This window comes from Apis laboriosa, unplaced genomic scaffold (genome assembly GCF_014066325.1).
Source record: "Apis laboriosa isolate Shangri-la unplaced genomic scaffold, ASM1406632v1 scaffold64_cov150, whole genome shotgun sequence".
NCBI lineage: Eukaryota > Metazoa > Arthropoda > Insecta > Hymenoptera > Apidae > Apis > Apis laboriosa.
The window spans coordinates 2,932,086-3,339,770 of NW_025224011.1; the positions used below are offsets into that span (position 1 = coordinate 2,932,086).

At 38.6% G+C, this 407,685-nt stretch overlaps 10 protein-coding genes and 5 non-coding genes across 29 annotated transcripts in view; 9 read left to right on the top strand and 6 right to left on the bottom strand.

Moving 5' to 3' along the window:
• LOC122718550 (chaoptin-like) overlaps positions 1–45,870 on the top strand; it is a 534,511-nt gene extending 488,641 nt beyond the window's left edge. For 3 of the 5 annotated variants that reach the window (XM_043943661.1, XM_043943663.1, XM_043943662.1), the window contains 4 exons: positions 37,958–38,281; positions 39,057–42,149; positions 42,913–43,256; positions 43,843–45,870. In XM_043943661.1, coding sequence (XP_043799596.1) covers positions 37,958–38,281; positions 39,057–42,149; positions 42,913–43,256; positions 43,843–44,385 — 4,304 coding nt within the window. In that variant the 3' untranslated portion in view covers positions 44,386–45,870. Of the gene's footprint in view, positions 1–35,134; positions 35,220–37,957; positions 38,282–39,056; positions 42,150–42,912; positions 43,257–43,842 lie in introns of all 5 variants that reach the window. The other 2 variants (XM_043943665.1, XM_043943664.1) reach the window with 2 other exon arrangements.
• A 76,158-nt stretch (positions 45,871–122,028) lies between these two features.
• Positions 122,029–127,468, bottom strand: LOC122718597 (ras-related protein Rab-27A). The gene is made up of 5 exons (XM_043943765.1): positions 126,961–127,468; positions 126,684–126,754; positions 126,332–126,446; positions 125,458–125,570; positions 122,029–125,075 (listed from the first exon to the last, which is right to left on the bottom strand). The coding sequence occupies exons 1-5, from the start codon at positions 127,102–127,104 to the stop codon at positions 124,892–124,894; spliced, it is 627 nt and encodes a 208-aa protein (XP_043799700.1). The 5' UTR covers positions 127,105–127,468; the 3' UTR covers positions 122,029–124,891.
• Positions 127,469–128,079: 611 nt separating this feature from the next.
• On the bottom strand, positions 128,080–131,207 carry LOC122718518 (molybdenum cofactor sulfurase 1). 2 transcript variants are annotated; one of them, XM_043943610.1, is made up of 7 exons: positions 131,023–131,207; positions 130,708–130,861; positions 129,964–130,632; positions 128,910–129,901; positions 128,666–128,851; positions 128,365–128,579; positions 128,080–128,290 (listed from the first exon to the last, which is right to left on the bottom strand). In XM_043943610.1, exons 1-7 carry the CDS (start codon positions 131,114–131,116, stop codon positions 128,105–128,107), a joined length of 2,496 nt encoding a protein of 831 aa, XP_043799545.1. In that variant the 5' UTR covers positions 131,117–131,207; the 3' UTR covers positions 128,080–128,104. The 2 variants fall into 2 exon arrangements, with proteins under 2 accessions (XP_043799545.1, XP_043799544.1); XM_043943609.1 differs by having other exon boundaries at positions 130,708–130,864.
• Positions 131,208–131,851: 644 nt separating this feature from the next.
• Trnas-gcu lies at positions 131,852–131,933 on the top strand. Its single transcript has one exon. It is a non-coding gene; the product is annotated as a tRNA-Ser (tRNA).
• A 484-nt stretch (positions 131,934–132,417) lies between these two features.
• LOC122718521 (cuticle protein-like) lies at positions 132,418–135,748 on the top strand. Its single transcript, XM_043943615.1, has 2 exons — positions 132,418–133,192; positions 134,750–135,748. The coding sequence occupies exons 1-2, from the start codon at positions 132,689–132,691 to the stop codon at positions 135,551–135,553; spliced, it is 1,308 nt and encodes a 435-aa protein (XP_043799550.1). The 5' UTR covers positions 132,418–132,688; the 3' UTR covers positions 135,554–135,748.
• A 1,452-nt stretch (positions 135,749–137,200) lies between these two features.
• On the top strand, positions 137,201–138,141 carry LOC122718527 (nucleolar protein 16). Its single transcript, XM_043943631.1, has 3 exons — positions 137,201–137,353; positions 137,446–137,773; positions 137,863–138,141. Exons 1-3 carry the CDS (start codon positions 137,253–137,255, stop codon positions 137,983–137,985), a joined length of 552 nt encoding a protein of 183 aa, XP_043799566.1. The 5' UTR covers positions 137,201–137,252; the 3' UTR covers positions 137,986–138,141.
• Positions 138,142–138,374: 233 nt separating this feature from the next.
• Positions 138,375–139,884, bottom strand: LOC122718526 (ADP-ribosylation factor-like protein 1). The gene is made up of 4 exons (XM_043943630.1): positions 139,515–139,884; positions 139,201–139,387; positions 138,924–139,105; positions 138,375–138,850 (listed from the first exon to the last, which is right to left on the bottom strand). Exons 1-4 carry the CDS (start codon positions 139,650–139,652, stop codon positions 138,626–138,628), a joined length of 732 nt encoding a protein of 243 aa, XP_043799565.1. The 5' UTR covers positions 139,653–139,884; the 3' UTR covers positions 138,375–138,625.
• A 660-nt stretch (positions 139,885–140,544) lies between these two features.
• On the top strand, positions 140,545–149,672 carry LOC122718591 (leucine-zipper-like transcriptional regulator 1). Its single transcript, XM_043943738.1, has 10 exons — positions 140,545–140,995; positions 141,428–141,736; positions 141,832–141,946; positions 142,007–142,173; positions 142,234–142,795; positions 142,863–143,316; positions 143,403–143,581; positions 143,658–143,942; positions 144,029–144,211; positions 149,411–149,672. The coding sequence occupies exons 1-9, from the start codon at positions 140,889–140,891 to the stop codon at positions 144,146–144,148; spliced, it is 2,298 nt and encodes a 765-aa protein (XP_043799673.1). The 5' UTR covers positions 140,545–140,888; the 3' UTR covers positions 144,149–144,211; positions 149,411–149,672.
• LOC122718589 (pleckstrin homology domain-containing family G member 5-like) lies at positions 144,665–234,980 on the bottom strand. 10 transcript variants are annotated; one of them, XM_043943729.1, is made up of 26 exons: positions 234,958–234,980; positions 234,586–234,676; positions 234,217–234,390; positions 234,061–234,130; positions 233,853–233,963; positions 227,839–228,619; positions 227,191–227,621; positions 225,139–225,229; positions 224,845–224,926; positions 222,323–222,425; positions 164,089–164,328; positions 156,539–156,642; positions 155,642–155,778; positions 151,732–151,811; positions 149,872–150,142; positions 149,178–149,320; positions 148,756–149,067; positions 148,491–148,640; positions 148,163–148,423; positions 147,819–148,067; positions 147,520–147,731; positions 147,250–147,438; positions 146,926–147,152; positions 146,281–146,507; positions 145,590–145,851; positions 144,665–145,484 (listed from the first exon to the last, which is right to left on the bottom strand). In XM_043943729.1, the coding sequence occupies exons 6-25, from the start codon at positions 227,969–227,971 to the stop codon at positions 145,846–145,848; spliced, it is 3,648 nt and encodes a 1,215-aa protein (XP_043799664.1). In that variant the 5' UTR covers positions 227,972–228,619; positions 233,853–233,963; positions 234,061–234,130; positions 234,217–234,390; positions 234,586–234,676; positions 234,958–234,980; the 3' UTR covers positions 144,665–145,484; positions 145,590–145,845. The 10 variants fall into 10 exon arrangements, with proteins under 10 accessions (XP_043799664.1, XP_043799666.1, XP_043799669.1 ...); XM_043943731.1 differs by lacking the exons at positions 233,853–233,963; positions 234,061–234,130; positions 234,217–234,390; positions 234,586–234,676; positions 234,958–234,980 and adding an exon at positions 230,789–231,314 and having other exon boundaries at positions 144,665–144,975; positions 145,164–145,484; XM_043943734.1 differs by lacking the exons at positions 233,853–233,963; positions 234,061–234,130; positions 234,217–234,390; positions 234,586–234,676; positions 234,958–234,980 and adding an exon at positions 230,789–231,314 and having other exon boundaries at positions 146,926–147,131.
• Positions 234,981–235,102: 122 nt separating this feature from the next.
• Positions 235,103–240,815, top strand: LOC122718548 (arginine/serine-rich protein PNISR-like). The gene is made up of 11 exons (XM_043943658.1): positions 235,103–235,631; positions 235,728–235,916; positions 236,254–236,510; positions 236,847–237,018; positions 237,319–237,500; positions 237,612–237,845; positions 237,917–238,019; positions 239,120–239,191; positions 239,516–239,610; positions 239,703–239,859; positions 239,934–240,815. Exons 1-11 carry the CDS (start codon positions 235,544–235,546, stop codon positions 240,713–240,715), a joined length of 2,331 nt encoding a protein of 776 aa, XP_043799593.1. The 5' UTR covers positions 235,103–235,543; the 3' UTR covers positions 240,716–240,815.
• Positions 240,816–245,278: 4,463 nt separating this feature from the next.
• LOC122718508 (aryl hydrocarbon receptor protein 1) lies at positions 245,279–388,491 on the bottom strand. Its single transcript, XM_043943596.1, has 11 exons — positions 388,273–388,491; positions 336,393–336,583; positions 278,250–278,368; positions 263,535–263,624; positions 251,268–251,477; positions 249,590–249,884; positions 249,361–249,502; positions 248,809–249,276; positions 247,397–248,327; positions 246,403–246,695; positions 245,279–246,139 (listed from the first exon to the last, which is right to left on the bottom strand). The coding sequence occupies exons 1-10, from the start codon at positions 388,392–388,394 to the stop codon at positions 246,444–246,446; spliced, it is 2,820 nt and encodes a 939-aa protein (XP_043799531.1). The 5' UTR covers positions 388,395–388,491; the 3' UTR covers positions 245,279–246,139; positions 246,403–246,443.
• Trnam-cau lies at positions 251,700–251,771 on the top strand. The gene has a single exon. It is a non-coding gene; the product is annotated as a tRNA-Met (tRNA).
• Trnam-cau lies at positions 251,982–252,053 on the bottom strand. Its single transcript has one exon. It is a non-coding gene; the product is annotated as a tRNA-Met (tRNA).
• On the top strand, positions 252,479–252,550 carry Trnam-cau. Its single transcript has one exon. It is a non-coding gene; the product is annotated as a tRNA-Met (tRNA).
• On the top strand, positions 366,333–366,404 carry Trnad-guc. Its single transcript has one exon. It is a non-coding gene; the product is annotated as a tRNA-Asp (tRNA).
• Positions 388,492–407,685: the final 19,194 nt, after the last annotated feature.

The window sequence follows — 407,685 nt, forward strand, 5'->3', positions numbered from 1 at the left end:
AAAAAAAAAAAAAAAAAAAAAAAAAAAAAAAAACACGTATTCATTCACGAATAATCAATGTTAACATCGAACACGATTGGTAAATTATTCTCATCCGTTAAATTCGTTCCTCAAGAAATTAAAAATTTTCCTCGCGATAAATAAATAAAAACCCGTCTATCTCATTGCCCCGTATAACTTTTCCATCACAATATCCACGTATAAAATTATATCTCTACCGATCAATATATCATATGCTCTAACTGCGAAAACTTTCATCGTTACCCATATTGCAAAAAAAAAAAAAAAAAAAAANAAAAAAAAAAAAAAAAAAAAACAAAAATACAAAAATTTTACGACGAGAGAAAATAATACAGCATATATAGTTTATACACGGTCACACTGTTGAAATAAACTATTAACGATGATGATTCGCAGAATGGCCAACAATAAAAACACAAGATCGATACGCCATACCAATTTCCCTCCCCAATTCTTACCACGCCGCAGAGGTATGATTTTTGTCCCGTTGATTCTCTTTCATCGGGCGCTCGTTAACGAAATCGAATCGTTTCGGCCCATCGTCGTTTAAATTTTCCATCCCATCCCCGCCATTACGAATTGTCGAATCGAACGAACAAAAACCGCAAGAATTTCGAGTGGCGCGAATGGCCGAGAAATGGTGGGATGTTTCTCGATCGTATCGAAAAAAAAAAAAGAAAAAAAAAAAAAAGAAAAAAATACAAAACGAGAGTTTTCGTCGCGTGAATTCGATACCGCCGCCGACAATATTAACTTACCGCTCCCCGGGGGAGGGAAAGGGGGTGGAAGCACCGGTCATCCGCGCGGAAATCTATGCGGTCGCACTTCAACATTCGGCCAAAACATCGGGGAGGGGGATAAAGCGATTCCAGGGAATTCTGGCGTATTATTGGCCCGCCACGGCTCGTTGTATTATTCCAAGTATCATCAATTCGACTGATATCGCCGGCTACTTCACCACTATCGCTATTCACCTCGGTTTCCCTTCACTCGCTGCGAGTCAATTTCGCTGCCCCTCGATATCCCCTCAAGTTCCAGAAACTTACCAATCGTTCCAGTTTTAATTATATCGCGGAGAGGATCGCGATGAATCGTGCTCGGCGACTCGAGCAATTCTTCTTCGTATTCGTTTTCCGAAGCAAGATGAGCACGACGAAGAGATAGATTCGAAAGAAACGAAGCTCGAATCTTTTTCTTGCATTTCGTTACAGCTTTCTTCTTGCTTATACGCAAATCGTAAATGCATTTAAGGAATTGTTGAATGAAAATTAAATATATATATATATATTCGTATTTTTGCCTCTCTATAATTATAGAGAGAACGTTGTCGAATAAGAGAGAGTTTCCGAGAACGAAGAGATTTGCGAGAAAAATTTCTAAAAATTTCTCGGTAGTTGGCTTCAAAGTCAAATTATAAATTGAGGGAAGGTGGGGGACGAGCGAGCCATCGTCGAAGTTAACTCCTCAGCGCAAGGGGTGGTGTACGTAGAGGCCAGCGTATGTAGGACAAACACGTTGAAAATAACGTTTCGTATCCCTTTTCGTTCGTAAAACGTTTTTAAATTCCGTGTATATATACTTGGGAAAAACGGCGCACGGTGCAAGTTTTCACGAGTCGTCGAAGAGCTGTCGTGCATCCACCACGCTTTCGTAACGCGAAATCAGATTTCTATATGCGGCCGACCGTTATATACAATGGCGGCCGCCGCCGGTTATCGTTCATACAAAGTAGGTCACGTCGATTCGAGAGAAACTTTGTATCGATACGGCCGCGAACCGATGAAGCGAAACTTTCCAAAACACTTTCGTCGCGTATCCTCTCTCTTCTTCTTCTCTTTCCTCCTTCATGTCCTGTCGTGTGTCCCCTCCCCCTCTCTCTTCCCAACCATGACAATTTTTCCCTCGAAACGATGAAAATCTCGGCTTTCCTTCAATCGTTCAACAGTTTCGAAAAGTTTAAGGGATTTCCCCTTGTACAAGGATAGGAAATTTAATCAAGAGAAAGAAAGAGAGAGAGAAAGGGGTGGATAATAATTCTTTCTCTATCTAAGGTATACGACGACAGTCGGCAGAAGTCAGGTGCGCCAAAGTTCCACCACGATTATTAGAGCACGTAGAACGTTAAATTTTCGAGCGATCCTCGCTTTACGGTTCGAGGCTTATCCTCCTCCGTGATTCGGGCGTCATGCCAGTGGAAACTACACGTGCCCGTGAACAAGGAAACGAGGGGAAGGGGGGAGTACCTCGTATGCAAAGCTGCAGCCTCGTAAGAGATACCTGCCGGGTGTAATGAATTGTATGGATCGGCCGTAAAGGTCCTTATTATCCCGTGCAGGATCACGGGATAACCGAATTTCGCCTTGTTTCCTCCGCCGAAAGGAGAGGGGGAGACGAAGAGAGAGAGAGAGAGAGAGCGAGGTCAGCTTGATTTTCAGCTTCAAAAGATAAATTAATATTCGTCGAAGCATAGGAAATCAGCAGTGGCACGTTTGAAATATCGAAAAGCCGGGGACCCGCTTCGAAATTCGTCGAAATTCTCTCTCCCTCTCCCCAAACGAATTCGAATCACGATCCAATTATTACCAATAAAAATCCCCCTCCCCTGTTGCTAAATTTGCACGCAGGATTATACTTATTTTTCTTTTTTTTTTTTCTCCTCCAAAATTGCAACGAGACGTTCCAATCGAATTATTCCTCGCTCATCCGTGCAGCTTTATTAACTATTAACCTCTAGAGCAGCAGAAATGATTCTTTTTCCTTCTTTTTTTTTTTTTTTAAAACTTTCACCAACTGGAAATCTCCATCCAATGGAAAAACAAAAAGAAGAAGAAAAAAAAGAAACTACTTTCCCCGAGGAGTTTGTCAACAGGGGGACCTTTTTCCATTCACCACGTCCATTTTCACGTGCGCCGGCGTATGTATAATACATGGCACGGAAGCCGTGCACATCGACGCGGATTGCGGGTCATTCCATTCTTACCAAAGTCCAAACTCCCCTCTTGCGCTTCCTTCCGCGCCCTCCTCCTCCCGAGAATCGAACGAGAAACTCTCTCTCTCTCTCTCTCTCTTTCCGCGGTATTATCAGCGACTTTTCTCATAAAGCGGCCTCTTCCCACGGTTCCCTCCACTCTCCAACCCCCCCGCGAGAAATATCAAAATTCCGGGTCGCCGGTCACGAGCTGGTTCGATGGAGCAACGAGTTCTCGTCGAAATCGTCGCGGCCAACTTGCGACACGGAGAGCTCGTTGTAGCGGTTACAGCGATTGCGCGAAGCGTTTCGAAACTTTCCAGATACTTCGCCCTGATACACCCTCCAACCGCTCATCCTCGTGTTTCGCGTATCGAAACACGAACATCGCTCCCCGCGATCACTTAATGGGGTGTTGTTCCTTTAACTTAAGCGAGGAAATCCGATGGGATGGCCTGGAGAGGAAACGGAATGTAGAACGTCCTTCGACAGATCTTGCGAGGCGAGTCGGACGAGTTGAGACATCATATCGACAGTTTGAAATCAGTTTGTTCGTTGTAGTACTTTTGGTTGTTGATTTTTTAAACTTTTCTTCTCCCTCTTCTCTCGTTCGTTCGATTATTTTCGTCATCGACAACTTTTGTCGTTTACAATTCGTAAAAATTCACCCCCAGGTGAACAGGACAGACTTAAACTTCGCTCGAACTTCAAAAATACTTCCAAGTAAATCGATTAAACTTTACCCGTTGATCGCTAATTTTTAATAAATCTTTCCCTAGAATTTCAAAAATTCATACAAATTGACGAAGTATAAAAAACCCATCCAAAAACGTATACATATCGGTGTATCCACAACAAGACACGATTTTCCATTCATTACTCGATCCAATTTCGAGTCGATCGATACCTATTATTCAAAGTAAATTCAAAGCATCGCGACACAAATAATCTGAGGGAGAATCCTGGCCTGCGTTTAAAGGGGTGAAAGAGCGAGGCCGTTTCCAAAATTCTCTCCGGTTAATACAGATCTGGGCGCTGTGTAAAGCTGCGTAACACGGGCGCCTGCATCTGCATAACGCGCGAAACACAATGCGCAATAGGCGAGGTTGGCGAGGTTGGGTGACGGTAATGAAATCGCGCGTTACTCGCCCGTAATGACGACCCCGGGGGGTGTCGCGACGCTTACCGTTTTCACGATAACGATGCAGAGGAACGCTGGGCCTCGCTTAAAATGCACGAAAACCGACCCCGTAATCGGGATTCTCGCCGACCACGTATTCGCGACTGCGACTTCCTGTGATCGTGGTCGGGACTTGTATTGCGTCTTCGAATTCCAGAAAGGAAGTTCTGTATCCTCCAGTGTCGTTCGTAGACACTTGGGGTATCGATGTTCTTGCAATTCATTTAAAAGTTTTCTTTTTTTTCGGTAGTTGCAACATTTGCAGCGAACGATACTCGTTCCAAGTTTTAATGAGACGAAGCTTCGAGTCGATGATAGTAGTGAACTGTTTTTGGAATGGAGAATATTCCAAAGTGTGTATGTATATGTATACTTTTTAGAAATTTGAAAAATCACAGTGCCATTCCAGATGAATCCAAATTGCAGGATTAATGTATAACGATCATACTTTTAGTCTCACGATATTAATCCGTTAAAAAGAAAAGGAAGCTTTTAGATATCTCCAATAATTTCCACGATTATGCATTAATACACTGGACGTATCGCTTACGATGATTACCCGAGGGCTGGATGTACAAATGTAGCGTACGCACGATTAATCAGAACGCTAATTAATTATCCATGATTAATTAGCCCGACAATTCCAATTGTATCAAAACTATTCAGCTTTCGATTAATCATCAAAATTATCTTACATCCGTTCATATATATATATATATATATATATTTTCTTCTTCGCTCAGACAGACTTCACTCGCGCCATTTCACTCCTCCTCCTCCTCCTTCAGAAACAGCTCAGCAACAGCTCCCTCAGATCCCTCCAAAGAAGCGCAGCTATCCCACAGCTGGTACAAAGGATTTCTTGTGATCGTCGTGAAATGGAATAGACCTCTCTCTCTCTCTCTCTCTCTCTCTCTCTCTCTCTCTTTTTCTCTCTCTCTCTCTCCGCGAAACATCGAACCCATTGAAAATTCGACGAAATTTCCCCTGTCTCTTTCACCACAGCCGTCAAAGCTGGCTGGCGAAATCGTTGCTCGAGATGTGTCCGTAAATTCTTTAGCCCCTCCCCCTCCTCAGCCGCGACCCAGCCACGTTTCCCAACGTGGAGAAATCATTATCCAACCCGATCACGCCCGATCTTCCTTATTACGATTCCACCGGGGATCGGCAATTGCGCCAAGTCGGAACGGATGTATATCGCGATACTTTATCGTCGTTTCACCGGGGTCACGATGAAATTTTTACAATTTTTCTCTCGATCGATGTTTCAATCTCTATTAGCTCGGGAATTGGGAGCGCACGTGGCGGTTTTTAAAAACCGGCGAAATGTCAAATGTCGAATGCAAATCGTCGAAGAGGGATCGAGAGAAATTGAAGGAAAGCGAAGGATAAATTTCTTCATCTCGTCTCAATGAACTATCTATAAATTCATACTTTTACGATACGTTTTATATAAACGTAACATGTATGATTTCGTAGAACAGTTTATGGACGTTTTTACACGCGATGTATATATAACTTTCTCTCTCTCTCTCTCTCTCTCTCTCTCTCTCTCTCTCTCTCTCTCTCTCTCTCTCTCTCCCTCCTTGATCGATTGATGAAACAGATTTAAACGAGCCACTCCTTCGCAACTTAAGAATTCCTCCGTCGAATTTCCTTTCAAGTTCCCCGCTGCTTAAGGATCCTAAGTATCTTTAAATCGAGTTTTACCTGCTTAAAAACTCTTTTGATTCGCTTTCAATAATGAATAGCTACTATATACACACACACACACACATACTATATATATAGAAAGATGGAGAGTATTTTTAAATCTTAAATTCGTTCCAGAAAAGTATCTATCGAGGAACAAACCAAGTAAAACGAATGTCTTCCTTCATTAAATATATCTCTGCCCGAAACCCGATAAAAGAAGAATTTAAAGCAAAAAAGAAAAAGAGAGAGAGAGAGAGAGAGAGAATCGAATTATAAAATATTTCCAACAAAACGTGACGAACATTCTTTGTTAACAAGGGAGGGAACAAAGATTCCGAAGAGGGGAGAGGGGGGGAGGACGAATTCCGCCGAAACATCAGGTTGAAAACGGGTAATGGACCGACTCGTTACATAAAGCGGAGCGGTATTCCAAACGCTCGATATCGCTCTTTTAATAACACACCCCGCCCCCTCCATGTCGGAGACGCTGTTTTACGATCCACCTCTGGCAGACTGCATTCTCGAAAATCTTAAGTGTCCTCTTGTTGTTCGTCTATATAACGTGCTAGAGCTCTCTCTGTCTCTCTCTTATTACGCCCGGGATTCGCGGCGTTGGAAACGCTGGAAATGGCCATTGTTGGCGGAAAACGTCGAGGCACAATGGAATACCAGCGCGATAGCGGCCCGTTATCAGCGCCCGGGGTATCAGTTTATCCATGGATCGAGCGAAAATGGCGCGTCTTACGTTTATCCACGGCTCCCTTCCGTATGAATCAAACGGCCGAGTTGAACCAACCTCCAAGAGACAATTGGACTCGTCGGAATGGCAATTGGCGGATAATAGATAGATAGAGCGTCTCAAATCTCGCGTACAAAAAATTTCCTCTCCCTCCCTTTCGAGACGAGATTATTAAATATTTTGATGATCACGATCCATCGTCTCAATTTTCACAATTTCGTATATTTTCGTTTATTTCTATAAAAAAAAAATGAACAAACAAAGGAGGATTCGAACGTTGTCCGATTCTCATCCGGGCCAAGGCGCGAACTCTATTTTTAAAGAAACGCTCTCTGATCGAACTATGAATATTCGTCGAATGGAAAAGAAAAAACTTTGAACAGCAGCCAACCATTATTAAACGATAATGGAAGTAGAATTTTGATTCTGAATCGAGTCGGCCTTGGCACCGATTCCGTTAACGTTACGGGCTACGGATCGCCACGGAAGAGATCGATTCGGCTCTGGTCGAAACAATTTGTCGGCAGGCGAACAGATTGACTTCCTGATCAGTGGACGGGCTCCTCTGATCGCAGACAGGCGTGGCAATGATTCGTCAAGCGGCGACGTATCGCCGCGTGCATTTCGTATCGGTGGGCGTAATTGCGTTTGTTCCTTCGCTAACTGCTTGGGAGAATTGGTCGGAGTGGGTGGATGGAATTGGAGCGACGTAATATACGGCTTAATCGCTTATATTGTTTCTTATTCGTCCTCGAGAGGATGACGACGCGTGTCGATTCTCTTTTTCTTTCTTTTTTTTTACCATGGATCGATGATGAAACACTTGGCAAGTGAACACATGGCTCGGTAGATAACAATCTTGCTCTCGCTTCTATCCGCGTTTATTCGATGAAGAAGAATGGAAAAAAATGGAAATTTTCCCTTGTTGGTTTATTAAACTGTATCAACAGCCATTCGTGAATATTCAGAAAAATATTCAATTCTAAAGATGATATGATATCGTCTTTAAATATCTAAAGTTATCCGTACGCCATTGCTGACCAAATTGATCTATATCTTAAATTCTCTGTTCAAACGATACTTGATATTTATGGATAATAAAAACTTCTACGATGTTTCTTGATCTTTTCTAAACACATTACGTAACAACAAACATTCACCTTATATTCCTTCGACTTTCTTTCGTAACGCTGCTCCCCAACGAGTGAAAATGGAACATCCTGTCGTAAATTTATCTGGGAGACGCGCAATTGAGAAACCGTGAGAGACGACGCGCTTAGACGTGATTTCACATCGAATAGGCCAGGATTATTAAGATATCGAGAGGCTTGTCTTCTCGAGAAGGATGCGCGACAGAAACGGCAGGGGAGAGGAGAGGAGGGAGCGGTGGTTCCGGTCCAATAAATTTTCAATGCTCCAAGCATCGGGGTGGTCCCTTGGCCGGAGCTGGTAAACCGAAGAATCGAAGGAGTCTTGGCCCTGATTACCATCGTATTAGATTTTCGATGAGAAGAGAGAATCCTCCCCCTTTCCCCAACCGCTGAAAAATTCGACTACCGCGTAATGAAACTTTCTCCGAGACGAAACCCCCTTCCCTCCCTCTCTCTCTCTCTCTCTCTCTCTCTGGGACATATTTCGTTCGATGGCAAGCCTCTGCACTTTCCATCCCCCTGATTCCGTTAAAGATAAATTCACCGGAACAAGCGGTATCGACCGATGACACCGAGGTAATCGGATTTGACTTCGACTCCATTCCTTTCTTTATATATCTTCGATATACGTGTATATATATATATAGAGTTGGACAGAGGAATGGGGTACGAGCAAAAGTGTAATTTCACGCGAAATAAAAATATGTCGAAAGAGAAAGAGTAATATTGTTTTCTCGTATTTCTTTAAGTAATCAGACTTAATTCGTTGTGAATTTTCGATCGTTTTTCCATCTTGATCTCAATATTTAAAGTGTTTCTTCGATTGAATTTGAATTTTTTTTTCAATGTTGATAATATAAGATCTTAACGTAGTCTCTAAATTTAAAAAAGAAAAACTGGGTAAAACTAATCATCTATGTATAGATCTCGAGATCCGATTGCTTGAAAATATCAGGAGCCAATATAAATATGATAAAATTTTTGGAATGATTCGCAGACGATTGTTGTCATACAACAGAGGATCGAAGGATCGGAGAAACACTGTGAACGTGTCGTCGATTCTTGTCGATCGTATCCATACAACTATTAAAAACATTTGTCGGCATAGTTTCCCAAGCTGCAACAGGAAAATCCGTGAACGACACGGGGTGCGAATGTCCGTTTGTTCGATCCGTTACATTCAAATTTTTCTCAAATATCCTCGAAAATTCCTGTATCCTCTGAAAAAACAGCGAACGCGTGCCGCATTTCGTCGTCCTCTTCTCTCTCTTTTTCTCTTTCCTTTTTTTTTTTTTTTTTTTTTTTTTCTTTTTTTTGTTACATTGTTGTTTCGTCGCGAGTGTCATGGTACAAACTCAATAAAATAGCACGCAGGAGCGCGCAAACAATTCTTAACGTTCAAAAAATGACGGGGGACACGAAAGCTGCGACGCGAAAGCATCGTTCCCAGTTGAATTTCGTCAAATTTGACAGCGTTCTCTGTCCATTTCCGTGCACGAGCTGCAACAATTCCGACACGAAGGTAAATACGTGCCGTGCATTACAACGCGTCGTTATAAAATTTCATCGATTTTCCTTCTCTCGTGAACCGCGTGGATATTCCTCCCCCTCCCCTCCCCTTCCCCAAAAATATAAATCATCGAAAATACGCGTTCCTCTCTCTCTCTCTCTCTCTCTCTCTCTCTCTCTCTCTCTCTCTCTCTTTCTCTTTCTCTTCTCTGGATTCTTTAATTCTTTAAAAACGACGTCATGATACATTCGTGAGATAAATTCGTACAGATAAAGATAAATGAATTCGTTAGAGGAAGCTCTGGCTCTGTTTCAACGTATATATTAAAAAAAGGAATTCTGCATTATCTATTTTACTTGTTCTTTTTCTTCTTCCAATCGAAGAAGAATCTAGAACAAATGTTTTGCCTTTTGACGATACATGAAAAGAAAATAATATCCTTCCCGTGTTTCTTAATACCATTATCGCCATATACTCTTCTTAATCTCGGCTTCAATCGTGTCATTTTCATATATTCCATAGAAAATTAGAGATTACTATAGGACGATGAGAAATTCGATCGTAACAATTTCTTGCCACTTGAAACAGTTCCCTTGGAAAAAGTTTGCCTTGTCACGGGATCCTACGAATCCGAGTGAGGACGTAATTATCGACGTCGTGGCGCGTTATTAATTTCCCTTCGTTATTCTAAACTAGATTGTTGGAGTGCAACAAGAGCAAGTCGAGTTTCGCGAGAATAAGTTTCCTCGGGGTAATGATAATGAATAAGGAAAAGGGAAAGGAAGGAAGGAAGGAAGGAAGGAAGGGAGGGAGGGAGAGAGGCAGGGAGAGCTACAAATGCGCCACCGGGCGACCTGAAACTTGCGCAATAATTCGTTTCCACATCGTCGGAAACGTAAGAAATTATTAACAAGAACGGGCGCCGTGGAAGAATCCACGCCGTCGTCAGTGTCTCTCTCTCTCTCTTTCTCTCTCTCCCCTCTCCGAATACGAGAGAAAAACAATTGGAAGAAGAGGGAGAAGAAACGAATCCAGGTGTGACTTACCCCTCTCGCAAACCTAACCTCGCAACGCCACGTTTTCCAACGAGTTCTTCGTTCCAACCCCCAATGTTTTTTCAATAACTCGCGTTATTCCACGCAACACGGAAACTTTCCTTCGCAAAATTCCCTCCGCGGACATTTCTCGTCTGGGAAAACGAGAGGGCGAAACCGAACCAACCGAGACCGGTCGAGGAGACGCGAAGATTCGAAGAGCGCACGTGTCCCTCTCGATTTCTGATGCGCTCTATACGACGGCGCGGAAGGGAGATACGTGACCCGGCATCCCGAGCGAGCGTCCGCCACTCGAGAGGCGTCGCGTCGTCGTGTCGACGACAAAGATGGCCACACAGCTTCTTCCGTCCGTCTTTTCGACCGAAAACACCGAGCCGGAAACACGCTTTCAATTTCGAATCCGTTGCGCGAGCACACGCCTCGGAGAATTCCAGCAGAGCGTCGGTTTCTCGCCTTCTCTTCGAGGATCGTTCACCGCCACCTCCGGAAGTGGATCACAGTTTAATCCGGGTTCAGTTCTTCGAGAAAGAGAGAGAGAGAGAGAGAGAGAGAGAGAGAGAGAGAGAGAGAGAGAGAGAGAGAAGAAGGTACCTGGAAATGGAATTCTGTAACGGAAATGAATGTTTTCGTATCGCGGGTAATAATTGAGAAGCCTGGATGGTATCCCGTTCGATTGGCCCCCTCCCTTCTGCTTCCCTCCCTCGGATTCGCAGAGGGTACACTAATCTTGGAACCGCGGAGAATTTAAGCGACGATCGAATCTGGAAATCTTCATTTCCAGATAAGCTCATCCGATGGTCGACCGCTCTCTACCGTTCTCTGGAATTTGTCGATCGGAGAGGGGGGGGACGGGACATCGTGAGGGGTTCGTAAATTTCCAATGCCTTTTGTGATGCTGCTGGAACGACTGGTGGTCGGGCGGAATGCGGCTATTCGGGGATCCGATTTAATACGGTCGATTTCCGACTCGGGAGAGAGGGAGAGTTTGCCGTTCTAGATAAGATTATAATTAATGGAGAAGATCGTTCAAAGGTGGAGAAAAAATTTGAAAAGATTAGCAAAGTTGCGAAGCAACCAACGATATAGAGTAATCTTCCACGAAAAACTCGACAACTGTATCAACGAATCGTGTATCTAATTAATCCAATACATCTTAATATATCGCCAATACTATCGATCAGTGATATCACCTTCAATTTTTACACGATCGTGTCGAGACAAAACCTTCCCTCTCCTTCCAAACATTTCCTCTCCCCTCCTGAAAAACCTCCCCTCGAATAGTCGTTGCGGCGTTTCCTTTCGCAGGAAGGAAACATCCCAACAATCCCGGCTTTCCCCCCTCCCCCGATTTCTCGAGAATTGGAGCGACAACAGAAGAAGCAATTATCCGGAACAATTTACCACCCACCGAGAGATCCGCTCGACATCCGCGCGGGCTCCGTCGGAACGCGTCGAAAAAGTGTCAACCCTCCCCCTCTCTCCCTCCCTCTCTCCTTGGTTACCAGGTGTACCGCCCAGCTCAAACGCACGAGAGTTTTGCGACGCGACGCATCACTTGCAGCGCGCGTGCACCCCCTCCGATTTCCCGATTGTATTTCACCGCGCAGACCGTTTTGGCCCGGGAACCACTGTGTCTGAGTGGCGGCGGCGGCGGCGGCGGCGTTAACGTCGTTTCGCCCTCCCCCCGGCAAGAAACTTGGAAATGTAATTTATAGGGGCGCGTGTCGCGATCCAAATCCTCTCTCCCCCCCCCCGCGACAAGAGGGGAAGGAGACGCGGTTAACAGGGTTAACCACCCCTGTCTATCTTAAGCGGTGTTTCGAACATCTCGTATTTTGTATTGAAAAAAAAGTTGTTTCATTTCTATTCTGGAAATGGACGAATTTGAACGAGCGAAAAATCGAGTTTATCGTATATAAATATAAATATATATATAAAAATAAAGAGAGTATTCTTGTATATCTCGATTCTCTGTTTCGTCTGTTCCTCTTTTCGAGACGCGATATAGCGAGTTGAGCGTAGTTAGAACAAAGGCTCCTTTATTAAGTATATCCTTTCTTGCTGTTACTTCAATGATTGCTGATCGAATAATAATCAAGCGGTAGTACAACCATTTATAAATAATTCTGAATACGAATTATCGGCGGGATTCAGATCCCTTTAAAAGGGTAGCCTTGGGCGAGGATGGGTGAATTAGAGAAGGATCGAAGGATCGCGCAAATATCTGGCTAGATATCTCGTGACCCACTTGTTGTCCGAGCTTCTCTGCGTAAATTGAGCCTGGCCGCGCATTAATTGATCGCTGGAAGGCTGATTGCTTTGGGAGATTCGAGCTGAAAATCGGCTGTTTCCACCGTGTCGATTATGGGCCGATTGCTCGAGTATCGATTGATAAAGGGATCGCCCTCCTTCCCTCCTCTTTTTTAACCGCGACACGCTTTTGATCGTTGACGCTTTCCTCTCCAACGAATTTCTCCCGAGTGGGGCCATTCACGTGTTTCGACGATGAAAAGTGATATTAATCGGGCAGACTTTTCACGAGTAAAAGGATTCCCCGTTCGGACGGGATTGAGTTATAGCGGCCTCGACTCGAAAGCTTGTAAATTCGAGATAGGTCGAAAATTTGTATATCTGTCAGATTGGATTGCGATCACTGAAAATATTGTATCTCGATCGAGCTATTTAAATTAAATCGTGAAAAATGAGATTTCTAGATCCCTTGCTCCAATTCTCACCGACTTGTAAATATTGAAAATGATGACAACTTTTTAGGTTACATCTTTCAACATTTTCATATATAATTCTAAACGATTATGGATTTTATTAACCAACGTTCAAAATTTTCAATCAAAACACCGATCTTTGATCTATTCGTTTCGAAAGAAATCCCTTGGAAATGATGAATTATTTCGTTCGCTCGTTGAATTTGTTTTCATCCTGAAAAAAATCATTGTTTTAGGATATAAACTCGATAGATAATTAATAATAATTATAATATTTCACCGGTTAATGCTCGAGAAAGAGAGAGAGAGAGAGAGAGTCGAAAACTTAAAATAAACAAACAAAATTTATTTATTAAAAGATGATGCGTTATAGAAAGGTTGAATTCTTTCGTTTATTATCTTCAACTTTAATCTTAATTTAAACGTTATAAGTTGCATCCAATTTACCGATATCCAAACCATGCTCAAGTTATAGTCCATGAACTGTTTTACCCAGTTTCCAACTTTTGCTGTGTATCGGTAACCCGTGACTCCACAAACTGAATATAATTAATGGAAAAATTACCGAGGATGATTTGTAGATCAAAAGTTACGCCACAACTTTTGCTTTTAGATAACAACGGTATCACATTTTAAAATTTGAAAACAATTTATCATCCAAAGCTGCGTACAGATTAGAATTTTTGATCGGTGGAAAAATTTAAAAAAATTAAATCTCGATATACGATCGATCCTCCATGGATGAAAATGACATTTATTCAATTCACACAACTCGAATTCGTCAGAGAATTCCAAAAGTTGATATTCCACTCAATACGCAGCTTGAATATTCACAGTGGAGAGATTATGGATCATGGATCGATAAAAATGAAATGATTTCTATGAATTAGTTGTACGATGTACATATGAAACGAATGATTGATTTTCAAGGAAGATTGGATTTACATACCAATTGACTTCTAAATTATAAGACAACGATATTCTTTTCTCCCTTCCAGATCAAAAATACCATTGAATGAAAATTTTAAAACGAAACGTGAAACGTTAAATAGCCAAGAAGAAGAAGAAGAAGAAGAAGAAAAAGAATAAGAGATAAATAGAGAGAACGTGAAAAGGATTAAAATGGAAAAGCGTGTTTGGAGAATTCTTCGTCATCTTGTTCCATCGATCGAACTGTTTATCCTGCGACAATATAGCTTCTATTCTTGAAAGAGGGCACCACGAAATGTTAAATATTCAGATCTCATATGCAGTATCTCTTTCGTAGTTGGATGTTTCGCGATACCGGATTCGTGAATCGATATCTCCCTCTGTTTACGACCCTCCTGCGCCCCCTCAACTTGGGCCCTTTTAAGCCCGAATCGCTTTCGATAGAACGGTCTTTCTCTGTTCGAAATGTACGCCACCATCGCGAGAAAATGTCTCGAACCACGTGGAAGCACGCGAGTCAGCATCTCTGATCAGCGATTCACGAGTCGAACGACCCCAAAGTTGTCGAGTTTAATCGACACGGTGGGGAATTTTCGCGAAATCATCGAACATCGGAATTATTCCTGCGGTAAATTGGATTTCTATAAAGTTGGAAACGTAGAAAAAAAAAAAAAGAAAAAGAAAAAGAAAAAATTTAAAAAGATGGAATTTATTAAACCGGTTTATTATCCGGGAGAAAATTTATACATATCGGACATCGAAACTCGGTATGAAAATTTTACTTCTTCTCGAAATATACATTTAATCAAAGTCATTTCAACATCATTTTCTATTATTTGATTTTTATTAATCCCCCACCTTCCTCCTCGAGCGTTACGATTAATTAAAAGTTCGTTCATTCTCCTACGGCACGGAATTTTTCACCTTTTATTATTATATTATCCGTACATTTAAATCTTGTATTTTATTATATCAATTTTATATTTTTATTATTACATTATACCATTCTGACGTATATTATTACACGAATCGAATAAAATAACACGACCGGTTTTAATCAGAGCGATGAATGGAATTTAATCCACCTTGCGGCAAGCGGTAAGTGACCTTATATAATCTCTGACAAAAAATACTCGATCACCCTTTGCGATCCCTACATTTTTCTTTTTTTCATTTTACTTTCTTCAATCGCAACTTTTTCCACAAATTTTTTCTTCTATCCAATAAACTGATCCTTCTAACTTCCAAAAAAAAAAAAAAAAAAAATACAATTTGAATTGTAAAAAAGTTATTCTACTTCAAAGGATGATTGGACGTATCCCTCTCGAAAATTAATGGATGCAGAGAGTAACTAATTTATTCGCCTCAATTGGCGAATAAGACAAAATTTAGAAGATATATCGAATTTCAAAGTGCATTTCAATCAACCTTAATGCTTCCACATCCGATGATCCCTTGTGATCTATTCGAACGCTCAATTCGTTGAAAACTCGTATTACGTATGCTCGAATTAAACGTATGCTCGAATTAAACGTACGCTCAATGACCTAAGCCTCGATTCATCGAGTTTTCGAATCGCGTTGCTACTTTTCTCTCTTTCTCTCTCTCTCTCTCTTTATTTCATTTCATATTATTTTTCTCCCGCGTAATTCGCAGACTTTGACCATTGAACGGCGATAATGGGGGAACCGATCCCTGCCCGAAGCGACGATACAGCGCGGCGTAATCGATAGCGTGCCGCCCCATTCTTTCCATTCGTTCATTACCGAGAAATCCACAAAGGATCCTCGCCTCGTCATTAACATCGAAACAAGACGAGCCCCGTGAATAAATTCCCCGACCCTCGCCGTCTCCTCCCCTCCCCTCCCTCCTCTCCCTTCCTCCCATGGCCGCGACGCGCGCTTGTTAAACGCTTTTGTCAAGGGGCTGTCACTTTTCGCACAGCTTTGAATGCCCGGCGCCTCGTGGCCTCCCCCGTGGCAACCGAAAAACTTTACTTCCCCGTAAAATTCCAAACGTCAATCCTTTATTGCGAGTAATGAGATGTGGAAAATAAACGTTGAATACGTAAAAACAAAGTTCGATTGCGAAAAGAAAAATTGTGCGTCTAATTTCTAACAATTTTTTTGTTTCTAGAAATATTTTCTCGTTATCTCGACGATACGATTATCTCTACGAATTGTTTTTACGGTAAATGTTTCGTCAAGAGAGTGTCTGTAGAATAATATTACCTGTTGAATCGTAGAGATCGTTGTAAAAAATGTTTTTAACCAAATCACTTGGATAAAAATCTTCTGCCAAGTATTCCATCTTTTACACGATGGAGGCACGGATCGTAAAAATTTTTCTTTCATAAAAGTAGTGTCCCCAATCGATACCAATATTGTCGAACATTCGAAAATAATCTGAAAATAAGAAACGTTTTATCTATGAGAAAAACGATAGAAAAGCGCCTGGCCGAGTGTGAGAAATGGCGTGAAAACATTTAACTCGGATTATTTTATTACCAGAAATAATTTCTGGTTCGGCTAGCTCGATAAGAGGGATTCTCAAGATTTTCGAATGAATATCGTTGCGCGAGAGAAACGGCGATTTCTCGGGAACAATACGAGGCGGCATCGCGAGCAACGCTCGCTGTAATTGCATCCGTTATTCGTTGAGGGGCGAGGCGAGAAACAGAGGGCGAAGACTTAACGAGAAACGGAGGAGGAGGAGGAGGAGGAGGAGGGAGAGGTTAGAGAAAATCTCGCGGAACGTTCTCTCGAAAAAGGTGTGTCGCCGCCGCCCCTTTCGCCTTTCCACGTCCGCGTTTCCCCCCCCTCCCTTCGCCGTTATGAATTTTTGAGCCGAGCCCCGTCGTTTCCCACGTGCGTTTTCCGCACGATCGTGCATTCAACGGAGATTAAACCCCTCTCCCCTTTGAAACGTTCCTTGTTCGAAACTCCGATAAAGCCTTTCGAGCCTCCCCTCCCCCTCTCTCTCTCCTTCTCTTAACATTTTCCTCCTTGAGGTTCGAGGAATCGTCCATGTTGAAACGTGATCTCGAGAGTAGTCAAGATGTGCTTGCATACACGAAACGTATCGTGGTGAATTGATCGAGATGTGATAAGCGAAATATTGTGATATTTTATATATTTATATAGTCGTGCGAACGGTCGAGGCAAGATATCGAGATGATTAGCACAAGTGTAAGCTCGTCGAGCGAAGCACGTTGATAAAATCGAACGATCTGAGGAATTTAAGTGCAAAGTTTTCGTGGTATTCGAACATATTTGTTACGACCATAATCTTTTCTTAATCATTGATAGTAACGGGAATGAATATTCGTGAAAGCCTTAAATTATATTAATTATATAAGAATACAGAGATTGTTGGAAAATTTTTTGAAAATAATACAATTATTATATTACGCGAATATTAAGATTATAATTCGGGATATCGAAGAATGAAACGAATCCTTGAAGTTTTAATGCATTTTCGTCTTTTTTTACTATAATTTCGTTTATATTAATGTTCAGATACAAAAGAGGAAATGCAAGTATGTTCGAAGTATCTCTCATAAGATAGTACTGTACGTTGGTTATTCCATTGGTGAATTTCTTCGAAGGGTAGAAAAGGGGTAGAATTTTTATTTGGGGAGCTGTTTGCATCACTCGAAGCCGCGGAAGCCTGTTTATGACAGGAGGAAATTTTTCAAAAGTAAAAACGCTCTTCTAAAAATTGAGATTGGACACTATGATTGGTGACTCTGTTGTCACGGGTTTGCCGTATTATAACTGTTCTTCTCGCGGAAATTATTCGCAATTTCCCATGAAATATAACGTAAAATAAAGAAGAAAAAAAAAAAAAGAAGAAGAAAAATCCACGTACAATCCACGGAAATATTTTGACCCCGAAAATCGAACGCAGGATCAGGTAAGCCATAAAGAAACGCGTTGTATTTTCACGAACCCGTTTCCGTATTTTTTCACGAAGCTGCAGAGATCTATATTCTTTTTTATTCTTTTTTTTTCTTCTTTTTCGTCGAGGAAAACGGATCCGCCCAAGCTTTGAAACGAAGAAATTGTTTCGCGAACGACGGATCGGGGGAAAATCGTAATCGTTCCCGGAAATCGAGTTGGATATAACGCACTCTTGCCGGAGAAATGATCTGACCCCTCCCCCGTATACGTATTCATTTCGCTACCACGCTTATTCGAGATTCTCTCTTCTTTGAAATCCAATGTTTCTTCGTTATTTCTTCCCTGGAAAAAAAAAAAAAAAAAAAGAAAAAGATATCGAAACGAGAGAGAATCCAGAAAGAGGAGGAGGAGGAGGATTAAATAATGCCCGATCGGCGAAATTTATATGATTGAAATAAATCCGCGAAATAAATTATTAAAACGATAAAAATGAATTACGCGCGATTTTACGCAAATGAACGTGGCGGATGATGGAAGGAGGGGAAGCACTCGCACAGTTTCGTGACGAGTTTCAAACGGCGAATATATATTTGCTTGGTCGGAAAAACAATTTACCGATTAACATCGATTCCGCCATTTTCCACGGCGATTATTCGGATACGATTTATCGGATGGGATGCGAAATGTGTCCAATTCATTTATTAAATTCTCGGTGAGTGGCGTTCGACGACGCGACGCGACGCCAAGCGACGTAAATTTCATCAACCCTTATAAAATTAATGCCAACTCGGGCCGACCTTTTTTCCACAGCCGAGGAATTTCAATTTCGTATAAATTTTTTCTCTGCCACGAGCGTTCCAGCTCGAAAAATCGGTGGACGCACGAACGAGGGGGCGAGAAACGAACGACAATTATCCCCCGATTTTCGAGACTCGTTTACGAACTTCCCTCCAGAAACCTTACGAAGGACGACCGTGGGTTAACGGGGACCCGAATCCTTCGAACGTCTTAATACTTTTTTAGACGTAGGGGACGGTTTCGTGACGTTTGGGGAATTCAGGGAGAATTTCTACTTTTCGAGAGAAACGCTCGAAATAATCCCTTCTACCCACGAATCAATCGAAAATATCTCGGACTCGTCTCTATAGGTTTCCTCGAGAGACTCTCCCTCGTTCTCTTGTCGCTTCTACTGATAATAATGTACTCATACTTCTCTTGATGGAATAAGACAGGGGGAGAGTCACAATTTAGCAGTCTCTTAGGACGTGGTTAATAATAAAACGGCTCGAGAATAGGATAGAAGATGGTGATTAGAAGAATCAATCATCAGAAACATTTTTAATATCTAATAAAGAAAATTTAAATCGCGAGAAATAAACACGAAACATTCTTCTAGTTCTTGGTACCAATTTTTGGCCAACATTTTGAGAAAAATTGTAAGCAGTTTCTTTCCTCGAAAGAAAAATCGATTTGAAACGATAATTTTAATAAATAAAAAAACAAGATAAACGAAACTGTTCAACTAAACATCCCCCTCCACTTGTTTAACAAACGACTTTCAACATTTTTTCCCCACCCAAGGTACAACATTATCCCGTGCTTCTTAATTCTCCTAGAATTATTTGCGCAAACATTCTAAAACGAGTGGGCGGCGGCTTTGCACGCGCCTTAATTTGCCTCACGAAGCAACGAAAGGGGAGAAAGGAAGGCGGAGGGCTTGTCGTGGGAGCGAAGGTAAAAAAGGCGAGAGAAATTAAAGGCTTGGCCCTCGAGAAACTCGAGAATATCGATCAAGATTTATATTATACTCGGGAACGGTGAATAGCGTCTGAGTCCCCCCAAAAAACCGTTTGAATTCCAATTACAAAAGCATTCGTAATAACATTATTGGCTGGCGGATTTCCGATAGTGTCGCGCGTGGATTAAACGATTCCGTGGAAACGATGTGGCGAGGCGAACGGCCACGCAATAGACTACTAGTTAATTAAAAATAATATTCTAGCGCGTGCGTGTTCGTCATCCACCGCGTAAACGGCACCAGCTGCCGCTGCATCCCCTATTCTCGTGTCACGACCTCGTCTCCTCGAACCGGCTGAAAACGGACTGAAGATCGCGTGCGAAGGTTCGATCGATTCGACCGAAGAATAGAATGGAAAGGAAAAAGAAAGGAAGGGAAAGAAGGGTGGGTGGGGTACTTCTTTAAAGTTGCACGACAAGTCTGATTAAACGGTGTTGAACAAAATCACCGGCTATAAGATGTATCTTTGTTTTCCAAGGTTTTCCAGTTTAACGAGTCTCGTTTAGCAGTCTCTCCCCGTGATTTACAGCCACTTCTGATTCCGTACAACTTGCGAAATCTTCAGACACCGCCTAATAGAACTCGGTGGTGCGCTGCACCAAGTTCGGAACGGCACGGTTTTAAGGAATTCCGGGGACTCGAGAGTTTCGTACAATTAGACGAGCACGCGGGCAGATAAATTTGCAAACCTTTTCGCCTGTGTTTCGCACATCCTCCCCCATTGGTAATTCGTTTACCACTCGACGTGGCAACGAAATGGCTCGTTAATTCGTTGCAACAGCTCCAACGGCTCGCTCGCGTTCTTTCGTTAACGTTTGCGAGAATCTCGCCAGCAACGTGTTTTTTTTTTCTTTTTTTTTTTTTTTCTTTTTTTCATCCAACGTTGTAAAATTGAATCGAACGAGGCTCGAACTCGCGGAAACGAGAAAAGAATTAGCTTACACGCATCGTATCCGATACCGATTCGCTAATGAAAAATTGAAACTCGACTTGCTCGTTTTTCATCGATATCGAATATTGTGAGTTCACTATGGAAAGTGCGAGGCAAAATTAGTCGTCAATATTTCGACTTTGCTTCACTTTGCTGTAAAGTTCTCTGTTTCTTTCTTTTTCTCTTTTTCTTCTCCTCCTCTCCTTCTTTTTCGGTTTCTCCTTATCTTTAATTGGTTTCCAGTTCTGTTTGTATTCCCCACGCAATAGAGCGCGTCGTATCTCGAACGAGGTTTGGATTAACGAGCGGCGCGAAATTAACGATGCGGTTCCCGAACGACGATCCCCTCGTCGATCTAACTACCGTCTGAGTCATTTTGAATCTCGGGATACGGGTGAATAATTAATTCGCCTGTCTGTGAGTAAAATTCGGTCCACGGAAACGTAATCTGGGTATTTTCTGGATAATGCGTCTGGACCGGGTAGTTTATTACACAGGCGCTGTTATTTGAGAAGATTAAATATGTAGCTCGCGCGATATCGAAGACACGGAGGTTAATGTTAATCTCCCTACGTCGCTCAATTTCATCTTGTCCGGGACAAAACATCTCTCACGTTTGAAAGTTTAACTTTTTTTTCGTTACCATTCACTTATGAAAGAGGCGAACAATCCTTTCCAATCTTCTTTATACCATCTTCGTCGTTTAAACAGTCGAGTTCGTCCATTGAAAGAGACGTCCACACGAATCTTTATTAGTTATATTATTCTATTACTTTATTAATTATATTATTAGTTATATTATTTTATTAGTTATATTATTTTTTTTACAGCTGTATAATATACCGCAAAGTTTCATTCGTAACAATTCGTGTTCATCGCGAACGGGTTAAAAATCTATAATCCGTGATGAATTCCTTCTTAAATTGTTCTTCGCCGCGATCAACGATCCTGGCGACGGCGAGGAAATTTCGGTTGAAAAATCGGACACGATCGTTGGGCGGGAAATGGAACGGAATAGAAGGATCGGGGGGAACAAAGTATAGACGCGACTGTTTGATCAGCGATACGTAAGTCCCGAGGCCGAGACGCTTCGTATAAAACTTGGTCGGTGAACGCTATTTGGCGTGTTACCGCCGTCCGAATATAAATATTTCTCGATTGTTCCGGAGGAGCGTGGAAAAGGCCGGCGGCGTGCATCTTGTTTACGGCGAACCTTGTCCAATTTATTATCTTGGCAAACTTGGGCCGCGCCACTTTTAGAAAGCCGTCCATTATGAACGGCCGGCCAACTTTCACGGACCTGTTACTAATTTATGCGACCAGCTTACACGTGCCTAACGCGCGGGCGTATCGCTTCCAATTCGACCACGTACACGCCGTTTAGTTTAATCCACTCGCATTTGTACACGATGATGCAAATGTAATGGAGGGAGGGAGGCTATTTTCCAATTCGATCGAACAACAAGATACGTAATGGAAAAATATATATCCTGTATCTGGTTATATCCGGTTGTATTAATTTAATTAGGGTTAATTTCTTGATCCAACACCATCGAGTAACTTATGGGAATTCGTACCGTTGTAATTTAATTCAATAAATATATTTTTTTTAATCTTGTATCTTGTAATTAAAATTACAATCCGTAGTTTAACCCTTTGCACTCGTATATATATTCGATAAGGATACCAATCAACTCGGAATTTTTTCGAACGGCTACTTCCCATCAACTCGGAATTTTTTTTCATAATCAATCAAAAGGAAAATATTTTTATGCGAACATAACATAAATTAAAATTTCCGGTTTAGTAGAAAAAATTAGCAAATAAACATATTTAATCTGCATCTCACACTCTTTTGAAATATGAAAATGTATATAATATATTAAGGACATCATATTTCTTGAAAACATGATTTCAATTAATTGTAAATAAATTTGATTAAATGAATATTATGTAATATTATCTGGCTATAATTTGACCCCAAATAATATAAGATGTCGCCTATATGGGGACAGACGAGTGCAACGGTAGAATATATAATGTCGCCTATATGGCGACATACGAGTGCAAAGGGTTAATAATTTCTCACTTTGTATGGATTTTCCTCTAAATCCTTATCGAAAGTCCAAGAGATCACTTTCAACGCGAGGTAAAAAATTCCATCCCCCAGAAAAGAAAGAAAAGACTTGTCCCCCATACCATATACCTCTATCCTCCATAAACTTCAGGAAACGTATGCAGATCGGGGCCGTGTCAATCCATCTGCCCTTCCGCCGCATTACGATTCAACAATCGCCACGGTGAATTTTAATAAAATCCCACCGTTCCCGCGCTTCCCTTTGATTTAATAAAAAAAAAAAACCTTCCTTCCCTCCTTTCTTCCCCTTCTTCCCACCCGCGAAAAATCCCTCCAACTCGTCGTACAAAATTCGTCGCGAGAATTCCATCGCCGCCGTATCAACGATCCATCCCATTAACCGGAAATAAGGCGACGCTCCAACAACTCCGCTCAACTATATAACCTCACCACACCGTTCCACGCTTAGAGACCGAAATCGAAGGATTAAACTCCTAATACTCCGAGTTGTAGCGACGAGCCGACTCCAAAGATCCATCAGAGAAGGGATTCCTTCGGTATTGGGAGGGAAGAGAAGGGAGGGAGGTGGGGGGAGTAGACAGGGTTGTCTCGTAATTTGGAAACGGCCGACCAGCCGGAATAAACAACGAGGTGGCACCGATTAAAACCATGGGGAATCGATTAAACTGTCCACGGGAGGATAAACGATCGTCGGAATTGCATCGGGGGCGCGCAACCCCCCTATTGAAAAGTTAAAGCGGGATACACACGGGGATGATACACGCGAGAGGGTCGACGATTCGCGCGACGACTCGATGACGCGTTCACGCGCGATGCGTGCGACCCACCGATGCCGTTGTGTCTTCGTCGCAAGGATGACGAAGATCTGTCGGATAAACGGAGGAGGAAATTTTCGCGAACATCGTGTGCATCGAGCTTAAAACGTTAGGCGTCGGATAGCCCAATCGATATTCAGTCATTCTTTCATCCGTATCCGCTACTACACGCGTCTCCTTTCGTCGATGCTTCTCCTTCCTCTTCTTCCCTCTCTCTCTCTCCCAGAGCTTCTTCGAGAAGGAAGAACCTCCCCTTCCTATCTCCCGACCGATATTTCTTTTCAAAGTGCTGAGCTGCTCCTGACTCTTTGTACCGGTCCCCATACTTTAACCCGTCCATGGGGGATCCTTTGTCCCTGCGCCCTCCCTCCTGCTCCACGGACAGTGCCCCTTCCATCCCTAACGGAGCCGACCGTTCCATCTCTCCATTGCGTCGACGAGGGGAAGGAAGGGAGGCGAATGAAACGAATTCGACCGACCGCCACCTCCTTCTTCCCGCGCCCCCGCCGTCGAATGAAGTCGAATTCCGTTTCTAATAAACGCGAATGGGTCTCGTGCCGCCCAGAACACGGACAACCTCGTTTCATTCGAGCTAATCGGCCCTGCTCTTTCTCTTTGCCTCGGTCGGATCGATCGAAACGGGGATTGCGCGTCTCTTTTTTTTTTTTTTTTTTTTTTTTACTATCCTTAAACTATTCGAGGCTGATAACAGGACAAGTTTTCGAAAATCTCGTCATCGATCGTAAAGGGAAAAAGAAAATTTTCAATTTCACCCGTCTTATAATAAAAATTTCCAATTACGAGTTAAAAATTACGCACGTGGAGGATAAGAAAAAGTAGGGAAGAAATTAAATTTGTGCGGCATAGCCAATATATATATATATATCTGGATGGATTAATTAATTCTCCAAGATTAATTCTCCACACGGGAAACTTGTATAAATTGGATGTAATTCCTTGTCTCTATGTAATATTCCGGAATATTAATCCTTCGCTTCTAACGTTGTGTAATTACACGAAACAGAGAGGGTATCAATGGAAAATCGATGACAAGAATTAATAGAACTGGTTGACGAGCAGTTCGAATTTCCTTTACGCTTTCGTAGAAGAGAAACGGGATTCGGATATTTCACAAAAGATATCTCTCTATCCGTCATTTTGATCGGCTTCATTATAGGCAAACGCATTAGATCTCGAGAGCTGTCAGCTTGTTATAGACTTCGAATTTCAAGCAACCTGGTAAATTCGCGGATAGTCCACGGCTACAATAGAATTCCTACCTATATTCCGAGCGATATCGATCTCTTCGGCCTTATCACAAGGGAATTAACAATAAGCGGAAACCTAGTAGAGTTGCATTACCGCGCGTCCGCCGAAAGAACCTTCTATCCAAAGAACTCTTCCATCTTCTGTACAATCTAAACAAAGAAACTCGATCTATAAGAAATAAGAATATATCATAATATATCATAATATCGTCGGAATACTAATGATAAAATATAAAATATTTTAAGACAATCGAAATTACAGATGTGAAACAGATACGCAACTTTGAAACTCTTCCTTTCTTCGACACGTTTTCAAAAATCATCAAATCCATAATGATCGATGGATAGTTTCATCTCCGGCGTGAATAATCCCTCCGTTTTTGCTTCGCCGTAAAAAATAATAACAACAGCGACGCTCTCTTCATTGTGCCAACAATGATACATTGTACTCCCCTTAATCGAGTCGGGGAACACATCATCGCGCGTTGATCGAAATAAAACGTCACACCAATAATCCATCTCCCCCGTTTCAAGAATAACAACAGCAATTTTCCACGTATTAATAATAACACGCCACGCTGTTCCCCCCACGCTCTTCTCTTTTAATCGAGTCATCGTCCAACTCTCTACGCGCGTTAATCGAAATAAAACGTCTCTCGAGAGAAAAAAAGAAAGAAAAAAACCGGTAAATACGCCAAAAACTACCCCTTTCACCCCCGTATCCTCGTATCTTCCATCGACCATTCGGTGTTTTACAACCGTACACCGGTTTTATATACGCGCATCCAGGCCAATTTCCCTCAGACCCAGGCTCGAGACGAAAGAGAACGTCTTCCATCGTAGATCGAGAGGATAGGCGGTGGTTAGAGCGAGATAATCCCGATGGCCGGTCGCAAAAATTGTCGATCGTTGGGGGAGGAAATCGAGGCGAATCGGCGGCACGTCTCGTCCACCAGATATATATAGCCACGAATCCATTACCGGCATCCTTTAAACTTCTCTGGATTTATCGCGATATATATATATATATAGTGAAGTCCGATCGTTCTCCATTACGGGCGAGTAATCGGTGCTCGGATACCTGGCAATCGGCTGGGATCCTCGCGTTCCCCGGGTGACGTTGATTTTTCGGCCGGGCTTTGCACTCGATTCGACGTGCACAGCTGCGTGCACAAACGTGTATCGGCGTTTGATCGATTGCGGTTGTCGCGTCGTTGGCCGCGAATCAATCAGGGTCCTCCAACAACTGTGGAGGATTCGTGTGGGGGGGAAGAATTTACGCGGAGGGTATTATACTTAATGTGTGATTAATGATAAGTTTCTAAGAAAAAATGTATTGTCGTAGCGTCGAGTATCGCACAGGACATCGATAATATTAATAAACAAGCTGTATAATTTATTTAAAAAATTACATTGTAGTCTACTTCTATTCGTGTTGCAAAACAAAAAAAAAGTTGTAATTATTCTCATCGTTATATCGTTATTTCGATAGCTACAAGATACCCGAATATCAAATCCAAATTCCAAATGTTACGAAGAATTAAAATATCTGTCCCTCTGATATTTCCAACAATATCGGGCGCGCCACCGTCACCGGTTCTCATCTCGTTCCAAGAGGGATGGACGCGATCCTATCGTCCCTCGAAGAGAGAGAAAAAGTGAAAGAGAGAAAGAGAGAGAGAGAGAGAGAGAGAAAGGGAGAGAAACGAACCCGTGGAGGAAAAAGGAGAAAAAGGGTACGAAATAACTCTCGAATCGGGCGAACTTTAAATCGTCCCTCGTTCTTCCTCTTCTTCCTCCTCTCTCTCTTTCTCTCTCTCTCTTCATCCCACCCTTCTTCCACCCTCTAAGTTACTGCACGTACGACGAGGAGCAGTAAATTCTCGAGCGCTATCGCGGCCGAAACTATTCCACGTAAGGAGACAGCGGGTTAGACGAAGGGACATTGGATGGAAAACGCTTCCTTGTTCGAAGATCAGCGATTTCCGGGAAGGGGGAGGGGGGACGGAGGCCGGGAAAGGAGGTTACATATGTAGGCAATAGCCACGGAATCCGGAGGGGGATCGGTCGTTTCCATCCTGGCCGTCCACCACCACCAGGAAGAAGAGGCTTTTCGTCGTCGATCGACCGTCCCCTCCCTCCCCCCGCTCGAATATCTGCCATTTGTTTCCCTCCACGTCCCCGGCTTGACGAACGTATTCAATATTCAACCCTGGGGGATCGTTTGAAGAGGGCCCACTTTTCAGACCGCGGTATGGACAGGGTTGCTCGTCTCGGAGGAAACGATCGAATCCAGAATCCTGATGAATCGCTTCTTCCAAGTTTGCGCCCGAAGGGAACCAATCCTCGTGGAAATGATAATCGAGGAAAAGTTGTTTGTGATAGAATGTAATTAAGAAAAAAAAGAAACGAAAAGCGACATACTTTACACGTATATTCTATCAAAAATGTTATAGAATCCTGATGAATCGCTTCTTTCAAGTTTGCGCCCGAAGGGAACCAATCCTCGTGGAAATGATAATCGAGGAAAAGTTGTTTGTGATAGAATGTAATTAAGAAAAAAAAGAAATGAAAAGCGATATACTTTACACGTAATTATCCTACCGTAAAAATGTTATAATATCGTTTGTTCAGAGAAGAAAAAATCTTTTAAACTAGTTAGAACTATAATTTTCAATTCTCGAAAGGTTTTTCCATTCTCAAACGTGCGATATTATATTTCACATATCAAATATGAATCGGATAACTTTAATATATTCAGAGAATATATTATTCGAACGAGTTCCGCCCCAAAACGAATGTCTTAGAAAGTAAAAATTTTTTAGAAAAATAAAGATCGAAACGAAAGATTTCGACGCGTTCCTTGCCGCTATTCGCCTACGAGTAATGAAAGGATACGCGAAATATCGGGGAAACAGAGCTCCATTGGCGACACGTTCCGAGCACATTCGAATCACGTTCCCACTCGTCCCCCCGGTTTCGTTGGTCGGAGGGGTAGGGTATAGGTATTTCCAAGCCCCGGCTTGTCGCGTGGCTTGACGGAGGAAACAAGGGCGGACCGAGAGGAGCCGGCTAATTCGAGAAAGGGGACGGACGGTTGTTCATCTCGTTCGACAGCTGCCTGTCGGAATCAAAAAGACGCTTTAATCCAAATACCGCGACATTAATAGAAAGCCTGGGATTCCCGATTTTTCGCGAGAAAATCGATTATACCGCTCGGATTAAAACTCGCGTTTCTCTTAATCTGAATCATGTTGAAAAAACAATTCCATCTCGTATTCGTGATGAATTATTCATCGAAAAGGGAAGAAGAAAAATTGGACGGATATTTTAATATCCTTTGTGGCGTCTCCTTAACGTCCGTGTCACGACTTTCGTAACTAATCTTGTCGATCCAATGGTTGGAAAGTCCAACGATTCCTTTACAGCCAGACGGAGTTTCCATTAATCGTAAACATACGAGAGTAAGTTTGGGAGAAGAATCTCGCGTGCGTCAATGCTTCAGACTTCAAAGAGACAGAGAGAGAGAGAGAGAGAATTTCGCAGTTATAAACATATCTCGTCCAATTCCGTGCAAAACTTTCCTTCGACGGACAAATGATCCCCCTCCTCCTTCTCGGACATTCCAACGAAAGGGATCCGAAGGGAACCTTGAAGGGAACTTGAACTTATCGAAAATAACCCGAAGGCTTGTGGATCTTTCGATCGTAACTCAAACCAGAGACGGGGGAATCAAAGGAGGATGACATGACGGCGTCGTTAAACCGAATGATCGAGGATACAGCTACGTCGTTAATCCCTGTTTGCTCAAGAATCGTTCTATATACAGGCATCGTGAGATCTTCCAAGATCTCCCCTACCCCTTGCCAATCGCATCGAAATCTTGATGCAATTTGGGTCAAGCCCTCCTCGCCTATCCCACGTTCTATTCCAATCGAGCCTACTATTCCACGCGAGTGGCTCGAATCCTCGCCTCGAGCCAGAGAGAGAGAGAGAGAGAGGAGGCGAGAGGTCGGAGTAGATGCTAGATACGAAAAGTTTCAGAAGGCTGATTCTGAAAAAAGAGTGGGGGGGGGGGATGGAAAAGGATCCGGGATCCGCGTCGGAATTCGAAGCGAGTCGAATCGCGAGAAAGGCGAAATTGGTAGGTGGTAATCTTAGCCGGGTTCGAATTCACTTAAACCCCTCCCTCCCTCCGCTTCCCGAGATTCCTCTTTCGTGTCACTTGCCGAGAAAGATCTCGTCTGGCCGTCGGTGAAAAACGTTTGAAAGGGGATAGGAGAGAGCGCGAGGAGAAGCGCGGAAATTGGAAGCTTCTACTATGCCGGGCTGGCCCCCGCCGACTTGAACCCTCTCCCGCCACGGTTCAACAAGGTAAACCGGTTAAAAGCGGCGAGCAATATCCGTGAGAAGTCGATCCACCTTTCTTTCGATCGCGAGTGGCTGGACGATGGCTTCGAAATCTTCCAACACGGGGCGAAAAGAAGAAGAATGAAGCGAGTGGAAATGGAATAGCGGTGGATCGAGCATCGACGCGATGCTTATCCGATAAAGGTTATCGCGTATCTGGCGTGCTTTCGGTTCCCCCCTCCTTTCGTTCTCCTATAATTTCGATGATTTCGGAAACAAACAAAGGATTAAATCAAATGTGGATATTGGATTGTATACAAATTCGGTCGCGACGATCGAATACGAGACACGAAAACAATAACAATTAAATACTCTCTATTCCTTAATTTCGTTCAATGTGTTAAGTGTTATTTTCACCATCATTGTTGTTATCGATCGTTATTTGACGATGATACTTTCTCTTTTTTTAATTTTACCGATAAAAACAACCTTATCGAGACGAATCAGGAATAATAAAGAATATTCGTGTAATTTTCTTTGAATTCAAATTTGGAAAGAGCAAGAGTTTTATTTACGAGTACGATACTTTTTTGTCGTTTGCAATAATTTCTTTTAACGTTAATAATTAAAATTTAGGCAAACTGAAGTTTTTACCAATTTTAAGAATATGCGTACAAACGCATTTATCGTTGCGATACGATCGAGCAAATGGCCGAGCTTCTTCGTTGGTCGATTGTTTACGCAACTTTATTTATTTATACGATATATTTTTTAAAAAATATGATCCGGTAATTTAATCCAGTGCCAGGAATTCGCGAAAGAGACACATCGTATAATTCATTCCCGAATGGAACGTTTAATAATACGTAAATTGGTATATTTAATTATCAATCGCTCGCTTTTAATCGAAATCTTGAGTTTAAATCGATGAAGAAACGATATGACAGAGTTAACAACATTTTCCAAATCCGAAAAGAAAATGAGAAAATAATTTCACCGAGTTTTAGATTTCTACATCATATTCGTTTAAATCCTTTAAATCTTCTTCATAATTTCCCCTCTCTTCCTATCCTTTTATTATCATTTTCAGATTAAAAAAGTATTTTCTTTTCATTGTTATCCAATATACAGGCTCTTTCACTTAACTTTATCACCTGAAATATCTTTGCCTTTATTAAAAATTCATAAAGATATTCTTTGCAAAAGTTGCGTTTGCAAAAGCATCGCGACGGTGGAAATATTCTATTATGAAAGATTTTACAATAGAATCGTATTGGATTTATTCTAACTTCTTAGACTTTAAACAATAGAATTTCATAATACAATAATTTTAATCGACCGTTTAAAAAAAAAAAAAAAAATTAAAGGGAAATTCGATTACTCGTAATCACGTTCGTGAAATTTCAAATTATTACCCCCGTGTCGATACCAAAAATTTTCAATTTAAAATGTAAACCAAATAATAATCAAAAAATCAGCGCCCGAATTTATAAAAAATATGCCCAAGGATAAACACGAAAAAATTTTAAATTTCGCGTTCAATAAAAATAAAAATATAAACAGGGAGCAAAATATACGAAGCTGCGCACGTTTCACAAGTGATAAAGTTACGTAAAATTATTCCCCCTCCCTCCCCCCACCGATTTTTAACCCGAGATGCATCTCGATCGACTCAACCGCGACGAAACCCTAACAACGTTCCCCTTTAAAGACCCTTGCTGGAATCGAGCCCCATAGAAAATCTCCATGGGGAATCCCGACCAATGCCCAATACACGAGCTGTTACGCGTCGATTCGAACGCACGAATGAAAGAGGAGGCGAGGAGCTTGCTGGTGAATCCAGCCGGATGATTTTCTGTTTACCATAGGTCCGCTGTGTAACTCTCGGAATATTTCGGCGAGGGATTCGTTCTCAATTTAAACATTAATCTTCGTACGATTGGTTGACGAATGACGATTCCCCGAACTTGCTCGAGCATCCTACACCTCGATCGACTTCGAAACCTTTGCGAGTGAGTACGTACTCTTCGTCGCATTGTGAATTCTTTTCTTCGATTCGACGTCGTTTTACGATACTATTATTCGATGAAAATAGTAAAAGTAAAAGTAAAGGTAATTTCTAAAAAGAAGTTTCATCTTTTTTTTTTTTATATTCGTCATGGGTTATTTTTGTTTCGCGTGTTAATATACTCACGATACGATTGATTCATAGAAAAATGCCAATTAAGATAATTAAATCGTAAGCAATGCGTATGCCTATAATCTTTATAAAGAGAATCTTCATATTCTTTCGTTTCATTTCGTCTGGTGAATGAAATGAAATTACTTATATCCATATAAATTTTTATTTTCTAATTTTCTAATTATTTTTAGAATCATCTAAAAACTACGTTTCTTAAATCTTTTATTTATTTCATCCGAATATATCCGTATATAAATCGCGTATATAATCCAAATAGCTATCCCACAAAATAAAAATGTGAACAGAATAATATCGAATCTAAATTCATTTTCTTCCTTTCTTATCATATCACATCCCTCCATCCCTTCGTAATTCTATTTCTGATCAAAAACCATAAACCGAATAAGGAATAAAAAGGAAAGACGAATTCGTTTTCTGCTTTCAATTAAAAGACGAGTAAAATTGAATTCCCCAATTAATATCAATAATCGATAAACCTAAAATCTAAATGTTCATTTTCGAAAGTGTTTTTGGAACATTTTGAAAATTATCACGCGACGACGCATCGTCACTAGCTCCCCCCTTTCTCCCTCCCCACCTTTCGAAATCGTACATTTGAAATTTCGAAACAATTCGGTTCGTTCCGCTTTCATTCGTCGCGTCGGAACAATACCGCGTCATAAAACAATACTTTTATCTCATATTTGTTTTATATCCACCGCAATCAACGTCGCGAATGAGACTCGACGAAAACGAGGCTCGATGAAAAAAAAAAGAAAAAGAGGAAAGAAAACGTGAAACGAACTGAAAAGAAAAAAGAAAAAAAAAGGGATAAAGAGAGAGAAGACAAAAGAAAGACGCGGGAACGTGGACGAGGCGGTGTTGAATCGAACGCAACGAAGATGCCACGATGAAAAACGAGCGGTTTTATTTAGAATGGTCGCCGCCGCCGCCGCCATCAAGTTGCCCCGTTTGCGCGAGCTGCTCGGCCAAACGCGTTTTTCAACTTCCGCGTTTTTACGGATTCATGACCCTGCCGAACGTTTCTCCCGTTTCATCACGGCTTCCACGTGGCAAAAATCCGAATTCCAGAGGACCGCTCACGAATCATTTTTACCCGGCAGATGGCCACAGCCATCGAAACGGCCGATTCTCCTCCGCTTTGAAACAACTGCTTTGAAACAGTTGCCGCTCTCCGAATACCGATGTCTTTGTCTCGTGCTCGACTTCGGCGTGAGCACGGAACTAGAGCTTTTAATGAGTGTAATTTATAAAAAAAAAAAAAAGAAAAAGGAAAACAAAAAGGGGGAGGAAGGTTTAATAAGCGATGTTTTATCTTTTTTTTTTTTTTACAGGAGAGCAGCGTTGAAGTTGGATTATAGCGAGTTATTTGATTACAACGGTTATATTGTCTTGGGACCAGAATGGGCAAAATTTTAATGGTTGAAGTTAAGAATAAAGTTACTTTAATTAGTAATTTATTATTCAAAGCATGGAATAACCGCAGTTAACTGTGGCATCGAACAATGGAAGAACAAGTCAGCTACGAATAAATGTTATTCGAGCATTTTAAATCGAATTACCTGTATTTTTTATTCGAAACTTTTATTCGAAACTTTAACCGATTAGTTTCTCATCTCGTTATCAGTGCCGATTCAGGATCATTATCAAGATTTTTTAATCTGCCGCAGATGTTTCATTAGAAAGTATGTCGCTATCACTTACTAGATTCTATCAGAAAATCTATGAATAAAAAAAATCTAATAATTTTTAAGAAACTTTCTGCGACAGAATTAACAATTTCTTCGATTTGATCCGAATCAAAGACAAAAACTGTTCACCAACGAAGACGCAAAAAGACAAGTCCAACAAACTAGAATAAATTTCTCGACAATCCTCTAAAATTACACGCGACCCCAAAAAAATTGTCCTTTATTCCGATTTTTTGTTACAATCGCGATCTATGGAGGACAACAAAACTGAATCATCGAGAATTATCATCGAGAATAAATTTCTCAACGATCCTCTAATCCTTACTTCTCCGATGTTGCAACTCCCTCTTTCTTATCAAGTTACAATCTCGAGGGAGGGTGCCCGCCCAGCGGCTCGAAAAAACGGGACAAGTCGTAAAAAAAATTGCACGGCGCCCTTTGTGCCGAGGTTACGCCGTTACATATGCGGCCGACGATCGCGAGAATCGTTACCGGTATAAGAAAGCACAGAGAGGAGCCCCATTCGCAGGGGGCGCGTGTAAAAACACGAGGCCTTTACACTGTCGAGGGAGCAACAGCAACAGCAGCAACACCGTCGTCGTCGTCGTCGTCGTCGTCGCGAGGCTTTTATGGGATTACAAGCGCGGCGTTGTGTTTGCCCCTCCACCCGGGCAAAATAATGTCCCAAGGCAGACAGGAATTCGCGATGTTATTACCGGGTACCGGAAATGGAGGTAACGTGTCCGCGCTAATAGGCATCCGCTGACATGAACGATCACCGAGCGTGGCTCGGCTGTCTTCCATCAGACCCTCGCAAGTAGAGGACCGAGTTTTGATCCGCCTCGTTCCGCTGCATCGATCATCGTTTTCCTGCCGCTTGCAGCTCCGCTTTGATAAGAGCGGAAATTCGTTGGGGTGGCGCGGTGGTGTGAAGACCGGTCGGATTGAAAAATTTCTGTACGAGTTGTTCAAGTTGGATATTAATAGCTGTGCGAGAGAGAGGACGATCTCTTATTCGATTTGATTTCTTTCACGACGTGGCGGAAAATTGACCCTTTTACCGCGAAAAAGTATCTCAATTTAATTCAACAATTCGCGAAAATTTCTTCTCCTCGTTTAATTTAATTCACGCGAATAATAATTTTATAATTTCGATAATTTTGTTGGCGTGAAACGAGTTTAATGCCAATTATTTTCTTCTTTCTTTTCCTTTTCTCCGTCAAAGTGTTTTACAACGTAAAATCGTATCCTTCGTGCGAAAATTAATTAGACGAAAGTGAAAAAAATAGGAAAGATCTCGAGAAATGAATCGGTAATGCTTCGTTGATAATACGAGTACACGCAACGTATGCCAACGTATGCCGAAAATTAGCACACGATTGAACCGTCTGCTACATCTACTTTTAACGTGAATCCAGCACACGTATCCAGAATTGAATCTATTACACGCAACGTACACTCCAACGTACCCTGTTTCCAATACCCGTTTCTACAGTGTTGGGCAAAGCAATTATATATAGATCGAGCGTAAGGTATACAACACACACACAGGTAGAATCTATATATCGAAAATGCAATCGCGTAATCGTTGCAATTAGTATCGGTGCAATCGGTGCGATTACAATCGCGTTCATTCACTCGACATCTATTTAACAAACTAAATAGAAGCGCGTACAAGCAAAAGAAATATGGATAATCTCTCTTCCCCATTGCGATTATTGTTTATTCTCTGCAGTGGTTTCGAACCGCGCGAAAGAAATTGCCCGACGTAAACCCGGTTGGCGAACCGCGAAATAAGCGGTTTTTACGCGGCTGCAACTGCGAATGGTTTCCCGCGCTTTTTGTGTTTCGACCGCACGAACCCCCGCGGAACACCGGGGATAGGCCATTTAACGAGGCTGGGTTGGTCAGGTTAGATTAGCACCGTGTCGAAAACTTGGTATCGTTGGAAAAAAAAAAAAAAAAAAGAAAACAGATCCCTCTGCTCCAAAATTTATCCGCTTTTCGCGTAATTATATATATATATGATTCGACTCTCTTCACTTCGTGAAAGGAAAAGGAAACTCGATCTTAATTTATTTTTTTTTCCTCTTTTCTCTTTCAAAGAGACTGATAAGGCAAGGCTAGAAGAAGAAGAAGAAGAAGAAGAAGAAGGCTTTTTCGCTTTTCAAGAGTTTTCGTTAATACGAAGGTAAGTTTAAACTCAGTGGCAACAGCCCCGATGGCTTAAACCAAATGGCCGCCACTTTAAGACGTAAACTTGTAGCCACCGCATGAACATTTTAAGTTATCGCCACTTTAAACTTTAAACTTGCCCAGCCGCCTACGGAAAACTTATCAATTAGTAAGTTTGTATGTACTCAGATTGTTCTAAACCTGCAATTAGAAGTTGGTGGAAAGTAGGGAGTCTAAACGTTATAACTGGAACTTGGTAAATTCCCGTTTTATTATCGAAAGTATCGAGCGTTTTAACGCGTGTACCGTTCATAAACCAAACACCAATTCAACGAGTGGCAAAGTTTTCTTTTCTTTTCTTTTCTTTTTTTTTTTCTAATAAGAAGAATTAACCAAGAGAAAATTTTATAAAACGTTCGAAACCTCGAGCGAAACGAATTTTAATCAAAGACGAATCGCAGCCTCGATAAAATTTATTCAAAGTACAAACTGAAAGAACAGATACAAGAACACGGTTTAACGACCAACGTATGAAGAAAATTTCATCAACCAAAAACGATTCCTCGAAGTTAATCGTAGCTAATCATAGCTCCCCCGAGACACGATTTTCAAAAATTCAATTATCGTGTCATCGATTCAGATTATCTTAGAATCCTCCTATTCCCTTTTGCATATTTTGCAAAAAACTTCCCGATATCTTCCAGGTTCACAGTGCATCTGTCGTGCGGCCACGATCCACCAGGTGCAGCAGATGCGACGGAATCCTACACGACTGGCATACATAATACGATTGTTGTTGTTACAAATACTTGTATTCCAAATGTACTCTCTCGTGTGACGCGTTAAAAAGGAGAGGCGATGTGTAACAGGAAGGACTGAGAAAACGAGAAATTATTTAGTCCAAGGAGAGAGAGAGAGATCCAAGTAAAGGGAAAACTTTGTTGCTCGCCACCTGATCGATGGGGTGAAATGATGGACGATGAACGATGATCGAGAAATACGAAGAATCGCGTGGGATAATCTCGTGGGAGAGAGGGGGAGATTCGGAGAAGTGATTAGGAAAACATTAATTAATTAGTTCGTATAAAGAGAATGGATTGTTGTCGTCCGTTTATGCGATGTATGAAACGGTAGAACGGTAGAAATATTTTAAGCAAAAGATGATACGAGATATCTCTCTTTTTCTTCTTTATTTTCAATTCTATTCTAAACGTTGCGTGAAGTCTCGTATCCGAAGTAGCAAGTTGCTGAAAATAACGAGGAAAAAATATTCTTACACCGTTCGTGATGTGTGTGTATATTGTTTCTTGAATCGAAATTATTAAATGGTATATCAATGCCACGAACGAAGAAAGAGACACTAGTTGAAATCGTCCAACAATTAATATTTCAATTACTCGTATAATTGAACATAAAGGATCCTATTAAAAATTAAACGAAATTTTCTTTTCCACTTTTTCCATCTATTTTAATCTGCGCATATGAATGTATTAAAAAAAGAAGCAGAAGAAGAAGAAGAAGAATCTCATAATCCATGGAACGAAGAAAGGAGGGAAACGAACTAGGAAACGCGCGAGCGAATCGTGCGTTTCCGGTATACATCCGAAAGGCCGGACGTCACACAGACGGGTGCTCATTAGGAATCATCGACAATGCCGCCGCGGGTGACCATTTAAACGATCCACTTGATAGGATGTTTCCTTGCAAAATTATTAACATCGGATCGAGCCGTTCGTTCGCCCACCGGAAACCCGTGTTAAGACACCGCACGTCGGCTCTCTTTCCCTCCCCCTCTCCTCCGTCCCCTCTTCCGCCCACTCTATCCGCTCTGCATTAACTAATTAGCGTTTAATTAGTTAGAGCGTCGCGACGCCAAAGAAAGAGAAACTCGCCTCCCTATAATTACCCGGTTTTTGATTCATTCCTCCGTATCATCCCTATCTTTGCCTCGCCTACCTTTCCTTCGTTCAAAGTATTAGAGACATCGATCCTTCGAAAAGCGTTTTTGAACTGTCGAAACTGCGCGATGCGATTAAAAAAATGGATTGTTGTCGTCGTTCTTTTTTTCTTTTTTTTTTTTTTTAACGAATAACAAGAAGTGGCACGGTTCGCGGACGGGGAGAGGCGTCTCTCTCTCTCTCTCTGCGAGGGTGTGCAATTTCTGAAAACGTCAACGAGCAGATAAGGAGTGACGTTATCATTAAGCTAACAAGAAGATTATTAAATCGCAGCCTCGTTGCGCGGGCATCCAGCCTCGTTATAATTAAAAGAGGGGGGGGTGGAGGGAGAACACGAGGGCATCGTAATGGCAGTTCCTTTCTCCCGACTCCCTTCTTAATATTTTCCAACCCGATGACGACGTCGAAGGCGGATGATAAGAGGAAGGGAAGAAAATATCGTGAAAGAGGTATATATATATATATATATATATAGGCGCGGTACACTCTTATTATCGGCTCGGTTCATTATCGTCCGGAACGAGGGATCGATCGCGATAATTCACCATACATAGCTCGTTTCAAACGTCTCTCTTCCCTTTTCTCCAAAGAAGAAGAATTTCCCTTCCCCTTTCTTCCTTTCTTCCTTTTTTCCTTCTCTTCGAGATATATCAACCCTCTTCTTTCCTATATCTTCCTTCTTTATATATCTCTCCATTCAACTACCACTTCAAACACTTCATAAGGGAAATGGAAAATAGACACGATAGATAAATAAAAATCTGCGATTATTCCCCATAAATTCTTTTCGTTTCAGAAGGATCGAAGCACGAGGAGGATCGCGTTGACGAACGGAGGAGGTCGGCGATGACGAGGAGGAGGAGAAGGTGTTCGAGGGAACGGGGGAGAAAATTTTTCAACCGGGCGACACGACGCGCCCTCGAGCTGATCCTCCACCTTCTGCTGATCCACAATTTCGCCGGGACGGGGGGGGCCGCGGGCCAGATAGCCGAGTGCCCTCCCCCTGAAACCATCCCCGGCTGCCCCTGTTACAACTTCGACGACGGCCTTTTCCTGGAATGCGCTGGCGCCACCGAGGACACCCTGAGGAGCACCCTGCTAAGCGTTCTGAGCGTGTCCGGTGAGCGAACCGCCCTCTCGAGAACCAATTCCATTCTCCCGAAAAACTTTCTCGATACCGGTTCAATTTCCATACGTCGACGAAACGACGGAGACGCGTTGGAACACGAGAGAGTTCGTTATCATAATCCGGATAACAACGCTCACCTCACCCTTTTTTGTTCGTCGGATCAATTAACGTTTAACGGGCCGCTACGACACCGCGTTTCGAGTTTTCTCGACGAGGCCACCGTATCCCTCTGGTAATTCGATAAAAAACGACGCGCGTTTCTTTGTTCTTGTAAGCGTAACGTTCGTTTCGTACGAATGAAAACTCGATTTGCATGGATTGGGGGACAAACTGATTCGCGTATAACTGGATTTCGTTTCCCGTGTAACAGAAGTTTGTTACGTTGCGACGACGGTTTCAACGCTAATAATTTTCCCAGCCCGGATATTTTTTAACTCGAATTAATCATCGTCTCGTTTTCCTCGTGTTACGTTGCAAAGTCGTATACATATACATATAAATGTTCGATAATTGTTTGGACAACGGAAACTCGTCCAGAAAGTTTAGATAATAATAATTTGGATAAGTAGTGATAAAATTTAGCTCGGTTTCCTTTGTCCATCATCTTGCAAATTCCATAATAAATGTAAAATTTTACGATCATCGAGGGGAAAGAGAGAGGGAGGGAGAGAGAGAAAGATAAGAATCCGGCAAAGAATACTGCCAGAAATTGTTATCCCGATTCTAAGAATGAAATTAATGGGCGCGTTACGACGATTATTTTCAGGAGCAGGTACGATGGTGCAGTCGTTGAGCGTTTACGAGTTGGACAAAAGCGTGGAGGAGTTGAAGGAGGGCAGTTTCCCGGCTGGTTCCCAGATCAGGCATCTACAGATATCCCACTCCTCCCTTCGAGAAATTAGCGAGGGCGCGTTCGCGAATCTCAAGGACAGCCTGGAATCGTTGGCCCTGCTCTCCAGCCGTTTGCTCCACGTGCCGCAAAAATCGTTGGCCGATCTGCGTAAATTGGCCGCCCTCGACCTCGAGGCCAATTTGATACAAGATTTGTCTTCCTATTGCTTTTACGGGTTGAAACTGATGAAACTTACTCTCAAGGGTAATCAGATATCAAAGATCTCCGAGTACGCGTTCGCGGGATTGGAGGACAGCCTGAGCGATCTCGACTTAACCGAGAACAAGCTGAAGCTGTTCCCCATGGCGCCGTTGAGAAGATTAGAGAGCCTCGCCTCGCTGAGGCTCGCGTGGAACGAGATATCGGAGCTGCCTGACGATAGCTACAGCCTTCTCGGCTCCCTATTGATCCTCGACTTGAGCAGCAACAATTTTGAGAAATTGTCCGAGGACTGTTTACGATCGTGCCCTATCCTCCACACTCTCTCGTTCTATTACAATTCTATAGAGACGATCCACAAGGACGCGTTCGTCTCGTTGAAGGAGCTCGAGTCGATCGATCTCAGTTACAACAAGATCGTGTTCCTGGACGTGGCCACGTTCAAAGGGAACGAGAGATTGAGAAACATCGAGTTGAGCAACAATCACATTCATTACATAGGCGGTGTGTTCGCCAGGTTGCCCGAGCTTCGAGAGCTTTATTTGGCGGAGAACAACATTCTGGAAATCCCGGGGGACGCGTTCATCGGGAGCGTGAGCCTGGCCGTTGTCTATCTTCAACAGAACGCCATCAGAAGGATCGACGGGAGAGGTTTGACCGACCTCAACCAATTGGCCCAATTACACCTGAGCAACAATTACATCGAGAAGGTGCCGCGAGAATTCCTCGAGCACTGCGAGAATCTTTCCTCCTTGTCCCTGGACGGGAACAAGATCCACGAGCTTCAACCGGGCACGTTCTTAAAATTGCACCAACTCAGGGAGCTGCGGTTGCAGGACAATAACATAACCGAGGTGAAATGGGGCGTCTTCTCGCCCCTGCCCTCGTTGCTCGAGCTCCACTTGCAGAACAACGCCATCACGGATATGGAGACAGGGGCGTTGAGTACGTTGAACAGTCTTCAACACGTCAATCTCCAAGGAAATCAGCTCACCGTTCTGGGGGACGTGTTCCAACTGTCCGCCTCGGAATCCTCCTCCGGTGGTAGCTCGTTGGTCTCCATTCAATTGGACAGCAACGGTCTGGCCGTGTTGCACAACGACTCTCTCCGTGGCCAGGCATCGGTCAGAATCATGTGGCTCGGCCATAACAAACTGACGCATCTCCAGGCGCCGTTGTTCAGGGATTTGCTGCTCGTCGAGAGACTCTACTTGACCAACAACTCGATATCCAGAATAGAGGACGGCGCCTTTCAGCCTATGCAGGCGCTCAAATTTCTCGAGCTTAGTATGAACAAGCTCAGCCACGTCACGGCGAGGACGTTCTCCGAGTTGCACGAATTGGAAGAATTGTATTTGCAGGACAACGGTCTAAAACGGTTGGATCCGTACGCCTTGACCGCTTTGAAGAAGTTGAAGGTACTGGATCTCGCCAACAATCATCTCACCGTCCTTCACGACGCCATATTTCAAGAGGGTTTGCCGATCAAGACACTGAATTTAAAGAATTGTTCCATCGTGAGCATAGAGGACGGAGCTTTCAAAGGGCTCGACAATTTATCCGATCTGAATCTGGACGGCAATCACTTGACGGTTTCCGCGTTGTTGAATCTTCGCGTGTCGGGTCTTCGAACGTTGGCCGCATCCGGGAACAACTTCAGTCAAATATCGGAGCGCAGCTTGAACGGGTTACCGTCTCTCCAGGAACTGTATCTGGACAAAGCGCATATCTCACAATTACCCGAGGTTGTATTCGTGTTGAATCGGAACTTGGCACGGTTGCATCTGAACGAAAACGATCTACGCAATTTGCCGCCGGGCATCTTCGACAAGCTGGCTTCCCTCAGAGAGATCCGTCTCGATTACAATCGGTTCCAGGATATACCGTATTCGGCCCTTGCCAATGCCCTTAACCTCGAGATCCTCACGTTGTCCAATAATCAAATCGTGAACGTGGACGTGGCCAGTTTCGCCAGTCTTAAACACCTGAGAGAATTGGACCTCAGCCACAATCGGATCGAGACCATGTCCGGCTTCGCAACGGCCAACCTCTCGTGCCTCGTCTCCGTCGATCTCAGCCACAACCATCTGAACGCGCTCCCGGCCAACTTCTTCGCCCATTCTTCCATGCTTCGCAAAGTGGACCTGTCCGAGAACAAATTCAGGCAAATCCCGTCCGTTGCGTTGTCCGGCCAGAATCTTCCCGGGCTGACTTGGTTAAATTTGACTAGAAATCCGTTGAACAGGATTCACGTCCTCCCCTCGGAGGCGAAATACCCCGTCCTCCAAGAAGTGCACATATCGGGCACGAATCTGAGTATAGTAACGTCTCAGGATTTCGAGGCGTTCCCCGCCCTATTGCATTTGTATCTGAGCCAGAACAGCGTATCGAGGGTGTCCCCGGGTGCGTTCAGAAGCTTGCCCAACCTCTTAACCCTGCATCTGGGAATGAACAGCTTGGACATCTTGCCCAAAGAGAGGCTACAAGGGATGGAGCATTTGCGGATCCTGAATCTGACGCACAATCTGCTGAAAGAGCTGGACGAGTTTCCGGAGGACTTGAAGTCCTTGCAGATATTGGACCTCTCGTACAATCAGATCGGGATTGTGGGCAAGGTGACGTTCAAGAACTTGGTCAGCCTGGTCGAGCTTCATCTTTATGGTAATTGGATCAACGCCATCTCCAGCGAGGCGTTCAGACCGCTCAAGAAGCTGAGATTGTTGGATCTGAGTAGAAATTACTTGGAGAACCTACCCTTGAACGCGTTCAGACCCCTCGAGACCCAGATTCGGAGTTTACGCGCCGAAGGTAACTTGTTTTCGCTCAAAAATTATCTTCTTTCGTATCTTCTTTTATTCATTGAAACGACGAGATCGTTAAAAAGAAAAGAAAAGAAAGAGATGGCGCGTAAAAAATATCGACGCTCCGTTCTATTATATTTTATTATAATTTATTATTATAATTTATTATTATAATTTATCAGCCCCCGACCAAACGTCAGAGAGAGAGAGAGAGAGGGTATATAATTCTACACGTGTCCAAGCTATCGATCCAAATAGAGTTTACCGGTGTTGGAAATCCAATCATATCGCTGGTCACGTACAATCGTCTCGAATCGATACTCAACATCTGAACAATCAAACACGCTCAACCATTCCCTCTCATCCTCTCTCTTCTCAAGTCTGCAAACTAGTCCTTTACCCTGTATAATGTCCATCGCCCCTGATTCCTCTCTGCCCGAAAGATTTCCAAATTTAATGGCGCCAACACCGTGTGCCAACGTGCACAGGGATCGATCTCGCCTCGGATCGATCGATCCATTCTCTCCACCACTTATTCTCGATTCCTCTCTATTATTCCTCCGATTATTCTCGGTTTCTCTTCTCGAGGATTCTGCGACACGTGCCTCCACCCATATAAATTCCATATTCACGCACAATTAATACTCCTCTCAACGTTTGCTCGGGAATAAGGAGAAATATAAAAAAATCTTATAATCGTATATAAATAAATTTCTGATTCTCGATTATTCTTTTAATCCACATGATTCTCGTTTCTCGTTTATTCGCAGAAAATCCGTTGATCTGTGGCTGCGAGTCGCAAGAGCTGTGGGAATGGCTGAGGGATCACCAAAAGCTGGTGAGCGGGGTAGGTGGCGGTCGCGGGCGCGGGAGGAACGGCGTCGGGGTCGGTGACGTGGAGGACGGTCTTTTAAAGTGTCAGCAACCGCCGGAATTGCAGGGCCTGGTCTTCCTCGATCTCGATCCTCACGAGTTCTGTTCCGCCCCGTTGATCCTCAAACTCGCGATCCAAGACATCCAACCGTTCTCGGTCCTCGTTTCCTGGCAAAGCAGGAACCATTCGGGTCTCCACGGCTACCAAGTGGCCTATCACGCGCTGGACAACGTGGACGAGGTACGTTTCTTCTCCACGAATCGAATTCCATAAATGAATTTGTCAGTTAAATAAAGAGCCTCCAAGCTGCTCTCTAACGTGAAACTCTCGATAGATGCATGGATATTTGAATTCCTACTCCCTCCTTATAATATATATATATATATTCACAAGCTATGTTATCTCCTCCTGTTGCGCTCCTATATTTCAATTTTCATTGATCTAACACGAGACGTACATTCGTACGTACACTCGTCCGTTTCCTTGAAGAATTATTATAGAGAAAGTTATTGTATAGAGAGATTCTTTGAGATATTGTTTGAGACAGATCTTTGGAAGGAAAACAAACGCGAAAAGTTGGTACAAAAATATCGGTTAACTTATCAAGTTTGCCGATAAGTCAGCCACGCTTCGTCAAACACAAAAGTTAAATTGCCCGTAGCTAAAAACAAATAAACGGAGATACTTGAGTTTTACGTTTATCTTCGAATCGATGTCACTGCAAAAAAATGTTCGCGCGAAACTCAATACACCTCCTCTTCCTCCTTCCTCCACTCCACTCCACTTCAAGAATCTTTTAAATAATTCGAGCGGATGAAATTTTCAGGTGCGAGGGAAGCTGCTCGATCCAAAGGCACGTTCGGTAAGATTGACGAAGTTGGCCTCGGACACCAGGTACCTGATCTGCGTGCTCGGGCTGGGCAGTTGGGGCACGTCGATCCCGGAGGACATTGGCTCTTGGCAATGGAACGCCTCTCACGACGACGTGATCGAGGGCTCGGCCCGCCCCGCCATGGTCAATTCGCTCACCAGTCAATGCACGGAGGTGAGAACGTTGGACGCGCCCGACTCGATCGTAGGCGACGGGACGATGAGCGACAGAGGTGGCCTGGCCAACATCCTTACGAGGAGGCTTGGCCTGATAGTGGGCAGTTGCATGGGTTTCGTGGTGTTCGTCGTGCTCATCTCGGTGTTGGGCTACATGAAGATGAAGAAGCAAAGGTCGACCGAGAAGAGGGATCAACCGCTTTCCTCCAATCCCCAAGCGTACATGTCCTACAGGCATTTCTCGTTGCAAAGCGGAGACAGGGCTGACAACGCGTGTCCCAGTTTCATCAGTAATATCGGGACCACCCCGTTGAACTCGTAGCACAAGCCGATCGAGTCTCGAAAAGAGGCCGACCGCCGTTGCATCGAGATGAACAACTCGCCCAGGTGCGCGGGTATCTTTGGCTAGCGACTATAAGGAAGACTATAAGGGAGTATAGTGGACTACTGGCTGGCGCGGAAGGATGAACAGTTTCGATACGATGGATGTCGCCAGTTTCTCGTCCCGGTGCGCGGCTACAATTTCGCGGGGAATTTAGATTGCTCAGTTTTCCAGATGGAATTTTTGGTTCTGTTCGGGGGGGCGAAGGCGTCCATCCGCCGTGGACGCGAGCGAGCAAGGGAGAAGCAATTAAGAGAAGTGCCAAAAACTGATGCGAGAGTAGGTTTTTTTAACGAAATCCAATCGGTTATATAGTCGTTCATATCGTGACGCGCGTCTGTTAATCAGGAATGAATCGGGTGTGACAATGAGAAACGAAACGAAATAGTGAACACGTGCCAAATGTTCGAAGAGAGTTCGAGCAAAGGAATTTGTTCGAGTGGCGAGACGCGAAAATGATTGTTGTCCTGTTTTTCTAAATAAGCGTAAGGGGAGGAAAGAAAGAAAAAGAAAAAGAAAAAAAGAAAAAAATACCGACTCTTATCGACCATTTACGCAAACCGAACAACGATGTAAACGACCCCCTTTTTAAAACATTCGAATCTCTCCTACGAAGACTGATTTTTTAAACGTCGTTTCTCCCCCTCCCCAACGATCCTTGAAGAAAATCATCTTACGAAAAAAAAAGAAAAAAAAGAAAAGAAAAGAAAAGAAAAGAAAAAAAAATTAATCCCATCATTTCGATGCTCGAATAATTATATATTGTGTGTACGATACGTGAGGATTTTTTTGTAAATAATTAACGATAACTTGAAAGAACTTGATGCAACGTAAGACGATACCGTATCGTGCGTGTCGCGAGAAAAGAGTCCCTCTACAGCGCTGCGCAAGCAATATTACACTTAATCTAATCGATAGTCCCCCGACGATCAACGTTGGGAAGAAAAAAAGGTTAATTGAAAAAAGGTTAATTGAAAAAAGGCGATCTCACAGAGGACGACGAGTTCGTTCGTTTCTTCTTTTTTCTTTCTTTCTTTTTTTTTTTTTTTTCTTTTTATTCTACAAGTGTGACCACCGTCGTGAAAGGATCCTTGCCTCGCACGGTGTGGTTCGATCACTTTTTCCTCTCTCTCTCTCTCTCTCTCTTTTTCTCCCTCTTTCCTCTTTATACCTCTCATATAATCCTCCGCGTGTCGTCGATCGTCCGGCATACGGTATTTTCACGAATAAACGCGACCAAGTGCCGCGACACTCCTGCCAAGAAACGAGAGAACGGAGAAAAGCGCGATCTCGAGTTGCCAAATGTGTTATACGGTGACGTTGTGGATGATGAATTTACTGTATATAGATAGAGGATATGTATACACATAGCATTCTTTATTATAGGCATAGGCTTTCGGTTAATAAAAATACACCAAAGCTCCATCGATCGATCGATCATTTCCCATCCCGTTCCTCGCCTCCACGTATCCTTCGCATCATATCAGAGAGCGATATCGGACTCCCTTATCCACCACCCCCACGTTTCGATTATTGAACTTGCCTTGACAAGCTCGAAGACACGCTACACGAGGGTTAAATTTACACCAGCTGGTTCAATCGGCTTGCAGACATGGCACAATCAAGATTCAATCGGACGATAATCTAGCTACCCCGTACGTGAAATTCCATTACATGCTAATAGATTTATGGAACGATGCGCCGATTCGGATGGATTCTATATTCTATATTCTATTGGGTAAGTATGAATCTGTGAGGATTATTCGAAATTATTCCTTCCTTTCTTTCAAACATTTCCACGAGAATCGAAGGAAGAAGACTCTTTCCGTGAATAATCTTTTCGGAGGTGAAAGATAAAGCGCGAATGATATTTCCGTCGCACCGCGTATCGATGGACGACCCATTAAGTCACGTCTCATACGGATAATTAATTAATTATAATGGGGCTAGATCGGAGCGGCTCAGGGCGAGCTTGTGGCTCGCTTAGGATCCCTAATTAACTCCAGGTCAACCGTAGTATATCCCAGAGCGTCGATCAGTTCCGATCCGGCACGTCGAAACCAAAACAACTCGCTTCGGGGATACGTCGAATCGCTAGCTTCGATTATGCTTAAAACGAAACGAAACCTGTAACGATGTATCCTTTCGATCTGTGATCAAAAATATTCGAACGAAAAAAAAAAGGAATATATTTTTTTCCTGTATGTAGTAGTACCATCTTTATCTTTATCTCATCCATTTAGTTAATTCTTTCGAGTTCTTTCTCGTTTTCAATTATTAATGATTGACAGAAGAGAATTTTTTTCACAGCTTATAAAAGATTTTGCGGTGGAAATTTTAACGCGTAATAAAAAATGGATTTGCAGACATGGATTTTCAAAATGAATCATTATTTAACAATTTTTAATTACGCGTAATATATATATATATATATATATATTTCAAAACAGTAATTTTCCACGTGGTAATTTTTTTCCAAATAAATTGGCGCGTTTGAACAACAAACAAACATGGAAAAATGTAATTTCTATCGTTAATAAAAATCGTTAACGATTTATAATGAATAAAAAAACAGATTTAACCATTGAAATCGAAAATAAAGGGATTATTAATTATAAACGCGCCGTCACATTTATTCTTTCACAAATATTTCATTTTTTTTTTCTTTCTCGTTAATAATAATACTCGACTAATTCAGCTCCGAAAACGATCGCCCTCGAATTTTATTCTCGATCCGAACGAAACTTGAGAACGTGGAGCAGAACGGATTCGGATAATTCGAGTCGTAATAACTTTTCAAACGAATTTTTCGAAGGGGGTCGAGAAAACACTTTCGAATTAAATTTACTCCTCGGAATCGGACGGCGAAGAACCGACGCCGGCGTATACGCTCCGTGCGATGTATAGGATTAGCGTGGAAGCGGGGTAATTCAAAGCCGCGTGAAAGAAAATCCCGACAAAACCTGTACATTAACAGTGCCTCGGGCCCCGAGTTGTAATTACCAAGAGTAATTAACTTCGAGAGTTCGCTTAACCGACGCATGCCAGTCATCTATGCTATCCCTTTGGTGTCGCAACAAGGACATGTATATATATATATATATATAAAACATCATTCGGAGTGTAAATAATTAAAAAAAGAAAATCACGTACATAAAACGTATTGCTCGTTATTCTTCTATTGATAAATAAAATGGATTAGGAAGGGAAGGGGAGGAAAAAAAGGAGAAGTAAACAGTAAATATTTTGTAAATTCACACTTTCGATTCTGGTGAGACACCTCTCGTGAGTATCTCTCGGGATATACAGGATGTTAATATATTCATGGGATATATCTTTGAAAGGTTGAGCTCTCAAACGCAAAATTTGATCATGAAATTAAATCGTAACTTGATGAAGAAGCCTCGATCGATATTTTTATCTACGATTTTTGTGTTTATTTTAGCTATATCTTGGAATACTCCAAAAATATCGTCCTATGAATAAAACGTTAAATATTTCGAATTTTTTGTGGAATAATATATTTCGAAAAGAAGTATAATACATTCGAAGGAGAAACATATTCGATGTTTAACAAGAATATGATAATGAAACGGAGGATGCTTTTAAAAAAACACCGAATTTCATCGTAACGTGTCAAATGATTCTCAAAATACAAAGATTCGAAGCACGAGTTACGAATTTCCTGCTGAAAATGTGACGAACGAAAGAATACTAAACCACTAAAATACTAAACCAATCAAAAATTACATTTGATATCTCTCAAAAAATTGAAATTAACAGTTGTATAAATTAGACGAATATTTCAAAGAGAAATGATATCAATTAGATTAATTAGAGCGCAGTAGTAAGCGCTTCGAGTTAACGAGCTTTGATTTTTGATTTTTGGAACAATGGTATTTGCGTAATGAAAAGGTGCTGATTGGATAAATTATCGAAATTGGCGAGCAATGGGATTAAATATACCTCGTTATGCCCGACACTCGTATAATACGTTCGAGCAAATTGATAAATGGCGGAACAATAAAGACACCGTTTCTTTCCTCGACCCATTATTTCATCATGGACACATTCCAGCGAAATTCTGTCGGAACATCGAATTTATCTCTATCTCCCTCCCTCTCTTCCTCTCCCTCCCTCTCCCTCTCCGTGTTACGCAAGTCCTTCACTAACATCGCCATTGGCGCGGATGGCCTCTCATTATACCATTCCATCCGGTACCTATTGTTAACCCCAGCAAAGTACAAGGTGCTACCAGGGACCTTCGGTTCCTAAGCACGGCTATTAATAAGAAGCTTCCCGCTGCGGGGGACGGCCTGGACAGTAAGTACGGGCTACGGGGTGGTTTGTACGTCTGTTAAAATAAATTGGACCACTGTCAGGGTAAACCGTATTACGGCACCCCGAACGAAAGAGATTGCTCGACGAAAAGGATTAATGAATATCTGAAGGCAATATCCCTCGGGCTCGTTTCCCCTTAATCCTCTCTCTCTCTCTCTCTCTCTCTCTCTCCATGCACGCCTTCAAGATCAAGTATCGAGAAGGATTTTATTATATCCCATGCAAATATATCCGAACGCGAGATTTAAATAGACGGAAAAAAAAAAAAAAAAAAAAAAAAAAAAGAAAGGAAAGAAACGATAAATCAACCATCCCCCTCGTTTCCATCTTGATCGTACTTTCTGACCAACACGTATTGGGCGTATTCCCATCCCAACGACCGTGGAGGGAGTGAGAAATCACGAGATAAACGTAATTCTGAAACGGAGCGAGGGAATAATAATTTCACGAATACGGGTGAAACAGCGACGCGTGTTCACGCAAATTCATCAAACGCCGGGGGCGCGGTACCCAATTCATGGATACCGTTAATAAACGACAGAACGATTTACTCGCGAGCCCCGGCCATTCCTTCGTCCAAACGACGCGTTATAAATAACGGAGGAGGGAGGGAATCTCCCTCTTCCCCATACAGAGAAAATCCATTGTGTTGCCACCTTTCGCTCTGGGTTGGTCCGGTCGATGGTGGCGTGAGCTCTTCTCCAAGCGCACCTATTAATAAGGAGTGCAGCCATGCCGTTAGGGAGTGCGGTGTAACTGCACCTCCTCCTGGCAAGATAGGCAACTCGCATTCGCGAGGAGAAAAGGCCAGCTCTACCGATCCAACCCATTCTCCGTAGAGCACCCGAAGAACTTGGTGCAGAAGTGTGCAATTGTATTAGAGAGGGAGAGAAAGCCAAGTGTATCTCGCCAACCCAACAATATCATTTTTTTCTCCCTTTTTTTTTTCCCCTTATCCGTTGCCTCCACTGTTCCGCGTTTTTGCCCCTCGACTTTTCGTCCCTCCCATTGTTTCTCGGATCCCCTTCCCCGTTTCCCTTTCTCCTTCCCCCTTCTTTTTTTCCACTTTTTTCGTTCGTTCGTTCGTTAAGAACAAACACACATCGACCTCTCTCTCTCTCTCTCTCTCTCTCTCTCTCTCTCTCTCGATCGATCGATCGATCGATCGATCGATCGATCGATCGAGAAGAATTCGTTCCCGACGCAAGGAAGAAATTTCGTTCAACGATGATACGATGCAATGGAATCGGATCTCTTGGATGGGAAGGGGATCGAGAAATCGTCGCGCTCGTGAAAAAATATTCGGCCGCCGAAAGACGAGCGCAGGATGGATGCCATCCGCATCGACGTTTTTTCGCCACGATGGCGGCGACGCATGCCGTGATCCGATTTCGAGCGATCCCATTTTCTTGACCCCGAAGGAAGGGGATGTAGCCGGCGAAATAGCCCGGAACTTGGGAGAAAATATATATATATATATACACACACATAGCGGAAAGGAAGGAAGATGCTCGTGGGAAAGGCTGGTTCGCTCGTTCGAGCCAAGCAATCCATTCGGAATACGTCTCAATTTCGTCGTTATATAGCTGGTTGTAACGGCCTCCCGGGCCATGCTCGTCACGCGAACCTCGGCCGTTTACTAAATTACACCCTATTGTCTCGTTTCTGCGAGTATTCATTATGCGGGGGAAACGCGCGAATGGTAAAATACCAACGACAATAGATCTTCTGGATTTAACGTTAATGGAACTTCAGAATTACTTATACGCCCGCTCCGCGTTAAGCGACGATCTATTTTCCGCTCTTGGAATTATCGGGACTCGACTCGTCTCCTTCCTCGTTCTCTCGAGCGAGGAGGCCCGCGTCTTGCCTGCTCGCAACTTCCATAAACGATACCCGGGATACCTTCTTCTCTACACGCGGTGTATCGTGTTGCGGTATATACATACATACATATATATCGTGTTGAATTCCGCGTATTATGCATTCAGTAACAATCGTTACTACATTTTCCATAGCCAAGCTTCTCGTCGTAAAATCGAGGCGAAAAGGAAATTCTCTTCGAGTATCGAGTATTGCAATTTTAACGACAGCCTATTCTTCTCCGATAATTCTCAAAGGAAAGTCGAAAATTTTCAGTCCTATTTTCTTACTACGACATACTTTTCAAATATTTTACAAATCTCGCGAAAAATGCGCACCAAGAATAAATTAACGAGCGATCGAATGAGAAATTGGACCGATATAACCCGATACGGCATACGAGGGGGGGAAGAAGGGAGGTATATACAAGATCCAGGGAAAATTAATACGGCGCGCATTATTTTCAGAAAAGCGTGCGAGCGCGCCCCGATTACACGTCGGCCAATAGCAGGTAATTAATATTTATTCGCTATCTGCTGGGAAATAAACCCCCATGTTCTCGCAACATGTTAGCATTTACAAAATCAAACACGCATTTCGAGACTCGATTTACATCTCGTCGATACTCGTCGTCCCGTTCTTTTTTTTCTTTTACGCTTCCAATAATACGCGTTTATATAACGAAACAAAAGTTTAAAGTAAAAAAACGTATCTCGCGGCCAACGCGAATGGAAAAAAAAAAAAACGCGAAAGACGCGAAAACCGGGAAATTCTCGCGTTTCGAGGATCGAAGGGGGTGGTGAAAATTATTCCTCGAAACTCTCTCTCGAAAAAATCGAACTTCGAAACTCCATTTATTTTTTCCCTTTTTTTTTTTTTATTTTTTATTTTTTTTTCCTATCGTATGTCCTCGCGATCAAATATCAAAACGGGGGGTTTTGAAATTGAACAAAGGGAATATTGTAGAGAGGGGCGAGGAACGCGTGGTAATGTAATGTTCGTTGACTACGGGGATAATCCCCTTTCCTACAATACGTCAAACATCGATAACGTTAATCGCGCTCTTTGGAACGTAATCGCGCTACAACCGTTAACTGCCGCCAACGTTTCGGATCTAGTCTAATTTTACGGTCGACCCGATCTCATTCGGAATAACGGCCGGCGGCAACACGATAAATTCACCTGCGCGTATTATAATGGATTAATATAATTCAATAAAATGGGACTTGGGCGCGGCTCGTCCCCCCATCGCCGCGCGATTAATGCGCCCTCCTCCCCTCCCTCCGTTGACATTCCCCCGCGTTGCGATCGCGAACCACCCCTACGGCCATCCCACGAATAACACCGCGGCCACTCGTTACAATAACTCCATTATGGCGAGGCCGATACACGCGGCCGCCGTTGTTCCACCTCGTTTCGAGCCGGTGGAGAAGGGGCTCGTTTCAGGGACACCCGGCCAATAGAGGGTACACCGCCTGATAATCGTGTTAATCCACTTCGCCTCGTCGGTCCATGGTTTTTCTCTCTCCCTCTCTCTCTCTCTCTTGGAACTCGATTCGTCACGTTTCGATCGAGTGTCACGTTGTCAGGTCGATTCGTACGCACGTGTTTTCTTGAATAACAATTTTAACCAGCGTAGAAGGGTAGTGGTACGTTTTAAAATTATCGCGTGGAAAGTAAGGGACGATACGGGAACGGGCCTTTATTGGCCGTTGATCGAAATGTTGGAGAACGTATCATCGACGAGGAGAAATTTTAAAGAGATTTCTCGCGGGATATTCTGCTTTTATATTTATAATACACGCACAAAATCAATAGAAAATTTTGACACGCGTACGTTTTTCCTAACAAACGTTCTTTCGCGATGCGAAAATTATATCGACTTTCGTCAAAGCCCCGCGTTGTTAATCCCACGCGGATCGTTGCATTGGTTTGTCGCGTTTAATCCATTTTCCATAAACGAGCGCGCGAAAACACGTTCGCCGTTCGCGCAATAACAATATCGATGATTTTCATTGAGATGGAAATCCGTGACAACAGTGGGCGTGATTGCGAAAATCGTCGACATCGCGGTTCTAGTGCATAATCGCGCGTAATCGGGTAGAAAATTTGCGGCGCAGGGAGCCGAGAACAATAATTGCGGCACGGTTAAAAAGCGAAAGAGCCACCGCGAAAATTATGCGGGGCCGTTTGTCGTTCCCAGTGCGCCAAGTTAACTGGAAATTACCTGTCGTCTTTTACCCAGCAAGAGCGCAAGAAAATTGCTCCGACCGACCGTGCGCGTATCTCGTATACCCGAGAAACATGTATTTCGAATTCCATGTATTTTCCTTCCCGCATTGCGGTTTTTCCTTCCCCCCTTCGTGTTCGCGATACCACGCACTTTTTTTCTATTTTTTTTTTTTTTTCTAAATAACGTCCATCGATTCGTTCCTTTTTTTTTTCTTTTTTTTTTGTTTTTTTTTCGCTAGTAAGAAGAAAAAAAAAAGGGGGAAAAAGAAGGAAGGAAATCAGCGGATATGAATATTCATAAGTTTAAATTCACTCCACGTGTCACAACTCAAAGCGACGTTATTTACATTGCACTGCATGGTCCCCCCTCCCCTCCATTCCCTCTTTCCCTCCCCCCGCCTAAACTATTTAATCGCTAATTTAATTCCATAAATAATAACAAACGACGCAGCAACGTCAACGGAGGAAACAAAATTGAGCACGTTGGCGGCACGAATTGCATTTGCATACGAGCAGAGTAGCCGCTATGATGGAAGGGTGGAAGGGAGAAATACACTCGTCCCATTTCCATCTCTTTTTTTAAGGCCACCGTGTCATGAAAAAGAAGAACAACAAACCGTACCGCAAAAATTTACTTCATCCACGCTTGCGTATACTTCCTCCCCTGTCCGTGAAGATTATTAGGAAATGCATAATAAATAAGTTTAAACTGATTAAAAAAATTACGAAAAAATTATCCTTTTTTAGAAATGAATTATAGCACAAAGAATATAGCACGAAGCGTTCAGTTATAATTTAAAATATCGTCAATATTGAAATAACGATTCTTCTTTCGATTGAAAATAAAAATGAATCGACAAATCTTCCCGATACAATACAAATGTAAAACAATCTCAAACGACGAGCTTCTTCGACTTTTAATCGTCAATCGATTAAAAAATGAAACCGACGACAAACAATTTTCTCCTCTACGAGTAAAAATCTATCGATCTATAATTACACGATTCTTTTCATAATTCTCGCTTATCTCTCCATACCTTTTTTTTTATCCGGCCATCGATGAACAATTTATTCCAAACGGATTATAAAGATCGGTAAACGTTTCCCGTGTAGATAATGAGAGATTCGTGGCGAAATCCGAGAGAGAAATTCAAAAGATTAGCCGACAACGATAACCACGCGCGATGCAACGCAACGATAACAATCGAAGAAGAGCCGGTCGAGTCCCTCTCGAAACATTGTCGGGGAACGATGCCACCGCTACGATTCTCGGGTATCCCATTCATCACGGTGCCTATTCTTAATGTATGCACGGCCAATATCTTGAACAACAGGGCTTTAACGAGACCAGCCGGATTTTATGCACGAGGACTCTCCAGACGTCGCGTTCCCCGTGGCCCTGCCATTGTTGTTGCGCTTTCCAACAGGGGATGAGGGGAGGGGAGGTATATTCGCTCGCGTCCCCTCCCTTCCCCCCTCGGTGCAAACCTCGCGACAAAACGCCGCGCAAGTATTTGGGATTTGGGTCACGCGCCTTGTCTCCAACATGGTATGAAAGAGAGAGTAGTAGTATGATGCCACGTACAATGGCCCCGTGATCCATTGACGAATCTTTCCCCATCCCCCTGTTCGAAGATAACCGAGACCCAACCTCGGTCATGCACCAACAATTCATCCAGAGTTCTCTGTTTTATTTAACCCTCCCCCCTCCTCTCCACTTCCTTTCCTCGAGAATTAGCTCGAGAATGGAAGGAGCACGGGATAGAGAGATTCAAAGTTATCGATGGTAAAATTTGTTCGATAGGTTTAATTATCCGTGGCAAGTAAATGGGCAATATATGGGCGAGGAATTTTCGAATATTCTAGGAGACTGTACGATACCGAGCCACACCACTTTTCATCAATTACTGTTCACATCGAAAGGGTTAATAGTCACTCACAGCGACTAAAAGGATTAACATGGCATTCGGATCCCGATATTACACTGCTAACACTGCTATAATTTCATTAGCCACCGGGATAATGGGATTCTAATTAATTGCTTTGCAATTCCGGCAAATACACGGTTACTTGATTAGATCATGCGTTTCAAATCCGATAAATAATTAAAGGGGGAGGGAGAGGGATCTTCGCCCCCTCTTTAAGACATGATTCTATCGTGTTGCGTTATCTACGTTATTTATCGTCGGACGTTAAAAGTTGTCGAGGTATGAGAAATTTCAGGTATTTCTTTGCGTGAATTTAATCTCGAGGGATTCTCGATATATGATCGCAAGATTTCCAATTGAATCTCTATGATTTTCTAAACTGTTCTATTAGAATCGTGCCAAAAGACGGAGCGACAACTATCGGATCTTTTCGCTTTTTCCTTTTGTGTCGAGATTTTTTCCACGACTTTTTCCAAATTCCGAAAATTTTCCAACGAATATAACGTTTGAAACGATTCCAAATTCTTTTTTTCGCATATGCACGCGTGCATATATATTTTCTCAAGCATAATTTCATAACGATTAGCATCGCAATTTTTTTATTTCCCGCTTTCTCTACGAACATCAATACGAGAGAGAATATTTTCAGTTTTTTTTTATCGCGCGCGCATACATAACAAGATAGGACAGAAGAAAAAGAAATAAAATTACACGAGTATGATTATTTTCCAATAATGAAAAAAGCTTGCTAGACGCGTTGAAAGTAATTCTTATTTTAATTATTTTCCAATTCAAACTGTGAAATAAAAACTTTCTTTAAAATTATCTCCACCCAAAAAAAAAAAAAGAAAAACACGTATTATTTTCTCGAGAACGAAGGAAAATTACGCTTCTAAAAATTACAAATTCAATGAAAATAACAATTATCAAATATTCGCAGAATTTCGACTTCAACTCGTAACATATCTCTTATTCAAGATTTGATGAGTAAATAAGAATATCCCCCCTCTTCGTGCGTTTCGTTATACACGGTTACAACGTTTCATCAAACGCGTAACGTGAAATTTATTTTCATTTGAATGGTTAAACCGGCAACGGTTAAACCGCGTTTACATTTTAAAGACCGTCCCACCCAACAATTCGCCTATGCAAAACGACAGTCTCCCCTTCCGTTTCATCTCTCGCCACTCCAACTTTACGATTGAATAAAGAATTCCACCGGGATACGCCGTTCACGTTATTGAACGTAAACACACGGAATAACGAGGGACCGGTGCCACTCCCACGGGATAACGTTATCCGCGAGTTATTCCGATATTACAAATTTCCTCGAGAAAGCAAGACGCGTTCCCCCGTTCTTGGACGCGTCCAAGATTTTCGAGTTCCGCGATAGAGGCGGAAATGGACAAAACGAAGCGGTGTGTAATTCGATATCGTTGCATCGTCGGCCGGTCGGCGCAACGTTTGAAAACGAAACGAGAAACATTCTGCCCGGGTATAAATTAACAACGTGGTATTTGCCGGTCGTGGTATTGTTTGAAATGGAAACTAGTTCGGTTTTTGTCCGTATTGCGCCGCGCGTTATCGCTGGTAGTTTCAGAGCTGTGTTTATTGTCGATATTTATCGGAAAAATGAGTTGCAGATCTGGCGTGGCAAGGGAAAAGGAAAGAAAAATGGAAGGGAAGGAGCGTTTGTTAATCTGAAAGAGATGGGCATTATCTTTGGGATAAAATATCGAGTATGGATGGAATTTCATTCGATATAAATGTAATTTTCCCCTGATTGCGAGTAAGTTAATTTTTCGAAATTGAACGGACAGATCAACGGACTGTATAAGATAAGATAGAACATAAAAGTTTATCTCCCGTCGAAGATCGTTTTTGGGAAACGAGAAATTTCGAGGAGGATTCGTAGGAAATTTGAAACAGAGAGATGAAGGAAATTTGATAAACGTTGGGAGAATGCTGTTGCAAATTTTGTCTCGGTACTTGACACGGGTGATTCCATTAGGAAAGGGATGGATAAAAGATAAACGTGCTTGCATACGTCGCAGAGATTAGATGAGAGAGAAGATGAAGAGAGGATAAATTCAGGATCCGAGGAGGAAATAAATGGCAAATAAGAGGCGCACGGCAAACAGCCTCGCCTTTTGAGGCCTTACAGCAAAGACAATTTAAGCTTCTTCTGGTCTGCGTCAAAGGCAACCCCTGACTGCACTTTTCGTCGCTTCTACTCGGCTAAATTAGAAGAAACACACTCGTACACCGAAAAGGGATGGTGTATTACGTGTAAACATTCCAAAATTCTAATAAATTCGCTGTTTTAGGACAATGAACTTTCCAGCTTCATGGATTAAGATAGTATTGCGCATTCGTGTGAATATTAATTTCATTCAAAAATCCGAAATGCGAGAAAAAAAAAAAAAGAAAATGGACGATGATAAAGGAGAATTTGATGACAGTCGAATAAATTGGAAATTGATGAAAAATTAATTCTATTCTACGAATAGAATAATCTATATTTATGTTTTCATACGATCATGAGAAATAACAGAATAGAGGATATCCAATACGTTCATCGTCCTATGTGTCCCAGAATTTTTAAAGATACATTATTATTTTAATGTTATTTTCCATGTTGCAAATTCAACGTAGAATAAAAGATGAAATAATATAACATGTTTGAATTAATTCGACAAGTTATTTATTTACTTTTTTTATATGTAACTTGTTTCTGAACCGATGTCGAAAAAAATTAGTAAAATCTAGCTTCACGAAATAATTCAAACGGGAAATAACAATTCTGATGGAATAAATTTTGTGAGATATACAAGAAATACGATTGACAAGGTACTTTTATTTTTTATGAATTCATTTAAATAAATCTTTAAAAAAGATTTACTATATAACAGAATTTATCATTATACCATTCTATGTTTAGATTTCAATTGAAAAATTTGTATCTAACTATAAAATTAACTTTATTTGAAATCTAATTATAAATTTAATATCGTTGATAATATAGTTATAATAATAGTAATATGCGTTATAGCATTATTACTGTAATATTATTATTACTATATTATATTACTATCACTTTTACGCCTATCTATATCATAAAAGTGAAAACTTATATAAATCTTGCCTATATAGAAATCTACAAAGTAATGTATATCTCACATATAATATCCCATTTCTTTTCTTTTATATTTCCATTTTTATTGTGACTTACTTATAATATTAATATATATTAGTATATAGTACTTACTTATAATATTACTCTCGTCACTTACCGATATTAATAAATTTTAATACTTTAGAAACTTTAACAATTTATACTAAAAAAAAACACGATATTTTATCATTCGCAACACTAATAAAGAAACGCGGAAATTACAACGCAACTCTAATTCAATCCGTTACTTTATAATTCGCAACACTAATAGATTATAATTTTTTTTAAAAAAGAAAAAATTTTTCAAATCAATCGCGATTTTTATGAATGCAATACTAATTAATTTATAATTGATTAAAAAAAAAATATGAAAAAAAAGCTAGAAAATTCCCGGAAATAATTATTTATGCAATACTACTCTATACACTCGAATTTAAATAACGTGACATTAGTGACGAGAGATCCAGTGTGGTATCCTTAATGACTTCTGTCGTACATCACCCTTGTAGCTTTTTTTTAGCTACTTAAGGTGATTCAGGAACAGGAACGTGAATACTTCCACATTCACAGTGGAAGAAATTTGGGCATTCAATATTCCTAACGCCATTCAAACAAACGCGATTATTTGTCAACGCAACACTACTTTTACCAAATGAATTTAATCATTATCTTTATTAATTAAAAAGTTATTATTAATTAAATAAAAAGAATCTAATAACAAATTATATAAATTTTAATATTACTTGATAAGAAACTATAAAAGTTTATAAAAAAAACCACGATATATAATTATTCGCAACACTAATCCAAACGCGATTCTCATTTCAACGCAACACTAATCCAAACGCGAGTCTCATTTCAACGCAACACTAATCCAAACGCGAGTCTCATTTTAACGCAACACTAATAAAAAATCGCGATGCCCATGATGACTGGATGAACGATGGGCCAGCATGCAAATTGGCCAGACGATACAACAACATATACTATGTATTACTAAAACGAGCACAATGACAAAGTAGTAACAATGACTTCCCATCCTTTGGACCCAAAACAGATCCAAAAGACGAGAAGCCATTCGTTGCAGCCCCTCTTCGCGACAGTTTGTCGAGGCCTCTTCGGTCTTCCTCCTTCGGGCGCGATGCCCGCTGAAACTTAAATCTAGGCTCGAGACTCGTTGATCGCAAATCAAAGAAGAAGAAAAAAGAAAAAAGGTCTAAAAATGCACGTGGACGACCAACGATCGTAACGATCCTTGATCGTACACGCGCAGAATCTCGAGCGCAACGTTCGTTTCGAAAGAAAATCGCGACCGCGACCACGAAATTCGAAAAATCGATGAGCAGAGACGCAGTAGCATCGTCGTCTCAGCTTGGCCCTCGATTTCTCAAATTTTATTCCCTGAAACAGATTGTCACGCGAGAAAACGCGCCTACCCGACCAGAGACTGTGACAACCTGCCCGGCCCTACCTACTTATGATTAAACAAACACACCAGAAGTATACTACCTATCCTACCTAGCTCTATATTTAAAAAAATGGCAAAACAGGCACACCAACACATTCATCCTACGATTCTCACGCATAATACCCGGGCGCAAATGCCTACACTAGGGAAAGCGTCCCGGGACGCCTCCGACACCCGAGCTTGGCATACTTCTTTCACACTCTAAGTTTACGTACCATTTTCCTGAAATCGACTGACGATGGCTAGCGATCATTGCGTAATTCGCGTTAAAATGTGTATATCTTATTATCAATGAAATATCGATACGTCCTTTAAGGGAATTAAATTAATAGAATGATATAGATGTTTGATGTCATTGTCATAATTGGAAAATAATATATAAATTATAATATATAAATTGTTGTTGGAAATTGTAATAATGAGATTAATCATTGGATATTTGAAATATTTCAAATTATGAAATAATAGATGAAACGACGCAATTCCACAACCTAACCATACACACATAATGTGGAAAATACGTCGTGCACGATACACTAACGCATCGTCAATCGCTGAAAAATTGTTATAAGCTTATAAACTATAATCATCATGCCTATCGCCTCTCTCTCACTCAAGTAGCACCTGAGCACGTGAGCGAGATCCTGGCAATGGACATGGAAAGGGTTAAATCTGAAAATCCTGAGCTAAAAAGATAGATTAATATAAATATTTTGTATCTAACGGGCTAATATTATTTAATTTAAAATTTATTTATTTTATACAAATTTTAATTAATTAGAATTTACTTTATTAAAAATTTAATGGACTATTTTATTAATTTTAGAAAAAAAATGTATATATAAAAATAAATATGAAAACTTATGATAATTAATAAGAAATTTTTGTATAATAATTAATAATAGAAAATAATTGACTCTAAATGAAATATTAATAAAATAACCTCAGGCGATCTCTTCATCAAAGTATATTTTTGGAAATGCAAAATCAATATTCAAAACTTTTTACCTTGATTCAGAAATCTACCTGTCGCGAAATATTTTCTTGCACATAATATTTCATATATTTTTTACGAAAGAAATATTTTTATATTTTGAATCATACTTAAATTTATAATAAAATATCAAATAATTAAATATTTAAATATTGCGATGAAATAAAAATTAAAATTAAAAATTGTTAATTTGTTTACTAATAATAATATGTATTATCTTTATTGTTGTAACAAAGTCGAAGGACATTCGACTTCTTTACTAAAAATAAAATTTAATTGAATTCATTTCAATATTCATTATTCATTTGAACATTCATTCTTTTATATACAATAAAAATGTATATTGATGATTGTGGTTATTTAACTTCATTTTAAAAATGATAGTAAAAACATTTTCAATCATAAATAATCAAATCAATTATCTATATTATTCATATTATCTAAACTATCTAATATCTAAATATATTATATTAAAATATTATTTAATATTATAATATTACTATCAATATCATTCTCTTAAAAACACGACGTGCAAGAAAATCTATCCTAATCTAAATAAATAAAACACAAGGAAAAAAATGTTACTACTCACGGGTATAATAAATACCCGCGGTCACTGTGCTCGTGTAAAAATCTACGTATACAACCAGTCACCCGTGTCGATTTAGATCTTTCATCCTACGACATGATTGAGTGACCAGAGGAACATAAATGCATGCGACTCACCAATAGATGCGAAGAATCTATGTGATATCCTGAAGTACGTCAAGTACAAGGAAACTGTAACAAAATATAAAATATTATAATTTAAAAATAATTTGAAAAAATTGAAATAAGTGGAAAATATATAAAAATAATTACCTCTTCGTGTGATGGATGACCGCTTTATTCCTTGAGAGCACTGACTCTATCTTGTACCGAAAAAGAATATTTAGAAAAAAAAATAAACAAAAAAAACTACTAAAGTATACATTTAATTTATAATTGGCGAATAAACACTGACTCGAATTTCGCGAAAAATTATTATAATAAAATATATCCAGAACTATTCTACTTTAAAAAATATAAAGATACTATTACGAAGCAAACACTGACTCTATCAACCGCATTGCACGCGATCACAAATATTTCCTAAAATTAAAATTGGATTAGTGAGAAAGGATAGGAAATGAGGGGAAAAAAACAATGTTTCTTATATATTTTTTGTCTTCTTGTATTAATTTAAAAGATATTGATACTTTTTAAAGATAATCAATTGAATATTGATCACAAATAAAGCTACGTTATATTGAAAAATTTATTTTTCTTTTATAAATTCATCTATATTCTCTACTATTTTTCATCTTAATATTCTCAATAATTATTATTGAATATATTATTGAATATATTATTATAGTAAATATAGTAGAGATAAATTATTATTTATTATTTTATAATGATATATATCATTATAATATAATAAAAAAAATAGGAATTTATGTATATATGAAATATCAAGCTTTACCACTTATACATGAAGAAGCAAAATGGCGTCCATATTGAAATCTTTCCCGCCTTTATGCTAACAATCAATCCAACCATTCCAACCAGCTATAATCTGCACAAAAGAAAATCGAAATTTTAAACTAAAAATATAAAATATACAAAATTAAAATCAAATATATTAAAACAAAACAATAATCAAACTTAAATTTACATCTTAAAAAGTCGTAATACGAAGCTCTTTGCAACTCTAACCTTTAATGTATAATAATCTTTATTGTAATAAATCCTTAAGAATAATTTAGTTTTCACTCGATTATGATAATAAATGAATAATTATAAAACAAATATTAATTGCACAATGATATATGAACGATAAACTATCACTATAGAAATAAATATTACGCAGCAAAAAGATCACACACCTCAAGGAAAAATGACACGTCGTCACACTACGATTATCGATAATATCGATACCCCGCATCGCAATTTCGATTATCGAATCGCGAATTAGGGAGGGGATATGCTCGACAACAAGTCGAAACATGTCGAAACATGTCGAAATATGTCGTAGTATGACAAAAACCCAAGCGAACTCAATTTCTTGGAAAGGCTCTATTATGAAAATACCTCGAGCGATAACATTGAACGAAAGAAAAAGAAAAATATAAACAGTACGAACAAACGCAATTAAAAAGGACGTCGTCGAAGTAATATAATTTGACGAAATAAAATTTTATAATAAACTAACATTTGTTGTAATATGAATAAAAAAACAATAAAAATCTATTCTAAATACATTTATTTCTAGGAAAAAAAATTTAAAATATTACCTGAAATATAATACAGGAAAATTATCAGATATAAATCGTGACGTATACTATTATTCATCCGAAATCATGAATTGAGGCATTCAAACAATAATCTAAACAAATAAAGAACAAAACCATGAAACAAATGCAAAAAATATTATAATTATATTAAAATAAAGCAATAAATAAACTAAAATTCTGATTGAAAAGCTTGTAATACAAGACAAGCTATCGATAACCTCAATAGACAAATACACAATCGAAGACAAAGTACAAAAAAACTCAAAAAGTTAACTAATTTCGTTATTACAATGTTTAATAGATAATTAAATGAACGAATCTAATAGCAATATAACAATAAATTCGATAGAAGAATTAAAAATAGTATCACTTACTGCGTAATTGAAGTCACCCGTCTCAAGCTGTAACACGTCCTGTCTCGATGATCTTCGATAGAAGAATAACAACGCCTCACGCTATAGGTTCGCCTAAGGCGTTTCTAATTGGTTGAAATAATAGTTCCTAAATTCGCTTAAATTGCGCGAAAATTTAAATGTTATTATTTTGAAATAGATTGATGATTAACAACTATTGTATGTTTCGCGGTAAAAATAAGCGTCTATTTTAATTTTAATTATATATATTATTGATTAATGGAATATATATATATTATATAATACAAAATTTAATATCATTATTATAATTTAATAATAAGATTAATAAAATTATCATTAATTCGCAGAATTTAATGGTAAATGTAAAATTGTAAATGGTAATGGAATTAATAATTATAATTAAATTAATGCTCAAAACGAAAATGTGGAAAATACATCATACTCTAATATTATCGTTAATCACTGACAAATAATTGTAAGATTATAAATTGTAGTCATCATGCCCATCAATTCTTTTTCTCCCAAATAATAGCTAAAGCAGGTAAACGACAATATGAAAAGGATTAAATATGTATTTAATTTAATAATTTAATAATTTAATTTTTTTGATTTTGCATTTTCTTATCTTTAAAATTATAATTTATTAAGCTTATTGAAATTCTGATATAAGGGGAAATTATTAAATACATCTGGGTTGCGATATTTATGATCGAATATATCCAGGAGAAAAATACTGAGACTTGGTAAAGTTAAATAATACAAGTTTAAATGAAAGTTAAATATTAATTGAAATATTTCAAGCATTCCTTCGTCAAAGCATTTATTTTAAAAAATTAAAAAACAAGCAATCGATTGGAAATTTATTGCTTTGATTCCAAAATCTGTCTGCGCGAAAAGCCTTCATAATAATATTTAATACATTCTTGCACGATATTTGATTATATTATTTATTAAATTATGTTCAATTAAAATAATGTTAAAATTTATAATATGAGAATCAAATAATGAAACCGTTTAATATTACCATATAATAAAAATAAAATTAAAAATTATTCATTATTACGACAGTGATACGTATCGCCATTATCATTGTATGTATAATGACTGCAATTTTCATAGCAATGAAATCAGAGGATATCCGACTTCTCCACTACGAGATACTTAAATGAATTCATTTCAAAATTCATTATTTATTCGAATATTCATATTTTATTTATTCCTACCTTTACTCTTTGAATAATCGTATAAAATAACCTTTAATTTTAAAAAATAATAATTTTAAAAATAGTATATTTTCAATTATAAATCCTTACATTAATTATTAATACGTGTTACATTAAAAAATTCAATATCAAAATATTCAATGGAATTAATAAATAAAATTCAAAGCTAATAAATAAATAAAATATAGAAGAGACGATATTTATAATAAAAATTCATTATATTCATAAAAAATTCCATATCATGGGAGAACATTCTTGTTATAGAATTACAATATTTTTGCAAATTCTGAAATATTACCATTTGTTGTTACATTATTACATGAAATATTACAATTTTTTATTATAAATACAGTGTATTTTGGTACATTTAAAATGGAATATTATAATGAAAAATGTAAATTATATTAAATTTGAATGGAAATTATGATTCCAAAAATTAATTCCAACGGAGCAAGCTCACGTGGTTCAAAATTTAATCGAATCGAAAGGATATTTACGCAAGATCGAACGATGCGAACTGGTACATTCCGTGTCACACGGAGCGCCAGACTTTTGCCGGTGCAGGAAATTCAATGAGCCTCGAACAAACATTTCCGGTTCCGTAACGACGCATTGGAGGAAGCAGACGGCGCATGCAAAGTCATGCATTCCACGGGATGGAGGTGGCTGCTTTGTGCCCCGGATACAAAGAGAGCCCCGCCGCTCGTGAGATTACGTAAAACGACACGTGTCTGTCTCCCGTTCTTCTCGATCCCAACTGCCCGCCCTTCGACTCTTTCTCGCCAAATATTTCGCCCTTTATCCTCCCTACTTTACCCGCACAAGTCGAACGAACAGGAGGAAAGTCGAGTTCGAATATTTTTCCACGTCGTGCACGACGTCCAATCGCCAATTTCGACCGTTTCGCCAACAACCAACGGAATATCCTTCTTCTTCCGAAATAGCCCCGTGTGAATTCCTGGAACGCGGTTAAGACACGATTCAAAGAGCCAAGATCGTCGATTCCTAGCCGGCCAACGGGACTCTCGAATCTCGGGAACAATTAAATTCGTTCCTTTGAGAAGCGGGAGAACTTATCCGTCGAAGGGATGCGCGAATAAGGAGCTTTCGATATTCCCCCGAATCGATGAAATTTCATTCATGGCGAGCATTCATTGGGCGACCAAAGCGGAAGCGGAAGCTACGATTATTTGCGCGGGTTTAAATTGAGAAACGATTCGCTCGATAACGGATGGACAGCGGGGCCGGCAGACGCAGATACAATATACGCAGATATGGATATTTTTCCAATAACGATCGAGTTTTTACTCGAGGAGAGGGGGAACCTCTGGCCCCCTGGCTGATGACCGGGAAAATGATTTCCCATGGAACCGTACCGAAAATTTTCCATTTCATAAATCGTACTCGGGGAAATAATCGTGGTTTGGAAACGTTCGCGTTAGCGGCGTCGCTCGTTGTAATTTGCATACGCGTTCATCAAAATTATACGCCGCGGCGGTATACACTTTTGCGATCGAGCCGAGGGAAGATCGGGGCGAATTTATGCGCCCCGCGTTCATCCACCGCGCTATCAAACGGGCCACGCCTGCCACTGTAATTCCCTTCGTTTAACCTTATTTTCCCGCGAATCGATCCCGTTAATTCTCGATTCTTATCCCCTTTCGAGAAGAGGGGAGGGCGCGATTTATCCCGCCATTTTACGAATTCTCGAAGCCTTGCAAAGATATCATTACGGGGCGATTACGATTAAAAAATTATTCTCTCGTTATTTCGTTAAGTTGACGTTATTGGAGGAACGTGAGGGAAAATTTTAAAATTTTCGGGGAGTGAAATAATTTTTCGTAGAAAAACATTACGCTTGCGTAATGGGGAAGCAATATTTCCTCTCCTTCCGATAAATAAATTTTTTTGAGAAACCGTTTTATCTAGAGATTTATCTTATCGGGATCGTTTCTTTTTTTTTCTTTTTTTCTACGCGTTGCTTTCATTAATTATTACCAGACCGCGGATGTTCGTCCAAAATGAAATTTTTTGTGAACACGAATAAAGAGACACGTACTTTGAATATTTCTGCATATCATTCTGCAGATTTTTAGATGGATAAATTTTTCCAATTATTATAATGAATTTTTCTTTCTTTTTAATTTATACATCATAAGGTCGAATAATGCATTTAAATGTGCATTTCACAAAAATTGAAAATATATCGATACGCGCAATTGTACCTTGATCGATAAAAGAGACAAAGATATGAAAAATCGGATGAACACGACAATCGGTTTGCCAATCAACGCATCGCTTTCCATGGTAGCAAGTTTCCATGGATGGAAGAGGCTCATAAACCCCCTTGATCAAATAAGAGCAAGTTTCGAAATCGAAAAATCGCGCTTCGCAAATCCCGGGGAAGGGAGGAAAGAGCTCCCGTTAAGAGCGAAACACAATCCGCGTTACCAAGAAAGTCGTCGAAAGTTCGGCTTTTTTATCGTTTCGCAGGCAAGTTGCATCGCGCGGAGATTAAAGCCAGGAATTGAAATAGGCGGAAACCGTGGCGCGGAAACTTTCTAATTGATATTCACCTGCCCCCCCCCCCTCTCCTCGTTCGTTCGTGAAAGAGAGAAGAACGAAGCGCAGAAAAGGGAAGGGAAAGCATCGAAGACGAAAAAATATAAATACGGGGAGAAGAGGGAAGAGGAGGAGGAGGACGATACGCAAAAGGAGATAACGCTATGGAGATTTTTTCCATTGGCCAATTTCGCGGCTCGAATCATTGGCCCGCGATGGAAAATTACATTTTAATTCGGTGGGCTCCGGTAAAGCGGAAGCGCGAGCAGCTACGAGAACTCTCATTACCTTAATACCGAGCCGAGATACTCTCGGCGAAATTGCCACGAAGGCTTAACGATAACGCTGCTCTGTGAAACCGTGAAACGGTGGAAAAGAGAGGAGAAGTTATCCGCCTAATAATTGAGTCAAATCGTGGTGGATTCTTCTACGATTCTTCTATCGATGGGACGTTTCTTCTTCCATCCCCAGAACACCGTTCTACCAGTACACCGATATTTTCCACCCTCACCAGTGACAGATTAACTCCATGGATCCGCGAATTCTTCCTCGTTAGAAAGTCGAAACTCGAGGAGCTGTAGATCCTTGAGACGAGGAGATGCGAGTAAATTGGCCGAACAACGAGAAAATTCGAAATTAAGTATTCGATCCGCTCTTGGAAACAAGAAAAAAAAAAAGAAACGAAAGAAAGAAGAAAGAAGAAAGGCAAATAAAATTACACCAAGTTCCTCGAATTACACAGTGTAACAGAAGCGAGTAGGTGGCGGTTTATCGTCGCCGAGTTTATCGTCGGAGTATCCGGTCCGCGGGAAACGAGGGGACAGGATGAAAGACGGCGTTATTTCGAGGAAAATTCCTCGAATAAATATTTTCGAACGCGCGGCAAGCAATTTCCTGCGGGGTCCAAGGTATTCGACAGCCTCCCGGTTCTGGACAACGGTGGCGGCCGAAACAGGAAGTTGCCGAAGGAATTCAGGAGGGGGGAAGGAGGGAATCCAGGTCGATCCCGGCACCCCATTGTGTTGGTCACTTGGCCGGCGATAACCGACTTTTCCGCGAGAATTCTGCGAATCGAATCGCGGGTCGAGCGGTGGTTGCGCGTGGCCGACCGAGCGGAAATGTGACGGGATCGAATCTCCCCCGGGGTGGACGGGAATTGGGGCCGGGTGCCCTGGAACGGAACGTTCCGCTTCTTAACCCCCCTTTTCCCTTCTGATTTCGCCCATTGGCCCGTAATGGATACAGAGATAGATGGTCGCGTTACACACACAACGGGGATCGTTGACCGTGCAAGTTTTAAGCGGCCGCGGAATCCTTGGGCCGAGACCGAAACCGCTGTACCCGAACTGTTTCCCTCTAGAAACTCTTTCCTTTGAATCTATCCGATGAAAGATTCTGGTCAGAATGGAAGAAAAAAAGGGAAGGATTCTATGGAAATGGAACAGGTGTATCGTCGATAGGGTTGAGAAACGATTGCTATTTTTTCGCCACTCCCTCATCTCTTCCTTATGTATTCGAAATCCGATAAATTCGAAACAATTTGCGATATTGAAGGCAATTCGACCGCGTGGACAACCCGAGTTTCTCGATGTCTGATCGGGTTTATGGTATATCGGCCAACTAAGTTATCTATGGGCGTTAATTGGTTAAAGTTTATCAGGCGGAAAAAGGTGGTCGACTCGAGGCTGCTGGTCTCTTACCGCATCCGCGTCCCATAATCGTTGATTCCTCGTTTCTCTCTTTCCCTTTATACTTTGCTTTTTTCTTTTACTCTTTTCCTTTCCCTTTTTGTTATTTCTATTTCTTCTTCTCTATCCCTCTTTCTTCGCTCGTTTCTCTTCGGCAAAAGCATTGGAAAAAGGGCAATTTCATTGTAGCGGGTAGCTCTTCCCCGAGCCAATAGAGCTCGCCGGCCGGGAAAGGCTTTTTTATTTTATTTTTACGCCGGCTGGCGTGGACACACCTCGTAGAAAGCGGAAAAACGAGGAAACGAAGCGTCGAGTAAATAGCGGCTGCTTTTCGTTACAGAATTCAACGAGCAAGAGGCCGGTTGATCAAGCGGACTGAATACAAAACAGTTTGCCCATCGAACGCCACCGCGTTCTTTCAAAGGACGCGAATACAGGAAGGAATACGTTTCACTTGTCTGAAATGATTCGAGAATTACAGGGATCGAGAGTGACCTCCTCTCTCCCTTCCCCCCCCCCAAAAAAAAATAAAAAAATAAAAAATATGGCAAAACTTGTAACCTCGAAAATTTCCCCTTCGAAAAGAATTTTCGAAAGGTGATCGATGATGGTGGAATTTATTCCATTATGTAAAATTCTCCTCTCTCGATATCTTCTCCGATGTTCAATTTCTTCTGCCAATTTATCGATACGGTTCTATCGGGGAGGAGGGGGATTACTTTGGCGGTAATCTTTCGACGGGAGAAAACTAAGGGGAGGAAGCTCTTTAAAAGAGGCGGCATTCGGTGCAAGTATCGACTATCGTGGTATCGCATCGTGCCTCGATGCGAGCCTCGACCGAAACGAAGGGAATGGTGCGAAGCGAGCCAGTTCTCATCAGCTGCGGCTGATAGGGTTTGTCGACGATAAAAGGAGGGCGGGCGGAATGGGATGGGCGGGAAAAAGAAACGAAACAACCAAAGAGACCAAACACTGGCGGACGAGAAAATCAATTTCAGAAATGGACGGGGTATGATCCCGCTTTTCCGCTCTTCTTTTCTTCCAACTAGTGGCCTTTCTTCTTCTTTTTTCTTCACGAAGACCGACCTAATAACCGACCCCCTTTGTATCAACCAACTGCCAAGCAAGATGAATCGATGTTTCCTAATTGGCCGAACCCCTTTTTCCACACGCTTTGTACACGAAAAATTTTTCCCTCCGTACGAATGGCGTCAAGTGTGCCAGAATAGATAAGCGACGCGTCAACGTTCTTTGATACCGTTTTCCGCGTGGAATCTTCTTCTGGCCGGGACCTACATTTGTATCCCTGATGGCTGACGCTTCGAGAGAGAGAGAGAGAGAGAGAGAGAGAGAGTTTTCCTGACAAAGAAATCTCGATTCCACCACGAAAACGCGTGGGAAAAAGAGTTTCCTCTTAGACGAGATTGTTCACACGTCGCGCGGGATCTTGCACCCAAACCACAAAATTCTTAACAATAGCTCGCCTTTTGCCTTTGACTACGTGTATATATCCGTATATGTATATATATATATATATATATATATATATAAAACTCGAATACAAAAGTGGTGAATGTGGTGGAGGACGATAAGAGCAACTTCTATTTTTATCGCTGTTGCAATTCAATGCCGCTTCGAAACCGTGTATAAAAGACTTACATTTACCGTTGATTGCGGCGCAACCTGTTCTCAAAGTAAATACCAAGAAAGCGCCCTCTTCTTTACCGTGTAATGAAAAAGTTTCCCCTTCGCATCTCTTCAAAATTGACTTAAAAACATCTTCGACTCGTTCTAACCTTTTCTAACCATCGATCCTGAAGTTGTTGTGAAATTTTTTGATGTACGAAGAGGACGAGAGATGGATTGGGATAAAGTACGTATATTTGTCGAAAGGAAGATACGTTTTGAAATCATTTAATAAAAATGTTTCCACCTACGTCTCGAAAATTAATTAAAGAAATTTTCTCGCTTTTTAAAAATCTTCTCGTGGGACAAGTCTTAATTATATCTTCTCCTCGTCAGCGACGAGTCGAAGTAATTTACTTTGGAGCATACTTGAAGAAGGTACTGAAACAACAATCGTCTAAAAGTTTGATCGTTCGAGGAATGAATCTCATACGAATTATTCCCTGATTAATTAATCGCAGTCATAATCGATTCAACTTCTGACTATCGTCATTGTTTCCTGGAACTCTCTCTCTCTCTCTCTCTCTCTGGAGATATGAAGTATTCTTTAATGATTGTTCGCGAATTAAAATTACCTCTTCCTTCGGAAGAAAGGAGATCCACGGAATAAAAGGAACGATGAAAGTTGGATCCGCAATTAATCTGAAGCATTGCGCGAGCAGGATAAAGGGATTCGTTGAAACGTAATGGAATACACCTTCGTTAATTAATGAATTTTTCATTACATTTCTTCAAGGACAGTAACCTCTTCTTTCAGTAATTCATTGTGATTCATAACGTTGCTTTATAAATTTTAATTTGTATTAATGCCTCCGTATTATATAATTCCGCGGGAATCAAATCATTCAAATGGAATATAATTCGAGAAACTCGGTTTTCCGGTTGAATTGATAACTCAGTTAGAGTCCATCTTTCCTTGTAGCTGCGCTACGTTCGACCTAGTTCAAAGTTCATATTATTGACTTTGCAAATTAACAGGAGGACACTTCATTGTCCTTTCGTTGCTCATATTTTATATAATTAACTACCGTGTTTATCGCCGCGTACGGAAATCAAAAACAGAAACTCAGACAGATTTTGCTTAAATCAATTTGTGAAAGTACGAGCAATTTTACACGTGTGCTGTACGCATATGAGAACGAAGCGGTAACAGATTTTGAATATCTCGTTTTCAATTCAAGAATTAGGGAAATATAATAAAAAATATAATTTCGATTATATTAACTTCTTCGTAATGTTTCAGAAAATAACGAAAACCTCTTTTATATTAGTCACAATTTATCATTTTTGTTGATTTTGTCATCATATGTATAAATTATTTTAAAAAATCCCATCACATTATAATAAAAATTAAAAAATCAAGTTTCAGTTGGAAAAAAATGAAGAAACGCAAGAAAATTTTATCATTAAAAAAAATTAAAATTACAATTAAATTATACTTTTAAAAATTTACAATACATGCATAAACGTTATACACAACGTGATATAATTGATATACATATATTGTCATTATTAAAAATGTAAAATAGTTTTGACAGCTTCCAAGAGAGTACTCCACTTACACTCGTCACGTGACAAATTTGATATTTGTCTGAAAGAATAAAGAAAGATAAAAGTGCAATATACTACAAAATATTAATATATTTACGATACAAATATTTTAGAATCTAGAAATCAAAAGTTTCCATCCATCGCGCTCGCGTAATAACAAATAATAACAATAACTTTTTTCTATTTTTTTGAACGGAAAAATACTGGTTTCCGTCGCGAAACGGAGCAACCTTCCCCTGATTCACTTGTGAATCCGCAAGAAGAGCATTCGACAGATCGATCGAGTCTCTCTAACGAGTACAATAATGTCGACCGTTTACGTAATGACATTGCGTGGAACGAAGCCGCGAAACTCTAATTAAACTGACACGGGAACACGACACTTTAGTGGAAATGTCGACGGCTGTTCCATCGGATGAAAACAAACCGCCTCCGTGATAATCTTGACGTCGAGGTGTTCGCCTCGACGAGCGAATCTTTCCACCCTCTTTCCTCCCCTCCCCCATCTCTCCCGATTCCCCGCCAGAGAATTTTAATACAAACCTGGCGAAACCTGGTCCTCTCTCGAATTAAGGGCGAGAATTAACGACGCCGAATTAAACGAATCAACTTAACGAGCACGTTACCGTTATGGTGTTCCTTCCTTAACGGGGAGGAAGATCGCTCGTTTCGCCGAGTCATCTTACTTAGCTCCAAGTACCGAGGTTGAAACACTCGTGATTCCAGCTAGGTTGAAGGTAATATAAATTTAATTAACTGTCTGGGCCCGCCGATAAAGTGTCCATCCAGTGTTGTTTTAAATCCTACCCCTTCCCCCTTCTTCCTTCCTCCCTTCCCCTCCTGGCGGATAAACGAGAGAGACGGGTTTTCGAAAGTTGAACATTTCTGAATATGAGCTACGAGCTTGTCAATTTTTTGGTTGGGAGGGGAGCGCGGGAAAGAAGGGAAAATAAATTTTTCGTTTTAACGGGTGACAAGTGACGCGCGCTCCGATTGGGTATAAATCAATTTACGTTGCTTCGAAACCTCGCGTTCAATTAAATATGAGATGGAGAAATTAAATCGCATGATCTGGAAAATAAAAAAAATTAAGAGTGAAGAGTTACGTGATGATAAAATATAAATATGAAATAATAAGAAGAAGTTTCTTTTGTTAATAAATGAAATTCGCGCCGATTCATAGATATGATTGTTGCAAACGATTGTTGCAAATAATCATAAATAATATCTCGGTAAAATAATATCAATTATTTCGATATTTTGAAATCCTTTTCATTATTGTCCATCATTTTTATCATCCTCTTGGAAATAAACGCTGATCGGTTGACATGATGATGATACATGATCCTGTCAATCTTCTTTTTTTTTTATTGTTATGCATTTTCGAATCTCGTTCGATTATTATAATTGGTAAGAAAACACGATACGTTTTCAAATTAAAAAAAAAAAAAAAGGAAATGGAAAGAGACTCGAAAGTTTGAGATGGAAAGACGTATATTAACCCTGTGGAAAAATCGTTGATCGCGATTCCTCGATGGAACGACGGGGTGAAATTATTTCAATGTCCAATAATCGCCGATTAATCGCACGAGAACTATTCTGTTTCTGTTGCTGGTCGATCGATTTTCGTGTCGGCGCTAACACATGTAAATCGTGGCCAGTGTCGATACATCGATAATGAGGACAATGGTGTGGTGGCGAGCGCGTCCAAACTAATCGATAGGGGTTTCTCTCGAAAAACATTTTCGCCCGATGAATACGTGGCTTCCTTTGATCCCGGATTGATGCAACCTGGCGCACGCGTGCATTTGTTTATTTTGTATTTTCCGCGTAACCGTCAGCAAAAAGAGAGATGCCGTGGATGAACGGCCGGGAAATCCTGGCACGTCGACCCTCTGCTGCCAATGATGCGAAACCTTTTATCGAAACTTTGAATGAGCCGTGAACGAGGTAAACGTTTTGCGTTTTAACTTTTAACCCAGTTATCCGACGTATTTGTACGAAATATATTCGAAGATTGAGAGAAATTTTGTAAATTTGTAACACGTAGATCAAAGATTTAACTGCGTTCGTGTCGTGACATTTATAACTCATATTGTGTATAAAAAAAAAAGGTAGATTTTAATTGAAATCGTTTCAAATGCTTTTCTTATAACGAGAGAAAATTAGGTTTATCACTTTAAGAAAAACTCATTTATCTATTTTTAAATTTTCTCTATTTTTAGAATTTTAAATTGCGAATCCATCAAACGAATAATTGTAAAATATAATTTCACGCAACATTTACGTAACGAAAATTGAATTTAATGTGAAAATATTGTTGCTCGATTTCAAAAATATTAATAATATGTACCATTTATTTTTTATATAATAACGATGAGCGCGCAACCGTTACAAACTCAACATCGAATATTTGCGCAATTATCCACGTTGAAATATGCTATTTACTTTTTAAAATCAAGCAAAACAAATGATATTTTCCGAATTGTTCATTTAAGAATTTTATACCAATGATTGGTTAAATCAAATCCAGTGCGTCGATACGCTCATAGTCCCGCCTTTGGCAATGTTTATGCATTAATTAGAGAAGCGAATTGCAGCCTCCGCGTGATGGAAAATCCTTCGTTAACTGCTTTTATTTGCGTTCATCGTACGTATCTACCGTTTCTACGATTCGCTTTCTAGAGTTCAATTTAATTTTTAATCGATTCGTCGAATCATCGAGATTATTCATACGCTGCGCGTTTAAATTTAAATTCGGCACAGCATTTGGATAAAATTTAATTTTTTAGCTTTGCGTAGCAAATAAGCGTTAAATGCGCGATATCTTATATTGTCTCAATTATACAGTTTGTCGTTCCAAATTAAAAATCCTGATTGAAAACGAAGAGAAAAGCACGATGAAATATTTTATAATGTTATAATAACTTTTACGTAAAAAAAAGAAACCAATTTATATACCCGTAACATTTCGAATATCTTCTCAACTTGATCATTTTCCTCCATTTAATTTCCAAAATATTTGCTTTTTAACAATCTAAAACAAAAAGCCAAAAGATGAATTTAAAAGAGATACTGATCAATTAACCGTAACATTTCGAATATCTTCTCAACTTGATCATTTTCCTCAACTTAATATCCAAAGATTTGCTTCTTAACAATCTAAAAAAAAAAAGAAAAAAACAAAAAGCCAGACAAAAAATAAATTTAAAAGAGGTATTCGACCAGAAGATATTCGTAACATTTCGAATATCTTCTCAACTTGATCATTTTTCTCAACTTAATATCCAAAAAATTTGCTTGTTAACAATCTAAAACAAAAAGCCAAAAGATGAATTTAAAAGAGATACTGATCAAGTAACCGTAACATTTCGAATATCTTCTCAACTTGATCATTTTTCTCAACTTAATATCCAAAGATTTGCTTCTTAACAATCTAAAAAAAAAAAGGAAAAAACAAAAAGCCAAACAAAAGATAAATTTAAAAGAGGTATTCGACCAAATATTCGTAACATTTCGAATATCTTCTCAACTTGATCATTTTTCTCAACTTAATATCCAAAAAATTTGCTTGTTAACAATCTAAAAACAAAAAGTCAAAAGATGAATTTAAAAGAGATACTGATCAAGTAATCATAACATTTCGAATATCTTCTCAACTTGATCATTTTCCTCAACTTAATATCCAAAGATTTGCTTCTTAACAATCTAAAAAAAAAAAGAAAAAAACAAAAAGCCAAATAAAAGATAAATTTAAAAGAGGTATTCGATCATATAGCCGTAACATTTCGAATATCTTCTCAACTTGATCATTTTCCTCAATTTAATTTCCAAAATATTTGCTTTTTAACAATCTAAAACAAAAAGCCAAAAGATGAATTTAAAAGAGATACTGATCAAGTATTCGTAACATTTCGAATATCTTCTCAACTTGATCATTTTTCTCAACTTAATATCCAAGAAAATTGCTTGTTAACGATCTAAAACAAAAAAAACAAAAAACCAAACAAAAGATAGATTTAAAAGAGGTAGTAATAAAGAAAACGATATAATTTCCATCGCATTATCGACAAAGACCGAAAGAAGAAACAAATCGAATTATCAAATACCGAAAGAATAAGAGACACTCTCTCGGGTCGCTCTCTTAAAAAATACATCGATTCCGTTAAGTTCTTTCCTTCCCGCTCGACCGGATCCAGCCGCGTATCGCGAGACGCGGATCCGTCGGGAGCTCACGCTTTTTCTTCTCCCCTGCTCCCCTGGTTTTATCCGCTATTTCTTCTCCCTCGAAGTAATACAAATTTCACCGATACGGCGGCGTCGTATCGAGGGAAAAATCTAGTCGCAAGATATTGCATCAAGGCGGGCAGAGAGAGTGCCGCCTCCCCTAATACAACGACCACCGTCGCTGTTACAGCTGATCTGGGATTTCGCAGGGATGAAAAAGTGAACCCGGAGACGACGATGGAAAATCTTCCACGGTTTTCCACCGTTTATTGTCGGTGGTAATACGGTGATAACTTGGCGCGAGATTTGAACGCGGACCCGGAACTTATTACGGAATAGAAAATGACGATCTGCTTTCCCCCCTCGAGTGAATATTTACGACCCACTTTATAGAACGTTTCGACGTTTGTTACGCGGCGCTGCCTGTCGTTTTCGGCCTCGAAATAATAATGTCGGCCATTGTCCGAGCTGATGGCAAGCATTCGGTATTTCGTGGTAATCTGGCAGTAGTGGTATTTTTCAATAAATTGACAGGGATTTGAAATACCAAATCTTCGTTATCCCGTTATAATACTATACTGATAAATACGTATTTGTAATATGGTTGGCGGGATATGCAAGATTTATTCTCGCATTTATCTGTAAGAAAAATTGAAAGAGTAAGAGATTTTTTAAACCTTAAATTCTTAATTCGTTGGTTCAACGAGATTTCTAGTTACCTTTAGAAAGATTAAATTGTTAAAAAAGGGAGCGAATTTTCGGGAGATAATATTTGACGATAGAAAATTCGTGTTTGCACGATTTCTCACAAAGGAGGTCGGCCTCCATTTCTTTGAAGGTATCTGTATAAACGTTTACGAAGCGCAGAGTTTCGTACGAGAGAATGTTCGTCACCAGCCCTGTATGCAAATCCCTTTAAAAGGAATGGAGAAGAAAAAAAGAAATATCGGTGAGCTTACAGACAGGTTGGGAACAGTAAATATGCGCTTTTGGTTCGGGCTTGTGGAACGATTTAAAACGGGTCGCAAAGTCCTTTCATCCGCGTGGTGCTCGCAATATTTTTCTACTGCGACCAAACACGCGCATTAAAGTGGAGAAACGTAGAACTATATCGATAAGGAGTTTCCACGTTTTCCCTAAAAACGAGTCGGATAAGTATCAATTAATCATGAACGTATAATAAACGTTACTTGTCCCTCGATTTCCCTTTCCCTTCCTTGAATGTTCCTCCCATTTATTCTTCAAACGTTCCCTCCTCCTCCTCCTCCCGAAATTTCAATTTCGTGAAAATTCCTCTCCGATATAAGATTTTTACAATTTCTCCTCCCTTTTCCTCTCATTTTCTTTGCCGACACTGTCGAAAACACGGCCTCGTATACCGGATATTTATCCGTCATTGCTCGAAATATCAAGAAGAACCACCCCAATCTTTCTTCCTTCCTTCCTTCCTTTCTTTCGGCCCGTTTTTCTTTCGGACGGAAAAAGAAGAAGAGGAGGAAGAAGGAAAAAACGCATGGTAAACGCCGATTTTACGAGCGGGATTTCGACGAGATAAATCCAGAAAATGATGAGTCGCCGGGTCAAGACCTCTTTTCATCAATTTCTTTATGGGGAAAGGGTGGTGGATTTTTATGGTGGCCTCGCGATGGAACGACGATAGGAAAGCTGGAATCCAAGAATTCTTCGATTTCTGTTCTTCTGTTGGAAAGCTTAGGTCATCGGAAATATCAGGATTTTCGATCGTCAAACTTGTCAAAATTGTCCGTTGAAATTTATCGCGGTTACACTCGGGGGATTTGGATGGAAAACTACACTTTGGGGAATCGGGTGAAATTTATTTATTTATTTATAATTTGCAATTCGAGTCTCGGAAAAATTCTACCCTATCTTCGAGATCGTCGAATTATCCGCTCTATAATTTTGTCCTCTCTCGCTACTTTTTGACTGACCAATTCTCTCATGATATTCAGAGATTTTTTGATCAACTTAGGATAGAAAGTTAGTACCGTTCGTGCGCCGCCAAATCAAATTGGAGTCCCGTGCTCTGGTAAATATTTTTTTTCCTTTTCTTTTTGGAAAAAGTTTACCAGGTCCTCTCTAATTGACGAACTCTCTAGAAAAGTGGTACATGTGTTTTCCCTTCGTCCAATACGTATAAAAATATTTTACGTTGAAATATATAAATTCGTATTATACTTTCTCGCAGTCTGCCAATGATATTATATTTTTTTAAATTTTACAGTTTAAAAAAAAAAAAAAAACCATACTTTTCACGCGCAAAATCATACGCACGAAAATTGGGAATACGAGAGTATTTTCACCCTTAGAATTAACTAGTTTATGCATTTTATATCATATGATTATCTTTAAAAAAAAAAATACCACCCTGGTAAAAAGGTAGTTTCAGCCAAACGTAATACAAAATTCATTCAAAATACTGTGATATTTTGAAACGTAAAAATGTTACGATATAAATATAAAAACATAGGAACATTCGAAATCGTGCTGGAAATAAATATAGAAAATTTAAACTTTTGTACTTTTTTATAAAAGAGTACATAGTTAAAAAAAAAAGGGGAGGGGAGGCATTCGATCAAAAAATTATTACGAATTTACAAAGAAATAAATATTTCCTGTATTCAACATGCATATATTTATTTTCCCCTTAACAAAAAAAAAATATATTCAAATTTACCATTACCAAAAAGTTTCAATCAAATCAAATCAATTCAACATTTCCACGACATTTATTCAACGATTTTCAAAATCATACTTCAAACAATGTCGCGCCCTATTATTACGTACGATAAAAAATCTTTTTCTTCAAAATTATTTCCACACGCGTTTTATTCATCTCCTTCGAAATGAAATAACTCGGGAATTAAACGGTGGACCAAAAAGGTTTGACAGATATTCGAAAACCTTTCGCCGAAATGAAATATCACGGCATCGGGATGACTCTGAGAGAAGCGAGAGACGAGACACGGGGTGACGGCGGAAACTCCATTTTTTTACGACACCTTAAAGCGCGCAAGGCGAGAGCGTGACTGCGGTAAAGCATATCTGAAAGTCATTCCGAAAGGGTCACGTTGTAAATTACGTGGGACGTGTGGCCGCCACGTAGAGAGGTGGAACACCGGACGCTCTCCTCAACTTCCCCCACAGGCTGAAACTTTATCGTTCTCGCGCCACAAAGCTGGCACGCTGGTCGGTTCTCTCTCTGGGAGTTGGGATCGAAGGAAGGAGGGCCAATCGGGTAAAGAATCGTGGAAACTTTGCTCCATTCGACCCGATCGAACTAAATGGAACTTCAACAGGGAGGAAATATTAACACGCTGAGAAACTTGTACAATAATGGAGAGAAGTCTGATTGACGCACGATCCGAATGATACGGCTTCAGCTTTGGCTCGGAAATTTATAGTGAAAATATATATATATATATATAACGTTTCCTTCCTTGAAAGATTTAAAATTTTCTGCCATCCTTTCTGTCTTGATATATAATTCAATTTTATTCTTCCATTTCTGTAATAAGAAAAAAAGATGGATGTAACGAAATCGGTGCAATTCTGTGTTTGAAAATATACGTATATAAGAAATTGAAAGGATTTGAAAGAAAAAAAACACATTAAAATTAAAAGTATATAAGAATAAGATTATAAAAAACCTATCCCAATACTTTTTCGTCTCTCTTCTACAACTATTCTTCTATACATCGTGCGAAATAAATAAAAAGTAGCGTAGTAAATCCATAAAGCCAAGATATATTGCAGCAAATCAAGTTTCAAGCGACCACCATATATTGAAACACCGAGATCTTCTAATCCTCTGTCGTTAATAAATTTCATTGCTATCCAATATTGTTCAGACTCTCTAAGGAAAATCGCCAAACATGTTATATTTAAAATTCGTCGTTTCGAATAATTATAGACATACAACGACTATCCAAAAACTATTACCACCATTTCATTTATATCAAATATATCCTCCCTTCAAATAAATACGAATTTTCATTTTGAAACGAAATCCTAATATAACACATCCCTCGTAATTAATAAATAAAACCAGGGAAATATCTCTATCGAGTTGAGTCCTCTTCCTCAAACGAACAGTTGGTCGATTTGCTCGCATACCACACAACATCGTTGTTGTATAATTGATTGAATCGTTTCGGTCGCGCGTTTCCAAGTTTAAAAACTTTTTAGGCGGAGAAGCGTTATTCGGTGGTTCGAATTAACAAGTGAATCCCGGGTTAGCTGGAAACACAGAGAGAGAGAGAGAGAGAGAATATGGCGGGGGGATACGGTATCCTTTCTCATCGGATTACAGAACGAAATGGAGTCACGGGTTTCGCTTCTAAAATTCCGTTAAATCATATCCGTGGTTGGCGAAATCGGTCGCCATGGTTTCGTTTGTACCGTTATTTCGAATCGACATAGTCAGGCCGCTTTTAAACGTGATTAAGCAAATCGCGCTATCGCATTAAATAGCGTTGGCCAAACACCACTTTTATTAATTCTTAACTTCTTTTTCTCTTCTATTTTGAAACGCTACGCTTCTCAATCCTATCTATCTATCTTACCGTCCGATACGTCGGCATAAGTCGATACTCGTGCAGCTATACGAGAGGAAGTACTGTTTCTTTTTATCCTTCAAAAGAATGGGATTGTGAATTTTTTTCGCCAGATCTTTTCCTTCCTAACAATTCGTTCTTGAAAGTAATATATTATTTATACAGTATTATTTATTTTATTATTTTATTATTTTATTTATAAAGTAATATATTATTTATTCGAGAAACGATAATCGTATCCTTCGAGAAGAATGAGAAAAAGAAGATATATATATAATGTATGTGCATGTAATAAATATTTATTGTTTTAAAGATGCATCATTTTCGCATCATTTCGATCGCACGAGGTAAACGGCAAATTTCACGCGGTATCTAATATTTTCTCGGGCTTCTTCAAAGGGTGCAAGATCAATGGCCAGAGAAAGGGAAAACGAGTTACTTGTTTCGGCTTGGAGGGAAGAGAGAGAGAGAGAGAGAGAGAGAGAGAAGGAAAGTCAGAAACGGAAAGTTTTCCACCATTGTATTTCTCTACTTCCTCGAGAAAAAATAAGAGTCTTCGTTTCTCGTTAAGAAATGAGGGAGGAGAGGGGGAGGGAATGAAAAAGAGAAAGAAAAAGATTGCTCTTGGCTGATCCAGTTTAAAAAAGAGAATCGGTACTTTCTCCGTTTTAGGAATGAGGCGGGGTTTGCTCAGTCAGTCCTCGAGCCTTGGAGAAAAATAGTCGTCTCTTTGTTCCCCGCGGAACGGTAAGATAAATTTCTTTGTTTCCGGTGTAGGAACGGAAAATAGTGTCTCTTGCACTCCTCTAGTCAGATTCCTTCTCCCCCATCGAAGATGAAGTGAAAAGAGTCCTACTTCTATTCCCCCGGCAAGCGGAGAAGCGAACCGACAATTTACCTTGCTTCTTCGTAGATAACCTCGAAAACTATTCCGTTCCGTTCGAATTGTAAGGGAAAATGGGTTATTTTGTTCCCTACAGGAGCAAATGGGTTTATTCTGTTACTTCATACCGCCGAGCGAAAGTTTGTTATTTCGTACTTTGTGCGACTCGAGAAGTTTATCTTGCTCTTTGTAAAATTGAAGGGAATTATATTGTTCTCTATTTCTCTCTCTCTCTCTCTCTTTCTCTAGCGTATGGGGATAACGGGTTGACTGGTTAATGTGTTTTTTGCGGGACGGAGAGAGAGAGAGAGGGAGGGAGATGGAGATTCGGTGATAATTTTAAAATAAATCCAATCCTCTTTCTTGCTCTATTTTTCGAAACGGAGAGGGAAAGAGGGATGTGATTCACCCACAATTTATTATTCGTACTTAATTCGTACTTATTATTATTAAACGTTAATATTATATGTTACTTGATATTTTTATATTATATTTATAATGTTGTAATTTATGATATACGTAATATTTTTAAATAATTTGTGGATATTTAATTTTAAGTCAAATAAATATCAGTCGTTGAAAAAATAATTTGGAAAATACTAAATACTATATGAAATATATCTTCTGAAATTCAAATTATGATCGAATCGAAATTTCGAGTATTTGAAATAAAATTCATAATAGTGGCACAAACGAGGTATTAAAATAAGTTTCGAGATTTAAAATATACCATCGACTCCTTTACGAATCTGATCTATATCTACATATGCAAAAATTTTATTTTCGTAATTAAATAAAACGTTAAAATTACAACGAGACATTTAATTTTCTGAAATTCTGAGAATCGCGAAATAGGATCTTTCGAATTATCCCTCTGCCCTCTGTCGCATCGTAGCGCATAAAATATCGAAGTGCGAAACCCAATTTTTATGGAGAAAAAAAAAAAAAAAAAAAAAAAGAAAAATCGAACGAATCACGATTCATCAGAGTGAAAATTCGAGCGCGAAACTCGGTCGAATGGGTTGCAGATTGAATTAAAACAGCAACGCACTATGACGAAAAAAGTCGGCCGCGTTGCGTTGGAGGAGTAGGAGAGAAAAAAAAAAAAAAAAAAAAGAAAAAAAAAAGAAACTTTTAATAGAATGAAACTGAACGATATTACGTTACTTCATTAAATCCTCCCATAAATTGGCAGGGGAATATTATTTGTACGTCTGTGCGTCGAAAATACGTTTATTCCCGTGTATAATATAAACTAAATTGAAAGGGAAGTAAAAGAGTGGGGAAGGACAACGAGAGGAGGGAAAAGTCGAGGGACAGAATAAATTCGGTTCCCTTTCGATTATTTAGAGGCGCGTTATTTAACTCGTCTCGATAGCGAGAATCAAACACGAGAACAATGCAAAATACACTTCACCGGTGAAAGTNAAAGAGTGGGGAAGGACAACGAGAGGAGAAGAGGAAAAGTCGAGGGACAGAATAAATTCGGTTCCCTTTCGATTATTTAGACGCGCGTTATTTAACTCGTCTCGATAGCGAGAATCAAACACGAGAACAATGCAAAATACACTTCACCGGTGAAAGTAAAGATTTACCATTGCTCGCCATTTCGGTTTGTTATGAATGCTAATAAACCCGGCTCGATTCTCTGTCGGCCAATTATCCGTAAAACTCGATACGGTGGATGGCAACGCGAAAATGTTCAACACTGGTTGAAAATGAACGGTTATATCCGACTTCTTTCGTTGTTCTGGATTGACGATGGCAATAATTGTGAAGGGAGGGGGAGAAAATAAAAATAAAATCGAAGTCAATTAAACGAAAAGGGGGAAATTCTATAGGGTGGAAAGAAAATTGTTAATATAACGCGGGTGGAAGTTGCGATAAACGATACCGATATTTTTTTTTTTTTTTTGCACCCCGGCAAATTTTAATTATCCCCGGAAAATGAAAAGTGACAAAGGAAAAAAAGAACAATAAAATAAAAATAATAATTTGCGAAAAGAGTAAAATTTCGATTAGAAAAACAGACATCGTCGAAATAAACTTGGCCGTTTTAATCGTTGAATGAAAAAATGGAGAGAGAGAGAGAGAGAGAGACAAAGAGAGGAAGAGGGAAAAAAGAGAAAGGAAACCACGGCACCTGTGGAACAATCAAATAAACCGAATCGAATCGATTGAAACGTTTAAAATGAACTACATATTTTTAATTAACGAAAAACTGGCAAACAGCGCCGCGCAACAAATCACTCCTACCGCTCTCCATTTTCAATTTTTTCCCGACTATTACGTCAGACCTGCCGCTATTTCGGATCCCTCCCCTCCCTATTTTTTCGAATCTTCGGGGGAAAAAAAACGGTGCCTCTCGATGCTTCAAAGTCGAGAAGAAAAAAAAAAAAAAAAAAGAAGAGGGAAAAAAAAAGCGGCGAAATCTGGAAAAATCTGGGAATAACGCGAAATTTCCCGAAATTTCCCCGAGTAAAGGGTGCCGGCCAGTAAATCTCGTCTCGAGTCGCAAGGCAAGGATAGAGTGTTCCGTTTTAACCGGCTACCAGATTTATCACCTTGGCCACGGAATATTCGGCAAAAGTAATGGTGGCAGTTCGATGTTGGCCGCCGGAAATGGATGCCGGCCGTGTAAACAAGAAACACCATTATCCGCCATCCAAGAAAAGGAACGCCGCGCGAGGAGGCGTTAAACGGCTGAGTTTCTCCCCCCCTCCCCCCCCTCCTCTCCCATTTCCCTGCGGATCTTCAATTTCTCTCCCTCCCCCTCCCCCTGAGCTGGCACCGAACTGGAAGAAAACACCTTAATGACACCGGAAGTGTTTTCTTCTTCGCGGCGAAGAGAAGAACGCGCAAAAGGGGGGGGGGGGGGGGCGATCGTTAGGCGGCGATTGTTGCCGCATAAGAATTTCTTCGAGCCGAAAAAACATCCTCCCGATTGGGGAAGGGGAGGGAAATCGCGCGATCTATTTCGAAATTTCGGGAATAATTGAAATCCATTGGAAGGGAAGTTACGAAGAGGAAGTGAGGTTATGAATTGATGATTAGACTTAGGTAAGGTTTTATCAAATGGTTTGTTTCTTCGTTCCGTGAGCTTGTTCGACGAGAGAAATGTATGTATATATATATATATAGTTGAAGTAATTTGAAACGGATATCGATAATATACGATATATAAATCCGGGGAAAATCTGGCCGGTTAAAGAGTAGATTCCTATGGTGCTATGTTAATTACGCGCAATTAGCGGTAATTACATTTAAGTATAATATTCAAATCTGCGCGTTGACCGAAATTTACAACAAGCGGGAGCCAATTTAATGGGATAAAAGGTACGTATGGGCCGCGTTTATTAAGAACGCGGGAAAAGCGGGTAATCAGACCCTCGTGACAAAAGCCTCGAAAATTGCGTCGAATAATTTACAGCCCGGTTTTGCATATTTCATGAACTCCTTCATCATTCTGGAGGGGGGGAAGGGAGGGGTAGCATCAACTGTAAATACAATCGATTCGGCTCGCAAACGCTCGCGATCTACACGTTTAACGCGAGTCGACCCGTTGCATCGGATGATATAACAGCCATTTGAAATTAGATTTTCATTTAAATCCTGTATCTCTGAACGCATCCCCGTTCTTTTCTACGCGTACGAACTTAGACTTAGGTAATTCGTAAGGTTTTATCAAATGGTTTGTTTCTTCGTTCCGTGAGCTTGTTCGACGAGAGAAATGTATGTATATATATATATATATATAGTTGAAATAATTTGAAACGGATATAAGAACTTCGTACGACTCTTCGAAATTCGTTCGAAAGAAATTCACGAAGCGACTGATAGCGCAGAATCGATCACAACTAATTCGTTTCGATTGTCACGTTTCCAAAAAAGAAAAAAAAACTGGTCGAATTTATTATTCGCGTTTCCAAAAATATGAAAAAAATAAATTGAACAACACCGCGCAAAATTAACAAGAAGATTAACTACGCTTTTGGAAATTTTCTGAAAGGAAATAGGGAAATCGAAACCGGGATTGTAATCGTGTCTCGCGGCGATAACCAATCTCGGCGAGTAGGGAAGTAAATCTGCGGCTTGCCGTTCCACGAAACCGCGGAAGGGTTAGCTTCGAGGGAAGTAACTTGCGTTAATCTTAAAATACAGGGACCGGAGTTTCGAGCAACCCTTTCGCGCGAGCTTCGATCGAGCTTCCCCCCCTCTGCTCGATCCACAGCCGTAAAAAAAACTGTTCCGCTCGTAAAGTGAAATTAATATCCCCGGATATCGAGAGAGAGAGAGTATTTTATAACTTTGACAAATACGGGGATTAAAAAATCTCTGGCCCTTTTGAAATATTTTGAAAATTCGTGGATGAAAGATAAATGGAAATATATTTTATTTATTCTCTAATTCAATAGGAATAATGGGATAGAGGAATAAATTTATCGATTCGATCAAGAATCTTGGAATAAATAATAAACATATTTATAGAATAAATATTTCCCTGTTATCGATGAATCCTTTTGTAATGTGTTTTCGTAATTTTATTTATATATAGAAAAAGACGAGCATGTAATAAGAGCCCACACTGATTTGCCTCATTATCTATTTCTTTCTTTCTTCAATACAAACGTTCGTACGATCCGAATTACTCTCAACAATTCCTCTAATACAAAATTTCAATACGATAGAAAAATCTTATTAAAAAAATAAACGATAGAGGCGTCATAATAATTTCGTGCGAATTCCGTAATATTAATGGGCCTCGAAAGGAAATATTCGTCGACCATCTCCATTTACATCGAGGAGCGTCGAGCTTAAAATATCTAATCCCCTTACGTGTCTGTCAAGCAAACACGATACCGCCTATTATATTTCCAGGTCATTGTTGGCAAAGTTACGCGATGCTCGAGATTAAATTCGTAATTTAAAATTGAGCTCGATGATCGAGAATCGGTAGGGAGCGAAAGAGAAGAAGAGAGACAGAGAGAGAGAGAGAGAGAGAGAGAGAGAGAGAGAGAGAGAAAGGCTCGTCGCGTCTAATTTCGCAACGACACCACGTTGTTAAACCACGTCGAAACGGCCTTAACGCTTTGCCCCCTATTTTACGAGAGGCGAGGCAACCGCCATATTTCTTCGATATCCTCGAACCGACTTGTATCCCGCCCCTGTCCACTCCGATTCACCGAGATTCTTCCCCCGTTTAAACGGGGTCCGATATGCGAGGATATCCTCGATACGGTGATTTATCCGATACGTGTCGAGAAGCGACAATGGAAATCCCGTGGGGAGTGATATACGTTTATTATTTCACGATTTAGAAAGCTGAACGATCGTATCCGTCCGGCTTCACGGTCAGCTGTCGCTCGCAACCCTCGTCACGAGAGATTTAAGAACTTCTCCATCCTCCAAGAAAGAAGTCTCTACGGAAATTCGGAGTGTTCCTTCGATTTATCCCTCGTCTTTCTTCCACCTATATATTTTTCATAGAAATACTCACTACTTGATGATTTATCAGTCGTGTTATTGCATTGATCGTGTTAAGAAAATAATTGATTTTCGATCTACGATATTCTTACACGCGATTTGGTTACTCCAACCCGACACAAAATTCTTCCACCTATATATTTTTGATAGAAATACTCACTACTTGATGATTTATCAGTCGTGTTATTGCATTAATAGTGTTAAGAAAATAATTGATTTTCGATATTCTGCACGCGATTTGGTTACTCCAACCCGACACAAAATTCTTCCATCTATATATTTTTGATAGAAATATTCACTACTTGATGATTTATCAGTCGTGTTATTGCATTGATCGTGTTAAGAAAATAATTGATTTTCGATCTACGATATTCTTACACGCGATTTGGTTACTCCAACCCGACACAAAATTCTTCCATCTATATATTTTTCATAGAAATACTCACTACTTGATGATTTATCAATCGTGTTATTGCATTAATAGTGTTAAGAAAATAATGATTAATGATAATAATTGATTTTCGATATTCTGCACGCGATTTGGTTACTCCGGCCCGGCACAAAATGCGCCATGTGACACGTGTACGCGATGATGATTCTTGGAAACATGAACGAGTAACTTGGAAACGTTCCAAGAGAGAAGAAGAGTCTTGAGTGGCAATTTGCAAGCTCGGTTGATCGTTTCGAATTCGTGGATAGGCTTAAATAGTCGTTTAAGCGAGAAGGATTCGAGGAGATGTTCGTTTCTCTCTCTCTCTCTCTCTCTCTCTTGTTCAAGGTGAAGAACGTGGGGTCTAGTGGCGCCGTTTCATCCCTTAGCGGGCGATACGGTTGAAAAGTTGGACGCCGATCGCCGGGGCAACCGGCCTCGTCACAATCGATTCCATTTACTTAACTGCCACTCGAGGCGACGTTCTTCGAGGAAATCATTCGCAGCCGCGCTAGGGAGGGAAGGCTCGCAAAGGGAAACGAGCAAATAGCATCGCCACTCAAAGACACTCAATCTGAGAAGTTTCGGTTTGTGTTTGGAGAGGCTTTTGTGCCGCCCTTTGACGCGGCTCAACTTTGTAAAGACACGTTGGCCGACAATTTGACGCGCGTGGCTTTTTAATTTAATGGGAATTTGGGGGGAGGAATACGAGGGTTTTATACGTTTTTTTAATCTTATCTTTTTGTGCGTGTGCGTGTGTGTAAACGAGAATTATTTTATACGTACAATAGAGAAAGGATGAAATGAATTTTTAATCTCGATGCTTTGACCAAGGTTCCCTCGGGAGGGGGAGGAGGAACGCTTCTTCGTTCGTAATGTTTTTAGGATGTAATCAATTTTCAATAAGAGTTCAATTTTTGCCGGTGACTGGGCGAAAATATGGTGGAATTTTTCCGAACGCTTGAATTTTTTAATTTCATTCGGGAATTTGTGATATTAAAATTTCCCAAGATGGAGAAAATATACGATAAATATATAATATGTAAATACATTTTAGATTTTTCTGCGTGAATTAATTTGTAAAAATTGATTAAATTTACTAGGAAATGTTACTAGGATTATCTGATAAAATCACTGTCACTATTATTTATTTGTTCGTCGGTCTTTTTTATACTACTCAAAATGTTATTGAATTAAAAAATATACCACAAAAGGATTGGCAAATAGTCCTTCTTCCATGGAAAAACTACTTGTTAATCTCAAATTATAAATTAAATTATCGAGCATAGAATATCTGGTCTGAATATTTTCTTATTCTACTTATTAAAGATATTAATGTAGATATTAATTTCCAATTTATATTCTATCGTTCAATTTCCATTCTCAATTCAATCGAAAGACTCGATTGATAGTTGTTTTGAAAAGAATAAATAATTATTTTACAATGACATTTGCTTAGAATAATAAGAAAAAACGTTAATTCGTTTGTTCAATCACGAGCGAGTTAAGTTTGAAGACAGATCTCGGTTGCTGGTCGGTGGCTGCAATTAACCCTGTGTCCTCCTAGACATTTCACAGGGGACGTGGGATGGAGCAGGGGGGGAGAGGGAGAATGGGTTTAATACAACGATGTTTGATCCAGAACGCGCCATTAATATATCACGTTGAGGGATAATAGTTTTCGTTGTTCTAGAATTCTGTTTGACTGTCTCTCGCATGGGGGAACCCATGCTAATTTCCCGAGAACCAAGTACAATTTACGCGATACACAATTAAAGAATAGAATCACGCTTTGAGTAAGTAAAATTTTCGAGAGGTTCGAACAAAGGAGTATGCATACGTAGTTTCGTGTCCCATAATTGGTGAATTGCATATAAGATGTATCTGTGCGATAATTATATGCATAATCAACCTATTAAAATTCAAGATTTAAAATAAACTTGTTTGTAATTTATTTTCCAATCAACACGTACGCGTAATTACAATATTTCATATTGTAAAAGAAAATTTCAAAATACTTGTTTAATATTTCTTCCATTATTTCTTTTTTTCAGCTAAAATTAACAATAATCAAAATAATCTCTTATTATGTTACTATAAAACTATAAAATTTTATTATATCCATGCATAATTACATGTTGATCATCTCTAATATTTTGCAACAGAAATTTCGTCTCCATACGAAAAGTATATAAAAAAGAAATAAAAAAAATTGGAAATTTCACATTTCATCCGTAGCAAAACACAAAATCGTACCGTTCCTCGGAATGATTCCCTAGAATTTTACGGAAAATAGGAAATGGAACGTAATCTCTCGAAATTCCTCGGCCATTATCCGAGGTGGATGCACGTCCAAAATGGGACAAAAATAAAAGAAAAATAAAAAAAAGGCGATTCCTTGGCGTGGATTCTTCGCCCCCTGTTATCCTTTAAAACATCAGAGAATTTGGTGACAAACTGTCTGTCGAATAACCGTGACTACGATAAGGAGTTCTCTTTCTCTCTCTCTCTCTCTTCCCCTTCCCTCGAACTCTCGTTTCGCTAATCCGAGTTTCGCGCAAATTTTCCACCGTCAAACTTCCCCAACGGGCAAAGTCAATGACGATTGAAACTCTCGCTTAGGATAGGAAAGCTTCTTATCGGGGGATTTGTCTGATTTCAACGCAAAAAGCCGAAAGCAGTATTCTCTCGCGATATTTCCACCCTCTTTGATTCGACGACAGAAACGGCTCCATCAACTTTTCCCATTTTTCATCCGTTCCCCTTGAAACTTTTTTTCTCTCTTTCTTTCTTTCTTTCCTTTTTCCTTTCTTTTTTTATTTTTTTTTTTTTTCAAATTTCACTCGAAAAAAGAGGGAAACAACCCGCCGTTTGCGGGACCGTTGCTCAAAGCCGATTGGTTCGTGGAAAAAAAATTTTTTTCTTCTTCTTCTTTTTTAAAAACAGATTCCATTTTCCAGAGATTCCAGAAGAGGGAGGGAGATATAACAACCCCGTAAGGAAAGTTGCCAGCTTTTGATTCGAGGATCTTCGAAGCTTTTCAAACCGGTGGCCCGATGTTCCCTTCCACGCGAACGACATTCGCGCGAAAACCGGGATATGCAAAAATCCGTAGTTCGTCGCTTTTACGCTTCCCTCCTCCACCCTTCCCACCCTGTTATAACTGATTACGAAAGGACGAAGGAAGAATTTTTCGCGATCGTTCGGGCGGAAAACTAACCACGTGGATCCCGCGCGGCGTGTGTCAACGTTATCCGTATTTTTCCGTGGGAAAAATTCTAGGTCACACCTCCGGGAAGGGGCGAGGGGGACGGTGTACCTTGTGTTGGATCGTCGAGATTCACGCGTTGGCGAACGGTGACGTGCCGGCGAAGGCGAGGTTAGGCGGCCGACGATCGAAATCATCGTTGTCGACGAAACGAAATGCAAATACGAGGAAGAGGAGGAGGAAGAGGTGGAGGAAGAGGAAGAGGTGGAGGTGGAGGAGGAGGAGAGGATACGAGCGAGCTGCATTTCAAAATGCTACGCGTTTGAAAATCAACCGTTTCGTCGACTCTTGCTACTATTTCTCTCTCTCTCTCTCTATCTCTCTTTCTCTTCTTTTTCTGTCTCACTTTTTTCAACATCTATCTATCTACTACGTGCGCGCACGTTTTTTTCACGATTCTATAATATTAACATCGACGATGAAACCGACTATTTCGCCGTGTCGTGAAAAAATATTTGAAAAAAATCTTCCGATATTGATTTCTTTTTTTTTTTTTTTTTTTTTGATCCGTCCGAAAAATGAGAGGGAAATATACCTGATTTGTATATATTTTTACGAATAATCGTACGAAAATGTTCGTTTTTATCATTTCTCTCAAGTACAACGAAACTTTTTATTATTCGGAATAATATTCGAAAAAAGAGAGCTGTTATTGGTCTTTCTATTTTTTTTTTTTTTTTTTTATAACCGTTCTATAGCAGTATCTAAATTTACGATAACATCTCTCTTTTGCATCGAGATATCGTAAATATCGTAACATTGTATCCCTGTAGAAGAAAATATAAGGATTAAACGCGGACCGTCCCTTCGTTACGTAATATATACGGGGAATAAGCGGTGTGAACAATTTGTTAAAAAGTTTAAGAGGAAAGAACTCGACATCGATCCCGAACCGATAAGATACTTTATTGTCGTAAAATCGACGAACGATGTGCGCGGCAGTCTGCTTTCGCTGCTTCGTCCAAGTGATCGTAAAAGTCACGCTATCCCCCTCATCTTTATAACGATAAAGCCCATCAACTGGTATTTTCGGACGACCATCCTCCATCTTTAACGTATAATCGTGAAGTTTCGAGACATGGTCGATAAAACTCGATATTGTAATAGTCAGCAAGAAGGCGTTAAAGCACGTTGAGCGTGAATCTACAAAGTTTTTCTCCATTCTCCTCATAACATTCTTTCCTTCGCCTGTCATTTTTTCAATGCAGTAAATATGATCAATTTATTCATTCCTTTTTTTATATATATATATATATTTACATATATACTTCGTTTAAAACTTTAATCTTTAACTTTAAGCAACTTTAACATCATTTTTATAATATCACAATATATAAAATACATTAAACCTGCGAAAATAACGATTTGAACAATTTTCTTTTCTTTTCTTTTTTCCTTTTTTCGTTTTTTATTAAATAAAAAAATATATATATATATAATACAATTTATTTCGACGGAACAAATTAATACCGCTCGAACCGAGCGCGGCGCATAAAAAGTGGTCCGCCATTCAACGTGTTAAATTACGGCGGTCAAATTTTTGAAAGAAACATTTCCATTTATCCAGTGACCTGAACGCACGGCCGTTTAAATAATTCCCGATGTTTACCGGAATAACAATAAGTGTGAGCCCAATGCGATCGTAAATACGAGCATTGGTTAAACAAAGTTTGAATCAGGGGACAATCGAGCCGATCGTAAAATTGAATCGATTCGGAAATGTCCCTCCCTTCCCCTCCGTCCTTTTACAACTCGAACGATCGATAACCGGCCCGATGACGCCGATTCGATCGACATTATTGCGAGTGGCGAGTAAATAGCGTGTCAATAATCACCTCGCCACAAGTATCGTTTTCTTTTTTTTTTTTTTTTTTTTCTTCTTCGACTTGGATCGCGAGTTATCACGTTGTTTCACGTTGTTCAGAAGAGGAAAAAAAAAAAAAAAAAGAGGAAAGAAGGGAAGAAGAAAAGAAAAAGGGGAATCGAGTGTAATGGCCGGCCGGTGCAAAACTACCCCTCGGTTCGTTAGTCGCCGGTCGTTCCGCTGAAAATCTGCTCGTTTATTGCACCCTCTTAGACGCAACGAACCCGAACCGGCGGCTGCAATGTCCCGGCTAAACTTCTTTTCCTTTTTTTCTCTCTTTTTTATTTAGCCGTCGAAACTTCTGCGGTTCCAATCTCCTTCTGATAGAGGCTGCTCGAATCGTTCACACCCTTTCTCTTTCTCGATACGAACAGCTTCGAATAATAATCTGTTACCGGTATCCATGATCGTGTAAAAAATAACGATTGAAATTGTTGTACGTTAAAAGTATCTTAACAGAGACACGCGAACGAATCGAAGATGCAAATTGGAGGAGGTTGGATTGCTCGAGGACGAGGGATGATTAATCTTGAATTTTAAACATCGTTTAAAATTAAATGTTTTTAAGTTGTTTATAAGTGGAAAAATGAAGTTCAATCGATATGTTTTTTTTCACTTCTTAAATTTTCTATCTATCCTCTTTCTTATACTCACTCAAAGTTCTACCAAATCTCTGAGATTTTTTAAAGAGCTTGAAGTTTCCTCGAGTTCCCTCTTTTTATTGTAAAAAAACTCTCCCTCTCTCTCTCACTCTCTGTCTCGTGTTGTCCGTCAAACTCTCTCACGGAATTAAAAATTTTCCTCTCCCTTTTCACGTTGACCAGATTCCTGAAACATCCAATCCAATGATATTAGTGAAGTATTAGCCACGGGATATAATAATTTAAATCCAATTCAAACTTCTAGGAAGTTGGAGGTAACCCCGGAACAAGCGGATGGAATAGTTTGAAAAAGCGGTGATTAAAAACTTATCGACCTCTTTCTTTCCTCCCCTCGACTCTTTCATCGTCGCGTTATCGATCGGAATACGTTCACATCGGTGGAAACGTTGGTCAAATCAGCTATTCACGCGATTACGTTATTTCTCCACTCTACGCCTCGATCATAATGTTTCGATCTCCCTTTGTACTCGTCGTCAAAGACTCGTCGTACGAAGAAAGGAATTGGATGGAAATGAATTTATATGCGATATATATAGGACTCTTTCCTTCGCTCCTTTTCAACTCTTTCTCATTTCTCTTTCCATTTCTTCCTCCTGCGTCCGCCGCTCGAGGGCCGAGTTTCTTCGATATTCCTTGCAAATGACAGCCGGCAATCGAGCGCAAAAACGGTCATCGCCGTTCTTTCGGACGACAATTAATTCTGGCTGCAGTTGCCTTGGAAATTTCATTTCTTCTTTCGCAGGCTGTATTTAACCGGGGAGAAAGATTAATCGTTCGATAATCGGAAATAATAGCCAACCGGCTAAATTATTTGTTAATAAATGTTTCTAAGAATACAAATAACGTTTCGAAAAATTACTCACGAATGGGAGAAAAATTTTACGAGAAATGATAGGAAATAAGCGATGATGAAATTGTTTGTTCTTGATATCTTGAATGGTGGCGTGTTTTCTAGAGAGAGAAAAGAAAAAAAAAAGAAAAAGTCTTTTCCTCTTCGTCGAAAAGTTGATTACAGTTGAAAAACACGAGACCTAAGTCGATCCTGTCACCGAATGGGACAATAGGATCACCTCGGTTCAGATCCACTCTGCGAGTTGTACAAAGCCTTTTATCTCGACTCGGTTTAAATGACACCGCCATTGTCCTTGCGATCAGACTTTTTTTTCCTTTTTTTCTTTTTTTTTTTTTTCGCTTTTTTTCCTTTCACGATTGGTCTTAAAAGGAAGATAGCATCGAACTGTGACAAATCTCGCCCCCATCCCCCGGATGCATTTATACCGATCTGCTAAAAATCGATTTGTAATCGCACTTTTTCGCAAGGATTTTATTTCCTTCCGCCTTTAATCCTCAACCAACCCCGACAAATTCATTAACGACTCCCTCCAGAGATCTGAATCACTTATTAAAAGTAGCGAGAGCCCTCCAATCTTTCTTCTCTCTCCCTTATCGAGCTTAGGTCCCTTGACCTTTTCCATACCCTCTGCTCAACTGCCACTTCAATTTACGATTCCAAGATGGGACGTTCAGGTGCGAAGCGTTCGTTTGTCAACTTTTTGCACGGCTTCACTACTGAACTTTCCACTTTTCCGATTCCGAACACGACTGAAAATTGTGTTGAATCGTTATCGAGTTGTTTCTTTCCTCGACAACACTTGTATAAATAGAACGATGTAGATCGATTCGAAAAGTACGTAAAAAAAAAAAAAAAAAAAAAAAGAAAATATTATTTATGCATAACTTTTACATTTATATGCTCGTATTTGTTCGCGTATCATATTGCTTAAATTATTTCTTTTTACACCAGATTTGCATACGCGAAAAATAAATAATAAATTTCAACGGGTTTGAATTTTGTACGCAAGTAGTTTTGTAGGCAAGTAGTAACGTGGATGATTAGTCGGGCCGACTGGAAAAACAGGGCGATAGGTGTCGCTTTGCGGCGAACCGCGTTATAGCGCGCCGATTCCGACATCGTTGAGCGCCACAATTAGGTGATACAGCTCATTGAACCCCTATATATACCGACGAAACTTCCAAAACTTCGAAACCAGTAACAACAGTACGTTTCCACCGAAGTTGCACCCGCCCAGTAACCATTAAGCGCCATATCGAAAAGCTTCTTGTCGTCTCCCCCTCCCCCCGTCGTATCGATATTCCAGCATGTTTGCCCCGAATCGATCGTATCGCCTCCTATTCCCTATTATTCGCCCACTATGATGAAAAAAATATATATATATATATCTCTTCATATTTTCAATTCCCTTTCACGGAACATCGGAAATCTTCGTGAAAAATTCGAACATCGAACGTTGTCTTTTTTTTTTTTTTCCGATCTTTCAATGGATACTGTTTGTTTGTTTGTTTTGCTTGTTTGCTCTTTTTTTTTTCATCCTTTCTCTCATTTCTCTTTTTATATATATATATATATATATTTTTTTTCGGTTCAAAATGCACAAACGCGGACAGGTATGAAAAATATTATTTATTATTTCGCGACATTACTACTGAAATATGGGAACTTGGCATTTCCCGTCTGATATTTTTTATTACTTCCACAAATTCGGGTATTAAAGTCGGTGCAGAGCGCGCACGTTTCTCGAATATATACGTGTGTGTGTGTGTGTGTGTGTGTGTGTGTGTGTGTAGTATGTATATATAGTGTGTATATATATATACAGTTTTTGCGTATGTGCGTTCAAAAGCGCTGCGAGGTCAAATTTGAAATGTATATTCACGGGTGTGAGGGTGTAATGTTACGTCGCGATGGATTATGATTCCTGGCCAAGCGCTTTGAAGAGGCGAAATTCTTGAATAATTAATAAGTGCCGCTTTTGTATCAAAATCCTAGTCAAACTTTCGGAATCTACGAAACTTCCGCGTAGCCTCGAAACTCTTATCTCGAGATCTTCCACGGGAATAATAACTTTTCTCTTTAAGTACTCGCGGATAAATGATTCCGTGACTGACTTCATTCCAAAGACGAGTTCAACGAGTTAACATATCCGCGAAGGAACTTCGAAACGAGATCATTCTTCGTTTAAACGTGATTTGATTCAAAAGTGAAGCAGAAAAATCTCGTCATGATGAAGGTTCTTTTAGAGCGCGCTACCAGACAAGCTGAATGAAATACAGCAGAGACAAACGAAAGGGCGAAGGAAAAGAAAAATAAACGATTTTTCATTTTGTTCATTTAAAGAGACACGAGTATACTAAATTAAAATTTTTTTAAATTGATCGAATGAACGTATCGTACTGTTGAAAAGAAAGATCTGATTGGTTAATTTGGAAGGAAACCTCTATTTTTCTTTCTATCATGGTACTTGTCACATATGCTAAAACAACGATCTTTATCTAAATCTCGATCAACATTAAGCGTAAGCATAGAACATATAATTATGATTTGTAACAATAGTTTAATTTATAAATGTAATTTTGTATTCGAACAGTTGGGATAATAATCGTATATATAATATCAGTTAGATATACTATCAAAATAATTAATAGTTTCAGCTTCCAACCTTGAATGATTAATAACGTAATCCTTCATAAATGAAAATAATTTTTACTATTCTGAATATTCAAATTATAATCCTTCTACTATTACGTAACACGTGGCGTCAGGATTGCCAACAAAAGTGATAATCCTAAATATTTTCCCGGCAGTGAACAGTACAAATCGCCAATCGTTACGATCGATTACACTAGAACTATTTATAAAATATAAAAGTACAGAATGATTAAACAAAAGAAGAAAAAAAAGAAATTCGAATAACACTATATAAATATAAAATATGCTCGTCTTCAATCACTGCTGAGCTTCAATCACGTGCCACGTTTCGATTAATAACCCGCGAATGGACGGATCGATCGAATTTCGATTTATCCGACTGTGTTTATTTTAAAAAAAAAAGAAAAAAGTATCGCAATTTCTCTCTCTCTCTCTCTCTCTCTCATTCGATATCGAAGTTGTTCGAACACAGTGGAAAGGAAAAGCTCGAGACTTAATCCCCCCATTAATTACTCGACATAGTGATTCGATCCAGAAGAGAAAAAAAAAAAAAAAATACAGACACGATCCATCCATCCCTCCCTCTCTCCCTCCCTCCCTCCCTCCCCTTCGAAAAAAGTACATCGTCGTCGTTGATTACGATCGAAAGTTTCGCTTGCGATTGGAACACGCGTTTTCAGCTTCCGGCGCGTCGATCATCCTCAACATTCGTTAACCATCGCGGCTATTGGGACAAACGTTTCCTATCAGCGGGAATGAATCGCGCACACATCGCGGAGCTCGTACCGTTTGCTCGTAAACCGTGCCGGCCGACGCGTTTCCTGCGGCATCGCAGGAAACGAGGGCCGCCAACATTTTATTGCGTCGACGAGTTTTTTCTTTTTTTTTTTTTTTTCCCCCTTTTTTTTCGACATGGAACGACCGCCTTCCCCCCTCCCGTGTCAATAATTCATCGGCCACTTTATCAAAATCTCCGCTCTTCCCGCCCCATCCGGATCGAAATCGGCGATATAACCAACCCAACGGTGGTTCACGGCCGTGGTACGCGCTTCTCACGGCCGTGATGATCGAGGCCCGCGCCTCGGATACGGCGGTTGCCGAACTTTCAATCGTTCCCACCTATTGCCGCCCGTATCGATTTAATTCATTAACCCGTTCGTGGGGTTGCGCGACCCGGTGGAAAACGCGCCGCCACCCTCCCTCCGGGAATAGTGGAAAAATACGAATCTCGTTTCGTGGTTTATTATCATCCCTTTGGAGGAAAACTTGCCGATTCGATACACGGGAACAATATTTTTTTAAATAAAAAGAGTGTTTTTCTGAACGTGTTTTTTTTAATTTACATCTCAATTGAAATTAACATTCTTAGTTCGTTTATATTAAACAGGAGGATTAGGAGAGATCGTTTAAGAAGCTTTTCAACGATTAAACACGTACTCAAAAGATTCTTCGTATCTGAATAAATGTATTTTCCACGATGATTCCATCCCACCGTAATATCTAAACATAAATACTTCTCTCGAACCAGAGGTAGAAAGAAACTATATCAAAAAATCTGGGTCGAAAGATCGGTCAAAAATTTATTCCTAGAAAGGAGATAAATTATTCGACATTATTCCTAACTTGGACCGTTAAAATTTTGCCCACCGCTGGACCAAATCCAGATCCCCTTCCCTCATCGACAACACGTAAATTGCGAGAAGAAAGAAGGGAAGAAAGGCGGACATAAGCGGGACCCCAGGGCGGCTGGAAAACGCGCAACCCTGGCAAAACAGGCCAACCTTTGGACACACCCCCGATTATATCTTCTCTCCCTCCTCCTCCCCTCCATGTGGAAATGAACATTCCCTCGGCTGATCTGTGCCGCGAGTAAATCGCAGATGACGCGGCCTGTATATGAGATGTACATACGAGGGTCGAGGCGTAGGCACGGACAAGGGGACAGGGACGAGCAATAACCGAACGGGGGCGAATGTCCGCACAATAGACTCGATATATACATATATACATATATATATATATATATATATATATATATATATATGGCCGGCTGTGAGGATATATTTCGAGAATATATATTTGACCCAGTGGTATCGACGCGCCGGTAACTGATAGCCGCCCCTCCTCCGCGGCCCTTTGTCCACCGGCGCCGTGAATTAAGCCGCCATTAAAATAATAATCGCGGCCGCGTTTCCACGTTGTCACGATTTCCACGACGTCCGCACCGCCGAAAACGCTCGATGGAAACGCCCTGGCCAAAACCGGGCAAGATTTATCGCGGCCCACTTCCGCCGGCTATCGAGACACCAGACTATCGTGCCGGTGGAAACCTCTGGGTACTGGATCGGACGTCTCTCTGGTGTAGGCGAGCCGATGGTCACGGGTCGTGGACCACCACTGGGCGTACGTACGTAAAAGGATTTAAGAGGGATCGATTTTTGATGGCGGTTTTCGCGGCGGTTCTTCGCGAAGGTTTGCCTTTCGTCCCGAAGAATCGATGCATCGGAGAGTCATCGATCGCAACCGGTTCCGATTTAGATCGGTTCGCGTGACAAAGAAATTGTCGATCCTCTTCCTATTCTTTTTTCTTTTTTTTCGATAAGTTTAACGAACCGGGTAGAGTACACGTGTTTTCGAATGAGACGTGGGGGGGGGGGGGTGTCGGATCGAGGAAGAGGGGGAGAAGGGAAAAGAGTGGTGAATTTATATCTGGCGATTATCTGGGACGATTCTGAGAATGGATGGAGGAGTTTCATCCCCTCAGGCCGAGAAATTTTACCCCTTTTCTTTTTTCAAGAGGAGAGAAACGGGGGCAAGTAAAGGGTGTAAAGATTCGATTCGACCGAACGAAGTTCCACGTGTCTATTACGTGGACGCATAGATCTCGTAAATGGATCTCGAACGGGAATTTTCGAGCCCTGGCTCGCGCAAATTTCAAAATTGAACCGGCAAACGACCTCTTAGGCTTTAGGTTTACGCTTCCGGCTCAGTTACAGACACACGGTGCACGGTTCAAATGTTATTCAACGCCGCGAACCGTGGCCGAAACGCAAACGTTACGGTATGCGAGGGCGCAGCGACTGGACCATCGTTACAGTGAATCGTGTTTAAATCAAGTCCAACCCGTGCCACGGTTAAATATTGTGGTAATGCCCGTCTAAATAAATTCTCCCGCGATCGCCCTCCTTTTTTTTTCTCTCTCTCTTTCTTTTTTCACGGTGACGCGATCGAACCAGTGACGCGAGTCGAGCATAAATACGACAGCTCGCAGTGTCTCTCCGCGTTGGATTTCATCCGCTTCGTACATATCACTTCGTGATATCTAGAGTTATTATTAAATTTGCCTTGTTTTCGCCTTTTCCTCTTTCCCTTTTAAAGACGAGGGAGGCGAATTCGAAGGCGATAATAAACGAGCTTCGGGACGAAGTTGAAAATCGAACGTTTATCTATGAGTCCGGAATGAGACAGCGATCGACGAACGATACGGTATAAACTTGATCCGTTGTAAAAGCGATCTCGAACGAGATACAACGCGGAAGATGATAAAAGTGGAGGAGGAAAGAAAGATCGAAAAATCTCGTCTGATGAGTAAATTCTTTAGGGCGAGGGGCCAGAGTTAACAGGGGGCAGAGGAGGGGAAATATTCTAGGAATTGAAGGTATTCCGGTGGAAAATGAAATGTGGAATGAACGAAACGAACGCCACTGTGAAAATTTCACCCCCTTTCAATTAAACAATTTCGCCACGCGAGAACGATCCCAATTCTCTCGAGTATATACTTCCGCACCTATATATATATATATATACATATACTTTATGCATATTTCCATCGCGTATCTTTAGCGTTCGTGCAAGCCTCTCCCATTTTCCCCGTCCTTCCTTCGATCCATGGAAATCCTTGAAATTTGCAATATTCATGTGTCGGAGAGAGAGACAACAGCAAGAGCATTGCTTCCCCCGTATCGATCTTGCCCCATTTCGTATTTCTCTTTCCTTTCGGCTCCACCCCCTCTCCCTATGTACGTACATACGTACGAGCAAAAAAGAAGAAAAAAGAAGGAAAAAGAAGAAAAAAGAAGAAAAAAAAGTTGCATCGAGTAAACTCGGAACCGGGTGTAATACGGTCGCTTAATTAAAGTTGAATTTACAAGAAAGATATCGCCCCCTCTTTCTCCCTCCCTCCCCCCCCCCCTCCTATCCACGCGAACGCCCCGCTTTTTTAGAACCAACCGCTTCTATTTTTCCTTCCAACGGCGATTTATGCCCGCCGCTTTTCACCGGCCACGATCTCCCGTGTCCTCTCCCCCCTCCACCTCCTCCCCCTCCTGTGTTGCGCTCATAAGTGTCAGATAAAAGTTGCGAGCAATGAGCGGCCCGCATAATCCAGGCTCAACATTTTTAACGCCCCTATTCGCAGCTAACTGGAACTGACCAATTCGCAGCTCCATGAAAACGCGGCACGCCGCAAATCTTGCCACCCCCTCCTCCCTCTCCCCCTTAATAGCGACAACGCATTTGTGGAAATTTTATCTTCTTTTTTTCCTGTTTTTTAAACTCGATAAAAATGGAGAAGGAATTGAAGATTTTCCATTTCCACGTGTGACCAAGTAAATATTAGTAAATATCCGTAATCGCTTGAGAGTTCTCTGCCCTTCGTTGCAAATCTTCGAGCGAACATTACTTTCCCCTAATAAGTGTTTGTTTTTTTTAAACTCGAGAAGAGAAGGTGGAGGAAAAATTGGATAAGGATGGATAATAACATGGAATTGAAAATTTTCCATGCACGCGCGACTAAAAGATTAAGTAAATATTTGTAAATACCTATATATATATTCGCTTGGGAGTCTTTTTCCCTTCGCTGCAAATCTTCGAACGAACATCACTTCCCTTTAATAGCGACAATCCGCGATGGAATAGAAATTTTATCATGTTCCCTGTTTTTAAATCCGATAAAAACGGATAAGCAATTGAAAATTTCCCTCGTACACGTGCGACTAAAAGATTAAAAGAGATTCCATTTTTTCCTTTTTTTAATTCGATGCAACGTTTGTAAATACCTATAACCTATATTCGTCATCGTTTGAGAGTGCTCTCCCCTTATAGCAGCTAACTTTTCAACAGAGGCAATTGGATAACGAGAAAAAAAAAAGAAAGAAAGAAAGAAAGAAAACTGGATCATCGATCGAATTTCGATTTACATTACGGGGGGGGGGGGGGGGAATTTCGACGAGAGGCTCGCGATGACTTTTGAATAGTTATATAGGGGTATATGGTAATATTTAACGACAAATCGATTCTTTCTTTAAAGTCGGGAGAAGAGCGCTCGACTCGATATAATAACCGATTGAAAATCGATACTTTTGATACGAAACGAGAAGAATCTGCCGCTTCGTCTCTCATTTCCGGCCCCGTAATTAATGCTTGCATATTATGAATGGCCACGGTTAATGTTTCTGTTCCGTCTCGTTCCATCATCCTCCCCCCACCCCCCCCCCCAACCCACTTCTCCGCGTTTGTGTCGTGTCGCGGCCAAATTTACATATTGTTTACAAGCAAATATGATTTTGATTGTTAGAATCATTAGCGTGATTGGTATTCGATACTGGTTAAACGGACGTGCTCGGTGATTTGCATCGAGAATACTATCGAGTATTGGAAATTCGAAAAATAAATGTATTCGGGCGTATACGTGTGAATGGATGGAGAATATTTTGGAAAGATCGAGGCACGAGATCCCCTTTGAGACAGACTCGTAAATGTTTGCCAACGGAGAAGAGAAACAGAAGTTTCTTGGTATCCTTGTATCGAGTAAAAATGTTTTCAAAAATATGGAAGAGAAGAAATACGTTTTTTTTCTTTTTTATTCTTTATTTTACGAAAAATAGAATTTAACATTCCTATTGTCCGAACATCTATCTTCGTACTTGTATTTATATTTGTTCGTGTTTCAATTACAAATATCATTTGTTTTTTCGAACGAATAAATTCTTTTTTTTTTTTCGTATGCTTCATCAAACGTATATTATTTATCCCCGTAAAAGAAAAATAAGGGAAGTAATTTAACCTTTCTCCTCGTAACAATTTGAAAATAATATTTAATGTAATTCCATTCAGGGGAAAGTAAAGAAAAATAACGTTGTTTTACGTGTCATCTGTGAACAATGTACGATCGAGTGCAAAAATTATTTTCAAAGATAAGAAAATTGATTTTTTTTTTCTAACGTATCGATTTTCGAAACTATCGATGTTCGATTTTTTCTCTTAAAAATATATACCTCCTTCACTTTTGCATAAAGTTTTTCGTTAACGTTGTCACTTTCTGCTTAAAAGTATTAATACGAAATGAATGAACAAAACTCGAAGTTGAGAATAAACTTACCACGTTAATAATTTATTTATTCGAAACATAACCTCAAATAACCTGTAACATCTGGAAAAAGCGGATCAACTAACCAAGCCAATAAATATCATTTTGATAAATATAATCAAACCAGCTTCGTTCGAAATTGCTAACCAATTACTCTGTTCGATACTCAACAATTTTTACAAAAATTTCTGGTCGATCGATCTATACGCTTGGCTCATCAGAGAAGGGAGAAAGACGGACTAAGGGAGGACTAATTGCGGCCCGGGCCGCCTGGCAGGAAAAGGATATCCCCTCTCGATCCTCTCCACTCGCCGTCAGCACGAGAACTGCACATTTGTCGGGAAAGGATTTTCCTGCGTCCCCCTCCCTCTCCCTCGATCGTGGTGGAAGTACGCTCATGAATCGTGCCACGGTGAAAACTCCCTGGCCCCGTCTGTGGATGTGCTGTGCAGTCGAGACGGCCAGGAAGAATTACGAGCCGGGTCTGTAAGTAGTCGCGAATGATATATTCGAAGTTGAGCACGTGGGACAGGGGTGATATTTCAAGGTGGAGGGAGGAGGCGGACCTTTGACATTATCGAGATGAACTTGTAATTTTCGTGTCGTAATCCTCAATTTCGATCTGTAGAACTCTCGCAGACCGTAAACGTATTTCGCGAGCTCGCGTTTCGTTAATCATTATGCGTGAATGTAAACGAGATTTACATTTCCGGTCTTCGTGAACGAAACGGAACGTTCACCTTTGCCGCAGGTGAAGATTTTGATCATGGACGGGCAGATAAATTTGATGAAATCTTGCGATTAATCGCGTCAAAAGGAATTTTGTTAATATCCTCGAGCTATTAGGAATAATTAAATGGGATGGATATTTCCGATTACTCGAAACGGTAAGTAAGGGAAGAGGAGAGAAAAGAATATTAGATACCACATGGAATTACCGTTTTTGTTGGTCGGTAGGAAAACGATATATTTTCGAAATTCTTTATTCGATCAAGACACGAGCCATTGGCTTTAATGACGAGATTAAATATGTACCATTTTTATAAAACTTTCTGGTTTTAATACTGCGATTACAGTTTCTCGAATTTTTTATTCGGATATTTTATTCTTTAAAAACAATTGTAAACGAAACAGGTGATAATTAATTGATGAAATATCCGATGAGTGTGCAATGCAGAAGAATAGATCCATGTCTATCGATTAATTGTTTCTTAATTATTATTGGTTATCTCCTTGTTTCAGAAAACAACAATGAATTATTCCATTTACAGGCCACTTCATTATAACTTTTTTCGGTCGTAGTAATTTCGATATTTGTTTAGGATTTTCATTAGGATTCAACCATTGTCCAGATCGTGTACGATTATTCTATTCAAAAATGGAACTTTCAAGCTGTGCGCGATGAGCACACTTTCAAACTTTTGATTCTTCTTTTTCCAATTTTTTCATTTTACCCATTACATGTGAGAAAATGTCTGAAAATTGAAGATACGTCTAACTCTTCTTCCAATTTGACTTTCAATTTATCTTTGTTTAATATGGATTTCGATCTACCTCATTTTCAAGATTCTCATTTCCCGAGACTTGAATTTTCGAAACCACCGAACGATCCTCTCATCGATAGAATCTCCTCTCCTTCAACATTTCGATATGCTTCAGCTTCAACTCGTACAAGAATAATATTCTAAATTCGTTCGATAACGCTTCTCAAAAAATAATTAAACCAATGCAAAAAGAAAGAACACTCGAAGGAAGAAAAGGAAAGGATATTCCAACGTATATAATAATAATAAAATATATGTCAATATAGATAGTTTACAAGTTATGATTACCGTTTATTGACAATCTCTGTGTAGTGTACAACCTGATATTAAGCGCAAAATCCAAAAAAAAAAAATGAAGTTGGAACGGAATACAACAATATTTCCATTTTTTTTTCCTTCGTGTATATTATCAAAAAAAAAACTTCTTCTTATCATTCTCCTACGTTTTTCGCACACCACGTTACGTTATTTTTCGCAATATACGTCACCCCCGTATATTAAATTCTCTCTGCGAAGCCATCTCCCCCCGCAAAGATGACGCGAAAATGCAAGGATTGGCCGAGCCAACTACCACCAACAACTATCCCCATCCCCAGTCTTCTTCGACCCGTTATTCCGCGATGAGGGAACGGGGGACTCGTTCCCCCTGCCCTAGTCGGATAATTTAACAGCGGCCAGATGAGATAAGCGGTATCTTAGCGGTCGTCGAGGCGGCGGTTTTGCGGTTGTTCGCGGCCCCCCCTTTGACGCGCTCCCTCCCCCTCCATTTTCCCGTGTAAACACTGGTGTTCGCGACGCGAACGCAATTTGTTCACCCCCTATGTGATGATCCCCGAAGGAAATTTCCAAGGGGAGGCGAGACTTCCAATATCCGGCCGCGACGATACCAACCAACGGACAATGCGACGAGTTGGTTAGTTGGTCGAGTCGATCCCCCCCCTCTCCCCCTTCGATAGATATTTTATTCGCGAGGGGTATATCCCTTCTCTGCCCTCCTCCTCCAAATGGAGGAATTATCGCGCTCGGATAATAACTATACTTTCGTGAAAATTGTTGAAACAGAGAGTTGGGATCTTAAATCTTTGATGCGAGCAAGTTTCGAGGAGTCGTGCGAAAAGCGGAGCGGAAAGAAAATTATGCGACTTGGGTGGTTCCAGTTAGTGGAGGTTCCTCCCGGGAGGGGAGGGGAGGGGAGGGGAGAGCTGTGTAATTTTAAACCGGAGTCGGAGGAGGGGGTCTTCCTTGGTTGGGAGAAGTTGGAGGAACCGTCTACGTAGGAGGAATTCCTACGTTACGGGGGGATTACTAAGTTAAAGTTGATGCTTGCTCGGACCGCGAATTACGTTCATTCTACACGCTCCAGTTACACTGGCCGCCGCCACGAATCTCAACCCTTGCTCGGGTTGTTGAGTACGGGGGAGGGAGGGAGGGGGAGTACTCTCTCTATGTATGAACTCTTCAATCTTACGGCGATTACCGGACGATTGTACGGATAGAAATTAAGGATAAAGGGTAAACGTAAAGCGAGGAAGGGGGGAGAGGGTATAATAAATCTTTCGCACCGGGGAGGAATACGGAATTACCGCTCATACATTTTCAGCGTTCGTTGGCAACTTTCTTCCCGGATCCCGGCTCGCTGCCCCTTATCAAACTCGATTTGGAAGTTTCTCAACAAACACAGACTGTTGGCATCTTAACGACCGCCTCGTAGATCGTGCATCATAGAGCGCGATTGGTGGAAGTGACCGGTTCCCAGATCGTGGTAAACGAAACGCAAACGATTAACATCGTTCCCCGAAATCGTGAACGAGAGAGACAATTTTTTCACGCGAATATTTTTATCACATTCTCAATCGTCTCTGACTTTAAACGTCTCTGACTTAAACGTTAAATCTGCTCTTTATATGGTTTCGTATCTAGTAGGTGTGCAAATAAGTTCCTTCTTCTATTTTTCTACGATCATTCAACTTCTGACCGAATTCGAATTACTTCCTGTTCGTGATGCCATCCGAAAGAGCGTTCTTTTTAATCAAATCTAACTGAATCTAAATCTCTTTCAATTTACGAATTGCTCGTGTTACGCGAAGAATGCATTTTCTTTCATTGGACGAAGCGAGGAATCCTTCTTCTGTGATTGCTCTCGGAATCTCGAAATGAGCGTCTGCAAAATTTTGAGAATCTTCTTGAAAAATAATTATATGTGTACGATATTATTAGTTATTATAAATATTATACTCTTCGATGTTACGAGAAAAATAACGCAGTATCGGTATTCAAGACACGTATTAATTCAGAAAAATATTCCTTTAATATTACTTTAAATATTAGGCGTGCAAATAAGTTCCTTCCCCTATTTTTCTACGATTATTCTGAATTCGAATTACTTTACCGTTTCTGGTGCCATTTGAAAGAGCGTTCTTTCGTTTTTAAGATGAGCTCTGAGAGTTTTCAATCCCGTGCAACAATTTCATGTAATATGGCGCCCGAGAAGCATTTGTATTCCAGCTTAAGAAATCAGTTGTTGAAGCTGCTGAAATGGTTTGCGCGCCACTGGGAGAGAACGCTGTATCATACGAAACGTGTAAAAAGTCGTGCCAAAGATTTACAACCGGAAATTTTAATTCGGAAGACGACGATCGTTCGAGCGCACCGAGAAAATTCGATGACGGTGAGTTAGATAGAAATGGCTCGACGAAAATCCGACGTAAGAAGAATTGGCAGAAAAAAAGTCACCAGACAAGCACTATCTATCCGACTGAAACAATTGGGTAATCTTGTACCTGATTTACGTAATAAAATCTTGGAAAAAATTTGGAAAAGAAAAGGGGAAAAAACTTATTTGCACACTTAATAAATATAGCGAAAATGATATATGGATATATTATACTCGGTTCATGGAAATTTTTATATTATATCATACACCGAAATGAATACAACGTGATAAGAATAATACGTTACTACGAATATGATACATTTTTATCGTTAAACGTCGTCGACAAACGAATGAATAATATATGTATCAAAAGTGGGAGAAAAAAGAAAATCTCCAAATCTAAAGAGTTATCCCATAATAAGATTTCGAATCCGGTGAGAAGAGTAAAGAGGTTACAAATAAATGGATGGGGGGAGGAGGGGAGAGCTGTCGGATGTAGCGAATTTCGAGGCATCTCGAAAACGTAGCGTGGTATAAAGGAAAATACCGGTGGAGGAAAAATGAAATGCAAAACGGGCCGTTTCCTTAATATAACTGAATAAACAATCGTCGAGAAATGGCAGAGGTGACGCGTTCGTTCAAGAATGCATGGATTCACGAAGCGAAAGCGACGAGCAGGAATTTTACATGACATCCCACCTCGAGCCAGACTTCTTTCACACGACCGAGACAGTGACAAATCGAAACGAAATTTAACATGGAAGGAAGATACTCGTTCGATCCGGAAATTCCTTCTCGCGCGGCGTCCACATTGTTATGTAGATAACAATTTCCATTTTCGTTTTCAAATTTCTAAGAAAGAGAGAATCAAAATGAGAGAGAGAGAGAGAACGTTTTTGATGCTGATTAATCGAACAAAAGATCTCGAAATAAAAATCTCGTGAAATCTCGTTATCAGTTAGACAAACCGACACACGGATCTAGTTTTTTTTCTTTTTTTTTTTTTTTTTTTCGAACGAATTAAAAATCGAAATAGAAGAGCGTTTACGCGAGAGTTTATTTCGAGAGGCAGGACAGAGAGTGACGTGGAAAAAATTGCGTGCAACCGCGCGAATCAACGCTGCATAAAGCGTGATACGCAGTGCAACCAGGTCCAAATCTGATGTCGGGCCAAAATAGCAAATTTACAGTCGTCAACCGGTGAAAAAGTTTACAAGTTTTCGATCCTGTCGTTCATTTCGGCCGTGGCAACATTTTATTGACGTAAAAATGAACAGCCGAAACGAAATGTGCAGCATTTTGCGGATCGCTAGGAAATGAAATTTCTAAAAATTCTTTCTTAGGGAGGAAATGACATCAAAACAGTAAAGAACAGAACACGTTTTGTTGACTATATATATAAAATTCGCAACTTTGGATCATGCCCGAATTCAATAGCTTGAATATTTTTATTTGACATGATAGTGTTATTATACTACTCTTTACTACTAGTTAAAATGTTTTTAATTTAGAATTTATTCGCGTTTCATATCATTCTTTCGCGTAATATATAAATAGAAGCGAGTAAAATTAAAGAAATTTAACTGGCAATAAATGATTATCATTGCATAAAGTTGTGGATGAAACATCGAATTTTTATTGCAAAAATATGAAAACCCGTTCGTGAGATAGAGAAAAACATACCATTGAATTCCTTTTTTTTTTTATCCCGATATCTCAAACGGTTCTCGAGATATAACGAGTCAAAGTGTCCATATACTTAAGACAGTAAGGAGATTATGAATGGGCCTAGTGACCTATATTTTTTTCCTAGAAATGCGTACTACGTTTTTCTAGGAATCGCGTCTGCCACTTGTCTGGAATTAGGATGCGTCAGCGAGACAAAGTACGAGCGAGAGGTAATAATAAGTGACGAGGATGGAAATGGTAAACGATCGAAAAATTACCTTTCTCTTTACACGACGATATCTCGAGAACCGGAAGTCGTATCGGGATAAATCAAAAAGCGTTTGAAAGGGTAAGGTCTCGCGCTTCTAATGATCGTTCGTTGGTTGACCGGAAGTCATTATCTTCGGAGTTATAACGATTCAAAGTTTCTCAAATTTTAATAAGATTTTGAAGAATTTTAAAGCGACTTAAGTGATGGAATACGTTTATTCGTGGAAAATTTCGCTTATAAAGACATGTTGAGGACTCTAAATCGATTTAAAAATTTTATATACAGTTTTATTTTAATGTTATTAACCAAAGGATTTTACAACTTTTTCTTTGAACAAGAATAAATCCGAATTAATCAACTTAATCAGTTTCTATAGTTTCGTAAATGGAACCTGGATGGCGAACAAAGTATTTAAGAGATATCATTCGATGCTTTCGAATCGTTAATCGTGTCTGCAAAGGGACAGAAAACGTATACAGTTAAACTTTTAAACTCGGCCGAGGTAAGCGAATTATCGCCGGTGTCCAGATATCGAAACGTGTTTCCAACAACACGAATTTGTACGAATAACAAACAATCAAATGGAAAAATATATCTTTGTGACAAAAAATTCTTTCGATATGAAATTCTGCCAAACTTTTATTCATAAAAAATACCTTTTAGGCAATAAAAATTAATACGTAACAAATAACAAAACGTAAATTTTGTTATTGTTTTTAACAAAACGAGCACAATTTGAAAAAAAAGTATCTCGACAAACTGTTTCAAAAATTTATTCTTCAACAAATTTCCACGAATAATATTATTCCTACGAAATAATCCAAAAAAGACCCCAAAAAAAGCTGCGTTTCAAAACATAAATAAATCAATCCGTCAATTTTTCCCAATTTCACGCAATTTTTTTCAAGAATTGCGGTTTCCCAAAAAACTCGGAATTACCGTCCTTCCTTCCTTCCTTCCTTCCTTCCTTTCAAAAAAAAAACAAAAAAATATATATATATATATTATATATAATACCCCTATAAAAGAAGGAAAAATAAAAAGTAAAAAAAAAAAAAAAAAAAAAAAAACGAGGGAACAGTGCAAAAACCGCAATCCGCAATCCGCAATCGTTTCGAAGCAATCAAAACTGGCAAAATTCCCTCCCTCCCCTCGGAAAAATCCTCGAATTTCCCGCACGGTGTGGGAACAGCTTTTCCATTCCCCTAGTTGGACCCTAGTGATCGCTATCCTGCGACGCAAAAATGACCGGATGGGAACGGAATTTGGCATTAATTCGCGGCGGAAACGCGTATTCGATGGCCAAGGAGGATCCACGTGCTGGCGTGAATCCCGCATATAATTTGCCCGCGCGCGGCGAGCCCGAAGGGGAAGAACGATGGTACGCGAGCCGCGGAATAAGTAGTATCGGTGAAATATGGTCCCGACGGAGGGTGTTTTTTTGCGGGCACACTTTATGCGCGCCGGAGACTGCCAAAATTCCTCCGTTTCTCCACATGGGTAAGCATCGAGACCCAGCCTCGCGAGGTCGTATCCATGTCGAAGCGAAATCATCGTATCACGCGTGGAAAGGAAAAAAGATTATGAACGTTCGCGTTCGAACGATTTTCTTTCCAAAAAAGAAAATCTTCCTCCAAAGCTTTCTTATTTCACCTTTTGCCTCCGTATATCGGCGGTTGGTTGGTTTCTCTCATTTTCGATATTTTAGTTTCGTCACTTTAAAGTCATTTTTCGTATTTTTGCTTCTCGCTTTTACCTATTCGCTGGACGGAAAACTTTCAATCGGATTAATTATAATTCCAATTCGTTATATATCCGAATGATTATGACAAAAAGTGGATATAATTTAATTTGTATATGGTATAATTTAATTTCTAAGATGCACAATTTTAATAATCGTGGAGAGTCGAATTGGAAATGGAATTGAGCGTGGTCTCGTAAATCTTGAAATCCCGGGAATATATCTTCTCAAAGTACATGATTTCTTTCAAGCTCAATCCCCCGTTTCTAAACGGCTTAGACGTAGCAAACGAAAATTTAACAAACTCATAAACATTTAATATCCTTCCTTCCCATGATCCGCATCCACGCGGATATTATACTTCTCCGCCGCTTCTAAATACCTCGCCAACATGTTTCGATCGTTATTAAAAATCGCTCATTACCAAACTCGAACTTCTGATCTAAATGTAACGAGACTCGCAACTCTCGTTTCGAGAGTCGCAATATGCCGCCACGCTCGAGTCTCCCTCGAAACCGATCGGTTTAATCGATGTTTAACCGATTTCGACAAAGTTCCTGCCGTAGAATTTTTGTCGTTAGTTAAGATTTCGCGCGCGCAACGGCGATTCGTTTTCCTGAAAATATATCGAGAATTCAACGTTCATGAATACGATTGAATATACGATTAATAATATAGGAGGAGTTGATTTATCACACCATCTGGATACGTGTTCTTTAATATTGTTCTCTTGACTCACGTGCCAACCATCGTACGATCTGTTGGTCGCTGGAAGATATTTTGGTAGCTACAGGTCGTTTTGTGATCCTCGAACTCGAAGATTTATTTATTTATAATCATTTTTTTGGAAAATTGATATCAAATATCGTCGCGGAAGGAAAAAATCTCGATGAATGAACGAACAATGTAGAAAACTTAAGCTGTTCCACGTAAAGTAGTTATTTAACGCAACATTCGTTTAATACTCGTTTTTCGTGTCCGTTGTTACATTCACGTGATCGAATTTGAGTGAAGATATCAATTAGCACACGTGGAAATTTTTCCAAGAAAGATAGATCGTAACACCAAACACAGTGATCTTTTCTCGAAGCAAATTTATCCCAACGAAAAATAAAGCGTATTACGTGAGTATATCAGATGCAGAGTTGGCGTCGATGCCGGTTTATTTTCAACCGTGGACGAGATCGGGAAAAAGGCGAAGATAAGAAACCTCTTCCCTCCTCGTGCATGCAAACAATCGATAAGTAATCAATGTTCATCGTTTTGTTGTTCCTCCCTTCCGGCTATGCACCCTTTTCTCCGCGATACGGTTTTAAGAAAGGAAATATACCGGCTCGATAACCACTTATCGATATATACTCTCGATATACTTTTCGACTTTGTCCGAGGATTTCGAAGAAATGAAGAAAGGAAAGGAAAAACGCGAGAAATCGTTAATCAAATATTTATAACCCTCTCGAAACCTTAAACTTCGTGAATCAGGCAGAACGGTAAGGTTTTTTATTCTTCCTTCTTTTTTTTATTTTTTTCTCTCTTTTTTCAAATACGAGCCATTAATTAGAGCCATCAACTCTTGGTAATTTCCTCGCTTTCATATTCGAAACTTGGACTGCTCGACACATCGCCGTCTTCGAGCGGCGAACGGATGGAAAGACGGGAGACTCGAGATTTGCAATTGAAATGTGCTAATCAAGTTACTGGGACGGAGGTCATTCGTTCGAAAGGTTTCTTGCTTAATTAAGTCGTAATTTTGCATCCTTGGAATCGAAGCGCGAAACGATGGGGGATGAATAAAAAAAAAGAAAATAAAGAAAGAAAGAAAGAAAGGAAGGAAGGAAGGAAGGAAGGGGAGAGGACAAGGATCGAGGAAAGCTGTCGACTCTGGTGAAACTTCTTCTCGATCTCGTTTGCCTTTTCCTCCCCCAACGTCGATGACGTTAGGAAGGATAAAAAACGAATCCACTTAATGGGCGGAGTAATTAGACGGTATTCAACGAGAGGAAATTTAAAGAATTTCTCTAAAGAATTAAAAAAAAAAAAGGAGGGTACAGCGTGTATCTGTACGTACGATTTCTTTAGGATGAAAAAAGAAAAATATTAAGTTAGAAATGTTAATAATGCGTGCAACGTTTGAAACGGGATTGTGGTTGACCCGAGCACGAAACCCCTTTCCTGCGTGCTTCGCACGTTTTCCTGAAGTTTTCATATACTTGGAATAGATAGGAACAGTTGAATTTGCACTTTGCCCACCGGTGGACACGAGACGTTTCGTTGTTTTAACGGAGGGAGAAGTGGAACGGAAGTCGGAATTAGAATTAAGGATAACCGCAACACGTTTACCTCGCGATGAATTATGACGTTCTCGCGAGCTATTCCGTTTAATTTATTATTAATGGAAAAGGAAATCCGCTCTTTTAAGTAACGAAAAACAAAAATATTATTTTTCGTTAAATAAGTTTCGTAATTGACAACAGTGTAACAAAGAAAAGAAAAACACTCGACGAACTTATTTTCAACAGGCGTGTAATTTAATATCAAATTAAAATTCGTTTTCTTTTTTCTTTTTCTTTAAACCTATCTTTCCATCAAGATCGTAGATGGATCGTGGATGGATCGTAGATCAATTCCAAAGAGAAAATATATATATATATACAAAAATTGAGTATGAGAAAATTTCATCAAAATTATATCGAAAGGAAAAATTCCTCGACACGTTATAATTCTCATCACGTTGAGAAGTTTACAGGACTTAAGGGATAGCAAATTACATGCAAAATCGAATGCCGCGTATCGCGTCATAACGCACAACGAACCGTTCCTTTTTTGGAAAAACAGACGGAAAAGGGACTTTGTCGGCACGTCTCAAGTTTACCCGGACGAAGTTCCGGTAAATCGAACATTCCGCGAAACTTTGACGGCGCCCGTGACTCGCTCGAGGAATTTAAAAGTTTCCCCCCCTGGGGACCCTAGCAATCTTGGCCGGACCGGTTACCTAATACACATCGTCAAAACTATTTTCACGCCGCGTTCTTAAATCTCAAATTCCAAACGACGCGAGTACAATAATCCTCCTTATGCAAATTTAATTCGAATGTATTTTTATTTAAAGTCGCTCCACCTTTCGAAGAGTTTTGATTTATCAAGTTTTAAGGCTCAAGAAATAACGTTCTCGAGGATTAACGAAATTAGAGATTTTTAACCGATCTTTCTAACAATCAAACTTATCGTCAATCGTATCAACGTCAATTATTTCTACATGCTCGCCACACCCAAAGAAAACTTATATACGTATATATATATTTCCTCAAAGTGGAAACGTTTGGAAGGCAAATAAAGGAGGAGAGGGATCGAGAAGGAGAGAGCCCAAGAGGAGAATAAATATCAGGATCGATCTGATCTGAACGGGGTGAGGGGAGGGGGCGACGCGAGCGAAGAAATGTCGAACGAAGAAGGTTCCGTCCACGGAAGTTTCTTAAGGGCGGTGAAGAAAAGCGAGCGCGTAAGATTTGAACGGAGAGGAGGAGGGGGTGTAACGGAGAAACATTTTAATTTCGCGGGAATATCGCGGAGTTGGATCGGATGGACGAGTTCTGGCAAAGGTTCCGTCCACGGTGCGGGTGTATCTCGGTGGACGGCGGGAGGCGGGCGCTGGAATCGCCACGGCAATTTCATTTGTCCCATTTCGAAGCGAAATAGCTTATAATGTCGAAATAAAACGTCCCCGGGAACCGCCTAGTCGCCACGTTTCGCCACGATCGTCGAGAGATCGCGAAGATGGCCGGGGGAAATATGGAAATCTAGCAACCCTCTGGCACCGTAATTCGATTTCGGTATCCTCCGCTATCCTTAACGACACACGACCTCGTTAGCCCCATCTCGCGCGATTTAACCCCGCGGCGAAATTGTTGGACTCGTTTCCCGGTGAATGATGGCTCTTTTAATTGGCGGCCTCTTGGACCGAATAAAAGAGACTCTTTGGAGATTCGTATTTTTTCTTTCCTTCTTTCTTTTTTTAGAATAATAAGGGACGACTCCTCCTTCCAAGGATCCTCTCCATCCAGCTTCTAAAATCCACGAATCAATGAACAATATTGCCAGCCTCGGATTCACCGTCTTGTCCCAGAGACAATCGAGAAAGGAGGATGGATCGATGTATAGGCAGACGTCGCGAAAGAACCGCTTCTACGTCGCTCTCTCCCGCACGCTTCTATTCGGTTGATGTTCATTCCTCCGCGTCTCCGCCGGGACAATACGATGCGCCCGATTGTTCCACAGGAGGATTGTGAAACACGAGAAACTAGCTGCCACTCCGGGCAACTCTGGGGGAGATATATATATCCGGTATAATTCTTAAAAATTTAATTTTTCCGTTCGTTTGTTTCTTACTTTTGGCCGCGAGAAATTCACAGAGAGGAAAAGGGAAAAGAGGAAAGTGTAACGAGATGTTTCGATATTTTTTTCTTTTTTTTTTTTTTTTTTTGACCTTTTAACAAGTTAAAACATCGACGAAATTGGGAATTAATTTATCTCGAACGGCTTTGAACGTTCGCGCGATTTCACGGAGGAGGGGATAATTTATTTATAAAACGCGTTGTCGAACGGGTTTTGATTCGGTGTCACGTTCACAGGCGCAACGATAACGCGTTCCAATTTCCGAGAAATCGGGATATAACGATCGGGGTGAGTATACGGAACGATAATGCGCCGTTTGTTCGATAGATCTCTAAATCAAAATCGAATCGTTAAAGCTTGATCACCGCTTCGCATCGCGTTAATCGAACCTTTGCAGTTGAGAAATTGTTACGTGGCTGCCGAAACCGGTTCCTCGGCGTCCCGATCCCGAAAAACGCACTATCGGCAAAGTTCACATTACGAACGAGCGAGAGCAGATTTATACCAGGTTTATACCAACAGGTTTAATTAAAAATCCATTGTTAATACATCCTTTCATCCTCTCATATAACTCGATAAACGTTTATCATTGATAATAACAATTGATAATAACGCTATTGACTCGGGTGAAAATCCAATTTTTGGATCAAAAAAAAAAAAAAGAAAAGAAAAGAAAAAAAAGAAACGCTTAAATTTATCTCTTTACCTCTTACAACTTGATCGATCTGTTTTTTTTTTTTTTCTCTCTCTCGTTCGAAACTCGACGAACAAATTTTTTTTTCTTTTTTTTTTATTATTATCTCGTCTCTCGAGCAACGAGACACGTGTAAAGTTTGGGAATTTTTTTACGAATATCGTATGAAAATATTGATCCACGGATTCTAAAAAGTTCGAGAATCCGTGTATAATATTCCTGCCCGAACAATTTTCTCAACTACGGTGAACGGCGAGTTTCTGCCAGTTCCCCCAGATTTATTTTCCTTTTTTTTTTTTTTTCTTTTCCCCATCACGTTGAAAAAAATATGTTTTCCCATCGATGCTAAACGATTTCCTATCGACGGCGATATGCAAATAGTGGAATTTTTATACGCGCGCGCCGGTCATTTTTCATTCACGCGGACAAAAGCATCCCCGTCTCCTTCCCCGAAAACGGCGAAACTTCCCGCTACCTGTCGAACCTGGCGAAGATTTAAATATATATCGTCGGACGATCGAATTATTTCTCGATCGGAAAATTTCGAGATGGGAGAATGTCGAGAACTCGGACGCGGCACTTGCATTGTTCGCTAATGCAAATTCGATCTGAACGACAGGACGGAATTATCATTTCGGCCGATCGTAACTTTCGTATCGTGCAACAGCGAAAAAGGAACACCTCGAAAAAGGTTCGATCGGTTCCCTTGCCACTCTTTTCGAAACCGTTCCCACTCCTTCCTTTTCAATAATTCTTTAGAACAACACTGGAATCCAACACTTAATACCCTTTGATTGACCAAGAGTGCTTCGCTCTCTCTCTCTCTCGATATTCTCGCTCTTTAACCTTTCGTATTCATTGAGATGCTTCTCAATCTGGTATCTGTAAGTCTTTACAGAAAATCTCGCTTCCGAAACTCGCTTCCGGGGAAACGAGATCCGCGACGATCGCAATCAGTTTTAATCTCCGCATTGCAGAGAGAGAGAGAGAGAGAGAGGCAATGAGGGTAAATGGGGAAAGGTGTAGAGGGAAAGGGGTAGTGAGGGGGATCAATTTCTCGATTTCTATTTATATAAATTGAAATCAAATCTAACGTTTCAATTTACGAATTTCTCGTGTTATGCGAAGAATGCGTTTTTTTTTCATTCGGGGAGGAGCGAGGAATCCTTCTCCTCTTTGGTCTCAGAATCACTATTATTAGTTATTATAAATATTATACTCTTCGATGTAACGAGAAAAATAATGTATTCAAGATACATAATTCAGAAAAATTACAAAAATATTCCATTAATAATACTTTAAATATTAGCCGTAAATAAATTCCTTTCCTTTTTTTTCTACGATCATTCAACTTCTAACCGAATTCGAATTACTTCCTGTTCGTGGTGCCATCCGAAAGAGCGTTCTTTTTAATCAAATCTAACTGAATCTAAATCTCTTTCAATTTACGAATTGCTCGTGTTACGCGAAGAATGCATTTTCTTTCATTGGACGAAGCGAGGAATCCTTCTTCTGTGATTGCTCTCGGAATCTCGAAATGAGCGTCTGCAAAATTTTGAGAATCTTCTTGAAAAATAATTATATGTGTACGATATTATTAGTTATTATAAATATTATACTCTTCGATGTTACGAGAAAAATAACGCAGTATCGGTATTCAAGACACGTATTAATTCAAAAAAATATTCCTTTAATATTACTTTAAATATTAGGCGTGCAAATAAGTTCCTTCCCCTATTTTTCTACGATTATTCTGAATTCGAATTACTTTACCGTTTCTGGTGCCATCCGAAAGAGCGTTCTTTCGTTTTTAAGATGAGCTCTGAGAGTTTTCAATCCCGTGCAATTTCAAGTAATATAGCGCGCGAGAAGCATTTGTATTCCAGCTTAAGAAATCAGTTGTTGAAGCTGCTGAAATGGTTTGCGCGCCACTGGGAGAGAACGCTGTATCTTACGGAACGTGCAAAAAGTCGTGCCAAAGATTTAAAGCCGGAAATTTTAATTCGGAAGACGACGATCGTTCGAGCGCACCGAGAAAATTCGATGACGGTGAGTCAGAAAGAAATCGCTCGACATAAGAAAAATTGACAGAAAGAAAGTCACCAATAGACAAGTATCTATCCAACTGAAACAATTGAATAATCTTGTCCCTGATTTACGTAATAAAATTTGGGGGAAAAAAAAAGCAAAGAACTTACTACCTAATGTAATACATTCAACTTTCCCCACGAGTTGGAATATTCAAGGTTACACCCTTCTCAAATATTTAAGCTTGACATTAATCCCAATCTAACCTCGAACCCATTTCGAATCTGCTTGATCCCATTACTAGGAAACCGGGATTTATTCCGACACCGCGTGGGAAACAATTAAAGATTCCTGGTCATTACCAGGCAAGCTGGTAAGAGGAAATCGAGAGGGTTCATCCAGGTGGTGGTGGGAAGGGTGGTGATCCTCTTCCAATTAACGTCACGTTCTCCGTCGGGATCGTTATCCTTATCGTCGGCCACTTTCCTCGAGGCCAGCGTGGAAACGATCCACAACGTTTCCACGAAAAGAAAAGTTGAACCGCCTGCTGCTACTTCTTATTCCACTTCCGCTTTGTTTTAGGACAGCCCAGGGAATCGTAAGCGGCGCGACTGCGGATGCTCCCGGATGCGGCTCCCTTCCGCGCTCTTTCTTCCGGTAAATCCGCCTCCCCTTTACAATCTGCGGCGAGGGGAAGGGGGGAAGAAAGGAGGGGGATAGGAAAGTTCTTTCGAGGGAGCAGGAACCCCGGCGGTGGCAAAATGACACCGGCCATCGCCGATCACGGCTATTCAAGAGTGTAAAAAGAACGATAAAAAGGAGGCGGTGTGGATGTCTCGCGCGTCCGATGGGAATTTGAACTGCATACTTTCCAAGAGCTTTTTCTTTTCTTCCTTTTTTTTTTTTTTTTTTTTTTTTAATATAGGAAAGAGATAAAATGAACGAAACGACGTGTAAAGAGATTTAGAGGGAGAGATAAAGGTAGGTATAGATAGGTATTAGTAGTTTATAGAAAAGTATTTCAAACAAAGTTTAGGTAACTGTAATATGTTAGAGAATATGTTAGAGCTTTATGATTATGATCTTCAGAACGGATTATAGAATATCGTTGATTGTAGAATATAGATGTTATCGTGGAATTTTTGAAAAGTTGAAGCAAACAAGAATTTAAAGTAGAAAGTTAACGATAATGTTATGTATATTAATATTAATCAGACGTGATGTAAAATATCTCGTATTTTGAATGTTTTTTAAGAGTAAGATTTTTATTGAATAATTGAAAGTTCGTTAAAGGATGGAAGAGAGGAATTTCCCGTGAAATTTGGAAAACGTGTTTTAGCATCGTCAAGGCAATGTCAATTTTCACCCTTAACGTCCCCAAGTTCGATCGAAAAGAAGCGGGAACATCGGATGTAAGTAGCGACGATTGGCTGTCGAGCAACAACTTCCGGCGAGAGCAATGTCTAATTTTTCAAGCTTTTCTCGTGCACGCAGCAATTTCCGGGCCACCTCGATACGAGCTATATTTGTCAATTGGTCCATTTCGAACGAGAAATTTAGTTAGTTTTTCCGCAGGCAGGAAATAAAAAGGCGATTTCCTCGATTGCATTGCTATTATTTCAAGAATTGGGACGGTTTTTTATATTGTCTCTTTTTTCTGTGGAATGTAAAAAATATTTGTGATTCACCAATTCAATTGTCTTATCATATAAAATAATTATCTGTATATCTCATCGAGGGTAGAGATACAATCGACTCGAGATTAATAAGAAATTAATTAAACAAAAAATATTAGAAGAACAATTAAATTTAATTTATATAACGTGCAACAAATAACTTATCTTATTGATTAATATGTAACGTCAAATATTTATTGCATAATTATGTTATTATTACGTACTCGTTTAAATCAATCCTTTCAATTAAGAATTAATTGTTCAACATTTTCTCTAGTCGAGTATGAAATATTCTTAAAGAAAAACGACTTTCTGTAACAGGAGTCTAGAATGCTGATAGAGGAACTAAATAGAGACGCGAGGAGAAGATTCAAGATTCACTATATCTATACTTATACACTTCCATTACTTTTGTCTCTACATTAATAAGAAGATAGAACAATATCGAACAGAGTTTATTTTTTAATATAACATCTTAGCACTTCGTATGATATTAATAGGGATACAGAAGGAAAATAGAAGTGTTAGACAAGAGGAGCAATGAAAGGGTATAATTTTATTATTAATTTATCATAACATATTGATGCTTTCGATCCAATGTTACTAGGATTGTAGAACGACAGAAGAGCAAACAGTTTTCCGACGTCACCGATACTCTTCCTTCCAAGCGATGTATCTTCCAAGTAACAGAACAGCAGAATGTGGCAAGAAAAATATCGATCTCAACAAATTGGACAAGTTAAACAACAGGAAAGAAAAATACATCGTTGAATTTATTTTCATATAGAAATCAAATATTAATCTTTTCGAAAATGTCGTAAAAAAAGTTCAAAAAGGAATTAACAATTCCGTAAAATCCATTTTATTCGTTCCTCCCCTTTCTCGTAGAAGTTCTTCTTCCTTAATACATTATCGTTCAAGAAAGTTATATATCAGCCAACATCGATCCAGAAACGACTTTCAACCTCCGGTTGAACGATCCTGGTGCAATTTCATTTTATCTATCAGATCAATATCTTGCTAAAAGTATTCCTAGATCCCTTCTTAGGAGCTCCATGTAGAGATCTGCCACGTGAGCAGGATCCTACGTAACCGGAAGCTCTGTTTCGCGAGGGTAAGATGAAATACACGTGAAAGTTGCAGCTTACCAAGATTCGATCGTTAATTCGAGTGATCAGTGTCCGAAATCGATAACCGAAACTTCATCCCCAAGTTCCAAGTAATTTAATTTTCAGACAGTTCCGCGATCGAAAACCTGGCACCACACATCTTCGACTCGCTTACACGCCCGTAAGTTTCCCCGACGTAATGTCTACGCCCATACATAAACTGGGAAGCAGACTGCAACTTCTGCTTTCTTGGCTGGTCTTGCTTTTGATAGCACCCATCGGCTTCCTGGTTTATTTGCAACTGACGGAGGTGGGAAACTTGGTTCCGTTTATGGAGCAGCCATCCTGAAACTGGAATACTACTGATTAATATCCACGAATTTATGAAGCATTAACGATGTAGAAGAAAAAAAAATATAGAAGGAACGTGGTCGATAATAATTATGTAATTCTCGCTTAAAGTTCAAAACTTCGTTTTATTTAAAAACGAATTAAATTATAGATCGATCCTTAGCAACGATAAAATTTTGGATTAAAAAGTTTCTGGCAATTCCATATGGTGGAAATTTGGCACCTTAAAATTAGAGAGAGAAATTTCGAGAGTATTGCGAATGAAGGAATAAAAGGGGAGAAAGAGAGATTTCAGAGAGGCTGATGGAAGGAGACATTTATGTCTGCTGATCGGAGAACAAGCACGGTTCGATAAATAGCGTCCTTTTGGTAGTCCTGCGCGCTTTGAACAGGTTCCATTGCTTTGTCCATCCGCCATCAAATGAACTCGAGAGTCTACGTAATAATTAGGTATAGACAAGGCCTAAATGGCAGTCTCAAAGTGGTCGTTATCGACATCAACGGCACGTTGTCGACACAGGCACCGCTGCTACAGATACCTAATCATTCGAACGATCGATGAAAATTTCAAAGGGAAGCTTGAATAAATGTATTTCTTTCTATTCGGCAAAACGAAGAGATCATAATTCTTTTGTTTAATACATACTGTGTGGAATCGAATAGGATTAAAAGGATAGATAAATTATTCGATAGGAATAATTAAGAAATTGAAAATATATCTATGGGAGAGATGTGATTCTTAAGGATATATTTTTATGAATGTATAGATACGCACAGGTACAGTTGGAGTTAAAATTCGAAGACAAAAAATTTATTTAATATATTTATAACGTATACATACAATTGGAAATTGATTGGAAAAAGTATCACGTATGAATACAAATTAATGTGTTGGTGTATATAATGTATCATATTTAACACTGATTTTATTTTTGTAACGTATATTACTATATGTACATACAGCTTTTGATATGGAATATTTTGATTTAACGGGTTTAATTGGGATTCCAATTATGCGAAACTGTGAACAAGATCGAAAAATGGATTATAAATAAATTCGAGTAATCTGGTATATCATTGCACAGATTTATCGTGTTTTTTAAATCGGTTCAGTGGTTAGTTGTTAAAAAAAAAAAAAAAAAAAAAAAAAAAAAAGGAAAATTCGAAGCAATAAAATCAAAACGATATACACGTGCGATAAAATAAAATAAAATAATACAACCATGAAAAATCGTTTATCCAGGGGAAGAAAACTCGATGTACCATTTACGTTTGTTTTTACAACTTGTGCATTTTTATTGATTCCGATAAGTTTATCCCGAACAAGTACGTAGAAATGTATAATATCTCATTGGAAACGTTCTCTCGATGAGGAGTCGAAAGTTCGTTCAATCGTGAAATAATTGCGCGGATCCTCGTAAAAGCGCGGCGTGTACGAACTTGCGCTCATAAAAATGCATTTCGCTCGATGGACGAGCTTAAAAACCATCCGCACCCGTAAACAATAACAGCGTTGTGTATAAATAGTCAGCTAATGATCTGGCCAACTCGGTCAGAAACTTCGATCGAACTTCCATGAAGGAAGTTTCCACGGGAAAGTTTTCAAAGTGAAAGGTTGCGCGCATTTTCTTCCTATTATTGATGAAACGAAGTTTCACCGGCTGATACTCGAAATAATTTTCTAACCGATCTCCCTTCTCGATCTGTTGCATTTGATATCAAGTCCCGAAAGGAGTACTACTGCGGAGAACACCTGTCGGTGATCCCTTCATGGAGGTAAAATTTTTTTTTCTTTCTCTCTCTTTTTTTTTTTTTCCTGTTTCCAACTTCGCCGCAAAGAAGTTTCTCATACCTTTCAACTGGTAAGATAAAGTTCGAAGAACGACCTATATTACAGGTCTCAGAGCGTCACCTTTGATTGATTGTATCGGAAATCTGCTTGAGAGAACTTCGTGTTCTCCTAGAGTTTAAACTGTTGTCGAGTTTTTGGCGAGGCAGTTGCTTTTAGCTTCGGCTTATCCATAAATGCGCTACTTTATGGTCTTACCAGTTGAGGATTTGCAGATAAACGGAGAGAAACTTCGTTTAAGCAGAATTACAGATGGCTTATTTACCCTGCGAGAATATTCTTGGAAATTTCCATTCTATTTTCTCAAGAGAGAATTTTTATGAAATAGATAGATAAGCATAAGTATACACGATAGAGCACGCTCTTTGCGTTGCCTGATTTAGATTTGAATTGTTCAACAGATAAAAACGAGTCGAACAATTTTACAATAAACAATGTCGAAAACACACAATCGCAAACTCCAATATCATTATGCAATTTTACATTTTCATCGGCTTAATAGTATTTAGTCAGAATTTGAACACATCAAGATCCACACGAATTCATTCGAAATTCAATAAATACGTCAAAATTCGAGATTCAAGATTCTCTTCGTACGCGAGAAAAAGTTAGATCAAAAATTTATTAGAGTAATTCATCATCGTGCATTTTCATTTTCCGTTGCTATCAAGATTCGTAGCAAACTGAAAATAAATAACAGAATTTTTTCGAAACAGAGATATGTAATTCGTGCTATCTTCTTTTATTATATCGATGTGATACAACATATAGGATAGAGCAACAATTTACAATATCTCTATTTTAAACAATCCGTTATATTAAGAGAAATATTACAAATACATCTTTTCCCAAAAACGCATTTTTAAAGTTTCAAAAGATCAATTTTCTTTTAATATTCCTATAATATTTTAATCTTGCATCATTTCTTTTATGATGATTCATATAATTCAAAAAAATCAGAAAATCATCATCCCACTTTATATTTTTATATAAATATTCAATAAATATTTATATATTTAAACACTTCTTGATCAATCGTAATTCATAGTCATAAAAATTGAAAGAAACAACATATAATTTTCTCGATTTGCATAGATAATGATTAACATTTTTTAATATTTTCTCTTAATAGCTAAGAACAAACATTTAATCTTCGTAAAATACATTTTGTTTAAAAACTTGATAAGATCAGAGACATTCATCAGCATTCCACGATAGTACAAACAGTATATCAGATAACACTTTGATTGTATTTTCAGCATAATTTCTTAACGACTAGATGTACAACTTTGGTATGGGCACAATAACAGCATCAAAAATACATATACATATATATATATATAGATCGAAAATTGATCGTTTCACCTTACATAAATCGCAACATTATCATATCACAATTTTTGGCGAATAAACAGAGAAAACAAACAGGATATATTGAACACGTTGTGCGTACGAGAGTAACAGATAGATCACGTTATCGGGAAGAAGATACGTTCAACGATTTGCAACGAGACATAATTTTGTACTAGTGGAAGCTATTAATGGAAGACAACAGTGTGCGCGTGAATGCAGGAAACAACATGTATAAAGGTATACAATTTTAAATCATTATTAGTGCTTTGAAATTTTGTACATCTTCGATATTTTCATATACATGCATATGCATATGCAAATAATATATTTCGAAATATTTAAAGATAAGATATATTCAAGTACAAGTCAGTCAGTCCACAATGTTAGTTAAATAAAAAGTATAAATTTTACGAAGCAAATTATTCAGTTACGCTATGCGTAAGAACAGTGTCAGCAGTAGCAGGAAGTACTTGGAGGCGGTGTGTCACGCTCGTTGCATCGTAACACTTTCTGGTGAGGTAGCAGTGATTTATCCACAGTCGTCTCCATCCTGCGCATCACCCGGTCCAGAAGTATCTGCACGGCACGTGCTACATTCTGACCCGTGGCTGCACTTGTTTCCAGGTAGACCAAGCTGAAAAGCATAATTCATTAAAATTTTTAATCTTCTTGATCTTTATAATTTATACTTTTGGCAGTATTTTCTTCAAAAAAAAAAAAAAAAAAAATACTTAAATAGAATGTTTCTATAAACTTATATCTTTCAAAGATTTGAAGTGTAAATAGTGCAAATTGATTTAATTTATTTTACAATTATATTGACAATAGAAACAAAATATAATATATGAAACAAAATAATTGATAAATAATATAATAAATAAGTTTGCTTGAGAAATTGTTATAAAAATATAGACATTTATAATTTGAAATAAAAACATGATTACAGTAATGCTGGATGTAATTATTAATCGCATAATTGATGAGGAAGAAAATAAGTAATGTACTATGTTATTTACCCATGTTTCTCTGCTAATTCCCGTGCCTTATGTTCACTAACAACTCGTTTATCTTCGAGATCGGACTTGTTTCCACAGAGAATTATGTCTGGATCTTCGCAATATGCGTGAGTCTACACGTATACAGATATGAATCAACGATCAAACAAAAGAATATTTAATAAGAAACGGAAATAATACCATAATGAAGTAGTAGACAGTAAACAGCTTAAGAACTAAAACTGATACAATTCTAATTCATTTTTTCTTATAATAAAATATATGAAAAGAAAACTTTGTTTAAAATTTTTTTTTTAAATTATTTTAATTAAAAAAATATATTAATATACTACGTATAATGCTTTATTTCTAAAATGTTTTTAATACTAATAAAAACATATGTATTTTTTATATTATTCATCAGAATAATCAATCAATTGAAAAATCATCATGTATTAACGATTATTTCAATAAAAATATGATGCAAATCTTTTTTAATTTTCATTCAATAATTTTGTACATATTTGTATATTAATAAATTTTACGATCTTTCGATCGAACGATAGTTTGAGTTTTTTTTTATGTAAGTATGCATAAAATAAAAAGTATTTAATATCTACTATTAAATTAATACTAATTTATCTACAATTATTTTTAGCATGCAAACAAAATAAAGCACATTTTATGCTTCAAATTTTCAGGCACAATTGATTAAATTTTTTTTATTTCAAGATCCAAGATTTCTAAACAATTTTTTTCTAAACAATTTATATCATGCAATATATAAAAATCAAAATATTAGTATTTTTAATAGAATTACAATAAATAGATTAACTCAAATCATCATTCATTGTACAATGTTTATGATAATAATGTTAATAAATAATGTATATACCCTAAGCTGCTCCAGCCAATTTCTTACTTCAAGAAAGGACAATTCATTGGTCAGATCAAAAATTAGAAGGAAACCCATAGAATCCCGGTAAAAGGCTGTAGTTAGACTTCTGAACCTGAACATTAGTAGCATTGTAGCACTTGCTATGAAATAATCTAACATTGCTCTATTATGCTCTATTATAAAATATTAATTGCTTGCAATGAAATCTTTTTTTTTTAATTTATATTAATAAATATAATTTTTTTACTAAAATATTGTTAAAAAAACACTAAAAGCCTTTTGATATGCATTATTATAAAATACATAGTCTCTAATATATTATATAATATATTATTATAACAAATGTTACCGCTCTTGACCAGCTGTATCCCACAATTGCAAATGCACACGTTGAGTTCTACCATTTGCCGTCTGGTATATCTGTAATAATTAATGAATTTAATTTATAAGTGATAACATATGTGTGTAAAAAACAATTATTATATTATATATTTATATTTTATTTATATAAATGTTTTCAATATATTTTAAATAAATAAAATTTATATAAAATAAAACAATTTATATTTGTAATAATAAATAAAATAACATAAGCAATAACATATTTAATGAGAGTAATTTCTTACCACACGTTTTTCTTTAAAATCAATACCAACGGTGGATATAAAACGAGATTCGAACGTGCCATCAGTATATTGATATAAAAAACTAGTCTTGCCGACTCCAGAGTTTCCAAGAGCCAAAAATTTAATAAGATAATCATATTCCATTTTGATATATTAATAACTAATTATGCACACTTCTATCGTAAAACTTTGTTAAAATGGCTACTTTGATATAAAATTCTATGAACTGTTTTTAGCATGACTAAAAATCCAAAAAATATAACTTGTATGCGATTACGCTTAATCTTCCAATTTTAAAATGAGAAATGATCGCTACAGTCAAAAAGAAACATGTGCGGCATTAGACACCTGTTGCCTACGTGTACAATTTTCAAAACATTCGCGCGTTTCACGATATAATATTCGACGTGTAACGTCATTTATTCTAATAAATTTAAATATTTTATGATCAAAGATAAACAGAAGAAACACGTAGAAACAACACCTTACTCAAAATTCATGAACTATACTGAACCTTGTTCACAATGACGTAAGGTAGTATGTGTATAGAATAACGCCACGGAAATTGCTGATAATTACAGTACTACCAAATTAACAAAGGAAATTCGAAAAAATATAATCTAATTTTAGATTATATTTATAGATATAGATTATTTAGAGAAATGAGAAATTAAATAATTGTAATATTTGACATTTGCAATTGATTTACATTTTTACAACTTATTAAATAATATAAATATAAAAAAGTACATTGATTTTTTTATTTTTATATTTAAATTTTTTATATTGAAATTTATAAGACTACAATTTTTTACATATTATGTGCATATATAGTATAAAAAGATTTTTTTTAAATATAAAAAGTAAATTATAAAATGAATATTTTCATAGAAATAGTTGGTAACTATGGTGCATATATCTATATCTTAAGAATAATAATAGTTTATATTTTATATAAAAATCCAATATAATAATTAATAATTAACATTAAATCTTTTTTAATAAATTATAATTCGAATTAGAATTTATTATACTTATTTTTTTTTTAATAAGTATAATTGCAGTTATATTATTCATAACCTTAAAAAATAATCTAAAAGATATTTTCATTTATATTTCAATAACAATGATATTAATTATTCAATTATGAAATATAAACGGTATCTCCAACAGTAATAATTCCATTTTCTTTATTTTCTTTACTTAAATAAATACCAAATTTCATTTTTCCGTGAAATTGTTCTGTAAGTGTACGTAGTGGTTCTACTGTTTTTACACCAGTGGTTTGATCAATACAAATCATTTGACATCTAGTGCATGGTCCTATTATCTGAAAAAAAATCATTAATAATCAAAAAGCTAATTACAGATTATTTTTATTTTTATTCTTCTTTCAAAATATACCATAAAACTATTTTTTCCAATATAAATATGTTTCCATTGTGTTTCCTCAAAAGCTTCACAACCACTTATTATTATATTTCCTCTAAATCTATGTATAATTGTGTCTTTTTGCACTTCTTTATCACGTACTTTATCACTAAGCCATAATACACTTGCTTTGTTTATTAATAAAAATTGAGCTTGACTAGAAAATGATAATTCAGATTTAATATTAGCTGTAAAAGAAAAATATATTTATATGATGAAATAAAATTTTAATTTTATTTTTAATTAGTAATTAATAGTATAATATAAAGCATACCCTTTTTTTTATTATTATTATTATTTTGTTTTATAAGTCTCAAATTTGGAAGTCCTAATGCTAAACTTATCCAATTAGAAACATCTGAACCACAATCAGTACCTTGTACTTTATGTCCACATACTCTACTTTGGCATATAGTTTCATTTATGGAATTATCTAAAGGAATATCCATAATAGGCATTCCTAAAATATTTTTGAAATATTAAATTTAAAATATATATATAATAAATGGAATTTTTACCTGGATAATGTAATTGCATAATCCCTTTTTCTTTAAATATAATTGGTTTTAACAAACAAAGATTAATATGTTGTTTTTGTGTTAAACAAGTACCAGAAGATGTAATAATCATCCATTCTCTATCATATTCTAAACCTTTTGAATTTAAATTCCAAGAATTTGTTATCTTATAAGCAGCACATGATTTTATTGGATATATATATAATTGTTCTAAAGTACATTCTTTTTTAATTATACTAGTGTTTGTTATTAGTTTAAAAATTGGATTATCATTAATAATATGTGTTAATGTTTCTTTTTTTCTATCTTGTAAGTTATTACTAATTTCAGTTGCATTATTATGTATCACATATTTTCTTGTATCTTTTATTGTATCTTTTATTTTTTCATCATGTGGATTATATTTTCTATATAAAAATGTTTTATAATCTAACCACCAATCTGGAATTTTATTTATTGGTGATCCATCAACAAAACATTCTTTAATCATAACTAATAATGTTTGAACATCTTTAATTGTTGACATATATCCAAATGATACTCTTATAGCACCTGTTGGTTTACCATCTATTAAATCTGTAGAACCTCCACAAACATAACCAGCTTCATAATTCTGAAGAATTTCTTTATTTGATAGTGCTAAATGTCTTTGACATGCACCAGGATTACAAAAGCAACCAGTTCTTAAATGTATTTTAAATAATGCTGCCATATTTAAAACTTCCATATATCCTATATATTCACCATTAGATCGTATAAGATTAAAAGCAACAATACCTCCTTGCATATCATGATTATCATAAACTGTATCAGAATATAATTTTGCAACTGGTCTTCCATTGCTATGGTGAAGCATTAGCAAGGATGTATATAAAAATTTTGCAAGAGAAAATACATGTTTGGAAATCTTTTCCATTGTGATGAATGATAATATGTCAAAACCATATTTTAAAGATATTATAGAAAGAAATGGTATAGTACCATCTTCAAATCTGTAAGAGAGTAAATATTAATAAGGAATTTAATTTAATTTAAAATAGTTTTTAATTTCTACCTTTGATGAAGATTTTGTCGTTTTATATGAAATAATTCAGAGCTTAAAGATACATTTACAGTACCACCTCCATAATAAATTTTTTGAAGTGCATTTGCACTAACATTTCTTACTAATAATGCACCAATTCCAGTAGGATATCCAAACATTTTATAAAAAGATAAACAAACAAAATCTGGTTTAAAAATAGATAAATTTAACTCATTTGTTGATGCAAAAGCAGCAGCATCAAGTAAGACATACCACTTTGTAGATGTATTAGAAATTACATTAGATAAAACTCCATTATGTACATCTTTAATCCATGTTAAAGGATATTTTAATCCAGAAAAATTACATTGGGCAGAATAAACAAAAAGTGAATTAGTTTTGAATAAATTGTTCTGTTGTGAATGGGAACTAATTGATTTTGAAGAAGAATTGAAGATTTCAAAAACATTATTATGATTTAAACATGTTATTTTTGCTCCTTTTTTACAAACAATTTCTCTCATACCAAGAACTGAAGTATGATTATCTTGTGTGTAAACAAAATGGCCAGGATTGGAAACATTTTTTTCATCTTTATTAAATAAGAATGTATCAGCTATTATCTTTAAGGATGCAGTTGCACCTGATGTGAAAATAATACTATATTCATCGGCAGATGTGTGAAAATGATCTAGAATTCTATAAAAAAAAAAAGATAATTCTGATTTTGTTTAATTAATGATATTATTAATTTTTTATTTATTCATGTCTTACTGATATCTCATATGCTCTATAATATCTTGGGTCACATTACTTGCAGTTCCAATAGAATGTGGATTAGCATAAAGTGAATTATATAAATCAGAAGCAACATTTTTTATTTGTGTATCAGAATATAATGTTGTCCCTGCATGATCTAAATAACATTCTTCTAAAACATAAGTGTTAATTAAAAATATTTTTATTTTCGTATACTTTCTTTTTATAATTCTTTAAATTAATAACATATTTCGTATTATTTTATTACTACGAATATTTATTACGAAACGCTAAATATAATGATTATATAGTTTATAATTTATTATTTACCTTTAATTCTTGAAAAATTATTTTCAAAACTTTTCATGATCTCTTCATCGTATATTGATGTATACAGTAATGACGAATTTATCGCATTTTCCATATTTTATGATATACGAATTAAATAAAATTAAAACTAATAAGATTAGTAATAGATCGCGTTCATCACTTTAGAATAATACCAAACAAGGCAATGACAAGACAGTACAGAAATGATTACCTAATAAAGATTATAAATATATGTTTCATGTTTCTTTGAATTCAAAATGTTGTAAAAATGTCTTATTTAATTGTTTGTCGAGGCTTAAATATTATCATATATATGACTTTTAATTTTAAAAAAAATGCATAATTTACAAAATTGATATATTTTTTGCTTATACATTCAAATTAATATTTTTGCAGATAAGATAACGAAAATTAGAAATGAAAATAACTCAACGACATACATTATTTCAAATTACATTTATTTTATATATTGTTATTATATACATTATATATATATATATATNTATATATTGATTTTTACATCATTTATTTTATTAAACATTAAATGATGATGTTTTTATAATAATATTTGTAATTTTTTTAACATTATATTACAAAATTCAAAAAATTGGAGAATTTTGAATTGATTGCAACATTTTTAATTGCGTAACATCTTTATTTATTAAATGTATAAATAAAACACATGAAATAGAGATAATTTTTTAGAATGAATTAAAGTATTCAATAAAAAATAAAAATATATTTAATATATTTAAAAATAAAAGAAATTTATATGTTAAATTAAATAATTGCATAGTATGATAGATGATGAAAGAAAGATTCTTCATATGACGAGGTGGCCGAGTGGTTAAGGCGTTGGACTGCTAATCCAATGTGCTCTGCACGCGTGGGTTCGAATCCCATCCTCGTCGATTTTATTTTTGTTTTTTTTTTTAATATTATTCTAATACAATTTCTTTTTGCAATATATTGTAGAAAAGTAAGTTTTGAACAATTTATATATAATTGCTGTTCAACTATTTTTAAAATATTTGTAAAATAATGATTATTATTAGCATAATGCTAATAAATCTGTGCATTATCTTATCTTCTGTTTATATATATACGTAAATATATCGCAGCAGGAGGGAATTAAAATACGTATAACGGGTGAAATAAGTCAAAAAGCTATTTCTTTATATTGATAACTTGAAATATAAATAACGTCATATTATTAATTATCAAAATTTTAATAAGAAATATAAACTTTTAATCACAAATGAAAATGAATTCCTTAAATTGAAATTTAAAATTTCTTACATGAAGTAAAAAAATTGAAATGACAAACGCTATAAATAAACATTATGTAACCTAATATTGGATTAATTGTTCTATAATTATTTCTTAAGTTATTTATTAAAAGTCAATAAAAAATTTGATAAAACGATGCAAAATAATTCTGAAATAGAGAGACCACCTAAACCAATTTGGGGAACTGAAATTACAATGCCTTCAGAATTAAATGAATTAAATGAATATGATTTTTCTATTGTAGAAAGTCAAGACGTATCTGGTATATTATCATGTTATAAAAATAAGTCACATTTTTTGACACAATTTCAATTAAAGAATATATATCACAGATCCCACAACAAGTCTTCTGACTCCAACAGAAGAATATCTTCATATGACCAAACGTCTCATTGAAAAAGGTACATTATCACCTCGTACTTCTATGATACTTAAAGAACTTTATACAATATACGAATTGAATGATGGATATGGTTTAGCAACTTTTGATTCGAAATATGTGTACGTTAAACCAGATAAACTAGATATTCGAAAAGATTCTATAGAAATTATTAAACCTCCAATAAAAAAAAAAAAACGAAAAGAAATAGTTAAAGAGGAAGAATATGTATCAAGAGAATCATCAGTATCTCGAAGAAGCACAATAATAACTCTGGAAGAAGAACCTTTGTTCGGTTTACATGTTGTCAAAGACACCACATTTGAACGGCCTTGTGATCCAGAGGCGATTAAAATCAACAATATTTTTTCTGATTTTTCTTTGATCGATACAGGTCACGATAAATGTATAAAAAGGCGCATCACTCAGTGGATAAAAGAAAATTTCAATAAGAAGGAAGAACAAGGAACTAGTGAACAAAAGAAAAGTTTATGGAAAATCGTGAGATTAAATGAAGAACATTATTTTATAGAAATACTTGATGATTCTCATTTTTGCTTTTTATTTTTAGATATTAAGAAGAAAATAATAAAATAACTTGAAATAGCAAATCATCTAGAAAATCACTTTTTTTTGCGATTTTTATTAAATTAATTTAACATCGATCATGCGCGTGATCTGGATTAAAATTTGAAATTGCGTCATGACGGCTTATTATATAAGATTAGTAGTGTTATACTTATTTCTCTATGCAAATTTTATCCGCCTTCAGGATCATGTTGGAATAATCGATTTTATCTAACATTAAATATAATAAAATCACTGACACATGAGCAAAAATTATCAGTAGAAACATGTATTACTTTATATGTCAGTGCCACAATTTGGAGAAAGTGCGTCCTTGACAGGTTCCACAATATCATGACCCGGCATTGGTATATGTATCACATTACATAAACGAAAGGAAGGCCAGGATATAAGGGAAAAAAAATTTAATCGTCTTATGTGACGTTGCAGCATTTTTTTATGCAATACAAATTAAAGTGAGTAACCTGAAAAAAGATCATTCACATATGATGGAACAGCTTTTTTATTTAATTCATCGAAACTTATTATGTGAACATATAATTAGTGATATAACTCAATTTTCCTAGATTCTTAATGAAGTTTAAATAAAGTAATAAATAAGGTATTAAATATAATTTTCATAAATTCTTTTCTGGAATGTTTTATTTGTAAGAATAACGTATGTTAATTGCACCTTTGTAAAATTACAAAATACTATTAAATTTAATATATTTAATATATTAATATATATTTGCATAATTAAAAACTTCATCAAATAAATATATGTTATAATAAATTTTATAAAAATTTGATTTTATTATATAATAAAAATATTTGTATCTGATAGGGAGATATTTTCTTAAGATTATTAAAATATAAATTAGATTATTTAAAATTGCAAATACTTACTAATTCGAAGATTCTAATTATATCAGAACCACGCCCAATGTATTTGTTCGTGTCCCCTCTTAACCTGGCTATCCTATACTTTCTATCCTTCAATCTTAATTCCTTACGAAAAAAGTATAGCGATACAGTTTCCCCACTCTTTATCGACTATATCCAATCCCATTGGAAACAGTGGCACCCAAAATTCGATTGATCCCCCTGCAACCTTAGCTGCATATAAATACTGGGCCAAGTTTAAAACTTCGTCAGAGCACGATTTCTTCACGTAAAAGTAAAATGGTATTCAAGGTAAGCTTCTTCCGTGTACGCCCTTCAGATTATAATAAAACTTACAGAAAGATATTTTATATATTGTAACGAAACATAATATTTCGTAGGAAAAGATTTTGTTTCAATTTTAGATTTTAATTAATTTGATCTTTTTCTATGATCTTTAAAATAAAACTTCCAAAAATAATCTTCAACTTGTTAGTTCTTTGTTAGTTCTTGAAAGATTCTTGCTGTTATTCATCAAATAGTATAGTAACATAATCAAATAGTATAACTTCAATTAAAAACAAAAAAACAATTATTTTTTTTCAGTTTGTAGTATTCGCAGCCTTCTTGGCAATAGCCAACGCAGGTGGCCCAGCTTCTTACGACATCGCAGCATCATCAGGAGATCATAGCAGCATTGGTTTCAGCCAGGAGTCTACGCAAAAAGGATTCGCTGGCCAGAATGTGATCTCCTCTTATACAAAATCTGACGATTCCGCTCATTCCTTTGTTCGTGTTAGCAGTCAGAGTATCAGCAACGATGCTCTTTTGAACTACGACATTGCCCATGCTCCTCTCGTGAAGGCTGCCTATTCTACCCCAGCCTATCTCGCCCCAACCGCTGCTCCTCTTATTGCCAAGACTTATGCTGCACCGTATAGCTACAGTGCTCCTTTGTTGACCAAGACCTACACCGCCTCTGCTCCTTTGATTACCAAGACTGCTGTAGCTGCACCAGCTCCTCTTTTGCACGCTGCACCAGCTTCTCTTCTGACCAGATATACCGCTCCAATCGGTACTGTAGCTCCAGCTCCTCTTTTGCATGCTACATCAGCTGAACCTTTGTTACACGCCGCTCCAGCTTCCTTCTTGCACGCTGCACCGGCTGCTCCTCTTCTTGCCAAGAGCTACGGATACGCTGCCCAGGCTCCAATCATCGCTAAAAGTGCTCTGATCGCCCCAGCCGCCGGATATGCTGCCTCCATTACACCAGCTGCTCCTCTTTTGGCCAAGACTTACGCTGCTGTTCCTCATCAAGCTCAACTGGTCACCAAGGCTTACGGATACGAAACTGCCGCCCCCGTTGTACACACAGTTTTCAATGGTTTCGGTACCAGCTATGCCTGGTAAATTTTTAATTCCATGTGATAACCCTTTTGATTTTCTTTGAAAGAATGTTAGATCTTGGTCTTCTCAAGTCTTGGGAATATTAGATCTCTCGAACAAAATTTCGAAGGCTCGATGATTCTAAAAAAAAATATCATCTCTTAGATAAAGTTCTATTGAGATATAATTAAAACGATGAATTTTATTTGAAGAAAGCTTTGTTTTTTAAAAATAATATTCATTAGAAACGAAAGGGTTAATATGACGAACTGATCCAGATTTGTAGATAAATATTTTGATTATTTTACGTTATTAGAACTATCAAATTTCATTGTACACGTATAAATAATACAAATAGATGTAGATATACGTGTATTGTGTATAAATAAATATAGGTGATATTATTTTATTTATATTACAAACACCGATTACCTTTTTTAGTCGCATTACGAAATAGATTTTCAAATTTAAGGAATTTACTTTTTGTATACCTAAATGATTGACAAATAAATTTTAATTTTTTTGTATTCAATGATATTTATCTTATTTTGTTTGTTTTTCCTAAAAAAATATTTATATAATGATATATTAATAATATAACTTAACATTATTACAATTTATTTACAAATAATATTAAAAGCACTTTTATTTTCCAATATTCCAATTAAAATAATAAATTTATTACATCAGTTTAAATTTATATTACAAACAAAAATACTTTAATTTAATATTTAATTTAATATTTACACGTAATATTTCGATTTATTCAAACAATAAATAATAATTTATTATATTCTTTAAAAAATTTAAAATCACATGAATAAATAATAAAATTTTTCTTTTTTTCATCATACGAGGAACGATTAAATTATTTGATAATAAATTGTAATTACTTATTTAATGGCTATTTTGAGATAATATATTTCAATAGAAAATAATAACAAAATACTATAAAAAAAGACATCCTTGAAATTATGCTTTTTATGAAAAAATTTCCTATCAAAATTGTAAAATAATTCATTGTAAAATAATTCATTTTAAAGTCAATATAATGTATAATAAACAATCGAATTCAATTATCGATTCCGTTATGTTTATTTTTAAAAATTCGAAATATTCTTTCAACTTTCAGTATAATATATATTTAATTAAACATTAATATTAAAATTATACATAATTTATCATTTATATCAATTCATAAATATAAATTTTATGATTACTTAAATAACTATTAATAAATATATTAATATGATATGATTTTTATAATATGGTTAAAATGTGTTGTATATTAAATAATGTATATTAAATAAGGTTGTAGTACGTATTAGTAGTTATGAATTGATAAATTCGAAATTATTTAGAAGTGAATTATAATAAATTGAAATATAATATCTATTAATTTAAGAAATAAGATTAATGATTTATACGTTACTTCCTATTACTTCATGTATTCTCTATTCTACGTACAAAATATGTTAATTTCAACAGAAAATTTTTTCCTAGGATTACGTTTCTCTTAAACTTAAATTAAAAATAATTTGAAGTTCGTAAATATATCAATCATGCCATTATATTCTATTTTTTACACTAGAAATTTAACTAGGGACAATTTTTAAGTGTATAACATGCAAGATATATGTTCACATTATTAAATAGTATAAGTAAATTTGAATGAACAATTGTTTCGTTAATTTGAAGCACGTGTTAGTTTGAAATTATAAAAATGACAAAAATTAGAAAGGTGAAACGTAGAAAGAAATATCGTATGAATGTAAATCGTAAGCGATTACGAAATAAATTATACAAATTACCTACAATAACATGGTAAGTATAACCAAGTCATCGTATTATTTTAATTAATGAATATAATGTATTTAATTATGTATAAAGATTAAAATGAGGTTTATTATTTATAGTGCTCAAATAAAACAATCGTGGGATATAACTAAATCCACACGAACTAATTTAAATCAAATGGGTTTAGCATATGATCCAAATGAAACTTTAAAGATACCCAATACAAAAAAAGAGCTTATTGACAAAGTTTCAAAATGGAAAGTCGAGGAAAATGATGAAAATAAATTGCAGAATGAAGAAGATATTGAAATGACATCAGTAAAAATACATGTAGTACAAGAACTTGAAACAGAAGCAAAAGCGCCAAGAAAAAGGATGTTTAGGTTACCAAATAGTCAAGTTCATTTTCTTACTTATTTGATGGATAAGTATGGAGAAAATTATAAGGTAATATTTTAATTATAGTAATTTATTTGATAAATATTTTTCTGGTTATGAATTATTATATAAATTATTTCTAAATGAATCATATATAGGCTATGGCATTAGATAGAAAGAATTATAATCAATTAACTTGGAAACAAATACGTGCTAAAATTAAGATATTCAAAGGTATCCCTGAGCAATACAATGAGTATCTTCAGAATAAAAATACATAACATAATTCATAATATAATTCATTAATTTCTTAGTATATTTAACACAAATATATTTCAATTTTCATACAAATTGGTATATAAAGTATCAAAGTATAAAATTAATAAATTAATTAATATTCTTATTTAGGTAAGTACAAAAACAATAGACAAGAAAAATTAATACTTATTACAACAGATTTATATAAATATGTGTAATACTATTCACTGTAAATGAATAAAATAGATTTATGTTTCTAAATGCAATCTCTAAATCTTTATTTTATGTATCAATTACAAAAACTAATGTAGTTTGATTTATGCATAATTCACATAAAAAAAAATGAAAGACTTTTACTGTGATTTGATAAAGTAAATAAATAATTTATTAAATAAATATACGTGTATGTGCTGAAAAGAGACTTCATAAAAAATTAAATGATTGCAAATATATTATACTGAAAAAACCTTAAAAATTGTATATTTTTATTTATATTTCTTTTTTTAAAGCTTGAATTATTTGTTTTAAAAAGGTTCATTTTGTGCACAAACTGTAATCACTTTAATCCATTGAAAAATTGTATACAATATGCTAAATTAGGCATATTGTCATTTTCTTATTTACTTCTTATTCTTCTATTCCTTTCTTTCTTTTATAAAGTACTTAACAAAAAAGAGGAGCAGATACACTATCTTTTGCCATATAAAACATTTTTTTTCTAACAGAATCAACGGATGCATGATACCAAGTATATTCAGTTGTTTCTGGAATTTCAGGAAAAGGTCTTGTTTGGCATCCAATTATTTCTACTTTATGCTTATGAGGTGAAATACTTAATAAATCTAAAGCTTTCTTAACTTCTTCTGGCTTTAGAGCACTGGGACAATCCTAATTTTATACATTAATATACATTAGAAAACTTTTAATGAATTCTTAAATAAGTATTATTAAAAATATTTACCTGTTTATTAGCAACTACTAAAATTGGTACATCATCCATTCTTGCATCACTTAATAACTGTTTCAAAATAGAAGCAGCGGAAGATAATTTGTTTATGTCAGATGCATCTACTACAAATAGTAACAAATCTGTATCTTGCAAGAAAGCAGTCCAATATTTTCTAGTGGCATCTGAACCTCCAACTAATATAAAATAATATTAAATAATAAAATAATATTCAACAATTATATTATAAATAATCTTTGATAAAATAAAAAATAAAATAAAATTTACATACTATCCCAAACATTATAAAATAGAACCCCATTTTTTATTCTATATACAGAAGAACCTTCTGTGGGTTTTGGAGGGACAATATATGAAGTTTCATCACCGTTTGCCACACATATTTGGTTTATAATCGACGTTTTTCCAGCTCCGGATAAACCTAATAGAAGCACTCGTTTTTCATGACTGTCATCAATCTATAAAAATAAAGCAATGAGAATTGTTATTGAGATTTCTTTCAACAAATAAATATAAACAATAAAATTGACATCACTAAATCAACTCTAAGAACGATCAAAAATGGTTTCAAATCAGAACTCTAACCTTAGACACTTCTTCAAAACCTTCGTCTATTGCCAAAAGTTCTCGTTTTTTCCAATATCGATATGCAATGTATGTACCAATGCATGTACATCCGATCCAAAAGATCTTTTGACCGTTTTGAAATACATTTCGTATCATTATTCGTGAATATTGTTATTTAATGAAAGACTGAAAAGTAGTGCCGACTTTCTCGGCTTAAATTTCGCGTGTTGGCACGTTATCTTATGAATTGTCACTTCACCGCATGACATCTACCTCTCATCGTTTAAATGAGTTGGGCGATAATTATAAGACTTATGAAACGCATTTATAAGATTATTTGCATTTGTGTGAATTTCTAACGGTACAAAATAAATCCTTTTTCAAAAGCGCCAACTTTCTCCGTTTGTCAACTTGATACTACCATAGATGATGTATAGAATAGATTAACATTTTATGAGATTTTTGCGTCTCATATTTTGAAATGCCGATTACGCAAAAAATCAAAGTTTTATAAGAAATAGTAAATGAATAATGATATGATGCATACATATATTAAAAGAATGTAAAATATTAATAAAATTATTCCAACAAGTTTCACATCGTTGTTAAATTTTTATTAGAATATGATTACCCATTATAATATATATATATATATAATATAGATAATTTCGTTTAAATTTTTGAATGGGTTAGGCAAAAAAAAAAAAAAAAAAAAGTAAATTAAATATTAAAATTATTTCTTGAATGCGGAAGAAGTAAGAAGAATAAATATTAGCAGAAATATAAAGATAAAAATAGAACATTAGTGCTATTTTTTTAGTGTTTTTAAAAATAAATTTTTGGCATTCAATGATAAAAAGTTTCTAGTGTTCTTGAAATATAGGAGAAAAAAATGTATTAAATGTTAGATCTATATTGTGTTTCGTCTGTGGTACTATTGATAAGAAGAGTTGAGAACAGAATTAATTTTCTTGTGATAATTTTTGAATATTTTATACATATGTAAATACAATAATTACATATATTAAAAAATATAATTATAAAAAATACTATTATTGATAATTTACGTTAATTGCTCGTAAAATAAATAATATATAAATTTAACTTTGTTCTATTATATTCGACCGTAATCTATTCAATCAATTGAACACACGTTTTTGACAGTTCTTTTCAGTTAGCGGGTAGTTTATTTAACTTTTACATAGAATAAAAAGTAAAAATAAAAATAAAATTATTTATATTTCGATACAATATTATTAAATCTCGTTTTTGAAAGTGTATGTAAATTTCTATTTCAAAATTGAATAAAGAATGAAGAATGGTTAAGTCAATAATGTATAGGTTAAACATGAATCTTTTAAAGTGATTATATTATTAAAAGTAATAAAAAAAATGGATAACGTTTCGACTGCAGAGTGTTTAACTCTTGATTTTGGTCCCTTTGAAACTGTTCATCGTTGGCAACGTATGCCAGAATGCGACGAATTCGTTGGTGCTAGGTAATAAATTAAATTAATTTAATCTTAACTATACGAATTATTATTTTCAATTTTTGTAAATTATTTTGGACCTTCCTTAATCTTTTACAATGTTCAAACAATAATTTTGTTACAGCATTTCAATTCCATTAACTGTGCATCAGTGTTTCAATTAAATCCAGCATTTTTGAATCTATTTATTTACTTTCTAACTTTGTTTTAAAGATATTTGTAATTGCTAATTGTAAATAAATAATAATAAGTAATTTATAGAGTTTTTAATTATTACCAATATAATTCTTATTTAAGTTAAGTTATAATAGAAATTATAACTATGATTGATTAAATTCATTCTTTTTTTATTGCATTTTATTTCCTTAAATTATATGTCATGTTAGAAAGAATAATGTAAATACATTATTTCAAAAGTTCACTATATTGTATTATACACAGGCGTAGCAAACATACTGTTGTAGCCTATAAAGATGCAATCTATGTGTTTGGTGGTGATAATGGTAAAAGAATGTTAAATGATTTGTTGAGATTTGATGTGAAAGAAAAATCTTGGGGACGTGCATTTGCAACAGGAGCACCTCCTGCCCCAAGATATCATCATTCTGCAGTTGTGCATGATTCTTCTATGTTTGTATTTGGTGGTTATACTGGTGATATACATTCCAATTCAAATCTCACCAATAAAAATGATTTATTTGAGTACCGATTCCAAACTGGTCAATGGACAGAATGGAAATTTATTGGGAAGTATGTCTTATTTATCTCATTTAACTTATTTTTGTTTTTTATTATCACTTCAAATTATTAATTGTATAGTTATAAAACTATATATTCCTTTATAGAACACCCGTAGCTAGATCTGCACATGGAGCTGCTGTGTATGATAATAAATTATGGATATTTGCTGGCTATGATGGTAATGCAAGATTGAATGATATGTGGACTATATCATTATTAGTAAGTTAATATATTATATTTAATATGAATGATAAATTATTATTTTGTCATCGTTTTTAGCCTGGAGAATTAAGAGTATGGGAAGAAGTTGATCAATCTGGTGATTGTCCACCAACATGTTGCAATTTTCCTGTTGCTGTAGCACGTGAATCTATGTTTGTATTCAGTGGTCAAAGTGGAGCTAAAATTACAAATAGTCTCTTTCAATTTCACTTTCGAGAAAAACGGTAAGTTTATAATTTCATATCTTAAAATTATATTATATTCAATGAAATATGAATCATCAGATGGACGCGAATTTCAACGGAACATATACTTCGTGGTGCACCACCTCCGCCAGCACGACGATATGGTCATACTATGGTTAGCTTTGATAGATATCTTTATGTATTTGGTGGAGCAGCTGATTCTACGCTACCAAATGATCTTCATTGTTATGATCTTGATACACAAACGTGGAATATTATTTTGCCATCTGCTGATAGTCAGGTTCCATCTGGTCGTCTGTTTCATGCGGCAGCAGTAATTGGAGAAGCGATGTTTATTTTTGGTGGAACAGTTGACAATAATGTACGATCTGGAGAGACATATCGATTTCAATTTTCGTCATATCCAAAATGTACTTTGCATGACGATTTTGGAAGATTGTTAAGCGGACGTCTTTTCTGTGATGTAGAATTTATAGTAGGAGATACAGAAACAAAAATACCTGCTCACATAGCTATGGTAGCAGCTCGTTCGCAATTTCTTAGGACTCGTATTAGACACGCTCGAGAAAAACGAGATAAACATATGGAAGAAGTATTTGGAACTGTCGATATACCGATTAAAGATATGCCATTGTTAGAGGTAAATATATTTATTTGATACCCGATATTGGGTATCAATACTTTGATATATTGTTACTATATCATAGGTAAGACTGAAAGATGCTGTGCCAGAAGCATTTGAAATGGTCCTAAACTATATTTACACTGATCGTATTGATCCAACGAAAAGAAACGAAGACGGATCGAGCAGTCGTGTTGCTGAAGATCCATTAAGCAATCGAATTGTACTTCTTATGATGGATGTCTATCGTTTAGCTTTACAGTTCAATATGAAAAGATTAGAACAATTGTGTGTCCAGTATCTAAAAGCAACTATAAGTCGTGCTAATGTTTTGGAAGCATTGCGTAATGCTGCTCATTTAAAACTTTATTTCATAAAAGAGTTTTGTTTGAGTTTTATCGTGAAAGAAAATAATTATAATCAAATTGTAATGAGTAAAGAATTTGAGACTTTAGATCAACCTTTAATGGTGGAAATTATTAGGAAAAGACAAATGCCTCAAAAAGGTGCATTTCCTAGACAATTTGATCTTAATGCAGGTACGATCTTTCAAAATTGTTTGTAAAATAATAATTTTATTTGTAGTTTTATTGAAAAATTTTTTCAATATTTTGTTTTGTTTTAGGAACAACTTTGGAACAGGATATGGAAGCATTTCTTAAAAGTGTTGGCAGAGAATTTTGTGATATAACGCTCATGTTAGATGGTGTGCCAATTCCAGCTCATAAAGCTGTTCTTGCGGCACGATGTAGCTATTTCGAGGGAATGTTCCGTTCTTTTATGCCAGAAAATAATACTGTGAATGTAAGTTATTGATTTTTTACGTTTTTATCACGTATTTGACAATTAAATCATAACAAAACGTGTGCTTTTATTACAGATACAAATCGGTGAAATGATCCCATCTTCTGAATCATTCGATTCTTTATTAAGGTACATTTATTATGCAGATGTTTCGATGCCACCCGAAGATTCTTTATATTTATTTACCGCACCAGTTTTTTATGGTTTTACAAATAATCGATTGCAAGCATTTTGCAAACAAAATCTTGAAATGAACGTTACTTTTGAAAATGTTATACAAATTTTGGAAGCTGCGGATAGAATGCAAGCTGTTGATATGAAAAAATATGCATTAAATCTTATCGTGCATCACTTTACAAAGGTTCATATATTTCATTAATTTCTTTTTTTATTTCACGAAATAAACAATTTTTTTCTTATCATAAATATTATTTTATTTCATCATAGGTTGCAAGGTTACCGAAGTTAAAGCAATTAAGTCGCGAACTTTTACTGGATATTCTGGAAGCATTGGCCGATGAACGTAGTGAAGCTCGAACATGTCAAGACATGGCGAATGATTGCTGACGGATCTCGGGCTCACATCGTCGTCCCCGTAGTTGGGATTTGCCTTCGCCCTCGAGCTTTCAAGTAAGTGTGCAATACAGTATTCTAACAACATTCAACATCTTTTATCTTTTGGGTTATGGGTATATAGTAGATGAGTGTCTGAAAAACCTAAAATATCGTGCGCGTATGTAAATAGGTAAATAAAATATGAAAGCTGAATATAAAATTAAAGATGAATAATGTGAATATCTTTAGAATATTTAATTTATTTGTACATAAAATATGATTTATTGAAAATCTCTTGTAAAAAAGAATAAATAAAAAATATTTATTGGATCGCTTAATATTACTCGTGTAATATTTGCCTTGTTCGAATACAAAATAAAAAAAGAAAATTAGTAAAAAAAAAAAGCTAAAAAAAAAAAAAAATTATATTTTAATTTCCAATTGTTGGCATTATCATCCATTAAAAAGATTTTGATATTAGGTTTAGAAATAAGTGGTATTCAATTGGGTATTAAACGAGACACGTAATTAATAAATTATGTACTATATTTTGATCTTGATTATGAATGATCGTACATACACGCACAATCGATAATTTTTTTTTTTTTTATGATAATTTTAACACTTGAAGCTTAATACAAGCGCAAATTTTGGAAGGGGGGGGAGAGAGAGAGGGGGGGGGGGGATTGAAAGAAACCTTACGCAAAGGAGCTCGTATAAAATCATTGCTCTTCTTTTCTCTTTACATATTGTTGTCTCTAGTTAGGTGACGTTCGTCGACATCCCGACAATCGTTAGTTCAGTCTCTTGAACAAAATATCGTGAAATTTAATTTGTACCTAAAGAAAATTTATCTTTCACTCTCTTTTCACGCTTTTCGCAACTTTCCACATTTAGTAATCGTGTGTTTATCAAAGCTTATACGAGGGATTTTTCATTTTCTTTTAATTTTTTTTTTTTTTTTCTTCTACATGAAATGTAATACTTTTCTACGTGTGTGTGTGTTCTCATTTCTAAATGTCCGTACCTGCTTTTATATCGTTAAATCACGAAACTCGAACTCGTTTATTTTAAAATTGTTGCTCTAAAGGCGTCTTATTCCAACTATTATAATCATCTAAACTTAAATCACGATAAATAGTCGTAATATTAATTACACTAGGTAGGCCTTTTTCTTTTTTCTGTTCGTCGCTTAGGATTCTGAATGAATTAGAGTAATATTGAAACGTGATCGTCACAACCCGACGAATTAATTACAAAATGAGATCTAAAAGTTACACCGCTAGAATCAAATTACAATGATACGATCGTAATAACAAACTTCACGTTGATTTCGAATGGCCCCAATCTGAAACAGATTCTTGTACAGTAATAGAATCATACGATCTGCTTTACATTTTTTTTTTTTTTTTTCTTTTCAAAACTTATCAGATAAAATAAAATTTTTACTCACCGATTGTAAAATTGCTCGATTCATATTGTAGGCATAAGGAGTACGTAAACGTTTTTTTTAATTCAATTTGAATCCCTTCTCAATCGTTTCAATCATTTTTCTGCTCCTGCATGAAAGTGTGTGCAGCACTTGCATACAGACAACAGAAAGCAACATTTTATTTCTAAACATGATCCAACGTACTCCCTCATCAAATGATAAGATGGTCCATAGCAATCTATCTTCTTAGTAGGTTACTCTTGTATCCCAATTCTAGTCATTTCTAAAAAAAAAAAAAAAAATAGATACATCTTCAAACTCTCTATTTTATATATACACATTCAAAATATCCATGTATAGAAAACACAAGGTGTTTTATGATGTTCTCTTTAAATTAAAAATTTGGACATTTCTTTGCTCTATGTAAAATTAAAGAAAAAAAGGAAAATGCACGATTGATGAATATTATATTGATTTTTAACAAATTATATTTTATTATTAACGAGGCTAGTATATCTTGTTTGAATATTCAAGAAATATATAGCGTGTCTCAAAAAAAATATCATCATTAAGAACAATTTTATTTAACCTTTTCTTTGATGCTTATTTGAATAATCTTTCATAAGACACCTTGTAAAGGAATAATATCGACTAGATTAATTTTCAATTTTCAATTTTTATATCATTATTAAATCATAATTTTAAATAAAACCTTTTCCTCCGCGATGCTGCTGGTCGATGGCATCCTGTGCGAAGGTTCCAGCCTTCTTCGCCTCTCTTCAATGGCTTCCGCGTCTAGATTCATCGTAGGCTGAACCGTTTGTGTCACAGACGTGCTTATGTGTCTCGTTTTAACGAGAGGTGGATTTCGTGATTGAGGAATCGCGAACGCTCTTCTAAGCGCCCCTCTCGGGGGTGACGGTGGTGGATAGGAGATACCTAATGGTATTTTTTCGATTAGCACCCTAACGTAATTAGATTATTTCGATCGTTTTCTTTTTTTTTTTTTTTTTCTTGGTGCTAATATCAAGCAGAGTGAGTATTTTATTATTACTAATTTTTTTGTATTATTACTAATTCCATGGTATAATAACAGGATCGGGAGAAGCACAAAAGAAGGAATAGGATCGACTATTATCTAAATGTTGGAGTTCAGTGCAGCGGGAAAATAAATAAATTATTACACCGATATTTTGTTTGATCCCTTGAATTTTAAACTTTCTATATATTCTCCTATTGTCTAAATTTTAAGCATGCACAGTGCTACCGGTGTTTCGCCGGTGCTTCTTAGTCGCAGCAGACCTCTAAGGGATAAAAAGGGTGGAAAGAGATATAGTCCCGCGTGGGTAATTGCTACCTCGGTGCCCTGGTGAAAGCAAAGTGTCCTTGCTTTTTGTTATTTGGGGTACGATTAGAAGCGAGTTTGGCGGTGTCGGAGACACGGTTGAAGTTTGTGGCGAAGTGGCTAGGGTCAAGTTTGGCAGCGATTGGCCCAAGCTAGAGTACGCCGGCACTTGGACACTCAACGTGTTAGGCGTCGGTGACTTACTCAGCGGGTATCGTCTATTATCAAATTTGTTAGGACTAAAATAACGGTTAAACGTTGGTCAGATTGCATATAATAAACACTTATTCGTGTTAAACTCGTTAAACATTCGTTGTTGGTATCCCGTACGTTTACCTTATTTGCAACGGTCTATGATTGTGGCCAGAACTGTCGCCACCTTCCTCGGATGATACGCTCGAGGCTCGCGGTGGCTCGCTCGTTTCCACGCTGATATTTCTGCTTGGATTATAACTAGGGAGAAAAGTGCTGCTTCCCGGTGAAACGCCTTCCATCTCTATACTTCCACTGGAAGCGGTTTCATGGCTATTAGTGCTTGCAAACCTTTGATATCCCGAGCTACCTCTCCCTTTTCAATCCGTTTTCGATCAGGCTTGAGCCTATTACCTGTGACTGTGGGCGAGGCTGCTCACCCTTGACGCCCGGCTGCTCCCTCGAGGCGTTTTTGGGATCCCCTCGCATTCCTCTGCTTCGTACTCATCACTGAGAAAACTGCTATGTTGTCTAGTGACCGTGGTCAAGTTCATCGTGTTGCCAAGCGGTGGCACTTTCATTAACGCGAATTGTTGTTGAGCTTTCCTGATCGATTCCATCCAAGACTGTAAAAAGTTGGGTGTATATTTATACATGGATATGAAAGAAAAAAGTTTATAAGTATAAGTTTCACGGACGAGGAGTATGTATACCTTGGCCAATTTCGATTCTCCGGCGCTGAGAACCAGAGCAGCTGATGCCGCCCCATACTCGTTCAGATAAACCAAGCCTAAACTGGTCGGCTCCTTCAGCTCGTGTATTCGGATACGATCGATTACGTACGGTTGTCTTATAATCTTCAAACCGCCCCCCACGGTGCCAGTCAGCCCGCTGGAAGTTTTCTTGGTCGACGGTTTGCAGATCAATAGCATGTCTGTCAGCAACAGTATGTGTACTTCCATCTGCGATGTATAAAAAGAAGAAGGTTCAAAGTTTGCTTTTTTGATTTAAAATTTTATCAAATTTTTACTTTAAAACGGTATTATTATTCGATTACCTTGCTGCTAACGGCGTCTCTTAATTTTAAATCTCCCTCGCGAAGAAGTACTCTAAGGGTGTCTTTCGAACAACCCGGTATTGGAACCGTGGTAATATCAAACGTGCTGTGAATTTTAATCAGTTTCTCCAATTCTTCGTCTCTCGACTCGACCACATCGTAGCTTTCTATTCGAGATGCAGCGCTGGCCAACCGCGCTGTCTCCTCGTTCCTCTTCAATGCTGCATTCACAGACGCCACGAAGTCGTCTACAGATTTGATCTGTAACAGTTTCTAAAGTAAAATAACAATCATATAATACTAATGTATTTGTGATGATTTCCTTTACCATATGAGTCAATTCTGCTCGTTGCTCCTCGTTCTCCGTGTTCTTGTGAACAGCCTTCAAGAGCAGAGAATACTTCGTCAACCTCTGCATAGGTTTCACCAGTATGTCGAGCAGTTTCAATCGATTGCAATCCTTCTGAGTCTCACACCACTGATAAAAAAAAAAAAAAGAAACGAAGAATGAAGAAAAAAAAGAAAAAAAGAAAACGTTTTAAGAAACTTAACTTAATGGAAACTTTAATTTTTCCTTTTAAAAAAATTCTCACCACCAGATAGACCGTAAATAATTGATTATCGTTGAGACGGTCTCTGCAGTATTGCTGACATTTGCTTTGCTCCGCGCAATATCTGGTGTAGGGTGCGAAGGTTTGCTCGAACGTCTCGAAACCTTGCAGAAGGTGGCCTGGTTCGAGCGGTTGTCCAGTGGTCCTCGACGTATTTACCATGGCTAGGACGTACTCGGTCCAGAAGTAGCGATTCGCGGCGTAGATCTCGGGGATGTTACTGAATAGCTTCGTCCTGTCGACCTCGTTCAGGATATTCGAGGCCTGCAGGCTGCAGAGGCACGCCATAAACAGCTAAAGTGTTAATAAACGTTGTAGAATAATGGAAATTCGATATCGTAAAATATATATGAAAAATATTTTTACAAAAAAAAAAAAAAAAAGAAACATAAAAAGATACTTACGTCTGTCACAACCTTTAAAGTCTTGATATAAGCCACTTCCGTTTGAGCCAATTCCCATAAAGCAGTCTGTTGTTGCTGTTGTTTCTCCGATAATTGATCCGAGTTTTGAACGATGTCGCGCCAATCTTGTTCTAAGTACAAGGCTAAAATTGAAAAAAAAAAAAAAAAAAAAAAAAAAAAGAATTAATACACAAAAATATAATCGATTAATTTTCTTTGTATTTTCTTTTCAGCCTGGAACTTTCCGAGAATACGAGCAAGAAACATCGTCCGTTCAAAATCACAATTGTACGTTCACAAACGACACGTGAAATGTTACTCACAGGGGAGATTGTATAATATTTTTCTCATGTGTATATTTTGTCGACAATGTATAAAAAAGAAACACCCATCGATCCCCAGCGTTATAAATATGTACATTAAACGTCTCGCAATGTAAGATAATTTATTGGATAAAAGTATAAGTTTGTACAGAATATATATATATATATATATCTATCACTTTTCATTTTTTAAATTAAATCTTAAAGATGCTGCAGACGAGATCTCACGAATCATTGATTGCTAACTAACCATTACTGACCGCTAATTAAGATATAATCTCGAACACTGTACTTCAAGAACATCGAAATCGACGAGATTCCCTAAACTAATTATCTTCAACACTTTTACGATGATTCGAAAGTTTGCTTACCATCTTCGTTAAAGGCGAGCTCGTATGACAATTGTGTATCCTTGGGTACCCCATGCTTGTTATAATCGTCCAGCAGAGAGGTGAGTAGATCAAGTTTTGTGCCCTTCGTGTTGGTGAAGAAGCCGCTCCATCGCTGTTTACTAGGTTTGAGCCCCGCAGCCCCAACGGAGCTCCGACCAGATGTGAGCGTGGTGCTGCTTCCGACCTCGGAGTCAACGCTCGAGTCTTCCGTCGAGACGCTGAAGAAACGACCGCTGCGGCTCCGATAATTCTGCGAATATTTTCGGTACGTTTCTCTGATAATAAATGAAAAACTATAAATAGCGAAGTTATTCTCGTCAAGACTCGTTAATGGACTTGTGAACCGAGTGAGAAGACCGTTTGTCGCCCGCATTGGTTCGATTAGTTCCTAACTTAATGATGAACGGTTTAATTTCCGACATCGACCAGAACTGCGTTTGTTATGGAACAATGTTAAAGGAATGATCTTTCTTCAAGTTGTAACAATTTATGATACGAAGCTGGCTGATCACATTTTATATAAAATTATATTACGAGGTGAAACAACTATTATTGAAACTATTATTATGGATGGAAAACATTTTATAAATATAGAGGGATATTTTTAAATATTCAAAGGAAATTAGATATTAAGGGAAATCTAATAGGAAATGCATATACGTGTCGATAATTCCTGCTTCTCCCCCTACCATGATTAAATATTTGATCGAGAAGTTCCAATACATGATTGAAGTAATTGGAAGATCGACATATATGTATCATCTGGGAGTTAATTAATGACCAGTGAGGGTTATAACACACGGGTTCAAAGATACTTATAAATCAAATGTTACGTATATATTATTATCATCTATCGTCAGCCAAGGATAATTTCTCATCTATGCCAATGAGAGATAGTAAAAGACAAACTCAATTCAGATTATTAACCATTAATTAAACATAAAAATAAATTCATAGAGCTCTTGTAAATCGCATATTAATTATCTCATCCCTATAACGTTGTAACACAAAATCATACGCAAGGTATAAGATACAAAAGTAAAATCCACACTATCGCAGTAAAACGATTCCATCACTAAATCAACGAGAAGACCTCATTATTCGAATTCAGTATCGCTGTCAAACGTTCATTTCGAATATATATATATCCCTAACACAGGATATAGACAAACAAAGCTCGATATTACCCGCGTCGAAAATTGATGAGGCAATCGGCCGACCTTCTCACCTCGTTACAACCCCGCTTCGTGATAGAAGGATTAGCGTCGACTATCGACCGTCGACCTTCTTTATAGACATCGGTCGATCGAGGATCGTTCCCCGAGGAGCGGGTCAAGGTTCAAAAAAAAAAAAGAAGAAAAAATCCCACGATGTCGCCGAGATTACCATTGCATTGTCCGAGATTATTAAAAAACCACGTACTTACGTTCGATCGAAGAAGATCGAAAGAAAGGAGCTTATATATATAGATAGCAGCACAATGAGCAATCTCGCTTCGATATTCGAACATCCTCGGGATACAGAGATTACAGGGACAAGCAAACGATTCGTTTGAATCATTTTTAGAAACGTCATCCGCGCTAATTAAAAAATCCGTGGCAATTGAAACGGAACGAGCAACGACGGTTGGATGAGGATAGAGAAGGAGGAGGACAGAGGAGGGTTGGATTCGTCTCGAGGGACGCAAGAAGAGGGGACAAGAGAAGAGGTTCTTCGAGTTATCGACTGTGTCCTCGGTGTTGCCTCTGGGACGGGGAAAGTGTTCAAGGTTCCATTACAGGGATTAAACGGCGCCCAGTTTTCCTTTCGGTTACGAAGATGGATATAGAAAATTCTTACCCCGCTTGGCTTTCTCAAGGAGACGCTCTGGTTGCTTCTCTGGCTCGACGATCTCGAGTTCGATTTTTCGTTGTCCTTAACTGGAACAGAAAACGGGCTGTCAGTTGTTTCCAATCTATTTTGGAATACGTAAAGTTTCCCTAAAGCGATCCAGGGGAAGTTGTAGTTTCCTTTTGCACGGCCGTTTGTCATGCGTTTCCGGCGATCGATTCATACTCGGGAAAGAGAGTGGTGAATCGTTCTTTAAACTTTGTCCGCGGTGGAAAAAGTTGCTTGAAAAAGATTTCTGGTAAGTTCGATCGTAGGAAAGAAAAATAATCGAACGGCAAAAATATTAGATTAGATTTTTCTTTGAATCGTTTATTGAGTCGATGAATCAACGATAAGAATTTTATCAATCTTCGAAATGCAAATCTCCGATTTTCTTTCAAAACGATTTAAAAAAAAAATTATTTAGATAAGATAGATTATTTTTCCAAACGTTTATATTTTTTTCTATTGAAAATCCTGTTGGGTAAATGTGATATTAACTGTGTTCAATGATCCGTAGAAAATTTTTTTTTCCCTCGATCGATATCGATTCAAACTGAAGTAAAAGATTTAACAAGTGGCAATCGATCGAATTCAATCAAATTGAAAAAAAAATATTTCATCTGCAAAAGCGATTAATGCGACTGATTATTTCTGATCGATATATATATATATATATATATATATAAACTTGGAATTTTTCAGCTTATGACAACGAAAAAGCTCATTTCACAGACATCGCGTTATCGCGATGTTCGTGACAATTCTCGCATGGGGTGAGGTCGAACAATGATGGATGTTTTCCACTCGCGTACTAAGCTCCATCCTGTATCTGATCGCACGTTTTACCCACTCTTTAGACTCTTTCTTGCGTGGATGAAACGAGAGCGATATTTCGGCGCAACGTGCGAAAAAAGAATAACTATCAAGCGTGATACCCATCTAAACCTCTGGCAAATAATTGCGTGAGCCTTTGTTCACGCATTAAAATCGTGTTTACGTCACAGTGCCGATAATTTCTTTCTGGGTAGGGGGCTTTAAGGTTCAAGGTCACATCCTGTTCGACACACACAATTCTAAAAATAATTAGTATAATTTTTTTTTTTTTTTTAGAAGTAGCCTTGATAAGAAAATTTTAATTTTTTTTTCTCTAGATAGTCATAAATCGGGCAATGCTCTAAGGAATATCTTTGTTTTAATCTCAAATATGCATATAAAAGAGAGATATTTTTCAAGATTATAGAGTTATAAAGTTGTAATTAAAAAAATCTCAGGAGCTCTATTCTTTTAAAGAATTTTATGTTTCGCAGGATGATCTTTTGCACTCACATTTTCTTAAATATTAAAAAAGATAAAGAAAAAAGATCGTCTTGATGTTACAATAACCTTGTTGAAACTTGTCACATTTAAACTTTTAAATATTGCAGAATTATATATACGTTTCTATCGTTTGATTTTATCATTACACGAAATTTATTCGAAATATTTTTCTGCATTTTTCACATTTAAATAATAATTATATATATTTAAACAAAGATACTTAAATGCGGAAAGAATTTCGAATATACGAATAATAAAATTTATTAGTAAAGCGTAACATTATCTAAAACTTAAGTAATCGCAGTGAAATGTGAACTATGATCGAACATTGCTCGAGCAAGGAATTCGAATTTAAACAAGATATTTGATTGGTGGTTTTCAACGAGTGTTATAACGTTATAGCTATCCGAATCGCTTATCGAAGTTGCTTCGATAAACGACGAGGAATTTGAGGTTTTCTTGTTCCGAGACAACAACCCCCGAGATAAAATTATTTGAACCATGTTTCGACCAACGTGTTCCACCTAGATTATGAAGTTTACTTTATACGTTTCCTCCTTTTTCCATTTCATTTCATCATCCCTTATTGTTACTTAGATCATGGAATAAAAACGTATTTTGTACTTTTTTTTATTTCTCGATCGAATTAAACGACTCGAAAAAAAAAAAAAGAAACCCACTCAACTCGAATTATTAAACGAAAATTTTCCTCGAATTTCCCTTCGATAATTGTATCGTTGGAAAATCGCATTACGTGCACTATCTATTATTGTATCTCGGTTACGATTAATCGAGTTAAACGCGCCTTACTGTATCACAACGGAGCATCCGTTTATTTTTTCGATATTCGATATCGCTTCGGAGAGTAGGTAAGTAGGTTTGCTCGGAAAGGTATACGAGAACAGGGTCTATTAAGTGGCTTCCTTTGTCCTTGTGAATTCCTTTTTAGCGCTCTCAAGGATAGGGGTGGTAAATTAAGGAATTATAGCACCTATGCGTCCTTCCCTCCTTCACGATCCTCCACGATTCGTCGCGTGATACGCGCCCATACGCGTCCCGTTTCACCCTTTTTATTTAATCGTTAGACTAGATACGACGTCTAGATGGAATACCGTGTTTCACGCGATAAAAATCGCGGGATTTTTCGAAATCGATTTCTGTCCGCGTCAAATCGGTGGGAAAGCTCGATACGAAATAATTCTTGTCATCGGATCACCTTTCTATCTTTCTACCACCATTTTGTAATTGCGCGAATAAAGAACGTCGATTAAAATGGCGGAATGTCGATAAAACAGTTTTACACACTTTTTCATTCATCGTTCATTTTCCTTTAAATCGTCATCGTATTTTTTTAATTTAAAAAAAAAATACTACCGCGTTGAGGATCATATTCATTTCGATAATCCTTCATAATTAACGTTAATGAAGACTATTCGGATGAATATCGAAACGAATAATTTCACGAATATATATATATATATATATATATATATATATATATATATATAATAAAATTCTACAAATTTCATCAGAAAAGTTAAGTAGAATTCATCTATATATGGCCAGATACAAAGTCAAACACGCCTGTTCTACACCGCGCAGCGGTAGTAGTAGTTCAAACTCGATTTTATCTCGAGCTTTAAGTAGTATGACCCGATTATGCTCGGACAGAGCGACTTTACGCCTCGATCAAAGTTTCGCCTTCGACGCGAATCCATTTATCGTCGCTTGTGTATACATTTATCACTCGTGACCGTCGTCGTACGTGTACCTATGCCATTTTTTTTCTTCTTTCTCCCTCCCTCTTTCGCATCGATCAAAAGATGTCGCCCCTCACGGACACACGTCCACTTTACATCCGTTTCGCATCGAATTCAATTTCCTTTTTTTTTATCCGTCCCTTCGATCATCGATTCATGCGCCATTCAATGCCAGTAACATTGATAACGTTGCTATTAACATCGCAATTACGATCGCGTGTTTACATCGATTCTTATGGCCCGTTTAACTTTATCAATTCGTTCGGGGGAGAAGGGGGAAGATTCGTCGCGTGCACGCGGTCGAATGTCAATTAGTTTCGTCCATCGAAATCACGATCCTATCTGTTATCAGTCACCACTCAGTGAATTACACTCAGCCCCGTTTCGATTTTACCTTTAACTTCCGAATCTTGCAACCGAGAATGCAAATGGCTCTTGGTTTGGCTAACGAGTGAACTTTCGCGATAACTTTAGCATTGGTGGACTCTCTAGCCAATGACGTTCCACGTTTCGTTTCCCCAAATCTCTTATATCTCTGTCTACAACTATAAATAGATATATATCGGCCGTAGTTTTGGTAATATCTCCGTCCTTTGCGTGTTTCGTTGAATGATTTCTGGGATAATAATAACTAGACAGATAAGGAATCTAACCACTATCTCTACTAAAACTAAAAAAAATTTGCGAAGTGCAATTCACGAATTCCCCTGAAAGTCCTTTTCCTTTTCTAATCGTGTCAATATCCAAATGTTTCAGGGAATATCAGAAATGAATGTAAAACGTGAATTCGTGAATTTTACCTGTTATTCGCAAATGCTTGCCGCCAAGGCTGGAGGTGTCCGTGGTGAGGATCGGCAATGGCGGCGAGAAACCGTCGAAGACCTCGATCCGCGAGATGTCGATCCCGCGCCTCTCGCAAGCGGCGTTGATCGCCTCGCTGCAACAAAGCGGCGGTTCTTTCGTAATTTTCCATTTAACGACGGAATCATAATAGTGGTAGTAGGGTTATCGTAAGAGTAAACGGAAGAACAAGAATGGAGGCCACGCCTAGGCGTAATGGCCTCTCGACAAATCCCCACAGCGAGGATACAAGTAAGTAGCCGCGTTACAATGCGGCCGTAAACAGCGAACGCAAGAATTTTCGTTGTGAGATCACGTTGTGCAAGCACGTCGCAGGAATATCGCTACGCGATATTTCCTCGTTATTTAAAGGTGATTATTAAACGATGTCACGAGGCGAACTCGTCAAAGGGTTCGTCGAGGCGTAACTTTGTTTCAAGATCATTATCCGCCTTTCGAATCCTTCTCGTACTCCTCGAGACGAAATTCGATACACAAATTGTACACATTATTTCTTAACAATTATATGTTGTAATCATATATTAAGAATTATATATACGCGAATTAAAAGAAAGATCTTCAATTTTTAATGTGTATATTTTAATACGTATATTTGCAATGTTCTAGAGGAAATAATAATATTTGTTTTTTTATTTACTTTTACAATTGCTAAATTTATTTTGAAACTTTAAAAATCGTGATATATGAATGTATAAATTTTTTAATTTAAAAAGTTTGCAAATACGTTTCTTTCACCGAGTTGATATATCTAAGTGAATTTTGGTAAAATTTAGATAGCAATATTTTTTGCACAAAATAATTTATTTATATTAAACTTTAATAGAATGAAAACTTACGCCAAGTAAGTGCCCTTCGCAGCGGGCAGAAACTCGTCCCGATCCAGGCCACTCGAATCGTCCGAGAGATCGAAGCTGACGCTGAAAAACTCGCTGCTGGATACCTGAAAAATTGATTCCAACGTTTCGATACGTTGATTATTTCGAAGAGATTTATTTGCGACAATAGCATTGACATTGGCTATCGAATCAAGAGTTGAGGAATAATCGGGTTCGCAACTTCGGATTACGTTACACGAATTCGAAACGAGAATACTCGAGAACACTAGAAAGTTTGATGGAAAATTTGATAGCGACGCTTCAAAGAATCGAAGAAACTCTTCGACTTTATATAATGATTGTAATCGGGACGTGCCCTGCAAATTTGAATTTCTAATGAAAAGGAAGGAATTTTTTCTTCGTAGAATTTTTCGTAGAAAAATTCATAGAAAATTTTTCCACGAATTCTCGAAAATTTACTCGATAAAATTTCATGCATTAAATCGTCCAATAACTTTTCGTTCTTTTTAGATTAGAAGAATATTTACGTGTGACATTCAAACAGATTAATTCATACGAAAATCAATAAAGTAAAAAGTTGATTGAAGAAATACAAAATATGTATAAATACAATCACTTTTTATCTTTACATATATATATAGAGAGAGTGATTTTTCCTGTATAATATTTGATAAAGAACCAGGCTTGTTGGCAAAAAATAAAAGAATGTTCTGATATGTTATGCAACGTAAGCCTAGCGAAAATGCTGAGTTCTTATCCGAATAGAGGTTCATGCCTTCATGCTGACGATGACAGGTAATAAAATGAGAAGGAGTTTTCTCATTTATGGAAGCACATGGAAAATGGGTCGTGTTCATTTGCCATAATCTTTTTGCCATCACATTGTTCCACGATCTTTTGCGCGTCTTTCTTTTTCTTTTTCTTTTTCTTTTTTTTTTTTTTTTCTTTTTCGACAAGTTTCCAATTACGTTACTGAAAGTTTGGCACGATAAAGTCTTCAACGAGTTTTAGAGAACGTGACACGATACATTTACAATTTGTATATATACATTTCATAAAAAACTTTAAATAATGCGTATCTTTTATTTACACATATGAATATAAATCAAATGTGAAAAATTGAGAAAAATTGAGAAAAAAAATAAGGTACGATTAAGTTTATTTCCTTAAAGAAAAAAAAAAAAAAATTAAGTATAACTGCATTAGAGAATGCTGGATTATTTAAACTTTTAAGATTTTAAATAAAATTAAATGAAATTAATAATCGAATAAAAAAAGTACAAAAAAATTATTCTCGTGCTACATTCCATTAAAATTCTTCTATTTTCTTTCTCTCTAATTCTCAACTTTTATTTGGAGATTCTTAACTATCCACATGTTCGTGTTTCCACATACCAATTGTTAAAATAAACTCAACCACATTAACCCAAAACGTTGGCGATTATGCTTTTATACACGCAATAATCCCACGCTTAAAAGCATTCGGACGCATTACGATTTCTTTATACCTTTAATAGAAACCAAGAATCCTCCATTTGCACATTTATCGGTCCATCGCGAGCAATCTCAACTTGTTCGAAATTTTTATCATTGCCATGATGTTCTGTCGAAATGGTTTATACCATCGAGTTAAGTTCGCCAATTCGTCGAGTAGTTGCATTATTATTCCATGTTCAAATTATGCAAAACGATCTTCATATTCCTATCCCAATTAATTCATTGGCGAGAATAACGCCGGTGGAATCCAGTGGAATGTGATACGAATGATCAGACAAATCGAACAGAGTCGCAAATAGTTGACTAAGTGGAATAGCGCGAAAATGGTCGGACAAGTCGAGCGAGACCGCGAAGTCAATTTATTTAACGAAACTACCATTTACTACTACCTTGTATATATCACTTTTACTAAACTCTCGTTCCAACGAGAAAATAGCTTGAAAGCGTATGTAACGAAAAATAGGATAAAAAAAAAAAACTCTCGTTCAAGGTTTCGCCTTGTCCAACGATAAAAACTTTTTTTCTTTATTTCACTTTTAACCGAATTTCTAATTATACGAGTTTTCAAGAATTCTCGTAACAAGAAATTCCATTGAAAAGGAAGTTATACACGCATTTCGTGTAACGAAAAAAGATTACTTTTGTTCGACTTCATAGATTAACACTAAGATCATTAAAGGACAAGTTATAAACTGGTTTTTTAATGATAAATTAATATTAATTTTTACTAACATTGAGGCTCTTTCATCGTTTTAATCTTGAATACTGTTGAATTTTGCACGTGTTGATGAGTCTCGTCATAGTAATAAATAAATAAACTCGGTTAATACTCTATATGTAATTTTAATGTTAATATTTCGGGTCAGGATTTTAATCGTTGTTCGTCGAATTTTCTTGGCAAATAGGTTCATCAATATATCGTTAGAAAATTCGGCCTCCACCACGTCCTTGGACACGTTTGTAACTTACATTCGGCGAATCGATAATGGCGAACAGGCTTGCGGTCCGTTTGCATGTTATCGATTCGAGCTTGGCCAAGAAACCCATGAGGCTGGATTCTGCAATTCCATCGGTGTCCACGAAAATAAATACCTTATATACGTTCGTGATAATGCTACATAATTGTTATATCTGATTTTTTTGATTTTTCCTTTCAAAAAAATTTATTATTGTCCAACTTCGACGAGATAAAAACAGGACGATGATCTCTCTAATAATCGTAGGAAATCGTCCATCGATAAGTCGAACTGATTGTTTCGTTGCTTGAAATCGATCATCCCTCCCTCCTCCTTTCCTCTCCCCCTTTTTTTTGCCACTCCCTTTTCATTCCACTTTCAATCGGACATCTTTCTTTCCCTCGATATCTATTCGCCGTTCAACCGTTTATCGGTTTACCATTTTTTATCATTTAGCTAACCATTACAATGGCCAATTTCATCGATACAAACATCGATATACACATTGCATATTGATATATTTTCCATTACGGTGCACGGTGTTTTTCCTCATCCCGGAGAGAGACTGGGGCGGCAAAAAACAAAGGCAAATTAATCGTTCGTTGCTCGTTCCGTTGTTGTTAACGAAAACGGGGGAAAGAAAGAGAGAAAGAAATATTTTGTTGTTGGAATTTTGCGATCGTTAGAGCGAGCGACGTGTACGCTCTTTTATATCTCGGGTTAAAACGCAATTTCCTTTTTCTACAAACAATTCAGACTGTTTTACATAATTGGAAACAAGAATGGAGTTGTTCAACATGCGACTGTCTGTAATATCGATCCCTTTTTTCCCGAGTATATTAGCGAGAACGGAAACGACGACGTCGACCCGACGGGACCCAAGTGCTCCAATTCCCTATGAGTTTCCCCGATACTTCTCCCCTAGACTTAGTTATCATAAACGGACAGCGGCGGCGCTAGTGTTTGCATAATATCTCGCCACCCTTTTATTCGCTACTAAGGCCACTTTCTTTGATGAGATCTCGCGATACTTAATAACAAAGGAAGGGAAAGATCATCCGTGCTCTCGATAAACTGAATTTTCGTTGAATCAATTCCGCCGCGTGCTTTCAATTTCTTGATAAAACGTGAAAGGAAAAAAAAGAAAAAAGGAAAGATTGGATAAACAGATTGAAACGATTTTTAAAACAAACTTTAAAATCTTTTCTCGCTTCTTCCGTTATATTGGACTCGTTTAATATAATTATTCTTCGCTTCCAAGGATATTAATTAGATTATTATTATCATCATGATATTATGGATGTTTCGTTTAGATAATTAACGATATAAGCGGAAAAAATTTATGACAAGGACAAGTTTTGATATCAGATTGTTTCGTTTCTGTTCTTTCGCAAGGATATTACAAAAATTGCAACAAATTTGAAATCTTTTTTGAAATATAAATGTCTGTTTTCCATTTATTCCTTTCCTTTGACGGACGGAGTCAATTTCAAACGAATATTTCGATATTAATCCGATTTCTTGATTAAAGTTCTTGAAAATTAGACAGATATTTCATCCTCGTCGCAATTCACGTTTCATTTTTTCACATTCGACAATTAATTATTTACATCAAATCAAATATTTCTCCCCAGACAAAGAATCTCTTCACGAACGAAAATCCAAAATTTAATCAATCAAATATCCCTTCTCTCCCTCCCAAAATTCGAAGAAATGAAGTATCAAGTTTCGCAGAACATCGGTCAACTTTTAAGTCGAACGATGTTCAAACTAAACTCCCTCCAAGTCGAGTCGGGGGAGGGGGGAGGGGTCTAGTTTGTCGCCAATATCCTCAACCTTGGTCGGTTCAGAAAGGATTACAGGGAAAGAAGCTTCTGGGGACACGCCGGCCGAGTGGCAGGTGTTTGACGAGGATAGGCCGCTTAGCAATTCAAATGACAGGAGGGTGGCAGCTAGAGTCTGGCCTGCGTCGCGTTCGTTAACCGGCGATGGAAATGAGACGATAAAATGTCTGGGAAGGCGTTTCGTGCGTCGCGTAATGCCGACGATTACGAGCCATTTACGCTCCCGACGATTCTCGTTTCGGTGCTGGGTTGGAATTAATTTTCAACCGCCACCCTCTTATTCCTTAATTTTTCTCCCCCTCGCGTTACTCGAAGGGCAACCACCGCGTAATTTCATTCACCTCCGCCTGAGAACCGTCTTCTCCCGGCTTTCCATTTTCTCCCCATTCGTCCTTTGTGCTCGCAGCGAGACTCCTTCTTTTTTTTTCCTTTTTTTCTTTTTTTCGTCTCGTCCGTCCTTCGATTTTCGGGGCTCGTTTTCAATTTATCCCACCCTGATCTGAATTCTTTGGGCGTTATTGGGTGTACGGTTAATCGCGTGACTGGATGATAGTGAGAGTGGATTATTGTCAGATCGAATTTTTGGAAAATTACAATAGAATATTAGAATATATTATTATTAGTATCGTTATTAGTAGATTACTATATAGATTTTTTTTCTCTGGGCCTTTATGATTTCATTTTTCTAAAATAATGAACGAAGATTGTATGTATATTGATATTTTGTTATTTGTATCTTTTTGGAAATTCCATTCTATTTTTAACTTTCTATAATTTTCGAAATATTCAAGATGGTTTTTAAGAAACCTGAAAAATCGAATTTTTAATATTATTAATTAAAAAGTGAAATTAAAAAAAAAATCCGTGGATTTCTCAAATTTTAAGCATTATAATTGCACATGCAAAAAAGAACTTTTATAATTTAGTAAATAATATTTAATATTTAATATTGAATTAAAATAATAATATTGTTAGAATAATATTTGATAAAAAAATATTTGTAAATAGATTCTCCCGTGGTTTCATATTTTTGACGAATAAGAACAAATATTTGTGGAATTAAATAATTGTTATTAAATCGTAATTAAATATTTATGTTTTATGATCGATATTATTTCAATATTATATATTATTTGGACCAATGTAAATATAACGAAATGCAAATTCATTCATGAATATATATTGAATGTGTAAAATATAATATATATTTCAATAGAAATGAATACATTTTTCATTCGTAAAATTTAGTTTATCAATTTTGAACACCGTCATCGAAAAATTCTTAAAATTAATGTAATTTTATAATACATATTAAACGTATTAAATTAAACCTTTTTCTTTTGCCTCAATTTATCAAATGTAAATTGTCCAATGATTTAAATATTTATATATATTTAAATTATTTATTTATATTATAATATATTTAATTCCAACTTGTAATATCAAACATATCAAATTACTTCAAAATTATTTACTCGTTTTGTTTCAATTGTTTTATCAGGCATAATCAGTTTATTCGCAATTTAATTAAAATTTTTTTTAATCAAAGTTGTTTATAATACAAATTAGAATCTTATTGAGAAGGAATATAAATGTAGACTGAATTAATCATACTCATCATGCATGATACTTCATTTACAAATTCAATTCGTTCTCTCGCAAAGAGAACACATCCATCGTGTTTTCCTTATATTTCACAATTTTATGTTATCCTTTTATTACAATTATTGTATCCCATTAATAAAGTTCTCGATTTAAATAAAATAAAATATACTTACAGAAGTCGATAATGATCTCTGATATTTCGCTCTGGATAACAAGATCTTTCGTAATTGCATCTTATAAAGATGAAGTCGAAATCCAGCGGAAATATTGGCAAGAAATCGAAATCTTTGAGAGATCAAGGTGCTTTCGTTCTTCTCCTTTCACGCTCTACATTTCATCACCGATAAATCCTCAACAATAAAATATTCGAACTGTTTCTATTTAACGATTTGTTTCGCGGTTTTCATCGAACGATGAGATTTCTCTTATCGTCGTGAAAAAGAAAAAAAGAAAAAAAAGAAGAAGAAAAATTTTAAGCGATGCTATGTTCTTAAGCAGATAGATAAAAAAAGCGGCGTAACTATATCGGTTTCAAAACTCTTTAACAAGATCCTCTGATCTTCCCCGAACTTTCATTTGGCGAACTACTTTGGCTTGGTAAGTAGTAAATGTATTCTTACAGTCAGCCACCAAGATTAATTTCTTGATGTCTGGCATGTACAGAATTGTTTGCTGTTATTGATCGGCCCGAAAAACAACATCGTAAAGGTTACGTAAGCTTGGTAAAATTAGGCCACGTTTTAATTGTTACTTCACTTGCATCGAAACACATGCATTTCACGTTTTTTCCTGTTTATCCTATGTGCGTGATACAAATTTACGTTCGTATAAATCTTTGATTAATAAAAATATTCATTTGATGCAATATACGAACGTTATGTATTTTAATAACATAAATTCGTAGCATACTTTGTTTTTAATCCAAGGTTAATAGCTTTTTGTGTTTAAGGGGTAAATCCACGTCATTAAATATTTGTAACTTTCTATTGTGCAGATGTGGTATCTCCATATAATGTATTATGTATTGGATATATTATGTATAAGAGGTGTGCATGTTTTATGATCGTTAAGGGTAGATTGTTTGGTTCCTCGAATTCAAAACTTCAAATAAATATCAACGATACCTTAATTAAAAATCGATAAATATATATATATATATGTATATATAATATAGATTTTACAATGAAAGTGCAATTATGTATTTTTGATGATTACAAAATTTGATTTAAAATTTATACGCATTAAATAATAAATAACCGGTATAAATTGATTTTCCATAATCTCATTTTCTATTCTCTATGTTTCTTTTAAGTCGATAAAAATTTAAAAATTGAAATCAACTTTTATTTTATTAATTTATTCATCATTAAAATATTTTAAACTCGCCCAACTTGTGCAAAATAAAAGAGACATTAAAACTACGAAAATATTCGTGCATTTGGGATATAGAAAATTTGAATAAAAATTTACAAAGATGCAAATGAAATGTAGAAAGACAAGAGTATTTAAAACGGAGTATGTACGATAGTATTCAAAATTCTTTCTCTTTTATTTCAATTGCGCAGTTGAATTTGCATAAATATCCTCGTCGTACGGCATAACGAATACACATACATACATATATATTTAATCTGAAAGATGTACCAACCTGTGACCGAGACAGTTTGTGCCTGCGATTCTGACGCGACCCCTCGACAGAAGGCGCAGTGGGCGCAAGGAAACGAGGATTACTCTCCACATTTTGGGGGTGTTGCAACTGTTGAGGTTGATAATGGTGGTGAAGGTGATGGGATTGCTGTTGCGAGGGACCACCCCCCAGATGGTGCTCCCCCGTATCCAGCATCTTGCTGCCCAGAGCGTCCAGCTGGGTCAACGACCTCGAACGCACCTGAAACCCATTAATTCTTTCGGTTATTATTGGAAAAAACTTTCCGTTTTTATCCTACCCTCTTTCGACCATCCATTCTTATAAGCAACAATATATAATTGATTCGGTGCACCGAATACGAGAAAACGAGGATCACTTTTACTTTACTTTTGGGAGTAGCGTTTCTCATAATTCTCCTTTATTCCAAATGATTGAAATATCCCCAGTACTAATAATTAATCTCTCGTCAAGCAAAACATTAATCAATCTAAATCATTCGAAAAGATGGTTAAGTCTCAATCTCCTCGACGACTCTTAAAAATAATCATCTACAATATTCACGTTTTTTATCTTCCAATCTCTTAATATCTTAATATCTTTCACGGACAAATTGGATCACGGATGTTTCGTATCTCACATTGCGATTGCACAGTTTTCCCCTAGAGACTCTTCTACACTCGAGTCCATCGATTTATACAACTTTGCATTGTTAATCGCCCGCCATGTCACTTTCTAATTCCTCCTATCTCTCGTATGGAAAAAAAATCAACCGCTGTTGACCCGTTCAAGAATAACGAGGCAAAAGTGGAACGCGTAGGGAGCGTTCGAGTCGAGTTTGAAGTGGTATAGAGTTTGAGTATGGGTCGTGTGTGACCCTTGCGAACGGAAACAGGAAGAACGATATTCTTGTATATACATATATATACATATATATATGAGAAAACGAAAATTGGGTCGCGATCACGACGTGATGGAATGTCGTCGAGTGTTGTCGTACGAGTTAACAAGAGGCACGGCCAAGAGGAGATTGCATACAAATTGTTTTAAGTAATTAAAGGGTTTCGGCGAGAGATCCGGCGGCTTCGAAAAATAAATTCGAAACGCGGGGGAATTTTTCTGGTAACTGGGTCGCAATCGACCGGTTTTACGAGGTTATCGATCGTCCCTCTCGAGGGCCTTCGTTATCTCGATCCGGCCGAAAGCATTCTTCCTCTGGCCTTTATCTAACCCTTTCCTTTTTCTCTCTCTTTTTTTTTTTATTCGCTTATCCACTCGGCCCGCCTCGACTACACAGTCTTGACACCGATTTCTCCCGTTCCGATCGATCTGTTTCGCGAAAATTGGCTCACGGTTGGCTCCCTCCACCTGCACGAATCTTGAGCATCGTCCAAGAATAGTGTTCGAAAGGTGTAATCATCGAGATGGGTGTGCAATTTGAATTTGTGTCTTGTTTATGAGATGCAAGGAATTCTTTCCAACTTTCGAAAACGAAGGTTTTTCCCGATTTTAAGTTTTAGATAATAGATTTCTGACGGTGGAGCACAAGTGAGGACTGAAGTTGTTAATGATTTTGCTGCATAACAATCCGATATTGACCTCGTCTGGAACTGGAACCTATTAAGTGGCCTGTGCAGATATTTCGAAGCATCGAAACAAACGATAACGTTCATGCGTATGATCAATATTCGTGGAAACCAGTGATGATCATTTTGAAACGATACCCAAATACCCAATGGATCCAAGTAACAAAAATTCACTAATTAAAATTACATCTAAAAATATTAATCCATAATCGATATGTATTTCAACGCAATTAAATATATTAATTCGAACCTGAGTATCGATTTATGAAATCTCGCAATAAATATATCCGTACAAAGGAATCGATTTATTTTTAACAATAAAATTCGAATTATATTTATCCTTAAAATCGAATTCGAATCTATTGATAGGAATCGAGCGACGTAATACGAAGTCCATCGAGAGAGAAGAATTCGACGATACGATAGATTATGTCGAGGGGGTTAAAAGGAGAATGAAAAATGTCAAATAACAAAGGAGAGGAGGGAGAAATAAGGAAGGGAAATAGGGAAGGTTTCTCTATTAGGGAAAAACGAGTGGTGAAACGAGTTGCGGTTACTCACGAGGTGTTCACCCCTTGGAAACTGGAGTACATAAAACTTTGTTAAAATCGGTTGCGCCGATTTTTCAGAAGGGAGAAAAACGATCGCGTCAGATTTGCCGATAAATTAATCGAAGATAAAGGAGGCGGCACCGTTTTACTTACCATGCTTGCGCGCTTTCGTCATAAATCAAGCCGCGCATTTTTCAGCGGAGAAAAATTTTACGCTGTTCACTTTTTGCCATTTTCCATTCACACGTGTATTCGGAAAGAGTGGTACGCGCTGCGTAGCAAAATATATATGAATATTTTCGAGTAGAAAAATAATAAAAAAGAAAGAAAGAAAACGAGGAGATACTCCCTTTAATACTCTCCTGGATAACAACTTGATTTCGTCGTGTGCGATTCCAATAATTCTGTCTCCTATTTTTCAATTTTCAGGAAGAGAGGGGCGATGAATCCGAATCACCGTTGCACTTTGCCAATATATAACACGAATTGGGCCAAGATAATTTGAAAAGATGGGGGAGAAAACATCAGCTTCCAAACCTGTGTTCTCGATATCTATCTATTATTTCATCTTACGCGTGCAAATTAACGATATTCTGGGCTATTAATCGATCCTCGTTGAATGAATCGAAAGCTTTGCACGAAAAATTGTCTCTGATAAAGTTGTCGAAAGCGCGAAGCCTCTGAATTTTTCATACTGTATTAAAAAAAAAAGATAAAAGGAGTGGGGAAGAATACGTTTTGGCGGTAATAATCAGAATGCCTTGGGGATAGAGATATTTTTCAGAATAAAAAGAATAGAAAGAAACAAAGAATACTGTAACTACTGGTTCAGGAGACAGGCTAAATCTTTCATCTTTCATTTTATCCCGAAATGAAATATACAAAAACTTATCTAAACAGATAAACGTTTTGTTATGTGTCACTTCCTTTCAGATTATATTCCCCTAATACGAGGATGAAAAATTTTTCTTGCTAGGAATTGCTAATTTTAAATATCAAAAAAATAAAAAAAACTATGTAATTCGAGGAGAGAAATGTCTTTACAATTTATAAAGTTTTTTTTGTACAAAGAGGATATAAAACAAAACTGCAGTTAAGTTTCTTAATTTCAAAGGATTCGAGAATATCCAGAAGGGACTGTTTAATTATATCGCCTAGAATAATAAAAAACTTCGTTATCCGGAATATCACTTTTCTTTCTCCAATATTAAAAAAAAAGTGCCTCGGATAAAAGTTGAACGGTCTCGAGGGGGGAATATTTTGATATCATCTTCTTTTTTTTTTTTTAGTCCTTTTCAATTCACTACATTACTTTTTTAAAAATTCTATTTAAATTTAACGAATATGATATTGATATGGATAATCCTTAGATCGTAAAAATCTTCTTTACGATATTTATAGATACGATTATATATTTAAAGTTTTATCCTATATAGGATAAGTTATTATATAGGATCAATATATTTAATAAAATAATCCCGTGTATGGATTGGCGCGCACATATTCGCAAAGCGTTTTATAAAAGCACCAGTGGTAATTCAATATCGAACGAGTCCCTGAGTGAAAAATAAGGTACGCAGTTCTCGATGTCACCTATATATATATACATATACGATATTTGTGCACGATGGAATACACATCGAGAACTATTTTACACGAGCAGAAATATTGAAATAAGTCAATTTTTTTTACGGTTTTGTTTTAAATTTGTTTGTTTATTCTTTTTTTTTTTTTTTACATTTCTTTTAGTTTATTCCCATTTTTTACTTGTTTACAATATGGCTTCATCGATTCATATCTGTGGTCTCTTTTTGATTTCGTTTCATGTCTTTCATGCATACGAATTTGTATAAATAAATGGATTTACTTCAAATTATTGAAAAATGGACAGTGGATTCAAACTAAAAGTTTTGCATCAATAAATAATTCTATATATGAATATTTAATGAATATTTAACGACTGCGAACGAATAAATTGGATTTAAATTGGGCGAATTTTTTTTTTTTTTCTTGCAATTGACATTTCCACGCGAAATATTTTTCTCCAGAGTTTATTCGAGGCTAAAATAATATCCTGAAGCGTATATGTACGAAGCTTTTGTAAGCTTTTTTTTAATGAGTTCACATATGTTTCAAAGACAATATCATATTTATATATTTATTAATTCTTGGATCGATGTGTCACATATTTTTTTCACATACTTTTCTCTAACAAAAACCAAAATATTTTATTATTATAAATAAAAAACAAACTTCGAATGGAAAATATTTTAAATTTTCTAAAGAATGAAATCTTAAAGTTGATTCAATCGATAACAGAATAAACAAATGACACAAATTTTTCCCTCGTTACATTTCTTATGAAAAGAAAAGAGAGAGAGAAACAAAATTAGAAAAATCAAGTAGAAAAATTCATTAACGATAATTGCACGATGAAAAATTTAAAATAAAATAAAATTCTCACGGTGAAAGACTTCAAATATCGATAAAGCAAGTTCTAACATGAAGTCCGTCCGTTTACAAGATATATTTTTCACGTGTATCATTTTTTTTCGGATTGATATTCATCGAAACCGAATAAAAAAAAAAAAAAAAGAAAAAAAGGAAAACAGGAAACGAAATACGTGAGCGACTATTTTTTTTTTTTATAATAGATTACGCACCCATGTACATGAATTCCAACCTAGTTTCAACATACCGAGGTTTCATAGAGGAGGAGGAGAAAAAGGGCTCATTTTTCAAAAATATCATGAAACATTTTTGTTTTTTTACAAGAATTTCTCTATCGATTTCGTATCGTGCGTGTTGTTCGTCAATTTTTTCTTTTTTTTTTTTTATCACTGTCGTTACTCCTCTTTGTACTCGACACAATTTAGTTTTAGAAATCTATTATGATCTATTGTACGATGTGTAACGCATTGTCACAGACATTCGAAACATCGCTTGCGAAAATTTAATATCTGGAGAGACACCTATCGGAAAATAAAACGCATAAATCTTGTTTATATATCGGGAGAAACGGATAAAAAGAGAATGAATAAAGTAACTTCTGCTTTTCGAAGGAACATGCTCCCTTACCCCACTGTTTGAAATGCAACCAACGTTGAGTAAATTGAAAAGAGAGATCTATCCATGCATCCAACGTAACCCATACAAATTGCAGTCGAATGCAGACCAATGTTGTTGAGTCATCGTCTTTTTCCCTCGGAGAGAAATTGTTCGAGAAAAATTGTCTATTTCATAATTCATTAAATTTATGAATTTACAACTATTGATATTTCGTATTAGATCATCGATAATATCGTTTTTTGGAAACACGATTCCAAAAGAATTATTGTAAATTTTAAAGTTGTGAAGTGAAAAACGATTTATAGTTTTAAAAAAAAATCAATTTACTTTTTTTTCAACTCTTTAAATTGTATTGTGGAATTGCAATAAATAATATTCAACAAATGATCGATATTAAAAATTGCAAAAAAATTTTTATTTACTATAACAATCCCAAATTATATATAACAAAAGGATTGCTACAAAAATAAAATTAATTGGTATTAATATATCCAACATATTTTTTATCAAGCACTTGTTTGATCAAAGAAAAAAAAAAAATTGAAAAATATCCCAGTTTTTGAAAATACAGATCACAATAAAATTAATTAATATTAATATATTATTTTAATTATTTAAAAAAAGCGAAACATTTATTAAAAATCTTTGAATTCGAAAACAAATATAACAATGGAAGAATCGTTCCTTTTGGATAACCTAAAAATTTTCTCTATCGAATGACGTATAAATAGACGTATATCAACGAGATAAACTTGAATAGTAAGATATCCACAAACGCTTAAACTATTAATCAAAATGACGTGATGCGACGATGCACCATTCTCTCGAATGGTACCTTTCACAGATACGTATACATTCGGTATATCGCTCATCGTGCCATTTCCCATCCGCTCCGTGAACCGTTATACAATTACCACTGCCCTCATCCGCTCAAACAAATGAAATGGCCAGTCATTAGCGAGTAATAAATGGCAGGGAGGCGAAGAGAAGCGGGGAATTTCATTACACGGATTCTTGCCCCCACTGTTTCCATTTAGATCGTCGCGTGAGAATTCACCCTCTTGGACCAAGTGGTGGAAACGTGAAAATATGGACAGTCGACTTTCTACTAGCAGACGACTGGAGAAGTACAAGCGAAAATATTATCGCTTGAAATCTAAATCCATGGATTTTTTTCATTCTAACAAAAAACGAAATTTCCCAAATTTAAATTGATCGAAACTGGAACGCTCGTTCATCCGAAGCAAATTATTTCAATCGAACAAGTAATAACATTAATCGCATCGTTTCATTTTGTTAAATTGCATATTGCATATTTTTATTATTATGCTTTGTAGGAGGAAAGATATGAATTTATATATTTCCTCACAAGAAACCTCAAAATGGGACAATGCAGGATACTGTTCGTCAATAAGCGATATAATTTTATTCGTAACCTTTCAGCCAATAGCGTTTACTCGCGCTATTCGAAATGACCAATCAAACCGTGAACCCGCATTTCTCTCACGGCATTTCTCGCGAGGCGCGCATAATACTTGGGAATCCTCTATCAGCGATCCTGAATTCTAACGCCCACTATCGAAACCTATCCCCTTTACCTATTCCACTTTGCTTCACGCACAATTTTTCCACTTTTATATTATATTTTAAAATTATTATCGATTATAAAGAAATATTTTTCTTATTAGGCTTTCTAACGGAGAAATAACGAAATCCAAGAACAAAATGGAAGAATAGAATAATGATATAGTGGGGAAAAATCTATCAATTAAAAAAATAGAAGTTTCATCATCGATTTAAATTTCACTTTCACTTGGATACTAGGAAATGGATAAATATTAGAAAAGACATTGCGAGTGATACGATACAGTGATCTTAACTAGAGTAAAGTTCAAGATGAGATCGGATAGTAAAACGATCGCGAGAATGAAATTCAATCGCGAGAGTCGGAATAACCGTGGTTGTCGATTCATTTTTTCCTCTCCCCTCCCCCCCCCTTTTTTTTCGTTCGGTTATTTATTTATTTCATTCGATGTCGCCCGAGGTGCCTCGTCCATTTATCACGAACACGAATTCCAATAGCGATTCGGTATTGCTGCGAAGGCCCGAACGTCGAATATATATTCTTGGATAAAATATGATGTATTAGGGTACGTGTCCTTTTTCGTCGGCGAATCGCTCGTTTTTCACGCGGCACGTGGATGATTTCCAACGACGAGATTCGTTCGACGGAATATTTTTTTTTTTTCCCACTCTTTGGTTAAATTTATGCCAATTTCCTTTGAACATATTATACGCCGGTTACAAATACACGCGTATAAATATAATGCACATAATATATTGAAAGCAATTATAGAAAGAACGGACGGTAAAATCTTGGTTTGGTTTTGGAAATTTGTTCTTCGCTCCGCGATTGATTTCACGCGTTGATGAAATTGAAATCGGTCGTACGAGTAATTTCATCGGCGCGTTTATAAAGCGTGTATAAATAGTTGCGAAATTCATTCAAATGATTCGTATATTCGTGGGTGTTGAGATATGTATATATATATATATATATGGAACGTGGAACGCATTATTTGCAATTACCCGATAATATGGAAAAGTGAAAATTTCGAAATTTGCAATTTGAAATAAGATTAATAATTAAAAGCTTAACGTTTCGAAAAACATCCCCTAATTAACATACATCTATCGGTTCGAAAATAAAAATTCGCTTCAAAAAATATTTCTATCCTAGCTCGAAAAATCCATTCAATCTCCCTTCACACTATCGAATTTCAACTCCTCATTTCACTTTAATTATGATCCTTAATGCGCACTCCCTAATTGGAAAAATAATTATCCACGAATGCCAGGAATCCCGGATCAGGCTCCCGACTTTCTGCGACGTTCGCGCCGTTTCCTCGAGGACGACGCGAAGGGAAATCGACGAACAATTCGATCCTGTTTGCCTTGGACAAATAAAATTTCCTCGAAGTGAGGGAAGCTCGCCTGGATAAATCTGTAAATCTGACCGCGACAGGCGGCAAAGCTCGCCGCCGATTTCCACGAAAATTCCAGAGAAACTTTCCTTCGATGCTTGCAACCAACATCCCCCAATGAAATAGTTCCCGGTCCTATATATAATAGTAAACGGTCCTAAGATATTAAGAACTGGTCTAAATTTTCGGAGAAGTTTCTCTATAATTTTTTTGCGAAAAAGGGGGAAAAATGTATCTCGAAGGAAAATCGTCGTTGAAGAGGAAAAAGTTTTCACCGCGGTGAATTGGCTTTTACTAAGGCAATAATATTTTTTATGATAACGGTAAATAGTTGAAGAGAAAATAAAGATGTAGTATAACTGTTGGCCAGTAATAAATTCAACTTACCTCGAAATGAAAGTTTTTTCTGAGTTTGTCTGAGAAACGAGTAGTTTTTGTAAATTAAAAAAAGAAAAAAAAAAGTTAGAGCGTTAGAGGATATATATTCGAAATAGGATCGAGTATCTATTCATTTATCAAGTAATATTACTTGATCTTTTATATTTTAAAAGATAAGACAAACATCTTCGAAACTTTAAAATATCCCTTTTGCGATAGAGGATAATACGGTCCTCGAACGCTATATAAAAGAGGGTAGTTAAAAGTGTTATTAAACGATGTCGCAACAGCTCTGAACGATAGGGAATAAACGAGATATAATAAGAAGATTACGAGGCTCAAAACTCATCTTCTGATATTCGAGTCGTCAAAGTTGTTCCTGGAACTTCTAATAACGCGATGCTATTACGTTGCGGATTTTTATTTTTATTGTAAAGGAAAACTATAAAACCGTATCTTTCCTGTATGTCATGTCATGTAGGATTTTCATCATGTGGAAAACAACCAATTTATTATAGCAGTAAATTCGTTAATTACACAGTAGAAGTGTGGCTCCTCTATTTTGTTCGAAACGAGATTGCCATTTTTTTTTTTTTTTGTAGTAGAAAACGATTGTACGAAGTTTCAACTTCATTCTGCGAAAAGTTTGTTAAACGTTTAATTAAATTTTAAAAGCGGATATAATTAAAATTTTCCGGATTTATTATAATATATAATTAAAAAAAAAAAAAAAGAAAGAAAATACAAATTTCTTTATCTTTAAACTTCGAAATTCGAACACAAATTCGTAAAAAAAACTATGCTCTCCGTTCATCGTGGATTCAATTTAATCGAACGAATCGATGCCAACACGATAAAATACTAATGAGCGATTGTCACGAGTAAATCTCGAAATTCGAATCGATCGTTACACCGGCCGGCTCGATGCAAAACTTCTCACTGCATAAATACGAATATGGGTTTAATTGGTCGATTGTGCGTGTGAACGATTGCGGGGCAACGAGGTCCGATGTTAAATTAACATTTCCACTGGTGTCGATCAATGAAAATTATTGCTCGCGGAATCGTTCCTCGATAACAACCGTACCACGCACGGTACTTTTATCAGCATCGCTAATTAAATTGCGAAAACTAAGCGAAAACTTCATCGTTCCAAAGCGCGCCCACGTCCCTCCAATTTTCCTCCCCGAGAATCCACGATTACTCGTCCAATGATAGCTTTTTCGATCGATTTCAAACGAAAACCGATCAAATTCCAACTACCATTGTTTGTACATGACACGACAACTCTTTTCCCAGATTTACGATTAATCTCGAACGACATCCCTCTCCTTCCCTCCCTCCCCCTCCCTGAAAGTTTCACGAGTACGTTTACTACTTCGCGGATCGAATACCGGCGCCCGATTGCACGATACTTTCACGGTTGGTTTACGTGCCTCGTGCACGTACACCTAAGTGGCGTGTAAATTTACAATGGTATTAAGCCGATACCATTTTTCTCTCCCTCCCGAGGTGCCTCCAAAAGTGCTCGCGATGCTCAGATTAAAGTCTTGAAATGTATTAAATGTACCGTAAAACACGGGGCACGCGACATTATTCATCGCACGCGCATCGAGAATTAATTATACGTACGGTTACGGGAACAAAGGGGTTTCCGTCCCACGTACGGAAGCTATCCGTAATTGCGTGTACCAATGCTAACCTCGTTTACGCCCTCAAAGATGCTCACCGATACGCTGCTACTACAACGCCGATACGCTTGCGGTTTAACAAAACTGATACGAATAACTTTTCGCATTAACGATAGTTAAGCGCGAAGCAGGGGTAATCGATCGATATCGCGATGTAGCAAATAGGTATGTAGGTAGAAACTTGCATCTAGCGTGAGTGGCAACACTAAGCTTTCGTTGGTCGAATCACCGTACTAAGTCATCGCTGATCACTGTAGATTACCGTGCTATCATACGTACATACGTAATCACGACTCGCAATGGGATCGATACGTAGAAATCACGATACATATTTAGATCTGTGTTAATTGTGGAATAATAGTTTTCTCGTGGATCACGAATTTTTTATTTTAATCATTGTTTCATTATCGCGAGAGAAGAGTCGGTTCAAACTGTCACAAAACGAGGTTATGTTTCGAGGTTAGGATATAGATACAATAACGAATAAGATTATCGAGCAGTGTGTATAATAATATAATTACTCGACAAAAAAGCAGGCTACTTGATAGAATTTTCACAATCGAATCTAGGTCATAGAGTATATAGTATATAGTATATGGTCGTTGGGTGACGTGGGCCATTCGAGTGGAACTGTCACAGGCTAATATGGATTAGGGGTCTGCTAAACTTCCGCAGAGGGACGTGGGTCACGAGATTGGATACGCGCGCAAATAGAATAAGCACGTACGTTGTCACGACGCGGCATAAATGAGGCGTTGATCCCGGTCGCCGAGAATATTAAAAAAAATATTCCTGGGAATATTTTGACGCCCAGCGCGAACAACAAAACAGTCGCACAATGCGTCGAGGCCATCAACACTGGAAAATGGTACCGATAAACGGACAATGGGGCGAATTTTACGACGACAAGAATTTGGCGAGGCGACGAGTCGCGAAACGAGTCCCCAGCTAATGACCCGGCAATGAAATAAACTTGCTCGCCCCACTCCAAAAACCCATTAACGCTTTTGTCGTTTCGCCTGGGAGAAGTTTGCTCTAGAAATCGCTCTATTCGCCCTCTAACGACCGAGAAAACGATAACGAAGTGTGCCTAACGATTCCCCACCGAACTCGTAAAGGGGGCGCACCTAACCTTTCTTTCCTATTCATCCCGTTGTTAACATTCTCGGTTTAATGCCAACTCGATGGGAGAGAGGTTAGTTAAACTAATAAATCTCTCTTTTAATATTTTCCGTCCGTTTTATAATATTACGATAATATTATTGTTGCATTCGGTTTAATCGATATCTATTGATAATTGTACGTGTATAAATAATTCTCTTTTCTCTTCAAGTAAAACTTTGTGCAAACTTAACCTCTCTTTCCTGTTGCATTATCGGTTTAATGTCAATTCGATGAGAGATTGTTGGCTAAATTGTACATAGACCAGGAAAATGGTAGAAGAAAGAGTAAACCTTTATTTTCTGTTCGTTATACACGTTGATATTGCGCATTGTCGTTATTTATCGACACTTAACGAAAGATTACCGACTGAATTATGCAAAGTGTAAGAAAATAATAAATGAAGTGTATCTAACGATTCTCATCGAACTTCGTGAAATAAGTACCTAACCTCTCTTTCTCTCTCTTTCTCCCTGTTCATTACGCCGCTTATACCATTGATATCGATTGACGACTATCGATATATCGACAATTTGATAGGATAGATATTATTGACTGAAATGTATATAGACTTAGTGGAAACAGCAACGGTATAACACAACCACATCCTTTAATTATGGATAAGTTTGCGGTGTGGTAAAGTACTTGGAAGCTTAAAGTCTTGCAAGCCCTTACCCCTATTGTCGCAACGACTAAACCCCTAATAGTCTCCCTTTAATCACACGTTGATTTATACCACTTACGGAGCAAATGTGATAACTAACAGATAGCAATGTTACGCTATACCAACAGAGCTTAATGAGTGCATAAATCTACTACAATTATTTTCCTTGTTTTTGTTGAATAGTCAATTAAATTTCATCGCCAGTCTCGAGCATTAGATTACTTTTCCTCCGTGACATTTATTATCCGTCTTTTACGATTCTTTAATTGCTCTTCCAAACTATTTATTATTCGTTGAAAAAAATTTTCTCGCCAATTTGCATTTTTATTTTATATACAAAAAATTCTAATAGATTTTTTGAAGTTGGAAGAAAAGCTTTTTAAAAACTTCTTTCTTCCTTTGCTAATTCGATACTTTAGCATTGAGAAACATCGTTTAAATGTTTAAACGATGTTTCCAATGTTCAAATGTATACTTCGAAACCATTAAGTTTTTATTTTAAAAACCTTCTTACGTCTACTACGTTGTTTAACAATCGCAAAAAAAAAAAGGGGAAAAAGAACAATCTTCTGTTCGGGTTGCAAGCTTAAGATAAATTAAAATTTTAACGAAATAGATAGAGTTTCCATTCGACCAGAAATATAGGATGAAAAAGAAACAATGTAGAATCGACTAAAAAAGGTCGGGTGGGTCATTAAGGTTCTACTGTTTTAACGATAACATCTGACATTAAGTAGTCGCCGTGGCATTTCACCGCGCCCTCCTCCTTTCTTCTTCTTTGTCACGAATCTCTACCGCTCGTTGACCCGTAAAAACCCATCCTCCTTTGACGTTGCACGCACAAACAATGGCGAAAAGGCACAATGCGAATTCTCGTGGCGCCCGGAAAAACACCGATGAGTAAAAAAAAAAAAAAAAAGAAAAAAAAAGAGGAGCGGGCCGGAATTTCGTTCCCTTCTCTGTCTATCTCGCAATGTTGGGTCAGAATTTTCATTAAGTTTCACGAGAAACACGACACGGGAAACTTTCTTCTTTCGAAATTCTTCTATGTTCCCTCCCATCATACGAGAAAGTACATACATTTAAGTTACTATATCTTACTGTCAGTTCTCAGAAATGGAAATGTTTCGTGAAATTCTTCTCTTCCTCGAACAACTGTGGAAATATTCTCCTTCTCTTTGGACGAGGAGAACAAGAAAATATAATTTTATCGCAAATAATTAAATTGTAATATTGTTAAACGTAGATAATAAATTATACGATTAGTTAGTTTTTAATTCGAATTTCGTATTGCACTCGAAAACTTTTTAAAGAATTTGATAAATAATATATTGTATATTGCAGAACTTAAGTAAATGGATTGGACCAACGATACGATTAATTCGGAATTTCTTAACAGTTTTAAGTGGCGCAGCGGTTGATAGTGAACAGTTCTGCTAATTAAACCAAAACAATCTGCCGGAGAATGAGTTTCCTTAATCCGTTCTCGAGCATCTCTGATAATTCCAAGAAACAGAGATTATAATCTAATTAATAATTTACCCTACATTTACCAGACATCTGAACGAGTAACGTTTCTCAAATTTTCAAGATGAAAGCAGTATAATCCTATTTCCAAAAGAAAGAAGAGGACGTTATCATACACATCTCGATAATTTGGAGGGTTGTTAATCGTCGCACTTTTCGTTTTGATCATCCTGGAAATTATCAAGTTTAAAAACTGGAGTTTCGTTTTTAAGGACACGAACTTACCTTTTAAAAAAGTATTATTTGTCGTAAAACAAAACACGATGATCACTTTTCTGTTTCGTACAACAAATAGTTCTCTCTCTCTCTCTCTCTCTCTTCTTTTCTTCCTTCATTCACAAACTAATGAAATCCACGACAAAAAAGCGGAATTACCAAGTGTCCTTAGTCGGAAATACTCGGGCCAAGGATCAACGTCGCCAGACTCGAGGAGGGTCCCGCATCGAGAAAATGGATAATCCTCCTCTACAAAAAATTCCAGACTCTTCATGCGCTACGAAAATTATTACTCGAGAGAAATTGTTCTCGAATGTGTTTTTTTAACCAGCATAGGCGAACTTCGCAAATTCACAAGTTCAGCTTTTTTAGAAAAGGATTCAGTCGAAATTAAACTCGAAACTCGTTGTTGATCTATGCTCTAGCGAGTTGAGCAAATAGTCAGCAAATTCGTAACGAATTTTCGAAAAGTAGGCGAGGAATCGACAAATTTCTCAAAAAAAAAAAAAAAAAGAAAAAATTCACCAATCCGAATAATCGATCCTGCAACAGTTAACAAGGAGACCACAAGGAAAGGAAGAAAAGAAGAACCGAAGAAAAGAAAATTAGAAGGAAAACAGAGGGAGAATATTTTTCATTCAGCTTTCCATAAGAGTCCCTCGTTTATCTTCCACGCCCTCGAATCCAAGATTGGCGTCCAAGGATACCGTCAATATACCGTGATCTGGTTAAACATCCTGAGCCCCGAAGAAAAGAAAATGACGCCTCGTCCCCCCTCCTTTATCGCAGATATTGGGCCACGATCGAATCTGTCGCATAGATCGCGAAATAAATCTTCCAAATGACGAAATCGATTTCGATCGTAAATAGTTGTCTCGTTTGGATAATCGACTCGAGGAAGAAGATCTGAAAGTCTATCCTCTTCCGTTTCTACGATAAAAACGCGGCTGTAAAAGGAATCGAGGACAGTTGGGGATTATTTGCAGTTCGTTTCCGATCATCGTATTGTATCGTTGCACGATTTTATTTGTTCTTGGACGAAGAAATTTGAAAAAAATGTTTCTTCGAGACGAGTAATACTCGTTCGAATATCGATATCAATTTATCGAGAGAAGATTTTGAAGAAATTTCATATAAGCGATAGACAGAAGAAAAAATATATATATATATTTAACGATTTAAAAAAGTCTCGTTAATCTAGGAAAAAGAATTTCCTGGGTTACAGGAAGAGGATAAGAACGTACGATTCGTTACGGCATTTACAACTCCTTTTTCTATATCGTTTTTTCCCGCGAGATAAGATATAGTATTTTAGAAATTATGCGAGAAAACAAACAAGTTACAAATTCTTTAAGCGTACTACGAAAAAATGCGTGGAATACGATAAGGCGAGCATTAAATTTGAGGGCAGTTAAATCATTTCCATCGCGTTTTAAACATTCAATAATCACGAACGCTGAATAAAATTGATAGGGCGGGACTGAGAGGATGCAGCCATTGGAAAAGTTTCGAATTTATCGGATCGGCGTCGTTCCAACGCAACGGAAGCGCGACTGGAAAGTTTCACAGCCGGACAATTTCCGCGGGCCCTTTCGAATCGATGGGAAAATCTAATTCGAAATATGGCTTAATTATTCATCCAAATGGCCCTTCATTGTACGGGGGATGGATCCTCTCGCACAATCGATAACGAACACCGTGAATACATTGCATAAATTCGAAACTATGAAGAAGTGTCTGCCGCATTTGAGAAATAAATATTCATACACGAATATCGACAAATTTATTCCGAAAGATAGTTTTTTTTGTAAAAAAAAAGTTTTGATATTTGAAATTGAAATTTAGTGTTAATTTTTTTTTTTTTTTTTTTCAGTAAAAAGTTTGTCGAGAAAGATTGTTTTAAAATTGTTACTCACTCTTTCTCTGTGAGAAAGTTAGAGAAATTTAAGAAACTAAGGAAACTAAAAATCCAAGAATCCAAGGATTCGGTTTATTAAGTAATAAGAATACTAATCTCGTGCAAAATTTGAGTATCTAATCAGATTATTAGGGGAATGATTAATTGACAAGTGTTTTATATTCGTTCTTCGTTTTTCGATAACACAATAACGTTTTGAAGATCGATCATTTCTGATCATTCTCGCCATTAAAAATTTCCAATGAAAGCTTCGCGTCAAACCCTTCAAGTCTTTCCCATTCGGAAAAGACATAGTCGATACTTCGGGCTTTTCCTCTCAAGCGGGCCGATTGTTTCGCAAAAGCGATTCATATCGATGTTTCCGCAGAGAAACCACCCCCTTCCCCCGCTTGTCCTCCTCCATAGGCGTAGCCACCCTTGACCGAATTTATTACCTCTCCCTCCCTGCTCGTATATCATAATAAATCGACCAGAAAGTTAAATAAAACGAAACATAAAGTTTATCCCGACGACCGGATTAATTGCGCGGCCGGATGATATTTTTTTTTCTGTGATTGCGCATCGCTCGATCGATAATCGAGCTCGATCGGTAACCAGGTTGGAACCAGGTCAACGAATAACGAAGTGTACGACGCCTCTGATTAATGGCTCTTGGAAACTTCGATCACGGTTCGTCTTGCAACACCTCGTTGCAAACGTGTCGTTTTGAGAATCATTCATGATTTTAGCCAAGGATCCGAAACTTTCCTGTTCTAAAAATATTTCTCTACGGACAGCGATGGATCGGTAATGGAAATAAGAAATAGATCGAGATTCCGATATGGAAGTAAGAGCAGCAGCGGGAGTGATAAATATTCATAGAGGCTACACTGTTATCGTTTGTAATTTTTTTTTTTACAGAGAAAATTGTTTAATGCTGAGATTATCGACGTATATATACTTTAGCGATTTCAATCGCAATTTTGCATATAAAAATATATATTAAATTCACAGATCAATCGCGATTGAATCTGGAAAAATACATTAGTGATATTTATAGTAGTCGATTTATAAAAAAACCGATATCGATCGAACGTTACAACAATAAAATATGTGATATATTATTATTGATTCGATTACTCGTCATTCGGTCAATTTGTCTTGGTTGATTGCCTATACACAGGCGTTTCGAGCGTTATTGATTTGTTTACAACTTGAAAAAACAAAAGTCTCGCAAACATGCACTTTGAACTTTTTTTTTTATCCTGATGGAATTCGCAATTTCGTCTAAAAATATCGTTCATTATATATATATATTTTTTTTATCATTCTGCGAAAAAAAAATAATAGAAGGCGAAATATAATAATAGAAAATTCCATTTAAATTCCGTATTTTGTATTAAGAAAAGAAGAAAAGAAAGAAAAGAGGAGAGGAACGAGTAGATGTACGTTTTTATGGAAAATCAGGCGAGATATTGGAAAAGTTTTGTGGATCTCGCATTAATTGATTTGCCGCGGGCGAATAATATCGATCAAAAGTTTTTCACCAATATAATGTTCCAGGCGACTTTTCTTTCGAATACAAGAAATTTCTTTTTATTCTCGAGTAACTCAATGGCTACTTCCATTCGAAAGCGCGGCCAGCCAGAATAAGAAAAATTTTTTTCCAGTTTCAATGGCAATGGCGGAACAACAGAGTCTCGATTACGATTTTAAACAATGATTCGATCGTGAAACTTATCGAACGAGTCTCATCGAAAATTTCCAATAAGAGAATGGCGTTAAAGAGAACATTAACGACTGTTGGTTTAACAATGGAATAAAGATTCCAATTCAGGAAAGAAAAGAGTCGAAAATTATACCAACTTTTTTGCTGAGTTTCGTTTAAAAACTAACTTCTGGTAAAAAAGTTTTCAGATTAAGGAAATTAAAATCATTAAAAATACTGTAATTAACTTGAGTAGTATAAATATAAGACTCACAAGAATGTTAAATCGATGTGATAGTAATTAAATATAAAAATTAATTTAAATTCCTGTTAATAAGTATTATGAAAGAAAATACAATGAAGGAACAAAACAGTGATTACAAAAAAAAGGAAAGTACTTAACGAGAAGTTTTTGGAAAAAATATTCATATATCATCGTGAATTCACAAAGAAATAAATATGAAAGGAATATTTTTGAAATATTTCCTATTCTATAAAATATTCAATGAACTTTCAGCGTCAATGTCCAATGTAATAATTACTTTCACTATATTTATCGGCATTTAAGTTATTAAACCATTTTGCTTTTTCCTTCGAAAAAAAAAAAAGAAGTTTAAACTTCTTTTATCTCGTATCATCCACGCGTTTGATATTTCCACTGCAATATTTTTCATTTTCGAAAAACCATAGCCGCTCTTAACGAATTTCGTTTGATTCGAAAAACTAACCATTTTTTGCCAAGCTTGGTGCCCACAAAGAAACAACGTTAGTCGTTCAAATTGCTTTTTCCATACCACGAATCCACCCTTGAAACGATTGTTCTTCTATATTATCAATGGCCACGAAATCGGGTTGATTCTCGATCCCGAAAGGAATCGAAATCCATAATTTGAAACGGAATTGCCGTTTTCCTTCCAACGAATTCGTTCCAACGATTTCTTCAATGACCGTGAAAATTCGATTCGCTAAAAATAAGGGAGAAGAGGGATGGAATAACGTAACGCTTAAAAAATCCTTAAAAAAAATTCTACATCCACGAGTTAACAAATACGAGATCGTTACATTTCTATTCTTGGTCGGTGGTGTTACAAGCGGATCAAAGTTGGCGACATCTGGCGGCAAAAACATCGAGCACAACGTTAATTAAAGCTCCATCCCGTAGAACGCTCGCCATTTAATTAATAAACCGTAATTACGCACAATTGTCTGCGAGCGAGTTCCATCTATCCTTTCTCTCTCGATGGGCGCAGCACAGGAGGAAAGGAAAATGGAAGGTGTGAACTTGATGAAAAAAAAAAAGCGATAATTTATTCCATTTGTCGCTTCGTGATAATCACGAAGCTAAGTAAATAAAAGTGTAACGTTTGAGTGCACTGTTGAAAGTGCATAACCCAGTCGTGGAAGGTTTGCTAAATGTTTGAACAAATCTATTATTCCCAATCAATTGGATTCAATTGTGTTCGAGTGATGGATATAAGGTTTAAATTATCGCAAGATTCGAAGCGCTATTTTTTTTAATAAGCGATCGTAGATCGATTCGTTTGAATTTGTTCTAATTTAATGTCCAATTTAATTGGTCGAGCATTTTTTTTTTTTTGAGAGAGAGAAAAAGAAAGAGAAAGAGAAAGAGAAAGAGAAAGAGAAAGAGAAAGAGAAAGAGAGAGAGAGAGAGAAGTAGGAGGAAAATTTTTGTATTAAAATTCTTTGAATTCGATTTAATCAGTTTTATTTAATTTAATTGAATTTAATTTAATCAGTTTACTGTTAAATTAACTCGGTGTTAACTGTTAACTCGGTGTCGGAATATTTTTTTTTTTTTTTGCTTCTACATTTTATTATTGTAAAAGAAAAGAAATTTATGTACGAATACGAGGGAGTCGTTACGAATCAGGATCGAGAAAATAAAAATTTTCAATTATTTATGGGAGAAGGGGGAGGGCAGTAATTTTTAATTACATTACATTTCCCGTTTCGAGAAAACGGGGAAAAAGAGAAGAAAGAAGTTTATAATCCCATACATTTATAATAGCTAGAAGTTTTATTTCCTCGAAAGTATAATAAAATTTCGGTTGAATGTAGGAAACATACTGTTTCGTGGGTGGGCTATCGTAAGCAGGGATTAAAAATAAAAATTTCAATTAGTTATGAAAGAACAACATAATTTTTGACGATTATCTTGTTGTTCCAGGAGAAAAACAGTTAAAAGAAGAAAAGAAGTTTACGATCTCTTTAAACGTAATTTATTATTTTATCTCCTTTAATATAATAGAAAAAAAGAACAGAATAAAATTTTCACTCATTTATTTCCGTTTTACAAAAGTTGTAAAATTGTAAGTAGTTTGTGAGTAGTTTTAAGCAGATTTCTCCCTTTTTATAATGTATTTTATGAAATTGAAACTTGTTTAGATCCATCGTTGAAATTGTTCGATAAAATTCTATTTGTATAGAAACATATTATTACTCGTGAAATTAAACTATAAACACCGGGCGTGTATTGTATTGACTTATTAAATTTATCGTGACCACAATAAAACGAGATCACGAATATTGTTTTTTAGCTACTTACATTTCCTGTATATTCGAATTCTAAAATAATGTTAATCAACTATTTGTATTATTTAAATCAAACGATTTTTGCGAAAATGTCACGTGTAAAAAATTGACTTGAAGCGGAAAAGAAACAGAAATTAATAAATTCGAAACATTCGTTTTACAGTATTATTATTCTGACTTCTGAATAAATAATGCTGACGATATATTCATATCGAATACGTAAGATGCTGACACTAAAATTCTAATTGCAACGGCGTTATAGTCCATAATACAAGCAATAAAGTTAGGATGTGAATATAATTTGAGAACGAAAAGTCTCAAGAGTACTGTTCACGAGTGGACGAACATCGAAAGCGACTGTTTGATAATAAATTTCACCCTCGAAAAGTCGTTTCCAAATTGCAATTTCCACTTATGAAAATTACTTTCGAGTTCGAAACTTTCGAAAGTTTTAAATGCATTCGCTTTTTAATTCAATTAATCACGTATTAATCTTATCTTATGACACGCCAACCATTGATCTCCACAAAATATCTTTTAAGAACCATTATCATATTTAATCGATGATTCTTACCACTCGTTATATATAATTTTTCAAATTTCATGTTTCGAGAAAATGGGATAAGAATCGACATCAAACGATAAACTGCAGAGAAAATTTAAGCGAAGAAACGAAAGAAAAAAATCTTTAACAACATATTCTCAAGTGTCGACACGAACGAAAATTGCATCAATCAATAAATGTACGTCATTTGCATGATCGATAAGCGCACGTCATTTCACTTAAAAGGTAAAATAGTTACTCGTACACCATCTGATTACTTCGACTTCGATTAAAAGAAGTCGGTGCCTTTATTTAGATCTACTACGAAGGTTTCAGAGTAATTAATCGATTAATTCTAACGTAATCCCTACACGTTCACTCATTGTCTTTCGCAGAATGGCTACAATTACGCTTCCTTGGAGCTGACACAGAACGCACAGTTTCGATGACCGAGGCTCGAAATGGCAAATTATTTCACTGTGAGTTAATTAATGGCTAGCATCGAAATTTCGTGCCTATAGACCTATAACCAGCATAAAATTGAAACGTTACACACAATCGTAATAGATTCCTTAAATTAAAAATTGAATCATTGTTGATCATTTATCATACCATCAGAAAAATAAGTTTTCGTGGGATCAAACAACTGTCCATTAAAAAGAATCCATTAAAAAGAAAAATTAATTCTAATATTTATGTATTAGAAAGTTATATATGATAATTTGTTTGAGTTGAAATCAAAAACTATTCCCATGATGTAACATTTCAGAATTAAAGAGATATATGCACTGCAACTAGACTCGAAAGAGGGAAAATTATTTTTGATAAAAAGTACCAATGACCGTTAAAAGTGGCCAATTTGTTATTAAACAGTCTGTACATATGCTTCGACTCATCCATTCCATCGCATTTTTTGATCAGTTCTCGCTAGGATGAGAGTACTCTATAATGCCAGGAAAGTGAATCATCGAGTAAAGCGTGCCAAAATTCCTGTAATAATAAGAAAAGACGCTCCGCGAAGAAAAAAATATGGTCACGCGCGTCGCACATATTTTGGTTCGCTCTACTTATAGTAGTACAGTAGAACAAGTATGCGACAAATCTGCCAAACCGTGTTAAAACCGAAAAGGGAAAAGATCCTTTTTTTTTCCTTTATTTTAACCTTTCTTTTCGATAGATCATTTGCAACGCTTTTATATGAAGATTTATGAGATCATTTTTATTTATTATATTTTATATTAAACAATAATATTGGATGCATTTAAAACGAGATACTGTTTTGTGAAACAGTTTCGTTCGATTCTTGTCGCTACTCTTCGATTAGAAGAAGAGTCTTTTCGGTGTTCAATCAATAATTATCGACTTCTTTAAATTCTGTTGTTCTTTGTACCTCGAATCCTCGATTTTATACCCAACTGTATATTTTTCTATTTTCGTCGTGAACGTAAACACGCTCTTTGAGCAACTTTCTTGTTTTTCTTTGCGAGTTAAATTTGTAAAATTAAATTGATCATTTTCTCAAACAAGTACTTTTAACGCGATTCGAAAATCTATTTTATAATTACAGTTTTTATTAGTTTTAATATAAATAGTTTCTTTCAACTTTCATTAATTGAATTAGAGAAAATATATTAAGTTTTAAGTCACTAAAGAGTTTTAAATGAGCAAGTCTTGAAAATGAATGCCAAGTTGTAACAAGAAATATTAGAGAAATATGAAGAAAGATATTATAAGAAAATAGGATACGATATTGAATTTTTTATACAATAATACATTTATTTGTATGTAACCGTGTAACAATAAGATATGCAAAAATTTGAATTTGATTCCGCGGATACGAAACAAAAATGACAAGTGATATATTTTTTTTTTTTTACGTACATGAACTCTGCATTTACGGCAATTCTGTTTCATCTTTGATAGGTTAGCTATATTTCATTCCTTCTTTTTATCGAACCTTTTCTTTCGTAAGAAGAGCGATCGTTGATATCAAACGTGGATAGCCTTCTTTTTATTATGCATAGTGTTCCTATGTACGAGATGAAGATTTATGAATATCAAAATCATCAATATCAAAATGGTGCACGCAATGATGAGTTTTTAAAAATTGTTTACACGAAGTAAATATAAGTCATAATTTTTAAAAAGCTCTTGTAGACTACATATCATCATTACAAATTTTTCTGAGAGCTCGATATCACATGTTTGAGTAATATCGATTGTTCGCTGCATAAATATTGCACGTTCCCTTTGAGAAAATATATTATTTCTTTATACTGTCGTAAATGTCGTCTTTACTTCATGAATTTATTAAATTTATTTTTATTCTCTCTTCCAACCCATCTATCATTCTGTTTGCATAAAAATTGTATATCCGTTCTATATATTCTATACAGTTATGAATAAAAATTTTAACAAAACTTTCTACATCTATCTGGACGAAAAAAATATCTCTTAATATCACAAAGTGTTTATCAAACACATACCATTTTGCAATCCCAAAGATGTTCGAAGGAAGCGAGGAAAATTCAAACGAATAATTAATTTCATATTCATTAATAATTTTTTTCTAATTTTTTAAATATATTTAAAATTATAATTTCATTTCTTTCATAAAAATATTAAAATATTCAAATTATTATTATTATTATACATGATGTTCGTTGTAAATATTTTTTCAATTAGATTAAAATTTTTCTCAAATAATAAAACGATTCTTACTTGTTTATTTCTTCAAATTTTTTTCTTTTTTTTAAAGTAGAAAGATTTACTAAACGTCTTGAAGTTTATTATTTATTTGTTTTTTCCGTGTAATAGATATCTTCAGAATGACATGTCCTCCTTTTTTTAGTTGGCTATATATACATCAGGTAATCAAAAAAGTTTTTTATGGCGGAAGGAAAGGAAGATATAAGAAAAACTTTTTCCATTCCATTTAAGAAAACGTGCATCCCTTTACGTACGAATCATTCAATTTTTCTCCAAATCATATTCCTTATACAGATAATATTTATACTATCGTCATTTCAATTTTACAGATTCCAACTAACATCGAATATTTTCAACACTTTTACTTATTAATCAAATAATTTTAAGATTGTTATTCGTGTCACGCGAGACTCAACGTAAAAATTTATAATAAAAATAAAAGTGTTGAACGATTTTTAACGATAAAACATAAAACACAAGAATAAGTCGTCGTACGAATGAATGCTCAAAGTTTCAACTCAAAGTTTTCCCCCTTTCGAACATAACAAGAAAACAGAACAAAATTCCAAACTGCGAAATTTATCCAAAATTTAATATTCCATCGATTCGATATACAATAAATAAATTCACGAATGTATCACATACCTGACCACATACCTATCAGAATTCTCAGATTAGACTGAGAATTCCCCTTAAAATATATATAATAATATTCTCACCATCGTCCCTATTAATTTCCCCGCGCTCGTATTTCTATCCCGTATCTAACGTCTTTCGACAGCGTTCATTTCCCGCGGAGCGTAAAAAGAGGTATGGCACGGCCGATAAGATTTCGATGGAGAGAGATGGGCCGTGTGCCACCCACGAGAGACAAGCTGGCAGCGCTTTGCCCGATGCTCAAGACGGTTGGAACAGGGCCAAAGATTATCCCTGGCATCGTTCCTCCCTCGAGGAGGAACTTCATAACCGAAATGAGAGGAGCGGCGATCCCTTCCTCCCATTCAAATCTTTTTTCAATCCTTCCCCAAAAAGCCAACCAACGATTTTGGCTCTCAATGGATCGATTTCCCGGGGATAAATAATCGAACGCCTACTTCCATGGAATGAATGATTCATAACCGCGTCTCCGTTGGAATTTCAATCTGTTCTCTGCGGTCAGAAATCCCACGCTCCCTTTCCGCCCCCTCCTCCCTGGAGGAATCGAGGCGGTTTACGAGACCGGACCACCGGTTGGTTGGATCACCATTGGGAGAGATTTCGAAGATTCTCGAGAAAGGTGTCTTATCGTGTAATTGTTTTCGATGCAAGTTATATAAAGAAGAGTTGAGAATCGGTAAATCTAACAGGAAATGTTGCAACGAAGAAATCTAAAAATTGTTGTTCTTCTTTTAAAATATAAAAGTTTTGGACTTGACTTTTTGTACATATTATCTTTCCAACAGCGATAACAATAAAGTTTATTAAGATTAATTTACAAATTTCTATATTTTTGTATCGAAATGACAAATATAATATGTTATTTGAGCGAATGTTTTAATCAGAATCGACAATAATTAGAATTAGTTTAGTCGTTCTATTCTTAAAGATCAGAAAGGGAAGAAGAAAAAGAATAATTATCTGGACGGAATGAATTTTGCTCAACTTTGTAAAGTTAGTTTGACGTCTGCGTTATAACCTCGTTTCCCTTAAATACAAAATACCGTATATATGTATATATATATAACTCGACTCATAGCTCATTGCACGATATTCCGTTTCCAGACGCATCCAACCAAAAATTATTCATACCTATATATCACGACATCATCCGTGTTTCCTGCCCCATATTGCAGAATCGTTGCCGCGCGAATTTTCGCTAGTTCCCTTATAGGGTTGTACACGTTATAACACGGTATGTTCCAACTAGATCTTCTTAAACGTCAAGCTTATCGTTAACGAGACAGAAAGATAGAGAGAGAGAGAGAGAGAGAGAGAGAGAGAGAGAGAGAGAGAGAGAGAGAGAAGAAAAAGCAAAACATTTCTCTGAACGTTGTATTCTTCGAGATTTCGAGACCATCAAGTCATCGCGTTTTCGCGTTGAAAAGAATGTAACCCCTCCCTCCCCCTCCTGTTCTGAAAAAGAAACTCCAATACAATAGATTGAAAAAAATCTCGAAGAATGAGATATCTTGTAATAATATTTGCCTCTTCGAATCAAATAAACCTGACATCTTTTCTTTCTTTTCTTTTTCCTCCAATTATAGAGATATTCTGTAAGATGAAGTTGCATAGGGATACACTTATACAAAGGACGCGAATAGGACGCGAAAAGTGAAATTATCGAATTATTGTGGAGCGAAAGATCGGTACGCAAAGGTGGTTTAATTGAAAAACGATGTTTGGAAAACATGTTTGGAAGCATCGTTTGGAAAACAAAGGTTCACGAATCGAAATAAAAAGGGAGCCACGAGGAATCGATACAGGCGGGAAACGACGCGTGTTCGTACATTGAGCAAACTATGGACGGATTTATGGAGCGGGAAATGGAAGCCGCGAGAGCCAAATGATAATAGGAATCGAGCGAATTTAACGTGCATCCGGTTGTAGCAGCAGCTGCTGCTAAAGTGGCACGAGTGGTCGGTTAGTTAGGAGGTCGAAGGTCGAAGCGAGGGGGTTGGAGTTGGAGCTTCTTGCCCCCAACGTTGGATGGGTGACGCGTGAAGTGGTGGCTATATAATCGCGGAGATGACTCGATAAATTTTCTTTATGCCGCGGAGAGAAGCTCCATCGGTTATGTAATTTGGAATTTCATTGGCGTATTAAAACGAGGGAGGGAGAAGGAGGAGGAGGAGGAGGAGGAGGGGGAGAGGAAAGGCTGAGTGCCTGGCCGGCCACCGCTATTAATTCTTCTCCAAAGCGTTTGGGGGCCGTTTTATTGCTAGTCCAGGGGAGGAGAAGGAGGGGGTGGAAGTATTATTCACGTTTCAGAATTTCATGGCTGACGCAACTGTATTTCCTGGAAACTGGAAAACCACGAAGGTTGTTAAGAGCGTATCGTTAAGAGGTTCGATCATTCCGACAATATTCAAAAATGATATTCAAGCGGAACGGTTATACTGTACGACGATAAATAACGCGATAAGGGGTGGGCAATTTAGCTCACGTTCAATGCTGCCGCTTATTCCTATGCTTAAACACGCGCATCGATGCGTTTTCGGAGATACATAATATCTGCGTGTATTTGTTCGCCTAATGGAGCGATATAATGATAACAGTTATTTGCGGTTCGGTTATTTGTATCTCGAATCGTTGTATATGTAGCTCCCTCCCGAAAGTAAAATGTTTCGCGAAAAGATATAAAGGGGATGAATCAAGGATCTGGTGGGAATATTAAAAAAATAAAGAAATAAAAAAATAAAATGAAGTTGGGAGAAAAAAATATGCTAGGTTGCAGAAAGTTTAATAAAAATAATTTTTAATAAAAATTTGTATTCATTTATTATTACTTTTTTTTCGTAAATTTTTAATAACTTTTTAATATTCGCCGCGATAAGATCAGTTTTATTTGTTATATCCTTCCATATATAGCTGTGCTAAAAAATGAATAAACGTCGAAAAATTTTGATAAAAATAATCCGATTAATCCGAGGCATAGAAATCAATTTGCTCTCTCGCAGATTATATTGCATCGCATATTGAGCCCAACGTTTCAATAAATTCGTACTAATCTTCTCGTGTTTGTAATTTGTTTACTAATAATAATAAATCGAGATATTACGAATAATAAAATCGATAACACGTTCATATCGATAACATCGAAACGTTTTCATTGTAATAAACGGAGGAGAAGGGCTTGATAATATCCCGAAGAGGATAAAGTCGAACGATGAAATTGAATACACTCGAACTTTTTCCCGTATACGTGCTTAATAAAAAATTTAACCGCCTATGGAAAGAAGTCGATAATGTTGACAGTGATTTATCGACCGGTACGTCTTTACGTGTACATCGCGCTCGGTTCGCGTCGCGGCGGGAAACTCGATAAATCTTGGTTTAAAAATTTTATTTCACGCCTTCGCTTCGCAACTCACGATATAAATTCGATAAGCGATTATCGGTGTGTTCAAACGGACGATCGATCGCCATTCGCATCATTTGTTTTTCCGCGGTGTGATCGATAACGCCGTTGCACGCCAATGTAGACTCACACCGCTGTAGTATCTCTATAATATTACACATTAAACACCCGTTTTACGTTTAAATAAACCCGCCCACTTATTCTTATACCCGTAACGGAGGAGAACACTCTCGCGAAAATGGGAAATCCGAATCGAATCGAAAACGAAAAGAGGAGGGAGAGAGAAAAGAGGGAAAAGAGAGTAAATCCCCAAGAGGGATACGACACACGTGAATGAATACCGTCGATTTTCCAAGGCGTTCGAGTGATCATTCCTCGAGGTGAATTCAGACGTGGAATGATTAATGGCGCGGGTATATTCCCCAAACAGGGCGCGATGATGTATTCGAAGACAAATATCGTCCATTTGCGGAAGTTTTGTTCCGCATCCACTCTCGACACGGACGGGATAGATCTCTCGAAACGGTGAAAATAACAAACGGCGGGAATAACGGCGATAATCTTTTGTTGTTCTGCCAGCTCTGACCGACAACTCGATCGATTCGACTAATGGATAATCGGTTTTCAGGTCGACGTCAGCTCGGTGGATATTCCATCGGTGGAAACCGGCCGTGTTTGCTCTCCTCGTGCACACGCCTCGGAACGAAACACCCCCGATAACCGTTTTAATCGGTCGCTCGATAAACGATCCCGTCCTCGGCCAGAAACTTTTGCAAATCGTTTCGATAACGATCGAGGAAGTTTAACGGTGGCGAAGCGAAAGGGTAAGAGGAACGATTCTGATAATTGTGGAAGCGGAGTTAAGTTTTTTATTTCTTTTCTTTTTTTAAAGGAGGAAAAAGTTTTCGAAGTTACGAATTCGAAGAAGAGATAATAAATTACACAGAGGAGATGATGGCGAAAGTTTTTTTTTTTTTGAAAAAGTTTCGAACGCGTGAGATATTGCCGAAACGTTCGAGATTGATGCGGGGGTTGTGGAAATTATGCGACATAGTTGCGAACGTTTAAAATTGCTTCGCGACATTACGAACAGGATGCGGGATTCGTTACGCTCGAAATTACGGGACGATGCAAAAATCGACAATATCGAAAATATAACAAGACATTAACGCTTAATTTCCACGAAGTATCGATCTGGATTCTACACTCCATCGATTCGATATTTATCGTTCCGATAAGTTGACGTTGAAAATAACGATATTGCAATTATTTATTTCTCGATAGCTTTTAAAAAAATATGATAAAACGTGTGATATTTATCGAATGATTATTCCTTTATCTCGTGGCACACGAGCTATCTGCAACAATCAAATTCCTGATTCCTATTTATCGTGATTCCCAAAAATATTGTAATTATTTTAAAATAAATTTTGCAAATTTTAATCGCGTTGAACCATAAATGAAATACGAAGCAAGAACACCGATACTTATTACTCGACATCGCCGCCAATTTTCATGCAAATTTGAAGATAGATCTCAATTGTTTGCCTATCGTTATGAATGATTTCGAAAAAAAAAAAAAGAAATCAGAGAAACAGTTACTCTCCAGTACACAGAGGGAAACAAAAGGAGCTTGATTACGAAGAAATTTGATCAACGATTCAGATAACGGGTACGAACGATCAACGAGGCGATCGATGAGGAACGATCCCATTTCGATCGCGATTATCCAGACCAATTATCCGTCCCACCGATCGGGTGGTCGACTTCCGGGTGCAAGAAGAACTAGGTCGGCCAGATTGGATGATTGGACGGAAAGTTTCGAGAGAATCCTCGGCTTTCGTATCCTCTATTTCGGGATAAGCGCGTGCCAGTTGCTAACACTTTATCTACTAATAACCGACAACGAATTAATTTCCACGGCAATTATTAAATTCCGCGTTTTCGCTCTATCTCGATGCGCCTCGGGCTTCAAAATTAGGCGGACCGTGTCTCCAACAAGCGTCTACAATTCGCGGAATGAAATATTCCAATCTTCGAATTTACTATTAGCGGGTCTCAAGGAAGAATAGATCCCCCCTTTCGAGAATAAACGTTCCGCGCGCCAATCCGATATATATCCAGCTTTAAACGAACTCTCGTCTCACCGCGAATCTCTATGCATCTCTATGCAATAGATACCGATTCGTGAATTGAAATTTTGCAGAAATGTATCCAAAAATGGATCGACAATCGGGACAAGATTTACAACGAGATCACACGTAAGCTCAAAGATACGAAAGCTAATAATTTATAATACATACGAAACTCCTACGATATACGATACGATACCTGGACTCGGCCCATCGGTGGCGACACCACCAGGAATATTCTCATGGTGGCCTTGAGAAAGTCATCTTGGTTGCGGTTGGTCTCGTGCAGCGCGGAGATGCTCGCGCTGCTCTGGCCTGTCTTCCGCCTCACCTTGCGCCTTATGCTCCCCACTAACCTTCGCCAATCCTGTCCGGGACCGGTTGCGCCAGTACCGGATGCGCCCCCGGTACCGCCACCACCCCCGCCCCCGTGGGTGGGCGCATCCTGCCCCTCCGACGACCTCGACGGGCTTTGGTCCCGACTCGACCGCCGGCTCAGCACACCACCGACACGACCGCCCGCAGCGGCGGCCGACGCGGACACCGTCCCCCTTGCGCAACCACCTCCACCTCCGCCTCCACCTCCACCACCACCACCAGGCCCCGCCACCTGCTGCGAGTCGCCCGGGCAACCGTTCACGGCCAACCCCTCCACCGGCCCCGCTCCGCTGGGCCCGCTTCCCCCACCCTCACCGAACGAACCAATCGCGTACCGTCCGATTCCGCTGCTCACGCTCAACCTGCGCACCAGCTCGCGGAGGCTACTGCCGCCGCCGCCGCCGCCGCCGCCGCCGCTGTTGCTGCTCCTCTGCCCCCTCCCGCTCCCCCCTCCTCCCACCTCCTCCTCCTCCTCCTCCTTCTCCTCCTCGGGCCCCCTCTCCTGCGGCGGCTCCGCGCCCTGGCCCAACTGGCCAGAGATGAAGTAGAGGGCCTCCTTGATGCTCCAGTTTATCGTGATGATTACGTATCGGTGTGCGCTACGGTGTACAGGATCTGTGCTCGCGGAATCGTTCTGGGCTCGAGGATCGTTCCTCCGCTCGAGGAAGAGCGGAGAGGGTCGAATTTCGGATTTTCGATTCTGATCGAGATCGATTCGAGATTATTCCTTTCGCAGGTTATTCTTCCTTTCCCCCGCTCGAATCGGGGGATTATTGTCTCGTCTTGCGGGAGAGATAAATTTGTTTGGCAAATTTGTGGGATAGGGATAGTTCTTGAGAGAGAGAGAGAGAGAGAGAGAGAGAGAGTGGTAATTTCGTTGGAAGTTTTTATAGGGGGAGGGGAGGGTTTTTCGATTTTCGGCGTTGATATTCACGGTGTGGAGTCAGAGATCTCGAGTGGATTTCGATCGAGAGACTCGAAAGAGTGCCAATGATATTGACCGTTGCCACGATGAATCGAAGAATCGTCGACGCGAAAACCGTTGGTCGGTTCGTATCGTTCCGGGAGTTCGATTGTTCGAAGCTATTGCCTATTGGATCACAATGAACCTTCTCAACTTCCTCCACGAAAACTTTAGATGGCCCGACTCCCTTCGAATCGGTTGGGTTAAATGGTTAAAGAGGTTCCTCTCTATTTTTCTTCGAAACGATTTCGGTTTCTTTCTTTCTTTCTTTCTTTCTTTTTTTCCCGAATCTCTGGAAGAATCAAAGATCTAACGAGTTTCCTTCAATCTCTCCTGAGCATCTCTCATTATCCTTATCTTCCTTTTTTAATTATCGTGGGTGAATTAATCGTTTGTTCCTTTTTAACGAATAAGCGGAACGTCCGTTTTCCTTTATCTTCATGCTGTCCGTCTTTTAGTTATTTTATTTTATCTTAAAGAAAATAAGTCGATTTCGGTGGGAACACGATGAACTCTCCCTTCCTTTTTGTCAATCCCTCCCGACGTTTGTTAACTGTCGCGTTGGTCCAACGACGTAACATCGTCGTTCTCGCAGGTGTTGTTCGTCGCCGAGTCGCGATCAACTTTCGCCCGTTGCCACTTCTCGTTGCCTGGCATCTGCGTAACCAACGAACCTATGGAGGTGAAAATTGTCCAATTTTTTTCTAGGGACGCCTAGAAATTTGTATGGAAAAATCGAGTCTCAAAACGATATCGTCCAAAGCGTTTGGAAAAAAGTTGTTGACCTGAAAGCGAGAGCCACCTTGAAGCGCATTCGAGAAGAAAATCCCCTTTTTCGTTTTAATTATTCAGAGTCGAGTTAAGCGGCAGACAGTGTCTTCTCTCGAGAAACTGCGGTTTCGCGGCATCGAGTTAAAAGAAAAAGGAAAAAAAGAAAAAATACGCGCGCTCTTCATTCTCGTGAAAGGGAATTTCGCGTATTCCTTTCAGACAGTTTCTTCGCAACCCCTCGAATGTAGAAAAATTTCGTTCCGTCATTGAATAAGCCAGTGTTACTCAACTTTTTCGCATTTAGTTTAGATTTAATTTATTTCCAAACGATGATTTTTTTTTTTTTGAAGAGGGTTATAGAAATTTTTATCCAAATTTTAATTTTCGATTTTTATTCATTTATTTAGAAAAGAAACGTATTCCAAGAATCACGTAAAAAGTATATTTCAATTTGATTAATATCGGATAGATAGAGATGTAAATTGTAAATATTAAGTATTTGTAAAAAGTAAAATGTTCTTAACGATAACGATTTTGAAATATTAGGTAGAGATTTTGATACAATTTTCGGGATTCAAACTGAGAGACACTGGAGTGAAGTTATCTCAGAAATCGCGTTGTTCCAGCGAAATTCAAGCTGTTTCGCTATCGCGAACGATCTAAGTGCGAATCTTTCTTTTGCATCGCGACGAGAAGGCCAAATTTAAAAAGCGAGGAATAAATTCGTTTGAACGAAGAATGATTCGCGTATTGAACGATGATTGAAGCGAAAGAGCAAATCGAGCAAAGTAATTTTACCAAGAATTTAAAACGCGCATAATACATTTTATGTACACGATGCATCATATTTGTCTTCCATATTTATCCTATTGACTTTACATTGGCTTGTCTTTCAGATCGAGAGCGTGCTCCTCGAGGATGGAAGAATGAAATGAAACAATGAAAGCGACGTGAGTCTAAAAAAGAATAATTCCTAAAAGAATAACAAGTTTGAACGATGCATAATAATTTAAATAATTAGAAATTTTCTTTCAATTTCCTTCACATTCTGATTCACACTCTAACAAAATTTTCTCTCCTTTTCCCTTCTGATTGTCTAATCATTCACCTACACTACGTACTCTAGAATTCCTACACTCTAAATTGCCTTTAAACAAGCAATTTCGACGCTACGCGATCGAGTTACAGCTACAGAGGGTGGTGTTTATTCAAAGTGTGAGTATCAATTCAATGCTTTCAATTGGGCCAAGAATCTAAGGAATCGTCCATCGCGTTGTATCAGTCTCCGATCCTCGAGATGAGGAAAGGCAGGGAGAGTTATTCGATACGAATTTGACGCAAGACTCGTTAGAATTGGAAAAATTTCCATTTCTTTTCTTTCTTTTTTTTATTTATTTCTCGAAGGTGGAACATTGAATTTCCATCCATCGCGAAAATCGACTTGTCGAAATAAATCGAAGGAAACGTTTCATCCCGACGCAAGCAACGTTGACATAAGGTTCAAATGAGTATTTCTCGACGGAAAATTTCCTTCTTATTTCGCTTGCTTGAACCTTGCTTTGCTTTACAGGAACTTTCAAGATGATGATATATCGAAAATTGTAATATCTCGAGATTCCTTTTTGAAGTTCTGATCTATAGATAGAATTTCTTTTCCTCGAGAAAATTAATCAACCCTTTCATAGTACATATCCCGAGAGACACGAATTGTCAAGAGTAATTCTGGAAGCTTTCTATTGTTAAATCGTGGAGATGCGCCATTCGTGGAAAATTTAAATGAAAATGCGTAGAATGCGAGAAGACGAATGGGATATTGCGAGGATATTATTTAAAAAAGATCTTTCGTGTTTCGTTATAAAATTAAGGGAAAATGGATGGAGGTATGGTGTCGGTAAGTCACTTGACTCAATCTTGATCTGAATCTTTTTCCAGAGTATTCTGAAAGGAAAATTATGAAGAATGATTGTGCGTCCATTCATCATCGCGCAATTAGTTCCAAATGCTTCCGTGGACGCTTTTAACCCCCCATAATCATCGTTCCAGCGAGAAAAGGAAAAGATCGTTACACTGAAGTGATAAATGACAATTAGAATTGATAATGAACAGGACGCAAGAGGAAAGAGCGTATCGAAATTAAAATTGGAATCTAGAGATTGAATTAAATTCTAAATTACCATTTCTAAAACGTTCGAACGCTTTATCATACTATTTTCTTTGGAGGAATCTGTTGGAGATAAAGTCGACGTAAAGTTCATTAAAATTTCATAACCGCACAGCTGACGATAAACTTTGAAAACTTTTTTAAAACTCTCTCTCTCTCTCTCTCTCTCTCTCTTGTTCTTTGGAAACATGAATTATTTCGAGTTGCGATCCGCCATTTTTCAATCTATGCAACAAGCAAGTGGAGTAAACTGAAATAAATCAGGCGCCTATTTTCTGAATATTCCTCGTCGTATTATTATAATTCATACATATACTTTCTTAAAGATTGATTAAAAAATTTAACGAGTCAAGAGGGCACTATAAACCAGAATTTTCAAATATTTACCTTTCTCAGCAAGATAGATACAAATCTCTGGAAAATTGGCGATAAAAGCGCAACCCTTCCCAACAATTTTACACGAGCTAGTTATATCGTATCGTAGAAATATTTCTTCGGCCACCGCGAGATAAACTGGATCGAAGAGTAGAATTACACGTGTTCTTTCAAGATACATCCTTACTTTTTTCACGAATCTGAAATTCAGAAGAGCAGTTGTTAGCCAACTACTCGTGGAAAGACAAAAATAAAATAAAATAAAATAAAATCGTCGAGTAACGAAAAGATAGAATATCGAGCCAACATTCCTTTTGAATTCGAAATTCTTTTGAAATCGACACGCGATTCGAACGAGGCACAGCAGTTGGTTGAATGTACGGTTCATCACATGCGATTCGTCCGCTCGTCTTTCGAACAAATATTGAACAAATTCTCGCCGATATTCCCACGGCCACGGGTTAGCGCATTCGCCAGAGATTCGTGTGCCCCGTCAAGCTTCCACGTTCAACAAGTTATACGCTATCGTTGCTCGACGATCATTCGTATTTCCCGCTTTGTCTGGAAAGTTGGAACAAGAGAGAGAGAGAAAGAGAAAGAGGCAACGCTTTTCTTTCCACTCTTCAAACAACTTGTATGAATCACATCCGCGAGCGTAAATTTCTCGACGAAACGTGGTAGGCACGAATTTATTTCACGTATTCTTGTAACACGCTCCTGGCCGCTTTATCGTTTCTGTTAACTCATTCCATATATTTTCCAACGATAAAATTTTCGAAGGGCAAGTCGCGATCACGTACTTCGAGCGCATTCGAACTTGTTGGATTTTGCTACTTTTCTTTTTTTTTTTAGACCTTTTTTTCTATCCCTCTTCGAAGGACCCTTGCTCATTATCACATGCATTAAAGGAGAAAGATGAGATTCTTCCCTTTGCCAAGACCTTTCCAAAGACATGGTCGCTGTTGAAAAGTCGAGTAAATTTTCTTTTTCTTTTTTTTCGCCTCCTTCTTTCCTCATATTTGAGGAAATTATATATAATTATATATATAATAATAATATAATTATATAATTAATTATATATACCTCTCATAATTGAGATGCTCGATACGTCATCGGTTGTTGTCGTCGAATCAAGCAGCGACGATTCCACGAATTCAGAATTCTCTTCAGAGGCGAGGCGGTTTCAATTTATTTCCACCCTCGTTTCCTCGACTCCTCGATTTTCGGGAACTCGAATTCCCTTAAAACCGATCCCGGGATCCGTTTACGATCCCGTGTACGCTTAATAATAAAACGAGCGCGGGGAGGGAAATATCCGAGTCGATCCTCCGCGAGGGATCGATACTCGTGGAGAGACGGAATCAGCCCATTAAAACGGAAAATCTGATGGATGGCCGCCAAGCGAAGCGAGGTGGAACCGTGTCCTTTCGGGATATTTTCGGCCGGTCGAGTGACACAGTCCATTTCCCGTTGCCTCTCTCGCTTTCCCTTCTTTACCCGTCGCGCCATTAGCCAGGTCACGTGACCGATCGATCCCTTTTTCGAGGAGAGAGAATTTAAAGTGTTCTTGAGTTGCGACGAGCAAGTCAGGGGAAAGGGAACATCGGGATATCTGTTTCGCGAGGAGGCAACTTTTGTTACGCAACTTCTCTGAGAGGGGCAAAAAAAAAAGAAAAGAAAAAATTCTCTAAGCCGTCTAAATCTTGGAATCAATTTTCAAGTGGTTATCATCTGGATGATCTTCGATGTTGATCTTCGATTGTAAGTAAAACACGATTCTGATAACGTAATGTTCGACGATCTCGAACGTTAATAAATTTAATTTAATGATAAAATAATCTCGATGATAAAGATTCTATTCGGGGAGCGAATTGTCGAAGAGTTAATCGAATGTGAAACCGGATCTGAAAGGAATCGGCAAAGAAATTTCATCACCTTTGGGAAATTTGTGATTTTAAGGATCATCAATTACTCTTTTAGAAAGAGTCACCGAGAGTTTTCTTCTTACTTCTTCGTGTTTCGAAGTTTCGAAGAAAAGAGGGGGTAGGAATAATTAATCAGATACGAGGTTATCTTCCCTCGAGAGTGAAGTAAGTCGGACAAAAGAGGCGATAAAGGATTCATTGTGGAACATGATGAATTCTTTTAATTGGTATGAAATATTGGAATAGTGTTTTGGATATCTTCCGTATTTTCGATACAAGTGTTAAGAGGAGGGGTGGTACGATATTTGGATCGATTAAAAATGTTAAACGAGATTATCGGCTGGAAGCTCGAGTCTCGAAGAATTTTTGTGTTCTTCCCTTTTAACCGAAACTTCATTATTCGAATAGGATTCGTCTTTGAATTTTTGAATTAGCATAGAATTTGGCTAGGCGAAGATGACTTTTTTGAGGGAGAATATATCGAAAAATTCTTTGATCTGCATGTTAATTTAAGCACTCTTGACGTCAAAAAGATTTCTACCTTTTCAGTTCTCTATTTCATCTCGAAATATCCTTCCTCGTATTATTCATTTTTATAAAATCTCATTGAGATTATTTCACCGTAAAATAATAAATATTATTAAATTCGTTAAATTTTGATGAATGTGGATATTCTAATATCGAGATTACGAGTTGTATCATCAAAACTAATAATAATGTTTTTCTTTTTTTTTTTATTTAATTTTGCGATAATACAAGATAGAATAAATTTTTAAATTGATAAAACGTTTAGATTTTAATGTTCTATTATATCAGTTGAAAAAAATATATTCCTTAGAATGTTTGAAAATTGTATTGCACGATAGATGGAAGAATGATGAAAATTTGAAGATTAAGATTTCACGCATTAAAAGACATTTTCCCATTCGAAAAAGAAATTACGCACAAACTTTTATCAAAAACAGAATTTTCAAGTTAGAAATTTTCTTGTAATGTCTTAAAAATTCACTTCGCGTTATAAATTTTGTAGAATAGAAATGTTTCGTGAATATTCGAGTATATGTGAACTGAAACGTTTGACAAAATACCAAAAATGGAAGATCAAAAAGATGAATACTCGAGTAAAATCTCTCTATCCGGTATTTCTATTCAAATATTTCTTTCTTTTTTTTTTTTTTTTTTTTTTTCTATATTCATAACGTTTATATTCATAGCTAGGTGTCGCGCTCAATCAACTTCTGGATCATCGTGGATCATCGTCCACGCAGCTGACGTGTTAAAAATCGAAACGAGTATCAACAAGTATCATCCATTGTCGATGCTGCAATATGAATTTGGCAATGAAGAACGGCTCACGAAAAATTAGTTAGAATTAATTTTATCCATCTTTTGATGTAAATTATTTATACGAAATTAAAGGAATTGAAATTGAACAATAAATTTCAATATTTTTATCAAAATCAACAATAACGAAGAAATCTCATTTCTGTGTCGTCTGCAAGCGTTGTTGTGCCGTGCTGTGTGTCAAGTGTGCAAGTAGCTGTGTAAAATATTACATAAAACGTTGATCTGGTGCCGAACAAGGCGTTGTGCCGTTGGATTTTGTTAGAATAATTTCGTTGAGATAAATTCGATTCTCATTTTATTTTTCCTTCAATTAAATTTTTCCTCAAATTAAAATTTGAACTCGTCAGCCTCTTAAATAGGCTTGCAAAATTTTTCATATTTCGGTATAATAAAGCAGCAGCATGCGTCGCTTTAAATCATCCACTCGGGATTCTTCGATAACAATTCTTTATCCTGAAACGGCGTTACATTTTTACGTAGAGAGAGAGAAGTTTGGAAAGCCGTTTGGGGCCACTTTTCATCACGGTTGCCACTTTCGTACTTTTCTGCCCCTTTCACCTTAACATTTCTCAAATGCAAATTTTTTTTTCAAGTTGTTCATTTGCGCGGCGAAACTCTTTAATCGCCTGACACGCGGCAGTTTTCCCAGTTATTACGTAAAAGTTAACTTCTTTCGATTAACTGAGCGAGGGGAGCTCGTATTCTTTGTTATTTAGCGGATGCGAGAATTGTGAAACTTTACGAAACAATTAACTAAACTAATTCGTATAAACTAAAAATTTACGATTTTCTTCGAATCGTGAGTGAGTGAGTAAGTTTTGTAAATATATATATATATATATGTTTTAGTTATTAGACGTGATATATATATACATTTTTTCATGATCGGCCCAGAATTCAAAGAATATCGTAATTTCGAGAATTTCATTTCCATAAAATAATTCGCCTTTCCAGTTGATGTAATCGATATTTTCGAATATCTTCCTCATTTCTTGAATACGTTGCATCGATATCTGAATAAAGATGAAAAAGTGAAAAATCCAATATCCCTCGAAAAAATAAAAAAGATATCCTCTCCTGTTATTGACGACTGATATAATAACAAAAATAAATAAATAAATAAATTCACAATAAAATCCCACTCCATCCATAGTAATCATTACCAATTCAAATCCAATTACTTTCCTATATAATAAACTGCAGAAATTAGAATCTGAAAGGCTGAAAGATTCTCATCAAGTTAAAATTTCGAATAATATTTATTCGTTATATTGCCATAATCGATCGTTCTTCGTTGCAATTAATTAATTCGAATAACATAATTGAAATAACTTTATTTCCCTTATCCTTTCGATCGTTCGAAATTTTTGCCACCGTTTTCGAGATGTGACACGTGATATCCGGTCATCGATTATTAGACGTTGCGTCTTTCGCCCAAGGGTCCTTAAGGGTGAGTCATCCTCATCGATCATCGCCTACCGAATCTAATTCCGTCCCTAACGGACGAAAGTTTCCTTTCGAGTCGGGGCCGAAAGATTTCTCAATTAACCTTCTCCGGTTAGACAAATTTTGTCTCCCCAATTTTCTCGAGAAATTCTCTCTTCGCCACGATCGTTTGGAACGCTTAAGTTCAAGGAAAAGCCGACATCGGGGACTTGTCGACTTCGATAAACGAATCACGATTCCCCACGATTCCCCTGGTTTCCCACGCCCTTTATACCCTCGATAATCCAAATTATATGGTTTCCAGTTGGTCCGAGTTTATGCAAACTTTGTGCAAAATATTCCAGATTATTCCAAAAGTTTTTTCTTTTTTTTTTTTTTTTCTTTCGTTAACTTCATGATTCGCGAGAAGTATTATATAAGGGGTTAGTTTATTTTTCATCGATATTAACGATAAAGTTAAGCGATCGAATGGAATAATCGGGCGATTCGAATGTTCTCCATTAAAAGTATTGCTTCTTCCAATGACGTCAGAGAAAAAATTTCTCTTTGCAATAATAATCCTCGAGTAATTTTTCCAAGTCACTTTAGAAAAATAGAATAATGAACGTTTCACATATGATGGAACTCTGAACAGTAGAATAATCTAACTCTATCGTTATTTTAGAAATTATTTTAGAAATCGTGAAGGATCTCGGAAAAATGTAGAAGATTTGTGTAGTAAAAAAAGAAAGAAAAAAAACTTTTTTAAACCATTAATAATAAAATTAATTTTGGAAAGTTAAAATAATTATTCTTCGAAAAAATTCGAAACATTTTAAACAAGTTAGTAATGATTTCAATTACACGTGAAATTCGAACGGGCAGCGTATTGATTATCATTTAATAAATATGTAATAAAAATGGCGGTCGAATACTGTGTACAAGAAAAACACGCGGTTTGCATATAAAACGAAAGATGCAAAATCGATGTTTTTTTTCTTTTTATACGACTATATACTTATATTTCGTTGTAAAATAAAACCCAACGCTGCTCCTTTTGTATTTTCTATACGCTTCTGTCATGCAAATGAAGAATGGTTGGCATCAATATTGACAATTGAAATAAAAACGGATAAAATTGAAGGCGATCGTTAATTAAATTAATTAATCGGCTCGAATTATCGAGAGAGAGGGACAAATATTTCTCCCTAATAAATTGGATTTTAGTAATGTAAATTATATCATTACTGTCAATTATATTATTATTATTATTATTATTAATTATTAATTATAAATAATAAATGATAAATTGATTTTAATTACATTATAATTTTACTTGTTCAATTATTCAAAACACCGACTCTCATTGATATGAAGAGTCGATTCGACACTTATCGTATCGGCAATCGTGATTTTCTCACAGATATATTTATACATTGCCGTTAAAAAAAAAAAAAAAAGGAAGAAATTCTGAAGCATCCATTTACTGAAGACCGGGCACGTGATTTTCACAAACTTTCATTAAAATAAAAGCTTCGAAAGTTATCCCTTTCAAACGTAAAGGCCTCCGTTTTCGTTCCCGCTTTTTCCAATCTCATTTCGTTAAACGTTATCATCGACATTATTTTCATCTACCCAAAGAACGTTTCCTTGAATATTCACTCGTCGAATCTTTTATGATTTATTTTTTTCTAAATAAATCATCCATCCCATTTTTTTCTTCTCTCTTTTTTTTTTTTTTTTTTTTTTTTTTTTTTTTTACGAATTCGTTGCACAAAAACTTTACAATATTAATTACGAATGGCGGATGGTAACTTGCACGAGTAACGAGATAATAAAGCGCGAAATAAAATTTCACGCATCCGTCGACGAATTTCAATGGAGAGAGATGGACGAAACGATATTTCTCTGTCGTTGAATTGGTCCGCAATCCTTTCACGGTCAACCATTATCGTGATTTATTCGACGAAATCTAAAATCTTGCCTGTCGCATTTTTAAAATAAAATCCCGAATACCACCCTGTTTCTGTTCATAAACATTATTGGCGAGACGAGAGAGAAAAAGAAAAAGAAATGAAGAATGTTGCTTGTACAATCGTTGATTATACGAGATTATTTATGATGGAGAGCAACAGAGTGCTTCTCCTTTCAATTTTCCAAATCTCGAAATTATAAGGAAATTATAAGAAAATAATGGAAATAAATGAACGAAATCTATTTTTTTTTTTTTGAAAAAATTTTGTGTAACTATATCAAAGGATAAAACGTGAATAAAAGTTTTTCAGGGAGATGAAAGGATTCGAATTAATTATTCTTGATTTGACCGAAGAATCGAAGATAAGATAAGAGCCTCGCTTTTTAATCCGTTTTAATTAATGAAATTGATACAATTTCGAGAGTGATGATTTGTTTCTTTTGTGGTCGTCCTATATTTTTTTTTTTTTTTTTTTTTTTGCATGCAACTTTTTGCAACGCGTACTTTTATTTTACGCTAGAAATAGATTAAATTGAATTGAATTTTTAATAAAACTTTCAATGCATGTAATTTTACCGGAAATAATATTCATTGTTTGGCGGTAGCATGCATTTTTATACATCCAATGCATATTTAATTATCAAAAAGAAAAAAAATGTTGTTATTATTATATGAATAATACAAATATTGTAATTTTAAATAATAATAAAATCACTGTTTATTCTTGATATATTTGTATTCTTATAATTTTGACAATGATAATTGTCCGGTAAATTTTTTTTTTAAATAAAATAAAATCTTGTTAAACGAAAAGCTTTATGCCAAAATTTGTACGAGAATAATTCAACATGGATTTATTCGTATACAACGAACTATTAGATTTCGTACATTTACGTGAATCGACAATTTTCGAAAATTTCGTAATATTAAGAATAATGTTTATTAACGATATTCTTCGATAAATGTGAATATATAAATAAATTTACAAGAAAATGAGGAAAAAAAAATTAAAAAGTTAAAACTATGTTAAATGTTAAATTATAAGCATAATTTAATATATTTTTGTATTTAACGATTAAAGTAGCGATTCGTAATGAGCGAATTAAATAAATGGGCAGTGAAATTGGCCTGTTTACAAATACGATCGATATAATTGTTTGCAGCAAACTTAGTTGCATGCAAGTACGTAATAAAGGAAAATCCCTAGGGACTCTAAGGGAGGCGTTAAGTTTAATAAGTTTTAACATATCAATTAATATAATAACTATTTAAATATTTAATTTTAACAATCTAATTTCATAAACGATATTCTGTAAATAAATAATATTATCTCATATATTACCAATATTCATACGAATTTGTATTAATTTTATTTAATCAACCCTTATATCTACAACTAAAAATTTTCCAATTTCAATTTCTGATTTTAACAGTTTTTTTTTTTATATATATATATAATTAAATACAAATCAAAAGAAATATATCAAGTAATATAACCGAATTTTAAATTGTTTTTCAAAGGAAGTTAACAAATTTAATAATTTTATTCTAATAAATAAAATAAATTCCAATTCAAACTTTCCAGAATGTAGTATTGAGACTATAATTGATTCGATTGAGCGCGTTCGGGACAAGGAAAACCGCATTAAATATTCATATCCTTTTTCAAGGTTTCATCAACACCCCGTGATCTCTTCTGTCCCGCAAAAAAAAAAAAAAAAAAAAAAGAAAAAAAAAGAAACAAACCACTAATTACTCGTGAAATTTCATCGTCGAGAAATTGTGACTTCTATATGGAAATATTAAGAAAACACATCTATTATCATAACAGCGAGTTATTGCCAGAATTATTTTTCTATACGATTTTTTCTCTTTCTCTCTCTCTCTCTCTCTCTCTCTCTCTCTTCCTCCCTTAGGAAATCGATGTAATCATCCATTCGTCAGAATTTTCTATCACGCGAAATGGGAATTAAATTGCATGTTAGCTTTTATTACACGTCTACGAAAAAAAAAAAAAAAAGGAAAAAAAAAAAAATTACAAATATCAACGAATCAACTGTCATCAGAGTTTCACCCAGATGATTTGTGTGATTAAATGACACGTCGCGGACACGGAGGATGTAGTGTGTATAGTATTTTCCAAACGCGACATCGCGATGAAATATTTAAATGATTCCGTGGGAGAAAGGCAGGCTGTGTTTGAAGTTTGCGATGAATAAGAACGAAACTCGTACATCACGTGGAAAATAGACGGTTTGGAATTGGAAGATTAACTTCTGTGAATGTATACCGGATGGCGGGGTGGGGTTGTTATCAAGCAGCTTGATGAATGTCGGATTTTCATATAATTTCGTAATATGGAGAGGGCGCGTGCAACAACCGGATAAACAAAAGTATATTTTATCTGGATGATTTTCACAAGATTTTTCGCTCTTGAAAATTATGGGAATCTTGATCTTGAGAGGAGAGGAATTTTTCCTTTTCTATTTTCTTTGTTAATTAACCCTTGTTGTTTTGAATTGTTAATGTATCAATTTGTATCAATAGTTTGTTGTTAACTTAACTCTTTTTCAGAATTTTCTCTTTTCTGAGCAATTTTAGTACGCGATTTCGGAAGTCAAATTTAACGTACAATTTATAACACAGTTTTTCAGATACTTTTTCTCGATAAAGATTATAATTATAAGTTTTCTGGTCATTTCTTTTTTTTTTTTTTTTTTTATATATCGTATCTCCTGATAACGAAAATGGATTTATGTCGGGCAATTTACGAGCCAAGTTATTCAACTCCAGTCCTTTATTTTGTTCGATTAAAATTTAGATTAGAAGAGTGATTTTGATCGGCTCGAAGTTAACGATTTTAATTAATGCTTGACCGATCGAAAGTTGCTTAATTCGAAAGCAGCTTTAACGATATTCGGAATAGATAAATATAACCGTTAACCATTCATTGTTTGACAGTATTTTCTATTATAGCGTATTCATTTCAGTATAATTTATTATGATGCTTCCATAAATTAAATATACTTAGAATGAAATTTCAATGTACGAACTTCTCTGAAATTCAAAAGAGAAATAATAATGTGCTTTGGAACATTATATCGCATGCATAAAATAAAGCATAATTCAATCCTTAAAGAGTTAAATAATACCTAGATTTGCTCAACTTGTATGTAACTTTTTACTCTTCGTTATATCGAACTAGGACATATATAATGCTATGCTCGATTTTACTATTCTCAAATAAAGGATTCAAAAAAATTATTTTCGATCGATCGAAAGATGTATTAATTCTTTGGATACGTGAAATAAAATTTCTCGTCTTCAAAAATCTCAATTTTATAGTAAATTGAGTTCTGAAAACATTCTCGGCGGATAACATGCAAAGATAAGTTAAAAGAAAAACGTTAAACTCTTATTTCTTAGAAAATAGAGTTGTAACATCTTCGGTTAAGTTTGTTACACGAATCCAAAGTTTTGAAATATTTTTTTCTTTTCTTTTTTTTTTTCGGAACTTTCGATGCGAAATTTTGAATAAGTAAGAAGATAACTTTCTACTAATTATTCGCCAGAATCCAATAAAGAATTACGAGTTTCTTTACGAGTTTGATACGTCTCGAAACTTGGATATCTCTCGGATGAAGACTTCGAAAGTAAAATATCTTTCTAGAATATTTATAGGTATTACTTATTCGCTTTGATACGTTCGAGAGAAAACTGTTGGAGGTCTGTGAAATTTACTTATACTCTGATGTCTAATTAATAATGCATTTAAAAAAAAAAAAAAAAAGAAAAAAGAAAAAAAAATGAACCGTATACTCAAACGAAGCCTCGAAAACTGCAATAATCCCGTTTAATAACTGATAAGATGTCGACAATAAACGAAGTTGTTCCACGCTAAAGTTTCGTCGAGCCGATAATTTCAATAGCGTGTTAATGATTAATTATTCACCCAGTGAAGGGAGTGAATAATATTTCTCCACGTTGTCTAAACCAATTAGCATCGAATTTATTTAAAAAACGTATTTAACGAAACGTTGAATTTTCACGCGAGATTGAAATGCCTCAGCAGCGTACACACCTCACACGATTGTTACATCAAAAAAGGAATTTCAATTATCCCGTCCACGGGAATAAAATTTCTCCCGACAAAATCGTGCCGATTCTATTCGCATTCTATTATTTCTTCGAAATTACCTTTTTTATTATAAATATTTTTATTATAATTATTTTTAATTATAAATATTTTTTATTATAAATATTATAAATATTTTTTTAATAGCAGAGTGAGAATGATATAATATAATAAATTTGATCCCGAAATTTTATCCGGATAATGCCGTAAGAGTAGCATTATTTCGCTTGTTAAAAAATAAATAAATAAATAAATAAATAAATTTTACTTGATTTATTTTCGATTTTTCAACGCGAGTTGGAAAACAGTGGCGGGCTCTCACGATATTGCAGCATCCTCGAAGAATATATCAATAAGTATCATATACGCAAATATATAGCGTAGCTTTGTCACGCGAACACGACAATACCATCTAAGCATAATGTGTGTAACCTGATTTTATGTATTTACAGTACATACGACAAAACACGGCATAACATCGCGTAACACCTTCACTTTTCCACTCGCCGATTCGCTTTTAAAATTATTAAAAATTATTAAAAAATTGAAACGATTTAATTATTATTTAAAAAAAGGAAAAAAAAAATTTCCTTTCTCCACTTTTTCTTTCGACAAATTTTTCCACAATGTTTCGTGGCAACGAAACGTCACGAAGATATTCGAAAGGTTTCGAAAGGTGTTCCGTTCGATCCGGGAAAATTGCAGAAAGGATTACTGGTATCACGAGTTTCGAAACAAAAGCCCGGGGACCCCGATTCCCGAATCCTCTGTTTCGGCATGCGAAACACGGTGTGAACAACATCTGCTTCCTTTCTCGTCGAGATCGCATTACAGAAAGAAATAAAAAAGAAGAGGGGAGGGGGAGGAAATGACAGTGTCACCGACGACGTTATCGATTAGTCGGATAGCAGCCAGCAGGCTACTTTCCAACAGGAGGAATGAGAGTTTGCTAGGAGTGGCGCGAACGTATCGTGTTGTGAAATTGACAGGGGTGAGGAGAAGAGAGAAAAGGAGGGGGAAGGGGGGAAGATAGGGTACCGGTTGCCAATTTGTGAATCGAAGTGATGGAACGATGCGCCTCGAGTTGCGTTTACGTTTTAAAACTATGTCCGCGCGCGCATTTGTTTTTTGAAGAGAAGACGCGAAATACGAAACGTTTTGAGTCACAACAACACTTGTGACAACGGTGTAAAATATTTTTTTATAGTTCTTTATCGCGAACAGGTAACGGGCAATTGTATTTCTATCGGCACGTGTTTAATTGGATAACACGATTGTACTTGCAACTTTTGAAACATTGTTTCCTTTCGTTTTATAATTCGTTTCAATTTTATCATTTGTGAATTTATTTTTATTGCGTTCTATATCGGTGAAAATTTTTATTTTTTATTTTTTTTTTTAATTAAGAACAGAAATGCGATATTCAGTGGATGCGTGGAAATGCGAATTTTTAATTATTCCCGATATTTCATGGATCATTTTATTTTATAAATTATCGGGTTAATATTTGTTTCGTGTTTGTGTTGCGGAGAAGCCTATGGAATTATTGTGGAGATTATTTTTAATTAAAATCGTAACTCGAAGAGTTTGATGGATGATCAAAATTATGTAATTTTCATTATTTTTATTTGTGCTAATTTTAAAGTATTAAAAAAATATTAAAAATTTGCGCTGGTTTTAAGCAGGGTTTTATTTTAAGGAATAATGACAGAATGTTACAAAATTATGGTTCCATTTTTTTATCATATATATAATAATAATATATATTTAATTTTATTTAAATCCCTTTCCCTCTACCTTCGCTATATCCCTTTTTATTTCAACCTATTCGCTCGAACGATTAATTTATATTTAATCCAATTAATTTGTCGATATAATTAAGAACACGAAACGATTAATCAATCACGAATCTAAGCTTTTATATATCATATCTGTCGATGTAACGATCCTTCCCCAATGTCTATGCCATCCGCTATCCACCGTTATTAATATTCCTCCCTCCGCCTCCAATATATAATTCCATTCGTAATTAATTTGTCGCAATAAATTAATAGAATAGCCCAGGTATAAAGACACTTTTAATTAGAGAGGATACAAAATCGATTCATCGATTAAACCGCGTAATTGCGCCTCGCTCGAATTCAAAGTATATACGATTCCATTTAAAATTCGATTATACCTCCCAACCCGAAACAAAGATTCGATCTTTCATGACGAGTCCCTAAACGCGCGGCTAATCTCGACTCCCGCCAGCTCTCCCTTCGTTCCAACGAAATTTCCCTGTTCTCCATTAACGATTAATTCATTACATTCGCTGTTTATGAATTATTCATCGAAATTAAATCGATTATCTCGCGAGTCGCGATTATCTCGGCTCCTCTCGCGACGGAATTTCTTCTCCGCCTTTCTCCTCGCCTCCCCCACGTTGCACACATTCTATTATTATATTAACACGGCGTGCCAACGCATACGGGCATCGCATAGGAGCCGGATCACGATTTCGATGAAAACGAGGTTAGTTAGGAGCGTTATGAATTGAATTTGAATCTAGAAGCGGGCTAATTTGCAAGACAAATGTTTGCCAAGGGAATCGAGTAACCTTAGCGGAGGGCGCATATTTTTCACGACTAAAATTTTCCCTTCCTCCCCCCCCCCTCCCCCTCCTTTCTGCTCCTATTCTAAAATAACTGGACGGAAGAAGTATTTCAATTCGACGAATTTCGAGCGTGAATTTCGAGCAAAGTTCGATATGAAATTTTCAATGAAATTCCTCGAGCGCGGGCCGAACATTTCTTTTCCGATCGTTAAACGTTGAAGACGTATAAGAAAGCACGCGTTTCTCGAGAAACTTTTCGTTCGTCGAACGTTGTGCATATCTCCACGATCGTGCGCATTTATGCGTTTTTTCCTTTCCTGGCCGAAATTGAATCGTTGTGTAGCCGGTAACCGACTCGTCTGACGAGTCTGAGAACTTTTATTTTCTCGATACTTATCGGGTACCATTATAGAAAATCTGTTTGCAACGGGTGAAGGAAGGCGAAAATTTCGATCGAGAGATTTTCTATGCGCGGAATCTCGATAAAAGGAAGATTCGATCTGTGAAATAAAATGTCGTCGAACGGAAATTACGAGGCTTCCAAGAGATATATTCCGAAACACCGTGTTCTTGAATTCAAGATTGTTGAAAAGTTTTTGACCAAGATTCGAATAATACGAGATTCTTGAAATGCAAAGAGAGATATGGTATAAATGTAGAAAATATACGTGGGAATGTTTAATGAAGCAAAGGAATTCGAATCTTAATCTACGTTATATAGGAAGATGAAGAAAATTATATTTCTTTGCGAAACATAACATCCCTCTCTATGTCCACGTACTTTTACCCAAGTCCAACTAGGATTTTATCCTTTCATTGTTTTCATTCTCTTGATATGAAGAAGAGAAAGAAGATTCATTTTTAACGAATTTGTAGAATTTTATTATTTATATTTAGATTATTAATAATAATAATAAGATTATATTTTATATTTTTAAATAAAATAATAATTTTTGAATGATTAATTTATTTTTTTAATTCTATAAAATTTTATATTTATATTTATATTAATTGATTATAAATCATTAATGTTTATATTTTTAGTTAGGTTAATTTTTTCAATAATTATTATTTATAGAATTAGATATATAGATTTAAGAATATATTATATAGATCGATTTTTTTATTTAATAATTTTGTTTTTAATTTCAATATACGTAACGAAACATAATATTCTAAAAGAAACTAAAAAAAAATCCAAGATCGCGAGCCAGAACTGCTCTTCATTTTGGAATTGAACAGCGTTAAGGAAAACGAAAAAGAGGAAAATCTTGATCTCGCGCGATCTGTTTACTTATTAAGAGGCACAATTATGAAAGAAGATTGAAGCGGGAAACTCGGCGGCATAAGGAATATACGTACTCGAGAGACTCGATTTTTGCGAAGAATGAAATTTCTAGGAATCGTTGCAAAAATGCAAGAAAAAAAAAAAAAAAAAAAAATTGGTTGCAAATGCGTTGTTACCTTCGACTCTCATCGACGACGCCTTCCTCCTCACCGAGCCTGGCAAAAATCTGCTACGTACGAAAATATACCGATATACTTCATCCGTACACTTCTCTCCCTCCCTTCCTCCCTCTCCCGTCTTTCGATCGAGATTTCCGGCCGAGCAGAGCGCGGCAGCAGCGGCGGAGGCGGCGGCGGCGGCGGCGGCGGCCCTTTCTCTCCAACGCTTTGCGTCACCGACTTCCGGCCCCCCCTTCTCTTTCTCAAGTCCTACTACGCGTCTCGGTGGCGCGTTTCCACGAATCCTTTCATGCGTTTCCTTCTCATCTCGGGGACGGGGACGGTTCCTTCCTTTTCCTCGATCCCCTGGCCCCGCTCGATCGATCGCCTCGATCCGCTATCGAGTCAACCCCCCTCGGTGCTCGCGCACCAAGCGGTCTCGATCATCTCCCCCTCCTTTTCGAGGAAAAACTTGAAACGAGATATATCTCCTCGTACCTCGAGATTATTACAATGTTATCATCACCCCTTTACGAATCTCCCTCCTCTCGCTCCCTTCTTCCACCTTCCTCCTCCTCCTCCCCCCTTATCGTACGAATATTCGGGGAGACGGAGTCTCGCATCGAGGAGTCTCTCTCACATTTATCGTATCCCTCTCAGATTTATCTTATATCTTGGAGAACGAGGCAAGTTTTATTCTTCAGAGAAAGCGAGTTCTTTTCCCCAGTCCTTTCCTTATACACGCAATGGGAGCCGTGGGAACCGTGGTCGCCTGTTTCGTTCGTCGGCCTGTGTTCACGCGTCTCGTTTAGTCTCGGGGGCGAGGGCGGCGTCGATCTTACCGGGCTGAGGTCGCGCGTCCTACTAGAGGGAAAATCCGTTCTCCGTCATTTCGAACACCGACCGTCGCCACCCTCCGTGCCGATTCACTCGTACACGGGTACGTGGTACGGGGGATGGCTGTGAAACTGCGCGGGCACGCCAAACGCCACCCCCCACCCTTGCCGCCCCTCTCTCTCTCTCTCTCTCTCTCTCTCTCTCTCTCCGTCCTTCGTCCGCTTTCTTCAACCCCTCGACGCTTACGTGGCTTCTTCTTGTCAACTCGCTCCTTTCCCTCCCCTCCCCTTTCCTCCTTGCGCGGGGCAGTCCGCGTAGAAATTGGGAAGCGAAATTTCGAAGGGGTGGAAAGGTCGTACTCGGAGGGCGACTCTGTTTTTTTTTCTTCGAGAGAGAGAGAAAGAGGGAGGGGTGGGGAATGGAATCGAGGGGGGAATGGAAAAAAGGACGGGCCTAAGCTTCGACCGTCCCTCTCCGCTTTTTGGCACGTAGAAGCTTATTATGGAGAAGTTTGGGGATGCGGTGGATGGATATAAGTGTGGATGGAGGTGGATTTTCTTTTTTCTTTTCTTTTTTTTTTGCGCGTGTTTTCTCCACGTTTCGGGGGTTTCGGCGAGAAAAAAACTTGGGGGACTCGAGATTCGTTTGACGGGATATGAATACGACGATTGGGGCGAGTTATGCTAATTGCACGTCCGAGAATAGAAAGAAAGAGGTGTCGTTTTTAATTGAGACCCTTTCAATTAAGGCGTCTATGCGGAGGTTTTTCTAAAGTAGAAGGTCGGTTTTTATTTTTATTTTCTTGGAGTATCTCGGTGTATTATAATCCTATTCTTTACGAGATTTATTTTACGAGATGTTTGTACATGTATGAGGATAGAAATAAAAAATATTTTGATGTAAATTATTATTGTGTAATTATTGTAATATATTAAGATCATTAAAATAAACCTTTTCGTTTAATAGATTTATGTTTCGATAGAAAATTTTTATTATTATTTTCTGCAGTTTACATAGTTTCACAATCATTTCTCTCTCTCTCTCAAAAAATGAAAAATAATAACACCGTTCCATATTACTATGTACTAATGTCGAAATACTAATATTCCTTTAAACTTTTTGATTTTCCTATGATTATTTAAAAAATAAAATATCCGTACCATCTCCCCTATTATTAATTATTAACGCCACACTTATTTTAAAATACCACGAGAAACTCTGATACCCCTGCCGACGATCGATACTCTCGATCTGCAATGCAAAGTAACGATCACAAACTTGTTCATATTATACTCGCTCATTAAACGTGACGTCTAGAAAGAAAGAAAGAGAGAAATCGAGATAAAACAATGATTTTCCAACTCCAGATTCATGTTGTCTCGTATTAAAATCATGTTGTTATCGTAACGGAATCAACTCGACGAATGCTTTCATTCCGACCGTCTCTCGTCGAAAAGAAGTTTGGAGAGGAAATCGAGGAAAGTGAAAAAGTGTGAGAAAAGTGTGTGAAACAATGGAAGGGCGCGAATTAGAAAAAGTTGGAATAGCCGAAGGGAAGAATGCCCGGTGGGTGGCATAAGTGCATACCACTGTTCGATACCGTTTCGACTTCCGTCTCCGCGGCGAAACTCGAGAAATCGAAAGGTTATAACACGCTATACACTCTCTATACCTTTTTCCTCGCCTCGTTCTACGTCCGCCATTTCACAGAGCCATTTCGTTTCGACGTTAGGTTTTATATTCCTTGGCTACCGACCTCAATTATTTTCACTTATTAATTCTCTCTGCGACCATTTCCAAAAATACAGAGCAATGGAAAATGGTGGATTTAACGAGGTTACTTTCGAGGGTTACTTAATCTGCTGGTAAATTGAAATCTCCTGATAGATATATGTTAATTGAACAACGGATTGAAGAAAAATTGAGTAAAATTGGGGAAATATTTAGAAGTAATATTTAGAAGAATTTTGATGTATAATGAGAGGAGAAAGTGATAGATAAAGTAGACGAGAGAAATAAAAGTTTTATTGATATTTATTAAATTGGAAACTGACGATTAAAAATAGAGGAATAATAGAGGAAAGTTTAAAAGTGGAAGAATTTCAATGACGTGATATAATATTGTATGTGATAGGGAGAAGATATTGATAAATTGAAACTTTAGAATTAAAAAGTAATAAGTGTATTACAGTAAAGTAATGTGCCAATGTGTATTTCTAGCATAGAAGAGCTAATGAAAGGAAAATATCAAATAATGAAAAAATAAAAATATAAATATCTTGTTATAATATCCTTTTTTTATAATATAAATATCGAAATGCATCTCTAAAAATCTGTGCAACGTTGTACGTAAACAGCTGCGTAAATAATTATTATTTGCGTTTCATTTTCGAAAAAGTTGTCACAAGATTGGTGGAAAAAAAAATATATATTCTTTCCAACTTTCTTCTTCTAGACTTGTTGTCTTTAATCTGAATCGAAATTTTTTTATTCAAGAATAACCACGTTAAAAATCTTCAACGGAAAGATATATTTTTTAAGAAAAAAAAAAAGATAATTTCTCTCGATGTCTTTCTGTTTTTTCATTCAAACTCTTGAGAAAGAATTACGAATGGATTGAATTAAAACAAATTTTTAAATCAGTTAAGGTACTGGAGAAAAACAAATTTGGTTTTTTATATTATCATTTTTTTTTCTCTACGATATGGTAATGAGGCGCTAAGTATTTGCTAATGCGCGACGTGTTTTTGAAACTTTTATGCAAGATGTTCTGCAAGACGAGGAGAAGTGATAAAGGAAATAATGGAAATGATGGGATAAACCATTTTGTTTTTTTTAAGGTTTATAAGATTTTAAGACAGACGTATAATTTTTTTTTTTTTCGTGGCGTGGTAATCTGAAATAATGGAGGTTATAAATGTTGTTAAATTTAATTAAAAAATTGCGAATCGTGAGAGATAAATCTTATGTTATCTTTAAACATTTGCAATTTCTATTTAATTTTAACCTTTTCAAATTCTGAAAATCCTACAAGTGACTCATATCATTACTAATTACGCCATTTTTAACATTTGAAATACACTCTATCAATGATTTATTATTAATTTATTAATCAATAAAACTTACTTATCATACAACATTTCGTAATTTTGTTTCAACAAATTTTCATTCGTGTAATTCTTCCATATCTCTATAATCTGTTTTGAGAAATTGCAAGAGTTTGAAAATTGATAAAATTTTCCCTGTTCGAAAAGTTTATGTTTATCCCGTACTTTCCCTGAAATGCATCGAAATCGTTAAAACGTTTAAAACGGATTATACGAAAATTTGGCATACACGGATTAGAAGAGGTCAGCAGAAATTTCGCGTGGAAAAATCGATAGCTTGGACGGCGGCAACGGTATTTCCAGAGTTAGTGAAAAAAATGTCTACCACGAAACTTTTCTCGACACGATGAAAGTTGAAAATTTGGATATTTAAATATCCATATTTTGTTCGAGCAAGTTTGATTCGTTTTTTTTTTTTCTTCTCTCTCAATATTTGTTCCATATATCGATTCCGCTAAACGAACTATCCCTATCGTTCGTGAGATCGAAACGAAGCGTCATATTCCATTATTATTACTTTCCATGCAATATTAAGCATGGAGGATAATACATAATAACACAAAACATATTATTATTTCACATAATCCCGATTAAATCGAAATTGAATCACTCGATTAGTTAATATTTGAATTAATGGTCAATAATATAAACGTAAATAAGTATACATAACTGTATCACATATGAATCTATATCTATATAGAGGAAAATCAATATAAATTTGTTCAGATTTGATCAGATAAATTTGTACATATTTTAAACGCGTGCACATATGTCGTCACTTTATTAAAAATGTACATATATCAAAAGATCATTTTTATTTCCATAAAGTAATTATAATTAATTTATACGAAATATTTCCATCTATCAAAAAAAAAAAAAAAAAAAAAAAAAACTCTAATTCGAGTAAAGGGAATTATCCTAATGATATGTAATTTAAAAAAGAAAAAGTTGAAATTTTCACGAACTAATCTCATTAGTAGATGATAGACTACGATAATTAATACACGGATAAATTTCGAGATTATCAAATTGGAAAATTAATTGACGAATATTTCAATGTTTATAGTAGCGTAATATAAATCGAACGAAAATAACGAGAAAAGTTTCGAAAACTGGGACGCGATTGCTGCGATTTCATCCTTTCTTTTATCAAGCAACCGAATTAGACGTTTCATTATTTCCAATGTTTTATCCAAAATCGATATCCGGCGCACACGAGCGGGTGTAAGTTTAATGAAACACCGTGAAAGAGTGTTTTACGACCGCGGTCGATCGCAACTTGAATCGAGATAGATCGAGGCGGGTCGAATCGAGCTTCGACAACGGATCACACGGAAAAATCGTAACTGTGCCCCTCGCCAAGAGTAAAATCGATTGAATCTCTTCCCGCGTTTGAAAGATATTCGCGCGGAGAAAAGCAAAATTTCTCGTTTCACGAATTTTTCTATTTTATTTCGTTCAATATTATTAATCGACCGGCGGTGACCACCGCTGGAAAAATTTATTACATCATCCAAATCGACGGATTTACGATTTCGTTCAACTTTGACACGACCATGAGTTTGTATTTCGGCGGATATTTTAATTAAAAACTTGAAGAGCGGGTCAAAAGGAAAAGATAGATCACCGATACACTCGATTAACTCGATTGTTAAAAATTCTAAACGAAATCTCTCTCTCTCTCTCTCTCTCTTTTTATCTTCCCAACCAATTCTACCCCTTCCACAAAGGATAATCCTAACGAAATTGCCGACACGTTAAAGACAGATCCAATTTTTCTCAGATTTATCAAACGAAGGGGAAAAAAAGAAGTCCCTTTTCTTTTTTCCTTTTCTTTTTTTTTTTTTTTTTTTAATCCGTATAATAATCTCAACCACTGACCCATATTATTCATTCGTTAAAGTTATTCCTGCTTCCACCCTTTAATATGGCGAAAAGCGGAAGCAGAAGCGAGACCGAAGCGCGAACCGAATTTCGTTTTAATTTATATTCCTTGGATCGCAAAAGCTCGCGAAAGCAACCCGCGATTTCCCGGCCGAGAGTGTTAAATTTAACGGAAACTCGCAGCTGCGATACATTCGCCGCCGGAACAGCTGTTCTTCGCGCTTTTTCCTTCCTTCGTTCGGACCGAACCCGTATCCATAAATCTCCCTCCTCCCTTAAAACTCGTCCACCGCGGTGGTTGATTAAAAATTTCTCGCTAAATCGTCGTCGGAGGTCGAACAAGAGAGAGAGAGAGAGAGAGAGAGAATATCCCCCCGTTTGATGAAGAACTATCGAGCTGGAACGTTCCATCGTCCATGACACGACTCATCGTTCATCGCTCGCCTCATCGAGGATTGCGTTCAATTTTGAGCCGCGATAAGTAACACGGAACCGTGAACAGATTGAATCGTGCTGGAAATGAAATCGAGGCGAGGCCGAGCGCGCGAAACGAGGGGAAACGAGCAGTTGGACTGGAAAAGGGGAAAAATGAAGGGAAAGGGAAGGGCGAACGAGAATGAGACAAAAGCAGAAGCTTCTCCGCCTCTCTCTTTTTCTCTTTCTCTTTAACAACGAAAAGGAATAATATGATAAAAAAAAAAAAAAAGAAGTTTAGAAAGGAAAAAGAAAGGAGAATGAGGGAAAGAGAAAAGATGCTTCTGTCGGCATTTCGGGCCGATCAGAGTGAGAAGTTATCGAGAAAATATATCGGTCATAACGAAGAAATTTCGCGTTAAAGAGATTCGATTCGATTTCTTCATCGATCCTTTTTCCACTCCTGTTTTGATTGATTTGAAAAAGAAAGGGGAAAAAAGGAAGAAGAAATGGAAAGAAAAGAGAGAGAAAGAGAATCGACGATTATAGCAGACAATCTTTTCCCGTGCTTCGACGAATTTAACGATCCGCGCCATTCTCCTCACCTGTATTCATCTACGTGGAATAGCGAAAAAATTGATACGAGTTTCATAGGAAGCGAGGGATCGTCACGTTCGAAACAATATAAACGACGATACGAGTTCTCGTTCGCGTCTTCGTGCCAATTTCGAGGACTTGGCGCCTCCCTGCAAACGTTTCGTGATCGATGCTCGAACAATTAATACCGGATATAAACGCGGTTCGAAACTACGATTGCACTTTTTCCTTTCTTTTTTTTCTCTAAGCTTCTTCTTTTTCTTTTTTTTTTTTTTTTTTTACCATATTATTCCTTTTCGTTGTTAACCGAGAGAGAAAGAGAGAGAGAGAGAGAGAGGTGGAGTAATTACTTTCGCTTTGATAGCTTTACGATCACCACATTTTTCTCCCTAATTAAGAGCGTGATTAATTTTCTCTAGTAGGGTGGGAGGGACTTTACTAATCTTGCATAAAGATCTCAACGAGGGAATGGTTTTTTTTTTTTTTGCAGCTCGTTCGAAACGTGCAATCATCAGTGCCAATTGATAGTTGGATGTTATCTTATCTTTGAACTTGTTAGCTTGGTGGACAAAAGAAATGTTTCGAGCAGAGAGGAAAAATTCTAACGATCATTATGATTCATTTACACGTATAATAAATTCGAATCGTGAACACGTTTTTTTCTTTTCTTTTCTTTTCTTTTTTATTGATATCATTTAATTTTTACCCGGACACGGATACATTATTATTAATTATCTTCGTTGGAAAATTATTCCTATTATCGATTCATTTCATTCGATTTTTCGTATTACTTTTCTCCTATCCTATCGTATTTCGAGATCGTACTCCAATAATCCGACTATATCGCTTCCAGCATGCCGGAATATTGGAATTTATATTCGCTGTTGTTTATATGTATAAAAATATATAATAAATTGTTATATATTCATAAAAATGTTGAAACAATTATTAAAGAAAAAGGAATACGTACACGAAATATTAAGCGATACGATTAAAATTACGTAATAATTACGAGTATCTCATTTTTCCGACAAAAAAGGTTATTCTTTGTGGTAGAGAGAAAAGTAACGAACATTCGTCGTCCATTTAAATCCACTCAATTCCTCCAATTCGAAAACAGGAACGAGTTACGATCTTTGAATTTCACGAAAACGTTCGTATTCCATTATATCTCGAGGAGCTTTCTAAGCTCGTCGCTTTATTAATCTCGAAACAGATGGAAGGCAACAACATACTTACTTTACATTCCCCTTTCTCGTATATTCACATGTGAAGAGCCGAATCACGAATTATGACGAACGATAAGGAGGCAACGACGATTCGGAAGATCGGTCGATAGAGGAACAAACATGGGTAGAGAGGCGTGTCTTTGATTCAAAGCGTTCGGAGAGGGAGCCTCGATGCCTCTGGCGAGGTCTTTTTACCGTTCTTTCCGGATGAAAACGAGGATTATTCGGGCTAGTCGAGCAGTCAAAAGGATAAGGCGCCCGTGAAATATTTCAAAGCCGTATCTCTTTGCGTGTAATACGGTGTCTAGGGAATCGACATGAAAATCCTTTGACTGTTAATTATGGGCTAATGTGTACGTATAGTTGAGGGGGGGAAAAGGGGATCCGTTAAATCTGTCGACGTATGACAGATCTCCCTCTGAGTATTGCTATTAATTAAACGAAGGACATTGAAACATTCGTTAAACTGTTCCTTAACGAAAAAAGTTAATCCGTTATAACGTTATTAAACTTCGTTGATTAATCAACTTCAACCCCTGTATCCTTAATTGATCACCTCGCGAGCAGAATAATCTCGCTTTAACTTTCTCAGATTCGTCGATTGTTTAATTATTTCCTGCGAGACAAATGTTTTCCAATATTTTTTGAGGCTGTGTAATTGGAGAATACTCTTCCTTTTCTTCGTAATCGTACCCGAAAATGCGTTTTTTATTTAGTAAAACGCGTATATATACGAATTTTGTTTTGTATTATTTTTATTTTCGGTCTTTTTATTTGATTAGAATTAGAAAAGGTAGGATAATTGTTATTAATATTTTTTTCATTGTCCACGTATAAACTAAAAAATCACTTTCATTTATATCATATCACTTCCATCTATTCGGAATTTTCATTGTAAATTGCAAATGGAAAGAATTACAAACGAGAGAAATTGCTTTGCAGTTCGTAATAGCAGCAAATAATAAACTGAATGCAATTATCCTCTAAAAGCATCCGTTAAAAATAATTTAGATTTTCAATCATTATCTATCAACCTAGACTCGCAACATCTTAGACAAAACGTTCCACTGCAAGATAGATAGATATATCATTTTCACCTCGACTTTTAGAGAGGAAGAGATCCTTTGGCTCGGTGATTAATAGTTTAACGATATAATAAAGCGGGGGGGAAATAAATAACAGAGGGTAATACGTGATAGAGAAATACGTTGAACTAATTAAACTGTTTTTTGTCAGACACTTACCTCTCGATGGTTCACGGGGCCGACATGTAGGGAAGACAGATTTCGACCGACAGGAACTTTCAGGTTCCTCCATTCGTTCCTGACCTGTTGCTCCCCTTCACGGCTGAAAAAGGAAAAGTCGTCTGGTTAAATATAAACCATTCACCACTTCACGAGCTCAAGTTAAAAATAAAGACCTCGATAATTTTGTAAAAAAATCTTACAGGGAAACAAATATTTGGAAATATTTTTCAGATCGTGCCTCGATCTTCTTCTTCTTCTTGCTTAACTACTTCTCTGGCAATTTATCACTCCAATTCTCTTTTTGTTTTATCCGAAGAATCGTTCATCCCCGCGTATGTCATCCATAACGGACGACGGGATGAATAAATCGAGAATGAAATGAATTTTCGATATTGTCACGCGCCAGCTGATGAACTTCGTCGAATCGAGTGATTAATAGCCGTGGTTCTATTATAACCGGCCGCGATTCCATTAAAAAATTTAGCAAAATTGCGGTGTAAAATTTTCACCTATCCTCCTCCTCCTCCTCCTCCACCTTGACCCAGCCAGCCCACGAAGATCGATAGAGATTGATTCAGTATTAATCAACAAGAGCAGGGGGGGGGGGGGAAGAGAGAAATTGTGCTTTTCCATCACTTTTCTTTTTTTTTTTTTTTTCGACCACTTATTACCTTCTTCCAATAATATTAAGAAAAAAATGCGATAAAAAGAGGAAGAAAAGAAAAGAGAAAAAGAGAAAGGAAATGATAATCTTTCACTCCGGATCTCTCGATAATTAATTCGAATCTTGTTACGATGGAAGGAAGATAAGTAAAAGACAGCTCTGGCTCTTTCTAGATTTGGAACACAATTCCAAGGGAATGATCTCGCTATACTAGTTCTATTTAACCTTCCTCTTCCTTTTTAATCTCGAGATAAAAATGACGGCCGGCCGGGCTAAGAAAGACGAAACTTCGGTAGGAGACATCTTATATTTTTTCCATTCCTGTTCCATCTTCGATGCGTCCACCACCACCGCGAATCGAACCATCTCGAGGAATATATTCTGCATGTATTCCCTTCTCGCGCAACGGAAACAAGTCCAGCATTGATTAAAACCTCTTCTCCCCCTTCTTCCCCCGTTTTTATCCGCGCAAAACCTTCGACAGTCTTATATACGTATATGCCTTTGTGCGTGGGCAGATACCGTAGGCATTACCAAGATTGGGCCACGGAGGAAATATTTCTTCCTTCCTTCCTTTCTCTCTCCCACTAAATCCTTTCAAGCAAAATTAACCGCAGGATCTTACGTATTTCGTGATATTTTGCGAGTCAGGCCCGTATCATTGTTCCAATTCATCAACAGGAAGAAAGTACTCCGAGTACTCCTTACAGCTTTCTCCTCCTTACATCACTAGATCTCTTACATCATTAGATCCCTTCAGATCTCGCGAATAATATAAATATAATATAAATATAAATATAATATAAATAATATAAATATAATATAATATAAATAATATAAATATACAAATATTTTGAATACATACGATGACATTTATCGAAGATGATATTTTTCCGCGTTCGAAACTTGTTTAGAATTTGGTGAACAATCCAGTTGTTACTGGAGAAAGAAAGGAGAGAGAGAGAGAGAGAGAGAGGAAAAGAAAGAAATTTTGTGTTCGTGTGTTCCTTTTCCATCCGCGAGAAAAAATAAGCGGAATTGCTCAGGGCTAGGGGTACTTCTCGGGATTGTTAGCAACTGGGTCGAACCAATTACGTTCGTGACACGTAAACTTATGCTTTTGTAGCACGATTCGAAGTAGTAACGAATTACTTCTTGGCTCGCGGGAAACGGAGAGGGAGGGGGAGAGGAAGGGAAGAGAGGCGTGAATCTGGAAACGAAACTCGATGGAGTTGTCCGAAGTATCCGGGAAATACATCCAACGTTTTCTCTCCCCTTATGAGTTTCCTCAAGTTTGGAAACAAATCTTGCACGGCCGTTCGTTCCGTGTCGAGGAGATCCACGCCTCGTTCCACGCGTCGATACATTGATTTAAGGTTTCGTTTCGCACCATCCGTCAGAGGTGCTCCTCGTACAACCTGTCCCTCGTTTTTCAAAGTTCTCCACGTTCTTCGAAAATTCTTCTCCTCTGGTTTAACAACGTTGCGTACACCTTCCGCGTTTGAGCCAAGATCTCTGCGACACCCGTAAATTAACCCGTCCCAAAGCGCAATTTACTACTCGACCCTTTAAACAAAAGGGTTGCCCGTCGTAGAGGAAGAACTTTAATTAACTGCTAGTTGTTGATAACTGGAGAGCTATCTCCAGCCCCTGTTTAATACTATCGTGCGTTTTATCAATCGGGGTGAAAGAAAAGAAAGAAAAAAGGAAGAGAGAGTTAATAGTTCCTCCGGATGCTCTTTCTTTTCCCCCCCTCTTTGCAATCCGTCCAGAGGAGAAAGTTGGAAAGATTTGTCGTGATCTTTTATCGAGGCCGTGTTTCAATAGAAATGGGAGGAGATGTTGCGTCACTTACGGGAATCTTAGCTCGTTGCAGCTTCCATCCGTGTGCGCGAGAGCGGGAAGGCTGCTGGCCTCGAACGGTGGATTGCTCAAATCTGCGAACAGAAATATAAAGTTTTGTCAGTCGTGGGAACGGAGAAAACTCATAAACGTTTCCTTTCGATCATTTGGAGAGGGAAGTTGACCGAGCTTATAATTAATTGAAAATTTATTTTCACAGAAGAAGAAAAATTGGAGCTGTTCGAGTGTCGCCCGCTTTTTCGCCCCAAACTCGATTCGAGGCGAGGCATAAATAATTGAAAATTACCTATGGTCGAGTCGTAATGGTCGCTGTGCCGACCATAAGGGGCAGTTCGCTTGAGCAGATCGGTCACTCGTCTCCTCGGGCTTCTCGTCTGCTGAAACACGCATCTTCTTTCATATCGGGTCGAAAACGCACGAAAATGAATCGAAAAGTGTCGGGGTATAAATACAAATATGTTTAATTTCGTATCGTCAGAATTTTATGCTACATCGAAAATTGTTTTTTAACAACGAATGTTTCGAAGGTAAGAAAATAGGATTGAGGATTGAGGGGAGAGAATTTGAATTGATCGATGAAAGTTCATTTTGTTCGGTTTCGATAAAAGATGTAGGGAACAAGACAAGAAGGATTCTTGTTTCGTGCTTTACCGCCGGCTCTTCTATTTACATCGATCTTTTTCTAGCGTGGCCAAAGAGGATATTTCTTTCCGATGTTGTATCGTGCCTACGCGGATATTTTCATCCCCTTAATGCGCCTCCCACGTTTGGACGCGATTACACGTGAGGAATCAAAGTTTATAGGCTTCGACCGATTCCTTTTTAATGGAAGGATAGTATTAAAAGAAGTAAGGAAAAGGAACAAAAGGAGGGAAGGACATGAGAGAACGTAAAGAATCTTGGATTAATCTACGATCCAAATATTTACTCTCGAGCTTGGCCGCGAAGCGAGGGCAAAATTATTGATCAAGTTTCTACCGCGAACACAGTGGAGAGAACGTTGTTGGTGTTAAGGTTGGTTCACATTTCAGCTTTCTTCCAGCTTTCTTCGAATTTATATTTATATCGATTACAACACGGTGACGTGTTGAACATTCAAATTTAATTCTTCGTCATGTTTGATTTAAATATTAGATATTGGATACAGATATTTACTTTGACGAAGATTGTGATTGAATTGCAAAAAAAAAAAAAAATTTAAGCAAAAGCGAAACTTCACATCTTTAGAATGTTTAAATTTTTGAAATTATTTCGAATGAAATTATCATTGATAGAGAGAGAGAGAAAAAAAGAGAAATCGTCTTAATAAAAAGTAATTTTATCAAGCTCGAGATAAGCAGTCTTGTATTTCATTGGAAGTTAATTTATATTCCAATAAATCAAGTCTCATTAACACGACTTAGTCTCGCTCCATCGAATCGATGAGAAAGTATTATCTATCATTGTTTCAGTAAATAAAACTTGTTCGAATAAGAATGGATGAAACTTCTATAAGATATTAATTAAATTGAACAGGTTTCGAAAAGTCTATATAATATTGGAAACGTATATCTAAAAATAACATTACGATTTGAAAAAGTACCAGTTATGAAGAGTTTGCCCCGTTTTCTTTTCCACTTTTATGAATTCTCTTCCATATTAAAATTAACACGGGATAATTATATACAGCTTAAAATTGGCCCGCGTATTAATTTGACATAACAAATAAGTTGATACATAAAACAAATTTAAACTGATAACAGCGTGTTTTCCTTTGAAATAGAAATGAAATAACCGACGAAATTAGAAGGGAAAATTTTCGTAATTCCGACAACGAGTGGTAATTAATCTCATTTCATATCCTTGTTTCTTCGAACGAAACACGATCCAGCGAATAAAACTATTAAAAATTAGAGACACGGTTAACGTAATTCCCTTCATCATGTTCCATCAGCGTTTTCCCCATTGGATTTTACATTAAATACAAATGCAAACCAATCTTCCGCGGCTAACCTCCTCCAACGACTCGATTTCCATTTCAAATTCATTTAAAATCCCATTCAAATTCGATGGGGACGCTCATTAGATCTTAATTGCGGGGATGAACGTTACATAACTAGTGCGCCGCCGGTGAGATTGAAGGTTTCTCGTTGGATCGATGAAAGAAAATAAATTTGTCCCGATAAAAATGCTATCTCGTTCTTGCAAATCCTATCCATCGACGCTGGTTAATCCTCTCGAACAACGATCGAACGGGAATTAATTCGACTGTAAACTCGATCAATTTACCGGTATACAGTGTATAAAGTGTGGGACGTCGACTCGATCGATAAGTTTTTCCTTTACTAATGATCCTTACGAAAGTGGTGTCGATGAGGCTTTGCGTCCTGGTGACTTGAACCTTCGAAGAGAACAATCGTTCCTCGATCGTTGGACTGTTTTCTGACGGGCTGTCGTCATACTCGTCCAAACATTCGTCCTCCGCCAAAGACACCAAACTGTTGTACCAATGCGCGCTGCTCGCCCTGTGCGGTTTCGACGGCTCCTGAAGACGGTTCAAGTCCTTGCTGAAACTTAGGCTGCGCCTAATCGGTTGCAGGCTGCGATTTATCACGGCCGGTAATTCAGCCGCGCTCCCTCTCAATAGCAACCCGATTTTCCGACGGAACGATTTTCGCTCGATTCTCCCGCTCTCCTTTTCCGTATCCTCTTCCTCCACGCGTTTCGACAGATTCACCTCTTCGCTATAGAGATCATTGTCGTAGATCAATAGATCCTTGTACCACTTCTCTGAAACACAAGTATTTCCTTTTTTTTTTCTTTATATATATATTATTACAATATTATCATCATGATATTAATAAAAGTACACAAGGAGAAATAAGAGAATAACGAGATAACGAGAGTGTTAAAAGATGTTAAAAGAATAGTAATCGGAAAGTTTTCTATAAAAAATCATTTCTCCATTTCGTTCTCGTTAAAAGGTTCGCAAAGTTAGACGCAATACCTTGCACTTTCGGTTCACTTTTCTTCGCGGGTACCTGCTTCGCCGTCTTCGCGCTCCGACCGGACGTCTTCTCGCCGCCGCTCTTCTTCGACTTCTTCGAACCCCTCTTCTCGTCCTTCCTCAACGTTGTCATCGTGCCAATCTCGATGTGTATCCTCGATCGTCCTTCTCGCCGAAGGGAGTCAAAGAGAACGTCCGTCCGCTCGAAAGATTCCTCCGCGGACGAATATGGCCGCGTTTCGCCGTTCGACGAAAGGATTCATCGGCCGGCCGAAATCGGCCTTGCCTCCATCGAGCCAATAGTCGTGGACAAAGCGATTCCACGCGACTCCGCCGATCGCGAATGGACGAATCGGTCGAGGCAACGCTGCGAATGAACCGGATGAACGGAACGAGCCTGGTGCGCTTTCGAGCGGACAATTAAACGGTTTTCGCCGATTATTTCCAAATTTCTCCGGCCGCCAGCAGACCGTGGCTGACCTGTCACATCGGTGACGCGATCAATAGAACGGTGTTACGGCTGCTAGTCGATCGTCCAATTGTTGTTGTTGTTGTTGTTGCCAGGCCCACGTGAAAGATCGTTCCATCACGGACGCCGTTTTATTGTTCCGGGTGTCGATCGAGTAAATCGTCGGCAAACAATGTACGAACTTTCGTGGCAAATGGCCTGTTCCCGGCCCCCCCTACCCTCTCCCCCTTCCACCAGTTTATTCGTCGCTCTCTTTCTCGGGCTTGCTCGCCCTTGAATCACGTTCGACAAATGGCAAGTAGAAATTTAACGCTGAAATCATCGATCGGTGAAATCGGTGGCTGAATATCGATCGAAATGGTACAAAAGTGTGAAGTTTTGAAAGAGATTCGTTCGCGTTTGAGTGATCGGTGATTTGTTTCTTTTCTTTTTTTTTTCTTAGTTATCGACAATTAACGATCGACGCGAAAAATATCATTGCTGCAGAGTATATCGAATTTTTTATCTTAAAAATTAATGTTAATTGTTTTTCATTACTCTCTATATCTAGAATGAAATTAGGACAAATTTACAGGATGATGATTGAATTTATATTGATTTCAAACGATAATCTCATTGGATGAAATACGCATTATTTGGTTTGAAGTTCCATTAAAGATATATAGAAGTCGATCGCAGATAAGGGGATATCTTTATCGATAGTAGTTATAGTTCGATTAATCCGATTTTATAATCAAGCTATATCAGAGTTTTTAATACGGATTAATGAGTTCCGTTAGTGAATCGTGTCGTATTAATCACGTAATTATTACTGACCCTATTTCTATATCGATAAATCCATAATTAATTAACGAAATACATACTTTCTTTCATTATCTTTCCTTCTCATTTGCACACACACACACACATACACACTTAAACATCAAGCCTTATGCACACAAGAGTTGCACTTATTTTTCTTTTCGTTTCCTTTCCCTATTGTTGAATTTTCCCCATTTATACGGCCACGGTCGTTGCAGTTAAGAAACGTATTTAACTTTTCTAGCTATCAGCGTATTTTTTCTTATCGCGTTTTCTTCCTTATCATCATACACCGACATAAATTAACCGAACTTATCAGGTCGAATCGTTTTTCCGAGGAAAAATTTCGCGAGTTCTTTTTCCGTTCGGATAAAAAAAATTTCCAATTCCAAAAAAAAAAAAAAAAAATCCACGAAACGTTCTATTGTTTAATCCCACGTTAACAAATTCCAAATTCGTGTGAATCGATCCCCTCGAATAATCGATCCAATTTGAATTAAAGAAATTAAAATTATCGACGAGTTTTTCTGGCCTCGAGGGGGAAACAAAATTTTCAACGAGTAGAACAATGGTTCGAGCGAGGATGCACGCGTACGATCGGTTTTCGTCACCGGCAATTAACGCTATCGTAATGGTAATGGCGTATTACAATGTTATCATCGATTTACGAGGGACGTCACGAGTAATAATACGTTTGCGCGTCGATATATCACCGTAAAAATGCAACACTTAAGAACGATTAACACCCCACTAGAGCATGAAAGCGTGTACGACTTAAAGTGCCAATAATTTTTCTCACTCTATCACTGCATCGAAACAACGATCGATGTAAAAAAAAAAAAAAAAAAAAAAAAAAATTGGAAAGAAAAATAAGGAAAAGTTATCTTCCTGCTATGCGAAGACGGAATCATTGATCAAAAAAAGCGATAAGCGACGACGAGTCGGTTAAAAATAGACAGCTAGATATAAATCGAGCAAGGAGGGAGGAGGGGCAATCGACGAAACTCGGTATCAAACGCGGAACGTTCCCGCGGTTTTAAGGCTGGCCTTAAAATTTGCACTAGTTTAATCGATGCACCACGTAACATGCGTTGCCACGTTCGTGAATGCACCGATAAGGTTGCTCAAGGTGGCGCAAAGTTCATTAGATTAGAAACTAGTAAATGGAAACTCGTCGCAATTGATCGTCGATGCGGATGGATCGAGTGGAATTTTTTTTTTTTTTTTAACCAATACCTCAAATATCAAATTATCCCGATAACGAAATATTCAATCTCTCTCTCTCTTTCTCTCTCTCTCTATCTCTCTCTTTCTGTCTCTCTCTTTCAATCATCGAGAAATTTCATCGAGAAAATTTTCCTCGGCGAGGATACAAACAGATATCGAATAATACGACGCGACACCGATAATATTACATACGCCTTTAAAAAAACAATAATCCGCGCACAATGATCGAATTTTAATATAAAACACCGTTGCACGATTGCCAACCGAATCTGGAATATTGTCGATACGACTAAGAAACGAAATTACGAGCGAGTCTGGAAGGAACAACTGGTTTGCACAGATTTCGTGGCACGATAAAACGACCGGTCCGCGATCGTAACCGCGATCTCGAAACCGTAGTAAATCACACGGAATTCGATATTTCACAACCAGTATATATATATATATACTCACGGATCACCATGATGGGGATAATAACTATTCGAGAATAAAATAAACCGAATCAGGCGTGCACGCACATATACAAGCAAATATACGAACACGGGATCCAAGTTCGTTGACCCGGGGATCGAACGCGATCTCGTTAACGGGTTAACGATTAATGAATTCCCACTGTGGATCGTTCGCGCTTCATTTCCTCCGGATACGATTACACCAGCCCCAGTTTTCGCACGATCCGCGGTTTAAAAACTGACTGAACGGCACAACTGAACCGATTAATTCGACTCGCCTCCGATAATAATCCCGCTCACTCGATCGAGTAGTAAACAAAGGAATTAAAAAAATCAGGTAGTCGTTGGAATCCGCACGCTTATCGAGCACGGCACATCATCATCGAGCGTTATCGCCGCGATAACTGCGATTCCTATGCGCGAATTTCTGTCCCGAAAATTATCCGCGATAAAAGCGAACCGATTCGAGATATAGATTCGCACGCGCGAGTCGAAGAGGAGGATATGCAAAAATTTTGGTAATCTTTTTCTTTTCTTTTCTTTTCTTTTCTTTTTTTTTTTTTTTTTTTTTTTTTTTTTTTTTTTTTTTTTTTTTTTTTTTTTTTGAATATTTCAAGACAGTCGCGACGTTTTATCGACCGTGCACGCGCGAAAATCAAACAGACTCGTCGGGTTAAGAAATTAAGAAAACAGGTAAGAGGCGAGGTGACCCCATGTGGTGGGGAGAGATCGTGGCGGGAAAAGGGAGCAATGGAACGTTCGATTCCAATGGAACCAATCGAGAAAGAAACTGTCTATCTGCCAAGGAAAAATGTGCGGTACTCGTGCCAGTGGTACTCAATTTACTTCGATTTCTCGAGTGTGCTTTTGTTGTAACTATAGTTATACTGCTTTTTTTTATGTGTGTTTTAAACACGTTTGAATAAATATTTTTCGAATGATCGCAGGATTTTTGGTAATTGCCAAGAGGAAAAATTTGAAACTAATCGATTCGATTTGGTTTCGTATATCTGATGCTAAGACTATGGTGTTTGATATGAAAGATGATGAATTTGTATCGTACGTGAGATCATTAATACGTTCTCGTATTTTCTTTGAATTATAAGATTATATTGTGAAGTGTGCAACCTCTCGTTAACAATAGAACCTTATCTTGCACTGATATTTGATGAAATTTACAATATAGGAAAACTTAAAAGATTATAAGTTCATAGAGGAATTACTTCATTTTTCTTATAATATTAAAATGGATATTTAATGGTTCATGAATGACTATGAATAATAATAAAAAAAATTTTATATTTACTTATAATCTTTTTTTTTAATTTTTGAAATTAAATTGTAATAAATTATACTTAATATTTTATATATGTTATTGATCATCTATTGTCAGAAACCATTATTAATTATTTCTTTCTTTCAAAACGCTTTCAAAAAAAAAAAATTTCATTTAAAATAAAATTTCTTTCACGTCGTCTGCACGAGACAAATATTCAAGATAAATACAAAATAATAATAAAATTAGAAAAAAATTTCTTCAAATGACTTAATTCTCGACTGAGCCAGGAAGTTTGTATATCTGACACGTTGCAATACGAAACCTAGAACACCGTTAATGTCCGCATTTCAAATACCCACCACGTTAATGTCTGAAATGCGTTATAAAAAGTTCTGGAACTAGTGTGGTTATAAAACGAGCATGTTGCCGTTTTATTGGTGAAGGGAGGGAAATCTGCTGGCATATTCGATATTCGAGAGCCGTGAAATGACTTTTGTCGAGGTAGCATTTTACGATCAGACGAAACGCAGGAATTGATATTTTATAGATATATAACGTGTTGCACAAAAAATGCTAATTGACATTAAATTATTCCTTTGATGATTTATAACGATTTAAACCCTTTCCTACGACGAATACCGTATGAATTAAAAATCTATTTCTCTTAAAATTAAATTTTGTTTCCAGGAAAAAAAAAAAAGAAATGGTCAATAACGAATCTCGTTCACGATTGAAAACCTTATCGAATATATGTTGGCACATTCGTATTGTTATGGCCAATAACAAATTTTTACGAGTATTGAAGGAGTACATTTCTAGATATATGTATATGTGTCATACACGTCATTACAAAATGTAATAAAGTTCACGAGATAGTTCCTGCGAGAGAACTGAACCAGATGCTCCTCGAACTTCAGAACGCATCCCTTGGCACACGTGTGAAAATGTCGATAAGGATTGTCTATTTCTAGGCCGTGTAAGTAAGCAGATCGATACCGTGTCCTCTAAAGCAGATTGTCGAATTCTTGAACCTTCTTCCTCGAAGGATCTCACGAATTTGTCAGTTCGTACTGTGTAATATTTCTTCTTCAAGTCGAACGAGTGAATTATATCTACTACTAAACTAAATAAGTTTCATCGTTTCCTTGACATCCTTAGCCAGTTAAGGACTTGCTCAGGTGTCCACCGAAGAATCGTCGCATGAATCGCCGTTTCTCTAGAGCGTTTGCAAGAATCGATAAAACGTTTAACCTAAATCTATTCCATTCGTTATCCAAGCTGATTTCGCAACACTGATTCCATAATTATTCTATTATCCCATCCCGTAGATAAATTTCTTTGTGATGGTTCTAACGTTCTCTCGAGTTCATAGGTTAAAAATAGGAAAAAGTTACTCGTAATGATGGCTTGACCGATTAAGATCTGTAAGTGATTTAAATCTAACACGTTTAAATTGATCGATGAGAGAAATTTTAAGCGTCGCGGTGAAAATGCATTAAAAGAGGAAAGGGCAAATTGGCGGCATTGTGCACGGTCGCATACTGAATGGTGGCACACGAACGTGAAACCGGCACGATTCAACCGGCGTCTTTATTAAGTCAACAACCTGCTTTAGAAATCCGCTGCATTTCGCAGAACAGAATTAAACCCGAAGCGCGATATTCAATGTGATTGCCACTACGTGGAGAAATATTAATTGGAACGACGCTGTTATTGCGTTGGAAATAATTTGTGATTAACAATAGGTAGGATTTGATTAAACAATAGGTATTCGTTGAGCACTTACGAGAGATGAAAAACAGTAATCATCGGGATCTAATTTCCTTGAAATTGTGGATCATCCGACCAATCGATATACTGTACCATTTATGTTGTTGATCTTGATCACTTTGAAAATCTGGTTAATAAAAATAAAAAATGAATCATAAATGTATTATTTTTTATTTAATTATTAATTTATTAAAATAAATACTTTGTAAGAAAATTGCACTAACTTTTTTTTCATAACATGAAGTTTTACTGGAAGTTCCATTTATTCATTCCATATACATTTCATTCCATTTACTGAAATTCCAAAAAAATATCACAAATATTAAAAATATTTAATTATAAAGATATTTACTTGCAAAATAGAGAAATCACTATAATACCATTTGTAATATTTCCGATACCAGAGAGCTTCGTCGCTCAATTTGCCACGAAAACGCGTGAAACTATGTTTGTATCGAAGAGGCTAGACAGGTACAACACCTGACACAGGGTGGTACATTCATCCCCACTAACACATTAATTCACTTCGCTATCCTCAGCAACACGATTCAAGCCTAAATTAGATTTTTGCCATTTTAATTCATTAATTTTGTTTAATTTTTTGAATTAAATGATACACTTATGAAGAATTTCAAATAAAAATATGGCGAAACTTCTAATACGAATAAATGTAACAAGAAATATTTCTTTGTCCGAAACGATGACTCTGATGAGATAAAAATCTACTTTAGTAATAATTTAAAACTCACCTGTCATACTTTCTTGAACTCTTCAAATATTAATTTAATGATCGTTATTTTTTTCTATTTCTAATCTTCAACTTGAAACGAACGAATATCACTGAAAATTATTATATTCGTAAATATTATACAAATATTTTACATTCCACATATTTCAAAGTCACATTTGAATTGTCAGAAGATAAGAAAATATAATGGCGGAAAGTTTTGGCGCAAAGTGCAAGAAGCGCAACGATTTGAATGACATTGATACATTAAGTATTATTTTAAATAAAGCCATCTATAATTATCATGTATAGTAATTATACGTATAGTAGATTATAAATTTCAAAATTAAATAATTTAAAGAATAAATTAAATATTATTACAAATTATAATTACCTGATTTGAAGAGACGTAAAAGAATAGGAACTGCGATGAACGTTCTTTCGTCTTCCAACTATTCCTGTTTTCATGTAGTTAATTCCAATGGTGGCGCTACGTTCACTTTCGTTAATGGAAACGCTGCTGCATGTAAGTTGTGACACCTCGCGGCCACCGTTAGTGGAGATGTAATATTTTCCGGTAAAGTAGTTTGGTAGTTTCGTAAAAAATTAAGTGAACGAAAAGTACGTAGAAAATGTAAATTTGCATTAACTTAATCTTCGGTTATATTAATCTATGGCTTAAATCGCTGCTTTGAGCGCGATAAATTTTCGCGAATTGTGTCTATAATCGTCGTGTATATTACATATAGTAACATACATATATTGCAATAGGGCGCCTCGAAGTGTATTAAAACATTGATCGGTGCAGTGAAAGTGGTAAAAAATAACGAAATCTAATCATTTTTCCATCATGTAGTCAATGCATTGTACTCGGTAGTCTTTTAAGTTCACATTGCTAACCAATGTCTTGTGTTATACACTCACAAGGTTAAAGTGCGTTGATTCATAGTTGTTGTTTTCCTCTGGAATTAGTAGAAAAAATGAGTGGAGATATGTTTGACGGAAAAGATTATCCAACCCAATGGGCATTAAATCCTTCAGCTTATCAAAATATGAGTAATGATCAAGGTAAATGGTATAAAAAGTATTTCAGCATTGCGATTCATTTCTTACCATGATTGTATAACATTTATTTGTCATACAAAACTTTTGACCACCATTCAGTTGATTGGGCAGCATTAGCTCAACAATGGATCAAAATGAAAGAAACTGTAGTTCCACCGGCACCACCTCCACCTACTATTAATCCTATATGCTCTGGCAACGATGGTAGCGGAGAAGCACCAATGGATATGGATACAAAAGAAGATGATGTACCACCAGCACCACCTGCACCAACAATTAGTGGATCAGGTAGTATAAGAAAATTGATCCAATAAAATTAATAATAAATAAATTCTAATCTTTTTAACTGTATTTACAGTCGAATACGTTAAAAGTGATTTTTTTAATTTTTGTAATTGATTCATTATAATAATAATAATAATAATAATAATAATAATAATAATAATAATAATATATTTATTATGTAAATGTAATATTATTCAAATATTGTTCAATTAAAAAAAAAAATAATATTTATATATTTGATTTTTTGTTTTATTTATAAGTATAATTTGTAGACCTTATTTAATGGTAATTTAAACTATATCTGAAATATTCCTTCATGATATATCTTGTTTAATACCAGCTGAAGCATGGAATCAGTGGAATCAGTGGGGCCATTGGAACACTTCAGGTTCTGGTGCAGGTACATGGGAATGGACTGGTGTACCTCCCCCAGGTGTTTCTATAGGTTCTGATGGAAAACCTATGGGAATTCCAACAGTGCCTGTTATTCCACCTGCTCCAACTATATCTACAACATCAGAATTTAGTGTGCCACCACCAGCAACACCATCTTTGTATTCTTATAATTCAGTACCTCCGACACAACCTTATAGTCAGGTTAAAATTGTATTTCTAATATAACATAGAGCACCAAAAAACTTCCTATATTTTCCCTTTTATTTAGACTTAGTAAAACAGAATTGTGTATAAAATTATGATATTATTTTTTTAAAAAAGGTGTATTGTAAAATTGAAAAGAGAAAATATTGTTTGATATATTGTAGTTTGAATTATTGAATTGAACTTACAGTTTGATTTCTACTCATTTTCCTTAATTATAAATCATGAAATATCATATAATAGAGAAATTTATATAATTAAAAAGGATCGATATTTTGAAACGGTATAAAGACATGGATTAAAAATTAAAGATAATAAGTATCTCGTATTTAGGTGACTAATTATTGGTCTGGAGAACCACCTACCGCTATACCTCCTCAACCACCCCCTTTTATGAAAGGAATCAGACATGCAAATAGAGCACCACATATGAGACCAATGGATACTGTAAGATGTCGAGAAGATAGGGAAAAGACACCTGAGGAGGATACAACGACAACCATAGGTAAGTAGAAAAGAGAATAGTTCTTAGAATAACTATGACTGAATGCACTAATACCTTTTATATATAACATGGATAATGTAATGTAATCATATTATGATTATTGTTGAATTACAAAGACATGCAATGACTCATAATATTATTATAATTTGACATTAATCTGATCACAATACTTTAATCAATTATATCGTATTATATCGTATATTGAATTTTTCCTCCAACGTGTTTGTCAAATAACATTTACGATAACATGTTACTAGCCCGTGATTAAATGTACATACGATGAGGATATTTTTACTTTAGACGCGGCAAAACGTAGACAATTGCCAGCATGGATTAGGGAGGGTTTAGAAAAAATGGAAAAAGAAAAACAGAAAGCTGTTGAAAGGGAAAGGCAAGAAATACTAAGGAAACAAGAATTAGAAGCCCGAAAGCAAGCCGAGGATGAAGCTCGGGCTGTACTGAATCCTTGTAAAAGCAAATTTGTAGGTGTCCAAATGCATGCATTAATTGCGTGCTTCGCAAATAAACCTATGTTAAATAATCTTGAAAAACATTCGTTATTTTTCATTTCTCGTTACTCTTTTGAAATGCAGGATTCTGATTCCGAGAAGGAAATTGAACAAGATCTTGATGATGGGGTACATAATCAGCAGGTGACTGAAAAAAATTTCGAACGTACTCCAGACATTCTTCTTCGTCCACGGAAATCACGATTTCGAGACGCAGACTCGCCGGATCCACATACGCACACGGATAGAAGTCCAACCACGTCTAACGCGACTATACCTACGCCGAAACGGACGAGAGAAGAGATACTGCAGGATGTGGTGAATATTATCCCGATCAAATTCATCGTTAATCGCAGATTTTACGATATTACAGATTTGCTTCGGTATAGATGTTAAAGGTGCGGAGATCGTTGACTGAAATCCTTCTGGAGGTAACGAACGAAGAAATCGGTGCTATATGCAGAGAGGTTTGGAGCCGCGCACGTGCCAAAGGTACCCCAGATACACACGATACAACTAACAAATTGATATTTCATATTTCGCTCACCAGTGCACAGAATCTGATTCATACGAGTCTTGTGCAGTGTTGCGGTGAATTTTATTTGCCCATTTGTGTAATATAAGCTTTTAAACATTAAACAAAGATTGTTCAATTCATAGAGTTAATTATTCGATGATTTCAGGATATCCTATTTTATTTTTCCAGGATTTTGTATACACGTACCATAAGTGATATTATTTTTTTTTCTCTAAGTAGTATTATATAAAAAAAAAAAAAAAAAAAAAAAAAAAAAAAAAAAAAAAAAAAAAAAAAAAAAGAAAGAAAGAAAGAAAGAAAAAGAAACCATATCACCCAGTTTTATTAACTATAAACTTTCAATTTTTACATAATTAGTTTAATAATTGTTTTTTATCGAATCGTTTTTTTTTATTATTTATAAAAAATTTAAAAGTTATATTAATTCACAGGATAAATCGTTCGTGAAAAAAGGAAGAAAAAGTGGCGAAAAAAATATGATAAGATTCGATAATTTTATTAATTTAAGAAAGAAAAAAACGCGTAAAGGGCAAATATTTATCTTAGCAAATTTTTTATATCCACTTCTCGATCGGTTTAATTAATTATTGATTAATTGGATCACGTAATTATTACGAAAACCCGACTGCATATTGTGGATATGAGAAAATCACATAAAATTAATTTTATTTTTCTCTTCAATATATGTTTACTTGCTTTATATATCGTAGTAGTTATCAGATAATATTTTAACATTTAACAAAACGGTCCTACCCATATCTGTTTTCATTGATAATCTCATTCATACTCTTACCTTATGGCTCTGCACGTAAACTGATCGTTGATATATATATATATACATATATATTCCTCTACTAACGTCATTTCTTTACAAAAGAAATTTCAGTTTCGTACAATATCTAAAAGGATTGCTATTAAAGATTTCTTAAGGTATATGAGGATTGATGGCAGGATCGACTCTCCTTGTGATATCGGTGATCAGTACCATTTAATTTTGGGGGGTATCCTGATGATAGCACTTAGCCATTGGTACTAAATGCGTGTGTATTGTAAGTCCCTGCAGGAGAGATCCCCGTCGCATCCCTCAACAACATGGCCCCTCTTGCTCAGATCACTCGCAAACTTGGTAAGTTTCTAAATTATTGTAATCTTCAACGCACGGTCATCCTAGGAACCGGTCGTGTATACGCAGTTATTTCTATAAAAATAAATAAATAAATAAATAAATAAATAAAAATAAATAAATAAAAATAAAAAAAATGCGTTCGTGCATTGTACCACTCTTTGTAGCCATGCTCGCTTATAAGTTCTCTCGTGAAAACGAAGATGTCTTTCAGGACATTTTTCAATTGTAGCGGCAGCATATTTAGTGGTCGAGCGTATGTCTTTATTATGACGAAAACGTATTATAGATGCAGAACAAGAATAATATATTTTTTGTGTCGTATAGGTCTGGGCATCTATGGCGACAGCAACAGCGAATCTGAGGAGGAGCAAAACGAACACGTACAGACACAGAACAACGATAGTGATGAAGAACTCATAGTATGTCTCTCCTTACGTGGAAATAAAATAGATAGGTTTAAAACGATAGAAAGGGGAACGAAGGGTTGTTATTATTTATAATATCGTTACAGGAAATGGTGAAACGGCGGCAACAAGCGTTCAAAAAGACGGAGGAGGAAATCGAGGCGCGTTTGGCCGAGGAGGATGAGAGGGAAGAGCAACGTTACGACGAGCAGTATAATAAACAACAGGAAAATCATACTGGTAATACAAGCTGCAAAGATTCAGGTATGTTTCGAAATATAATAAAACTAAGTGGTTATTACATGATTAAGCGTAACTCCGTAACATCACTACTTTAGTTGATGAAAAAGAAACGGTAAATAATCAAAGAGAAGCGTCTGAAACTTTGTCGAGCGGCGGACAAAGTCCACAGCAACAAATAGCGCCGCCTGATATGGCAAAGACCAATACTCCATCGGGATCAGCCGATTCCGAATCTAGCAGTTCCGAGACCACGACCTCTTCCTCGAGTCATAACTCGGTGAAGAAGAAACGATCGAACAAAGATCGCGATCGTGAATATCGAAAGAGGAAATCAAAGAGTAGAAGTAAATCCAGAGGCAGAAAGTCTCGGTCTCGTTCTTCCGAGCGTGGACACAAACGCAAATCCAGATCTAGATCGCTAAAGTCTCGTAAAGAGTATCGTTCAAGGTCTTCGAGCAATTATAGGTCCAGTAAGAAGCATAGATCGAGATCGAGAAATCGAAAACGGCGTAGATCTCGCTCGAGAAGCTGTCGTAGATCTAGATCCAGCTCGGCCACCAGGAAATGGTCGCGATCGCGTTCCAGGGGAAAAAGGAAATCACGTTCCCATTCGAGAGGTAGAAGAAGAAGTCGCTCCTATTCTACCAGACGGAGTAAATCCCGTGCAAGGGATAAACGACGATCACGATCCAGATCCAGGGCTAGAGACAGATCTCGTACACGCTCGAAGGAACGTAAACGTTCGCAATCTTACGTTTCCAGGAGCAAGAGACGGACTAGATCTAGATCTAGGGATCATAGAAAATCACGATCGAGATCAAGGCAGTCGAATCATCGGGACGGTAAGAAATCGTCGTCTCATCGGTACAGGAATTGAACCTGACCAACTTCTAGCCAAGGTTGTATATACATATTCATATAATTAAGTAACTTTTCGAGATATTCGTATGAAATTAAAAAAAAAAAAAAAAAAAAAAANAAAAAAAAGAAAAAAAAAAGAAAAAAAAGGAATAAAAAAGAGAAAGATAAAGATAAAGACACACCTTTTGTCCATAGATAATGTTAAAAAAATATTATCGGAAATGTAAAGATTTTCAAGATTTGTGATTGTCCATTTTGAAATTTCTCAGCTACGCGCGCGTTAGTGATATCGAATATCGATTAGGTCATTTCTTCCCAGTTTTATTAAGCTCATTCGAAGAGTATATTATATCTTTAACTATATATATATATAGAATACCTCCGGACAGTTTGTAATTATTTCGCTCTATCAGTCAGATTTTTAACTGTAGCGTTATTTCGATATATAAAGAAAAATTTATCCTTTTTTTTTTTTTTTTTTTTTTTTTTTTTTCTTTTCTTTGTATTTAATCCTATTCCCACACAATTCATTACTATGGAAAGTACTCAGACACATGTATGTCAGCGAAGTTTTTTCATTCACGATTCCCGATAATCATTATTTTGTAATGATGTATCCATTTTATACAAACAAATATTAACCTGCATTTCGAGAAATCGTATAGATTAGCGCGAACTTCCGTCTAAAACATGTCGGACGTCGATTTATTTCCTACGAGTAAATATCGAATCGTTATTACTAATCTCACACAAGCTTGGTTGCATCATACACTGATATATATATATATATGAAACTAATTCAGGTGCAAACGAGTTTTAACTTAACCAATACATTCGAGAATAAATACGCGTAGATATCACGACCCTTTGAATCTTTCGTTGTTTCCTTAGAATCGCGAATCTTCTTCATTTATGTATCGAGTGGCATTTGTTAATCTCGAATCAGTGAAAAAGTAAAAAAAAAAAAAAACTGTTAAAACTTTAAAAATCGCGATGCATATATACTGTTGATTCAGTTACATGTATTGATACATACGTTCGACATACGTTAAACCGATGATTTCAATGTATTGTAAGTGTACGGGCCTTACATACATATTGCTATGATAAGTGTAACGAGTCATTTTTAATTGAAATAAATAAAACAAAAAAAAAAAAAAAAAGAAAAAGAAAAGAAAGAGAAAGAAAAGAAATATACATGAAAAAAAAAATGAAAATATTCTCACCTGTGTAAAATTTCATTTTTTCTTTGTGTTTAGTTTACTTTTTTTTATTCTTTTCCCTTTACGTAGTGCGTAGTGTGCAGCGTAAGAGAAGATAAATGTCCTCTTTTATTGCATTATTATAATTTATTTCATATAAACATTTGATACAGTTTTAAAATTTCATTTCGTAGAGCTTAGTATTTAGTAGTTTAGTGTTAATAAGTAATTAGGTTCTATAGAATAATATCGGAGATAAATTGGATGGAGTGATCGAGGAGAGTTCAAAGTTTGGTTTGGCATGATTATCGTGTTCACTTTGATACATTCGGATATATAAAAGAACATCTGCAGAACAGAATGCAACGTGTTTTCTTCTACCAGAGGACGAGGCTTTTTGAGATATGTATCTATCGAAAACGTCTTAGATATTTTATTTTATTTTATTTTATTTTATTCTCTTTTCTTTTTAAATTCATTTAAGCCCAAAGGTTAATCGAGTTAAATTTACAAGTAACGAGATATCTGCAAAGTGTAAATTTTGCCTCTTTTCATTGAGCAAATTTTAGATCTTAAAAAGTTGATATGTAACGATATCTTTTAACTCTATAATTTTTATCTTCTTTTTTATCTTTTTTCTCATTTCGAAATTTTCGAAAAAAGAGGATCGAATTGATATTTATCTTATATATATATATATAATATTTATATTTATTTTAATTCTCTTCTCGATATGTGCTATAATATTTTCTTAATTTTTTTTTTTTTTTTTTCCTTTTTACATCGTAAGAAATCAACAAATATTGGTCTCATACTGATCTGTGATAGTCCTCTCGATCGAAACAGGCACACAGGTGATACTTATTGATCGCGATCGAACGTTCTTTCGCATTCGATCTGAAATATAATAATAAGGGAACGATAAAAATTTCCATTTTCTATGATCAAACTCGATAGAACGACGATTGAATTGCATGTTGTCTGCAGATACCGGTCGCTATAAAATAAGGTACGTATTTTGATCTATGTGGATAACTATGGGGGAGAATCGTCTATATATATATCGACTAAATCTTATCTATGCTTGTTAGAAGATATCTTACTTTAAATATACAGTAAATATACATGTGCGCTTAAATTGTCAGAATATTCTCACTACTCTGTCCAAATAAGAAGGGGTCGAAGGCCAGGCGTCAATCCTCGAATCGCATAAATTTTAAATCGATTGTTGTTTTTCTTTTATTTTTTTTGAAATTGAAGAAAACATCGGTAAGGCAGAATTTCTCGTAGCACCTCCAATAAAATAGAATATATATATTAAATATTCGCAAGTTTGACGAAATATTATCGATAGATAAATTCAGATAAGGATAGAAACGGTGTATGTAAACCGTTTATCTCGATTTGAGGATCGACGAATGATCGTTCAGGATTGTTAACGCGGGTTTAATGTATAGATACATGTGTACAGTGGAGAGGTAAATTCGTTTACCAAGCAAGATTGTCGGCGAAGGGTTGCGTCGTGAGAATATTATTACAACCTAGGCATAAGTAGATATATCATTAATTCGCTTTATATATGGACTAGACTCAAGTACTTATTCAATAGTAGATCTTCATACGAATATTGCAATGAAACGTAGTTTCAAGCTGTTACGGTCGAAGATGTGAATTTACAGTGTGGATCCTCGTGGAGACTCGTTACCGACACGGTTTTCATCCTCGATGATATTCACGATCTCAAAGGTAAACTTGAAAAATTGACGCGTCTAGTTTTAATTAAATCTCCTCTTATTGTCGATGCTTTCTTCCCTTTAATTAACTCGTTCGCGAGAAATTTCGTTAAATTCGCCTCCAACGAGACACCAGAATTGCGATTCGTCCTCGCCTTGGAAATAATTATAATACGATCACGGACGGGTCGGTAACGAGTGTTTCGAGGAATCGCGAATTTTCGTCCTATGTCGCGAGAAGCCGATCAACGGACTGGATGGTTTTACAAAGAATCATAGCAAAATAGTTTCGTATTATTGTATACAACTACTACAACGACACGAAGTAGGTAGAAGAGTTACAGAATAATTGTAATTCGAAAGGTTGGAAAAAGGATGCGTGGGATCGGAAGGAAAAAAAGAGAGGAGATTTTTTTTTTTCGTCGGTAGCCGTAGAAATCGATAAACGTTTAAAGTGTTGGAACGTTCCTAACCTGCAAAATAATACAATATACATATAATCTTTTATGTATACATATATATCTCTTTGTGTGTGTGTGTATGTATATATATATAAATCAAAATTGCAAGAGGATAGGAAGAGAAGGAGGACGACGCCACCCTCCTTCTCCCTCTTTCGTTCTGATATGTATGCGCAAAATAAAATCACGATTTTTCCTTTCTTTCCTTTTTTCTTTTTTTTTTTTTTTCGTTTTTGTTCTTCTTTCCTTTTCTCTTTTTCTTTATCTCCGGAGATTCGAAGCGGACAGATTCGACGCCACGAACGCTTCCGTTCCCCTTCCTCCCCTTCTCGCCCCCATCTCCTCTACGTTCGCGCAGTCTTCTCGTTTTTCTCGAGCACGGACGTTACGTTCGCGAAATAAGAGTAACACGTCTAAAATTATGGAAGGCTCGGCCTAGCTTCGCTAGACCCTCGTCGATATACGCGCGTGTACATAAATAGCCGTATAAATTAATTAAGTACAAAAATTACAAACTTATTAACAAAAAAAAAAAACATTGGCAAGACTCGAGGCTCGGCCGGATCAAAATTTTCCCCCCTTCCCCATCGTTTCTTCCTCTTCTTTTCCCTTTTCTTTCGTTTAACGGAATACGGAAACTGTCTCTTGAACTTTCTTCGGACAAAGGAAAACGCAAGCGATGTAGGCACAGGAATCGAATTACACGTTCACGATTATTTCACTTTTGCAAATAAAAAGGAATGTTTAATAACGTATTAAATAACGTGATAATTTCACATTTTTCACTTTGTGTCCATCCAGTTCGAATTCGGGAAATGCGAATGTTACATATGCGAAGGTATAATTCGATTCCTCCACAAGTACAAGTGCGGCAAAACGTACCAGGTAGACGGCCCAGTCGATTTTTTCCCAGGATACCATTTTTTTTCTTTTTTTTTTTTTTTTACATAAATCTTAATACATCTTTTCAGAAATTACCGCACTTTTAAAATACACCTAACACATATCACAGAATCGTGTGTACTCCATTAAAAAAAAAAAAAAAAAATGGTCACACCGCAAATTAACCACCCCTCGCGAGTCCTCCCTATTTCTTTTTTTTTTTTTTTCGGAATTTTATCTCACTGCGAACGTTCGCAAAACATCGCGAAAAGGACATCGCGAAACAAGGAAATGAAACAAAGCAACGACGGTACGTAACGGCACACGATATATTAGGCCTAATAAAAAAAAAAAAAACTAAATTCCGCGTTTTAAATGTTGCGTTTCTCCTTTTTATATTAGGCTCGATCGAGGCGATCATTTCCATATATTTTTGTGCTCCTCGACGAAATACAATCTATGCAAATCTTTACGAAGGTTAAGAAGCGTGGCTATCGCCGTTCACCCGGACCAAGGAACTGCATTCGGAATTCTCGTATCTCTGTGAGAAAAATTTTTCACAGTGGAAGGCAGGAGGGGACCACTTTTGTTCCGTATAATTACACGCGAAACAGCAGGAAGTTACGTTACGAAAAATCGGTCGCGACCGAGGAAACGCTCTCTAGCCACGCTCCACTATCTCTATCGTTCATTCGCGAATCCGAACCCAATATCGATATCATAATTACGAACGTACCTTTTAAATTACATACGATCGTTCGGCTCGCAGAAATTCTCTATCAATCATTCTCCATCAGCGGAAAACTTGCCACGCGAACGGTTCGAAACGTGGATCGTGGATCCTCCACCGATCTCCACCGGTTCCCCCGCTCGTTTCGAATGCAGCGCGCACAGAGAAATACCATCGCCTTTCGATTTCGCGATTTCACGATTCGATCACGTAGCGATCGACTCGAAATTCTTCCCGACGACGACGATTCGACCCGAGGATAACCTCCTCTCGTGAAAACTTAACAACACGTCGTGGCAAACTGTAACGAGTTACGTTACGTTACGTTACGCGGGGAAACACTCTTTGACAGGCTTTTAACCTGGTATTATCTGTATGGTACAGTCACGCGCTTTGTGATTCGCCTCGGTGAAACCATCTCCTGAGAGATACCTGCGAACAAAATCGAGAATATGATGTATTATATACATGTTTTATGATTATTCTATCCAACTGGGGAGGAAATTTTTTGTGGAGAAAATGAAAGTTCATTCTATCGTCTATCTAAGTGTATTCTATCTATCGATAGAAACGGTGGTTTTTCCTCCATAGTTGGACGAATAATATCTATCACGATTGTTGTATAATCATCATTGTGAATATATTAAATTTGTTTGTCAATTTGGCGATTGTTGTTTGCATTATTGGAAAGTTACCTTGATCACTGAAACGGAGCGACGCCGAGGTGACGAGGAGGCTATTGGTTGAGCAGGGTGTTAGTCACCTCAGAGATGGACAGCAAAGGACTCCCGGTGTCCGGTTTGGAATCTGAGGGACAGTTGGGCCCATTCCCGCCGCTGATGATCCCACCGCGTGTTGGTGCTGAGGGTGGTGGTGGTGGTGGTGGTGCGGGGGGTGGTACAAGACGTTGCTGTTGCTGGTGCTGCTGTCCTGCCCGATGCCCATGCCGACTCCTGTCCCCGTTGTTCCCACAGCTGACGGGGGCGTGCTGCAACCGAAACCGCGTGTTTCCCCGTTACTTCCTCGACCCCTTTCGAACCCCTCGCGTTACCCATCTCACTCCCTATATATATATATGTATATATATTTCATATTCGATTATTACTCGTATCGAATGATCACTATAATAATTCGTCGGTAGAAAATTCTCTCTCGACTTTCAGATAAAAATTCTCTTGTACTTGTAAGTGCAGTGAGCTAAATCAAATTATACGAAGAGAGAAAAAAAAGAAAAGAAACTTCGAAAAATAAAAAACGTGGACATGCAGAGTATATGATTGAATCGATTCGAGAGAATTGTTCATGCATTTCTTACGTGCATGCCCAACGGTCCAATATCACATTTTTACAATTTTTAATTATTCCCGTTCATCGAAAGACCACCGTTACGCGTCTCCTTTGAAAAAAAAAAATATCCTACATTTCCAAATAATTCTCTCTCTCCCTCTCTCTCTTACTATAAAACGAAAAAAAAAAAAAAATTCTACTCTACTCGAATCCCAGGTCCTCGACCTCTAGAGAACGTAACTCGCAACTCGGCTCCCCCGGCCGCGTATTAATTACTTTTAAAAATGCGTGAGGCAGCAGCATCTGTGACACTCACTGGGGCGCGTGCCTTGGTGGTGCGGGGTGGTGATGGTGGTAAGGATAGTACTGGTAGTGGTGGTGGTGTTGCACTCCTTGCCATACCTCGGAGCCCGTATCCCCGTGGCCGTGGCCTGGATGCGAGTGCGCGTATCCGATAGTGCTCGCCGCCGCGGCCGCGGCCGCTGCAGCTGCAGCCGCCGCCGCTTGATACTGAGACGTGGTCACCGGTTGGTACTGTTGGTGTTGCTGCTGTTGCTGATGGTGTTGTTGGTGTTGCTGCTGCGGCTGCGCCTTGGCCCTGGGCGAGCTGGGCGCCGCGCCCTGTTGCTCGCCGGGCGACGCCTGCCGCCACTTGCACTCCCCGTTCATCGAGTTCATTTCCGCCAACGACTTGAGGGGATCCCCCCCGCCCCCCGTGGCGTTGGTCGAGTGGGTGGACGAGTGAGTGGAGTGAGGCGTGGGTGGGCTGTAGCTGCCGTTGTTCCTGGGCGGCGTGCGAGCGGGTGGCGCCCCCCACATGAGCACGGTTTGCCGGGGCGCTTCGCCCCCGTACACTTCCGGCTTCACGTCCTCTATTTTCGGGGTCAGCACGCCGTTCGTAGCACCCGTGACCGGCGAGCTTCCAGCGGAATTGCTCGACGAGCCTGCCCCACCCTCGAGGGAGTGTCTGCTGCCCGCTCGAACGATGCCGATGTCGGCGGTGTGCTGTTGTTGCTGTTGCTGTTGTTGCTGTTGTTGTTGTTGCTGCTGCTGCTGCATGGCGGTCGAGGCGGTCGCAGCAACGGGGCTAGACGCGTAGGGAGAGCCGCTCACGCTGCTCGGGTGTCTCGCCTCCACGTAGCTGTACTTGGGCGACTCGCCCAATTGCTGGCAGTAGAGCTTCTCCTCGGCTTTGCTGGCCAGTTGGTGGGTCTCGTACGTAGGCAGGGGGACGTCGATGAAGCCGTTGTACGCCGTGCTCGTGTGGTACTCGGGGTAGTACGTGCCCAGGGGCCTGTATTGGAACAGGTTCTCCGTAGCTGCGGTCAGGTATCTGTAGCCGTTCCAAATGGAATTCAAAAGGATTTACGTATAATTGTGAAAGAGAGTTTGTTCACTAGGATAGGACTAGGAAAGAGTTCGTAGTTCGAACTATAAATGGTTTCGACTCTTCGAAACAATGGAAGATTATTAATTACCTCGTATTCGGAGCTGGATTAATAATTTAATCTTGTACTTGATAGTGTGATTACATTAACCCTTTGCTCTCCAACGGTGACTCTCGGTCACCACTGGGATTGTTGCGGTAATATTTATTTATATTTGATTTTTTTAAAATAACGCTTCATAAATAGATTCCTAAGCTCTTTACTTGTAATCTTATGAGGCGTAATCTTATTATTATGAGTAATTTTCTTATAGTAATCTTATGAGGCCACCGAACGCGCGCAGGTCTGAATCTGAAGTTCGACAGAGCGAAACAGGCTTGGAATGCAGAGGGTTAATAATTACCTAATGGGATCGATGAGGCTCACCTGTTGTCCAACGCGGTTGCAGGGTACAACGTCTGATGATAGTTGCCCGTGTGGCCGATGTACGTGGTCAAGGAGGGATCCGTGGTCGCGGCTACTGCCGTGGGCGCGTAAGCGGTCGGATACATCGTGTTCAGGTTGCTGTATGCCGCCGCGACCGCGGCGGCGGCGCTGGTATCGGCGGCGAGGTAGTCGACGGATGCGACGGTGGGTGTGGCGGGCGGGGAGACGGACGATTGCGCGGACAGTTTGGTACGTTTGTTCCGACAGGTGGACAGGAAGTCTCTCAGTTGGGTTTTGTACCGCCTGTTCACTCTCTGGGACGTGGGTTGGCTGGGGAGGGTCGGAGTCATCACCGAACCGGTGAGGCTGTCGCTGTCCGAAAAGTAACTGTTGGTGAGACCTGCGTCCAGATAACTGACCTTGAAGTCCATCGTTCGTTTGCCGAGGAGATCTCTGCCCTCTTCCTCCCTGGATCGAGAAGAATGAGAATGAGAATCGTTTCGCGATGCCAAGGTTACTTTATTTCCTCGACACGAAAGAAAACACACTCACATGAGGGGACGATGCGTGCTGATTACGAAGTCGGGTTTAGAGTTCTTGTAGACTAGCCTGGAGCTGGTCTGCAGCCACTGCCATCCGCCATCTTTCTTTTGGAATCTGTACGCTATCATCCCCGAGGCCCCCGTCTTCAACACTGAGAAGCGATCGAGGGATGAAACGAATTGAATTGGAATATGGATTTTTTTTTTTTTTGGTTTTCGTGGAGTGGAGAAGCGCTTACGTTCTTGGTGGGCACTCGCCACGTATGCCAAATCGTCGTAATGGACTAGATCGTAGCCGCCAAGGTTTGCCAGTTCGGCGTCCGAATAGCCCAACAACATTTTCCCCCGTTGATCCATGGACACGAGCGCGAGATCCAGTTTGTGCTTGCTCTTGAACATCACGTCCTTCTGCGGGACTTCGAGCAACGAGGGCGGGCCGAACGGTGTGCACAGGGCGAACAGTGCCAACGGTGGCTCCTCCGTTTTCCTGTTTTGACCGTGGAGTATCTTCACTCGTCCCCTGATGTCCAAACGCTAGTAAAAAAAAAAAAAAGAAAAAATAGAATACTACTAGATTGATAAAAGGAATCGAAGGAAGAGTCCCATTTTTACAATTTTAATTTTCTCAAATTAATACGCGGGTTAAATTTTATTTGATCTCAATAATTGGCAAATACGAAGGTAAATAATGGGATGATAAGAAGAGAGGGGTGAAGGAAAAAGTCATCCCATTAGCATTCAGCGTTTATAAAAATGACACTGTAAAACTTTTACGACTGAAACTATTCCAATCCCCTCCTGATTATTTCTATGAAATTATTCTTCGTATCAATTTTATTCTCTTCCTTTAACGAGGAAGAAGAAGATAGAACAACAATTCCTCCCTCGATCAAAATCGCGACAAGAAAATGACAAGAAAGATTACGACATACATACACTATGACGCGGAGTAGTATCGTAAACTTCTTGAGAGAAAATGCGCAATTCCAATCACCATCATCACCACCACCACCACCATCACCATCACTACCGGATGCCCGAGGAAAACACGCGGTAATTACAGGGAGAGACTTGCCCCCTGCTCCTCGATTAACTCTATTATCGCGAGCTGAGGTTAAACCCTGTTCTCGCTTGCAATTATGAAAATTTGATGCCGTAAAAATCGGATCGATAAGTGGCGACATTTTCGCAATAACGGGGTCGAACAGGTTTCTCTCTTTAATTGCTATTTGACAGATTCGTGAGAAAAACGAGAAAGAAAGATTTCTCGTCTATACATATCGTACAAGATATCTCCGCGGGTCAAAGGATCATCCTCGTTCGCGTGACCGTGTACGAAGAGGTTTCCATGAATGAACCAGAGCTTACGTTGCGAGTCTACGTTCCCTAAACGTACGTGGAACTGTGACCAGGCATGCGAGATACGCACAGCTAAAGACCCCAGGTATCGATTGGGCTCAGCAATGGAAACGTGCATGGCCTGGGCAACATAAATATCCAAACAATATTGGGAAGAGACGAGAGATTCTCCTTCTTTGGATTTAAATCTACTCCTATGTTAATTTGAAATAAGATAAAGATTTGAAAAAAATTGAAGATATTTGAATATTTTGAATAATCTTAAAAAGTGATCGTTTATTGAAATGATTTCTTTTGTCTTTCGAATGATCTTGGATTAATCTTTAAATAATCTTCTAAAATTTAGTACGAGAGAATTCAACATCTTCGAGATTACGATAAAATAATGATTATTTTTGATGGAATCCCAATGGAGAAAAGATGGAGGAAAGTAATCATTCGATGAAAGATAAATCTTATCTTTAAGATAATCTTATCTTTAATATTATTAGTTTCTAAAAAAATCTTCTGTAAACTTTTAAAAAAGATATCTGTGATATTTCAAATACCAAAACTCACCAAAAAACCGGACGTGTTGTCCAGAAGACACCGGAAGCGGACAGTGAAGCTTCGCTCCAAAAGGTGACTGTGTTGGGGTGAAAGGGCGTCGTGCAAAGGGAGACTTGCACTTTCACTGGGAAGAAACGAGTTCCACATAAGCTGCCTTTGCAACTCCTCTCGATCCTCGCTGTGCACCAGCTCGTATACGCTTTGATGGACGATGTCGGACTGAAACAGACAAAAAAGGGGATAGTCAGCGAAGAAGGGGTAAGTTTCAGGGATCGCGTGGAAAAAAAATTTCTTGCATTACAGGATCACGTAAGTACGTAAAATCGTTTATGGTAAGGCAGGTATACGCAGAATTGGAGACGTATAATCAAAAAATGCAGATAAAGGTGTAAAAATAATTTTTTGAAACGTCCTGCAATTTTTCGCAAGCTCTGTCACCGAAGCAGAGTGGCGCAGTGGAAGCGTGCTGGGCCCATAACCCAGAGGTCCGTGGATCGAAACCACGCTCTGCTAATAAAGGGGGGTTGATTTCCCAATAATTAATTTTTTTTTTCAATTTTTACATTACAAATTGTTTTTGAGTTTTATATCGGCTCTCTTAGTATTTTTTTTCTTTAAATTTCATTTGTAACGAGTAAAATTTAATAGTAGGTAAGAAGAGTTTGGTAAGAAAGAATGTGGTACCAATGCACAAAAGAAAAAAGTAAAAAGTTAAACATCCCTTAGCAGAGCGTGGTTTCGATCCACGGACCTCTGGGTTATGGGCCCAGCACGCTTCCACTGCGCCACCCTGCTTCGTTGGGGGATGTTTTTAAATAATTTTCCACAAGATTGGACGCAAAATAATCTAATTTTTATCTAATCGATATAATAAATTTATAAATTTCGATCGAGAAATATAACGCAACTGTATGTCCGTCTTTATTTTACATCTGATCGAACCATCTTGCGTTTAAAATTATATAAAGAATAATAAATAATAAATAAGAGTTATTTATCAAATAACAAATATTGCATCGTTAAATTGCATCCCTGATAATGAAAGAAATTTCGTAATAAATTTTACGTAAATATATTCTCTATTTCACACACATATTATTCTATTATTATTAATTATATGTATAGCATCGCGAATCAATCTTTATAACTGGAGATTATTGATCTAATTTCACCCTGTATAAAGGGGTTGAAAACAGCTTTAGGGAAGAAACCGACACAACAGCAGAGTGGCGCAGTGGAAGCGTGCTGGGCCCATAACCCAGAGGTCCGTGGATCGAAACCACGCTCTGCTAAGACGAGGTAAATTGTCACTTTTTTTTTTTTCAATTTCTTTTTACATCCTCATTCAAGACACGCGTATCATTCGATATTTGTGCAAAATGAATTTTTTACAATTTTCCTTATCATAAAAATACACGCATCACGTAATGCAAACTTAATTTCGATATCATCCCTCCGTGCTTTGCATTTAATTTTTAAAAAAATATTGTTTTATCGTAGATTTTTTTTTAAAGTGTTAAAAAAAAAGTAAGAATTATCTAATATCAGGTTTTTAAAATATGCATTTACCACGTATCATAAAGACTAAATTTAGTAAATAAAGTGGTCGATAAAAAAAAGTAATTTAACGGTATATTTTTCAAGAATTAAATGCATATAAGAAAAAAAGAGTTTCTAAAACTTATTTAGAAAAATCTTTCCATAAATTTCGAGATTTTTGTTGAATTACACAAACAAAAAGTCTAAAAATTCAAAATAATTCTATTCCGACATTCATCATCCAAATCAAATTCTTCCCTTTTCCATTCCATCGTAAATACGAAAATAATAAAAATTTTACACAACTTCTTTTATCCACAAATTTTCACGATTCAAATATCCTGCTTTCTTCCTAAATAAAATACATTTACCCGAATCAAATTCTCTTTCAACACGCTATTCCAACACCAGCCCAAATGGAAAATATCCCGAATAAACAAAACGTTGAAAATCGAACGCTACGATAATAATTTCCAATGCAACCCCCCTCCCTCCCCGGAACGGGAACGCAATGCAGACACAGAAAGTGGAAGTTGCACTCCACGCCGAGCGGGCAGACGATCGTCGTACGGGTTGGAGGAAGGTGAGAGGCAGCGGCATTATTTCAGGAAATATCTGATCGGTCGTGACGTCGCGACGGCGACATAGGCGCACGTACGGCACATGTAGCTACACGTGTCCGACGCACTTTATCGCGCATAATTAATCCGGCCTAGGCAGCGACGGGCGATGAGCCCGTGGTGCACGAGAAACCCATAGTTTCCTCGTTCCTTCGCTCAAGAAAAAAACGAGCAGAACGAGAATAACTCCTCTGTTCTGCGCCCTCTTCCCTCCCCTCTCTCCCTCTCTTATTTCTCCTCCTTCCTTTCTCTGTGCTCGGTATGCGCGCGTATGATCGGATAATCGGGCCTCCACCACGCACCCTAGGCCTCGGCGAGGCAGCCTAGAAAATAGATCGAATTAACAGGGACCCGATTGGTGCCAACCATACGTGGTTGCCACGGTTGTCCGGCCTTCGACGCTTGGAATAATGCAATAAATCAGCCCGTGGAAATGATACGGGCGCGAGCTTGCCTTGCTCGCCACGGCCCCGCTACGAACGTGTTAAGCTCTCGTCGAAATAGGAAGGCGCTGGCGCTACGTTGTACGTTTCTATATGGAGAGGCCTGTGCGGATCGGCTCGGCTCGGACGGAGCTGTTATCACTGGGGAACGGGAGGCAACTGCTGAGATGGGATCTCGGTTGCTCACTTTTCTTCCTTTGGATCGGTGTTATGGGTTTATAGGAGGGGGTGAGTTTCTTCGAGACGAGACGTTTCTTTTTCTTTTTTTTTTAAAAAGTGTTCCAAAGTTATTAGGAAATTATTATTCAACAATTGTATCGCACGTATAGATGTATAATATTATGAGATGTATAATATTATTGTTGGGATCTCAGTTGCTCACTTTTCTTCCTTTGGATCGGTGTTATGGATTTATAGAAGGGAATGAGTTTCTTCGAGACGAGACGTTTCTTTTTCTTTTTTTTTTAAAAAGTGTTCCAAAGTTATTAGGAAATTATTATTCAACAATTGTATCGCACGTATAGATGTATAATATTATGTATATTATTGTTGGGATCTCAGTTGCTCACTTTTATTCCTTTGGATCGGTGTTATGGGTTTATAGGAGGAGGTGAGTTTTTTCGAGACGAGACGTTTCTTTTTCTTTTTTTTTAAAAAAGTGTTCGAAAATTATTAGGAAATTATTATTCAACAATTGTATCGCATGTAGATAGATGTATATTATTGTATCGTTTTAGTTATATGTGTTGTGCATGCTTTTTTTCGTAAATTTTTAAAAATTATTTATCACTATTTTCTCCGGATCGAATCCGCATCTTTCTTTTTTTCTAAGATAAGAGAAATCACAGACGGAATAATTCAAGTTTTTTTCTTACTTTGGTCGAACATTCGCAACAGCACTTTTATCGTAATCGGGTGGAATAAAGAAGGCAAGCTTGTTGCTCGATCGCATAATTTCCAGGATGGCCGGCCGGCGTCAACCTCGAAGGGAAGCCGGTCGAATTGTCGCGATAGGCCATTAGCTGGTCATAGTTGTCCAGGGGGCTCGGTTAACCGGGAATAATATAATAAATCACGCGATAGAAGGGAACGGGAGCTTTCGAGGTACTACGTTGCATTTCCGATAGGCGGAACAGGGTAGCCGCACGTAGCTTCTGCACCTTCTCGTAACGTTCGTGTCGCCGGTGCACGGATCTCACGACTTCCATGTTACTCACACCATCCCTATGTTACGATATTACCCGTGAACGATAATGGGATGCTCCCTGAAACCTCTATTTTTTTCAAACAAAATACCAGCTCTCGCCTCCTATAAAGCCGTAACACCGATATCGTGAAAAATAAGAAGGGATTTCGGGACTTTTTTAAATTACAAAAATAGCCTCGAGTTTAAACTTCGTAACGGAACATTTTTCTCTGAGTAATAGCCTATCGAAATACAGGATCCTATTTTAAAATTAGATTTAATAGATTTTACCCTTTACCATAATCGTTCGTTCGTTCGTAAAAAAAAAAAAAAAGAAAAGAAAAAAGAGGGAGAAGATGAAACCAATTTTAAATTCAAATCCATTCAAAACTGCTATGCAGAGATTTTTACATAATCACGAACAACTATCACCGCCAATATAATAAACTTCTTACACGAAACGATTAATCAATAACGCACAATCTACATCCCAATCCCATAAATACCAACGAGAATCAAAGTAGGATGAAATTTTCAACGAAAAAATACCAAGTTTCCCCTAAAAAAATCCCCCTAAAAAACACGATCGTCATGGAAACGCAGACGAGAGGCGAAAAAAGGTCGAAAAACGTCCCTTCTCCCCCTCTCCCCCTCCCTCCCGGTCGGACGTCGACTCGATCGGCCATAAAACTCGATCTCTCAATAAATATAGGAGAGAGCTCAGCGCGAAGTCGCAATCCCCGTGTACCCGTTGCGAAGAAGGGGAGGGTGGGAGAGGGCGAGTGTCCCGCGAAGGGGCCCGTCCGGTTCACCACGGGGTCCACCGATGAATTCAGGGGGAGGGGAAGGTGGGGGAGATCGGCTTAGGGCTTTCCCTAAAGTCTCCTCTGCGATCCCGCTGCGCGTTCCGTTTGCTCTAATTTTAATTAAACCCTTCCTACGGACAGGATTTCCGTGGTAATCGAGCAGGCTGGCAACGGCCATACTTCATTGGGACACGCTCGACGTGTAATTGCTCCGCGTTTGCCCTTTATTCCGCCCCGCCAACATGGCTCGTCGGCCAATTTTATTCCCCTCCCCACCTACCCCCCTCCTCCCCCCTCCCCCCTCCCCCTGTCGTCCCCGTGGTCCCGCGTATATCAAGCGAAACGGCTCACAAACGGTTTCGGCCGTACGTGTAATTTTCATTAATACGTGATTTATTCCGGCAAACGGTGATTTATGGAATTATATCGACGCCCGATAGTCGGCGTCGCGCCACTCGACCGGCTACGAGAGAGAGATAGAGAGAGAGAGAGATAGAGAGAGAGAGAGAGAGAGAGAGAGAGATTCGTGCGCTTGTTAAGTCGTTCCCCTGGCCACCTTTCGATTATTGCGTTCAACGGGCGACTTTTTCAGAGTTTCACGGTTTGTGGTGTACGCACCGCGGCTACGTACAACTCTGGAATGGGACTAACGAATGGAACATTCTTTGATTCGTCGAGATATCGAGAGTCGAACGCGAATTCCCGTACGCGCGTACAGGATTGTTTCATTGTTTTTTCCTTTTTGTCTCTGATAGACGGATTCGAAATCCTTTGTCTCTCTCTCTCTCTAGAGAGATAGATAATTTCTTTATTATTTATTATTTATTATATTCGAAATACATGATTAAAAAATGATCCGACAAATCTTTCGTCGAATCTTTTATCTTATCTCAGGTGCTAAATTCATCGAATACTTTTAAAAATTCGAAAAAAATTCGTACAGATATTGATTCTCAAAGGAGTATCGTTCGTTTTTCTCGAAGAATTTCCGATCCTCCCAGTATAATAATAATAATAATAAATAACCCTACGCTGTATCAACGCTACGAAATAAATACCGTTCGTACCGTTCTAACTTATAATCAAAATTATCGCGATAGATTAAATCACAGCCAAGTAAGTTCCACCCCGAAACAAAACAAAACAAAAAAAAAAAAAAAAAGGAGAAGAAAAAGAAAAAATTCTAAATCGCAAGATCGAAGGTGTCGGTGTTCGATTCGAGGAACGAGGCTCCCGCAAAATACGTTGACCCCGCCCTCTTTTATTTTCCACAGCCGGGGCCCAGGCTCGCATTTATTTTTCCCCATGGAACTCTTCTCCTCCTCCTCCTCCTCCTCTCTCTCTCTCTCTCTCTCTCTTTCTCTCTCTCCTCTTCTCTCTAGAGTTGGCCAGTTAGCCAGGCGACGGGCGGTTTGCCGGTAAGGTCCGGTAACGTTTGTTACCATTGCTCGTTTAAATAATCTCGAAACATGCATCCGCGGGACGGAGCGGCCGGCTCGTGGATGGCTTTACGATCGACCCTCGTCGTTAATTAAGAGCTTGTAATTATTTAGTGGAGACGCTAGCGCACCCCCGCCGGCATCGAAGCGGTCCCGCTCTCCCTCTTGGCAGGCTTGATTTACATTCCAGCGAAGAATGCGAAAGGCCTCGCCTCGCTTTGCTCTATTTTATTCATTTCCTTTCTTTTTTCCCGCCAGTACTCTCGCGCCCCTCTTGCGCCTCTTCGCTCACTCGTAATCCTCGTCCCGATGACGACGAGAAACGATGCTCAAACTGGCTACTAGATTTCCAACCTTGATATCAAAATGGAACGACGATTTCCTCGGATATTTTTCAATTTTCCAGAATTCTTGTCGGGGATGAGAAACACTCGGTCACTGTATCGATGAATTATTTTTCAATTCAATTTCTCATTAATGTGGAAACTTTATACTTTTCACTCGTATTAAAATCACGTTACGAATGGGATTTTTCATTTGATTTATATATATTTCGAGTTTCAATTTATTTCAACTTTCTTTTCCAATTTTTGAAAAATCGGTTTTCCACGATGATTCCTCTTCGACCATCCTTTTCGAAATTTTTCAATTTTTCGTTTCATCGTTTCCCGAGGAAATCGTAAACGTGTAAAAGATTTAATATCAATCATTACGATGAGTTATTTCATCCTCTTCTAATTTCCCATAATATGAAAACTTCCTACTCGTATTACAATCACGTTACGAAAAAGAAGAAAGAGAAGAAAGGATTCTCACGTGATTTATACATTCGACTCTCCTTTCCATTTTTTTAAAGAATCGATACGTCTGAACCGATCCTGCTCTCCACAAATCGTTTTCCAATCTGTTTCCAAACCGTAACAGGGGGGGAGAAAGGGGAGAAAGTATTCGGACCACATGCGTGGTATCCACGTCAGACATACTCTCCGAGGACGGGAACGACACCGAAGGAATCGCGTTCCCGTAAATCCCGTGGGACGCGTGAGATAAATCAGGCTGGACGCCGGGTGAAATGGACGGAAACACGATTCGGCGCGATCAAAGGACCCTCTACAAATTGAAACAAATCAGCCGGCTAATAATAATTAATCCGCGGCCCGCATTAATTATCGAATGCCGCCCCAACGTCCACCTCCTCCTCCTCCTCCTCCTCCTCCGTTCCCCTCTCCTCCTCTCCCTCCTCTCCCGCTCGCGCGAGAGATCGCATCGAGAAATCGTCTCGAGGAGGCCAGCCACGAGAGAGAGAGAGAGAGAGGGAGAGGAATTTTTGCGCGGTGTGTGCGCGATAATGCGCCTCCCCCTCCGAATGTTGAGCTCTCAATTACGAGCGCAGAGTTATGAACCACCTCTCTCTTCCTTCCACCGATCTCCTTCGTAACAAAAGCGAGTGGAAAGGAGGGATATGGCCTTAGGGTCAGGCGGCCGATCGCGTCTTCATTAACGGCTATTAATTGTCAAAACGTGCCACATAATTCAGCGCGTGCGAATCGAGGTAACCTTCGCCGCCCCCTTGCGAATCAATTGATTTTTCTAATCGACTGGGAACAGGGAGGAGGGAGGATGAGATCGTTTGAAGGGGAAGGAAATCGGATGAATGAGTAACCAAGGTGTAAAGTTGAACTGTGTATAAACGCTCAACGAACATTTATCCGTGCGTAATTGTGGATTGTATTCAATTGGTGTTCAATCGGAATGGAAAGAAGTCTCTCTCTGATTAAGGATCCAAAACGACGAGAGAATTCTAACGTATCGATGTGATATGAAAATTTTCTTGCTTCTCTCTGTTTATAGTTATATAATTTGTTACGATAGTTTAATCTATAAATGCAATTTTGTACTCGAATAATTAAGATAATAATATTAATAATTGTACAAGCTAAACATACTATATCAAAATAATTAATAGTTTCGAAAATATTAATCATCTTAACTTTATAAATGAAAATAATCTTCGAATTCATACCTCTTCCATTACTTACGATATTACAAGACTCGAACAAAGCGCGTGAAGCTTTGACTTCTTTCCACCAATTATCAATCAGTGAGCAACGCCTCGATCTCGAGTCGAATTAAAACCAAAATTAATTTTCGAATTGTGGAAAATCGCGACTGTATTAGGGGAGAAGACGAATGAAACGCGTGCTACGAGTGCTACGCACCGACCATCGCCCCCTCCCTCCCCTCATCCTCCAGAGCGCGCCCATTGAAACGCGACGGAGCACGCAAACGCCGCGAACGAGCAGTTGCACGGCTGGGTAACGGGAGAGAAGGTGCTGCGTGTCCACCTGGCCGACACAACTCGCGACATTTCTTGCGAGCCCAAGAATCGACGAGATAAGTAAACTGAGATTTCACAGATCCTTGCTGCACTCGAAACGAATTTCACCCTCGAATATTCTTTTCCCCTCCCTCTATGCTCTTTCTCTCAAATCATCCGACGGGAGAATGAATTGACTTGCAATTACGTTGCTCCTTCACGACTCGATCTCTTTGAACCGACGTAATCTCAGAGTGTCTCGTGTGACGCGATTACACAAACCTTTTTCTCTCTTTCTCTTTCTCTCTCTCTCTCTCTCTCGGTTCAAATCGGTGGAAAAAGCTTGTAACGACGGCGTCCACTTGGTTAACAATCTTACATCGAGGTTATTATTGTCTTATCGCCCTTCTCTTTGTCGCTCCTTTTCAGTTCGGTATCTCACGCGAGGGAAAAAGCGCGGAGGGTTTGGGAATCGAGGGTCGATCGAGGGGATGGAGAGGGAAGGGTTGGAGGCGGCTGTTCCACGGAGGCTTGATTGGCTCACCCTTCCGATAGTACCTGAGATCCTCCAGCGGTGGATAAAAGTAATAATTTAAGCGAAAAGGTCAGAGGGCGGACTTATCGTAGCCTGGGAATGAAATCGAGGGAAGGAGAGGGGGAGAGAACTTGTGCAAGGAGCGTATATGGGGGGGGGGGGAAGTCGTTTTTGCAATGACAGCAGAGGCAAGTTGCGATGTAACCGTCTATAAATAACGTTAGGATGGGATCAAAATTGTTATGTATGATGTTAATAGTTATTTCTCTCGATTTTAGAGACGCGTTGTATTTTTGTTTCTATTTTTCATTGCTTTTCGTAATTTTTTAATTCTATTTAGAGGAAAAGAATATCAAATAATTTGAATATTCGTTCTGTCAACGAATTATTCATCGAAAGGAAGTTTTCTCGATAAAATTTAAATATCGAGCTTTGCACAAATGATTTCAAGTAGAAACATGATGGATAGCGAACGTAGACATAGGACGGTTGTTTACGGTGGTATTAATTAAGTTGAAAGACGGTTGTGAGTTTTCCAAGGGGGTAGTTTTGAAATTTGTGAAATAAGGAAAAAGTCTGTATTTTTACGTAAGCGGTAATTGATAGCTGGATATAAATACAGTGTTTCTTTGCTATTTGTTTATCGATAAACTGCAAGGGTGGAACGAGAGAGAGAGAGAGAGAGAGAGAGAGAGAGAAGGGGGGAAAAAGGGACGAAACGAAAATCCTGCCTTCGAGAAAATCGCTGCGTCGGTTATTAGTCGCGATACAGTCCATTTCTCTTAAATATTCCGTAATCGGGGGGAAAAATCATCGTTCTTCGTGTATCGTGACGTGTATGTGAACCGTTTGCGTGCCCAGTTACATCTCAATGAATGCCACCGTCGAGTCAACAGCCGAGGAATTATTCTTCCCGATCTGACTACCCCTATTTTCCCTTCTTTATAAACAAATTATTCGTTAAAGATGATCGAGGTCTTTGTGCAATACAATCTCACTGGAAAGATAAAATTTCCACCATTTTCGTGGAATTTCTTTTAAATAGGAATAAATTCAAAGTTTCGTAGAGTAGAATAGATCGTGATTTTTAATTTATTTTAGAATCTTCTTCTCAGATTTTGAGTAATTTGAATTTTCATTCATGATTTCAACATAATGAATCTTTGATTTCTGCAATTTTTTAACTCATCAAAGATTTGTAATTCCAACGATCAAAACATTGAAACTTTGATCTTCGTTTCAAAATTTCCTCTCAAAGGTCTGAAAAAGATTTTTCCAATTGCAATTCCAGAAAATTTTGGTAATACCGTCGAAGAATTCAAAGTTCCAAAATTCTCAAAAAAGATCTCTTTCCAATTAGAATTCCAGAAAAAATTTATCAAATTTTGATAATACCGTCGAAGAATTCAAAGTTCCAAAAGTCTCGAAAAAGACTCTTTCCAATTGCAATTCCAGAAAAGTCAAATTTTGATAATACCGTCGAAGAATTCGAAGTTTTAAAATTCTCAAAAAAGATCTCTTTCCAATTAGAATTCCAGAAAAAATTTATCAAATTTTGATAATACCGTCGAAGAATTCGAACAAAATTCCAAAATTCTCAAATTTAGATTGAAAAAAAAAAAGAGAAAATTTTATTTTCGCAACTTCGATAATCCTCGAATTTTCTCAACCCTCTCAATCTTCACCGTTATACAGATATATCTACTCGAAAAGAGGTTGAACAAGTTCTCAAGGAACGAATTGGAAATCATTGTGCGCCGCAAGGCGTGCGATGGGAACGAGGAAAGCCACGATCTCGGTTCCAAGCGATCCGCGAAATTTGTTTGCGAAGAAACGCGAGATCGCAACGCCGAGTTTCCCCCCTTTTTTACGTACGCGGGATCATCGGATCGGAAAATCATCATCCGCCGTTTCCTGCAATTACGATCCTATGGACAAAGGCGTTCGCGTGCGTTTCTGGCGTATATATATAATATATATACATACGTATATATATATATATATATGTAGTCATCGTGTGTCGGGAAATCATCATCCGTCATTTTTTCCCCTCCTCTACCCTCCCTCGGTACCCCAATCACTCCCTCTCTGTCGCACTCGCGTGCGTGCCGGGTTGGCTGCGTGCGGATCGCATTTCGGTTCACCGGGGGTTGAACGATATCGCTCTGTTCCGGATAGAAAGGCAACCGGTTTCTCTCTTCGTTTAATCCGTTCCTTTTCCTGATTTCGCTTGTTTACCCTTCTCGTGCTCCTCGTTATTTCTCCGCCGGCCATCAACGTGGTTCGCGGAACATCCACTCGAATTAATCGTGACTCGAGAATCATTAGAGTTCATGTATTTATAAATTTGGAGGGGAAAAAGAATATTTATTAAAAAGAATTTATCAGAAATTAAATATTGATAAATATTTTACCTTCGTTTTCGACTATCTATTTTATAAAGCTATTTATAAAATAGGTAAAATAGTGATCGTTGATTGAGTTAAAAAAAAGGATATATTTCGTTGAATTTTTTTGAAAGAAATTTTGAGAAATTTTTCTATTTGTAGTTTAAATATAATATTTGATTTGTAACGTATTAGTGTTGGAAGTGAAAATAATATATGAAAGTAGAGGATGTGATGAATTACCGTTTTATGATTGTCCATTTGTGAGACAGAATGCTGATCTCAGTCGGAATATATTATGAAGATGAATCGTTCGATTGAATGAGACCAGTTTGAATTAAGATCTGCAGTATGGTGAAACTTGTTTAGCAATTGATGTAACGAGGAATATTATAAATTTATTTCTTCCATCATTCGTATTCCAATTTTTCAAATAACGTTCTATTTTTCTCGAAAAGAAATTTCTTATTATTGCATCTTGAAAGAGGCGCGCAATTTAAACTCTCACATGAAACGGTTTCTCCCTCGATCCTCGTTCCTTCAATTTTTTATCACGCAAAGAGGATTCGAAATTATTCGAAAAATTATTGAATAGATGATACTCTTCTCGAAATTCTTGAAAAGAAACATTTGCATTATCCACTGAACCAAAATTATCGTTCCTACTATCCTAAAATCAATCAGAAGGATTTTCAATATTGAATTAACTCTAATCACCAACGTGATCCATTACTTGAAACAATTGGAACGTTAACCAGATTAAATATAATCGCGGAAATATACTGGAAAACGTGGCGTAGCGTAAGCAAAGGGGATGATGCGTAAACGCGACACGTAGAACGAAGCTGACATTCTTGGCGTGACTAGCTAGTGTGGGCACGAGAGGATAACATAATATTAAGATGCACGTTGAATATTACGCTGTAATCGAATCATCAAGGAAAATGTTTACGAATACGAGACATTTCGATTCGACGATCGAAATAGAAATGAATGTTACGTACCTGATGGAAACCAAGGTAACTTTCTATGCTGTGGGTGGCGAAGAACACTTCCCCGTCGCAGGTGAGTATCAGCAGGAACCCGTTTAGCGCCTGTAACAAAATCGTTTTGCAATAATTAGTTTGAATTCAATCGTTGACATTTTATTATTTATTATTTCGAAATTGCTGTAATCCCAGTTCCATTTCCAATTTTATTCTTCATCGAAACAATAACTCGATACTATTTTACAATTTAGAATATCTCCAAATATTTCTAAATCGAAAATTTGAATTCCAAATATAATATAACCTAAAACATACACATAAAATAATTCGATACATCACATTATAATATATAGCTTTATTAAAAAAAACTTGAACCCAATATTAGACTCAATATGAGAAGAATTATCCCAAAACATGATTAAAAAAAAAAAAAGAAAAGAAAAGAAAAGAAAGAAATTCAGTGTGCAGTGATAATATTCACCGATGGAAAAAAAAAAGGGAACCGCAACGAGTGGCCGTTTCCTTTCGAACGTTCAGGAAAGTTTTCCCATTTATCGACGTGGGTTTTCGAATACCAAAACGAGCTGGAAACTCGAACGAGTACGTATCGAGGCCCGAAATATCCGTCCTAGTTTAAAACGGAGGCTAGAACAGCGCGGGGGAGTGAGTGAGCCGTTTAAAGCACTCGTCCGCCCGCCCCTTTCCCCACAGTTAAATGTGTATTGTTTTGTTTTATTTCGACCCGTTGCCGTAGGTGGCCGTGCCAGGTACTGTCTGACGAGTTTTTATTGGTTGAAAATATGAAGAGAGACCTCGCTTCCTCGTATCGTGTCAACCGATTTTCCTTTTACTACCGATTCCTAAGGGTAATTGCGCATGATCGTGAAATGGACGATTATCTTATATTTTTGGGATTGGAAAACGGTTGAAGCATTACAGTCGTAATGCTTGACACTTCGAACAGATCTTATACATTGATAAAATTGATTATAAAATAGAAATGGATATATAATAATTTTCGAGAAAATTCGGAAAATTTGGTCAAAAATTAGGAATTTTAGTTGGATAGTAATTGAGAATGGAGCGAAATTCAGTGGTAGAGAGGATGGTAAAGGACACCATAACCGATAGTGGCAGGGGGGTTCATCGAAGCGATCGCATGCGCGACGGATGCTGCGATTTGATTGGTTGATCCGGAGGGTGGGTTTCTCTCTCGCGTCAATACGGATCAGCGCGGAGGGTGAGTTAGGCCGAGGCTCAATCGAGCCCCTCTGTACCAGGAATATAAGCTGTAATAGGATTTTCCCGCCGCCTGCCTACGCTCCTTCCTTTCGAAATGGCCGACATTGGCCATTTCTGCAAGCCCCACCATCCCCCATGGGATTCCATTTAATCGGCACGATTGCATCTCGTCTTCGATCCTATCCAACCGAATAAAAAGATAAGAACAAATATCGAACAATAATGAACAAATATTGTAATTATTTAAAAAATGTAAAAAAACGAGAACAGAGAAGATTAAAATACGAAATAATGAATTACTACGAAAACTTTGATTTTTCCAAATATACGTGTAATATAAAAATAATATAAAAATATTTTTTGACTCTAATTCTCTAATAGATGAAAGATGTATTTCCCACTAGTGAAACTAGATTATAAATTAAAATCTTAAATATCAGAAATAAAGAAAAATATAATATTGTATATTACTAGAGCGTAATTTAATTGAATTTATTTCGAATTATTTCAAATTAATATCACGCAATATCAAATAAAATATTTAAATTTTATTATAATTAAATTTTAAGAAAATTCGAATCGACGACCCAACAACAGATATAAATTCGCGTTAATTGTTAATTCGAAGATCCAGTTGAATGATGGTGAGCGAGAGATCCAGGAAGAGCATCGAAGGGGGAGGAGAAAATCGATGGATTTTTATTTCTCGCGTGTGGTGACCGGGAGCGAATCAGTCGCGTGCCGAGCAGTGCGAGTACTCGCGTGTTCCGTCCAAGCGTGAACTTCTAATACCCCTTCATCCTCACCTTGACTCTCGTGTATTAGCGGGTCGCCAATAATACTTCACGCACGAAATCTTTCCATTTTCTTCGCTCATGCAACCAGAAGTCACGGGCACGGACACGGATCGGCCTCTACGCAGAATACCTACAATCGGGATTCCACCTCTTTCGATGCTCTTCGCATTTCCTCTTCTCCCCCTCCTCCTCCTATTCTGTCTTTAGAGACTCTCGACTCTGCGACTTTCCATCCGTTTGAACCACTGATCCTCTCTCTTTCGCAATCGCGAAACTAAAACTCGAAAATTGTATCTTCCTCTCCTCTTTTTCTTCGAGTAGAGGTATCCTTGAGTTGCATCTTCTTCGATATTCTTTGCACTTCCTGTGCGATTTTCCATGTAGATATCAGTTTTCTCGTAGATATTATTAATTTTGCAATTTCTCTTCTCTTTCTCTTGTGAAATTTCAGTAGCAACAAAGTATCCTTGAATTCTCTTTGCTTTCTTTTCCACGATTTTCCATGCGTTTCTCGTAGATATTGTTAATCGGAGATTCTTCGCAATTGTATTTTTCTTATACTTTCCTCTTCTCTTTCTCTGTACAGAGGACTCTTGTAAAATTTCGGTATCCTTGAATTTTTTTTGCATTTGCTTTCTTTTCCACGATTTTCCATGTTTTTCTCGTAAATATTGTTAATCGAAGATTCTTCGTAATTGTATCTTTCTTATACTTTGCAGTTCTTCTTCCCTTCCTCTTACACACTGTTAAAGAGTAGAGGTTCTTAATCTTTCACAAATCATGGAAATTCCACTACACAGGTATCATTGAAAATAATTTGATTGGAAGTATGGAGAAAGCTTTCAAAATTTTTGGAACGGAGAATTTGAAAAAGGGAATGCGAAATCAAGTGATATAATACGTTATGCGAGTTCTTTGGACTCACTTGAATAGAACCGAGTTGAAAGACAAACGTGTAAATCTTAAAACGTATATAGGAAGGAAATATGGTAAGAAGTTGATATACCGAGCGATTAGATCACCGGCTCGAAAAATTGGAAGCAAGTTACGTGCGCGGAAACTTTAAGAGCAGCTTAGTCGAAATAATAAAGGAACTATAAATTCTGAGTGTGAAGTGGCACGCGAGTTTGCGCGCTATCAATCCGCGAGAGCTTTGCGAAGTGGCGATCGAAAGAAACGTGATATCCACGCTGTGCTAACGTTTTATCTCTATTTCCCCCTCCCCTCGATTTTTTCCCCCCTCTTCCGTTCCCTCGTACAACAAATACAATATGCTAATAACCATTTAAACACTCGAATAACCCGAGATATTTGTGATATTTAAATACCCTTGTACGAGCACCCTACGTCTCATTAATGATACGTATAAACCATAAAAATCTTCAAATACATTTCTCTTTTAATTTTCTAATTAAATTCATTTTTTTTTTTTTGTCGAAAGCTTTAACTCGAATCATATTTTATAATTTAAGCAACGTTATAATATAACGTTCTGTATCTGTTCAATATTAAACGGCAATTTGTATCTCTTCCACTTATCCACGTTGCAGATACCGATCAAACCGATCATATCACGATATTAGATGATGCTCGTTATTAATTGCCTCCCCATTATTCTTCTTAATTTTCTGAAACTGAAACATTAATGAATCTCCATTGTATATATATATATATATATATATATATAAATCAGATAATCGACACACGGTTTTTTTTTTGCATCACGAGTGGAATTTCATTAATATAAATATACGTGTACAAAATAGAAACCTTTATTCCGGGAATATTGTGTTTTACATCAATTGGATGCAATTACAGCGCGATTTAATTAACACATAATTCATTTCGCACCGGCAATTAACCCGTTCCTATATAGCAATCGTATAGTACACACAAATACATGCAACAATAACGATTCCATTTCTCGATATGTTATGTACTTTAGGAGGAAACACGAATTACACGCGAATTACGTTTCTTCGCGAAGAGATTGAAATTTGTTTTTTTTTTTTTTTTTATATGTTAGTTGAGATTATCGCGATTAAAAAATATTGTTCGTGCAGTTTTCGAGGGGTTTGACGAGGAGTCACGTTGTTGGATACGAATTCTTGGAAATTAGTTGAAGCTCACCACGATTTTCGTCGATTTGAATTTCGTATTCCGAACGTTTCCAATTCTAAATTCGAATGGAATTGCAGATTCTCGAGTTGAAAAGTTTCTTTCTCCTATCTATCTCGAAGATTTTAATTTAAATATTAAAAATTGTTTCCTGAATTAATGAATGAATTCCTCCAATTCGCGAGTGAAATTCTTCATAACAGTGCAATGTTGCGAAAATTTTGAATTCCAAGGAGTTCAATCAAGTTTTCAAGAAATTTTCGAAAATTTCAATTCCAAATTGTTGAACCGAAATTACTCAACTATTTCCAACCTTCGAATTCCTTCAACACTTTGAAAAACTGGACAAATTCCTGGACAACGAAAAACGCTTCCTGATCGAAAAAAATTTTCGATTCGCGTGCGTTTCAACTCGAACGCCTTCGAATTTATCTCGGTAACGTAACGAGAGAGGAGGGGGAGGATTAATCTCGACTTGATATTTAATTTAAATTGAAATTCGAAACCACATTCTCGCCAGAGTGGAAGAATTCTGTCCGATCCCGTTTCACTCGGTGGACGAGAAGGGGTGCGTGGTCCATCAACCTCGACGTCCTCATCGACTGCAACTTTGTCGTTCGTGCGTACGTTGCCGATAACGACCTCGTTTCGTTCGTCACGAACGCGGCCGAGCAATAATTTTATTCATTTATCGCTTTCCACGTGTTCCGCCCCCGGCTCTCTTTTCGACTGTTCAGTTAATTAAGTCATCCCTTACGACGAACAGTCGTAAGCCTCTTTTTTAATGAGCCGCTTAATTGCCCCTGTGTTAATTGACCACGTATCATTATCGACGGACGATACAATTCCTGTCGTAAAATTAGCCCGCTTCGTTAACAGGTTAAATTTAATCGTGCCCTCGAGAGGATGGATGAAGGATGAACGATAACGATTGTTACGTTGAGAAAGGTAACGAAGAAGGTATCTTCATGCTCGAATATATCGGGATATCAAAATCAATCGGGATTTTAAGTATTAAATTACATAAGTGTGCTCGGTAATTTATTTTGCAATAATTGCAAATTGGTAAGTAAGTAATTATTACAACACGGATTTATTTAACACTATCAGATTAACGCGTGTCTGCATCTCAAATTAATAATTATAAAATGTACAAATATATTATTGAAACGTAATATCTATGGTTATTATATCGTATTATTACAAAAGACTCTAACGTTGGATAATTAAAAAAAAAATTATACATTCGTCTGATACACTAATTTTCAGAGATATTCGAGCGTTTGCCATACGATTTTTTAGCTCGTGATTTTTTTTTCTTTCTTTTTTTTTTTTTTAGAAATTTTAAATTCCCTAGAAATCGTTATCATCCCCCAGAACTATTAATCATTCGGTTGAGAATCAAGCGTGGAGAAAAAAAAAATGTCAGGGGTAAATATCTGAATGATAAGAAATAATAATAAGCACGATAATGGTGACCGCCTGATGGGTTTCATGCTCGGCCGTAATTAATTATGAACATCGGAGGGGTGAGTTAGGGGCGCGTTCGCGAAACTAATACTCCGACTTCGCGGACTTTGGATCTTTTTTTTTTTGGTCGACGGGAAAAATGTCGTCGATTTTTTTTCTTCCTTTCCTTTCCTTTTCTCTCTTTCGGCTACGAACTTCGGTTCGAGACGATGTATTTCCAGTCCTTCGGCAAAAGTCACTCGACGACGTTTTATGCCAACGAATGATTAATCGCATCTGCAACTATCCCCGCAGCGACTACGATCTCCCGGTTTTCATTCTGTCTCCCATAATTGTATAATTGCATTTTCTTTTAAATTCGTGATTTATTAAAATTCGACGACTCGGATAGACAGAGAAAAAAGAGAAATAAATATAACTTAAATAAAAATAATATTGAATATAATATATATATAATAAATACGATAAAAATTTCATATAAAAAAGAATATAAAGTAAATCCATTCAAAGAAAGCATCAATTATCTCGAACGAAATTACATCCTCGAACCCTTACCTTCGAACATCGTCACCTCGTCCAAAAGAATTCCTAAAACCGTAAAATATTAATTCTAAATGTTCCATTTCAGCCAGCAATTCCAAAAAGAAAAAAAAAAAAACCAGTCAAACTTACTTAACCAAGATTGCACCTCGAAGGGGTGGGAAAACTCGAAAATTTCTGAAGAATGAAGGAAAGGGAAGGTGGGATACTGGTCGAATGCGGGGATCCATGCGGCCGATGTCTGGTCGGTGTCGACACCGGGGCAACAGCGAATGCTGGCGGTACGTAAGGCGCAAAAGGGGGTGGTATCTAAGGGAGGAAAGGAGCACGCGATCAATACGGGAAGGACTAGCGGTGCCAGACCAAGGCGAGCCCCGTCGGCCACCCACCCGACCTAACCTACACATCATCCCATCCCGCCTAACCTACACTTACCCTTCGACTCGGCCCGCCGTGCTTCGCTCGCTCTCTCTCTCTCTCTCTCTCTCCTTCTCCCTTGCGCCCCGCTTCCGGTTATCAGTCTTAACCGCCGCTGCGCTATGAAGGAGCGCAATCACGGGCCAGAAATTGATGCTTAGAATGCCTAGACCTCCCTTCCTCCTCGAGAGGAGGGTGGATGGTTCCATCGTTTCTTTCTAAAATCTTTCTAAAATCCGCTTTGTCGTCTCGACGATCGCTCGATATTCGAATCTCGTGGAATTTGGAATTTCGATCGAATTTGGAATTCTTCGTTGAAATGATGTGTGATCACGGGCCAGAAATTGATGCTTAGAATGCCTAGACCTCCCTTCCTCCTCGAGAGGAGGGTGGATGGTTCCATCGTTTCTTTCTAAAATCTTTCTAAAATCTTTCTAAAATCCGCTTTGTCGTCTCGACGATCGCTCGATATTCGAATCTCGTGGAATTTGGAATTTCGATCGAATTTGGAATTCTTCGTTGAAATGATGTGATATTGATAAAATTTCGATAATCGATACGTGTACTCGCTTGATTCTGGATTTTATTAATAATCTCCTAACATTTTCTTGTTTTCGAATGATGTGATTCGAATTATCTTTTAACTATTCCATAAATCGACCGATTACGCGTTCCACAAATTCTGGTTATTCTTTAGGATAAAAGTAGTATTTAAATCGTGTAAAAATTCGAAATCAAATTCGTACATGAACGTAACAGGATAATCAATAATCGAAATATAATTGAATTGTATTACGTTACATTGGATGCATTCTGTACAGGGCGAACAGACGCGTCCATCGTAATTGAACGATCTCGAACGGAAAGTAATTTTACTGCCCGGAATAATTTCGCTTGAGAAGTTTCATTTGCATTATTATTATTTTTTTTTTCTTACCGTAAAATTAACCATATGCAGAGAGATAATTAAAGAGGTAACGTCCGTTTTCACGACACCGTAGAACGACACGAAAAATAAAGACTCGTTTTTAATCGTCGAAAGTTGGCTGATGCCACTCCTGTTGCCACACGCTCTTCCTTCCGTCGAGCTTCGACACCTGCTCCTGTCGAATCACTCGACTCCTCTTTTCGCATTTTTTCGATCCCATCTGCAGATTAACTATCTTGTTTGATTAATCTCGATACCAATTCTCCAACGGGCTAATGAAACGTTTTTTACTCCCTTTTTTCTTTTTTAAATAATTTGCAACGCCTTTCAATCGCTCTATTAGAAACCAATTTTGTGAAATTTCAAATTCTCGTATTTGCGTGCTCGAATTCGACATTCTTTGAGATACAGCATCTTCATCTGAAATTTGCACGAGTTAGAAAAATTTTACTTTTTGAGAAAAATAAATAAACATTGTAACACGAAAATTAAATTATCCTAATTTTGCTACAACTTAAGAGTTTGAGTTTGACTCCTTGAAAAAAAAAATATAAATCGTAATACAAGTGTTCATCAATATTCATATATTATTATTCATCGAGCTCTGTAATATATGTAAATTAAAGAAAAAAAAAATAAATAAATAATTGGTTCATCGAATAGGTAAACGATCGTTTACTCGCATCTGCTCCACGCGAGCATTTCATTCGAGCATCAGATCCAAACTGTTACTTGTTGCTGATGCTTGCATGTCTGCCCCTTTTGCCTCCTTGGTTGATCGCTCAACTTCGTCTTCCCCGTTTCGCTGTCGCGCGACCGTGCACGCCCAATCGGCCGACAATTCTTTAAAAAAACGACCACCCCACGTGAATCGCCAGATTCCAAGCCAGTATCCACGTACATTCGGTAATGGTAATACTACCCCCTTTCGTGTAACAACGTTACCCAATTCGCCGGCGCCAGCCACGGAATACGTGCTTTATTTATTTACACCGACCGTCCGTCCGGTAAAACCTATCTCTTATATAAATCACCACCACCACCACCACGTTTCCTTACGTAATTCACCGACCGATAAAACCGAGTTTATACCAGTTATTCCACCGGGCGAAATTGTAAAATTTCTAGCCCCACAGCGATCGAACAACACCTTCGTTTGTTAATAGTTACAAGATAGAGAGGGCTTTATTTGATTTTTTAGGGAAAAATTTCTCGAAATATTATCCCATCTCTCGAACCAAATCGATCCAACGATCAATCGAGCGAAGCCTACAACTTCCTCTTTTCCCCTTAAGATCCTTTTAAGAGCTTGGAACGATGATAACAGAGAGATAAACGAGCCAATCGTTTCTAAAGAACAGAGATTCGAGAGATTCGTGGCGAGGAAAATCGGGAGTGGAATCGGTTCGCGATCGGAGGCAATGGACGCGGCGGATGTGGGCGGCCGAATTGGAAGTCGAAGGAGTCGAGGAGAGGAAGGGAAGGGAGAAAAATAGGCTCGCTCTTATGATTACGGGTTGACCGGTGGCGGGGGTTGTTCCACGACCCTCTTTCACCGCTATTGCGGTGTGGCTCGCGTATTAATGCGATACACGATAGCCTGCCGGCTATTAAATAAAAAATATGAGAGCAAAATGGCCGCTTTCGCGGCGATACGTCACCGAGAGGCGTGATTTGTGCCGAACCTTGCGCCGGCTAAAAATCGCTCTCCTCTCTCTCTCTCTTTCGCAATCCCTCCAAGATCCGAGAAACCGCAACCCGGGACGTGAAATTTCGTGGGACCGCCTAATGCACAGGTTTTGGCGGATTCCAACGAATTCTTGAAACGAGGAAGGGGGAGAGGAACCGTTCCTTTTCGGAAATGGTGGATCGAAGGCGAGTGGAAGGATTCCATGATGGAGAAGAGAGATTACCGTTCAATCTCGATGGAACGGGTAAGTAGAAAGTTTTTAAATAAAGTATAAAGTGTGTGGAAAAATTTGTAAGTTAATTTTTCTCGTAAATTTTTCATTAAAATCAAAAATTTCCATCGTACCATCTCCAATCGTTAAATACTACTTGTAATCTCGATATTTTACCAGTAAAATTGAAGTATAGGATTCGTGGCAAATAGTTAAAGTTTGTATTAGAAAGATGGCTGTTTCGAGAAATCATATTGGAACCTTGGTTCATTAAATATTACTTGTAATCTCGATATTTTACAATTTTACCAGTAAAATTAAAATATAAGATTCGTGGCAAATGGTTAAAGTTTGTATTAGAAAGATGGCTGTTTCGAGAAATCATATTGAAACCTTGGTTCATTAAATATTACTTGTAATCTCGATATTTTACAATTTTACCAGTAAAATTGAAAATATATAAGATTCGTAGCAAATGGTTAAAGTTTGTATTAGAAAGATGGCTGTTTCGAGAAATCATATTGGAACCTTGGTTCATTAAATATTACTTGTAATCTCGATATTTTACAATTTTACCAGTAAAATTAAAATATAAGATTCGTGGCAAATGGTTAAAGTTTGTATTAGAAAGATGTCTGTTTCAAGAAATCATATATAAACCTTGGTCCAGAGGATTTGGACTGGAATGATACCGATCGAAAGAAGAAGGAGGAAGACAAACAGAAGGGGTGGCGGGGTTTTTCTTTTCTTCTTCTTTCCAGGCCGTGTCGAGGAAAGTATATTCGAGTTGTGGTTCGGAGGAAAGCCGAGAGTGGCGCGGGACTCTCGACGGGGGGGCCGCGTATCGTGCGCCCTGCTCGGGGTGATAATTTGCAAGAGACGACAGAAATGGATTGGCAAAGTATGCTCTTCTCGCCGATTGAAAAATTCCCCGTTCGTGAACGCTTTACGCTTTTTTTGTTAATTTATTTACGGGTGAACCTGCTCGAAGGATGTGTCTTCGCTTAATTTTAATAACACGATAGAGTTCGTACGCTCGAGAAACTCGCGATTGTCCACCGCGTTTTTGTTATTAATTTCGATCGAAAAGGATGAATCGTGGATTTGTATTTATTTTTTAAATGTTACGACGATTAAGCTCATTTTTCTAATTTTGTACATATGCAAGTCATGCGTAGATTCTTCTACTTACAAAGTGCAAATTTATTGAGTACAAGTTCTATTTTATAAAACATTCATAAATTGAAAATTGTGGAATATAACAGCAATTATTGTTTTCGCCAAAAGATAAAATATCTTTTATCGAGAAAAGGATTCGTCATTTCTCTTGAAAACTAATATTCAGACGAAAGTTTCAGACGAATTACGATTCGACGGATGAGAGAATTTCGAAAACTTATCCTCGGAAATTTTTCGAAAAGCGATTCCTTAAAATTTATTCGATAAAAATATTTGATAAACTTTTCTAAAATCCTACTCAAAACTGTAGAATTAGAGAAATCGAACAATTCGTTCCATGGCGAATTTCAAAATTTCATAAAAGAAGAAGGGGAAGAGGAGAGTAAAAACGCAAGGAAAAGAGAAGCGTATCGCGGGATGATTACGAAAATGGTCGCGTGCGACTATTAAGCTTCGCCTATTAATAAGCAATTGTTCGTTCAGAGAGAGATCGGTCGTAAAGATATCGAGCCTCGTTACATACTTGACTCGTTTAATTCTCGTTGAAGAGCGATGCTGGGGGGGGAAGAAGATGGGGGCGAATTCGAGTTTGTACGCCGGCGAAACGCGGCGAAAGTGTTGGAAAACGGTCTCACTTTAACCGTCTCCGCCGTAGGAAACCCTCGCGCGAGTAATGGATCCGCGCGCGCCGGATCCAGAAAATCGTAAGTATCCAGCGGGAAAGTATCCGCTTGCACGCTATCTTAGCGGCGATCGCTATCTGCGAAATTGCCTTAAATATTCCAAGGGACTCGTTCCACGATAAATTATGCAACGATATTGTTTCTATCATTCGGCGAACGCAATCCTCCTCCTCCTCCTCCTCCTCCTCCTCCTTCTAGTTTTCAATAAGTCCCGACGAATAATTCACCGGTTTAATCAGCCGGAAGGAAGGGAAGAGCCTCGTTTCCTCTGTTTTTCTGTATTTAGTTATATTGGGGAGTGGATATTAAAATTGTTACTTTTGTTATTTGTGCGTTTGATTATTTAATTTTTTTTAAAAAAGAAAAAAGAAAGGAAATGGTTTGGTCGTGCCCTCCGTTCGCTGTTCTTTTTCTCAATCAACTGGAAGAAAAACGGAAAAATGGATTCGTTTTTTTCTAGTTTTATAATATATTACAAGATGATAAATTCCAATTTAAAATTTTTAATTTTATTATTTTATATATATATATATATATATATATAATGATAATATGCTTTCAATTTTTCAAAAAAGAGAAATTAAATCAGTTGATTTGTAGCAAACAGGTGGCATAGATGATCGTTTATTTTTAAAGGAAAATGATATATATCTGATGAAATCATTCCGTTTTTTTTTTGCTTTCATGATTTATGAAGTTGATCGGTACGACTTTATCGTTTAATCAACTGGAAGGAAGATGAAGTGGAACTTTTATTTTTCCTCTATTTGTGTAATAATACGCGAGTAAATGGTAAATTCTGTTTTAAAATTGTTGATAAACAGAATAAAAAGAATAATTTCGTAGTTTCCGTTCTGTTCTTTTTTTTTTTTTTTTTTAATCAACCGAAGGAAAGAGGAAATTCTCCACTTTTGTAAATTCCAATTAAAAATTCCAATTAAAAATTTCTAATTTTATTATTTTATATATATATATAATGATGATGTTCAATTCCTGAAAAAAAGAGAAATTAAATCAGTTTCACAAGTTGATTTATAGCATAAATAATTTGTGGCATAAATAATCGTTTATTTTAAAGCGAATGATATGTATCTGAAATCATTCCGTTTCTTTGCTTTCACGATTTATGAAGTTAATCGATACATCTACTTCTGATGCGGCTCCTATATACTTCGTACTTATAAAAATATAACACAGTAGTGCATTATTGTATCGATCTATTGTACGATTCATGCCATTATTTTTATTCTCTTGGCATTTGGCTTGCTTGGAAAACTTTAATCATACCTTGTCATACCTTCGAACGAAATAAGATAAAGAATAAATAAAAATAGATAGGTAACTTCGATGTTCCGAATGCTTTCAATTTCCTTTCTTTTCTCTCTTTCTCTCTCTCTCTCTTACATTTTAAAATTCACAGATAAAAAGAATATATATACTGATACAATATAATAACACTTCCTTACCCAACAATTGGAAAAAAAAGAAAATATCAAAAATCTTTCTCCTAATATTTAAACAATTTTATCAATATATATATATATATATATATATACGTACTTTTTAAATATTTATACATATATGCAGATGTGGAAGCGGTACAAAACGGTATAATTGGCGGTAAGAGGGGGTATAAAAATTCGATCGTTCAGCCGTAATTTGGAGAGTGTCCGGTGGTGGCGGCCGGCTTGTCATAAACCGGATTTACTGTCGGGCTTCGTGAACTTTACGAGGATCGGCAAAACGTTGTGTACAAACGTTGTGGGTATAAAAGAGGACGGGGGGGGGGGGGGGGAGGCAGAAAAGGCGTAGGAGGTCGAGGGAAGTCGGAGGGAAGGACAGGTTCAAAGAACTCCACGAATTATAGAAAATACGAGGGCCGGCCGAGCGGTTAATTTCTGCTACCCCTGCAGCTCGTGGAATTATTGAAAATGTCCGCGGATGAAACTTTTATCCGATACCTCCTCCTTCACACAGGAAAGGAAACAGGATGCTCCCTTGAATTTATTTTGCAAAACGATCGCTCCGCTCTTTCTCTCTCTCTCTCTCTCCTTTCCCCTCTTTCCTCCTTTTCCTAGAAGAAGCTGCGACGAGCAAACGATTAATCGATCAGATCGTTGCAATTTCCAATTCTAATTCGTGTAAATATAATGCTCGACGAACTTGACGACATGTAATAATCCTCTTACGTCAGATAACACGTCAACAGACGATGTCAACACACGCATCGTTTTCGACTGAATTTGAACACGATGAATCAAAAACTACTACTATCTTCCATTTCGTACAATTTTTTTTCTTCAGAGAAACTTAAACGTTCTCGAATCTTGAATCGAAGATCCTTCTCCGCCCAATTCCACGGAATCGAAATAAGAACGGAAAGAATCGAAAAACGAGAAATCCTCTCCTCTCCTCTCAAGATGGCTTCGACTCGCGTATTCCAAGCTGTCAGAGTGTCCCGTCCAGGGATCGGGGCACGAGCTACGTAACAGCAATTAACCATCGGCCAATTAATAACCGGCCGTTATAGATGCTGGCAGGGATCGTTTCGATCGCGTGGAATCGCGTACATACATATACACGGCCAAAGTGTTTCGTGTGCGCTAGTGTGGTGTATCGTTTCTATTCCCTCCTCCCTCGCCTCCCCACCTTCACCTCCCGGCGAAACGCTCCGGTGTATCGTATCCCTCCCCCCACTGTGTATGGACCCCTCACCCTCGCCTCCGCCGTCGCGTACACTCGCCTCCTCGCCCGTGTGTGCAGCTAAAACGCAGGAAAGGGGGGAACGTAATAGCCTCGCATGATACACCGCCATTAATCCGCGTATATACCCTTCCATACTTTGGAGGAATAGACACCTCGTACGCCTCGGTTTCATAGCCGGTTCATCAGCCGGATATCTCCTTCCCCTCCTCCTCCTCCTCCTCCTCCTCCCCTCCTCTTCCCTCCCTCGCCCCTTCCCACTCCTTCGCCCCTTCCTGTCTTTTCCTCTCACTCGCGATGATTTAATTTCGCCCCGTCTTCCTCTCCCTCTCTCCCCCTCTTCTCTCTTCTTCTTTCACAGAATCTCCCCCACGGGCGAGAGAAGATTCGGAGAGAGAGAGAGAGAGAGAGGATCGGATGACCAGGAGCCTCCCAGGAGGGGGTTGGACGAATTTTGGGGGTTGTTTTTTTCGTTGTGTTGGCGGAGGTGGTTGGTCGAGATCAGATGGATCAGAAGGTTTTAATAAATCTCTCTTTTCTTTTCTTTTTTTTTTAATTTAAGATTTAACTTGAAATTTAACAGAGTAAGTAGCGAAAAGAAAATTCTGTTTAATTCCGAGTCGTAGGAAGAGAGAGAGAGAGAGAGAGAGAGGAGGGTGTTTTGTTGCTCGTTTGGAATGTTTCGTCGATTAAATTTGGCTTTCGAAATCTGAAAAAGAAACGAAAGAATAAACGAATAGTTTGGAACTGACCTGCAGGAACATTTCGCCGTCGAGATGATGATGGTCGTATGCGGCGAACGCCGCCAACTCCCTCGCCCGATAGTGAGAATCGTGGTGCGAATTTTCTTCCTTGTCTTTGTGCATCACCACTGCAAAAGAGATTTGAAAAAGAAGAATTTATTAATCGGGACGCTTCCACTCGTTTCATCCCTTCCCTTCCCTCCGATTTTTTCCAAACTTCCAAATTATTTATCGCGAAAATCATCCCTTCCCTTCCCTTCGATTTTTTCTAAATTTTCAAATTATTTATCGCGAAAATCATCCCTTCCCTTCCCTTCGATTTTTTTAAATTTCCAAATTATTTATTGCGAAAATCGACGATATCGTTATTCCAAATATAACCGACGACAAAATACTTGATCTTTATCAGAATCAAAAAAAGAAGAGGAATAATTCGAATAATTCCTCGTAAGAGTCGCTTATCCATTCCACTGTCCTCCCTCTTCTCGTCCATCGACCCTCTTCGCGTGAAAGAGACTCGAGAAAGAAACGAAAAGGGAAGGGAGAAGGCAGTGGACACCGCAACGTACCCCTCTTTATCTTCTCAAATCGGATCCTTCCGCTCGAGAGAAACGGAGAACGGTTTCCACCGGTGGAGCGTTATCGAGCTGATGATAATCCCATCGTCGGGCCGACGATTCTTCCGCGAGCGGAGGAAAGGGAAGGGAAGGAGAGAGGGAGGCCGAGCGAAAGCATGGAACGAAAGGAAGGAGATTAATGGAAGGAGAAACGGAGAAGATCCGGCAATACGTGACAGGATACGTGAGCGACACTTCCTTTTAAGCCCTATAATATAACCCGTCGATCTCTCTTTCTCCCCGTCTTTACACCTGCCGTATCCCCTCCCTCCTCCCCTCAACGTGCACGCACATAATTACGCTAAAAAACGTGGCAAGATATCGTTAAAAAAAAAAAAAAAAAAAAAAAAAAAAAGAAAAAGAAAAAGTCGAGTCCAACTCCTCGCGAACTCCAACGATTCGTCTCAATTTAAAACTCTCCCCTTCTATCCCATTCCAAGGGAGAAATTTCTTCTGACGTTTCCTCGTGTTAATCCTTAAAACATGGATTACTATGGTCGATTCGTCTTTCTCATGGGATGCAACATTCACACGTACATCGATTCATAAATATATATATATATTTGTCCCTCACTTTTTCTCTCTCTCCCTCTTCCTATCGACATACGTAAAAATCACAATTCCAAGGGAATTCTTCTCTCATCTCTCGTGGAACGATAATTCGGTTCAACGTACGTGCGGGAAGTGAAACTCGGTGTTACGAAGAGCGTTGGAGCGCGCGACTACTCAGGAGTGGGTCCCCCCCTCCTCCTCCTCCTCCTCCTCCTCCTCCTCCCCCTCGAGGTCGACACACGATTTTCGTATCATTTACACGAGGAAACCGATCGCGGCCGGGTAAAATACGATATTTGAGGAGTAGCGGGCCGAGGTAAAGTGAAAGCACGACGGCTCCGTATCACCACCGCCGTGGCAGACCGTGTACGAATAAGAAAACAAGACCACCTGCGAGGTGGAGAGAAGCCGGATGATACGGAGTCCGCCGATGCGTTTCGAAAGCGAACAACCTCCTCCACCTCCCTCTCGTGGAGCATTTAGCGTCGAAGGGCATCGATGCGTGCATGAAAGATGCGCGACTTGGCCGCTCGTAAAAAGGTGCACGCAATACTCCTCGGTGAAGCACGCGTGCGCCACGCGACCCTTCGGGCCAGTTTTCATCGTGCTTGCTCATCGTCCCGCTATCACCACGCCGTTTCAACTTGATCCGACGTGTCTCTCGCGTTTACGTTACGTGGGTGGGGATCGAGGTGAACCAAGAATGTTTAAATTTCATCAATTTCATCAATTAGATATAAAATCTTTAATGATGGAAAACAAATAATTAAAAGAAAAAAAATTGGAATAATTGTTCAAATAATTTCAATATTATGATTTTTTAATAAAAATAAATTTGAAAATTTATTTAAAAATAAATATATATAATAATATAAACCGTTAATGTGGAAATTATAATAATAATAGTTATAACTATATTATGAAATGAAATTAGATTATCTGCATAGAATGAATTTGATTCTTGAAATATTAATATTATTCATGTTGATATTTTAATAAATTAAATTAAAATTTATTAATTTTAATAAAAGTTTATCGAAATATTTTTTTCTTTAAATTCTTTAAAAGGGATGCGCGCCTCGGATCGAGGAAGATTGATGCGTGGAGAGGATGAAATTGTTTCGAGAATGAAAAATTTTGTTTCGTAGAAATGTACGTGTAATTATTAAATTCCTCCAAATTCTAAGGCGCGGTTTTAAACTTGAAAAAGTTGAACGTGGATGAAAGAGTAATAATAATAATAATAATCTCAATTAAATTAATTACGTCAAGAGTTCACTCGTTCAAGTTTATTAATTACTTTTTCTACGTAATATATATATAGATATATAAAGAATGAAAGAAACAGACAGCTCACGCGAGAATACATTTAACACTTATTAAAAAGAATTATGACATCCGTAATTTTTTGCATAATTGGGAGCAAAGTGCGAAAACTCGAAAGAAAGAATTAAAAGACCGTGGAGGAGCGCGAAAAGAGAGGAAAAAGTATACGAATAATTATTAATTAATAAGATTCCTAGATCCAAAATCCATTAAAAGTTCGAAACAACAAATTCAAGAAAGATCGAAAAGCGCGTTAAAGAGATTAAAAGAAGCGCGACGACGCGCGATTATTATTAAATAATCGTATTAACCGACGTACCGAATTGGAAAACAAATTGGAATAAAATTGAACGCGATAATTCACAACGAATCGCTTCGTTTCACCCCGTACACCTGTAATTATCGTATATATATATATACACACGAACACCTATCGCCGAGCAATCACACCGATTCACATCGATTCGTTCCCGCGCACAATTTTTAAACCTCCCCCCCTCCGGATTGGTCCTTGCGGCGGAAGAGAGGGATCGATCGGGGTAGAAACACGGGCATTAGCCACGGTCATTAGCCGTGACGGAGCCATCTCTCGACCTCGAACAGGAGGAGGAAGCATTGAAAATCGAATTCGTCGTCAGGGTAAATAAAGCTTGGGCCACGTATCCCCGTTATCTCGATGGCCATTCTAATGGGGGTCCTGTCCCAGAGGGTCGCGTGGCTGAAACGCGGCCGCAGAAACGACATTGCGTGCCACTATTTACGAGTGGACAACCTCCGTGTGCCGCTCATCCTTCCTGCACGCGTCTCCTTTTCCTTCCATGAAACGGATCCCGAACCGGAGAATCGGGCTCGCTCATCTTCCTTCCTTCCTGTTCCTAATCGGGCAACGATCGTAAAAACAGGGTTACGCTTGTAATTTTTCAACCCGCCAATTCCTCAAATTCGTTCATTTTTAATGTTTGGTATCGTTACAGATTACTCTTAAAATCTTACTTCGAACGAATTTGATTACATTCTGTATTATATGAAACGGAAACGGATGATTCTTTAAGCGATTCGAAGTCTGGTGAACATCAATCGTGATATCTTTCCATCGATTCTTTGCGAACTTCACGTTCAATTGTACTTAACTCTATCCAATAATATCTTAATATTAATATCGTTGCAACGGCGGTAATAAAATATCGTAGCTTTCAAACGAACGACGACGATCGTAACATCCCCATAAATAAGAAATTCTCGATTAAAACACAGGAAAAACCTGCACTATCGTAGCAGGATCCGCTCTCGTGCGGAAACTTTGGTGTACGGCGCGTCACACGGGAAGAAAGGGACAGTGAAATGGAAGAAAACTGTGATACCGATCGGGATCCGGCGATGCGAGGGAAGGGCGAGATGTTGATCGGTCTTTTTTAATAATAATCGCGCTTCCTTCCACGAGGTCGGATCCGAGCGGAAGCGACGGAATGAAAAGCGGAGCAGAGGCCAATCGGAATGCTCGGAGGGATCGGAGCGATGGCGTATACGCGAAGGGGATCCCTCCATCGAGTTCACCTCGATGTGTGTGCACGGGGCTCGAAACGCGTGAAACACGATCTTGCGAGGAGGGAGCGCGAAAGTTTGCTCGTCATGCTTGTTTGTCGAACGATTTAGGATACGTTTGCGAAGCTTGACACGCTTACCGAACACGGTGACGAGGAATCGAATTAGTCGAGCTGTTGACTGTCGGGCGTGGACATGTCCATCATCCCCTTGTAGGCTTCTAATCTACTTTCGTTAAAGCGACCTCTCTTTTCCTTTCCTTTTTCTTTCTTTTTCTCATTTATAGTAAATCTCTTCGAGTTTATTTCGAGTATTATTCATCTTTCAATACGTTGGAAGTCTGTGTCGATCAGTTTTCCGGTTTAGAGAAACCCTTCCAACCTCTTTACTTTTAATCTTTAATAGTTTGATTTATATTCTTTTAATATGTTGAAAGCAAATGTCAAGTCAATTTTTAAATTTTCAGAAGCCCTCTCAATCTCTTAACTTTTAATCTTTAATATTCTGATTTATATTCTTTTAATATCTTGAAAGTCTGTCGAGTCAATTTTCTAATTTCCAAAAGCCCTAACTTTTTAACTTTTAATCTTTAATACGAATATTCTTTTAATATGTTGGAAGCCTGTCAAGTCAATTTTTAAATTTCCAGAAGCTCTCCCAACCTCTTAACTTTTAATCTTTAATACGAATATTTTGATTTATATAGTTTTGATATGTTGGAAGCTTGTCAAGTCAATTTTTAAATTTCCAGAAGCCCTCTCAATCTCTTAACTTTTAATCTTTAATATTCTGATTTATATTCTTTTAATATCTTCGAAGTCTGTCGAGTCAATTTTCTAATTTCCAGAAGCCCTAACTTTTTAACTTTTAATCTTTAATACGAATATTCTGATTTATATTCTTTTAATATGTTGGAAGCCTGTCAAGTCAATTTTTAAATTTCCAGAAGCCCTCCCAATCTCTTAACTTTTAATCTTTAATATTCTGATTTATATTCTTTTAATATCTTGAAAGTCTGTCGAGTCAATTTTCTAATTTCCAAAAGCCCTAACTTTTTAACTTTTAATCTTTAATACGAATATTCTTTTAATATGTTGGAAGCCTGTCAAGTCAATTTTTAAATTTCCAGAAGCTCTCCCAACCTCTTAACTTTTAATCTTTAATACGAATATTTTGATTTATATAGTTTTAATATGTTGGAAGCTTGTCAAGTCAATTTTTAAATTTCCAGAAGCCCTCTCAATCTCTTAACTTTTAATCTTTAATATTCTGATTTATATTCTTTTAATATCTTCGAAGTCTGTCGAGTCAATTTTCTAATTTCCAGAAGCCCTAACTTTTTAACTTTTAATCTTTAATACGAATATTCTTTTAATATGTTGGAAGCCTGTCAAGTCAATTTTTAAATTTCCAGAAGCCCTCCCAACCTCTTAACTTTTAATCTTTAATACGAATATTTTGATTTATATAGTTTTGATATGTTGGAAGCCTGTCAAGTCAATTTTTAAATTTCCAGAAGCCCTCCCAATCTCTTAACTTTTAATCTTTAATATTCTGATTTATATTCTTTTAACATCTTGGAAGTCTGTCGAGTCAATTTTCTAATTTCCAGAAGCCCTTTTAACCTCTTAACTTTTAATCTTTAATATTTTGATTTATATACTTTTGATATATCGGAAGTGTGTCAAGTCAATTTTCAAGTTTCTAAAAGTCTACCTCACTTTAATCAACGAATATTCTAATTTGTACAATTGCCTCGAGAAGGGGAGGAGGGAAAGGAAAAAACTAAACTAAAACTTGAAATAATCTTCTCGACGCGTGATGTAAAAGTCCTTTTCTTTTTCTTCTTTTTCAATAGATTCGCCATTTCTTTTCCACGTGTATCGTGTCTATACGTGGATTATAATTCATTCCGGTAATTGGATATTTAATGGAATCATTTTTATTGACGATGCAATGACGAAGTATCGGCACGATAGTTGGCAAAAGTGACGGACGAAATTAAAAATCGCGGCTCGCCACGCCCATCGCATTTCGGGCCACGTGGACCGAAACAATCAACCGGTGGCACGCGCGTATCGAAGCGTTGATCGCTTCCTAATTGGGGCCGCGTCCGGCATCGCCGATCCCATTAATCATCGATCGATTATACGCTCAAAGAGATAATCACTTACTTAACCATTCACTTAGCCTCGGGACGAGTCTCCTTGCCGCGACGTGAAACGCAACGTCATCCCCCGAATACGGGGGAAACCGGAATAGCTTGATCGGCACGTTATTTGGACAGGGGGTACGTACGTCTAAATAAGAAAAAAATAATTGTCGAATTGGCCCGAATTATTTTCTGGCGTCGATGTTCGTTGTCGAGTTGATCGATTTGATCCATCTCTTTATTCGTACAAATTTGATTTTTAAACATTCGTGGTTTACCTTGTCATTTGTATATTTAAAAAAAAAGAAAAATAATTAGGGAGATTTATTATAATTATATAGAGTCGTTGGAATTTGTAATATAAAATTATCTATTTATCTTTGCATCCTTGTCACATCCAATCTTAATAATTTTGATCTTCGTTCTTGGAGATCAAATCCTCAACCTCTCGTGCTTTTCCATCTCTACAAAAATTAGATTCTACATTAATCCAAGGAGAATACACAATAATTCCGATATATCTCATTTTTTTTCAGACAACGAATCCTCCATTTCTCGTATCTCTTATTTCATACCAAATTTTTGACTTGAATACACATTTATTTATCTTTGTTACATCCAATCTTTGTCACATCCTTGTCACATCCAATCTTAATAATTTTGATCTTCGTCTTGGAGATCAAATCCTCAACTTCTCGTGCTTTTCCATCTCTAGAAAAATTAGATCCTACATTAATCCAAGGATAATACACAATAATTCCAATATATCTCATTTTTTCCAGAATCCTCCATTTTTAATCCTCATCTCCAATCCTCTTATTTCCTCCGCATCTCTTATTTCATACCAAATTTCTGAATTACTTGAATGCACATTGTTATAGAATTTAAAGTTCACTGAAATTTTATATATATGATTTCATTATTGAATGTTGTCAGCAACATTACTATTTCATAGTTGGTAGCTATTTGTTTCGATACACGTATTTCAAGTGTTTTATAAACAGATACGCGCAATCACGTATAATCAAATATATTCATTCAGCTAAACCCGTATATTTTATTTATTGTTTTCCACTGCCCAGTCAACACACATCTATTTATTTTTACATCCTTGTCACATCCAATGTTAATAATTTTGATCTTCGTCTTGGAGATCAAATCCTCAACCTCTCGTGCTTTTCCATCTCTACAAAAATTAGATCCTACATTAATCCAAGGATAATACACAATAATTTCGATATATCTCATTTTTTCCAGAATCCTCCATTTTTAATCCTCATCCTTAAATCTCCAATCCTCGCATCTCTTATTTCATACCAAATTTCTGAATTACTTGAATGCACATCTATTTATTTTTACATCCTTGTCACATCCAATCTTAATAATTTTGATCTTCGTTCTTGGAGATCAAATCCTCAACCTCTCGTGCTTTTCCATCTCTACAAAAATTAGATCCTACATTAATCCAAAGATAATACACAATAATTCCGATATATCTCATTTTTTTCAGACAACGAATCCTCCATTTCTCTTATTTCATATCAAATTTCTGACTTGGAAGCATATCTATTCTTTATATCCTTATTACAATCTCAATCAACAATTTTAATCTTCATTCTTGGAGACTTAAAGTTTTCATCAGACCTCTTGCTTTGCACCAAATCCTCCACTTCCCATACCTTTCCATCTCTATACAACGATTGAATCCTAAGCGTGAAAGGATCACAATCCCACAATAATCCTAATATATCTCTTATCTGTTCCAGACAACGACTCCTTCGAATTTTTAATCTTCACCCTTTCGCGAGATCAGGGATATAACCGCGAGCGAAACAGATGCGGAGCGAGCAATTAAAACGTTCGATCCAGCGCGGAGATCCGCGGGTGGAGATAAATAATGGGCGAAAAGCATGGCGGAGGAGGGGCAGGCGGCGAAAGGTCACGACATTAGAATGGAACGCTCGATCGCGGAGGTAAATTGGTTCGCGTGGGGGAGGAGGGATACGCCGATAATTGGCCGGGATAAGAGGCCGAGACGTGCAAGAAACCGCGACGTATCGTCGGTTTTTTTCGGTAGAGGGAGGGAGGGGAAACGATCGAAAAAGGCTTGCCCGAGCTGACGAAAAACCACTTCGTCTCTCGCGGCTTTATCGCGCGGCGGCCATTCGTCTCCGCGACGTAATCGAGCGAGGGAGCAGCTCGGGACGAGTGTATTAGCGACCTGCTAATCTTTCGTATTTCGCCTCGCCAGGAATCTGAAAAGTGATTCCGTCCCTCGATGGGACGATGATGGAAGAGATGGAGAGGTGGATCGAGTAAATTTAAAATTACATCAGATCCACAGGATTTAAAACTAAAAAAAATTTTGACTCGCAAATAATTATATTTAAAAATAAAATTTTCGATGGCACGATAAAAATTGGCAAGCATTCGAATCACACCTGATCCAATGGATTCGAACTTCGAAATTGGGAAAAATTTCGAAGCCAAGATCCAAGTAAATAATCGTATCCAAAGTAAAAGTTTCGAAAATCGCCAAGCATTCGAGTCACACCTCATCCATAGGATTCGAGCTTCGAAATTAGGAAAAATTTCCTTCCCATATTCGAAGCCAAGTAAATAATCGTATCCAAAGTAAAAGTTTCGAAAATCGGCAAGCATTCGAGTCACACCTCATCCATAGGATTCGAGCTTCGAAATTGGGAAAAATTTCATTCCCATAGCCAAAACCCAAGTAAATGATCGTATCCAAAGTAAAAGTTTCGATGGCACAATAAAAATTGGCAAGCATTCGAATCACACTTGATCCATAGGATTCGAGCTTCGAAATTTGAAATTCGAAAAATTTCGAAGCCAAGATCCAAGTAAATAATCGTATCCAAAGTAAAAGTTTCGATGGCACAATAAAAATTGGCAAGCATTCGAATCACACTTGATCCACAGGATTCGAGCTTCGAAATTCGAAATTCGAAAAATTTCGAAGCCAAGATCCAAGTAAATAATCGTATCCAAAATAAAAGTTTCGATGGCACGATAAAAATTGGCAAGCATTTGAGTCACACCTGATCCATAGGATTCGAGCTTCGAAATTGGAAAAAATTTCGAAGCCAAGATCCAAATAATCGTATCCAAAGCAAAAGTTTCGATGGCACGAAGAAAAAGAAAGAGAAGAAGAAAAAAGAAAAGAAAATTGGCAAGCATTCGAATCGGGTAAATTTAAAATTACACCTGNAAGTTTCGATGGCACGATAAAAATTGGCGAGTATTCGAATCACACCTGATCCATAGGAAATTGGGAAAAATTTCGAAGCCAAGATCCAAGTAAATAATTATATCCAAAGCAAAAGTTTCGATGGCACGAAGAAAAAGAAAGAGAAGAAGAAAAAAGAAAAGAAAATTGGCAAGCATTCGAATCGGGTAAATTTAAAATTACACCTGATCCACGATGCTCGAACCGAATCGTCAGAGCGGAGCGAAAGAAATTGCGTCGGCGCGCGGGGTAAGTATATTCGGCGCGTATACACACACACACACAGACGCGCGATCTGATATCGGGCAGAGGCAGACGCCGACAGTTTTTATCGAGGCGACGAGCAGCGCAGCAGCGCACACCGAGGAAGAGAGTAGTTTTCGCAAGCGCTCTTTAGTGCTCGACGCCACGATACACGGCCGCTCGCGACCGGCCCCTGCCGCCTCTCTCCTATGCACAGTGACCGTATAAAGTAATCCGTCAGACAGAAGTGGGGTGATAATGCATGAGTGCGGTTGCCCCGCCCTATCCCTGTAACCGCGATAAAATCTCTCATTACGCAACGAAACGGACCCTCTGCCCGGCTAGACTGTTATCCTTAGACACCGACTCTAATAAACCATACGTATGTGGAAATTTATATTTTCATTTCGGGACCTATACCCTTCCCTCTCTTGACGTCGACAACCCCTTTGCGAAAAAAGGGGTTCCAAAGCATTGCGGTGTTCTGCTCTCGCGTTTCAAACGTGTTCCGATATATTTGCTCGTTTTACACGAAATAATATATATATATATATATATACACATTTCTTCTGCCTTTTTTTCGGGGGAGGAGGGGATGTTTAATAATGAAAATTAATCTTGAACAGGCAATCTTAATTAGGCAGAATATAATCTCGAAAATTTTACTTCTCAAACGTATCCCTTAGAAATCAAAATTTTATCGTAATTTTCGTGATTAAATTTACCATGCGATCTCATCGATTCGATTCGTGTCTCTATAATCGTTTCGAAAAATTCTTTTATACTTTGCTCGATAACGTTGCATCCCGAAAGATGTAATTATATTATATTTGCTCGTGATTCAGAGTTTCGAAAAGTATCGGGAGTAACAATTTTTCACGAGAGAGAGAGAGAGAGAGAGAGAGAGAAAAGAAACAATCAGAAGGATGAATCATAGAAATATTCAGCTCGATGACAAATCGGATTGACATTCGTCGCGGTAACAACGCGGATGACCGACAACAGGACCCACGACGTACCGGCCGCAATTACGAATGATTACACGTCGTTGAAGGAAATGTGCACGAGGCACGGCATAAGCGTGTGTCATAAACGCGGCTAACGTGCCAATTTGTATCTATTGTTAATTAGCCTGCTAACAGCGAATTATCCTCAGACTGTGGATCGCGATTCTCTCTTTCTCTCTCTTCCCCTGACCAAGAACTTTTTTGTTCTATCGTGCGTCACGTTTCAGCCTATATTACCTTGATTATTCCTTAATTAATTTCATCCTGTATGCACTCGGTGTCTTGGAAATAAGATAAGCAAAAGTATTTCTAACGTCCTTGGGAACCTTTTTCTTTCATCTCGCGCGTTTCTCTGTCTTTCTGACGTGTCTTCAAATATCTCAATTTTTTTTTTAAGAAAATCGAGTTTTCTTGTCGGCGAAAAAAGAATATCTTGACAACGAAGAAAGAATTCCAAGAATTCTTCGATTCCCTTCGACGAAGACAAGTACTAAAAAATTGCTTGTTATCAGAGAGCATACAGACTCTCCTCTCTCTCTCTCTCTAATTTCATATTCAAATTATGAAAAAATTGTAGGAGAATGGACGCGGCCGTATCGCGATTTTCACGGGAGAACGTTGAAATTTCCATGGAATGAGCCTGGCGGGCGGTGAGAAGGAAGAGCAGGAAAGGAGTTCTTAATGCCCGATGGACTTGTGTCAAGGTGATTCCAGCCGCAATCCCGAGCCGGAAACACGGCGCGCACAATCGCGCTCTATCATCATCGTGTGTGATCGCGATCGGTTTATCTTGGCTTGGCCTACAAACCGCCGTCTCTCTCCACCCCCTCCGACAATTTCACCCTTCGAACTTTACACTCGAAACAACGTGACGCAACGTGACACGGAGGAGATTTCCTATTCCCGTAAAAAAGATGCTTTTTCCTCTTTTCTTCCACTTTCGTTATTTTCCTTGCGCTAAATTATTTTATTCTCCATCTTCGATTTTTCAATTCTCGAGTACAGTTTCAAGGGGACAGTTTGCACGACTTTTAGCTTTTTATTACCGTTTGACGTTTACACGGCCGAGCTTTAGTTTAGGGGGGGGGGAGAGGAAGGTAATAATAAATGTACAAGTCGAACTAGGCCAAGCGAATAACTTACGTGTTAAGGAGACAGGGGGCGATAGAGAGCGGCGATAAATAACGCGGATGTCAGGATGTTTTAAAAATATTTCAAAACCGACCCGAATCGCAGTTAAAAACCTAGCTCGACATTTATGGTAATCGGGAAAATTACTTTGTAAAAAGCCGATTAGAGGGCGATCAATCGGATAGTTCCTCTCTCTCTCTTTCTTAACTCCATCTTGCTTCGTCCAACTTTTGACACTTTACTTCCTTCGAATTTCATTCTAACTTCAATGCTCGAGTTTCGTATCGATCTGATTACTTCTTTTTTTTTTTTAAGACGTCGTTCTCTAATAATTGAATAAAAGAAAATTCCTTTCCTCTCGAGCTTATGTAAGCTCGTTTCTTAAAAACCAATCGAGATCTCGAAATTCGAAATTCGTTCGAGATCTCGAAATTCGAAATTCGTTCGAGATCTCCGAAATTTTAACGGAACGAGTGGGATAAAGATAAAAATATAATATTTATCGCGATGAAACGGAGGATTTTAATTGGACCAGAACGATTACTATCTCCCCATCCGAAACCCACCACTGGTCGTCCCCTCTCCGGATCCCTGGACGAGAGTAGCCACCACTGGCGTTCGAAAATTCGAGGGAGGCGCGAGAGAGAGAGAGAGAGAGAAAAACAGAGAGCTCGCCTCGAAAGGCAAATCACATTATAATTAGCTTGTACAGCTGTAGATACGAGGGCAAATTGTATTAATGCATTCCGCCGTCTCTATCTAAGAGGCCTATAAGCAGCACAGTGTCCAGAGGCGCAGTGGGCAGCTGTCGAGGCGTATACTGCCCCGCGACACGACATCGTCATTTATCACCGTTGGTTCGGGGGCAAGCCTCGTGCAAGCCTTTTATACATTACCTAATGAGTTTCATAACCGAATTAAATTTTTCGGCCCGTACGGGTAAACGGGGCTGGGCGTCGTCGTTAAGGCATTAAAACATCGCCGGCCAAGATTAATCTGTGCCTCCATTAGCCACTGACCGCGTGTATTTTCGTCCCGGAAACGGAAAAAACAGAAACGCTCCACTTCTTTAAATGGATCCTCGAAAAAATTCTGATAATTTTCCCATTTTTTTAACTTTTACTGTTATCATTTTACTGTTATATGTGTATTGTTGTACTGTTGAAAGGGAGTGTACGGGAAAGAAGAAAAGGAAATTGGGATGAATTGTACGGGTAAATATGTACTTGCCCGTATCCGACGAAACTTATTACTTTTTGGTTAATTAATGAGAGTGGTTTCATAAATAGATTCTGAAAGATCAACAAAAGCGAAAGAAGCGAGGGAAAGAGAGAAATAAGAAGCGGGGGTGTATTTCGAAAGAGGAATGTCGAGGAACGTAAAGTACAGTCGTTGGCCAAAGTCTTTGTAACATCGAAATACCTTTTCGTCAAAGTAAATTACAACATCACTCAACGTTATAAATTGAGCGAATTCTTTACGGTGAAACGTAAATATCGCATCGTAGAAAAATCTTCGAAGGCATAAAAGAAACAAAAAATAAAACTTAGTCCCTTCTATATCCTATTCTACTTTTATCAAGTACACGAGTAAATTTTTCGTCAAATCTTTTAAAAAATGATCAGCTTTTCAATAATTTTAAAGGTATCTAAAATTTCTCGTGGAAATTCGATTAAAAAAAATTTTGAAACACGAAACATTTTCGCGAACGACTGTAGGTATAACTTTCCGCGTGTTGGCTCGTTCGGAAGCGATGTGCCAACACTCGAGAACCTGTGCAAACACTCGTTTGTTCGCCACTCGTGATGGTTCGATCGAGCAAAGGGTAATGTACTTTGCTTGTTCGCTCTCGATCCTCTCCACTCTGTCAGTCCCATTTTCTTAAAACATTCCTGACATCGAAATCACGGTCCTAGTAAAAAAAGAAAAATGTTTCGAAACCGAAAACTATACCCAACTTATCCAAAGTATTCCCTCGATGTATCCAGACTTTAAATTAGAATTCCAATTAAATCAAAAATCGACTCCTTTATCACTGCATCCTCTAACATTTCGATCGAAAAATCCATTTATTCCCAAATCGTGCATTTCGACCTCTCGTTCGAAACGAAAATAAAAATATCGTATCTCGAACAATCGATTACACACCGTGATTTAAACTTTCGATCGCTGAACAATTTCCCTCGTTCTTCAATTTCTGCACAAAAAAACAAAAAAATAAGCCAAATTCTCATAATCAACTTCCACATCCCTAATCTGATCGATTCGCTCCTTAACTCGATTTATAACAAGAGACAACGTTCGAACTATTCGAGAAGGTTAAATTTTCCATTCGAGGGGGACGAAGCGACAAACGTGCACGCGCGAAATCATTTAAGGAGGAGAGGGCCGTCGTGGATCATCGATGGCTGCGGGAATCCGAAGGAGCATCCTTGTCTCCCCTCCCCTCCCCCTGGCTCGTGCTTCTAACTAGAATGGATCGCCGTCATTTTTCAGCTAACCGGGACGACGAATACGCTCCAAGGGCCCGCAAACGAGCCTGACAAAATACGGAAGGTGGGAATACATTATCCCGGCTCATTTGTACCGGTCTCCCTGTTTCCATGTTCCGTGCCTCCGCGACTCCTTGCGATCACGTCCCATGATTTGTGCTTGTCCATTCCGCGGAGGAACGAGAGACAAACAACTTCCTCCCCGATATCGTCTTCCAAACCGTTTCGCGAAAATTTTTTAATTCCATTTTTCGTTCATTCTTCGAATCGATTGGTTTCTTGATTCGATCTTCTGCGATCGGATAAAATCTAGTTCGAAGGGAGTTGATTATCGACAGAATAAAATCGCTAGTTCGAAATTGAGAAGCGATATGCGCGTTAAAGATAAAAGTTTTATTAGATGTTGTTGAAGTTGCTCGTGGAATTCTTGGTTGATTGATTTTCTGGATTGTAGAAGAAAGAATAGTGTTTTTTAAATGTGAAGAGAGTTGTTAATTTTATTAAGGGGAAATTATGAGTTAACTCGATCCAAATCAGTCGAAACGAAGACAGAACCTCGATTACAACGCTCCATGGATCGAAATATGGAAGAATTTCAGATCGCGAAGAGTCGTAGAAGGTGGAATGGAATGCGTACATCGACTTAATAATAGCGTACAGATATAAATCTAATTTTTAGATTCGCAAAGTTCCACAGAAATTCCACAATGAATCAAAGCTAAAATTTTAACAAATCTCGGTTAATTTCTAAAATTTTGTATAATCGATAAGAGGACAGAATAAAACCCGCTAATTCGAAATACGAAAATTGAGAAACGATATTTAGATTAAATGAAAATAAACGATACGTGGAAATATTCAATTCTTAATTTGATTTTTATCGCCAACTTGTTGTTAAGAACGAGAGAATGAAATTTGGACATTTCGTCCCGATACGTATTCCTGAAACGTATTAAGTAACGAGATTCCGCAATGATATTTTTCCATTCGTTTCATTCGATTGAAAACAGAAGTCGAGGAACTCGTTTCCCAGAGGAAAAAGCGTATGGCAAAGCGAAACGAGGAAATCGAAGAGTCACGCCTCAAGAGAGACATTTCCTCGTTCTAGAGGCCGCTAACTGGCCGTATTGTTGATAATTACGAGCGCAAGCTGTTTCCCTGTAGTATCGAGAGGGGCCGAACCATTGCCTCTATCCGAACCAACCCTCGTCCCCGAGCCAAGTTTCGCGATCAGGCCTACGTCATCCGCCTGATTTTATCGAATTTAATTAGGAAACGAAGCAAAGGCAATGACTCTCTTTCTCTCTCTCTCTCTCTCTGCTCTCTTCTCTCTTGGACCCGCCATTAAATTTCCATTAATCCGTTTCTCGTACTCTTCGTACCCCCTCGTGCCTAATTATTATTTCTTCTATTCGAGGACGTCACTTTTCACGTCGTTTACGACGATTATACGTGTCAATCTTTATCCTTCATTTTTCTGTTATTGCTTTACGATATATATATTATTATATATATTTTGGATACAAAATTTATTTATTTGCCTTTCATTTTTTCAAGAAATTTTGCGTACCAATTTTTTTAAACTATATACTCATATACTCGAAATGGAATTTTAAAAAATCTCGTTAACTAAAATAATAATAGAAAATTAGAATTATAAATTTCTATTCTTCTCTCTATTCTCCATTATACCATTGAAGCAACTGTTGCTCGAAAAAATTATATTACGTCAAATCATTCAAGCAAAAATTCCAAAGTATGGAGGATCCATGATCGAAATAATCGATAGCAATTAATTAAGAGGCGAACGTTGATTACGAGAGAATCGATCGCCTAATGATACGGAGCATACAACATCGTGTTTCCGATCGCACGTGTGTGTATATACATAAAGGAAAGAGAGAGAGAGAGAGAGGGAGAGAGAGAGGGAGGGAGAGAGAGAGAGGGAGGGAGAGAGAGGGGTGGACTGTTTTAACGTGAGACAGATCCAGGGGCTAATAGCGGCTCGCAATTACAGATTTTATCGGCGGCGCATCTTCCTTTGCTTACAGCGGCGGTTTCTCGGTTGGAAATAATGCCGAGCAGTGGCAGCTTGCAATAATAAAACGGAAACCTCGTTATTTCAACTGAGAAATTAATGCGATCGGGACCTGTATTCGTTTATTAACGTCCCTCACGTATTTCTCTCGCGATCGTGGCGATCCTATACTCCAAGATTTTATCGAATGCCCGCCAAATTGTCTAAGCGACGACGCGTGCGTGCTTCAATTTCTAAATTTTACTTTACGTAAAAAAAATCCTCTTTTCTTTCCCCGCGTTACGTTCCCGAGGATTTCGATTTATTTTCAGGGCGGTGTCTCTGAAATTTTTTTTTTTTTTTTTTAATCGTCGATCTATTTATGGATTAAATATATCGTAATAAATATTTATGAATAGAAATTATCTCGAAACAAGTATCGAAACTGTGAGATTAATCGTCTTACACTAAAAACTGTGAATACAAATAAGCATGAATTTCTGTGTTCTTGTGGTGGATATTTCGATATTTTCCTCAACGGAAGGAGAGTTTATCGATTGGAGAAATCGATGGAACAGTGGATCGAAAGTTGAGAGAAGAATCGAAGGAATAGGAGGAATGAGCCGCGTGCAAAAGTTGATTCGATTACACGGTTCAAACGAAATTTCTAATTTAATTAGTCTCGTAGTACATTGGCAGGACTTTTTGCCTTCTTTCAGAGAGTTCGCGTGCTCGCTCATACACGTGAACCCCCGGCTGTCGAATTCAAATTAACCCCCCCTAGCAGGGTTAGCAAGAGTCGAGCAATTTTCTTCTCCCACTCTGTCCTGCTCCTGATAAATCGTGCATTTATGCCCATCTCGACAAGAAGATAACGAAGAATTAATTAATCTTGCCACCGTTACTTGTGTGTCACTTTAAATTTTAGAATTTCGAGTCGTGCGCGATATCTTTCTTCCTCAAATTTTTTTTGGAACGCCCTCCACGTGTGTTCTAAAAACAAAAGGAATACTTTCAAAAATCCTCGAGGAATCTCGATAACCAAATTTCTCTAAATCCTAAAGATCCATCATCGAGAAAACTCTCGAAGATTACGCTAGTGGACATCGAGAGTCAAGAATCGAACGGTGGATCAGTCTTCCTTTAACGAATCAAACTTCATTATCCCTTCGTTTCGAATCAATCAAACGAAAATCTTATTCTCTTCGTTTCAAGATCTCCTTTGAATTTACCAATTTGATCTTCGAGATATCGTATACACACATATTTCCATAATTCTTCGTAACGAAAGTTAAAGTGAGAAATTAGAGAGTCGAAGAGAATAAATGCTCAATATTCAATAATAATAATGCAAATTCGTATCCAAGTATCGTGGACGCGTTTCTAAGCAGATGTTCGGCCACTTAGCGCGCGCCTAAGAGTGCCGCTCTATCGAGCAGCTGTTTGCGTTTCACGCGGGTCCGCGATTTCTAACGAACTTCTAAATTACCGTTGTTTCTTCTTTTCTTCTCTTTCTTTTTTTTTTTTTTTTTGCGACTGATTACGATAATATCTGGCCCGGCTCGTTACGTGACGATCGCGAAAAAACGGTCCCCTTTTTGCCGCTAATGCGCCAACGAAAGGAAATAGAGACACGAGTTTCGACGAGTCAATCGTGTAAATCGCTCCATGATCCACGCCCTTCGGTTGTAAAACTCGCCTTAAGAGATTAATCTGTATATCCTTTAATTGGTTCCTCGACTCGAGACGGAGAGAGAGAGAGGGGGAGAGAGAGAAATTAATAATGGAAGGTTGGTTGGCGCGCAACATCTCACGTGCGGGCATTAAAATCACCTGCTTTATCGCGATTTCTCGTTTATCCCTTCTGGATAAATAAATACATGTGGGTATATAAGCGATATTTTTAATATAGGTATTCGGGCGACGATATTTCTTGGTCTCGTTTCAACGATTGCTTTTGTCAAGGGAGATGGATAGTTATTTGGAGGGTAGAAAAAGAAGAGTCGAAGAGAGATTCAATTTTAGCTTCGATCCTCTTCGATCGTTTCTTCTTTCTTTCTTATTCTTAATTTCAAAAAATGTTTCATCTAATTGTTAAGCAGTTGCTAGAAAAAAATACAAATACACTTTATACGATAATAATTTACAAATACGATGAAAGGTAGAAAAAGACAAATACCAAGTTTCGAAACATTTAATTATCCCTTCGTTTCGATTTCCTTTCATTACGTTTCAATTTTTCATTCAATTGGCAATCAAACAGCCAATCTCTTCCCTCTTTCTCTTCTTTCTTTCTTTCTTTTTTTTATTCTTTCTTAGTAGACGAACTATTCGAGCAGGTGAATGGCAGGTATCGCGTCGAGTATCCAGAGATATCGTTATTCGGGCGCAGCGTCGTCTGTTCGTTGGTGGGGTGAGTTCTCTCGGGGGGTTGCGAGTTATCTCTGGGCCACATCAGGCCGCAATTAGCGGAGGCAAAGCCGGAAGCAGGCAAACCGTGATACCACTCGAATTCAAAATTTCATTAATTAATACGCCTCGAAACGAATGATATACACTTCTTCCTTCTTTTTTCTTCACTTTGTTATATTTTTCCAGGTTTTATTGCACGGAATGATTTGCGAAATATTTGTCAATCATTTGTTACAGATTAGATTCTAGAATCTAAGAAAAATTTCTCGAGGATAATTACGAAATGATTCGTTCGAATTCGCTTTCGTCCCAATCACAAACGGTAAATTTAAAATCTAAAGAAGTAGATAGAAGAAATGATATATATATATATATAATTTACATTCTTGTAAAATTTCTAATTAAAGATTAAAAAATTACTTCCAAGGAATTGAGGAATTATTTTAACATCAGAGATAGATGATACTAAATATTTTCCAAATTCTAAAAGTCGATTTCCTACTCCTCTCTTTTCGAACGAGATGCAACAAGGAAAGGGGAGGGCGAGGGGAGAAGGCGATCGTTTTGAAGAATGGTGACGAGTAAGCAGGCAAGAAACACATTTCAGGGTTCTAAGACACTGGAAACCTTTCGCGGTGGATCGCAGCATGGACGCGCGGATCTACAGCTAATCCACTTATGGTATCCGATGTCGAATACACTGTCCGGTGTTCGGTTTCACCGTAAATAACAACGACGAGCCGGCTAATTCGCAAATCTTCTCAGAGAGCGCGAGATTGCGCGCGAAGGAAAGCACGTGAAATACAGGGAATAAACGGATATAATATCCCTTTCGGGGGGATAATTCGCGCGACAACTCGCGCCGCATTTTTCGTGTATCATCGATGCCTGTAGTTTTATTTTCGTCCTCCATCCTTTCAGAGTTGGTCGAGTTGGATTTGCCACTATATTTCATATACTCCATTCTTTTTTTTAATTTCCTTCTTAACATTTATCGAATGTAAGAAAATGTACAGGGTGTCTCGCCTGTATGTTGCCATCTTGATTTTATATCGTTGTCATTATTATTATTCTCTTGCGGAGAGAAACGTTGAAATGAGAGAGAGAGAGAAAGAAAGAAAGAACGTTGAATGTTTTCGAGGGATATATATAAGGGTATAATTTAATGTTATTATTATTATTATTATTATTTTTTGGTAATATACGAAAGTCAATTATGCTTCTTTCAAATGGAATCATCCGATCTTTAACATTCTTTAAAAAAAATATATCGAAATTTATGCTCAAACAAGTATTATTAATTTAATACATATTTTAATTTGAATTTTGAATACAACGTAACATATATAAAGAACGAAGACGTCTATTCCTCTTGAATTATTTCTTTGAGCACACGTATATATATACATATATATATATATATATATAAGGATTATTTATCGTCCGATCTTTAACATTCTCTAAAAAAAATATATCGATCTATTTATGCTCAAACAAGTATTATTAATTTAATACATATTTTAATTTGAATTTTGAATAGAACGTAACATATATAAAGAACGAAGACGTCTATTCCTCTTGAATTATTTCCTTGAGCACACGTATATATATAAGGATTATTTATTTTTTCTTCTTCAATGATCGATTCACGACTACTTCGATCTCATCGACAAATTAGATAACTTGAAAGTTAATTCATTGGCGAATTGCACGAATTTCGCCGAGGAATGAATTAAATCGCGAATTACCGGGATTAAGAAGAAAAGGAAAGATGAAAAGGGGATGATTTTTCGTTGAACGAGAAGATTCGTGGAAGCGAGAAGAGCGCGTAGGAGGCGAAAAAGTATTCGCGGGGCGCGTTATCGCGACACCTCGCCGCTCGTGAATCTCGTCTCGAGGAGGGTTCCACGCGGATTCCAGCGGGCGAAACCGCTCATTAGCATCATAATAACGAGCCTCTATGTCTTTGAGCCGGCCGATTTACGATGCCGTGTCGCGCAGTTGATGCGTATTGGTGCCGCGTATATATCCGCGGAACAAGGTGTAAGGTAACATCGCGCTCCTCGATTTCGGACCACACCGATCGTTGCGCGCCATCTGGAGGATCCCCGAACCTCGAGGAACACGGGTTTATTATTCATTTTGATGAATCGTGACGAGAAATTTGACGTTTGTTAAAATCGCTGACCCGTAAAAATTTCGTTACTTAACTGATGACAAGTTAGTAATAGGTAATTCGAATCGAGATATTATAATTTTGTTAATATCGAATAAATGTCATTCGAGCGTGACGAAGAAATTTGAGATCGTTATTATTTGAGATCGTTTGATTGATCAGCGAGGGGGAAAATTTAATAGTTGAGATTACGAATAAAGTTATTTAGATTAGTACCAAAAAATGGTACTAAGCTAAAGTTTTTAATTTTTTTAATTTTCCAACTCTATTAAATTTTATGGATCACTAGTAATTTATTAGAAATATTTCTTTCTATTTGAAAGAGTGGAGATTTGCAAGTTTTCTCTATCATGGAAAATAAAATAGAATGATTGATTGAAGTTTCAAAAACTGTTTCAAAATTTTTCTTTCAATTGAAATCGTCATCAACTCGAATGATCCGATTCCATTATTTTATAATAAGCTGATAGAACTCTAATTTCTCATTTCGCCATTTCTGATTCTATCAAACGTATCTACAATATTCGTACTTTTCCACCGTAAAATGACAAAACGAGATTAAAAATTCGAATAAAATATAAATTTGAAACTATCTATCTGCCTGTCTGTCATCGAACGAACAAAGTTCGCGAGGCAAACACGACACGAAGTATCATTCGGTGATAAAATAAAGCACGAGGATCTCGAGCAAGAAAGGTATAAAGTATCGTCGCGTCCCATTGCGGACCACCCTGAAGCGGTCTCAGCCGGCGTTCTTCGCCATCACCTGCCCCGACCTACGAACAGAGACGCGATTACGAACAGATACTTCGAGCCCGATTTTCCAACCACTTTATTTCTTCTTATCGCCTACACTTTATCAACAACGTATCGATCGACGTACGTCTCTCCTTCCTTCGCATTTCGTTCGAAAAATAAATATAATCGTACAAAAATAATTTCATTTTCGAAATCTCTCTTAAATAAATCTCTCGAGAAACTCGACGCTCTACCCAAATTCCCCCTTACCCAATTCGATATACGTACATGTACACGCTTAATAAGTAGCGTGTTACGTGTTTGCCAAATTGTGCGCAATAAATACGGAGCCGATTCGCTGGAACGGTTAACCACATCCTCGCCTCCGACCCGCGGAATTATACGTATTACACCCCATTCCGCGGGATTTCGAGCCGAATCTTTAAGGATATTAGACAATGAATGCATGGGAGGAGGGGAAGGGGGGAGGTAGAGAGCGAGGCACGAAGCGAGGCGGATCATCTGCATAATGACGTGCCCCGAAAGCACGGGGCCTCCCCGTTTTATTTCTCTGCAATTGGCGTGCATCTGGGATGGATTGGGAATCGGCCTCGGCTCACGAGCCGGCCGATCGATCCCCCCTCGGCCCGATATCGATCGTTATCGACGTTGCTCGGCCACCGATTATGTTTCTTTAATTACGCGCCGATTATTGCGGATCGCCCTTTCCAAGAAAGCCGCCCTTGCCGTGAACGATGGATCGATCGTTCTCTGCTATACCAAGGTCACTCTAGCTTCTTTCGCTTTTCCGAGAAACCGATCGGGATCGTTAAAAATCTTCTGATTCGCTCGAACGTCGATCGTTCATCTTATTATATAGAATTCTTGTAATATTTCGTAGAGTGTTTTAGAAAGAGGGAGAAGAAGAAGAAGGAAGGTGGATTTTGAAAGCGTTGAAAGATGGAAGAGATTGAAAAGGTTCTAACATCGTAGAGTTATATTTAAAATTAAATAATTTGGAACAGATTTATCGATGTATATTTTTCGAGTTAATTTATTAATTAGCAGCTTAACGAGTTCCATTTAGGATCTCTAGAAATTTTCTATCATCTCTTGCGTATTATTAATAATAATAGTATTGATCACGTGACAGATGGATCGATTCGTATAATTTTTGCGTTCGTTTCTTTTTTTTTTTTTTATTATCTTCTTCTTCCGTTTACGTCTTCTTACGTTTTCCATAGGGAAGGATGAACAGAAATTCATTGAAAATTTGATAGGGAGAATAGAGGGGAAGGGAGGAGTGAATAGGAGAACCGGCGAAATTCGGTGAAATTGAATTCTTCAGTTTCGAACGTACGTCGACATCGACATCGGGCTCGATCTCCGCGTGTAGAGAGCAGTTTCGATAATTTCCAGGCAGGACAGGCCGGCGCACGCGCCTCCGGCCGGAAGTACTTAAATCCATCATGGCGCCCACCGGAAACCGCCTGAGTCACTCGCGTAATCGTACCTCCTCCCGATGTATCGATTTTCCTGGACGCTTCTGCGAGGCCTGGTTCGCCCAGACTTCTCCTTTATCTCCACTCTTTCTGTCGCACGTTTATTTCCCCAACGTGAAAACTCGCCTTTCTCATCCCTTTCTTTACCATTCGCGCGTTATTGGCACGCGTTTCGCAAAAAACTTTCTATAAATACCAGCCAGACATTTTTTTGAAAAATATTTTTTCTCGAAAACTGACGAGCCACTTGAGAATTCCACTTTGAAAATTTACTTAACGTAAAAAATTCCCTTTTTCGGTAATAGATCGTGTTCCAAAAATTATTTAAACTCTCGCAAAAGATAAGATTCACGAAAATGTTTCAAGAGCTAATCAATCTCTAACATTTCTTTGTTTAAAACTCCCTTAAATACCATAATTCAGAGAACTTTTAATTTTTCTTTCAACTTTTCGAAATAAAAAAAAATGCGCGAGGAAAAAGAAAAAGTAAATCTACTTGCTTCGAAAGGAAATATTTGAATAGGTAAAACGATCGATGGCTGCCCTGTCACGTCACAACCGATCGCTGTGAATCAGACTAGAATAGATTGGACTAGAATAATATCAGGGAAATTTCTTTTTTTCACGATTAAAAATCGTGCGTGAACACCGGGCCAAAACTCGACTCGACTCGACTCGACTCGACTCGACTCGACTCGAGTCGATTCGGCTCGGCTCGGCTCGGCTCGGCTCGGCTCGAGTCTTTTTCTCGGAATCGGGATCGAATTCGAAGCGAGTTGATTTAATTACTCGGGCTTTCGCTCGGGTTGTTTTATCAGAATTTTCGCGGAATCTCGGTCGTCCCACTTATTCACCTACCCACGATCGTATCGTGTAATTTCGGACCGGTGTAATTGCACACGGGACGCGTGCGCGCCGGCTGTTGATTTATCGCGAGACGTTTCGTTACGTGTGACTACTAGCCGCTCCTCCCCAGACTAGCCGGTTAACTATTCCTCGTTACACACTCTCAACATTGTTCAACGCTTCGAAATTTTCAATCCCAGCACGACTATCTACTCGGAGAATTCCTCCTGTTGTTCGATGTTCATTAGTTGGTCGGCCGCCGCGTTTCTTACACGTTTTATTGGATCGTTCCGTTCGTGAAATCTACACACAATCTCGGATAAAATTTCACGACTCGAGTGCCGAATTTTCAAAGAAATTTTCGAAGATTATCCCGCCAATTGTTGATCAACAGTTTCGAATAGAATTTAATTTTGTCGCATCGAACGATGATATTATCAATTTTCGAATAGAATTCGTTTGCAGAAACGATGCAAAATTTGCAATTTCCTTTTTGTCAACGACGATGAAACGTTCGAAAACATCGTCCACGTAAGACAAATAATAATTAGGCCAAAGGTTAATTTCTCGCCGATTCACGTATTCCACTTTAACGTAATTTCGTTTTAGAAATTGCTCCAAAAGACCATCGATTCTCGATGCAAAATTCAAAAACACCGTGAAATCCAAAAACCGTGATTGCACGCTTGTAAAAGTTCAAAACTCGAGGCGACGTCAACAATCCCTCGTGCGGACGAGGATTGGCTCGCTGCTATTTCTCGATCGCACAGGCGACGATTAATCGTTGAAGGAAAGAAGAAGGGAAAAAAGAACAGAGTCCAGAGAGATGGAATTTAAAGGAATGGATTGATGGAGGAATAAGAAAAAGATAGAACACGCCCCATGGTCGGTTTTATCGTCGGAGCGATATAGAAGGAGGAAGAAGAAGGTACCAGGGTGGTCGTTTCAGGCCACCGAGAGATCGATAAAGTCTGCCACCGAGAAGGTTCACCTCGTTCAACCCTCCTCGCCCGAGGAGGGTTAACTCGAGCCCGAGTCAATTGTTCTCTAATCGTAAACTTTCTCAAATTGCCCCGAGTCCCTTGAAAATCGATTTCGTGTAAAAACGAACTGTGTCCTCTCTCTCTTTCTCTCTCTCTCTCTCTCTCCTCGATCTTCCTCGAGGAATAGGAAATCTGATCGAAGACGTTGCTTCTTAAACACGATCCCAAGACACTGGATACAAATGTAAGAATAAGAATCGTTTGGAGAAGGGTCACGAACAAACCACTCTTGTTCGAGGAAGTATAGATATATATAAGGTGTAGATATTCTATTCTATATTCTACTGACAGCAATTCTAGGTCAAAGGATTTATGACGCCAATGAAATCCTGATATCAGTTGGAAAAATGATTACGATTCGTTATACGAACGGATAGGGCAAAGATTGGAGAAAAATTTTCCCAAACGAGTCATCCGGCGGTTTTCCATGGAACGACGGGAAAGAATGAAATCAGCTGAGCATGCAGAGAGGCCACGTGGCGGGCCTATCCCCGTGGAAAGGGGAATTGGCAAGAAATATATAGACCCAATGACAGGGGTCAGAGGCATTTTTAACAAGCGGTTCCCTTCGAACGACGAGGATCTAATAAATCCTTCGGCGGGGATCAAACCTGGCACTGCTCGCCTTGGATCAATCGTCGGCCCTCGATTGATATTAATGACACCTTTTAACCCCTTGGCCGGCTACCGAGCCTACTCGACGGATATCAGAAATGATTCCGGGGCCCGGCATGAGTAACGGCAACCGGCCGACATAAATCTTTCTATCCGTGTAACAACGCTTCGCGGATAAGCGCTTCGAACGAAGATCCGTTTCGATCCTTCGTTTTCGCAACCTTGTCTCACCTCTATCTATAGGTAAACGTGTTTTAAACTTGTTTTGACCGCTTTAAATCTGAAACTCGTTGGCGTTGATATAGAATCCTTTGTAAATTTTTATCGATCTTAATCTCTCCTATAATTCATTCTAAAATTTGTAATAGTTTCATGTCGAGTCTGTTCCAAACAAAAAATTCTTTAGCGGATTAAAATGTATTTCTAAATTCCAAAAAAAGATTTTACCTTCATTCATTATAATTTTCTCAACAAAATTTGAATTCGTTGACAAGTGTTAATATAATTTTTGTAAATTTTTATCGATCTTAATCTTTCAGATAATTCATTCTAAAATTCGTAATAGTTTCATGTCGAGTCTGTTCCAAACAAAAAATTCTTTAGCGGATTAAAATTATTTCTAAATTCCAAAAAAAGATTTTACCTTCATTCGTTATAATTTTCTCAACAAAATTTGAATTCATCGACAAGTGTTGATATAATTTTTGTAAATTTTTATCGATCCCTATCTTTTGGATGATTCATTCTAAAATTCACAATTCCATCGTTGATAAGTTTCATCTCGAGCCTGTTCCAAATAAAAAATTCTTATTTCTTATAAATATAAAAGATTTTACCTTCATTCGTTATACAATTTTCTCGACTTAAACGTACTTCAACCTTTTGACGATTCGAAATATTTTTACTTCTAAACACATTTCGTAATAATTCCACGTAATCAAATTAATCGCAACGATCGAGTGTAAGAATATTCCCCAAACGAATGCTCCTTGGAAATTGTGCCCAGTTAAGAAACAACTGCAAATTCGATTAATATTAGCAGAAATATATTCATACGTATATGCACGAATCATTTAATGGTCCTGAAACGCGCTTGTAATTACGCAGTGCCGGGAGTCATTCATATTGCACGAGAGTCCGAGCAAGCCAAGGTGATGCATGGGGCCGCCACGGCGTTGCTACGTCGAAACATATGTTGCGATATTTCTAACGGTGCCGGCCGCTTGTGTCAACTCTCGTTCTTGCTTCGTTTTCTCTTAACGCGTCGCACGCCACCACCCATCCGGATATCCATCGTCCGTTTCCTTCATCGTGGCAACATTTGTCGTGGTAACAACACGACGGGTTCAAATTTTTGATAAAGATAAACCGATCGATGCAAATTCATACAAATAGACAAGAAATAATTTTCCAATTTTTTTTTTTTCTTCGAAATAAACGATCGTCACGCGACTTTTACATTTTATACGAATAATAATAAATTGAACGATGTTAAAAATTTTCGCGAGAGAAAATTAAATCGCCGAATGTATCGAGGATTAATCATCCCATCATCTGGACGTAGTCATTAGCCAGAAGTCAGCCAGAGACCGATTAATTCTCAATGCTTTTATTTCAACCACTTTGTCCTTGTCCGTGGCCGCGTACCTGGCACGTGTGCCTTTCTGGAATCGTAACAAAGTCCCCCACGGCCGCCGTACCTACGGGATACCGCCCTTTTCGTATAATTGCTTTGTTTATCGTCCCCAATCAGGGCGCCGCTATTAGCATATAGGCGAACCCTGACTCCCTCTCCCCTCTCCTTTTTCTCTTTTTTCTTCCTTCCTTCCTTCCTTTCTTCCTTTCTTTCTTTCTTTTTCTTCTTCTTCGTTTTTTCTCCTCCTAAACTTTCACGTTGAAATCGTCTAGGCCGAACCTTCTCGTCTTTGCTTAATTTCTCCTCGTTCACGTAACATGTGTCTTTTAGATCGAGACACCATTTTTTACAGGAGGAGTTTTACAGGAGTTTACACGATAAAAGAATTCGCTAGTCGGATTGTATATAATTTTCGATTCTTGAATTGTGGAATAATTAACATTTTCATAGCGTGATCCTTATTCTTTTTCCAGAGTTTCTTAGACGATTCCTGGGGACGCTTTGCAGCGTCACCGAGAAATCAATTCCTCGCGAGGATGCATATTTTACGAGCTCGGCTCCGTTCGAAACTCGATCGATACCCGCGATCCATTCTTCATCGTTGAATAATGATTGATTTCCCTCTCTCTTATCCCTCGAAATCGAGATTGAAACTCGAAAAATTACGGATACATATAACGAATCATATAATTTTCTTCTCGATTCTAAGCGATTGATAGGAAGAATGGAACTCATAGAATTGAAAAATCGATCGGCAGATGCGAAGAGTAAGACGTTCCACGGCGTAGGCGGCGGGAATCAAAACGCTTGGACGAGTGATTCAGCGAGAAGGGCGAAACACAAGGTGTGACGAACGAAAATGACACGGGGAGCTGGTTAACCCGGCGGGGCGAGGCGCTTATTGACGCCGCTTTCATCCCCGCAGCTGCATCCATCCTTGATCGAAGCCTCGATCGAACTCCAATTGACTCGCAGCTGATGTCGATAGCGCCAAGGAGAAAATTCCAATTCAACCCCCGATTCCAAATAATCGTCCATGTAAATACAATAATTGCTTTAGAATATTTATTTAAATCCCAATTCCCAAGAAAATTTCATCGAGAAAGAAGATTCCTCGATTGCAAAATTGGGATTGTTCCAAAAATTCCAATCTTTTCGATTTTGGTCCGTATTCTTATTTAGAAACACGTTTCATTTCTAAATTCCAATTCCAAATAATTACTTGAAATTCCAAAAACTTAAATTTCATCAAGTAAGAAGAAATGCAAAATTGGATTATTCCAAAATAGATTGGATTATTCCAAAAATTCCAAACCTTGATCCGTATCCTTACCTAGATACACATTCCAATTCATCCCAAATTCCAAATATTTACTTGAAATTTCGAAAACTTAAAATTCCATCAAGAAAGAAATTCTACCTAATAAGATTTCTTTTCGATTGCAAAATTAGGATTGCTCCAAAAATTCCAATCTTTTCGACTTTGGTCCATATCCTTATTAGAAACACGTTCCATTTCCAAATTCCAATTCCAAATAATTACTTGAAATTCCATTAAGTAAGACTCGAAATTCCATCTAATAAGATTCCTCTTCGATTGCAAAATTGGGATTATTCCAAAAATTCCAAACTTTGATTCATATCCTTGGCTAGAAATCCAAATAATTATTTCAAATTCCAAAAACCTAAATTCTACCGAATAAGAAGATTCCTCTTCGATTCCAAAATTACGATTGCTCCAAAAATTCTAATCTTTTCGACTTTGGTCCATATCCTTTCCTAGAAACACGTTCTATTTCCAAATCCCAATTCCAAATAATTACTTGAAATTCCATCAAGTAAGAGTGAAAATTCCACTTAGTAAGATTCCTCTTCGATTGCAAAATTGGGATTATTCCAAAAATTCCAAACTTTTCGACTTTGGTTCCGTATCCTTTCCCACATTCTATTTCCAAATCCCAATTCCAAATAATTACTTGAAATTCCATCAAATAAGACTGGAAATTCCACCTAGTATGATTCTATTGCAAAATTGGGATTATTCCAAAAATTCCTAACTTTTCGACTTTGGTCCATATCCTTTCCTAGAAACACGTTCTATTTCCAAATTCCAATTCCAAATAATTAGTTGAAATTCCATCAAGTAAGACTGGAAATTCCACCTAGTAAGATTCCTCTTCGATTGCAAAATTAGGATTATTCCAAAAATTCCAAACTTTGATCCGTATCCTTGGCTAGAAATATATTCCATTTCCAAATCCCAATTTCAAATAATTACTTGAAATTCCATCAAGTAGACTGGAAATTCCACATAGTAAGATTCCTCTTCGATTGCAAAATTGGGATTATTCCAAAAATTCCAAACTTTTCGACTTTGGTCCCGTATCCTTGCCTAGAAACACGTGTCGCAGTGACGAATAGTCCGCATACCAGTATAACCAGTAACACGATCCCGAACGCGTGTAAAAGGAGCCCCCCGATTCGAGCCAAGTCGGCCAAAATTGCACGCCTGATCCTCACGAATCGGCGCGTTTCGTCGTATTCGTAATCGCGGCCTCCTTTGACATTCCTCTCACGCGGCGAGGGGCAACCGTGAGCGTTGCTACAGGTCGTTTCACGGTGATTCCCGTGCCCGATCCGCGCAGGGTTGCGTAGAAAACCTGAAAGACGATCACGGTCACCCGGCGTCCCGCCGTGGCCCGGGCCTCGTGTTACCTAGAGGCCTTCATTAGACTGACACTGATGGCGAATCGCCGCCACGAATCACGTAATCCTCTCTCGCCGCTGTATACTCTCCCTCTTCCATTTGCCGGATCGAAGGGGGACCAGAGGGGGAGGAGGCGAACGCAACACGTTCGAGTCTTGCTCTTCCCTCGCGAGAGGAGAAGTCCGTCGTGCGATTCCACTCTGGGCCATTTCCACTCGAGCCACGACCTTTAATGAGAGGGTTCTTACCCGAGAGACGATTCCCCGCCATCTGTGATCCGTGTGATCTCCTCCCATTGCTTTGTTTTCCAGGGAAAGGATCGCTCCAGCCGGTGAAATGGAAACTCTAGACGGTCTTCGAAGTTTCGAACGCGAGAAAACGGTCGAGGAACGGTCGTTTCTTCAGATTATTAACGCGTTGAAAAAGTATTATAACTATAATTAAAAATTTCGAATAAAGTTAGTTTAAGTAATTTCTCGTTAAAATGTTCGAGTAACATTTATTCGTAGCTATTACAGTTGATCAATTTTTCGTATCAACCTTGCGATTATTATTTGTTTCGAACAATAAATTATCGAAGTATGGAAACAACTTTATTCGTGATTTCAACTAATAAATTTTGCCTATCACTTCGGGGACGAAGTGAACTAGTATACGGATTTCTAGGGGAGATAATATATTTCGGTCGCAAGAGAAAGAAAAGAGAGAGAAAGAAAATAAAATTACGGGACTATTTCTCGTCCAAATATCTCGCTCGTCCGAAATCGCGTCGGAATTCGATCGTTCCCTCTCTCTCTCGCGAGCGTCCTCTTGATAAAATTCCGGATTGACGACCGATCGAAACAGTGTTTTTTTTTTTCCCTCGGCTGGCAGAAGTTTGAAACGAACTCGATTTGGCGCAGCTGTACTCTTTCGGGAAAGAGCGCCCCTCTCGCGGATACCGTGAGACACAGCAGCTGGTGGAGGTGGATGATAGATTTACGGCGAATCATTTTACACGGCTATTTGGGATACGCCGCGCCGAGAAATATTATCGACGTTAACTCTCGAAAAGCGACGGCGAGAGGGCACAAAGAGAATGTTGAAACGCGATATCGTGTCGCCTCAACCCGTTTTTCAGGCTTTCCTCCCGTTAACCTGCCTCGTTTCGTCGCGGCGTCTCTCGCCATGGATACGCTTGTCACGGCTCATCGTGATATAAAATGTCCGGAAGAATCTCCGTCGAGAGTTTACCTCGCCCCGTTAACGTTTGCTTTTTTGCGATATTCTTTCAAAGGATGTTTATCGCATCGAAATCACCGTTTTTCAGAAGCCACGTATCGGAATCGATAAAGTTTGATCGAGGTTTTGATAAGATTGCAGAGCTATCTTCGAGATTAAAAGAATTTCGTACAATTCGTGTTCACGCTTATGTACATTGAGATTTCTAGATCGTCTCTATATTTTAAACGAAATGCTCGTTTTGTGGTTCCAAAATCATAAAATCGTCCAAAACAGGCAGAAATTGAGAAACTTGTTTGAAAGAACTATAATATCTCGCAACCCGAGATATTATATAATAAGAAAACAAACAAAAAATTTCGTACAATTTAAGCTTATCTTTAAACGAAATATTATGCATATTATGTTGCTGTTACGAATATTATAGCACAAAAGATGGAACGTGATTTCAAAATATCTCTCAACCCGACATTTTATTTTACACGAATAATAAGAAAACAGGATAAAAAAGCATCGTTAAAAAAATTGTGCGATTAAAAACATCCTACCACTTTTATCCCCGAATCGTAAATATACTCGTAACCCTTTTATAACCCTTCCTACGAATTTTCAAATACCGATTCCTCGAGATTCACGCCACCCGACTATATCCAAAACCTCTCTCTCTCTCTCTCTCTCTTTCCATCTCCACGCTCAATCGAACAACAATCGAATCCTTCCGATCGGTCGAGGCATCGGACTAATCCTCCCCAAAAGCGGGGTCTTTCCTCGGCGAGGGAACACGAGATCATCGAGATCCGTTCGCGCATCGGTCCGTTGAAGCGTCGAACCGGTGGCGAGAGGAAGTTCGAAGAGACGGAGAAGGAGGAAGAGGGGGGCGGCATAAGCGCACAAAAGCGTAGGCGACGGGTTCTAACCGGGCCGACAGCGCCCCGGATCTTCCGGGCGAGCGAGCGAGCGAGCGTGATCGCGGGCCGCGAGCAGCGGGCCCACGGATGCCGATCGATCTGCGTGTACGGGGGGCTCGGGGGGGTCGATCGACGGGGGCCCGCTTTCCCACGAAACCGTCCGAGGGGAAGGCAGCGGAGGAGAAAACACGGAGGGAATAAAAGATGAAGAGAGAGGGCGACGAGGAGGCGAAGAGGAACGGGGGCTCGAGACGAATTCCAGAAAATCTGCCCGAGAGAGAGAGAGAGAGAGAGAGAGAGAACTCGATAGAGAGAGAGAGAGAGAGAGAGAGAGAGAGAGAGAGAGAACTCGAGAGGGGGGGAAGAGGAGGTAGTAGGAGGTGGTCGAAAATAAAAAAGGATAAAAAGAAAAAAAGAAGGAGAAAATCGCGTGTGTCTCGAGTGTCGGGTCGAGGAGCGGGCGGAACGAGACGGCGAAAAGTGACGTGAAGTTGCGGCGCGACGTGGTGCATACATATACAAACGAACGTTTTTCGCTTTGGGATGTTCGGGTAGGGGGGGGGGAGGATTTTTGAGCGTAACCCGGCAGCCGCGTTCAGCGGCGGCTCAGCTTTCATTTCGGGGCCCGACGACCACGGGCCCCGAAAAACGACCGAGAAGTTTCTCGGCCGAGCGCGCCACCGAGCGGACACAGGGCCCGCTCCCCTCCCCTCCTCTTCCCTTCTCCCCCCTCCTCCCCTTCCGTCTTTTTGTGCCTGCGTCGAGCCCGACCCACGGACCCATCGGTAAGTGAACCGATGTTTGCACCTTCCGTGCGGTCAGCCACCGGGGCCATGGCGGACAGTCGCTTTTAAAAAGACTGTCCAACTTAAAATAAACGAAACCGCAAGGGTATCGGTGCGCTCGGCCAACGGGCCCGGACGGCCAACGCCCGTTTCTCGTTTCTCTCGGTAGCGCGTTGGAAACCGATCGAATTCCTCCCAAAACTGCCAATTTTTCTTTCCGTTTCGTTCTTATTCCCTCTCTCTCTTTCTCTCTCTCTCTCTCTGGAGAATTTTTTCTTAAATTTCGATTTAAATATCGGAATCCTTTTTGCACGAGGTGGTCCAATTAAGATCTGTCGACGTTTAAGCGAGAGATTATTTTTCATTGCCACTTTCAAAGGATAATTTGAAACGCGAACACCTCTCCTCTTCGAATCAAAACTCGTCGTTCCGTAAAGCCCCGTGAAGGGATAGAAGATGGAGAAGGAGCAGATCGTGGTAGATCGGCGCCTCTCACGGCATCCTCGAATCCCGCTAGATCAGCGCAACGCGGTCGCGGCTGATTTGTCTCGCGATCCGTCACGCCGCTTTTTGCCATCCGATCCGTGATTCCGACCGGGAAATCGCGGCGGACCGATGGCCTCCGACGTCCTTGCCGCTCATCTTCCGTTCCCCCGTTTTCGAGGAAGAAACCGAGCCGCGGCCGCCCCTGATGGAATATTAGCGAGCTCGTTACCGTCCGCGGGGCGATCATCAGCAACGATCATCATATTTTAGCTTGATACCCGCCGATTTACCTTGACGCCATGCCGCGAGATGGTAATCGATACGACGACCGCGATTCGGTCTGCCTTTGTCCCTTTCGGAAGGCAGCGGGGAACGAAACTCTAAAAACGAGACGCCGCGAGATTCCTGCGAAACATTGTTTTGCCCCCGTCGAGGCTTCGATTTTCGAACATCGCTTCCTTCCTTCCTTCCTTCCTTCTCGTGGGAACTCGCGAGACTTTTCAGAGATGCGAGGAGATGATGATAAAAAGAGTAAGAGAGGAAAATTTTCTCCGTATAATTGTTTTCGAATCGTTTATCGAAGAGTTTTGAAAGACGATTCGAGTTCTTGTATCGTGACGAGATACTTTCGAAAATTCTCGGATTTTCGGGCATATTTAGGAATTAAGGTATTATAATTTCAAGTTGCTTATTGTATAATAAAGAAAGGATAATTAGAACGCCAGCTGATATCTCCGGGGATTATATTAATTTCTATTTCTGTTAATGTCGTTCAAAAAGTTTGCGAATAAACCGCACCCATAGACGTCACTGAACTAGACATTCCTATATTTTCCATTTTTTCTTTCCCTTCCCCCATCTACAAAACGAGCAATCTAATACTCTCTCTCTCTCTCTATCTTTCTGAAAATTGGTATATTGATACATCAAAACTCGAAAGAGTGACTTAAGTAAGTGGAAATCTAATTCTTCCCTCCCTTTCCTCTCTCCCCTCCAATCACCGAAATTGTTGCCAAGGATTTTATTATACTTCCGCCTCCTTCCGCGGACATCAATGTAAACGAAAGCAATGCAACGAAAGTCGAATTCGTTCACCCGTGTTCACGGGTCATGAGCACGATCTGGGGAGGGAGGGTTGCGGCCGGCAACCCCTGTGTTCCATTCGCCGCTAGTCTTTTCGCCCGACCGTTGGTTTGTCCATCTAGCCGGCAACATTTCGGCCCCCTTCGGACAGTAGGAGCGGACAGAGAGAGAGAGAGAGAGAGAGAGAGAGAGAGAGAGAAAGGGGAACAGGGAGGGCCAGGTGGTGATGCGATGATGCGATCGCGCCATATGCTGCGCCCTCTAGGGGACTCGGCGTATACGCGCCTACTAATTAATTCCCAGGCCTTTGTTCTAGCGGACAACACCGGCGAAATTACTCCTGGAACTTTAGCTTTTTTTAGACGCCAGTCTACGATTGTTAGATACAATTAACCGTGCTGATATTGGCCGGATTTCTTCACTTTTCTTTTTTTTTTTTTTTACGATACGCGCGAAAAGGGCTAACAAATTTTGGGCAAAAATTTACAATATGTGGCTTCATGATACTTGCGAACTCGTCGAAAACTCGAGGAAAAGTAAAGGGGAGAAAATATCCAAAATTTATTGGGAATATCGTTTGTTCTAAACGACAGGGTAGAGGATCATCCCTAATAAGAGGGTTGATCGATGGAGATCGGATAGAAAAAAAGATTGGCGCTTCGTAGATAATTAAAACACACGCGTGAAACTGTTTAATTATATTTAAAATAAGTCTTTCAAATCTACCGAGAAATCTGCATCGAATCCACGAACTATATAGCACATGTATTCACACGAGGGGACTCGGATCGAAGAGGCGAGGATTTGGAAGAAAATCGAATCCCGCAAATAATCGGAGGATCGGCAAACCGACTCGGGCCATTGACTGCCACGCGAGCCAATTAAATATCCATCGACTCGTTCGAAAGAGGAAAGGCAAACGTTCGTATCGTTTTTCCACTGGTGTGTGGTAGTGGCTACTACAGAGAGAAGACACGAGATCGTTGAGAGTTAGGAAGCGGGAATAGAAACGCGTATATAACGCGAGGGGTGAGGGGAGGGAGGGGGGGGTGGATTGTGTCTAGGGACCAAGTGGCGGAGGGGGCACAAGTGGCACAACATGGTGGTGAAACAGGGGAGGCGAATGACTGGTGTCGGTTACACGGACTGGCACTGCACCCCCTGTTTCGTTCACCTACTACCCGCTACCCCTGCGGTTACCTGCCAACCCCTCCAGCTCCCCCTCGCCACCCGTGGAAACGATGTATTTATATTTCTATACGTTCATCGTTTGACCCACCGCGTATATACGACCACCCTCCTCCCCGATTCCCCGTCATTAAGGACGCTAATCGCTTCCACGGAACACGAGGTTTGAAGGCTACGTTTCTTTTCCAAAGATGTTCCTTGGTGGATCCTTTATTAGGATGATAAAATTTATTCGTTCTAGGAAATTGGGACTCGAGGGGAGCGTATATAAAACAATTAAAGAGTAGATGAACAGTTGTACTTTGGAGCGAGTGATAAATAGGAAATTAAATAGGAGATTCGGAAAATTATCGGAGAGATTTAAGGAAACGTTGTTGGAAAGAGTTTCTTTCGATGAAAAAATGTTGCAGACTCGAAAGAAGTTACAATTACACTTTAGAGCGATAAAATTCGATAGGATATTAATGGGATTCGGAAAATTATCGGAGAGATTTAAGGAAACATTGGGAAGAGTTTGTTTCGACGAAAAGATTGTTGAACTTGATGGACTCGAGAGAAGCTACAACAATTATACTTTAGAATAAATGATGAACCTCGATAGGAAATTAATGAGAATCGGAAAATTATCGAAGAGATTTAAGGAAATATTGTTGAAGAGTTTCTTTCAATGAAAAGTTGTTGCAAACTCGAAAGAAGCTATAACAATTACACTTTAGAATGAGTAATGAACCTCGATAAGAAATTAATGAGAATCGGAAAATTATGGGAGAGATTTAAGGAAACGAAAGAGTTTCTTTCGACGAAAAAATATTGCAGACTCAAAAGAAGTTACAATTATACTTTAGAGCGATAAAATTCGATAGGATATTAATGACATTCGGAAAATTATCGGAAAGATTTAAGAAGAAACATTGGGAAGAGTTTCTTTCGACGAAAAAATGTTGCAGACTCGAAAGAAGCTACAACAATTACACTTTAGAGCGATAAAATTCGATAGGATATTAATGGAATTCGGAAAATTATCGGAAAGAAATTAAGGAAATCCTGTTGAGAAGAATTTCTTTCGACGAAATGTTTATTTGCGAGGATAAAATTTATTCTAGAGATATGGACTCGAGGGAAGCGTATAACAACTAAAGAGTAGTATAAATACTTTGGAGCGAGTGATAAATAGGAAATTAATGAGAATCGGGAAATTATACGGTTATTATCGGAGGGAATATTGAAGGAAAAAGAGGAAGAAGTGACGGGGACAGACAAGAGGCGGAATCGAGCGTGAAGAGCCGACACCGAGGTCCGAATGGGATGGCCGTGACCTTTGATCGTGGAACTAATCCAAAGTACGCGTATCATGACGGCATCACGGCGCATTAAATGCGCCGTGTGAAGTCACCGGTTGATCGATGACGATTATTAGTCAGTGGACCGGGCGGACGTCACAAAAGGGCCCGGCCTTTAAATAATCGGGCGACTCTTGACGAGCGATTAAAGGTTCTGTCTCATCGCCCCTCGCTATTCCAACCAGGAGATTGATGCCCGACCGTCCGACAAGCTGCGAGAAGAATCAGAAAGATATTGCATCCTGTTCAAACGTGTCCTGCACAGCGACACGTCCGCCTTAAACGTCTTCCCCCCCCCCCGTTCCATTTGTTATCAGGCCAACTTTCACAGTTATAGTTACTTAATCTCGTCGCTAATCTCTCTTTGTTCGAATTCGAAATATTTTCTTATTGCGTCGGGTTATCGTAACGAAAAGATCCTCTTCTTCTTTCCTTGCAAGTTTTTCTTTTCCCACGATTCTTCTTCGCGATAATGTTACAATGGTTCAAATTCTTTTTTGGGGAATTTGGAGAATGGAGATAAAAACGTAAACGTACGTTTAGTAAATTATTTTTCATAAAATAGAGAAATATTAGAGGAGGTTGTTTCAATAATTTTCGAACGAATGGCTGTTCAAAAAGAATTTTTTCAGATTCTTAAGAAATTTCTGAAATGATTGATTCTTATTATGTACACGAACGGATCACGAGTTGATCACGAAAAACGTTGTTGGAGAAAAAGATTTATGGAGAAAATTCGTTGTTGATTTTTCTGGTTGAAAGTCGAGTGGTTTAACTCGAGTTTTTGAACTACTTACTTATGCACCCCTGCGAAACTTTCTCTTTTATGCACCCCTTTTGACACCGTCATGTTGGTGAATAAAATATCGCGCTTCGACGTTAAATTCTTCGACTGTATCACGATTGGACGGTAGAACACGATAGATACTTTTCCATCGAATTACACCAATTCGAGAATCTTTCTCGATAAATAGCGAGAATAATATATGGACACCTTTCGCTCTTCGATCGTTCGATACGTCTCGTCAAAAATTCCAAATTTTCGTCGAACTTTGTCGACACGTATCTCCTTACGTATCTCCTTTATTTCGCTCCCATTCCTGATATCGAATCGAATTTACGAAAGTTATCGGTGGACGAAAAGGTGTATCGTATATTCCCTCCCCCCCTCCCTCCCCCCCTGGAAGGTGTTATTTTCGCTCTAATGAATTTCTTTGTTGCCTTCGAAGGTAACGGAGATATATGAGTGACCCCATTTAAATGCCCCACCCTTCGCCACGGCTTCGCTCATAAATATCCGCTCACCCCTCCATTCCATTTGCGCTTCGCCGTAATAAATATTTCTTGTAACGATTTTTGTACAATCTTATCTAACCACCCGGTCTACCGTAGCCTCGTAATCGAATTGAAATTACCCTCGGAGCGTAATATCGGTGGCGCCGGTTCCGATTTATTGAAATTTTCAAATAAGGAGAAACGCAGGAATCGCTCGCTTCAGAGATCACGATAAAAAGGAATCACGATCACGCGGTGATTCCGAACTGAATCCATTTTCTCGTATCTAACTTTTGCCAATTTCCAAACTGAAAACTTCCTCCCCAAGATTTTCGAGAATAAATTAATAATCGTAACACACGTATCCTTCCTCGTTTCCAATAGTTCTTCCTCCATTCGTCGTCTATTTAAAAGAACGAACAAACCATCGTTGCTGTTTTACTACTTTTTCAAAACTTGTTGAAAATTTTTTCGACCATCGCTCAACCGATCAAATATTCTTCGACTCGAAAACATGAAAAGAACGTGAGCGCTCGGTCGGTAAAGAAAGATATCATATCGGTTTAAAAATCGGATTGATTGCGCGCAACAACGGGCCGTCGATCGTTTCGAAATCCACGGACACCTCGGAAGTTGCGCATGAGAAAAACGCGCGCGGGGCGCACGCTTTCACCGTGTGGTCATCGTTATTATCATTATGAAACACGGTGGCGGCGGCACACTTGGCGATTAAAAACATTAATTGCATAAACCGGTAATTAACTGAATCATCATCGTGGCCGGCCACACCGTACGTGGCGTAATTTTTCCCCAGATCTAGATATCCCATGATGTGTAAGCAAAACGATCTTTGATACATCTTCGTCACGCCGTCGAATCGAGAGAGCCGATGGATGTATCGGAAGCGAAATACGAAAGGGAAATACCCACTTCCCGCAACTTGCTTGCGAGTTGTTATAATATCGTCGAAACGCGATCCCCGTAATTTAACCGTTTCGTTTCGAAATAATTTAGTTTTTCGTCCGCTCGGTTTTTCCAGCGATAAACGCGAAATGATTAATTGAAAAGCGGCGCGATCCATTCGCGATATAATTAACACCTCTTCACCAGCGATGGAAATCGCCGATGAAAATTGCACCGTTGTACCGGTGAAAATGACTTTGCGACGAGAAATTAATGGGTTGGACGTTCATATATTATATATGGTGATATATTATATATTCTCTAAATCTCTAAATTCTCTAAATCTGTATCTGATGCATCTTTGAACCGAACCTTTTGCTCGGCAATGCGAGCAATGTTCGCTTTAAATCGAAACAGGGAAAAAGTTTGAACAACGTTCGGTAGAGTTGGAAAGTTTTGAAGTTTGGAATTTAATATTTCAAGAAAGATGAAAAATATTATCGCATCGTTCGTCGCATTGTATTGTCCTCGTGATCGTATTAAAATTCAATTTCATAAAAAAACAGGAGAAATAAAATTTCTAGGATTGTTCCTGGCAGAATGATGTTCCTCCCTCAAGCCTCAAGCGAGTTAGATCAAAGATTAAATCTTGGAAAAGGCTTCTATAAACATTTCAGGTCGGAGGGATTAATCAAAGCAATTAATCAAAAAAGGCAGATGCGAGCGAGAGATAGAGGAGGCAGTGTGTACGAATCATGTGAAATTTTCCTAATAAAGGAACATTTTGTAAGAAACGTTTGAATAAAGCAAACGATATCATTATGCTTCGACGTAGAGAATTATGTTGTTGCTTGCTTCGGAGCAGAAAGTTATCGGTTTCTTTTTTTTTCCTTTTCTTTTCTTTTCTTCTCGCTCGCCACGAGGAACAATAACACAGAGAGGCGTGTAAAAACAGTTGCGTTACGCACCGTAATTGATCACTATCGGACGAGCACGAGCGTGCAAACAGCCGCTTTGCAGTTTCAACCATCTCTCGGCCGAGATACGCTCGACACACATTGCGGATAATCGAGTCGCTTCCCTCGCGATGCAATTCCAATGAGTCTCCTAATTGTCCATACAATTTTCTATTCCTCTCGAAAACTACCAACTTTGCAAAAGAAATTCTAGATTTTTGATCTTCTCGCGACGAATCAATCGTTGGAATGAATTCTCTCGAGCAAAAATGAGACGCATCGATAAAAGATAAAAAAGTTATCAGTGTACAAAGACAAATATTTGAAAGAAAAAGTTCTAAACGGGATAGATTATCATCGTGCAAACAGAAGAAATAAAATTTCTAGGACCCCCCTCGAGCCAATTTAAAATTAAATCCTCTCGAGAGTTCTCTCGACAAACGTTCCAGATCGAGGATACTTCTACTATTCCTTTCACGACGAAACAATGATTCCAAGGACTCTAACTCATCTTCTTCCGATCAATTTTCAATATTTTCGCGCAATCCAAAAACCTGGGACCATCAATCCGCCCGTATCCCCGGGGGAGGAAACTCGAGAGCACGCAATTTATCGCATTGCATCCGAAGGAAGGAAAAGTGGAATGGCCGTGGAGAAGGCGTGTGCCGCGAGCGTGGGGTGAAGTTAAACGAGCGAGCTCATGCAAAGGTGTCTCGTTCAGTGGGTCAGTGGTGGCAAGAAGCCTTCCGGGCATCCAGCTGATCGTGGCATGGCGTGTTGCCCCGATGCGTGCTGCAGCCGCACACGGAACAAGGAGAGCTTCTGGAGGCCGTGGCCCCCGCTATCGCCGTGGATCCTCGATAGATCCTCGCCCCCGTTTCATCGCAGCCCCGTGCCATGCCGTGCCGTTTCGTGCGTGCGCTCGATCCCGCTCTCGCCCTCCCCCGCTCGCGTGAGAAGTCCACGTATGGAGGCGAGGACCGAGATCGAGAAAGTATCGCGTACACACGGGTTTCGCGAGTGGCCCCCTCGTTTCGACCCACTCGGCTCGATCAATCGCACTTTCAATGCCTTGCCGGAACCAGAAATTGATCCGCCTCCATTCTCAGTTGGCGTAAAGCGAAATTCTTTTGTATTTCTTATTATTTGAATATTAAATAATGTTAATTATTAATTATTAATTATTAATATATTAATTGAATATTAAAGAATATTAAAGAGGGGATGTAAATGTGCAAATTCGATATATCTACGTCTATTTTGGATCTGCATGGAGAAGGTAGTTGATTTCCAGATATAAATTTTTTTGTTTGCCACTTAAAATATCGGCGAGTTAATTTTCAATAATTATCTCTTTAGAGCGGAGTATATATTGTAACAATGTGTCAAAGTTTGCAAAAATCCGCACGCTGTATCTGATAATAATAATAAACCGATTTTCTGATTCGCTTTCCGATCTTGCTCCATCCGTTATCGAGAAACAAGGCCGCGTCTCGATATTTTATTTTATTTTATTCCCCCCCTCCTTTTCTATAATCGTATCGAGCGGTTGGAAACGAGGATCCCGGCGATCCATCGTGGCGGAACGGCGCGACACAGGGAGTAAATCCAGGGTGGTCGACGGCGCAAGTGTTAATAACCTTGGCCGCGAACGCTATGAGGCGAGTGCTGATTACCGCGGTCGTTAATTCTCGGTTAATATACCACCGTTACACTCGATATCTGTGTGAGTGTGTGCGCGCATACCTCGCGAGGAATTAGAAGGTCGCTGCGTACACTACGTTACACGCCGATACCATCTCGCCCATATTTACATCGCGATGATACTGGCTCGGGTTACTCGGGCCGGAGTTACGGCAGCTGAGCCACCTTCGCCCGGCTTATCCCTCGCTCGCCCAACTTCCTCCGCGTCGAGACTTGACGAGACACGGCTCTTCCCCGATCTTTTCGCACGTTTCGAGCGAGTTTTTAATTTTTATACAGTCATTTCAAAACTTTCTCCTTTTTTCCTTTAAATATACGAGGATAATGGAATTATATCTTGACTATTTGTGAGAATTGAATTGAATGGGGATCGTGTGATTAAATGTGAGCGATTTTTCCTTGAAACTCGATTAAATTCGATTAAATTTTCCAACTCGAAGAGGTAGTTTCTTTTTTAAGGGAGAGAATCTTTTTAACATCGAGTCGTTCCAAAACTTTCTTTCTCTTTTCTCCTTTTTTCCTTTAAATATACGAGGATAATGGAATTATATCTTGACTATTTGTGAGAATTGAATTGAATCGGGATCGTGTGATTAAATGTGAGCGACTTTTCCTTGAAACTCGATTAAATTCGATTAAATTTTCCAACTCGAAGAGGTAGTTTCTTTTTTAAGGGAGAGAACCTTTTTAACATCGAGTCGTTCCAAAACTTTTTTTCTCTTTTCTCCTTTTTTCCTTTAAATATACGAGGATAATGGAATTATCTTCTATATCTTGATTACTTGGCAAATAGTAAGAATTGAATTGAATCGGGATCGTGTGATTAAATATGAGCGACTTTTCCTTGAAACTCGATTAAATTCGATTAAATTTAATAAAACAATTTCTTCGACGTACAAGTTAATTTTCCAACTCGAAGAGCTAGTTTCTTTTTTAAAGGGAGAGAACCTTTTTGGCGCAAGTTTTTAACATCGAATCGTTCCAAAATTTCCTTTCTCTTTTTCTTTTTCCTTTAAATATGAATGGGATCGTGTAATTAGAAGCAGAACTTTGTGTTGCGAGCGGCTTTTCCTCGAAACTCTTTCGAACAAAAATCTAAAATTCTCAACGTTCAAAAACTCGACCAAATTTCAAAAAAAAAAAAAAAAAGTTTCTTCGACGTACAAATTAATTCTTCAACTCGATTAAAGTAGAGGTAGTTTTCTTTTTTTTTTTTTTTTTTTTTTGAAGTGGGAGAACCTTTTTTTGGCGCACGTGAAGAGGATAACTCGTCATGCCTCGCTCTGCACCATAACCCCGCAAAATTCTCGGATTGATATAGGTGAATTAGCATCGACGGGAAGTGTGCGCCAACTAATAAACCAAGATAGCAGCCTATAACGTCCGTGGCGCGAGCATAAAGTTTCACCAACGTTCTATATGAATATGAATCAACCGGGTTCGCTCGCCGCGTAATTAGAATGGATGCGTATCCGTAACCCACCAGCGAATTGGACTGTAATAACAACTAGTAATTATTATCAGCCGCGCGTTATATCAGTGTTCGGCCGATGCTCGTTTCGCGTTAAGCGAGATTTTCGTCCGGATAAATAGAGCTCGATGAAAGTTCGAACCACTGTTATTACGAGCAATTTGCCGCGTATTTGCATATTTCGCGCACCGCGTAATTATCGCGTCCCTCTAAAACGTCCCGACCAACAACATTGTACTTTTTCCAGAAATTTTTGAGGAAAGAGCACCGTATAGATTCTTATAACTTTACCTCTTCTCGATTCAAGCAACTCTGGATCGATTCTCTTCTTATCCATATTTTTGTAATCTTATTATTCCTCCATGTCATCTTATATATATATATAACGTAATCGAAACTGGGGAGGCATGGAAAATTTAATTAAAAAAATCTCTCGAATTAAATATATATCTATATACCTTTCCTCGTTCTTCTCGTTTATTCCGTTTAATCAAAGCGCCATAGTGATCGCTAATTGAAAAGAAATGTATGTCGCTAAGATTCGTTCATAAAAATTCATAAAGAAGGCAGAGGCCGGAAAGGAGAACGAAAGAAAAGAAGAAAAAAAAATACACGCGCACATTGGATCGTCCAATTAATTAATTAACAACCAACCTATTTCTCCTCCTTTCCCCGAAGACGTCGATCAATCAATTTCCGATTGTCACGACCGTCGGAATTAACGCATAAGAATGGGTGGATTGTTACAATGTGTGTGCACACACACAATTTCGATGCGATATATTTGAACGCAGACGCGCGATCTAAATACATTACGGCTTAATTGGAACGGGCGTATCTATCACGCGCCGTAAAAAAAAAAAAAAAAAAAAAAAAACAAATAACAGTTTAGCTACACGAACGCGATTATTTCTCTCGCTTTTGCGGGAGAGAAGGAACGGCGACGGGCCGATGCCGCCACCTCGACCGTGAACGAAAACTTTTCCGAGGTAAAAGAGTTGTCGAATCGGAAAAAGGGAAACCCCGGCTAGTATCCCGAGCGTGGCGAGCCACGGCTTTCATTAAAATTAAACAAAGTGATTCAAACTGATACTGCACAAACCCCTGTTGCGGAACTTGCGGCCGAGTTGGGATCTAATCGTTTAAAATTAAACACTGAATAATAGCCGGTGTATATATCGCTTTCTCGGCAGTCGTTGCATCTCCTTCCTTCTCTCCTCTTTCGCCATATGCGAAAATTATGAATCGGGAAAATTATGATCGGGAAAATTATTTCTTGCATTTATTCTTCGAGAAAAGATCGACGAGTTGCCTCGTTAAAAAAATATATTTTCGTTAAAAAAATATATTGTCTCACATATATAATTATTGCTTTAAAATCTATTCTATCGTAGAAGAAAGAAAAAAAAATAGAAAGAAAATTCCAGAATTAAAAATTTCGCGTGTTCGTTGAAGAATTCGTTCGAGATGAATAAATAAATAAGTTTCATTTCGAGACGATATTAAATGATATTTCGCGACGCAAAATCATTCGTCACCGAAGCGGTCAAAGTGACTTCGAGTTTTAATTTCCGCTCCATCGTCGTCATGCTAGCTTCATCCAATTTCTAATCACCGCTCGTCCAATTACGAATCGACTATCAAAACGCGGAAATATTTACGACGATCAGTCAATTTTTCTCTTCTCTTTTGCGGTAATCGATCCAATCGCAAGATAAACGAAACTCGTAGAGCTTCGAATAAATCGTCGAATTTCTTCGCGGCCAACATTACGTTGCAGTACATTCCGCGATCTTAATTGCGAAGTGAAATGGATGAATCGAAATTACGACCGCTGTTCAGCGATAAAATATAGATCCAATTTTATGATCCCTCTTCGATTCCTTCGTCCTATTTCGCGTCGAAGAGAATTCGATTTTAACTCGAGTGAAAACTCGAATTGGATCGGGATGACCAAGAAAATTGATCTGTATCGTGTTTTTTTTCTTTTATCCAAAGTTATCATCATTTATACATCGTCGAATCTCGTTCAGAAATACTCGTCCTAAAAGAAAATGGTGGAAGAAAATTATTATACATCGAAAACTCTCGAAAATTGAAAATTTTCATCGAGAAAATTCGAATACTCTCACGCATATTTATTCAAAATAATTCTCTCTCGATCGAAAATGAAATATCGTGCTAAAAAATTCTTTCCAAATATCTCCGATCGAAAGGATTTCATCGTATAAAAATATTCGATTTTTCAAATAAAAATACCCCCTCGTGAAGATAAGATCGGAGAAAGGAAAGGACGAGACGCACGACAATTCGACCGCTGATGGTTCATCCCGCCCCCTATGGATCGCTCTCCACTTCCTTCGTTCCCTCGTTATTAAGGGCAGCTCCCCCTGCATCTGCGTATTCCGTTTCGCGTTGTTCAACGCGATTTCCATAAGCGGGTAACTGGGAAGAAGGAGAGGCTCATCCGCGATGCCACGGATGGCAGGCTCCACACTTGTTAAAGGGATAGTCGGGGCTCGTTTTTCTTCCATTGCTCTCTGTAATTACGCGCAACTAACCTCTTTTTCCTGAATATGTTAATGAAAATGCGCATCGCGTTCTTAGAGACCATTGCGGATCTTTATGCGGCGATGTAAATACGATACTTGAAAGTTTAATTGTTTAATTAAAATATCTAGACTTTTCTCTTTTTCTTTCTCTCTCTCTCTCTCTGATTATTATTACGGGCGATGAAGGAATGATAAGGATATTTTTCAACAATTTATCAACCGTGATTAATTTAACTCGAGAATGTTATTTGGAAGAACAAAGTGTATGTTAATTGTCGATTTTATCTTTTTATTGGACCAAAGATAAAATAAAATAATAGGAAGATATGGTAATGATCAAATCCATGAATGAAGAATAGTTTGTTTAAAACGAGAAACTCTCTAATTTATCTCGTTTCGGCGGTATTCTCAGAAGATGATACAATTAATGATGCACTTTGTTACAACGCGATGATTAATTTTTTTCAAGAGGAACGAGAGAAGTGCATCGCTATGAAATATAAATTCCTTCTTCTAGTAGTAGTTCTACAACCTATCATCATTTCCAAGCGATTCGTGGAACTTGATTACGAAGCGTTGAATTAACACCAGGAATTATCGACTATCGTATATATATATACACACACATATATATATATATATACGTAATTATATTATATATGCAATTAGATCTCTATATTTGCATATCTGCATCTCCATCTCTACCATATATACCAATTTCAATGTTTATGCTTTTTTCGAGTTAACGAATTAATCTTTTAATTAATTAACAAAATGGTACGGCGTGCAGTTTAATAACCAGAGACAATTAGACTGCTCAATTACGCCACCAGAGTGAGGAGAATTTTCACAAGTATATATCCGAATCCGAAAAGAAGGAAGAAAAAAAAAAAAATATCCCTCGTCTTAAAGAAACAAGGATCTCAACGCGGATCTCTCAATCGCTCGATTCTCTTACAACAACGCGTTAATAATAAAATGGAAAGGTGGCGATCCAAGGAGCCAAGGTTCCAATCGAAACCGTTCTCCTCTCTAAAAGCTGATACTTCGATACACCTTCGACGACTCGTTCGCTCGATCGGCCAACATTATTTTTTTCCTCCTTTTTCTCCTCCCGTCTGTAGATCGCGATCGTGCGAGCGAAGTGGACAAGACGGTGGTGGGGAACGGTGTCACGTAAATGCGTGCGTGCAAGGGAAAAAAAATTTCGTGCTGCGTCTAACTAGCTTCACCTAGGCTGAATTTTCATATAAAAATATTCACAACTCTCTCATGGTCGGTGAGCGCGTGCCCGCGAAGATCGCTATCCGAGGCTGGTTCTCGGTGCATGCTAACGACTAACGGGCAAACACGGGTTCGTTATAAAAAAAAAAAAAAAAAAAAAAATGAGGAAAAAACAAAAAGAGAGAGAGAGAAACGGTGTATATGTATATATATAAAATATCTCTCTCTCGAGCCAACAGCTCGACGGTTCCGCGACTGAGTTTTCGTTCTGTGATACGGAGAGAGAACAAAAAGAAAGAGGGAGAGAGAGAGAGAGAGAATCATCTTGGGGATCGTCGTCGACGCAACGATGTTTCACGGTCCGCGATTTCGTGCTTTGTCGTCTCTCGTTGCCGCGCTTCCGCTTGTTGTTTTACGTCCTCTAGTTGAACATCTTGAGAGGTTGGCGATGAAAACTTGATTCCATTAGATTTCAGATATCGCGAAACGTTGATTGATCGAGTTGTTTTTTTCTCTTTTTGTTTGTTTGTTTTTCTTTCTCTTTTTAAGTTAAAGATCTCGGTGAAAATGGGATGATTTAAGAGAGATATTCAAGCTTTCGCGAAAGCGTAACGTTTCATAACGAAAATTCCGTAATTTATTTTCCCCTCCTGTGCATACACGAGGCACAGTTCCTTTATCTTGGATCTCGCTTACGAGATCTGTAAGAATCCATTCCAAATTCGATCGAGATTATCGCAAATTTTCCTAAGATCCCTTCGATGTAACGCGAAGAGGGGTTGAAACGAGTCTTCCGTATCTTTTCAAGATCACCCGATATTCTTCTTATATTAAAATTCTTTAGAATTTTTCAATTCTCGTTACAACATCCCCTATCTACCTACCTCACCCTCTCTGGCCGAGTTACGACGAAGTTTTTGGAGGAGGGGGGAGGTGCTCACGTGACACACGACGGCGGCGGTGATGGTTGATTCGAAACGGAGAATCCATGGAAATTAGCGATGCTCGTTGGCAGCGGCGTTGCACGATGATGATGAACCCCGATAAGAGGCGGCGTAAGGGTGTTATTAGCTGAAAATACGTGGAACACCAGCGGGAATCGGGCACCACTCTTTATGGGAGAGAGGGAATGATAATTGCGAGAGTTTAGCCGTAATGTCGGCAATCATTTTAATTAAGAATAACTCCTCCCTCCTCCCTCCCACCGAGTTCAGACGGCGTAATTGGCGTATTTCTGTATTTTTGCCGCGGCATCTTATGCAATTGGCCTGTCGCGTCCCTTCGTGCCGGCAATCCGATTATGACCCGTGGGCCGCCTTATTCGACTCGAATGTTGATGACTCGTTTTCCAAGGAAATCTTGGAATTCGACTCTTTCGATCGATCGATCGATCGATCGGCTTGGGAAGGGAGATTGTTAATGTCCGAATGTAGAAATGGTCGAGAAGGTGCGGATGTAGGATCGTAGAGTGTTGGATTAAACGTTGGTCCTCTTGTAAAATTTATTTTTACATTTTTTTACATTTTATTTTTCTACCCAGTTCCAAAAAATGTTCGAAAAATGTAAAGATTCGTGAGGACTTCGTGAAAATTATTCGTATAATTAATAATTAAACTCTACGTACGAATGTAATAAGAGAATGGAGGGGAGATACAAGTGAAACGTTCCTTAAGTTATCGTTAATAAAATGAATTATTGTCTTTCTTCGAGGAAAATTGTAAATAGGCATTGGATCATAGAGTCTCGACGGAGCTAGAATAAGTCCTCTCTTTAGACTTTGTAACGTGTTTTTCCGTTCCAAAATTGTTTCGAAAATTTAATAATTATAACACGAATTTATTCTTATATATAAAAAATTCTCTAGAAATTATAGCTACGAAAATAAAATCTCAAGCTATTCGTTACTTTCCTGCAATTCGTTCATTAATTATAACAAGCGTATGACTGATAGCAATTAAAAGGTATCAGCTGTTCAGATACCAGTCTCCTGGTTATTATTACTCGTGTTCGGCCATTTATTAATTTTTTAATCGAGCCAATGATCGGAGTCGATGTTAACACGATCGATCGACCGACCGATCGATCGATCGATCTATCCAATTTGACTTTCCGGCCAAGGTGGGGACAGGTGTGGATCATAAGCGAGACGAGCGATCAGAGCTTGTCGGGACAATCGATTTTTCTGTCATCTTCGATAGTCCTGTCCGATTATCGGTGACGTTCAGCCGCCCGCGATGATGTACGCAACATTTAAGTCCCGTGTAACTCGTCCATTTACCGTTTTCGGCTATCCTCGAACATCTGCACTCCCGTAAATATATCCTTATCATCGACGCATTACGTGTACCGAAATAAATTAAGCAGCTGGATACCCAGCTATTTAAATCCCTTTTTCCACCATCGAACCATTTCTTCTTCTTCTTCTTCTTCTTCTTCGAGTTGATATACTCGAATATCATCCACGATAATTTATTAATTTTTAATTCATCTCGATGATACGTTTACAGAAAGAATTTTATTAATTTTATATAACTGTTCCGTGAATATAGGATGATTTTTTTTCTTTTCTATTTAAATCTCTTTTTCCACCATCGAACCATTTCTTCTTCTTCTTCGAGTTGATATACTCGAATATCATCCACGATAATTTATTAATTTTTAATTCATCTCGATGATTCGTTTACAGAAAGAATTTTATTAATTTTATATAATTATTCGGTGAATATAGGATGACTTTGTTTCTTTTCTAGAAAATTAATTCGACATTAGATCCATTTCATTTCTCGAGATTTTTTCTTACCTTCAAATAATTTGATAACTCGCCATTGATAATTCGTATACTTGATACACACATTCGAGGGTAAATTTCTAATCTGATTTATAAAATAAATCATATTTAAATAATCAATTAATCACGACAATCAATAATCGAAACAACTGGATCCCTGTACTCGAACTCCTTAAATCGTAAGTGGATTAAAAGTGGATTAACCCTCTTCTCAAAATCGTTCATCCGTCATTTAATCACCTCGCTACGAAATTACTATACACTCCCCTCGTTCAATCCTCCATTAATTGTTGTCCTTTAATAGACAGACCCGCACGATATTTATTCATAGCCGCGTGGACAATCACCGATGCGGTGATTTGCATCATATTTCATTACCGCAAACACGTCTAAACACATTGTACGAAGATACGAATCACCGTACGGGACGAGCAACGGCGAACGACGATGCTTCTCTTACGATGCTTCGATTATCCGAACGATTAATCGTTGCGTACTCTAGTTGCGTGAATTATCTGCGCCCGAGAATACGGATACGTTACACCGTGTTCGTTTCCTTTCGCGTGACCAACAACGACGATAACGTTGTTATACCGGGGACACACGCGGTGGAGAGAAAAAAAAAAAAAAAAAAAAAAAAAGAAAGAAAGAAAGAAAAAAAAAATGGAAGACGATCGAAATGATACAAGTTGGACACAGAGTCGCGTTTCTCGAAACAATAGATCGATAGAAATTATTGCGGATAATATATTGCGCACGGCCGATGCTGAGATAGATCCTTCTCGATATAACGTTTCGAACGAATAAATATATATATATACGCAAAAAGTATTTATCGAATTTTATTTCGTTGAGTTTTATTAAAAAAAAAAAAGATTTACGGTATATATATAATTTCATGCAAAAGATACTTAACGAAAGGATACAGTTTTTTGATAATTTAAATAAGTTAAATTCTGAAAGTAATTTCGAACTCTTGGAAAAAAGTAAATAAGGATTAATTTTACACTCGATATTAAATATTCGATACGACACAAAATATCAAAATTTGAGATAAAAGATTTACGATATATATATAATTTCATACGAAAGATACTTAACGAAAGGATACAGTTTTTTGATAATTTAAATAAAATTAAATTCTGAAAGTAAGTAATTTCGAACTCTTGGAAAAAAGTAAATAATGATTAATTTTACACTCGATATTAAATATTCGATACGACACAAAATATCAAAATTTGGGATAAAAGATTTACGATATATATATAATTTCATACGAAAGATACTTAACGAAAGGATAAAGTTTTTTGATAATTTAAATAAGTTAAATTCTGAAAGTAATTTCGAACTCCTGGAAAAAAGTAAATAAGGATTAATTTTACACTCGATATTAAATATTCGATACGACACAAAATATCAAAATTTGGGATAAAATTTTACGATAGCTATAAAATCGGGACAGTCGGTCGAGTAACGAGTCAGAAAAGAAAAAAGAACTCTTTCTTTCCCTTTCTTTCCCTCCTCTCAAACATGACGAAAGAAGAAAGGTGTTCCCTCGATCGAGAGAAACGACGGGCCACCGATCCCCCCGTCCGTATAAAGACCGATATTCGGCCGCGTTCTAATTGCCGCATTTTTAATAATGACGTTAATGAGCGATGGTTATCGCGTGTCCGGTGTCGAACCGATTAAAGGCAAATCGGATGTTGCCCGTTCGAAATGGAAGAGGACCGAATGCCGATACCGATCGCGGCCACGCGTGCCATTCCTTCCGTGTATCCATCTCCACACTTCGGGCCCCTATCGAAGGAATGCACACGCGCGCGCGCGCGCGCGGTCCGCGTTCGTTCCATCGGCTTGACGAGTCGCGGCAGATGTCCCAACGAACTTTTTCCCATATCTCGATCGCCGTTTCGGCCACGGATCGCCTCCTATGACACCGAACAGAGAGATGCCTTCGACCGATTACCGAGTACCGGTTAAATATCGTATACACCGTTATCAAGGCTTTAATTTAGATTCCTTTTAATCCGCTCTAATTATGCGACACTTTGGAATTTGGAGTTGGCCGTTCAGTACCGATTCGATACCCTTTATTCGATTCCATTGTAACATTTTTTTTTTAATAATTTACATAATTTTCCAAGAATATTACTTTAGAATGTATGTCGACAAATTTTGACAGAAGGTGAAATCGGTTTCGTATATATTTGTGAGAATAAATTGTTAAATCTTTCGGATATTTCGGAATTGATCGTCGGAAAGTAAGGGTTAAAAGCTCTGGTCTCGCGTGTTCGTCGCGTGGAAAGGGAAAAAGGGAGAGAAGCCGGTGGCGACAAGCGGAAAGAAAATCACTTTTCGAACGGCGCGCGCTGGCCCCCGGGCTGACGACTTCATAGCGATGGACGATCATGGGCGCGCATACGCACCCTTTCCAGCGATGCAAGATCATAAATGGATACCGCATCGCGATAATGACATGAAAAATGAACTCGAGCGGAGATAATCGACGAAATTAAATAATTGCGCCGACTTGGTTGCGCCGACGAATTTAATCGATTTACGATCTTCCATAATCCGGCCGCCGTTTCCGCTTCTCGACAACCGAGAGAGATCCGTCTCGTTGATTCCTTCTTCTCTTCCCCCTCCCCGTCCCTCCACTCCTGTCAACTCTTCCTTCTCGATTCGTTCGTAATAATAATTCCTCTCGCCGCCATTTTTATACCATTTTTATACCATCGACGCACAACGACCCCCCTTCCCTTCTCGCATTATTCCCTTTCTTCTTTCCCCTCGCTTTCCTCCGTTTAATCCTCGCCCGAATTTCTTCGAATTAACCGCGCCCCTTGTTTCCAGAATTAATCTCGTTTCCGTTTCTGCGCGCGTACGCCTTTTTTGCCTCGAGTATGAACCGTTTCCTAAATTCCCCCCCTCCTATTCCCCCCGTCACGCAGTGCTTCTCCCGCCAGGTGTCAGGTCGAAATGAAAAATGTAAATGAGTCGTAATGATGAGAAGGTAACTGTCCCGATCGGTATCTCTTCTTCATCGGCGATCGTGCTACGGCGTTCGCGTTTAAGCCACGTAAAACCCCGATCGGTCCCCGAACTGGTCCCCTTCAAAATTGCCCGCTCCGTCCATCAACGTTTCTCGATCCGTTCAAACGTTAATCTTTCTCCACGCACAATTTATTCCCAAATATTTTCAATAATTTTATTTTATAGTTACATATACGCAGTGGTTATCGAATCTTTTCCTTTTCTTTCCTTTCTTTTCTCAAAATTTCACGTTACGAACAACGTTCGAGTCAATTCGAGACAAGTTATATATATATATGTGTTGTAATTTTAACACTCGGTGTACGAGGATAACGAATCGAAATTTTTCCATAGAAGTCCAGAAAGTGGGGGAAAGAATGAAAGATTCACGAGGCGCGGAAAGAGAAAATTGTCTTTACCGGAAACGAGTATGATCGATGATACTAAGCAGCATGGCAAAGCGTCGTCGTTCAACAGTGCAAAGAATTCATTACTTTACCGCGTCGTTATTCCACCGGTGCGCCGGTGGGTTTTGATTAAGGTGTCGGAGGGTGACGAATTGTATAATGAGGATTTGATGCCCTGCGCGCTGGTAAGTAATTAGTCCACCGAGATTATTAATGTCTCGAAACTAACAATTTCATCACAGGGACCTTATTCCGAACGGCAATTCTCGCCTCTCCTCTTTGTCCATCTGTCACACGCAAGATCAAACTCAAATTATTATACACCGGCCAGAATATTTCTTTCGAATTCCTCGAGTTCTTCGACTCGCTCGTTCCTCAACGAAATCGAACGGATAATTCTCGTCCTTCTTCGTTATCGATTTTTCGAACGAGCACGAAAGAACGAGCTTCTTTCTTCTCTCTGAAAAGAAAGTTCAAACGCTTGAACTTTGGAAAACTTGTGTGATCGTGACGGGGAAGAAGGGGCCTTCTTGAACACTTTCTCTCTTTCCATCCTCAGCAAAAAGGTAAAACAAAGAACGAAACTCTCCTCACTTTTCGAAGAATCCGTAACGCGAATTTTTAGAAAACTTGTCATCGAGGAGGATCGAGATTGGGCCGTCAAGGAGGGCGTCGAGAAAGGAGGAGAGAAAAAGCGAGCGAAACGCAACACGGGAATAAGATCGACGCGGAGGAGGTTAATTACCGAGGCTCGTCGCTTTGGACCTTTTATGGGATCTACGGAGAATGGCGAGGAACGGGGGAGAGGAAGAGAGAGAGAGAGAGGTAAGAGTCGGTAAAAAAGCGAAAGAGGCGCAACCCCGAACGATCCGCTATCTGAATCTCCTGCAACGTTCGCCACCTCTTCCTTTTCTTCTTCTTCTTCTTCTTCTTCTTCTCCGTCCATTTCTCCTCTCACTTTTGTATTTTTCTTCTACTTCTCCTACCTCCCTCCTCCCTCCTTGTTTCTCGCCTTCTTGTTGCCAGCTAACCGAGGACGCACCAACCACGTGCCCGTTTGAAAAATCGGCGCGTTTACCGGCAGGCTAATTAATTTACATAGGGGAACGATTCTCCTTTTTCCTTTCCTAGTAGACTCCGCAGCGGGATCCGAGTGTGGGAAATGGACGATAGCACTCGGTTTCTTGGGAACCGGCGTCTTTACCCGCTCGATACGCATTCTCTCGTTCAAACAAAAATAGTATTGATGCATTCGTGGAACATAATTTCGACTCTTATTACGTATTTCTACTTCTATCATCGTAGAAACTGAAACCGAAAACACACAAAAGTAGACACGCAACGGGACGAACCCTCGATCCGTTCCAAATATATCCTTGTCAGTCACAAGAGGCCGAATGAAAAGTTCGATGAAACCAACTTACCATTAGATTATCCGATCAATACGATTCAAATCTACTTCTTAATATCGCGCTACGAAATCGCAAAATTTCTTTCGAATACGTTTTCGAGGTGTCAGGGTTCAGATTTTTCGCAATTAGCCTTCCCCACGGTGAGAAGAGAGAGAGGGAGGGAGAGGGAGAGAGGGGCGGTGGTCAGGTGAGGCAGCGGTAATGCACAAGAACTCCCAGGTATCGGGGCATCGGGCGACGACACTCACCCGGGAGTCTTCGGAAAAGATCCGAGGGCCGACAATGAATACCTATTAAAACGGTGTGAACAATGGCCGGGGTTGGGCCGTGGACCCCGGGCTCGGGATCGGTGGCCGGTAGCAACAAGAGCGCTAAGTAGAGGCCGGCCAACCTCTCTTGTGGCCCGCAGGTGATATACTGCGAGATCCGCGATATCGGGACGTCGCCTCTCCTCCCTCTCCCTCTCCGCGCGCCCCTACACCAACGCAACGCTCTCCGCGCGTCGCATTCCTTCGCACCCTCCCCTCCTCCCTTCCCATTCCCCCCTCCTCTCCCCCCCCCCCCGCGATCCGGATTCGTGTCCATTACCTCGGATACGCCGCGACCCACGCGTCGCTCTCGTTTCCTCAGGGGGTGGCGAACCTCGACAACTTGTGACCTCCGCCCGTCTTTCTTCTTAGAAATCTTAGAGACGGAGATCGAGGAAAAACGGGTTTTTGAAAATTGAAACGAATTTCTAATTAATTTCGAGGATAAAAAGTCACATCCTTTGGATTGATCTCGTCGCGGTGAACTCCTACGAGTAAATTATTGTTTAAGGATTAGGGAAATCGATACAGAAAATATTAAAATGTAAAAGTTACGTACAAGTTGATTTCGCGCGTGAAGTTATTTTTTAAGTTGAATCGTTTGGTTACAGATCGATCTGTTCGAAAATTTCCTACATTTTCTGGCAGCATCTTGCCAATACTGAGAGCACCGGTTCAAAAACAAATTGATCGATGCGAATCGAGGAAAAAGAAAGAAAGAATTCGAGCTCGACTTGTGATCGATCGAGGGAAGGAAAGGAAGAGGCGTTCAGGACACCGGGTTATCATCGGGACTTTCCTCGCGGGGGAGGGTAAGGAGGGCTTTCGTGGCCAGGTTCGCAGTACTTAACGGCGTTAAATCGATAAAAGTGTAGAAGCCGCATTACGAGGGTTTCGTGTGGGCACACTTAGAGGCCGCGCACGTTCGTCGTGAGAGATTGGAGAGTTGCCTTCTCGAAGACCGGGGGAGGAAGATAATGGACGGGAAGAAAGAGGAACGTCTACCCATTATTCCGCGCCGATTCTTCGATTGGCCCCCACCTGATTGCGATTGCAGATGAGATTGCACACCCGTGGCGCAGGGAGCACCACCGATTGCAGTTGCATAATTCTGCCTCCCTCCCTTTCTCTCTCTCTCTCTCTCTTTTCTTTCCGTTTGTCGTTTCTCTCCTTTCCATCTTCTTTGCTCGATTTGAAGTAATTCTTTTTTCCTCTCGATTCAAAGAGAAAATTAAATTTAATCGATTACCGACATTATTATTTATTACGAGGATTGCCCTTGCTCTTGTTAAAGCCGCCAACTTTTTCTCAAATACGTACCGATAAGCGGGCTAACCTTGAATATCGTAATCTTAAACAGTCACGCCACCAGCGATCCCGGTGGTGAAAACCGAAAATTGGGTCACGTTGATGCGAAACGATTTATCTCGCGGCTCCTTTATATTAAACGAATCGATGCTCAACAATTGGAACGAATCGATGGGATAAGTCGAGAAATCGTCGAAATCGAATTTAAGGATTCGAGAATTATATGTATATAAGAAATATTTTTGATATAGTTCCGTTGTAACGTGGCCAACATGGTATCTGGGCTGACCTAAAATTTAAAAATGTCATAGCCGCGCCGATATCTTGACTAATTATGAATAAGCAAATGCAAATGGGCCAGGCAATGTTACGATTCGGCGTCACGAACGGATTATAAACTCTTCTTTTGTAAAAGAAATTACAACCTTCCGGCAAATGAGCGCCGCGAGTTTCTCGTAATAACTAGGGCTTATCTTTTTACGACGGATTTTCAGGCTATTGATTGGCAAACCCTTGCCTGCCCACCCCTCGTAGCACGGGGCTCGTTCCTCCTCGCTTTTTCGTCTATCCGGGGACCGTTCGAAATCGATATGGAAATTTTTCCTTCCTCCGTTTAATTCCGTTTAGTCGGCCACTTTTACCACTTTTATCCAATGTTATCCCCCTCCTCCATTTTCTTTCCTTTTTTCTTTTTCTTTTTTTTTTTTTTTTTTCTTTTACGATTCGTTGCTAATTCTTGCAACGATATTATTACTTGAACGGCGTCAAAAGTGGTCGTAAATCTTAAATTAGAAACGAGAAATGATGGATGTTTCGAGAAATGTATGGAAGTATGCAGGTTGTTTCTAATTAAGATTAATTAGATGAATTTTATTCGGTTCGATGAATAATTAAAGGGTAAATGTGTATTTTTCTTTAATTAAAACGAAACGGCGATACGAGATCTTTTCCCTCGCCGTTCTCTCTCGCGTGCTACTCGAGATCAATCTGATCCCGTGATTCGAAAATTGAAGATTGATCAAGTAAGTGAATTATAATTATCGACATATATTAGAAATGGTAAATTATACTATAAATTATTAATTAGGAAGGATCGTAGAAGTTTGTAGATTGCGATCTGCGCGTTAATAAAGAAAAGGAAATAAAATATAAATAGAAATCATAAAGATCCGGCGTACGTAACTTGGATCTTAGAAAATTGTTCCAATACTAAAAAAAAAGAAATTCCTTTTTTAAATACCTACTCTAAATTTCCAAATCTCGAACGATCTTGCTCGTCGAACGTTGTTCCGTTTCTCAAATAAACAATACAATACTCGATAATTTGGATAATTTTAATCGTCGACAAATTAAACTAGAAGAATCTAGATATTCTTCCTGTTCCCTTTCCCGTTAAAAAGAAAAGGAAAAGAGAGAGAGAGAAATGGTAGAAGCATGCATCATCTGCATAGACTGGAGAGACCACTTCCTCCGCAACATCTTGCACAATGCACGATAATCCAACAATGGTGGCCAAGAAACGCGTGGATCACAATGGTTGCTTCGAGAAGTTTGACGGTGAGCAGACGAATTGCCGTATCGCGGAAGAACCGCCGCCCATTGTTTTTGAATCTTATTGTTTCCTCGGGAGACAGAGTAACGACAGCCTCGCGTGTCCATTCGCGAGGATATTCGAGGATGCTGATCTATCTCTCATCTAATAATTGATAATATACCCATCCGACTCTTTCCTTCCAATTCAACGAATTTAATTATTCGTAAAAATTGGTATTGAAGATCGAAAATCAACCTACCTTGAAAATAGCTCTTCGTCCGAAGGTAGCTGACGCTGAGTCTGAGGATGCTGAGTCTGTCCAGCTTGCTGAGGATATTTTGCTCGAACGGGAGCAACGAGGCCAAAGTGTCCAACTCGGCGTTCAATCGCTCCCGATGTCGCTTGCTGGGATTCGATTTTGTCACCCCATCCTTCTGCGGTGGTTTCAAGCTGTAAGATCGAAGCGAGATGCCGTATATTTATATAATATCCTTTCGAAAATTCTCGACGATAAGTTTCAAGATATAAAAAGAAAAAAAAAAAAATTAAAAGAATAGAAAAGAAAGGAAAATAAAAAAAAAAAGAACGGAGATAATCGTTCAACCTTCGAATTCCTGGTTACAGGAATTCCTCGGCCACCTTCGAGGCTCGAACAACAGGCGGCCTACGAAGCGAAAACGATCTCGATAATTAAAGGCGACCACTGTTCGAGGGTTGATTGACACGCGAGGAAACCCTGCGGACCGATATGCCCACTCAACGATTACGAATTCTTCGGGATAAGTATAGTTATTACTTAAGTATTTCTCCCATCTGCACTCCCTTTCCATTCCTTTTTCCCCTCCTTTTTCTTTTTTTTTTCGTTTCTTCACAATTCCACCACGTTTTCTCTTATGTACCTCTTGTCTCCTTTTCTCCTTTCTCGGCTCCCTCTCCCCCAGGTTTATTCCCAGGAACGGGGCATAAAATGTATGAATTGTAATTATGACGAGTGTAGAAGTTGACTACCGAACCACGTGGTGGTCGGTATCATCGTGCTCATTGGCGTAACCGCTACATTTTGTTCGTGCGATTTATAACATTCTGGAGAGTGATGCTTAAAGGTACGACGAAAAAAAAAAAATGAATTGACAAAATAAATTTCGAACGATTCTAGGGAAATTGAAAGAAAAAGAAAGATAAAAGAAAATCTCGTAGACAGATTTTTCAGAAAGTTGCATCGAATGAAACGAATGTTCTTTGCCGATATTACACGATTTATATTCCATGAAATTATCGAACGACACGTCAATGCTCGTTTTTACGTTTTTACGTGGATACAAGGTTACCGAGTACATATACGAATCGCTTATTTAATTGAACCGTTCACCATGGAATTGAGATTCCATGGCGGACAAATATGGAATCATGACGTTTTTGCATTTCAGGTAAACAATTTAAATGACCCAACTTTATATATATACCTTTTTAAACGGAACTTTTATCATCGCATCTTTCAACTCGAAATAATTGCAATTTTTATTCTTTAATTATGATACTCGCATCATACAAAGATGATACAATGATCGTACAACGATGATATTTTTCACTACTCTCTCTCTCTCTCTCTCTCCATCTATCTATCTATATATATATATATTATTCCATCGTTCAATTTCAAAAAAGTGAAATCTCTCTCGCTCGAGAGAGAATTTGAAACGAAACTTCGACTCGACGACGTTTTATCTATTTCCTCTCCCTTCAAGATTAAATTGTTGCCCGTGATATTTACGCGGGCGAGTCGCAACGAGGCGAAAAAAGGGAAAAAGGGGGAGAGAAGCGTGTGTGGAAATAGGAAAGGAAAGAAAGGAACGTGGAAGGAAAAACGGCGATGGCCTTAATTAAAATGCTTAGGGGTTAGAAAGCGTGATGAATGAGATTGGCGGCCGTGGCGCGCGATGGGCAGCAGCGGGAGAGAGAGGGAGAGAGAGAAAGAGAGAGAAGAACTCTATTAATTATTAGATGACACCGAATCCATTATCCGGGACGAGGAACGGACGGGCCGGGGTCCTCGAGGAATAGCCTCATTCAGATACCATTAGGGACCCACGGCCCTCGCGCCTTTTGTTCTTTCGCGGCTGCTTCCCCACCGTGCAAAACACGGTTAATTATCGGGACGGGAGGAAAGGAGCGCCACGTGGGCCGTGTCCTTCTTCTACCACCACCGATTTTCTTCCATTCACTCGATTCATTCAAACCATTCAAACCTTTCCCACATTTTTACAACTGTATCGCGCCAAAAGGCGGGGAGGAAGTTATTTTTATATCGTCCAAGAAGAATTTATGAAACATGTTGTTAAATGAAACGTTTCTGGATAAGTGTTGTACGAAAACAAGTTCTTTCTCAGACGATCTTCTCTCGAATATATATCGAGGAGCGAATTTGGTAATTTGGATATCGTAATTTTAAAGAATCATTCACTGATCGAGGCGCACACGAGATGGAATGAATTGGAACGGAAGGAGAGGAGGAGTGCCATTGGTGGACCCCAAAAAAATTTTTTATTTTTTCTCCCATTCGATCTTTCAAAGTCGAGATGATATTCCATACGATTTTGAAAAAGTATTTTTGCGATCGAAACGTTGGAACAACGAGGGACAAGATGATTTGTTTTATCGCGAGAGAGAGAGAGAAAGAGAGAGAGAGAGAAACGATTCGATTCGGTAGAAAGGGAAGAGGAAACGAAATTCTTGGGACAAGATTACCGACGCATTCAAGGAACTCGTCAAGGATATCCGCGGACGACTCGGTGCAATTTGATGACACTAATTGCTATCGTTAAGACTAACGACGAGCGGGGTAATCCGGTGAAATTTGGAAGAGGATTCGAATTCCCAATTTGATACGCCACTGCTACAGTTATATTTTCCATTCGAAGAAAAAAATATCTATTTAAACGTGTGCGTTTATAATAAGATCGTATAGCGAAAATATTCAAATAAATTCTTCGATTCTCTCCTCTCGTCAGTCTTAACCGATGAACCATAACAAAAATACGAAAGATCTTTCTTCTCTCGAGCCCACTTGACATTTTCGCCACGGACGCACGCTTGCCTTGTTAAACGAAAATATTATAACGTAATGTCATTTCCGAGCCTGTTCATCGAAGCGTGGACGTGTCTCGGTGAAACAATACGAATCGTGAAACCGATCGCGTTATCGTTACCGCCGATTCGATCAACTTGTCACGATGACAAGCGTAGAAAAAAAAGAAAAAAATAGGAAAGAGGAAAAAAAAAAAATAAATGACAGATTTCGCTAAATAAAATGTTGTCCCGGAGGGAGCCGATGAATGGAGACACGCGTTTACGTAACCGACTTTTGTTCCGGCGCATCGTGGGAAGAAAGCAACGTAAACCGTGCACTTTGCGCTGCAGACACTGCATTTGCAACGCGTTTTGAAACTCGAGAACGAAACCGATGCGACAATGCCGGCAATTAGAACGTAATTGTCCCTCGTTGTACCCGTTCTGACCGATTCCTCCAGTTTCCTATTTCGCGGACAGAATTCCGATAAAAATATGTGCCAGGGACTTTTGGGCAAATTTTATCGATTCTATCATCATGGATGTATCCGACACGATGAAAACGAAGAGAAAAATGGTTATCGATCGAAATAGAGTTGCAAACTTATTTTTCAAAGTAGAAGTAATTTTATCACGTGGATATGTAATAAATTTAAAGAGGAAATAAAGATTGTGTGGAACGTTCGTAAGACACGATTGAGAGTATAAATATAGGTATGTATGTATGTATGCAAACGTGGTACTTTGTTTTCTTCTTCTTCTTCTTCTTCTTCTTCTTCTTTTTCTTCGAGAGGTAAGATTGAAAAAGCGTTTTGTATGGAGTTGTAAGATGAGGGGATTGTTAATTTGAATTTTACTTTGTTGCGGCAATTAACTATCATCTTAATCAGCTTATTTGTAACTCCCATGGTAATTGGTTCCCATTAAATTTGAATTACAGTTGCTGGCCATTACTAAATTTGGACCACACGCTTTTCTCACAATGGTCGGTTACCATCTGACGATTATTTTAATTACGTTTACCACAACAACCGGTTATCACGGAACCATAGATCGTAACTCTCCTACTAATAATTAGTAATAGTTGCTTTATTTGATGGAAGGATCCTTCATGCGAATCCTTCGATCCGCTAATCAGATCTCGAGTAATAACCACTCTTCTCGATTATTCTGAAAATTCTATTTATCACGAACTCACAACCACGCACGTGTAATCCTTATACGTAGACTCGAGTCGACACAATTTTTCTCATTTTCTTCCGCTCCTCTTCCATTCCACGATATTTACAAATTTTATCGTAGATCTTACGATTAGAAGAATGATTATTCGAAAATGGAAAATTTCCTTTCTTTCCTACGATTCTTCCAGAGGAATAAACAAAGTTTCCTCGTGCCAATTAAATTTCCAATCTCCTCCATCCAATCTCTATCGAGTTTCCAGAAGAGTAGCGACACGACCACGACGGGCAAAGAATTTGAATTTCCCTCGGCTGGAGACGGCGATTTTCCATCCCTCTGTTATCGGCTCGCTTCGAATCGCATTTTCCAGAAGAGTGACGCGACCTTGGATAGGGATCAAACTTTCATCGAGAATTCTAAACTCTAATTCCAGCTAAGCTGCTTATACCAAGAAACGAATTTAAAAGCTACTTATACTATTACCAAGAAACTGTATCGCGCTTGGTTTCATAGGGAAGGACAAATGCGAGTCCCGGGTTTGATTAGAATTAAATAACACGAATCAAAGGTGGCACGATTGGACGGGTCGACACGCCATCCACTAATCCATCAGCTCAACGACGGATCTCTCCGTAGATTATACCTCTAACCCTCGACGTTGGCTAGCTTTTTCGACAAATACTCGATAGCATCCCCCCTTCCATCCCTTGAGATCGATTCGAGCGGAAACCATGGTAAAATAAACATCGGAACGATCTTATTAATCCTTCCAATTTTCACGATTTAGAAAGAAAATTCTTCCATCTTTGACGTTTTAATTTTAACGGATCTTGGCGGTTGACATCTTAATTTAAAAATTGATATTTCTTCGAAAATCGTTTTCAACGAGTTGAACCAAGATTCGTATCATATTCCTATGCGAAAATAATAATTACCAATTAGTATCCGCATTTTATTCATTAATAGAATGATTATTCATTGATAGAATGATCTTAACAACTAATAAAATCTGCGATTATATTTATACACATTATCATCTTCGCTATGTTAAATAGAGATTCAAGATAGAAGAAAGATTACCTATTTAACTGGATAATTGAATATTCACCAAAACAATTCCGACTTAAATTTCAATTGGAACGCCAATTTCATTCTCGAGGCGTTAAAAAAAGAGGAAACCATTTCCACGAAAAGTTCGCCATTTTGCCCCCGACACCCTTATATCCTTTCCACCCTTTATTCAACAGGACAGATGCGTCTGCGTATCCGTTTTCGTCCCTTCCTTCAGTGGCTCAAAGCTCCGTCGCTTCGGTTGACGTTCCTCCTCGCAGGAGAGGAGGGTGGCCGAGAGGGAAAAGGGGGGTTGATCGTTGGAACGTAACGAGGAGACGCGCAGGCGCCCGGGAAGGGTGGGTCCACTATGGATTTTCGAGGGTAGAGACGCTCTACCAGTGGAGTTCCGGGGTGGCAGACAGCATGGGGGAGCTCCCACCGCCAAAGGGATGCTAGCCTGTTTCCTGGGATGGTGATATACGCGATGGAGGGAGGTGGCGTCTAGGAATGCCTGGCATCGACCTTGAACCGCGGCCTCTCGCAAGGGATGGAAACGAGAATTCCATTTCCTTGGGGGTTAAGTCAAAAGTTGTAACGTTTTCAATGGATTTTTAACTCTGAATTACAAATTTATTAAGGATTGGATATTGGATAATCGAAACTTGGTCTACGAATTTTACGATTCGTAGGATAATTAATCAGGGGGTTGAAACGGAGAGAAACGAGAATTCATTTTCCTTGGGAATTAAATTGTTTTTCAATGGATGGATTTTTAATTTTGAAGTACGAGTTTATTAAGGATTGGATATTGGATAATCGAAACTTGGTCTACGAATTCTACGATTCGTAGGATAATTAATCAGGGGGTTGAAACGGAGAGAAACGAGAATTCAATTTCCTTGGGAATTAAGTTGTTTTTCAATGGATGGATTTTTAATTTTGAAGTACGAGTTTATTAAGGATTGGATATAGAGACTTGGTCTACGAATTGTACGATTCGTAGGAGCGTGTGATAATTAATCAAATCGTTGTCGTCGAGTAGTTTCGTCGTTTCGTTAATTAAGTTTCGTGGACGTTCTCTCGTTTCTCGAAAATCGATGTTATCGAGGCAGATCCCGTGGGACGATAGCGGAGGTATCACTCATACCGGCCCAAGGAATTACAAAGCGAGGAGGAGATAACGATTCAACCGGCTGTTGGCTGTCCGCGATCAAATCGCATTTTAATGAAAAAGTGAAAATTTCGTTTCGTGCCTGGCGGAAATAAAGCAGAGAACGGACTTTTTTTTTTTTCACCGCAATTACGAGAATCAAAGTTTCCAAAGAAGAAGAGTGGCTCATTGTGTATCGCTTACTTATCCAATTTTAATTCATATATTTCGTAATTCCTTGTAAGACTCCTTTTTTTTTTTTTTCTTTTCTTGAAACGTCGTTATTCCATAACGAACGAACGAGAGATCGATCCGAATTTCCCCAGAACTTTCGAAATTTCCTTTTCCTCGCAAAATCCACGCAACGAATTTCGAAACGAGCGGAAGTGCATTCGCCTGTCAACGTGGTATTTCGTAAGCGGCGGGCAGAAAGAGCGACTTTCGACATCCTGTGGCGAATAATCGGCCATATGTCGGCCAGAATTAGTGGTCTCTTCGTCCACAAGAGACCTTCTCGACAACAAAAATGCAAATGCAGCTGTTAAGCTACTTTCGCGGTCGTCGATTCTCTCTCTCTCTCTCTCTCTCTCTCCTCGATCCACTCCCCGTCCACAAACTCCACTTCCCTTTTGCTCTTTCCAACTTGTCCTTTTCTTTCCCTTTCAAAACCTAAGAATCACGCATCGATCGAGCCATTACCAATTCATAATTTATTTTGCAAATAAATAATTATCCAATCCTTGCTCGCCGACGCGAAAATCAGATCCCTCCATCTTTCCATCTACGCTCCGTTCGTTCGACGCTTTTCGTCGGCCGAAAAAATGGAGCATCATCCGAAAGGGGGAGAATAAAACCTGAATAAAAGGCGCACAAGAACTTTGTCTTCCTTTCACGCTGAGGAAACACGCTGCTTTCGAATCACCGAAATCACCGAACGCCGACGCTTTCCGCTAGAAAATCGGCGATCCCATGGAATCTTTGCTGCTAACGGGAGCAGAAAGAATCGGCACGCGTTTTTAGGCCCGTTAACAAACCAGTCACTTACGCCTTACGGTTAACATTACACGTACCGGCGTTCAACCAGAGCGTCGCGAGCTCTCCCTCCCCTCCTCTCCCCTCCCCTCCCTCCTCCTCCTCCTCCTCTTTTCCTTCATTCACCTCGCGAATTAATTACCGTGATCGTTCCCGGATTAATTACGGCCGGTTGCTATCCCCGTGTTCCGCCGCTTTTTCACCCGCTCGCACGCGATTCGCCGGCCGAACATCGCGAGGATCACTCTCCTCCGCTCTCCTCGCCCACTTTTTCTCCGCGCGGATCGCGTTTTTCGCGCAGCGTGGTCGAACGATTGTCGGGATGGGATCGATTCTTTCTTCCTTTCTTTCTTTCTTTCTTCCTTTCTTCCTTTCTTCCTTTCTTCCTTTCTTTCTTCCTTTCTTTCTTCCTTTCTTCCTTCCTTCCTTTCTTCCTTTCTTCCTTTCTTCCTTTCTTTCTTTCTTTCTTTCTTTCTTTCTTTCTTTCTTTCTTTCTTTCTTTCTTTCTTTCGGTAGAAAATCTTATTCGCCGCGAGTGGAAGGAAAGGAGCAGTCCGTCATTCTTTGGCCGATGAACGATTGTTAATCCAATAGGCGTGCTGCTGGCCGTTAATCTTTGGGTCCTCGTTGCGCGTATCACCTCGAACAATCTAATCTCCCCGAGATTACCCGCCTATCTGTTTCAGAGTTACACCGTGCAATTTAAGACGCATCAAGTACAACGATCATGGGATTCTATTAAACGAGAACGTTTGTTCTTTCACCAGAGACAATAATATATATATAAAGAGAGAGAGAGAGAGTATTTCCATGTTGTATTTATTTAGGCGGGTTGTATCAGGGAGCCTGACTATATAGAGCGCGTAACTGGCGTGACAAACGGAATTATTATGCGAGGACGAACACCTCTGCCGAGATACGCAACGACTGCCGGAACTAATTGAGTGTACTGACGACGAACTGAGACAGTGTTTCGAGGGATTACTTCGAGAATAATCGCGAGGCCCCGCGAAATTGCGAATTCGCGGGATCGAGTTGCGACCGCGCGATCGAGATACATACACGTAACCTTCGTTTGGAAATAATGCGAGGAACGTGTAAGATCACTTCTTCTGCTTCTTATAGTTATTATAGAAGAGATAAATTGTGTTCCCTCCTCTCGTTTCGAAATTATTTTCCATTTTCTTGGTTTATCGTACGATGAATATATTATTTTATTATCTCCATTCGAATTTGAAACAAGGATGATGATGATAATAATAATAATAATAAAAATAATTTCGCGAATAACACGAGAAGGTTACGCCATCTTATTCCAACAAGTTATTTATCCATTCGAATTTGAGAAATAAATAACGATAATAAAAAATAAGCTCGATACGAGAAACGCGAACCTATTTCCCTAATTATATTGTTTCCGATTTGAAATTTATTCGAGTTTCTATTATTTCGATTCGAAATTTTATTGCGAGATCTCGCACGAAGTTACGCCATTTTCCTCTCTATTATATATCAATACAGTTTCTTTCTATTTGAATTTCAAATTTACCTTGGAAACGTAAATGGAAAATAACAAAAATAAAGTTTCGCTTCGAGCCACTTTCGATACTCGCTTCGTTATTCACGAAATTTCCAACGAAATTCGTTCGAGAATCCCCAAAAAATTTATTAAATTACGATACGATTTTCTTTTTCTTTTTCTTTTTTTTTTTTTCTTTTTCCCTCGCAAGTTCAAATTCAACTCGTAACTCGTAACTCCCCTTCCCCTCTAACCCCTTTATTCTCCGCTGCCGCTGCTACGCTTCCATCCGCCATCCCTCCCCGGCCGAGATCGGTTCGCGATTCCGCTTAGAAATCTCGACGCATCGAAATCTCCACTCCGTCCCACGCAGCCGCGAGAGATCCCCGTGCGATCACTCGGACATCGACATTACCTCCTCTGTTCGCGTGATCGTGCACGGGCCGGCGAGGCGGCGAATTTCGAATTCAGTGGAGAATTTATGGCGGCGCGGCGGCCCAGCAGCGGGCTCGAGAGCCCTGCTAGTTGTCCCGGCCGACGACTGAGAGAGAGAGAGAGAGAGAGAGAGGGAAAGAGAGAGGGAGGGAGGGAGAGATCCTCTTTCCCCTCTCCCAATACGACTTTTGCACCCGTTGCGTTTTCGGCAGCCGGGAGATTTGTGGTCCCAGGGATTCGACGATTTAGATGTTCATTTAATTTAGTCGTCGTCCGTCGTGCTCCACGGCCGACGGACCCGTGCTTCATTAATAGTCGAACCAAGCAAATAAAGGAGCTTTGATTTATGCGGTGACCGCCTCGCGTAGCGTCGTACCAACGCGTCCACACCACGCTTCTCCGCCACCACGGGCCCAGCGCGGTTAATTAAATTGTTTATAGTCCTCGTGGTCGTTTCGTTGGTGATTTTCTGGAATTAAGGCTTACATGCCCTCGACGTTTCGAGGATTCTCCAATTATACCGACGATTCTCTCTCTCTCTCTCTCTCTCTCTTCACCTTGGATCGGATGGACGAGGAGGTCGAGAAAGGAGAAGAAGAAGGGGAAGAAGAAGAAAAAAGGGAATAAAGGGAATGGACGCGGATGGACGCGGAGACGAGTTCGTTGAAAGTTTGAGATAGAAAAAAAAAAAATGGGGATTCCGGTCGTTTATTGGAGGAGGAGGAGGAGGAAGGTGGTCGCGTTATACACAAGGGTGAAGGGTTGGCGCGCAACAGTCCGCGGCTGCAGATGCTCGATAGGGATCGGAAGAGGGAATAACGTCGCTTTACGGTGGAGACCGTAAACAAAGGCTGAACAAAGCGTGGGACGTCGAATGGAAAGTCTCACGGATCTTCGTTAATTGTGCGGATTGAGCGTTGATCCCCTCGCAGCGATATCTTCGATTTTCTGCAATAACGCATGGCACGGGCCATGCAACATAAATTCGCGGTGGACGGTTCGCGGAATCCCTCTCCTCCCCCCGATTTCTGGGAACCGTCATTCGAGGGTGTGGCGGGAATGATGTAATAACTTTTACTCGAATTTTTCTCCCTTCCTTCTCTCTTCCTCTCCCTCTTCTTCCTCTTCTTCCTCCTCTTCTGACACGGCCAAGCTATGAATTTTAAACGAACTAATTTCAATTTTTTCTAATCTCCATTTCCTCCTTCCCTCCCTCCTCCGTTAAATTAATTAAAAACAACAAGGTTAGAATATACAAGGATAGAATATACAGGCACACGAATATACAGGCGGAATAAACTAAATTCATTTCACGGAGCATTTTCGTTCCTTGTAATTGGCCTGAGAGTGAAGTCGAAAGTTGCAGACGCCTAGCGAGCGGCAGATCTCTCGGCGAACGGAGAACTTCCGGCGCCCTTAATTGCGGCCAACGCTTATTAGACGCGGCGGCGACCGCGTATGCGCCACGCATGCAAATAAACCCGCTCGCGCGTTTTAATATGTATATTTTGTATATCCTTTGCACGCATATTGATGTGCATACAATGGCGCACGCTCGTAATGAGATGCGAAGGGTTCCACGTACGGTCGAAACGAAATACACGTTTGGCGGCTGCCAGATGCTAATTATCGTCCATTATCTAACGTCCAGTAAACCCGTGAACACGAGGATCGAACGGATCGACATTAAATGTCAGTTATTAAAAAAAATTCATGAATTATTAACATTCTCTCTCTCCCTCTCTCTCTCTCTTTCTCTCTCTCTCTCTCTCTCTCTCTCTCTCTCTCTGCGTATCGGAGCTTGATCGATCGATCGAAGGAATCAAAGTCGAGTGGCACGCTGTAATCGAAAGATGCCGAGTTGAGAGGCGTCGAATGCTCGATTAATCGGTACACGGTGGTAATTAGTCGGCCGGTGAAAATTGAGATCGCGCTTTATTTGGCGAGGCGTACCATCGACAACGTTCCATCTCTGAATCGAGTCGAAAAAAATTTCCAAGATATATATATATGTATATATATATATATATATATGTGCGCGCGTTTGAAAAGAAAAAAGTATAAACGGCGAGATTTATCAATTTGAAAAATCACAATTTCCAAGGGAAAATAGGGAACGCGATGCAAATGAAGGCGAGATCGAAAGATCAAACGGGGCCGACAATCATTTACGAACGGCGTGTATGTTTCGAGCTCACGTGTGGTCTCGTTCTCAAAGGACACTTTACGAATGATAAACCGCTCCTAATTAACCCATCAACCATTGCACATGCTCGAATACGTACGTTTAACAGGTAGCACGTTCCGAACGACTTAAGTGCCGCCTCGTCTCGACGGAAGAGAGAGAGAGAGAGAGAGCGAGAGAGTCATTATCACCAGGATCGCCTATTTCAGACGCGATTATCTATTAATCACGCATCTCGCGTTACTCCTAATAAGCAACCTCGCGGGATAATTGTCGAGCATCTTCGTTTTCTCGAGATCGAATTTCAGCGATTCCATCGATTTCTAAGAATGAGTCGATTCGAAAAAAGTTTTCCTCCATCTTTATCTTAATCTCGAATTCTTCGCATTATCTCCGACGAGAGAGATTCCCGAAGCGTGCTATCAAGGCAAAACGGCAAATTAACCACGCTTTGCGTACATCTGTTGATTCCACAATTTGATAAATTAAAAAATATTCAATTTCAAACGAGCGATAAATCATTTTTCTCCGCGTCCGCGGAGATAATTAAGATATTAAAAACGCGATACTAGAAAAACAAATGTTCGAAAATTGGAAATTCGATTCTCGTTCTTTTCCAATTTTCCTTTCGAATCGTCATCCCTCCCGTTCCGACAAACTGAAATCGATATCCCCCTTCCGTTCAATCCCCCATAATCGGTGCCGATTTGCTCGACGAGGTTTCGTGTCGAAGCGAAAAACCGTGTCGCGGCGCGCTCACGTGACGGAGTAAGAAATCGCGAGAGCGCGTGGTTTAGGAAGGAGAGTCGTTAATCAAGCGGCCGAGTTAGAAGTCAACAGGTGCGGGAACGAAGAGAGGCCGGCTCGCTCTCTCGCACGGGACACGCATGCCGCGCGTGTGTCACGACGACCCTCCTCTCTCTCTCTCTCTCTCCCTCTCTCTCTCTCTACGCGAGATTAGCGGTTCTCCACGAAAACTGGGACGAAAAAGCACACCTGTATATTGTATATATATATATATATATATATAAGGTGTGCAAATAAGTTCTTCTTTTTTTCTACGATCATAACGAATTCGAATTATTCGAATTGTTTCTGGCATCATTCGAAAGAGCGTTCTTTCGTTTTTTAAGAAGAGTCGTGATGAGCGCTATGCAACAATTTCGAGCGTTATGGCGCAGAAAGGAAGCATGACGTTCGCGTCACTGTTTACTTTCCGCGTTCCAGGTTAGGAAATCAGCTGTTGAAGCTATTGAAATGGTTTGCGCGTCACTGGGAGAGAACGTTGTATCTTACGGAACGTGTAAAAAGTCGTAGATCCAAAGATCTAAAGCCGGAAATTTTAATTTGAAAGACGACGATCGTTCGGGTGCGCCGAGAAAATTCGATGACGGTTGAGTTGGAGAGGAATTGCTCGACGAAATTGCGACCAGGCGCGAGAAGAATTGGCAGAAAGATCAGGACAAGATCACAGAGATATCTATCCCACGCGAAACAATTGGATAATCTTGTAGCTGATTTACGTAATAAAATCTTGAATTTGGAAAAAAAGAAAGGAGGGGAGGGGAAGAACTTATTTGCACTCCGGCATAAGCTTTTTAACGAGGATATCGTTTTTTCGCAACGATATTACATCGATACCGATCGATATATAAATTCGGCCAAGAGAGATTATCGAGGGATCGAGTGGATTAAGTTGGGCGCATTAAAGCGTCGTTAAGGTGACGCGTAAATTGCGATCGATGCAATCGATAATAAAATTTATTGTGCACGCTCGATCCAGCCGCCGATTCCCTTAGCTGGAAACCGGTCCGATTCGGACGGGGAAGGCAATCTTCGGTTTTTCGCCTCGCCTCGCGCGCGGATACCAATTTTCTCCGGGTAATTATCACTTTAGAGAGGGGGATAGCGGAGGCGCATTAATAATCCGCGGGAAACGCGGATGGCTCGCGCCCAATCGCGCGTTTCGCCTCGATCGATCGCTCCGTGTCGATTCATCCTCGAGATTACGATCCCGACTCTTTACGACTCGTTGATTAAGCGATGGGTTTGCTAAGCGCATCGGAGAACGATCTCGCCTGCCTTCGACTTGGTTCCATAACTATATATATATATACATATACATATAACCGCGAGAGACGTCTCTTTCGAGGAGTCAAAAAAGTGATCGAAGAGATAAGTTACCGATATCTTTGATCAAATTAATCATTCATCATCACGTTGAAAATACTACTTTTTCACGTTCGCCTTCTGTGGCAACTGTATATCTCGCCAAATCGTGTTCGCGATCGATAAAGAAATAATTTATTCGCGTGACAAATTATTACGTTACGAAATTTTTGGGAAATCTCTCTAACCTAAGACACGAGAGGAACTATCTGGTAGAACATAGAATTCGGGGTGGACGGGATCGAGGACGATGTCGGAAGGTGTGACGAACGAGCGAGGCATCGAGTTCTCTTCTAAATGGTTTCTAACGGCGTCTTTAATCACTCCATCGAGGCCCCGAGAGGATCGAAAAAGAAGGGGCCGCGGACGGAGTGGACGGAAGGGGAGGAGAGAGAGAAGGGGAGGGGAGAGGGCCCGTGCTACCGAATTCCCGTGACAAGGTACAAGGAACTGGAGAGCAAGTTGGCGAGCAAAAAGAGGGACGCGGGGAGGGAAAGGAAAGAAGGAAGGTGGAAACGGGGCTGCTGGCAAACGCATTTGTCGGCTGTTGGCCCGGTTCTCGTCGCTCTTCGGCCAGCAGGAAAGATTAGTGGTCCTAATTCCCGTGCTCGTTCGTTGCTCAGGAAATCCCCACGGTGGAGAGACAACGCGCGTCTCTCCCTCTCCCCCTCCCCCCTCTCCCCCCACTCAGTCCGGGGAACAGCGAATGGCGAGGGGAGGAGAGGAGAGGAGAGCACACGGACGAGTTATCTGTTCCGTTTCTCCCGTTTTGAGCCCGTGTAGGTAGGTTGTGTAGTAGGTTACGAGTGTCCGAAACCGGAGGCCACGCTCGTGCTGGCTACCGTAAATGTAAATATCCTACGCTCTCCGCATTAACATACGTCCCCGCAGCCTCATTAAGGATGAAATTAATTATCCATTGGAATCGTTTCTCGTGTTGTTCCACCGAGGCCCGAAACTCGGCAGGCGGGAGAAGGACACGGAAAAATTTGGACGAATCGCTCTTCTTTTTCATTTCAATTTCGCCTTTCCTCGATATAAATAATATATATATATATATATATATAATGTTCGACTCGATCAATCTTTCGACGAAACAATAATTCTTCCAAAGATTCACAATCCACGGCGTTTGAATCGAGCTCCCAAACGAGATGAGAAGAGAGAGAGTGAGAGAGAGAGAGAGAGAGAGAGAGAGAGAGAGAGAGAAGAGCGCATCCTTCGATAAGCTACCGGTGGTCGCGCTTAAATGCGGCGGCAATCGATGAATTATCGCGCGTAAAAGTAATCAGCAGCCGCGAAGAAATCAGCGGGGAGACTTAGAGCAACAATTATCCTAATGGATGCAAAGTCACACCCCGGTGTCCGCGCCGGGCATGGTAATGAGTCGATATCACCGCATACCAAGACCTTGTATCCTTCCAAGTCCTGTTCGAGCCAGCGCCGCGCCACCACTGCCACCACCACTGCCACCCATCCCCTTTCCTCGTCCCTTCCTCTCCCACCTATCTTCTCCGGCGCATCTTCTCCTCGCCCCTTGCACCCTGCCCTCGCCTCCTCGCCACCGAAATTCACTCAGCCTCGAAAATCACGTTCACACCACGAGGCACAGCGTGGCCCTTCGTTCACCACCCAAGATAACCCGGGGGGAGAGAATCCTAACCTGGGCCGATTCTCTACCGATTCTACCTTTTCAACGGGGGGACATTTATTTCGAGCCCGAGCTCGAAGCGAGCGTGCAATTTTTTTCTCTCATTTTCCGCTCCAAATTCCACTTTTGGGCCAAGGTTTGGGATATGCTTTTGGAATTTCCAAGATCGCGAGTCGATATTTTTTTTTGGAGGGGAATTAAAGCGATCCTTGGTCGAGTTTTATTCGTTTATTATTGGAATTTGGAATTTGATGCGAGTCACTTTTCTTTTTTTTTGTTTTTTATGCTCCATTCTGGACGACAAAAGAGGATCGAATCGTATTTTTACTGTTTTAAAGGGTGGATTTTTTGGATGTAGTTTTGAAATTTTTGTATCACTTCTCTTGATCTTGATTCGTTGAACGCGATAACGAGGAATATTGCCAAGCTCCATAGCTTTGAATCGTGAATTTTCTCTAGATATCAATTCCAATTTTTCGTATCCGTATCCGAATTGTTTGCAGTGTTTTCTTGGCGATGACGACCAGAGTCGGTTCGAATTTACAAGTATAGCAGTTTAATTACGAGCCTAAACGGGTTAAGGAACTCGTCCCGCGCTGGGTAAACCGCTTGAAATGGCTTCGCACTTGTCACTGACCACCGTTATCTTCTCTCTTCTTAGAAGGTATTATATAAGGATGACAGAGATATCCAGAAGCATGACCTCTACCTGCTGCTGCTGTCGTTGCGATTCTCCACGCGATCGCACGATTCGTTGAAATCGAATCGAACGTTATTTATTCAACCCTTTACGATCAATCCTGCTCCGAAGCTTGAAGCTCGATTTTACGTTCCTTTCCGATCCAACGATTCTTGTATCGAATTTCGTACACACCTGGGCCCCCGTAAAAAAAAAAAAGAAAAAAAGAAAGAAAGAAAAGTTTCCTACATCGAGTCCAGTTTTGAAAATTTGAAATTCAAAATCGAAGATTTTTCTGGAGTTCTTTTTTTTTTTCCTGAAAATGGAAAAACAGAGTCGAGAATGAAAATACTTTCCGATACTTGTCGTTATCAACAGGGGTGGTTTTTAAAAATCGAGTATTTCTTTTCACCAAGCGAGAAGAGTATCCGATTTTTCAAATCGCTTTTCCAGAGTTTCACTTCGGGTAAACCTGATCTCCTCGCACAATATTCGAAAAATTCGAAAACATCGTCAAACTGAGAGAATTCGACGCGAAGAAAGCACTTCGATAACAAAGTTGAGAAGAAGAAATTCAAAAGTACGATATAAATATTCGCATATTTCGGGGAGGAAAAAAAAGAAAAAGAAAAAGAAAAAGAAAAAAAGAAAATATCCGATAATATCGTGCCGTGTGGATGGTTACGATGACCGGAACGAACTGCAGCCGGGCCTGGATGGCAAGGAGCTTTTGTACTCCGGCAAGTGCATTGATTGAAATTAAAACCAGTTAAGGGTGCAACCTAATCTCTGCCCGAAGAAAACTGCTAAACCTGCGGGACTTTTTACCGTGACCGTAATCCACGGATTCGGTGTCGTTTTCCGTCTAACTAACTCATCGCATTAATCAGGTTCTCAGCTGACACGTTTCGTGTTGTTTTAAAAGGCAAATCATTTGCGTAAGAAGAAGTTCGAAATTTCGTCGGAAACTTCGACCGATATTTATATACGTGCATTGATCTCCGTCAATAGGAATCAAGTGGAACAGGAAACGTTTACAACTCGACAGAACGGAAAGGTGAAACCGTTTCACCCGACTAGATCCACCGTAACATCATCGGATTCAACATAAATCGATGATTTATCGAACGATATCCACGATGTCGAATAACAGCCTTTCTCAACGACGAAACGACAGAATCCCTCGAATCCTTTTTTTCTCGTCCCGTCGAATAGAAAAATAGTCACGTGAAAGGGCGATAAGATAATAATTTCGAGCGAGTCGAAACGAAACGAGGCCAGGAGGGAGGATCGAGAAACGGGGCAACATTGATTTCAAAACTGGATTGTGGCCGGAGAGATATAAAACGAAAATCGGTCGACAAAGTCGATGACAGCCGATTAGGCAACCTTCCTAAAAAAAAAAAAAAAAAAAAAAAAAAAAAAAAAAAAAAAAAAAAATCCATCAACGAAATAAACCGATTACGGTGGCGCAAGGGAAGGTCGGGGTGGGAGGGGGGCGGGGGAGGATGGGAGGAGGAGGAGGAGGTGGAGGACGAGGAGGAGGGGGAGGGTCGGAGAAGCCGACATTTCTCGGTCTTCCGTGGTTGTGGTGGCCGCTGGTATTAAACCAGCTGCTCCGGAATCCGCGTATCCGCGGAAGAAAAATTCAGGATATACACGTGCACGGCCGGAGGCGAGTCGTCGGTGGACGGACGTGAGTCGGTGTGCGGGCGCATGGTAAAACTATTGGATTATTCGTGGTGTACGAGCTGCGGTTAGCAGGCATCAGACTGAGTTTGTTGGATTCGGGATCAAAGTAATCTCGTTTGCCACCCCCCGATCAGCCTATCCCCGATCAGCCTATCCCCGATCATCAGGGTTGGGCAAACCACGCCCTATCGCAACCGGCCACGGTTCTCCTCTCGATAGCTTTTCCAAAAAAAAAAAAAAAAAAAAAAAAAAAAGAGAAAGAAAAAGAAAAAGAAAATCGTCCATCGACGATCCACGCCGCCGTCCACGAGAGTCGACGACGAGTAGTCGAGTGAACGCCGAAATCGAGCGTCCCTCGAACCGATTCTCTCTCGACGAGGACGATTTTCGTGATTTTCACCTGATCGGCGAGGGAAATGGAACGATTTCGAAACGGGACGATGGTTCTAAAGGAGAGACAAGAAGCAAACGGTCGAGTCGAACCCGCAATTCCCTTTGAACGGGAATATTTAAGCGGATATTTGCGGAATGTTGGACACCCCTGATGCCAGCCGAGGCGTGTGATCTGGTTAGTTGACTCTATAGGGTGGGTTTTGCCCTCGGTAGGCCGGAATCCGCTCGTTTTTCGAGGCCGGATTAGCCTCATAAGACGATACCGAAAGATTAGATACCGAGATTACCGGTTCAAACAGCATCGGATGACGGATTGAATCGGATCACCAAGTCGATACTGATCATACTTGGCGAGGAAGACCGCCGAAGATCAGTGGAATCGGGTGGCGATGCACCCGATCATCGACCAACCGATGACGAGGCCGACGTACGTCTTCACCTTCTCTTATCTTCGTGTAAATTCGTCGTATCAATTTGTTAACAAGACGCCTATAACTATACAAGATATCGTGATTCGAACATCGATCCACGGGGATCACGCCCCCCGTCGTCGAAAGCATTAGGCCACCGCTACAATAGTCGACGACATTCTTCTAATTTCCTCTTTCGATCGAAAGAAGAAGAGAGAATCGTGTAATTTTTATCGCGTTGATTCGCGAACGAAACAATTCCTTCGAACTTCGATCGTACTTTCCCGAACGTTAAAAAAACACTCGCCTCGCTTCGAGAGAAAGATTCCAATTCCGGTCCGCGATTGAGTCATCCGAGTCGTGGACAAACGACTTCGAACGCGTCCAGGCCCCGCAGTTTTTAGCTCCTTTAATTCGACCTGGTCACCGTTAAGCGAACCAAAAACCACTCTGACTTCTCTCTCTCTCTCTCTCTCTCTCTCTCTCTCTCTCTCGAGGCGGCGATAAAAACCGGGCGACGAAGATCATCTCGAGCACGGTTCGTGACGTTTCAGGGCGGTGGCTTCGCGTGGTCCATTCTGTCCGGACGAGCACGCACGATGACGTGATCACGTGACCGTTAAAAACCTGACCTAACCGACATCCCTGCCGGCACGCCATTATCCGTGCGTTCATCGCTACTGAATGAGCCTCGATGTCCGCTGGCACAAGCCCGCTCTACCCTCGTAAATCCATCCACCAGAGAGGACATGCGATCCAAAACTCCCTTGTCCTTCCTCTTATCAACTGCCTGTTAAAGCCAATTTTTCCCCCTCTCCATTCGATGCATCATGCGCGCGAATCCTCGATGCCGCCTGCGATGAATTCGTTGCACGAGAACAGATCCTTGCTTCTCGATTTTCAGAATGAAGTAACAGATCAAACAACAGAATCTAATATCTCAATTATTAATGTTCGATCTTTTCTGGAACTCGGCATCTTGAACAAAATCGATAACTTTCGTTCCCTCTTCTTTTTTTCTAGAAACAGGTCATCCTATAAACGCCGCCAATTAGAGTTACACTCGCAACACCCAGTCCACATTCACGAGAAATAAATTTCCAAAGCGATTCTCGTGAGAAAAAGAGAGAGAGTTTTACCGTTCACATTCCACAACCATATCCCGTATCCATATTTCTGCAAAGATCCCGATCGCACTCGCGTCACACTTTCCTCCACCCCATCGTCGCAACAGGGATAAAAAAAAAAAAGAAAAAATGCCAAGTTTCGCGAATCGAGAGAGCGAGATCACGTCCCCAACGACGTGGCTCGATAAAATGACAGCGAAGTTGGCGATTGGTTACCGGTGGCACGCAACTACCGAATGAACTAATATCCAAGTGTCGACCTAATATCGAAGCTCGGCGTAAAGGCACCGGGGGAAGGCACGCAACGTCTCTAACGTCACGAGCCGGTGTATCCCTTTTTCTCTCTCGGTGGCTTGCATGTGCGAGTACCTCGCAAGACGTGCCGTGGATATCCGGTGGTTGATCGATACGTCAGGAACGCAGCGATTACTCCTCCACGGGATTACTTTACCGGTATCGTGTTGCCAATCTGTGTATACAGAGAGAGAGAGAGAGAGAGAGAGAGAGAGAGAGGCTAGGTGAAATTGCGCGAGAGTTGGAGCAAGTTTGGCCAACTTCCTTCTTTACCCATCCCAGTTTTAGGAAAGAAGGATTATCCCTTTCGCGTCAATTTTCACTTGGAATCATCCGATTACGATTAGGTTTACAATTAGGAGTTTCTCTTTAGGATTATTTAGATTTTTTTCTTCACTGATTTCAATGAAAATATCATTGTTCATTATTACCAGATGTATTATATTATAGTTTCTTCGGGAAGATCCTAAAACGATAGACAGAGTTTTAGGAAAATCTATTTTAATTCCAAGTCTTGATCAAAATTTCTTATTATCTCTTACTTCTCCAAAACTTCAAACGGTTCATACGTCTAATAATCTCTTTCTCTTCTCGATTATCTCTCTTCTCAAATAACTTCCGATTACAAAATCACGATTTCTTCTAAAACGTTCTCACAGGAAACGAGCTCCGTGCATCGTCAGTTTTTCCTAAAAATAATTCTTCCCCCGAAGAGGAGAGAATTTCTCTCTCGCGAAATAATCCAAAGAATGAAAGAAAGATCGAAAAGAGAGCTGGACCTGTTGGTACCCAGAGAATCGATTTCGATCGATCTCGCTCTCGATCTCATAAATATCTGGCGGAGGCAGTCGGCCGGATAATTACGTATCGAGGCGTACGAGGGGCGTTCTCTCTACAAGCTTCGAATATTATGCTTATACGTAGTCGCGGCACGCTTGACCCTCTTGACACTCGGATGATATAATAATAATTGTTGCCACGAAGAGGAGCACAGTCCTCGGCCGGGCATCATTGGCAGAAAGTGGCCAACCTCTCTCTCCCTTCTTCGTATATACGACCCCTGTGTGCGAGGGCCCGGTGCGCGGAACAGAGGGCCCCGTTTAATTTCCTCGCTTCGTTTCATGCCTCTCTCCCCAATCACCGTTTTCGTTTGGCCGCCGTTTAATTAATATCGGGACCAATTTCGGGACCCGTTCCTTCTCCTCCCCAAAGGAAAACCATCCACGATACATTTCCTCCTTCCAAATATTCGCTCGTCCTTTTCCAACGACGATTCTCGCGATTCAGAACAGATCTCAGTGCTTTCGATCGATCCTTCTTCTTTTGAACCATTTCTCGCCATTTCTAAATCTATCGATTATACTTCGCTTCTTTTCGATTCGTGATTTCGACGAATTAAAATCGGGATATATTATATTATTAAATATTGGAGAGATTTTTATTTGCTTGTCGTTTAATCGAATCGAATTGTTCTCGATTCTTGTCCTCGAAAAGATTGAAAATTGCCACGATCTTTCGTTGTTTCTACTCGTATCTCCTCTTCTTTCCAAATATCGAATCGCAGTGCTTTCGATCGATCCTTCTTCTCTTGAATCAATTCTCACCATTCCTTCCGAGATCTATCGATATATCGCTTCTTTTCGACTCGTGATTTCGACGAATTAAAATCGAGATATATTATATTATTAAATATTGGAGAGATTTTTATTTGCTTGTCGTTTAATCGAATTCTTGCCATTCTCGATTCATCTCCTCGAGAAGATTGAAAATTGCCACGATCTTTCGTTTCTACTCGAATCTCCTCTTCTTTCGAAACATCGAATCGCAACATCGACACGATTGAAATCGTGACAAGCACGAAGAAGGGCAGTGATTTCGAGTTCCTCCCTCTTTATATTGATTCTTGATCCAGAGAGGTTCACATTGTGAGAGAAGGAAAGGATAGGGCTCGAGGCTGGACGGGAGAATTCCCATCGGTGGAAGAAGGGCATCGGTTCCCCGCGCTGTTGGCCAGCGCAACGTTGCCCTCTCCTTCGTTTGAAAATGAGATTTCGGTGGAGGGCAGATAGCAGACAGAAACTGCATACCGAATTAGTAGGATGGAATATATGTACCGGGGAGGAGGCATTACCTATCGTCGAGTACAAACAAAGGGGAGAGGCGAGGCAGCGTATATAGCAAAACGATCGTCGCTCGACTTGAAATACGTAGCCATTAACGGCCATAACCATTACCGATTCGACTGAATTGTGAGGTTAGTATGGGGCTAATCTGCTACGTGCTTTACTTACCTGTCAAGAAATTAGCATATTATCTGAATACCGGCTCCCCCTCGCCTCCTTTTCTTCCTTCGATGCCCGGCAACTCGGCTTCTCCTCCTTCTTTCACTTTCCCTCCGCAAGGACCCACCCTTTCCACTCTCCTCCCCCTTCAGCCCGATTCACTCGAAAACAACAACAAGGATTTTTAAACGATTCGATGAAGGGCAAACTTCTTAACACGTTTCACCAACGTTTAATGCGTATAGATCGACGATGTTTCTACAGTTTCGTCCATCAACTCGACCGATTCAGATCCGATCCGTGCGAAATTTGCGCTCCTCTTTTGCTGCAAAATTTTCCATATTAGAAGAAATATTTAATTTCTTTCGAAAATTTACTCATGGAAGATATTTTCGTTCCTCTCTCGAAAGAAGAGAGATGAAGAAGATTAGATTTTTGTTACAAATCCTTCGTTTTCTTTTTTCTCGATAAAGAAAGTCGATCATAAATTAATAATACTCGATAGATCCATCGTCGATCGGCAGATAGAAATAGAGGAATTAGGGCGCGTTCGAATCGATAGATCGGCTTCTTCGTGGTTCTTAAACGCCGGCGTAAAATCCAGGAGAGATCAATAACCCCCGATTCGTCTCGGATCATTTTCTGTTTTTAATTATACGTGGGTTAGCCCAAGGGTTAACCCCATTAAGTTCAAGAGTGGCCCAAGAAGCTACCGGCCACTTTTATTTCCTCCTGTTCCAGCAAAGATCCCATTATGCTCGTTTGCGTTAAACATTTTCGTGCGTGCCGCCATCAACCGGCACAGGAAGCCACCTTCGATTCTCCTTTTGTCTTGTCCATTTTTTCTTTTTCTTCTTTTTTTCATCTTATTCGCGCGTAAATAACATTTTGTGCGCGCGTTCTCTTTTGAGATCGATCAAGCAATTAGCTTCAAACCTACAAATTGAAACTTTTCTTTAATACACACTAATAATTTTACGAATATCTTATCTTTCAACGAATTTTATATAAAGATCCAGAGAAAATGTAATTTGTTGCGCGTCTTTTTTGTGCACTACCAGAAGAAGATAATTAAAATTTCGAATCGATCAATCTTTTAACATTCTTAAAGTAAATATAGCACGAACCGTTCAAAAATTGAAAAATTTGGAAAATAAAATGTATTTATAAACTTTGTAAATTCTAAAAAATGAAGAAATAAACAAAAAAAATTCAACGAAACAACCGAACGATACGTGAACGCATTCACAAACGAGAGATAAACACGAAGACGCCTCTTAAAATTGTTTTCAAACGCTCGACAAAAATTTGACGAAAACGCTTAATAACAACAATTTGGAACATTGGCACGATTTTCTCAAATCGATCGGATGGCAAGAAGCTGGCGCCAACGGGACATTTCGGTTCGCGCCGATAATTCCCTTGTTTACGTTTCTTACCAACAGCTTCATAGAAGCTTGTTCCTGCGCCACCCAGTCTCGGTCGAAATGGCCGGGTCAGAGCGAACAAGTTACGCGAAACCGGGTAAATAAGAGATAATCGGTAAACGAGGAGGCGGCGGTCAGTTTTACGATAAGCCGGGAATTAATGCGGGCAACAGGCCATAAGAAAGTCTCGTTTCTTGCACGTTGGGCTTCGCCCCCTTGTTTACCTTTTCCGCTGTCGACGACCCGATTCGAGATTCGACGGCCGGCAACCGATCTCGCGCCGTTCGTGGAAACAGTTGTGGAAACTGTTCCTCTCTTCCTCCCCCCGATAATCGTCCCGTTTTTTCGCCGCGTATAACCCATTTCTTGCCTCGCAACTTTTAACAATCTTCAAATTGTTAGCCGAGAAAGAAAACCGATTTCCGGATAAACAGGAGAATTCATTCGCCCGGTTTTTCATCGAGTACGAGAGGCCCGCCGCCGAACCCGTTGCGCTCTTCCTCCTGCCTTTCGCACGCCTCTCTCTCTCTCTCTCGTCTCGCACGAGACGTAAACACGATCCGGATTTCCTTTAATTGTCCTGCACCGTTATCGAAGAAAAAGATTAAAACCGATCCTCCGTAATTAAGAGAAAGGATCTCGGAAGAAAAGAGAAGAAAAATATTCAAAGGAAAAGTAAAAAGAGAAAATTGCTCGTTACACTTTTGGAAAAAGTCTAAATGCACACGCGCGTTTCTTTCGAACGCGTTTAAACAAAAATTGGGAATTAAAAAATCCAAAGGAAATAAAGAAAAGGTTGGAAAATGGATTTCTTCTTTTTCTTTTTTTTTTTACTTCTCACTGACGGGAGGGCATTGAGAAGAGAAAAAGTCCAAACACGCACGCGCGTTTCTTTCGAACGCGTTCAAACAAAAATTAGAAATTAAAAAATCCAAAGGAAATAAAGAAAAGGTTGGAAAATGGATTTCTTCTTTTTCTTTTTTTTTTTTACTTCTCACTGACACGTGAGCGGAAAGGCGTTGAGAGAGGAAAAAATCCAAATAATATACGCGCGTTTCTTTCGAACGCGTTCGGACGAAAATTAGGAATTAAAAATTAAAAATCCAAAGGAAATAAAGAAAAGATTGGAAAATGGATTTCTTCTTTTTCTTTTTCTTTTTTTTATTTCTCACTGATACGTGAACAGAAAGGCGTTGAGAGAGGAAAGAGAGATGCCGAATAAGGCAAGAGAAGGGTGAAGAGTAATCAGCGCCACGCGTAATGCGTATCATTGGCCGGTCCTCGTAAACACGAGGGCAAAAAACAATTATTAAGGGAAGATTGAAGAGAACGGCGGTGAGGAAGGTGCAGAGGGCAGATCCTTGAAACGAACGAGCGTCCTTAGCGCGAGTCCCACGGTTGTTGTACACCGCTCGTTTCGCTTCTCTCTCTCTTTCTCTCTACTGCCGTTGCATCTGATCGAGCGTTAATCGTAAATCGCGCCAATCTTCAACAACCAACGACTCGCTAACGATGTTCTTTGACATTTACCTTTCTCTGCCCTTTCTCTCCAGACGTTTCCAACATTGTCACCGTTAAATTCCGTTTACACAACTTGTTACTTACCTAGCCGATGCAAAGTGTCTTTTATCATTCCACGTAACACGTTTCGAGCGAAGTGTCATCTTCGAACAGAGAGAGAGAGAGAGAGAGAATATCGAAAGCAATTGTCGTTTCGAACGGATGGAGAGTAAAAAATAGATTTAACTAAAGATAGATTAAACTAGAAACTGTTCGTTGAATACCAAATATACACGATTAACTTAACAAGTGTGTAATAATTTTCGAAAGGAAAATATTTTTGTATAAAAGTAACGGAATTCAGGACGTGGTGATTAAACGAACGATTAATAATTCTTCTCTCGGTACATCTTGATACGTCGATCGTGGCTAACTTTTTTTACCCGATACGAATCTCGAAGGAAATAAAATTAAAGATCTTAAAAATGTTTCTCTCCGATTTGAAGGGAAAACAACGACAACAACGCAACTTTCTCCATCCGTTATCGATGGTTGGTCTTATTATATTTTCATTACCGCTTGTTTGCCACGTAATAACAACGTAAGAGAATCGTGGGCTCGGCGAGCATTAGAGCTCGTTAGAGGGCGAGGGTGAAATCTGTATTGGTACGATCGGCGGAAAAGAACTGGCGCCAACAATTGGAATAGGGGAGGGGGAGGGTGCTCGTAAACATGGGAAAAAGATGCGGGCCTCGCGGCTGCATATTTATAAAATGCAAATTCTAATTGCGGTAACAGCGACGCGAAATTAATGATTGCATTTAAAACGCTTTATCAGCGGCTGGCACATTTTAACTCACGTAATAAGCAGCGCCCTGCTCCATCGCGTGTATACACGTTCGGTCGAACGAAAAGCGCGGTGGCATAAATTTTTATTAAAATAAAAAAAGGAAGGAAAGAAGGAGAGAAAGAAATATCAACCCTATATAAAAATACCACCAAACTATTTCATTTCGTCGAATATACGAATAAATTCAATTATACGAATATTATTCGTCGAATAAATAAAGTAAAATTCACTCCAATCATTTTTGGAGATGATCTATCTGTACTCTTATTTCTTCGTCCATCCGATCGTTATATCATTGTTTCGCGTTAATTTTTTCGATTTTATTTATCGTAACTTTATCTTAATCCTTTATCTTAAAGCAAGGATAAGATCGATACAATACGAAAAAGAATTTCTAATTTTAATAACAGGCTGACCTTCCAAGGAAATATTCTTCGAACGCAAAGGATTAATTCCCCGATCTGATCCTTTGTGTACAGGACAATGATGGATTGAGATTAATTTTAATAACAAATGAGCGGTAAACTGAACAGATCGTCTCCTTCGTGTCAACTTGACACTCGAGATAAAAAAGAAAAAAAAGAAGGGAGTACACACGATTCCAACGTATTCGTAATTTTACCGAGAATTGAAACAATTTCGCGTTAGAAGACACGAACCATATATTTGGCAAGTTTCGCGGACAGATGACGCGGAACGAAGGCACCTCTGTTAAAAGCGATGGTTAACATATGGCGTGGTTAGCGTGATCTTTCGGAAAAAATGCGCAAGTTTTCGTGCCGTCGACCCACGGAACACCGGTGTTTCTCCGCCTATTGGGGCGGTACTTGCATTTTCGCAAACGCGTTTGCACAAGTCTGCAAACAATCGGTCGCCTCTTGCACGTCTCTATACTCTATCCAACCACTCGAGACCAGAGTTGGGCATTAACCCGTTGAAAAAGTAACTAGCTAAAAATTTCGAGTGAACTTAGTTTAAAATGCTCGAATAACATTTATTCAAGCAATATAATTGATCCGCTTTTGTAATACAACCTCGGTTGTTCGCCATTACAATTATTTCGGATTATTATTATTTTGAAGAATAAATTATTCGAGACTAGAGTTGGGCATTAATTCGAAGTGAAAAAGTAACTAGCTAAAAATTTTGAATAAAGTTTAAGATGTTTGAATAACATTTATTCAAGCAATATAATTGATTCGCTTTTACAATACAATATAGTCGGCTACTACAATTATTTTCGATTATTATTATGTTTTGAACAATAAATTATTGAAATAACTTATCGAAGTAACTTTATTCATAACTTTTAAACTATTAAATTTTTCCCACCACTGCTCCAGACTTTTGTCGACTCAGTATCTCCTTGGAATTCTTATTCTGAACAAATTCTACGTATAATTTATCAAATCAACGATCAAATTCTGAATCGATAATGATGAATAATTGCTAACAAGACTCACAAATTCGAAAGCCATCGTTTGATAATAGAAATAATACAATTTTTGTAGATAATAACGTGTTGCAAAAACGTTCATCATTACCTTATTTGTACATAAAAATACTTCTAAAAATAAATAAGATATCACACGTTTATATTAAAAAAAAAAAAAAATTGAAACGCAATGTGCAGATAATGAAAGTATCAACATAAAGACAATCTTCGCGAGTCTTTCTCCATCGAGTTGTTTTTTCGATTTGAATAAGTTCTTTCGTTCAATTACGAATTTCGATACGGAACGAATTAACCATTACAGGAACAATCGAGATATATTTGTTTCAGGACGATCAAAAGTTTCTTCTTTATTTCGAGAGTCTTTACAATCCTGTGGATCCAGGATGAATTTCAAAGTAAAAAGTTGGACAGTTGACGAAGGGAGGGAGGGAGGGGCGAAATATCGTTTACTATTAATCTGCCAATTTATTTCGCCGAGACGTTTTAACGCGAAACTGGAAACACGCAGGTGCCTCGTTACTTCCCGCTTTCCCCCTCTAAAGAACGTCGCAGCCTAATTACTCCGGAGACCCCTTCGTTAAACAGCGATAAACATCTCGGCGATTAATAAGGAAATACTGTTTTCTTGCTGCTTGTGCCGATCCACGTTGCATCGATTCCGTACGAAAACGACAAAAATGTGCGGCAGAAGGTGCGACATAAAACGGAAGAGAGAGACAGGAAGAGAAAGGAGAGAGGGAGAAGGAGAGAGAAAGAAAGAGAGAAAGAGAAAGAAAGAAAGAGAGAGATAGAGAGAGAGAGAGAGAGAGAGAGAGAGAGAGAGAGAGAGAGAGAGAGAGAGAGAGGACTACTTGGTCTGGCGTTAATTGCGGTCTCTCGTAAATTAATTTTCCATTCGTTACCTATCGTTATTATACTCACAAGTTCGTTTAAAAATATGAGATTCGCGTACACGTGAAATTTCTACTTCTTCCAAGAAGTTTTCTTTTGATAATTTATATATATATATATATATATATATATATATATATTTTTTATATACATTCGCGTGTCTCGATATTAGATACTCGATATTATATATAAAACTTTCTTCCTTTCGAGTCGTCGCAAATTACGTTTCGATCAATCGTAAATTCTGAGCTTAACGATTTTTATTTAAATTTGCAGGAATTAACGTATCGTGGTGGGGCATAATTAAAAATTCATTTTGATTTTACCGTTTTAATTTCAACGTTTTTTTTTTTTTTTTTATGATTATACGATCCAACAAACGCGTTTTCTTGAATTCTCGAAATCACGATCACAAAATACGATTAAAATTTTACCTCGAAAGGCAACGTGTCTCGCGTATACGCCAATAATACATAATTCGTGGAAACGATCGATCGAACATCCATCTATCGGAACAATATCTATCGATGGTAGATATGTATTTCAAGAAAGCAAGCTTGTTCCAAAGGTTTGCAATATCATTGACTTGTGTATTCACTTGTGCGTTCACAGAAGTATACATTTACCTCCTATTGCTTCTTTGTATTCGTATCGGTTACGTTCTTGACTCTAGCGGGTTCTTTAAGCTCTTAAGATTCTAAGCATTGACCTAAGAATATTCCACAAGGGAAAGAGGCGCTTATATCGAATCAACTTTCCTTCCTTCTTTCTTTCCTTCTTTCTTTCTTTCTTTCTGGATAGGAAAAATCTGTTCGAGGTTCAAGCAGAATGACGAACTCCTTCCTCGGGCTATGAGACGATATAATTTACGACATGACCCTTGACAAGTGATTTGCAGACATCTCGTAACGAGACCATGAATGGTCTTCTCTACGATAATCGCATTCTGTTGTTTCGTGTCTTCCTTCGGGCACGTCTTCTTTTCCCTCGTGAAAAATACGTTTCTGTTTATTTTTCACAATGTAGCATTGCTCTTCTATGCGATTTCGTTGGTAAGTAACGAGAGAAAGACGATCGAAATCGAATCGAATTGAATTCTCAAAGTGAAAGGAGAAGAAGAAATTTAATTCGATTACGTGTTGTGTAATAAATTTAATTATTTGTTTCTATCAAAGAAAAATTTCTTTACCGTTGATCATTCACTTTTGATTGAACTTTAAGAATAATGATTTTCGAAAAAATATTTGAATTTGAAAATTGGAAATATATTTTGGAAATTATTATATTTTTTTTTTTTTTTTTACGATAAACTCTGTGATACAAGTTATTTTTTAATATATTTAAAGTGAGTATACAAAAATTTCGTTTATTAAATTATGAGCAAAGTTAGATAAAGCGAGACAGAGATCCGAACGAATTGGTAGTGTGACAAAGATAGAAGGGTAGGTCTTATCCTATCTGTATCTCATTTTATCTAACACAAATCTTAATCGTTTAACTTAATAAATCTCAATCGATATTTTTGCATTTGTTTTGGACTTTAGAATCAATTCTTTAATGTATCACACGAATGTATTCATATTTTACATAAAGTAGTATTAATATAATGTCGCAGAGTTACCGTAGTAACGAATCGAAAATAATATAAATAATTAATTGTGTCGAATGATTGTATCAATTTTCTTTTTTTTTCATTAATGAAAATATAATTTCAATGATACAATTTTTATACAATTCTGAAATTTTACCTTTCACGAATTCCTCGGTAGTATAGTGGTTAGTATCCCCGCCTGTCACGCGGGAGACCGGGGTTCGATTCCCCGCCGGGGAGAAATTATTTTTCTACAAAAAATCTATTTTTTTTAACCATTTACATTTTATATATCGACACAGATCGATTATTAATATTATATTAATATTCATTGAATTTAGGAAAAAAAAATAAATTACAATAACCATTCTTTAATAATAAAAATCCATACCTAATTGAAATACAATTGTTATCCTTTAACCTTAATAATCATACGAATAGAAAATTTCCATTCCATTTCCATTTCTCACGAATCAGACAAAAATCCAATTATCCATCGCAATTAATTCTCAAACGCGACTCGTTTCACGTTTAAAGATCTATAAATATCTACAAAATCAACGCAATCGAATCATCGTTCTCTCGTCATCGAGCATCGTGATACCGTGCCATCGTTCCTGCGCTAATTATCCAAACAATCAGCGAAATCCCGATGCGCCGCTAATAGTGGCAAGACAAATCGGCAACAATCACGAAACGATACCTCACGATTGTCCGGAATCCTTCTTCCCATCCTCGTCCCGTCACGAAAAATCGCGGTCTCGTTAAGAAACAATTTCGCGCCGAAACGGTCAAAAAATCCTCTCACGTGTCGCTAATGGCAGGCTAAGAGAGAAAAATATTGAATTTTCCTCGAGACAATGGGGGATTTTGGTGGCAAAAACGGGCGGCGCGTGACCAAAACGGGCGGAAATAAATTCGCCGACGTCCGCCGCCGTTTCATTTCCATATCCACGAGAGAAATATTTTTGTTTCGCGAGATATCGTTTAAGAGAAAAACTTACGGACGGCTGGTGGTGGTTACGGGTGGTTAGAAAATTATGAAAATGTTCCCCTGCCCCCTGTACGAAGTGAATTCCTCGTAATTATCAGAGTTGAATGCTTCGCGTGTTTCGACCGAGAATAAATAGATATTCGTATAATTTACGTTCCAGCGTAACGAAATCGGTAATAATATTATCTGTATAAAACTGAAAGGTATTTTAAATACGAGTATATTAATTCGGTGAGATACGAACGGTATATATATGTATATATATGGATCTTTTCGAAAGGAGAATTCGTATAACGCGTAGAAAATTAAAATGCGTATGCGGTGTAGAAGATTAATCTTACCTACTGTCGGGGAAAAGTATAATGCGAAAAGTGTAAACTCGTTCTCCTTGTTTAACGAGTTTGTGCAAATTTCTCGATAATATCTATCTTAATTTGATATTTCAATTCCGTAAGGATTTATCTCGATCCCTTGAAATATAATGTTCTTATCTTTCGGCATAAATATTTATATGCCTCTTGGCTAGAAGCACACACATAAATCATCGAATACGGATTGAATGTTATCGAAAGGGAAACTTGATTGATAAATCAACCGGGTATTTAAACAGTACTTAACTTACATATAACACTTACATTAACGCTTACATGGCAATTATTGAACAAACTTGCTCCGTAAACAGAAGAATTAAACAAGTTTATTATCGTTCAGGAACAAAAGATAACACCAGAAATATATGATCTAAATCCTCTCTGAAAAATATTCTTCGATTAATTTCCAGGCAGGTATTTCAATATGAAAAAAAAAAAAAAAAAATATGTATCACTATTTTTACGACCTTATATCATATTCGTAAATAAAAAAAAAAGTTTCTTAGCATAGAAAATTCTTTTCGTTAATAATTCTTTTTCCCTCAATTCGTAGAAACCTCGTCACGATCTCGCTCGACGTAATGCCGATTCCATGAAAATTCGACGCCTATGCATGTTTGCTCGACCTCTAAGGGAAGGCATGTGGCAGGTGGCCGTGCGATAGTTTGCATATTCATCGGTTTCTCCCTTATCGGTCCCATATTATCACAGCGTGCTTAATTGACTTCAGATTCCCTCATTAGCGCTAATGGGTTAATTCCAAAACTGTTCCACCGTGAGGCGGCGACTAACCGCGGACAAGTACTCGGTCGCGCCCCCTACAACAACGTGAGATTCGTTTTTTAGAGAATCTCGACTCGAGGAAATTAAATAATTCGTTCAAATTATCAAAATGTATTTGCAATCGATGGTCTTTGAAATTCGAGTCAATATTGGATACACTTTCTTTTTTCTTGCGATCCATTTTATATTTGTACGTTTTCATATCTTTTGCTCTTTTGTCGAAGACTTTAGTCAAAAATTGATAAATAATTAATTTTTTTTTTATTTCACGTTGAATTATGATATTCTGTATCAAAATGTATTTGCAATCGATGGTCTTTGAAATTCGAGTCAATATTGGATACACTTTCTTTTTTCTTGCGATCCATTTTATATTTATACGTTTTCATATCTTTTGCTCTTTTGTCGAAGACTTTAGTCAAAAATTGATAAATAATTAATTTTTTTTTTATTTACGTTGAATTATGATATTCTGTAGACTAAAGGAATCTTGTTTTCAGAGTCGAATGTTAAATTTTGATTTTTTTTTTTTTATGACAAAATTTAATCAGTTTAACCGATGTTATTTTGTTCCACGTTGCATCATAGTACGATAGTCTAAAGAATGATTTTTATTCAGATTCAAATAACCTTTCTATTAATTTTTTTTTCGATTTTCTTTTTTTTTTCGACTGGCCATGTTTTTGAAACGTTATACGTGCAACGAATCGAGGCAAAGAGTATCATGAGAGCGTTAAATTATCATAAGTAATCTTAACGCAATTTTTCAAAGTCGTATCAGCCGCGAGGAAGACTAATAAAAAAAAAAGAAAAGAAAAAAAAAAAAGGGAAGCAACAAACAATATACGGTACACGGTTCGCATGTTTCGTGACAATGTGTCATAAGAGAATTGCAAACATACGTAACCACGTATAGCTCTCAGTGATACAACCACGTGTAATAATTGTGTATAATATAAAGAGCACAGAATCGTGTAACAACGTGCGCAATGCAGCATATCGATTTAATGAAAACCGGCCGTCGTATCGAACGCATAAAGCATAAGTGTCGTTGCACCAAACGGCCGAGTATTTCAATACAATTTTGCAAATCGCGAGAATGAAGATGTGCGATAAACAATTTCTATTTTTTCTTTTTTTTTTTTTATATTAACTTCATCCTTCTCGAATATCGCTCCCTTCTTTATTCTTCATCATCAAATTTAATTCGAAATTTAATTTTCACTCGCAAGTTTTCGTTTTTTAAAATATTCAGTGATACGACACATTTTCTATACAGGTTGACGCACAGTCAATCATCTTCCATGAAATGAAAAAAGATAAAAAAAAAAAAAAGAATTTCGCATTCGATGTTCCTTCAAATCGTTGTCAATCGTTGTCCATTTTACGATTTTTCTTTAGAAATTTTTCTTCCATTTTCGATGTCACGTTGTAACAATCCAGAAAAAATTTCGAATAATCAAACAATTTAGAAGCTATCAAACTTTGGACGAAATCTATCTTTGTTTCGAGGAAAAAAGTTTGCATGGAAAAAGAAAAAAAAAAAAAAGTGAGGAAAGAAAAAGATACGGGCGAAAAGCATCAATAATCATCGATTCTTTCTACTTTCCTGACTGTAGACACCTGAGGGCGCACTCTCGTGTCTGTTTTCAAACCGTTACAACGATTATCGATGGAGAGTGATGGACGATGAACAATCATACGATCGCAATTGTATCGGCGCGAGGAGGGGTTGAGATCCGAACGGTTGGAAAGTTTGCAAGTATACAGCGATTAGAGCATACATCTAGTGACAAACTTTCGCCGTCCTACGCGTCTCTGGACTTCGTAATCGAGGATGTAATTTAAACTACTTACTTGCCCAGACTAGAACAATTTGTTGGTAAGTCGGACGTTCTGACCACTCGTTGGAAAATCATCGGGCGTTTAATGAAATCATGTCCCTCCCCTATCTCTGCACGACTCCTATACAATTTTTAACTCGAACAAAAAAAACAAAATTAACCGTGGATTTTTCTTTTAATTTAATTTAATTCGATAATGAAAAGAATAGAAAGAGAAATTCCCTTCGATACCGAATTAAAAATTTGTCCCAATTTTTTCGTTTATCGATTACATAATTAAATTTTGAATATTTTCAAAGATAATTATATATATATATTAAAAATCGAATTACTTTTTTACCAACACATACCCGATACAATTCTCGTTTAGATCGTCAGAACGAGAAATAAAAAAACAAAAAAAAAAAAAAAAAAAAAAAAAAAAAAAGAAGGAAGAAGGATGAAAAAAAAACGAAGTAAACCCCGAAGGGGTTAAAAGTTAGGAGAGGAAGGGCGAAGTTTAGGGGAGAGAGGGTACGATAGAAAGGAAGAGAGAAGGCCGACGGTAACTTAACTCGATGCCCCGATATCCGATCCTCCCTATAAAAATGCACACGCCACTCACGTCTATGTAAACAAACGGACATCGAATGGTCGAGTGACTCTCTTTTTCCGGTTAGCTACACCTATTAGCTCTCTCTCCTTCCCTCTCTCTCTCCTTCTCTCTCCCCCTCCCTCTCCCCCTTCTCTCTCTCTAGTATGTAGATCGTATAGCAGTCATTGCAGTTCCTGCAACAGGCCAGCCCAACCAGGTAAAGGTACTCCTCCGATTCGCGAAACGCGACTCTTTCTCGCGTTGGAACTCGAGTCGTTCGGTGAACCTAAACTGTTCTCTTCTCTTCTCTTCTCTTCTCTTCTCCTCTCTGCTAAAGCCCGTTGCACGCTGCATTTTATGTTACACCTGCTATGCGTTTCACCGCTCGTCTCCTCTCTCTCTCTCTCTCTCTTTTTAACGCCTAGCCGGGGTTTGGCTCAATTTGCTCTTCAACGAGAGATACAACTCGTTCACGATATTATCGTAATTCGCGCTACAACACGACGTTTAATCGAAAGTAATACTTCAACACTGCGACATTCGAGCATTTAAAAATTGAAAGATAAATTTAAAAGCGAATAAAGTTTATTCGTGGAAATCATCGAACGTGTCTCGTTGAAATGTCCAGGCATTGAAATCACCGGCAGGGAACGATACGTTGTTTTCCTCGAATGTATATATCGCGCAACAAGCTGTACGACTATAATTAATATTTCTAGAGCGGCAGGCGAAAGAACTAGATGGAAAGCATATAGATTCGAGGGAGAGGAAAGAAAAGAAAAAAAAAAAAAAAAAGAAGAAAGAAGAAGAAAGGTTGCGGAAAAATCTCTAAAATGGTGACACCGGATCGGTCGCGTAACTGGTGCGTATACACCGCTGCGCGACTATCATGTTGCAACCGCATCTACCGATTATTCTTAAAAGCGGCCGATTTTTCAAGCGGTCGACGACTACACCAGATGACAAAAAGATTGGAATAAACGCCAACCAACGAAGAAAACGTATGGATTTTCCTTATTCCTTCACGCCTCTTTCGCCTCTTCCTTCGTTTTCCTTCCTTTCTTTTTTCTCTCCTCTTTCTTTCCTTTCCTTTTCTTTTTTTTCGAATCCCAAGCCAACACGCTCGACGAAGTACGGGGATCGCGTCGAGAGTGAAAGTCGGTCTCGGAACAATCACTCTTCAACAACAACAACAACAACAACAACAACAATAATAATAATAATAATAATAATAATAATAATAATAATAATAATAATAATAATAATATTGATAAAAAATAATACTCGAGAATTTTACTCGTTTCATGAATCGAACGTGTATTCGAATCCCCCATTCGTCAAGATTTTTCTTCACACTTTCCCTTAATCCAAAGATTAAGATCGACGGTGATAATCGGACGATCGATAAATTTCACGGTGTCGGTTGAACAATTGCTCAAAGACACGCGGCTCGAACGAAATCGAGGCCCGAACGAGCGGCGAATAAATCGATTCGTTAATCGTTCGAGACTCCGTGTGTGCGTAATGCCGGCGAATTAATTACGCCGACAACATTGATCGCGCGGCCGATCCGTGAGCGTGGGTGTTGCCTCGTTCAGAAACGCATTCGTCAGACAGCCCGATAAATTGATTTCGTTCTCTCTCCGCGAATCGACGTCGATCTTAATACCCTTCCAAACGTAAGGGCTCCTTCCTTGCCGATCGAGGAAAGGAACCTGCTGCTTATTCGCTCGACGCACACGTTTTCCATCTTATCTTCCCGGAGCAAAACTGCGGATGATAATAAATACACCACAGTCAACAGATCCTCCAAAATAAAAAAAAAATAAAAAACACGCCGTATATATTACATACGTACATGCGTGTACATATCGAACGATCGAAAAATACATTGTCGATTGCTCGAAGCTCGTACACACTCAATCGCATCAATCCCATTTTCTCCGATCAAACTGATCACTTTCCTGCCGCAGTTGCATAATTACCCGTGCTCACGGAACAATTATACACACATATCGATATCTCGTCTCAAATAATCAAATTGTTGCTTCTCGTTTTTTCCATCATCTTATGATGCTTCCATCATCTTAATTCACTTACCATTCACTATTATTATTACTTTTTACTACCTTATTTACCGATACGGTTCAATTTAATTTCATTACCGTTATTTGCTTAAGTATCGATCACCGGTCAAACGCGGTGTTAACGCGCTCTCGTATTTCTTTCTTTTTTTTTTTTCTCCTTCCTTTTTTCTTCTCTTTTTCTTTCGTCTGTAATTTTATTAAATAAATCAAGTACGGCGGTGACGGCGGCGGCGGCGGCTGCCGGAAACGGGCTCGCTCTTGTCCCACCTGCCACCTCGACAGCGCGGCTGAAATTATGCTAATTAAAATACGGATCGAGCGGCAAAGAAAAAAAAAAAAGAAAAGAAAAAAAAAAAAGAAAGAACGCGGCACCTTCGAGTTCGAAAAATTTATGTCGACGTTACGGCACATAATATTGTCCCGAGAGGTTGCTCTTTACGATTACACGATATCGAAAACATCAAGTGGGCGTTCACAATGTTAGAAGAATTCCGAAATTACGGGCAAGTTCGTTGGGCACGTCGAGTTTTTCGCCAACGATGCTTACGGGGCACGCGAGAGGAAAACCGATACGAAGGCCACGTTATCTCTCGCCGAAAAAGTTTCTTTTCCCTTTTTTTTTTCCTTTTTTTTAATCATATAGTCGATCAATCGATGCTCAAGGCCAGTATTTTCATCGTTCACTACTTTTCTTTTCACTTCCAATCGATTTCTCCCCTCTTCTTTTATAAGCGTTCTCTTAAAATTGTATTACTCGATGATTTCAATCGATTTTCCACTTTTTTATTTCCACTCTTTTCGGTTTGATTATATAATTGAATTCCCAAATTCCTTAATTCTTTCATTTATTTCTTCGGTCAATTTCTTAACGGTGCTTTCTCTTTTTATTCCCCCACTTTCCATCTCCAACCTATCTCCATTCCTTTCAATTTCTCTCTCCTCTTTGAAAATTGTATCAATCGACGATTCCTCCTAGATTCCTTCTCTCTCTCTCTCCTACGCAATCCATTTCAGTCAAGCATCGTCTCCATCCCTCCACTTTCATTACGTACAATTTCCATTCCTTTCAATTCGTCTCTCTTCTTTCTTCAAAATTTTATCATCAAACCTTTCCTCTCCTCCATTCCTTCCATTCTCGCCTCCTAAAAATTTTACTTCTTCTCTCTCCACCTTCCATCCATCCACCTATCCATCCACCCATCCACCCATCCACCCATCCACCCATCCACCCATCCAACCAACCCCTTCTCCCCCGTCGCGTTCCCCCGCAACTTTCAACGAGCCGACGATTCTCAGGTTCCTCCTCGCTGCGAATCTCGCTTTCTCTCCCACGAAGCCCCACCGACATTCAATTCCGCAGATCCGCGACACACCTACGATAATATCGTAATAATCGGTATCGCGTCCCGAAACGGTTAAAATAAACGCCGCTAACACGCCGAGCCGAGGGGCCAGGTTCCCGCACACAACAACAGAAAATCACTCCGAGTGTTCACCTGTTAGGTTACTTGCTACCGATTTCGCGCTACGTGCACGACTCCGCTCCCTAGCATCTTGATACCCCGCCGCGGTGATCGCGAGCGTGTTATTACCCCGCCTAGTGGCTAGCTTCACGAAGATTACACGTCTACGTCGGGCCCGATCTCTCTCTCTCTCTCTCTCTCTCTCTTTCTCTCTTTCTCCCCCTTCGAGGCCTACCTCGAATTTGTAACAGCGATATGCGCCGATCAAATTTGCATATCACCAGGAGACAAGTCTGCGCGGGAGAGAAGACTTCATTTTTTCCCCCACCGCCCACCGATTTCGCTCGAGGGATCGCCCATCGATCGCGTATGCGCGATTCCCTCGAATCGGTCGGGGAGACCGAAACCCGTGCCCCGGCTCCGACCGACAAATTGCCGTATCGGGGTGTAAAAGTGCGTTGTTGTTGTTGTTCTTGTTGCGCGGTCGAATTTGTTATTCGTGCAAGAAGAGGGTGGATTTTGGATTTGGATTTTAGATATAAGGATGGAGAAATTCAATTGAAGGAAGGATTGGGAAGGATGGGGAGGGGGGGGGGGGGAACGGTAGGGTGATCGAGTGAAATTTGTAAATCTTCAAAAAGAAGAGTTAAGGTAAAGTAGAGAGTTAAGGCAAAGTTCGATTCGTCGATTTTGATAATTTCAGAAATATGTAATATTTAGTATTATTTTGGAAGAAAGCAAAGATTAAGCCAGATATCATGAACGTTAATACGAAATATTGATATGAAAATTGTAACTGGAAGTAAACGAGATTTTCATCAAGAAAGAAAAAACATCTTTCTTACTTAACATCGTAACGAGACAAAATTTTTTGTCTCAAATTGTAAAATACAAATTAACGTTTTTCCATCGAAAATCCGTCGATTCGATTACCCTGCCACAAAACGAACGTACTATCATTAAATAAATTTCGTCTACGTTCGATAGTAATCGCAAAAAACAATCGCCATTTTGATAATATTTTCCATGTTGTTTTCCTTGTCACGATCTCGAAGATCGATCGAAGAAAGATTCAAAAGATCGATCATTTCTTTTTCCTTTTTTTTTTTTTTTTCCTCTCCCCTCGATATAACAATAAGCAATCCGATTGTTATTCGTTTATCACGCGACACCGTAATCAGAAAATGGCACCGGTCGGCCGCCGTTCAAGTACGTGCAAATCGGCCTTTAAGCAGCCAATACCAAAGTGGCCACCGTTTGTATCGCCGCCATTAGCATAGAAATGACACGTTGATCGACGCGCCGATATTTATTCGAAATTCCGGCCGCGACAGAATATTGGTATTTACCGCGTATTCGGCCCCGTCCAACCGCCAATTTCACGCCAATCTGTAGCGCGTCGCTTTTCATTAATTAATTCCTGCCGTGCATCGGATTCCATCTTCCCTTCGGCGACCGAATGTTTATCGTAAAACGTTTTAATACACTGTCATTTCGATCTTAACATTTAATTCCTCCGCGATCGGTACCATCCAACGTCACGCGATCCTACTATCCTCCTCGGATACGAAATTTTATCGAACGAAACCAATATAGATCCCTCTTAAGAAAAACAATTTTCCTATATTTCTTTCTTATACCGAGATTAATTTTTTTCCAATCGAAGAAATAAATTTTACAATTGCGAATTGAAGGAAGATTGCACCGAGAGGAAAGATTGTAATTGTTTTGCAACGAGAAAATGAGAGGAGAAGACTCGTATCTTTTTCGACTCTCTTTTCGCAAGAGAACGAGCGAAATTCGGGTTATAAACTTGTTTCTCAAAGGGAGAGGGGGGGGGGAGAGAGGAAAGTGTTCGATAATACACGCGCGAGGCGTGTATCGGTCGGAAGTACGGGGAAACCGGTGGTTTGATAATAGAAAGCTCGAAACTCGCGGAGGGATGCTCGCAATTTCGCGATCCCGCAATTCAAAAATTGGCGGAAAGTGGAACGCGGTGCGCAACGGGGCGAGGATGATGAAGCCAGGAAGGCATCCGCTACCCTGTGTTTACAAGCCAAGGTGGCCCGCCCCGCGAGCATTAGCTTCTATCTTTGCACCGCCCAATTTCGCGTTCCTCGAATGCAAATTCTATCGAAACGAGCGGATAGCTCGAAATGAAGGGGGGTGCAGCGATGACCGACTCGGTCCTGGCCCGACCGCTTCGCCCGCCGATCCGAGAGAAAAAATCCGCGCAAACTTCTTCCTTTCTTCTCTCCCCTTAGCTCCTATTTTTCTTTCTATCCTACGACATAAAGTTTTGGAAAGTCACGTTTACGATAGAAAGAAAATTCGTTTACTCGAAAATTTAGAGAAAAAAATTTCACTCTTTTACACTCTTATACGAAAATGTGGAAAATCATATATACGAGGACGACGTAATAGTTTTGAAAAGTCACGTTTACGATAGAAAGAAAAGTCGTTTACTCGAAAATTTAAAGAAAAAAATTTCACTCTTCTACACTGTTTATGGGAAAATGTGGAAAATCGTATGTATTAGGATGACATAATAGTTTTAAAAAGTCACGTTTACGATAGGAAGAAAATTCGTTTACTCGAAAATTTAGAGAAAAAAATTTCACTCTTCTACACTCTTATACGAAAATGTGGAAAATCGTATGTACGAGGACGACATAATAGTTTTGAAAAGTCACGTTTACGATAGGAAGAAAATTCGTTTACTCGAAAATTTAAAGAAAAAAATTTCACTCTTCTACACTCTTATACGAAAGTGTGAAAAATCGTATATACGAGGACGAGGATTTCTTCCGTTTCGTGCTCGATTATTATTTCGGAGAGATCAGGTTTGGGATTCCATCTCGTTCGAAAGGAAAGAATCAAACACCCGTGTCAATTACTCGGCAACGGGATGGTTGCAACGTGGTTGAAAAACACAGCCACACCTTGGTAGCGGGAAAGAGGTCAGGATGCGCACAAGCGAGGCACAATGCGCGGAATCGAATGGGGGTCCAACGAAGGAAGGGTCCGACAACGATACTCGAACTAATGATACCGTCGACAAACTAATTACACGAAATAGCGGAACACCGGCTCTCGTATCGCGCTGTTTCGATAATTATTTCGCGTATTCCACCAAATTACATCCTCCCTCTGCTTCCTCGAAACGGTACATGCGCTCTCTCTCGCTCTCCACTCTCCCTCCCTGTTTTCTTTCTTTTTTAATTAAACCATCATTCCTGTGCCGGAATTAAAAACAGATATAACGACACAAGAGGAACGATATTACGGGTTTGCAGATTAAATGTTATTGCATAGGTTTTGTATTTGCTACGTGAATATTGTAGATTCTCCGATAAAAGAGGAGGATCTATTACACTATTTATCGTTATTATTCGAATTTTAAGAATTGGATATAAGTCAAATTCGAAAGAAGAAGAATTTGAAGAAGAATTTTCTATCTATCTCGAAAGGAAGAAGGTAACACGGAACGATATAATTGCTTTCGACTTGCAAAGATCGAACTTGTTTAAATTCGAATTCGAAAAAAGAGTAAACGAATAAATATTTGAATGATATTTAAAATAGCTTTAGATTCGAACAGTAGTACATTTCTCAAAATCGAGACTATGGCCACACCATGTGTCCCTAAACACTGCACATCCGGCTCCATCCACCCCTAAAACGTTTCCTCCTGTCAGCTCGAAGGAAATCGTCGGACGTCTCTCATCCCGAAAACCAGTAATCACGCTAGTCCAACAACGTCCAAAATTGGTTGGACGCGTACGCAAACCGGCCGATACTTGTTTTCTTCCTTCGAGCTCGATAATTAGCCTCGTTCCTCGCCAATTTAGTCATTTATTCGTTACGCACTGAAAAGAGGAGAGAGAGAGAGAGAGAGAGAGAGGGAGAGGAAAGATAGAAGAGAAATAAAATAAAATAAAATAAAAAAAGAGAGAAGAGAAACGACATAGCGCATGACAGCGACCGGTGATGCTTGGTCCTCGCGTAGCGTAGGTACTTCCGGTGCCAGGAGGCGGCCCATCTCATTGTCATTACGTCACCAGAGGCTGTCATTTGGTTTTTCAAGCATCCGTTTTTCTCACCGCGCGGATAGAGGGCTTGATGATCGTAATTACACGTGGGCCGCTTCGGAGAAGGACGTTTTTAAAACAGATACGCGCGTGCGTGCACCATCTCCACCTCGAAAACACTCTCGATTGATCGGATCTGAACCGGTACGTGGACCAAACTGGTTGCTGCTTCTCTTTCTACTTTACTTACTCGCTTACCGTTTTTCATTTCGTATTCGTATGGCATTGATAATGAAACGCGTCTTCTATTTGCGTAAGAGGAAGGGAGGGGAGGAAAATTAGATTTGGTAAATTAAAAAGAAAGATGATTAATAAAAAAATTTAGAATTTGTTTTTATATTTAAACAAACGAAATCACGAGACGAGACAGTGTCTCGGACAAATGAGATAACGGAATAAAAATAATTAATTTCTATTTTCCACGCTGTGTTGATTCGATTCAAAACGAATGTGTATGTTTTTTTTTTTTTTTTGCAGAAGAAGAAAAATGAAGACACTTCAAGCTTTATATTTAATTACTCGTGTAATGGAACACACGTTGGTGTTAATAAGGGGAGAGAAATTACGAGGAATGTCCAAGCTTTCTTTTATTCTCTTATTGTGATTTGCGCGAGTATCGCGCGTGGTTGCACTGAGAACGATATAAATATCGGTTGGTTCAAGAAAGCAGATACGGGAATGAATTAATAGCCCGGTAGGGAGAGGAGGCGTGCATTCGTTTAAAAAGTGTTTTTCTTCCACGGTCTTGTTGGCAAGATTTCATAGATCAGCGAAGAGAGAGGATGGTCGTTTGGAAGAACAACATTCTAACGCAATTTATGCGCATTTAGTTCAATGATTGATGAACAGTTACTCGAAACCAGTCGTTCCCTTATTTGTCGACCCAAATGGTGTACGACCATTAAGAAATTCAGACGGCCAGACTTTTTTACGTTGAAAATTCGAAGCAAAATCCATCAGGATAATATATGTACTTCTATCGCGAATTGGTTTCGCGCGTTTCGTTAACGAGTTGTTCGTAATTCTCTTTTCTCTTCCCTCCCCTCCCCCTCCCCTCCTCTCTTTCTCGTATCACTGATCGATCGATTCACTCCACACCGTTCTTCAAAATTTCAAAGTAAGAAATTTCTTCTTACTTTTAACATTTAAAATTTACTTCAATTTTTCCCCCTTCCTCCTCCTCCTCTCGAAATATCGAAATTATAGAATTGCGAATTACGAATTCCAGTTCCACAAGCGTGAGAGAAATGTTGCGATCCGACGATCAACCAACGGCCGACAACGAGGAGAGGAATTCGAACGGATGATCGATCAAACGGTACGTAACGTTGGCTGGATCGTTATTATCGGGCACGGGGCGAAAAATCGGCCAGCGGAGAAGCGTGGAGGACGGAGGATGCCGCGCGCGCCAAACAAATCGTGGCTAATAAGAAGTTGATACATGGTGGCGAGCTGGAGGGGGCCAATACATAAAAATAAGATAAATTTTACACTTGGCTGGTGATGAATGGCGGGATGAATTATTGAATAGTTAAACACACAGCGGCGTACCGGGGCCAGCTCGGGCCGAGGCCAGGCCCGAAGCCGGATTCGGTGCATCGTTCGTTGGCCAGGGCCGCTTGTTTCGCCACGAAATCTTTCCGCGCGTATTTCGCGCGTTTCTCTCTCTCTCTCTCTCTCTCTCTCTCTCTCTCTCTCTTCGTCGATCGTTTCTCCGTGAAAATTTATCTTCTCGCAAATAAGACATTCGCAAAATTAAACAATTTTTGACGAAGCGGAGATTATTATTAACGTGATAGCAAGGAATTCTATTCACACCTCTCGGAGAACAATTGGACGAATTCTCTCGTGATGCGTGGGACAGATTTAAATTCGACCATATAATCTTCGAATTCAAACACGCGTGTTAACGACGCGTGTTTAACCGATCGATTTTTCAAGGGATCGTTCGGGCCTCGATTAATTTTCCCCTCCCCCTCCCCCTCCCTCCGCCACGAGTCCTCCGCCTTTTCAAACGGACGGCCGACGGAGAGTCCGTTCCTGCGGCATAAATTCACCTGCACGTTTCACTTCGTTACGGCTCTATTCACGGTGCTGTAACCGCGAGGACGGGATATTCCTTGCTGTGCGGCCCATTCACCGGGGTCCCCTTCGGGGCCAGCAGCCCCGATCGCGGGTGGAGGACGCACCGCGGCGCGTCCCGCCGATTGTTTAATCGCCTCGTTTCGCCTCTTCGCCGCCCGCCTCCGCCCTTTTCGCGGAATAGCCCCTCGTGGAAACTTTGTTTCTGACGTTATTCACAGCAGACGATCGAAGAAGGGCGAGGGGGAGGGGATATACAGACGTAGTATATTCGGTTGGAACGAAATTAGCGGAGAGCGAGGATGCGAAGTTAACTCGGGATGATTAGTGGAAAATGGTATCTTGATCGGGGGAGGGGGGGAGTTCTCTTTCGAAGGTTCTTCTTTTTGAATAAGCCACTCTCTTGTTTCGTTGGTAAAATATCGCGGCCGAGATAAAGTACGGTTGATACGACGTTTAAAGAGAGTTAATGAGCAATTATCTCTCCTTCATCGCTGTGATCCCGAACCGGGAGCACTTCGCTTCCATGAAACTTTGCGATTTCTCAAGTGTATAAAAAAGCCGGGAAACCATCATCAACGTTCCGAATCTACTCCGAAAGAATTCCCTCGTGACTTTGAACTTTTTTTTTCTTCTTCCAAGCGGACGTATTACGAAGAATTCGTATCCTATTATTGCTGCAAACTCATGTTCGTCGCGACGAAGAGAAAATCCAAATATTCTTTCGATTATTTTGCTTCTTAATAAAAGATTTCTCAGATTATCATTCAACAACGATTAAGATTTACGAAACAAACTCATCCGTCATCAGATTTCCTATACTCTTCAAATTGCGACGAGAATTTGGCTGAGAAAAATTAGGAAAATCGTAGAGGTAGCTCTGAAGATCGGAGAGGGGGTCGAGTGCGGAGGAGGGCAGGGTCGGAAGCGACCCGGCAATATGTAATGGGGCACCAATTATACGCGTGACACGGGGCATCGTTATAATTGGATACGAGGTGTTAAATCTGCTGGGTGTGGCTGGTTACGGGAGTTATGAGTGTTCCAGCAATAATGGTGTTGTCGCGGCTCGGCCTATACATATCTCTCGCACGAGCGAAACGCATCACGGCGCCGACTAACGCGAGGGGAGTCTATTAAATTACACTGTGTGCTTCGCTGCGACGTAGAAAGTAGGTAAACGATATCCTCCTTCTGCCGGAGGAATTAAATCTTGTCCCGATCCTACCCGATATCTAAACCGTTTCCCCGGCTGAGCTCGGCGGAGAAGTTACTCGGCTCCAAAATTAGGGGAGGAAATATAATTCCAAGAACGAGGTGTGGTAATACCTACGTGAGGATTGACACGAATTTTTAATCGGAATTGAGAAAATTGAAAAGAATGTTGATTCTTTTCGAAGATTTTGGGCAAGGTTTTGAGGAATTTTATTCGAGGAACTGTATTAATCTTCGGTTGATTAAAGAGGCATGAGTTTTGAATCAATCATAAGAGAATCGAGTGAAATGTCATGAGGTATAATACCTCGACAAACTGACTCGAATATTTTGAATCGAGAGAGAAAAGAATTTTGGAGAATCGTTATATTTTACTCGCGCGCGTGCACACGTTCTCGTGGTTAGTTAGAGCCTGTCTCGGGACGTTTGACCAGCTGAGAAGCAGGTTCGTTACAAGGCTATAAACGAACATTAGAAGATCGTAAGGATACGCGGCAATTGCTTAAGAACGAATCAGCCGAAACCCGACACGACGGCTGCTGTCCATCAAGAAATCATCGATCTCTTCGTACACCGTTCTTTGCTTTTGTCTCGATTTCCGAATCTGCCTATCCTGTTAACCATCTTTTCACCCGATGTAATTAAAAGACAGAGAAATCTGCTCGAACGGAAGTATCGTTTCAAATTGAAGTAACTCGAACAACTCTTATTCCTTGAATAATTACAATTTCGAGATTAAAATTCTTCCTTCGTTTGCAAAGATATTTGACAATTGGAAAGAATCTGAAATCTTCCCTCCAAAGATTCGAGAGTTTTCGAAAATTTTTTCGAGTCGACTCGGAAGGATACAAATTCATCTGTAAAAAAAAAAAAAAAAAAAAAAAAAGAAACAAGTCTTGGATCGAAGATGGAAGAACGCTTCGAAATCCATTTACGAGAGATTCAAATGTTTCGAGCGAGAGGGAAAAGAGTTGGCAGAGAGGGCGCGACGAAACGGAGGAGGCGAATCATTCGGTGGTGTGCGTAGGATCGTTTGAAAAGAGATCGGCCCCCCCCCTTCTCGACAGCGAAGCTCTGACAGTCGAACGGGCAGAAGAAGACCGGAGAGAGACTGACTGACTAAAGTATAATCAGGTTTCGACTGAGTCCGCGGCCGCATGTAATAACAGTAATCCCTTCGTTCGCCGGTAATTTGGCCGTTCGCTCAAAAACTCCAAATTATAGAAGCTGCTGTCATTAGGGCACGGTGAGCAGCACCGTGGATCGCGCGGTCCACCTTCTTCCCCGAACTCTCGGGAATTTTGGGGAAATTCTCTCGGCTCGCCCCATCCATCGCCTCCCTTCGTGGATCGTTAGCGATCCAACGTTTAACAGAGGAGGAGGAGGGGAGGGAAGGGGACGACGCTTTTCCGCGATTTTCGCGGAAACGCGGTGTTCCCCTTTCTCGAGTAACGAAGTCAATAGTCGGGATGTCAATCGCGATCTCGATGCGGCAAGTGTGCGTGAAATGATTCTAAGGTTTCGCAGGAAGTTTACGTTACGTACGGAGCCAATGTTTTTCCACTCCAGGAAAATCCGCGTATCGACCCGTTCACGGAACGAGTGTAATAAAGAGCTATCATTTGTTAGAAATGAATTATTAATCAGTTTCGAAGGGTTGGAGAAAAACAGGGAGCTTATTAACTCCCGTGATGCGTATTATCATAAAGCAATTCCACCACTCTCGCTGGATAAAGCGATAGCCACGAGAAATATAAAAATGTATAACGAATAAAATAAAAAGTATCGTACGAACAATCAGGGAAATTGGGAAAAATAATCGAGTATTGTTCGACGAAAAATTTAACAGAATCGAATTACAAAATTTCCATGTTTTATCCGATGTTTCGATCGATCTGTTACGATCCGTCTCGTAGCCGAGGAAGACGCAACACACCGTAAGAAATGCCGCGTCCTTAAAAACCTACGCTCGCCTAGGACCAAACGGAGCCCGAGGGAAGGACTCCTCGAATCCTTCGTAGGAGTCCAAGAAGCCGAGGAAGAAGCGGAGAATGATGCAGACAGAACGCCCTAGGGGCCCACTCTCTCTGCCGGATAGTCGATCTCGTTCTTTTCCTCCTTCTTCTTTATCGTATCAAAGGGAAGCTAGCGTGGGGAGGGAGGAGGAGGAGGAGGGGGGAGGGGCGAGAAGAAGAGGATCGTCGACTCGTACGTCTCGAAACACCGTTTAAAACTCCATTACGCTGTTCACCCGTGATCTCCTTGATCTCTCTACGAGTCAAGAAACTCGAGCTTAAATCGTGAACGATCGCCAGAACGGTCGCTCGGTTCCAAAACATCGTTCGAGACATCGAGGGCGATCGAGAGGATCACCTCCCCCTCCCTCCTCCACCTTCTCCTCCACCCCCCTTCTATTCTTCTACTCGAAAGAAAACGGCTTCGAGCAAATGGAGGGGGAGGAAGGAGGGAGAGTTTCGTGCAATTAAATTGCGCTTTACGAAATAAACCGCCACGGTTTGGTTTATACGTGAAAGCTTCGACTACTTGTGAGTGGCATGTCGAAGGTTTTTATCCTCCCCCGATAATCTAAGTTTTATTCAAATGAGCAATCCAGGAAATAATGTCATTCCGCGAGTTCTTTCGCGGGAACGTGAGGTATATTTCATCCTGGCGGTCGACGATATCTCAGCCGGAGAGGGGGGGAGGGGAGGGGGAGGGGGAATATTCACGTAATACGGTAAAATACAAATATCGACAAATGTAAAATACATTCGGGAGGGGGAAGGGGAGGGGGAGGGGAGAGGGGCATGAGTCATTACGGTAAAGCGGCACTGTTGGCTTAAATTATCCTATCGGTCGATTATGTCACGGGGTTCTTTTTTTTTTTTTTTTTTTCCTTTCTTTTTTTCCCTTTTTCTTCTCTTTTATGGACGTTATACAACCATGAATATTCATGCTGATCTATCGATAAATAATCGTAATTATAATTGTAAAACTCGACCCGATAACTTTCCTCCCGAGATGCGATATCATCTGGAAAAATTTATCAAACGCTTCCCGAGCAAAATGAAAAAAAAAAAAAAAAGAGAGAGAAAGAAAGAAAGAAAAGAAAAAAAAATTAAAATGAAACGCAGATAATTAAACCTCAATTAAGTCCAATTAAATTGAACCTTTCCAATAAGATCAACCCTCTCGCGATCCTATATCTCTCATCTTTAAAATTTACTCCTCTCGATTTTATAATTCAATCGACGCTTCAATCTTTTATAAAATTATATATATATATATATATATTCACTAGGAGATTTATTTCTTCGCATAGTAAATTATTATTATCGATCATTGCGAGCGATCCGAGAATTCGAAACAGAAATTTCAATTTCGCCGATCCGACGAAAAATTGTCGACCCGGCGCGCGATGAAAAAGAGGGGAGGGGGAGGAGGAGGATTAAACCGATTCGGCTATATCTCAACTAATTACGGGCAAACGTATGCAAACGATTCGAGTAAAGTTCAGTCGGATATTCCATGGCCAGAGGGCTTCCCCTTACTCGCAATCAGTGGCGCACTCCGTCTCTGTCAGCTTAGCACCGGTTATCCCCGGTCTATCTTTCTCTTGATGTATCGAACATTACACACGTGCACGTATATGTATCGTGTGTCGCGCGCGCTATATTTATGCGCGTCTGATAGCTGCGCGAGCGCGAGTGTCGCGCTCGGACGGCGGCGGCGGCGGCGGCGACGACGACGACGACGCGTGTATTCGCGCGTTACTCGCGTGCATTTCCGTGTATCGCAGCGTCGCGAAAATTAAAAGTCGCGGGAATTATAATCGCGCGAATCGTGACCACGGATATTCATTCCCTCCGATAACTCACCTCCCTCCCGCTCGGCTGGCTCGCGAAAAAATTGATCGAGCAGCCAGCTTTCTTCAACGATTTTTAATTTTTTAAAGGATCCGTGGATATATTATACGACTTTCTCTCGGTAAAGACTAGGTAATTGGATTGAATAAATTGGCTTCTCGACGTTTGAACTTTGAAGAAGTGTTGGGTTGAAAGTTACTGGATGAATTCGAGATTTAATATTAACCGAGATTTGGAGAGGATTGGATAATTCGCGAGAAAAGCGAAATTACGCGCGTAGAAAAAGTAATGAAAATGGTTGGTCCAATTTGACAAAAAATATATACTAGGACTTTAAAGAAAAAAAGAAAAATCGCGATGATACGATAGAAATTGTCTTAATACTTTCGAGCGTTTAATAACGAACACGTGACGTCGTTATTTTATCTCAAATCAACTTTGATTCATCGATGAATCACTCAATCCGCTGAATCAGAAAAGAAAAGAAAAAAAAAGAATTACAAATTGTCCGAAAAGAAATAATCGAATCCACCCTCGATGAATATGAGACAACAAAACGAGAGGGAGCGAGCAACGATTAAATGCGAAGCGATTAAAAAGTGGGAAAGGCGTTCGATACGAAAAATTCTCCCTATTAACGTTTTCTTCGCTGATGATGCAATAATGACGAATCTCGGTCGAGCTCTGTAATTTACGATCTATATACACAACCAAGCGGCGAGTTAGCGCATAATCGATCGTTGGTTATGTGAAAAACATCGGCTATAAGCTACTCCAGCCTCGGAATCCGATGAAATGTATGTCTTTGAAACGACTGGCGAACGTTAACTTCACCATTGGTCGCGCTTCACGTGCAAACACCCTTCTTCAATCCCATTAGCACCGGCTTTAGACACATGAATTGTACATGTACCATGTCACGATACTTCGTGGCCTATCGTTCTCTTGAACGGTTAACAAATTACAGCGGGGGCTCCCGCTTTTATCTGGACTCCATTTATCGGAACGAAAATTTTCATCAATACCCTATTAAGCGGACACTAATAGAGCTCTTATTATCTAAACCGATCGCTCCAATTATATCGAACGGTTTGCACCAAATGAAAACAAACACGTAACACGATAAACTGACGCGCAATGTAATTCAAAAAAAAAAAAAAAAATGAAATACAGTCAGTCGTAGAAGTTATTCGTAGTATTGTGTTAATTCTGTTTTATATGGAACATAGATACACTTCTTATGGAAGTTGGAATATTATCTCGAGGGATAAAATCAATCCTTGAAATTTTAATATTATTTTCGTTTGATTTCGTAACGATATAAAATATAAAAGGAATATTGAACGAATAATATTCAAGTTTTAGGTTGTTTCCAATCGAAATTGTATAAACGTGAAAAATAATAATAAAATTTTGAAGATTAATTTCGCGCGCTCAAGAAAATCTACGTATAATCCATTCTTACTCTACGTACGCGATAACAATTTTCATTGAAATCAAATTATTTTATTTATTTTAAAATTTATTTTAAAATAAATTAAAATAGTCAGTGAATTATTTTTGCGATTCACAATTCGAAGGACTTTTATTATATCGAGTTTACTCCATTATATCCATTATTACTACGAATTGCTGTTTTTCCTCCGTCGGGTTTTGATAAATGGAGTTTTGATCGTTTGATATCTTTACATTCGATTTTCCAAACTATTATCCGCGAACGTACAGAGGAAAATCAACCCTTCTCTGTGTACGTCATATTTCAGATTTCTTTCAGATTATACGCATCGATAAAAGTATACGTCACTGGTAAAAGCGTAAAGTCGTTTAAATAATTCAAGAAATATGAACACGCACAATCAAATTAGAAACGAAGTGACGAGAATAGAAACGAGTATGATATATGTCCTCGATGTCCCTCCTTTTTTCACGGTTTACAGACAATTGCTATTTTTTTTTTTTTTTCCTTTCTTACGTATTGCGTAAGTCGTGGATAATTGGTATTGTCGAGAGAAACGGCAAGATAAATTTGATATAAATTGAATTACTGAAACGGATATAATTAACGTAACGATGGTTATTTGTGATTTTCGTGGTTTTTAATCCGTCGCTTACGACAAAATTTGTCGAAACTCTCTCAATTTTTATCCCATCCATTTTTTTCTTTCCTTTCCTTCTTTTTTTTTTTTTCTTTTTCCCCGCTTCTTTTCATTCGACGAATTGGCCCAACAATACCATTTCCATAATGTATAAAATAAAACAGACGTTTCGTGCAAGTGCACTTTATCAATATATATATATATATATATATATATATATATATATATACAAAGAAACGTCGATTATCCGCCAAATCGCTATACCATAACATTCCGCGTAAAAGCTAACGTAAAAGCATTGGCCATGCATACTCCCCTATCCTAATATCCCTCGACTTATCGCGCAAACTTATCCAAATAAACGACTCTGGTTAAAAAAGGGAAAAAAAATTTGATAAATTCCAATAGAAGCTTCGCCACTCCAAGTATCACGCTATTCTCCAATCTGACCAGTCAGGAAGCCAACATCCGCGTAACCGGCATTTCATACCATACAGAGTACACCACGCGTACCGATATTCATGGGTATTTAATCGGCGCAACGAAAGGGCACAAAATATACATGTATATATATATATACATATATATTTTTAATATACATATATATATACATATATATACATATATACATACACTACCAACCTTTTTCCGTTCCGGCGTCGCCTCTTGGTGGCATAGACGGTTCCCAGTTGGCTCATGGCGACCGGGTTGTTGGGTCCCGACGCCGTGGTCGGGGTCGGTACCGGCGCCGAGGTGGGCGTCATCGCGGGATCAACGACGTGGGGCTGAGGGTGAGAGGCGGTCAGGGTGAGCTGAGGTCCCGGGGGATAGCATGCCGCCGTCACGTAATCCGTCGCCGCAAGGGACGCGCTCGCTGGTCCACAAATCCCGGCGACCACCCCCTGCACTTCACCCCCGATGCTTGTCCCGCTACCACCGCCACTTCCACCACCTCCACCTCCACCTCCTCCTCCTCCTCCTCCTCCTCCTCCTCCTCCGCCTGCCGCTCCACCACCGCCAGCGACACCGACAACACCCCCAACCACCCCCAGCCCCGCCGAGGCGGTCCTGTCCAGCGCGTACACCGTGCAGACCGTGACGCCCTTTGCCTCTGCCGACGCTACGTCATCGTTGTCTGTCACTGGCGGCTCGGCCAGCTGCCGGCGTCGAGCTTTCGATTCTCGATCCCGGTGCTGGGCGTCGGGACAACGATGCAGCTGCGACAGCTGTTCCCGTTGCGGCAACGTACCACTGATAACGGACACTTCTCTGCCTCTTCCCGCGCCCGTATATATTATATCGACGATTAACACCGTCCGGTATCGATGATATTGTTACGCCTCCTCCGCCACCCTTCCTTTCAAACGGAATTTAAATTTACCATCGATCCAATTATCGTCGCACTTTCGACGACATAACGAGCGGAGAAAAAAAAAAAAAATCGCCGACTCGATGGTAATGGGACGGCGGACGGCGGCGCGAAATTGTCCGCTGGTCGGTGTCGATCACTCGAAGCACACAGTTGCGCAACGTCGATAACGTAACTCGTTTCAATTAATTACCGGCTACCGAGGATACCACTGTTGTTGACACGTACACGTCGGATCCCGTCGGATCACGATCGACGAAACGAAAAATCATCTTTCCAATTCGTAGGTAAGGCAAAAGATCCGTGAACCATCACTCTCGTGACACGATCGTTCGCACATTTGCCGAGTTCACTGTACGTCACCGATATCTGCGTGTATTTGGACGAGATTTCAATCGAGACGCGGGCACGGTCGATCACTGTCGTTTGGCGCGCGCATCACGCGGAAAACAGTCGAGCATCGACGAGTCCTGTCACTGAAACCCACCGTCACTGCGAACGTCCACCGATTCGTCGCGGGATCACGATCCCGCTCCGATCGCACTCGAGAATCGAAACTCGCGCGAAACCGTCCACTCGGGTCCTACAGCGTCGTTGTGACGCGTTCATCCTTCCCTTCCATCCGATTCGATCGGCCACCGAAAAAAAAAAAAAAAAAAGAAAAAGAAAAGGAAGAAAAAAAATGCTACTCTCGTGCTTCTCACTGCTATCAGCTCTCGGCTATCGCCACTCACTCAGTAGGGTGTACCACTACCGCTCTTTAATCAAAACGCGGTAGTATTCCAATTAGAAGGTATTCGCCGCGTACAGGCGATCACGTGACAGGGCCTCAGTTTCTAACCTTTAAAACCGTGTGTGCATAAAACCGTGTGCGCACGTATACACAACCACCATAAGTCGCTGGGTTTGCCAGTTTGCGATCGCCGACACGATATATTATTCCAGCCACGTTTTCAGACGATCAGATCACGTCACGTGCACGCGGAAACTGAACCGCGCATCCCTCTCTCACCCGCCAACACTTCCCTCCCTCCCTTCGTCCTCTCCACATCCCCCCCCACCCACGACCGGACCGAGCTCCCTCCTTCCCTCCCCTTAACGGACACTTTTTTCCCCGCGGTGACGCGACTCGCGTGAAGAGACGCGGATTCGCGGCCGCCGCCCGTACGATTTCCGCGTCGAAAACCGTGGCGAGGTAGAGGACAGAGGTAGAGGTAAACGAGCACGGAGAAACCCGGTGTTCGCCTGGTAGGAGCGTATCGTGTACTGGCTGCCCTGCCGGGCGTAGCATAAGTCAGGAGACCGTGGCATAGATCGGAACGGGGGATCGGGTGGTGGTGGCGGCGGTTCGTGGTGGGTACAACTTACCTCATCGGGAAGAGGAGGTAACCTCGACGCGATACCCGCTCCGGCCGCCACCTTCTACCCCCTGAAATTGCCCCGTCGCTCAAGCGATCCCCTCCCGCGCCCGTGGCCACACCCACCGGCCGGACGCCCCGGCCAATCGCGCGCCCAGCATGGCGCTATTCTGCCCAACCCGCGCCGCGCCGCAACGATACCATCGCGCGCGTTAAACGATTACACCTATTCCACCGGTGATCACCCTTTCCTTGTCCGACGAACGGGCCACTCCTACGCGTACGCGCCCGCTCTCTGTCGCGCCCAAGGACGCCAGGCTGGGAATTTCGTTCGGCTCGGATCTATTCTGTGTCGTTTGTAATATTTCCGACGAGGACGACTCTGTTTAAGTTCGACGCTTGTCTTCCCCTCCTCTCTCTCTTTTTCTCTCGTTTCATCCGTGATACGCATTCGAAACGGGTACTGAAGAGACTAGAGAATCTCTCGTGGACAATCGGCAAATTTTTCTTTTAATTTTTAAGATCGATGGGAGAGTGAGATAAATTTGAGAGCTTATTGAGCGAACGTGATAAGATTTCATTGGATGGCGGAGGATATTCAAATTCCTTTTTCTACTCGCGTTTCTTTTTTTTTTAAATTTGATGAATAGAAGAGGCAGAGGTGAAAGTAAGTTCATCGAGCATTATTCGATAAAATGGTGAAATCTTGTTGATGCACTTGTACGATTTTATCGTTCGATCTTGTCGATATTACGATTTCACGTTAAATCATTGCATTCCTTTCCTTCTCTTGAAGTAAAAGAAAAATTATTATGAATGCGTTGTATAATAATCTTTTCTGTGTTCCGTGACGCCATGGATGCTCGTGCATGCGAAATTGATCCGACGGAATGGAAAATATAATTGCATCTTCCATGAAATACAATTAAAATATGTATATAGAGCATTTAAATGTTATTCATACGCATAAACAGAAAAAATTATCTCAATTTACTGCTTAAACGAGATAATTACCATATTTTTTTCATCCGACAAATTAGATATGAACGTAACAATCAAGATACACGATTCTTATTAATAATCTCATTATACAGAATATTTATCAATTAACGTTATCATTAAACTACCAAACCATTTTTCACAAGTGTATTTCCCATATAATATTATCCGATACAAAACTATTGCACCATAAAATGATCCAAGCTCAATCCTCGATGGAAATCTTCTTTCAACTCCAACCACTTGGATCGTCTTGTAACGATACAATCGTCAAATATTGCTCGAACGATTCTTCACACGCCGTGCCCCCTGAACACGGCGCTCCTTATCAAACAAAGATTCTCTTCGTGAGCGTAATCAGATCGTGAAACACGTTCGATATATCCGATCGTTTCGAGGCGAGGTGGAACGGACACGTTGGCGATATCGAGGCGACGTTAAGCTAAGAACCGATCGTGTCGTCGAGCACACATTTTGAAACGACTTTATCCGATATGAAACTTCACCTTCGCAAAAACAGATTGCTCGAATTGATCGAAACGTTTGGATGACATGCGATTCCATTCCATTTTATCCTCGGATCGCTCGATATCCGCGTATCGTCCGTTGGAAAGAAAATATTCGACGGGATAATGTAACGATCGTGAAACGAGGAGCTTCGTATTATTTCGTCAAGCTTGCATGAATCGTCAAGTTGCATGCGTGGAACACATGTATGAGAAGTTGTCTCGATCATCGTTCGTAAGGGATGAATCTTGTTCCGATATTTTTGATCGCATCGGACACGAAATCTGAAGAGAATTAGAAGGAATACTTTCTTTGTTTTTTTAAAAAAAATTAACGAATTTTATCGCGATATGCGGTATTTGTTACGATTTGGAGGAAAAGAATTTTTGCATTTGGGGGGGACTTCAAAGCTCTCGACGGAGAGAGAAAAGACAGCGAGAAAGAGAGAAGGATTATTCGAGATAAGTGATCAACATCGTCGTCCGCGGCATTACGTAAAATAACGTTTGCCTCAATTTAAACTTTTCTCTGTCTATGTATCGGATGGTTTTTCTTCCACAGCGCTGCTTATTCTATAATGCATGGCTACAATTATCTGAAAAACACGTAGAACTAATTATAACTTCCCAAGGCTTTTCTCTGCAATTGTTTCTTGCTCGCAATTGCCTCGCGTTCTTTTTGCACTTGTATGAATTATTCCTCGGAAACTTCTATTCGCGTTCAGGTAACAGCCTTTAAATAATAATATTTATAGTCAGATTAAAGAAGATAAAAATATTCGTGAAAGTTTTAATTTTAAGGAATTATTTCTTTATTTCTTTATATAAAAAAAAAAAAATTCTTCTTTGGCGTGTAATAAATACGGTATTTTATTCTTACCATAAAAAAAAAAAGAAGGAAAAGAAAAAGAAAAAGAAAAAGAAAAAGAAAAAGAAAAATTGAAGCATTCAGACAGTTCGCTGTTGATAATTATACCGGTGAAATGACTGCCATTTTATTTATTTACCTGTAGACACTGGCTGCAGTAGCAACGATCTTGTTTTTCAATAACGTATCACACACTTTCTTACGAAAAATTCCATTCGCATTAAAAACTCATTTCACGCATGCATTTCGGATACAGACATTGAAAAGGAACTCTTTTACACGCAACAAACGCGCTCTTCCTCAGCTATCTCTCATTCCCTTCCATTCAACGATGCTCAATTCGATTCTTCTTCCCTTTACATTTTCTCTACAGTTACTACCCCGATTTTAAAAATTTTAAAAATTTTCTTGAAATTGGAACAATTTCTAGATCTTTTTGACTTTCAACAATTTTTATAATTATTCGTCACGAGATTAAAAATATTTAAAAGAGATGTGTAAATATCTTTTTGATCTTCGAGTATTAGAAATTATGGTACTCTTTGCCATAATTTTCATAAGAAGTAAATATCCATTGAACATGGAAGAAATCATGGATCTTTGAATTTCAAATTGGAGATATTCGTTATAAGAGAAATTTACAAGCATTTTCTTGATCTTTAAATATTCGAGAAATTGAATTCGAGAAAATCGATTCGTTTCTTCCAAATTTCCACGGTATTTATTGAAACTACGATTAGATATTTCTTCTATGTTCTTCATACGTCCAGTTGCGCATCCAATTCTCTCAGAATCGTATTATGACCCATTCGTTTCGTTTCATCGGTCTGGGTCACGCGAATTCGGCCACGAGCCTTGTTTACCTCTTGAATGAAATCGAATTCTGACTTTTACTTTCCTCTCTCGTTACAAATGGGATTATCTGTTAATTCCCGATTTCGTGATTCTTTTCATTCTCTTTTCGAAGGTGTGAAGAAACCCATATGTAACACACGTTTATAGTTTTTCATCCTATACTATTTCATTTCGTTCATTTTATCTGTCAAATCAAATATCGTTTAATCGATATAGTTTGAATGGAATTGATATTAACACATTGGAGACCAAACAACGAACTGCAATTTTTATATATATGGTCATATATCTGTCAAGATACATATAAATAATATCGAAATAATATTTTTAGACAATGCTACAACGAAATATTGCATTTATGTGATTTTAAAAATTCTAAAATATTCTAAAAATTTCTATTATGTTGAATGTCTAAAAACATTTTTCTATTACAATAATAAATATCGATATAAAAATAATAACTATACAATATGAAAACACAATAAACATTTCCTCAATTTAATGAAATTTATCATAATACTATAAATAATTCAAGTTTGTAATATATTAAAAAGCTTGAATGAAATTGAAAGAGATATTGAAAAAAAAATTTAAAAACTCTTTCTCTTCGCGAGATTAAAAGATACCATAGAATAATATATATTAAGTGTAAAAAAATTAAATATTCATTTAAAATAATAACGATTATTCAGATACGTAGAGAAATAACGTATATTATTTTGTTACAATAAATCCGTTTATTCCACGTTAAAATAGAAATAAAAAATAAGAACATGTGAATTGTATTCAAAAAATGTAACTATCGCTTTAACCAATTCGATCTCACTCAGTGTAACTCGAACATTCGGAATATAGAAAAATTTTTAGCAAAGAAATTGGATAAAAATAAAGCAAACCCTTATTACAATCGTCCCGAACCGAATTCTCGCGCCATCTACCGCTACCTCGACCAACCAATCGCCCTCTCGGTAATTGCAGCATTACCAACCGATAGAACGTAGAGAACGGAAGTGCCGTTCCTCGATACCGGATATATCAAACGCAAATTTAATTCCTATCAAAATCGAGAACGAATCCCGTGACGAACTTATGCTTTCCAATTTCCATCCGATTTCACTTCGATTTTACAAGTTCCACCACGTCTTTTCCACCACGTCCGCCTCTTGTTCCTTTCGAAACACGGCGCAACACGAAACTCGCCGATCTGTCGCTATTCCGTGCCTCGGAAATAATGGACGACCGGGGATAATGGGCCACCGTATAACAAAAGGCTGGCTAACAATGCAAAACCAAGGCTTAATTAGATAAATCATTGTTTTGAGACGTAAACCCGCAATCAGGGGCCACGAGCAGCGCAATTGATGCCGCGATACCAGCGACACGCCGCGCGCACCGCTCGCGTAATTGCGTGCTATGAATAATTACTTCTGCAACGGTCGGTCAGGGGTAGTCAACCACCGTAATGCTGTAAAAACGGGCTCGATACAACCGAGAAACTATAGGGCTTATCACGTGGCCGCACCCCGTCAGCACGAGATTACCATCGTCCTCTTCACTCGCAAATCCAAAGCGCACAGTTTATATTTTATTCTTTGCATTCCATTTTCTTTTTTTTTTTTTCATGTTTAGAAGGTAGAGGAAGAAAGGTTTTTTCTTGAGAATATGCTTTCTAAATTGTTAGAGACTTGAGAGTTGAAGCAAAGGATAAACGAAAATAAGATATACGTTTTTTGATTCTTTTTGTTATATGATCAAATCGTTGAGAACGAGATTATCATTGCCTTTTTCACTCTCAAATCCAAAGTTTATTCTTAATATTCTATTTTTATTTTTTTTATATTTAGAAAGTAGAATATGTTTTTCTTGAGAATATACTTTTTAAGTTGTTAGAGACTTGAGAGTTGAAGCAAAGGATAAACGAAAATAAGATATACGTTTTTTGATTCTTTTTGTTATATGATCAAATCGTTGAGAACGAAATTACTATTGTCCTCTTCATTCGCAAATCCAAAGTGCACAGTTTATTCTTAGTTTTTATTTTTTTTATATTTAGAAAGTAGAGGAATACGTTTTTCTTGAGGATGTGCTTTCTAAATTGTTAGAGACTTGAGAGTTGAAACAAAGGATAAACGAAAATAAGATATACGTTTTTTGATTCTTTTTGTTATATGATCAAATCGTTGAGAACGAGATTATTATTGTCTTTTTCACTCTCAAATCCAAAGTTTATTCTTAATATTTTATTTTTATTTTTTTTATATTTAGAAAGTAGAATATGTTTTTCTTGAGAATATACTTTTTAAGTTGTTAGAGACTTGAGTTGAAGCAAAGGATAAACGAAAACAAGGTATACGTTTATTCTTAGTATTCCATTTTTATTTTTTTTATATTTAGAAAGTAGAGGAATACGTTTTTCTTGAGAATATGCTTTCTAAGTTGTTAGAAATTTGAAACAAAGATATATGTTTTTTGATTTCTTTTGTTATATGGTCCTCTTCACTCGTAAATGCGCACAGTTTATACTTTATTCTTTGCATTCCATTTTTTTTTTCATTTTTAGAAATGGAATACGTTTTTCTTGAGAATATGCCTTCTAAATTGTTCTAAATTTGAAGCAAAGGATGAACGAAAACATATCGAATGTTTTTGATTCTTTTTCTTCTATGGCTAAATCGTTGAGCACGAGATTAGCTTCACTCTTCACTAAATGCGGACAACTTATTACTTTATCCTTTAAATTCCATTTTTATTTTTTTTCATATTTAAAAAATAGAAGAAGAAAGTTTCTCTTCAGAACATGCCTTCTAAATTGTTAAAGACTTGGGTCTCGAGTCTTTCTTGAGTAAGAGCAAAGGATGAACGAAAACAAGTATATATCGCATATGTTTTCGATTCTTTTTGTTCTTGTAACGTAACCCTCTTGTACGGCCAAATCGTTGTGTATTTCTCGGCTTGAATTCCGAACGGTTACACGTTCCAATCGTTTGGAACGATTTTCTCGCGATGGAAATATCGCCCGAGGCATCGGGTTCCACGAAAATCGAACGATCACTCATAACGTTTCCACTTATGTTTCGAGATGATGCTTCGTGCTAATTCTTTGACTCCCCTGCGATGTTTCGCGTGTTTTAAAATTATCATATCATTCCTCCGAATAAGACATAAGATTTAAATTTGACATTACTCACGACGAATCGAGCGTTATTATCATCGAGCTTATTCCTATTCTCTTTCCTCTTCGATCTTGCAATCTCCAAATCGGAATTACGATCGTTGTTAAAACTCAAAGGATCCGAAAGAAGAAACTGGGGAAGCAAAGAAACACGAAACAACATCGTTACGATGGTCGAATTCGCATCGACCAATGGGAACGGGTATCATTAAAGTTACTTCCCTCCTAGGCGGCGTAATTGCCGCCACTCTACAAATTCAACAATCGCACTTTTCCATTTTAATTAAGATAATTAGCACGATAGGATCGGTGGTTATTAGCGGTGGTTATTTTTATCAAACGAAGAAAAGAAGCAACGAGATATTGTTTTGATGGTTGGGAGCCGCGCCGTCAAGTCAAAGGCAAGCGGCATGTCAAACGAAACATTGAACCGTGCCACCGGGACCCCCCTCCGCCCTCAAATTAACGCCAATGCTCGGCTAGCGGCAGGTCTCGTTGGGGACATGCGATCATTGGGACAAGTAATACGCGGTTTCGGGTACGTTGAACCTCGAAACGGTCGCAGGGAACAATTTTAGATTCCGCTGAATCCACCACGACTGTTCCACAACCACGAATAATATCGGGTATCCGTTCGTGGAAAACCATTCAGAATTCGTGCGAACATGCTAAACTCCCTCCTCCGAACGCGGCATCGAATGATAAGATAAGTTTTCTCGGAAAATTTGCTCTTGCTAGTTCGTGCGACTCAAACCATCTCGAGGCCGCCTCTACGTATGTACGTATGTACGTACCTTTCACGTCAGTCAAAACGAATGGAACTCCCTTGAAAATTCTGACGTTTCAAACGTTTCGTTGTGGATAGCCACCTCTCTCTCTCTCTCTCTCTCTTTCTCGAGAAGAGCCGATCAACCGAGATGAATATCCCCGGCGTATCTCGCAGATATCACGCGTTACGCGCTAGACGTTTATCTAATTGCTCGAGGAGCAAGTTATCCGGCCCCGCAGAAATATGATCGAAGCCCCGGGACGGTGGTGCTGGTCGAACCGATTATTATCCCTCCGGGTTTCGAGAGAGAGAGAGAGAGAGAAAGAGAGAGAGATGGCCGTGGAGAGAGTTACATTGTTATTATAATGAAACAAGGATAAATACAAGCCGCTTGTACACACGTGATCGGTGCAATTACCTTCTTATGATGATTTTCGTGGCGGTCGGAGGGCGAGGCGCGCCGGGGGATGGGGGAAGGGTTGGTGGTAGCCAGCAGCAGCAGCAGCAGCAGCAGCAGCAGCAGTCGCCGCCACAGTTCGCTCGGCCCTCCGACAAATTATCAGAAATTATGAGCGAAGAAATTGGTAGTCTAGCCCGCGGTTGATTGACAGCCGGTCTGCCTGCCAGCTCTCTCCCTGCTGCTCCCTCCCCTTTCACCCCAACTCTCCCCCTTTTCTCAAACTACCTTTCACGGGATTACGCACACGTCTTTCTCGATGTGTCCCTAAGGATCGACCGATCGATCTCTATACCATCTCCTCGAAGAAGAAACCTTCTTCCTTCTCCTCTCCGCATTCCTCCTTCCTTTCGTTCGTTTTTGAGAAACTTCTGTTTCCAAGTTTCAACTGGTTTTTATGTTTTACACCATCGGCTACGTATCCCGTCTTTGCGTGTATTATTTGTCATTCGCGTGGAATCTGCTGTCTTTAAATTTCACGGTCTTTTTTGCTCCAATTGGAGGAGCGGATATTATTCGTTTCGCTGTTTGATTTCTAAGCCCTCTTCTTTCGACTTTTTTTTTTCTTCGTTAATGAAATAACATAACTTCGTCGATGCGAGGAGAAAAATAAATTGTTCGAGAAAGATCCAGAATAATCGATCAATCGCGAGTATCAAGCGCGAAAAAAATGTTCTCGATCCGACTAATCGATTCGTTGAAAACGACAGTCACCGAAAATTGTTTCCTTCTCTTCCTTTCCTTCTTTCTTCCGCGTGCTGTTTTTCAATCCTTTTTTTCGTCCCTTCATACTCCTCTTTTCCGCCTTATTTTCTTCCTTTTTAATTCCGCTTCGTAGCGTTGGCCGCGGTTACACGAGCGCGGAAGAGAAACCACCAGAAGAAACACCAAGCGGCCTTGCACGCGATGCGCATAATTCCGATAATCGAGACTTTATTTCATACAGGCCGCGCCTTTAATTGTTGTTTATTATTCCAGCGCGGAGATTCCATCGCGATACAGGGATTTCAATGCTTCTGGAGTCGCCGCGCCCGCCCCGCGTTTTCCTCTCAGAAACCGAGACTCGACTCGTCCAAGTTTTCCTTCGAATCAAATCTTTCTGTCACTGCGCAAAGATCTCGAGAGATCGTGACTAAAAAAATTTTTAAATTCCAAGTATTTCCAAGTTGTGCGATATGAATGTGAACCGAGATTATTTCCTCTCTCCTTTTAATCGTATATAAATCTGCATAAAGAAATTTTACAATCTGTTTAATTTCTTCTCTTTTATAATTCCGCGCACAGGATAAAAAAGCGTTTTTATATTCGTTCGTGTAGAAACGAGGATTTTTTTTTTTTCCTTCCTTTTTCTTTTTACATAAGGAAAGGTTAAGGAAAGTGCAACGACGGTTGATCAACGTACGATTATTAATTGCACCGGATTTTCTCCACTGAAACACGGGCATAAATCTCGAAGGAGATTAAGAAATAAGAAATGGAGAGAGGAAAAAAAAAAAAAAATCGGCAGAGTTTGCCATGGCGTCGAGGCACGAACAAGATGGCCGCGTCTGCATCGCGCTCCACTGCTTGCAATAATTAAAGCGCACGTTCTTGACGCAACAGTTCTCGCGAACCAGGTTCCTTTTCCTCTCCTCTGCCGACATACCGATCGGCGAGCCAACATTCCCAGTTGAAATTATTTTTCCACCTGCTACTCGATTTCAAAATTACGATATTTCGTACTTCCGACAAGAAACACGAGCAAAATTATCCATCTATTCGTGCGCATATCTGGCACACGATATTCTGTTTCGTTAGGAATGAATTCATCGAAAATTAATTCGATCTTTCGTTCGCCAAATTTAAGATTCTCCACACGTCTCTTCAATTTCTTCATTGCAAACAGAGTATTGCAATATATTCTCTCCATCCATGAAAAATAATCGAGTAGCAAAAATCCCACGGTGATATAATATATTTTTATGTATCACATATATCTACATTTCTCGATTCTCAAACTTCGAAATTCGAATAATTCGTTTTCTATCGTGAAGAGTAACAAGTTGAGCAGAAAATTCGGCTAAGGGGATAAGAATATTATAGATATCGACTGGGTTCATCACATTCTGGAAACACTCTGGAAGCGCTCTGGATCGATGTCCACTCTGGTCCAATTAGATTTCGTCCAGGCGGAGAGGAAACCGTCTGACCTGGATCATTAATAAGATTGACTCGTGGTTCCACGGAATGGTAAAAGACGTGGACGAACGATAGGACGGATTCGTAGTAACGCTTTAACAGGCCAATTTCATGATATAAAAGCGGGCAGAGGACGGCGAGCTTAGTTACGCCGCTGCTTTCTCTCCTTCCAGAGAATCTCGAGCGAGTTTTGTGCGAGGCCCAATAAAGAGCCGGCGACCGCTTGTTGCTCGGTTTTGTGTGTACTGTGCACAAGCCTCCGGCGTTTATTAGGGGCCCCAGATTTTCGTCTGACCCGTCGTCTTCTCTCAACCCTGACAAGGAAATCACTTTCAACGTCCAGGCTAATTTGGCCCCGATCGAACCCGATACAAACTTCCTCTCCTTGTACACGGGATAGCTATAATTGCGCCAAAGCTGACCGCATGGGTCGTGAGATTCCCTTCAACGTCTTGCATTTTTTCTTTATTCGATAATTTTATTTTTTTCCCCCTCTCTCGTGAAAATCTCGTGTAACGCATAAGTATAGGATAATAAATCGATTCCTCGAACTTGAAAACTTTGTTACATTGTATTTTCTGTTTCTTGATAGAAATTAAAGTTTTCGAAATTTATATCGTTTCAAAGTAAATTGATATCTATTTCATTTCATCTCACTCATTATTCTAACAAATTCGTTTGTCACTAAACGAAAAATTAGTTGAAAAGGTTATATAAATGCGTGAGTGAGTATTACATCCTTTTTTTATATTAAGTTTCAAATGAATAACCAAACATGTTGTACGCGTAAAACATTATCCGTTTAGTATAGCAATAACAATACTATTTATCAAAACCTGTATTCGTTTCTGAAATTTGACTCCAATTCGTTAAGGCATCTCATGTCCATACTTCCAATTCTCGATCTTCCAGATAAACTTCCTTTTCTTTATTTAATTTTCCATCAAACTCTTTCTTCATCAAACGTCCATTCAATGATTCTTCTTTTTCCTTTCGTCCACGAAAACACAATTGTCGTCCAAACTTCTCATCGACACCAGAACTTATCCATCTTTTATTCCAATATAAAAGAGATACTTTAATAACGGTGAATATTACCAATGGGGGTAATATTCGCATAATTGAGCCAAGAGGAGAGTGATCGGCTCTCGTGCATCCCTCGACTTGCACCGTACACGGTAGATCACGAAAGATTCGAAGATATCTCGTCAGTTCAGGATATCTCGAGGAAGAAACGGTGTAATGGCCGCCGCGAGCTGGCGATTCAACAGACCGGATGAATAAGAGGCGGAGGAGAGGAGGAGAGGAATTTCAGAGCGGAGGTGCGATAATGAGTAAATTGAGCTGGAAATACGCCGAGTTACGAGGCTGGGATGAAAGGAGCCGTGAGTTAAGCGGTCTCAAGGCCATCTCTTCGACGACGATTCCATGCCGATTCTTCTCTCTTCTTTCTTCTCTCTTCTATCTTCTTTCTTCTTTCTTCTCGAAAGGAGGATCCGCGCTTCCCTTGTTTTCGCCATTATCTAGCTTCCGGCCGGGATGTCGAGATTTCCAAGTAGGAAATTCATTGTACGTTGCAATACATTGTTTGGCCGGCGTTTGCATCGAGTTAAGTTCAGGGTGAGTTAAAATGGTGAGAGAAATAGTTTAAAGCGGACAGTTAATATAGGAAATGTTTATTCTTTGATGGATAACGAGATTTTAAGTTTTTCCTATGAAACGAGCAAATCGAATAATAGGAAAATACAGAAGGATGTAGAGGATGTAAATTGGAAATTTCGATAATTTAATGTTATCCTATCCTCTTTTCATATTGGAAAAAAAGAATTTTTTCCCCGTTACGACGTTATTAAGCATAATTGTTTAAAAAAGCGAAAATAACATAGAGTTTCACGTGCTTGAAAACATTTGTTAGGATAGAAACATAGGCTGCATGATGTTTCCGATTTGACGTAACGAGAAAGTTGCCGGTTCATTGTCTGCGGGACGAACGAGAAGAAGAAGAAAAAGAAGAAAAAAAAGAAACGAAAAAGTTACATAAGATTTCCCGTGAAACAAGCAACCACGTGCACCTACATACACGCGTTAATAATCATGATTAATCCAGTAATTATCAACGATCATGTTCTTTTAATAGTCTGGAGAACGTTGCAACGTTTAATGAATAGTGTCACGGATGTCACGCTGCCCTAGTTCTCAAACAATTCACTAACTCGTAATTGTTATACATAGCCGATGGCTAACCAAAACTGTACAGCGAATCTTAATCCTGTGACAAATCTGAGAAACGAAGTGCCATCCGCTTCTCTAATCTCTTCAAAGGAAGCTTGATCGAGAAATTTCGTAGTTCGAAGCTCGAACGATCTCAGAACCTTAATCCAGACTTTTCGTTTCTTTTCTTCTTCCAACAGTTCGCATAAATTTTCACTTCGAAACTTAACTAGGATCTTAAATTATAATATCGAACATTTCTGATTCATTTCTTCTTCTTCTTCGTCTTCTAAAAAAAATTCACACGCAGAAACAAAGTTCTTTGAAATATCTCTCAGAACACAAACTTTCACTTGAGCTTTTACTTACAATCTCAAGATCCAGTCGAGATTCCTGAACTTAGCCAATATTATCGAATGCTTCTCATTCCTCTTCTTCTTCTTCTAAAAAAAATTCACACGCAGAAACAAAGTTCTTTGAAATATCCCTCAGAATACAAACTTTTACTTGAGCAATCTCAGGATCTAGTCGAAATTCCTAATTTTCTAAATTCCTAAAATTCCTTGGATAAGATTATCGAATACTTCCCTTCACTTTTTCCTTTGGTAAAAATACTTTTTTCATAAAAGTTTACAGGAATCTTTAAAAATATCCTCCACAATTCGCGCTTACGCTCAGAAAATTCAATTCTCTCTTTTTTTTTTTTTAAAGAATACTCCATTTCGTAGTCGCCATAGCGACGCGTCCCCTCCGTTTCCGAATTTTTTTCAGACCGATTTCTAAATGAATAAAAGATCACCGTTGGATCGACAGGGATGATCGTTGGCCGCCGCTCGAAATCATCGGCCGCCATCGAAAATTGTTGTTCCTCGGGGATGTCGGTAGCAGCGAAGGCTATCACGCTACCCAGAAGAAGTACGTTTACTCTGGTTCATCGAAGGGATCCGGCCCTCCTAGACCCGGCTTGGACAGGCCAATTATTCGAAAATTACTCGAACCTATCCGCTTTCTTTGCCTCTCTTTCGAAACGAACGTTATTCCACACGCGAGCCTCATTATCGCCCACCACCGCCAGAGTGGTAAAACCCTTTGATAAACCGATGCGCTTCCATTTTTTCCCCATTTTTATTCTATTTATTAAATTGACCGTCGGAATAAGGCGCGCGACAACGCGTAATTACACGGGGGTCCGATAGAATAAACGAAGAGCAATGAAGCAAGATAGATCTTGGGAACAATCGGGGCTGTTGAAGTGTACCTGTCTATTAGGTTGCATGTACGAAATGGACGATATCACGAATCCCTAAAACCGTTCGAAGATAAGCGATTAATTTCTATATTAAACAATATTTGACAACTTGGATATTATTATCTTATCAATATATTATAAAGAAACGAATTGTTATATTGTGTAATAAATCATACTTTAAGAAAAAGATTCGAGTGTTTTTTTGTTATTAAAGTTTTGAAGTTTAACATAATAACAAAAAAAAATTATTGTTAATAGAATTTTTGAAAGATACTTTAAAACAAATATCGCGTATTCCATTCACTTTTAAGGAAATAATTCGATCCCATCCTCGATTCTAAATATAACTGCGAAAACGAAAAGCGAAAAGCGAAATCCGATAAATTATGGTGGGCACAAACACAAAAAAGTTTACAATCCGATATTTGCGCCCTCCTCATTCCACTAGAGAAAAGGAAAAACTAGTACACCGATTCAAAAACTTCTTTTTATCCTTTCTTTCCGACGAAACATCGAATTTTCCTTGCAACGACGCGCGTGATCCATCGAGTTTCACGCAACCACCGTTCCGTTTCCTTTCTTCCTCTCCGGTTACTTTTATCTCGCCGAACGATCTTCATACAGGAAGAAAAAAAAAAAGAGATCGACAACTTCGAAAGAGGGAAAGAGGAGAGGTGCTGCAAGCGGGGGAGAGCGGGGCAAAGAGAGAAAAAAAAAATAGGAAACATAGGTATATTTCCAGGGATCAAGATTAGAATACTGCACTGTCTAAACCGCGGTGGTTTCAACGAAACGATTTCACGTGTGTTCCCAACGTCAATGCAATTGCACGATAACGGACGTGCTTAAATCGTGATAATGAACGGTGCACGTATGTCACAAGTGTATAAAGTTAACAGCGTTTAATAATGCACGCGGCAAGCCACGGTGATCCCTCGCTATCGATAAACGTCAACCCAGTTAATTTTACTTTCAGAGACGGAAACAAAATGCAAGAGAGCGAGAGAGAAGAGTGGAAGAGAGAGTGTGTATCAATAACGTAACAACTGCGTATTCCCACGAACAATGTCTGTTGTAAAATACGAAAACAAAAAAAAAAAAAAAGACAAGAGAGAGGGAGAGAGAAAATAAAAAAGAAGAAAGAATTATCACACTCGAACGTCACGTATCTATACTGCGTAATAGTGGCGTCTGTCCTCTCTCGCTACGGTTGTCCATTGCACGGAAATTGCGCTCACGGAATCCGTGGATATATAACGAGACACTGTTTGCTGTTTATTACCCTGCTGAAATACGGTCTCGTAACGGGAAATCCGTCTAATGATCGATGACGGCACGGAATTTCGCTAACCACAGTTCGATCTCGTTCTCTTTTTGACAAGTCTTCTTTTGTTTATCTTCTCGTTGTTTCTAAATCTTGTTTGGAGATATTTTTTAACCTCCTAATAAATTTTTTAAATTTCGATCAACAAACGATTGAGACAGTCGTCATTGATGGTAAGTTTTCGGTAAATCGGATCGGTATATACGAAGAGAAGATAATTTTTTATCTGTCACGTGTTTTGAAAGACACGTAATTATCGTCGAACGAGCGGTTACGTAAAGCTAATTTAATTCGTTTATTAACTCCTTGAGAAATAACTACTCGTGGAAAACGAATTTAGTCACGATATCATCGTTTTGCTCTACGTAAAAATCCCATTTACAACGAACAAAAGTTTTCTTCTTCTTTACGTACCACTATACGAAATTATGGAAATTATGGAATTATCATTGATGCGATTATATCTCAATTTACATGAATTTAGCGTATCGTTTAAAGAAGATTTCGAGAACGTATAAAACGAAGAGGTGATAAGTTTTCTAATTCCTCGGAATTCACGGTTCTCAGAGATTCATTGAATTCATCCATTGATGGATCAAACCGATCGAAAATCTCTTCCTAATTCAAACACAGGGTAAACCAACCAAAAAGAAACGATCGTGAAGAATAATACGAGCGGAACTGGAAACGAAAGCCAATCTGCAAGTGCGACCAAGTTCGAGCAACACCTCCGTGATCATAGAAATTCAACGAAGAAGCGGGTACAATTTGCGAATGGGTTGCAACCGACGAATCCGACGGGTTCCCGTCGGACTGGGACTGGTCTGCGGGGAGGAGAGCAAAAGAAGAAGAAGAAAAAAGAGAGAAGAAAAGAGAAGTAGCCAGAAACAGGAGGGAAAAAAATCGAGAAAACGGAGGAATGCACGCGACCAAGATGGCGGCGCATTGTGTGCACTCGATGGAGGGAGACAGAGGATATGAAACAGGAATGGAAGCCGTGGTAGAATGGGGATAATTGCGTTGGAAATGCAGCAAGGCTCCTCCCCTTATTCAAACCTAAAGGCTGCAACTGCAAGTGCCAAGCTGCTCACTTTACGCCGCGCGCACATGACACGTCCACTAGCATAGCGAATAATCCGATATATACACCGCACCGATATAACGATATACTACCAGTGCTCCGCCTTGCATCCACCACATGCGTATCCTATATGCGTATGAATCGGAACGATTGCAAAGAAATTTAACCATTTGGGCCATGATCGATCGAAATATTTTTCAACAAGACGAATTGATAATTCTTTTTGCGTTGTTCTTTCGTGTCGTTCGAATTTTTTTCTTTTTTTTTTTTACGATTTTTTTTTGTTGAGAAAGCAAAGGAATCGTAGAAAAAAAAATTGTTTGAGAAAACATTTGATATCACGTAACATTTATGAAAATGAATTTTACGTAAGAAAGTTTGTAAACGTGTTGGTTGGTAGTTCATATGCGCCTGTTTAATTAAGTAGCCACGTGTATTAGCATATTCGAACGTTCTCCTCCGGTTGATCAATTAATTCTTTAGATATTATCGGTAATTTATTCTACTTAGTCAGATAGTTTTTCACTGACTCATAAATTTAATTAATAGTAACCATAAGCGCAAGTTTTATCGGTTGCGTGATCTTTCTCCCTCGTGGATACCCGAGTTGGGTTTTTAAACAGCCACGCGACATCTACGAGCTGACGTATTTATCAACCAAGTGATTTGCCAGTCATCGAAAATGTTGAATAACGTTTACACTAATCAGCAGTTTTTTGATTGATCAATTGATACATTGTAAAGTGTTATATAAAAAAAGAAAAAAAAGATTTAATGACTTCTATAACTATGTCTAACTATATTCTGATTATATTATGATTGATATTTTTCTTTTATAGTGAATGTTCAATCATAAATAATATCTAATATATGAAACATTTATATCATTACATTCGGATGAATCAATCAATTTTTAATTACAAATATAATATAAATCGATATATGATTCAATCCATATAACGATAGAATATTATGATGCCATCTATTAGACATAAATAGAAATAAAAAAACAAATAATTAAAATAAAACATAAATTGTTAAATAATTTTCGAAAATATATAAAATAAATTGAATCCGAGAAAAATAATATCGTGCTCATTAAATATTCCAAAATAATGATACTAAAAAAAAAAAAAAAAAAAAAAAATAAACATTATATATTATGTTATCCAACATATCAATCAGCATTTCAAAAACAAATAAACATATTATCTTAATTTTAAAATTAGTAAATATATAAAATTATTAAAATTATTACATAAATTTACAAATTTATAAAATTGGAAAAAGTATTTTAAAAAATACTTAAATTTTAGCTTAAATTTTACATTATTCAAAATTAAAATATACAAGTAACTACTTATACCATACGTCGATATGATCGTTAACATATTACCATCATAGTTCAGATAAATATAATACCCTATGAGACTAATGCTCTGAAATACCGACCTCAAAAAATCCTGCATATAACAGCTAATATTTTTATAATTTAATATAGCAATTATAAAAATTATTCGTTTCTCGAAAAACACATGTATATAAATATACGATGTTATAATATTCCAGTCCTAAATGAAAAGAGATAATAGATGACATCATAATTTTTAAAAGTCAAAATGAAAGATTTATTAATAATTTAATAAATCTTAATAATTA

What these genes read in the sequence shown, in the direction of transcription:
- LOC122718521 (XM_043943615.1), top strand. Translation starts at nt 132,689, where the DNA reads ATGACCAAACGTCTCATTGAAAAAGGTACATTATCACCTCGTACTTCT. An exon ending in AGAAAAGTTTATGGAAAATC is followed by an intron (nt 133,193 to 134,749) that starts GTGAGATTAAAT and finishes ATTTTTTTTCAG; the next exon opens with TTTGTAGTATTCGCAGCCTT.
- LOC122718548 (XM_043943658.1), top strand. Translation starts at nt 235,544, where the DNA reads ATGAGTGGAGATATGTTTGACGGAAAAGATTATCCAACCCAATGGGCA. An exon ending in AAATATGAGTAATGATCAAG is followed by an intron (nt 235,632 to 235,727) that starts GTAAATGGTATA and finishes ACCACCATTCAG; the next exon opens with TTGATTGGGCAGCATTAGCT. An exon ending in GAGCCGCGCACGTGCCAAAG is followed by an intron (nt 238,020 to 239,119) that starts GTACCCCAGATA and finishes GTGTATTGTAAG; the next exon opens with TCCCTGCAGGAGAGATCCCC.
- LOC122718591 (XM_043943738.1), top strand. Translation starts at nt 140,889, where the DNA reads ATGGATAACGTTTCGACTGCAGAGTGTTTAACTCTTGATTTTGGTCCC. An exon ending in TTTCACTTTCGAGAAAAACG is followed by an intron (nt 142,174 to 142,233) that starts GTAAGTTTATAA and finishes ATGAATCATCAG; the next exon opens with ATGGACGCGAATTTCAACGG. An exon ending in ACAATTTGATCTTAATGCAG is followed by an intron (nt 143,317 to 143,402) that starts GTACGATCTTTC and finishes GTTTTGTTTTAG; the next exon opens with GAACAACTTTGGAACAGGAT.
- LOC122718527 (XM_043943631.1), top strand. Translation starts at nt 137,253, where the DNA reads ATGACAAAAATTAGAAAGGTGAAACGTAGAAAGAAATATCGTATGAAT. An exon ending in AAATTACCTACAATAACATG is followed by an intron (nt 137,354 to 137,445) that starts GTAAGTATAACC and finishes TATTATTTATAG; the next exon opens with TGCTCAAATAAAACAATCGT. An exon ending in AGTATGGAGAAAATTATAAG is followed by an intron (nt 137,774 to 137,862) that starts GTAATATTTTAA and finishes AATCATATATAG; the next exon opens with GCTATGGCATTAGATAGAAA.
- LOC122718508 (XM_043943596.1), bottom strand. Translation starts at nt 388,394, where the DNA reads ATGACGCCCACCTCGGCGCCGGTACCGACCCCGACCACGGCGTCGGGA. An exon ending in CGACGCCGGAACGGAAAAAG is followed by an intron (nt 336,584 to 388,272) that starts GTTGGTAGTGTA and finishes TCGATCTTACAG; the next exon opens with CTTGAAACCACCGCAGAAGG. An exon ending in GACGAAGAGCTATTTTCAAG is followed by an intron (nt 278,369 to 336,392) that starts GTAGGTTGATTT and finishes TCTCTTTTGCAG; the next exon opens with TGGTGATGCACAAAGACAAG.
- LOC122718526 (XM_043943630.1), bottom strand. Translation starts at nt 139,652, where the DNA reads ATGATACGAAATGTATTTCAAAACGGTCAAAAGATCTTTTGGATCGGA. An exon ending in GTTTTGAAGAAGTGTCTAAG is followed by an intron (nt 139,388 to 139,514) that starts GTTAGAGTTCTG and finishes TTATTTTTATAG; the next exon opens with ATTGATGACAGTCATGAAAA. An exon ending in ATTTTATAATGTTTGGGATA is followed by an intron (nt 139,106 to 139,200) that starts GTATGTAAATTT and finishes ATTTTATATTAG; the next exon opens with TTGGAGGTTCAGATGCCACT.
- LOC122718589 (XM_043943729.1), bottom strand. Translation starts at nt 227,971, where the DNA reads ATGACAACGTTGAGGAAGGACGAGAAGAGGGGTTCGAAGAAGTCGAAG. An exon ending in TGCAACGAGCTAAGATTCCC is followed by an intron (nt 222,426 to 224,844) that starts GTAAGTGACGCA and finishes TTCCTTTTTCAG; the next exon opens with CCGTGAAGGGGAGCAACAGG. An exon ending in CTTTAAAGGTTGTGACAGAC is followed by an intron (nt 149,068 to 149,177) that starts GTAAGTATCTTT and finishes TTAACACTTTAG; the next exon opens with CTGTTTATGGCGTGCCTCTG.
- LOC122718597 (XM_043943765.1), bottom strand. Translation starts at nt 127,104, where the DNA reads ATGGAATATGATTATCTTATTAAATTTTTGGCTCTTGGAAACTCTGGA. An exon ending in ATTTTAAAGAAAAACGTGTG is followed by an intron (nt 126,755 to 126,960) that starts GTAAGAAATTAC and finishes TAATTATTACAG; the next exon opens with ATATACCAGACGGCAAATGG. An exon ending in ATTGGCTGGAGCAGCTTAGG is followed by an intron (nt 125,571 to 126,331) that starts GTATATACATTA and finishes GTATACGTGTAG; the next exon opens with ACTCACGCATATTGCGAAGA.
- LOC122718518 (XM_043943609.1), bottom strand. Translation starts at nt 131,116, where the DNA reads ATGGAAAATGCGATAAATTCGTCATTACTGTATACATCAATATACGAT. An exon ending in CGACAAAATCTTCATCAAAG is followed by an intron (nt 129,902 to 129,963) that starts GTAGAAATTAAA and finishes ACTCTCTTACAG; the next exon opens with ATTTGAAGATGGTACTATAC. An exon ending in TAATAATAATAAAAAAAAGG is followed by an intron (nt 128,580 to 128,665) that starts GTATGCTTTATA and finishes TTTCTTTTACAG; the next exon opens with CTAATATTAAATCTGAATTA.